We start from the raw sequence: 567,517 nt of genomic DNA, 5'->3' as shown, positions 1-567,517 counted from the left end.
GTCACCGGGTTGCAGCCTGCAGGATGTGGGACGCCAGGGCAGTCTCCAGAAACTGTTCCCTCTCCAGTCTCCTCTGCTGAGCATAGGACATAAATATCTGAGCTGTCCTGACCACCGGACACGTGTAATAATGATGTGCAGACACTACGTGACTTCCACCAACGACTTCCGCACGAGGCGAGTCTCCTCTCCTCTCTCCGCCTCCAGTGCCCCTCACCACACAAACACCTGTCAATGACCTCTCAGAGCAGGACAGAGCCACCACCTGTCAATGAAGAGAGGCCCCGCTCAGCAGCCACTGGGGCCATCCTTGTCCTGAGGGTGCTGGAAGCAGGACACACCATAAGGTCTTCATGATTAAGAACCGAGCTAAATGGATCTGTGGAGTTGCAGCTGACCAACACCCTCACCTAAAATCTGAACTCTGAGCAACTAGAAGAGGAAAGGCAGACTTACCTGCCATTCATTGATTTATCCATCAGATGGGCATTCAGTGCCCATGGTGTTGCAGAAGGGATTGCAAATGCTAGGGACATAGTATGGATAAAGTGAGCAAGATCCTTGGAAAGGATGGTAAATTGGGTGATAGCAAGCCAGATGGATAGATAGGCATATAGGTAGAAAGATAGATGATAAATGGATGTCACACACATATATACCAGATAGATGGTAGATAGATGGACAGATAGATAATAGATGGATATACAAATAGATGATGGATGATTGGATACATACACATGTACGTACATAGTTGGTAGACAGATGATAGATACATAGATGATAGATGGTTGGATATATACACACACACACATATATAGTAGATAGATAGATAGGTAGATAGATAGACAGATAGCTGATGGATGGATGGATGGATGGTTACATATGTACACACATAGTTGGTAAATAGATGATAGATAGATAGATAGATAGATAGATAGATAGATAGATAGATAATAGATAGATAGATAGATAGATGATAGATAGATAGATAGATAGATAGATAGATGATAGATAGATAGATGATAGATGATAGATAGATAGATAGATAGATAGATAGATAGATAGATAGATGATAGATAGATAGATGATAGATAGATGATAGATAGATGATAGATAGATAGATAGATAGATAGATACATAGATGATAGATAGATAGATAGATAGATAGATAGATAGATAGATAGATAGATAATAGATAGATAGATACCTATAAGAGAGAAAGAGAAGCTGAAAAGAGATCTATGAATAAACAGCAAAATCAGATAATGAAAATACTGCAGTGCTTCCCAGCTATTGTAGGAAGGAGCCAGATAAAACCACTGGAGAAAGTGCAGCCTGATCTGAATGACGATGGGAACAGGGCACGCAAAGAGGAAATAAGAGCATCCCGGATGGGGGGCTGAGTTAATGCAAAGACCCTGAGGTGGAAATAAGAAATTTGTGTTCCTGGGGCGCCTGGGTGGTTTAGTCGTTAAGCATCGGCCTTCGGCTCAGGGCGTGATCCCAGTGTTCTGGGATCGAGCCCCACATCAGGCTCCTCCCCTGGGAGCCTGCTTCTTCCTCTCCTGCTCCCCCTGCTTGTGTTTCTCTCTCACTGGCTGTCTCTCTCTCTGTCAAATAAATAAATAAAATCTTAAAAAAAAAAAGAAATTTGTGTTCCTAATTCAATACATAAGGAGACCATTCCTACATAACGCTGGGCAGGACAGCCAGTGGACACAGAGGGGCGGGCAGACAGGCAAGACCTGCGAAGAGACTCCAGACCCCGCAGGAGATGTTCCCAGGAAGGCTTCACAGTTCCTGGTGGAGTACTGAACATCAACCCAGAACCAAGACGAGTCGTGTCTGTCCTTTATTGCCTGTATCAGTTCCCTCAGCTGAACACTGTGGCACAGACATACTTCTCTCTTCATAATGTGGTTTCAAGACTTGCCTGCAAAACGTGGAGACGAGACAAGAAGACCAGCCCCGAGCTGCCTGACCAGGTGGTTCCCCACCATCAGCACTCCCAGAAACCCAACAGACAGCATAGCCACCTGCCAGCTCGCATGCATGATCAAAGGATTTTCAGACATTTCGGTAAATGTCACCATTCTGAGAGTTAGTTTTCCATGCCACGAATGCCCACTGCCAACATGGGCAGTTCCAAACAGCATGGCCATCTTGGGATTCTCAGGATGTACCATCTCCTTGTAAAAGTGAGCACAAATGCTACCATCACCCACCAGGCAGGAAAGGCTGCCACCAGGACAGGTGCTCTGTGGATTTCTGAAGGCCACGTGAGGAGTCTCTGGAGGGTAAAGGCCAGAGTAGGATCTTAGGTTTTCATTCACTGATGGCCACTGGGTCCTCAGACAACCAAGCTTAGGGGTCTAGTCTGCCTCTTGGGGAAAGCAACATGTACAGGTAAGGACTGAAGAGGGTGATGTCCACAAGGTGGACAAGCATCCAAGCAAAGTGCTACAGCAATGCCAGCCTCCGTGAACTCCAGCCTCGGGGCACTGGAGCTGCACTGCATTGGTGGGAACTAGCCGAGAATTGAGTGAAGCTTCCTGAACCCGTGAAGGCACAATCTCCTGACTCCCACCCAGACCACGCCTAACCACTTAATATCACTCATCCACTCCCGAAACTGTGTGTCCCGCCTACCTCCACATAGAATGCTTGTCCCAGCTCTCTCCACTTGGGACCCTCTAGGGCCACCCAATCACAGTTTTCCCTCATGCCCCCTCTCCTAGGGGTTGCCCCCTGCAGTGCTGTCTTTCTCAATTTAAGAGCTTCTGGGGCAGCAAGCATAGAACCTACCTGTCACGGTGGGTTTGTCTGATGCAGACACCATCACACAGTGAGCTGGGGTGTGCCTGTTCAAACAGGAGCCCAGACCTCATCCTGGGCACAGCCACTGGGCTTTTAGAACAGGGCCTGGGAGGTTGGCATCCTGTCCACCTCTCTATAAATATCAACAGTGACCCCCATTGTCCATCACAGCAGGGCCTCCCAGAGCATCTCCTTCATGGTAATTTGAGTTGTTACCTCAATGGGAAGACTCTGCCATGGAAACCACAGCCCACTGGAGTCATTTCCTTGACCTTGGACCTTGAACTTGGGATGGCTGGACAGCAGGTCCTTCCTTCTTTCAAGTGACCCAGTGTCCCCATCATTAAAGTGAACATGATAATAATAATTACTCCAAATGCTTGTCATGAGAAATGGGTAGACAATTTATATCCAAGGGCTGTGAAAACTATCAAGGACAAATAGAAGTAGTTGTGGTTCACCCAGGAGATTCAACCAGTGTTGAGAGGTCATTTATCAGAATACCGTGGAAAGAAATGTGCATTTGGAGCTTCCCAGGTACCAAGTTCTGGGGAAAGTCAGAGGCACCAGCAGGAGGGTTTCTTCCCTCCAGGAAGGTCTGCATACACCGGGGTCTGTAAACACCAGGAGGATTTTCACACACCAGGAGGGTCTGCACACACCAGGCACTGGAATGGAAGACACCTCAAAGGTCTTGTGTGTTGTCTTCAGACACTTTACTCATTGATTCAACAGAGATTGTTTAATGAGTCCACCTGTGCTGGGCAAACAAGGATGCTGAGACGGGACCCCCTTCTAAGGGATTGTTTCTGTTCCCTGTGGCTACTGTAACAAGTACCACACACTGAGCAGCTCTAACAACAGAAATTTACAGTTCTGTCAGTTCTGGAGGCCAGAGGTCAGGGTGCTGACAGGGTTGGTTCCGTCTGAAGATGTCGAGGAGAATCTGTTCCAGGCCCTTCTCCTTCGCTTGTAGATGGCCATCTTCTCCCAGTGTCCTCATTTCCTCTTCTTATAAGGACACCAATCATGTTGGATTGGACCCCACTCCAGTGCCCTCGCTTTTACTTGATTACCTTGCCAAATAATTATCCCCAAATAAGGTCACATTCTGAGGTATTGGGCATAAGGACACCAACATATGGATTTGGGGAGACATAATTCAGCCCATGACTGGGATGCAAAACCAAGTGTGGGAGACAGAGCCAGGCAGAGGGAAGCCAGGAGTTGTGGGGGCTCAGAGCAGCTGAGGACAGGCTGGCATCCCCAGAGGAGATGGTGTTTGAGCTGACAGCAAAGGGAAGGTGGGTGTGGTTAGTGGGAGTGCCAGGCAGGGGGAAGTGTGTGTAAGTCCCAGAGACACAAAACGGCTGAAAAATGGAAAAATCAGCCATGCGGACAGGGGTGGAGGGGGTCCAACCCTCTCCCATCCACACTCCCCTGTCTGCTCCAAACAAACCCTGACCACTTCTGGGGTTCATGTGTATGAAAGAGACACCATCCGGGCACTGAATCAGCCAACACCACACTGTAGTGGCAGGAAGGAGGTGGGAACATAAACCAAGTTGAATACTTGGGGTGATCTGCAAGGTCTGGTTCAGAAATGTTTGGGGAGGGTGGTAAGAAAGAGGGCCAAGAATGACTCCCATGTTGGAAAGACATGGTGTGAGATTCAGGAGGTGGTGAAAATGGTGACTACAGTTGAGCCAGGTTGAGGGTCGGGGACATGGGGACATCACTCAGGCTAACACAGAACAAGGTTAGGCAAGTGATGTAGAAAGTGTGTCACCAGCATTTTAAACTCATTGAAAGCCTGGGCTTGATGAGACCACCAGAATTGTTTTGTCATCCACTTATCCCTGTTCTCTCAGTTAGTATTTAAAGAGAATCCATTACATAGAGAAGATGGTGGGGAGACCAGCCCTGCCCCACATGCCATGGAGCTGGCCAGAAAGCCCAAGATTGAGGACAACCCTTTGAAAGTGCTTTGGCATCAGAGATGGCCACTCTAGATGTGAGGGGAAGAAGGCACCCACGCTGTCCTCCAAGACCAAAACATTCGGAACAATGTAAATGTCCATCCAGAATAGAAAAGATACGTTACCTGTGATCAGCTCAAATGTCAGAATGTTATCTCCCAGCGTTAATTCCAACTAAATGCGCCAGTGTGGATGGATATCTAGGACATTATGCATAGTCAGAAAGCATATGTTCAGTGTGGTTTTATTTATAGGAAGTTTTAGAATGCACAAAACTAAACACACGCTGTCTAGGGGCATATAAATAATGTAGTAAAACAAAATGAAACACAAAGGGGATTATACTGAACTCAGGGTGACAATCACATCCAGGATGGGGGTGGGAAGATCCCTGCACCTGCACATAGAGGGGCTCCAGAACTTAATCTGGGGGTGATTCACACGCATGTAACATATTACAATTATTCCTTGCACATAGATGTTAACTATTCTTTTGTATCAATTCAATATTTAAACTGAAAAATGAATTGACAAATATTCCCACAAATGCTTACCTAATGTCACATTATGATGGGAGCTACAAAGGAAAAGAATAGGATGTGAGAGAGAATGACAAGGTGCCCTCCTTCCATCAGGGAACAGGGAAGTCCTCTAAGGAGTCACATGGAGCCCAAGAGCTGAAGGAAGGAAAGAAGGCACATCCCAAGGAAGGGGGGACAGTACAGGCCAAGTCCCTGAAGTGGAGGATCTGGAAGAGGTCTGGGGAGCTAGGGCATCATGAAGAGATTGTGCAGATGAGGAAGAGCAAGAAGACCATGCCAAGGCTCTGAGATTTTATTCTAAGATATGGGAAGCCATTGGCAGACTTTAATAGGAGACATGACCCAAACTCATAATTCTACAAGGTGTAAGCAGTCAGCTGTAGAAGCAAAACCAACTGGTTCCACTATAGAAAACCTAAGCATGAGCAAAGAATTATTTTTGACTGGCTCCAGAAACCTATATGTTAGCATTGCACATCCAAATGCTAGTAGACAACAGTGGGGTGGGGAAATCCTCTCCACCATGTACTCAACAAAAATGGAGCAAACGCTTTAATTAAGCAAACATTAAATTGTAATCACATTGCCAATATTAGTCAAGGTGGATGCCAAACCATGGTGGACACATGTTCTGTCCTTTAGCCAAGAACAGTAAGGCTCAAAAGATTACTCACTCATGTCCGGTGCCTGCATCAAATCAACAAGCCCTTTGAGTAGATCTCACTGCAATGGCTAAAGCCAAATAAAACTAGGAGACAGTGGGTCAAGAAAATACACCTCAGATACTCTAAACCGCCTGCTCACCTTATAGAAGGGGAAACTGAGGCCCAGAGAGGAAGTGCGATCTTCCTGGTGTTGCCTGGGGAGGAGTTGGCAAGGTGGTAAATAGCAGATTCTAATAGTTTTTAATAGTGAGGAAGAAGTATCATGGATGGGAAGCCTTAGGTACTAAATATAGACATGCAATTAGAGTCTCCACTAAACTAAACATATCGAAGGTGTGAGTCCCAGGGGCCTGGTGTTCTGGGTGATCTCTGCTGTAAAGCCTCCTTCGATGTCATTTCACTCCTGGACAGCCAAGTATCATATGCTCTGGAGTTGACAGAAAGATAAATGAGCCTCATGGAAAACTGACATCAGTTTTAGCAATTTCTTAAGCCAATAAAACACAAGCCAGCACAGGAAATGTGAATTCAAAAGCCAACTTCTGGCTGTGACAGAGCTGGTTTCAGTCTAATCCTCCTGATTTACAGAGGCCAACACATGCATGCAAGCAGCTGTTGGAAGTTCCTAGAGACCAACCAAGGCAGCCAGGACATCAGGAGTCAAGGTCCTGGAAGGAAGGGAAGTGCACAGAGGTGAGCCCACGGTGAAACCCCTTCCCTCTCGGGTATGATTGCTGGTTGGCAGCACAAGACACACAGAGGAAAGAGTGGGCTGGAGCTTGCAGCAGTTTAGAAACTAAATTGGAGTTTGGGGCTACCAAAGCAGCCACGGCGTGAGCACAAGATCCAGAGGAAAAAAGAATCACAAAGAAGTGAGCCTAGAACTCTGCAATTTCCCTTGAGACATTTCCCAAAGCCTAAGATGCATGACTCAGGGTGAGACCTGAAGAAACCAGTCAGAGAAAAGGAAGGAAGGAAGGAAGGAAGGAAGGGGGGGGAGGAAGAGAGGGAAGAAAGGGGGGGAAGAAAGAAAGAAAGAAAGAAAGAAAGAAAGGGAGAGAGAGGGAGGGAGGGAGGGAGGGAGGGAGGAAGGAAGGAAGAAAGAAAGAAAGATCAGTCAGAGAGCAGCTTCTGTGAGGTTAGAGGATTGAGCTGGGATTACAACAGCCTTATGGAACTGGAATGACAAAAATTGTTCAGGTCCACCAGGCTTCAGTTGAGCCCCGGAAGTATGGGCAAACTGCAAATAGAACACCTTATGTGGGTAATGGTGATCCTCCCAAACTCATCTGTCTGAAAAAAAAAAAAAAGAAGAAGAACAGTAATTTGTCTCTGGAAAACAATAACATCATTCAGGAGGTTACGATTCTTCACATGTAATAGTTCACATTCAGTCAAAAATTACAAGCATGCCAGGAAATAGTGCCAAACGACAGAAAAAAAAGAGAAAAATATAGGCCACGAGAACAATGCTACAGATAATCCAGGCATTTGAGTTATTTAGCACAGAATTTAAATATGTATGATTAAGATGTTCAAGAAAACAGATGAAAAATTAATTTCATCAGAGAAGTTGAATTCTATAAAAATACTCAGTTGGAAATATTAGAACAACAAAAATAATAATATAATAACAGAAGTAGCAATTTCATAGATTAATTTAAAAGCAAATTAGATATAGCAGAAGAGAAGATCGGTAAATCGGAAGAGAGGTCACAGGAAAATACTTCAGATTGAAGCATAGAAAAAAAGTGGTTGGAAACACAAGGAAAGAAAATAAGTCATATAGGACATGGTGAAAAAGTCTACCATGTATGTAATTGAATTTCCAGAAGGAGCTATAACAGGGATATTGGGGCAAGAGCAATATTTGAAAATGCACCTACTGAGAGTTTTACAAAAGTGATAAATTACCCTAAACAGAGAAAACACACACACACACACACACACACACACACACACACACAAAAGGAAGAATACACCATGCATCATAGTAAAACTGCAGAGAAACAAAAACAAAAGGGAAAAAAAAAACAGCCAGAGTAAAAAAGATACGTTACTGTCATAGAAGCAATAACACTGAGAGTACTTTTCCACAGACATTATTGAAACCAGAATGTGATGAGGAATAACATCTTTAAAATGATTTAAAAAAAATACTACCAACAAAAATTCTATATCTATGTCAACATCCCTTAAAAAGGTATATTAAAAACTTTTCAGAGAAACAAAAACAGAGAATTGATTACCAGCAGACCCTCAAATAAACTGTAGGAGGTTGTTCAGGGAGAAGGAGAATAATGCCAGGTGGAAATATGGCAATGCCAGAAGAAACTGGAAAGTGCTAAAATTAAGATTAAACCTAAAGGATCATTGGGTGTTTAAAACAATAATAGAAAGGGTTTAAGAATATGTGTTGAATTAAATTTCCTTATAACAATAGTACCAAAGTCGAGAGGGGTAAGTAGGATTAAAGCATTGCAAAGTCCTCACATTGTCCACAAAATGATAAATCTTCTAATTTATGGGTGAATCTAATAATGATATGTCAAGGATGCATGCTGTAATCTCTAGGGAAACAACTGAAGGAAAATAAAAAAGTATAAATTACTAAAATGTTAATTGATCCAAAAAATAGAATAATAAAAATGATGCATCAATTTAAAAGAAGGTAATAAGGGAAAAAAAGATAAGGAACAAAATGCATTAATAAAATTCCAATAGCAAGATGGTAGATTTAAACCTAAAATAGCAGCAATGACATTAAATGTAAATGGACTACACCCTTTACTTAAAATGCAAAGATGGGGCACCTGGGTGGCTCAGTCAGTTAAGCAGCTGCCTTCAGGTCAGGTCATGATCTCAGGGTCCTGGAATGGGGCCCCACAGTGGGCTCCCTGCTCAGTGGGGAGTCTGCTTCTCCCTCTCTCTCTGCCCCTCCCCCCCAGCTTATGCTCTCTCTCTTGCTCTTTCTCTCAAATAAATAAATAAAATCTTTAAAAAAAATAAATAAAATGCAAAAACTGTGAGATCAAATTTAAAAAATAACTATAAACTAAATACATGAGGCACACCGTAACTATAACAGCAGAGACTAACAAAAGAAAAGGCTAATTAAAAGAAAACTGGTGATGTTATACTAATATCAGACAAAGTAGACTTTAGGGTAAGTAGCAGTAAAAGAAAATATTTCACAATGAAAAATTGGTGAATCTACAAGGTCAAACTCTAAATTTGCACATAACTAAAAAATAGCTTCAAAATATAAAGGCAAAAAGTAACAGAAAAGACTGGAGAGAAAGACTAATCCGCAATTATAGCTGAAGTTTTAACTTGCTTCTCTCTGCTGATGAAACAAGCAGATCAAAAGTCAGTAATGACATAGAATAGTTGAACAAACTGAAGAACAGTTACTGAGTTGACGCATATAGAACATTGCAGCAGCCACAACAGAATGTGGCTGCCCTCGAGTGGGACAGCTTCAACCTAGACCATATGCTGGGCAATAAAATAATTCTCACTAAGTGTCAAAGATTGAAATCATACAGGGCATCTTCTCCAGCTACAAAGAATATACACTATATACAACCCACGAAGGATTAGAAAATGAAAAGTTAAAACTATATTGTATAAAATAGAATAGCATCCCTAAACACTGTGTATCTGAGAATAATGACAATATTATATTTTTATTATATTATCCCCATGTTATATTGTTACATATTCCTGTATACAGAAAACTGCAATCATTTCTGGGAGAAATCAAAGACACTTTAAATAAACACAATGACAGATCACGTTCATTGACTGAAAGCCTCAATATTGTTAAGATGTCTATTCCTTTTGTTTTGTTTTGTTTTGTTTTTATTTCCAGTTAGTTAACATACAGCGTTATATTAGTTTCAGGTATACGATATGGTGATTCAACAATTCCATAGTGTACCTGGTCCTCGTCCAACGACAGGTGCGCTCCTTAATCCCCATCACCTATTTAACCCCCGCCCCTGCCCACCTCCCTTCTGGTAACCATCAGTTTGTTCTCTAGAGTTAAAGGTCTGGAGATGTCAATTCTTTTCAATAAATCTACAGAGTCCAGGCAATTCTCATCAAAATCCCAGCAACCTTTCTGGTAAAAACTGACAAGCCAATTCTAAAATTTATAACAAAATGTGAAACATCAAGAATAGGCAAGATGATTTTGAAGAAGATTAAAATTGGGTGACCCAGTTATCGATTGCGGCTCAACAAACTCCTCCAAAACTCAGGGGCTCAAAACAACAATTATTTGTTTGGGGCCAAGGCCTGACGGGAATCACATACCTTTGCTCCCAGTGCCCGGAACCCCGTGTGGGAAGACTTGAACAGCTGAAGGATAGAGCAGATGGGACTCATCGCTAGTCTCAGGACCTCTGAGTTCCTGCCTGCAAATCAGCCCAGAATCACTGAAACCACTTCATTTGGTCCAGAAGCCGCTGAACCCGCCAGGACTGAGGAGAGAAATGTCAACGTATCTATGGCATTGCTGAGCCGTCCCAGTGAAGGACACGTACTATCTGATAAAAGGATTTATTTTTAAGTGTAAATAAACAAAAAAGGAAGCGAGGATGACAAATAGCCAGAATAACAGAATCAAAAGCCCAGAAACGGATCCACGTGGTTTATGACAAACATCACCACAATGCAGTGGAGAAAAGCGGTGATTTAAGCCGATGGTGGTGTTCCTGACTGATATTCAACATAATAAAAATAAACTTTGACTCCTATCTCACACCATACACAAAATTCAACTCCAAAAAGCCACAAGTCTCAAAGTGAACAGTAAAAAATAAGTTCCCGGGAAAAAATAAAATATTTTCATGACCTTGATCTCAGTGAGGATTTCTTAAAGAAGACATAAAAACGAATAGCTAAGAGGAAAAGATTTACAAATTTTACTTCATTAAGGTGAATAACGCCGATTAATCAAAACACACAAAAAGGAGAATGAAGTCCAGCTGTAACGTGGGAGAGGATGTTTGTAAGAACCAAGACAGAACTTATATCCAGAACATAAAAAGAACTTTATCCAGCCAATAAGAAGACCCCACCAAAAAATTAGAAAAATATTAGATGTATTTTTCATAATAAAGATATACAAAAGGAAACAAGCATGTGAAAGGTGCACAATATAATTAGTCATCAGGGAAATTAAAACCACAGTGAAGTTCCACTACTCATTCACCAAAATGCCTAGAAGTTTAAATATATATATGCACACGCTAAGTGTTGGAGAAAACGTGGGACAGAGAGAAGCCTGACACTCTGCTCTATGAGTGTGATGGGCACAGTCACTTTGGAAAACTCTCGGCAGTATTTACAAAAACTATGCGTACACATACTCTATAATCCAATGATTCCTTCGTACGTGTAGACCAGGGCCGCCTGGGCGGCTCAGTCGGTGAAGCGTCTGCCTTCGGCTCAGGTCATGATAACGGAGTCCTGGGATGGAGACCTGCATCGGGCTCCCTGCTCAGTGGGGAGTCTGCTTCTCCCTCTCCCTCTGCTGTTCCCTCTGCTTGTGCTCTCTCTCTGTCAAATAAATAAATAAGGTCTTTTTAAAAAGTAAGTGTGTACCCAGAGGATAGACACACGTGTTTACCAAAATAGTCACAGCAACAGTATTTTAACAGCTGAACACGGAATGTTTTCCTTCATTCCAGATGTCCTCCAGTAACAGGTTGAATAAATAGAGTATATTTATGCAGTGGAATACCATGTCATGAGCAGAGAACAAGCCACTGCTATGGGGCGCCGGGGTGGCTCAGTCAGTGAAGCGGAGTCTGCCCTGCCACTGCTGGAGACCGGGGCTGGCCGCGGGCTCCGAGGCACAGCCGCCAACTCTTACCAATGGCCCGCAGTCCTTCATTACCCTTCGGGAGGGCCCACCACCCTTACATGCTCCTGTCTTTGTTCAAACCCTCGCATCCCCGCACCTGCCAGGGCACCTGAGGAATCCGTGGCCCTGTGGGTTGTGCCGGGAATGGCCCAGTACCCACTGAGCACCTCGGTGCCTGCCGAGCAACACATGAGCTGGGCCCAGACCTCCATCCGACCCGTGTCTAGAAACCAGGCAGAGCTATCACAAGAACGTCATTTGTGCCAACAACCGTCTCTGAGGCTTCTCGTCCACACCGCTGTCTCCTGGCTTTACGCACGAACGGTGACAGGGCCCCAGGCTGAGCTACCTGAACACTGGGCATGGGGCTGTCACTGAACACAAGAAATCCGAGACTCCCATCCTGGGAAAATCGTGTCCTGGGCGGGCTCCGGCACCTGTGTGGCTCTGCCGCGGCCAGGACAAACAGGACACTGTCTGGCATCGGGGTTCAGGTCCAAGGGAAATGGGCGTGTTTTTGCCTGAGCAGAGGCCGAGGTGGATGGTTCTCAGTGTGGTGATCTGGGTTGCATGCAGTCACTTTAGGAGCAGATCAGCCCCAAACTCCTGCTGGAAGGCCCCACTGGAGGGAGGCCGGCTGAGCTGGGCTCCATGCCTCCCGCGGCCTTTCTACAGCTCCCTTCCTCTTAGCGCCCTTCCCCACGATTTGACTGCTAAGAGTCGCCTGCTGGCCTGCTGGCCTGCCTGCCTGCTTTCCTTCACTCCCCAGGCTTCCGACTACATTCCTGCCGTGCGCCAGCACGGTGCTGGACCCTGGGATGACACCAGGACAGCTGGGCCCTTGGGAACCGTGCTTGTTGCTTCCTCTCGTGCCCCCCATTTGACCCATCATTTGCTGTAACTACTGGACAGCGGCATCGATATGTAATAACCAGCTCAGCATTCCATGCGCCAGCAAAGCTCATTCCATGAGCTAAGCAGAGGGTTCCTAATAAGCTCGCAGCAGGTCGGATTTCGGTGGCGGGCGTGAGAAACGGCATAGACGGTCACTGGCGGGGCGAGTGGGCGCCCACAGATGCGCCCCTGCCTGTTGCTCATCCGCGTGCTCATGTCTGCCGGCCCCGCGTGGACCGTGGTCGTGCGAGATGCCGCTGGCACAGCAGGTCTCCACCCTGTCCCGCCCTGCGTGCACCTTGCTGAGGCCCCGCGGCCGGCCCGCAGACTTTCTCAGCTTCTCCACCTCCAAGCACCCTCTCCTTCCAGGCTGGCTTCCTCTTCGGGGTGGTGGGGCTTCATCTCAGCGTCACGGCCCATTTATCACCTCCCCTGATGTATAATTAATGTTTATCCCTCGGTCTATCAGAGCTCTCAGACACGGCCCGCACATCTCGACACTTCTGAATTTTTGATTAAATAGAAATGAGACAATAAATACTCGAATGGCAGTTTCTACAGTGCCTATTTCATTGTATTCCAAATAACCGACAGGCGGAAATCTCATGTATCAGAATTCTAAGGTCAATTTCAAAGAGGTGAGGTAAGCAAATTCTCAAATATACGTATTTTGGTAAGTAATCACCATCTCTCTGTTACCCTCCACTGTTAACATTTACAAATTAGTTTGTGTTATTATTTAATAATAATACTTATTAATAGTGACTCATTCATTGCCAGGAGCCCTGATGTGAAAACACCATCAGCTGAACTTTGGGGAAAGACACAAAGAGGAGGGGAGAGGAGTGAAGAGGTGGGGGGAGGGAGGGGAGAGACAAAGGGAAGGGGAGGGGAGAGGTGAGGAAGGGGAGGGGAGAAAAGGGAAGGGGGAAGGAAGGAAGAGGGAGAGGGATGGGAGGAAGGTAAAAGGAGGAGGGAGGGAGGAAGGGGAGGGAGGAAGGGGAGGGAGGAAGGGGAGGGAGGAAGAGGAGAAGGAGAGGGGAGAAAGGGGAGGGTGGGGGAGCAGATACACACGCATGTAAACAACACCACCCTTCCAGGAGCTCTGAGGCTTAGGCATCTTTCCTCTTGGCCCTGGCCGCGCTCCCATGACGCCGGGGGACTATCGCCTCCAGGACCCTGAAAGTCATCCCTGCCAGCACATGGCGTGCTCCACGATGGATTCCCAGCACCTCCTGACCCACCTTGCCCCTCCTCATGCTGATCCGGCACATCCTGGTCTCACCGCCGTCTCCCTGCCCTTGGCCCTCCCTCCTTCCTTTCTGCCAAATTACTTGTCATCATTCACCGTTCCAGTTCTGACCGCACATACACACTCACCAACCTTGCCCTCACTCCCTCACCCTATTGGATGGACCGCTCCTCCTCCACACGCCCCTGCACCACCCTCCCCCATATCCCTGTACCACCCGTCCCTATACTCCTTGACCATCCCCTCCCCCACACTCCTCGACCATCCCCTCCCCCACACTCACAGACCATCCCCTCCTCCACACTCCTCAGCCACCCCTCCCCCACACTTCTAGACCATCCCCTCCCCCACACTCCTCGACCATCCCCTCCCCCACACTTCTAGACCATCCCCTCCCCCACACTCCTCGGCCAGTTCTGTCCAAACGCCCCCACCCCATGCAAGCCTGTGCTGGTTGGACCCCTCACGGCGCAGGTACAGGCCATCAGGATGTGACTGACCTTGCACAGTGGAGTCCCCTGCAGGGTGCTCTGTGGCTATCACAGGTACAATGTCCACAGCACAACCATTAGTATTTCAAGGTTACTTCACCAACAGTACTCCAAAGTATATAAAAATCTGAGAAAATACGAGTATGTAATTATTGTTATAATCTGTTGCTTTTACGATTGCTTTAAATTTAATTAGGCCTTTTTAAAAATGTACACTTTACCATTATTCATAAGCTAAATTAGGGAAGTGAAATGTGCATTATTTTTAGGCCTGCCGGAGCGATTGCGACAAGGTGCGGTCTTTCGCAATGCAGCACAAGTGGGCCGAATGACCCTGAGCCAAGTGTTGCCACAGCAGTGACACAAGAGGGTGTGGAGCGGGGTCCCTGGAGCCCTGAGGCTGTCGCGGAGCTCCGTGTTGCAGCCACAGGTGACGACGGGGAAGGGCTAACACCGCGTACGGGGCTCCTGGCGACGTAGCAGGAGCTGAAGAGGCAGATGAAACTGTCAGAACCTACGTGGGGTTTACAGACCAGACGTAAAGAAACTCAAAACCAAAATGTGTTCTTTGAAAGAGTAAGTATTACAATAAAAATCTAGGAGAAGCAGACGCTCAATATTTTACAGACCTGAGTGCTCCGTGAGTTTCCCGCAGAGCCGCGTGTAGGGCGCCCCCGGTTAGATCACCGCGGGGCCGGGGAGGGACCGCGTCGCAGATGCTGGGCCGGGAATGCTGGCAGAGTCCACGCGGAGACGGGGCAGGTACCTTTCCAGGGACACCAGAGCGCCATATATTCGGGAACTGGCCTGTGAGATGGAAGCCCAACCCACAGCCCAAATGGAGCCAACAGAGCCGTTTTGCACTAACGTTTTACAAAAACACAGACGTCACAAATGGGCAGTGCTTCGAGCATGTACGTGACCTGAACAGGACACGGAGGAAGAAGTTTGTTCGGCTCCTGTCCAGCACGCACAGCCAGCCCTAAACTGTATAAAAGCGGGAAGGATTGCGCTGCGGACCAATGGGGAGCAGGTACTTAACTTCAGGAGCTAAGACCGGAGGGAGACCGCACACGGCTTCCTTCATCAACAGAGTCTTCCTTTAGGAAGAGCAGAAAACAGAAAAGCAAGCATCTGGACTCGAGGCGGGTTTGTCGCCGGTGGGCCTGGTGCGGCGGTCTGAGCTCGCGCTGCTAAGGCTAGCGTGCTCCCTGCGAGAGCAGCCCCTTTGTGATCACGGGGAGCAGATGGCCAACATCTACGAGGACCCCGGAAGCGCAGTTAGCCACCGAAGGGAAGGTTCCGTCTAGACTAGCTCACGTCTGGATAGATCTCCTGGTGCCTTGGAAGACAAGAAGCCAGTTTGGTCCCAATGCTTCAAAGACCAGATTTGCCCGGACAGACGTGTTTATTTCCATGAGGCTTCTGGTATGTCGAACCCCCTTCCCATGAGAAGAATGCACAGACAGGAGGGAGGAGGTCCTGGCCGCAGCCGTCTGTCCTGCACACGGTGGCCGGGGGGTCTCTGTGGAACATGAGTCCCATCAAGCCGTGCTCTCGGCAGAGCCTGTCCTTCCACTTGCAGCAACAGCCCCACTATTCTCTAAGGTCTCCTGGGTCCTGTGGCCTGGGCCTGGTTCCAAAGCCCCCGTTCCCTCTCCCCACAGTGCCTTCTCTGCAGCCGTGCTGCCCTTCATCCAGGGCCGTGGGCCTTGCCAGACACACATGTCCCTGCCTCAGGGCCTTGGCACCTGCTGTGACCTAGGCCCAGACTGATCTGTGCAGGCTTCGGGGTGGTTCACGCTATCGCTTCCCCTCTGGCCAAGGTCCTCCGTGATGCTGCTGCCCGAACTAGACGTCCGTGAGCGTGGTCTTGCTTTCCTCCCTTCAGGACACGTCTCGTGACCTGAGCTATACCACTCTGCCGTTTGTTAACTGCCTGGCGTGAATTTTAGCTGCATGGTTTGCTGCTGTATCCCAGGGCCCGGAGCAGGACCGGGCATGGTAGGCGCTCCGTGAACACTTCGGGATGAAGGAATGAAGGGATGAGTGAGTGAGTCTATACAAGAGCTTCTTTCCGCGCCCCTAAGGAAGCTCCGCTACCCAGACATGGAAACGCCTCATTAACGCCATCCGTTGGCCACGGAGCACGCTGGGCCCCCACTCCAGGGCGCATGCGTCTGCACGGTGACTGGCAACAGGAAGCAGAGGCACACTCAACACGCTGATTTGGGAAGCAACCTGGGAAGAGTCTCAGGACCTGGGGCGGGGAGACTGATGGGGCTGGGAAGGGAAGCAGGAGCGGGCTTTACCCACCTAGGGGGTTGTCCACCCATTTTCTCATCTTCATCTTTCAAGACCCTGAAATATGTGCCCTCATCACATGGCATGGGGCAGGATGCCCAGGACATCCAGTGTCTCCCCCAAGGTCACAGACACAAAGAGCCAGGACACAGAGCCCGGGCGGAAGGAGTAGAGAGGTGTCAGGGGAGCGGACAGCAGAGAGCCACCGGTGGGGGTCTGGGGCCCTCCCACCCGGCTCAATGTCTGGGTTGTCCACCTGAGGGCGTCCTGCTGGCTGGGGCTGGTTCCGAAGCTTTGGAGCAACTAGAGAAATCCCGGCATAGGAATAGAAGCTGGCATCCATCCAGCAACACCCTGCAAGGGGCGAGGCCGGCATCCCGTTTCCCCTATGGGAGAGCCCTGAGATGGTGCACGGCCTGCCATGGCGTTTCCAAGCACGGAGATGGGAAGGCAGCGACACCACTGAGCTGCGGTCTGTCTGCCCCAGCACAGCCCCCCGCCGGGCACACCGGGGCCAGATGTTGTGAAAATCTCGCTGAACGAGGACCGAGACAGGGTGGTTCCCAGGAGGAGGTGGCACTGTTTTTTAGATTTATTGATTTATTTTAGAGAAAGAGGGCGAGAGAGAGCACACGTGAACCATAGTGGCAGAGGGAGAGGGAGAGAGAACCTCAAGCAGACTCTCCCCTCAGCAGGGAGTCTGACACGGGGCTCGATCTCACAACCCTGAGATCACAACCCGAGCCGAAACCAAGAGTCAGACGCTTAACTGACTGAGCCCCCCAGGTGTCCTGGCACGTCCCCTTTCGAAAGACTGGCCTGTGTGCATGAAGAGACAGCTGGCCCCTCAGATGCTGGGCAGAACGAGGGGGGACAGAGAGCCTGACCCAGACAGGCTCGGGAGCCCCTGAGAGACAGGCCAGAAACCGAGACCAGGGTCCCGGCCCTCAGAACCTGCCTCCGTGTGCCTGATGGCAGAAACGGGATTCTCCGGTTTGCTTGGTCCTGGCATGGGGAGGGGGCCTGGAGGGTGGGTGGGCTCTGCGGGAGGCACACAGGCAGCATTTGGGTCTCACTAGTAGTCAGCCTGCGTCTAGCACATTTGCAAGGTTTCATGACCTAATTGCACCGAATCTTCATGTCCCTCTCCCCCCTTCACGGCTGAGGAAACGGCATCTGGGAGGTGAGGAAGCTCACCTGTCACCAGCCTCACCCCACGCTCCCCAGCTGCCAGGACCTGTGTTGATGTAGGTGACCAGGGACCCTGGGGGTGATGACCCCAGGGCAGGGGAGTCAGGTTTGCTTAAGAATTGAAATATTGAAAAAATATATTTTATACTAAAACACACAAGAGATTATGGTAAATACAAAAATCCACGTGCATCTTTAAAAGAAACCCAGTTCAAGGTTGAGAGAAAGGCTTTGCAAGCAGCGGGTCAACGGGACTCCACCCCAGCCTAGGGTCCCTATGCTCTGGCAGCAAAGTGGCCAGGGGCTGAGCCAGGAGCAATGGCTGGCCCTTGTCCACTCAGGGGCCCTGGAGGGCAGTGGGGGGCATAGGGGCATGTCTGTCAGTAAAGGCGAGAGGGAGAGAAGGAGGACGCTCCCCACCATTCATGGCCTGCCCCTCCCCTGGGAGAGGGTCTGCCATCAGCCGACCCAGGACAGGCCGGCTTGGTGACTGCTATGTCCTCTTGACCCTCGGCCGTCTCAGCTGCAGGAGGTCCCTGTCCCCACTGTGAGGTCACCTCTCCCAGCCTCACCTGGGGGGCCACACCTCATTGCCCCTCCTCAATCACCTGGAAAGGGAGAAAAAAACCACCACCTCAGAAAAAACTCATTCTCTCTTTTCTCTCTTCTTCCCCCTGGTTTGTCTTGGCCAGCCCCCAGGAGCCCCCCGGCAGGTGCCCTCACTGCGTCCCTGATCCCCTCCTCTCCAGAAGCAGGAGTGGGTCCCAGGGGCCACTTCCTGGCTTGCTGAGCTGGGGGAGTCGGCAAGAACACTCCAAGATGCTCTTAACCCTCATCTGGAAGTCCTGCCCCATCTCGAGAGGCACCTTCCTTTGTAACTTGACCATTTGGGCCCACAGGACAGTGAGCCCGTGGAGCTGGAGCCAGACGCCCCGCGCCTCCTCCCTCTCCCCATGGAGCCCCGCCCAGAGCATCTCAGGACCGTGCTGCCGGCAGCAGGTGGGGCCGCTGGACTCATAGGCCCGCCTGCCGGAACCATCCAGTGGGTAACACCATCTGTGAACGTTCCTGGCCACCTACAGAGCCTGTGTTTTGAATTGTCAACAAAGTGGTGATGCTGCTGGCGGTTTCCAGCTAAACTTGGCGGCAGAAACGCCCGGGGAAGGGAAACAGGTACTTCTCGGGACAGGTGTCATACGATCACCTTGTCTTCCAGCTGCGGAAAGCTTCATGTGGCGGCACGTGGGGCACCCCCGCCCCGGGCTCTGGCAGCGTGCAGAGCGGCGTGGGAGGCGAGCGAGTGCCCACGATGGAGGTGGTCTTCGTCACCCTCAACCCAAGGGCTTCTAAACAAACAGCTCTTAAACAGACACGTCCACCTCTTGGGAAAGAGGTTTTTCCAAATCGCAGGGCTCTGTCACGCTGAAACGGGTCAATTCGGGAGGTTGCAGGGCACCCTGGGAGCTGGGAGGTGGCGTGGAAATACTCGCGGCTGGGAAAGAGCTGTCAGGACCCTCAGATCCCGCCCCTCGCTCGTTCATCTGTTGGGAGAATACACAGCTCAGCGAGCGAGGCGCTGAGCGTCCGCCCTGGATCTCAGCCCCATGTCCTCCTGGGAAAGGAGCGGCCCATTGGGAAGACAAAGCATCACAGTGAACATGTGGCCTCGCCGCACGGCACAGGTGGACCAGGCCACAGACCCCACTTCGGGGACGGGGCCTCTGAGCCGGGTGCAGAAGTGAGCAGGGGAGAGAGTATTTGAAGCAGAGGGAGCGGCCGAAGCAGGTTCAGAGGCCCAGGGAAGCGGGAGTGCTTGGCTTGACATGGGAGTATGGGGCAGGTGTCCTGTGCCTCGGGTCAGAGGTGACAAACTGGGCAGAATGTAGACCAGTCTTGGCAAAGCCCCCTGCACCTTTTGGTCAAGTCCTTTGAAAAGACCTGTATCGTCTGAGCTGTGCCTTCTCTCAGCAGATTCTCAGCAAGGGTGGCTCCGAGGTGCCTGGATCCTCCCCAGGACAGTCTCCAGGGCTCCTGGGGTCCCTTGGGCTCCAGGATCACGAGAGGAGGCCAGGCAGCCAGCAGGGGCTGGGGAGCTCCCATTGGGAGACGCAGGAGGGAGACGCAGGCTAGCCCGTGGTCAGTGCGAGGCCTCGCTCCACCGGTTCCTCCGTCAGGCCCAACCCTGGTCACCCTCGCCACCGCCTCAACCACGTCACGTGGACCAGCAGCAGGGGTCTGGACTCATCCTCTCGCTGAGCGGCAACAGCCTGGTGCAATCCCGAGCTCACCCCACGCCCGTGGTTTATTGCCGATTTTTCTCGTCAAGACCTCGTTTCCTAAATTTTACACACATTGCTGCAGAATTCAATTTACAACAGAAACACTGTTACGAAAGCCGCCAGTCGGGCTGGAACACAGGGCGGAGGCAGGAAACCGCTCCCCAAGCCCCTCCTTTTGCTCACGGGCGCTGGTCCTCGCCTCACGCGCAGGTAGTGAGACCGTGTCAGCTGTGCGACCAGCGTCCCGCTGCAGGTGCCGAGGTGGGTCCAGACCCGAGCTCTGCTCCTGTGTCTGCTGCTGACTCGCTACGTGAGCTTTCTTGAGAACAGTTGCTGGGGGTGAAGAAACACGTTCGTCCGTGCAGCGGGGGCGAACCCGACTTACACACTTACCGTGTGGTTCTGAAGGACGCACCAAAGGGTGCGTGGCCCGCAGCTCACTCCCAGGTGCCGGGATTAGCAAAGCCCCATCAGCGCACCTGTTTTATCACCTCGTCTTCCACCTGTGGGTGAGGGGGGTCCCCCCCTAGGGTTAAGGGGATAGCCAAGCTTGCAACACACGACACTGGGCACGTGATCAGTCACACGTACTCATAGCCCGGGGCGGGGGGGGGGGACCCCGCACACCTCGGGCCACACGGGCTGCCCTCGGGAACAGAGTGAACAGCCAGGGGTGGCGGGAGGCAGGCTTTGTGGCGACGAGAGGGTGAGGTGTCCCTGGTTCCCCCAGGAGGGTGGGCTTCGCACGGGTGAATAATTCCGGGGGCCGGCAGGGAACAAGGGCACTCCTTGGGGGAAGCAGGCATTGCGGCTGGTGCCTGGATGAGGAGGACTGCCCGCTGGGCAGCCTTACCCGCGGGACAGACGAGGAGGGGGATTTGCGGTCAGGCCATTCATGCGGGGCTGGCTCATCTCAGTAGCCAGGCAGGGCCTCCCTGGGGGCAAGGATCCCACCCTGAGCCTCTGCTTCAGCCAGGAAGCCCAGCCAGAGAAGTTCTGTGAGCACTGGTCTGTTGGCCGAACGCATCCATCCTTCCAGGTGAGCAGAAACAGGGGGAAGGCGTCCTCCCTCACGGGGGACAGGGCTAAGATGCCAGGGACACAGTGTGCTCAGTGCACAAAACAGAAGTCCCTGCAAATCGAGGCTCGTCATCTCTATACTGGCTTACAAATAAGTTTCACCGAAATTGCACAATTTTAGGGCCCACGAGCCCTGGTCCGAGTGTCTCTGCTCCACACTCAGACACACACCCGTGAACTTGCCACACGCCTGGGTCCCTTCCTCCCCAAGATCTGGGGAGATCACTGTCGTGGCCAGCACGCGGTGCCTCACACGTGACAGGTGCTCAGTAGATGCTTGCTGAGGGACGCGTGAATTTCCACTTTTCAGACGAAGAGAGGCGGAAGAAAGATCGAGTGGTCGTCCAAGGTCACATAGCGAGTGTGTTACTCTGTTCTGCAGCACTGACTGGGGTTTAAATAACAGACACTGATCTCTCAAGGTCCTGGAGACTGAAGTCCAAGGTCAAGGCCCTGGCAGGGGCAGTGTCCGGTGACGTCCCACTTCCCCGTGTCCTCACACGGTGGGAGGGGCTGGGAGCTCCGTGCAGTCTCTCTTAAAAGGGCACTAATCCTATCCTGGGGGCTCCACCCTCGTGACCTGCAAATCTCCAAAGACCCTCTCCTGACACCATCACAGTGGGCCTAACGATTCCAACCCGTGAGCGGCGGTGGGGGGGGCACATTTAGTCATTGTGGTGAGTAAGTGGCAGATGTGGGATTCACCCCCCAAGCCTGTCTGCAGCATCCTCTGTGTGGCCAGGCCTCCGACCTCACGGCCTTGACCCTCAGCCCCTGCCCCATGGCTGATGTCTCTTCATATGTAACTGTGTGGTCCCTGCCTTCGGGGAGCACGAGTGGGAATAAATAAGTCCATAAATAAGTAATCACCTCCCGTAAGTGCTGGAAACAAAACATGCAGAAGTGGCCATGATGGGGACAGCCGCCTGGCTGTCAAGATGTGCGGGGGGAGGGGAGGGCAGCTCTCGGGGCAGCCGCGACAACCTGTGTGAAGGGACGGGCCCAGAGGAGCTTGGCTCAAGTGAGGGGTGCGTGCGTGCGTGTGCACGTGTGTGTGTGCATACATGTGCTTGTGTGTCTGCGTGCTTGTGTGCGTTCGTGTTGCGTGCATAATGTGTGCGCCTGCATGTGTGTGCATACATATGCCAATCTGTGCATGTGCACACACACGTGTGTGGCTGTGTGATACGTGTGCACATGTATGTCCTTCTGCGTGTGTTGCATGTGTATGTGTGTGCATATGCCTGTGTGTTTCTGCGTGTGCTTGTGTATACACGCGTGTGTGTCTGCATGTGTGTACATACGTGTGTCTGCCGTGTGTCACCGTGCAGTGGCACGGAGAAGAGCATGGCGTGCTTGGAAAAACACAGAACAGAGTCAGACCAACTGGACCCAACCTCCAGTCCTCCCGCTGGTGGCCCTGGCCCGGGAGCTTTGCCTCCCTGAGTCCCAGCAACCTCATCTGCCAAAACTGCAATGATTCCGTGTTGCCATTGTCACAGGGCCACCGCGAGTGACATTCTCCAGCATGTTCCGAGGGATCAGACGTGGGGCAGATGCGATCGGCCCCCTGCCCGGTACCCCCGCGCACCCTCGTGCTTGCCTCTCGGACCTGGTTGTGTTCCGGCAGCCGAGGCCCAGCTGCACACTCGTCCCAGCCTCCACCACTACCTCAGAGCGGGGTTGGTGTTGTGGGAAAGCTTCCGCCAGTGAGGTGGGGACACAGGTCTGCCAGAGACCCTCGCACCTCTGATGCCGCCCTTCCCGCCCCCTCCTCCTTTCTCCCTGAGGCGCTGATCCACACTAGCTGCCACCCTTCAGGACTCGGTAGGAGGTGGAAAGAAGCCCCCACCTGTTCGTGCCTCTGACGCCAAGTTTGCCTGCGGCCATGTGTGCTCCCCGCTGCGGCAGGGGTGACCCGTGTGCTTTCTGCAGGTGTCCTCAGCCTGCGCCTCTCCCAGGGAGCAGAAGGACAGGCTGCTCTTCCACGGCTACCCATCGCTGTCACAGCGTGGAGGACCCCACAGTCAAAAACTGTCTCACACCAGAGCCAAACGGAGCCCCCAGCAGGGCCTTCCTCGAGTTCAGCACCAAACCTCCAAAACCAAAACATCTCCAGTCTGCCGAAGGCAAGCTGTCCCCGCTCGGCCGTGGCCTGGGGCTGTCAGCGTCTGGTCAGAGGTAGCTCTGCAAGGCTGGGTGCTGGGCCACTGAAACTCCAGGGGAGGCCCCGGTGGCTGGAGACCCTGAGACCTCGGGACCCCAGTCCCAGTCCAGGGCTGGGAGCCACCTGCCCCAGGCTCCAGGGGCTGAGCTTTGCAGGACAATCAGACCTTCACCACTCCTGAGGTGCCGGGGGTGATCCGATGACCGGTCTGCTCTGTGGCTAGCGGGGGTCATGCCTGTGCTGCTGAACGGAAGCTGGAGGGGTGCGCCGCGGGGACCCGGCCCCTCTGAGGATGGCTCCTAGGGCCTTCTCAGCTCTGAGCCTGGGGCTGCACGTGGGCACAGCTGCATCAACCTGGAGAACGAGGGGTCTCCTCCCGCCTGGCTGGAAGCCGGCTACGCCCAGGGAGATGGCACAACAGAGACCACCAGGACGGGGGGGGAGGGTCCCACTTCAATGGTTTGCTGCTCCCCGTCTGGGGGAGATGCAGAGATGGGGTGAAACAGGGCGATGCAACACGGTGTCACCCCGACCCTTCCCTGGGGCTTCTCCCACCCCCCGCCTGCCGCCCCACAGGAACCCCGCTGCTGTGAGCACACCCACGCCCCACATGCGAGCCCGGGCACCCCCTGTGGCCCAGCAGGGGGAGGCCCCTGTCACAGCAGGCGGGGGAAGTGACATGGGAAGGCCCCCCTCCCCCTGTACCGACTCTCATGTGGGGCTGGGTACGCTGGCTTCCCAAAGAAACACGGTCACATTTTCCCAGGAAATTCTGTAAGGTGTTTGGAGAAAAGTGGTTGTTTCTTCTCTAAAACGGCCCAGGACCTAATTATAGGACGTGGAGCGCAGCTGGGTCAGTTCCCGAAATGTTACGAAGAAGCTAAATGAATGTCATGTTTCTTCTTGTGAAAAGAAACAGAACATTTTACCAGAAAGCAGTGGGTGGGGGTCAAGAAGGGGGGGATAACAGCAGAAAGAATGAGGCAGAGGTGGTGGCGGGCGCTCATGGCTGAGCAGCAGAGAAAATGCTAGAAAAGGCAGTTGGCTGAGGAGAGTCTCCTTCTCTGGTCCTGGTGGTCGTGAAGGTGCTGGAACGTCAGCCCCACCTCCTGAGCGCCAGCACCGGGGTCCTGCGTGCCCCCAGCCACCCTGCACTCCTTCTGCTGCAGCTGATGTGAAGACCCCGGGGCGGGGGGGGGGGGGGGGCTCGCTCTCCTGCCCCCTCCCCCCCCGCCAGACTGGCCCTTCTAGACTTTTCTTCACTGCCTCCTTCTCCTCCGGCCGCCCCTGAATCTGCTATGGCCTGGGCCCTGCCTTTGACTTCCACTTCCTGGTAAGACGGAGGAAGTGCTCCCGGCGTCACTGGCCCGACGGCGAGTTAGGTGGGGCCACCGGTGCTGAGGCCAAGCCGACAGGCGTCCAGCAGGCTGCTCCCACGGGCAGGGCGCCCCACGCACACCCCACCTTCCACGGGAACGTGACGGTTCAGGGAAATTGGGGTCTGCGTGTTTGTGAAAAGTAGGACCATTCTTTCTTTCATTTGCAAGAACTTGGGAAGGTTTTTCCTTCTCGCGTTTCTGTCGTTGCCCTACTGACTATTTGAAGCTCAAACGTATTTAGTTTAGAAATGCAGTTTTAAATGTGTAAATGAGCTAAGTTTGTAAATAGAGCAAAGGATTTGATTTGTCCAGCCTGAATTAATCTAACAACAGTTAGCTTTTTTTAAAAAAAGATTTTATTTATTTATTTGACACAGAGAGAGAGAGAGCATAAGCAGGGGGAGTGGCAGAGGGAGAAGCAGACTCCCCACTGAGCAGGGACCCCGATGCGGGACTGGATCCCAGGACTCCGCGACCACGACCTGAGCTGAAGGCAGACGCCAGCCACATGGCCGACCAGACATGAAGGCTCCTGGCCCAGGAACCTGACCCATCTCACCGCGCTCTGGAAAAGGCATGGACCAGGACGCGGAATCAGCTGCCCAAGGACCCCTTCACAGGGACACTGGTTCCTTGGAAAGGTCAACTGTCCACTTACTGTAACCAAATTGCTCCCAAAACTGCTAGGCCACCAGCGCCCAAGGGCGTGAGAGGGCCCCACACATGCAGCTGGCTCGTTATTTCCAGAAGAGCCTCGAACACGTCCACATGGCACAACCTCAGGGAAGAATCCGGAATGCCCACCTGGCTGTATTCAGAGGGACACTTACACCATGGGATTTATAGCAGTGGAACGAGGGAGCATCACTTGGCAGTCCCTCCATCTGGGAGCCACTAAACCGGTGCAGGAACCCACAGACCCTGTTACGTGAGATTTCTTTTTAATTTTTTTAGAGAGAAAGAGAGAGAGAGAGGCAGGGAGGAGCAGAGGGAGAGAGAGAGAGAATCTCAGGGCGGCTCCACACCCAGGGCAGAGCCCAACATGGGGCTCGATCTCACGACCCTGAGATCACAACCTGAGCCAAAATCAAAATCAAGAGTCAGACGCTTAACCGACGGAGCCACCCAGGGGCCCCTATTTCCAGTATTAAAAGGAAGCTTTCAGTGATGTGGGAAAACATGTCTACAGTATTAAAAAGAAGCTGAAGGTCATGAACCCAATTGCATTTGTATCACGAAGTCAACCATGGAGAGAAAAGAGCTCCATAACACCGAGAAAAGGCACAGAAAGAAAAATGTGTTGCGCTATCAGGGTTTCCTGCTGAAGATGAGTGGAAATGATGCTTTTCCTGCTTCTGTTTAAATTTTCTGTACTTAATGAACTTACTACAAAATATACATTAATTTTATAATCTGCGGAAATAAAACCAGAGGACATGGTCATTAATGTGAAATCGATTGTGAAAGTTGACAGCCATCGTTAAAATTCCTTTAATGTTTCTGTCATACAAATTACCCTGTTCCCAGTGGCTGGGAAAAACAGGAAGTACACACACTTCTCTTCACAGCTCTGGTAACCGAGGAAAAACAAGGAAAACCACCATCCAGAGCCCTCTCTGCAGATTGGTGGTAAAACCTGCCCCAGAGGGAACACGGAATACTTTCTCATCGGTTATCAAGCTAACAGGTAGAATTTCTACCTGTTGCTTGATAAACACCTGTAGCTTGATAAACACCTAGCATTGCTTTCCCTCCCTTTCACCAGCAGAAGACGGCAGAATTCACAAGACTATCCTAAACATCCACACAGTGCACCACATGGGCAACCATCCATGTCCCACGGCCGCCCCAGGAGGGATCAGTCCCGTGCTGAGGGGTGGCACTTGCTCTGCTCCCTGCTCCCCATCTTACTCCATGCTCTGCTCAGAAGCCACCCCAACTTCCCCAGCAGCCAGTGTGGAAACCCTGGGTGCTCCTCCTCAGGATAACTGAAAAGGGAGAAGAATGTGCAGAATTCTCCATGGGAGCAGCTGGCTGCTGTCCTCAGGGATGAGATCAGAAAGGTCCCTGGGGAGAAGAGTCTGATGACGAGGACGAGGAGCAGATGTGAATAAGGTGGCTTGGGTGGTGGGGGGGAGCAGGTGCCCAGCTGGTTAGCACACTCTGGCGAGCAGAGCAGGGCCCCTCCCAAACCTAGCCCAGGGCCTGCGTGCCTCCACTTCATCAAGACGGCAAAGCGCCCCGAGGAGTCGTGGGGTCCGTAACCAGGGAAGCCGTGGTCCAGTTGCCGAGCCAGTGCCAGCAGGGGGTCATGGCTGGACGAAGGCACCGGAAAGAACAGCAAGGAGCAGCCCACACACCTCTAGCCTCGAGGTGGCTCCCGGCAGAAGCCACGTCCCCGACCCTGACACGGGCAAGGTAGAGGCGGCATGGAGGGGTGGGCCCAGCAGCTGTGTCCCGCAGCTCGGGTCCAACCACACCCCCTGCAGGGGCTGCCCAGCCGCCCAGTTCCCAGGACACAGAGAAGACAGCGCCCTGGCCTCAGGGGCAGAATCGGGCCCTGGTCCCGGGACCCGTGGCCGTGGGCCGTGCTCCATCTGGTTCTTTCTCAAACAGACCCGATTGCCTCTGAGCACCTCTAATGATTTCTCTCTCTTTAGCTGTGTTTATTTTTCAGGCATCTGACACATAGTTACCCTCGCCGTGCAAATCACTGGGTTTTCTGTTGGCCTTCTCTTCTTCAGCTCACTGTAGGTCGTGTCTTTGCGCACGCCCAGGCTTGTACTGATGCGCGAGGATTCTGATGCGCGGGGATGCGTGGGGACCCACGGGCCTCACGCCAGAGGCCTGCCTCTCAGGGGCTCCACGCCGGGCTCCTGCGTGGACACGTGCCCCAGGGCACGCTCCGCTTCTGCTGCCCTGTCGTCCACCTTTCCGGTCTCAGCTCACTGTTCCTTCTCCGGTCTTCAGACTCTCACCCACTGGATCGCGACCCCCGCCACGTTTATGAAGTATTTTGCATGTCTCACGACCTGGCTGCACGTGGCCAACTATGGAGAGCGTCGCAGGGCGGAAGAGCAGGCCCACACGCTCCCCCACAGTCCTGCTGTGCGCTCCTGAGAGTCCAGCCTTCCGCCTTCCGCGGACGAAGCCGCCCTCCCACCTCTCCGACCCGTGGACTCGGGCAGAGCGGGTGCCGCAAACAAGTCCAGAGTGAAACGCGACCTTCGATCTAGCGGGTCCTGCAGCCGAGGGACAAACCGCAGGACACGAAGGCCACTCTCTCCGCGGCTCCCTGCGGTCCTTGGGTGCAGAAGGTTCATTCCGGGCAGCCCTGGCGCCAGCCACCTACCCCCTGCCTCTCCTGGTTCTCTGAGGACTCGGCTGCCTCGGGGCTCGAAACCTCTGCCTGCGGACTTAGAAACGTTGAGTGAAAGCAGGAAACAGTCCTCCCTCCACGTAAGAAAGGGCTCAAAGGCCCAGGAAGCCTTTCCCTGCGATTGAAGCTTTTCTGCAGCCACATCTCCCTGGAAAAGAGGCCCCTGCGGGTCAGGGAGGCTACAGGACGGCGGAGGCCAGGGCGGCTTGCTGAGGCGCCTTGCAGGCCTTCCTCCAAGTCCAGCATAGCCGGCCTCCCCCCTGCAGAGGCGGGCTCGTCGCCGGCTGGTGCACCCGGTGTGTGCAGCGGCCTCTCTGGGCTGTCCGTTGCCTGGGGGTGCAGTTATGGTCATCAAGGTCATCAAGGTCACCAGGGTCACAGGATGGCACAGCTGCAGCTCAAAGCCCCTTCCCCGGGCCACGGCCGACCAAGCCTCACCGACGGAAACCTCGCACACCGTCAAACTCTGCCAAGGCCAAAGGTGCTCATCAGCACCCAGCAAGGCTCTCTCCCCGGTGCCTCCTGCCCTCACGTCACAGAGATGAGGGGGCGCTAACACCCGCTCTCCTGGGCGGGAAGAGGCGTCCCAGGGACGGGCACGTGGCTCTGGGACCAGTTTCCCCTTGCTGAGCATGTGATCGAGCGGTAGGCTAAATTCTCCACCCCTCCATCTGCGATTGCGGGCCCTCCGTGCCGCTGGGGACGTGAGTGGGACCGAGGAGGGGGACGGGGGCTCCGTGGCGTGAGCACCCAAACGCCCGTGCCCACACCCACTATGCAGCCGCATCCTTCCAAAGAACGGGCAGACCCGCTCTGGGCTGTGGCTCAGACCCCAAAATGCAATGGGAGCCACACCGCGGAAACCCCCAGGAAGGCGGGAGAGTCCGCGGAGGCGTGCAGGGGGACTGACCTCGTGCTCGCAGGCCGCACAAACCAGAGACGTCAAGGGGCCCTGCTTCTCTGGTAGGGGAGCTGGAGGACGCCGGGCACCAGCAGGACCCCTGCTCCAGTGACCCTTCAGCACGACCCACGCTGTCAGCCAGCATACCCTGCTCTTGGGGGTCTCTGCGCCGACGGCAGAACACCCCCCAACACCGGGGGTCACACGCGGGGACAGCAGCAATGTGTGCACACTGTCGGCTGACCGCACAGCCCTTTGGGGGCACTCAGCTCACCCTCCCCTCCTGAGGGCATCAAAGGGCCTCATCACCCAGCTGTGACTCTCCCAGGCACTCGCAGCTGTGCCGTCCACATCACGTCCCCTGGGGCCTCATCCGACCTGGACATTTCTTCCCCACCGTTGCGACCTCTCTGAAGGGGGCTGGGGGAGAGTCCCTGCCAAGAGTCACTGTGCTCTTTTTGGTCTCCCCCCATGAGGAACTTGGGACATCGGTCCTGCGCCCCACAGCCTGGCGCTTGGGGTTGGGCCCCAGCACCCTACCTCCTGCTTACAGCTCTGATGTTGAAATCTGCACGATACCCCTGCCCCCCACCATGAGTCTGAGCGGCTCAGCCCAGGGACCCCCCAATCCCCCCCACACACACACTGAAGTCTGCACCCAGCACTGAGAGCCACACGGAAGGACCACAGGGCTTCTCCCCCAGCCCCACCCCCGCAGCCCTCAGTCAACGTTTCTGCTCCAGAGAACAGCTCGGGCATGCACAGAGCCTCCAGGCCAGTCCCAGCCAAGCCCCCAGTCTCTTTTGCAACTTTAGCTGACGGCCGCCCAGCCAGATGTTGACCAGAGCCCAAAGTGCACTTTGATGTTTCTTTAGCAGTCTCTGGGGAGTTCACAGCCCCCACTTCCCCAGGAGATAAGAGCCACATATGGGCTCCCCTGGGTCTGCAGAGGAAAGGGCGGATGGGGAGCAGTTGGGGCATCACTGTCCCCTAGCGGGGACAAGACAGAGCGTGTGGGAAGAGCAGGACGGGGGCGGGTTGGAGACAAGGAGGGCGTGGTATGAGCAGACTGAAAGTCTGCGCCCTGTAGAGGGGCCCGAGACCCTGACCCAGCAGGCCTCTCCTGCAGTGAGCCCCACCTGCTCCCGGCACTGCCCTGCAGGGATGGAGGGCTGTGGGCCACAGACTGCAGAGCCTCCTGGGGTATCCATTGCTCCCCCTGTCTGGGCTTGTTCAGGAGTACCCCAAGGAGGGAGTTGTCAGGAGGCTCTCTGGGGTCCTGGATGCTACCTGTGCAGGTCCCAGCCCTCGCCCCTGCTCTCAGGCAGGCAGGCCCGACCCCTCCCTGCAGCACCAGCCAACACAGGTGCACTGGTTTCCTCTGTGTCTGTAGGAAGATCCCCTTTCTCACTACTGTGGGGGCCTAGAGAAGGAGGACTCGGTTTGATAGCATCAAGCCTCAGCGTTGTTGGGACAGCTTCCAGGTGACATCACAGTGTGTCCCCAGCTCTGCAACACAGCACAGTCATTCAGCAGCCCCATTTCACAGTTGAGAGAGTGGAGGCCTGGTGCAGGTAAGTAAGGGTCTCAAGATGGCAGAGCTGGCAAGTTCCGAGCCTGGGCCTGTGCTCTCCGTCACGGGGGGGGGGGGAGGGGCACACGGGGTCACAGACACCAGGACCCCCTCCTCCCCGCACCCTGTCCTGCCCCAGACTGACATAGCTGGGGTCGGGGGTCAGAGTCCTTCCCGCAGGGAGATCCAGATCCAACTGACATACGGGTCCCCAGATACCGTGTGAACCAAACAAGCTGCCTTGATTGAAATTTCAGATTTTTCAATTATAAACCTCAACACAGAAACCTCCTTTGCCTAAAAAAATACCTCCCTTTGGGGTGCTGACCATGTCCTGTCTTCTATATGAAGGCTGCGTTCACAGTGTGTTACGTCCATAAAAGTTCCGGAGCTATACACTTATAATACGTCCGCTTTTCTGTATTAAATTAGATTTCAATAGAACACTTTTTTTATTTTTATTTATTTATTTATTTTTAAAGATTTTATTTATTTATTTGACAGAGATAGAGACAGCCAGCAAGAGAGGGACACAAGCAGGGGGAGTGGGAGAGGAAGAAGTAGGCTCATAGTGGAGGAGCCTGATGTGGGGCTCGATCCCAGAACGCCGGGATCACGCCCTGAGCCGAAGGCAGACGCTTAACCGCTGTGCCACCCAGGCGCCCCAGAACACTTTAAAAAAAAAAAAACAACTACATTTCAAGGCAATTTTCCCGAGAAAGGCCTTCCTAGCAATTGCTTTTGAGCCGTTTGACTCCTTCCTGGGGGCTTCAGGCGACCAGAACCCCACTCCTCATTTACATCAGAAACACAATATTTAAGGAGTAATTTCTCTTTAAGATGATTTGTAAGTAATGGAGCGCTTTTACAGAGAACGTGACAGCTCTTTACGAACTGATATAAACAAATCTTCAAAACACACCGTTAGGGTACCGCGTCAGCTCTGTAATCAGGGGCGCTCGGTGTTACTTGAGAAAATACAGGAAGAGGGGCGCCTGGGTGGCACAGAGGTTAAGCGTCTGCCTTCGGCTCAGGGCGTGATCCCGGCGTTATGGGATCGAGCCCCACATCAGGCTCCTCCGCTATGAGCCTGCTTCTTCCTCTCCCACTCCCCCTGCTTGTGTTCCCTCTCTCGCTGGCTGTCTCTCTCTCTGTCGAATAAATAAATAAAATCTTAAAAAAAAAAAAAAGAAAGAGAAGAAAATACAGGAAGAAAGACGATGTATGTCGGTGATTGCGTGCCCCGGTCACGGAGGCCAACACTCCCACGCCCCTGGGGAGGGGGACTTCTGGATGGCTGAGGGTGGGGCTGGGAGAAAGATGCTTCTTTTCATTCTGTTTTTATTCTTCTGAATTTTATTCCCAGTGAATTATTACTTATTAAAAATTAATTTGATTTTAAAAAGGTTAAGTCTTCTAAAGAGAAGGCCATGTTTTCTATCATCCCCCATTCGCAAATCCATCTCCTTTCCATGGGCCTCTCTTCCCTAAAAGGAAGAGTTCAGAGACGATTCCCGCCAACTCCATCTGTAATATCAGACGGCAAACACCATAACCTCGAGGGGCTTGCTCTTCAAGAGCTGAAAAATATAGATCATTCTTTTTGCATTAAAAATATGCAGGAATGCCCATGCTTACCGCGCATGCTGATCAAAATCCCCCAAGGAACACAGTCAGTGCTCCTGCTCCCAATTTTAAAAAGCATATTTAAGCCGTGGAAAACAGGATGAACACTTCTCAAAAAATAAACATAGATTTTGCATATGATCCAGCAATTCCACTCCTGGGTATAGCTGAGTACCGAAAGCCTAGTACCGGAGAGAGATCTGCACACCCATGTTCAGAGCAGACTCTTCACAGTGGCTGAAACACGGAAGCAATGCAGTGTCCGTCGATGGAAGAATGGATAAGTGTGGTCTGTCCACACAAGAGAGATGATTCAGCCTTAAAACGAGAGGTCATTCTGACGTATTACAATGTGGATGAGATTTGAAGACACACCAAATAAGCCAGATATGAAAGGATAAATGCTGTAGGATCCACTTCGGGAGGTCCCTGCACTCATCCAAGTCATGGAGACAGAGAGCAGGAGCGTGGGTGCCAGGGGCTGGGGAGGGGTGGGAGCTGGTGTTTCATGGGGACAGAGCTTCTGTTGGGGAAGAGGGAAATTTCTAGAGGTGGGTGGTGGTGTTGGTCGCACGACAGTGTGAACTGGCACAGAAACGATGACGCGAGGGACGGCCCGGTGACACCTGTGTGGATGGTTGACAGCACAAGCTGCAGTAAAACCACAAGGTGGGTGCAGGGAAACCCACACAACCGTGGAGGAAACTGAGGTCCAGAGAAGTGAAGTGGTGTGTGGAGCAGTCTCAGAAATGGAGGACAGCCCCAGTGTATTGACACTCGGTGTCCTTCCTGCTGCACCAGCCCCCAGTGGCTCAAAAGCAGAGGCTCGCCCAGAAATGGGAGGAGGGCCCAGGACAACCACTGCTGTAGAAGAAACTCTGGGCATGGGCATCTGCACTACCAGAAGCCCAGACAGCCACACAAGCATTGAGCACCTGCTGTATGCCCACTGCAGTCGCTGGATCCTAAAGTGAGTAGGAAGGGGGTGTTTCAGAGATTGGGGGCTGCTCGATGACAGAGCAGGGACATCAGACAGGGCACTAGGGAGCATGACTTGTTTATTCTGTGGAGTGAAGAAGAAATGGGGAAAGGTTTGGCCTGGGAAGAAACCGGAAGGCGGAGCCAGATCGTCGAGGCCCCTGTGTGTTACACTAGGTGTATTGGTCAGCTACTGCCTTATGAGAAACATCCCCAAGCCTCGTGGTGGTCACGTCTGACACGTCTGCAGGCACACTGGACAGAGAGCTCCGTGCTCTGGGCCCATCCTCTCATCTCTGCCAGGCTCCTACTGAGCGTGGCAGGCGTCTGGCTGGTGGGGGGCTGTCTCACGGGGCTCCACCCATCCAGGTGGTCTGTGACCCTCCAGGAGGCTCCCCCAGCTTGTTCTCATGGTGGAGGCAGAGGTATGTGGAGGGGGAAGAGAAGCTTCGGGGCACTGCGGCCTCTGCTCCGCACCGGCACGCCCCACTTGCCCTGCACTGTGTGGGCCCAGACCAGCCACGGGGTCTGCCTCAATTCAGGGGATGGGCGCCAGCTCCCCTCTTCATGGCAGGAGCCGTAAGTCACAGTGCAAGGAGGGATGGGGAATCTCGGCATTTTTCCAATGCACCACACTCAGACTACAGCACCTATGGGGGCGGATAGTCATTGGGGGTCTTCACTGGAATGGGACGACAGCATAGTTGTTTTCAGGAAAGAAATGAGCCAGTCGACTCGCGTCTGCTGTGTATGTGAGTGAGAACCCTGAGCTATTCTGCTGTTTCTTCTCGCTCCGGGGTCTGTCACCTGCAGGCATCTTTCTCCTGGAAGTAATGGTCCAGAGTGTACATGCCAACAGTCTGTAGACACACCCCCTTCTCTGCAGACGGGACCTGGAGGCCAGGCAGGGAGGGGCTGCTCCAGGACCAGGTGTCCCCGTGGGAAGAACGGACCTGGAGCCTGGGTCTTGGGCCACGACCAAGCACCGCAGCTTCACTCAAATAGTCCGGCGTGCTTCTTGACGCCTTGGAAAAGGTGAATAGCAGCAATGAGGAGGGCAGTCGAGGAGAAACCAAGAAACTAAAATCCTGGTTTAATGTACAGTGATCTGATTCAAGACTTTTGGGCATAAACATGACAAGAAAAAAAAAATTTAAAAGAAGGAAACTCCCAGATAGAAACTTTTCTAATAAAGTGTTCACAGCTTGATATACAGACACTGTTAACTTTCGCGGGGGCCTCTGCCAACTTCTCCCAGGCCACTGGTGCGTGTAAACAATGTAATGTAGTGATTCAATTTTCTAAGAATCCGTTAGCAATTAAACCCAGAATGTTTGGGAAGAGATATCAAATTCTAAAGAGAATTGCCATTTAAACTTTCACTTTTCTGAGCAACAAAGGGATAATGGGGAACAGCTAGGAAGTTTCTCTTGAATTTCAGTGAGGAAATTATAAAAATTGAGGTCAAATGCCCTTTGGGATTCTTTAAATGAATCCGTGACCTTGATATGCCAGTAGGAAGCGTCAAGGGCATTAGGACGGTCTTACGGGGCGCTCCTCCACGTTCGTCCCGATTATCAGAGCTGGGACATCCGAGGAATTCTTGGCACACTGGTTAGGGGTCATTGGGAGCACCGTTCGTTCTGAGCAGATGGTTTTAAAAATACAGTCCATCTACGGCTGGGAAATGTGCACGAGATATTCATCCAATGATGTTCCATGAGCAGTTAGGATGTGTCTCGGATGGGGCGCGTCCAAGGCCCCAGAAAGAGGCAGCGAGCACTGTGTCAGGGGCCCTGCTTCCCAGAGAGTCACCTGCCCAGTTCAGAAGCCTCGGGAAACCACAGCTGAGGGCTGCAGGGATGTGGTCTTCGGGGCTCATGGTTGTTAGAGAAGCCCGGGGGCCATTCCCAGTCCGCGTGGACGTTACCGTGGAGAGTGGCACTCCAGCTCCGGCTCCTGAGCATTAGTATAGACTGTCTCCGAACTCACCAGCCCCCGTGATGGTCCGCGGGGTTAAGACTCCAAGACATCCAGCCCCAGCTTTGAGAAATCCCTCCATGCCCTCTTGTTCTGTCAAACGGGTCTGACCTGTTGGTCCGGCTTTTCCCAGGCTCGGTTTTCGCGCACACGTAAACGCGATGTGAATTTTATCAGGGAGGTGCTCTAGAAATGTAATTGCTGTGGAAATTTGCTATTTGAGGTGGCTATCAAGGACTTATGCATAAGCATGCCGAAGGCCAACAATTTATTCAGAACCAAGATGATTGAGATCAATTAATCAAACCTCATGTATGTAGCCCCTCCCCTGGAGAATGGTGTCGCGACTAGAAATTCTGGTTGAAGAAGGAACAAATCTCTATCAGGAAAAAAAAATGATCTGAAAATTTAAAATACTAAGAAAAACACTTTAAAAAGAGAAAGGCACAGACAAAACAGTGCAGAGAACGGTGGAGAGGACCTCGCGTCCACATCCTGGAGGCGAAGGGAGGCAGGTCCGTGTGAGCGAGGCAGAGAAGAGCCCGCGGCAGAAGTTACAGAACGGTGGGCTTCGCTTCTGCCCGAGCTGTCTGCCAAGAGTTCAGGGCACCTCGGGAAGCGGTGACCCCACACTTCCAGTCGGCCAGTGATGGCTCTCACCTCGAAAATGCAGCAACAGCCTTCAGCTTCTGAGGGAAATCCGCCTTTCGCCCCACACTCCCCCCCCAGGCACCATGCGCGCTCTCGGTTCACCTAAGAAACTTCTAGAAAGAACGCTCCCCCTGTGCTTCCTTCCTCTTCCCTTCCCCGAGGTTGCTCCTCAGGGCGGCTCCTCTGGTCTCCCCAAGTATCGCTGTGCAAAGACAACTTCCGTCCTCACCTCGGTCCTCGTCTCGAGCCCTGGGACCATGCCTTCCGGGAACACTAGCCTCCCTTCTCTGCCAGGGCCACACGCGAACCAAGTCCCCTTCCCCTCTGGCCACTGCTGTGTCCCCTGACAAAGCTCTTCCTTGTGGGGGCCAATGTAGCGGTTCCTCAAGGGTCCGCCTGGGCCTTCAGTCACCACCTACACGCGTGGGACCCACAGATTTGTACGTTTAGTCCCGGCTCTCCCTTTGCGATCCAGACCCCACTACTGCACCACCAGCCGGATACCAGCGTGCGACTGTTGCAAAGCCAGCTCACAGGAGAGAAGTCCACACAAGCTCCCGATAGCCCAACCCGGGCATCTCCCAGACGTGGTCCTCTGTCTGGGTCCCCGTCGGGGTGGAGGGCTCCGCCATCTGCCCAGTACTACAGACCAGGGTCTCGGGAGTGTCCTCCCCCAACACATACACATACCCACCGACACCGCATATCTAATCCCACACCAAACCATGTTCCTTGAAGTTCCTCATTTTTCCTCTTGTTTCTGTTTCTCTTCCTCTCCACTGCCAACCTCAACACACGCTCCCGTCCTCCATCCCTTGACATCAGCAACGGCCTGGAGCTCCCCTACCCCCCTACCCCCTCCATCCGTTCTCCACACTGTCGCCCACGTGATCTCAAATCCCAAGTTCATGACGTCCGCTTCTCCCACCACACCTCCCATGAGGGACAGGAGCCCACCTGACCTGTCCACAGTCTCCGAGGGGTCTCCAGCCTCCTTTCGTGCCACGCTCCCACCCTCCATCCCAACCCCGTGGCCCTTCCCTCACCCACCTTCGACAGGCTTCTACACGCCTTTGCCTTTTAGCCTCACGGCCATCTGACCTCCCACGTTCACCTAATCAACTGTGCGTCCGAGTGTCCTCTGCAAAGCTTTTCCCAGCCCCGGTGACCAGGCCAAGTCCGTGGCTTACTACAAGCTTTCGCGGCATCATGTGCCCTGTCTTTGTCCCTATCAATCCGTTCTCCACCCACAGCCACTGAAGAATGAAAACTGGACCAATTCCTCTCCTGTTGAACACTGTCCAGTGGACTCTCACTTATACGCAGAAAGAGATCCACACTCGAGGCTGCTCACAGCGCCACCCCAGCTACCTCCCCGACGTCCCAATGCTTTGGACACACCCTTGAACACCAGCTCCGGGCAGCCTCAGAGCTCCCTCCACATAGAGGAAGACGCTGGTCCCTGCTCATCCTCTGCTCTGTCTTTCTGCGTGTACCGTGAGAACACGCAGTGTGAGGCTTGCCGTCCATCAGAGGTTCCAGTGCACAATGTGGGACTGTTAACTCTAGGCTCCGTGCTGGGCAGCAGTCCCTAGAACTCACTCACCTGGACTGGAATCTTCACACCTGTAACTGAGGAGCGCCCCCCAACCCTCCTGCCCCCAGCCCCCAGCAGCCACTGTCTGCTCTCTGCTTCCCCCGTCCCACAATTCTAGGTGCCTCACACAGGCAAAACTATACAGTATTGTCCCTCTGTGACCGGCTTATTTCACTCAGCATCGCGTCCTCAAGCGTCATCCGTGCCGTCACACATCACAGGTTCTCTTTCTCCTGAGAGGTGAGTCACATTCCGTAGTGCGTGCACACCATATTATCTTCTGCACCCATCTTCCAGTGCACATTCAGGCTGGTTTCACGTGGCAGCCACTTGAGTAATGTGGCATTGCACGCCAGCATGACATATCTTCTAGAGATCGTGATTTCAGTTCTTTTTGATAACTACCCAGAAGCAGGATTGCTGGGTCACATGGTAATTCTATTGTTAATTTTCTGAGAAGCCTCCAGCATGTTCTCCATAGAGGCTGCACCATTGCATTCCCACCCACAGAGCACGAGGGTTGCAGGCGTTCTGCGTCCCCATCAACACTCACCCTCAGTTGGTTGAGAAAAACCAGCCCAACAGGTAGGCAGTGTTATCTCATTGTGGTTTTGATTTGCATTTTCCTGATGCTCAGTGATGTGGAGCCTCTTTTCACGGACTTCTTGCCTATTTGTATGTCTTCTCTGGCAATATGTCTCTTCAAATTCTTTGTCCATTGTTAAATTTAGTTCTTTGATTTTTTGCTATTGAGTTGTATGAATTCCTTACATATTTTGGATATTAACTCCTTATCAGTACATAGTTTTCAAATATTTTCTCCCACTCTGTAGGTTGCCTTCTCACACTATTGATGGGTCCCTCTGCTGTGCAGAAGTTTTTAGTTTGATGGAGTCCCATTTATCTACTTTTGCTTTTGTTGCCTGTGCTTTCAATATCATATCTAGGAAACTACAGCCAAAAGCAATGACGAAAGCTTCCCCCTATGCTTTCTTCTAGGATTTTTACAGTTTCAGGTCTTACATGTAAGTCTTTATTTCATTGTGAGTTGAGTTCTGTGTATGGTGTGAGATAGGGGTCCAGCTTCGTTTTTCTGCATGTGGCTGTCCAGCTTGTTTTCCCAGCACCACCTGTTGAAGAGACCATCTTTTCTCAATTGTGTATTCCTGGCAACCTTGTCAAAGACCAGGTGACCACATGTGCGTGGATGCCTTTCTGGATTCTGTTCCATGCCATCCGTCTCTATGTCTGTGTTTATGCTAGTATCATGCTGTTTTAATTACTGTAGGGCTGTGATATATTTTGAAATCAGAAAGCGTGATGCCTCCAGCCTTGTTCTTCTTTCTCAAGGTGGTTGTGCTACCCGTGGTCTTCTGTGCTTCTGTATGAATTTTCGGATGGGTTTCTATTTCCATATAAAATGCTGCTAGGATTTTGCAAAGGATTGCGTTGAATCTGGAAGACCACATTTTAGCAATACCACGTTTTCCAGTCCACAAACACAAGATGTGTTTCCATTTGCTTGTATCTTTTTAAATTTCTTTCACCAACATTTTGTAGTTCTGGTGTCTAAGTTTCACCTCCTCAGTTCCTAAGTCTTTTAGTGTTTTTGTTGCTCTCCTTACTGCCTTTTCAGATGGTCCATTGTTGTTGTGCAAAAACAGCAGACTGTATTTTTATTCTGTATCTTGCAACGTGACTGGATTCATTTATTAGCTCTAGCAGGTGCTCCGACAAGTCTTACAGGCCTCCTGCAGGTGAGGTCGCATCACCTGCAGACAGAGGTAGTTTTACTTCCTCCTTCCCAACTTGGATGCCTTCTGGTCCTTTTCCTTGCCTAACTGCCTCTTCTCCATCCTGACTGAAGTGTCACAGTGTCCCTTCTCCAGCCATCCTGTCTGCGGCTTCCCGTCATGCAGCATTTTGTCGTTTCGTAGCACCTGTCCCAATTAAGCATGTGATATTCTGTCTGCATGGCGGCCGCATAACGGCCCTTCGGAGATGTCCACATCCGCATCCGCATCCCCAGAGCCTGTGATTGCGTTTGGTTACCAAGCCAAGGAGGAGTCAGTTTGTCCACTGGTTGACCCTAAAACAGAGAGAGTGTCCTGGATTATCTGGGGTTGCCCTGTGTAATTGCGGTGTCCTTAGAGAGGAAGCGGGAGGCAGGAAGGGAGAGTCCGGGGAAATGTGGCTGTGGAAGCAGGGCTGGAGGGATGCCGGGCTGCTGGCTTTGCAGACAGAGGAGGGACCCTGAGCCAAGAAGTGTGGGTGCCTCTAGAAGCTAGAAAAGGTGGAAAACAGCCCTGGAGCCTCCAGAGGGAAGCAGCCCTGCCCTCACCTGGATGTCATCCTGGGGACACTCACGTCAGAACTCTGACCTCTGGAACTGTGTTATAATCTAACTCTTGCTGTGTAAGCCAGCACAATTCTGGCAATTTGCTGTAGTCGAGGCAGAAAACGCACACCTGTGTGTTTCGCTCTCCTTTCATAGGCTAACTGTGAGGGCAGAAGGCCACCACTCACCGCTGTTTGCAGAATCCAGCAGAGTGCCTGGAATTCAGTAGGTGCTCAGTGAATATTTGTTAAAGAATAAATGAATGAAGAATTCCGAAACAGCAATCACTAAGGTTAAAAACACATACGTATCTGCACGTGCACGTAGGGATGGCAAAAAGCATGACTGGTCCAAATCTAGATGCTACATGTCAGCGAGGTCCTTCCCCTCGGTCCCCTCGGTCCCCACAGCCCCCACAGCATCCCCCGGGAATGGGGACCCCTCAACCACCCCGTCCACACTCTGCTTCTCACGGGAGCTTTGGATTCCTACAGAATTGGAGCCTGGCTTACAGGTGCTTTCGTTAACATGCAAACTGAGCGCCGCTGTAACCAGCGCCTCCAGCAGGTGTGAGCCCCAAGGGAGCCCGCACCCCAGGAAGAGCACCGTGGATGTGAGCTTCGTGTTCTCTGTTTTGTCTCTGGCTTCTTCACATGGACAGAAAATCCTAGGGTGCGTAAGGTGCTGGCTTGGCAGGATGGGACCACCCACAGGGAGGAGGCTCCCCAGGGACACGGAAAGCTCTCTTCCACTCCTTCTCCTTCTTGCAACCCTGCTCTCCCCTTCTGTCCCCTCCTGCTCCGCCTGCAGAACAAACACAGCCCAGGTCCCCAGGGACGACTGGCAAACACCCTGCAGACAACCAATAGATGTTTGGTGAACTGTGTAATCAAAAGGCAAATGCCTAGGAGGGCCGTGACTGATGTGAAGCAGAGGACAAGCAAAAGGGAGAAAATTTTTAACCTAAATAATGGGAAATTCAAGTTAGATATGTGACTAGACGGACAGGACAGACATAACTTCTGCTGCGAGAAGCAGGAGAGGGGACGCGGATGGTATTTCCTGGGAAATTGGGCAGAGAGCTCCAGAGAGACCTCGGGCAGTGGGGGCCCAGGCTGGATGCTGGCTCAGCCCTGCACCCGGAGAAGTGGCCGTTCTGTGGATCCTTCAGGAGTCTGGGCGATAACTGCCCCACTTCCTCAGGGTGACGAGGGGCAGCCAAGGGGAGACCGTCTGTGGGCCCTCGGAGCTCTCTAGGAAGGGTACAAGGAGCACACAGTGAGGGAGGAAAGATGGCCCTTTGGGGGCTGAAAGGAGGGGAAAATGGGCTACTGCATCGGGATTGCAACTGCAAGAGGGAAGGGACACAGCCGTCTGTTGCGGGATCCAGGCCTGGAGGCTTGTTCTAGAAGAAGACAGGCTGTCCAGCCTTCGTTGTCCTGGGCTGACCCTTCCCACCTGGGCATGTGGCCCTGATACATCAGCGTCTTGTGGGGGGCATCCGGGAAAGAGAGTGACCAGGGCAGGTGCCAACGCGTGGCTCCATCCCCTGTCCACTGGTGACAGCCTCCCCCATCCCCCAGCTCGGGTGCCCGCCGCCCCCTCCCCTGCATCCTCGAGGAAGCCTGCTGTCTCCCTGCAGGTCTGTTAGTCTCTGTGGGGACAGAGAAAATCCTGTCCAGTTCTGGAGAAGAAGGGGTAGAAAGACAGCCCCTGAAAATACTGCCTGTCCTTTTTACCGGGGAGTCCACAAGAGCAAAGACAGCAAAGCACAGCAAACAAACAATGTCTAGACACTCGCCCTACAACGAGCAGCGCTCAGAGACCAGCCGCGCACGCCGCACTTCAGGCCGGAGCCCCGAGGTGCTCCCATCGGTCAGCACCTACTTTCACCTTTGTTGCTCTTCATCTCTGTTTTTAGGTCATGGCCCACACAGCAGGACAGAGTGGACAGGGCACGGACAGACGGGGGACAGGGGACATGCGGGGAGGGGAGCAACGAGAAGAATAACCTATGACCTTTGGCACTGGGGAGGGACAGAAAGGTGCATCCTGGGTGTTCACAGCCCCGCACGATGGCCACGTGCCCATCGCAGGAGAGCTGACCTCTTCCGTCCCAAGATCTGGATCTGCCTGGGGGTCTGTGGTGTGGACGACACGCTTGGTCCCTGATGACTATGAGGCCTTCTGTTCCCCATCTTCTTATCACCTGCTTGTCCCCACCCTCGGGATCCCCCAACTTCTCTTCAATGCTACAGAGTCTCCTTCAGTTTGCGTTTCCATGTGCAGAGCACAACACTGTGTTTCTCCGCACTGGATCTAACACCATCACCTGCACACCTTTTACCAGCCAGCAAGGGTCAAGAACACATGCCACAAAATGCACAAGGTGGAAGGAGGAGGGTTCAGAGCCATCAGGTGAACTCCATCAGCCCCGCCATATTGCAGAATTCGCTCAGCTCAGAGCAAAAGGCAGCAAGGGCTTGTTCATGTCCCGTCACCATATATGGACAAATCCATGCTCACTGGGCAAAAGTGTGCTGCTCCCTTTGGAGGAAAGTATAGAGGAGCACTCAGAGCTCGGGGAGCACGTATAATAAATAGACCGTGATGGCTTATTATAAGGCTTAAAGGAAATTATTTCAGAGACAGTGGGGCTACCTTGGGTCAGCCTTGCACACAGTATGCATGTCCAATCTGTCCGAGTGTGATCGAAAGACTCCTAAAAACAAAGGTGTCGGTGATTTCTGTAACTCCTTAATGAGAGGACCACCAAGATGGCTAAGCCACAGAGAGCATTTCGGGAAATGGATATTTACAAGCAATGGGAAAAGAATGTTGACCCAAGGTTGCCAGGTCAGCGGTAAAACCGTCAGGTCCTGTAAGGCAACAGCACGGAAGGGTTCGTAGTTCCCAAGAGTCAGGAGTCATTTGCATTCCCACTAACAAAAATCTGCAAGTTCATGTGGAATTTCACCCAGTATTGGCCCTGCTCAGTACATGTGCCAAACATAGATGCATTCCCCTCAAGAGTCAAGTCATCTCCAGGCGGCCCCCTTAGATACTGTTCAAGAATGACATGGAAAGATCAGTAAGACACCCTTCTGCTTTATTTCCAAGGTTTCTAACAATAATTCATCTTAGCAGAATAGTGGCAAAGGGAGATGAAGGTACTTTATTTGCAGATGATATTGTTTGTATGTAGACAGTCTGAGGGTGTCACAGAGAAGCCTGTAGAGCGTCTATGGGCTGACTCGGTCCCCCCACATTCATTGGTTGAAGATGCAAACGCCAGTACCTCAGAGAAGCCCTGCAAAGAAGTGAGTTAAATGAGGTCGTGTGGGTGCCCCTGAGCCAGTATGGCCGGTGTCCCTGTAAGAGGGGATCAGGACACAGACACAGCAGGACGACTTTGTGAGGACACAGGGAGAAGGTGGCCATCTACACGCCGAAGAGAGGGGCCTCGGGCGGAACCAGCCCTGCTCACACTTTGTGTCCCCAGAGCAAGGGGGCCCCTCACTGCCATGTCCTGGGCTAGCGGCTGCGTCCCCTGGGGCCAGCGTCTTGTGCCCATCGACACGGAGGCGCTTTGCAGGCCGGCTGTGCCCCGGGGCAAGGACCCAGAACGCACGAAAGGCTGACGCACCCCACTAACGAATGCGGAATGTCACAGAAGAAACTGTGTTCACATTTGGAAGAAATGCCAGGAAATATTTGGCAACACATTTAACAAAACACATGCACAGTCCACGTAATGGAAATGATACAACTTTCCTGAAGGACACACGGGCTTGTGAAAACCAAGACGCATCTTGTTTCCGGGTGTAAAATGCGCTAGGTAAGGATGTGGAACCTCCCAGACTAAATATTAAATTCAACCCAACTCCAACTGACATGGCAAAGGAATTTTTTACTTGAAATGTTGATTCTAAAATTCTACTTGGAAGTGTACATAAATATGTACAATCTGCCAAGAAATTTATGAAAATTAAGACTATCATGGGAGACTTTGCCATTTAATAAATCGGACTGCAGAGCAATATTAACCAGAGCACTTAGATGCTGGTGCAGAAACGCACAAGCAGGTCAACGGGGTGGACGACAGCCCAACGTACTCCAGCGTGACTGTCTGTTGTGTTATAATACCGTGCATAAGGTAGGTGCCTTTCAATCCAGTGTGGAAACTTCTCACTACATACAGCTGGAAATAAGTTTCCATCTGAAAACCAGATTCTTATGTTTATTCACGTTATACTCCAACACAGGTTCCTGACAAAAGAAAATAGCCACATGTTTTTAACTAAAAAAAAAGCAGAAGACAGCTCTGTCCACAATAGCTAAATCGTGGAAGGAGCCGAGATGCCCTTCAACAGATGACTGGATTAAGAAGTTGTGGTCCATATATACAATGGAATATTACTCAGCCATCAGAAAGAACGAATTCTCAACATTTGCTGCAACATGGACGGCACTGGAAGAGATAATGCTAAGTGAAATAAGTCAAGCAGAGAAAGACAACTATCATATGATTTCTCTCATCTATGGAACATAAGAACTAGGAAGATCGGTAGGGGAAGAAAGGGATAAAGAAAGGGGGGGTAATCAGAAGGGGGAATGAAACATGAGAGACTATGGACTATGAGAAACAAACTGAGGGCCTCAGAGGGGAGGGGGGTGGGGGAATGGGATAGACCGGTGATGGGTAGTAAGGAGGGCACGTATTGCATGGTGCACTGGGTGTTATACACAACTAATGAATCATGGAATTTTACATCAGAAACCGGGGATGTACTGTATGGTGACTCACATAATATAATAAAAAAGATATTTAAAAAAAAGCAGAAGAAAATATAGGAAAATACATTTTTATAATCCCGGGGTAAAGAAGGCCTTCATGATCAGGGTATGAAATCCAGAATTTGTAAAGGAGCACGCTGACGGATTTAGCCCCACACATGGTTTAAACACCTGAAGAGTTAACAGAGTTGAAACGACACATGAGGACAGATGTCCTTAACGGTCGTGACAGGCGAGGGGTCAGTGTCTCTAAATCCCAGCTCATATCCTAGAAGTGTTGTTAAGTTAAAATTTTTGTTTCTGAATTTCTACTGAAATATAATATCTAAAAATTGCCAAGAGTGTATCTCAATAAAAAAAAATTAGAATTTGTTGGGAAAAGGGCAAAATGGGAGACCCATTTGAAGCAGCAGAAATATTCTAAATCGCGACTTGGTGGGGGTCCCTGCTGAAGCCACCGTGTGCCCTCCACATGGCAAGCAGGCTGGAAGGGGGGGCGGGAGCCAGTCAAGGGAGCCACTGCTAGCCCAGGGAGGCAGGTGATTGGAAAGAGCGAAAGGCCAGCGAGGGAAGGGCCTGGAACACAGCACAGGGCAGGGGCAGAGCACTAACGCCAGGTCAGCCACCCGGGCATCCTCACCCAGGCCACAGATGAGTCAACCCCGGGCAGGCCGACCTCCTCTCCTCTCCTCTCCTCTCCTCTCCTCTCCTCTCCTCTCCTCTCCTCTCCTCTCCTCTCCTCTCCTCTCCTTTCCTGCTGTAGGAGGACCAGCCGCTGGGGCTGGAGCCAGAGCAGGGCAGGAAGCGCAAGAGACCAGCCCTCAACCTACTCCCCACGACCCGATCACGGGGCAGCGGTGCTCCTGAGCCAGCAGCACTCCTGGACCAACCCTGCCCAGGAGGGCCGTGAAATGACAGGGACAACTGCCCAGAGCGGCTCTAGGGACTCCAACCTGGTTTGGAGCCACAAGGTGTTCAGGGCGGTGATACCACTGTTTTACTTCTCAGTTTGTTTCGAACTTTTCTCTCCGTGGTTTGGGGCCAGGAGATGTAGCCTGGACTGTCTCATCTGCAAAATGAAATGACTTGACTTTTCATTGCCACCAAAGCTATGGGCATCCGATGAATAAGGGACAGAGCCCACACACGGACGGATAGCCCATAAATAAGGAGCGGGGCTAACGTGGAAAGCGTTCATACCAGAAACTTGTGAACATCATCCTATTTGTGTTCCGAAGCTACGGTTAAGGAAGATCGGGGGGGCCCCTTGGCAGAGGCCTGGGGTTGGTCGTACGAGAGGGCTCCATCCCCCTTGGGTCACGGTGGGGTCCAGAGGAGCCCCCAGCACTGGGAAACCCCGCCAAGGCTGGGTGCCTAGAGGCACTCGGGTGACGGGGCTGGTGGTGGTGATATGCTCTCGTTGGAGTGGTTGCCCAGAGTTGTGATAGTAAGAGACCCCAGCAAGATCTTTGCTCCCAGGACACAGCCTGCAGGGCCGGACAATCCCAATTTGTAGTTGTGTGTGTGCGTGCGTGTGTTCCAACCTAGAGGACGTGACCAACATTCTAATCTTGTCCCATTCCCTGAGGCTGAGAGCAATGGGAGAATCAAGAAGACTGTTACTGACCCACAGGTCAGAATTCAGGGAGGTCAACATTTCCCCAAAGGCCACTGTGATGGGGAAAGTGACCCTTGGCCCTGGACCCAAGATGAAGGTCCCACCTAGAGAAACAGAGTTAGGGCCGTAGCCAAACTTCCAACTCTGAAATGCTCCTAAACTCAGGGCATTTAGGTACTATTTTTTTTAAGGAAAGTGATGTTTTTATTAAGAAAGCGACCGTTTCTTACAACCTCACGCTTAATTGACAGAGGAGAAGAGATACTGAGATGCCCATCTCCTCTCTCTATGATCCGAGTGGGCAGGTGCTCTGTCCCCCTGGTCACCCCTCTTCTGAACCACTCCCGGTACAGAGTGTTTCCACAACGCAAAGTAACAAAGCCAGATGAAGAGGAAATGCCCCTCCTCACAGGTTATGTGCAAATTCTGCACAAGTCTCTTGGGTATGTGTCATCTCACAAACACTCTAAAGGCAGATATTAGAATAGAAATTTTGTATACAAAAAACCAGGACTCTGAAATGTCAGATTCTTGCCCAAGACCACACAGCAGGTGGAAGACCCCAATGCAGGTAAAGGCTGGTCTGTGGCTCTGCGGCCCGTGCAAGGGGTGGCATCAGAGTCTCTGGAGAATGCCTTTTGTGTGGGATGTCCAGCTGCCCCTGCCTTCGCTGCTGGACCCACCCGAGGGTCAGAGGCATCAGAATCTTCTGCCGGATGCCCCTCGGTCACCCCCAAGGTGGGGCTCCCATGCAGCTTCTGGTCCATGATCTCTCGGGGTCAAGCAAGGATCCAGCATGAATGAGCCCCAGAGCCCCCAGTGCCTGGTCTCCCCACTCTGTGCCTCAGACCCAGGACGCCAGAGCCGCACCTTGACGCCCCAGGGGCCTTAGTGCAGCATTCTCCTCGAGACACATTGAAATGAATTTCCATGTTTATAAAAGCATGAATTATTGAAAAGCACTCAGGAATTTTGTGTTCCATTTATACGAATCAATGAACAGAGAGCTATATTCAACCTCTGCTTTGCTGCTTATGGTTTATAAAGACAGTGCAAACCAACAATATCAAATACATATGGAGAGCAATCCTGGTCACAGTTGCAATAAATAAAAAGAACAGACTTTGAAAGAAAGATGAAGAACCTATATGAAGCAAAAGACTAGGTGAGTGGAAAGGTAGATTTGTTTTTAATTTTCACAGATAGTGTCAAAGATACACCGAGCACAGAGGACAGGATGATGAGTTCTCAGGAGCCCATCCCCCAGCGTAGATTCGTCTCATCGTGCGCTCCCTCCCGCACATAACTGTTCCGCTCTTCTTAAAGCCACAACGTATTAAGATGAATGGACCGAAGACATGAATAAATACACACACATTCTGCAAACATACATGGATGGAAATTTGAGGTTATAAAAATGACAATAATTCTTAAGTAAGATCTATTGCAATCTCCATTAAAAATTCCAAAGGAAAAGTTTTTGTTTACATTGTCAAAATAATTCTAGAGTTCAGGCAGAAAAAAAGAAATACATTAAAGTTGCTGAAAAAAGTATTTGAAAAGAGGGCAAGTTTGATTTACTACAGATTAAACAATAAAGCCATAAAAAGCACTCATAGAAAAAGTTGACCAATTTAAAGATAAATTATTATAATCCATACATGAATTTGGTACAGTTGCCTAATATAAAATCAGTATGCAAAGATCAACTGTATTTCCTTGTAACACACACACACAAAGAAATTCACAAAAAACAGTATTTATCTGGGGAAAAAATCTAACAAAAGGTGTACAGAAACTTTACACAGGGGCACCCGGGTGGCTCAGTCGGTTATGCGTCTGCCTTCAGCTCAAGTCATGATCTCAGGGTCCTGGGATGGGCCCTGCATCGGGCTTCCTGCTCAGTGGGGAGTCTGCTTCTCCCTCTCCCTCTGAGATCTCTATCGCTTTCACTCTCTCTCAAATAAATAACTAAAAATCTTTTTAAAAAGAAAAAAGAAGGGGCGCCTAGGTGGCACAGTGGTTAAGCGCCTGCCTTCGGCTCAGGGCATGATCCCGGCATTATGGGATCGAGCCCCACATCAGGCTCTTCTGCTATGAGCCTGCTTCTTCCTCTCCCACTTCCCCTGCTTGTGTTCCCTTTCTCGCTGGCTGTCTCTATCTCTGTCGAATAAATAAATAAAATCTTAAAAAAAATTATTAAAAAGAAAAAAGAAAAAAAGAAACTTTACACGGAAAACCACAAAACATTGAGAGAAACTGAAGAAGTTCTACATAAAGATAGATCCAACAAAGGATGTATAGAACCTCTCCTAGAAATTTGCAAAATGTCACTGAGAGAAATTTTAAGTTCTAAATAAATGGAAAGCTTTGCTTTGGTGAGGACAATTCTCCCCAAACTGATCTATAAATTCAAGGGAGCCCCAATTAAAATCCTGGCAGTTATTTGCAAAAGTTTATAAGCTGACTCAAATACTCGTTAAGTGTCCAAGGTAATCTTGAAAAAGAAGCACAAGACATTATAAATAAGATTTATTATAAAGCTGTAGTTAGTAACTGAGCAAATGTGACGTTGGCCCAGGGATGGACAAACTGACCAATGGTACATACAAAGTAGAGTCTGGAAACAGACACACACATGCGCAAGCAACTCAGTGAAGAAAGGACTTTTCTTTTCATAATCAGAGTTGAGTCCGTATCTAAGTAGGTATTTAAAGATACTGTGCGCATTTGAGGGAACTGCCTTTGGGAAAAGCTATACGAATGTATAACCCTCCTGTAGGGGTAAGAGCCTATTACAATCCTAATCGTCAGCACGTAGGATCAGTTTTTAAATCTTTCCTAATTTGACCGCAAGTAACTTTTCCATGGTTTGTGAGGCTGAACAGTGTTTTCATCTCTTTGTGGTATGTTCGTATTACCTCCTTAATGAATTGCCTGTTCGCGTCTGTTGCCCATTTTTCTACTGGGATGCTCACAGTTTCTCTTAGTAATTTGCCATATATTTTGTAATCTTGCTAAGTATTAAAGGTTTATTTCTTTATCTGGTGCATTTGAAAATGTTGTATCAGCTAATACTGACTGACTGCTGTGTCAGATAGTAGCTGCTCTGGGCCCCTCTTGGCTAAGGCACCGCTGGCAGAGAGCCCCCATTGTCAGTCCTCGGTGGGCACTGCCTCAGCAGCCAGAAACCATGGCTTCCATGAGGCCCTCCCTTCTTCCTGGCTCACCTGATGACAAGTGGATGTAGGGGTACGAAACCCAGCCCCAGCCCCAACATAGGGCACTTCTGCAACGCCACCTGCTTCTGACCTCTCTGGTGGTCTGCTGTGGGCTGCACTGAGACTGCATTGGTCCCACCTTCTCCCTCTGCCCAGCTCTGCTTCTCTTCCCTCCTTTCCCCCATGTGGAGCTTCCCAAGTACCTGTGGCCTGCTCATCTCCTGCCGGGACGGCTCCTGGGTGCCCACCCTCCAAGCGCTTCTGATGTGATGAAGACCTTTATGTGGTCAAATCTGTCAGTGTTCTCATTTCTGTCTGTTGAACACTCAGAAAGTTTTCCCACACTCCTGAGATTATGTGAATATTAAATATTTAGACTGAGAGAATGAACATACCTGGAATATACGTGGTGAAAAATGTAGAGGAAAGAATCGAACTTCGTTTTGCTCCCCAAAGGCTCAGGTGGGAGGTATGGTAGCACTTACTGAGCAATCAATCCTTGTGTGACTGGTTTGAAATATCACCTTAATAATAGAGTAAATTATTAAGGATACTTGGGTTTGTTGCTGGGCTTCCTAATCTATGAATCCTGCCTGTCAGTCGATTCCTGCGCCAACCCACTGGATTTTAATTCTGTGCAGACCTGACAGGGCTGGCCCCCGTGACTCTGCCCTTATAGAAAGGGTATGTTGTGCCAGCCCCCACGTGCCCCCTCCAGTCTTGCCTCTCATTTCTGGGCAGCCCTCCCTGCACACAACCGTGCCCACGTGGCTCTCAGCCTGGCCACACCGCCCAAGCAAACCCCCAACGTCCATCTACCGAGAAATGACCGTGGGGTGGCTCAGGACACCAGCTCAGCACACGCACAGAGGGGTGCTCGAGCCTGGTCCTTCACCAGCAGAAAGAACTCATGCTTTCTCCCCCTGAGCTCTGCTCACTGCCCCACACCACCTCCCAGCAGACACCTAGGTCGGATGAATTGCAGAGAAACGTCCTTCTCTCCGTCCACCATTGCTCCAAGCCTGAACCGTCAGCGCAGACTCGTCACCCGCTCCGCAGGGCTAGCTGGAGCGGCCCCCATTCATAATTTCTGACCTCACAGACTCTAACATGAATCTCAGGAGGTCCTCAAGCACTTAAACAGTGAACATGTTCTGCAAGTGCCCCGTCCTTCTGTACGCTTCTGCCTCCCTCCCTGTCTCAGTTCCTCATGACGCAGAAAAGGAAGGAGACGGGGAAATGCGCTTCCATGGGCACAGAGGGCCCAGTGTCAACTGGCACATCTCCCACCTGGTGGACGCTGTTGGCTCCGGCGTCCCACTCACCTGTAGAGATCTAGAGTTCTCTTTCTCCCATTGCTGCTCAGGCTACCATTCGGCTTCTGTGGTTGGCCTCATGTTTCTCATTGCTGCTGTCGTGGGGAGGTGAAGATGGGCGGGCTTCCGGGGCGCTGACTGCAGTGAGCCCGAGATGGTGGGCCACGGAGCACTCTGGCAGTCATCTGGACAGAGAGCTGCAAGCCTCACGGCCTTTTCAAGCTTGAGGCTTCCCCTGGTTCTGACCACGTGAGACCACCCAGCCACAGACTTTCACTCTGACAGTCAGTCACCAAGCCCTGTGAGCAAGACTGAAAGTGGGACAAGTAGGGGTCTGTTTCTGCACCTGGCATAGGAACTTGGAATCTGCAAGACTCGCCAAGAGCCCCAGATCACTCACAAAGCCCAGGCTCGCCCCGCTCACCAATTCACAAGAAGCTCACTGGGTGACCGGCACACCCAAGGACAGGCTGGGGTCAAGGAGCTGGGACGAAGAGGTGGCAGCAGAAGGCCGGCTGCCTGCTTGGTGGGATGGGCAGGCAACGCAAAGGCAGGAGAAGGTTTGGGGGTTTACTGGGATCTGGAACTCATAAAATCCCGTGAAACTCTAGAGCCGGACTGGTGCAGGTGTTCGCCTGAATCCACGGTGGGGAAATGCCCGAAACATGACAACCCCTAGCATTCCGTGAGTCAGCACGCCCTGAGTTTACCTCGAGGCCATGCTGAGGGTTGGCACACCTGCAACTTCCTAATTCTGCAGCCCTGGGCAAGTTGCCTGACCTCTGACTTGCAGCTTCCCACATACGGAAGCATGTCAGTGTGTGAATTAGGTTCCCTGTCCGAAGTAGATGGGGTAACAGATTCCCCTAACGTGCTTCCCTGAGTCCTTAGCCACGTGTGTCCTCGGACCCTGTGGCCAGTCCTCCGTGGGCAAAGCAAGGTGGGCAGACTTGCCCCTCCCTTCCTGCCAGCGTGGAGCAAGCAACATCGAGGGACTGGACATACAGAGGAGGGACCGTGTAAGTGCAGCCCCCTCCACCACCGCGTGGATGCCCCGAGCACAGTCGCTCCTGGGCCTCCTGAGGACCATTGCCCCAGCCTGGACGCCCTCGGCCATGGAGACCTCCTCCCTGCTCTGCCCCCTTGCTGTCACCGCCTGTGGGACCGCTGCCCTCTAAAGTGGCCACACGTAAATGTCCTCCGGGCTGTTTTCCGGGGATGGCGCTCGAGTGTGAAATCGCGAGGTTAAGCATTAGCAGTCAGCTGAGTGTCCTGGTGGCCCCGAGGGGCCGCACTCTCCTACAAGGAGGGGGAGCTGGGGAGAGGGCAGATCCCTCCAGTTGGTCCGAGGGCCCAGGAGTGGGGGATGCCCTCTCCTCTGGGCTTGCAGGACGCTCCCTCCCTCCTGCGCACCCCCAGGAGTGAACAGTGGCTCCTGCCTCCCGTGCCCATGGTATTTGGATGAAGAGGCATCAAATAGAGGGGCTTATGGACTCTGTGGGAACCATGGCTCCACTGAGAGCTGCTTGAACACAGGCCCTCGAGGGTCCCTGGGGGACGTCTGCTGCATGAGGACACCCCCAAGGTGATGTTCTGCCTTTCTTTCCTCTGTGGCCGGCAGTCTCATTTTCAAGGCCAAATCCAAAATAACCACGGATGAGAATGACATCCACAGGGAGTAATTTCCCACCTGCTCTGGGCCTTCAGAGACCTGGGCTGGCAGGTGCAGAGCCCCGAGGGGTGTGGCATGGCATGACGCCCTGCTTGGGCCTTCTGGGAGGGTCCCCCCAAGGCAGTGGGAGGCGGGGGACTCCTGTGGGCCTGTTCTCCATGCACACTCTCGGAGGAAGTTTCTAAACCCTGTGTTGCGTGAGGCATGGGCCCAGGGTTACAAAAACAAGAATAACAACAGTAATTATAAACAGCAGATGAAGGAGGGCTGGGAGCCAGGGGGATCTCACTCCTGGGGGCTCAGGTGGCTGCTCTGACCCCAGCCCCTACCGGGGAATGAGCCCCCAGTGCCTCCCAGGGCAGACAGAGTTGGCAGGTGGCCAGCTTCTGCCTGTTGCAGAACACATCTCTACCACGTTCCGGCCACTAACCGGCCTGGTTCCTAGAGGCCCATTCCCGCAGGCTGAGTGAGGGTCAGATGAGAACGTTCCTTCGCGTCCTAAGTTTCAATACCATTACTTCTTTTTTGATCTTTCTACTTTGAAATAATTTTAGACTTCTCAAAAAGTTGCAAAAAGAGCCCAGAGTTCCTGGATGCCCTTCACCCGTTTCCCCGGGGACGGACGCCCTGCACAGCCATGGCATGACGCTTGCCCTTAAGACATCAGCACCAGGAAGCTAGCATTAGTGTTAAGTTACAGACCTTATTTGGGTTTCATCTGTTTTCCACAAATGTCCTTTTTCTGTTCCAGGAGCTCACGTTGCATTTAGCTGTTACGCATGACTTCCTTTCGAAAGACTCCAAGAGCTTATTTATTTTTTCGTGGTGTCTTTCTGGGACCTCACACCACCTCCATGAGCAAGAAGTGTGGGTGTGGACGTCATTAGGGGACAGCCAATTACACACTAGCAAATGTCCCTGTCTGGCATATGCCAAGGAGTGTCCGATCCAGCGTTCGTAAACCAGCGAAGTGGAGGCTGACCATCACAAGGTGGCCTCGGGTCACTGCCATCCGTGGGGACAGAGGGAAGTGCCCACTTTTCCTCCTGGCTGGTGCAGACGCCCAACCGCTCAGCCACACGTCACGCAGCACAGTCATCTGGAAAGGGCCCTGAACTTGCCCTGGGCTCAGGAACAAATAGAATCTGGAGCCCATTAGGCTACAAAGATGCCTTGAAGGCCATGTTTGACTCTGCCCAGTGCCTCACTGAGACCATAAACCGTCTGCCACAAAGGCTCAGGGCTTCCTGGAGTTGCTGGAGGTGTGGGGCTGCTCCCGGCGTTCCGGGGCACTGCGGAGAGCCCTCCCGAATCAGTGTCTCCATGCGAAGCCTCAAAGCAGAAGCCAGCCCTGTGGTTGTCCAATCCCAGGGTGGCCGGTCAGCCGGACCCAGCTCGTGGTCAAGGGTCGCTGAGTGCAGGCTGAGAACTCAAAATTCCAAAGGAGATAAACAGCACAGCCCTGGTCCCAGAACCTTTGCCCTAACAGGGCCCCGGGATCGAGGCAACAGGTATCTATGGAGAAGCTGTGTATGAACCCCTAATGACTCAGCCACTCCAAGCTAAGAAAACAAAATGGAGGCGGCCATGCTCAGTTGCCCTCTTGCTGGGCTGTGCACAGGCACACGGCCCCTCTCTGCTGCCTCGCCCTGACCAGCTCGTCCCCTCCTCTGGCGCGGCCGGCTTCCCCACATCGGACCTTCCTGGCTGCAGTTCCCTGCCCCAGTGCCCTTGCCCATCTCTGCTGCCTCAGCCACGCTTCCTCACCCTCCCGGGCCCAGAACCCTTACCGCATCCCACCCACACACCCTGCATGAACGGGGGCCCCTCATGGCCCTTTGCCGGGCCTCCCAAAGGCTCCCGCTGCATTTCACTGAAATTCTGTGTCTGCCTGTGGGTCTCCCCATGCAAATGGGATTCCACGTGGGCAGGGTCCATGTCCAGCTCCCTTTCGATGCTTGTGTCCCACCCCTGGGCACAGGGCCAGGGACCCAGTGGGTGGCCCCCGGAAGCTGGTTGGAGAAGACAAAAGGGGAGGGATGAGGGACCATGCTATTTCCCTGGGAAATAAGAGGCGGCACACTGCAGACCACGGTCCCCGCGCACGTCGGCTTCAGTAGGACAACGCAGCCCCATGCACTCAGAGGGACCTCGGAAACGTCTAGATCGGCTGCCCTGTTTTCAGAAGGGAAAGTGGAGCCCAGAAGTCCGAGCTGCACCCACAGAGGCCTCTCTTCCACTGTTAGGGACAGGCTCCTAACAGCCGGAGCTGCCGCCCTGCTCTGGGCCTCGCCTCGACTTCTGCACCCCCCGCGTGCTCAGGCTCTGGGCGGGGGAGACAGCTCCGTGAGATCTCCGTTCAGAGTGAGCGGTCAGCAAGGAGGACAAGCAGGGGCCGAGGAGGCGGGGGCCGGCCCCGGAGGAGGGTCCCGACAGGCGGGTGGCAGGCAGGGAAGCCGTCGGCTTCTGCACCTGTGGGTCCTCAGCATCCCCAAGCAGAGCCGTGCCGAGGAAGGTGGGACAGAAGCCCCGGGGAGCAGGGCCCGGACCCAGAATGGGAGTGAGGAGTGGTGCCGGGGAAGCGGGGCCGTGGCTGGAGGGTGGTGTGGCCGCACGCGGGCAAGTCCCGTGAGCTGGGAGCTGCAGGGCTGGAGGAGGGGCTGGAGGAGCAGAGCTCTTGAGAAGCAGAGGCCGCAGCTCCAAGGACAGAGGGAGGCGTGGTTGTCAGGGCCAAGCCTCTGCTCCCCCAGATGGGAGGGTCTGGGAGAGGAGGCGTGAAGGGGCTTCTGGACGCTCTCAGGTCTTCAGTGGAAGAGGTGAGTCCCTCTGAACCCGAGGGAGGGGAAGGTGTGGGGAGGAAGGAGAAAGTCTGAAATCGGCAGCCCACAGATAAGGATGAGCAGCAGAGCTCCCAGGGCCATCTGGGTCTGAGCTACGCCAGGTGAAGAGGAGGCGTCCGACTGTCCCGAGTCAGGGTCTCACCAGGAGGGAGAAACAGGCCAAGTGGGATTGAGTGCGTGGAGCGGCTGTTGACCGGGCCACACAACCACAGCTGGGGCAGCGGCCAGCCCAGAGCGGGGCTGGAGCCACGAGACACACGGGCCACCTGACCCGGGCCGCCCAACGCCTCCTGGGTCCTCCGGTGAGGCCCAGGCCCGGGGAGACCCTGCCCGTGGAAGTCCACATCCGTGTCCGTGGTGCCCTTGTAGGGAGTGGGGGGAGACCTCTAAGGATGCAGAGCGGTCCCATTAGGCCCAGCAGCTGCGTCTCAGTGGTCATCCCGGGGGCTGCCCTGGCTGCTCCGCCCCATCTCCCTCCCCCCCTGCACTGTCCTCTGAGTCCGTCCACGGCAAGACTGACCGCTGAGCATCACGCCCGGGGCGGCACCCCCAACAAACTGCCCCACGGGTCCCTCTCGACATAACCAAGAAGAGATAGGGCGCCAGGACCACGTGTGAGCCCCGCTGGTGGGGCCAGTGCCCCAGCCCAGAGCCGAACAGCCTGCCCGGCTGTGAGAAGCCGCCAACTACCACCAGCTCTGTGCTGATTAGTAATGATGTGTTTAATAGAAATTTCAAGGTTCATTACGGGATGTGGATTAATTAAATTGAGAGGGAAGATAATGAAAGATATTCCCACCGGACACATAATGGAGCAGGCCTGCTGTGGCAGGAGGAGGGGATGAAACCGCGGACATTCCAGAACCTTCTGAGTTTGCCCGTGCTCCAAGGAGCGAAGGCTCTGCCATGTCCTCCGAAGCTAGGGTGGTGGCAGAGCCCCGGGACAGGCTGGGCCTCCCTCCGGTTCTCCTTGGGACTCATTGTGGGGGGCGGGGGTGTAGCTGCCCCACCAGACTTAGCCTCACGCCCCGCGTCACTGACTGTTGTCCTCCCGCGGGAGGCACTGGCTGAGTGAGCGTCGATCGCTCTCTGCACGTTCCTTACCACGGGTTCTGGGAGGCAGGAGGGCGGCAACGGCTTGGGAATCCACCAGGACACACTGACCTCCGTGGCCAAGCAGCACAGGAGAAGGGGCTGGGTGGCTCATGGCTCTGACGGCTCTGCTGGCCGAGGAGTCCTGGGGGTATCCCCAGAGTCTTCCAGGGACGCTGGCCAATCGGGCTTCCAGCTACGGACAGACCTGTTGGAGCACGAGGAGCTGGAGACGTGAATCCCAGTCTCTGTGTGGTTCAGGATTGAGAGTCCACGCGCGCTCTTGGCCATGAGAACAACAATGTGGCTCCCTGTGTTTGCACCCATGTCCTCAGCGCCACGCACACCCCACCTAATCTGAGGCTTGCAAGAACCCACCTAGAAGCGGCATCGTACCCATTTTACAGAAATCACTGCAGGCCCACTACCGCTACACACGGTATTTCTCCGTGTGCCAGGTGGCTACGTAGAGGTGTTTGCAAGGGATCCTGCAGCCAGCTGAGCACTTGGGGCTCGAGCCGGCTCCCGTTACATGTCAGCTACAAGCATCTGTTGTGACAATCACGGAGCACTCCGTCGGGCAAGCTGCCCCGCAGATGGCAGATTCTTTCATCCGTCACTAGGTATCCTTCCCAGTTTCCCCAAACAGGAAGGTTTAATCTATCACAAAATAACTGCATTCCTACTGCAGACGGCTGGAGGAGTATTCAACAGCGGCTTCAGGCTCAGAGGGAGTGGCTCCGCTGTGGTCCTGGAGCAGGGCCGGCGTGGGGCTCTAGGGGCACAATCGGGCCCTTTGCACCAGAATGAAGCCCTGCGTTCCCAAGGCTGGTCCGGGGATACAGGTGGCTGGGGCCGGGTTCCCACTCCCCAAAGAGCCATTTCAAGGGCGACATTCTTGTGGCTCATGAGAGCCTGTGAGCTGTCACAGGAATCCTAGACTCTTGGCCCCAGAGAGTCGACGTTAAGGCCAGGAAGCACCTCGGTGCTTGACTTCTGGCCTGTTGCTGGCCGAGTGACTTCCCATGCACGCGGTTGTCTCTAAATTCCCCTTCATCCTCCTGGGTCAGCGGGACTTGCCGGGAGGTCGAAAGGAGGCTATGGTCCTTTTCCTATGCAGCAATTATCCACAACAGCCCACCTCATTCATCAGCGATGAATTTACACTCCATGACTCAGCCCTCTGTAAGTAAGAGAAAATGGCAGTCCACTCGGGGGCGGGCAGTTACATTACAGGGACTCAAACAGCCCAAGCCGCTCTTTCATTTTATTTCTGCATCATATTTACTGAAGTCTTCAAGAGGGATAAAGATGATGGAAACCAGGGTTCAGGGCCTGCTGTGGTCTTTCCAACCCGCGAGGAAATGAGACTCGAGCTCGGGGAGAGGAAGCAGCTGTGCAGGTCCATGGAGGGTGGGAGGTCCAGCCTCCTGAGCCCCCGATGCCAGTGGCCCCCCCACACCCCCCAGGAGGAGGTCGGGGCCAATCAGCTGCTTCCTGCTGAAGAGGCTGGTAAGCATCACAGGGGAACAGAAATGGAAGGGAGCCCAGAAACCACCAGCGGGCCTCTGCGCTCGGACCAGTGAGGCAGAAAGCCTGCAAAATGTACCCTCAGTCACCAGGAGCGGGAAAGGCAGGGCTGGACTTGAACCGAGGCCCCAGAATGCACACAGGATGAATGCCCAGAGCTAGTCAGTAAGACCCGGGATGGGGGAAGAAGTCAGTACCAGGGTGCAGACAGTAAGACAGCAACAGAACATATAAAAGAGGGAAAATTTCAGCCAAGCACCCAGGGGAGTGGAGGGGTCCACCCTGCGTGGGATGACCAGACCACAGTCTCCGTGGCAACCCCAGGCCCGTCCATTTATGGAGGGCAGAGCCTGGTACCCAGTGACCTCTCTGCTGCCAGTCAAGCCCACACAGAGAATTCGAGGGAAGGAAGACCCGTTCTTTCATGCGTTCACGGTGCATTTAACACCTAGCCCATCCGCAGGGCACAGTACTTGGAAGGGACATCTCTAGTCTCTGTAGCTTGTCCCACGGCTCATTGCACCGAAGTCACACACCCTGAGCACGAGGCTCGTAGAACAAAGAGGAGCCACCAGAGTCCGCCACACGGGAACCATCCCTGGAGAAGACGCGCGAGGAGTTTTCCGGGGAAAACAGTTCCAGAACAAAGGTCTTGGGGGTGGCAAAGAAAAATGGTGAGCAAAGACTAAAAATGTAGATAAATCTGAACAAACACTGGCATTGAAATTACAATAATAAATCCCAATCGGGTGAAAGTTAGACATAAAACGCTAACAGCGATATTACTGTTGGCAATGGGACTAAATTTACAACTGCTTGTAAATCTACAATTATCTCAAAAATAAATATTTTCTAAGAAGAAACTGAGTATCGTGTTGACCAACGACAGGTGCACAGAGCAACGCTCATGCCGCGTCCAATCATATGGATCGTATTTGTTTTCGGACTTGTGGTAAAAATGACTGCAAATTTGGGGGCTTAAAACCACAGAAATGTATCAGCTCGTCGTTCTGGAGGCTGGGAGTCTGCCGTGGAGGACGGCCGCCCTCCCTCTGGGCGCCACACCCTCCCATCCGGGCTCCAGCCCACGGCTTCCGCCTCTTCTGGTCTCGTACAGGACACGTGGCGTTGCATGGAGGTCTCAGTGGGATAACCCAGGACGAGCTCATCTCAAGACCCTCAGCTTAACTGCATCTGTGAAGATCCTTTTCCCAAAAATATAACAATTACAGGCTCCGGGAATTCGGATGTGGATGTATTTCTGGGGGGAGCCACCATTCACCCCACTGCACAAAGCTCTCTGTACCTCTGGTTTTGAGGACCCCAGATACAGCGGGACCCCCGTTGTGCAAAGAAATCTGTGGGACCTAAGGGAAAAGCCCAGACCCCACCCCACCCTACTGCATGGGCCCAGTGTCAAGTCCTTGAGAAGAGGCTAGTGGACGGGGGCTTTGGGGGCCAAGGCTGACCTCTCGCTGAGTGAGAAGTTGTCCCTCTAGACCTTTCAGGAAGACCTCCCGAGGGCCCCTAGGGCCCCTGGCACCAAGGCTAAAGGAGCGGGAAGGTGAACATCGTCGGTCTTGGGAGAGGGATTCCTTTGATAACCTTCAGCAGGAGGGGACCCGATCCCGCCTGGCTGAGCGGGCCCACCTGCTCCCTGCAGGCATTTGCTGATAAAGCCTCACTGCAACCGCTCTCTACACTGAACGTAAACCCCAAATGAGGAAATTGCAACCATTTGGGATAGTTCAAGTTTTTAATTACTCCAAGAAAAGTTAATTACAACTCAGTGGCTGCTTACTCTGCAGTTTTCTGAGAGCAAACAGACGCTACACCGCCAGATGGGGAGCCAGGATCTTCCTGGTTGGGGCCGCGTGGAACCCAGGACACCCAGGTGCCAGCCGGGCACGGCCACCACGGCCGGGGGACCGGGCGCAAGTCCCTTCTCCCCACTGCGGTCAATTTTCTTTATCTGCTGACGGGAACGAGGGAGCCGCCCCTGCGGCGTTCTTCCGTGGCATCGTCCTCTTCCCGTCGCGTGCACCGACTCCTCATGGTTGGAGCACAGCAGCTCACATTTGCGTGGAGGACGGCGTGCTTGGCAATCTCATGCTGGGATTCACACGCTGACTCCGCCTTTAATCTGTGCAGCCCTGGCGGCTGCTTAACCTGGCCGGGTCTAGGCGTCCTCATCCGCGGAATGGGAGCGACAGCACAACCCGCCTCGTTGGGTCGTCGTGGGGATAATGAGATGGTGCCCGGGGCGCCTGGGATAATGTCCAGCCCAGAGAGCGCACCCAGCGGTGTTTAGAGACTGTGATGATGATGATGGTGGTGACGACGATGGTGATGTGTGTCCTCATTCGAGCCCAAATACCACTCTTCCGGCCTCGTAACGCCTGCCCCTGTTCGTCTCCGCCCACTGCCTGACGAACCACTCTTACCAAGAGAAGACAGGAATACATCGTTCGAAACAAAAAAGGGGTTCAATCAGCTTAGCGGGCTCAGAAAGATGGAAAGGCACAGCCCTTCCCTCTGCCCTGCAGGCCTGGCGGGACTCCAGCCTGCCCCCACCCCCCACAGCCTGCAGGCCGCCCGGCTCGCGGGCTGTGGTCGGGTGCACACGGAGAGGTGTGAGTGCCCACGCCACTCTCCGCAGATGAGCTGAATCCACCTGCCCCCGTCCTACTTCCTCACAGAAACCTCTCTGTGGGGTTCGGCCTCCTCTCTGCACCCCGACTTTGGCAGGTTCTGGGGGACCCCCAAGTCTTCTTCCCTGGAAGTCAAAGCTTAGGATCAACAGTGAGATGTAAGAAGTTGAATCAGGAAAGTGGGTTACACTGTGGGCATGCGTTTGTGCTCGGGACAGCACGGAGGAGCTCGTGCAGACTTGAACAGACCTACTCAGGATTCTCTGAAAAGGGAAGACCAGAGGCAGGAAAGCCCAAGGCAGCCCCGCCGTGCGAGGCAGAAATCAAGGCCGTGTCGGAACAAAAGTCCCTGGGCACCGCAGGAGCTCCACACGCGCAAGGCAGCTGTCCCGTGATGGGCAGGTGCTCTGGGCCGAGGTGAAGGTGTAGGACAGGGTCTCCACCCCCAGGCCCGCAGTGGGGTCGTGACGTCCAGGTGCAGGTCCTGGAGCACCCAGGGGACCACTCTGCCCAGGGAAGTGCTCCCCCACCTCCATCCCAGCAGCAGGTGTCCCCGAAGAAGGCCTGGGCATCTGCATTCCCACAAGCAGCCCAGAGGCATGGGCCCTTGCAGGGCATCAGGGAGGGTTTCTCTGAGTGCCTTTTGGTCTGAGGAGGAATAGGACCTGGCAAAGGGAAGGGGCCAGGATTCTGGGAAACAGGCCTCATGGGGAAAGGTGCAGAGACACAAAAGGGGGAGGGCTTGTCATTGATGACTGCGGGAGTGCAAGACCCTGCATTCTCGGTGCCCCAAGCAGTGACTGGTGCATGGTAGGTGCCTGATGAACTCAGGGATGCCTGGGTTGACTCATGCTGGATGCAGAGATGTGCCCCTGGCGGAAGCAGGGAGCAGCCCTGCAGGCAGAAGAACAAGGGGAGCACAGCACGGGCTTGGGGAGCTGGCGGTGGCCTTCAGCACCAGAGAGATGCTTCCTCCAGCAGGTGGGGCTGGCAGACAGATTAGAGGGAGGGGAAACTGAGGCTGGGTTTGTCTGTTTGCAATCTTCAGTGGCTCTCGTGGGACACGTGGCTGTGTTACCAGTACCGTGGCTGCGTGGCAACAACAGCCACCTCGTTTCTTTCGTTTACAAATGCAGAGTGTGAATGGGACTCCCTTCAAACAGCTCTGTCACAGAGCTGACACGTGCAGGGCAGCTGCCTCCGCCAGGCCGGGACTGGGGCTGGGCCCAGGCTCCCCTCCTCCTGGACTCTCCCCAGGCAGCTCGGCCTGGCGGGTGGGTTCCAGAGCAAGTGTGCCAAAAGACAGGAAATGGGGCTGCCATTTCCCACACCTGGGCCCAGAACTGCCCCCAGCATCACCTTACCGGTCAAGCAGATGCAAGGCCCGCATTCAAGGCGAGGGAGTTTAGAGCTCATCTCTCCACAACAGAAGTGCCCAGGAATCTTGGGACCAAGTTTCAAACCATCACAGGAGCAAAAAGCATCTCTGACCGCAATTCTGGGTAAATCAGTCAACGTGTCTATACCACACTTTGCCATCGTTGTTCAAAACAATCAGGTTAATACCAGCCAACACGTCCATGTTTATTCTGTGCTGGGTCAGGTTCTAAACACGTACATGCACACTCTTGATCCCCAAGGTGACCCTACAAGGCACTCACATTTGGCCTTCCAGCAAACTGAGCCTGGGACATGGAGTCACCCATGTGCGGTTTGAAGCCAGGCAGCGGGGCTCCAGGGTCGCACTCCCCACACTCCTCACGCAGCTTCTCCGTCCTGCGCACAGAGCTCAGGAATCACCACCCACGCAGCTGAGTGCCCACGCGGCTGGGTGGCAGGGTGAAGACTGGACCAGTCAGTGCGCAAAGATGGGCAAGAAGACCAGGATGAGCTCTGCTCAACGAGCGCTTTCCCGGAGCGTGGTAAAGACGCACGTCCAGAAAATGGGTACGTGGCCCTTGGGCAGGAAGGTCAACAGCTACATAACCCACCCAGACAGGAACAGGTGTGCATGCGAGTTTATCCTGCAGGAAATATTAACAAGAGCACGTCCACCACCCGGGAGGACCCTGCCATGTGGACTCTGGGCATCCGCGGTCACCGTGGCTCAGCCCATCGTTTTGGGGTGCCATAAAGAGGGGCGGAACTGGGTGCACCCAGAGGGGGAAGGTCTGCCGGAAAGAGGGACCACAGTGGGGAGCCGACAGGAGTGGAATTTGGTGGTACTGGGAGGAGGGCAAGTGTGTGTTTCTGACAGACAGAACCGTGGGCCAAGCAGGATGTGGAGGACGCACGGCTCCCCAGGGAGCAGAAAACAGCTCCTCTGGGCCGGAGGACAGAGCACATGGGGCAAGCAGGGGCTGGGGCAAGGGTGTTCTAGTGCCTGCCCCCCCCGCCAAAGTCCCTCTGAGCTTATCCACAGAGCTTCAGCAAGCCCACATTCACGCTCGTTCAGTATCTGGGCTGGAGGCATGAACTCGCCCCTTGCCATGACGCGGCTGGGATTGTAGACCTGCCCTCCATGCCTCCAGTCCCCACCAGCTCACCAAGAAAACCATTTTCAGGACACATTTTCCCAGGACTTCAAAAAAATTATCTATAATATGTAGAAGCAACAGTCAATCCTTCTGTACTTCAGATTCTTGGAGGAACTATATACATTGGAAAAACTGAGTGCCGTAAAGTAGCAGTGCTGGGAGACAGAGCACGCCACGTGACCCAGGAAGCTCAGAGATACAGGGAACACAAACACACCGCGGTGGAGGGGAGGATTGAGTCGGGTCTCAGAGGACACGTGAGAGTTTCCCAGGTGGGATGCGGGAAGGGTGTTCCTGTCAGGGGTGAACAAATGCAAAGGCACTGGGGCACATCGCCGGAATAGAGTGCCAAGGTTCTAAGTGACACTATAGCCAGATCTGAATTCCTTTTGATCCCAAGAATGGAGAAGCAGAGTGAAGGAAACTTCTTAACCCTCCATGGAGAAGACACTTCTCAGTCAGCTTGATCTTACTGTCCCAATCCCCATCTCACACCAGACTACTTCCTGGGGTCTCCCCCACCTGCCATGAGCAAGGGAAAGGAGCCCACTCTCCAGACACACCCATGCAGGACTCCCTTCCTGGAAGGGGGCAGGGCCTGCGTTTGGGAAGAGTTCCTCATGTCAGGTGGGCTCTTGCTCCACAGAAAGAGCCCAGGGCTCCCCCGCCTCTCCCAACTAGCCCGCCAGGACACAGCGGACGCCCGGCCCCCATCAGCTCTGCCCCGATGACTGTGAGGACTTTTGCTTCAATGTCTGGGGTTGGCTTCCCCATCTATGAAATGAGATGATGAGACCAGATGAAGGAATCCCAAGCTGTCTCCCAGAGAAGTCTCAGAAGCCCAGGAGAGAGAAGGGGAGCAGGGGGCAGCGGGGGCTCTACGGGACCTCCCAGGCTCAGCCAGCCCAGCGGAACTGCCTCGTTCATCAGGGCTCCGCACGCACACGCACGAGAACACAAGAGGTGTCGTGGTTGGGCCCGCCGCTCCCTGGCACCCCTCTGACCCTGCTCCTCGTCCTGCGAGGCCATCTTCCAGTCAGCGAGTCACAGCACTGCACGAAACACGAAGAAAGGCAAAAGTGGTTTGGAAAGGTCAATAAGAAATGCATAATTCAGGGAGCGTGCCTCCCGGAGGGACCGCTGATGGAGGAGATGCGGTGAGAACAGGAAGTGGGTTTTTACCGCAGGAGGAGATGCCAAGCCAACCAGCAGTCGCAGAGGTCCAGGGGCACAGCCATGCTCGGTCACCCAGGTCAGCACCTCGGGCCGGTAGGGAAGGATGGATGGAAAGCTGGCGTCTGGAGGGGAAGCCGGGCTGGCTCCTGCCTTCTGACTGCGCACCCAGCTGTTGCCAGGCGACCAGAGATGGAGCAATGGGATCGGACGGGGCATTTGCTTTTTTCCGGGTAATCAACCAGCTTAAAGTCACCGGTGTTGCTTGGCTATAGGTCAGCCCTGGCTCCCGGATGCCCCACCTGCCCCGTGCTGTACCCCAGGGAACTCTGGGTCTCCCGGCTGCATTGGCACAGTGTGTGGGGGACAGAGAAGGGACCTAGGCCAGCTTTCAGCCCGCACTGAGAGCTTGGGGAACGTTCTCAATGAGCAGACCGATCATGCTTGCCTCCCTCCCACGTCCCTCCCAAGTGGCTGGCCAGGATCACACGAGACTATTCGGAGCCACGGAGCACCGTGGGAAGGAGGGCAGGCAGGCCACTCCTGGCTCTGTGCGTTCACAAGCGTCACCTCTCGGGAGCCCCTTGGTGCCTGTCCACAGGAGACACGAGGACCAGGATGTTTACAAATGGGTCGCATTCCACATTTTCTCCGCAACTTGTGTTCTTCCATTAACAACACATCTTGCAGGTCACCCCAGGTCAATACATGCATAGAGCTTTGTGTTTACAGCTCGGTGGTATTTCAGAGTGGAGACATCTCCAGATTTGCTCTTATTCTTTGCAATTTAAATACACACTTGGGTGTGTTTCTCTTCTACCAATGGCTCCTCCCCCAAGCCACGTAGGCAGCCACGGGTGAGCACCTACGCTCCCCCCCCCCCGCACATGTGCGCTCCAGGCACTCTCACACTCGCGGTCGCAGCACGATGGGAACAGCTGATGGGCTTCCGGGGAAGGTCAGTCATATGGAGGAGCAGCCTCTCCCCGGGGGAGGCCCCCACACCACCTTGGGGCCCGAGCCTGCCCTGCCCTGTGCTCAGCCCCCAGCTGCACACACACTCAGGCCTCTGCGTGCACTTCCCCACCCCCGGTGCACCCTCGTCCTGGCCCCTCGGGGAGGAGTTCCCATGCGTGTGTGACCTGGGCCATCCTCTCCCTGTCCTAGCAGCAGGAACGTGGCCCAGGTGGCACTTGCATATTCGGGACACAAGGACCTCAGGAGGAAGGCAGGTGGGGAGGCCCTTGCCCTCGGCCGCCTAGCAGCCTGCCCTGGAAATCAGGACTCGGAGGTGAAAATAGAAGGAAGGAGAGGCTTCTTCTTATTTCAATGGAAAATGCCCCAAATGAAGTTTGAAATGAGTGCACAGGCCTGCTTCCAGGGGAGCAGCCCCTGGTGGCCTGGGCTGTGAGTCCTGTGGTCTCCGTGCTAATGGGGTGCTGCTTCCAGCTCAAGGAGGCAGGCCAGGCAGCGGGCTCCAGCTCCCTGCCACCATCTCTCATGCGCTCAGAGAAGCTCAGGGAAGGCTCCGAGCTGCTTGCACACCCCATGGCTCCCGCGCAGCACCCTCGCCCCACTGGGCAGGAAGACCACCTCCAGAGTCATCAGATGTCCCCAGGATGCGATCGCATGGGCCCAGCCCCGCATCAGAGTGAGACTTTGGGGAGTGCACGTCAAGGCTTGCTGCAGCCCATTGGTGGGTACGGTCTGCTCCTGTGTCCACTGAACAAGCATGATGCTTTTGCAGGCATTGACCAGTGACGCCCTCAGGATGGCCACAGGGCTGGAGCAGACACTGATTCCTCGTATCCCTGCATCCTCTCTGCCAGGAGGAAACGGGCTCACCTCCAACTGCATTCCTGTCCTGATCAGGCTGGGGAGCCCTGCCGAGTGGACGGTCGGAGTCCTGCAGCCTCCATCCCTCGGACATCTGACCACAAGGAGTGAGTCTGCCCGTGGGACAGGAAGAGGGGACAGGGGCATTCACCCTCGTGAGGATACGTCAGAGCCAGCTTCCCATGGCCTCTCCTTTCTGGGCACCCAGCTCTGCACCAGGAATATTCCTGCCCTGCTGCATAGACACAGGCCGGGGCTCACAGCCCAGAGCTGGACAGAAGCCAACTGTGCGTGTTTCAAAGCCACGGCTGAGCCATGGTGCCTCGTGCGGCCCCCGAACCCCTGTGCAGCCCCGGCTCCAGTCTGCCTGCTGAATCTGTGGAGACATGCCTTCAGCAGGGGCAGGGGCTGGAAGGGGCCCCCGATGTGCCAGGCTGTCCCCTAATCTCACAAGGTGCAGAAATGGAAGCCAGGGAAAGCCCTGGGTGTGACCACACAAGCAAACACCGTGTGACCGCACTCAGAGTGCCTTGAGCGGCCGGCCCCACTGTCCTAGACCGGGTCTGCTCATGACGTCTTCAGTGCAGCACCTGTTCGTAGAAACCACTCTCCGGGGCAATCGTGAAGCCACGGGTTCACATGCCCAAGCCTCCTGACCCCCCCCCCCCCGCCGCCTGCCTCAGGTCCTCAACAGCACCCTGTGAGGCGGGCAGGCAGCCAGCTGGGTTTCAGAGAAGGGCCACGGAGGGTAAGAGGTTCTTCGAGGTGAGGCAGCCGGTACAGGGGAGCAGCTCCACCAGCCGACGACCACCAGGGGCCACTTACTCTGTTCCAGGCTCTGTGCCATGCACTCCTTAAGCATGATCTTCTGAAGCCCTCAAACAAAGCTGTCAAGTAGACAGCTGTGAATTTTTACACTCATTTTACAAATAAAGACGCTGAGGCTTGGAGAGTTTCAGTACCAGGCAGCGAAAGAGGAGGATGCGAGCCCAGGTCTGCAGAACAGGGAGTCTGGGATCCGGCCCTGCTGCACACACCCTCGAGCCCTCCGGGGTGAGCGAGTAGTGTGTGGCGGGACCCCGGTGTGTGCGTCTGGGTGATAGGGCCCCAGAGACAGCGACACACCTGCACTGCCCTGCCAAGGTGGGCAGGCAGCCCTCAGGCTGGAAGCCAGCGCTTCCTATAGCATGGAAATGTCCTGGTGGCCGACAGACCCCTGCCCTGGCTGCGGGCTCAGAACCCACGAATGCCGTGCAGACCCTGTGCCGGGTGTGTCCCCTGGGTGCCCACGCCAAGTGACCTGCCAAGTGGCCCAGCAGGAGAGCTCTGTGGGGACAGAGCAGAGTACGGAGGCCTCTCTCTGAGGGCAGTCAAGGCAGTAGCTCTGAGCCCAGCTGTACTGTCCTCGGGTTGGCCTCAGGGCAGCTGGACCTGCCCTGGGAGGGACACAGCCCTGTGCCTGCTGCAGTGACCAGCTGGGGAGCAGGCTGCCTCGCCTCCCTCCTTCTGGGGAGAGGTGTGCTTTCCAGCACCCTGGGTGCCCAGCGTATAACAAGCTCTGAGAAAGCTTGTGTCTCCATCTGGAACATTCCAGAAGGTCTTTGTGGAAATCCAGAAGTGAAATTCCTGAAGGACAGTCTTTCCAAAAAACCAGATCCTCTCTGACTTGGGGTGGCTGTGGGCAGCTTTTCCTATTGGCCCCATCCCCAGACTTTAAATTTCTATTTCCGTCTGTGTAACGCATGTTCATATGAAGTTATGCAGAACGTGAGACTTGCTCCCTTCCTGTATGCAGACCCCTTTCTAGGGCACACGGGGGCTCCACCTTCAGGAGACAGGGCCCAGCGCCCACTGGCCCTCCCCCACAGCCAGGAGCCCTGTCCCTATGAGAAAGGGCCAGTCCCCCGGAGAGGCTCCGACCCCCCGACCCACCAGTGGGGCCCCAGCCCCCAGAGCTGCAGGGAGTCGAGGCTTGGAACACGTGCTCGCTGTTCGAAGCCGGGTAGCAGGTGAAGGGTCTGCACTGCGTGGTCATCCTCCCGTCCCCCGCCCCGGTCTGGGGGGCCCAGATCATCCCAGCTCTCAACCCCTGCGTGGAACTGCTGTCCTGGGAGGTTCCACTTCTCCCGGTCCCTGAAACCGCACACAGACGGGTCCACGGGGGGCTCCCTGGTCTTGGGCCTTGGACCGTCTCTTCTGCCATCGCCACTGTTGGAACTTGCATCTGGTGCACCCAGAGCCCTGGCTCTCCCCCACTCCCCCCTCCACACTGTTCCCACTTCCTTGCTTCTCTATTTCTTCCTCCAGAGGGGTGACTCCGTCCTGTCCGCCCCCCCCCGAATGTGTATGCATTATGTTGACACACATTATACAATTTATATAATGTATAAATTAAAATATGTAATATATTAACTATATACAAACAAAATTAATATATAAATTAAATACATATGTTTTTAATTTCCAAGGCCCTTTCTTACCCTCTGCTGTTCGTTTTCGGAGTTTTCTCTCATGTCATGTCATGTCTCCGAGCCAGACGGAGGCCACGCAGGCCTTTTCCAGACAGTAGCGGCCAGTGGGTCCGCCCCAGCACTGCAGGGCAGATGGAGGCCGGCCTCATTGTAACTGTTAGTCGTCGGATCCTCATCACAGCTCCGTGAAGGAGGCACCATCATTGTACCCATTACACAGATGAGGAACTGAGGGTCATGGGGCCGAGCTTGCACAAGTTTGCGCAGGAAGGGGTGGAACGAGTGGACAAGCTGGTCTCAGGCCACCTCACAGTGGACAGAAGCCCCGGGGCCACCCAGCCCTCGGAGACCGGTCACTCAGCCGCCACAGCTCCTGTCTAGTAGGTCTGCAGCCCGGGAGCATCAGGCCTCCAGGTCACCCTCCAGGGGAAGGCAAAGGCCAGGAAGGAGCCTGGAAGGACAGAGACACGGCATGCAGCAAAGTGCCAAATAATTTGCAACAAACATCTTCAGAAAAATAAAAGACACCACGTCCCTGAGGCAGAAGAGATAAATGTGCAGAGAGCAGAACAGATTTGGGGAATCAAAAAAAAAAAAAAAAGCTGGATCAAGAAAGGCTCCGTGGAAGGTTTGAAAGAGGAAGTTGAGCTACTATTGCAGACGGGCGTGATGGGAAGTAGGAGAGAAAAGATAAGAAAATGGTAAGAGCTGGAGCATGGAGTCTGGAGCAAGAAGAGGGAGAACACGGAGGGGACAGATTATCAAAGAGTGTTTTTTGCAGGAAGATTTCGAAGATCCTCAGTGTCTGAATGGAAAGGGCCCCCAAGCCCTACCACAAAGGGTGCAGACGACCCAGCGCCAGGCAGACGGCGGAATCAAGAGAAAACCGCCAAGTTCCCACGGAGACGAAGCGGCTCCTGCAGAGAGTGAGGGTTCGCAGGGCCACCGACGTCTCGAGAACACGGAGCTGGGAAGAGCCCCCGAGAGCGCTGGGGGCAGCTTAATTAAAATAACCGTTCCTGTGGAAGTCCACCTCAGCTTCTGTACAAATCAAACGCAAGAGGAAAACAGGCCAGACGTGAAAGGTCTCAAAGAGCTAGAATGTCCGTGAGGCGCAAACCTAGAGAAGAAGAGGTGGGATCCAGGGAAGAGAGGGGCGCCACGTGCCAGGCTGGCTCTGGCGGGAGTCCACGGCTGTGCCCCGGGCAACCCGGAGGACAAAGGGCTCCTGCAGGGGAAGGACTGTCGCCCCAGTGGAGATTGGAAGAAATTAAATAGGAACGTGGAAAACCAAGTACATGGGGTGGGGCGGAGGGAGGCCCTTCTGAAGAATCCAGGAGACACTGACATGTGCAGGGGAGCACACGTCACGGCGGGGAGCCGGGCACCATGAGGCATTCTGTAAGCACTTGACCTGTTGTCCAGAATTGTTGGGTGTCTACAATCGGAGGACAGCGGGTGACTCGTCCTCCACAACAGAAGTCACGAATAGCATTTGTGGCAGAGGCCGGACACATGCTCACCCGCTGTCCCACTGTCCGTCCATGCACGGACTACAGTTCCCAGCCTCCCTGCACATAGGCCGGGGCACATGACTGGCTCCAGCCAATGGGAAGTGTTTCCTGCATTATGTCTGTGAGTCTTCCAGGTACCCTCTGAGCTGGGTAACCCTGTTACCCCGTTGTAAGATGGGCCGTCTGAAGCATCGGGGTTACTGAGGGCCCACCCACGTGTCTGAGCCTGGCTGGCAGAGCCCACGGCTGCTTCATCACCAGGGACCTTCCCCTGAAGCTCCAGGTGCACCCGCGGGTCTCAGCAACCCTGAGGCCGACGGCACACCTGTTCTCACCCTGCCTGGGAACAGGGAGGTGCGGGGCTCCTCCAGGGCCTGCCGGGAGGGCCTCTGACTCCAGGCCCGGTGTTCTTCCCTCGGACGGCTGCCTTGTCTAATTCTTTGTGGCCTCACATTTCTGGGAGCTAGCAGGCCTGGGGCTCTCTTCCTGTCCCCTGGGGCAGTGAGGTTACCCCTCCAAGTGGGCAGACGCTAAGCCCCTCGTTTCTGTTCAAACCACTTCCGTTTCGATGAAACCAAGTAAATGGGGCGAGCTGGCTCCCCCGACCCAGAAGACAGGGAAAGTGTCTCCCCGGGTTTAGAATCCACCAAGTTAATAAGTTTCTGACTCACGTTGTTTATGGAATAACTTTGAAATCCAAGACCCGTGAGAGAAAATACTAAACCCCCTCACCTGTGTAAAGGCTGCCGGCCGGTCTACGGGTCTTAGTGAACGCTCTTGCTAACGTAAGCAGGCACGAACTGCCCGTCACGGGCAGGGGCCACGGGCTAATTCTTCACCGGCCTGAAACCCGGGGCTGGGAGTCGGAGGAATGACGCCGTCAGTGCTGGGCAGCCGGCTCTGCGGGTCGTTGGCAGCGTGCCTCCCCGTTCCCCGCTGGCCTCGCTGGCCTCCTAACACACGCGTCCCACCGGCTCTAGCTCTGGAAAAGGAGGCACTTCTGGAGTCGGGCAGACAGACTGGGTGGAAAACCCCAGCCCCCACCCCAGAATGAAGCCCCAGGGGGCCCGGAGCCTCTCTGAACGGCGGGGTCGCGAGTCCATCAGTTGCTTGAGGCGGTGGATCGGGGCCGAGTCGTGTTCAATGTGCTCGGATGAGTTCGCAGACGCGCACTATTCCTCGATTGAGGCTTGATGGACGGATGGATTGATTCCCCTTGCTCAATTCACAGAAGGATTTCAAGCCACTTATAAGTTGCGGATTTTGGAACAATAGACCAACATCTCCCCAGTTCCCTCCCCCAGCACGCCTGCTCCTGGCAGCCGCTGCTCCAGTCTCTGGTTCCACGAGTGGGACTTTTCGAGATGCCACAGAAAGTGAAATCACGCAAGCGTTCCCTTCTTCTCATGGCTAAATCATGTCCCATCGTACGTGCAGACCACGTCTTCTTTATCCGTCCGTCAACAGACCCTCCGGTTGCTCCCACGGCTTGGCTGTGTGAACACGGGGCGCACGGCCCTGCAAGGCACCGATTGCACTTCTTGGGGAAGAATACCCGGAAGTGGGATTGCTGGATCACAGGGTCGTTCTATTTTCAATTCTTTGAGGACCCTTCACACTGTTTTCCTCGTGGAGGCACCATTTTGCATTCCCACCGACAGAGTACTGGTCAAAGCGTACAGACGTCCCTCATGCAGGAGGAATGAGCTCCAGAGACCTCACGCGAGCGTCGTGCTGGCTGCCGTTAACAGCACCGTCCTGTATGCTGGGAGTTTGCTAGAAAGTAGATCGCAGGTGCGTTCACCACGCACGAAGATTGGTAACGGCGTGAGGAGACAGAGATGTTACTGGCTTGATTGTGGTGACCATTTCTCAGCGCCTACATATGTCAAAATACCACGTGATAGATCTTAAATATACGTGATTTTATTTTGTTTAGAAAACAGGCCAAATCTGGATGAAGGGGAAATAAGAGGAGCCACAGACTGTGGCTGGAGACAGTGGGCAGCTCGGTTCTGTATTTCACGGCCACCAAAGCCAACGGGGCACAGGTTTGGTGCAGGAGAGCCAGGGGATCCCAGGCGAGTGACATGTACGCTCGAACTTGATTACTCCGGCCTCCACGCTTGTCCACAGGGATCGAACCCTCAAGTGCCTGGACGCTGGGATTTGGGGTTCTGTTCCCCCTGGGACAGATTTCCGAACACACCTCTACAGTTGCAAAGCGCACTGTGAACGCCGTGAGGCAGAAGGTGATGGAGCTGGTGGCGATGACGGTCGGAGGCCTGACCCTGGTGGCCCGGAAGGTGGGCAGGGGTTCGAGCCACAGCTGCGAACGCCCAGCGGCCCAGCGCAGGGCCCACAGGGCAGAGGGTGGGACCCTCGAGCAACAGAGATGGAGCCCCAGGTCCCCGCCCCTCCGGACCGTGTTCTCCCGCTGGAAGCTAAGGAAATCGGGCTGACGGACCTCAGCGCTTCCTCCCACCCTGGAAGCAGAAACGGCCTCAGTGTGACCCAGCCTGGCCCCCCGGACCCCTGCAGCTGTTTCCAGAAGCCTCTGTGGGTCTGGGCGCACAATCGGGACCTGGTAAGGAAGGAGTCTGGACGTCAGGGGACACCTCCTCACCGACGAGTTCCCGATCCTCCCAGGACCACTGCGGGACGACCCGGAACCTCCCCACAGCCCGGGCGGCACCAGGGCCCATTCCCGGGGGCTGGCCCCCCTGTCGGCAACAAGTCTGGGCCCGGGGCTCAGAGCGCAGACCTCGCTTCACGTCCGAGCTCTGGAGGCTCCAGCGGCAGCGGGAGGGCTCCGCAGGACGGCAGGAAGGGGCGCGTTCATCTCTGCCTGAGCTCCCACCCGCAGCCTCCTCTGGCCTCCACCACCAGCAAGGCCCGCTGTGTGAACCGGGGCAAGCGGGTCATTCACACGCCGCTGCCCCGGCCCGCGCCTTCTCCCCGGAGAGGGAGCCAGGTACCGGAGGCCCGGCCTGATGAGAACCCTCGCCGCGCACTTTGCAGGCAGGAGCTATGAAAGATTGAGCGGAGCACAGACAGCCGCCGTCTCTGGGGGAAGCAGCCTCTTAAGTAAAACCATCGTAGATCTTTCCTCTTGACAAGGAGACGGCAGCGCGGGGCAGAACGGAATCGATCCCTCCTGGCGCTCAGATGGGTCCTGATCGTTCCCTTCACAGATGTCGGATGCTGAGCAGCAAGACGCCTCCCCTACCCCATCCTCTGAGGGTCTTTGAAGGTGGCTGTAAATGGAGGGAAGTTGGGGAGACAGGAGAGCCCGTGGTCGGCAGCGCTGCACAAGCCTTTCTGGTTTTCACCTTCCGTGTGGGCCCAGAGCCCCCCTCTGCCTACACCCGGTGTGGCTCCCGGTGGCACTGCAGTCACGGGACACCGGAGAGTGGACTGAGGACCCGTTCCACATCCATCTGACAGGTGACCCGGGCACCTGGGCTGACAACTGGAGTGAGGTCCCAGGGTGCACACTTCCCTCCCGGCTGCATCTGCGGCCTGGTGTGGCCTGAGGCAGCGCTCCACACTCGCCCCTGCATGTCTGCACAGGCCCGTCTGGCTCTCCCAGTGGCCACTGCGGGGGGCATCCTGCAGACGCATTCTCGGCGGACCCTGGCCCCACGCCCAGGGAGGCATCTCCCTCTGCCTGTTGCGGGGAAGAGGACCCCCTTCCAAGCTAGTGTGCCTCCCAGAGCCAGGACCCTGCCTGGACCAGCCTGTCCAGTGCGAGGCCGGTCACCCAAATTCTCCACAGTGTCCTGTGGCTGAGGGGTCTGTGTCGAACTCTGAACATCGGCGTGAGTCAGGCAAGGGCGGTGCCCATGGGGAGGCCCCAGCCGCTCCAGCCCAGGCTCCAGGGACACCTCTGGGGCTCATGTCCGTCACTGTGCTGATGCCTTACCCGACTCCCATGGAATTTCAGTCCACATCCTCACTGCACCCTGCAGACTTAACTTCCCAAATCCCTGAAATGAGGACCAAGCTCGGGATTGACAACCAGGGCTGGAGGGCTGTCTCTGGCTGCATCCCAGACGAGGGCTGTTCCAGGCTGGGCCTGTGGGAGCCTCCCCACCAGAATGAGCCCATCGCCACCAAGCCAAGCTAAGCAGTCCAGCCCGAAGAGTCTCATTCCAAAGGTGGAGGCATGGTGGGGAAATTTTTGTTAATCCACAACAAGTTTAAGAGCTGAAGTAACAGTCTCTCAAGTTTCAAGGCGTCCACCCACTGCTTTAAATGTGAAACAGGAATCCTGAGCTTTATAAGGTTCTAAGAGTTGGGATGACAGAGCTAGCCCCACGCTGATCCCAGCCACAGGCCCAGAGCATCCCGCAGAGCTGTTGGGCTGAAAGGGCGGGCTCCCGTGGCACCGAGCCACAAAGAAGAGTCTGCAGAAGTTTCCGGAACCAGCTGCTTCCTCCTCTGCCCATCTCACTGATTGTCCATGCTGTGGCCTAGTTAGCAGCAGGGTCCTAAGCACCCCACCAAGGTAGCCCTACTGAGGGGCGCCTGGGTGGCACAGCGGTTAAGCGTCTGCCTTCGGCTCAGGGCGTGATCCTGGCGATATGGGATCGAGCGCAACGTCAGGCTCTTCTGCTATGAGCCTGCTTCTTTCTCTCCCACTCCCCCTGCTTGTGTTCCCTCTCTCGCTGGCTGTCTCTATCTCTGTCGAATAAATAAATAAAATCTTTAAAAAAAAAAAAGGTAGCCCTACTGAGCACCCCACTGAGCCCCCCATTGTCCTGCCCATGCTGTTGGGGCCTCGTGCCCCTGGGGTGCAGGGAAAGTGGGGAGACAGGCTGCCCACCAGCGAGGCCCCCTATTGCAGCCCGTCGGGAAGCAGGATGCTTGCCCCCCTCCCGGTGCACCTGTAGCACAGCTATGGGGCAGGGGTCGGCTCAGCCTTCCCTGAAGCCCCAGACCCCGCATGCAAGCGTCCACTTGGCTGGCGGGCCTCCTCCTCCCTTCTTGGAAAAACTGCTCCGCTGAGGGGAAGGTCACTGTCCAAACCCAGTTATTCCCTGTGGCGGGCTATGTGTCCGCTTGGCTGGTCATGCTGCCCAGTTGTTTGGTCAAACATCTGTCAAGATGTGGCCGAAGTTACGCTTTTTTAGGTGAGATTCATATTTACAATCAGTTGACCCCAAGTAAAGCGGGTGGCCCTCTAGAATGTGTCTGAGCGCCAGCCAGTCGGTCTTCAAAGACAAGCCTGCTCCCCGGAGAAGGAGTCCTGCTCCCACCTCAACGTCACCTCTTACCCGATCTCCCCTGCCGGCCGGCCCCGCACACTCCAGACTCACCGGACCCCACAAGCTCAGGCGGTCCGTGTGTGTCCTACAGGCCCCACTCCTGCAGAGGACACTGGCTGACACAGCCCGTACGGCCCGCTAGTGACAGAAGACGGAGACGAAGGCCTAGCTATACAGACACGAACGCAGGAAGTCAGGATTTTCTGTTTTACTGAAGAGCCTGGAATGGACAGATGAGAAGGACTCAGAGACCCGTCAGATCTTCCCAGGAAGCTGCCCTGAGGCCCCAGTGATGCCTGCCACGGAGGCAAAAGGTGGGGGGAGGTTCTGTGTCGCCGTGGAGGGGGCGCCATGCGGGGCCCAAGCCTCCCTTGAGAGGCTTCGAGTCTCTGTCCATGTGGTGGTGAGAGATGGCCTGCAGCCCCTCCAGCCTCCATGCGCCCACAGAGGGCGACACCTGTTCTAGACCAAATCTCTGTCCCCCCCAAATTCACATGTTGGGGCCCTAGCCCCCCGGGGAATGCTGCTTGCAGGTGGGCCTTCAGGAGTTGATCAGGGTTGGATGCGGTCATGCGAGTGGGGCCCAGGATTAGAGCCTCGTCAGAAAGGACAGCGGAGAGCTCCCTGTCCGCCCCGCCGCGTGAGGACACGTGAAGGGCAGCTGCGTGCAGGCCAGGGAGGAGCCCTCGCAGGAAACCTGTCTGCTGGCCCCTGGATCCTGGGCTTCCAGCCTCCAGACTGTGAGAAAAAAATGCCTAGTTGTGTAGACCAGAGGATCCAGGCCCCATTCCTTGAGCGGCTGCCACGTGGCAGAAGGAGTATTGACCTGGGAGTCCAAGGAAAGGGGCGAAGAACTGACTCAAGGATCCCGGCTGGTGGCCACAGGCAGACGGCACGTTCTCTGGCCCCCTGTCTGCAACTGCACACAGTGAGGCCAGGGGCCACCTGTCCCATTGCCGTGTGTGGATCGAGTGAGGGGACATGTTCTGTAAACCGTGCTGCACAGACCTTCTTCCCAAACACCCCCAGGGCCCAGAATTAACATCTCAAGGGCATAGAGTTTCATCTGAGAGGAAGCCACCAAGGACCACCTGTGATGAGGGGAGCCCCCCAGCCGTGGGAAGCTGCCAGAAAAGCAGTGCTCTAAAGGGCCCATCCACTCCGAGGCCAGCACCCTCCCGCAGGCATGGAGGGGAGGCTATTCCACACTTGGTTCCTGTGCGGTCATGGCGGACCGCAGCCAAGAACCACACGGGCCATGTGGCACCCAGGGCTGTGGCTGCCACGTGGCCTCTGAGGGACCATCTGACTCGAGCTGCTCTCTGACAGCCCAGCCATCATCTCTGAGGCCCATCACCTCCCCCTCTGCTACCCGTCCGCCCCAAGTGCCAGGATGGAGGGAAGGGTGAGCGTGGAACAGGAGAGAAAGGCTGGCAGAGTGCAGCCTGGTCTCCCTGCCACTGGCACAGGCATAACTTACCGGAAATGAATGTGCCCGTGGAGGCAGCTGGGGGCACACATCACAGAATCACGTGCCCCACCCAGGAGACCTAGTGTCTATGACCTCACTGTCCATCCTTGTTCGTTCACCTGTCTGGACGAAGAATCACAAACACCCTAAGGGTCCAGCCAGAGTCGTTCTGTATCCAGCAAGTGTGCCCACAAAACTCTGACTGCCACCAGCGGGCAGGGGAGGCCAATTTAAAGCATCAGTGCAAACATCACTGACACCCATCTCAATCAAAACCAATAATTGCAAACCAACCACCAAAAAACCCAACTTCGGGCAACACTATTTCATTCAACAAACATTTCTGAACATCAAGCATGTGTCAGGCTTATTTTCTAATAAGCGAATGATCAAGAAAATCTGAGCCGTGCCTCAGCACTGTGAGGGCAGGGAAGCAGAGGTGTGAAGGGGAGAGGCAGAGCTCCCGCCCTCCCGGAGGAAGTGAAGCCGGTCACTTGGGTTTTCGAGCACACGGTCTGCAGCCGCTGCTGGGCACCGACGAGCCAGGAGGGGTGGATGCCTCTCAAGGCCGCTCCCAGGTTGAGATCCAATGGACAGAACCACACGGTGTCTACCAGGAGGCCCGGCAGCTGGTTCCGTAACTGCCCCTCTCCGGCACATCCAGGGCAGTCAAGGGCATCAAGGACCTCCTGTGATTCTGGATCCGTCTCCCCATCACACGGTCTGCGGCCAAACGGCCAGCTCCGCCCTCCACAGGGGAAAGCTGGCCCCTGGGACCCTAGCGGTGCCGTGGGCCACTTCGGGTGGGCTGCCCAAGAAAGCACAGGTCTGCTCTAAGAGAAAGAGAACGTTCTGTTTGGATCTGAAAGCATGGCCTCAGGCTGAGAGACCAAGCCACTCACTTCTGTGGCTTCCAGGGCCTTCAGGATAAATGCAAACTCCCTAACATTAACACTGCAAATACGACGTTCACTTCCCGCCCTCCCCAAACAACTAAGAAAACAGACAAACTATAGAAACAACGGATTTCAAGACACTGGACGTCAGGGCACAGAGGACAGCAATCCCGATGGGACACAAAGGGCAAAGGGGCTGTGGTGGGCTCCAGGCCACAGCACAGGGAAGGCAGACACAGCAGCTGGGGTTGTCCCGTGAGAGCCCGGCACGGGTGACAGCCGCGTCTGCAGATGGGCAGAAGCCCCTCCAGGGCCCCGCTGAGCACCAGGGAGCGCAGGCATGTGAAGAAACCGCCCAGACTGGAGAAAGAGCCCCCAAAACAGCTGGGGGGACAGCCACGCTCACGCAGCCAGGAGCAGCTGGCTCGCCCGCCGTCCCCGGGCACCGGTCAGGGCTCAGACGCGCTGCACCAGCCAGCCGTGGGCTGCTCCGGCCGCCTCAGCACGCTGCCCAACAAGACGCAGAGTCTCAGTGTTTCCTGCTCCCCCCGAGCCTGGGGTCTGTGGGTAGCGCCCGTCCACTACCAGACTGGTGAAGAAGCAGGAAAGTGGGACCCGGGATGAGGAGAAAAATCACTGGAGACCAACCCAAGGGTAGCACAGATGATAGACTCGATTAGATGGGGCCAATGACAGAGCCTCGAAAGCGTTGACGAGGCTAGAGGAGCGGCCGCGGCGAGAAGAGAGCCAGTGGAGTCGCCAAGAGCAGGGAAATGCACAGCCGGCGGACTTCAGGGGTGAGAGAAGCTGGGTCCCCGGGGTTGACAGCAGCTGCAACGCTGCCAAGGAGAAGGCCAGTGACCTTGAAACACAGCCACAGGAACTGTCCAAAATGAACCCCGGAGAGCAAAACGCTGGAGGAGAAGGGACAGCACATCAGAGGCGGGGAGATGGCCTCTGGCAGCTCGAACAGACCACCACCCTCGCCACCGCCCAGAGCAGCCTGTCCCCAGCCCCCGGGCATCAAAACAGGGAGGAAAGACGGGTTTGCAGACCAAGGGACGGGTCGGCCGAAGCTAGGAGAGAACCATCGACGGCAGCCACAGCTGGCCCGCCTGCCCACCCTGCTGCCCCCAGAGCTGCAGCCCTACTGTGCACACACGTGTGCAACATTCATGCCTGTGCACACACGCACATACCAGCCCCTCCCTGCATAGGGAGTGGAAGACCCCCAGGGAAGGTCAGGGGACTGTCCCGGAGCGGCTAACCAGCTCACTCACGGTGGGGGTCACACAGACCACGGGAGGAACCTCTCACGGTCAGGACAGCACGCCTCCGCTGCTTGCCAAGAAGGAGGTAGGCAAAGCAGGTCGGTTGGCCAAGGCGACCAATCCCTGCCCACTCCCCCCCCCACCCGGTCTGGGCACCTGCTCCACGGTGCAGCGGGAGAGGCCTTGGAGTCCAGAGAGAAGCCCTTGCCTGCTTTCTGCCCAGGAGAGGGAGGAAGGGGCAGCCCCTGTGCAGCGAGGATCCCTGGGGCCACCGGGAAATGTCCCTGAGGGGCAGGTGAGGGAGGGGCCGGGGGCAGAGCTGGGAGCCCAAAGGAGCCACGCAGGCAGGCGAGTCCCGAGCTCGGAGAGCCTGTTGGCCAAGGCAGGGGAGCGCAGGGGCCTCCACTCTCTCGTTTCTGAAAGAAAGGCGCATCTCCCAGACACGCGCTTCCCTCCCGAGAGAGGTGCCGCACAGCCGAGTTTCCTGTTAGCGCTGCTCTCCATCAGACTTAACACTGTGCCCTGGGACAAAAATAGACTTCATTCCAAATCTCTTTTCAAGAGAAACACACAATGTAAATAAAGAGAAAGAAATGAATTGCTAATTAAATCCTCTTTAAATTTAGTATAAGATTAAACAGAAACTTATAGAATCTGCAAGTTGGCACGCGGTAAATTTTTTCCCCCGAAAACTGCTAATTTAGAAGTGATGTACTGACTTAGCCACGACTTGATATTGCTATTCTGAATAACGCGCCTGGGGAGATTCCGAGCGAGGCCCCGAGGGTGAGTTTTATTCCTGGAGCACGTCTGCTTCTCCCGAAGGAACAGGTTGCACGGAGGGTGACCGGGACCACCTGAGATCAGAGAAGAGCCCCTTTCGCCCTGGAAATCTGCATCCAGAAATAAATCCAAGGAAATAAACCAGCAGAAGCACAGGCAGGCTTCATCTCTGAAGGGGGGGCGGGGGGGTTGCAGGGGCGCGACGAGCGGTACGTATCAGGGCACCTACGATCTCAGGAACAGAGGCAGCTCTGAGCTGAGTCCTGTGGAAAGGGACCAGGTGGTTACATTACGCATCCCCTCTCTGAAGGGTTCTAAACAGAGAGGCGCAGTCCCTCCCTGGCCCCTTCCCTCGCTTCCCAGCCGTCCACACCCCCAGCTGCTTGGACCCCTCGCTCTGGGTCCCCCAGCTCTGACCCAGCTCTGCCATAGGCCCCGACTTTCCCCTCCTCCCCTTCACCCCTCCTCTGACCTGTCTCTTGCCTTCTCCTGATTTTGCACCACTGCCGTCTGGCTCAGGGCCAGCAAAGACCATGTGCGGGCACACACATGTGCTTTGTGGCCATGCACCAATATGGTATATTCTTAGACTTCAATTAAAAAAAGGGAAAAAAAGAAAAAAATTCAGTATTTATTATAGGTTGTATTTGCCATCAATTTTATTTTATTTATTTTATTTCCATTAATAAATAATTTTGAGTTTTGGATTAAAAGTGCCTTTGAACAATACATACGGCTTGACCTTTGTCTTTATTTTTTTTTTTAATGGGATTTAAAAATGGAGTAATTAGTTCAGATTCGTTTTCGGATGTACCGTACAGTGATTCCACAATTGCAGGCCTCACCACGCTCACCAGACAAGTATCCTCTTCAACCCTTTGTCTCTGTCACCCGTCCCCCAACCTCTTCTCTGGCGACCACTGGTGTGTTCTCTGTGTTTGAGTGTCTTTCTGGTGTTTGTCTCCTTTTCTCTCCATTTGTTTTGTTTCTTAAATTTAAATTCCACATGTGAGTGAAATCAGATGGTGTCTTTCTCTGACTTATTTCACTCAGTATAATCCCCTCTGGGTCCACCCATGTCGATGCAAAGGGCAAGATCTCATTCTTTCCGACGGCTGAGCAATATTCTGTTATACATAGATATACACACCACGTCTTCTTTACCCATGCGTCTATCCATGGACTCTCGGGCTGCTTCCAGATCTCGGCTCTTGTAAATAGTGTTGCAATTTACCTAAGGTGCACATATCCCTTTGAATTAGTGTTTTAAATATTGAAATTTCAAATCAAAACTATTTCAATGAAGCTGACCTCTTATTTAATTTTTTTGAAAATTAAATCAGTCCTTGGAAACGACACTTTGTTTTGCAAACATCACTTCCACTCACTCTGAGGAGGAAGGTTGGACCAGCCAAGCAATCCGTGTCATCTCACCTTCGCGCTTCGGCCGCCGGTCGCCCTTGGCCTCAGAAGTGCTCCGTCCCTGTGGTCAGCGGCTCTCAAACCCCACAGCTCTGACGGGACTGTCTTGTTTCCAGGACACAGGGCAAGAAACGCGGGGAGGTGTTCCTCTGGGGCTGGACGCCCAGGCATGCGTGAACACATGGTGTGTGCACTGGAGCGTGCACTGCGTGGGTGTGCGTGTTACACGGCGTCCCCACAATTGTATGGGGCCCAGGGCAGCGGCCCCGGTGGCTGGGTCTACAGGCTACAACCCGGGCGTGCACCTATGCACGCATATGTGTGAGGACATGGGTGCACACATGTGTGAGTGCCTGTGCAGGTGTGCATGGGTGTGGGTGCGCTGTGTGCATGGTGTGAACACATGTGAGGGCCGTTTATGTAAGTGCGAATGTGTACTGTGTGCGGAGTGTGTTGTGTCTGTGCGGGTGTGTGTGTGCACACTCGTGCGCGCACGTGGCGTGGACGGGAAGGGTGACAGCGGTGGCAGCAGGCAGAGCCACTCATACTCGGCTCAGCTTCATCTGCAGTGCTGAGGACCTGTGCCCCCAGGGTCTTCCCTGCATCCTGTCCCGTTCCCTTGCGAGTGTCCTGGGCAGTGTGACCCGGGACGCTGGGCCCTGACTCCGGCCGTGCCCTGAAGTGGTGGGAGCACCGTCCGGCAGGTGGGGGAGTCTCCCCGGCCCCCAGGGGTCCGGAGGCCTGTCTGAACCCTGGACCATCCTTCTCCCATATTGGTAATTTCAGCCTTGGGGGATGCTGTGTTTTCTGTTTGGCTTTGTTTTTTAGCTTTTGGTAGCTGTTATTAATGGTTTTCATTTCCTCCGAAATTACAGCTGTTGTGATGTTAATGGAGTTAATAGTTACCATTCGGCAGCTGGAGTGGCAATTTAGCACCTGCTCATATAGACGCTCCTTGGAAGTTTGGAGAAAATGACCAGATTCTCCAGTGTTATCCTGTCACTCTGTGACAAGTGGAAATTATGAAGGCAGAGCGCAGGGCGGGTGCTGGCGTCTGAGAACCCGCGGGGTGCGGGCACGTCCGCTCCGGGTGCCCCGCGTTGGTGCGGTGCGGACAGCACAGTCTTGGGCAGAGCTCCCTTTCCCCGGGACATTTTCCACGAGTTTCAATCAGACACCCTGAAGAGTATCTCTGTGTGTCAAGGAACAGAAATGAATCCGGATCCGGAGAGAACCGAGCGTGGGCCTGCTGGGCTGACTTCAGTCCTGGGCGGGCAGGGACCCCGGATCCAGGGGCCAGGCTGCCCCAACATCCCAGGCTGGCCCCGACCTGTCCTCGCTGTGGGGTCGGGGCCGATCAGGGTGGAGGGCAGGTGCAGCGTCCCCTGCGGACCCAGGACAGCCGGCCTCCCCCTCCTGTCCTCCCTGTGGGCTCAGCACCCACCGGCTCACCTCCCTCCCGGTAGAGCCTGCCCTTCCCCTCCCGAATCTCCAACCTAAGTTCTCAGAGAGCGTAGGATCGAAAGCTGGGCAGAGAAGTAACAAGTGAGGGAACTGGGCCAGGACCTCCCTGGACTCCCTTGCTGTGGTCCTCCCAAGCGGTCCTCTGTGTGTGTGTGGGGGGGGGTGCCCCCAACCCCCACAGCCCTCCTCCTTCAGACCCCTGCATGGCTCCGCCTGGACACACGGGCTCTGCGCAAAGAGCGTGCCGCTGGCACACCCCACGTGTCTCCCTCACTGTGCGGGGGAAGAAACCGATGCCCGGGGCCAGAGAGTCCCCCGGGGGCAGAGCTGGCGTTGGAGCCTCAACTCATGTCCTCGGGTTGTCCTAAGGAACGACAAACAGGGTGGCTTAGATTGATGTGGTGCGGATCTGTCTTCACCTCCCCTCTCCACTGTGTCCGTCCCCTTCTCTTCTGAGAACACTTGTCGTTGCACTCAGTGCCCACTGGGGAACCCAGGTGATCACATCAAGAAATTCTTAATCACACCCACAAGCGCACATCCCACGTCCCAGGCGGGCCTTCTTTTCTGGGCCTCCACCTCTCAGCTCCCAGCAGAACCCCGAAGACAAATGGCTCTGCGGTGTGCGTCAGGCTGTGGACCCTCACAGGCCCTGGGACAGAGCAGGAGCTGAACGAGGAGCCAGGACGAGGCCGAGAACAGGGCTGCCCAGAGCAGCCCCCGCCCTTCCATTGGATGCTCACCGGTGCTGAGACCCTGGAGCCCAGAGCGGCCCCTGCACCGTATTATCTGGGAAGCTCTGATCAGGTCTGCATCCAGCCAAGACCGAGCGAAGCTCAGGGATCCAGAGACAGGGAAGGTCGGGCAGGGGCAGGACCCCAAGGGGCGCAGGGGCAAGCCAGGGAGGAAGGACCAGGTGTGTAGGACGAATGGCCACAAAGAAGTCACTGACATAAACCTGACCCTTGTCTAAGCCACGCTTGGGCCAAGAGCTCACATTTTCTAGAACAAAATTTTGTCTAAGTAAATCTGCACACAAAGCGCTCTGTGTTCTGGATCCTGGCATCGAGGGTCCTCATGACTGCAAACAGTCATCCTGCCACAGCTCTGGCCCCGGCCGGCGGGGGTCGGCCCGCCATCTGACTGGCGCTCGCACACCCAGCCCCACGGGACAGGCCTGCCCTGATCAAAGCCGCTCTTGGGGGTTGTCTGCCGTCTCTGTCCTCCCTTCCCATCGCAGGGGGCACTCCCTGTGTGGTGGGTGCATCTGGCACGTAAGCACCGGCTAACAGCCTGGGCCCTGCCCCCAAGCCAGGGGGGCGCCCTCAGACAAGGCGCACAGCATCTCTGAGCCCCAGCGCTGTCGTCTGGGAGACGGGCACAGAAAGTGCCTGGTTCCCAGGCTGTCGGCAGCATCCTCAGTGACCGCAGCGCCTGGCCCCACCCAGGACTCTCTTCCACGGCTTCTCACCCATCGCGGCTTCCTGAGATCTGTGTGCTGACCGGGGCACATCCCGGACCTTAGGAGCTGTGCTCACTGTGGCCAGCTCTCTGAGGCCTCACAGCGCGGGAGAAATGAGCACGCTAGCCGCGTGTGGCCTCCGGTCCTGGCGGCCTCGGCGGGTGAGGCCTGCACCTCTTTCCCACACCTGCCTTGGGCAGAAGCCCCAGATGGGCGTGAGCGCTCCACGGGCTCCTGTTTCTGCCTCCAGTTCAGCCTGGGGACGGCGCTCAAGTAAACCACGGAGCCCCTCCCCCTTCTCAGTCCTCCCGCCTCCCCTCCCAGTTTCCTCTCCTCTCCTCTCCTCTCTCCTCTCCTCTCCTCTCCTCTCCTCTCCTCTCCTCTCCTCTCCTCTCCTCTCCCCCACCCTCCCCTCTTCTCTCCCTTCCTCTCCCCTTCCCCCCTCCCCTCCCTTCCCCTTCCCTCCTTCTCTCCTCCTCTTCCCTCCCCTCCCCCTCTCCTTCTCTCCTCCTCTTCCCTCCCCTCCCACTCCCCCCTCTCCCCTTGCCTTCCTCCCCCTTCCCCATCCTCTCCTGGCTTGGAGACACCAGCCACACTGCAGCCCCCCCCACACTGTCTCCTTTTTTTTTTTTTTTAAGATTTTATTTGTTTATTTGACAGAGATAGAGAGACAGCCAGCGAGAGAGGGAACACAAGCAGGGGGAGTGGGAGAGGAAGAAGCAGGCTCATAGCAGAAGAGCCTGATGTGGGGCTCGATCCCAGAACTCCGGGATCACGCCCTGAGCTGAAGGCAGACACTTAAAGACTGAGCCACCCAGCCCCCCCCCCCACTGTCTCCTGGACAGAGAAGTGGAGTTCACCAGCCAGACCAAATTACAAGCACCCCTGAGCAGACACCCCAAGAAATAAGAAAGGAGAGGAAAAGAAACCGCAGCACACTAGCACACGTGTTTTGTTCTCATCGAGAACCGGGGGCCCTGCCCTGGGGGCTCTGAAGGACACTGTAAAGCCCAGTGGGCTGGTGCCGCCTGGGATTCCCGCCAAGGAGGAGCTGTGGGTTGTCCCCACGCTTGGGGAGGATGGAGCTATCCTGATGGGTTTCCTCCTCTGAGGGGTCCCCTGCCTTCCCATGACTAAAGACCCACATCCCCATCCCATCACCCTCTACCAAAGTGATTTCCAACACGGAGAGGGCGGGGGGGGGGATGAGTGAGGTCATCGTGGCTCTCGAATCAGCAGGGCTGGAAACCAGTGAGCTTGTTGCAGAGGGTAGTGGGGAGGGACGCAGGGGGAGATGGGGGTGGTCAGTGATCTCCTGTGCCCTACTCCCACCGAAGGGGTCTAGGGTCAAGCCTTGGCCGTACTGAATGTCAGCCTGAAAGCAGCTGAGCAGGGAGGATTTACACCACAGAAGTGGGCACGAGGTTGGCTTTTTCCTCGAGGAGAGCTGCTTGCTACGTAGGCACAAGTACCCCGGCCTGGGCCTCCCTGGAACCACCCATCCCTTCAGCGCAGGGACCTTCCACGTCCACACGTGCTGTGCCTTCCTGCTGAGTCCAGGAAAACAAAACAAAATGGGAAAATCAACTTGTCAAGGCAGAAAATTCCATTTTTCTTCCAGGGTTGATAAGCGCTGCCCTCAGCGTGACCATTTTTCTGGCCCAAGGTGCTGAGTGCCCGAGATTCCGGCCGCATCCTGGCGGCTCTCCGGCTGACCCGAGGCCTCTCCGCGTCTCTCCCTGGCTGGGGCTGCATCCCAGCGGCCACCAGGAAAGGAGTTTGCACGCACAGCAGTGCTTCTGACAATAAAATCTCTGTTTTTAAAAAGTTACAAGGCGGAAGGTCTACTTTCCTGGGCATATCTAATGTATCAGCTGTTAAATTCATTCTATTACTTGCACAATAAGGGGGTAAATGGTTACAATACAGCCTGGACAGCCGCCCCCCCGAGGGTGAGCGGCCACGTCTGCAGGACAGCATGCGTGCGTGTCCACGGCGTAGCCTTCGACCCGCTCTCCGGGGGTGGCAGCCACACGCGGGCAGAGTGCAGACCCGTGGATGTGGACGAGCGGCGTGCGCGGGGCTCGCCAGCGTTTACCGCACGGCGCATCTTGCTGCCCTCCGGGCGCGGCAGGCCGGCACCTTGTCGAGGCTGCCAGGAGATCGAGGCCTGAAACGCTGGGAGGCACCAGACCCCACCCAGCCGGAGCCCAGGCTGGTATCGGGTTTTCTGTCAGAGTCGGATTTGCTTCGCTCTCCGAGGGCTCACGGAGGGTGCCTCGTAAGAAATCTAAGCTTTCGAGACACAAAAAATCCCCACATTTTGAGGCTCTTGCATCTTAGGGATTTATTCTTGTTAGTCAAGGAGATCCAAGGTATGAAAGTGAGCCGACTGGGGTGGGGGGTCGGGAGCCACGGGGCTGGGCAGGCTCTCCTGGTCACTGGACACATGGTCTTGGACAGACCATGGGCCTCCCTGGGACACGGTCTGTGGACACAATGCGCCAGGAGTCCGCCCCACCCCCACGCCCTGCTAGGTTGGGGTGCAGCCAGGGAACTGGGGGGGGCACTGACAGAGATGGACGGAGGAATGAAGCCTTGTGTCAGCTCAACAGGGGGCTTAGATATTTGGTCAGACGTTATTCTGAGATTTTCTGGAGGGTTTTAGATGAGATTAACATTTAAACTGATAGACTGTTCTTCCTAATGTGGGTGGGCCTCGTCCAAGCAGATGAAGGGCTGAAAAGAACAAAAAGTCCGAGGAGGAGAGAATGCCTCCTGCCCGACTGTCTTGGGAACGGGAACATCAGCCTTTCTCCTGCCTTTAAACTCGACCTGAGCCGTCGGGGCTTCCTAAGTGCTGAGCCTGCAGCCTCGGGGCTGGAGCTCACACCGCGGCCCTCCTGGCTCTCCAGCAGGCTGCCTGCACATCTGGGGACTGTGGGCCTCTGTACTCATGTGAGACCAGTCCTTATTAAAAAACAAAACTAAACAAAAAACAAAAAAACACCACTTCATATATCTTACTAGACGCGTCGCCAGAGGCAAGGGAGAGAGAAGCAAAAATGAACTACTGGGACTTCGTCAAGATAAACAGCTTCTGCAGAGAAGGAAACGGTCCGCAACGCTAACAGGCAGCCTGCAGAACAGGAGGAGATAGTCGCAAACGACATTTCAGATAAAGGGTTAGTATCCACAATCTATAAATAACTGCCCAACTCAACACCCAAGAAACAAATAATCCAGTTAAGAAATGGACGGGAGACATGAATAGACATTTTCCCTAAGAAAACACCCAGATGGCCAACAGACACATGAAAAGATGCCCCACATCACTGGGCATGAGGGAAATGCAGGTCCAAACCACAGCGAGACACGCTCACACCATCAGAATCGCTGAAGTTATCAGCACAGGAAACAACAGATGCTGGCGAGGATGCGGAGAAAGGGGAGCCCTCCTGCACTGTTGGCGGGAATACAGGCTGGTGCGGCCACTGTGGAAAACTGTATGGAGCTTCCTCCAGAAGCTGAAAATAGAGCTGCCCTATGACCCAGCAATTGCACTACTGGGTATCTACCTCAAGGGTACAAAATGCTGCTTTGAAGGGGCACCTGCACCCCGATGTTCATAGCAGCAATGTCCACAGTAGCTAAACTCTGGAAAGAGCCCACATGTCCATTGACAGACGAATGGAGAAAGAAGATGTGGTGTATACACAATGGAATAGGACTCAGCCATCAGAAAGAATGAACTCTTGCCCTTTGCGACGACGTGCATGGAACCAGAGGGTATTATGCTGAGTGACATAAGTCAGTCAGAGATAGAGAAATACCACATGATCTCAGCACATGTGGAATTTAGGAAACAGAACAGATGAACATACAGGAAGGGGGAAAAGAAAAAAAGGAGAGATAAACCATAAGAAACTCTCAACAGAGAACACTGAGGGCTGCTGGAGGGCGGTGGGCAGGAGATGGGGGATGGGTGTAAGGGGGGCACGCCGGGTGTTGTACGTAAGTGATGAATCACTGAATTCTAGTCCAGAAACCACACTGCGCTGTGTTAACAAAATCACACTAACGTCACAGATACGTAAAATACGTATTATATGTACGCAGGGTACATACAGCAAACCGTGGATATATAGTCCTGTTTCTCTGGAGAACCCTCACTGACACAGGGGCCAGTACCCCAGGCCACAGCCGGCTGGTCACCTGCCCCCTGGCTGTGGCCTCGGCCCCGGCGGCCTACGTGGCTGCCACAAGACCCTGCTGGGTAGCCCCCTGCTCGGTACCCTAGCCCTGCTCCTGCCACGCTCTGGATGGTGGACACCTGTCCCTTTCCACGGCCAGCACGTCTCCCACAGCTCCTGAGGACAGTAGCTGCGGCACCAACATCCAGCCTGGCCACGTCCCTGCGCAGACCCCCCCCCCCCGCCTCCCATGGGCGGGCCCCTGCCCCCCTCGCCTCGGGGCTGGCCTCCACTCTGGGCTGCATCCAGCTGCCACATCCTGCCTGGGATGGGACAGGGGTGACTCGAGAGACCCCCACCGGGCATGCATTCACCCCCTCCCCGACACCCTGCCCAACACAGGGCTGCAGCCACACGCAGAGCAGAACGCACTCCTGCTCCCAGGAGCTCGTCTCCTCGAGGCATCCCTCCCAAGCAGTGGAGGAAACACCATCAGGGGCCGGGCTCTGCCTTCCTCCTTCCGAAGCTCCTCCCCGGGACATACACCCCAAGGTACTTCAGAAAATCGGGGTGACGTCGTAGATGCCAATAAGGGCAAATCTCGTCGTCACTTTGAACGCACCTGGGATGTGAGTCAGACACAGGCGGCACGGTGGACCGAATCCGGGTGTCCCCTAGCAGAAACCAGCCCCCCCGATTTCCTGGCCTCTCTGGGGAAAGTGACAAGTGCAGGTCACACTAGAGCTGTTTCTGCAGCGGCAGAGAACAGGCCAAGACCGTGGCTCCCGTCACAGGGTACCCTGATCACCCGCGTCCCTGGCAGACATCCCGCAGCTGTCCCGGTAGAGCGTCCCGTGGGCAACTCCGGCTGCTGGTGCCCGGCAGGGAGAGGCACCCCCGCCTGGCCCAGGGCCGGGGACTGTGGAGACCCCCACCCTACCCCCAGCTCGAGGGTAAGCAGAGGCATGCAGGAGGGGCCATGGGCTCCCTGCAGGGGGTGTGTGGGCGGGGGCACAGCCCGGGCAGGGACAATCCACAAAGTATCCCCGGGAGAGCTAGCTTCATGACAGCTTTCGGCAGGAGGTGAGTGGAGACCGTGCCCTACGCATCCAGCCTCGTGGCTCCAACCCACACACGGCTTCGGGACCTCCATGTCAAACCTCTCCGTTCACCGTCACCTCGGACCGTGGCCTCCCTCTCCTGAAGCCAACCCCACTTCCAACTGACGAGCGGTTGATCTGAATGAACTCCTTCGTTCCATTGCTCTGCAACACAGGTGCTGCTAAAGTGAGCAGGCTGCCCATCCACGGGGGCGCTGAAGCAGCAACGAGGCGGGCGGCATTTCAGCGGGACCGCTCTGCGAAGGTCAGGACGTCGGGCCTGGTGGCCTGGAAGGGACCTCAAGAAGGACGATGTGGCAAGGCTGCCTGTGGGCAAGATGAGGGACGCTGACGGGCGTGGGGGCGGGAGGGTGGGCAGAGCCAGTCCCCTGGGGTAGTGACGGCAGAGCGCTGCTCCCTGCACCTGGGCCGGACGCACCAGGACCTGCAGACCTCTCCCTGCTGAGCACAGCCTCCTCTCCCCCACCCCTGGGAGCAGCCTTTGTCCAGGAGCGATGTCCTGCTCTCCCTGGTCCTCAGCCCAGCTAGAAGAGCATCTCCAAACGACAGGGAAATAAATGCAGCAAGGAGTCCCCTCCGGTCCCTGGCTTCTCCACCCCACCCCCCACAAGAGGCAGCTCCACGGTGGGGGAGAAGGGGGGCGCTACAGTGGATTGAGAGCCTGCCAAGGGCACCCCACCTGGTCCCACCTCAACCCTGCAAAGTAAGATTATTAGGAGCTCCTTTATGAAGAAGTAATTTGTCCGAAGGCACACAACCAGCCCCAGAATAGTGGAGCAGAGCCCGCGCCCACTCAGGATCCGAGGTGCCTGCTCGCCCGCTGACTCATGCTGGCCCCACCCTCACCTCCGACTGTTGGGGGAAATTTCCTCATTCTTGCGCAGGGAGGCTCGAGAGGGAAGTTGAGTGCTTCCGGTCCACCGGGCCGGTGCGGCTCTTCTCTGGGCGACGAAGCTGTCCGGGACCCCATGGCGCTGGCGGTGCGTCTGTCGCGAATGTGCTAAATGCCTGCTCAACTACACATGCTTCGGGTTGTGTGAACTTCGCCTCCATTTTTAAAAAGAGGGGAAAGTGGCTTCAAGTGACACACCAGGGGGCCTCCGAGACAGGCTGGCACCCAGGCCCTGGGTGTGGCATCGCTCCACGTGTGTGAGCTGAGCCAACCGTGACCCCCCTGAGAACCAGCTGGGAAAATGGGGTCCAGGGACCCCTGAGGTCGTGTCACCCCCACCATCCAGCAGGGCCCCCAGGCAAGGGACACAGCCCCAGACTCCCAAGAGATAAAGCCACAGAGGGGAGTGGGGACCTCACGAGTCGTCCCTCAGGGCCAAGAACATGGCCCCCAAGTGCTGTGTCACTTGTGGGGGGTCCCTGCACCCCGTGACAGCAGGGAGGCAGGAGCGGCAGCAGCCACACCCACAGCACTCACATAAAATCCACCCTCTTCCTCTCTCATCTCCCCGGCAGCCCCACCATGAGACCAGCATGGTCCCAGCCAGGATCCGTCCTCAGAGCTGATGCCCCGGCCCTGGGAGGGGGCAGAAAAGGTCTCCACATCCAAACAACAGAAGAGCAAACACTGAAGTATGAAAATCCCTCTTGGTCCAGAATTCTGTGCTAAAGAAATGACTCATTACAAACAGCAGAGCCTTCAAGTTAGACAGATGGGGAAAAACTCTCTGAAATGTGCTTGTCTGCCTAATTTAGAATAATTGCAAACCATTACATTAGGGCATCGGGTTTTCAGCATCTAGTGAGATGCTTGGGGTGAGAAGGGGCACGCTTTTTGGCAAACGAAGATGAAGCTGAAAAGGCCAGTGTGCTGGCTGGTACCCAGCGCCTGTCAGTCTCCCTCCTCTCCACGTGGCCATCTCCGGCTACTCGTCACATTCAGCTCGCTGGTCAAAAACAAATGGCCAGCCAATAGAAGCCTGGAACCTGGAAGGTGAGAGGGAAAGAGAAACTGGCAGTCATGGGCCTGCGGACCTGGGAGGAAGCACTGTGACCCAACCCCCCTCTCTGCCCCTGCATCTCTCCCTGTCCGGAGAGATGGTGCCCCACCTGTGCCCGTGCCTTGCAGCGGGCTCTGGGGCCTCTCCTGTGTCTTCATCCAGGTCCTGGCTCTCAGCTGGCTCCCGCTACACCAGGGTCTTGTTTGGCCACGCAAGGAGAATTTTACAGCTGGGACAGAACTTGCATATCTCTGAGGCCAACAAACTCATGCTACAGAGGGAGAAATTGGGTCCCCCCACTTCATGCCCAAGGGAAGGAAGCTGGGTCAAGACCACTAGAATCAGTGAAACACAGGCTTTCTCCTTAATGCTTTGCTGTTGAATTCTGCTCTGTGAGTATCCGGTGGAACAAGGGGCTCCACTCCCAACCTCCCCTTGTTCCCATTTTAACTGTGCAGATGGCCACCAAATTCCTAGCAGCTAAATCAGGGCTGTAAAAATAAAACCAAGATGGCACATCAAGCAGGCATCATTCTGGTAAAGCCCCAAGTCCTTCGACACCTATACACTCAGCGTCCTTCCATTAAGACCCAAAACCAGGAAGTTACAGATGTGGTCCGTAGGGCTAATGAGGGGCTGTGGCGCTTGGTCTGAATACCAGCCCAAGCAGCTCAGCCACGAGATGCAGACAAGACAGGAGAATGGTCACCTGTGTCCCTTCCACGAGGTCCAGGCTCAGGCTGCATTCTTCCACATTCCCATTGAGTCAGGGCTGAGTGGGAGTCTGCCCTCCTGCGCTCCCGCGGCTGCCACGGGCTACAGCCGTGGGTCCCTCTCTCAGAGTCCCCGGGGCCAGCCCCCACAGAGCTCGGCGTTCCTGTGTGATGGGCATAGAAGTTTTGGCAACAGGAAAGTGAGCAAAGTATTCCTCACGCCGGAACACCTACATTTCTTCAAACCTTGCTCTAAATTACTTGGCAGTCTTGTCCAGACTGTTCTCAGAACCCCGAGTGGGGCCTCACACATTACAGGTGTTCCACAAACACACACAGTGAGCTGAACATCGCCTGAAATGCATTGATAGTTACCATGTAGTTACATCACGTAGGGTCCCCTCTAGATATTTGTTTTGATGGCTCCACCAGTGACATGACACAATGACGCGGAGGGCCCCGGGCCGGGCCGGCTGGCTCTACCCAGAGCCAGTCCCTGGGAAGCCCTGAATGACGACCTCCACGCACTGGAGGACTCGGCCTCCTCCATCCCACGGAACGCAAGCATGCGCTCTGCCAGCCCCGCAGGTCCCAGCGGGCACACGGTGCCCCAGCCACAACACTGGGCACTCCTGCGGCCAACCACTGGCTCCAAAAGGCTCTGCACACTCTGCCTGGGGGCCCTCACCTTGAATTCAGGATACAGTTAGGGTATCCCCTGGGATGGCTGATGACTGTGCCAGGAAGGAGGCTCTGGGAGCAGGAGGCTGAGGACCAGGGTGAAGCTGCAGGTCTGTGGCTCAGGGAGTCATTGGTCAGGGATACATGATAGACATGTGGGATGTGACAGATGCGGAGAGGCCAGTCCGCGGGCCACCAAGGCCCAACAGGCGGGGCAGGTTTGCAGGAACGCTGCTGGGATGCCGGAGGGCCAGCCGCTTCCTGACTTCAGTCCCAGCGAGACTCTAGTCGGTCACAGCGTCTTCCAGGCCAAGCAATGCCAGATACGGAGGTCACAGCACTGACCTTTGACTTCCCTCAGGGCATCCTCCTGGCTGCTCACTGGACGGAGTGGTCTGGAGCCGATGGACCACTTGGAGCTGCTGTGGCACACAGCCGCGTGGGAACGGAGGGTGCGCACAGACGCTTTACGCACTGTGAACACCGAGAATATTTACGCATAAAGGGTGGAGGGGTTTGCTTTTGTTTGGGCTTTTATAGAGTGTTCTTTATCATCTGTACTTTATCCTTTGACCTTATCTGACAAAATTAAAATATCTGACCTGGTGGATTTCCTTATAAAGCAGGTGCTCGAGCAGATGCTGCCACCTCCCTCTCCGGAGCCATGTGTGCCGGGAAGCAGGTGCTGTCTCTGCTGCCCCAGCGATCAGCAGGAAGGGCAGGGCCAGGCAGCACTTAAATGCCCATGGTGGTTAGAGCTAGCCTCCTAGTCCCCCTGAGAACCAGCCCCACCCGGGTACCAGCTCACCTGAGTGCCAGCCCCATCTGAGTACCAGCCTCACCCGGGTACTAGCCCCACCTGAGTACCAGTGCACCCGAGTACCAGCCCACCCGAGTGCCAGCCCCATCTGAGTACCAGCCCCACCTGAGTACCAGCCCACCTGAGTGCCAGCACCACCCAGGTACCAGCCCATCTGAGTGCCAGCCCATCTGAGTACCAGCCTCACCCAGGTACTAGCCCCACCCGAGTACCAGTGCACCCGAGTACCAGCCCACCTGAGTGCCAGCCCCATCTGAGTACCAGCCCCACCCGAGTACCAGCCCACCTGAGTGCCAGCCCCACCTGAGTGCCAGCCCCACCCGAGTGCCAGCCCCACCCTAGTACCAGTGCACCCGAGTACCAGCCCACCTGAGTGCCAGCCCCATCTGAGTACCAGCCCCATCCGAGTACCAGCCCACCCGAGTGCCAGCCCCATCTGAGTACCAGCCCACCTGAGTGCCAGCCCCACCCGAGTGCCAGCCCCACCCTAGTACCAGCCCACCTGAGTGCCAGCCCCATCTGAGTACCAGCCCCATCCGAGTACCAGCCAACTTGAGTGCCAGCGCCATCTGAGTACCAGCCCCACCCGAGTACCAGCCCACCCGAGTGCCAGCCCCATCTGAGTACCAGCTCTACCCGAGTACCAGCCAACTTGAGTGCCAGCACCATCTGAGTACCAGCCTCACCCAGGTACCAGCCCCACCCGAGTACCAGCCCACCTGAGTGCCAGCCCCATCTGAATACCAGCCCCACCCGAGTACCAGCCCACCTGAGTGCCAACCCCACCCAAGTGCCAGCCCCACCCCAGTACCAGTGCACCTGGGTGCCAGCCCCATCTGAGTACCAGCCCCACCTGAGTACCAGCCCCATCTGAGTACCAGCCTCACCTGAGTACTAGACCCACCCAAGTCCAGCCTCACACAAGTATCAGCCTACCTGAGTACCAGCCCCACCTGGGTACCAGCCTCACCCGAGTAACAGCCCCACCCAAGTACCAGCTCCACCTGGGTGCCAGCCCCACCTGAGTACAGCCCCACCCGGGTACCAGCCCCACCTGGGTGCTCGGCCCCATGACAAAGCCTGACTTGCTGCCTGCGGGGAGGCCTCGTGCAGTGGGGCCTCAGCATGGCATAGACCCGGTGGGAGGGGGCCTTCCGGGTCAGAACAAACATCTGAATGAAGCAAGGGAGAGCAGGCCGCCTTCCCAAAGCAAGGAGCCTGGATGACAATGGCTGGGGACAGGATGACCTTTAGCTGTGGCATCTCAGTTACCTAAGTGAGGCTGTTTTCATGGGTTAGGACCGGCAGAGCTGGGCTCTCGCTGATTGGCGGGCTAGCGGAAGAGCTGGGCTGTTACTGATTGGCTGGTTTTTAGAAGGCTGGGTCTGTCTCGGATTGGCTGGATGTCAGAAGGATGGGTCTGTCATTGATTGGCTGCTTTCAGGAGGACAAGGTAATCACTGATTGGCTGGCTTTCGGAAGCATGTGTACTGCTGGGAAGTTGTTAATCAGCTAGGTTCGGTTAAAATAAAGCCCCGATGGTTAGTGTTTGTGCTATGGCCAAAATACCACAAGACTCTTCCTGGGAGGACAGTCTCTTATTTACACATAGTCCTCCCACAGGAACATCATCAGCTGGCTCCCTGGACCACGGACACAACTGTGAGTGATCTTGACCCGGAACCCTAAGGGTTACGTTGGCCTAGTGCATACCTGGGCCAGGTGCTCACCCTGACGGGGATTAGAGTTTGTGGCTTGTAGCCGAGTGTGGCTGGACACACGTGGACTCTGGGAGGAAGACCTCAGTTCAGCTCTTGCCCTCTCCGTTTAACCTCCAGGAGCTTGGGTTCCCTCGTCTGCGGGTGGTGGCCGTGACATGGCTCTCTTCTAGGACTGTTGCAAAGGTTTGCTAAGAACACGGTGTGAGGGCTTAGTCGAGGAAGCCAGAGAGGGGCTAGGCCACCAAGGCTCAGGTCTTTGGGGAGAGACCATCACCGAAGATGCAAGGTTACATTTAGGGAGTCCTACAGAACCCCACCTGGCTTGCCTTGAGCAGCTCTTCCTGCAGCACACGCCTCGCCGAGGTTCTAGTTCCCTCTTTCTGTTGGTGAGCTGGGAAGACACTGGGAATTCTCGCCCCAAAGATGATGTGCATGGCAGGTCTCTTCTCCCAACAAGACGTCCCCCTGCTCCCACAATGCCACAGCTGAATTCTGCGTTTGTGTTGGACCATAAGGAAGGCTGATCACGTTTTGTACCTAACATGGAGTGACATCTTTTGAATCTCTGCATATTGCTGTTTTCACTAAGCCACATGTAACACTTCAGAGTGCCAAATGCTTTTTAAAAAATAGATCTGGCTCTGAGTGAGTGCTACAGAATAACACTGATGGAATATGGCTTTTATGAAAACACAAAATGTTACCAAAAAAAAAAAAAAGAAGAATTGAAAGAGTTCTTTGGAAAGAGATGTTTTGCAGAGACGTGTGTTCTGGGTGCATATTTCAGGGGAGAAGACCCCTGAAGAGGAGTCCTCATTCACTTTAGTTCTGGTTCTTTAAAACCCCCACAGCTTGGTTACCCAGACGGAGGGAAATGCAGACCAAATCTCACTTTCCACAAGGCAGAAGCGTCCCTGATTCTTCCAGGTTGTCCGGATGTGGTCTGCATTAGTGAAAGGAGACATCACAAGTGGCCCTGCTCTCAGCATCTTGCTTGCGGGAAGCCCCTGATGGACCTCGTCTTCCCATCACCACTGGCAGCCCTGAACCTCTTGCCCTGTCCTTCTGCCAAGCCAGCCCTGTGTTTCCGGGGATTTGGTCACTTACAAAGCATGATCTCCAGCCTTACGTGCTCCTTGCCAGCCAGGCACCTGCAAGTCCTCACCTGCTCCCTCTTTCTCCCCTCCCCACCAAGACACTTCTAGCCCCACACCTGCCATGTAGAAGGCCCACCTTCCCCGAGGCAGGTGTCCCAGTGGGGACTGGGACAAATTGTTCCCTCCTCGGTCACAAGCTACTCTTCTTCCCGCTCACCCACCTCTCCAGGCTTCCCAGGGGCACACCCTCTGACATGTCTCCTGACATCCCCACTCTTCTCTTTTGTCCCCCCCCCCCCAACATGACACACACGATGCATTCTCCCACCCTAGAAAGCAAACCAGGCCAGCCTTCAGAGACTGTGGAAAGACCAGTGGTTGCCAGGGTTCAGGGCAGGGCCAAGAAAGATGAGTAGGGGGCATGCAGGGCATTTCTAGGGTGGTGGGCATGTAATGGCAATTGTCAAAACCCACATAACTTGGGCACAAAGAGGACCCTAAAGTAGACTATGGACTTCAGTTAATAATAATGTGTCAGTCCAGGTTCGTCAGTTGCAACAAGTGCACCGCACTAACGTGTGATGTCAGTGACGGCGGCTGTGGGGGACAAAAAACACCCTGTACTTTCTGTGCAGTTTTTCTGGAAACCTACAAACGCTCTAAAAAAAACAATCTATCTTAAAAAAAAAAAAAAAGACAAAACAAAAAACAAAAAAACCCTTGCCTTGCTGACTTTCGAGTAAATGGCGTAGTAAGAATAGATGTTTAGCTCACGAAGTCCAGTGGCCACGTTCAAGCCGGGAAGCCTGCGCCCACGGGAAAGTAATGCCGCGCGTGGGGGACTTCTGCTCAGGTGCATGGAGGGGACCACAGCCAGCCCTCCCCTGAAAGAGCAGCAGGGTTCAGAATGGGCGGATGGCACTGCCCCGCCAACACCCCATCTCCGAGGCCTGGGACAGGTGGTAAGGGACAGCACAGGGCAGAAGGCACAAGTGACAAGCAGGAGGCCTCTCAGGCCAAGGAAGATGCCATGGAGGGGAGAACAGGATGCGTCTCTGCTGTTGACCTGGGAAAGGAAGGGATTCTCACACACCAGAAGGACACCCTCGGGTAGGCGAGGTTTCCCCAAGTGCACTGCCCGGGGTCCTTCCCCAGAAGAGTCTTCCGGACGCAAACACAATCCTGCTCTGAGCGCCAAGTGGAGAGTGGGGCATCTGTGGGTCAGAGGTCTGCTGAGAAGCACGGAAGCCGCATACTGCAAGCACGCTACACAGATGTTCGCAGAATTCCTTAAAGAGCGCTAAACTTCCCAATCACAACGCAAGACTGCTAGAAGAAAATCCAGGTCTGTAATAACCAGGAGAGATCCCTATCAACCTGAAAAACCCAAATAGTAAATTGAAAAATCCTCAAAATGAATAAATATGCTAGCTAAAAAACCAAAAACATAAAAATCATGAGCATTCCCAAGTATTAGCAATATTCGAAAAGCTGAAACACATTCTATTACTGAAAACGGCACACTTTTAGGAATGAATCTAACGGAAATTCGGTAGAACCTGTTAATACCTGTGCACGTGACGAGGTACGTGAACACCATCGAATAAACAGAGACTCGGTCTCTGTTCCCGTGAAGGAGGGCTCAGGGCTGAGCAGCGATCTAGCTCCACTCCCCCCACCCCCGGGCATTGATGGGTGTCTTTGGGGCCTTCCCAGTAAGAATTCCAGGCAAATGTAGGGACAAACTTGACAAAATAATTCTAAATTTTATCTGAAAAAAAAACGAACTAGTAGGATCGGCCAAGAAACAGAATCTCAGAGTAGGAGGGTGAAGAGAATCGTCATGAAGGACAAAGAATGGTCGCAGGTATTAAATATGAAAGTGTCTCATTAAGTCCCAAATAATTATGTCAGTAGTGCTGCAGCCATGTAGCCACCAAGAAGCCTGTGCTGGAGCTTCTCTCCACCCCCTCCTCTCCCTCATCTTCTTCCTCCTCCTCCCCTTCCCCCTCCTCCTTCCTCTCCCCATCCTCCTTCCCTCCCTGAATGGATGACCTTCAGCTCTAACCCTCTGGGTAGAGGAGGGAAGAAGGAGAGGAAAACTCTGAATGACACCCTCATCAGTTGATACAGTAGGTTGAGTCATGGCACCCAAGGTGATGTGATCAAGCCCTCACCCCTGGAACCTATGAACCTTATTTCAAAAACACTTTGCAGATGGAATTAAGGATCTCAAGATGAAGTCACATTGGATTACCTAGGTGACAACAGATGACTTCATAGGAGACAGAAGAGGAGAAGCCACATGAAGACAGAAACAGAGACCAGAGCTGCCACAGCCAAGGAAAGCCAGGGGCCCCCAGAAGCTGGAAGAGGCAGGAAGGATCTTCCCCTAGAGCCTCCAGAGGGAGCCCAGCCCTGCCCACACCTCGATGTAGGGCTTCCAGCCTCCAGAACCGGGAGAGAGTAAATTTCCTCCCAGTTTGTGGTCATCCATTAGGGCAGCCAAGGAAACGGCTACCGTAGGTCTCTGGACAGGTGAGCATTCAAGGCTTGCTTATTGGTGTTTCTAGTCTAGCAGATCCCTCCCTGTCCCACAGACTCTCAAATTCCCATAGAGCCTACAGCTTCCTTCTGTCACAGATGTTTGCCACCAAGGCAGGCTCTTTGGAAAGGTCCTAGGATGCCCCTAAGACTGCTCTCACACATGCAGGGTCCACACGAGCCTGTGGACCATGTGGTCAGTGGTCCTGGGAGCACCAGAAAGGCATCGTGCACCCCACAAACACTGCTCATGCAGGCGCCAACTCAGCACCAGCAATTCCTCTGATGGTGTCCCATTCATCACCTTTCACGTGCCTCAGGAGGGACACCCTTGAGCCCTCTGAGATGCCCTCTGATGCCCCTCTCCCTGGCTGAAGAGGGTTCCCAGCCCACATGGGCAGCTCCAGATGCCCAGAGGTAGCCAGTCTCACCCTGCTCTGCTAGAGGGACACCCACTCCCTGCCAGTCCTTTGGAGGACAGGTCTAGCTTCAGTGTTTAATACTGACCATTGGGACCACACGCAGCAGATGTAGCATTTCATTCTTTATGAAACTGATGTCGGTGGGGAAAGGACAGTTGAGTCAAACCTGATGCTGGGGAAATTTGGCTCACTTCTTTGGGGCAAAAGTGAGGTAGATCCAGAGACAGCAAAATAAATCCAGACAGGAGCAGAGTTTAACACTAAACACGAAACTGCACACAAAGTGTATAGCATGTAGGTGGATATCAGTTTGCATGATTGATCTGGGTGAGAGAGAAGGCTTTCTATTCCTAAAGCCCAAAAAAGAAAACCATCAAGGAAAACACTGAAAACCTGGCTACATAATAACAAACAAACAAACAAACAAACAAAAAACCCAGTTACTTCAAAAGTAAATTAAATAAAAAGGCAAAGAAAAAGTATCTTCCGCAATCATAACGCATATGAATAATGAATAATTAATATTGAAAGAAGTCTCCCACATGAATCATGTGCCCAGCGGTGTCTGGGATGGCCCAGGTGACCCCCACTGCCTGGGGTCCACGTCCTCCTGTGATCTCCTCCCCCTGAGTATGGGCAGGTCCTGCGAATTGCTTCTAACCATGATAGTACAACAAATGGACGGATGTCGCTTCTGTGATTATGTTTGGTAAGCCTGCAACGTCCCCCTTGCCGGCACTCTCTCTACTGCCTTATCAGCCTGCACGCTTCTGTGAGGCAGGTGCCACACCGGGGGCTCAAGGAATAGGGGCGGTCTTGGCCAACAGTCCGCCATGCTGCCAGCAAGCATGTGAGTGGGGAAGCAGATCCTTCCCCAGTGGGGCCTTCGGATGAAACCCCAGCCCAGGCCCACACCTTGATCATAGCCTCTGAGCAGAGGACCCACCTGAGCTGTGCCCAGGCTCCTGAGCCGCAGAAACACGTGTGCATTTTTTCATCATGGGCTCTGATTAAGACTCTTCTCTAAGAGAGGTGGAGAAGGGAGAAAGGTGACCCCTATACAGATCCTGATCACACCGACAGTGAACACATGAGAAAAATAACATTTCAGGGTAATGGAGACCCACAATAGTTGTCCAATGGAAGGCAACAATATTCCAGAGGTGCCTGGGTGGCGCTGTCGGTTAAATCATCCAACTCTTGGTTTCTGCTCAGGTCATGGTCTCAGGGTCTTGAGATCCAGCCCCGGGTGGGGCTCTGCGCTCAGCAGGGAGTCTGCTTGAGATTCTCTCTCCCTCTGCCCCTCCCCCCGTGTTCTCTCTGTCTCTCAAATAAATAAATCTTTTTTTAAAAGGCAATTAATATTTCACATAGTTGTCCTTGATCTTAAAAAACTCCTACTTTGTGTTTGAAGATGTGAAGAGATTTAATGGTTGACCATCTTACCAGTTTTTTGAGGGTATAAACCCACTGTTTCCTGAAGAAAATTTGGGTGAGCAGCTGGATGGACAGATAGACAGTTGGATGGACAGACTGATCAACTGATGAAAGTGTCCCCTCTTGCACATTTTGCCTGGACCCCAGCAAGCAGAGTCCCTGAAGGCAGATGGGCTGGGGTGCTGGGGGCTGGGGGGCTGGGGGGTTGGTCTGCTGGAGTTGGCCTGCAGCAGGGACAGAGGAGCCTTGTGAAGGGCAGGTTGGAGGGTCACACAAGGACAGGAAGCAGTCTTCTCGGCCCCTCAGGGACTAATGCCGGTAAGCTCTGCAAAGAGGTCCACAAGGCAGCAAGCAATCCCAAAGGGGGCAATTTCCTTCACTCCCCCCACTAAGCTGGCCTGCAGGAGCACTCCCCGGCATGGCAGCCCCTTGCTGCTCCACTGCCCCGTCCCATCAGTTGGGGATCACCCAGAGCCACTGGGCTGTCCCGGAGCCAAGGACCTCAGGGACTTCCCCACTACTCAGCAGTGGTCGGGGGCAGCGCCTGGACATGGATGGCAGAGAGAGACACGGAGTCACAGCCGGGAGGAGCGTGGTCTGAGCACGTGGGGGAAGGCCTGGGACCGCCCAGGAGCCAGAGCAGGGAGGGCTGGTGGGGCCAGGCCCCTGCCTCCGCTGCACCAGCTGCTCTCCAACTGCTCCCCGTTCTCCTCAGTGCCCCACTCCCACCTTCCACCATCTCGGGGCAATGTGTGCACCTGTCGGCTGGGGCCGGCAAGAGGGTGGGCCCTCCCAGCTGGGATGGTTTGGCGGCTGGGGCCGGACCACAGGCGCGGGGCTGGAGGACATCCACATGGTGCAAAGCACATTAGATCCGGGACTGTGTTGGGGGAGGGGGCGGGGGCATGAAATCTGAGCTCATCTTTACAAGATCTTAGGGTGGAAACACAGACTCTTTCAATTAAAATTTTACTGAATTTTAACTTGAGTTTCCCCATCTGCTCCCTTAATTATGCCTAACCCTAAACCTAGCTCCCAGCCATCTGTGCTCTTACCTCATTAGGTGGAGTTGCTGGTGTGTTTGTCCGACTCCTGCAGGCGCCGCGAGCCCCTCGCACAGAGGAGCTGAGCCTGGGCCGTCCTGGTCTGCGGAGGCACGAGCGTGCGTGTCTCACTGGGGGTCTCGGAAAGGCCGTGGAACAAAGGCTTTCTCAGCAGCGGTCCGACAGGCGGGCAGAAGCCTGGATCAGAATCAGCAGTAGCAAGGGCTTGGGCTCCGAGTGCACGTCTCGCCCCATGACCCTGAGAATAGACCAGGCGGTTGGCGTGTGATGTTGAGAGGCAGTGGGCTCAGCTGAGCCAAGGGGCCTGGAGTACCCTTAGAAACATGACACCCACGCGTGCCACTGCCGCAGCCGGCCCCCCCGCTTGAAGCCCCCTGCCTGCCACGGGATGACGCCCCGAAGCTGCTCACCATCCTCGACACGGTGCTTGCACGCGGCGAGCGCCCCCGAGATGCTCCCAGGGTGGGCGTTACCACGTCGCAACAGCGGGCTGGACATCCCGCCCCGGAACCCCTGGTCTTGCGCAGCCCGCTCCTTCCATGCGGACGTGAGCAGGACAGGCACCTGTTTCCTCGGTGTGCACCCCGTACCGGGCTGCCCCCTCCCTGTCCCGGCCCAGAGGGCACGGCGGGGCCCGTGGGGACAGACCTTAGGGAAAGCAGGCAAACCTCATAAGCTCGTGGGCCAGAACCAGAGAAAACGCGTGTGCCTGCACATAACGGGGCATCGTGGCCGAGAGACAATCTGAGACAAACACACACACTCATGTGTTCTGACAAGTCGTGCCTGGAAAATAAAAATGCCAACTACGAACAGGAAGACATTTCTGGAAATTCTGGAGAATCTGCAAGGGGCATGGCTTCATTCCAGACAGCACCAGAGCGCAAACCTGACATGTGTATCTGGAGCCGCTGAACTGTGGGCAGGAGGAGGAAGGGGAAGGGGTGGCCGCTGTAGCCTCCTCCAGCTCCGGGGATGTCGAGGGTCCTCACTCGGATCTCTCCAGATGCGACAGAATTAGGTGCCAGGCAAAATAGCAGCAGCCCTTGTCAAGTGCACGCCTGCTCCCGTGGCCATGCGCGAGCACACAGGTGACACACATGCATGCGTGCGTGTGTGCGTGCACGTGGCACTCACATCCGGCCAGACCACATACAGACACAAACACATTTCCTCCTTTCAAGGACGCTGACTGGCCACACAAGGTCCCCACAGCCGGGGCCCCACGGCTGAGACCCGCCGCTGGCTCCGTGATGGGTGCGTAGTCCCGAGTCCACGTCCAAATCCAGCTGACGGCAGCCCACCCCCCACCCCGGCCTCCTGGGCTTCCCTCTCCCCCCTCTCCCCCATGCACACTTGCATACACACATACCCTGTTAATTCAGAAAACTAACACAGAGCTTGGAGGAGGGCACAAGAAATGGCTATTTTAAATCACAAATGCCCATCAATCCATTAAAGAGTTTACCCCCCAAAGTAGGAAGGCAACCCCCAAGAATAAAGATCAGAGCTTTCAGATCAACCTACGTTTTTCACTTAGCTCACTTCAATGTCCCTGTGTGCCTGCCTCTCACCCCTGCTGGCTTTGGGGGGCTCTCTGTGGACAGCAGAGGTGGCTGAGGCTCCAGACAGGCCAGTGACAGGTCACTGCACATAGGAGATGGCCCTGGACAGGTGGCCGGAGCAAGTGGGGACTGGCCAGCTGGGAGGGGGTGGCCAGGGACCAGACAGCATGTCCTTGCACATGGAACCCTGGTGACAGGGGTTCCCAGGGACTTGGGCTGCAGGCTACAGAGGGGATCCTGTGTCCTGAGGCAGGTCTGTGCCTGACCCCCCCCACCAGCACCACGGTGGCCCTTGTCAGTCCCAGAGGACACTCAGAGAGATCCGAGGCCATGAGGCCCTAACCCTTGGGCTGGATCCCAGCCCTGTGTCTCTCTGTACCACGTTGCCCCTGAGAAACCAAAAGTAATTTCAGGCTGCGGCTGAAGAAAAGCTCCCTAATTATGGAAGAGGAAAGACTGTTTCTGCTCTCAGTAGGAGGCATATTTACTTCTTTGCATGAAGGTATTCCTAAACACAGGTAATTATAAAAATCATTACCCCCTCGAACCAGTGTGGGAAACCATATGGTTGGTAATACATTCATAAATAATTATCCTGTGCAAGTTCTCTGAAATAATATTTCCTATTTGTCTTACACCTTCTGCAAAAAAATAAATCTTCCAGCATTCTCTTATTCGGAAAACAGTTTGGCAGCAACTCTCTCTTTATCGGTGGAGAAGGGAATGAATGGAGTCTCGGGTCCGCCTGCCAGACCGGGAGGAGGAGCTCTAAGGCCTTGGGGCCCAGCCCGGGAGCCGGAGCCACAGGCCGCCCTAAGGCCCTGGCTGGCCCCAGCACGAGTTAGTCCCAATTGGAGCCTTATCAGGACCAGCCACCGGCCTCCCCTGGGGTCCCTCGGCCCCACTTGGGTAGAAGCTCAGCTGTTCTCCTACCATCTTATCAAGGCTCCTCTGTGGGTTGTTCTGCGGACAGTGATGGTTTTAGACCACGGAGAATTTCAGGTCTACACTGGCAGACAGCTTAATGAGCCCCCTGAAGCTGGCCCCCTCCTGCAGTGACAAGGACTTGTCCGAGCAGGGAGGGAGAGGGCTGTGTGTGTGGGCTGGGTCAGGCGTAAGGAGACAGCAAATCTATTCGTAACTCTGTTGGCGAGGGCACCGAAGCATTCTGCAAACTTTTTTTTTATGACTTTCATTAATTTTTTTTTAAACTTGTTGAGACTTGTTTTGTGGCCTAATACGGGATCTGTTCTGGAGAATGTTCCATGTTCTGAGCATGTCTGCTAAGTCCATCTGGTCGGGTGCGTCATTCAAAGCCACAGTTTCCTTGTTGATTTTCTGATGGACGCTCTGCCCATTGATGTACGTGGGTGTTAAAGTCCCCCACGATTATTGTGTTATTACTGATTACTTCCTTTGTATTTGTTGCTAGTTGCTTATGTATTTGGGTGCTCCCATGTTGGGCACATGAATATTTACAATTGCTATGGCCTCTTGTTGGACCGTCCCCTTTATGATTATTTAGTGTCCTTCTTTGTCTCTTGTGACCATCTTTGCTCTAAGGTCTCTTTTGTCTGATACGAGTATTGCTGCCCTGCTTTCTTCTGGCGTCCATGTGCAGGCCGAGTGCTTCCCCAGGCCCTCACGTCCAATCTGCAGGTGTCTTTCCATCTGAAATGAGGCTCTTGCAGGCAGCATGTAGATGGGTCTTGTTCTGTTATCCATTCTGTCACCCTATGTCTTTTGACTAGAGGGTACAGTCGGCTTACATTTAAAGTAATTATTGATAAGTATGGATTTAGTGTCATTTTGTTACTTGTTTTGTGGTTGTTTCTATAGATGTTCTCTTCTGATCCTTTCTTCTCTTGCTCTCTTTCATGGTTTGTTGGCTTTCTTTAGTGGCGTACCTGCAAACTTCCTTAATTCTCTCTGTAGATAGAGCTTTCAAAGTTAATACAATGCCTTCCACCTACGGTTCATGGAAAACACGTCTGCACCTTTGATGTTCTCTGGCCCCCTCTCGACACCAGTGCCTGGCTTCCCTGCTTTTGCTGGGCTCTCGGAAGCAATCGCTCTTCAGAGCCCCCGTTCGGTCTGGGGTTTTGTTGTTTGCCTCGTCAATGGCAGTGCCCACTCAGGGATTTGGCCTACGCCCTCAGAAGAGTGGGGGCGCGGTGGGTGACCACATGACGAGGGGCTGCCCTGCTTTTACATTTGGACACGCCCTCCAGGAGCAGAGACCTTCTATCTCCACATCCTTCTGCCAACTTCTGCTCTCACCTGCAGACCTTTCTTATGGGCTCTGATGGGTTTGGTCCTCACTCCATGAACATGTGTTGGGTGGTGGGCTGGGCCAGGGGACCCAGCAGGGGCCAGTTCATCATGCTTGGCTTCTGGAAGAGTCTCTCTGTGACGTTAATATTTTACAAGGATGGGGGCGCCTGGGTGGCTCAGTCGTTAAGTGTCTGCCTTCGGCCCTGGGCGTGATCCCAGAATCCTGAGATCGAGCCCCATATCGGGCTCCTCTGCTGGGAGCCTGCTTCTTCCTCTCCCACTCCCCCTGCTTGTGTTCCCTCTCTCGCTGGCTGTCTCTCTCTGTCAAATAAATAAATAAAACCTTTAAAAATATATTTTACAAGGATACATTTCGTCCCATCAGTTGCTCCTGCTACCGTACAACAGGGATTCCATAAGCCCTCTTTTTCCAACCTTAATTTTTCCAATTCCAAAAAAGTCCCTTAACAATGTCTCGACGATTCCCGAGCTGCCTGTCATGCTTCTTTTGAAGGCGCTGCTATTATTGGCAGGTTGGCTCCCTGGGCACCGGTCTCAGACCACCTCCGAACCCCGTTTATTTAAATTTCTTCTTATTCCTTTTTGTCCTGGACCCACCTCCATCTCCATCGCTGAAATGTGGTGCTGCCGAGTCTGACAACAGGTGTGGTGGCTGCAGTTACTCCGATGAGCCCCCTTTCCTGCCCAGACCCTCTGCTACTGAGCAGGTGTAAGACACGCTTACATTTCACTGAAGATTAATTATGCCCATCCTCTAACAGACTTGTCAGAGAGACAGATGAGATTAGGGTTATTGATTGCGAGTTCCAAGTAACTGCTTTTCTTCTTCCCATTTTAGGGAAAATTTTTGATTCAAAACTTTCTCTCACATGCACACCATCTCTTTCTCTCTCTCTCTTTTTTTCCTCTTTAACACTTCCTTGAGGTTTCCTTGTTGATTCACATTGTGGTTCAGTTATTTGGATACAAGCAGAACACTCAGCACGTGCCTGGCACATTGAGGGCACAGTGTTGCAAGTACTAATCGTGACACCAAAGTTGTCCCAGAGCGTGTATTAGACATTATAAGGTAACTGAAGGTCAAGCTCTTGGCATTATTTTTCATCCCGCCATCCCAGGGCCCCCGGCCCCCTTCTACTACTTGGAGAAGGCTCTTACGTGCATCCCTGAACTGTGGGCTTCTCTGGACTTGGTGGCCTCAGCTGGAAGTGCTGGAGAGAAGGGAGCTGAGGTGGCTTGGTCCTTGATCACCCACCCCAGAGTCCCAGGGGTAGACCCCACCAAAGGCGACTATTGGACCAGAATGCCACAGAGGTCTCCGATTGTCCAGAAGAGCCCACAGAACCAGGACCTTCGGAAACGGTCCTCGGATACGTCTGGTTTCGGCAACAACTCCAGGGCTCATGGTCACAGCCCCGCCATAGCCGTGTGATGTGGTGGCGATGGGACTTTCAGATTTCTCATTTAGCAGGTTTTATTTCATTGTCTCCTTCCTGCCCTGCTTGTTTTCTTGCAGGTTCGTCTCGGCGTTGAAAGTTATGACCAAACAAGGAGGCCCACGGCTGTCTCCAGTGGCGGAGGGCAGCGTCAGTCCACCTGTGGGCCGTCTGGAGGCTCGGTCGCCGAGGTGCTGTGTCTGTGCTTGCCCTGCACCTGCCGTGGCTGACCCTTTATCACGTGCCGCATCTGATGGTGAGATCGAGCTACATTATCGTTGCTAAGAATATGACTCGTGCCCATGAAAAGGAGGGGTCTAAATAGTGTTCATAAGCTATTTTTAATGCCGCGTGAACGCTATGTCTGCTGACACAGAGATTGTCAGGGAAACAGATTTACTTAAAGTGTTGCATAAACTCGCCATAGCTACGACTTGGCACAAATATGAAGTATTTTATATCAATGGGGCAAAGTTCAAATAATCAGTGTAAGTGTACATTTTACGGGGACAAATCCGTTGAGAATCACCAGGCTGATAAAGCAGGCCAGGAGAAGTCATTTTTCCTGAGAATATAGGGTCTAATTGATTCAAAAATCTCCTTATAATTGTTTTAGTGTATTGGTACTATTTTTCAGCGTTATGGAGGCAGAACTGACAAACGAAGATAGTGCGTATTGCAGGTGTACCGCGTGAGGCTTCGGTACTTGGGCACGCCGCGAACTCGTCACCATCAAGCTGATTCACATCTCCATCCCATCATGCCCTTCACGCGCTCTTTCTGTCCGCCTCTTTCTGTGGTGAGAACACTTAGAGTCTACTCTTAGCGAATGTCAAGCCCACGATACAGGGTCGTGAACATCCGTCAGCATGCTGGCCACTGGCCACCCAGCGCCCACACTGCATGATGGGAACTTACGCCCTTTGGCCAACATCGCCCCACTGTTCGCGCCGCTCAGCCCCTGGCAACCGCTGCTGCCCGCTGTTTCTGTGACTTCGACTACTTCGGATCCCGTGGATAAAGTGAGAGTGGGGGATGTCGTCTTTCTGTGTCTGGATTGTTTCACTTAGCAGAGCGCCCTCAAGGGCCATCCTTGTTGTTGTAAATGAGAGGATTTCCTTTTTTGCCAAAGCTGAACGATGTCTCGTTGTGCGTATGTTATGACATCTTTATCTACTCACCCACGGAACGAGCCTTGGGTGGTTTCCGTGCCTTGGCTGTCGCGGATAATGCCGCAGTGGACGTGGGGGTGCAGAGGGCTCTTGCAGACCCTTGGGGATGGCTCTTGGAGTCCAGTGGCTGCACCGGTTTGCGTTCCAGTGTGCACAAGGGTTCTCTTTCCTCCGTGTCCTCGCCAACCCTCGTGAACCTTTGACTTCTTGACAACAGCGAGTCCGACAGGTGTGAGGTGACAGCTCACGGTGCTTCTGATCTGCATTTCCCTGACGATGAGTGATGTCGAGAATCTTTCCATGGGTCCGTTGGCCACTCATATATCTTCTTTTGAGAAAGGCCTGTTCAAGTCCCTTGTCCATTTTTTACTCAGGGTATTTATGGGGATTTTTTTGCTATTTTGCTATTGAGTTGTATGAGTTCCTTAAAGTTTTTCAATATTAAGCCCTTATCACATATAGCATTTGCAGATATGTTCTCTCACTCCGGCGCTGCGTGGCTAACAAGCTCCATGTGCTGACGCTGCGGGTCAGGGACCCCACTGTGAGAACCGCGGTGCCAGATCTTACCGGGTGCTGGGCCCAGGTCTTCCGGTCACTGTCAGGCTTCTCCATCTACATGTTAAATACACTCTGTGATATCTGTGATATATATTCCCTATTTCAGTTCTTTTCTTTTTACTTTCAAGTAGACGGGTGTGGAAGCAACTCCCCCGAGGGCCCCAAGAGAGGCTGGTGGTGGGACGCTCCCTCACGTGTGCAGTCTTGTCCCTCTGTCACCAGCAGAGGGGACAGAAGATTCCCCCACCAGCAGCTCTGCGTCTATCCTTGTGTGCTGGGAGTGGGACCTGACCCCCCCGGCATCACGTGCACCCCGATCGGGCCCTGTGCTGAAGTTCGAGGTGATGCAATCTGGCCCCAGGGGTGACCCCACCACGAGAGGCAGCGAGTCAGTGGGGGGATGGGGAGTGAGGAGAGCACGGGGACGTGACACACAGAGTCTGTTGGGGACCCTGTGGTGGCTGAGAACCAGCCAGTGGTCATTAGGACCCCTGCCCACAGCCTCTCCAGCAGTGACCCCCATACAGTGCCCGGGCCCCAGTGACACCACCGTTTGCCCCAAGCCTGCCCCCAGATGCCCCCCACCTCTTTGGTTTCCAAAAATCTCTCAAGGAGCCAGGGCTGTAAGCCAGTTTTGGGCGTTTGTTTGTAATTGAAATGCAGTTCACACAAGATAAAATTCACCATTTCTACGTATTTATTTTATTTAAATTCAGGTTAGTTAACATACAGTGCAGCACTGGTTTTCAGGAGCGATTCTTCACCCACATGTAACACCCAGTGCTCACCCCAACAGAGGCCTCCTTAATGCCCATCCCCCATCCACGCCATCCCCCACCCCCTCCCTCCAGCGACCCTCAGTCTGTTCTGTTATCATTAAGAGTCTCTTATGGTTTATCTCCCTCTGTTTTTATCTTATTTTAATTTTCCTTCCCCTCCCCTATGTTCATCTGGGGTTTCTTTTAAGACTTCATTCATGAGAGCGTGAGAGAGAGCACGAGAGGTGGGAGAGGGAGAAGCAGGCTCTCCACTGAGCGGAATCATCTCCCTGCCGATCCCGGGGCATCAGTCTCATTGTCTGCAGCTCAGTCCCCAGGCTCCCTTGATCCTATACTGCGGATTCATCCTTCTGACTCCCTCAACCCCGCAACCTCAAGGAGGATAGTGAGTTTGGGGGACCCCTGACCACTACGAAGGGCACATGGTATTTTGTGTGAGTCAGTGGCCCTCACGCCCACAGGTGGGTCACACAGCGCCCTCCAGTCTCCATGTCCACGGGGAGGTCAGTGCCCTGGGGGTGCTGGTCACGGCAAAGGTGATGCTGTTGTGCCCTGAGTGCTCTCTCGGCCGCCCCCACCTCCCCCTGTCCAGGCCTCTCTCGCCCCATCTCCAGAAAAATCCCAAGTCCATCAGGCAGGAGGACTGACCGGCCCCAAGTGCCATCCAGAGCCTGGTGAGCCAGGGCCTGCTCTGTCCAGAGCCTCCCACGCTGCTCCTGCTGGAACTCACGCCTCGTGGGACAGCCATGGATCGGCGGGCTCGGGGCGGAGCAGGCCCCCAGTGGGTGTTCACTGAAAGAGTATGTGGTTGTCGATCTCTCCTCAGCTCACCTAGTCCTGCCAGCTCGACCGCCCACTCTGCCCACCATGTGCCCAGTGCCAGGCCGTCACACGGGCTCCACCAGGAACGAGAACAAGTATGGCAGCACATACAGTCCACAGCACCTGCCGAACAGTAACCAAACAAGCGTGCAGGACTGTGAACGAGGGAAGGATCCCAGGTCTAAGAGGCACCCGACAAAGGAATCTGACCCAAACAGGAAGCTTTATGAGGGTCCTCCAAGAAACAAGGCCTGAGCTAAGATCTGGAAGAGGAAGAAGAACGAAACAGAAGAAACTGAGAGGAAGGAAGAGGAGGCCCAAGAGAGTAGCCTGTGCAAAGGCCCTGTGGTCATGGGGAACACAGCACACTCCAGGAAATGAAGAGCCCAAAGTGGCTAGGGTGCCCAGAAGAAGGCGGGCTGTGGTGGGAGGTAGGGACGGACAGTCAGGCAGAGAGTGAGTGGTGCATGGCCTTATATATCTGGTCAATGAACACTGCCAATGACTAGAAAGAGGAAAGCTTCGCAGGGAATTTGAAGAGCCTTCAAGAAACCCATGAGGAGACGTTGCACACTAGGCGGGTAAGGGGGTGGAAGCCCAGGGAAGGTATCTGGGGCAGGACAGTAAATCTGGAGCCTTAAGTGCACAGGCTCAGTGGGCTGGGGGTGGACAAGCTTACCTAGAGAGACACTGTCCGCGGTAAGGGAAGGATGTGGCCTGACCAGACTGGACTCCAGCCTCTGGCCGCAGGAGAGAAGGAGACGAGCCCACGGGAGCACAGAGACCGGACGGAGGGAGAGAAGCTTGCGGGAGGTCCCTGCTCTCTCCCACTCACTGCCACCTGCACCCCACCCACCGGACCCCACGGCAGTGGGCTCTTTCTGTGACCCACGTACCAGCCAGAGTCATCCTTGAAAAATGGGTCCACTCCTTAAAATCCTTCCAAACGTTCCCGCTGCAGGTGGAATCGTGTTCCATTCTCTCCTCCCGGCCCCAAAGCCCTGCGTGAGCTGCCCGGGCAGGGTCGGTGGCCCCGAGCTGTGCGCCCTGCCGTCCGGGCCCCTGGCCTGAGGACGAAAAGGAGCCTCACGAGCACGGTGGAGTTGGCTGCCCCAGCAGGCCTGCGGGAGGGCCTCGGCCGCCTCCCCAGCGGGGCTTTGATCTGGCTCACGCTCTACACGGCAGCCCCCCGTGTTTGCTGAGTTGATACACGTCACATACGTCCTTGATAATTACAGGCTGCTGTGGATCCGTCTCCCCGCATTTGGAAGGTCTAAAAGCAATTACGGTGCAGCCTCCCCGCGCTTGGGAAGACGGGAGCAATCAGCAGTAATGACACAGCACTTACTGTGCGATCGCCCCGCCGCTGCACTGTAATTACTATGTAATTAAGTGGTCACCAGTTGCCATGTAAACACGGCTCACACTGGATGTGTCTGTGGCTTAAACAGCCCTACACACTCATTTTAATTGCAAAGTGTTGAATGGAAAACAGTGGGTTGGCATACATGGAAAACCCAGGACTGGGGAACCGTAAGGGCCCTCGGGATAGAGGAAGAAGCCGTTCCGATCGTCAGCTTCACAGGTGTGGGCCAGAGGGAGAAACAGATCGAGAAACCCCCAGGAAGGAGGACACGGTGGGTCTCCCTGCAAGAGCAGCCCGGGCGCCATATGCAGAGCACTTTGTAAACTGTAGAGTGCCCCCCAAGAGAGGGGACTGTGTTCCGGTTTGGGGGTCCCTTTGGGACTTCAGCTTTAAAGAGAATACATTCCAGACCACCCAACAAAACATCCTAGGAGGACCCTCTCTTTCCCAGGGTTAAAATCTCCCAGTCGGGCGTTCACAACCCCTATTCTACTTGGAAAGAATGCCGCGTCCTCGGCACAGCAGAGAAGAGACGTTCTCTTACATCACGATACCCCGTGAGTGCCAGGACAGCCGATACGCCAAGGACAATGCGCCAGGGACAGACACTCCTTGCTCTACTGCTTCGGATGTAAGGACGCAAACCCCTGGAATCCTCCATTGTCACCGCGCTCACCTGTGAGGCCACAGGCAGGGGGACGGAGCCTCGTTCTCCCCCTGAGACTCCCGCACCACCTGCGTGCATCAGAAACGGGGGCCTCTGCTGAGGCCTCCAGAATGACAGAGGTCAGAACAGGCCCAGGGGGTCAGGCCTCGGGTCCTTCAAACCCAGGAGGACATCCTGAGGCCATGGCAGAAACATGCATGGCCAGGTGGCCAGTGAAGCCAAAATGTTGCTCAGCACACGACCTCCACCCTGGAAAGGCAAAGCCAGGACTCAGCTCTTGCTCCTGCCATCCCCTGCGACGATCGTTGGCCTAAGTGATCACATGTCCAGTGCTGAGGCTTCGCTCAGGCACACGCCCTCCAGAGGGTGGGGGGACAAGGGCCAGCGACATCTGATGAGTTTGCCAGGACTTGCTGACCGGGGCCATGCTGGGACATTGCCTCCAAGTGCGGATCACGGATCTCGTACCTCCCACCACGGAGAAGGCCTTCTCGGTCGGCCTCTTGGGGTTCTAATCCTGTCACTGTCACGACGAGGGCCATTACTTGGGAAATATGTGCTTCCCATCCCGGCAGACTCCGGCCGTGTGCATCGCAGGTCCCGGTCCCGGTCCCGGAGGAGCGTGCGTCCGCCAGGGGCAGCAGGCAGGGAAAGGAGCTGCCCTCCCCAGCGTAATCAACCCGGATCCTCAGGAGGGGGAGCTGCTCTCACCCTTGGAGGTGGGGGGCAGGTGATGCCCTGGGGCGGCTCTGGCTCTTCCCGCCTGTCGGTTGATGTCAAGGGCAGTCCTCGGGCAGGCGCTGCCTTTCGTCTCGCTGACCTTCCTGTACGCTTCTCCAGGACCCGTACAAGCGCCATTCTGCAGGACAGGCTCCCAAAGGTGCGAACTCACGAAAGGACGCAAGGGCTCGTGCGCGGCAGGTGGCGACAGTGAGGACAGGGGAGCCCCTGCGTCCACCTGTAGGACCGAGGCACTTCTCCTGCTGCTGTCTCTCTGCAAACTGCCCCCTCCAACCCACACCCCTGAATAAAGGCCAGCCTCTGCCGCATGCAGGGACCCCGTGGCTCTCCCAGCCTCCAGGGGCTGCTCGAGACCTGACCACATGGCCCTGCCTCTGCGGCGAGGTTTTCCTCGCTCCCCTGCACCCGTGCTCTGGGGCGCAGACCCCCTGCCCTCTGCAGCCTCCTTGGGGCCCATACAGGGGACCAGGGGAGGAAACTGTCCCAAAGGGAACGCTTATTCTTCATCCCCAGCCTGTTTCTCCCCCACACCGTCTCCCGCTCAGGAGGCAGAACCCCTGTTCATCCACTGGCTCAGACACAAACCTGGGCACCAGTGCCCACATCCCCCCTCTCACACCCGCACCTGACACACGAGCAGATGCTTTCAGGTCTCGCGTCAGTTGAATTCGGACTGTGACCTGCCTCACGTTTCCTCTGCCCCCCCGACGGAGCCTCGTCTCTTATCAGGACTATGGCAGTGGCCCCCCAGCTGGCCCCGCGTCACACTCCTGACCTGCGCCCCACACGCACTCACACGTGCTCCCACGCACCCTCACACACACACCACATACACTTGTCCACACACCACACTCACTTCCATGCATTTGCACACACGTGCACTCACACACGCAGCACGAGTGCACACGTGAGCCCAGAGATCGGATCTTGTGACCCCCCCTGCTGAAACTCCCCACAGCCCATCACACCTGCAGGACCCCCGGCGCCCCCGGCCCTCAGAGACCCCGACGGATGCCCTCCTCCCGCTCTGCCTCCCTCACCCAGCTCCTGTCTTACAGGGTGGGAGCAACGACCCCCACCCAGGCCTTGCTCAGGCCGGTCTGGCTGACCCCTGACCTCTTTCAGGCCCCAGTCCCAAGTCACCTCCTCAGAGAGGCCTACCCTGTCCACCCCAGCTGACGACACCCCCTCGCCACCGTCGACACCCCAGCTCCTGGGGCTCTCGCTCTGTGAACCAGTAGAGGAAGCACCCATAATGAAAGGGCAGGGAGACACCCGCCCTGTCAGTCGAGGAACGAGTGTGCATGTCTGAGATGCACACATTTCACACTTCTACCCCCCGGGCTGGCCCCAGGGGCACCAACGAAGCTAATTGTGGGGTGTCGCCAGGGGGTTATTTCCCCTTTTCTGGCTCGCTCCTTTGGTACCCGGCTGATTCCTGCTACAGATAATTAGCACCTCGACATCTACTGAGAGAGAGAGAGAAGTGATCGGTGCCGTGGGGACACTCAGAGGCTGCCACCCCAAGATCAGAGACGACGGTGGCAGTGGGAGGGGCATGGACCACAGTCAGGAAAACTGCCACGTCTGCCAGTCCACATTCTGAAATGAAAACCACGCCCACCCGTGGCTCAGGGCCCCAGCCCCCCACCAGCATCCTTTTAATTAGCTGCTCCCCCCGATTACAGGGTCTGCGACTGAAGGGGACCCAGGAGCCAGGTGGGGAAGAGAGGCCCTAGAGCACATGGGACCCAGAGGAAATTGGCCATAAACGATTAATTAGAGGGGCACAGGCATTCCAGCCCATCACCCTGTGTGGGCTCTCACAAACCTTTGTGAGGAGGCCCAGACCACGAGAACCGTGGTCTTAATGTGGCCCATGTGGCTTATTTGGCATGGAGAGACAAAAAAGGTTGGCCTGTCCAGCTCCCCAGCTGTGAGCGCTCACGTCCCCCGAACATACCGGGGTGGTCTGGGTGGGGCATGAGGGAGCAGTGAGCTCTGCAGACGGGCCATACAGGCGTCAGCCAGGTGCCATCCGGGTCTGTAGCTGGTGCCCAACAGGTGTCCCTCCGCTACACACCAGGTGCCTGCTGGGTGCTCACTAGGCACCAGCAGTTATGGGCCTGCCAGCCGCCCCCGGGGTTCTGGGCACTGCCTGCTCGGCCGCTTCCTTTCCCAGAGCCTGTTAGGTCCCCCGCCCCAGCACACAGAGCTGCAGTCCAGAGTCTTCCTCCCCAAGCACGGCTCCCGATGAGCCTCCTAGGGGCCGCCTAGGAGCACGTTAACAACGCCGCCTCTCCGGGAGCCCGGTGACTCCGTCCATGAAGCCTCCGACTCTTGATCCCAGCTTGGGTCAGGATCTCAGGGTTGTGAGATGGAGCCCCGCGCAGGGCTCAGAGCTGGGCGTGGAGCCTGCTTGAGGTCTCTGTCTCCCTCTCCCTCTGCCCCTCCCCATCCCCGCTTGTGAGCTCTCCCTCCCTCTCTCTCTCCAAAAAAAAGAAAAAAGAAAGAAAGAAAGAAGAAAGAAAGAAAGAAAGAAAGAAGAAAGAAAGAAGAAAAAGAAAGAAAGAAAGAAAGAAAGAAAGAAAGAAAGAAAGAAAGGAAGAAAGAAGAAAGAAAAAGAAAGACCACCTCTCTACACACCCGTCTTCCTCCCGCCCCCAGGCAGTGGGTGCATGGGCTTCTCCCGTCAACCCAAGGCTGTGCCCGGCTGACCTGGGCCTCAGCCTTCAGCTGGGACCTCCCAGCATGGACATCTGCACCCAGCCTCTCCTTGGAGGTCACTGGACAGCCTGCAGGAGGGCCCACAGCACCCACAGAGGTCTCCACCTCCCACAGACCTGCTTCTGCTCAAGGTTCCTTCCTGGCAAAGGGGCAACCTTTGAGCCTACCCCCAAGGTCCAGCCAAGGCAGTCCCTTTGCCACCCATTCCACTCTTGGCTCCTCCTGCTGTCTCCCCCAGCTTATGGTCACAGCCCCCAACTCCCCTGCATTCAGACCCTGACCCTGTCTCCTCAGCAATAACAGCAGCAAGGACCCCCCCACCACCCGGGACGTTCTGTCTTTACCAACATGGCAAACAGGTTTCAACTTGTCTGCCAATTCTGATTCATCGGGAGGGGCTTCCTAGATCATTGTGTTGAGAAGGGTTCTGGGTGGCATCTGCTAGGGTAGCCATGCTTGTCCTGGGATGGAGAGAGAGGGCTGGGGCTGCCCTGGGATCCAAGCTGTCCAGCTCCAGCGGCCACAGGGCATTCTTACCTCCGTGGGCTCCTTGCGGGCCCCTCTCCTGCCTCTCTGCGCAGCGGAGCCTCCAGGTGTGTAGCCGAGTGGGCAGGAGGGACCAAGGAGCCACCCCTTTGAGGTCACCAGCCTGAGACCCCAACTCAGAGCCCATACTTTATCCCGGGAAGCAAGGGGCAGGGGTCTCTCACGCATCCCTGGGAGGCTGCCTTTCCTCCTGGCTGAGCTGGGCTCCCTGAGAAACAAGCCACACCCTCTCCATACTGGCCAGGCAGGTGGGTTCGGGCCTGGAACCAAGGGTCCCGGGCTGGTCCCCGGCACCTAGGACATGCCTGGACCAGCCCTGCCTCTCTCCGGGAGGTCACTGCCTCTCAGCCTCCCCATCCCTCTTCTGGGGCCTCCCTGCTTTCCTGGGACCACAAGCATTTGTTTAAAGGGCACTTCTGAGGCACTCAGTACAAACCCCTCATTTTACAAACAGCAAGGGGGGGCTGTGGCGGGTGCAGGGCCCCAGGAGCAGAGGCCCCAGAGGCCCAGAGAGCTCCCCGTGTCCAGCTCTCTCCTGGGCCGCACCTCCATCTCCCTGAGGACAGCATGCACCTGTGGCGGGTATACCAGGCCTCCAGCCCTCCTAAAACCCACTTTGCACTGAACACGGCCTCCTGAGTTCGGCGCTGATGGCCGTGCGTGCCAGCCTGAGGTCAAAGAGCCTATTTGGAAAGACGACCTATTTTTAGCTGAACCTTCTGCTGTTGCTAAATATCTGTTTAAATACATGAATTAACACATCTGTCAACAGTACTTAGAGTGGGAATAAAATTCTCTCACGGAGGAAGGTAATTTAACACAAAACACGCAGCGTAATGAGCAGCTTGGAGCTGAGGCCCTGGGTGAGGCTCCCACATGTGCCCCTTGTTCTGCGCTCCTGGGGGCCGTGCCCATGGCAACCCCGGGCAGGGCCACCCCTGCAGACAAGGCCAAGGGCGCCGCAGGCCCGTGGGGCACCGAAGTGAGAGCTGCAGCCAGCCCCCACCCGCCATTCGGTGGCAGCTTGTCCGTGTCACCGAGGGCCGTGGGCTGTGCTGAGTGAGCTGTGTCCGAGGCAGGGTTTGTGGGGCTGGAATCTCTGTCCTGCCCCCTGGAGCTCTGGGCTCAGCCTGGCAGCAGGTGCTGGGAATGGCCTGAGCCTGCTCTTCTGGGACCCCACAGGAGCCTGCAGAGGGGTGGGCCAGAGGGCTCTCTGGGACCCAACACCTGCTGTTCTTTCTCCCCTTGCCTACAGCCCGCTGCCACCCCATGAACGCAGCACTGCTCACTGCCCCATGGCCAGGATTCCTGAAGGATGGACCCTGGCTAGTGGGGTCTTATCCTGCTCTGGACGGGGGTCCCTCCAAGTACTGATGCAGCCAGCATCAGAGAACCTGACTTCCCCCAGGTGCACCACTTCCCTGTCACATGACCTCCAGAAAGGCACTCACTCACCTACTGCCTCAGTTTCCCCCATAGGCCATTGCAATGATCAGAAGCACATGGAATAGTTCAAACGTCTTGGAGTGGGCATGTTGGGACAATGTCAGCGTCCCCCTAACCAGATGTTATGAAGCCATCTACCCTACCCCTTCTTTGCCTTAATTTCCCCCAATGGACTTTGGAGCTGGGGGATACTAAACAGAGGACAATGTCCTTGCATGGTAGGCGGGTAAGAGAGAAATGCCTGGGCCCTGGTGAGAGGCAAAAAAAACCCCAAGAAAAACCAATAAACCAATAAATGTGTTCCTAGTCCTCATGGAGGATGAGGGACTCTGGACCAGCCCCAGATACGTGAGCAGCTGCTCTGGGGGCTGTGTCAGGGACTCAGGCTGGCCACAGGTATCTGGAGAAAGGGCAGTCCCTTTTTCCAGGCTGGGCTTGGAGCTGGTCTGCTCCAGTGTCCCCTGCACCATCAATCCCTTCCCTTAACCTCCTGCCAGGACAAGAGAGTTGCCCCCTAGTCCTCCACTGACGACCTATAGGAGCCTCTAACACAGGAGGTAAGAAAGCACCACCCCTGCGGATTCCCAGGACAGCAGGACAGTAACCAATCGCCTTCATGGGGCTGCCGATGTGGCCCAGTCTACACCATCAGAGCCGGCCTCTCCCAGAACTCCGTCTTCAGTGTTGGTCTTAGCGGCCCCCTGCTTGGCGGGAAGCCCGTACATGCCTTGGGAGACGTACTCCTGTAACACCAAAAATGATCTGGAGAAGGAGTCCTGAGGAAGACCACTGGGATGATTGGGATTTGCAGGGAAATGGGAGAATGCTCCTGTTGTCAGTGAGTCCCCCACCTCCGAGACCGCCAAGACCGCTTCATCGGAATGACTGAGCCATGACTTCTGCTCAAGCCGGGCAAGCGTGCTCCCTGGTCAGCCCGGGAAGCACAGATGCAAGGCTCCTCACTGTCTTCTGTCTGCTAGGATTAAAAGCAGCCTATCTATTCCAGGAACAGAAATAAGTGGATCAATACTCCTCAGTTCCTCCCTAAGCTTTGGGGATAATAATCTCGTGATTATTATCTTCAGTTAATGGGACAGGAGTGATCCGTGAGGCTGCCAGGGGACCGGGCTAGGTGTGTTCTATCTTTTTACAATTACCTATTGTTATTTCTGAAGATAAAGAGTAATTTCCAAAATTACAAAGATGTTTAGTTATTATGCCAATATCGGTGACACTGACGGGAAAAATCTTAGCTATGTAGACCTTTGAGAATCCAGAGGTAATAAACTCCATGCACAATTTTGTCATCTAGGGAACAAGAATGATATAAAGTCACGAGACTGTTTTTGAACAAATAGCCAGATCTGGTATATCTGCGTGATCATGAGAAGAGTCAAGACCACACTTAGGAATCGCTGGTCTTCAGGGAGCTCTACCCAGCGATGAAGGGGCTCCTTCAGAACCTTGTGCTCAGTGTGGTCCCCAAACGAGCAGCATCAGCATCACCTGGGAGCTTGTTAGAAAGGCAGATGTTTGAGCCACACCCCAGCCACATCCCCAGCCACAACCTAGACCCACTGAATCAGAATCTACAGTTTGATAAGATCCCCAAGATATTTGTGAGTTTGAGAAACACCAATCTAAAGGACTCCACTCTGTTTTAACCAGATGGCCTGGAGCTGGCCAGGTATGGTTTTCCAGGTCTGGGGTTTTGTGTAATCTTCTCCCTCCTTCCCACAACTTCCATTTCCCTGGTTAATAGCGTTGTACGTAGACAGGCTTTCTCCAGCTGAGGTTTATTCATCTACATCCATTCTCATTGCTGTTGCCACCCAGAACTCATGTGGCCTTCCAGGGCCACTCTTCAGTGCTTCGAAGGGATGGCTACCTGGGCTTTAGACAAAGACAGATATGGTCTAAGCTGACTGCTCCCTGCCAGACTTCCCCACTTTCTTTATATGAAATTCCATCTCCATATTTCCCCATTTCCCATTAAATACCTCTGGCAGTAGCAGCTAGGATTGAAAACCAGCCTGTCTGGATTTTCTCCTTCTGTGTATCTCTGCAGGTAGAGAGACAGATAAACTGAGGGTCTAGTAAACTGTAGGAAGGAGCTGGGTGCTCAAACAGGACTCCCAGACTGTCTCTCCACTCAGAGTCAAGTGGTGTGTTAATGAGACATCTCTTAGCTCTTGTTCAGTAATCGGGGGTTTGTCTATGTGTTGTTTGTTTTTCTGATTAAAAAGAAAAAAAAATCCTAGACCTCAAACATCTTGTGCCCATGTGTGCTTCCAGTTTCTGAAAAACCACTGAAATGATCAAATAAAGGTAAAGTGAAACATAATCTGCAGTAATACCTGGAAACAGAGAAGGGTTGCCAATGAAACAGACTTTAAGAAACCCTAGAATGCATGACATAAGCAGGGTTGGTTGAGCATAAAGTGGGTCAGGGTGATCTGATCCATAATGCAGCACAGGCCCAGAGGGGTACACTGGGAAATAACTATTGGAAGACCCCTCAGCCTCGAGCAGGCAGTCCCAGGAACCAGGTTGGGCTGGGGACAGTCTGAGAGATTCATGTGGACAGACTTTGTGAGCCATGTCAGGCAGCAGGCAAACCTTCCTGTTGAGTGAAGACAGGGAAGAAACGTGGCCACCCTCAGTGGGAGTGTGCCACCAGAGCAAACACAGGGCAAACAAAAGGGCCTCCCCAATACCCTTGGCCTCCAGTCCATTCCTCCCTCCCACACCTCTGCAAATACACCTCATTTCAGACATAGAAGCCTCTGAGATTGCACCAACTGAGGAAGAGGCATGGAGCAGGAATCTGGGGGCCGTTACTGGGGAGCAAAGGTAGGATGTGGGAATTCTACCAGTGACCCATATCCAGAGAAGCCGGCCAACACACTCACACCAGGATTCTCTGGGAATGGATAGTAGTGAGTGAAGTGTGGTCTTTGCTACAGGAACCTCCACAACATCCCAGCCTATTGATGACCTGTTCCTGCCATGCAGGTAGACAGACACCTCCAGCAAGCCCACCCACCCACTCCCTGCACCTGGGCAGCCCAGTGCTGGTGCTGGTGAGAGAAGGGAGAGAGATAGCTCAATGGGGAGATGCAAGTAGAGCCCACATTGGCTGCCCACATGGCAGACAATACAAACTCAACAGAAGAATGTGTGCAGGCAGCAACAAGGCAATGAGGAGGCAGGTGGACAGCAAGAGCAGTGACTCCAGTGACACAAATCCAGTGCGTAAAACAAGACAGAACAGGAAGAAGCCAAATTCATGGTCACAAGACATCTGAGAGGATAGACTAATTCTGAAAGCATGGCAGACAGGGACCATTTAGGAACCTAATATGATAGTCTACTAACTTTTGCTTTCTATATTTTGAGAACTGTAAGGAAATTTTGACAAAATTAATACTGTCTTCACTATACCTTTCTTGATTACTAATAGGCTAATAAAAGTTAATAAGTGTATAGAATATTTGAGTGTAATCATAAAATGCCTGATTTATAAGGCACATGTAGAAATCCATCCTTAAGAATTAGAGAAGGGGCACCTGGGGTGGTTCAGTCAGTTAAATGTCCAACTTGATCTCAGCGCAGGTCTTGATCTCAGGGTCATGAGTTCAAGCCCCTTGTTGAACTTTAAAAGAAGAAAGAAGAAGGAGGAGAAGAAGAAGAAGGAGGAGGAGGAGGAGGAGGAGGAGGAGGAGGAGGAGGAGGAGGAGGAGGAGGAGAAGGAGAAAAAGAAGAAGAAGAAGAAGGAGGAGGAGGAGGAGGAGGAGGAGGAGGAGGAGGAGAAAGAGAAGGAGAAGAAAAATTAGAGAAGACACAGTTTTCCCAAGCACCAATGAAGCACTTAGATAAAAAGTGACCATGAACTAGGTCATAAAGCAAGTCTCACCAAATTTCAAAAATTCATACAGATCATGTTTCTTAGCACAAAGCTATTAAATTAAAAGTCATTAACCAAAAGATATATATGTGTTTAATGATACAATAACTTACCATGCCAGAAATGGCAAACTAAGTGATTCTGGAAAATCCTCCATTCTGAGGACAAATGGAGAAACTGAAAAATGTCTAAGAAAACCATCTGCTTAGAGATGTTAGCAAGATAATGAACGTGAGATAATAAACGCAAGACTAGAAGGTAATGAAGAATTACCAGACTATGACCTGGAAAAAGAAAGAATTCCACAGGAGTGAGCCCAGCATTTGGGTCCACTTCCATGCTTTTGACAGCCTCAGGGGTTAGGGATACAGAAATTAGAGACCAGACCCACTGAGAGTGGAGTTACTGTTAAGCCCCCCAACATTTAGGACAGAAATTAAAAATGCTTTCTCTGAAAGTAAGGATGAATGAGAAGTGAAAGAGCCCTTGAACAAACTGCAGGTGTTTCTGAATCATCTGGTTTGCCCAGGAAATCTCAGGTGAGTCCCCTACTGCTAGTATCTTTAGGCACCAGCAGAACCCAAAATATATTTTTTAACAAAGATAACATCACCCTCGCTCTCTGATTACTTCTGCAACAACTTTTCAAACACAATGTCTGGCACAAAATCAAAGATAAGCAGGTACAGGAGATAAGACAATATGAACAAAACCCAGTAGAAATAACAGCCAGTTGAAAAAGACAAGCAAGTTCTCCAAACATTGAGATGAAGACACAGGCTCTGAAATAGTTATGTTCAAGAAGGGTAAAGACAATATTGAAAACTTTCCCAGACAACTGGAAAATATTTTTTAAAGACTTCAGAATTGTAAAAAGTATTGAAAAATCAAATAACTGATTTTTTTTTCAAAAAAACTAAATGGATGAGTTTGACAACAGTTTAGAAAGCACAGCTGAAGAGAGAATTAGTGAGCTAGAAGAGAGACAGGGAGGAAGTATCCAAAACAAAGTATGAAGTACAAGGAAGAAAAATAAAACGGGTAGGCTATATGGAGAATTGAGTGAGAAAATTTAACATACACCAAGTTTACATGCAAAAAAAAAAAAAGGAAGAGAAAAAGAGTGGGCAGAAGCAATATTTGAAGAGATAATGACTAGGAATTTTCCCTGATGAAAGGCATCAATTTGAAGATGATTCACACAGGTTAGTGAACTCCAAACTGGATAAATAAAAAGTAAATCATACCTCAACACTTCATAGTGAAAATGCAGACAAAGACAAGAAAAATTCTCTTTAAAGCAACGAGGGGCAGGAAAAATATTGTCTGCAAAAGAGCAGTTATTCGACAGACAACTGACTTCTTGGTGGAACCAGTGAAAGTGAAAAGAGAAAGGATCTTTATCTTCCAGGTACTAAGAGAAAATAACTACTGGCCCAATGTCATTCTCAGTGAAAAAATCCTTTAAGAATTAAGATAAAACAATGACCATAAACTCTCTGACAAAAGCTGAGAGAATTCATCACCAGCAGACAATTATTAAAGAAAACTCTAAAGTTTTTCTCAAGACGAAAGAAAATTATTTCAGAGAGAAAGCTGAAGATACATGCAGGAATTAAGAGCAGTGAAATTAGTAAGTATATAGATAAATGTGAACAAACATTGACTTTAATATTAACAAGGAGTGAATGCAGTTTTACCCGGAGGAAGAATTTAAACATAAGAGAATAAGAATGTACAAGATGAGAGGGGAGAAAGCGGGGATGGGGGTGAAAGAGTGGTCCCCCTTGGAGGAGTGTGACTGGAGACTCCCATCCTTCACATCCTCAAAGTCTGGACTACAAAAGACTATATCCTCCTAGGTACAGAAAACCCAGAAGGGACTGGGAAGAGAACCACTCTGGTCCTGATCAAAGAAGGGGAAATACAGTCCCTGAGAAATTGTAGCTATACCAGCCCCTTGTAGACTTGGCAGCCAAGTTCACATCACCTTTGTGGTTCATAAAACCTCACGGTTTGAATTTAAAGTGTTCCTGTACTAAAACTTTACCTAAAAACTGGATAGAAATGGATGCACATTCTCTCTCTGGAGGAGAACATCTTCACCTTCGGCCTCAGTGAATATCCACCCACATTTTTAAGAAAAGAGAGCTTCCCATAAAATACTAAACAAGCACACAGCAAAACAAGTCACCATCAGTGAGACACACAGAAAAAACAAATCGCAAAATCAGACCAGAAAAACTTCAGACTTTGTCATTTTCAGTCACAGATTTCAAAACAAGTCTATGTACTGTATTAAGAAAAAATACAAGTTTGAGAATCTCTGTAGTACACAGAAAACTTTACTATATGACTTAGCAAACGTGAAAAAGATTCAGAGAGAACTTACAGAAATTGGAAGTACAATAATCAAGATGACAAATACAAGGGACAAAATTAACATGTTATTGGATACAGCTGAGGGAAGGATTAGTAAACTGGAAGAAAACTTGGAAGAAATTATGCAGAATGTACCACAGGGAAACAGAAAATATAATAGAGAGACTGATACATGAACAAGAAATACTAAAACTGGACGCACTCTGTAAAGAGACTATGTTCCACTCCAGACAAAGGAAAAACCTGTAAGAGAAAAAACAAGGCTAGTTTATTCAAAGGAACACAAGTTCACTAACTTAGTAACAACAAAAATCGAAGCCAGATAATAGTGGAATGAAATACTCCATGTGTTGAGGGGGAAATGGCAATCTCAAATTCTAGAATGGTACAGTCAGAAAATACGTCTTTCGAGAATGAGAGGGGGGAAAAAAGACATCTCAGATAAACAAACAAGACACGACAGAGAATTTCTCACCAGTTGACCCTCACTAAAGGAAACTTTAAGGGGAAAAGAAAATAATCTCAGATGAAAGATCGAAACCTCAAAGAGTAAAGATTGTAAATGTGGGTGGGGTAAAAAAATGGACCAAATTATTATAACAATGTACTGTGTGTTAAAAAAGATAGAAATAATATACATGACAACAGAATATTACCTGTCTATATACCTTGAAACATAGTATCAAAACATACACAGAAAATTTTAATAGAACTCAGTGAAACAAATACACACTCATAGTGGGAGATTCTAAGACCCTTCTTTCAGTAACAGGTAAATAGAGCAGATCACCTCAGGAAGGATATAGGTTTGTACAATAAAATTCACAATGTTAATGAATATTTAGAGAGTGTACTGCCCATCAACAGCAGAATATACATTTTTCTCAGCTACGCATGGAACAATTCCCCCCCAAAATTGGCCATACGTTGGACCATGAAACAAGGGCTTAATCCCAGAGGGCAAGTTCTCTCACTATAATTAAGCTGCAAAGTAATTACCAAAGGTGACTGGAAATCTCCAGATGTTGGAAATTAATACACTTTTGAATAACCCATGGGTTTGAAACATCACAAGGGAAATCAGAAGTTATTTCTACTGAGCAATAATAAATATTACGTAATAAAACTTGTGAAATGCAGATAATGCAATATTTAGAGGAAAAAATATCACCTTATATGTCTATAGTAGAAAAAAAGCTAAAAATGTATGAGCTAACCATTTGTCTCAGGACATTGAGGAAAGAACACAAAAATAAACTCAACAAAAATATCAAGAAAAAACAGTATGAATAGACCACAGATAAATAAAAGAAAAAAGAAACATTTATTAGAGCAGATAAACATATTGGTTATTTGAAAAAGCTAGTATTACTGTAACACTCTGGGAGACTCATTAAAACAAAGATAGAGGCATATATAGACAGTATCAACACTGAGAATGGGAACATCACTACAGATCCTACAGATATGGAAAAGGTAATAAGAGGATATTATTTTTAAAATTCCAATAATTTTTACAAATAAATTTGAAAATCCTAAAACTTACCAAACCATAAGAAGAAATAGCAAGCCTGTAATCATTAAAGAAATTGAATCATTAATGAGATTTTTCTTCCTCTCAAGAAAACTCCAAGTCTAGATAGCTTCACTGGAAAACTTAATTGAACTGGTAATGGCACATAGATTGAAGAGATGCCACACACTGGAGTACCATCCAGCAATAAAAAGGACCCAACAAAATACAGATCCAAACCACAATAAGAGTCCACCTCACACCTGTCAGAATGGCCAAAATTAGCAAGCCAGGAAATGACAGGTGTTGGCAAGGATGTGGAGAAAGGGGAACCCTCTTCCACTGTTGGCAGGTATGCAAGCTGGTGCAGCCACTCTGGGAAACAGTATGGAGGTTCCTCAGAAAGGTAAAATTAAAGCTACCCTGTGACCCAGCAATTGCACTACTGGGTATTTACCCCAAAGATACAAATGCAGTGATTCAAAGGGGCACATGCACCCCAATGTTCATAGCAGCAATGTCCACAATAGCCAAGCTATGGAAAGAGCCCAGATGTCCATCAACAAATGAATGGATAAAGAGGATGTGGTATGTATATATATGTGGTATGTATGAGTGTGTGTGTGTGTGTGTGTGTGTGTGTGTGTGTGTGATGGAATATTATGCAGCCATCAAAAAATGAAATCTTGCCATTTGCAACGACATGGATGAAACTAAAGGGTATTATACTAAGTGAAATAAGTCAAGCAGAGAAAGACAATTATCATATGGTTTCACTCATATGTGGAATGTAAGAAACAAAACAGAGGAGAATGGGGGAGGGAGGAAAAAATTAAACAAGACAAAATCAGAGACAAACCATGAGACGCTCTTAACTCTAGGAAACAAACTGAGGGTTGCTGGAGGGGAGGGGGTGGGGGGATGGGGTCACTGGGGGATGGGCATTAAGGAGGGCATGTGATGGAAGGAGCACTGGGTGTTCTATGCAACTGATGAATCACTGACCTCTATCTCTGAAACTAATAATACACTATATGTGAATTAATTGAATTTAAATACAATTTTAAAAAGGACCCAACATCAGCAGTGCTTGAATGCAACTCACAATATAATTTTGAGCAAAAGAAGAACAAAGCGCCCATGCAATAAGTTTGCACCGATTTAAAATTCACAACTCCACCGTAATGAACTGGGAGACGCCGCTTTCTGGGCAGGAAGGCGACCGCTGTCCCGCGGCCAGGACGGCAGGAAGAAGCTTCTCCCCCCTCAGACCTCAGCCGTGCCATGAACTCTGGGACCCGAAGGCTCCTGGGACGCTGCACTGGGTACGCATAACATCGTGAGTTCAGACCCTTCCTCCTTCGTTCCTCACCATGGGGTCACGGCCTGGTACACAGTAGGCACTCAGTAAAGTTCCCTAACCACCAGGGTCCGCTCACGCTTCTCAGACTCGTTTATCAGTCCCGGCACAGAAGCCGCAGCTCTGGCGCTCTGGGAGCCGCAGAGGACAATGAAGAAAAAAGCTTCCAAGACACAGCCTGGGAATTTCTCCGCATCCCCTTTTACGAAAATCTCCCATTTGACGTTCCTGACAAATAAAGTCTCTCTTTATAACTTCCGTTCAGTGAAGGAAAGAACAGCTCTACCATCGGTATCTGGGAGCTACCGGGGCCTGGCAGGGCGCCCCGTCACCCACATTAGAGGGTGCTGAAGACACAAAATGCCAGGCGGTACTTCCGAGCAGACTTTCTGATTATAAATCGGGCTCTTCTCTACTTAGTTATCTAATGGGGAAGTCCCACATTCTTAGCAGATTTTTTAGAAAAAAAGCACTCTGTTGCCAAGAAGTTTTCAAAAGTTGCTATTTTTGTAGGGCCTATAAAAATGCAGCAATATTCCCTCTCCCTGCTGACTGTGCAGAAGCATTGAACTCCCGGTCCCTATTTCCAGAGCCTGGTTGCCATCTGGGCCTCGCACAGATGTTTTGGCAGGACACGAACCCTCCAAACACAAGTTTTTGTTCATTGTATTAAACAAAAGCAGCCCTGTTAATCTCGGTTTCATTCAGGACCGACTTTGGAGGGGGGGAGAGAATCAATATTTGCTAAGAGGGGAAGAACAAAATCAGTAGGGGGAAAACAATTATTTGCTGGCTTTTCAGAGAATATTACAAATAATGATGGTTCAAAACCATAAAAAAACTGTTCAAAGAATTGCCTGACATGAGCCCTTTAATCTGTGGTTCAGTTTACCCTCTGGTTCATTCTTTCTATGAAGAACTTGAATCCATGAAAATTTTTGTAGGAATACAAACTAATTGCTATGCAAATACCAACCCCTGGTGCCGAACGCTTTCAGCTGGAAGGGCTCCCACAGCTCACTGCGACACGCTCAGATTGGCGAGAGGGCAGGAGATGTTTGCCACATACAACAGGCAGAGCTTAGGTGCCCCCCGGCCAGGGAGGCCGAGCCTGTGTCGCAGTCCCAAACATCAGGCATTCCGGAAAAAGAACCCATCCCGGCAGACTCCCTCAAGGTCAGCAGAGAAAAACGTATCCTTTTCCTTCTACACCCCCACGGACTGTTCTTCCTTAAAACGTTGTCAAAGTGAAGCCACGGTGGGAGATAAAGCACGGTTAGGCCGATGCAATCATTTATAAATAGATTACCACTAGGCAGAAGTCATTTTCTCCCTGGAACGACGGGATCGTTAAGCCCAAATGTGAGTCACTTTATTAACCTGGGAATTCGGGTTGGATTTCACAGAGCCAGAGGACCGCGCGTTTCCAAGTACCAGCCCTTCGAGGGTACAGAGAGCAGGGGCTCCTGAAACGAGGAGCCGGCTCCTGACGTGGCTCTCCCTGCAATTTCAGCCAAAGGTCCCCCCGAAACAGAGCCGGTCCCGGCACCCGCATTACGGATTTCTCCTGCATGAAGCGGTTTGCCCCACACAACGAGGATGGAGAGGCGGTGAGAGCCACTGACTCCATTCGACAGATGGAGAGATGAAGGCAGCTCTCAGCAGGCAGCAGGGAAGAGCTTTACTGACACAGCACATCGAGGGGAGATCTCCAACTCCTCCCTTCCCTGTTCTCATCCTCTAAAGGGCCGTCCCCGGAGGCACCGGGCTGAGCTTTGCTCCGGTTCTCCACCTGGGTAGGTCGCTGCAGGTAATTCATGAATCCACACGTTGACATCTCCTGCATCTTTTCCTAAGTGTGTTCTTGTTCACAATGGACCAGGTTTAAACACCCAGCTTGGGGTGGAGGAGCCAAGACCCAACCCGTGCAGCCCCCAGACTGACGTCCGTACGTCCGTGAATGGGACCCGGCTGGCCAGCACTACCCGGAAGATGAGCCATCAGTGAGCAAACCTGTATTTCCAGCCTGCTTCGTCACCACTCCACCCGACCTCGCAGCCAACACAGGCAGCCGCCACCGGCCGGGGTATGATGGGGTTATTTCAGCTCTAGGAACATCTGGGCTCCTCTTGTCAAAGAGAGACATGGAACCCCGGCTCCCATCCACACCAGGGTCCACAGGGCAGCTGCTGTGGGCCGAGGACTCACTGACACCAGACGGAGGAAGGATGTTGCCCTTGCCATGTCAGCCCAGCCAGGGAGGCCAGCTCCGCGTGCGGCGGGAGAGGAGGGCTGTGACGCAGGGATCACAGGGGGTGCAGATGCTGCCCAGAGCTGCCGGGGCTGGAGCCGGAAGAGCTGGCCGTTGGTCCGGCCTGAAGGACGGCAGGAAAGAGGTGCCCAGACCAAGAGGGCAGCCGAAAAGGGCAGCACAGCAGCCCTAGGTGGAGAGCAGGGGGCCGGAGACTTCAGTTAGGGAAACAGGCATGAGACCATGGGAGAAGTAGCAGAACCAGCATAGTCAGGCAAAGGACACAGTGATGGGGACCCGGGACCCGCCAGCAGGCCACGTGAGAGCAGGCCACGGGGCGAGGGCTGGGCAGGAGCACGGCAGTGGTGTGGGGCTGTTATCATGGACAATTCTGGAAATTTAGGGTGATGGAGAGCTACGGCCAGCCACTGGAAGCTTTTCCTGGTGATGGAAGAGACATGTTTGGTGGAGCAGCAGACCACAAAACAGTGGCGGAAGGGAAGCAAGTGAAGACGCATGGCCTTCGGCTCAACGAGGAATTTCTCCGAAGAATCCGAGTGCCCCGCAGCACCAGAGCTCCCCTGCAAAGCCTGGAGCCGGAGGACCACCTCCCAAGAGCACTCAACAAAAAGAGCCCCACTTTGACCAAGAGACTGAACGAAATGACCTCTGCGCTCCTTCCCTCCCACGGAAGTTTCCCAGTGCCGCTGTGGCGCAGGGTCGTGTCAGAGAGGCTGGTCCCTTCTCTGCACACATCCAGCATCCAAAACAAGAGGAGCCCGTGCAGCAGCTTTCTGGAGCCTACCTGCCCCTGTCCCGAGACGTGCAGGGTCCCCATCCTTGGCGTCAGGTGCCTGTCCGCTTGGACTCGCAAGTGCCAACTGTGCGTCTTCCCAGCTCTGCTCTCAGCGATTCCACCTCAGCAGCTCGCAGCCGCCACCGTGGGAGTGTTGCCCCCAGTGACGCTGGCAGGTGCCGCTGATCAGGGCTTGTCCTGTCCCTTTCCAGAGAGCAGGTGGTGAAGCCCCTAGCAGCACGCCAGTGGATCCGGGGCCAAGGCCCTGGGCAGCCAGAACATGCGTCCCGCGCTCTCTGCACCATGGCGCCTGACGTCTGGGCTCATGCGCAGCTTCATCCAGGCGGCCAGCTTGGCCTCCGTGTCCTTGCCCTGCATCGTCTGCCGCTGTCTTCCCAGCCGTCCACTCTGTCTCAGAGGATGCATTCACCGAGGGCTCGCCGTGTGCAGGAGCCGAGGTGGAAGGTGGGGGCACGTGTGAGCTCACGGCCCCCCCCCACTGCCCCCCCACTGCACACCGCGGAGGGGGAGCCGGAGGCTCTCAGAGGAGATAGTCACTGGCCCACCAGCAGGGGCACCAAATCTGGATCGTCCACAGTAACGGTCAATCCGAGTTGTCTCGTCCTTTGAGGAGCGGTGGGACCCCTGCCCCGTCTCCTTGGGCAGGTTTGGTGTCCTACCCACCTGCAGCGGATCCTCGCGGTAGATATGCCAGTGGGCGGGAGAACCCAGGATTACAGCTCGCTGAAGACAAGCCACCCAAGGATCCTTTTGACGCAGGTCCAAGAGACACGGGACGCAGCAGAACCAACCCCATGTCCCCAGTGCTGCGTGGGAAGAAGAGCGGGCTCCCTTCCGGTGCTTTCCCTCTTGCACAGAGGTGCCTCTCTGCCCCCCAGACCTAATTCGGCAGGTGGAACACATGGGCTCCCAAACCCCGAGGCTCCGTTGGTTCCTGCGTGAGGTGGGATGACGCCCCTGCCCTCCGGGGCCACGGGAGAACCAAGGAGACAGTCCGCGCAGATGTTCGCCATCCATACACGTTCTTCTGAGGAACTCTGGGAAGCTGCTGTGAGGGGAACCGGAATGACACTGACGGCAGCCCATGGCACTTTCCGCGTGTTCCAGACAGAAACGCAGTGATCGAGGGCCGCTCTGGACTTCAGGTCACTGGACACTTATCCAGAGGCACAGATGGGTTTGTAGGACTTCCGACGGCGTCTCTCCTTGTGGAGTCAGCGTCGGGAATCTCCTGGCTCGCGGCCACACGGCTGCACCCGACGTGCAGACAAATGCAAAAGGGAGGTGCTGGCAGGCGAGCCGGGGTCACTGCATGAGCCGGGGGTGGGCGGCAGGCTCCGGGAGCACAGTGTGTGCTCTCAGACGCCACCTGTACGGGGAAGACCCACCCCGGTGAGTATTTTCACAGCTGCAGGAAGACTTTTCCACGTGAGTCTTTAAAAACAGGTTGTCGTCTCCCCCGGAGAGGGGGTAGTCCAAGTAATGTCCACACCTTGTTCCAACCAGAAGCTCACAGGCACCTTCCGCTTGTTGGTGTCTCGTCGCCAACCAGAGTGAGCTAAGCCCCCGTCCGCTCCCAAGGGTCTGAGGTGGCTCCTGTCTGTCGGGGTGTCTCAGGGTCAGAGGTGGCGGCGTCCAGTGCTCATGCCGGGTGGGGTGGGGGGAGGGCAAGGCCCCTGCCGGCCTGGCCTTTGACAGCTCAGCCTCGGGGTGTCTGCCAACCCCCACCCCATGCCAGCAGAGGCACACAGCTGCCAAGAGTTGGCTTCAGAGACAGCGCAGCGGGGCAGAGTCAGGGAGGGCTGGCCTGGGGCCAGCTGTCCCACCGAGTGGCGCCCCCCAGGGACTTGGACTTCGCTCTGTGGTTCAATAATTTCCCAGAGCAGCCCCCCTGGGACCTGGGCAGTTTCCCTGGGAGGGTGCTTCCCCAGTGTTCTGTCATCTGCCGAGAACGTCGAACTTCTGACTGCCAGCCCCTGGTGGGGGGGGGGGGGGGGCAGGGGTCACGCAGGAAGAGGCCAAAGTGTCCATTTGTGAGTCCCTAATTTCATGGGGGGTCCCCACTGCCAGGGTGTAGAGCCAGCAAGGGGGTGGGTCACAGAGCCCACTGCTCTGGGCTCCCCATCCTGAGTTTTCCTCCCCCAGCCCAGAACTGTTCTTATCTCCCCACCCGGCTGGCTCCTCTCCCGTGGGTGTTGGACAAGCCTGGTACCTCCCTACCAGGAGAGGGTGGCCCAGGTCAACAAAGTGGGGAGGTGCTTGCCTTTGTTTCCCCAGGGGCGGGGGGAGGGGGAGGAGAGTGACCCTTGCAAGCGCCTCCGTGTCTCCAGGGACTCCCCCAGAGAATGGCCCAGAGCACTGCCTGGGTTCACGTCCTGCCCTGGGGTTTCCAAGCTGGACACTAGGGGAGGTTTACTTGCTATCCCCGTGCCTCAGTTTCCCTCTCGTGCAGTGGGGTGGTGATAACAGGGAACGTCTACCAAGCCCCTACTTCAGGCCGCGCTCCTGTTGTTCTGCAACAGCCTCTTAAACCGGGCGTTTTCAAAGTGAAATTTGAAAGTGACGACTGGCCATATGAGGGCCCCTGTGGGGCAGTGTCCTCTCACCCTCAGGCCTCACAGCGGCCATCACCACCGCTTTCATTACCTGCCCCGTCCACGGCAGAGCAGAGCATTCCTCAGAGGCAGCCAAGCACAGAGACGCAACATCCAAACAGCACGAGTGCGGGGAAGCTCAGGCTCCAGGGACCGAACCCACCAGCCCCGGGCTTGCGGGTCGGCGGAGATCCCTGTCCCGCTGGCCCGCGTGTGTCACGGTGGCTGGTGCCCTGATGCCTTCCCACCCCTTGCTTAGCCGTCAGCCTGGAAAACCTCGACCCAAGAAGCGTCCGCGGCTATGGAGCCCCACGTTTGTCCACACCCACAGTCTCTTGGGATTAAACCACTCAGACGCGGCTAATTCTCCTTAACCTCCAGCAACAACGGCAGCCAAGAGTATTCACACCTGCACTTCACACATCACCTGTTTGTAAACCCAGGCAAGCTTGGGAAGTCCTGTCGTGGCTCCTCCTGTCACATTTGTCCACCGGCCATGTGACAATAAAACTTTATTATCAAAGAAAGATGAAAGACGGGGTCTGGATTTGGTCCATAAAGTGTAGTTTGCCAACCCCTGTTATAGAAAAAACAAGATCGGCAGCAGTTGAGCGCCTAGCTCACGGAACTTCATCATGCTCTTATCCCCGTGTATGGATACGCACACATTGGTGTGCATACCTGCTTGAATATACATCTATATTTTGAAGATTTTTGTATTTATTTTAGAGAGAGAATGCGCATGCATGAAAGCATGAGTGGGGAGAGGGGCCGAGACAGAGACTCTCCAGCAGACTCCCTGCTGAGCATGGAGTCCAACACGGGCTCGATCTCACAAACCATGAGATCACCACCTGAGCCAAAACCAAGAGTCAGAAGCCTAACCAACTATGCCCCCAGGCACCCCCACATCTATATATTTTGAAAATGTAAAGCTAGGGGCTCCTCACTGGCTCAGTTGGTAGAGAATGAAACTCTTTTTTTTTTTTAAAGATTTTATTTATTTATTCGACAGAGATAGAGACAGCCAGCGAGAGAGGGAACACAAGCAGGGGGAGTGGGAGAGGAAGAAGCAGGCTCACAGCAGAAGAGCCTGATGTGGGGCTCGATCCCATAACGCCGGGATCACGCCCTGAGCCGAAGGCAGACGCTTAACCGCTGTGCCACCCAGGCGCCCCAAGAGAGAATGCAACTCTTGACCTCCAGGTCATGAGTTCAAGCCCCGTGTTGGATGTAGAGATTATTTAAAAATAAAATCTTATAAAAAAAAAGAAAATTAAATTAACAGTTAAAATGTAAATTAAAATCACGGATTTAACCGTAAGTATGTTCACTACAATGCTACTTATCATTTTAAAACTTTGAGAAATAACCTAATGTCCCATAACAGGGAATTGACTAAGTTATGGTAAGCCACACAATGAGATGCTATGCAGCATTACAAATTATATGGCAGGAAAGCGTGAATAATGTGAAAACAGCTTCTCAGGACTCGTCTAGCAGGGTTAAGTGGCTGTGATATGTGTACCATACGTTAGTGACAGAGTATGGGAGGGGACAGACAACCCAGCAAGTATGTGCAGGTGGGTGGGGAAAGATAGTGATCAGGTTGGGGGGGAGGACAGTGATCAGGGGGAGGGGAAGGACAGTGATCACGTTGGGGGGAGGACAGTGATTGGGTTGGGGGGAGGACAGTGATCAGGAGGAGGGGAAGGACAGTGATCAGGTGGGGGGGAAGGACAGTGATCAGGTGGGGGGAAGGACAGTGATCAGGTTGGGGGGAGGACAGTGATCAGGTGGGGAGGACAGTGATCAGGTGGGGGGGAAGGACAGTGATCAGGTGGGGGGAAGGACAGTGATTGGGTGGGGGGAGGACAGTGATCAGGTGGGGGGAAGACAGTCATCACGTTGGGGGAGGACAGTGATCAGGTGGGGGGGAAGACAGTGATCATGGGGGGAAAATAGTGATCAGGTGGGGGAGGACAGTGATCGGGTTGGGGGAAGGACAGTGATCAGGTGGGGGGAAAGACAGTGATCAGGTGGGGGAGGACAGTGATCAGGTTGGGGGGAGGACAGTGATCAGGTGGGGGAGGACAGTGATCAGGTTGGGGGGAGGACAGTGATCAGGTGGGGGGGAAGGACAGTGATTACATTGGGGGGAGGACAGTGATCAGGTGGGGGGAAGACAGTGATCAATACAGAGGGGAGAGGGGAGGGATGCAGGAAGGAAAGAAGAAATACTAAAGCGGTTGTCTATCTCAGGGAAGTAAAATTATGGGTTATTAGAACTTTATGCCTTTTGCTAACCTATTTTATATAATTTCCCAGTAAGTTCATACTGTTTTTGTAAGAAGAAAGAAAAAGTTATTTTGAAGAGAGACAGCACTGTCAGCTCTCCTGTCTGTGCTTCTTCTCTGTGTCCCTGTGACAGAGAGCACAGAGCCGTGTGCACCTTGCAGCAGTCACCGCCCCCCCACCCACTCCCCAGGGTCTGGGTCTGCCCTGCCATCTCTCTCCACCACCTCACCCGCCACCCCCGACTGGCCTGGCCAGCTGAGCATCAGGACGGGGAGTGGAGATGGAGAGGAACCTAGGGCCAGCCTGCGGTGGGGATGCCTTCCAGGACATTTAAAAAGAGACAGGAATGATCGGGGCAGTGAGAAGTCCATGGCTAAGACAGAAAAATCAGTTGGAATCAATATTTCTCTGGAAACGGGCCCTCTGCGTGTCTTGCGTCTGGGATGAGGGGCTCTGACATCACCCTGGGTGACCAGCAGTGGTCTTCCAGGACCACACTGCTCTCGGACGGGGCCACCTGAGGCCCGAGGCTCCCCCGGGTGTCCACACAGATGTGTAAGGTGACCAGCACGAGTATCTGTGCGGTGTCTGTGTCAACACGGTCTTCTGGAGGAGGCCTGTCCTCCCCTGTCATTCCCAAGGGGTTTGGGGCACCTCCAGCATCCGCTGCACAGCCATGGAAAGATGAGCCCTGGCCGAGACCCGGCAGTGAGCTCCACAAAAGAGGGGACAGGACCCTGGTCTGTTGCTTGGGCGCGTCCCAGGTTTCTCTGGGCCTGGACAGCATAAAGGGATGCAGTGCTCCGGTGCGCTGGGCCCACCAAGATGAGGGGCAGTGTGGGGAGGAGGAGGGCCACCTGCTGTGGCCGCCTCCTGCACAGACAGCCCCCACCTGGTGCCCAGGTGCCACCTCCTTCCTTCGCTGCCTGTGAACCTTCTCTCCTGCTGGGCACGCTCGCGGAGCGGGGCCTCTTTCTCCTTCGGGGCCAGCAAACTCATGCTGCCGCGTCCCCTCCAGTGTCCCAGAGGCCAAGGGGCCACCGCGCTGGGCCTGGTGGAGGTTTCTGACCGGGCGCAGAGCAGGGGGGCCTGCTGCCCAGGTCAGCACCACTGGAGACCCGCAGGCCAGGCCTCGGGCCACACCCGCGAGGCGCCCCCTCCAGCCTGTGCTTGGAGGGTTCTAGAATTGGAAGCTCATCCCCAAGCGTCTCCCCCCATCCTCCCAGGATCGCCCACACATGAAACCTCCAAAAACGAGATGGGCTCTGGGGCAATTTGATGCGCACGTGATACGCCGTCTCTGCAGGGTTTGGATTGTGGTGACTCAGCATTCCGCCTCGTGCAGCTGTAAATGAATAGCTTCAGAAATGTGTATTGACTGAGATGTCTCCGAGATTGCCTGAGATTTCGGTGAGAGGAGTTTTCCTCTCTCTCCCTTGCTCCTTTTCACTTGCCTTTTCTCACTTTTAAAAAACACAGTCATTAAAGAAGGTCCCGACGGAAATGAAACACGGAGCACTGTGTTAAGATATCACAGAAGTTCTGACTTTCAATATACCCAATTCCCCAGAAAATTTTGAATTAAGCCAGTTAGTTCCACATTTACAGAAACACTAGAAATTTTCTGGGGAAATTATTCAGAATGAAATGAGTAGCTGATAGAGTCTCTCTCCCTGCTCCCAATATGCCCAAAGCTACTCTTTCACTTATGAAATTTTTATGAATGAAAACACCAAGGCTGCCAGACTGTGCCGGCGGCCACAGCCGGATCGCGGGTGGGACGGGCTTGGGGGCGCTGTCGGTGTGCAAGCTCTGATCAGACGTGCTGTCGGACAGGCCTGGACATTTTGGGAGAGCTTAGAAGATGAATGTGGCTCGGTGCCATGACAAATGACCTTAAAAAGCTCACCTTGTCGTGTAAGTGCATTAATTTCCAAAATCACAAACCCCTGTCCCAGCTCAGATCAAAACAGCAGATGTGATTGTTGCTGGTTCAGTAGTGAACTCTCTCGATGATTACAAATCACACAAAATTCAACCATGTACATATATTTGAAAATAGTTTAAGGTAATATAATACCTGGGTTCAATGAAATATTTTAGTTCAATTGAAATATAATTATCGGAATTTACTGCATAATTTCATTGCATAATTGTGTAATATGAGACAGTGATCATTTCAATAATTCTTTCTGCTTCATAATTCCTCAGAAAGAATAATCCTCGTCATACTGAAATAGGATGTTCATTATAAGCAGGATATTTTTCTATAAGGCATAGTCATACAAGCCTAAAAGATATTACCTGATAGCATTCTGTCATTATACCCTTGTTCGATTATGTAAAATATATTTTTAATTTTCCAATTAGCATAAAGTAAAATTGACTATGGATTTTAAAACATCTATAGAAAAAAATCTTTGCACAATTTAGAAATAATTCTCATGATGCACCTGTCAAAATTGATATGACAAATATATTCTAAAATACCACCTTACCTATTACTATGGAGGACGAGATGTAATCTTCATAATAGTCTAAGGACGGCCAAGACAGTAAACATAAATGGAGAAAAGCTGGAAAATGTATTTTTATATACAACTCTGGATTTTTAAATAGAAATACAAAGAGAGGTCATGAGATAATCTCTTTTATTATCACTGTACTTGTCAAGACTATTCAAAACCCTTTATGGGTTCTTCAACATTACAAAAACATATCTGTGTGCTATGTCTGCTAGGCATTATCCTTTGAAATAAAAGAAAATAAAAAGGAAAGTCAATAATATAAGAAAAATTTTGGTAAGTCCAGAATGAGCGATCTTTTACACAAATTAATGCTCACTCGTGAACCTTCCATGGCCAGGAGTGAAGGTGTGTGTTTGAAGAGGGTGATGAACGGGTCCAAGGAGTGCAGTCATAACTTCCTTTATAAAATACGACCTTCTTATTCGTCTAAGTCCAGGAGATTTTTTATTGTATCAGACTTCCTAAAATCACTTCAAGGGAAAAGAGGACCAGGATGCAAGTGTGTATAAGGAGATGGAGGGAATACAATTCTCTTGGCAGCTAGAATCGAAACTGTGTTTGGGGCAGAACACACCTTTTTTGCAAACTTTCCTGCAGAAAGTTTGATGGGAGCCGGTGGGACTCAGAAGCTCCCGAAAGCCAGCCAGGGAAGTCAGGTGCCGGCCCAGAGGAGCCAGAGGGCTGAGCTGCACCGCCTGCAGGGGAGGCTTCTCACGGACCCCATCCGTGTGTGGCGGAAACCCACCACTTCTCCCAGTGCTTTTGAGGATACCCAGGAATCTAAGTGTTTATGTGAGAGCTCTCATTTTTTAAATGTTTACTCAAAATTTTAAAAAAAAAAGTGGTTTTCAAAGGTTCTGCTACAGACCCCCAGTCTGCATTTTGCAAAAAGAGAGAACACCTGACCTGCCCAGATGTCCTGGTATGCTCCTGGGGAGAGCACGGGATGGGAGTGAGGACATCCTCCCACTGTCCTCAGGCCCTTTAGGTCGGGTCACTGGCCCCATCCCCCTCTCACTCGTCGGCTGTACTGTGGAGAGGTGGAACTCCTAAGTCGACCTCCCAGCTTCCCCTGAGGACATGGTTGCCCTGTGGCACCTAAGGAGCGCCTGCCATCCTGAACAAAAAGATAGACCTATGGAATGTAGAATGTCTTTACCCCTTTGTCCTTCCCCTTTCTTTCTTCCTGAAATGTGAATAAAAGATAGAGAGGGAACATCCCTCTCGTCACCTGAGCCAAGAGCCACAAGTTACAAGAGGTGAACAGAAAGGCGGAAGGAATCCGGGTCCTTGACTTTCCACTCGAGCAGCTTCACTGTGCCTCGCCTGCGCAACCCTAGCCTTCTTGTTAAGTGAGAAAAACAGATGCTCTTCCTTACTCGAGGTTACTCAGAAAACAGAGCTTGAGGCAAGGGTTCAGTACTGGTACTTAGCTTGCAAGAGTGAGGAGGAGCAGTAGGCCACAGCAGGATGAGAAGGAGAAACATGGTGATGGAGCAGCGCACTGCCCACGGCCTCACCCAGCGACACGGAGGCTGTTTGGCATGTGCTTCTAACTGCACACGTGGGATGTCTCTGGGCAGGCTAGACAGGTATATGTTCCAGAATGGTCTGTTGAAGGAGGAAGGGGAAGGAATCTATCCAACTCCCTCCCATCTTTTATTTCTGATTGTTCAATAGTTTCCCCACAAGGGGTCAAGTCCATCTGATTCCAGGTTGCACCCTCCTGTCCCCTTTGGTGGCTGCTCAGGATGCCTGGTCACATGCCCTGTGAACGGTCAGGGAAACCCCAGGGATGTGGCTGGCCACTCTGGTCTCACAGACATGAAGGTGGGTGGGGGCGGGGGTGCCTGGTTCTCCCCAGGCAAGTGAGTGGTCAGTCCCAGTGGCAAGTACTTGAAGGCTGAGCAGAGCCAGTGGTGCCCAGGGGTGGTGAAAGCAGAGCAGAACACAGTCTGAAGGCCAGAGGGTGGCAGTGCCAGAGGGGTGCAGGGAAGCCCCTGAGGCCGGTCTGAGAGACCACCCGCTGACCCTGGTAACATCTTATCATTGACAGCTGAACTCTGTGTAGTGGATATGCTCTCTGCTCCATGCTAAATTTTTAGAAAAACTTAGCAATTCACAGAATGTTTGGACAAATAAGATTTCTTTGGGAATTGCGTGTGTGTGTGTGTGTGTGTGTGTGTGTGTGTGTGTGTCTGTGCATGCAAGAGTCTTTCCATAAAGCTAACTATATTAATTTTAATTTTTAAATGTTCATTTGTTTTTAAATGATATTGGTTTTTACTTTATCATTTTTACAATGTCCTTTATTTAGTGACATGTTGGTGATGGTAGATGGTCAAGTGCATTCACATATTCATGCATTTCTTGTTAAATAAATAAAAGACCTTTCCTTCCGTATGTTTTTGCATACGTGGGTTGTTTCTTGTGAGTTCTGTTTTCTGTTCCATTTATCTGCTTTTCTAAATCAAAAACAGAAATAAAAAGAAACTGAATAAAATATAAACACAAGAGAGGAAATATTTGCAAATCATACATCCAACAAAGGACTTGTATCCAGAATATATAGAGAACATGCAAGATTCAAGTAAGAAAATAAACAATGCAATTTTAAAATAGGCAAAAGAATTGAACAGACAGTTTACCAGAGAGGATAGACAAATGGAAAACAAGTACATGGAAAGGTCCTCAACATCACAAGGAGTTAGGGAAATACAAATTAAAATTATAATTAGATTCCACTATATTCTTACTAAAATGACTAGAATAAAAATAGAATAAATATATAGACACATAAGCAAGTAAATAAATAAATAGAATCTGATAGCATCTGGGGGCACGTGGGTGGCTTAGTCATTAGGCGTCTCCCTTCGGCTCAGGTCATGATCCCAGCATTCTGGGATCGAGTCCCACATTGGGCTCCCTACTCAGCAGGAAGCCTGCTTCTCCCTCTCCCACTTCCCCTGCTTGTGTTCCCTCTCTTGCTGCCTCTCTCTCTGTCAGATAAATAAATAAAATCTTTTTTAAAAAAAAGAATCTGCTAGCACCCAGTACTGACACAGGTGCAGAGCAAATGGCCCTGTCACGCATGCTGACAGGGGTGTAAAACGGTTCGACCACTCTGGAAAATAGTTTGGAGTTCCTTACAAATTTGAAAAGACATGACTGGCAATTTCACTGTGCTCGTCCTAGAGAAATTCAAACGTATGCCCCCACAAACCTTTATATAAATGTTTCCAGCAACACTATTTATAATTGCCCAAACTGGGAAATGACCCAAATGAGACTAACATGTAAGGTTGCTTCTGCACTGATGGACTTTAACTGATGAGGAAGAGGAAGTTGAGTGCATTTAATAGCCTTGTCAGGCTTAGAGGATAATCATCGGGGGCCCGGCCTGCCAAGGGCAAGGAGCCTAGGGAACAACCCCACACTTTAGGTAGAGGCCCCAAAGAGCTGAATTCTGGGAGCACTCATGTGGTAATACATTTTTAACAATTAGTTCTCCAAGACAAAAAGCCCTGATTTATAACATTTTCTAATTTCCATGGTGTAAGCACTCCCAGCAGAGCCAATTTCAAGCTACCAATAGAACCTCACTGAACACATAGTTGGGAAAAGATGGGCACCATCAGCTCGTATGAGCCAGTGTTAGCTGGCTCCAGCACACCACTTCCTAGAAGTCAGGACGCGCTTGAGTAAGCCACTTCTTGTATCCAGCTCTGAATCATCATGGTGCGGAAAGTCTCTCAAACTCTGCAGTTGGATTAAGGTGATCAGTGGATTCCCAGTGACTCACACAGGCCTCACACATGACTCACAGGAAAGAAGAAGAAAGCACACCACAGTTCCCAATCTTCTTCTTAACAAAAAAAAAAAAAAAAAAAAAAAAAAGCACCGGTCATCACACCAGTGGAGATAACCAGGCAGATAAGTAAACAAGACATCATGAATGAGAACCAGCACAAACAACAGACTAAAGACACAGGCCTCTGAGAACTGACACAGCGGAATGACCAGGAAAGAAGCCAGATACCAAGTCAAATATGCTCTATGGCTGATTCTGTTTATATAAAGGTCAAAATGGCAACATGAAATTATAGTGTTGGAGATGCATATTTAGGTTGAGAAGTGTAAAGAGAACAGGAAGTGAGTACAATAAAAGTTGGGATTGTAACTGGTTTTAAGGGTGAGAATGGGCTGTGACCAGGAAGGGGCAAGTGGGTGGGGGGTTCTATTTGCCTGGATGGTGATGACTTTGGTGCTCAATGAATAGTAATTTATTAAACTGGAAATGTGTGTTTTATGATTTTTCTCCTTTTATTATGTCACAGAAAAAAAAGTTAAAAATAATATATTATGCCCAAGTTCTCTTCACCCAAGTAATCCAGAGGTGATACAACAAACATTCGAAAAGCATGTCAGTATAACTCTCCAGAATAACAGATTCATGGAGAAAAGCCTCTTAATTTTTATTTTTGACAAATAAAAGGGCTGTGATGAATTACGACCACATGTGCATGATTGAAAACAAAACTCTTAGGAAACAAAGAATAAAGGAAAACTCCTTTACTTGATAAAAAGCATCTACCAGAAATCTATAGCAATGTCCAAGGTTAGTGGTGAGACAGCAAAAGCTTTTCTCATTAAAAGTCAGAGAAAAGGAGAACGAGCTCATTGTCCTCACTGTCATGTCGCATTTTGCTAGTGGTTTCCACCAATACAAAAGTAAGAAGTAGGGATGCAGAGAATAACAAACACAAGAGAAATACATGTCATTCTTTGCAGAAAAGTGATTATTGACAGAAAACCCGAGACAACGAAGCCATCCTGCCCAGGCGCTCATCTGTCCGGGCTGCTGCTAACGCAGGGCGCGCTGCACGGGAGGCTCTCATCGACCAGCAAGCCCTCGCTCCCAGTATCTACCCAAACTACAAAATGCCTGAGAACAAATCTAATAGGAAGTGTGCTTTGTCTGCCTAAAGAAACGATAAGACTGCATGGACGGGTTTTTGCGTGTTTGTTTGTTTAAACCAATCTTAGGAAAATAGAGGAAAAAATCACATGCATTGACAAGAAGACTCCAATCACAGAGACATTAACTCTTCCCCAATTAATCTAAAAATTCAACGACATTCTAACCCAAATCGCAACAAGCTTTCACATGAACCCTGGCAAACTGTTCCTAAAATTCATGTGTACATATAAGGCGTATGAAAGTGTCAGGACGATTTGGGAAGAGAACCATATGGGACACTAGCCAGCCTGATATTACGAAGCCATCATGGGTGATGCAGGAGGGACTCAGCCATGAACTGACTCATCGGTCCCGATCGTATTCCAGGGACCGTGGCAGTGCTGGGTTCTGCCCCACCCCCACCCCTGACCCTGGTGAATATGGGAGTGGCCCAAGGCATCGGGCTGAGTCACAGGCAGGAGCTGTCAGGGTTCCTGTGTCTCCGAGTCCACAGGTGTGCCCAAGTCTTGTGGAGGAGTCTGGACTTTAACCAGAGCGTGGAACTGGAGTACAGGGAAGTGGGGTTCTTTAGCTGACAGCTCACAGGGGAGCCTAGCCATGTATCTGCCGTTACAAGGGATGGAAGGTCATGTGAGACCCCATGAGACAGGTAACTGATTAATAATCATGTGGCCTTTGTTCATCACCATTAAGAATGTTCTGAAATTCATTTTCCAAATACTCATTTTGTTTTCATTTTTAAATTGCCTTGATTTTTAAACTGTTTTATAATGTGGTAAAATATTCTCATAGAATGTGCCATTTTACTCAGTTTTAAATGTACAGTTCAGTGGTAGTGAGTAGACTCACATGGCTGTGCAAGCATCATCCCTACCCATCTTCAGCCCTTTGTCAACAGTCCAAACCGAAACTGTCCCCATGCAACACTGACTCCCCCTCCGCTTCCCCAGCCCCCAGTACCCACAATTCTACATTCTGTCCCTATGAATTTCACTCCTTTAAGGACCTCATAGAAGTGGAATTACACAGTATTTTTCCTTTTTGTGGCTGGCTTGTTTCACTCAACATAATGTCCTCCAGGTTCATCCCTGCTGTAGCAGGTGTCAGAACGTCCTTCCTTTTTATGGCTGAATAATATCCCATTGTGTGGGTGGACCACATTCTGTCTATCCCTTCCACCACTTATGGACACCTGGGTTGCTTTCACCTTTTAGCTGTTGTGAATAATGCTGCTACGAACATGGGTGGACAAATATCTTTCAGTCTCTGCTTTCAATTCTTTTGGGTATATACCCAGAAGTGGGATTGCTAGATCATATGGTAGGTAATTCTTTGTTTAATTTTTGAGGAATATTTCAGTTTTTAAAAGCATTGTTGGAGCATCTGGGTGGCTCAGTCAGTTAAGCATCCGACTCCTGATGTTGGCTCAGGTCATCATCTCGGCGTTGTGAAAGCAAGCCCCGCATGGGCTCCACTCTCAGCTCAGAGTCTGTTTGAGGATTCTCTCTCCCTCTCCCTCTGCCCTTCCCCTCGTTTGCACATTCTAAAAATAAATAAATAAATAAAACCTTAAAAAATAAAATAAAAATAATAAAAGCATTGTTAATCTACCACAATGTGTTAGTTCTATCAAAAATACCCACATACTTTTTTTTTTTTATAGTTTAAAAAGAATCCCAGAGCTTGGGGAGGTTGGGAAAAGGAACATTTTTTCCAGACATAGGTAAGGTAGGTAAGGCATAATGTAACATTTGTAGAACAAATTCTCCAGGATCCCACAGCTTCATGATCTCTTTTTCTTTTTTTTTAAATTTTATTTTTTTAATAAGAATATTTTATTATATTATGTTAGTCACCATACAGTACATTCCCAGTTTTTGATGTAAAGTTCCATGATTCATTAGTTGCGTATAACACCCAGTGCACCATGCAATACGTGCCCTCCTTACTACCCATCACCAGTCTATCCCATTCCCCCACCCCCCTCCCCTCTGAAGCCCTCAGTTTGTTTCCCCAGAGTCCATAGTCTCTCATGCTTCATTCCCCCTTCTGTTTACCCCCCTTCGTTCTTCCCTTCCTTCTCCTACCGATCTTCCTGCTATTTCTTATGTTCCATAAATGAGTGAAACCATATGATAATTGTCTTTCTCTGCTTGATCTCTTTTCAACCTATCTTTCATACTTCAGGAAGCTGACGATTGAACCTGGTGTAGGAATGAAATGACAGGGGGACAGCAGCCAAGGGCCACCCCCCCCCAGTGGCCTGAGGAGCGGCGTGGCCTCAGAACCTGGGCCGGCTGCAAGGAGGTGTCTCCTGGAAGGTCCATCTGGTCCCCGGTGCCCACCCCCTGCCCACTCTGCTCTGCCCATGCATGGCCGTGCCCACACCCGCATCCCAGCTACACCGGATGCTGAGGATGGGCAGCCTCAGGGCAGGTCACGTCCATGGGTGGAGGGGGAAAGAAGGCGCCTTCAACCATCTTCCCCCCATCTGGGCCCAATGCGGGGAGGAGCTCAGCTTTTCATTGGTTTTCCATTGAACCCACTGTACCGATCGTGAATCAAGAGTTAAGGGAAATTTTTAAAATTAAATCTGAAACCACAGGATATGTACAAGAGGGTGATGATTATGCCTGGGAGTTTTTATCAGTCACAGCTGTTCCATTATGTTTGTTTACTTTAGGGGAGAAATGGTCCTTTGAAATACATGACCAAAATAAACACACTGGCAGCTGCGCTGGCATGGGGGAGCGCACCAGCAGAGCCGGCCGGGGAGGCCGCCAGCGTGCAGTCGCCGTGTCAACGGCAAAATAAATAGCCCTGTGCTCTTCATCCCCACGATGCCCAAGAACAGAAATCTTCTATGAAAAATTCTATTGGAATCTAGGAATTATGAAATTTTGTGGAATGTTGCAATTCCAGCAAAACCCAAAAGTTTATTTTTTTTAAATACTGAATATGGAGCTCCATGTGAAATGTGGTGTTACAAAGAAACCACAATGATGGTAAAATACATTTCTACCGTCAATAATCATTACATACCAATATTCATTGAGCACTTATAATGCTTGAGGCGTTCTGCCCTGTGCCGGGCACCCGGCAGTGGAAAGGAATGTCAAAACTCCCCTCCCACAGGAAAAATCAAATCAGCAAGAAAACCGGTAATGACATAATTTCGGGTGATGGTTAATTTCAAAAGTTTCAATAATAATTGACTTAATTTAAATTATTAAACCTGGTTGATCACATATGTGTAAATATATGTTAATTCAATTAGGACAATAAGTTTATACTTTATAAACCCCAACTCATCTCTAACCACAGCTCAATAGAGGAAAATAAAATCAGAGGAAGTCCTAAGGAACTTATGTGTTCCTCACACACATGAAAATGTGCATTGTTTATAAATTCACAATATTTCACCTCCTTTACTTAACTTTTTTTTTAGAACAGTTTTTTAAAATGTTAAATAAACATTTTTCATTTTGAGGAAAAATGCTGAAAAACTAAATTTGAAGAGTTGGCATTTGTGCCTCAATCTGAGATCCTGAAATTACGGTTTCTGACAGTGCTTCTCTTTTCACTGTAATTGAAACCACTCTGTGAGTAAGGAACTCCGCGTAAGAACTTGTCGTATTGACGTATCTGTTCCCAAGATATAGGGAGTCTCAGCGGCACAACTGTTCTCGGAGGTAATGACCCAAAGTAACAGTGATTTGTGTCTGTTTTCATTCCCTTAACGTGAAATGCGTCAGAGGAGAGAAGACAGAGCCTGCAGGGTAGCTACAAGGAGAAACTGTGTAGGGACCTCGCGTGATCGTTCGCCCTGATTCTGGTTTTGCTGGAAGGGGACAGACTGGAGGCAGTGCTGCAATGGTAAGATGGAAAAATGAACTGGGGGCAAGCAGAGCGTGCGTGTTCTCAAAGTAACCAAGATCAAGGTTGAATCCCTGGTCTTGTATTTCCTGCTAAGCTCTGCTGTGTTCTAGGGGATTAGAGGATTATTAATAACGCACGCACCTGAACGCTGATATCACTTTCCATAAAAGCGTGTTCTTAGCACAAAGAGCCTTGCTCCTTGGAGATGGTGGTCCTCAGTCGTCAGGGTCGGATCTGCATTTGTTTCCATCTGAGATACAGACTTGTCCACTGATTCATGTTTATACAAGGTGTTTCTTATACTAGGTGAAGATGTGAGCAATTCGGTAAGCCTTCTCTAGAGTCCTACTGAGAGAGCTAAGTAATAGTCACCACGGCCCTTTTACCTCTGAATACATGTGCAAAAAAATTTTAATTGTACTTTCTGCCACTTAGGAATGGTTTGAGCTGCGGACGAAGGTTGCCCAAGCTCCGTAGCTCAAATCCATCACACGCAGAAAGCTTGGAGGGGCCGGCCCAAGGCTCCTCTTCGCTGCTGTCCAGGAACACAGGCTCCTCCTAATTTTCTGCTCCAGTGTCCTTAGCAAATCAATGTTCACCTTCATGCTTGTGCCTCCTGATGACAGCCGGCTGCTGCACGTCCAGCATCACACACATGTTCAAGGGGAAAAAAATAGTGAAGAGCAAAAGGCAAAGGGGGGATGAGTCTACTCCTTACTACCTGGAAACCAGCCATCATGGTGATGCATCTAACTCCACTTACAACTCATCGGCATCAGGACTCCTGCGGCAGATCCCGGACCACCGCTGGACAGAGAGATGAGACACCAACAAGGGGTGGAATCCATCATGATGCAAGCCTCGTGCTGAGGCAAGTGCAATGTCCCTGAGACCTTGACATCACAGCCCAAATCTGGACAAAATGGCATTCCGACGTCAGAGAAGAAGGGCATGGGGATGCTGGGGGGAGAGGGGCAACAGCACCTGTCTTCATGTTCTCACCGACCACGCGGAGTCTCTCGTTCTGCAGAGTCGGCTCTGTGCTATTGCTTCAAAGAGGACTGAAGAGATGACTCTTGTGCCAATTGCCTGAAAACCTGAGTGACACCAAGGAAAGGTGGAAGGTGGCATTAAGCAGAGCCCTGGGGGAGGGACCTGTGCGTGCTGGGAGAGGCTTCCATGGAAAGGGGGATGTGGTGCACGTGGTGGGAAGGTCCCCCTTGGTGAGGCAGGATGAGAAACCACGGGAAGGACCATGTCATCAGGCACTCCTGAGGCCCTCCTCCTGTGCCGGCTGACTTAACCCTCGGCTGCCAGTGTAGCTGGGACGTGAGCATGGGAGCCATGACTCGGTGGGGGCGGCCCTTGGGCGCTAAGAGGCTGATAACTCAACACCTCACAGCTCAGGTGTGACCCAAGGCAGGGCCTCCGTGCACTGCACCCCGAGGGGGCAAGAGCCAGGTGGAAGGGGAGCTCCAGACCCCACGAGGGCCTCTCCCACCGCTCCCTGGATCTTCTGCAGAGACTCAACTCACAAAATGCTTGAGTGGGAGCCAATGAAGGAACGGGAATTGAGCCTAAAGCCTGAAGAACGGGGAAAGGAGAGTGACGAGAACAACAGAAGTTGTCTGGAGGGTTTGGATGTAAAGTCGGGGGATTAGAGTTTACACTGACTCTGGCCGTGCCCAGTGAGGACTGTGGAAGGGCAGGGTGGGCATGGCCCGGCTTGGGGACAGCAGGGAGTCGCGCTCCAGGGCCACGAGCTGGGGGAAGAGCAAAACACAACTGTCCCAGAGCACTTGTGACACCAACGTGGGGGGGAAGGGAATGTCCAAAGCTTCGGTCTCCGTGCTTCGTTCACCGCTGTGACACTCTACAGCCAAAACACGTTGCTGGAACCACAAACCGCGAGCCTCTCATTGTCCGCTTCTCAACTCCCTTGGGATCCAAAGTAAGAAGATGTCAGTACTGCCCGGGCGTCGGGGACAGGGCAGGCTCAGAAGCTCAGTTGGTGAGCACACGGGGACAACCAAAGCCGTCGGGTGCTGGGGGGCAGCTGAGCCGGAAAGTGGGGAGCACCGGGGGCGAGGCCTGGCAGTGCACGGGACGGAACCTTCCAGACACAGACTTCAGGCTTCAGTGTCTCGGCTAACTGTGACTGCTCCTTGGGCTGGTCGGGGCTTCTCCACCCTTGTCCGGAGATGCTCACACAGCGGCTTTTCTGCCTGCTCCCTCCCAGCCCTCCAGCGACTACCAGAAGGCCCCTGAGCGAAGGTCCCGAGCGCACACTGCTCTTCTCTGCATGCCTCGCAGAGATGGCTGGCTGTGCATGGGCGATGCAGCGGGGCGGCTCCACGACTGAAGTGAGCTGCGCCCTTTGCACCACTTTCTCCCCGAGGCCCTTTCCTCCGGCGCGGAAATAGTCTGAGCCATGCAAGCCACGGCGGGGACACGGCTGAGCGGCTGGTGGCTGCTTGTCTCCACCTGACAGCACGGTCCCCGTAATGAGTGCAGCATATCTGTGCCCTGCAGCCCTGCAGGTGGTGGGTTAGCCCTTCGGCCTCCAGGGACGCTCCCGGAAGTCCGCCTCTGTCCCTGGGCAGTGATGCCTCTGATGAAATCCTCATTTTCACGAACAGGGAAATCTCCATGTCCTCAAAACCATCCTTCTCTGTCCTTTCTATAAAATTACCTCTTTGGCATAACCATTTTCTCCCTGAAGACCTTAGTCTTTGTCTTAGTCTCACAAATACCGTTTCTGGATCTTGTCCACTCTCTTTTCAAAACACTTTTAAAAAGTCTTTTACACCTGGTTGGACCCTGTGCCCTGGCCACAACCACCAGGCCGCCCCCAGCGTTCTGTCCTGTCCTGCAGGCCTCTCCCTGGCAGGCCCCGGATGGGCCCCTGGGCAGCCAGGGTGCAGCTCGCGGGGCCCCGGCTGGGCTCTCTGGGGCCGGCTGGTGCTGGGGGCTCAGTCTCCAATAGGGGAACCTTGTGTCCCAGCAGGGACTCTTGGGTGGGCTTTCGAGGTAGCCCTGTGGGTGGAAAGACCACGTGGAGCCCCAGGGCACTGGAAGAATTTGAGATGCGCTGACCCTTGGCTGACCAGCCAGAAGCGCTGAGCCTCTTGGATCCGTGACTTGCTTACTGCTTACCTGGGAGAGCACCCCCTTCCTGAAGGGTCGGTCCCTGGGGGGAAGAGGCCGGCCCTCAGGAGCTCCACACAGCCAGGGGCGGTCACAGTAAGGCATAGGCGACCACGGTCAAGTGCACTCTGGACAAGTCCTCTGCAGGAAGTAACTCGGGGCTGTCCGTACACCTGTACTGGTCCTCTACCCGTTCAATAGACCGTCCTCTCTTCTTTCTTGACTTCCTTCCTGCTCTCATATTCTCACGGATTACCTTCTCCTCAAAACACCGGGAGCCTTTCTAAGTGATTGCTTCTGTTTCCTCGGTTGGCTTGACCTCCTGGGAAGGCAGGTCCGGCAGAGGCGGTCACTGGGGACGGATGACCTGTCCCGTCAAATCCACCGACTCCTGTGCCCTGGAAGAGTACGCACGAGCACTTTGCCAAAACTAACATTCTTACAAAGAGAGCAAATCAGGTTTCTAATTTCCCAGTTAGGTTTTGAATTCACCAGGCCGCCTCTACTGGGAAAAAATAAACAAACAAAAACTCTTCAATGATTATGAGAGTCTCTGGTAGACCATAAAGTCCACTGTTAACACCAAAACATCCTCTCTGACTCCCAGTCCAGATTCTCATACGCCCAGATTCGGCTGCACAGCCCCGGGGGCTGTGTTTTCCAGCCGCGGGGGCAGCTGTGGGAGGGTAGTGTGGTGTGCGGGAAAAGCCCTCAGGAGTCGCTGGTAGAAGGTCCCCCCACCCCGCCCGGCTCTCACTTGTTAACTGTGACTTTGGGGAGCGGCTCCGAGTCTCTGAGTATTTGGTCTCCCTCTCTGGAGAAGAGGGTTACTCATCCAGAGACACTGGGGGTGCAGCGGAGTCACATGTCCCGCATGTCAAATGCCGATCCCGGAGCCAGCAGACGGCAGAGGCTCGTAAATGCAAGTCCCCTCTCCTGCTCCCCCTGCTCCCTTAACCCCCGCAGAGCGGGCCCTGGAATCTCACGTGTATGATAGCAGAATATCTGCAAGACTGCCCAGATGATCCCGTGATGCTCCTGCTTCCAAACTCCCCCGGTCCTCCCTCCCCATCGTCTTTCTGATCAGTGGGATCACGTCCAGTGGAGCTTGACATTCAAGAAGAACTGAGACATCGGGAAAGATGCCAGCGCAGAGCTCAAACCCAAGAGCCTCATCCACACGGGAGCGGGAACCCTGTGAAATCGCCATGAAGGGGGCTGGGAACCGGAAGCCAGGGGCCCCGGGGGGGGGGTGGGCTCCCCAGGATCCAAGTGCTCCTGGCAGCAGGCTGAGCCCCACCCCCTCCTCTGGGGCTGGAAACCCAGCGCTGTTTCAAAGGATGCACCCAAGTCCTCTGAACAAGCCCTGCACTCTCCACGCCTGCCCAGACCTCTGAGACCTCCTCTCCTGGGCCAGTGTTTCGGCCACACCCGTCCACTAAAGCCCAGCCCTGTTCTGTGAGCCTTCCTGGCACATTGCTGGAGCCGCAGGGGATTTCCTTACTTGCAGGTCACCTAGCACAGCTGTTTGCAATCTTCGATGCCCATTAGACTCCTTGATGAGCTTCCCAAAGTATTCATTCCCAGGCCCCACTCCCAGAGGTACACTGTGGGTGTGTGCTCTTGGGAGGGGCTTTGGGGGAGGGGAAGATGGATGACACCGTGGGACCCACAGGCATTTAGTCTGATAGCAGTAATGCATGCATGCAAATAACCATTACACAACATGGGAATTGTTGGGCGTGAAAGAAATAATGCTACGTTCCCAAAAAAGCTCAGACAAAGATTTCTTCTGGTTGAGGGAGCAAGAAGGCTTTATTAGAGAGAAGGCACTGAAACTCGCCTTTACACAGGAGAACTATGGGGGTATCCGTCTTGTCATCCCCTCGGGGTACAGGCACACAAATATCTAAGTGTTTTTTTTTTTTATGAGTACCTTGAGCATTTTGAGCTGGCATCGAAATAAGTTCTTACAGATCTTAGAAACCTTACTCTGCAAGACTACAGGGTAACCTACCCATTGCTACCAACCACCTCAGAGCACTAAAAAAAAAAAAAAAAAAAAAAAAAAACCAACCTGGCATCCACTAATGGCATTTACTTAAGAAGTGATTTGGTGAAAACAGAAGCTCCATGTAAAAAGGAAAGGCCGAGCAGACCATATGTCTTCCCATCCCACCGCTAGAATTCCTTCCATGCCCAAAGTGTACATGCCAGTCATGGACCACAGCTGCGTGAGGCCAATGGATCAACGCATGGCTTGTGGCACAGACCTGACTACCTGGCGGCCTGAGCGTTCTGGAGTCTGGCACCGAGACCTCACGTAACGCTGGACATTTGTGCTTCAGCTGGTGTTCCAAATGGCCCAGTCTTAGCTAGAGCGCTGACACCAGTCGCTGCCGTGGCTTTGTACGCCTCCTCCAATCCAGACATAGCCCTGGAAAGTACCACGACCGTTGACTTGCGTTAGTAAGCAGTAATTGGCTATCAAATCCCTTGTGAGTCTGTACTGAGAATAAAAGAACTAAAAAATCTCAAGGATCATTCCAGGAGCTGGCAGCCTTTGTCTTCCCTTCTGCCCCACGTTTTGGAGAGCACTCCAGTCCCCATTGTGCTGTGCAGGGATGACTTGTTATGGAGAGGACATGCGCCACACAGGACCTTCAAGGGCAACAGACAAAAACACACAGACTTTTAGGGTAAAAGCGAGAATTTATGGGCAAAATGTAGCTATTCTGAGACTCCCCAATAAAGATATACAACCTGGACAAAAGGTAAGTATTTCACTCAGTCTGTGAAAGCCTGTGAAATTTATTTTTTGCAAGCTTTTACAGTCCACAGCCCTTCCCATTCAATCTTGAATAATAGCATTGAATTGAGCTGTAAAAGCTTCCGAAGTTTGAAGCCTTTTGACAAGTTAATTTAGCAGTATGGTAAAAAGTTTTTCCCCAAGATAGAATAAAGCCATCATATCATGAATGTAGCAGTCATCCAGAGGAAAGAAAACACCATTAGGATTAGAAATGATGTGCTTTATGGAGATAGTTTGTGGTTTCGTGTAATCTACTATCAATATTTCAGGAGAAAGATGTTCCACTCATCAGTCAGCTGGAAGTCAATATCTCCACTTAAAACCAACACCCAGGGGCCAGATCACATCTATCTTTTATTGGAAAAATAACATTCTCTATGCAGTTTTCTTTTCTACAGTTCTTCAGATTCTAATTGTGGGTGGTTTGTGTGTGTGTGTGTGTGTGTGTGTGTGTGTGTGTGTATGAAACAAAGAGGGCTTTTCTAGAAAAACACAAGGAAGAGAGAGAAGCAATACTTTCTTTGTCCCCCCCCATCTCCCACCCACACTCCCCTCACTGGCTGCTTCTCCTTGCCCATTCAAAGTGACATAGAAGGAGCTCAGTCACTTTCCCTCAATAAGATGGAAGCCAACCATAGGCGGGTTTGGGGTTGTTTGTTTGTTGTTTGTTTGTTTTTAAAAATTTGAGTCAGTAACTCAGAGTGCCTGGTTCAGGGTGTTTCTCCAGTTTACATATGAAGACAGGAGATGAAGCAGACCTGTTCTCTCCCCTCCAGCATCTCAGTGGCTGTTGCTGAGAATCTTCAGGGAAGAGAAATATTCACCTATAAATAGGATGAATGGTACAGATCTGGCTTTGTCATGATGGAGAAAAAAGCCAAGAAAAATTAATTATATGTAACAAAGAAATGCTTCAGACGCCATTTGGTCTTGTGCCCTGAATATAAATCTCCAAATGTTTCTCACTTGAATATTTTAGTGGGGAAAAAATAAAATTAAAATTAAAAATCAGATGCCCTATTGTTGAGTTTCTATAGTAGCGCCGGGCGGCTGTGAAGCGCGCTCAGCGGTGGCGCGGGTCTCATCCCGCGAGTCTTGAGCTGGAGGGTAAGGGTAAGTCTTGTGCAAGGGCTAGAGGCTCCGTGCCAACCCCCCAACCCCCGCCCCCCGCAGACAGGCTCCCAGCTGCGCAGAAGCAGAAGGGGAAACCACGTTTCTAAATGATTCCTACCTTTGGTTTATGGAGCAGAGTGATTTTTCACTTTAATAAAGGAAAGATTATTTAATTATTCCTATTCTACTAGAACATTTTAGAAAGAAAATGCCCAATGGGTCAAGATTGAAGAAAGAGAAAACAAACTTATGTTGCTTATAGAATTTAAAAAAAAAAAAAAAAGAGGGACTGCTTGGAACCTGCTTAGACCTGAGTCCAGTCTCTACCTCCATCTCTTAATAGATGTTTCTTGAATTATTCACCCAGCAGGTGCTCTGAGTGCCTACTGCGTGCTGGGCCACAGCAGTGAACACAGGATGATCGTTTACCTGCCCTTCTCCCACCTGCATAGAATTCCCAGTCTAGACCTGTGTCCTCAGGCTGGTTCTTCTGGCCCAAGTCACCTGTCCCTCACCTGTACAATGAATAAGAGCCCCTCCAGGGGAGACGGTTGTCATGGAATCAATGGGAGAAACCCTGCCTGTGTGCTCTCTGCGTTGTACCTGCAGAGACGTCTAAATTATGATCAGGACGGTCTGCTAATCAGTCCAAGTTATAAGCGATGGCCATATTTTGGGGGTCAAATGTTAAAAAGATTCATGGAATAATAAAGAATATTTTCACTTAAAAGCGAAATCAAGACAAAACATTACTTCTCATGGTAAGCTCCTTCCTTCTAAACAAAGACAACTCAACATATCATGGTTACTTGAAGAGCAAAGTTAACTGCTTGCCCACATTTATAAATTCATTGGAATTATCATTATATTTTGGAATTTCTTTGGTGTCCAAAAATAGAAACTGCTCCTAGTGAAAATGTAATTTGATTTTCCTATAGAAATAACTGATTTCCATGGAGCCCATAGAATTTAACTCTTTTTTTAAAAAAAGATTTTATTTACTTGAGAGAGAGAGATTTAAAGAGAGAGAGAGCACAGAGGGAACGTGAGATGGAGAAGCAGACTCCCCGATAATCAGAGAACCTGACGTGGGGCTCAATCCCAGGACCCTGAGATCATGACCTGAGCTGAAGGCAGACGCTTCACTGACTGAGCCACCCAGGCATCCCTAGAATTTAACTCCTAAGATTGGTATGAATGAGAGGAAAAATCGAGAATTGCATGGTACCATTGGTAATGCTCCTAAATATGATTTTAAAATAATGTACAATTCCTGCCTCTTCTGGGTCTCAGAAATGATGTTGTTCATGAACACATATTTATGGAGGGCCAGGAGCTGGGCGAAGAGGAGAAAGTACAGCGATGGACAGGAGGCTTGGTTCTAGAGGGCTTCTTGTCTAACGTGGAGCACGAGCATTGAATAAAGAGCCACCTGGTGTTTGTTTATTTATTTATTTATTTTAATATTCGGACAGCTGTCTTTTATTTATTTTTAATTTTTTATAATAATTTTTTATTATGTTAAAATACCAATGTTTAAATACCAATAAAGTCTTGAAAGAGAAAGATTCCGTTCTTGCAAATGTCTTCCACAATTCAATTACTGTGTCTGCATGCATTTTAGTTTGGGTGTCACTGTTAAATATTCCAAGCTTACAGAAAACTGGAAAGAATAATGCATGAGCACACATGTGTATCCACAAGAGCTTGTCCCATTTTGTGGTCATGCAGGATTCCACTGTAGGGATGTAGCCGTTTTGTTTGTTCGTTCAGTAGTTGGCAGACCTGCTATGAACTTTTGTACATAGATTTTCGTGTGAGCGTACATTTTCATTTCTGGAGGGTGAAGACCTGAGAGTAAGGTTACAGGTCACATGATAAGTATATGTTTTTTTTTTTAATGATTTTTTATTATATTATGTTAGTCACCATACAGTACATCCCCGGTTTCCGATGTAAGGCTCGATGATTCATTAGTTGTGTATTATGATAAGTATATGTTTACCTTTGGGAACAAAAATTGTAAAATCGTGTTTTGGAGTGGCCGTTCTGTTTTACGTTCCCACAAACCGCATGTGAGTGCTACATCCCTGCTAGTGCTTACTGCCGTCACGGCTTTTCACTTCAGCCACTCAAACAGGTGTGAAGTCGTGTCTCATCGTGGGTTAACGTGCATTTCCCTGATGGCTAATGCTGTTGAACAATGGTGCCAAACTTGTTAATATTTTCCGTCATGGCTTATGCCTTTTACGTTCCACGTACGACATCTTTAAAAGAAGTCCTTCCATGGATCATAAAACTATCCATCCCACATGCACTTCTAAAACTCTAAAGTTTTGTTTTTCACAGATTTTTTTTTTCTGGCAAGTTTGTGTGTTTGATGTGAGACAGGATATGTATTTTGTTTTGTTTTGTTTTGTTTTTTTTCAGTGTGGTTAACCATTTGACCAAGAATCAATTATTTAGTAGCACTTCTCCCCTGCTCTGTAATGCAGTCTCTGTCCCAGATCAAGTTTCCATACACATGTGTCTGACTCTATTCTGTTACCCTGTTCTATCCTTGAGCCAAGACCACATGGTCGAATTCCTAAAGCTTAGAAGAGATATTGATATCTGGTAAATACACCTTCCCCCACCACCACGTACTTACCAAGATTGCCTTGCCTATCCTGGGCTCTTTGCTTTTCAATGATTTTCAGAAGAAACTTGCCCAAAAATTGAATTGAAGTTATTAAATACATTGGGGAGAATAGCCAATTTTACAATTTTGAGTCTCCCCATCCATGGACATGGTATTCATTTAATTTAATACAAGATGCCACTGAGTGAAAGATGCACCCTTATTTCATGCTGCCAACTGATCCATCACTTATGACACAGCCAAGGCACCCTCAATTTCCAGATATATCCAGTTTCTGAGATGTTAACGTTAGAATAATGCATATTCCAGAATTGATGAAATTTGGTGTATGTCTCCAGTTATATTTTTAGTATCTTTCAATAAAGTTCCATAGTTGTCTCCATAAATATCTACACAATTTTTGTTAGGTTGATCCCTAGGTATCGTGAGGTTTTTGCATTGTCAGTGATAACTTCTCCATGATTCTGAGTGTTTCCAGCTGGTCTTCAGGACACAATGAATTTTGAAATATGGATCTTACACCCAGCAGTCTTGCTGGGCTCTCTAATTCATTCCAATAGTTTGCCTAATGATGTTCTTGGAGTTATCTTTTTGTAATAGGTTTCTAACTCAATCACATTTTGGTAAAAGAAGGTGATCTGTTTGGTATTGACTCTTTGGAACATGTTGAGATCTGCTTTGTGGTCTGGAAAGTGGCCATGGCCTGTGTTTGTGAATGTTCTGTATAGAAGGTGTTTGCTCTTTCAGAATGCAGAATTCTTATGAACATCAGTTCATAAACTTGTTAATTTTATGATTCAAATCTTTTATATCAGTTACTGAAAGACTAGTGTTTTCCACTGGTGTGTGTTTATAAATTTCTTCTGGGAACTTTTCAGATTTTTGCTTTATATTGTTTTGAGTCTAAATTAAAGATGCAAAACTTAAACCAATATATCTCCTTGACGGATTGTCCCTCTTGCCAATATGTAGTGGCCACCTTTGCCTCTGATGCAATCTTTCCTTAGAGTCCATTTTAACTGATATTATAATAATGGGGAATTCCTTTGATTAGTGTTGACCTAGAACATCATTTTTTTGCCCCTGCAGCCTATCAACTTTTCATGTTGATATCATTTATAAACAGTAGGAAGAAGGATTGTATTTTTAAACCCAAACTGACAATCTGTCTTTAACTGGAAAACTTAGTCCATTTATATTCATTGTGATAAGAGAAATATATTCAGATTTAGCTCTCAGTGTTATTCTCGGTTTTCTGTTTAACCTGCTCTTTCTGTGCTTCTTTTAATCTTCCCTACATGGTATTAGAATGACAGTTTTTCTTTCCATTTTTCCTTCCTTTCTTCTGCTGTGCCCCTCACTTCCATGGAAGTTGTCCATTCTACTTCAAGTCTTTTAGCGCCTTCTTTAAAATTTGTGACAAGCACTTTTTGCTTAACAAAAGCTTAAGTTAAACTCCCAGACAATACAAGGATCTTAAAATGCTCAACCTCTAATGTCCCCTCCTGCCTTGCCAGCTCCACCTAGTTCTTATGCACCAGAAAGCATCTGTCATTTTATTTCATATATTGTTTGCTAGAGCTCACACTTAGCATGAGCTTAGACTTACTTGCACATTGACAATTTCTCTGCTCAGCATTTTCTTTCAGCTGACTTATTATCTTGGCCAGGGCAGGGGGGCATGTTGAGGGGCTTTCCTCATGGCCTTTCCTACCATGATAACTGTTATTCCACAGGTGAGAGAATGAAAGCAGGGGCTCTGGTGTCTGCTGAGTACATCCATCCCAAGCTGAAACTAATGTTCACATATTGAAAGAATTCTGAACTCTTAAATTAGCAAACACATTTTTTTCCAGGCATATATGAAACATTTACGACCACTGGTCATGGCCACATATGAGGCCACAAAACAAATGTTAATGCGTACTATGAATTAATACCATCCATGCTTGGGGGCTGGGGAAATGATCGCAGGGTGGGTCTGCAAACCCGTCCGACCCCCTGGGAGACAGATGTGCTGCAGTAGGAAGAACTCCTATGTGGCTCCTCCATTCTCTCCTCTGGAAATGCCTCATTTAGCTCAGATGCTGCAGGAGCAGAGCTGGAGGTGAGGATTTTTGTGCAAATATTTTATTGAGGGATTGCTCTCAGGAGAAGGGAGGGTCAGCAGGACAAGGCAGGGAGGAGCCAAGCAAGTAAGTTACAGTTAGACTCAGGCCTTGGTTTAGCCCCATCCCCATCCTGTGGGGGTTCAGAAGCACGCCTCACTTAGCATGGAGGCTGGTCTTGTCTATCCCTGTCAGTCAGACATCCCTGGGGGAGCCCCCTGGAAGGTGAGGGGTACCCTCCCAAGCCTTTCCAGGTGAGCTGATTCCCTTTGACCAAGGACAGCTCTCTGGAGAAGGATGCAGCTGTGAGCCATCAGTGGGCAACTCTTGTAGCAGCTGGGGGTGGGGCCCCCTCGGGTGGAGGAGGTGGGCTCAGGGCACACGGGGGGCAGCCACCACTCTCCTACAGGATGTCAGCTTCCCCCTCCTTGTCTCCCCGGTCTCCATTTGCATAGCGTCCTCAGATCTGTCTTCCAGCTTGTGAAGAACGGTTTCTGTTATTCCTACTATGCTCTTATCTTTCTCACTGCATTTTCAAGTTTAATGGCTACGTTCTTCATGTCTAGAGGTTTTACTTGTTTTTGAAAAACTCATCTTTTCTGGGGGACCTGGGTGGCTCAGTCAGTTAAGTGTCTGCCTTTGGCCCAGGTTGTGATTCCAGGGTCCTGCTCCCTGCTCAGCAGGGGTGGGGGTGTCTGCTTCTCCTTCTGCCCCTCCCCCTGGGTCATGCCCCTCCCCCATGCTCGCTTATGCTTGCTCATGCTCGTGCTCTCTCTCTCAAATGCATAAATAAAATCTTTAAAAAAAAAACCTCATCTTTTCTTTTCCCTAGAGACTTATTCTTTTGTTACATATTCGATTCTTCCTTAACTTCCTTAGACATTTCTCGCATATGTACACTAAACTCTTGGGTATTATCTCAGTTTCTTGGGGGGATGGGGAAAAGATATGATCCTGCTTTTTGCTTCTCCGCTAACTCTTGCCCATGGTGAATTCCTTCCTTTGGGTTTTATAATTTTCATTGTGAGCTCATTTTGAGTGAGGCTTTATCTGTGGGCTGAGGGCATTTCCCTTGTTAGAGCTGTATGCTTCTGCCAGACGCCCCAAGAGTATCCCATACCTGGACTACTTTTGATGTGACTTTGTTGGCCCGAGGGTTCCCAGGCCCTGCAGGTCTCGTGAACTCAAATCCAACCAAGGGCATCCCTGCAACCTTGCATCATCCAACCATGAGTCCTTTGCACTTAGGCTTCTGAGCCCTATCAGAAAAGACAGACCATGTGGCTTGTGCCATTATAAAGACACAGCCTCAGACTGTGGCGGGGTCCTCAGCACTACTCAGCAACCGTTGATACAGCCCTGCTTGGCTCCCGTTTCAGTAGCCCCCCGATGCCATTTCCAGCATGCATGGCTCACAGCAGGAATGTTCAGGGCTGCTGTTACCACTAGCCCATCCTGGCTCCTGGGTCTCGGTTGGGAGCATGTCTATTATAAAATGGAGGTGCTATCTTCACTGCCTGCCCCCACACCTAGAACCGTGTCTGTATCTCAGCACACACACCCCTCCTCCCTTCCGGAGTCTTCTCCTGGATAAGGTTTCTTCTGCCTGGGCTTTTCCGCACCTCCTGCAGCCCTGAGCAAGAGCATGGCCTGCACTCATGCTCTCCAGGACCTGCCCGCTCCCCTGGTGTATCCCTCTCCCAAGTGAGAAGGCCATGGGGCCCTGGCTCCCTGTTCTAGGCCCTGCTTCATGTAACTGGGGCCCGTGAGTCCCTGTCCAAATGGCCAGAACCCATTTCGTGAACCCACGCAGGGGCCCCTGTCTCAGCCCATCCAGCCGAAGGTAGCTGGCACCACAGGGCTGAGGGAGGCCGAGGGTGCAGGTGAGGGGACAGCTTGGTACAGTGGGCTGAGGTGTCTGGAGAGTGGAAGTAAAGCACTCTCAGTGGTGTCGTGGAGCCAGAGGTAGGAAGAGAAAGGGGGCAAGCCAGGGCGGAGGGGATGGCATCACAAGGGAGGGGAACGACTCGAAATTCCAGTTACAGAGCAAGTGACATGTGGTGTGTGCACCTGCCCGAGGCCCTTGCCACAGGGCCACGTGTTAGGGATGGTCTGGCACTTCCATCCCCTCCTCTAGGTTGCCCTCTGGGGCCACCTCGGGCCACCGCAGACTCGTCTTCGTCTTCCCCGGCCCTGGCACGCAGGAGTCTCCTACACTGGGACAAAAGAAGCTCCTTCCCCCACGTGTTCCCCTCCTGACTCTCTTCTTCAGTGCCTGCATTGGCTGGGTGACCGCGTGGTTTATCGTTCACGCCCAGACACCCTTGGGCCTGAGGGGCTGCTACAAGCAATGTCACCAGGATGGCAGGTGACCCCGAGCCTAGTGGCTGCCTGCCTGGCCCAGCCCAGACTTGCGGTTCTGAAGGGGCCCTTCCCGTCCTGGCTGTTGCTGCAGGGGCCCTGTAGGCGCCCCCTACAGCTCCTTGCTTGGCCCAAGTGCCTTTGGTCTCCTGCCCCAGAATTTCTCTGATGCTCCCAGGGTAAGGTGCTCCCAGGACTCTCTTGGGACTTGTACTCGCTGGACCTGCAAGTGTGGGGACTTCTCACCTGGGCGGTGACCCTCAGTCAACATCCCCTCCCCAGCTCCTCCCCCCAGGTGGACAGCTCTAGGCCGGCTGGGTAATGCAGCGGGCATTGGCCCTCCCTTGCGCCTGTCTCCCGTCTCTAGCTCGCCGCGCCATCAGCCATCACTCTTGCCCCTGGGCTCACACTCCCAGGCCCTGTGTGACTTGACTGTGCGGGACGCAGGCTAAGACACTTTGCAATTAAATTCCTCAGAACACAAGCCGGCTCAAACTTATTTTCTCATCTCTCATTCACTCGATGCGCTGCTTCCCTGAGAGCTTCCCTGGCGGCGTGGCCCCCTTTCTGCACCGCTTTCCACACCTGGCCCTCCTCCCCAGCCTCATGGCCTCCGGACTTCGGCTCCTTCCCATATGCTGATGACCTCAACATTTTACCTCAAAAAACACATGGATGAAAACAAAACAAGCAAGACTGTCATCTTCGGTGGCTTTTGACTGTCTGCTCCAAGGTCAGCTCCGCCCCATCCAGGCTCCGGGCCTAGAAGCTGGGTGACAGGAGCCGGCAGCTCCCTTGCTCCTACCCTGACCCATCTCTGCTGCCTCCATCAGAACTTGGCAGAGCCTCTCCCCGCCTGCCCGACAGCCCTGCAGTCAGTGACCCGCCAACCGACCCCTCAGCTACTCTCGCCCTACAGCTTCCTTACTTCACTTCAGATCCTCTCAGAGGTTTCTCTTTTATACAAAAGTCATCCATGCTTACTGGGGAATTGAGAAAGCTGGGATGAGCAAAAGAGAACAATGATGTCTCATCCCCTGCATACTCAGAAGGAAGCACTGGGAACATTCTGATGGGCGTCTTCCTGTCTTTTCTACGTCTATAAGTGTTTTCCTTTATAAAGACTGTGCCGTGCTGTTACGACGTTCTATGGTCTTCCTTTCTGCTTAAAGCTCTAATGTGGGTTTCTTTCCATGATATTAACTCTCCTATTTTTGGAAACTTGGAGGTAGATAGATATTCATACGTCTGTATGGATATGCATACAAACTGATGTATCTTCCAATCATTGTTGCTGTGAACTTTTTCAGCTAAATCTTTATCAACATCAGTGTTTATTCCATAGAATGAAGTTCTGGAAGTGAAATCAGTAGGTGAAAGAACACGTGGAACGTTAAGGCTTGCTGTCCGTGTCTCCTTAAGTGGCTGTCTCAAAGTTTCCACAAGTTGCCATTCGCTGCTAACATGTAATAGTGTTTACTTCTCCGCATACGCTCTTATCAAATAAACTGTCCTATTTCCTTTATTATTAGGGAACAGAACCTTTAGTTCATGGGGCACTCTCCTTTTGTGTGTGCTGTTCACGTCTCTGCTTCGGCAGCGTTCGCTTCCTGTCTCCTGTCGGCTTGAAAGCCCTCTCACTGTGAAGGAGATTAAGCCTTTATGCAACATGATGCAAATACTCAGCTCTAGTCATTTACCTTTTACATGAGGCACCGGGAAGTTCCGCCCCTGCCCCCCCCCCCCCCCCCGCAAATTGGGGCAGCTACTGCCTCCACTATTTCGTTCCCTTGAGGTAAAATGTCCCCAAGAAAGGCACAACTCTTAAATTCAATGAGTTCCGACACCTGTTTACTCCAGTGTGTTTTCCACCCCCATAGAGACCTGTATCATCTCCTCGGCCTGGGAAGTTGTCTTTGCCGGGTTTTCCCCACCCACACCCTCAGAGAGAACCAGACTTCTAATTTCTAATCCCGCAGATCCTTTAGGCTGGTGCCTGAATTTCATATTAATGGAGACCTACAGTATATAGTCTTTTGTATGGGACTCTCCTGATATTTTTGGTGTTTATTCATCTGTCTCAGCAGTTCATTCTCTTTTATTGTTGGGTAATATTCCCTTGTATGAATATGCCACCTTTGAAACTTACCTTTCTTTGCTGATTATACCTCAAACTTTAACTGCAACATGGTCAAATTTATTAGTATTTCTCTGTACAATTGTTGCTGGTATCCCTCCTATTCTACAATCTATAGAAATGTCCACTAACAGATTTTTCCTGGTACTCTCATGGCTTTTCTTGTTCAATAGTTAAATCTTCATCTGATGAGGTAGGAATCCAACTTTTATACTCTTTTCTTCAGATGATTAGCGGGTGCCCTTACCACATTGCTTTCTCGGTGATTTGAAAAGCCGCCTTTATAGATTTTAAATCCTCACAGGGATGATGTTCCAAATACTTGCCAATTGCTATGACATAGGCATTGACCAGCCTGGAAAGCTGCCCGCCGGGAGGAGGAGCTGGGACAGACAGACCACGTGCTGGCTACGTCTCAGCTCGTGTTTGCTTGGGGCTGCTGCTTTCCTTTCTAGGACTTTCCATTGATCTTGGCCAGTACCACGTTGTTTTCATTATGGAGCCTCGATCTGGGAGCACTTTTGGCCCCATTACTCTTCTTTTTTGACTGTTCTCAAATGTTTATTCTTCCAGGTGAATGATTCCACCATTTGTCAAGTCCCATGAAGTTCCACCGGGGTTTAGTGTTACTTGTAGGTATTTAAAATGTTCTTTTGCTAATGTGATTGGCAATTTTCCATCATGTGTTTCTAATGCATATAAAGTGCTAACCACAATGCCTGCCACATAGCAAAACTCGATAAATAGTAGCATTTATAATTATTGATTAAATGTACATCTGAAAGCTATTGGGTTTCTTTCCTTTTTTTTTTTTTTTTTGGTATATTTATAATTGGCCACTCTATTGAACTTCTAGATTTTTTTCTTTTTTATTTGAGTCTTTGGAGCTGTTTTCATTTTTGATTGAATGATTTGTTTCCTTAACACTGGGATTCATTTTCTTTTTTTTTTTTTTTTAAAGATTTTATTTATTTATTTGACAGAGATAGAGACAGCCAGCGAGAGAGGGAACACAGGCAGGGGAGTGGGAGAGGAAGAAGCAGGCTCATAGCGGAGGAGCCTGATGTGGGGCTCGATCCCATAACGCCGGGATCACGCCCTGAGCCAAAAGCAGACGCTTAACCACTGTGCCACCCAGGCGACCCTGGGATTCATTTTCTTTCTGAAACGAAACCCTCCTGAGTTTGGGACTCTCTATAAAATGCCTTTGTTTGAAGCCCCGAGTGGATGTCGCCTGGTGTTTGGGCTCTGACTCCACCTGCCCCCTGGGCTTCGGTGTTGGAGACCTTCCTTTCTCTGTGCACACCTCTACTGGCCATCTGCAGTCTCCTTCAGCCAGACATTCCCTCAGAGAACAAGAGCAGACACAGCTGCGCAGGCTCCCAAGTTCTTCTCCAGAAAAGGTGAGTGGCGCTCTTGCCTCGCACTTTGGAGGAGCTCGCAGAGCCGCAGGTGAGGCTCACTGGCACGCTCCCTCTGAATGCAGTTCTATCTTTTCATTAATCCTGCCTCGAATTAGACCCCAGAACTCTTCCATGTGACTGTTTCTCCAGGCACGTAGCTCTTGTTCTGTATCTGTAAAATTAATTTTACTAGACTTGTATGCATTTCCCCTGCATTTTCTGATTACTGTATACTTTTAATAATCCGTGAAACAACTCTGTTTCATAACTTTTTATCATCTGAATGTTACTCAGACCCAGATTCTGTCTCACCTGAATGAACACTTGATAAATGTACCTCTTCCGTCATCAGCCAGGTCACTAGTGGTAATTTTCTTCAGCTATGTCTTTTGTTTTAAATTTCTACAATTCACCATTCATTTGCCTCAAAGTTATCTTACGACAGGCATTTCTACTTAGAATGCCCAAGGTTTTGTAATCATTACTTATTTCAATATATTTAAAATATTGTAAAATTGTGCCTTTTCACTTTGAAAATTCAATTTTTACTGACATACTGACTACATTTTTTCCTTTGGGCGTCAGTGATCAAGAACAACATTAAACCAATCTCTGCTCATTTCTAAAAGGAAACAAGCAAACACATCTCTGCCAGCACCCCACAGGCCAGCTTTGTCACAAACACCGCATCAGGCTTCACCTCTGTCCGCCTCCACGATTAGTCTAAGACTGATAATCAAACTGACCCGTTTTCTGATGTAAGTTCTGGAGAGTTGACCCCTCCCCCCCAGTTCCTCAATACTACCAATAAAATAATACCATAAGGCAGTGATTTTCATTACAACGGAAAAGCTACTTTTCTCTCCTGAAAAAGCATTTGGGCCATACAACCTGGAAAGGCTGAGGTTTCAGAGGATGAGTGAAGTACATTGGCCTTTGTTAGGTGACAATGGGGCAGCACAGGCCTGCCCCGGCCTCCTCTCATCCAGCAGGACCTAATCACTGCCAGCGACTTTTCTGTCACCACCAAGGTCTCAAGCTGGGTAACGTTCCTATTACACCGGACCTGCCTGTGTATCTTCACGTGCACTTCTGTATAATGCCAGGGTCCAGGTTCATGTTAGCAGAGCCTGACCAATATGGACACTTTGGCAATTGTGCGAAAAAACAAAAACACCCTGGATTCAGTTAAATGATCTCTCTAGATTCTGCTTTCTAGGAAAGAAGCTGCTTTAGTGATGAGACAACGATTTAACGAAATTTGAGTCTTGCGATCTCAAGTTTTTGGAATCACCAGTTTGAGTTCTGAAACATCCGGACAGGTACAAAGTATCCCGCCAGGTACAAAGCTTTGCGGACGCAAACTAACTGTAGAGCCCTTTTAATGCAAAGACGCGGCTGCCACTCCGCACTTCGACTAGAGGAAGCGCGTTGCAAACCACGCCACCGAGCCTGAACCTTCCCGAACGGTCCGAGGCTGGCGCCGCGACACCAGGACGCAGGTGTGCACGCCCGGCCGGCGGGGGCACCCGCACACTTGTCGCAGGTGCTCCTTCCCGCTGGGCGACACACGCGACTCGAGAGCAGGAGGCGCGCCGAGCCTGCAAGGCTGAGTACACGGCTGCGGAGAGGAACAGGTCGGGGGTGGTGGCCGGGGACCCTGTGCGCCCGCCGACCGACAGCCCGCGGGGCGTCCGGGGCCCGGCGGGACTCGAAGCGGCCACTCGACACAGCCCAAAACACCCCGACCGGGCAACTTTCAGTGCTGAGCACTCAGCGCTGACGGGCCGACCGGGACCACCACACACCCTACGACTCGCAGGTGGCGCAGGCGCGGCGGGCCCGCCTCCCGCCCTCGGGAAAGACCAGCCGGCCCGCACCCCCCGCCCGGGAGGCCGCGTTCCCGCCGCGGGGCAGGGCGGGGCCCGCCGCGCCTGCGCACTCGTCCTCCGCACCGCCCGTGCGTCTCCGGGAGCACGTAGCACCACGTGACCGCCGCCAGTACCCAAGATGGAGGCCGTGGCCAGGCCCGATCGGCCCCCTGCCTCAGCCTGTGGTTGAGTGTGCGGCCGCTAGGCGCCCAGGCACGCGGTCCTGACCACTAGGCCGGCGCACAGCAACTCCTCGGGGCTGCTGAGTGGAGCTCGCCAGGGCGAGGGCCCACGTTTACAATCACAGTCCGCCAGGCTCCCTGCGCTTTCTCAACCGCGAAACGTCCAGCGGCTGGCGCCTGGAGCGTCCTTTGGTAGCTCCGCCTCCTGGGATTGGCATCTCAGGCAGCCAATGGGGTCCAGGACGTGTGCCGGAAGGCGGGCAGAGGTGGAGCATCCATGCAGTTTGTAGGGCGTCTGGCCTGGCGGTTGGTGGCCGCGGGACGAGGGGCGGGAGCACACGGGGCGGTACCCGGGGCCCCAGTGGACCAATGGAAGGACGGCCGGGCGGCCAGGGAGGGAGGCCGGAGGGCGGGGCCGAGCCGTAATTGACGAGCTCTTCGTTAGAAATCGGGCAGGAGGGAGGGGCCCGGGAGGGAGGTGATGCAAGGCCGGCGCAGCCAATGGCTGCAGAGCCGCCGGCTGAGGGGCGGGGCCGGGGCGGCTGACGGGCGTCGGGCGTGGCCTATCAGCGCCCGGCTCCGTGCTGGAGGGGGGAGCGGCATCATGGTTCAACGTGGGTCAATTTTTTGTGAATGAGGAGGGGAGGTTGTGGGGCCGCCGCCGCGGAGCACCGTCCCCGCCGCCGCCCGCGCCCGAGCCCGCGCGCCCGCCCGCCCGCGCCGCCGCCTCAGCAGCCTGGGCCCGGCGCGCCGCGGCCGCGTCCCCGCTGTCGCCGCCGCCCGAGCGCCCGCCCGCCCGCCGCCGGCGGTGGTGGTGGCGGCGCAGGCTGAGGAGATGCGGCTCGGAGCGCCCGCGCGGGGCTAGAGCGCCCGCCCCGCCGCCGCCGCGGTAAGCGCAGCCCCGGCCCGGCCCCGGCCCGCGGGCCATTGTCCGTCCCCCGCCCGCCACCCCCCCCCGCCCGCAGGCCGCCGGCCCCACGCCCCCCCCACACCCCCCCCCCCGCCGCCGGCCCGGCAGGTGGACGCCCGGGTCCGCGCCCCGGCCCGTGCGCCAGGCCGCGCGTGGCGCCCAACCCGTGGGTTTTCCGGAGCGGGAGCCCGAGCCTGTCCTGGACCCTTCCCTGCAGCCCGGAGGCTGAGGCCGGGCCAGTACGGCCGGCTGGCCTCCGGGGGAGAGGGGGGGAGCACGCGCCCGGCGCCCGCCCAGGCCGAGCCCTCGGCAGGTGGGCCGGGGGCGCCCGGAGCCGGGCTGGCGCCGTTTATGTAACTTTGTCCAGGGCTGTGAGTTTGCAGAAAAACGTCCCTCCCCGGGGCTCGCGGCGCGGGTGCCCCGGTCCGTGACGGGAGGGGTGGGGGTGCTGCCCGCGACCCCGGCTGGGTGCCCGCAGGGTTTCCACAGGCCGGGATGTGGCCCCGTCCTGCCCAGATGGTGGGAGCCGCGTTTCCCGGCATTGCAAAAACACACCACGGGATTATAAGCAAATTATCTCGTATTTACATTTAACGTTGAAATATTTGACACTGTTACAGCACGAGACCGCGCGTATCAGTTGGAAAGGCCGGGGGTGGAACCCAGTGTACTCATTTAATGCACATCAAAAATTTGTAATAACTTGCAGCAGCTGATATGAGTGTTTTCTTTATTGCATGTTGTAAATTGACCTGCTGTGACACAATTTTCAAATAAAGCGTTGCAGAAATTAAACTTAAGTTATTTTAAAACTAATGACTTTCTTAACTAAATCTTAATTGCATTACTGTAGAGACCTACCTAATTGCTTGCTGAGTGCAGCGCTGCCTGCCTGCCCTCGGTGAGGGAGGAAGGGGCCTGGGCAGTTCGTTTGCTTCCTCTCTTTTCTCTTCTCAGGCTTTTCTGTTTATTCCCACAAACCACCTAAGCATGGAAGGCCTGGGAGTAAACACGTAAACAGCCCTCACCCAGCGCCAGCCCAGCAAGATTCGGGGAATGCTGGTGGGTTTGCACCTTGGCCTGGTTTCACTTTTTCTTTTGTAATACGATCGTGGTTGCTTGGAGTTTTAATTGCCTGTGATAATTCCTCGCATTACGTTAGGGATCGTCCTATGAAACTGATGTGGTTTCAGAATTGAGCCAGGGAAGGTGGTGGTTGGTGGTGATCGGGGAGAGGAAGGAGAGGCATCGAATCAGGAAAACTCAGCTGCTTGTACACGAATATACACTCCAGCAATTACAAAGCAACAAAAGTTATTGCAGAATTTTGCAGTAACTATGGCAACACAATTACTCTATTATAATTGGAAATGCAAAATGCCACCCTGTTAGAAGTTTCATCAGAATGGAGTTTTGGATATCAAAAATAGGCGAGGTTTAATTTTCTTTTTTCAGGTAGCTCCTGAGAATTCTAAACTCTGTGTTCAATTATCTATTTTTAAGACTGATCAAGCTTTCCCAGATAGTCTACTCCCTTGGATCTGTGGCATCTTTCCCCAGAATTCACATTTGTGTGGGAGGGAAGTATTTTCCTGCCTTAAAACCACACACCCTGACACATTGTAAGACTTCTATAGCTCTCTGTGTTCTGGGCTTTTATTTTAAAGATCAAATACCCCCCTAAAGAGAGCGGTAATCAGTCAGAAGAGGAGCAGGATTTATGCAGCAGGCAGACGGGACACTGCCCGCTTTAGGGTTAGTTCATTCTCCTGCAAGCTGGCAGCGGGAGTGCCTCTGGGGGAGCCCTGGGCTGGGGGGGGTTATGTGGGGGGAGCGGGTGGATAACTCTAGACTCCGCTAGGCCTGGATGGCCTAGGGACCAAGGACAGACGTGGCCAAAGCAGCCCCGAGCCAGAATGTTCTGTGGTCAGCAGCTTCACAGCCCTGCAAAATCAAACTGTCCAAATGCCATGTTCTCAGAGGCCTTGGGGGCTGTTGCTGTACCAAGGTCGGCAGAGTGGCATGGCACCCTGGCCATGTGCAGCTGGAGTGGCCGATCGTGACTTTCAGCGGTCAGAAACTTGCTTTATAAGGATGTCTCTCTTGGTGTTTACCAGGGGGACTCTAGTTCTGGAAGTTTCCACACGTTGTGGGGTTGCTGCAGTTTAATTTTGTTATAACTCTTTCCTTTTAACTATTGCATATTTATGCCCAGTAATCGACTTCCATTTCCCAGCTTCATTGTGAGGTTTCAATGCAGCATGAATGGCTTTGAATTTCTCATCCTTTGATGTTGGGGGTGGCACCAGAGGAAAGGCGACTTTGTGCTGTCTTAATTGCCAGAGCAGAAGAAACATTTCATCACTCCTGTAGAATCTGGCCATACCGTTCTCTATTGAAAACGGCTGGGCTTTCATCGCTCAGAAGCTGCCCTGAGTAATAGATTAATACCTGATGTAGGGAGCGGGGGAGACACAGAGAACCAGAGACAACTGCTGTGCCTGGAGGCCGCGGGCGACAGGCTGTGGCCAGGCTTGCGTTCCTGGACTAGAATCGATGACTGCAGCTGGGGATAGGGGCCGGCCCAGCCTCCGTGTGTGTGTGTGTGTGTGTGTGTGTGTGTGTGTGTGTGTGTGTGTAAGCTTCGGATTTTGCCCTCGCTCTGCAGCCTGTGAAGCTGGGCCAGAGCCCCTGCTCTTCTCGCCAGAGTGCGAGTCCTTGCCCCTTCGGGAGCAGCCCTCCCATTGGTCCTGGGGCAGGTAGGCATCAAGTTGGGAGGGAGTTTTGGTTTCCATCTCAGACAGTCGGCGTATGCTGGGGTGTGCAGTGGGCTTAGGGCCATTGGTCTTGACCTCAGAGAAGGGTGTAGCATCTTTTGGTTTAAGTCAGGTGAAGGGTTCCATGTCAAAAGTGATGCTGCAGTTAGCAGACCTTCACAACATATATTCACAAAGTGTTCCTTTTGGGAAAAAATGTCCTCAAGTAAGATCTGTGAGTTCTCTTCCGAAGATTGGTTTTCTCTTCTGGGGGTCTGTTTAGGGGTACGGGGTGGGCTGTGGTGTCTGTGGTTGCTTGCATGCCTTTTCGGCATGCCTCCTACTTTGTGTACTGGAAGGAAGGTCCAGGGCCCTACACGGGTCGCCTCTACTGTGATCCTCCATGTAACATCGGGACAGATCACCGTCTGCATCAGTCAGCGTGGACACCGGAATGTCTTTCCTAGTGAACAGATTATACCGCTAGTGATGGTAACAGACCATACCGCTAGTGATGGTAACAGACCAGTAGCTAACGTTTAATGAGCACCTGCTCGGGGCCACATGTTGTTGTAAGTACTTGCCCTGTATTTCCCATTTATCTCTCCCACAGCCTTTCGAAGTGGCTGCCACTGTGCTCATTTTGCCCAGGAGGAACCTGAGAGAGAAGTGGGAATGGAGCATCTGGTACTCCTGGCTGTATCAAGTCCCAGATGCTGATTCCCTCTCTTCCGTGCCTCTGGAAGCTGAAGTTCGGTGTTGTTGAGGGATTTGGGAGAGCATAGCCTCTTCGAGAAGATGACCGTTTGGAATATCTTTTGGGTTTAGTAGGGTCTGGGAAGTAATTCAGGTTTTTGCATGCTGTCTGCTGTCACGTGTGTGGCATTGTAGGACTGGAAGGGATCTTAACAATCGTGTCGGCTGGTGGTCGTTGCATCCTGTGTTTGGATATTTGAGCTTGCCTGGGGGTCGGTGAGGATGGTGGAGGGCACCTTGGGCTCCATGTCTATTTCAAGCAATGCACTTTGGCCTTACCTGTTTTGTCTGCAGGATATTCTTGGAAGACTTTATTGGAAGAAAGCATTCTAAGGACCAAAAACTTTGAAAACTACCAATTTAATGTATTCTTACTGTAACACCAAGCCAGAAACCTTAAAGATAAAATACTGACAGATTTAACAGCATAAGAATTAAAATTCTTTTTGGCAAAAGATTCCATAAGTGAGGTTAAGAGACAATGAGAGAAAAAATATATAACAAGATGTGCCTGTACGAGCTTAATAGCCAATATGTTAAGAGCTTTTGCAAACCAATAAAAAGGATGAGTATCCCTACTGTAAGATGAGCAAAGCCTATAAATAATACAAATCACAGTAGCTGGTGTAAAAAACTCAGCTTTATTAATAGAGAATTTCAGGTGAACAATTCCATTTATGCCCATCATATCAGCAAAGGTTGTTTGATAGCACCTGTTGGTTGGGATAATAATTCCTATCCTCTGTGGTTTCTGTGAAATCTAAATAAATTCTTATGTGGAAAGTGCTTAGAATTGGGCCTGGCACATAGCACAATGTTAAGTGTTGGCTGTTACTATTATTTGCTCTCTGGAGAGCAAATCATTAATTACGTCTTCTCCAGGAAACTTTTATGTGTCAAAAATTTGAATGGTCATTTTTCTGATCCCAGCAATTCTGCTTGTTGGGACTGTTTATTCTTAGGAGAGAATATGATAGGCGCTTAGATATCCAGATGTGTACAGGAGGTTATCACCACGTTATTTATAAAGGTGATACTTACTAAATACATTCTGGTGTTTTCATCCTGTGGAATATGGATGCACGGGCTCGCAGATCGGAAGTGTGCAGTGTGTTGAGGAAGTAGGTCCTGAGCAGTAGTGCCCAGGGGTCCCTTATGCATTTCTAACTACTTGGGTCTCTAAAGTGATAATGATGGGGTGTCAGGGAGTGGGATGTAAGGGACTCTCCTGACTTTCCCTAGATGTTGGTAGTGTGTACATTTTTGCTCTGAGCGTATATTACTTTTTAATAGTAATACTTTTTTTTTTTTTTTAAAGCCTGGTGTTACCACTGGGGGAAAAACACTCTTCAGTTTCATTATTTATAAAGGAGAAAAACCAAGTCCTTGGGAAGTTGATAAATATGCTTAGCATTAGAAGAATTTAGGGGATTTGTTTCCCTGACTCGCCTGTGAGCTCTCCTTGTGGGGAGCTGGCCTCCTGGGTCCAGGCAGTCCCAGTACAGCCCATGCTGCTAGTGGTAGCCTAAGTGGTCCCCACCAGAAGTAGATCTGTCCCCTCCATTCCCTTGCTCGAAACCCTCTCATGGCTTCCCATTGTTCTTGGACCCTGGGAGGCCTGCCCGATCCTGGCCTCTGTTTTAGCAGGCTCCTGTCCTGTTCGCTGAGCCTCGGTCCCCTGCTTGCTTTGCTTTGCAAGCCCCTTTCAACCCAGGACCTTGTACACACTGTTCCCGTTCATCCCCACTAGCTTTCTCCATCTCCTCCTTCCTTGACCCTCCTCCGTGCTAATCCTTTAGTCCCCTGTTACACATAAGCCCAGCATCCTTTTTACTCCTTCCTCACAGGATCCAGGCATGGAATATCGGTAGCTCTTTGGGCCGTGTCTCACTCGCCGGGGGCTCCGTGGGGTGCAGGCCGTCTGGGAGTGACTGGTGGAGTGGCTGAGGAAGGGGCGCGGCGCCGGCCTGGCTGGAGAGCCTGGACGGGACCCGCTCCTCGGGCCTCACGGCACCTGTTTCTGCCGGCGTGATGGAATTGCCCGTTTCCTCCCCGCCTCAACCTGGAAACTGCTTGGTCCTGATTTTGGACGTTACGTGCTTTTAAGTAGACTCCGTAAACACAAGTGCGGCAGGTTCTGGTGGTGCGGAGCGGCGCCGAGCTTGCCTCCGCCGGGTTACCTGCGCGCCGGTGCTCGGAGGGCTAGCCGCTGCTTTTACTGATGGCATTCGCCCTGTTGGCTTCAGATCGGAATTAATGACATTTTGCAGTCATTTCTTATTTAACCTCGTAATTTTAATATGCTACCTTAATATGGGTGTGTCTATAAACATTTGTAGTCTGTTCTGCTCAAAAAGGGGGCTCTTAGGCTGTGCTGATTTACTGTTGCTTATGAAGTATTCCGTCTGTGGGACTCAAGTGCTTTTGTTGGGTTGAAGTTTGAGCCTGAAACAATAAATCAGTTCTTACGGCCTGAAAGCCCAAGCCGGCCTTCCAAGTGGGGGTGTCGCTCAAACAGTGATGGAGCTGAGCGTTCCCCTGGGAGCAGCGGCGTCTGCTCTATGCGGTGCTGTTGGCTTTTTTAGACAGGGAAAGACAAGGTTTGTGGCCCCCCACTGGGCCCTCTTTGGTGGGGGAGTGGCGGTGATGGTTGTGCTTGGGATGAGTCTCCTAAAGGTTTCTAATGGGTCAGTTATTATTTTGCAAATCCTCAGCCTGCCCCCGACCCAAGTACAAGCCTGGAGTCAGAGGGGTGGTGGTGAACAGGGAACACTCCCTGCTTTGGGAGGACTCCATAGCAGATCCCTGCCCCCCAGTCTTGACCAGGAAGCCCTGGCCTCTGCCGCATGAACCAAGATGTTGGTGGGGACAGAAGGAAGAGAGCGTGAGCAGACACAGGTGCACCAGGTCGTGGGGAGCAGGGGGCTGGGGGACAGCGGCCGTGGAGCCCGCCCAGGATGAGTGGGGTGTTTTTTAGCCAGAGCCAGAGTTGTGGGGTCACAGCAACGAGCTATGAGGTCCCTAAGACTGGAGTGCATGAGGAAGGGCGAGCTGGACTAACCAGGGGGTGGCTGGCGGCACTTGTCTCCATGAAGGACTTCCTCACTTGCTCATGCGTGCAGTCTGCTTGTGTTTATTCAAGGTTTCTGTCTTCTTTCTGGTTTCTCCGAGGTGCCAGGCGCCTGGCTTCTCTTGGTCTAACCTGATGGAGGTGACATGGTGGGGGATGTGGGCGTGCGTGCTTCCTTTGTGAGGCCCCCAGGGGCCCCGCTGTGGAGTGTGCTTGGCCTGGGGCACTGGCGCAGACGGCTCTGGGTGAGAAGTGAGGGCACCCACACTAGGGGAGCATGGGAGGCCCTTCCCTCATTCAGCCAGTGTTACTGAGAGCCCTCTTCTGGGTCTGGGACTCCTTAGAGTAACTGTGAGCCCAAGCTCTGCCGGAATCAGCATCGAGAACATTCTGGAAGGGACCTGAGCCTGCCTCTACTCCAGCTGTTGGTTTTATGTGTGGGGAGTCAAAGGTTAAGTCTGAGCTCCACTTGGCACCTGCAAGGGACACAGGTACTGTGTCCGTAGAGTATCCTGGCAGAAAGCAGGACCCCAGCAGGTGGGCAGATCATGGCGGTGTGCTCAGGCCCTTCCACCTTGATGTCTGAGGCTTTCCCTCTTACACCTACTGTGCCAGCCCCGCGGCGCTGAGGGGTTAGAGCGTTCTGGTGAGCCCGACCCCCACTTCACCTTTGGGGCCGCGGACACCTAGAGCAGGTGAAGTCACCACCAGGGTCTGCGACCCAGCGGGGCAAGGCTGTGCGGTGAGCTTAGTGACTGTCGTGAGGAAGCACTCACAAGGGGCAGTGGCCCTCAGCCCTCTGGGTCCTTAGAACGAGCCACCAGTGGTTGTTGGGGAAGCACTGCAGTGGGTTCATACCCTGTCTGCTCGAAAATTATGTATGATTTTGCACTGAGAAGGTTGTAAAGGGTGGCTGCAGTCCCCATTCCTTGGGAAGCCTTTCTTTGCCAGCATAGGGGCTGTGTTGTCATTTCCTCCTCAGGCGTCCATGCTGGAGGGATACACAGAAGGACATGTCACTGGGCACCTCACGTCTTACCTCCGTCTCCTTGTGAGTGCTTTCTCCGAAGCGCGTTGTTTTCCTTTCACCTTTGCCGTCCTGTTGGTTTTGCAGCAGCCCTCATGCGTCCCCTCTTTCTGGGTGGGCAGCAGTCCACCTGCAGCATCCCGCCTGTCATGGGTTCTTGTGGGCCTCGAGGAAGCCTGGGCCAGCCGGGCCTCCCTCCTCCGTCCCCAGTGGCCGTGAGCCTCGCTGGGATTGGGTCCCCAGCAGAGGAGCGTCCACTGACCTTTCGGGGCTCATGGGGAGAGTTCACCTTTTGGGACATGGGGTCAACAAACAACAGTGTAATGTGTACCCCCAGCTCTGCCCCCAGTAGGAATGCCTTTCTGTGTTAGATTGCATAATGTTCGTCCAAACGTGTTGCATTGTGAGGAACCTGTGATTTTCAGAATTCCTTTTTTGAGGGGAAAGGGGCATAGGGAGAGAGAGAATCTCAAGCAGGCTCCACGCCCAGCATGGACCCGACACGGGGCTCCATCTCACAATCCTGAGATCATGACCTGAGCCAAAATCAAGTTGACTCCTAACCAACTGAGCCACCCACTTGCCCTCAGAATTCTTTTAATGAAATAGCAGATGGGGCTGAGCAGTAGGCTGGCAGTAGGGCGGTGCTCTGGGGTCGGCTCCTTGGATGGATTTGCTGTGGATGTGGGCAGGGGTCCGACTTGTAGAGGTGCTAGTTTTGTCTCCCGGGTGCTGATTGACCTGGAGTGTACAGGAGGGGTTCTCACAGTTGGGAGACGTTTTGCTTTCCGTGGCTTTGGGGCGCTGAGGACAGACGTGGGTGTTGAGTCAGACCTGGGTTGAGATCCCAGCTTCACTCTTGTGACCTTGTCGCCTGGCTGGCGCTGTCTTGTGTCTGCGCATCTGACGTCCTGTCTGTAGGAGAGGAGGCCAGAAGGGCTGTTGTGGGGCCCGGGAGCCTGTCCCCAAGGCTCTGCCCTTCTCCTCCGCCTCTCCTCGGGCAGGTCTCAGGTAGGCATTTGTGTGCAAGGGGAGTGTTGGTGACTTTGGTGTCCCTTATGTAACTTCAGGGCTCCCTGAGGTCCCTGTGCCAGTGCAGGGCGTCTCTGCCTATGTCTTCTGAGGTCACGGCAGGGTGAACACCTCCCCGGAGGACTTCAGTCGTGTTTGGGAGCCAGTGTCTGCCTTTGTCTTTTTGGGGGCTGTTTCTTAGCCTGCAGAGATCCTGTCTTGACCGCTCAGCAGCACCCTGCCAACTGCACTCCAAACAACGGCAGCTCCCAGGGCGCTGCTGTGCGCGGCAGGTACCAGAGGTCAGTCCGCGACCGCACGCGGGGCTTGGGCCTGGCAGTGGGTGTCCTGCTGTGCCCGGCCCTTGACCGTGGTGCGGTTTGTCCTCAGGCCTGCGGTGCCGAGGTCTGCAGCCCCGAGGGTGATCCATGAACATAGATGGTGGACACTTCATGCGGGGATTTTGCTGCCTGCGATACTCGCTGGCGATCTGCAGAAGGGAGCTGTCCCACGCAGATCCATGTTACGCATGTTGCAAGTCCGGTGGCAGGTTTGCCCCGTTTCTGCTTCTCTTTGCCGTCCTTGCTCAGGCGCCAGCAGGGAGCCTTACGGACTGAGCCTTGCTCACCTGCTGCTGCCGTGCTGCTGTGCTGTCAGAAGGCCGCTCCACGTGCTAGTGGCTCGCGGGAGCCTGCGTGGCCTGGGTGCACGGGGTTAGGGTGGAGGGGGCTGCAGCTGTGGGGTGAAGGGGCAGTGCTCCCCAGGAAGGTCGGGGAAGAGCTTAGCGACTGGAGGCGGGGAGCTTCTGGCGCCCTGTGGGCACAGCCTTCCATGGGTGGCTCTGTGGGTGTGAATGCAGGGAACAGCTGTGACCTTGTGGTAGGACCAGGTAGCCTGTGGGGAATGGAGGAGCAGGGAAACAGGAGACCAGATTCTGTCCTCCTTGGGATTGTGGGAGAGTCTCTTTAAGCGAGTCTTGCGAGCAGCTTTAAGCCTTGAGCAGGAAGGTATTTCCAGTAGCTGTCCGTCAGATGGGATCTCTCCGTGGCGGATTCACAGAGCACCTTGCGCTGTAGGGAATTGATTGACTTGCTCTCCCAGAAAGTCAGGTGAAGGAAGAGTTCAGGCAGGGCTTGATCCAGCTCCTCCACAACGTCATCAAGACGGCCTTGTTTTCCTTCCCCTGTTTGGGAGAGTCGGCTTCCTGCCTGAGAGAGTGCTGCCAGCTGCCCTCAGGGCTGCATGTACCCTGGTTTATGCCACTGGGAAGGAGAGCATATTTGTCCCAGCCAAAGTCTTGGATTTATTCTGCTTGGTGTGGCTGAGGTCGGTTGTCCACCTCTGAACTGCCCCTTGCCAGGGGTATGGAATGTGCAGAGTGGCTCAGCCTCTTCCAGAAGCTGGTGGAGGAGTCTGCTTCCCTTGTGTGGAAATCGCTGTGGTTGGCAGGAGGGAGAGAGGGGATGGGTGCCAAGGAGGGACCCAGTGGATGGCATCCTCTATGGAGTCGCCTGTCTCCTGCGTCCCTAGCAGCAGGTCCAGAACAGGGTTCCATGGGGGTTGCTGTGCGTGGTACCATACTGAACACAGATTTCGCCTCAGGGGATCCTGTGGCAGCCTTCTATGAAGGTCACAGGGGGAAAACGCTCAGCAGGGTCTAGAAATGAGGCACTGACCAGGACTTACTTCTGTGGCAACAGATGCTGGGGCACGCTGAACTTCCTGTGCGCCCTTCTTCCTGGGTGTACCCTGGGCCCTGGAAGTCAGTGGCGTGTGGCTGGAGCTGGCCAGCTGGCAAGGTGGATAGGGGTGATCTAGAAGCTTCATCAGGGAGATTCCTCCATTCTCTCCCTCCACCAGCTGGCCTGGGTGCTGACATCCCTGGGAGGGGCCCTTGGACTGGGGACAGTGGAACCATGAGATGGCACAGGCTGGGTCTCCAGATGCCTGTGGATGCTTCCTCCTGACTGATCCCCTGCCCTCAGGGCAGTGCTCCCAGACAACCCAGAAGAACCAAGGCCGTTATCTGAGGATGCCCTGGAAAGGGTTGAACCCATGCTAGCTCTCCTGCCTGGCACAGAGGTGGACACATGCTGAGGGTATCCTGAGAAGGCGGGTGGGTCGTGCCGGCTGACGCGCACTTGGGCTGGCAGTTCTGGAAGCCCTGCTGGTCACATCAGCCTCTCTGCAGGCAAGGAGAGCATTGCAGAGAATGAGCTTTGAGATCAGGTAGATGGGTTACAAAACCCTCCACTGTGTAAATGGTCAGATACCCAGCTTCCCTGTGCCTCAGTCTTCCCAACTGCAAAGTGGGCATGAGAGTCTCTGCTGGGGAGGATTGTTGTCATGATCATGGGAGATACAGGGGTCAGTGGCCTAGCTCCTATGCTTGCCACGTAGAAATGCTGTTGACTTTCTCTAGGTTCATGGGCGCACGGGTTGGAAGGACCCCTGCCCAGCTTGGCCTGTGGTATCTCTCTAGTGCCGGGCACTGCGGTATTGCTAAACGCTCTCTGCCTTACTTGAGGAGGCTGAGCCCCGAGGCAGGGTGGTGGCGTGGGGGGCAGCTCGGGTTTGAGCCAGGCAGCCGGCTGAGCCCATGCCTCGTTCCTTAGGCCCTCCTTGGAACGCACGGTACGGCTGTCTGCCCCTAGGGAGGAAGTGCAGGGCTCATTGTGCGGGCACTTCCAGGTCAGGAAAGCAGAGCGGTAAGGGGCTCAGCATTTTCGAAGGGGGTCCAGGTGCATGTCCTGGTGCAGCTGTGTACAGGCTGCATCATGGCTTCTCCCCAGTGCGTCCAGGCCTGTTTTCTTTGTGCATGATCAGACCAAGGTGCCCCTGACCTGGCCAAGCTGTGGGGACTAGTGTGATGCCCCCGCCGGCTGGGGGCCTAGGCCTGGTCATCTGCCCAGGTGTGGAAGGGTCCCAGCCGGAGGCGGAGAACTTCGGCCCTGCACACCCCTCCCACAAGGATGTTTTACTGAGGCGGGGTGGGGGGAGGCTGTGCTGGGTTCTGTGTTGGCGTTGGTGGTGACTGGCCCTGTGGTCCTTGCCGGGCAGGTGCACAGCTGGACCGTGTATGGTGGGACTGCGGCTGTGGCGGCCTCTCGTCTGGGTGGGTGGAAGATGTTCCTGCCCCTCATGAGCCCCTGCTTGTGGCCACACTGGTCCTGTGGGCAGCCACTCCAGTGGGTGACCTCATGGAGGCCACTTGTTACCAGTGCCCCGTCTGCTCTCTCTTTAGTTCACAGTTCAGTTCTGGGATGGACAGTCCTGATGACTGACAGGCGTGGACACACACACACGTGTACATGTGTACATGCACACACCCACACAGTGCACGCAACACACATGTACATGCATGCCCACACAGACTGCATATGTGCACGTGTGTGCATTACACACATGCACATGTGCACACACATGTACACGCATATGCGAGTGCACAGACACGCACGTACATGTGTACACACATGTATGCACGTACACAGACACATGTACGTGAGTGCATGTGTATGCACACACGCACACGTGCACATACATGCAGACGTGTACGCACACAGACACGTACATGAGTGCTCATGCACACAGACACGCGTACATGCGTGCATGTAGGCATGAACACACATGGGAGAACATGTAAAATATGAGAGTCCAGCTTCTCTCTTGTGCTTCCTGAGGACTGACTTCAGCCGCTCGCCTTGGGCCACCTACCACTTAATGAGGAGTGGCAGAGTTTCTGGAATGAGGAGCTCTGGTGACCGTTGGGTGATGAAATTCTCCCTCCACAGCGTGCAATTCTCACCCACTTCCCCAGCTGTAAGCACCGCTGCCGCTCCCCGTCCTCCCAGCCCAGCCCGCTCACGTCCAGCCCGCGTGCTGGCCACTGCAGTTCTGCACGGGCCGTCAACGGGGCCCAGGGTCCAGTGGGGCCAGGACGGCTGAGGCCAGGCTTGCTGTGGGCCCCCGGGACCGGCTTCTCACTCGCCTGGACTTGATGGGTGCTTCTTAAGGAGGCGCCGCAGGCACCCCGGAGCTGGCGTGCTCATGGCATTCCCTCGAGGCGCCGGCTCTCTTGCTTTTCTGGCGTGGAGCTGTTCCATTTCGGGCACGGTGTGGTCAGAGTAACCCGTGAAGCTCCCATGGAGGGCTCCTGCCTGTTGCCCCGCTGGTCACCCTGGCTTCTGAGACCTCCAGCTGCCCCAGGCACCCATGCCCATGGGATCTGACCTGCTCCCTGGGGCCACCCTCCTTTGTCCACGTCGGCCCGCCAGCCAACGAGACCTAAAGGGGTGGCATTGGGCCCAGGTCCTGTATTCCTCTCAGAGCTCTGACTCTTGCCTGGCTCTGGCGGTGGCCCTCTCACCTATGGTCCCCAGTCCTCTCAGCCATGCCCCTGGCTCCCTGTTCTCATGGCATTTGGCTGTCTGTGCCCGTGGCCTTGACCCTCACCCTGAAGCGTGCTCCCTGGGACCCCACCTCCAGTCTTCCGTCTTTGAAGCCACATCAGCCTTCCTCGTCTCCTAGTCATGGCGCCCCTGCCCCGATATCTGTGGCTTCCCGTTGTCTAGAATAAAAATTGGGTCCTTTGCCTCGCCTGTGGGGACTCTAGGGCTGCATCCGTCTTCCCTTCCCCAGATTCTGCCCTCCGTGCCCTTTTCCCTGGCTGCATGGACCTGCCTCCACCCCGTTTCCTGGGCTTTCCTGCCCTGGGCCCTTATGAGTGCCTGCATCAGGGGCTTGCTTGGGCTTCCAGAACAGTGATAGGAGACCGCCTGTTTTGGATGGCCAGGTGGCTCCCGTTCGATTCGCTAGTGGCAGAAGTTGTAGTCATAACGTCCTTGCAGACCCTGAGCCTGACCATCGTTTCTCCTGGACCCTGTCCTCTTCCTGCCTTGTAATGAGGAACAGATGAGGAGGCCACAGTTAGGGGCTCTGAGTCCTTCTGTTGTCACACCGTCCATCCTTTGGAAGTCCCTAGGGCCGGAAACAGATGGAATCAGGCCAGGCACGTGCGTGTTACTGCTGCCGAGCCTTGGCCCCGCTGCTGAGCTGTGCTGCCGCGGAGTTGCAGGGCTCCTTCCCACAGGCTTAAGGTTGAGACGTGAGGAAGCAGTTGGTGCGTGTGGCTACCCGTTCTCAAAGCCCATCTCTGCCTCCCAGCGAGGGGCTGGGCAGCGGTGCCGAGCTCTCGGCTGGAGCCCGTGTCCGTCAGCTCTTGCTCTCCTGCCCGGTGCTTCGAGCAGCCCCCAGCTGCTTACCCCTTGTGCTGAGTGAAGGTCATTTTCTCTGCTCGCCATGGTGTGAACGAGGTTGGGAGGCCCCAAGCTCAGAGAAGCAGAGGCTCAGGGTTTCTCCCGAAGGCCTGGAGTACCGGGTGCCAGGGTGCGGGTGCTGCTGAGAGAGTCAGGAAGAGGCTCTTCCCACAGGTGGCCGCTTCCCTGCCTGACGTGCGCTGAGCGCCCACATTCCCGTCTCTTGCACCCGGGCTCACCTGCTCAGTCAGGGTCTGTGCTCGGGGTGGACCAGGAGGAGCTGGGAGTGTCTCCAGGCCTTCTTGCTCCTTGACCCGCAGGCTAATGTACTCGGGAGTTTCGTGTAAGCTTCAGAATGTTACACTGTTGTGCAGCCAGGCCCTGCTGTTTTCCTGACTTTGCACAGCAGTGGAGGGACTCTTTTTCTCTGGGGCGTTCTTGGCTCCGAGCTCTGAAGGGTGAAAGTGTGCCATACTCTGTCCTGCAGAGGGAGTGCTCAGATTTTCACGTGCTTCATCTTCCTGAGGCCTTTCTCAGCCAGGGGTCCCGTTCCCAGCTTCCTTCTTCCCCTGTGGCGCTTCTGTCCTTGTTGGCCTGTGTTGTTCCCCGGGAGAAGGCTGTTGTCTCTACTCTGCTGGCGTGTGCGGCCAGAGCCTCACTTTGTCTGCAGTCCTGTTCCCCGAGCCTGGCCGTTTTCCTCAGTTTCCCAGCTGACCCATCCCACACGCTGACTGGTTTTGCGGGAGGGCCAAAGCTGGCTCGGGGCACCGGGGGGCATGGCGGTGGGTATTGGAACCCTGGGTCCCCGTCCTTGCGCTGCTGCTCTACTTGGGATGGGAAGGGATACTTTCATAGTTATCAGGCAAAGTGTGAGCGTGTTGGATTTGGAAAACGAACTTTTCTTTGTTGCTTCACTGGGGACTGTGTCCTTGGTGTGGGTATATCTGGGTTCTCAGAGGAGCCAGGTGTGGAGGTAGTTGTCTGGCCCATGGCCTCTCTTCCTGTCCCGGCCCTGGCCCCGTCCCAGGCCTGGTCTCTAAGCCCGGCTCATTCTCCCAGCAGCAAGTGGTGTTCTCCTCCTTTCGGATCCCAGACTCACAGACCCCTGAGTTGAAGTGTGAAGAACAGGGACACTTAGTGACCGTGCCCTTCACTGGAAGGCGAGGAGGCTTGGAGCAGCGTGGGGCCTCCCGGCCGGCGAGGACAGTCAGGGCACTGCAGTGAGGTGGGCAGAGGGCCGCCGGAGCTGCTGAGGGCCTGGCCACTGGCAGTGGGTGTGTCTTCCTGGGTACTGGAAGGCTGGTGTGAAGGGAGGGAAGCCAGGAGCTAGATGGTTCCGTACAGTGCCGCAGTAGGAGAAGAGGTGAGCATAGAAAGGGAGGGAAGCCAGGAGCTAGATGGTTCCGTACAGTGCCGCGGCAGGAGAACAGGTGAGCATGGAACGGGAGGGAAGCCAGGAGCTAGATGGTTCCGTACAGTGCCACGGTAGGAGAACTGGTGAGCATGGAACGGTAGGGAAGCCAGGAGCTAGATGGTTCCGTACAGTGCCGCGGCAGGAGAACAGGTGAGCATGGAACGGGAGGGAAGCCAGGAGCTAGATGGTTCCGTACAGTGCCGCGGCAGGAGAACAGGTGAGCATGGAACGGGAGGGAAGCCAGGAGCTAGATGGTTCCGTACAGTGCCGCGGCAGGAGAACAGGTGAGCATGGAATGGGAGGGAAGCCAGGAGCTAGATGGTTCCGTACAGTGCCGCGGTAGGAGAACAGGTGAGCATAGAGCATGGTTGTGTGATGCGGCAGAGTGGACATTTCACCGAGTTTTCAGATAAAATGTAAGCTGTCACAGAAAGCTCCCACCTGGGAGCCCCGACCTGCCCATGGGAACACCAGTTCTCCCCATTGTGGGGGGCTTGGGGAGGAGTCTGGGAGACCCCCTGCCCGTGGCCCTCTGGTGAAAGCTCCTCTCGGACCCTTAGAAATGAGAGCCCTGTGGCCAGTCCCCGGCTGGCCCTGCAGTTACACGTCAGAAAGGTACAGAAGGGAAAGTATTTCTCTTGTGTGGCCTGAGAGTGTGTTTTATTAAAGCATTTGCCATATCATCAATGTTAAGGGAGCTATATTGGGAGAGTGGATCAGCGATACACATAAGCAGTTACTATAATTGGGGAAAGTACTAATGATTTAATGTGCATATGTGGCAGAAGCATGTTTGATGAGTGCCTTGATAAGAAGAGACAGGCTGGGTATCACAAAGGCAGGCAAATAAAAAAATCCATTAATTCTTCTATTCATTTAAAAAAATGGTATTTCCGGCTTTTACAGTGACAGTTTAATAATTAGGGTGCCTAATTTTAATCTGTTAACGTGGGTGCGTGCCCTGCCTAGCTTGGGAAACCAGCTCCTGTTGGTGTGATTCTGAGCCGTGGTTGATTGCCACAAGGAGCGCGGAGATCCGGGGGACCTCAGGTGAATTCAGAGTCTGTTGCCCCGCGGGGCCGTGTGAGCTTTGCGTCACTCAGGTCTGCCCGGGGGGCCTGCACTGCCTGGGGAGCTGCAAGCCTAGCCGAGGGAGCCGAGGGAGCGTGTGTGTCCCAGGGAACCAGAGTGGTGGCTTCATGACGCCCTTGCAGGCAGAGGCTATTCCAGGGCTTCTCACGCAGGGCGACTGTCATGTCACCAGTGAGGCTCTCGTCATCGAGGGTGCTTGCGGAATTTGAGTAAGTAGCCCACATCTGGACCAAGATGGGCTTGTTCCCGCCGCGCCGTCCTCAAACTCAGTAATTTTGAAACCACCAGGGACAAGTTACAAACGTCATTTACCAGGTCGGGGTGAAGAAATGGAATCAGCTTTCATTTACGTTTTCTGCATGTGAATAAAACGTACCTTCTTCTCTCTTTCTCTTTCTTTTCTTTTCCCTTTCACATTTGAAAAATGGGTTTCCATTCCCTAGAACTTAACATTTCCCTGGCTCGAGTGTGTTCTGCATGCAGATGCAGTTAGAGACAACAAAGAGGCATGTTTGTGTGGTGGTGACTGCATAAAAAGAAAGGGGATTGCTGAATTGTAAGTCACACGTTTAGAATATGCTAAAACCCAGTGCCAGTGTTGTCTCCAGCCCCGGTCTCCAGCCCCCCTCGCCGGCTGCGTGCTTCCCGGTGCAGGTCGAGGGAGGCAGCACCCATGCTCTTAGTCCCTCGACCGGGTCCGGCCTCGGAGCACTGCCTGTTCGTCGCGTTTCTGGTGACAGCTCACTGACCGCGAGCACACTCTACACGTCCTGGTGTGTGTGCAGGTTGGGGGGGGCTTGGTGTCCTCACTCCCCGTCGTCGTCTTAGCTGACCGGACACCGCCGAGACCCGGAGGTGCTGCGGACCGGGGGCCGCCGTTCCGTACGACCCACCGTGCCCGGGGGAAGGTAACTGCTGCTTGCCCTTACTTCTCAGAGGGACGGCAGGCCTACGTGGAGAGTGACACCCGCTCGGCACCTGCTTCTGTGAAGTTAGTGACAAAGAAGGGCAGGAGGCCATGTAATAAACCGTTTGGGCAGTTCATTGAATTTGTGTGTATATGTATCTAGCTTTCAAAAAAAAAAAATCTTCATTTTTAATTATGGTAAGAAGCGCACAAGATTCGCCATCTTAACCGTGTTACGTGCACGCTGAGTCGTGCTAAGTGCGTTCGCGTTGTGCAACCAAGCTCCAGAACTTTTCATCTTGTAAAACCGAGTCTCCGTACCCAGTAGACATCAGTTCTATTAGAGTTTTTAAAGATCGGTAGCTCTCACTGTCCTATCGTGTGCCAACTGTGAAGGAAAAGACGGGAAGAGACCAATGTCCCTGTATACGGAAATATGCGTATATGCAAACACATGACGCGTGTGTGCATGTAGGTGTTGTCCGTTAATGTGTTGTAGGTGGTGAGTGCGTGTAACCTGCTGTGTACTCCGTTAGTGTGATGTTAGCGTGTACAAGTGTACACTTGTACGTGCATGTGTGCGCACACGGTGACTTACAGGGAGCCCCTGGACTACGTCCCTGAGCTGGGTGCCGCAGAGTGCGGGCCTTCTGCAGCCCATTCCTTCCCACGCCTGTGCGCCACGTTCTCGAGCCTGACCCTGTCATTCCCTTTCCCTAAATGACGTGGCTTGCGGGCTGCAGATTTGGTCTGTGCCGCCTCCCCGACCCCACATGCCTCTCTCCTGTTTCATAGCTGCTCTCCCGGCCGGGCGCCTGCCCGACGGGAGCCTTTGGTCTGCACACCTCTCCCACACGAGCTGCCTAGCAGCCAGGCCTGGGAGGGGCTTAGCTGGGCCCCCCGTGCCCCTCAACCGTCATTGCCTCGGTTCGGGTGCTGAGCTTTTGTTCACAGTCGTGATCCTGTCCTCCCTCCTTCCTTGAGGCCGATGCCGAGGCAGCACGGGCTCAGAGGTCAGAGGGTCCTGCCATGTGCAGGGCAAGGGGCGACTGAGTGGCCCTGCAGGGGAGGGGAGCCCTGGGGAAGGGCAGCCCCTGGCCTGGGGGCTCAGTATGGCCACGGAGTCATGGCCAGGCCTGGGGAACTGGGCAAAGGAGGGAGAGTGTTGTGCATGGAGAAAAAGCGGGGTGGACTCAGGATCGCCTCACATCTGGTGGGTGCTGGGTTGGCTCAAGCTTTCTCCCTGGGGGCTGCAGGGCACAGGGCTCTAAGGATGCCCTGGGTGTGTGGAGGGGTGCAGGGCTGGGCTGGCACTGGAGTTCAGGAACTGCGCCTGGAGGACTGCGGAGCCAGACCAGGCTCAGGGTGGGCCGGTCCAGGACTGCGTGGACACCTGCTGAGGTGAGAATCGCCAGCTTCGAAGGCTGCCGTCACCTTGGCTGTGTTTGAGTGGCACTGATACCGTGTGGCCCAGGCTGTACTTAGCAGGCAGCACCGTGGGCTCGGTTCCGCAGGGGCGGGGGCGTGTTCTTGGCCCGGCGAGTGCTCACAGCTCTGGGGTGGGGGCTGTGAGACGGTGGGCCCTGTCCCAGAGGAGCTAGCTGACTGGGAGTGACTTCCCCTCTCTGTAACGCCCCGGGTCCGTGAGGCGCCCGTGCCTGCTCCTTGTCAGCACAGTGCAGCTGTGCTCTGGCGTGCGGGCACCTTCTGCCTTGGGCTTCCACAGGGATCCTCCCACCTGGCCACAAGTCTGCACTGTCATGGTTGGTGACAGCAGCGTGGTACTCCTTTGCTCTCTGCTGGGCTTTCCGGGTGCAGGCATCACTGACAGGTGGAACTGTTTGTGTTTGAAGTGTGCAGTGTGCTGACTTGACGCAGGCCGCAAAAGGCTCCTACAGTAAGCTTGGTCTCTGAAGACATCCCCCGTGTCCACCAGCACTTAGGATCCGTGCTCGGCCATTGCCAGTGCCCAGCGCGGTGTTACTGTGCGTCCTCCCCGTGCTGTACATCAGGTCCTCAGCTTATCCATCCCATAACAGGACGTTTGTGCCTTTGACGATCACCTCCAGTGACCCCCACCCTAGCCCCTGCCTGCTGTTTTTTAACCGTTCCCCACGTATGGTCACTCGGGCTGTGCTGGGGGAATGCCACATTACTAACCACAGTGGATGCTGGTTTGGGGCCGGGGCCGTCACCACCGCGCATCTCCTCTTTCACGGCGTGGTGACAGGCCAGAGTGCTGTCTAGAGGGTTCTGCCGAGGGGGCCGGGACCCGGCAGTGCCTTCCTTGGGGGCCACGGGGTGAAGAACTGTTGCCTAGAATCTGCCAACCCTGCTTGGGGGCAATTGAAGCTTGTGGGAACAGCACAGCGTGTGCCCACTGTGTTAGTGAGTGTGTATCATTGAGTGTGTGTTTGTGTGAGGGTGTTGTGTGCATTGAGTGTGAGTGTGCATGCGTGCACACACCTATGTAGGACCTTGGTGGCCGGGGGTGGGCCCAGGCTCAGGCAGACGTCTGAACAGATGAGGCTCCCCGGGCTGAGGGCAGGGCTGCCCCGGGCTGAGGGCAGGGGAATGCCTGGGGCCGGGGGGTGTGGGGGAGGTCCTGCCGTGAACAGTGGCTTCTCGGGGACAGGCGGGAGCACCACAGCTGTTGTCCGGTTACCCAGTTACGAGATTGCACTGTGCGACGCTCTGGTGATTTGTTCAGCTGTCTGTAATTCAGCCTAAGGATGGCTTTGAGCTGGTGCCTTGCAAGAAGGAGACCATGAGCCATGCAGAGATTGGTCCCAAGGGAAGAGCCTGAGTGTCGTGGCCCTCACCTGGCCCCCGCCCCGCCCTCCCCCTGGGTGTCTGGCGGTTGTCTGTGAGGAGTGCTGCGAACCGCAGGGCACGGTGTCACCTGCAGAGCGCTGGGCCAAGACCCTGTGCTCACCGCCTGGGGCACCTGACCTGGTGGGGCCAGAGTGCTGTTCCAGTTCGGATGTGTCCAGAACGCGGGGTTTTCTCCTTTCCGCTTCATCGTCCAGGTGGCTGGTGGTGTCCTTAGGTACTGTAGTGTCATAGGTGTACCTCCGTCCCTTTCCCCACGTGGCCCCATGGGGAAGATCAGGGTTCTACACCCGGGGACCTGCCAGTAATGGGTTTCCAGGGCAGGTGTGTGAACTTGTCTGGTGAAGTGTGTGGCCAGCCCCATGCTGATTCTCAGGGGAAAGTCCCTTTCTCTTAGGCAGTCCCAGATGTGGCAGCCCTGGGACTCTCTGTCCCCGGGGGATGTGGGACGTCCGCACTGGAGGGACGCAGAAGGCATGGTGAGTGCGCGTGCCCTCTGTCCACCCTGATGCCCTCTTCTTTTGAGTTCATCACTTGGGTGGTTTTGTATCCAGGGGTAACCACGGCCCTCTGCGTGTTCTGTGGAAGCAGCCACAGCCCCGGGAAGGGTGACTAGCCGCCCCCGAGCGCGTTCCTGGAAGGCGGACCCCAGAAGGGGGGCAGAGGTTGACGGTTAATTCCGTGTCTTGATTACCTGCAGCGTTTTTTCTGTACTTTTAAAATAAAAATAGCGTTTTTCTCTTTATAACAAAAATACTCCTTGTAAACAGTTCCAACAAGTGAGATTGGAAAGTGGGAATTCGTAGCCCTTCCTCTGCACTGACAGTCACGGTTCTGGGGCCAAAGCGGGCTCACTATGAGAGGCGGGGGTGCCTGCCAAGGCCATTGCGTGTGGGCCCCTTGTGGGTCTGATGGCAGTACTGCTGCGGGCCTCTGCTCTTCCCTCCAGCACGTCTGACCTGCATGTGTCTGACCTTTGGTCCCGGTACATGCGTGTTTGGACTGAGACTTAGTCTGTGCCCAGTGCTCACCTCTGTGGGCAGCAAGGGGAGACAGCAGGGACTGGGGCTGCAGGGACAACAGCGTCTGCAGAGTTCCGCTTCCCTCTAACTCTGTCCGGGGCTCCTGATGCTGGACGAGGACACATCAACACAAGTGCCCAGGATTGTCCACACGTTCTGGATTCTGCTTGACGGGTCATCTGGCGCTGCTGACCCAGGTGGTTGGGGTGGAGTTGGGGGAGTATCTAGGGTGACTGGACCCCCTGCCCTTTCAGACAGTAGTGCCTGACTTAGAGGGGGTTCACTTGCGTTGAGTCCAGAGAATTCGGAGTTTGGGAAAGCCCGCTCCAGGTACAGACGCTGCACCTGTGGGAAGCAGAAAGTCCTGCCTGCCCAGGAGCCCTGTCTCAGGTTTGTGAGGACCTTTCACAACCCCGAGTTACCCAGCAGGGGAGGACTGTCCACCGCGGATAGTGAGAGATAGTAGAGGAGAGGCCAGCCTTTTGGTGACAGGTGGAATGTCTATGTCCCTCTTTCCTTAGGTGCCAACGACTCTGCCCCTTCACCCTGTTCTCTTGGGGACCCCACTTTCTGTCCAGAAGGAAGCCAGCAAGGCAGCTAGCTGAGCCTGTCCAGACCCAGCCAGCTGGTCAGTCTGCGTTGCGGACGCTGCCTCCACGGAGCGGTGGGGAAGTACACGGTAGGGGGGGTTCTGCTTTCATGGGTCAGTGCACGGTGCCTTTCCATACCCTCCATCACTGTTCCCCGAATTCCTCCCAGCTGAGTGCCGTCACTCTGCTGGCTCCCATCTCTTGTACCTACACCCAGACACACAGACCCAGTCTCCTAAGGGGGAATGTTCAGGATACATCTTCGTGGCTGCGGTTCTCAAACTCTGGTCTCAGGATCCCTTTATGTTCTTGAAAGTCAGTTGGGACCCCAGAGAGCTGTTGTGGAAATGGCTTATATCTATGGATACTTACTACATTAGAAAGCACAGAAATTACAAAAATATCCATGTGAAACTAAACCCATTGCATAGTAATACGACAATGTAATTTTTTATGAAAAATATTTATTACATAAAACAAAGAATGTAGTGAGAAGAGAGGCATCATTTAGCATTTTTGCCCGTTTCTGTAATGTCTGGCTTGGTAGAAGACTGCTGGATTCTCATATCCACCTCTAACATTCAATGTGTTGTGAATTCTGGAAGACTCCACCGTTTACCCACGAGGGAACAAGAGAAAGGCAAATAGCATCTTAGTGTTAACAATGAAAACAGTGTGGACTTCTCAGAGCCCCTGTATAGGTCCTGGGGACCCATAGGGACCTTGTACCACTCTATGACAACCACTTTTAGGAACAGTGGTTTCCCTGTGGTTGAGAGCAGGGTCAGGAAGAGGTTTAACCTTTGTTAATGGGAGTTGACCAGTCATCTGGCTGATGGAGGAGTCTGCTGTCACCGAGCTGTTTCTCGTTCTCCTGTGACCGTCAGTGACGGCAGGTTCCTGGCTTCTTGCTGGTGAAGTGCTGTGTCCTTGCGTTTATGGTGGGAGCCGTGGAAAGGTTACGGGACTGTGTGTCGCCTGCCCTGGGCTCCCCGTGTTTTCCTTCAGAGGGTTGCAACCCTCTACCTGGGATGCTCCTGACTGGGGCTGGCCGGTTGTTAAATGACCCATCGAGTTTTCTCCGGGCTCCCTGCCGGCCTGCCAGAATCTGTGCCTCTAAAGTTACTTTATTTAGCAGATAAGGGAAACAAGTATTGTTTTATCTGGGTGCTTTGTCCATTTGAACCCTTAATCTAAAGAGTTTATTTTACAAGAAGTTTGTACATGTTAAGACTAAGATACGATTATTTATCAGTAAGTAGATGTAGCCATCTGGAAAAGGATCCAGAGTGCTGGGAGGCTGTTCTCTCTTGTGGATAGATTCCATGTTAGGTTGTTCCTGACAGGCAGTTGTTCCTGTGTGTGCTTGTGTGTGCAGTGCAAGGGTGTGCGTGTGTGCGCTTATGTGCCCAAATATGTGCATTTGTGTGCGCGAGTGTGTGCATGTGTGTGTGTGTGCATGGGCATGTGCTTGTACATGTATGTGTGTGTGCCCGGGTGTGTGCGTGTGTGTTTACATGTGTGCCTATGTGCCCAGATATGTGCATTTGCGTGCGCGAGTGTGTGCAAGTGTGTGTGTGTGCGCACGGGCATGTGCTCGTACATGTATGCGTGTGTGCCCGGGTATATGCTTGTGTGTGCAAGGGTGTCCTTGTGCACGAGTGTGTGCAGATGTGTTCGTGTGCACAAGCATGTACTTATACACGTGTGCGTGTGTGCATGCAGGTGTGTGGGTGTGTGTGAGCGTGTGCTTGTGTGCTCGAGTGTTTGGGTGAGCGCCCCATCGACCTGGTGGCGCTCGCTGGTGGTGCTGGTGCCTTCATCCCTGTGCCCTTCCACGTCTGCCTGTGGTGCTCCTGAGTAGGTGGAAGGATCCAGGCTCTGCTCAGTGGAGCCTGCATTACTCAGATGTCATGAAACGACTCTCAGTGTACACTGAGATGGTGTTTTATGACTTTCAAGTGTAGAGCCTGTTCTGAAGCTGAAAAATACTCTGTCCCAACAAATTGTGGGACAAACCTTGTCTTCTGCTACGTGACCGTCTATCATAAAATGACGCTCTTATGGAACGTAATTGCTAGACTTTACAGCCCATATTTCATTAAGGATATTTGCTGAAGAAAATAATGCTTGTTAATAAAGCTGGCAATATAAATAAGACTTGGGAAAATCACTCCATCAGAGTTCATTTTTTGATTAAAATTTATTAAAATTTAAATTAATTTTAATTAAGCTCAAATTACCTATTTCATTGAAAATATTTACATTAACAGTTATTTCATGGGCAATTTTTCTGTCTGATACCCTGCCCTGGGGCTTCCTTGGGACTTGCATCCAGTCCGTCAGTTTGGATCGCCCATCCTGTGTTGGTGTCGTCATGGACTCAGGATGAGTCCTGTCCTACTTCTGGGAGGTGTGACTGTCTCAGGAGGGGTAGCTGGGCAAGCACTTCCTGTGTATGTGCTGATCGTAGGCATACAGTGTAAGTGGAATGAATGGACCCCCCGGTAGGTGTTATTTTGGGTCTTTCTTTGATGCGAAATGGCCTTTGAATAGCTAATTCTCCCTCTGTCTCTGGGCCAGAAGGGTTCAGGTGGGTGAATTTCCAGGGGACACCCTCTCCCTGCTCTTTACTTGGATCAGGAAACAGAACGTGACCAACACCCTGGGAGCCCTCTTTTCCTCCTTCCGTTTGCTTCCCTACCACTTACTCCCGAGGACGAATGTCCTGTCCCCTAACGGCACACAGTAGTTCTGCTGCTTCTAGATTGCATGTACATGGAGGCACACAGTGCGTCCTCTGGCGTGTCCGTCTGCTCTTTGCCCAGCGTCGATTGTGTGATACATCTGTGTTGTGCCTGTCATTTGTTCTTGTCTAACTGTTCTGTGATAGGGCAGTGCTGCAATCACATCCGTTCTACTGTTGATGGGCATTTGGGAGGTTTCTGGGCTTTGGCTGTCACGGATAAGGCTGCGTGTTGTCGTCGTATGCATTTCTGTTGGGCATGTACCTAGGAGTGGCTTTGCTGGGGAACAGGTTTGCGAGGGTCTGGCCTCGGTACCTGTCCCTAAGCACTTTCCCATGGTGCCTGTGCATCGACACTCTCTGGGGAGAGCATGAGCGTTCCAGTCCTTCCACAGCCTTGCCAGTGCTTGGTTCTGTGCAGCTTTTCTGTTTTAGCCGTTTGCAGTGTGCCCTCGTGGTGTTACTTGGCATTGCCCTGAGATTACAGAGCCCAGCATTTCTTCATATGGTGATTGACCACTTGGAATCCTCTTTTGTAAAAAAGTATCTGTTCACATCTCATGCCCATTGTTTATTTGGGTTGTCTTTCTCTTAATGATTTTTACGAATGATTTCTGTATTGTGGACACCAGCCCTTTGTTGGATGTGTGCTGGGAAGATTCTCTTCTGCTCTCTGGGTTGCCTTTTCCCTCCTCTGCTGGTCTTTGGATACATGCAAGTTCTTAATTTTGATGCAGTAAAATGTATTATCTTCTTTTCTTTATTGTCAGTTTCTTAAACACTGTTGTTGTTTTTAAATATATTTAAGAAATCTTTGTCTGCCTGCAGATATTTTTCTTTGTTGTCTTTTAGGCTTGTCCTCGCTGTCTGACCTTGAGTCTGCGCTCCATTTCATGCCAATTTCCACGGCGAGATGTCGGGCTCATCTCTGTTTCCATGTGGATCTCCGTGGCCCAGTACTGTTCCCTGAAAGACCCCTCTCCCTGTGGATTTGGAGTGCAGCCTTTGCTGCTCTCATGTTACCGTATTTGTGTTGGTCTCATTCTAGAATGTTTTGTTCCTTATGGTGCCCGTTCTTAGGCCAGCCTTTTAATTACATAGGTTTATAATACATCTTGGTATTTAGTAGTCTAAGTCTTCCGTGTCTGTTTTTCCTCAAGATTACTGTTCCAGGTCCTTTGTACCTCCGTGTAAAATGTACAGTACACTTGTCAATTTTCAGGCAGGTTCTGGTGGGATGGTGACTGAGACTGCACTGAGGGTCACTTAGTCTGGGCACAGGGTGTGCTCTCCCCTTTGTTTAAATCTTAAATCTCACCTCTGATGTTTCCCAGCTTAACGTCCAAAGTTCTCACAAGTCCTCAGGCAGATCTAGGCCTGGACATTTGCCAATACTGGATGCTACTGTAAATGGTATCTTTTTTCAAAGCTTTTCTCTCTCTCTCTCTTTTTTTGTCTGGTATGTAAAAATACAATAGATTTTTGCACATGAGCTTGTGCCCAGCAATCTTGTTAAGTTCACATAGGAATGTTGATAGAGGCTGGTGCATTGTTTGGGCTTTTGGATACTGTCTGTAAATAATGCAGTATCTTTGTCCTCTCCGGCCCTTATGCCCTTCACTTCTTCTTCTGGCTAACGTCTCTGGGATGGTGTTGGGTGGAGCGGTGAGAGGGGTGTCTTGGCTTCATTCCCGACTCGGGCTGATGGTCTGTGTCCTCCGTTCTGCGTTGGGATGCTGTGGGCTGCGCTGCGCCGTGTGGCTCCCGGCTCTGTGTTTGCTTTCGCGAACAGCCTGCTGTTCTCCCACCAGCCTGGCAGGCTGCGGCCACGGCGGGGAGGAGCTCGGACTTTGAGCTGTGGTCATTCTGTGCCCATGTGACGGGGTGCAGAGGATTGTGGCGAGTGAGGAAACATGTCATCCCTGCATGGCCGCATTTCTTTGTGGTCACCTAATACAATTTTTAAGAGAATGTTCCCTTAAGGATTTATAGTTTCTAAGACTTTGACTCTGGGAAGTTTATGGCTTATTCTGTGAAATTAGGTCAGCTAAAATTTTTAAGGGCAGCTGCAGGAGAGAAGAACTATAGGTAATCCTAGATTCAGACGTTTGGTGAAGGAAATATTAGCACACACTTAAACTGTAGTGACGCATTTACTTCCATTTATTCAACATGGGGCAGAAATAAAAATAAAGAAAGAGCTGTCTTTACATAAATGCGTGCTCCGTGTCAGAGACTGCCCAGTACGTGGAGTGCCCATGCCTGTCTTTCTAAAAGGTGCTGTGAGTCAGAATTCCAGAGTCTTCTCCTGCTCACCCTTCCAAATGTGGTCTTTTAATTCATGCCATAAATCAGGAAAGAATGTAGTCGTAAAGCAGTTGTGTCTCAGTCATAATATGTTCAGCGTTTGTTCAGTTTTATCTGAAGTGTATACTTTAGAGACGTACACATTCCAGTTCCAACCGCTCCTCACAAACAGGTTTCAGAAACCCGAGGCTCCTGTCATTTTTGAGATCTCAGCACCGTGTGCTCTGTGTTTTCTTAGAGAGGCAATAGTCTATTGGTTAGTGAAGTGTTGCTAGATGTTTACATCGAGATGAAAAGAACCATATTGTGCTTGAATTTTATTTTATTTGAACTGTAAATTCCTGGTCTGTTTTTATATTGTGAATATTGCATTGGGTTGTTCAGGAACCTTCCACCTAGAGAGATGCCCATGGCCCTGGGAAGAAAAGGGGAGAAGTATGGCTGCACAGGTCAGACAACTTTGCTGGGTTCTCCTCTGAGATTGGAGAGGGGGAGGTTGCTTTCATTGTGGAATTGAGGTGTGGTATGCTTTCTTTGCCAGGAGTATAATTGAGTTTCCAGCTGTAAGATGCTCCTTAACGCCTTGATTTTCTCCGCTGTGTCTCAGCACCTGCCTGAAGATATGGCTGTCCCTCACTTAGCCTAGATGTTCTGAGGGCCCAAGGGCTCTGGGTGACCCGTGGCTCTGCCTTCCTCACTTAGTCCCCGGCCGCGCCGAGGTCCCGTGTGTCCCGCAACCGCACGCACTCCTGGATTAACCAGACCTTTGATGTTAGATGTGACCCTTGACTTCTCTTCTAGAGCCTCCGAAGGGCAGAGCACTGTTGCTCTTGTGGTTACCTTTTGACCTCAGCCCCTTTTGAAGTGATTTCTGAGGTGGGTTTAGAACAACTTTTCGGAAGTTCATTCTGTTCAGCACCTTTTTGTTGCGTGCCTACTGTGTGCCCATCCTCAGCTGCCAGCCAGGGAGCCGATGCTACAGTCACCGAGCTTTCGTCGAGCCTGGGGTGGCCGCGGAGGACAGTGGACGGACAAGCAGGCAGATGTGTCAGACAGCAGAGTGATGGGACCAGTGTGTGGGAGGGGTGGGGACTGCCATCCGGGCGCCCAGGAAGGGCACCTCTGGAGAGGAGGAAGCCCCAGAGAGGGAAGACACAGGAATTTCACGGGCCTTGTGCCTGGCTGTTCAGGGCCCCTCCTGTGTGTGTGTGTGTGTGTGTGTGTGTGTGTCTGTGAGTATTGCTGGTGGCCACCGAGCTGTCTTCCCTGTGGGCCCCTGGAAACTTCAGCGAATGCAGCCTTACTCCAGCCCAGGAATGTCACAGGGGCTGGCCCAGGGCCATGCAGCTCACGGTGGCCTTGCCGGGCGGACGGGCTCAGGCCTCCCGCCCAGCGCTTCCTTCCACGCCGGTATAGTGGTGCTAAAGGACAGATGTGTCTTGCTGGTTTTCGTGGAACTCGTGGCCGGGCCAGCCAATGTGCTATCACAAACCGGCTGGAGCCACACCGGTGGAATCCTGTGATGGGGAGGTGGGCAGCTGGGAGGATCCTGTAGTCCTGGTCGTAGGGAGCCACGGTCTGATCCCCATTCCCCTGTGGTTCTTCGTGGCATCTGCTGCCCAGTCCCTCACTTCCTCTGGTAACAGCATGTCAGGTTCCCTCTGGGGAGCGACCCCTTTCCCGTTAGATTGACTTTAGTGGGGCTGCCGGTCAAGGTGTCCTGCCTTGCCCTGGGCAAGCGGACTCATGCTGCCCAGCAGCTGGGGGCTCCTGGGAAGGGGAGTCTCAGACAACGGTCCTATGGGCACTGTCCGTCACTTCCTGTTTCCGGGTGCCCACCCAGTTCTCCAGTACCCAGTTTCCTTCACTTGCCTGGATCACCAGGTGCATTTTTGTTGCACGCAACCATGAGCCTCTGACAGAGAGAGAGAGCACACGCAGGAGGAGCCGCAGGCAGAGGGAGAGGCAGACTCCCCGCTGAGCAGGGAGCCCGATGCGGGACTCAACCCCAGGACCCTGGAATCAGGACCCAAGCCAAACGCAGACGCTTAATGACTGAGCCCTCCGGGCGCCCCTGACACCTCCCTTTCTAATGTGGGCATTCAATCCCCCTCTAAGTACTGCAGATTCCGGTAGGTCAGGAATGCTTTCTGATTTCCTCTCGGACCCATGAAGTGTATTATTTGATTTCTGATTATTTGGAATTTTCCAGCTATCTTTCTGTTTTTGATATCTAATTTCAATTTTGTCAGAGAACATGCTTTGTATATTTGACTTGTCTCCTTTTAAATTTACGGAGACTTGTTTTATGGCCCCAACGCTGGGCTGTCTCGGAAGGTGTTCTGTGTGCATTTTCAAAACCATGTGAGGAGCGAGTGTTCTGCTCTTGTTGATGGTGCCCTGTCAGCGCCGTTGTGGTCTAGTCCTCTCTGATTTTCCGTCTGTTTGCTCTAACAGTTACTAAGAACAGAGTTGAAATTTCTAGCTATAATTGTAGATTTGTCCGTTTTTCCTAGCATTTTCATTAATTTTTGTTTCGTGTACAAAGCTCTGTTATCAGGTGCATAAACATTTGAGTTGTGTCCTCTTTATTGTTATGAAATGTCCTTCTTTATCCCTGATGCTATTCCTTCTTTAAAATTTACTTCGTCTGATACTAATGTAACTGTCATGGCTTTCTTTTGAGTAGTATTTCCATAATTTATCTTTTTCCATCTTTTACCTTTAACCTATTTGTATTTTTTTTAAAAGACTTTATTTATTTGAGAGAGAGAGAGATTGTGAGAGAGAATGCGAGAGGGGGGAGGGTCGGGGGAGGGGCAGAGGGAGAAGCAGACTCCCCACTGAGCAGGGAGCCCCATACTGGGACTTGATTCCAGGACCCTGGAGTCATGACCTGAGCCGAAGGCAGACACATAACGACTGAGCCACCCAGGGGCCCCCACCTATTTGTATTTTTATACTTGAAGTGGGTTCCTTCTAGGCACCGTAGTGGGTGTGTAATGCTTGGGGAAGCTTTGTTTCAGTTTATAGTGCAGGACCTCTTCTCTCCAAGCCATGTTCAGTCCTACCTCTAGGACCGTGTTGTTTCCCCGTCTTCATTCCCATTCCCGTGGGTTAGGAACTTGCTCAAGGTCACGTGCTAAAATGGCAATCTGAGATTCAGACCCAGAGCCTGGGACCCTGGCAGTTTTGGCTTTCGTGCTTGTGCTCTTGGGCATTCTGCTGTCCTGCGAGCCAGCAGCTGGCTGGACATTTGTGGTAAGGCCTCTCTGGGGTCATTTCAAGACCTGCGGCACAGAGTCTGCTGATAGACTCGGTGTGGCCGAAGCCAGAGAAACCGGGCCGAATGATGGGGTCAGTGGTTCACCTGAGAGCACAAAGGAAACCCTCCTTCCCCACCATCTCCTGGGACTTGTAGTGTCACCCTCTGAACCCGCCAGGATGCTGGGCAACTGTCTCTGTGGCACATGGAGCTGCTTTTCAAGCCGTGTGCTTCTGTGCTCCTGGTGTATTCCTCATTGCTCTTGATAGTCCAGAAGGCGTTGGTCTGTGTAGACATGGTATGGCTCTGATGAGAGGATTGTGAGATGTGGGGGCACATTGTTTTCTGGAACCTTCAAGTTCATACGGCGTCAGGAAAACTGGTACGGGCGCAGTCAGGAAGAGCTCACGGTGCAGTGCATACCGGGTGTTAGGAGTTGAGTTGTGTCATCGTGTTCCCCCTCCCCCAGAAGATACGTTAGAGTCCGAGCCCCCAGGACCTCAGAATGAGACCTTATTTGGACGTAGGGTTGTTGCAGATGTCATTAGTTAGGATGAAGTGATATTGGGTGGGTCGAGCCCCTCATCCAGGATGACTGGTGTTCTTAGAAGAGCATGGCCGTGTGAAGGCAGAGATGCAAGGAGAAGCCATGTGGTGGTGCAGGCAGTGTGCCAAGGAGTGTCAGAGATTGCCAGTAACCACCAGAAGCTGGGAAGAGGCAGGAAGGGTTTCTCTACAGGTTTCAGAGGGTGAATGTCCTCGCCGATGCTTGATTGCAGACTTGTGAAACTCCCATGCCTCCAGAACCAGGAACATAAATTTCTGGTGTTCTAAGCCACCTGGTCTGTGGTGTGGTGCTACAGCAGCCCTAGGACGTGAGACCACTTCGTATACATTCTGTCCTGTGACAAAACACGCTTTCATAACACGAGCTAGCCCACGGGCTGCTGGTGGAGGGGAGAAGGAGTCCACAGTGTGGAGGTGGAGCTGGGCCATACTTGATTTTTTCCTATACGTGGATGCTTTCTGTGAGCGAGGGACAGGATTTGCGCACGAAGGACTCTCAGACTGAGCGTGATAATCCGCGGAGGAATGTCATGCTGTTCGCATATGCGTGCATGCGTTCCCGCCTCGGCTCTGCCTCCTGCTTGGCCACGTGCGCTGTCCCACGGTTTTCTCCATCCTAACATTTCGCCCCCAATTCTACAACTCTGAGGCTTCCCTTCTTCCTTTTGTTCTCCATTCTAAAACCGCTGCTGCAGTAAAATCCTACGTTTGCAGGACTTTTTATTTATTAGGAAGTTTATGTGTCTTTTTACAAACACTGTGGTCATGTTTTTATTAGTGTTGTTATTGATCTCTGTGCTGTCCTGGTTATTAAATTGCAGTTTTGAATGGTCCACTCCAACCTTATTTTTTTTCAGAAGCCCTGGTATTTTTAGGATAGTTTCGCAGAGTGTGAGGTTCTTGTAGACACATGGATGGTAGCATAGCAGAAACTTCTGTTTTCTGTTTAATCTGCAGTGGGGAAGAGAGTCCGTGTCGGTCTGGCAAGACCGTACTAGGTCAGGGCCTGCTGGGCGCTGGGCTGGGGACCGTGCATTTCAGCTGCCAGCGGTGTAGCTCTGAGAAGCAGATTTTGGCCAGCGTTACAGGGACACAGGATGGGGTAGGAGCAAGTACACACGGTCTTTTGGCAAAACTCAGGTCTGGACAGGAGCTATTCTTATTTGAGGATGAATGAACAGAAAATCCCCACATGGGGTCTCCCAGAATGTGGTGAAAAGGGAAATACCTGGAAACATAGAAGACAAATATACCTCTGAAAGTGGTCACAGTCAGAGTCAGAAAAGAGACATTTCAGAAGACCTCAGTGGGGAGAAGACATGGCTCAGTGGCCGGGTGAGGAAGAGGGGTGCGCTGAGTGGAGAAGATAAAGGACTGAGTTGTAAAGGGAAACGGTTGAAAATGGGGAGTCTGAGGTTTAGTTAAAATCTGTCTTAGAGGCCATAAGGAATCAAACTGATATCGTGGAAAATAGCCGTGCTGTGGAGAACATACTTGAGAAGACGCCCAGGAATGTGGAGTAAACAGCAGATGTGCCCGTGGCGAGAGAGGCCAGGGCTGAGGGGGACGCCAGCCAGCTAGGAGAGGGGTCTCTGAGGAAGCCAGAACAAGTTCCCCCAAAGTAGTAATCCAGGCCTGATTGAAGAGCATTCTCCTGAGCAGAAAAGAGACCTGTATGTATTGAAAGGTTCATGTTTGGCACAAAATAAACGAAAAGAGACTCTTATACCTTCTGACAACATTTTTGAATTTCAACATGAAAGAAAAACAGTCTCGCAGAATCCAGACAGAAGAAAATGGCAGTAGTGGCATCATCCAAGTTCAGTCCCCAGAAGTCCCCTAGGCAGGAGATAGACGTGGGGTTTTGTGCACTGCCAAGGGTGGGGCCGGGCCTAAAGGTTTCAAGGGAGAAGAAGTATTTGTGTTCTCAGATTTTTATACCCAGCCAAGCTGAGACCTGCGTGTGAAGGGTACAGAGCCATCTGAGATTTGCAAAATAAACTATTTACATTGTCTTTGAGACAGTGGAGTTTCTTTCTGGCCAAGGGGTGAATGAAAAGTCTGAACTTGAGGTAGATGTCACTGTGTTTCCTAAGGAAACAACCAGATACAGAACAAGATTGTGAGGGTATCAATCACAGAGTTAAAGATGACGTGTCGTGGAAACCAGGAGATGGCTCGCCTTTGGACAACAGTCCTTTTCGTGACGGACTGGTTAGGGTTCTCTGAGTACAAGCAATAGGCAAAGAAAGGGTCCTTGAATAATTTAATCAAGAATAGGAATCTGTCCCATCATTAAAGGAGGAGATGACAGGCCTCAGAGGAGCCTTGAGCCAGGGTCAGTAGGAGGTTTTCCATAGTTACCACATTCTCAGTTTGTTTCCACTTTCTGATGGTGAGATCACAGGCGAGGGTGTGAGAATTCATCCATGATGCCTCCACACACAGGCCAACCCCTGCTGGTAGGAGTTCTCGTGCTCGTCTCCGGGCGGCTGTGTTCCGTGGAGGAGACTGGTCTCGGGAGTGGGTTTGATGAGCTGGGCGCGCATCACAGACTGGGGTGGGGAGGAGCAGCCCCTCGGAGGGAGGGGGCGGGCGTCTCGGCCCCGAACGGACTAGGCAGCAGCCTTGGAGCAGCGGTGTGCCCGGGAGTGCTGAGTGATGTGGGGACACTCCCGGCTGTAGTGTCAGCCCAGAGCTGGTGGTGTGCACGGGCAAAGGGCAGAGAAGAACAGCAAGGAGACAGGTCCTAACCTTCCAGGTGCTGGCCTTGGGTGCCAGCATCGTGGTTGACTTGACACACTTAGCCGCTATGAGCACGGATTACTGTTAGAGTCAGACACTGGAAATCAGCCGGGAAGGTGGTAATCATGAAGACGGAAACATGGCGGGGGTGAGGAGGGAACTACTCAGGGGGCAGTGGCCCGTGCAGAGCCGAGTGTGGACTGTGGGACCGCAGCGCCGTGAAGGACGGATGTCTGGGTGAGGGGCCGGGCGGGTGCGTGGTGGGAGTGGGCTGGCGCTGGTCGTGCCAAGGCTGAGCGCTGCTGCTCTGGGACGTGTCTTCACACCTGTTTACTAACAAAACCCCCAGGTGGCTTGGGTCAGCAGAACAGATTCCACACAGGATGGTTTTTCCACCCATGATAGATCAGCGTGAACATGTACGTTGTTTCCCTAGTTAGACGTTGCCGTCTGCGAGAGCCCTCACCCCTTCGCTGACGCTGCTCTTCCTTCTCTAACCACGCAGGTCACCTCCTGAGAGCCCGCGGAAGACCCCTGCCCACCTCTTGGATGACTCGGCCTGCGAGACGTGGTCAGCAAGACTGGGAGTTTCTGCCGCTGTGCGCCAGCACTCCTTGCGGCTGTACTTGTATGTGTCCCTGGAACTTGGGGGCTCTTTGGAGCTGTCGTTTACGTGGAACTTGTGAGCCATTTTGAACCGCTTAAAGGAGTAGACGCTGCTAGCAATGAGCTCCCAAAGCCATCCAGGTAAGGCGAGGCCCGGTGCTCTCTTGGCAGACAGCAGGGCTCTCCTTTAGAAGCTGAGCTCACGTGACCACGCTGGCTCACTGCGTGGCCACGGTCGGTGTGTGACTGCCCAGTGCAGGGCAGATTGTGGATTCTTCATCTCGGGAGTTTGGGGTCATGTCTTTGGCGTTGATTTGCACACAGCCAGAGTGGCATGTGGTTTCCATTGATGCCAGGAGAGGAGACTTGTACTTAGCAAGGTGACGTTTAGGTCAGTCTCTGACTTGGAAAGTTAATTCCTTGTTCAGTTTCTTTGTTTTTGGGGGGTCTTTGTGGAGTGGGGTGCTTCTGTGATGGGGCCTCTGGGCTGAGTCTGAGAGGTAGCATCCCCCTCTGTACCTGCCTCGGTGGCCACAGGAGTCGCTCCTGGGGTCATGCTTTGTATTAGGCACCTCATGAAGATCCTGGCCTGCTCCTGGGCTTCCCAGTTCCCTAAAAGGCTCAGATCTGGAGAGAAGAATTGATGTGCCTAAGGTCACAGAGCTAGTAAGTGGCCAAATGGATTAGAAAGCACATTTGTGGGGTCTTAGTTTCAGAAGGGTGCCACGGGCACGTGCATTCATCTCCTTGCAAAGCCACAGTGCGGATGCCTGGTTAAAGTCTTGAGTGCTGCCTTGTCCTGCCTAATGGGACCTGCCTGGGGTACAACCAGCACTGTCTGCCGCCCGCTGTGGACTCTTCCAGTGCAACATGGTCTTGACGAGTGCTCAGAGAGCAGCTCTGTCCTGCATCCACGTGGGGGGGGGGCGGTGGTGGGTAACTCAGGCAGGGGTGACGCGTCCCGGTGGCACCCGCATCTCTGTGAGAGAGCCTCGGGACCTGGCCCGGTAATGTGGAGATAGAGGTTTAGGGTCTGGGTCTTTCCCTTTGGGATTGCTCCAGAACATTCTCACACCTTCCTTTGGCTCTGATCAGAGTTGTCAGAAGCTCCAGAGAGCAGGATTCCTGGTTATATTTAGATATGAAAGCTTTATTGATTTAAATTGTTCATGTATTGATTGATAACAAAGCATGAAACAAGATTAAGCAGTCTGGATCGAAGTGCGTTAAGTAGACACTGAGCGGTGCCCAGCTCTCCTTGCTGCTCAGAGCACGCCGCTGCTGTCGAGTTGGGGGGTGTGCCTCGTTCCTGTGTGTAAACATCGAGGGGCGTGCGTGCAAACATGGGAATAGAATGTTATCATTCCATATGTGGGGTTCTGTGTTCTCTGTTTTTTTTCCATTGTAATGTATTACGAGTGTCTTTTGATGTCGGTGCGTATATAAATTTCACTTATTTTTGATAGCTTGTAGATGGGTGTTTATGTGGTTGCAGTACTGTTTACGACAGCCCCCAATCGGCATCCAACAGTCACTGTTCCTGTTCTGTACACACACTTCTGCAAGTATCTCCGTTGGACCAATTCCAGGAAGTAGAATTCCTGGGTTAGGGGGCATGAACGTCAGGTCCACTCTCACGTTGCTCCAGAAACGGTCTCAATTTACCTTCTCAGTTACAGGTTATGAGCGTACAGAATTTTCTCCGTTTGCCCCAGCGCTGGGTGGATGCAGTCCATTTCGTTGTTGTCAGTGTGCAAGGGGAAAATGGTGGTTTGAATTTACATCACTGTGCACACAGGAGTGCACGTTTTTGTATAGACGTAACCAAATGTGGTCCATGCCACCCACACATTTGGGAAGAATGCTCTTTTGTTCCTGTTTTCGTGTCTGAAGAAGTCTATATGTGCACAGAGTTTCCTTATTCACAGATACCGTGTACTTACACGCGTGTCTTCTCTGTGTTGTTGACCTGCACACACTAGCTGCACTGACTCACGGAAGTCAGTCTCGTCTGTTTTGTGCCTGATTTCTACAAAAACGTGCAATATTCTTTTCACATGACTGATCATTTTCTGCTTTATATATTTCAGTGTGTTTTTCTGCACTTAAAAATTGATGACTGTATCTCTTGGTAGCTCAGTCCTCTTAACAGAATATATAGAATTTTTCTTCATTTAATGTTTCTTTGCCCAAAAGTTTATTATGTCTTTTAAAAGCAGTCTTGCCCTTGGCTTCTTTAGCTGATCAGCGTGTCTCCACACACTCAACTTAACCTTCCAGGTTGTCTTTCCGAGAGCCTTTGCCTTTTATGTGGCGGATTTGCCCACTGATGTTTGTTGCGGTCGCCGTCCTAGCTGACTGTGTGTTTTTCCCCACGCTGACCCCTGCCGTCTCTGTCCCTCTCAGTGGGTCAGAGTCTCCAGAGGTGGGGAGCTGGCATGGGGCTGCCGTCGCCTTATGAGCCCGAGCCTCACCCGTGCTGTGTCGGTATGGACGTGTGTCATGGCGTGTGGTGGGCCTGAAGCCCCCGGGCGTTCCCCCTTCTCCTTGCGCATGGGTCTCCTCAGGGACCTGCCCTCCCCCCAGAGCAGCCCCACACAGACGGGCACACCTGTGGCCCCTCAGCGGCCCGGCTGCTGCCTTCTGGCCCCGTGGCGGGCTGTGAGTCCGGCTGAGCTGTGGCTCGCCTTCCTTCCTGAGGCCACGGCCCCCCCAGGTGAGGGGCAGCTTGCTAGTGGTTGGTTTCCCATCACTTTGATCCCCTGGGATTTGTATTTTCTAGGAAGTTCCCCCAAATTTTTGTCTGTTGATGCTGCCATTTTCCCATTGTCTAGTTTTACCATAAATCCTTCCATTTTTTTATTTATGTCATTTTTAGTGGATTTCTGGGAGGAAGGGAAGTAATAGTTGTTCAGTTTGCTCTTTTGAACGGGAAACTTGTAGGTGTCCTTTGTCACTTTTCTCGAACCAAGGGGACGAGTCCTGTTTGTGTGCCAGCACTGTTCGCTCGTGCAGTTTTCAGTGTCCCTGGCTGGGTGCCTGCTTTCCTTGTCTCCTTGTCTCCTGGCTGTCCCTGCTCTGCCATGCTCCCGTGGGGCCGTGCGGTGCACCCCGCCAGGCTGGGGAGAGCCCAGTTCCGTGTGGTCCCTCCTCTCGTACTTGGCAGCGTAAGTTGGCTTTACCCAGATGATAAAATGACCTTTTTGTTTGATGCGTATAATTTTTCTCTTCCCTGTTTTTCTTTAAAACTCCCTCTGGTGTTGGGTGAGGTATGCATTATGATTTTATTGCTGTGCTTTCTGAACTTTGCCAGAGCCAGGCCCTGGTTCTCTGACGTAAAACTGTTAGCTGTTGGGGTTTTATTGCTCTGAATAACTATTCCTAATGATGTGAGCAGCCTGGGGAAAGGCCTGGGTAATCCAGCCTACGAGAACTCCTCTTGGATAGTAAGAAGAATGAGAGCAGGTACTGAAATATTAGGCTTCTTGCCTAACCCAGCACTCTAAACTTTTCCCCGCTGGGGATGTGCCGAAACAGGTCAAGATGGGCCTATTGGGACATAGGGCGTCTTGCTCTGGAGGGACGTCCCCGGTACAAGACTGATGGAGGATGGACACGCGTGTGGACCTCCTAGCAGGACAAGCAAAGGCTCCCTTCTTCCTCTGCCCTCCTTGTAAATCCCAGAGAGCCCGCAGTGGAGTCTCGAGGACTCGTGTGAGGACTTGTGTGTGGTCTTCCAAACCGTGTTCTTGCTGGAAAACCGGTTGAGCTGGCCTGGAGTGGAGTCACTCAAGTGTCCTATCTCTCCCTGTATCTTTGTGAGAGGGTGTATGGTGTTGAGTTAAAAGCAGGAGAACTATTTTGAGGAAAACTTGTGTATTTAAGATCAGTATTTCAGTTTGGACCTTCTCTGATTTCTTAATATTTTGTTCAGTGTGAAATAGCCCATGCACATAAAAGCAGCTAAAAAGTCTGTGTTAACAATAACTTAGTGATTAGTGAGTTTCGACATAGTCTGATTTCTTCAAACCGTCGTAGAGTTTGAACCCTGGAAGTCTCCTGGGGCAAGGCTGCGCCTCTGGCTAGGCTGAGCTGGGGCTCCGGGCTTCCTTCGTCTGGACGCTCTGCTCTTCCTCTGTTTGACCCTGAGTCTGTTTGTTTCAGTTTGGCTGCCAAGGTTGTTATGTTTTAATATAGAAATTGTCTCAGAAAGGAACATTTGTATGTCATTTAAATCATGCTTTGCAGTGATTGAATGTCTCAGGAATATTCCACAGTTTTAAGGGGGAGGAAATGAATTTTGAGGACATGTCTTTAACACAGGGAAGACATTGGTTTGGAGCTGCTGGTGCAGGCGGGCTGTGGACCCCGAGCAAGGGTCTGGGCCGCAAGTGGCGGAAGGAGAACTGGGGAGCCGGGAGTGGCCTTGCACGAGGCCTGGGCAGGCCCCGGCTCAGGCTGTCAGGAGGGGTACGCTGTGCAGCCAGCAGGTGCAGCTGGCCGGCCGGAGTCCTGCAGCTTAGGTGAGGGGACAGAGCCTGGGTTCTTGGCCGCCAGAGGACGGGAGCAGCCAGTGATAGCTGCAGGCCAGCTGCTTCAGGACCTTCTGGGAAGGTGTGAGGGAGCCCCCAGTGGCTGATGGATGGGGGCAGGCTGGGGGGTAGTTCGGGGGGGGGGGGGCTGCAAGACTGAGCCCCGAGGACACGGGCTGGGGGCGCTGGGGGAGTAGTAGACCAGGTCCCAACGCCCTGCCTAATGCAAGTGTTTCGGGGGAGGGGTGGGGGGCAGGCAGGAATTGCCTCCCCGGCTCCAGCTGAGGTTTGGATGGAAGATACTCGCGCCTCTTGCATTTGCCTGCCGTCTATAGGAACGCCTTCCGAAGAGCCCGGTGTGGCTCCCGTCTGCTGCGGAGGCCCGCCAGGCGTTCTCGGAGCGCCCGGCGCGAGAACATTTGCAGCTCTTGAACCGTCACCATCCCGGTCCCCCATGCTGTCATTATCTGCGATCTCAATCAGTCAAGGTTTGTTCTGGAAATGATGGAGACATAACGACTTCTTTTTCAACCTACTTTTTTTTTCCTTTTTTTTAATCCTCAAATTGTGTTTTGTCTTTTAAAAATCACGAATACTCAGTCGTTATGAAGAGCTTGGAAAATTCACTGTCAATGGAGCATTGATGGTTTGTTTTGGCAATTCTCTGAAAATTCTTATACAGTATGTGGAACATTTGCATTTATGTCCTTTTTTTCAAAGCCACCATTGTAGAAATGCAAATTTCTGAGTTCTGAGATGCTGAATGTTGGATGATTAATGATATTGAAATTTAAGAATGAACTCGCGGTGTGTATTTGACATAGAAAACCCAGTGCGAGAATGATTAGAAGCCATTGAGCATAGCGCGGCAGTGGAACAGAAAGGCCTTCATTGACGCGCCCGGCGGCGGGGGCAGGTCCGCTGCGGACAGGTGTGGAGATGTGCGGCCACCTCCAGACGTAGGCTGGGCTCTGCTTAACTGTAGATGTTGAAAACTTGTAATAGTGACAGATCCATGTTGGCTCCAAGCCAAGAGGCGCCGTGCACTCAGGATGCCAGAGTGAACAGCATGCTCGTTCTGAGTCATGGTTTGCACCTGTCGCATTTGGGTTGCATGATGACCCTGTGAAGCGGGCTAGCACACCATGATTCCTGTTTTGTAGATGAGGAAACCGGTGCTGACTGCTGCCGGGTGCGTAGCTTCATGTCAGGCAGCTAATTGGAGGCCAGCCTGGAACAAGAATTGGTTCCCTGCTCTTGGGGGGTGTGTGTGCCCTGTGCTGGCAGACGCTGGGTGCACTGGACTGTGTCCGGAGGTGATCCAGCTGACCTGCTTGGAGCTTCCAGGCCCTGTAGTGTGGTTCATGGGATGAGAGGAGGTGGGCGGGGGCATGCCCCATCCCGCGAAGGGATGTGTGAGGTCAGGACAGGGAAGCCAGGTCAGAAAGCAGGGCAGGAGCTCACTTGCCCAGGTGGGGCACTGGGGGCTGGGCCCAGGGGCCTGGAGGTGGGAGCTTGGCGTGGCGGAGAGGGAGACTACAAGCAGAGAGGTAGGTGTGGGGTACTGGCTCTGGGGTAGGACGGGTGACATGGTTCTAATTCCCTTGGTTCCAAGACCCTGTAGGTGCCGAGAAGGGGTTGTGGGTCTGAGTCTCCTGCTCCTTTGTGCTGTGCCCTCTCCTGGGACACACGCTTGGTGTTCCATTGTTTTAAATGAGCGTTGTTTCCGTGGTTGCTTTGGTGCCGCTTGCCATGTGACTTGGGAATATTTCTGGACTTACTCTGAACTTCTCTTTGCCAATTCTTGGACTGGAAGCTGACTGGGTGATTGGCAGACCTGGTTAATTTGGGAGATTTGAGTTCAAACTTTTCATTTTGTTTCTACTTAAGAGTCTTTTATTTGCTTATTTCATGAGAACATGATAAAAAGTAGTCACTTTTAGGAAAATAACGATTAAGAAAAAATTAATCTAAAAATCAAACTTTTAGGAGCATATCTGGCTTTGTGTTTTTAAATCGGTTTGCTCTTAGCCACTTAGTAAGATACTGGGCATATTGGCTTTTAAGGAGTGATAAGCAGTGTATGATGAAAAGAAGCCTTATGTTAGTTCCATATTGGCCCCTCCTTTCATTCCCCTTTCTAGAACACAAATAGGAAAGATAAATTGTGCCTCTCGCGGATCGAGGGCACCAGCTGATGGGAGCTTGGTCCTGGGGCGAGCAGCCCACGCAGGGCGGGGAGCGAGGCGGCTGCTCCCCAGGAAGGCTGCACTGGGTTCGAGGCTTGGGTCATCTTTTAGGGTCGTAAACCCAGATGTTCTAGGGTGGCCTTTGCCCTGTTGGACTTCAGGCTCCCTGTCACCCTTGGTCCTTATCACCCCCTCCTCCGCCCAGTGTTCTGCTGCTGTCCCTTGAGTGCGATGATCCTGACTTGGAACATTCCGTGCTGAAATGCAACTTCAGAGCTTTGGGGATTTTAATGTGAAAACCATCGTGCCATGTTACAACCATTTCCTCACTTTTGCTAATAGTGCTTCCTTTTGAAAGGTAGTAGGTGAGGCTTGCTGAAAAATGATACGGTTTTTAAAATAAAATACATAGTTGTCTTATATTTACTTGTTCCATTTCAGATAGCATTTGTAAAGAAGTATGGAAGGTTCGTTTAAGCCCCTTGATGTTAAGTATGTGTTCGTCTCTAATGGGGGAGTGTTTTCGCACAGAACTACCTTCCACAGCCCAGAGGAGCTCCTCCTCTCAGTGCCCACTGTCCATGTGTTGAGGATTCCTTGTCCTTGCTGAGCCTTTCCCGGGGAACTTTTGCGGTTGGTGGCAGCTGTTCACTTTTGACAATCTTTAACTCTTCGGCCGTGTGTTAGAAGGTCGCTCTGTAAGACCTGGTTGTTGAGGGCTGAAGCCCAGAGGAAACCTTGCATTGTAGGAGCTGAAGATTCTGTTGTGATTTGTTTGCATTTGTGGCCACAGTTTATTCCTTTCAAAATGGATACGAATTTTCCTAGGAAATCCTTTGTAGAAATTGGCCTTTTATTAAAACTGTGTTTCTTATCGACTTGTTGGTTCAGTGGGATCTGTGAAATGCTGTTGGAGTCCCAGAGAATTCCATGGGTCTGCTGTCAGCTCACGGAGGTTTTCTAGACACTGTATGAAGAGCCCTTTCTAACCCGCTCGCACCGCTGCGGTGTGGGCGCGTGGAGCAGAAATTCTCCCTTCGGAGTACAGCAGCGTGTGCAGACTTCTCGACGCTCCTCGTGTTTAGCTCATGTTGATTTAACCCAGACCAGGGCTGCCTGGCTGATTCGAAAGCCCCATCTCCCCACCATGGTCTGATATACAGAATGCAAACCTGCTCGCCATTCTTTTGTGCTTGAAAAGCTGTGGGGCCCAGTGCTGTCTTCGCCTGAATGCCTGCGGTGGCCTCGTGGCCACGCAAGGGAGGCGCTCTTCATCCCGGGTCCCCCGCGTGTGCCCCCATGGCGCCGGCTGCTTCAGTGCCGTCTCACAGACAGGATCAGGGGAGCGGGGCAAGGTGGGGTTAATTGATTCTTTCTTCGGTACTGGTAGACAGAAAGAGTTTTTAGAAAGTTTGAGAAGGCATTGGGGGAGCTGAACACATGGGAAGCAGAGATTCTCACTGGGAACAAACTGTCTGTCTGCTCTGACATCTTTCTGTGATTGGTCCCTTCTGTTCCTCCCCAGCCATCAGGAGCACCTTGTATGACATTGTTTCTCCTAGCAGCGTGGAAGGGTAGGTGGGACTGTGTCCACACGAGTACGTGAGGGGCACAGGTCAGCCTCTCTGTGGCCGGTCCAGCCCCGGTTCTTGGCAGGGCTGGGGGTGTCCTGGATGTGAGGGGGTGGCAGCGCCTGGCAGGTGACAAGCCACTGCCCGGAGCCTGGACACCGCATGTCCTGGACAGCTGCAGAGACCGTCCTAGCTCAGCGCTGCTGGAGAGGAAGACACTGGGGGGCAGGGGGGCTTCCCCCTCTTGCAGGTTCCCAGCCTCTTCATGACCCATCCTGGGCATTGGCTGGCACCTCTGTGGGGATCAGACTCACGCAGCCTGGCGGCCCTGGCTGATGTAGACGTGCCTTTCTTTGCCCTTGGCTGGGCTTTCCCTGAGCTCTCCGAGAGGCCGCAGGACTTGGTGCAGGAGAACCACCAGCTGGGGTGTTTGTGTTTGTAGGTTTCCTCTGTCTTCTGATCGTACGTGGCTCCTGTTATGTGAGGATTTGGAGACCAGTTTGCGTGGGTACAGCCTCAGCAGTCATAGCTCCTAAGGAGGTGGCATTTGGAATCCTTTCCTAGTAGGTTTCGGGGGACTCTGGGCTGTGTGTGTCATGCTAAGGGAGTAGTCTGCTCTGGCCAAGGGATGTTATTTCAAACATCAGGACTGTCTATGAGGAGAAAAGAGCAACTAGTGTCTTTCTTGACTTGCTTAAACTGCCTGAAAGAATATCATTTTAGCATTTCTCAAAAATTTCCAGTTCTGAAATATTTGGGCTTCCCCTGGGGGATGGGCAAGGGGAGGGGCTGGGTGAGCCACGGGCAGAGACAGCTCTGGGTGCCGACCATGCCACCTCTGCAGGAAGAATGTCAGTGGGGTTTGTTGGCCTGGCCTAGTCGTCCTTGATGGTGGGGCCATGCTGCCTCGGACCAGGCCCTGGCCCTTCAGAAAGGCCCCTGGCTTTGGTTTTTGTTTCCAGGCCAGCGCCTGCTTCGTGGTTTCAAAGAGGGCGGCACGGTGGCAGATGGGTAGGTGATCTTGTTCTTTCTCCCTGGAGGGGCCTCCACTATGGCACTGGGGGTAGGCTTCCTGTATTTACAGTCAAAACCAGACCCTTTACAGCAGAAAGGGGGTAGACATTCAGTTATCACCTGGGCCTGGCCTGCCAAACTTGTTTGGACGGTCATCCTCATTCTTACCTGGAGGAGTTTGGATCCAAGAGGGCAGCCAGTGTTCACCTGGACAGGAGCAGACAGGTAGTTCATGCCTGAGTTCCTAGATTCATTTGAGACATTGCTTGAAATCACTAACCAAGATAACATCTTTACCATTGTTTTCTACAAAGCCAGGTTCTGTATTTTCTGATTTTATGTAAACTAAACCACAGTTTTACAGATTTTTGTTAAATACAGGTTTCCTATGCCTTCACAATTTTTTGGGAAACCTTTCAAGTCAATTCTACACACTTGTTCTTGTTGGAAACAAAACTATCACTGGGAAGCTGAAACCAAGCTCGGGTTTGGGGCATGAGCTGGGGGCATGGGGCATGAGCTGCGAGGCACGGGCCATGCCTTGTGTGGCCCAAGAATCCTGCTCCAGAACCTTCCACCTGTGGCTTTTGAAATGTTCTCTGTGGTTGCATCTCTTTTGCCTTGGATGCTTAGGGAATCTTCTGGATTGACTGAGCTGAGAAGCTCATTGAATATGGTGGTCTCTCTCTGGGAGTAGGTACCTCGAAGTCCATACACATCCCGTGGCAACTGCAGCACATTTAGAAAGCTGCCCAAGAGAAAGGACAGGCGTTCACTTGCTCACATTTTTATACAGTGATAGGTGAATTTAGAACATCAGCTTCTAGTTCTGGATTTACAAGACAAGCGTGAGTAGACTTTGGATGGGATAGTTACTCAGCAGCACTAGGCCAGGCTGTCCAGTGTCTGCACTTGGGGGCAGGGTGCTGTAAGCTGAGGATCAGACCCAGGTTGGAATCACACAGATTTTAGCGCGCTCTGCCCAGGTTGGAAAAGGCTTCCTGTAGAAAGAGTTTCAGGTACCTCTTGAGTGAAGGGAAGCAGGGGCCCAGGTTAGGCTCAGGTCAGAGGAGAGGGTGACAGGGGAGGCTGCCTGGCCCTGCGGAGGGAGGGGAGGGGGGCGAGGAGGAGAGGCAGCAGGCCTCGGGATGCATCAGCTTTGGGCTTCAAGGGAGGAGCCCTGGAAGGTCGCAGAGCAGTTCTCTTGGGGACGGAGGTGGGACGGATGCGGCTGGTGGCCTGGAGCACCCATCCGAGCACAGAGATTTCCCTCTGCTCCTTCTGGAATCCTCTCTTGTCTGTGAGCAGCCTGGCGCCGGCTGGTGGGTGGGGCTGAGCCGCACCTTCCTTCAAGGCCATCCCTGAGTGCCAGCCTCTACTCAGACCCATTTCTGGATCTTTCTCTAAGCCAGGCCCCTGGGATTAGACATCAGAGGGGTTCCCTCCCCTTTCTTGTTTTCTTTTCCCTCCGCTGGGATAGCAGTGTACAAAACCGAGCCAGCGTTCCTTGTCCTTGTTCGGCCCTTGTCCCAAGCCCGGGCTGGGTCCAGGCTGTGATGGCTCCCACGGGGCCGGGTCTGCAGCCATCGGCCTGAACGGTCCTCGTGGCGGCTCGCCCTGTTCCTGGAAAGCATGCTCACATGCAGCCGGGGCCACGGGGGTGCAGCCTGGCTCCTCCGTCGCCGTCGGTCTGTAGGGAGCGGGAGCTGGCTCCGGGCGGTGTGGGCCCTGTTCATTCATCCTTCTTGCTGGATGCCCGTCGGGAGCTCTGAGGAGGGGACAGGAGCGACAGCCCGGGCTGCGGCTGCCTGACGGGCTCGCTCACTTGTCGCCACAAGGCCTGATGAAGATGGAAGCCTTTGATCCTTCCTCCTTTTCTGCCAAATTTAGGCCTTGCTTTGTTGCCTCGCTTGCGTCCCGATTTCCTCCTGTGATCCAAGAGGTAAGTGGCTTCAGGTGGGATTTTCTGTTGACAGAGCAGCTCTGCACCGTGGGTGCCCTTGTGGGTCCGTGGGGGTCCGTGTGTGTACGTGGGGGTCCGTGGGCATCCATGGGGGTCTGTGCATGTACGTGGGGGTCCGTGCAGGTCTGTGGGAGTCCGTGTGGGTCCATGGACATCCGTGGGGGTCTGTGCATGTACGTGGGGGTCCATGCGGGTCTGTGGGGGTCTGTGCATGTCCGTGGGGGTCCGTGTGTGTACGTGGGGGTCCGTGGGCATCCATGGGGGTCTGTGCATGTACATGGGAGTCCGTGTGGGTCTGTGGGCATCCGTGCGAGTCTGTGGGGGTCCGTGCATGTCCGTGGGGGTCCGTGTGTATACGTGGGGGTCCGTGGGCATCCATGGGGGTCTGTGCATGTACATGGGAGTCCGTGTGGGTTTGTGGGCGTCTGTGCAGGGCTGTGGGGGTCTGTGCGGGTCCGTGGGGGTCCGTGGGGGCCTGTGGGGGTCCGTGCATGTCCGTGGGGGTCCATGGGCGTCCGTGCGGGTCTGTGGGGGTCCATGCGGGTCCGTGGGCATCCGTGGGGGTCTGTGCATGTACGTGGGGGTCCGTGCGGGTCTGTGGGGGTCCGTGCATGTACGTGGGGGTCCGTGCGGGTCTGTGGGGGTCCGTGCGGGTCCGTGGGGGTCCATGTGGGCCCCGCGGCTGCCGCCTGCTCCCTGCAGCCCAAGTGTGCATCACGCGGGCGGCTGAGGCCCAGCCACCTGGTGCCGTGGTCTTCAGAGGCCGGCCGTTTGTGTGGCAGCCAGCGGCTGTTCGGGGCCACGGGGGGCTGACGGTGGCTTGACGGGGGGCCATGGGCATCAAACGAATGTGTGTGAAGAGAACAGCGCTTTGTTCGTGCAGTCTCCCTCCCTCACCTAAGCATGAGGGGAGCCTCGGCGTCCGGTAAGAGCCGTGTCCTGGCGGACACCTGCCCCGTCCCCCATACCGTCAGGGCCGTCGCCCGCAAGGACGGTCTGAGACACTGTCACGGTGGGGAGGAGCCTGAGGGGACACGATGCGCAAGCGCCGTGTCGAGCACCGGCTGGCGAACCGTGCCCGGTGCCACACGGCCAGGCAGAGGTTCCTAGCCGGGGGGATGGTGCAGGGGGTCGTGGGTGCCATGCACGGGGGTGGGGGCTCCCTCTGCTCAGGCTGTGATACAGTCCCCTGATAAAATCCGAGCTAAGGAAAAAAAATGAATTTGTAGATCTTCTCTGGCTCCCCTGGTGCGTGCATGGTGGTATACCTTAGACATGCCAGGATTTATATTTTTTCCTTTGTGGTAAATGAGCCAGAAAGTTTCCTTATTCTTTTTTTTTTATGGTTATACGTGGACAAAATGTCATGCACTTGAGAGGTCATTGTTGGCAGATGTGACTTTGTTTCTGATCTTCCCACTGCGGCTTCTGTGAGCGTGCTGCCCCCTCCAGAGTGCCTGTCCCGCGTGAGCGTCTCACTGGAGTGTCCCAGGCGTCTTGAAAGGAGCACAAAGCTAGGATGCTTAGCTGGGTGGAGTCCCACAGAAGGAAGACACTTGTAACTGCCATGCCCACCAAGAAATGGAGCAGTCCAGCACCCCAGAAGCCCCTTCTGTGCCCCCTCTTGGTCACTGCCACTCCCCCCCCCCCCCGAATCCGCTGCCTCGCTTCTGACACCTTGGATTAGTTTTTCCTGTTTTTAAACTTTATATTAACACAGTCATAAAACGTTGACTCTTCTTGTTTTTCTTCTTCCACTCACCAGTATGTTTGTGAGATGTCCGGAGGTTGTGGCTTCAAATCGCGGTTCATTTCTGTGGGTGTAGAATGTTCCCTAGCATGAACACGCTACAGTGCGTGCGTTCAGCTGTGGATGACTTACGGGGGGTTTCCAGTTTGGGGCTCTTCCCGGAATGCTCCCACAGCATTCTCGGGTACGGCTGTTGGTCCACGTGTGTTTTTCTTTTGATAAGATAAGTGTGTGCCAATCAGTTTTTCCAGCTGATTGTACCCATTTACACTCAGAGAGGCCCATGGGCCCCTGAGCTCGACGATGCCTAGTATTGTCCTTCCTAATGCCCGCGTGAGCCGCCGTGCTCCTGATTGCCGAGGGCACCGCTCCGTGTGTGCACCGGACAGCTGGATGCCCTCTCTGGGGAAGCGCCTGTTCAAGTCTTTTGCTCATTTTAAAAAATGGGTTGTCTTTATTGTTCTGACTGGTTTGTAAGTCATTTATATAGATGAGAAATGAGTTCTTTGCTAGTTATTTTCTCCCTTAATGATTTTTTTTGATGAACAGATGTTCTTAATTTTAACATAGCCCACTTTATTTGTGGTTTTATTTATGCCTACTTGAAGGTCATGGAGATACTCTATATTATTTTCTAGAAACTTCGTTGTTCTACCACTCACATTTAGATTTACAGTCCACCTGGAATTGATTTTTAAAAAGAACATGATGTGAGGTAGGAATTGAAACTCACTTTTCCGATTTGGATATTCATTTGGCCCAAAAGATTGATTTAAAAGATTCATCCTTTCTGCACTTCTCTGCAGTGCCCCCTGGTCCTCAGTGAGGTATCTGTATGCATGCAGGTCTGTGTCTGGACTCTGTTCTGGTCTTTTGGTCTGTTTGTCCGTGTGTGCCGGCACAGCATCTCTTACTAACCGTAGCTTTGAAATTAGTCCTCATATCTGGTCATGTGGCTCTTCCAACTTCTGACCATTTTAAAGCTTGTCTTGGTTCTTCTTAACCCTTTGCATTTCCTTATGACTTAAAATCAGCTTTTCAGTGTCAGCAGAATACCTTCTGGTATCTCCTTTGGGATTAGATTGATTTGCCTTAAGATCAGTTCGTTTCAAATCTTCCAGTCCATGAATACGATGTATCTTTTTATTTATTTGGGTCTTCCTTAATTTCTTCAGTCACATTTTGTAGCTTCCAGTGTAGAGGTCTTTCATTTCTTTTGTTAGATTTATTTCTACTTTTTTTTTTTGATGCTGGTTTGTTTTTAAAATTTTATTTTGTGTGTGTGTGTATTTAGAAATATAATTAATTTTTGTATAGCCACCTGTCTGTAGACCACTTGCAGAGTTTGCTTCATATTATACTGGTTTATCTGTAGGTTCTTTTGGGCTTTTTAGGTCTACTGTCTGTGGGTAGCGAATGTTTTATTCTTTGCTCATTTTTAAGCATTTTGTCCTTTTCTTGTTGCATTGTCTAGGGCCTTCACACAAATGTTAAACAGAATTGGTGATAGTGGATGTGTCTGTCTTGGTCAAAAATCAAGGGAAGAATTTTCAACATATCATCACTATGTGCAAAATTTGCTGTAGGTTTGTGTAAGTAGGTTTTATCACATTAATGCATTTCTCTTCTGTTCTCAGGGTTGCTTAGTTTTTCTCAGAAGTAGGTGTTAAAATATTAAGTTGAACCATATTACATTGCAAACATTCAATCTTCTTTACAGAATGGCACTTTGATTTGATTTAGCTCAATATATCGGATTTTTTTGCATTTATTAATCATGATTTTTCTCCTTTGATTCATGTGATGAATTTTCTCAGTTGATTTTTGAATGCTACGCCTTGCCTGTATTAGTAAATCCAACTTGATTTTAATATATTACTCTCCTTATATACTACTGGATTTGTTTTGCTTGTATTTGGCTTAATTTCGTTCATCCAAATTCGTGAGTGGGATTGAGCTGTGATTTTCTTTTCTTGAAATAACCTTGTCGGGTTTTGACATCCAGGCTGTGCCACCACTTAAGTGTGGGGGGCTTGTTCCTCTGTGTCTAATCCTGGGGTGGACCGAGTTTCCCTTCAAAGAGTCAGATGGTAAATATTTTAGGGTTTGTGGACCATATATGGCTTCTGTTGCATATTTTTCTTCTTCTTTAAATTTTTTTAAACAGTCATTTGAAGAGGTGAAAACCAGTCTTTCTTAACAGATGGTACAAAATCAGGCCACAGATTGTACTTGGTCAGTAGACCACAGTTTGCTGACCGCTGTCAAATTCTCTTGAAGAGTTTATGTAAGATTGATGTTATTTCTTCCTTAGATATTTGGAAGAATTTGGAGTTTTCTCTGACTTGGAGCCTGTTTTCTTTGTAAATCGCACCCTCCACAGATGCAGGACTATTCAGATTTTCTGTTTTTTCTTGTGTCAGTTTTTTTTTTTTTTTTTTTTTTAAAGATTCTATGTATTTGTTTTAGAGAGAGAGAGTTGCGGGGGGGGGGGAAGGGTGTGGGGGGAGGGACAGATGGGTGGAGCATATCAAGCAGACTCCATGCTGAGCAGGGAGCCTGCTGCAGGGCTCCATCCCAGGACCCTGAGATCACAACCCAAGCTGAAACCAAGAGTTGGACTCGCAACTGACTGCGCCACCCAGGCGCCCCTCTTGTGTGAGTTTTAATGTGTTTGGTTTTCCTTAGAATTTTTTTTTATTCCATCTAAATTTTCAAATGTATTGATATAAACTTGTTCAAATACCTTTGCATCATCTTTGCAATGTTTGTAGGATTTGAAGTGACATCTCCTTTTTCATTCTTTATATTGTTTACTTGTTCTTTCTCTTTTTTCCTTCATTGTGTTTGCTTAGGATTTTAATATATTTCAGCTGCCATGTTTGGTTTTCTTGGTTATCTCTATGGGATTGCTGTTGCTTCCTTTTATCTTTGGATTTACTTTGCTTTTTTTAAACTAAGTGAAATATTTAGGTCATTGAATTTATTTTTTTTTTCAGACATTCTTCTTTTGTACTACAAGGACTTAAGTCTTTGATTTTAACCTATGTATGGCTTTAGTTGGATTGCACAAGTGTGTCATTTTTCATTAGTAATTCAGCTTGGAATAATATCTGGTTTCCTTTTGGATTTCTTCTGTGACCCAGAGGTTATCTCCGAAAGTATTTCTTCATTTCACCTGTTTGTGAATTTCTGAATATCTTGCTTTTGTTATTGATTTCTGGTTTAAATTCACTTTGGTTGCTGAATTTACTGTATATAATTTCAGTTTTTGAAAATTCCTTGAGTTTTGCTTTGCCTCCTTATGGTCGATTTTGTACAGTTTAATGTACACAGGCAGAGAGTACGCCAGGTAAGACTTGTCCTCCGAGTCGTGTCAAGCTCGCTGCTTCCGGTGCTCGCCCCCGACTCTACTGGTCTGCAGCCTCCTTTTCCTGCCAGTTGCCAGGAGTGGTACTTAAACCCCTGCTGTAATCACAGGTTAGTATCCTTCCTCCTGTTAGTTCTGTCCGTTGCTTTTGAATATTTTGAAGCTATTTTAAGTCCATACAGATTTAGAATTTTACAGTTTCTTGTTGGAATAACCATTTTATTTTTATGAAATGTCTGATTTCAGTGTCTGTGAGGGCCAGCTAGTGCTCCTCGTCCTTCCTTCTGGTATGAAAGCACGCCAGCTGTGACGTCGGTTGTCTACAGAACCCCTCCACCTTGGCAGGCTCTTGACCCCATTTCCTTTCCCCGGGGTCTGCTTGTATGTCAGCACACACCTCTGGGGTGGGGGGACACGAGCTCACATACGCACTTCCCTCGATCTCTTCCTCTCACATTTTTGTCCCCTCCAGTCCTCGCTGCCTTGGTGGCTGTCTGGTTCTGAAGCCTTCGTGGTGTGTGCATATGTTGTGTATGTCAGCGAGGCCTCCTTGGCCTTGGCTGAGGGGTTAGTGGGATAGCAGCTGGTCCTCTGTGGGCAGGGTGGCACATGAGGGTTACCTGTCCATGCTAGTAGCGCGTTCCCAGTGTCTGATGGAGAGGCTTGTCTGCCGTTGTCCTCGTTCATTCTTATTTCAGTTTCCAGGGGACTGCGGGCTGGTATTGCCCTTTATGTTGCGGTGACATAACTGCTGGGCATATTTTAAAGCAACTGAAATTCATCTTCAGCCTTGAGCTGCTCGTATAGCACTTTTATTCAGGTATTTTATGAGGCGATTTATGTCACACCTTCTAAGTGGTAAAATCTCCCAGATCTGAGTGCATGGGGCACTTGTGGAGCACTTCCTGCCCCCCGCCCTCGCCGGCCCCTCCCCACCTGGGTTTTGCCAAGTTGTTTTTCCCCCCAATAAAAATGAAGAATTCATTCTGGATTTGGCTTGAGAAAGAATTTGTAGGATTTTGCTTTTAATGCCTTTAATGTCATGACCATGCCAGCATCGGGTTTCCCTCCGGACAGAGCAGAGCTCGAGTGAGCCACTTGGTCTCTCTTGGCCTCATTTTCACCGTGCATGGAGCCAGCAGGCTGTATTAAATGATATCTTCGTTCCGACCCACTCTGAGATTCCGTGATCCTCACGTTCAAGTGGAAGCCAAGGCCAAAACATTTGGAAGGAAGCCACAAGCCAGCACAGTTTTATCCTTGGGGGTGGGAGTGTAAGACAGCTCTTTTTTTTTAATGATTTTTTTTTTTTTTTTTTTTTTTTTTTGCTGAGGGGAGTGCTGTGGAGGGGGACTATTTTTCCACATTAAAATTTACCTTTTCTGTTTTGTAACTGATGCATTTCATATAATAGGGTCAGGTTATAAATACCTTGTTTGTTCTGTTGCATTTAGAAGTACATTTTATTCATATGAGCGCTAATTTACATCATTTAAAAATAAATAAAATTTTATTTACATATTGAATTACAGATTGATTACTTTTAAGGAAGCCAGTTCCCCACCCCCCTCCACAGGAGGTGAGGCCTTATGTCCAGAAGACCATCTGAGCATTGCAGTAAGATAGTTTTCTGGAATCTGCGTCTGCTTTAGAGATAACAAAACAAACTCAGTGTGAAGGCTGGCGGACTTGTAAACACTTGCCACTCCCCAGGGTTAATGGCCGTCTGTTTCCACTTGGTGATGGAAAGTAGATTGTTGGAGTGGGGGGAGGGGATGGCTGTCACCGAGGGCAGCACTCAGGCGTTCCTGCTTAGCTACACTTTCCCTGCGGCCTTCTGCAGCCTTGGATGCTCAGGATGAGTACCGAGGCCTGTTTCCAGGCAGCTGGCTGGGGTCGCCAGTCGTCCTTGTTCAGGCCTTTGGAACAAGGGTTCAGGTCCTTAGTTAGCGATGGAGGAGGCAGCGCCCCCTTGACCACGGCACTGCGGACATACTGTCCCACAGCTGTGCGCATTCTTTTTGAGTCAGAGGGTGACACCAGCAAATCTTGGCGTGGCTGGAGCACCCATTCCATATGCCCCTTCTCAGCGTCCTCCTCACAGCCAGAAGGATCATGAAGTGAGACGGAAGTTATGCTGGTTGACAGGTGGGCAAGCAGGATTAGGAGTCTGGGCCCCGTGGCTCTACGGCCGTGGAAAGCCTGCGGTCGGGCCACTTGGGGCCATTCATGGTGTCCTGCCTCTGTTTCTCCCCTTTGCTCTTCATGGACTGCCTCTGCAAGAGGACTTCCTGGCCCCGGATCCCAGCCCCTCCCCAGGTGAGCAGAGACCCTCCCTCTGGGCTTGGTTTCCTTCTCTTCAGGATGAGGCCATGAGAGGCTTCACCTGCTAAGGGGATTCCATGAGACAGGCACGTCGCCCTGGGCCCGGTGGTGCCCAGGATTTCAGCTACTGTCATCATCTTAGGAATCTGGAACTATCTAAAGCCTAGAACCTGTCCCAGAGTGTCTGGCCACTTTGTCAACATTGTCAGACTCATGCCCTTTTCGACAAATACAAATACCCTGCATCCTTCCACGTTTGAAATTTCAGAATCATTCTGACATCGTTTCTGAAAGCAGATTAAAAGTAGGGTGTTTGCACACATCAGCCACCCCCTTCCCCCGCTGATACCCACCTGCTGAGTGGTCTCTACCTGCAGGGGCACAGGCGGACAGAGAGGGGGAGTGAGCAGGGGAGCCCTGTGCGTGAGAGGCGCACGGGCCACAGCGGGAGCGAGAGAGGCCTGTGGTGCTGCCCATCTGCCCTCCTGGGGTGCACAGCCTGGCCCCCAGTGCAGCCCCTGCCGCACCGACTTGAGGCACCAGGATCAAACCTGTGTATTTTAACTTTTTGCTTTGGTGATTAGTGATTGTAAACTTTAAAATACAACTCTTAAAAAAGGGATTTTAGCAACAGATGACAAAGATTGGGGGACACCCATTACTCCCAATAGGAAAACCTCTTTAGGGCCTGCACAGCTGGCAGTGGTCCACTTTGACTCTCAGAATGAGGCCTTTCGGAGTGACACGGGCCCAAAGAGGGCAGGTGCGTGTGGGGAGGTGTGGTTCATGGTGTGTGGGGCAGGCCTTGCAGCGGGACTTTTCACCCCAGTTCTGGGGTTCTGGGGTCCCTGATCCAGGCCTGCTGTGGGCTCTGCCTGAGCCTGACCCTGGTGGCCTGTGAGTCCCACGTGCGTTGCTGCTCCCTGGCGGCGCAGGGCCTGGAGGAAGAGCTCAACTTACACTCAGCCTTTCAGGGAGGGCAGTGGCCGCCAAGTGGTTTCTTAAAAAGAATTCCTCTTCCCCTGATTAATTTCTGGCATGCGGCGTTGGGGAGCTCTTGCGTCAGTAAGTCGTCATAAACCCTCCACTGTCTGGGGCAGACATAAACACCAAGCCCAGCTCCACCGCTCCTGACGCTTGGCCAGCGCCAGCCCGCCCGAGGAGCTGCAGGCCAGGCAGCTGGAGATAAAGGCGCCTAGTGCCTTCCTGTGCATGGAGGAGCTCTGGGCCCAGGGCTCTGAGCTGGGCAAATGCATGGTCTGCCGTCAAGGGACAGGGCTGTACAGATGGGATTTATTTACTGAAATGGTCGTGTTTCTTCCTTCCAGTTCCCTGTTTTGCTGATTCCCGTCTTCTTCGTGGGGAATATTTGCCTTCTTCCAACGGGTCTTCTGTAACCTTTAGAAAGGTTCATAATGTTCTTTCAGCCTCTGGGAACCCCTGAGGTGGTACGGCATGGCCCTCGCCGTCTGGGCCCTAGGGCTTCCTGTGGCAGTCTGTAAAATGTACTCCAGGCCCTTTCTCACAGCATGGGAGCACTTCACAGAGCTGCTGGGCTGCGTGCACCCCGATCTGTTCTCATGGGAGCCCTTTCATCTGAGGCACCCTCCCAGGCTCTGCCTGGCTCATGGAAGAGGCCAGAAACAAGTGACTGCTGTCCGCACTGGCCTCAGTTTACTAGTTAGCATGCTCTGGCCGAGATGGAACAGACATCCCTGCCCTGTGCCTCCTCCCGTGTAATGAGAAGGAAGAACTTGGCCTCCATTTTCTCATGGGTGGTTCAGGCAGTAGGCCATGGTGATGGGGCCCTGCCACAGGTGACGATGCCAAAATCATGGCTTCCAGGGTGCTCTCAAGGAGCACGCATTCCCAGTGGGCATGTGAGAGGATGGCCCCAGAAGGCAGTAGCTGGCAGATGCCAAGGGTGCGTAGTGGATGGGATCTGGGATGGACTTTCACTGACCTTCAGGAGGGGAGATGACGGCCATCTGGGGTGGTCACTTTGCAGGCCAAGCAGTCACCAGGCAGGGCACAGCTGTCTGGGACAGTTTGCTAGCAGAAGCAGGAGGGGTCAGGAACTGGGTGGAACGTGGCCATGCCCTTGACCTTGGCTGGTGGCTCTCCAGGATTGCTCTGGGTACCTGCAGGGCACAGGGCACACTTTGGGGAGTTGTGTCCAGGGCCCATATAGCAGCAGCCGAGTCCGTGTCCGGCCAGGGCTCTGAGCTGATGGTCTGATTTCAGGAGCTTCGGTTTCTGCTTACGTTTAGACTGCACACAAGCCGTGGTGAGGATCCTAATTTTAAGGCGGAATCGTAAATGATAAACAAATCCGAGGTGTTGATAGTGTTACCTTCTGTGTATCGTCGAGAAGAGCTTGCCCTGTTCTAGCCGAGCTGCCTAGGGCCGAGTCTTGCTCCCCGAGTGCCGGGGCTCACGGAGCGGGCCGGGGAGCAGCGATCTTGAGCCCTCTGTGTATTCTACTGCATGCAGGATGCTGGGGCCACGTCGCTTCTCTGCCATATCCCTTGGCCCCTCGGGATGGGGAGGATGCTCACGAAAGCTGAGCTTGCTGCATTTATGCGTCAGCTCATGTAAGTGGGACAGGTGCTACTTCTGTTCCAGGCGGGGACAGTGAGGCTGAGCTGTGTGCTTGAAGAAACCGGCGGCTGGGGAGGGCAGAGTCAGCCCTCACCCTGCACGTCTGTGCGTAGGCTCCTGCGGCTTCCTTGGGGTTCTGCAGATCAGAGAATCTGAAACGAATGTTCAGGAAGGCCGTTAGGTTAGTTAATCGTTACAGTCAAAGTGTGGTGTTTTCCTGAAACAGGTGCAGGTTGCTGGGACCCTGAGCGAGTGATGTGGTCACGCTTGTTCTTTGTGTCTTGTGTTTGAACTCACGGCTGGGGAAGGTGGGGTCTCTGGGTTTGGGTTGTGCTTCTCTTTAGGAACATGACCGAAGGTGTCTTCTGTGTGAGTGGGGCTGGCGTGTGGACTGCTCACCTGCCCCAAGTCGCCGTTGGGAGAGTCCCCGGGTGTCGTGCATGTGGTGCTCTGGGGAGGGAGGGCCGGCCAGCTGCCGGCTCGCTGGGATGCTCTGCAGAAACGCCCCGGAGCTCCTGGGGAAATCATACAGGTTTTAAAAAATACTGCCATCTGTTGCTTTTTCTCAGCCCTTTGCGCTTTTCATGTTACTTCTTGAAGATCATCCATATCACTTAATAAAGTAGTCCCTTACTCTCTTTGACACTTGGGTGTTATCGTAGTCTGTTTACCCACAGATACTCTAATTTTCTTGTTCACAGTGCTTTTGTGTGTGTGTGTGTGTGTGTGTGTGTGTGAAATATAAGTAATATAAAATTGACCCTTTTAGCTAGTTTTGTGCGTGTAGGTCGGTGACGTTACGTACACTCACCCTGTTGTAAGGCCCTCACCACCATTCACCCCCAGAACTTCCTCGTCTGCCCAAACAGAAACTCTGCGCCCACTAAACCCTGAGCCCCCCTCCCCCCAGCCCTAGAAACGGCTTCCTTTCTGTGTCTGTGGATTTGTCTGTTCTAGGGCTCTCCCAGGTGCGGTCACGAAGTATGTGTCCTTCTGCGTCTGGCTTATTTCATGTGGCACAGTAGCCTCGAGGTTCATCCCTGTTGTAGCCCGTGTCCGGATGTCTTTCCTTTTTAAGGCCGAATAATATTCCATTGTGTGGATGGGCCACGTTTTGTTTATCCCTTCTCCCATGGATGGGCACGTGGGTTGTTTCCACTTTTTGGCTCTCTTGAATAATGCTGCGGCAAACCCAGACGTGCCAGTGTCCGTGTGGAGGCTCTGCTTTCAGATCTTTCAGGGGTGCATACCTAGGGGTAGAATTGCCGGATGGTCATTTCACATTTAACTTTCGAAAAACCACCGAACTGGTTTCCATGGTGACTGCACCCTGTTACGTTCCCCCCCAGCAGCACGGGAGGGTTCCAGTGTCTCCATACCTGCTTTAGCTGGTTTTGAATGCTCGCCACTCTAGTAATGCGAGGTGTGGCGGACTGTGGCTTTACCCTTCATCTCCCGGGTGTCTAATGAATGGAGCATCTGTTCATGTGCTTGTTGGCCATGTGTACCCCTTCTTCGGAGAAACGTCTGTTCCAGTTCTGTACTCATTTTGCAATTGTTATTTTGTTGCTGAGTCGTGGGATATATTTGTATTCTGGATATATGCTTTGCAAATATTTCCTCCCATTCTGTGGGCTGTCCTTTTGCTCTGTAATAATACCTCTTTTCCTGTACACAAGTTTTAATCTCGGTGAGGTCCCACTTATCTGTTTTTCTCCTGTTGCTCATATCTTTGGGTATCATGTCTAAGCAACCATTGCCAAATCCAAGGTCATGAGCTGCTGCCGTTTTCTTCTGTGGATTTTATGATTTTAGTTCCTATATGTAGACGATCAGTCTGTACTGAGTTAATTTTTGCCTGTGGTGTGAGGAAGTAGGGGTCCACCCCCACACTTTGCCTGTGGATCCAGTTGTGCCAGCACTGGTGATGAAGAGGACCTGGCTTGCCTTTACAGTTGTGCAGGGCTTTTAGTTTGTTTGTTTTTGTCTCTCGTGGAAGCCTAATGAGCTACATACAGTCCTGCGTCAGTCCAGACCGTATTCTTCATCCACAGGAATGTTGCACCACATTTACAGCTCCTCCCTCTCCAGCTCCAGTCCCTGCTACCGTGTCCCTAACTCAGCACCTTATCCACACCCCCTTCTGTGCTGCCCACCTCTGCAGGGCTGGAGAGTTTGAGGGTGGCCTCCATGGCTTTCTACAGAAGGCCGGCGGAGCTCGGCTCAGGTTCCCTGTGGAGGCCGGCCGTTGGCCATGGCCCCCGCGAGCTGGCTTCTGCAGACCACTCTCTCCACCTGCCGGCATGAGTCCTGATCAGTAGGTATCTTCCCAGGGACCCAGGGTACAGTGGCCACTACACAATCCCAGGTGGGCTGCGGAGTGGGGAAGCCGCTACTGGCACATGGCAGACTCCTGGGTTTGGCCCAGCACCTGCCAGGGCAAATACAGCAGGGCTGTGGGCTTCACAGCGAACTACTATTACAGGATTTATTCATTTTACTTAAATGCGTTTAAATGTCGCTGTTTTTGTACTTAATTGCAACTACTTTAAAGCCCCAGGTTGCTATTGTTCTAGCAGTTTCTCTGTCTCAGGGACCACAGGGTGTTTGCCGCCCTGTTGGGTCCACAGTGGTGAGTGGTGGAGAGTGCTTTTCTGGTGGGATGCCTCCAGGCCACGTTTCTTTCAGCTCATTGTGGTTGCAGTCTTGCCTTTGCGTGGCGGCTGGTGTGGCTTTGAAATTCAGGATCGTGTGAGTACTTTGTGTTTGGAAGTAACCCTCAGATACCCAGTCTCTTGTGGTTCTGTTACAGCTCTTTCCTTTAGCTGCTGTCCACTGTCCCACTCTCAACCGTGTTGATACTTAGCATTCTAGAAGCTACACCAGCCCTCGTCAGTGCTTCGTAACTGCACACTGTTGTGCGTGCGTCCCCATCCACATACACTTCTTGTAGCTTACCTTATAGGGAAGTTTCCGAGGATGTATTTCATATTGAAAATTTCATTGTTTCTTGTCAGCTAAACATTTCAGTAGCAATGTATGTTGTCTTTTTTGTAAAAACTGGGAGTTTTGTGACACTTCTGCGTGCTAGGGGCGCAGGCCTCTCTTGGCTGCACAGGCTTGTGTGTGTGGGACCCACCGTCCCCGAGCTCTGCCGTCCCCTCGCGGCGTGCCGTGGAGTGGCCGGCCGTCGTCTGCTTGTGCTGCTGCCCCCAGGCCTTCCTCCTGCTCCAGTCCGGGCTCTGGAGGGACCCGACACAGAGGCACCAGTGCGGCCTCCCTCCTTCCTGCTTGCACGAAACCAGCTCTTGGGAGCCAGAGACGGAGCTCCGTTCCTGTGTCTGATCCCACCTCAAGCCCCGAAGTGGCTCTTCCACGGAGCAGACTCTCAAGGGATTGGCCAGCTTCATTGATTTTGTTTTCGTGAAAGCAGTTTATTTAATAAATGGGAAAATACTTTCCTCCCCTGATTTTAAAAGTTAAGTTCATCTCAAATTCACACAGTGCTGAAAGACGTAAAAAAGAAAAGAAAACGCCGTCGTGTCTGAGCAGACCACAGGCAGCGGAGGGACACAGTTCTGAGAAGAGCCACTTGTGCCACCTTGCACAGACTCTGCCCAGGCATCGGTGCACCTGCCGTGTGCACCGCAGGACCAAGGGGTACTTGGGGTAGCCGCCTGCTATTTCTGTCCTTAAAAGTCCTCTCCTGGTGGGACTCCCGTGTTTTATTCTGGAGTAAGTAACACTCTAGTGGGACGCTCTTAGATCTCTGTCCTTGAATTTGGGGCTGATTGCTTTCATTAGTCTAGTCGTATTAGGATAAAGGCCTAGAAATAGCATTGCTGGGACAAAGGGCACACACGTGGGTAACATGTATCACCAGGCTGCCCTTCAGATGTTAGTGGTCGTGCAGCCACCGGGCTGGTTGTGAGGGCCAGTCTGAGGCCCAGCAGCGGCCGGTCTGCAGGGCTCCTTTACCGACGGACAGAGAGGAGAGGCCGCACGCTCCCACGGCCATGGCCACGGCCATGGCTTACGCCACCTGTCCGTCCTGGGTGTGGGGCTTCGGGGACAGGACCAGGAGACCAACCCAGGCCGCCGTTGTGAGGTAGTGACCATGCACCGGGGCAGACGGAAACTCCGGAAACGTCCCAGAGCTTTCCTCTGCTGCTGCTGACCTCACCTCACTCACTGAAGTGAGTGCCAGGCTGTTCTAAGCACCAGGGTCTACTGGTGAACCACACAGAATCCCCCGTCCAGTGTCGCTCAGTGCTCGGGAGGACATCAAACAGTAGACGAGTAAATTACTATGTAATAGTAAAAATGGCTAACATCGGGCGAGCCTAGGTGTAACTGGGACTTTTTCTAAGTGCTTCTCTGTCTTTGCAGATGTAATTCTCTAACAGCCCAGGAGTAGGTTTATGACCCCTTCCGCATCCCCGTTCTACAGATGAGAAAACTGAGGCCTTGAGGAAGGAAGTGACTCGCCCAAGGAGTTCTGCCAGGCAGTTTGTGCTCCTCAGAGTCACGGGTCCTGCCTCTGAACTTAGCACCCCCAGTGTGGCGTCGGGTGCTGGGGAAGCAGGCTGGGGAGCCGGCCCAGCGCACTGGTCGATTCTGAGTTTGGAGATGGCTTTGAGGGATTTGATCAGGGCAGTGACATCTGAGTTTTTACGATACACTCTTAGGTGTTCACCTCCAGTGAGGTGGCCGCTGCGAGAGGCGGGATGCTGAACTGATGTGGGTTTGGCTGAGGGTGAGACATGGCTGGGGGTGGAGCTGGTGGGATGCACGGGGGGACGGGGCAGGGGTGTGTGTCCAGAGCGGGTGCAAGGCGGCAGGGGGTGGCTTCTTCCTGCAGACGGCAGAGAGGCTGGGACACATCCTGCAGCGGGACCGAGAGCTGGGCTGCCGCAGTTTGTGCTCGAGAGCTTGTGACATGTGCAGTGACTTGATTCGGGAACTTTGTGGAAATCTGGACCTGGTACCCGCTCCGGGCAGTAGTCATTGAAAAACCCCATTTTCTTGTATGCAGAGTCTTCTACTTCAGCAAGCGTGAGTTTTTTTTTTTAACCTCATCCCAAGACTCATGGTCTTTTTCCTTTCGGACTGCATTATGCTTTGTATTTCTGAATGCATCGTGCTGGAGGTGTGGCTGGTAGGCCCCTGGGGCCCCCATGGAGCTCTACGAGGTTGAAGCTGTATTTATAAGAGTATGAGAGGTGGCTTTCCTTTTCACCGGGCCGACGTTCCTCCTGGTGGGTGGGCGTGCCGTGGGCCAAGCTGCTGGGGACACGGCAGGCACGGGGCCCGAGGTAGTCGGGTTCCTCACTGCCGGGCAGTTTCACTTAGGAATGTCCTTGATGAAGCAGCACACTTGTGACTGTTACCGAGTCGTTCAGTCCCTACCCTGGAGGTACAGGTCTGTTTAGTACTCTGTGTGAAGACGTGGGCCGCGCACACAAAGCCCTTGGGCCACAGACCGGCGTCACGGTCGTCCCCGGGAGAGCGCTGTGTGGCCAGGTTGCCTGCTGAACGAGCCCTTGTTTTGTGGGACACCATCTGTCCTTGAAAGGATAACTGATGGATAAACTGTGGGTGTTCAGACTCAGACATGTGCCAGATACTTTCTTGAAAATGAAGCTCGGCTGTCACTTTAAGGAAAACAGCTGATGGGGTGTGTTGCCAGTGATGACATTTCAGCTCTCAAGTGGAAACTGGAATTTTGGAGCCTGTGAAACCCCCCCCCCCCCAATAGTGTCTAATGGCACGTGTCAGCCTCGGGGAGAGCTCAGTTCTTCCCACGTGACCAGGTCCCAATGTCGCAGACTCGGGTGGGGTTGGGAGCCAGGTCTGTGGAGCTCGCTGGTGGGGTCCTCACTGGTGGGGCTCATGGCTACACTGTCACCAACCTGAGCGGCCCTGCCCGGGCTCCCACATGCCACCGAATCAGAAAGCTCGCAGGCACCACAGGGCTGGGACCCTGCTCGCCCTGCCCCCACATCTCTGTGACATGGGCTGCCTTTCCCTCTTCCACCCCAACGACCTGCCCCAACAGACGACGCACCAAAGCCCATGTGACGGTCCCACTAACTTCCCCCAAGCCAGACCCCGCAGAGGCTCGCCCATGTAAAACAGTGCCACCCTGCTCACTGCTTGTTTTGTGTTTTGGAAGATACTTATTTTTTCATTAAGATAGGTCATTTATGTTAATGTTCAGTGACATTATTATTTTCAAATGAATTAAATGAACATTGAAAAACATCTCAGTTGTAACTTAAGATATGGCCATATCAATAGGTATAGCCACATAAACAAAAGCCTTTCGAGAGGGTGCTCCATAATTTTTAAGAGGGTGCAAGGGCTCGGAGACTAAAAACTGCAAGAACTGCTTTTCTAAGCCACCCGGTGTTGCTAGGCGTATATTTTTAAAAGCACTTACAGTTACTTGTCCTTGCTGTTCTGACCCTCAGGCCCGAGAGGCGGGGAGCAGTGATGGCTGTCAGGGGGAAATGTTGCTCCTCTGGGTGTGTATGGGGGTGCACCTGTGTGGGGAGCGGTGCGCTGGACTGTAGAGGTCTGGGCCTCTCTGTGGTCCCACCTGGTGGGCAGGCAGACCTCGGGGACGACAGACGTAGCCACACCGCCTCCAGCCCACGGGCGCTCTGGGTTGGGAGTCACAGCTATTGAAAATGATTGATTATTTTATGTCTGCCTTGTATTTATGTTACATTTAATTATAAATGGTTATGGCTTATTATGTAAATACATATGCAGCTGAGGAAGAATGAATTTACTAGAATTTTTGTTCTCATTCGTTTGTCACTTTGTAAAACGGCAAATTTCCGGAAAGACCCTAGATGAGTGTGGATCTTTAGAATGCTTCCTCTGGACCCAAACTGTCTGAAAAATATATCACACGGAGAATAAATAATGACAGTGTTAGAAGTGTCGAGTGATAAGGAAAACAAACAGAAGAGCCAAGAGAGTTCTAAGAGCAAAGAAGAAAACATATCCGATAGGAAGTTTAGGTAGTAACAGTCTCAATAAATGAATACTTTTATTTTTGCCATCCAAGCGAGAATTCTCCCTGTTGCCTCCTGCACCGGACACGCCCAGTGAGGGGGTGCTGGGGGCCTGCAGGGCCATCCGGCCTGGGGCAGAACGCCCTCAGCAGCAGGGCGCTGAGCTCAGCCGGAGGGGTGGCAGGTGCTGTTGGCTGCCAGACAGAAGGGACCTGTGCACAGTGCGCACAGTAGGGCTTCTGCACGGTAGGGTGGACAGTCACCTGGAAGGAAGGATTCTCAGCACTTTGCCGGAAAGTTACATCGCCACGGTCAGCAGCGTGCCAGAGCAGACATGGTATTGAGTGTCTGCACTCAGCACAGACGAGAAGCATCCTTTTCTCTGCTATGAAGCAGCATGAGCTAGTTGTCACCAAGAGGAACTTGTACAGACTTGGCACTTGGTAAAGGACCTAACCAAGTGCTTCTTAGAAGTACCTTCTCATTGGGACGCCTCGGGGGCTCAGTCGATGAAGCGCTTGTCTTTGGCTCAGGTCATGATCTCAGGGTCCTGGATTGAGTCCTGCGTCGGGCTCCCCACTCAACAGGGAGTCTGCTACTCCCTCTCCCTCTGCCCTTCACCACCACTTGTTCTCTCCCTCCCTCCCTCTCTCTCAGATAAACAGAATCGTTTTTAAAAAAAGTACCTGGTCCTTAATGGATTGGTCCGTGTTTTCTCAAGGTTCACACAGTGTTTGTTCTCTGCGATTGCTTCTAAGCCTTGTAAAGTGTTATCCTATTTTATGAGAGAAGTGCCCTAATTCTAGAACTTGTTAGAAACAACAAGAAAACAAAAATTATATGCAAATTTTACCTCTGAACAGAGATGGGAGCCCTGAACAGAATGTTGGGGGAGAGAATAGGAGAGCACATTCTGTGGTTGTCCCTGAGGTTTTTATGGCGGGAATGTTGTCATCGCCGGGAAACTACAGAACTCACATAGGTACAGGAGAATGTTTAGCAAAAATAGGTTAATAAGTACTCCGATTTTCACAATTATAAAACCCCCCCAATTCGTAGTTTTAATGAATAGGTTACAGATGATCAGAAGGTGGAAGTCAGCTTTCCCACGGCTGGGACGCTCTGGAGGCCTCGTGCTGCCACGGCAGGGACTCGGCACCTTTGGTTTGCAGTACCAAAATAGGTTCGCTCAATGGCCGAAGAAAAGACTCCCTGACTAAACCCACCTATTTCCTATTTGCCTGTAATTAGTAGAAAAGTCCAAGAACCAACCGATGATTTTAGGAAATCGATGGATTAGGCGTGATAGAAACTTCCAGACTTCTGCATGACAGAAGCCTCACTGAATCCCCTGCTTCCATCAGCGGCCGCGGGTGCCGTGACGATGGTGGTTGAATGGTGGTCTTCTCGTGCGGTCATTCTCACTGCGTGCCGTGGTCGGCTTTCTCCTATAGAGGACTCCCCTTTCTTCTTTATGTACATGAATTTGGAGGCATGGATTCTTACTTTCTTAAGTGGGTTCTAAGCCGTTGTTACCATGACTCATTCTGGTGCCCGTAGTGTCCTCGTTTGCCCATGGCAGCCCCACATGCTGGCTCCCCTGGCAGATCGCCAGCGCTCCGGGGGCCCCCTGTGCTCTCACTGATGCAGGAAGGTAGTCTGGCCTCCCCGGTGCCCTCCATGCCACACACCTGGAGTCTGCCCTTGCCCCAAGCGGTTCTGTTTCTCTGCGTGCTGGCTGTGCCCACGGCTTCCGTGGCCTGGGAGCAGGCGGAGCTAGGAGAGGGATGCGTGTGCCACAGCGGGCACGCACACACCCCTCCTACCGAGATGGAGTTCCCTGTGTCCACGTGAACCGCAGAGCTCACACCGACACTTCTCATTCCAGCTTAGCGTCACCAGGTCCACAGACCACCCTCTCTCTTTTCTGAATAGTCATCCCCTCCTCCCACGATGAGAAAATCCGCTCCCACTTTCCATCCTCTCCTTACTTCTTTGCTTCTTCCCAGAATGCTCAGAAAGAAATTGTTAATCTGTGCCTCTGTGAGAAAGAAACCTGCCAGTTGGGGTTCGGTATTTGTTGAGGGTATAGAGTCCAGATAGAGTCTGAATACTGTGTCCCAAAACTACTTGGGATGGTTCTTAGTGGCCCCAGCCCAGCCCTTGTGCACTGGCGTTAGTCACTTGAAATGTGGTTTGGTTCATTTTGTTTCTGTTTGTAATTCATGTTTTCCCCCTCCTCATACTTTCTGATATACTTACTTTCGGTTTTTGAGTATGTGAGACGTGAGTGCAGTCCCTAAAGCCAGTGGTGTGTAAGAAACCGGACTCAGTGGTGTGCCGGCCCGGCCAGGCCTGTCCTTTCACCCTGGGGCCACTCCCGCCCACCCTTGCTCTCCTGAGTGGCCTTCTGGACAACAGAGCAAGTACACATCCTTTATCTTGGATTCTGTCTTGCACCTGAGGAACGGCGTATGGGTAGCTCTCTTGCACGCCAGAGCATTTCCCGGAAGCCCTGCCATCCCTCCCCAGAGCCCCGGGCCTCCGCTTGGCTGGCTGGCGCGTTCCTGCGCTTGCCCTGGGTTGACCTTGTGCACACGAGCTTTCCTCTGCCGGACCTGCGTCTTCAGACTTCACCTGCAAAGGGATTCCCACAGAAGATGAGCAGACACGTAATTGGTTCGATTTCAGCCAGGTTGCCTGTATGAAGCTTGCACCAGTGTGCGTTCCCATTCCCAGTACGACGCCAGAGTATGCCTGTGCCCACACGGTGTGGAGAGCAAAACCTGGTACTTTTTGCCAGTCTGACAGATAAGAAATGGAAGCTCAATGTGAGGGCCTTTTTCTCTCCTCACACCTTTGGCCTGTTTTTCTATCAGGATTTTGGTCTTTGTTCCCGCAAGTTTTAAGAGTTTTTTATACATCAGGAATATTAGATTTTTATCCGTGAGATATCCTGCAAATACTTTTCCTCAATCTGTCCACTGTTTTTTGAATGCTTTGTGGTGCTTGTTTGCCATGTAAAAGCACCCCCCGCCCCACCCCCAGCATGGTTCAGATTGACCGATTTCTTCTTCTTCTTCATCTTCTTGTCATCATCCTCTTCTCTTTCTTCGTTGTCATTGTCATCTTTGTCGTCTTGTCTTCGTCGTCTTCTTAACTGCTCGGCTAGTGAGTTGCAATTAGAAAGCTTTCCCCTGTTCCTGCTCCAGAGGAACCCCATGTCTTGTTCTGGAGCTTGTATTATTTCATTTTTTTACACTAGGTCCCTGGCCCACATGGCATTTTCACGTGTGTGTGTGTGTGTTAGGGGTGGATCTCATTTTATCTTTTCCCAGTGGCTCCCCAGGTGTCCCAACACCGTGGGTTAAACGGCTCCTGTTTGCCCAGCGATCAAGACGCCCCGTTGTCCTGTGCTGGTCTGTCTGCCTGTCTGTGTGCCCGTCCTCCGCTGTCTCAAGCACGGCGGCTCCCAGGCGGGTTTGTGGTCTGGCTGGGCTCTCTGCCTGTTCTGAAAGCATCTCCCGTGCCTGCTGCACGTCTGTCGCGGTGCAGCCCTCTGGTGAGTGCGGGTCAGTGTGCCTCCCTCTGCCCTGCGCTCCCCCAGCTGCTCATACGTCTAACTTGTGTCTTTCTGGGTTGCCTTCCTGGTCCTCTCCTCTGTGCTGTTGTACCGTTCTCCACTTCTCTTCTCAGCCATGTCTGATTGACTATTTAACCTACTCATTCCTTTTTTAATTTTAATTAGTAACAGTTTTTTTCTCATGAGTTCACACGTGCCTGACCGTTCTTGGTGTTAGTGATGGTGGGTGGCTCACAGTCTCGCTCGCTGCCTGTGTGCTCTTGCCGCAGAGGGTCTGGCTGTTACGGTCCCTCTTTGGCAGGGGAGAGACTGAGGCACAGGGAGAGCTCATGGGACCCAGGGCTGTGCAGCTGGTGAGTGACAGTTCCTGACAGCCGCTGGCTCCTTGGATGACCCTGTCTGTTTCTTCACGCCTGGTGTGGAGATGCATTTTGTGGTCAGATCAGATTTTCCTGTAATTGAAGTCTGTCCTGGCCTGACTTCTACTCCCTGGGTTTTCCCCTGCTTTTGATTTTAGATTGTGACTTTATGCCTTGTAATGTTTTACAGACATTCTTTCGAGGTTGATAACGTGCCCATCCGGGGAGGGTGCGTGCTTGTGTCTGCCCGGTGCCCGAGCAGAGCAGGCCTGGGTGGCTTCACCTGGGATGCGCTTCCAGATGCATCTCCCACGGTGTCTGTCTCATTTTGAGGGGGGGATCCGGATTCTCCCCAAAACCATTGCCAGGTGCTCTGTTTCCATGGACCCCCAGGGGAGTCTTCTTTCTTGATTTGCCCCCCCCCCCCAGCCAGTGTCAGGGCCAGGCAGGGGTGCGTCCCTTCAGCAGGGAGGTTGACCAGCCTCCTCCCCACCCCACCCCAGGGCAGGCATGGTCGCCTCCCCTCCTGCTCAGTCCCTGGCTTGGACTCCCAGCCTCTAGCCGTGGGTTTTAGCAGTGACCCAACGAGCTGTGGCCGAGTCAGGTGGCAACCTCAGGATGGGCCCTGGCCTGCGTGCTGATGCCTGTCTGATTCAGCCACCATGAGGGCCTGCCTTCCGGGGGTTCCTTACTCTTCTGACAGCTCAGCTGGGCTTGGAGAAGGTTTTAAACACTTGAGGCCACATTGGACTCAGAGGCTTCCCTTAACGGCTCACTCTGCCACCAGCATGGTCAGCTGGCTTTCTTCTGAGGACACTTGTTTTCACAAGGAACAAGCGTCTTCCACGATTTCAGGCGGCTAGCCTGGCAGATCTGGGGGTCTGGGGATGCTGAGGCCCGACCAGTCCTATCTGCTAAGTGATGTGGAGGACTGCAGTCATTCCAAACCGTGCTGCCTCCTGAGAGCTCGAGAAGAGTCCGCCACGCTGCCCGTCAGAGCTGTCTTAGCAGTCACACCCTGACGCAAAGAGCGGGCCGTGGGTGGGCTGTGCGGCCCGTCTTTCTGCCTTCAGAGGACGCTCCCAGTGTGCGACCGTGTCTCCGGCTCTGCTCCGAGTGCTCACTTTCACGCTATTGGGATGACTCACTGGCTGCTGCAGGGACATGTACGTCAGCTGGTCTCGTCAAGTACTTTGGTTGCTTTCCATTAAGAGTATATTTAAAATTATGAAATGAGTGAGAGCAGAAGCCAGACTCTGCTGCTGAGCACATCTGTGTGCTGGTAGGAGGAGGAAATGGGAACCTGGGTAAGGAGCCGGCGGAGCGTCCAGCCTCCTGCCCTGAGCATTCCCGTCGGCCGCCGCACGTCCCTGTGCAGAGGTCAAGCCTGGGCGAGGGAGCTTCTAACAACCACTTTCTCTTTTAGCCCCCAGCCCTTCGGCACCCTCTGTGTGCTGGGCGAGGCCACCCGAAATGCCTTCCCGGGACATGTCCTCCTTGGCTCCCTGCCCCTTAGCCCTGCCGGCCAGGAGCGCATGCCCTGGCCAGTGCGAGGACAGAGGTGCAGAGAGCGCTTGCTAGCCGTGAACGCATCTGTCCTGGGAGGAGCTACGAAAGTTCATCGTGTAGACGAAGAGGCCCAGAAGGAAGGGGGTTTGCCTAAGGCCACCTGCCCGGGCCAGCCCTAGGCCTTGGACCAAGGGCCCTGCTTTCTGCTGACGCTCTCTGTCCGCTTTGCCGGGCTGGTCCGGAGTGGACGGACAGGCTACGGATTTCTGCTGGCTGTGCCAGGTGCCAGGTGCCGGTGAGCACCCCGAAGGACGGCCACAGAGAGATGACCTGCACTCCTTGGGCCATGCTGGCAGAGGCGCCGAGGTCCCTGTTCTGGTGGCTGTGTTCATTTTTGTAGAAGGCAGATGCGCAAGTTTTAATTTAATTGGACACACAAGGAAAAGCGTGAATTTGCCTTTCCTCTGTAGCAGTGCGGTGCTTCATTTTTAACAAAACTGTGAATAACAGTCAAGTTTATGCTTTAGAACGGAAGACAATGGGGGAGATTTTCACTCCTGGATTTTACTATCTGGCCTTGGCCTTCTTTCAAATAATGGAGGAAGAACGGGCACAATGTAAAATCGTGTGTGTGCGTGTGTGCGTGAACGCACTGTGTTTGACCGCTAGGCGGTCACGCACGCGCAGTTCTATGTTCTGCACAGGGTATGTGCTATCTGCGGAGAGGGGCTCGGATGGTTCCTCACCGACCAGGTGGGTCAGGGACGGTGGTATCTCTTGTTGGCCCCTCGTGGACCTGGAGCCCAGGGCAGAGGGCATGGTGACGGCACAGAGATGACTTGGGTAGGAAGCAGTGCCCCCCCCCCCCCAGCAAATGCCATACTGCCCTGCAGTCTGGCCTGCTGGGTCTGCTGTCCAGCCCCAGCACAGGAGGCACTGTGTGAGGCCAGCTGTGAGCATGCATTGGCGTCTGGTGCCTTTTGATTGATGGTGAAGATTTTATCATATTGCTAAGATCCCTGAAGTCTAAACTGAGAATATCTGGTTGTGATTTTTGTGACTCTGGATTTTTCGTTGAGACTTCTGTTGAGCAGTGTTCTCTGTCTCACCAGCACGTTATGTTAGTGTTTGAGGCAGGATCTCTGCTCTTGGGGAGCGTGTCACGTAATCCTTTCGGAGCTCTTGAGTCTTGGGAGGGCCCACGGGCCGAGGTTGGCCCTGCCGGCAGGTCCCCCTGCTGTGTTACCCTGGGGAGAGGCTGCTCTGGAGTTGTTCGAAGGTCTCAGCATGGGACTTCTATGTGAAATGCAGTTTAAAGTATACATTTTCATGTTTGCTTAAAACAGAAACATGAAGTTCTAGCACTTCTGTCACTGCGTGTGTGCTTGGGGAGGGGCCGGGCTACCCTCCCCCGTCTGCTTCCCTCTGCTCCTCACCTGGGAGAGAATTCTGGAGCCCCTCCCTGTATGCGTGGGGCAGGGCTTCCATTCCAACAGAGCGCTCGGTTTTCAGTTTTCAGTGTCTTTTCATTTCTCGAACCTGCCAGCAACACCCAGGCTTCTGCATTTCCCGACCGTGCAGAGTGAGACGCTAGGTGTTGTGTGTCTGTGGATGGAGACAGCTGACGCCGGCTAAGGGCACTTCATCCTGCTGTTTGTGTGGCGTGTGGCTCAACGGTCCTCACCGGCCCAGCCTGGCTGCGTCGCCAGGGCCAAACGTTGCAACATGGTGTGGAACAAGCGTGCTGATGATGCCGGGCGTTTTTGCTCGCAGGCCGTGAAGGTTGCTGAGTGCAAGGACGGGCATCCCGCTGCCAAAGGATGCAGAGAGCTCCGGTGGGGCCCGGCTCCGTGAAACTCCAGGAGATTCCGTTTTCTTCTTTGTGAGATAGAACGAACGCTGCTCGAGCTGGCCGAAATCACGGTGGGCCAGACCGCCACCCCGTGCCTGCGAGCTGTTTTGTCAATGTAGGTAAGCACCATGGCATCTGTTGCAGAGAGCGTTGTGGGCTTGGTTTGTAATGCGACCTGACGGGTGCATTCCCTTAGTGGCTGTTTGAGGAAAAGCAGAGGTGAATACCGCTGACTGTCGCCTTTGCCCTGAGGCCCCGAGGCCTGCCTGGTGGCCCTGCAAGCCTCAGCCTCTGGTAGTGGCCATGGCCCTTCTCCTGGGGACCTGGCCCGTAGGCTCAGGCCAGCAGCCCCCGCCTAGTGCTCTCCAAGCGGGCTCGGCTGCTGCACAGCCTCTGGTGGGCACTGGCTGCTTCTCTCTTTACTTATTTATCTCCCCTCTTTATTTTTATGGGCAATGCAGCCCCCAACCCCAAGGAAAGAAAGTGTGGTCTTAGGTGGAAATACCAGTGGCAGTGCCCTTCTCTGGGAGTCCTTCAGATTGGAGCTGGGGCAAGAGGCCCCTTCGTGTCCGGTGGCAGAACTGGGGACATGGGGGCCCGGGAGCTGCTGCATTCAGTTTTGAGTGCCATAAGAGAAGTGGGTGGTGGGCAGGCCGGAGGCCGGCAGTCCACAGACCTCGGATGTTTGGTGGCACTGGTCCCCGTGGCTCCAGAGTTGCCTGGTGCCCACTTTTCTCGAGAGGGGTGGGTATTCTCTGGTTCCTGGGAGCTGCCCCAGGGGCTTTCCAGCCAGTCCTCTTTATTGCTTATGCAGGTACAGGTGTGGCCTTCATCCTTGGCAACCAGCAGAGAGCCCAGACTTGCGCCGAGTCAGATGACAAATCTGACCCTGAAGCAGGTGGGGGTGGAGAGGAAGAGCGCGTCTGTGGCCACGCCTGCTAACATGCAGACGCTGCCACCGGGCTCGACCTGAGATGTCCTGCCTGCCAGCGGGAGGGCCCTGCAGGACAGAGCGGGAAGCAGAGGGCAGCGTGGGAGAGGGAGCTGTGGGAAGGGCTGGGCATGCTGCCGGGGCAAGGTTTGCCGCTCTGGTCCGTCATCACGCGTGAGCCACTTTGGGGACCGGCCTTATCTTCCCATGCTGTGGTTAGAGGCACAAGTTTGTGGTTGATCTGATGCTCAAGTGGGTGCTCCTGTGTGCCCCAGGCACACAACACTCCCTGGGGACCCTGTTCATGAGGGGCAGGGGTCTGTTTACTTATTTGCTTTTGGGAGGCTTGCTTTGTTTGGTCTGATTGCCCCTAGATGGAAAGCTCCAAAGACCAGAACCAGCACATAGCTGGTGATCTGTGAAGAGTTTTGAGTGAGATCGCAGGTGGTTGAAAAGACTTACCTGAAAAGACTCCGACAGCTGTAGGTCCCACTGAATGTTTATAGGCAGTTCTGAGTGTGTGACAGTATGTTGGCCCGATCATGTGGCTCAGGCAGATTAAAGTCAGGGTTCGTTTTCTTCACTGTCCAGCAGCCGTGGCCTTGGCAGTGGCTTTGGACATGGCTTACCTGCGGCAGGGCAGCGTTGGTTCGGGTGTCCCGTTAAAGCCTTGCACCCACGTATCTGTTTTAGAGTAAGGCTTGTTTTTCAGTGGCTCCTGCGTTGCGCACAGTGATCCTGGCCTGGCCTCCCTCACTGGCATATATGGGCTCTTCTCTGTCGATCCGTTTGACCCTGCCATAACCAGATCAATGTAACAAGGGAAAACCAGCCCAGTTGTGCACAATGTAGGGCCCCTTCCCCCTGCCCAGGTTAGGAAAACCCTGATACATTGACAGGACATCTTCTAGAAGTCCCTCATCAGTTAGCTGGGGGTGTGGCTGTCACTGTGTAGGGCTCTGTGATGTCCTCTGCAACCACTCCGCTCTGCTCTGTGTCCTCCTTACGCTCATGCCCATTGTCTGGTCTGCTCAGTGACATCTGGGGCTTCTGTGTGCTTATCTCCTTTTGTGGTGGTGCCTTTCCATGGGAGGCAGTCCTGCCTGGGAGGGGCTGCCCCGCGCGGTTTCCTGTGCCTGAAGTCCTGAGCTTCTTTGCCTCTGGGGCTCAAGGAACATGCCGTTCGCAGCCAGGCTTTCTCTTGGCGGCGCCAGCCTTAGGTCCTCCGTGACACTGCACGCCCTTGGGGCTCAACTGTGCCCCTTGCCTGGTAAGTGTTGCCCTTGAAATAGCTCTCCCCAAACAAGTGTCTGCTGCCCCCAGTGCAGTGAGGAGAGCAGGACCTAAAGTCCACTGAACACCACTGCTGTCCTGTCTGCGGGGCCCTGGACCAGGCCTGGGCGAGGTGGCAGATGTGGGGTGGTGCTGGGGGCTTCTGCCCATGGCTGGATAGACCAGACTGCTAGGTCTACTGCCTCATTCAATTTCTTGCCAATCAAGTCGGCCGGGGTGCTTCTGTGTATAAATAAGAGAGAAGTTTAAATTCTCACTTCCCCTTGTGCACAGTGGTTTACCAGGAGGCCGGTGGTTGCCCTGGACTGCTCAGCCGAGGAGAGTTTCCGTGGCTTAGTGGTGAGATTTTGTGCAGAATGGTTCACCTGCAGGCCGGTGGTTGCCCTGGACCACTCAGCCGGGGAGACTGTGGCTTAGTGGTGAGATTCCTGCCCTGCATGAAGCCCCCTTAGGTGCTCAACTGCCAGATGTGTACCTCGGCCGTGGGATCTGATTCTTCTGGCCTAGAGCTGATGGGCCACTCCAGGTGACCCTCGGGCACCCTCGTACTTGACGCTGTCCCGCGTTGGTTGGTTTGGGGGGGTTGAGGTAGCAGATGGCAGCCCTGGAGGGGCCGCTCTGGAGCACACTCTTGGAAGGGGCTCCCGCTTGCTTGCGGCCATCACGGCCTCGACGCCTGGAGTGTGTGTGGCAGGCTTTCTTCCTAAGAACCCGCCCTGCTTCCTGAGCAAGCTGAGGGGGCACAGGGCGCTTGCTCCCCAGTGTGGCTCCAGAGCTCCTAGAACACGTGGTGCTCCAGGGCTGTCCCTCCGCAGGCCTGGAGTGTGTCTTCTCCCCTCCGGGGCTCCCGCAGCTGCCCTTGCTGGCGGGCCTCCTGGCCCTTTCCCGTGGGGACCCTCCGTCGCCCAGTGTACAGCCCCCTTCCTCTACATCTCCGAGGCTGAGGTCTGGAAGATGAACCTCGGGCCACAGAGAACTTAGGTTTGCCTCACATTTGCACGTGGAATGAGAAGAAGGGATTCGGGGCGCGACTCCGTTTCAGGAAGAGGGAGGAGCAGTTGTCGTGCTGTGTCTCGCTTCGGAGGACGCTTGCCGTGCGGCCCAGGTGAAGCGTGCAGCGGTGCGGGTGTTCCCGGAGAGTCGGGAGCCTCGAGTCCCCGGTGAGGCCGTGCCGCATCTGCTGGTTATGTAATGTGACAACACGGGGATGAAATAGAAACCAGATGTCGGGGCGGGGCCACGCAGTCCTCATCAGTGGGCGCCGGCAGGGCAAGGCTCGACTTTCCTCCTCCGTTCCCAGCTGACTGCCCGAGAGGACTGGCTCTGGAGGGGCCGCTGGGACCTGAACAAAAGCCTTGGCTGAAGGTAAAGTGCAGATCCAGTGTGATTCGCTCTCCTGAGAAACTTGTATGGGATTTTCTGTGTCCTGTTACATAACTGCGAAGGGTCATTCCGCGTGGCCTGGTGACTTGCTAGCTGGTCGCCCTAGAACGTCGGGACTCACTGGGTGCTGAGCAGTGGCCTTGGCCGCCGCCACCTCCGGCCTCCATGCCCTGCGGCAGGGTGTGGAGTAGGAGTAAAGGGAGTCCGCAGTTCTCTGGGTGAGGGGCTGGGGCGTGGGCACTGCCCGTGGGGTCAGGTTGCTGCCCGCAGACAGCGCTGTGGGCACAGGGACCGTTCACCAGCCCCTGCATCCTGCCTCGGGGTGCTGCCAACCTCTCCCGGGACACCGGAGGCCCCGTCACCCACGCTCCGCGCAGACTATGCCACGAGCGCCCATCTTGGCCCAGAAGCAGAGTGCCTCCTTCTTGAGAAGCGATGGCCGTCTAGGGATGGTGGTTGCATGTTTCACTGTTGTCTAAAAACCGAAAATATCTCCTTTACTATTATTTCCCATTGGTAGGCTGATCTTCCAGAGAGATCTGTAGATTCTGTACTTTGCTAAGAAGACCCTCCGGAAACAAAACCTAGGAATCTTGGCTGTCACCTCTCATCCCTCGGTTGCTTTAAAGCCCCATGGAATTGTTAAATTCTTGTTAGGAACATCTGTGCTGACTGCCACTCAGGTCATCCTGTCATCCTGTGTCACCAGGGACCCAGCTCAGTGAGGCGGAGCCAGGTCTGTGGTTCCTTCTAGTCCCGAGCACAAACTTCCCCGCCGGGTTCTCACTTTCTCATCTCTGAAACGATAGCCAGTATTCATGCAGTGCTTTCTGGATGGTAGGCCAATGCTGAGCATGCAAATGAAATTTCTTACAGAATCCTTAAAACACACCTACACAAGCAGGTACTTATATAACCCCCTTCCACTGTGAGGAAACAGGCCCAGACGGGGGGATGCCGTGCCCGGGGTCTCACAGCTGGGGGCTGCGGCTGGGATGCAGCCCAGGCAGGGCCTCCGGCGACTGGACGTCTCTGGCGTTTTTCAGCCCTTGGCTGTGTGGCCTTCACCTCCGCGTGGATGTGGGGCCTTCGCTGGGTGTTGCTCCTGGGCCTCGTGTGTTCGGTTTGTGTGGGAATATCAGAGGCGAGGGGCGGAGAGCCTCACCTTGACGCAGTGAGATGCATGCGCTGTTCCTAAGTCCCCTGTTCCGGGAGAACGTGTAAAACCCTCCAACAATCTGTTCTGTTACGATTGTTCAGAAAGAGAACTAGAAAAAAACCCACCCGGTGGTGTTTGGAACACTAAGCGTGTTTGTCAGAAAATTATCCAAGAAAGTAGGACCTCTTGGCCTGGGTGCAGATGTCAGCCAACTCAGTCACTGACTCTCTCCAGTCGCAATCACTGATCTTTGGCCTCGGGTCAGCAGCCTCCATCCAACCAACCGTCTGCCCGAGAATCCCGGCAGGGGCTGAACCTCTCCTGCCTTCGAAGTGTGGGAAGAGATGGGAAGTGCCAGGAACACAGTAGAAATTGGGGATTTCTTCAGAGAAGCGACTTCTGGGGAAGAGCCAGGTACCTGTGAACTCAGATCCGTCATCGGTTTCTAGAAGCAAGACTGATGGTGGCATTCTCTGAGATCCTGAATCATCAACTAGTTGTTTAAATGTGATGATTCTCTCATGTAGGCAGTCTAGAACAGCACAGATAATTCCTGCTGTGGGGAAATCACCACACCTCTGAGTTTACCCACAGCTCTTCATCATCTGAAAGACGGGCAACCTGATACTTCTCCGCTGCCTGCATGGTCATCTTGAATGTCCTTCAGATTCGTGGCCTGTGAGGGCAGCGACAGCTGGGTTCCCAAATGTGTTTAGGCAGTGGGCTTCAGAAAAGTGTTTGCTAAGGATTTGTCTATGCAGATTTAACTGGGCGTGTGCTCGTGTGTGTGTGTGTGTGTGTGTGTGTGTGTATAAATACATTTACATTTGAAATGCAAGTTTCATTGGTCCATTTGTCTAGGGATGGCTAGAATTTAGTAACTAAATGAAACTAAGCTGCACATATGCAAATAATTTGAACATGATTGAAAACCAAACTGAGTTCTTATTTATCCTGCCTACAAATCTGGAAACTTGTAGAACTTATTTTGGCATTCTCTTTTGAAAATAATTCATGCAGAAATAGTGTTATAGATGCGAAAATACAAAAAAAGGATAAAGAAAAAACCAGAGAGCCCTTTGCCCCTTTCCGGGCTCCGGCAGAGTGGCTTCCACAAGAGAAGGGGGAGGAGTGGGCCATCCTGCGTCAGCTCTGAGTGCCTGGGGAGGATGCCTGTCGCATGGCCTGCGGGGAGACCCAGACTCCCCAATAAAGGGAGTGCCCCACTGGACCAGGCTCCGCAAAAGTGTGTGGAAGGAGTGAGGAGTGTCCCCATCATCGCTCAGAAAATGGACCGAGGATAGAGGTTTGCCAAACAAACCCCTGACATCAGCTGCTGATACCCCTGCCGCCTCTCCGTGAAATCTGTGGCCCAGCACCTCACGTGAGCGCTTACCGCTGGGTGATGGCCCCTGCACTTAGGGAACGCAGCAGACATGGGAATAAGGACACATAAGCTGGCCGTGGCCGCATTTGTGCTCTGCAAATGGACTTCTCGTGTGGACTCAGACTAGAGAAACACTGAGCTTTCGGCCGGCCCGGAAGGTGCTGGACTCCCCTGAGTGACATGGGCACGGGTGCCGTCCAGACTGTGTGGCCTTCACCGTATGCCTTTGGCTGGGCCCTGCAGGTCACCGTGAAGACCTCGGCCCCAAATCGTTTTCATTTTCTTTCTTTTGTTTTGCTAGCTTTAGTAAACCATAGGTAGAATCCTGTGTCTGCTTGAAAATAGGCATTTGTACTGTGTTGCTCCGTGTCTGCCAGCACGAGGGGACAGCCCGGCGCTTGGGCTTCTGCCTCCTGGGACCTCTCCGCGGAAAACAGTGGTGTTTATGGAGCCCGTCAGAGGGGAACATCGTCATCTGTGTAAAACTTTTCCTCAGGCCTGGATCTCCTTTTAAAACAGCATGTCTATTGAAGGAGCAAGAAGTTTAAACAGACTTAAACAATTTATTTTGCACGCTGGGTTTTTAGGCTGTTTTTGTGGATGCCGTGTTGTCCCATCTGAGTGTCCCGGGAGCCTTGCGAATTCAGCTGGACCTGGCGTGTGAATCTGCTTTTCACATTATTAATAATGAAAGAACACCATGCCACCACCTAGCATCCCTCCCTGCTCACGGTGCGCGCAGTGTTTACTCGGCCCGCACGGCAGGAAATAAGACTTACTGCACCGGGCACGGGGCCTGTCCACGCCTACCCGGGGCCATGTGGACTGCGGGCTTCCTGGGCTCTGCCGAGCACATTTGCTGCATTCATTTCATTGACGTATGAGGGGCCAGGTTCGGCACCTCGTCTGAGGTCAGCGTCCTCCGCAGGGAGGCTAGGGTGGAGATGCAGGCCCCCTGCTGTTGGAGCCCGGCTGCCGGGTTGGTGGGCTGTGCTCGGTGAGGGGAGGCCCAGGGGAGGGAGGGCTGCGGAGGGGCTGAGGAGGGATCCTTAGTAGGTGCTTAAGGGGCAGGAGCTGCAGACCTCGAGGCTGAACATGGACAGGGACCTCAGGGGAAGGGGACTTCGGGCATCGGGTGGGTGCCAGTGTCCCCAACAGAAGGTCCAGGTCCTGGTGCTGCCCAGGAGGCGTGGGTGAGCGCCATACCCTGCTGTCTATGCAGAAAACACAGCTGCAGCAGCTTCTTTTCAAGAATGAGGAACGGGACTCTGGTTGCTGCAGGATGCAGTTTACAAATGAGCTGTTTTCACGGAAGACACGGACAGCGATCAGGGCTGACTCGAAGTTTTCACTTGACGAGCAGATCATGAAGGTTGGTTTCCTCAACTGTGAGTCAGAAAAAAAGCACTGAAAATGTTATGACCAGTGGGTTTCAAGAGGAGAACAAAGGAAAACAGCTGCAGGGAGAAAATCCCTGGGAGAGCAATGGGGCCGTGCCCATGGCCAGCGGCCACCTCTGTGCCGGCCGCCGGTCTCCTCCCCGCAGCTGCACGTCTCCTCCCACGGTGCCGGAGGTGTTTGGGGACGTTGCAAAAGGACGAAACTGGCTCCCTTGAGCGAAGACGGCAGGTCTGGGTGAGGAGAGGAAGTGAAAGTTCACCTAGGCACTAGAGAAAGACAAAAATAAACACGTTAGTGTAGATAGAAAGCAAGAAGCAATTATTTCTAATTGTCAGGCTCTGGTGGCTTCCCTGGAGCCCTGTCCTTCTGGCCACCTCAGGCCTGCCCCTGCTCAGGCCGGTGATGAGGCCTGGTGCCCACTCAGGACAACGGAGTTACCATCTCTCCGGCCCTTCCCTGCCTTGGGACTCCGTTTCCCTCTTGAGAATACCAGTTCTCATGTCCCAAACGCTCATCAAGGACCCTCTGATGGGGAAGAATTCAACCTGAGAGCCACTTTGGGGAGGGGAAAGGGGACTTGCCTTTCTTAAGAGTGAACGATTATCAGATGATTTCCTCTGTGGACGATTTTCCCCAGAGGGGGTGCGCGTTTAAATGCCCCGTGTGCACATGGCCACTGCCACCCTCAGGCCAGGCAGAAGTAGAGGACGGTGCTGTTTTCCTGGGGAGCCTGGGGCCTGGGTTTGGGGTCTAGCCAGCAGTGCCCAATGTCGTTGGGTTTCTTGGTTCCTTCCACTGCACAGCTGGAGAAGGGAGGCTATTGGAGATGTTTGGAGCCCTGGGCAAAACCAATGGGTTCCCTCCCACAAGGGAAGCGCTTCTTCCCAGGTCTGCGGGCATGTCTGTGAGCTGCCTCGAGGACAGTGGAGTTTCCCTCAGACCTGGGTTCCGTGCAGGGGTCTCCCGTCTCTGCTCCCATCCCGGCAAGCCTTCAAGGGGGGCCTGTGTGATCTGATGTCCTCATTTGGATAACAGATGAATTTGCTCGTGGTGTACTTGCCCTGACTCTGAAGCGGGCTCACCCAAAGGTCCCCGGAAACTTCCCCCTGACAGCTGCTTTGGTGACCGTCCACCATTCCCTGTGGAGGGTCCATGCGCTCCTTTGGAGAAAATGTTCTCCAGCTGGAATAGAGACCTTAGTTTTTCAGCGTGAGTCCTCCAGGCGTCCCAGTGGCTTTTTCTCCACAGACTGAGAGCCGTGGCAATACAGGTGTCTGATGTTCACTTTGCTGACTGCAGAATTGTTCCGGACTCCACGTGGTGATGACCTGCTAGTAAAGGGCTCGGAAGCCTTCTTGTTTCTTTATTTTATTTTTAAAAAAGAAAAGATGGTGGCTTCAGTCTTAGGCATAACCTCTTCGACATCAGTGGTGAGCTAGTCTTCTGTGGGGACACAGACCGTGTTCGGATCTTCTGCTTGGCACAGCAGTCGGGTAGCACTGCAGCGCTGATCGCATCTCTCCCGCACGTGTTTCCCAAAGAAAGAAGTGAGTAAAGCCTCCGCAGGATTCGGGAGCGTGGGCCTGCGTGGAGAGCCTCGCTTGGCATCGTTCTGTGTTGGCCGCTGCTCCTGTCCGAGACCTGTGGTTACTCTCAGAGCCGGTAGAGGGTGGTTACGTTCGGGCCGGACAGGCAGGAGGAACATTCCACAGGAGTGAGAAACTCACGAGCTGTAAAAATACACCACAAAACCTGTTACCATTTCTCATAGGGGCCGGGAGGGGAGGCCGACTTTGAGAGCCAGAACTGGGGGGGAGAGGGCGTGCTACCTCTTGCAGACGGCGCCCCCGGCTGGTAGGTGGAGGAGGTGGGAGACAGGCCCTCTCCCAGCAGGGGCTCATGTGGAAATGCCCAGTTCTCTGTGGAGGCTGAGGGAGGAAACGGAGGAGGAGCAGATGTGGGGATCGGCCTTCACCACAGGGGACACAGAGGAGGGTCAGACCCCCGCCTGCCCGGCCTGGATGGCCCCAGAGGGGAGAGCAGCACAGGACGAAGAGCCCTCACCCCAGGGCGGGTGCTCATGGAGCCGTGAGGACTGGCTCCTGAGCCACATGGGTGTACATGGATAGACGGCCTAAAATGAGTCATGGGCTTTTTGCTTTTCCCTCCTCCCTCCTTCAAGTGATGTGCGATCATGGAAAAGGAGAAAGCAAGAAGAGAGGAGTCTGGAAAAAGTCTGTAAGGACTGGTGAGGGGAAAACTGGGCGTTTTCACAGCTGCCGGGCCTCGCGGGGAGTCGACCGTGTGCTCGTCCCACTTGCGTGTTTGCATTCCCATTCGGTCCGGCTTCACCCACGTTCATAGAACAGAGGCCGCTGCAGCTGGGAGTGGAGGAAAAGACACCACGACACAAAGATGGCTTTGTGAACAAGGGACCTCCTGGGTCCTTTAATTCAGAACTTTCTGTGACGGTGGAAGTGGCCCGCAGCTACTCTGCCAGATACAGTCGCCACTAGCCTTGTGTGGCGATCGAGTACTCAGATGTGGCCAGTGCGACTGGGGAATAGATCGTTACATTTAATTTAATTCAAATTCATTTTAATGTAAGTAGCCACCTGTGGCTAGTGGCCACTTACAGTCCAGCACTAAGGAAGGCTCCAGAAGGAGTACTTGAGGATCTGTTCTCTGTTCAGTTATTTGAAAATAGAAGGCTTAATCCTTTTGAATTTCCTGGTTGGATTAAAAAGGAGGATTGCTTGTGTTGGGAATATTTTAACAGTGAGTGGCTGGCTGGGTGGTGTCGGCACAGTGCTGAATTTATGGCCCTTCTCGAGGCTGTTTGGAAGGGGGCACGAGAGAAAGCCTGTGTCACAGACAGGCACACTGACGGTTCCAGGCAGGGTTCATCTGGTCACAAAGAAGAGACATTCTCTCATTGGTATGTAAAAGGGGGTCCATTAAGGGAATTCAGGAGAAGTTCACAGAATACAATTGAGGAAGTCCTTGGGCAGTATTGCCCCCCCCCCCACCCCATCCCTCTCCGCAGCCCCCTCCCCGACCCCTTCCCATCTGCTCTGTCCTCAGCTGTGTCCCTGCACTGGTTTGGCTTGTCTGCTGTGTCCCTCTCATGTTACACACCCCGGGAGCAGCCAGCTCCAGCAGGGCGGGGCAGCTGGACACAGGCAAACGGACATCCAGATGGACTTTACACAGTCCGGGGTCTGTAAAGTCACTGGGAGCCAGCCAGTGTAGACAGACTTCACTCCATGATTCCACCCTTGACCCTTCTTCTCACTCAGGGGATTCTCTTTTGTTGATGCGTGTACTTCAGAACAGTCCTGGGCCAGTAAGTAAGTGTGGTCACTCCCCTGTTGAATATCAGGTGGCTGCGTGCGGCGACCTTGTCATTGCCCCACACGTGCGGGGCGGTGCTCCAGAGCGTGCGCCCCTCTTCTTGCTCGTGCACCCCGAGTGGGAGCCTGAGCTGCGCCAGGTGTCTGGGCTCGGGTGTGTGAGCACTCCGCTGGAGTTGGCGCGTCTCTTCTGGCCGCAGCGCCGTGCTGGGTCCTGTCTAAAATAGCTTACAGTCGCCGCGGTCTTTCTGAGGTTCAAAGAAGAAAGCTTGATCATTGATGCGTTGACTTTTGGGGACTGTTCATGGTGACAGGCGCCCCTCCATCCCAGTTTGTAAATATTTGACAAAGAAGGGGTGTTTCCTGGCACAATACGTGTTTGAGGAAATAACATTATCCATGGTGTGACGCAGTTTCGTCTACGAGAGGCCCTTAGTAATTGCATGAAAAGAGTTGTGTTGAGGGAGACGCCACATCCCTCCCCTGGAGGTGAAGCGTGAGGCTTTCCGTACGGCCGGTTCTGCAGAAGTGTGCTTTCCCTGTGGTTTCAGGGCTTTGTAAACGTGGCCAGTGTGTCTGTTCGTGGTGATCACCGTGTGCTGCTCGTGGGCACCGAGATGGAACGAGGACGGCGGACGGGGCTGAAGGCCCCCGAGGGTTGTGGTGAAGATAAACGAGCCTCTCCCACAAGGCGCTCAGCGCCCGGGACTCTCGAGCTCTGGTGGCTGTGCTGAACGAGGGTCGTGACGGCGAGGTGGCTGCGCCCGGGATATTTGTGGTGTGTTCACCCTCGACACCGAGGTGTCCCGGTGTCTCCCCAGAGTGAAGGGCTGTTGTGTTTATGGGTCTCTACCCTGAGTCAGGTTCTGGAAGCATCTTGTTTTGTTCCGCGTGACGCTCAGGTGCTGTGCCAGCCTGCGAGAGATCGCGGCTTGTGCAGGGGACCAGCCAGATCCGCCGGGGAGCCTGGATGGGATCCCAGGTTTGTCTGCTTCCGGAACGCGCAGACATCCCTACTGCGCCTGGAGCTTGCTTTCCTCCACGCTCTCGGGGAGGAGGATTGTGTAGTTCAGTGTTTCTCGTTTTTGTTTTAGGCTGTTGATTGTCTCATCGTGTGACTATATTGTGTGCGCATTCACCCATTACGGTTTCCTCAAACTGACAGACCCGTGATGCGTGGTCCCTCCCACGTTTTACCTAATCCCTGCCTTTTCCTGGCACCTTCTCGCCTGCGTTGGTGACAGCGATGATGGGGACGGGCACACGCGCAGCGCCGGCAGCAGCCGGGGAGGGTGGGGGCTCCAGGCAGCTGTGGAACAGACTCATTGCTCCTCGGTTGGAAGAATACCATTTACCTTGGTGTTGTGAAAATCGGCTGTCACTCACTAGGTCTCAGTTTTCTCTGGAGTTCTGGAGTGGTGACCGCAGCCTTCGTAAGAGTCTCTCTTCGTTTTTGGGTCTCTGAGGTGGTGCGGCCTGAGCAGGCCTGGCCCCGGCCTGTGTCTGGTGGGCTTTGAGCTGACCTGAGCTAGGTCTCGGACCACCATCACTGGCGTCTCTGTGGCGCGGTGGGTTTCTGCAGGGAAAGGTCTGCATGCTGGCTGTGTGGCCTGGCACCCGGGAGTTTCGTTGGCTAGTGGCAAACGGGGCCAGCCATGAGCAGGCTCCTGCACAAAGGGGTGCTGTCACGCGAGCCAGTCCTCCGGGTCAGTTTCTCGGGTGGGTGGGGGAGCTGCAGCAGCGCGAGGTGACCGCTGTCTCCTGGCCCTCGGACGGACCGGTGCGTCTGGGCCTGCGCTCCGGAGCCCTGTCTGTTCAGCTGTGGGCCGTCAGGCCAGTGTCAGAACCGATCACAGCAGTGTGCCAAACGCAGGCCCAAGGGCAGAGAGCTCCACACGCGTGTCAGTTGTGACCCTGCTGTGCCCCGAGCTGCGGAAGTGGGTGCTGGGTGCCGGGAGGGGACTCCGGACAGATAGCTCCGCTCCCAGCCTGAGCTGCTGCTCACCAGCTTGACCTGGGGCTGGTTCCCTGACCCCACGTGTCTCTCCTTCCTCTTTGTAAAGTGGGGTCGTGGTGCCAGCAACCTTGTAGGGTATCTGTGAAGAGCAGGCGCGAGGAAACACTGGATGGGGCGGCTGAGCACGTGCTGGCACGGCCACACTCGGTGGGTCTGGCTGCCCCCTGTGCTCCTTCTCCTCCAGGGTTGTGTCCGGGCTCCTGCTTGTGTGCAGAGAGCGTGCCTGCCTCTTGGGGTGACCTGGGCCCACAGAGGGGCCGGGGGGATTGTGAGGAGTAGTTGTGGGCCGGCAGTGGCCTGCCTCAAGAGCAGCTCGAGTGGGACCCAGCCAGTGTGGGGCCGGCTCTGGCACGGGGCGGTCTTGGTCACGCAGTGCCACCTGACATCTTGTCCAAAGTGGTTACTGTGCCACGACGTGGCCATTTTATGTTTTTAACTCTAAGGAGGATGTAGGGAACTTTAAACAAAAATGTGAATTAAAAAGAAAATTGGGGCCAAGTCCTAGGCCAGTGAAACTAGTCCGTGGGCTGTGGAGAGCATGTGGAAAGGGGCAGGGGTTGATGAAGAAAATGCCAGTGACGTTGGTAGGTCTGGTGATTTCCGTTTTCACGTGTGTGTATGTGTGTGCTGCTTTTAAATACCTCTGGGGAAGAGCTCTGCTCCTGCTCCGTCTGGGAAGCTCCAGAGACATGTGTCTGGGGCAGGTGCATCGGGCAGGGCCTGGCCTCCCAGCCACGGTGCCCTGTCTCTCCCGCCCACTGGTCCCTGCGCCCGCAGCCCCTGAGCCGGACGTGAGTCCGTGGAGCATGGAGCGGGACCGGTGTGCTGTCCTCCAGCGGCAGCACGGACGCCTTGTCTGGTGAGCAGAATTGCTGTTGCTTCAGAGGGGCCACGGTGACCCCACAGACCGATGGCGAGCAGGTCACCAGTGTGCAGCTCCACCCTCCGCCCTTGTTGATGGACAGACCGCGTTTCTGTTGTGCTTCGTTTCAAACGTGGCTCTTGGCTCTGTCCCCTTGGTCACCTACTTAGCAACTTCCAATGAGGAAGCAAAGGAGGACAGCTTCTTGACCATCGTGTGGCTCGTGGGGCAGCGATAGACTCGCCTGTGGTTTGGACCTGTCGGTGGGTAGTGTCCATCTCCCCCAGGAGGCGGAGCAGTGTGGGGCTCCCCCGGGCGGTGTGGGGCCCCCTCTGGGCAGGGTGGCCGTGGCAGCTGCCTCAACTTTTGGGGCAGGTGTGCTGTGCAGCCCGGGGCCCGGCCAGGAGCAGCAGATGGAAGCAGGGGCAGAGGGGCTGCCCTCTCCTGAGGAAAACCTGACATCACGAAGGAGAGCAGACAGCGTGGAGTCCTTCAGGGCTGGCCCCGAGCTCTGGGTCACCTGAGCACCCATGAACCGGGTAGCGCTGTGGCTTTCAGTGGGTCAGCGGCACCATACGGAGCACAGCGCTCTTGGGACGGCAGGACCGCGGGGTCGCATGCTCTGAGTGTTCGTGGAGCTGCAGTGCCCCTCACCCCATTTTTGGAGGTTTGGGTTGTCACCTACCGCTCTTAGGAATTTTGAGGGTGCAGGTGCACCTCGGGTCATTCATCCTGCACCTTGTTTCCAGCAGAGCTGACGCAGAGCCTCTTGGTCAGGCCCCCAAGGTGGAGAGGGGACCCAGGCCCAGACGGCTGCCTCATGCCCCCGTCCTGGCTTCCAGGGGACCTCCCTGTGTCCCTGACAGGGACAGGACGTGGGGGGTTGGGCAGACTAGTCTTTACATTAAGTATCATAAAGACAATTCTTTAAGTATAAAAATACACAGAAATGAAAGTGTTGTTATTTTTCCTGTGCTCCAGGGAACATCTTTTGGAAGCCATCTAGATCACTGTTGCGTTTCTTTGGAAGAATAATCAAGTATTGAATGCCAAGGGAGATGAGGGCAGATAGTTCCAAGAGCCTCTGATTGAGACAGGCCTGGGGAGCAGTGAGCGTCTCTAAGTTTATCTGCTGGAAGAGCTGGGCTCAGGTAGACAAACTGGGAGTCCTGTGCTCCACCCTCGCCCCCATCTGGACCCCAGGAAAGCCCAAGGCGCACTGGGAATTACCTCGGAGATTTGTTATTTAATGACTGTGTTCATGGAAGAAGGGCCAGAAATGATCAGAGAAATGTTAAGTCCTGCCACAAAACTCCTGAGGCTTCTTTTAAATGCCAGCCAGTGTTGTGACCCTGATCCCAGGAAGCTAACTGGCTTCTGAGGCTGCGGGAAATGTCGCGACCTTTGGAATCTAAGTGTCAGCTCTCAGCTGGTCGCCTACGTTTAAGAAAGAGAGACAATACCCCCTGAAAGAAGGGAAAACATCAGGTTGGGCAGTGGCTCTCCAGGGTGGGGCTGTGACCTGCCCTGCACCCCTGCTGGGCAGGGCCCCTGTCCCAGATGGTAATGAGGCCCCTCTGGGAGATGGCAGCAACATGTGTCTGCGAGGCACGTACACGGCTGGGTCCATCGGGTACGCGTGCACGTGCGCGGAGTGTGACGTGGGTGCCTGTGGGGGTGCGCCCTGCACACGCTTCCTTTCTGGCTGTGCGGGCAGAGCGCTCCAGGACAGCTGCTGGTGTCTGGCTGCTTACGGTCCTGCCCGGGTGCTGGCCTTTCCTGCCCAGGGACCTTGAGCCGTACGGGAGCCCCTGTGCCTCAGTGTCCTCACTTGCAGAACGGGGACATGGAGGCTGCTGGCATCCCCAGTTCTCTCCCTGTGAAGATGAGGTCAGTTCCTAGGAGAGCTCACTGCCTGTGAGCTCCAATTCCTGACGTAAGGGCCAGGTCGGGGAGTGGGGGCCTTGTCAGGAGCCACTGCCAGCCAGGCGTGAGTTTGCCCCGAGCTGGGAAGCATAGAGGCAGGATGCCCTAAGTCATTGGCTTGTCGCTTCCCAGAGGCTCCTCCCGGGTTTAGCAAGGAGGCGGCCGGGGAAGAGGCAGCTGCCACTTCTCGGCTACGTGCGCTCAGAAGATCGTTGGCAGTGACTTTGTTGCTCTCTCGGTTTTGGTGAGGACGTTTTCTTTAAGAAATAAAGTGAAGTTCGGTGGGAGCAGTAAACTAGACACAAAGCAAGAGATTTGTGGGAGGTACAAGCATGGACACAAAGTGACAGGTGCGTTCTCTTTGAACAAACAGTGATGCTTTGCTTTTTCCTTTTTAATCAGGGAAGTAGGAACTGTTTGTTTTAGGAAAGTTTTAAAAGAATAAACATATTTGAAGATGGGGAAAAATCCCTCCTGATCCTCTTCTAATCCCGTCACCGTAGGTCATTGCTGTGACCACACGCGTGTGTTTCTGTCCCGTCCCATTTCTGGTGTTCTTTTGTGTCTTGTTGCTTTCTCCGTAACTGGGTTCTTGATGAATATGAGATTTTGCTGTTTTGCAGTTTACACTTACCATTTTATTCTAGCCATCCTTCTGTGTTGTAAGAAAACTCTTTGTGGACGGCCGGTGGCCGTGAAAGTTGGATTGGACGGATGTCATCCCACAGGTGACCTGACCGCTCCCCCCTGTGGGACAGGCAGAGTCTTTGAGGCTCATTGTTGGTTATGCCCACCTGTTGAGGAAGAACAGGAGCCTAGCTTTTCTGGCTCTTTGCCCAGTATTGACCACCCAGTGCTCACAGTGTCCCTGAGGGAGACACCGAGGGCCTGAAGGCAGACTGGCAGCCTTGGAAGTCTCCGAAGTCACCCTGGCCTCTCCCCCCGCCCCATGCTCCCGGGCAGGCTTGTCCTGTGCTCCCTCGTCTGTGTCTAGCCCTGCTCTCATGCCTGAGCCTTGTCCACAACGGACTTCGGGGTGCCTGCACACTGCTCTGTGTCCCTGCTGCCTGCAGGAGAGGACGGCCTCACGCACCCAGAACCCCAGGCCAGCCAGGACTCCTCTTTTCCTTCACCCTCAGTGTTGCATGCATTTCTTCCTTCTCCTAAAAATCTGTTTTACCTCTCCTGCTGCTTCCTGTCCCCGTAGCCACTGCCATCTCTCTTAGAGAATGTGAGTGCACTCGGGATATCCCATCAGCCTGTCCCATGGCTTCCAGAGAATCTTTCTAAGATGTAGGTCTGTCGAGGGGCTACCCTGTGTCCCTGGGAGCAAGAACAGGCCCCCCTGTAACTCACCTACCCTCGCGGCCCCAGGGCTTTCCTCACCTTCTCTCAGGGCACATGTGTGGGTGATGTGGTCCCCGTCTGAGTCCCGGGGTGATGGAGCACATGCAGGGGCCTAGACGGCCCCCCGCCTTGCAAGAGTTAGAGGGTAGGGCTGGAGGGGAGAAAGGGGCATGATTCGAGTGGCCCCGTTCTTCCTAGAAATGTCTTCTGGTAAATTTATTTTCTTTTTCTTACTGCGAGTGGGTGATGTCAAGCCCTCCTGTTGCTTTTAGCGTGCCGGGGCCCGTAGCAGGTCCTTGTTGTCTTCTGAGGAAGGATGGAGCCAGTCTCTGCCTTCGGGGTGTTGAGGCCGTCCATTAGACGTGCTGGGACCACCTGAAGTGTGTGTCCAGGCCGGGCGGCTTGGTGTTCAGTGCAGGGTGTGGATGGACCTGAAGGGGGCAGGAGGAGGACAGCAGTGAGGGCGTGTCAGTGGCGCCCTGCGCACAGCTGGGCCGGTGCAGGAGGAGGAACGCAGTGGTGGCCCCAGGCTCCTCTGTGGGCTTGTCTCTTGACCCACAGCCCCTCTGCCTGCTTGTCCCTGGCCTCTGCTCTTATCAGGTCCCACCCTGCCCGTCAGTCTAACCCCCTTTGACCACAGAGGGTCTGGCCGCACTGCTTTAGTGACTTGCCCAGAGACCCTTGCGTCTGAGGCCCCAGCCAGCCCCACTTTTCTGCTAGGGCTTGGAGGTTGAGGACCTTGCCTCCCCCCCGGGAGCTGCCCTCAGGGGTTCGCATCCACTGGGAAAGTGCTGTGCGGCACTACTGAAATGGGTTTTTCTAGAATCCCAGGGTCTTGCGAGATGTTTACAAATTCCCCCAAAAAGCTAGGTGGGGGAAGGCAGGCCCTGAGGGCTAAGATCCGTGGGAGCTCATTCTAAAATTGGCTTTTCCAATCTGTTGTTTCGGGGAGCCTGTAGCCTATGGAGCTGCTGGTCCCCTCAAGGACACTCTGTAGGAAGAGCATTACTGAGGGTTGACTGAGCCTTTTCCAGTGCCAACTGGTGGTGGCCCTGGGGCCAGTGTTTCCCAGGAAGCAGGTGACCCTGGGTCACCAGGGTGCTGCTGCTGGCCCCACACCCCAACCTGTAGTCCAGCTGGGCAGTTCTGTTTCATTTCTAGAGGGATGTGCCCGTTTTTGTTTTTGTTTTTGTTTTTGTTTTTGTTTTTTTTAGTTAAAAAAATTAACACTGTATCTGGTAGAGTTTCCTATTTATTGTTTGGATGGTAACTGAAGGTGAAAATGTTGTTTTCTTTCCTAAACAGTGCTTTGCTTTGAGTGCTAATGGGCTGGCTTTAAAGGGGACTGTCCACTCAAAAATCCCCATTAAACCATCTCCTGGGCTCCCAAGAGTTTGCCTCCGTCCCACCCTTATTCCAAAGAAAGAAAAAAAGAAAGAACGTTATCCACCCCACTCTTCGCGGTACTTCCCATTGTGGGATGTTCCTGAACTGCACGCATTATTTGACCTGACCCGTTATTTTGGCTTGAATGTTCGGGTGGCGGACTGTCACGGGCTCTGCTAGAGCTGAAGATAACGCATCTTAAGTAAAAGGGGAGAGGTCTGTGTTTTTCTGACCCTGCCAAGCACCAAGGCTGCTCTGGTTTCTTGCTGGGGCGGCTCGGTCCCCGGTGGCCCCGCGGATTCCTTGGCCCGGCGCTCTGCCCCGATGGTGTTTACCCTCTGCTGCCATTCTCCTCGCAGCTCTCTCAAAGGTCTTTGCGTCACGCCTCGAACAAACAACAAATGCTGAAAGGGTTTGTGTTCTCACCGCCTAAGAGCAGCCAGAGCACTTTGTTTACTTCGAGGCCAGGCCTGGGGGGGCCTCTGGGCCTCCCTGGGACTGTGTGTATGGAGGCGGAGGGGTGGCATGGCAGGTGTTCCTGGGAAGGCTGCCGCTGCCCGGGCTCCTGGACGCCAGGGCTCTGCCTCCAAGGGCACTGCCCAGCACCCCACGTCCAGGGCCCCAGCCACCACCCCAGTGCACCCCTCCTGCCCTCCAGCCCAGGGACCCTCAGGGAGGCTGCAGACAAAGGACTGGGCAGCCAGCCACTTCCAGGAGCCCCTGCCAGCCTGAGTTCAGCTGTACCAGGCCCTCTGGAGCTTAGGCCTTTTTTCTAGAAGGTGCTGGTGGACGTTTTAAATCTTCTCTACGATATTTAAAATATGTGGACTTAGAAGAGCAACTAAAAAGCACCCACATAGACATTTCCAGTGCTGCACCCCCCACCTGCCAGCCTGCGCTGTGAAGTAGAAATTAACCTAAATTAGGAAGATAATTGTCCCCGTGTTAATTGTAGGTTGTCCTTTAGAGCTGTTTTCATTGTGAGGCCTCAGCAGCAGGCTGGCTCCGGGCCCTACCGGGGCTTCCTACTCATCGGCACCCCTTCGAGTCAGAGTTCCAGAAAGGAGCCTATTCCCGAGGCGTCCTCTTGCTCCACAGTCTCTAGGTGACATTCTCGTGAGGTCCCCACGTTGGCTTTGTGCCCCCCAGACCCCCACCCCCACCCCAGGATGTCCCTCCCTGAGGTCTGCGAGGCTCTTTCTGCACACAGGCGACGCACACAGACACCCGGCTATTTTCAGCGTGCGCGGTTGGTGTCACAGCTGTCATGGCCGGCCACAGTCTCGCACTTGGCTCTGGGGGCTGACGCCAGCTCTGGCAGGCCAGTGGCCTTGACCTCACAGCCCTCCTTGCCACGGTTTAGGGTCCTTCCGTTGCTGCCTGTCCCTCTCAAGCCTTCACAGTAAAAATCCTGTTGGCCCTAGTGATGGTTCTGTGCGGGGTTTCCCACTTGGAAGCGCCCAGGTGAACTGTGGGCCGCCCCTGTGCTCTGCCCACACCGCCAGGTGTAGGCGGGGGACCCTCTGAGCTGCTTTTTTCCTCTTTTGGTCAGTTTTCTTGTTCCCTGGCTCACTTGCTTTGTCAGTCATGACTGGGTAACACTTGTAAAGTAAAAATCTCAATCCCTGTCCTCCCCAGGCGATGAGTAACTGCTGAATGAATGATGTAAACCCCTCCTTTTCTCCCCAGTGGCCGTGTAGACAGTGTGGCAACAGGATGTAGTGTTGTGTGTGGTGTGTGTGTGTGTGTGTCTGTGGTGTATGCGTATGTGTCCTGTGTGTGTGGTGTGTGTATACGTGATATATGTGTGTGATACACGTGTGATGTGTGTGTGTGGTGTGTGTGTACGTGATATATGTGTGATACACGTGTGATGTGATGTGTGTGTGGTGTGTGTACGTGATATATGTGTGACACACGTGTGATGTGTGATGTGTGTGTGGTATATGTGTATGTGATCTGTGTGTGTGGTGTGTGTGTACGTGATATATGTGTGTGATACACGTGTGATGTGTGGTGTGTGTACGTGATATATGTGTGTGATACACATGTGATGTGATGTGTGTGTGGTGTGTGTACGTGATATATGTGTGATACACGTGTGATGTGTGATGTGTGTGTGGTGTGTGTGTACGTGATATGTGTGTGTGATACACGTGTGATGTGTGTGTGGTGTATGTGTATGTGATCTGTGTGTGTGGTGTGTGTGTACGTGATATATGTGTGTGATACACGTGTGATGTGTGTGTGTGGTGTGTGTGTATGTGATATATGTGTGACACACATGTGATGTGTGATGTGTGTGTGTGGTGTGTGTACGTGATATATGTGTGTGATACACGTGTGATGTGTGATGTGTGTGTGGTGTATGTGTATGTGATCTGGGTGTGTGGTGTGTGTGTACGTGATATATGTGTGTGATACACGTGTGATGTGTGATGTGTGTGTGTACGTGATATATGTGTGTGATACATGTGTGATGTGTGTGTGTGTGGTGTATGCGTATGTGATGTGTGTGTGTGGTGTGTGTGGTGTGTGTGTACGTGATATATGTGTGTGATACATGTGTGATGTGTGATGTGTGTGGTGTGTGTGTACGTGATATATGTGTGTGATACACATGTGATGTGTGTGTGGTATATGTGTATGTGATGTATGTGTGTGATATGTGCATCATGTGTGATACGTGTATGATACGTGTGTGATGTGTGTGTGGTGTGTGGCTGATGAAGGTGGTGTGTGTGCTGTGGGGGGGGTTGTGGGGTGTGTGTAGGCAGGCAGCCCTCTGTTGCTGCAGCTTGCTCTGTCTCTTACTCTTAAGATAGATTCTCCAGATCGTCTGTCCCTCCAAACTCCCTCTCAGTGACATTGAAGGCTCCCAAGGTTGTCGATTTTACCACCTATCTGCCTTTCACAAATACAGAAGTGTCCTTCAGCAATGTGAAATGGGCTGCTCATTGCTGCTGTGTGTCCGCATCGCCCGGCTGGGCGTCCGCGTGGTGGGGGCTCTGTGTCCTCATCGCCGCGGCTGGGCGTCCGCGTGGTGGCTGGGCGTCCGCGTGGTGGAGGCTCTGTGTCCTCATTGCCGCGGCTGGGCATCCGCGTGGCGGCTGGGCGTCCGCGTGGTGGGGGCTCTGTGTCCTCATCGCCGTGGCTGGGCGTCCGCGTGGTGGGGGCTCTGTGTCCTCATTGCCGCGGCTGGGCATCCGCGTGGCGGCTGGGCGTCCGCGTGGTGGGGGCTCTGTGTGCGCATCACCGTGGCTGGGCGTCCGCGTGGTGGGGGCTCTGTGTCCTCATCGCCGCGGCTGGGCATCTGCGTGGCGGCTGGGCGTCCGCGTGGTGGGGGCTCTGTGTGCGCATTGCCGTGGCTGGGCGTCCCCATAGTTGGACATCGAAATGGAGGATGAATTAACTCAGAAGTTGGGGAATGAACTCGGAAGACGGAGTAAGGTCTCATAATACGGCAAATGTTAGCTCATATTTGGAAAAGAAATAATGAATTAAATGTAGTAAAAATTATTGATTAGTTTTGGGATTTTAAATTAAGAGACTTTCTGTTGATAAAGCCAGTTTTTGGGATCCAAATGTGTATTAACTCTTGAAAGCTCCGTTCTGTCTGGGTGCTCTGACTAGGAAGTGACACATATTTTCTGTAGCTGACAGAGCCTCATTCATTTTGTTCTCTCTTTTGCTTTGCTTAAAGCTGAAGTGGTGAGCAAAGATTATGAGGCTTTTTAAAAAGCGGCCGTGGTGGTGACCGCCAGAGGATGGGTTGTGACTGCAGCAGGAGTTACTGTAGGTCGGTGCACCCCTCGCAGGGTAGGGGAGCTGAGTTTCCGGAGGCGGGCTCCTGCTTCTCCTAGGCTTTAAGAGTCCTCTTTCCATTTTTGATGGCACAGTGCCGGGCACACATGCGGTTGGGATTCAGTGAAGGCTTTGTGAGGAAAGGAGGAAAAACCTGTTACTTAAAACATTTGCTTTTGCTTCCTTGTTGGGAAACACACAAACATGCATATTTTAACACAAAGAAAGGTTGACCTGCAGAAGTTGTTCCTCCTAAATGACAACTTGCCTGAGCCAGGAGCAGACCTTTCCTTTTGTGGTTGGTGCTTATTGAAAACAAAGCGGCAGCAGAAACCTTTGAGGCCTGCGGATCATGAAGGTCACCTGTGTTTTTCCTCCTCCGTCTCACAAGTTTTGTGTCATGTTCAAGTCTGATTTTTGTGTGTGGTGCAAAGTAGGGATTCATTTTCTTTTCCCATTTCGACAACATGAGTATGAAACGTGACCCCCTTTCCCAGGATGGCCACCCGGCTGGAGCGGAGGTGAGGTTTGTTCTGTTCCCGTCCCCCGTGCCGGCCCAGCAGTACGGGAGCAGGATGGAGGCACGGGCTTCCTCTGCCCCCACCTGCCTGCTCTGTCCCGCTCCTCCCGCGAGGGTCCCCGGGGCTCTCTGTGCATGACTTCTCCAGAGATGTGAGTGCACTGGACAGGCTCCTGTGACAAACCAAGGTGGGGGCGCCTGGGGGGTGCAGTCGGTGGAGTGTCCGACTCTTGGTTTGGCTCAGGTCCTGATCTCAGGGTCGTGAGATGGAGCCCCATGTGGGGCTCTGCACTTCGTGGGGTGTTCTCTCTCTCTCTTTGCCCCTCCCCCTTCCCCATGCACGCACATGCTCTCTCTCTCAAATCTTAAAAAAAAAAAAAAAACCTAAGTGGGAATTTGAGTGGAGTTGCATTGAATATATGGGTGAATTTGGAGAGAATTGGCGTCTGTACAGTGCTGGGTCTTCCGGTCCTTCGTGTGCTTGTCTTCCACGGATTAGTGCTTCTTTAGTGTCTTCCAACAGATTCGTATAATTTTTTTCAATGCAGCCCTTGCATGTATTACATTCAATTTATTCTTTGGTAGATTCTAGGGTTCTTTCCCCTGTTTCAGACAATATCTTTTTTTTTATTAAGTTTTCTATTGCTAGCATATAAAAATGCAGTTGATTTTTACATTTTATTTTTACATTCAATCACTTTCCTAAAGTCTTACCATTTCTGAAAAGTTTTTTCTGTAGATCTTCCGGGTTTCTAAGACAAAGACCATTAACTGTAAGGATGACAGCCTTGCTTTCTAATTACTTTGTTTATTTTGCTTGTCGCACTGTGCTAGCTGAGGACCCCCGTTCAGCTTGGAGCAGGAGTGGGAAACCGGGCTTCCTTCCGTCGTCCTTGACATTAAAGGGAAGGCCTCTGTCCTGTCCCCATTTCCTAGGGGTGGTCGCCCGAGGTCTGTGTAGGTTCCCCTGCAGGGAAGTTCACGGATGCGTGTGTTTCAGGAGCTGGGGGCTTTCACTGCTCCCATGAGAGGATCACATGGTTTCTTTGTAATTTCTTCAAGTGTTGGATTGTCCCTGCGTGTTTTTGCAGTAGACGCACCTCGCTGGCGGTAAGTGGCCATGTTTTCCGTCGGACCGGCTGAGGCTTGGCAGCACTCGAACATTGTTCTGTCTTTTCTTAAGCTGCTTTGGCTCGTAATTCTCCTTTTTAGTGTCAAATTGTTTTATCCTCTGGAAGAGTTTGCATAAGATTAGAATAGTCTTGGAAGTTTGGAATTATTCTTAGACTATTTGGGGTTTTTGTTTTCTTGGTGGGTTGATTTTTAACTACTGGGTAGTGTCTAATAGTTACCAAAAAGTCTGAGTTTCTAATTCTTGCAGTATGAATTTAAGGTCGTTTTTAGGAATTGGCCTGTTTCATCTGAATTTTCATTTTTATAGCCACTGACTTGTTCATGGTCCTTTTTATTGTCCGCCATTATCCATCCTTGTTTTTGGTCAGTCTTCATTTCACTGAATTATTGAGGCTCGGCCCTTGACTTTGTTGGTGTTCGTGTGCTGTCCAGGTTCTACACGTCTGCTCCTGGTTCCTTCTGTGTGCGAAGGGGTTGTGGGCTGTCCTTTCCCCTTGGAGGCCCGGTGGGCAGCTCTTCAGCCCTCAGCCTGCCTCCTCCTGGTATAAACTAGACATTTCCCTCAGGTGCAGCCTGAGGTGCATTCTAGGGTTCGACACCCAGCATTGTTCTTTTCATTCTGTTTTTTGAATGTCACATTGATAGCGGACCCCTTTGGTACAATATAAGGAGAACAGTGCTCCGTCTCTGTGGTCTTCCTTCTGAAAACACAAACTTCCAGTGTAATCAGGACAGAAACATCCCACAAGTCCCGATTAAGGGACATTGGACGAAATACCTGGCCTGTACTCTTCAGAGCTGTCCAGGTCATCAAAAATAAGGCAAGCCCCAGGAACAGGCCCAGCCAAATGAGCTGAAGGAGACATGACGGCGAAATGTCCTGTGGGCCTCACATAGGATCTGGGGCAGAACGGGCATTAGGGAAACACCAAGGAAGTGCGAGTGACGCGCAGGCTTCAGCTGATGGTTGGGTACTGGTGCCGGCTCCTGCTTTTAACAAACACACCATCCCAGCGTAAGACGTTGGCTCCATCCAGCCCTCCTCTACGACGCTTGGCCCCAGAGCCCCCAGTCCCCACCCATCTCAACTCCGTGCCCCAGGTCCATGACCTCTGTGTCCTCCCGCGTCCCTGGTCTCCTCCAGGCTGCTGTGTCCCTTCCCTGCGCACAGCCCTCAGGAGGAGCCCCAGCAGCTCGCAGTGAGCAGGCCTGTTTTGGGATAACTGGACATGTTTGACTTGCCCTCATCCTTGAAGGATTATCTTACAGGATCTGAAGATGATGCTTCTTTTTTCCCTTCTGTACAGGCAGGCGACCCTTCCTCTGGCTGCTCCTTCCTCCTCTGCCTTTTCTGACTGGCTGCTGGTGGCACCCTTACATCCCGTGTCACAGTTGCGTGACCGTGGGTCTGTGGTGTGGACACTCTTTTTCATTCTCTTGATGTAGGTTCCCTTCTGTGCCTGTGCGTGGTGTCTCTGACCAGTTCTAGAAATCCTGGGCTGGCACCCCTCAGACATAGCTCTGCTGTCTTGCCCCCACCTCTCCCCACCCCCTCACCCATCCGGGATACAGAGTGCTGCCCCCCGCCTCCCCCCTTCCCGTGCCTCAGCTATTCCTGTGCTCTCGCTCGCAATTTTGCCTCCTTCTTTTCAACTATTTTCTTCGTAACTGTCTTCTAATTCACTTAATTTTCTTGTTGGGTTTCATGGTTTCCATTGCTTAAACCACCCATTGGGATTTTTAAAAAACTCATCATTTAAATGATTTTAAACTCATCATTCATCAATTCATTTAAATTGTTAGTTTTGAGAGTCTGTTTTGTTCTTTCTCTAAAATAATTAATTTTGACAGTTTCGTTACTTTCTTTTTTTATTTCTTAATTTTAAAAAGTATGTTAGTAAACCTTTTATTAACTCAAAACCTACATACAGAAAAACGCACTTAAGTGGATAACACATTAATGGGAGTTTTTCCTTCAAAGTTTCGGAAATAGTAACATGATATCCTGTTCCCAGCAGTACTTGTGTCAGGTGTGTGTTTGACCCTGGCCGTTGGTGCTGTGCTGCCTTCCATCATTTCTCTGTGTGGTTGCTTGTCTTTGCTCGGAGCCCAAGTGTAGTTGTTCTCCCTCCGTGGAAAATGGACCCGGACGGATGAGGCTTTTCTTCAGCATCTCTGGGGGGTTCTCAGGGAGCCTGTAGTCAGTGCCCTGCTGGGAATGCCGTGGCCCACCAGGGACTGCCTGACAAGCACCCCACCTCCTGAGCCCAGCGCCTTCGGGTGCTCCCATGGCCTCCCTCTCACCCAGCCCGTGCGCCCCCTGCTCGAGCTTTTATCTCATAGCTGTTTCTGGCTCTTGGGGTTCCCTTCCCTGTCCGTGAGCTTAGCAACACCACAGAAACTGTAGTTTATTCAGAATCTGGGTTTTCTGCAGCAGGAGAACTCCTGCCAGGTCTTCAAAAGAGTGTGTCCTCATGAGCCCGGCCTGGGGCCTGTGCACACTCAGACCCCTGGGTCCTTTTTCGTTTTTCTCCATCAAAGCTGAGATGCCAGGTATGGCCTCGACACCCTCTCTGGCCTCCGCCCCTGCACCTCACCTCGATTATGCTCACCTGCCCAACGCAGCCTCCACTTAAATCTGTTGTGTCCATGACCCCTAGGAGGGCACAGGCTGCTGCCACAGACATTCCCTTTGCTTCCTGATCTCCCCCCAGACTTTGCACCACAAGCCAGGGGACTCTCGATGTCTAGCCCTACTCCTGCCGCCCCCCCGCCTTCTCTGCCCCTCCTGCACTCAGACTTTGAGCCAGGCCTTGTCGGTGCCCAGCAGGTGGCTTGTGAGGATGGGAGGGTGGGGGTGTTTTGCTCAGCAGATTGTTACATTGATGGGTAAATTTAGACACACGATGGATTGACTTCCATCCTGCTTTTGATCCCGTTCTCTCCTTTCCCCATGAATACCTCCCACTTTTCTTGAATTTTCACTCATTTGCTGGTCTCTGGCTTGCTTTCTGAGAAAGCTGGGTCTCTGAATACACTCTAATTGCTTACCTTACAAAGCACAGCAGAGTCCAACTCCCCCCACCCTGCGTCTCCCCTCTGCTCACTCTGTCACTTCGGGCATGACTTCAGGTGTTGGCACATGCGCTTACACGGAACGTCCAGTGAGGGTGCCGGTCAGTTTGAAAGAGCAGACCAGGACGCTGGCTGCCGCGGGGCCAGTGCTGCCGGGGTGTCGCCCATGGTGTGTGCTGCCCAGATTCACACAGGCACCACCGTGGCCTCGTCTGCCATGGCTTCTTGCTGTGGACGCCCAGGGGCACCTGATGGGCTGTCATGCATGCCACCTGGCCCAGGTGGGAGCTACCTGTCAGGGTCACCCTTGACCCGTGGGGGGTGGGAACCAGTGGAGGAATACCCGCCCTCTCTCCCCGCAGGGAGACAGTCCCGAGATGCTCAGCTAAGGCTTCTTGCCGGGTCCGCTTGATTGGGCCGAACAGCATCTCCGTGAGGCTACACCCTCGTACCGGCCCCCCCGCCGCCCTGCTGTACCCCCTGCCCCTCGCCCCAGCTCCTCCTCCCACTCAGGCCTGGAGGGGGCCTTTGCTGCAGACAAGCAGGGACACTCAGGCCACATCCATGGAGAATGCAGCCCAGGCTGACATCTGTGTCCTCGTCTCCTATCTGCTGTCAGCCCCCAGAAGTCCCAGTCAGGGCCCCACTTCCCTGACCGCAGCAGCCCAGTCTGGGGTCTTTGCAGTGGTTCTCAGTGTGTCAGTGGCTGATGACGGAGGGGAGCGTGGACCTGGAGAACCGTGTGCAGCAAGTGGACATTTTACACCGTTTCATAGAAGCGCTGGTATGCAGCTGCTCGAACCATGGCTGGCCGGGGGACCCTGCCACATGTGCCCCAGAGTTGGCCTCTTCTGCTGCGGTTGCGGCCCTGTGGGGCCACCGTCCACCTCCATGCCCAGAGACCACTCCGTCTCCCACAGCTGCGACACGCAGCTTTTCCCTGTCCCCGCAGCCCGCCCTCCAGTCCAGGTGCTCGGCCTGGAAGTCCAGGAGCAGCTTCCGATTTTCTCCTTCACTGACCCGGACATGCGGTCAGTCACCCCTTCTGAGGACTCCTCCTCCAGGACTCCGGGTCTCTCGGGTGGGCAGGTTGGTGGCCACTGCTCCTACCAGCTCATCGCCCAGCGCGGCCGGTATGACATGAAACGACGTGAACTTATGGTCAGCTAACGCGGACTGAAAACAGAGGTCCTGAGGGCTTAGGGCTCACCACCTCCTGGTCATTCGCCTGCATTGCTCCCTGATGCCACACCTGATCGTCTGGGGTCTTTACTGTCTTTGCTGTACCAGTGCCACATGTGCGCAGGTGCCTCGTTGCCCTGGCCAGGGGTGGCTGCCGGCGCCTCAAGGCGGCCCCCCTACAGCTCCAGATGCAGCCTGTGTGCAGACCGCCCCTGCTGTTCTGGGACCCCTGCTCTCCTGGCCTCTCCCTCTGCCTGCAGTCTCTCCCTTCCTGATTTTAGGGACTCATCGGTGCCCACCGGGTTCAGGGGTTAGCTCGAATCTCAGCTCCCCGGGGAAGCCGTTCCAGCTGCACTCCCGCGCCCTCCTCTGTCGGCCGCTTCCTGCGGTTCCTGACTAGGTTCCTGACTAGCGCAGACTTCTCAAGAGCTGCGGGGTGTGGGCGGCCCAACTCACTCCGTGTCCTCAGCTCCGGCCTGCGGGGACGACTTTGGGGGGTGAGGGAGTTCTAGAAGGAGTGCACTGTTTGTTTTTAAAATGGCCTGCCCCCTGCATAGGGACAACAGTGAGAAGACTTGTAGTCAGCTGTGAACAGTGGACACGGGGGAACAGTGACACCGACGTTTTCTGGGGCAGGACAGAAGTACCCCCCGTGTCCCTCAGCAAGAGGTCTGCATGGGCACTCCCACGGGGGTCGGTTTCCTTCTCCACCCTTTCCAGGTTGCTTTGAGGCCTCCGCGTTTGGAGCCAGTGGAGGGCGTTTATGTCGTGTGTCCCGTGCCCTGGCTTTGCTCCTGGGAGGGACCACTGGGCTCCATCCGTCACGCTTACCAACAATGCCTGACACAGGGGCCGCCGACTCCCTGAAGCAGCTCCGTAGCCGTCCGCCTTCTTGGAGTTCAGCACAAGGAGGCTGGGGACACGAGTGTTTGAGGGTCCGTGGCTGGCTTTCTTTGGGTGAGCCTTGCAGGAGTACAAGGCACACTGGCATGTCACTTTTGTCCTTGTCTCGTGGGTTGTTGGCATAATGACAAATGAGAGCATGTAAAATGTAAATTTCCAGATGGTGTGTGTGTGTGTTTTTTTGGCCAACATGTTTTCCATGGTTGACAAAACAGAGCCAGCGTGCGTCTCAGGTGATACGAGGAACTTTCGTCAACACGTGCCCCGTTCCTCCGCTGACAGGCCTGCAACCCCAGCGTTCTCGGAGACCTGTGCCCCTGGAGAGTGCGATCTCAGGGTCTTCTTCCTACAGGTTCACGGCACGAACAGCCTGAGAGGGGGGTGCACATTTTCCGTGGACCCTGCTTATTGATTCTGGAACGTGGGGGTCAGGGGGAGGACCTCAGAAGTGTGGCATTCACGGCTTTTTCTGACAACATTTGTCAGTGGTCCTGCAGAAAGCCTGGAGAAAGCCTGCCAGGGCCTGGCATTTGTTGTTTTCCCAGAATGACTACCTCTAGGTAATTATGCAGCCTGGCTCGAGGCCCTCCCTGTCTCTCCTGCTGAGGGTATAGGAACACGGTCCACTGACTGCCTTCTTCGATGTCTCCTGTAGCCCTGCTGGCAGGGCTGATCCTGGGTGCTCTTGTGACCCATTCACAGGAGACCTTTGTCTGTGTCGGGCGCGGTGGGTGTCGGCCGGCAGTGTGCTGCTTTGCTGCTGCTGCTGATTTCTTTTGTTTTCTAGCTCGTGCCTCCTGTTGTCTGTGTCACACCACACCCCTCCAGGCAGGCCTCCCCCTCTGCGCTGGACCGTGGAGAGAGGACTCCAGTTTCTGCTGGGACAGTAAAGACGCCTGAGCAGAGTCAGCAAGGCTGGGTCAGAACCCTGGCTTTGTGGCTTAGATGCTAAGTGATGGAACGTCACTTGGTCTCCCAGAGCCTTGGCTGTTCTCATCAGTAAGATGGGTGTATAGCCAGCTCAGCACGTGTCCTGAGACTTAGGGGACTGCAGATTAGCTTGTAGCCACTCACTGAGTCACTGAATAATTCATCTGTTCAGTCACGGTTTTCAGCTCGTGGAGGGGAGTCTCTTCTGCGGGCCTGGCGCTCAGGCCTGCCCGTCTAGAGGCAAGCCTCACCGGGGGACTGCCGATCATGGCTTTCCTTTTGCAAGTAAAAGCTGTTATTAAGTTCGAGTTGAAGGTGCTCTGAGGCTGGCATCCTGAGGCCCGGAGGAGGGTACGCGTGCATGTGGGTCACGCCATGACGAGGTCGCCCGACAGCTTTCCCTGCCCCGGGGGCTGGTGGCTGCACCTGCTTTGGCCCCCTCCTCAGCTTTCACCCTGGGTCCTAGTCTTCACTGTTTAAGAGGAAGCATGCTGCATCTGTGTTTCTGGGCCAGGAGGTGACTTTTGAGGGAAGCTCTAGAACCTTCCTTGAAGATAAGTTAAAGCAAACCAAAACTTTCGGCAAGTTACTTTGACCAATACACAGTAAAAGATGTCTCCAGACTTAAAGAATTTTCCTTTTCTTTGCAAATTAGATTGTCAAGTATTTTTGAAACCAGAGTAGTATGTCGGATAGCCTTGTAGAAGGTCCTGGTTGGCAGAGGCCCCTCTTCTCTGAAGACCCCCGGTGGAGGGGCCCCCTCAGACTTGAACTGGGGTATGCCCTTCCTGACCCACCTTGGCTTGACACTCTCGCGCTGATGTGTTTTTCTCTCTCTCTTTTCCATCTCTTGTGGAGGGCTTTGAAACTTTAACGGTCTGAGCTGGTGGTGAACGCGTGCTTATTTCTCAGAAACCCCAGCCTCCAGGTGGCCTTGGCCGGTGGTGCCGCGTGGGAGGTCGGCCGGTGGGAGAAGAGTTCTCGTACTTATTTAGCCTCCTGCAGCCCTGAGAACCTGAGTGCTAGCAGAGGCACGCAGGCCAGCGGCTCCCGGGAACCGTCCTGACCGCAGGATGGACCTGCCGTGGAAGACCGCGTGCGTTCTGTCTGCACAGCCATCGCTGGCAGGGGCGGGGGAAGGCCTCTCGGCGCTGGCACCGTCAGGCCCGGGTCTGGGCGGTGGGCCGGCCTCGTGCCCGCCGTGCTCTGCAAACCGCTTGCGCCTGCCTCCATGCTTCCGGCAGTGCCTGCAGTGTGACCGGGCTCGGTCCTGCGGGGCCCAAGCAGCCCTCCAAATATGCAGGTCCCGGCTGTGGAGGGCAGAGGTGTCCCTGGGCCATGGGACGGGGTCAGAGGGGGTCGTGGCCGTGCTGTGGTGGCACTGTGGCAGAGACCTTCTGTGTGCTCTCTTCTGCCCAGTCTGCCACGCCTCCTGCAGGGTGTCCTCGTGTGTCCCCTCGGGCCTGTGCTTTGGGCTCGGACTGAAGGCCCTTCGCCTCTGCCCACCTTCCCTCCTGGCCTTGGCCCCGCATTCCCTGTTCCCTGGGGAGGCTGGAGTTAGGCCCTCAGCCGCCTGCAGGTGGCTTTCCTAAGCAGGAGGAGGGCGTTCTAGGTGATTTTCTCCCGTGATGCGTCCTGCAGCAAATGTGCAGCCCCTGTCGTGCCTGGCAAGGGGTGGCCCTGGACACCCGAGCTCAGGTGCAGCCAGCTCCTGCCGGACGGTGAATAAGAAAGGTTGTGAAGAATGCCTGCAGGTGCGCAGTCCCCGTGCCACCTGCAGACGCACACGAGGCCCCAGGGGCGGCCAGGAGCACGGGGAGGTGCCTGCCGTGGAGCGGGCTCTTGAACGGTGTTCCCCGGGTGCCAGAGGGGCGTGCGTGCATCCCAAACACAGGTGTGTTTGGGCGTTTGGTCAGGGTTGGGGTTCTGTGAGTTGGTAAAGGAAGGCACAGTGAATATGGCCCTCGGGTCTGAGCACTCAGTCACGGCGTCACCACGGAGGACTGTCGCCGGGCCCCAGGCCTGCCCTCCATCCTGCCCTGGCTCTCGTCCTTGGCTCACTTCTGCAGCTGGGCCATGGCCAGGGAGCGGGCAGTTTGGCTGCTCAGAGCCTCACCCTCAGCTGGGAAGCCTCATCTCTCCATCGCTAATGAATCAATTTTGGGGAAGGCACCCATGGCCACGTGCGGGCATTTCCCTCGCGGTGGGGGGATCCCTTGGGGCCTCTGTGATGGCAGTGAAGTTCGGACACGCAGAACTCTTGGGCAACCCTTCCCACACCGCCAGCTGCCCACAGGACCAGGGTCCGGGCGGGCAGAGCCGTGATCTGACAGCCCTGCCCCAGGGAGGAAGGGAAGAGGGGCTGGAAGCAGGGTGGAAAAGGAACCCCTCCATTGTCTGTGTGACTGATTTGGTGCTCCCTCCAATCAGTATTTTTACAGCATCTCTTCCTCCTCTGGGCTGCTCTGGTGCTGTGGGTCAGGCCTCACCCTGTCTTCTGTGGACCCGTGTAGACGCTGCTGGTTGGTCTGCGTCTCTGGTGCTGTCTGTGTTGTCACCAGCCTGATGTTGTGGTGTCGGAAGTCAGGTAGGCTCCACGGCTCTTCCCACCTCTGGGGGAGTGTGCCGAGGGCCTCCGGTGACTCCACGTGCTCCCCCAGCCTCACCTCCTGCTCCCGCGCTCTACGGGGCTGCCCACCCCTGCACTGTGTGCACTCTGAGCCGGCTGCACCTCGCACACGGGTTCCACCTGCTGCCTCGTCCATCGCTGCTCAGCGTTCACGGCCTCACCTCCTCCAGGACTCTTTCCCACCTGCAGTGGGTGGTGGTGCCGATGGGGTCTGCATCCTCCTTGTCCCCTGACACAGCCTCTTGGGCTAGCACTTGGCTTGTGGAGGGATTTGCCCCCCAGCTTCTCACCTCCCTGTGAACTCCCGGAAGGCAGGGGTCCTGATTTCGGTGTCACCTCCTCACCCTCCTAGGTATGTGTGGCACCCGAGGGACCAGGAAGTGGGACCAGGGAGCCCGGGGCTGAGCTTGGCACCCGGGCACCAGCGCCCATGCCCCAGTGCGCCCCGGCGCACCCCAGCACAGGAGTGGCACACGCACCGACCGCGTGGGCACAGGGCTGCCACCGCCACATGCCTCGCTCCCGCCGGCTCGGCTGTGTTGTCTGTTGCAGGCTTAGGGTCTGGTCTGGGGGTTTCTTTCTCTGCACGATAACACTGCTCCCACCATCACGGTTTTAGGAGCCCGTCTGTGTGCGTATACGTGAAAGTTCAAACCGGCAAGGCCTCCTGGAACTCACGGATGGTTCTTGGTGACTCAGCAGTCTTGAGCTCCTGCCATTTCTGTGTGAGCCCTGTGCTGGGACGATTATGAATCATCTGCTTGCCTCTTGATTTGCGTCAATCAAACCACATGTGAAGAAAGCAGCAGTGAGCAAGGCTTTGCCGGCAGCTTGGCGTCCAGCGTGAGGGACACTGGCCAGGGACAGCCTCAGAAGGCCAGCCCGCTGCTCGCCCCGGTGGTCTGGGCTGCGGGCCTGGGGTGGCTTCCGGCCGGGTCCCTCCGCCCCCTCGCTTCCCCTCCTGAAACCGCTGTTAGCCACGCAGGAGATGGGCGCAGGGGTAATTACGGCTCTTTCTGCTCTTTGCTGGTTTCCTATGTGTAATCCTGTGGCCAGCGGGACTCATTTACAGTTATGGGAATGTTTACTGTTTCAGGCAGAGCCGCCGGTCTTTTCTTCCCTGTCACAAAATCATTTTAGGACATGGCTCTTTGAAAAGATTTCTTGTAAGAAGAACTTAATTAAACCGGGATGCCAGCTGTCCCCCGACCCCGCTACGCTGGAGAGGATTGCTCCAGAGTGAGCAGGGCCCCGTCCCGCGGGGCACCTCAGGAGGCGACATGGGGCAGCCGTGAGTCTGGCCGTGAGCGGCCCCTGGCTTGAGGTTTGCACTCCATGCAGTCCCGGAGACAGCCCTGCTCCGCCGAGGAAGCCCCGCAGCCCGGGGCTGACTGGGCACGATTCCCAGGGCACCCCCGTTTAGTGGCTTGGTTTGTTTAGTTTTGTATGAAGTAGGCCAATTACATTGTCATTTTTACCGTAAAGTTTACTGTCGTTATGATTGTAGTTTCAGTCATAGCCAATGTTCCAGTTACCTGGCTAATCCCAGCTAGGATAGCATTTTAGGAGAACAACACCCTTGCCTTCCCAGCATCACCATCGCTAGTGAGCCCCATACCTTTGCCCTTAAAGTAAAGGACCACCCCAGACACAGGGAGTTGATCGGGGTTTTTGCCCCCTTTCGGCTGCTCCAGGGAGTGAGGGGAACCAAGTGTTCCCAAGTGCTCTGTTTTCTGAAGCTCCTCTCTGAATTGGCTTCGAGGGTGTGACCTTCTGTGACCGCGAGCCCAACAATGTGTAAAGGGCCAGGAGACGGGACAGAGGAGCATCTGAGGCTGAATCCAGCCCTTTCATTGGGTATCTTTGTGTTTTTTATTATGTAAAATTTCAGACGTTTATAAAAGTAGAAGATAGAACCCTGAAGGACCCCGTGGCCTTCCCCTGGCTTTAGCGCTGACCCACCAGTGCCAGTCCCGCCCTGCCTGTGCCCCAGTTCCCTCCCGGGGCCTCCTGGAAGAGATTCTTGCAGTCATACAAACACTACAAGGTTGGGACTCTTTTCAGCATAGATCATCACGTGCTTGACAGCCCAGATGCCTTAACGCTGTCATGTGGCCCTCGCTTAAAATCCCCAGGTATCTGAATGCTTTTTTTTCCTGGTTGTTCAAGTAAGTTAAATGAGGGTGGGACGGAGGCCTTTCTCGCTCTCTGTTCCCTGGCGGTTTACTCCTTGAAGAAGCTGGCTGTTTGTCCTTGCAGCTTCCCCAGGTGCCCCCCCCCCGCCCCGGGCTCCCACCCTATGAGGTGGCGTGCACGTCCCCTCCCTCTGCTCCTGGTAGTTCGTCTTGCAGTCCCAAGGTTGGTCCAATTTAGGTGGGGTTCGGCTGGTGAGACTGTTTCTTAGGTGGTGTGGGGCTTTCCATTTTCCACGGGTGCTTGGCAGGCATGGTGGTCATCACCCAGCTTCTCGAGTCCTTCTCAGGGCTGCAGAGTGAGCCTGGGGCATCTTGTCCCCTCCTCATGCATCAGGTACAAGACGAGTGGAGGAGGGTGCAAGTAGGAAAGGCTTTCTTCATTTACCCATTTTCAGAGTGACAAGCTCTTTTCTTTATGGTACCTAAAGGGGACTAATGAGTTTTATCAACTTAATTCTGAGTGTAATTGTGAACTCGTGGATTTAGGTGTATTTCTGTATTTTCATCTTTGGTTGTGACTGTCCTTATTGATATTCAGTTTGCCCTCCATCTTTGGCCAGTGGGAGCCCCTTAGTTTGGCCCTTGAGTTGGTTGTGATGGGACCCTTATCATCTTGATAGCTTCCTTGCTCTAGTGTGACAAGATGTCCCAGGCTGGTCAGCCTGCAGTCAGCCTTGTGCCCCAAGACCCTTGATTTTGTCACGTCTGCCAAGTCCCTCTAGCTATGTAGGGTCACCTGTTTTCAGGGCCTGGGGATGAGGCTGTGGATGTCTTTAGGGGCATGCCTAGCCTTCAGACAGAAGGTTCTGACCTCTGACGGTGCTGGCTATCTGTAGGGGCTTCTGTTCAGGTCAGCAAGTGGAGAGGAAGCTGTTCCAGGAAGGTAGATGCAGGTCAGGATAAGGGGGCACAGCAGCAAGCACCAGCCTCAGTGCCCATCTGAGACCCCGGGGCATGGTAGCAAGCCCTCCGCTCCCTGTCTCCCGTGGCTGCCCCCCTGCACCACCCAAGTCCAGCCGTGGGGTGGGGCGAGGGTAGGTGGGAGCTTGTGTGGCGCTAGAGCACTGGTTGCAAAGTGGTCACAGTGGGGCGTGGGGCCAAGGCCATAAGTACTGCTCTTTGGGACCTGCCCTATAGTGCCCTGTGGCCCTCTGTCCTGCAGTGCTCAGGTTCCCGAATTACCCTCCAACAGTGCTGTATTTCGAGAAGACGGGTTTCCCGTGGCTCTGTCCTCACCCACGCCTTAACATCAGCACTGCTGTCCTGATGCTGGGCAGTCCGCGGCCCCAGGACATGCCCACTGTGCTTGCCCTATTGGCTGCTCCGTCCCTCCAGCCCCCTCCTGCCAGTGGGCGTGGGTGCCAGCACGGGGCTCCCTTCTGCCGAGGAGAGGAGGGTCGGCGTGCTGGTGCTCATGACCAGATGGTGTTTCTTCCCTGGCGTTCCATCAGGACTTGACAGAGAAGTGGAGCGATCTTTCCGAGTCTCCTTGGAAGCCTGGCTTTCCTTCTGGGTTAGCTGTTAGCTCATGTGCACTCTCCACGTGCCCATAGGCCCGTGTCCTGTGAGGGTTCTGTGTGACGGCCTCTGTCCACGTCTGAAGGCTGCTGCTCTGGCTGTGCTCATGGCTCAGAGGAGGGGTGATCGAGGAGAGCTTGCATGGTTTCTATTCACCCTGGGCGAGCCTTGCCGCATCCAGGTCCTGGCACTGTGCTAGGCCGGGGGATCCCAGTGCCTCCTGCAGGGGCGCAGCGAGAGTGTGGGAATGGCACCCAAATAGGCAGTTTGCTCCCAGAGACAGGGTGGGTGGGTGGGGTGCCCTGGCGGACCCGAGAAGACCAGAAAGCTCCGGGTGCCTGGCTCATGCTGGACAGGCCTCCGTGCCCCCAGAGGCTGCAGAGGGGGTCCTGCAGGAGCGGCACCGTCACAGGTCAGCTTTGCAGTGGGTAGAGCATGTGCCCGGTGTTCTGCGCTCAGCCTTCTCCTCCATCCCAGCATCAGGCAGGGCCAGCCTCCTCCCGCGGGGACGCCCACGGCCAGCGCAGCGCATGGTGTTCCAGGCCTCTGGGTGAACTGGGCCTGAGGGAAGGGGCTTCTGGCTGCCAAGAGAAAGGACAAGGAGACAGAGACATTTATGTGCGAGCTTCACTGAGCTGAGCTCACTCCCGTGTGACCCCTCCCATTTCAGGGGCCTGGTCCCTTGGTGGTGGTGTGCTCACAGGGCCCGGCGGCCAGCCCCTCCCCCAGTGTAGGGCCCCACAGCCGCTTGGCAGGCTCTGTCACCTGGCCCACCCTCCGTAGACCCCGCAGCACCAATCTGCTTTCCGCCGCTACGGATTTGTCTCTTTGGGGCTTTTCACTGCAGTGGAGCGACGCAGGGTGGGATCTTGGACCTTTTTGTGAGTGGTGCCCTCCCGTGGACATGTTTTGTGGGTTCATCCGTGCTGTAGCCTGACCCAGTACTCCTCTTCATTGCCGAGGAGCGCTCCGTTGTGTGGATAGACCACGTTTGGCTAATTGGCTCACCTGTTGGTGGACGTGTGTTTCTGCTTCATGGCTGTTACGAACGGTGTCTGTGCGGGTGTTCTCGTACAGGTTTCGTGGTGGATTTGCGTTGTCGTTTGTCTTGGGTGTGTGCCGGGGGGTGGAGTTGCTGGTCGTATGTTCACTTCATGTGTGACTGTTGAGAAACTGCCCCACTGTTTTCCAAAGCAGCCGTGCCGTTTTGCATTCGTCCAGCGGTGCAGGCGGGCTCCGAGTTCTCCGCAGGCTCGCCGACACTTGCCGTCATCTGTCTTCGTGACTCCAGCCATTGCTCGGAGGTACGAGATGGCGTCTCACTGTAGTTTTGATTGGAGATTCCCTGGTGACTCATGAGGTTGGGCATCTTTTCATGTGCTTATTGGCCACTTGTGTATCCTCTTTGGAGAAATGTCTCAAATCCTTTGCCCAATTTTTTAATTGGATTGTTTGCGTTTTTATTGTTTTATGGTAAAGGTCTTTGTATGTTCTAGATACGGCTCCTTTATCAGATACATGAGCTGCAGATATTCTGAGGTTTGCCTTTTCATTTTCTGGACGGTATCCTTTGAAGCACAACATCTTTAATTTTGATGAAGTACATTTTATCTTTTCTTTTGTTGCTTGTGTTTTTGACGTCGGAGATCTTTATTGAAGTCCAGTCGGTTTGGGAATGCTGATGTGGGCCTCCTCCTAGGGCTCCTGGCTTTCTGCTTGTGTTGAGCGTAAGCGCTAGAAGGCTTCTCAGGCTGTGACTTCATTGACTTGCTAGGTTCTGCAGGGCTCTAACCATAATTCGCTTTTCCCACAGTTGTTTTTAATTGAATGTCCGTGGGAAAATGGCCAAGCAAATTGAAGGCTTCACAGAGAGAACTGAGTTTCTTTGTTGATTTTTTAACCATGGTTTTTCATCTTTATCGTGTGCACTTTGTTGGAATTTGGCATCATGTTGTGAATTTTCATTGAAGCTGGTCTTGCTGAATATCCCAGCAGTGGAGAGGTTCCCCCACTCTAAACAGAAATCGCAGAGCATTCCGTAGGCCCTGTGTAACGTACAGATGGACGTTTCCCGTGGCTGGTAGGTTGACTGTGGGGCACAGAGCCACCAGAACTCGTATGTGGACTTGCCTCTGCTGGGAGGCCAGCAAAGAGCAGGGGCTCTGCAGTGTGCCTACGGGTACAGACCAGCTCCCAGTCACCTGCTGTCACTGGGCCTGGCCACCAGGCTTCCCATCTATCCAGTGGGGGCGACGTCGCCTGTGCCTGAGAGCCCAGAGGACTCACCATCCGTGGGCGGAGCTCCCGGGAGGGTGCCTGTCATCACTGCCAACAGTCCCCCGGACGAGGAGGCGCTCCATCAACTGTTGCTTCAGCCCAGTTGAGCGCTCCCAGCAGTTTGAACAGTGACGGCGTTTGGAACTTGGGGTGCAGCTTATGGAATTGGGGTCACTTTAGAGTAGGCTGCTGCTGTCTCTGTCCGTTTAAGGACAGAACATAGCGCATGCCAACATTTTTACTAGTTCTAATTCTGAAGGTTTCATTTCCCTCAGATCCTGGAGAAAGGGAAACGTTGTAGGTTGTCGAATAAACTCAGTCCTTTGCTTCACAAGTATTTTTTGAGCTATATAATTAATTAGGGTATATTTAGTATGGATCCAGGTGTTCACCATCAATGAAGAAGGGTTGCTTTGCATTTTCTTGCCCAAAGCTGACCTACCAGCATTTCGATTAGTCTCTGTTTGGTGTCTCCGCGGTCTGGGTGTGTACTGGTCTGAGCGAAGCATCACTGCACCCGCCTGCGCTGAGCCCTGGTGAGATTCACACCTGTGCACAGCAGTCAGGGGGCCGGCTTACCTCCTTTTCATTCCGTGACTGGTTTAGTGATTTGAAAAATACAGATAGTCCCCTATTCCTGTGCATGATAAACTAAAAATGTGGTGCATAAGTGGAACTTATTCGTTTGGGACAAGGGATAGTGGTTCAGTGCCCAGGAGACTGCGAAGTGTCATCAGACCCTCAAGTGGGGTACAGATGTTTAGTTTTTCAGCCCCACATCTGGCACTTCTCGAGTCTCACTTTCCACGTTTCCTCCTTTTCTTCACAGTTCACTCTGTTGCACTGCCGTCTGTCCTCCTTTTCTGCACCTTGCCACTTTGCTCTTCCCTTCCCAGTGGATCACCCGGGGGACAACTGAGCAGTGCCACTGAGGCTGCAGATGCATCCGTCACCGGGCTAGGAGTGTCCCTGGCTTCACTGTGCTGCCACCAGCATCCGTGCATTTCTGGTTTTATTCCTGGTTAATTCTCACACATACGGATGTGAGCCAGGCAGCAGAGCGTTCCCACGGTCACTCCAGCACGGCTGTGTGACAGCTGATGGCACTGTCTCAGGTTCCCCTCCGTGCCCCAGGGGTGACCAGGCCCCAGAAAGGTGGTGCAGCTCCATGAGCTCCGGGGCCACCTGCACGGAGCTGGTGCTTTCTGTATACCGTGTCAGGATGCTGGTCGAGGGGACGGAGCAGATGTCCCAGGAAGCCTTGGCAAGCCATGATGCGTGACTGGTGAAGCGGGACAGGAAAGGTCGCGGGAGCCGAATCCACTGTTGCTGGCTATGTGTGGACGCTGTGGACCTTCTTGTTTGCAGGATTCGCAGTGTCCGTATGTCTAAGTTGCTTGAGTCACCTTCCTATATAAATCTCCCTCACGGGAGCTGGGCTTCTGAGGACGTGTAAGTTGGCAGGGCCGAGAGGGGGAATCACAGCCTCTGCCTGGGAGGGGACGTGCTCCAGAGCTCCCTCCTGAGCTGGCGGCAGGGGCATCGTCCTACTCCTTCAGTCAAGGAAACTGAGCTGAAGGCTAGAAGCTCGGTGCTCCCCAGAGCTGGCTTTGCGGCACTCAGACCCCTGCTGGCCTTGCAGTCCCTGCACCGTGTTCGTCACATGCCTGCACACACATGTGCACACGTCTGTGTCACTGAATGTTTGTATGCGTATCTGAACGACAAGGATGCTTGGGTGGCTTCCGTCTATTAGTAAAGTAAGTGTCAATGTGCAGATTAGGAGTGTTCTCTGATTGAAATTTCCACAACCAACAGCTTAGAAGAAAGTTGCTTAGAGCTCAGCCACAGATGAACTAGCCCTTGACATGCCTTGCTGGTCCCTACAAGCAACGGATTCCGTCCTTCCTCCCAGCTGTTTCTGCGTCCCTTTCCTTTGGGGGGCTGAGGAGGGATGGGGTGACCTTAGGTCTATCTGATTGAGTTGGGGGCCTCCTTGGGCTCTACTGTGCCTTGCCCCAGCTGGTCTCTGGGGCCCCAACCTCATTGGGGCCCCCATGCCTTGGGATCCTCCCAGCCTCTCACTTCTCCTGCTTTTCCATCCTGTTCTTGGTTGCTGGGGAATGAAAGAGCACAAGGAGTCCTTTCTTCTATCCTGGCGAATGCAGTCTCCAGGGATACCTTTTGCCCTTTGCTCTCCACCGGGAGAGTGGCAGTCAGCTGGCCACCCCATCACCACCCGGCAACCCCTTCCTTCCCGAGGCCTGCAGGTTCTTCGTACTGGTCGGGGAGGACCCTGTCTTTCCAGGGTCTTATGAGATGAAGTGTGCCTGTGCAAATGCATAGTAGAAGCAGGTGCGTTGGCGGAATTTTGATTTTTGATTTTTCTTTTCTTTTCTTTCTTTTTTTTTTTTTTTTGTGATCACTCCATTCGGGGAGAGCAGTTTGTTTACTTTCGTGATGAATATCGTTGTCCTGGAGCTGTGGCTTATGTACTCAGCATCGTTTCAGAATCACTCTCCCCCCCGAGAAATTCTAAACCTTGTTCCAGTCTCTGGGATCTCGGCTGGCTTGCTCTCTTGGGGGCGCAGAGCAGGACTGCGATCTCCAGAAGAGCCCCTCGCTCCATCCTGACAGGCTCCCACTGGCAGTGGGCCTGGCCCCAGGCCGCTAGAATGGGTTTGCCTTCTTCCCACAGCCTTTGCTCCTGGTGAGGAAAAGGAGCTCAAAGGAGGGAATGAATGAAGAAGTAGGCAGATAAAAAAATAATCGAATGATTATGTCCTGATTCTTTTGATAAACTTTTGATTTAATTCAGACAAGCACTAGGGAAAATTCTGATTGGTGCATGGAATTCAAGTATAGCTTCTTGTTTGGGGTGCGGTTTTTGAAAAATGCTCCATAGTCTTTGTCTTAATAGAAAAACACCTTCATTCTGAGATGGCATTTCACAGGCTGCGTGTTAGCAACATGAGGAATTCCTGTCTAAAAAATCCAGAAGCTGGAAACAATGAGCAACAGGAGAAGTTGACTTTGTGTTGAAGATCGTCCCAACTGACCTCTAGTGGCCTCTGGCTCTTGGTGGAGGGAGGCAGGAGGCCCGAGTCCAGGAGCAGGCACCCGGGGAGGGCTGCTCCCAGGCCCTGCGCCGTGGACGAGTGGTGGCGGAGGGGTGCTCGTGCACAGGCCCTTTCGTGGGAGAGCCCCCGTGGTCTGCCCGGCCGCTCACGCCCTCCCGGAGCTCCTGCTGAGGAAGTGCTGTGGAGCTGCGGTTTGTTATTCTCGGCCTGGGGCTGCTTTCTTGAGTGTACGGTTCCCTCTGTAGCTGCTGTTGTGTGTGGAGCCCTTCTGGAACAGCTGTGGATTTGTGCTGCCTTCACCGTGTCCCGACGGACTCGGGACGTCTTCACCAAACCTCACTGTGTCGTGGAACCCGGGGTGGTGTCTAGGCCGGGACATGGCCCGTGTGTTCCTGGCAGGTGCGTTTCAGACATAATCAACTTCTGCGTGAGGCCTTGGCTCTGACCTGGAGGGAGTCTGGGTGCCGGCGAGAGCGGGACAGCTCGTCCGAATTAGTACAAAGTGGCCACCCACTCACTTTTCGCTCGCTCGCCTGGGGCTGTCCTTGCTGTGGTCCGGAGGTGCCCAGGGAGAGCCAAGCAGCTCAGCTCTGTGGCTGGGAAGCTGGCATCTGGAGGTGGCAGGCAGTGGGGTTTTCTTTGTTTTTAGAAAGCCTTTGGGGGCGCCTGGGTGGCACAGCGGTTAGGCGTCTGCCTTCGGCTCAGGGCGTGATCCTGGCGATCTGGGATCGAGCCCCACATCAGGCTCTTCTGCTATGAGCCTGCTTCTTCCTCTCCCACTCCCCCTGCTTGTGTTCCCTCTCTCGCTGGCTGTCTCTATCTCTGTTAAATAAATAAAATCTTAAAAAAAAAACAAAAAAAAAACAAGAAAGCCTTTGGCCTCTTGAGAGGAGGGATTTTTTGAACCCACACCCATTGGCAGTGTCTGTGATTTCCTGATAAGAAAATGTGTTGCTACATTTGCTGAAAAGTCACGGGTTTAGAAAGGAAGCGTTTCACGGCTCTGGGGCGTTGTGAGAAGCTGTGATTTTTCTGACCGTCCAGGTCAGCACACGTGTATGGGGAGGTCCTCTTGTCCCTGGGGTCAGGCCCGCTGTGTGCCGGGCCTGGGCCTGGTGCTCTTCCCTTGGATGACACCAGGCTGGGGTGGGTGGAGCTCACAGCCGCCCAGGGAGGTGGGGGGGCCCTGGGGCTTCCCCCAGCCCTTGGCTTCAGTGGGGCCTCCTCGGCTGCCAGCCCCCACGCCCCTGCCTGCCTTGGCGGCCTGTGCCCTGGTGCCCAAATGCAACCTCTGGCCTGCTATGTAGTGGGAGAGGAGAGTCTGGTGGAGGGGTTCTCTGAGCCTGGAAAGTTCTGAGGCAGCTTCCACCTTGTGGACAAAAGAAGAATGGGTTGCCATGCTGCAGTCAGTGTGGGGGTGTCTGGATCAGTGTCCTGTCAAATAGGAAGTAAAGGGGAGGTATGGGCACGGCCCCCCTCCCCCCTGAGAGTGACAGCCCATCCCAGGGCCCCCCACAGGCATTGACACCCTTGGACAGCAAGGTGTGGCCTTCTTAGTAGAGAGACCCTGCCCGGCCTGCAGTCTGTGCCCCCTCTTTTCTGGGGGACGGACAGGGACAGAGGTGCTCGTAGAGGGCTGTGGGTTGTGCTGAGAAACACTGGTTTGTCCTTACGGCAGCTAAGGCGTGTCTGCAGGTGGGGTGGGCGTGTAAAGACAGTATTGTTTAAACGCGCTTATTTGACCACGCAGGATTAGAAGATGCTTCATTCATCCACAGGCCGTTTCTCTTGTTTAGTCACGTGTGGCCGGCCAGCGTGTCTGTGCCATGGGGTGACCACACTTCTGTGTCCAAGACAAACCATCGCATCTGCTGAGTGACCTGCACGAGGAGTCTTGCATTAGCACATTCTTAACCGACGTTTACAAACCAGCCCAACAAAACCCATTTCCTGCCCCCGCGCTCTTCGGCACACTCAAATGTGATTGCTTTTGGAAGTGCCTGTGCTGGCATTTGCAGACTGAAGCCTAATGCAACCTTCCATGATTCTCCAGCGCGTTGGCTGAAGGTGGGCCGAATGGATGGAGGCAAGTGTGGGTGTCTCGGGGAGCCCTGCTTTCCTTCTGTGAGGTTCCAGCGGGCACTTTAGTGCGCTCCCGTGGGTGCAGGGGTTTTGGGATTGGTGGGAGGCCAGAGCGGACCTCAGGTCAAGCTGAGTTGAGCTTTAGGGAGCCTCTCCATTTGAATTAGAGCAGCGAGCTGCCTGCCTTCCCAGGACTGTTTCCTTATAATCTCCCCTTACTCCATCCAGCCCCTCCGCGGGGTCCCTGGGTAGCCCCATTGGAGGGGGTGGCCAGGAGGGATGTGCTGCTGAGCACTGGCAGCCCAGGCCAGCCACCAGCTCGCTGTTCCCATCCCTGCCACAGCGGCACGTGCGGTGTTACCTTCTCCTCAGCCCCTTGGTCCCTCCCGACTCTTTCAGATGTAGTTGATGCCTTCCAGAACCCTCCCAACCGCCCCGGCCCTATTTATCCATTCTCCTGTGTCCTTCCAGAACATACCCTCAGGCCGGCCTGTCTGCCTGCCTTCCTTCCCTACCGTCGTTGGCTCCCCTGTTCCATCAGGCCCAGCAGTGTTCCTTGGATGTCTCGCCGAGTGCTGCAGCCTTTACACCTGTCCTGAGCGAATGGGCATCAGGGCAGCTCTTCAGGGGCCCCGGAGTCACTGGAACCACTCTGATTTCTGGGTGCAGAGGCTGGCACCCAGACAGTAAACAGACACTGAAGAAATGTCGTGTTTTTAGTCTTTGGATATGAAGCGGTGACCGGCACTGCGACAGCCCCAGGATCTGCATACAGAGGGCAAGTTCTCAGTCCTTCAGTGTCAAGTGTGTTCCTCCACAGAATGAGCCCCTCTCAGGTCTTAGCTGCTCCTGGGGGTGTAGCTGTGGCCTTTTGTGGCACGCAGAGGCGTCTCGACCATCTCAGGTGCGTTGATCTTCTGGTGAGAGAGCTCCCGCCCTAGCCTGACACCCGTCCCGGTCCTGCTCAGCTGGAGCACGGGCTCACTGAAGGTAGGCTGGTAGGTTCCAGAAACAGGCCATCCAGGGTCCTCCATGCATCAGGCCAGGCCTCAGAGCCCTGCTCCAGTACGTGCGGACGCGGGTGCGGCTGAGCACCCGGATGCTGGCACAGAGCGTGTGGGACAAGCCGTGTTGCTCAGAGCTCCAGAAACTGTGGGGTGGAGAAGGGCCTCCTGATGATGGCGTCACCTCATCTCTAATTTGGTCAAGCAACGAAAAGGGCCATCAGAAGAGATCTTAATCTGTTTCTAATTAGATTTTCATCTTTTCTTTCACAAAAGCTTTTCTCTCTCCTCTTCCTCCCTAATTATTTTTAAAATCTCAAGGAAAAACACAACCCTTCGGTTTGTAATTCCGCAGAGAACCAAATTGCTACTCTGTCTCTGAAGTATGTTATTGTGGCCTCTAGTATTAACCCAAGGTTTTTGTAATCCCACCGAAATTCTGTCTCACATCATGGAAATTCAGGACTCCCCCAAGGAGACCCCAGAGCAGGACATTGTCGCTGCTCAGATGCCACGTGCAGCCCCACCAGTGGCGCAGCTGGGCAGGGTTCCCTCTGGGCTGTTTGGTGCCGACCCTGTGGAGGGACTGTGGAGGGACCGGCCAGCAGGCTGTGTCCCTGCGGGGCTCACAGGTGACTCCATGCAACAGCGGGACATTGCCTTTCGAGGGTACCTGCAGACTTGCCTCGAGCCTTTGTGTTTGAAATCTTCAAGGGGAGGGTGCTGTCTTGAGGGGGGTGGGACCTCATGAGGGCATTGTCCCCACAGCATTCTCATGGTGCCCAGAGGTCCCGAATTTGGGCCCCTCTGGACACACCCTTTCTTGGAGTCCTCAGTTGCCATGGGTCGCTGGTGGTAGAGCATGGTGCTGGTTTGGGAGGAGCCCACTGCTCTAATCAGGGCAGTGGGGGAAGGTTCTGGTGCCAGCAGACTTGAGAGTGGCCACTAGCACACTCTGACCCCCTTCTGCCCCGTGGGCTACAGCTGTTGTCTCCGCCTTCTTAGGAAGCCCCTCCGGGTGTTCTCCATGGCCTCCTGTGCTCTCGAAGGAGGGAGAGGTGTGCCTACTTGGCCCCATCCTCTTGCAAGCCTCAGGTTGAGAAAGGAACTGCAGGATCCCCAGTGGACCTGATTTTCCTTGGAGAGGCCGCAGTGATCTGTGATACGGCAGTGATACCCAGCAAGCTAGCAAGGCGTCGGGTTTTGGGAATAGTTGGTGAGTGTTTCGTCCCATCATCTCAGGATGTTCTGCAAGTGGACAGAAATGGGAGTCCCCCAGGACTTCCCTCCTTAGTGGAAGCTAGCAGTCTGTAAGCTTTACTTTGCCTTCATGGAACCTACTCACACTTGGGAGAATGCATCAGGGCTGCCGGCCTCCAAGCGGTGATTCTCGATCGTGTGTCTTCTTCCCATTTCTCGTCTGAAGACCTTCCCCTCTCCCTCCCTGTTCTCATTTCTAGCATATTCTATGGATCCTAATGCCCGCCCAGAAGTGAGTCGAGTTTCTAAAATGAATTCTGAGCTCACTGGTGACTGTTCCAGGTGCACTTTCCTTGCTTTCTGCGTATCCCGCAGGTGGGCTAGCTAACATTGCTCCCACAGTTCCCCTGCCTCCTCCCCCAAGACACATGCACAGGAGTAGAGGACAGAATGTCCACGTGAAGACTTAGTGTGGACCCTGACTCCGTGCCCAGGAGAGGGGGCCAGCCCCCTCAGGCCACTGGCTTCTTGGTAGCTGCTGCTGAGTGTGACCCCTGCCGCCTGAGGCCCCTGCCTCCTGGGCTCAGGGCGAGAGTCCCCAGCCCAGGAAGGACAGACCCAGTAGCACAGCTGCCATCCTGTCTTCCAGGGGAAGGTGAGGCAGGGCAAAAGCCCTGAGGTGAGGGCACATAAGCACGAGGCCTGTCGTGAGACCACCATGGGCAGGGGAGCCATGGTGCTTTGACTGGGCTGGCTGGAGGAGCCTCTTCTGTCCACATGGGATTTCAGACCAGATCCTTCAGGTGCTAGGGAGCCGCTGAAGGCTTTTGTTCCCAAGAACAATCTGCTCTGCCCCGCATTTTCTAGAGGTATTTCTGGCCTTAGTATTGGGATTGTGGGAGGAAGAGCCCTGCGGTTAGTGGACCAGTTCGGGGTGTTCTGTACTATGTTGAAAGATGTTGGAAACTCAGTCCATTTATCGGATACTGACTAGACCCTGTTCCAGATGTTTCATTTGTAATGGCTTGATCGATCCTCACAGCAAGGCTGTGAGGTCCAAGTGTTGTCCTCCCCATTTTATAGTGAAGAAGAGGGGGCACTTAAAGGTTAAAGAACGTGGCTGCGGTAACAGCCACTGGGTGGGGGAGCCTGGTTGCATTTGGTGTCCGGCTTGAGTCCATGCATGGATTCTTGCACGTCTTCTGTTAGGTGGGGTACTGCAGCAAGAGTGTGTGTCCCTGGACACCTGCATCCGGGCCTGGACACGAGGCCTGCCAAGGGACCCATTGCGTGGACCCCGCTGTTGCTGTCTTCCAGCCGAACCTCACTGACTTGCACTTCTCAGCTTCCAGAGGCAGTGCCCTGGGTGGGGTGAGGATGTGTGAGTCCACAGCGTGTTGGGGTGTGGTGGGCACAAGAGACAAGTGCCATGGGTCGGCTCCCTGAGTCTGCAGCTTCCCTCCCGGGTGCCCTTTACTTCAACAGCTGTTCTCTTTCATTGGTCATCAGATGCCCTTGGAGTTCTAAAGGTCAGCCCACTTCTCCACACCTTCCTTCCCTGTGCCCTCTTTCTCACTCAAAGGCTGTATTTCCCACTTGCAGCCTGGAATCTGGGGCGCACACTGTCCCGCCAGCTCTGGGCTGGACTGAAGGTACTGGGGAACCAGACTGAGCATTGATTAAGGTACTCCAGCATGTACCCTGTGCTCCAAAGTCTCTGACCCCTCTGGCCTCCCTGGGCCTCCCTCACTCCCAGAGGAGTGAGCAGTTTGGTTGAGTGCCCTGTACAGAGGATGCTGGATACTCTTGGGACCCCTGTGCTCATGCCAGGGCATGCCAGCTACCAGCAGAGGCTCGGGGTAGATATGTGTGTCGTTTGTGCCCTGATCCACTGGGGACTCTAGGGACATTTACCTTGCCAACGTCTCCCCAATTTGAACTTTGCTCTGCATGATTCTCTAGGCAGCTGTCCGTCCATGCGCATGGCTCAGATGTCTCAGATCCGTGGTCCCTGTTTGGACTGTTCCTTGCCTTCACTGGGGGCTAGCCATATGTAGTACACCGAGGGTAATGGGACTTTGACACAGTGACTGGTAGTGTGGTGCAAATGACAGGTCATATGTGCAGATCACCACCGTTAAAGGCTCAAAAGAATTGATTCCATAAAAGGGAGAAAAGGCATGGGCCTTTCAGAGGGTGAGGGGAGGGCATGCAGGGGCCTATACCCAGAAAGCCGGCCTGGAGCTGGCCTTGTGTGCTGCTGGGCTTTGAAAGTGCAGAGGACAGGAGTGAGGTGCTAGAGGGAAAGAAGGACTTGCTCACAGGCTGGTGAGCAAGAGGTCACACCCATCCATGGCTACTGTAGTCAGCTGAGTGGGTCATGACAACCTTAAAACTGAGTGGAATAGAAATATAAAATTGCATGTAAGAAGGATAAGTTATGGTTCTGTAAAGCTGGAGTTGGGTGATATCTGTGTTGGTATGTGCTGGGCCTCCGCGCGAAAATGTGCATACTGTGGGTCATGGCCCATGGCTTTGAAAGATCACTATGGCTCATACACTGGAGTGTTTTAAATGAGTTCGGAAGAGGGAAGAACGGGATGGGGAGTTGTGGGACCCCTTGGTAAATGTCTGAGCAAGGAGTGAGGAGGCCCAGAAGCAGGCAGGTACCCCATTCACTGGGGTCTTCCACTTCCTTCATCGCATTTCCATGTTTTGTGCATAGAGGGCTTCCACCTCTTCTGTGAGATTTATCGCCAGGCATTTGATTCTTGTTGATGCTGATATAATTGGTATCTATTAGTAATTTTTATTTTGTGTTTGTTGCTGATATTCAGCAATATAACAGAATTTCGTGTATTGGCGTTCGATTGACCTTGCTGAATTCTAGTACTTTCCGGAAATTCTTCTGGGTTTTCTACATGCTGACCACAAACAATGGCACTTTTATTTTTCCTTTCCATTTCTTTTATTTCTTTTTCCTGACTTAGTGTGTTAGCTAGGGGCATGGTGCGGCTTGAATAGTGGGCATTCTTGTCTGGGTCTTGATCTCTGCACCACCATCGACTGAGGCGTCTGCTGTGGGTCTTCTGTTTGTTTGCTTTTGTAAGTGCTCTTTACAGATCAAGGCTTTCTGGTCCCCACTTCCTGCTAGTCCCCCTGCCAGCTCTGCCATGGAAGCTGTGTTGAATTCTGTCAAATGTTTCTTGTGTGTCTGTTGAGATGATCTCAATTTTCTTATTTTGTTAATGTGGTTAATTACAGATATTTTTTTGAATAGCAAACCAACCTTTCAAGTCTCAACTGAAACCATATTGACAAAAATGTAGTATTCTTTCTATATGTTGTTGGATTCAGTTCGTTAATACTTTATGATTGCTGCTATTGTGTTAAAGAATAAGTTTGACCGTTTTTTGTCTTGTAATTATCTTGTCAGTTTTTTAGTATCACAATAATGCTGTCTCGAAAAAAAGTTGAGTGTTTTCTCTTTTTATATTGATGATTTTGTGTAAGACTGGAATTCTCTCTTAGTTCAAAGTCTTGATAGAACTTTGCTGTGAGGTCATCTATATCTGGAGGTGTCTTTGGGGGATGTTTCTTTTTTCTTCTAAATTATAGATTATATTTCTTTTAAAGCTATTGGACTATTTGGGTCTTCTATTTCTTCTGATGTCACTTTTGGTAAATTGTATTTTTCTAGCAATTTTTCTATTTTATCAATACAGTTGACCCCTGAATAACATGAGGGTTTGGGGTGCTGCCCCCTGTGCAGTTGAATATCACATACGTAACTTTTGACTCCCCGGAACTTAACTAAGAACAGCCTACTATTGACCAGAAGCCTTACTGAACGTAAACAGTTGATCAACAATAATTTGTATGTTATATGTATTATAGACTGTATTTTCACAATGAGGTAAGCTACAGTAAAGGAAGTATTTAATAATAGAAAATCATAAGGAGAAAATACATTTATAGCACTGTCTTGTATCGGAAGAAATCTGTATACAAGTGGACCTGTGCAGTTCCAACCAGTATTGTTCAAGGTCATCTCTTTGCCTAAGGAGTCTTATAAAATTCTCCTGTTTGTCCTTTTAATCCCTGCAGGACCTATAGCAGGGTTCCTTTGCCTTGTCACTATTGACATTTGGGGCTAGTCCTGGATTTTGAGGTGCTGGCCTGTGCATTAGGGGATGTTTGGCAGTATCAGTATGCCTGGAATTGACCCAGGGGATGAAGCAGAATTCTCCTTCCCAGATGTGACCATCAGAATCTTTTTTATAATTTTCACAAGAGATCTTTTCCATTTTATTAATCTTTTGAAAGAACCAGCGTTTGGTTTTGTTAATCCTAACTATTTATATCTCTTTGCTCTTTCATGATTTTTGCTCTTTATTATTTCTTTGCTTTCTTTGAGTTTAGTTTGCTGTTCTTTTTCAAACCCTGGAAACAGAGCCCTACTATGTGCCCTTCAGGCCATGTTCCTGCTAGCATGGCTTTAGCTTATCTCGTTCTCTGTCATGAGACAAGGCCCCACGACCTGCTCCTTCTTATCTTGCACTTGTGTTTTCTGAAGAAGTCATCCATTAAATATTGACGTTCAGAATGCATTTTGTCAAAAATGAAATCCCCCTGTATGAATTAGAGGAAGAGAGGAAGAGCATAAGATGAGTAGCAGTGTACCCTAGAAAATTAGTCTGCCTGAAGTGAAACTAATAACTAAGTTAATAATAATTACAAGGGATATTAGAAAGTTTAGCTTGTTATTTACCCAAAGAGTAATTTCTCTGAATAGGTATTTTGGAGTTTTAATGGCAAATTTGTGTGTAAGTAGATATTTATTTTGAGGGACATCTGAAAATATCTAGGTTCTTTCTTCAGAGTCCATTCTGTGAAGACACTTGGTCTGCTGGGTCTGACCAGTGATATATCTGCATTCCATACAAATGGAATGGTAGACTTAGTATTGCTAAGGTTTTGAGGTCAGTTTCCAGTATTCTTTTTTATTTTTTTTTAAGATTTATTTATTTATTAGTTGAGAGAGAGAAAGCAGGGTGGGGAGGTGCAGAGGGAGAGGGAGAGAATCTTAAGCAGACTCCCCACTGAGTATGGAGCCCAACACAGGGCTCGATCTCATGACCCTGACATCATGACCTGAGCCGAAATCAAGAGTTGGACACTTAACTGACTGAGCCACGCCCCTGTTTCCAGTATTTGTGGTTGGGTAGAGATTTAGAAGTTGAATATATTTGAAATTTGAAGGCCCTCAGGTCAATTCTCATATCTCTTTCCCCGTTTGTAATACGATTTATCCGGCCACCCAGCCATCCGGTATCTTTTTTTGTTGTCTTAGGGTCATGGACACAAAAACCAACGAGATTTTTTTCCTTATTAGCAGCCTTCAGTCTTGGGGCAGAGGCACAAAAGTCTTAGTCCAGTGATGTTAGGCCGTCTGTGTTGGCAGGGAGCCTTCTGAATTGCCACTCTCATCTGCGATAGGAGAAGGCCAGGGCGTGGCTTTCTGAGAGGAGCCAGCCTTGGTTCTGGATTGGGTGCTCAAAGGGAAGCCTGATGCCACCCAGTTTTTCCTTTCCAGCATGTGTTGTTCTTTTGAGTATATTTTCTTAGCAAAGGAATTTATAAAAAGCAATCCTAATTTTTTCCTTATTCAAAACTATTAAAAAAGAAAATCCCCCACACAAAGTCAAACCTCTCCAGAAGTAAATTCTAGAATTTGTTCTTGGATTTGTTTTTCTCTTGCCCAAAGAGTGAAGAAGCCCCCCCCCCCCCCCCCCGCCCCGAACCCCACCACGCTTGCTTGCTCTCTGCTGTCTTCCATGAACTTTTTGTGACTGGCTCTCTGGAAATCTGTTTCAAACTCTAAAAAGCAGCTGGAACACACTCGAGCCGCGCAGCACAAACTACAAAGTGATGGCATTGCCTGTGCAAAACAGATGCTGTTTGCATTCAAATAAAAGACAAACATATTTGCATTAATAAAGAGCCTTTGCAAAAGTATTTGCATAAAGTGGTTTATCCTTTTCCAAGAGCTGGTTACTTTTAACTAATTTCTGAGTGTAGCAAAGGATAAGCAATCTTTTGCTGATTATTTTTCACAAAGAGTTGCTTTCGCACAAGTGTAGCTGATTTCAGAGAAGGGCCCTCCACATGCAAATGTGGTGTCAGGTGGAATCCTTCACTGATTGCTGTCAGTCATCTTGGAGATTTTTGTGTCTAAAAGTGGGATTGATGAGCTATTCCCCTGTTCTTGGTGCTACGAAACTTTGCTTCTGCAAAGAATTTTGCAGAGTTACTCAAACTGGGCCATATTTCTGTGCTTGCCTCCGTTTTATAATGAAAAGAAGCCAGACGGTTGGTTGGTGTGTGTGCTTTGGTACTTCTGTGGTGCAGTTTAAAAGACGGCTGCATTTAAGTCTGATTTCACCAATGAGGGCTGTGTCAGAGCGAAGGAGAAGTGATGGTCTATCCAGAAGTAGAGCCCAGAAAGATCATGTCCTTAGTCCTGCATGATTCTTCACACACGAACTACCAATTTGCCCGTGAATTTCCGAGGTGTCCAAGTGAAGGGAGAACCTCGTTTGCTTTCAGGATTTACGCTGTTCTTAAGAGGAAGCCGAGGTGGTGTTTCAGACAGTGATCTAAGCACAGACAGGCACGTGCACACGTGGGTGCACACACGCCTGAAGCAAGTCTGAGGAAACAGCATCACACGTAACGGCAGTAGTCTCCGCAGGCACGCGGAGCTCCATGTTAACCGCGCATTCCGTGCTCCCCCAGTGGTGCACCTCACAGCTGCTCCTGGCCTCTCGCTCTTCAGTTTGGACAGGAGTTTCTTCTTTCTGAAATAAGCCTTTAGTTGTGAAGTCAGCAATGGTTTCTGCGGGCTAAACACTCTCACTTTTTGTCTGTTAGAGAAGTGTCTCTTTCCTCCCTCTTCCTTGAACGACAGTTTAGCTGGGCATGGAACTGTGGGTGACGCATGTCGCACTCAGTGCTTTGAAGATGTTTTATTGTCTTCTGGTAATGTGTGTCGCTGTCAGAAAGTTAGCTCTCAGTCCAGGGGTGGTTTCTTCCGGGGTGATCTGTCTTTTCTGACCCGGGGCTTTTGTGATCTTGGTCAGGTTTGATGGACGTGCGATTTTGTCACAGTGTGTCCTGCTGTAGATTCCCACTTGCTTATCCTACTTTGGATTTAGCATGCTTCTTAAATGGAAGGACTCTTACGTGTCTCTGGGATTCTGGAATAGTCTCATTATCTATTTGACTGTTACCTCCTTTGCATTTTCTCCATTCTTCACTTTAAGAACTCGCGCCAGGTCTATATTGGACGGCTCATTCTTTTATCCATGCCTGTCTTTTCCACTTTTTTGTGCTGCATTCAGATCACTTATGTAGATCTGTCATCCAGCCCATTATTTCTGTCTTTTGCTATGTCTAATCTGCTCTTTTCAATTCTAGAAAATTATTTTTATTCTTTCTAAAAAAACTATTTTCCAGGGTTTCTTTCTTTCATTATATTCTTTCCCTCATTGAATGCCTTATTTAAAAAAAAAAAAAATGCGTGTTTTGTAGGCTTTTCCATATTGTTTTCTCATTTGTAGATATTTTACAGTCGGTTTTCTATCGTGTTGGCTAATTCTGGCAGAGCAGTTTGTTCCCATGCATCATTTGTGATTTTCTGTTTTCACTGTAAACTCCTCTTGTGCAGGAAAGCTTTCCCCTCCTTCCCTGCGTCTCTCTCTTCCTTCTTCTGGTGTCTCATGAGAAACATTTCTCCTTGCTTTCCTGGGGCTCCAGGCTTTTGCAATTCTGGACTAATTTTTTAATCTTAATTTCTAGACCTAGGATTCCAAAGCTGCCCAAGTGCTGTGACTCTGGAGGCCATACCCTCCCTCATGTGTTTGAGGCTCTTGCCAGAGAACTCCCAGCAGCCCTCCTCTGCCTCCCAGGCCGGGTGGGCGGGGTTGTCCAGCCCCACTTTCGTAGTCCTTCCAGAGTTCTGACCTCATGCGGGTCTCAGACCAGCACTCCATCCAGGACAAGCTCATGAACACATCTCCTGCCTGCTCCCAGGCCAGTTCTGCGGACTCTTTGGCCCAGGGATAGGCAGCTGGGTCATGGTGTGTTTGCCAGAGTACCCTTATTTTGTTTTTCCCTCCTGGTAACTGGGGTCTTCTCTTTCTTTTGAGCCCAAGTCTGTATGTGAAATTGGGTTGGGATTCTGTTCTATTCTGTCGTCACCCTTTCGGTATTCTTGTGGTGGGAGATGAGGGGTCCTCATTATAGCAGGGTTCAGGAAGCTAACGTTCTGGTTAACTTTGCATATCGTTCAACTCTATTTTGGACCCTAGTTTTATCTGTGTTTTCCAAACTGTGAAATTGGTTTATGCCACAGGTGTCCCTACTCATTCAGAGCAGCAGCCAAGGAGCACAGACCCAACCTCTGTTTTCCGCTTCCTCTTGTTCTGTAGTCCTTTAAAGTTGGCCCCTTGTTCTTATTGTGTGTGGATATTTAAATGCTGGATCAGTTATAATCAACTGCCCACCTAAGGGTGCTCATTTGATTGATTGATTGATTACCCCCCTCCCCCCCAGTGTTCATTTTGATTACAGATAACCTTCGTGCCCACAGAGTTGGACATAATCTGTCTCTATAGGTGTAAAAACCAAAGAAGTTGGTTAGAGATTAAGGAAGACGGCTTTTTTGTTTTGTTTTGTTTTGGTGTAATTTCTACAAATTTCCTTTGTCCCGTGACCCTTATGCATTGCCACCAACTAAGACAGTGGTACGTGATTTTTCATCTTGAAGTTTGAACCACATAAAACAAATGTGTTCCTAGAACTATTATAACATCTTATGAAATGAAGACACTGAAGATATTCTTCAATTCAACATAATCTATAAAGTAGGTAAACTCTTGGGATGGGAACGTGTATCATGCTCCCGCTTTGCTTACACAGTGCTGGGGGCAGCGGATGGGACGCGTTCCGAGAAGTGCGAGGTGTGGCGGCTTACCTTACCTAGGTGGACCCTCCAGCCGCCTTGGCCAGCGGGCTCCTCATGAGAACACGGGCAAGTGAAAACTGTAGGTTTTCTCGTGGAGAGCAAGCAAGAGTGGACAGGAAGAGTCTGGATAGTAAGAATGTGCACATACACGTGGGAGGAGGGAGAAGAGAAATGACTTTATTTCTACTTTTTTTCTTAACTCGAACGTTACTCAATTTTAAAACACAGAAGATAAGGGAGTATAGTCTAAAAATTGGGATATAATTTCTGTTCATTATTTTTAAGCGAATTTATTTATTTGAGAGAGAAACAGAGCATGAGTTGGTGGGGGAGCAGCAGAGGGAGAGGGAGAAGCCGCGGACTCCTGCTGAGCAGAGAGCCTGACGCAGGACTCAATCCCAGGACCCTGGGCTCATGATCTGAGCCAAAGCAGATGCTAAACCCACTGAGCCACCCAGGCGCCCCATAGTTTCTGTTCTTAGGACGATGACGCTTTCAAAGTTTGGGAAGATTGTTTGAAAAGTCGTGTTTAACTTCCTGGCTGTTTAGAAATAGTGAGCTGCTTTCCAGTGTGGCATGGGGCAGTACCCGCGCTCTGGAGGAAAACAGGAAAGGCGGGTAGTGGGCACAGACCTGTGTGCCCATCCTCGAGACGGACTTCCATAGGACATCAGAGCTCTTGCAGACGAAGCTTCCTTACTGTTCTGTACTTTCTCTTGTGCCTTTTAATTTTCCTGAGTACTGCAGACACCCGGGAAATAACCAGCCTTCTGAGGGCCATGAAGCTCTAGCTTGCACGGGGAGCCCGATCTAACCTCTCAGTCCTGCTAGGTGAAGAGTGTCACTGCACCCATTTTACAGATGCAGACAAGGGGGCGCATACTGGCCAGGTCGTTTTGTGGTCAGGGGCCCGTAGGAGAGGATCCGGGCATTGGTGCCAGGCACCCGGGCTTTGTGAACCTGGGTGCCACCCACCGCAGTCCCAAATCCTCAGTCGTTGTGCAGAAACCACAGGCCGAAAAGTGTAAGGACAAAAATTCACGCCCTGTCACTGAACGTCGAACAGCAAACTGCTGCTTCCGTCGGGAGCTCTATTTTTAGAAGATTAAAATAGAACCCGATACAGTGTAATCACTGTATTTTTAGAAACTAAAGTTTGTGTTGTATGAAAACAGTTATAAAAGGAATAATGATAAGGTTTGGTTAGTCTTGATTTGGGGAAGTTGTGATTTATAGTGTGTCCACATGCGTGTAACAGAAAGGCAGTACTGATCTCTGCAGATTGTAGGCCAGCTTTGCAGAGGGCCCAGGGAAGCCAGCTTCGTTGGAATGAGGGGTGTGCTGTGGTCTTCTTGAGTGAAATAATAGTGACGGAATGATCCTGAGAACAGGCACAGACCTTGAATGACTGCGTGCGGTGGCTGCAGGCAGGCCCGAGTGAGAGTGTGGAACAGGAGGCAACACTGGCCGCCGGGTGGCCTTAGCCACACGCGGTGCCCCCGGGGCTCTGGGAGTCTGCACGGCGACTGACATGCTGACCGCTTGGCATTTGGGTGCTGTGATTTGTGTGTCCCCCTATTATAAAATCACGTTTTAAGAATTTTAGAAGATATGGTGTGTTCTATATTATTAGGTAGTACAAAAATTGGAGAAAATAAAACTTACTGAAATGGCTTAGGTTATTCACAGAAACTACTCCTGGTGAAAGACCTTCTTTCCTTCAGCCCCTCAGCTCCCCAACCTCTCAGCCTCCCAGCTCCCCAGCCACCTAGCCCCCCAGCCTCTCAGCCCTGCAGCCCCTCAGCCCCCCAGCTTCCTAGCCTCCCAGCCCCTTAACCCCTTAGCTCCCCAGCCCCCCAACCCCTTAGCCCCCAGATCCCCACCCCCCCTAACCCCTCACATCCCAGCTCCCCAGCTCCCTGGCTCCCCAGCTCCCCAGCCTCTCATCCCTGCAGCCCCTCAGCCCCCAGCTCTTCAACCTCCCAACTCCACAGCCCCCCAGCTCCCTGGCCTCCCGGCCCCTCAGCTCCGCAGCCCTGCAGCCTCCTAGCCCCTCAGCCCCACAGTCCCCAACCCCCCAGTCCCCCAGCCTGATAGCCCCCCAGCTCCCTGGCTCCACAGCCCCACAACCCTGCAGCCTCCCAGCCCCCAGACCCCCAGTCCCCCAGTTCCCCAGCTCCCCAGCTCCCTGGTCTCCTAGCCCCTCAGCTCCCCAGTCCCAGCAGCCTGGCTCCCCGGCCCCCCCAGTCCCAGCACTGCAGGCCGGCTCACTGCTGGCACTCTGAGTCCCAGGCTCTGGAAGGACCAGGTGCTCATGAGGAGGCCGTGTGCAGACTTAGTGGCTACACTGTAAGTCAGCACAGTGGAGCTGTGGAGGCTGGGGTACGACACCTGCAGACGAAGGCCTTTCCAAGCCCTAGGTGCTGGCCTAGTTCATGAGACAGTCCTCCGTTGTCCTCCTGCTGACACCTCTGGCAGCAGGCCCTGGCACATGCCAGTCCAGTGTCAGGCTACTGAAAATGACCCTTCCCATCCAGGTTGCTGGCAGGTGGGTGGAGTGTGGCCACTTCTGGGAGAAAGGCTGAGATGTCAGGAGAGCCTGATGTAACGTGTCATGGCTGATAGCAGGGGACTTCTGGATGCTTCCACACCACTGGCCTGCAACTTGGAACACTATTCTGATTCTGTACCCACTGTTCCAGCCCCAAGATGAGCTGCCGGAGGGAGGTTTGAGCCCGTGGCAGCCACCAAGCAGCAGCGAGATGAGCTCGAGGAGCCAGGGGTGCGGGGCTGCCCTTGCTGAGCTGCTGGGGAGGCCAGGAGGTGTTTGGGTCGCACTGACAGGAGTTTCTTGTCACCCCAGCGGCTTCCAGTAGGGGGGTCTGGGCTCTCCAGGTGTGGGTCCAAGCTTGGAGATACGGGTACCGAGGGTGAAGGGTGTTAGGACTCGCCCTTCCCACCCCCCGCAGTGCTCCGTCTGGAGCACACTTGGCTCCTGACCGTGTTTGTCAGAGAGATGAATGAAATGAAACCAGGGCATTTGATGTAACCAGAGGCCATCTCTGCATCACAGCGGGAAACATGTAGCAACTGGAAAATGTGACAGGTGCCACCAGCGCCACTGCCATTACCCGAGACACATCCCCTCCTCCCCCCCGGCAGTGGGGCGGCCTCGGTCTGGTCCTGCACACAGGGCTGCACTCAGAGAGACCTTCCACTTGGATCATCGTTCCAGTGAGGACAAACTGAACTGTGGTGGGGGGAAGACATGAACAGCAGTAGGAAGCAGTCAGCTGGAAAGATAAAACCTGTTTTCACCACTTAAATGTACTTTATGCCCTTTCTTTCCTGACCTGAGAGTCCTGCGTGGAGTGAGTATCATTTCATATGAAGCTCCCTCCGTAGAAGAGATTGGCACGTAGTCCAGAAGCCCCACCCAAGATGCTGGGTGTCTGGATGGCTGGAGTTGGGTGGAGAGCAGCATGAGGGTTTATAAGCTGACTACTTGAGCTCCATATGCTAAACTAAAATACAGAGTTGCATCTGAACCGCTGACACAAATCCTGAACGTTTTGGTGCCCCCCTCCCCCCAAAAGTCATAAAGTCACGATCAGAGGTGGTTTAGAGGTTCTGTTTGCTCTTCAGATTGACCAATAGTAGGTCTCAGAATTCACTCCAGGGCAGTCTGTGCTGGGACCTTCCTTCCTAGCAAGGCTTGATCCCACATGTCCTCTTCTCTGTCTCGTTTCTCAGAGAGATGCTTTGTCTTGTCACACCCGCATTAGGTCCACTGAAGTCCTAGTGGATTAACCTGCGAAATATATCTCTGGTCGGACCACGTTTCCCGCTGCGTGCCCACCAGCCTCTCTAGCCCTGGACCTTAGAAACAGCCTCCTGGGCTCTTCCTGCCGCCTCCATGCTCCCTCCTCAGGGCCCCTGGTGCTGCTTACTGTTCTGTGTGGCAGCTGAAATGAGCCTCAAGGACAGAAGTTAGAACTTCAGTCTCCAGGTGACCTTCAGGACCCGTGCCCCCCTGGCCCTGTCTTCTCTCACTTTGCCCCTGGGCACTTGGCTCTTGCTGAACGGAACCTACCCAGCGTTCCACATCAGGGCCTTCGCACTGGCTATTCCTTGCCTCGGGTGCCATAGTTGGCACAGATCCTTCCTGCATATCACTCAGGCGTCACCACATCACAAGGGCCCTCTTTGACCCCTCTATCTAAGAAGTAATCCCCAGTCCCATTCTTCCCACGTGAACTTTGTTTCCAGCAGGATACTGCACGATCTGTTCGTGCCTCTCATTCCTTCTTCACGAGTGGAAGGCTGGGGTACAGGGACTCGGTGTTGTTGAAGGCTGTATCCCCAGCGTCAGGACAGTTGCTCAATACCCAGCTCAGCGCAGCCTGTTCAACGTGTGAACGGGTGGTGGGGCGCCGACGCCATGGCTCGCGTGGCTGAGTGGGGACAGGCGGGACAGCCGAGTTGCCTCCTGTCTTCTTCGGGGTGGGCTTCGTCGTGTCTCCCTCCTGGTCTCTTCATCTCCACAATGGGGACAAATATGTATTTATGCTGTTTCCCCACTGAGCACCGAACCAGGTCACGGGAACGCAGCCTGCCCACCGGTGCCCGCCCTGTAGTGAGTGTGTGGTGTGAGTGCGCCGTGGCTTCTGATCAAGAGTGCAGACGACCGTTAGTGTTGTTGTGTTCCAGCAAGATCTGGCAAGAACAAGAACTGAGAAAAAGGAGATCGACTTTTGAAGAATTGAAGCAAATCCTGCCCCACACAGTGCTGGGGGAGAAAGCCTTCCCCAGGCTGGCGCCTGTCCGTGCGGCACGGGCTCTGCAAGCCTTTGCTGGGTGAGGCCCCCCAGGCCAAACGCCCCCCCAGGCCAGGTGGTCCCTCCAGGGCCTGCTGTGTTGAGCAGTACCGGCATCTGCCGCGTGCTCAGTTGCTTCTGAAATGTTGCATGAAAGGAGGAAGGGCAAAGGACCCTTTTTCTGTGCAAAGAACAAGAGAGGCTTTTAGAAGCCAGTGCGGCTGGGGCAGGGTGAGCAGGGGCCTGGGGCTCCATTTCCCATCTTGCCTGGGTCTCCTGGTTCCTCAGTAGCTGCAAAGCCCGGCCACACGGTTCACGTGCCTGAGTGGACTTTCTCCAGATGGCCATTTTTGGTTTATTGTTAGGAGCTCGTGAGTCATTTCTTGTGAGCGGCTTATGAATATGTCCCTATTTCCCAGCTTCCTGTCACATAGCCACAAACACCTTTCAGCGAATTCTTAATGCCCGGCAGCGTGCAAAGTGCTCTGGGAGGATGGCTTATCCACCCAGTGGTTTTAGCTGCTGACTCACAGTTTCAGGAGACGCTTTTGCCCCAGTCGAATGCCTTGACATGGGCTGGGATGTCGTCCCACGTATACATGGGACTGCGCGTTCGCATCACAGAAGGGCAGGTGAAGTGCCCCGTTCTTTACGCATGTTATTTTATTTACTTCTTGTATTGTTGTACAGATGGGGAAACTGAGTCCGAGTTTAAATAACATGATTACTGAGGAGGCTGTACAAGGGGTGGAAGCCGGGCCTGACTCTGAATGCCACGGGGCCACGTGACCTGCAGGACCCAGCCTCCTGTTAGTGCAGAAAATAGGACACCTGCAGAAAAACACCTGCAGTGGGCTTAACTAGAAAAAGTTTGCCTCTGGGCTTCCACACACGTGCAGTTGGAGAAAGTGTGCTTATCTGCAGGCAGAGAGCGAGGCTGGCGTTCAGTCTCTGCCAATAACCCCGTTACTTTGTATCCTTACTAATTTAATTAGTACGGAACCCCATCTAGAAAACTCGTCCATGAGTCATCGGGATGCTCGCGGCTTCGCCGTGTTCCTTTGCTGTGCTCCCCGTGACTTCTGTCTGTTATTTCTTGTACAGACTCTGGGAAAGCTGCACATCTTACATGCGAGGTTACTTCCCCCTACGCCTCCAGCACTCTTCAAAACAGCTTTGGAATGACTCACCAATTACGTCCTCCCCACAGGGCAGATGGACATCCTCGCAGGAGCCAAGACGGATCTGTTTTCAAAGGCGGGCGAGGACATCTTCTCCTGATTTCCTAAATCACTTCTTGCCGCTCAAGCGGGGCCGGGCCGCGGGGCGGGGAGCGGCGGAGAGCTGTCTGGCAGGCCGCTGCCTTCGGGGGGTCGGGAGTGGCCAGACCAGTCCCCGGAGGGCCGCCCGAGACTCGCTGCAAACGGCCCTCCAGGAAGCGTGGCCCGCGCCCAGAGGGGAGAGCCGGGCCCGGTCTGGCCTCGCGGACCGCAGCGGCCCGGACCCTGCGGCCACAGAGCTGCCCTCCCACACTCACACCCCATCCCGCTCTGTCCCTTGCTCCGTCAGTGTTGTCCGGTGCTGGGCTTAGCGGGCCCCGTGGGGATGCGGGCATGGGACAGACCCCACTGCTGTCAGCGGCTCCTGTCGGGGCGTGAGCGTGCTGCCTTCATTCCCTTCTAACCCCTGCGGCCTGCGGTCAGAGCTCGTGGCGCGCTCTTTCCAATTACCAGCGTTTTCTGGCTGTGTGCACCCTGTCCCCAGTGGGCTGGCGAGGCGCTGTTTCCACTTGTGAATTTTCCCAAAGGAAACTCCTGAGTAGCAGGCTGTGACTCTTCCTCTGTGGTCCGTCCCGTTTGCGCCGCGTCAGCCTTTCCGCGAGCTGTCCGAGCGCCCGGGCCGGAGCCGGGGGGACTTTTGGTCCCGTCTGCCCTGACTCAGCGCTAGCTGTCAGGTCGCCGGGCTGGGCGTGTAGAGAAGCAGAGCATGACTCCCAGGGAGGCCATGGCCTTTGCCATGCGGGCCCCACTTGTGGAGCTGGCGAGGGTGCTCCCGATGAGGGTGTGCGCTCCGGGCCCCGGGACCTGCATTCGGCATCCTGTCGGGCGCCCCATCTCAGATGCCCACGACCCGTGTGTTGAGTTGTGTGTGAGCAAGGAGGGGTTGCTTGCTCTTGTTTGCACAGCTCAGGGTTGGTAATAACTGAAAATTGTCAGGAATTTTAGCGAGAAAGCTGGTTAGGTGATGGCCTAGCAAGAGTTAAGCAAGGGCAAATGCTATTAAATATAAAGTGAGGGCTTATTTTTACTCTTGGCATCTCTTGAAAATACCATGAAAAATTTCACACGCAGATGAAAAAAGAGAGCTTAATGTGTGCAGGGAGCCCCCATGCCCATCTCTAACCTTAAGAACCCTGTGCTTTTAGACCATACCCACCTTATCGGCCCCCTCTCCAACCCTCATTTTCTGGAGAATTTAAAACAAATCCTGGATGCCACAGCCTTTTCCCATAAATACTACAGCATGTATTTCTAACAGATAGAATCCCATTATCGCACTCAACAAAATGGAGAACTGCTGAACATCACGTCATGGTTTAGGGTTTACCGGTGGTCTCAGAAAACGTCTTTTCACAGTAGTTTGTTCAGATCCTGATGCTGGGATTGACGATGTGTCTAGAATAGAACCCGTGACCACTTGGCCCCTGGGATAAGCTGGTCACTGTCCTGGGCGTCTTCTCATTCCACACCTGACTGGTCTTAGCCTCCTGGTGTCTTTTCAAGACGTTCCTTTCAGCTCCTATTTCCTATAAACTGGGAGCTGGAGCTAGTTTTGCTTTTTACGTGAAGGAGAAGAATACTTCATAGATTAGTCTTGACGTTTTAAAAGTCTGCCCGATCTTCCTGAAGGAAGAGATACTGCTAAGGAGAAAAACTGTATCTTCTATCTTCATTGGTTTCTGATAAATACACGTAAACTAATGTTGGACATGCCTTAGGAATCCACAGCATTTAACCCATTAAAGTTTAATTCACATTAAAGGCAGATACAAGCTTTATTGCAGACCTTCGGTAGTTTTCAGTACGGTGCCTGGTGAGGGAAAGAAGCACTTGGTGAACCTGGCTGCTGCAGGCTGTCAGCAGGACTCACCGGGGACTGCCTGTTGGTCGCCCTGAGTTTGTGGGACATCTGAGTGGAGCCGGCTGTCCTGGACACGGGCACTGCTGGATGTGGTCTGTGGAGGGCGGGCAGGCGGTGCCCAGAGGAGGGCAGGTCACTCAGCAAAGGAGGAGGGAGGCTGGTGGGCCAAGTTCTCCTGGGGTGGAGGTCGGAGGCCACACTGGGCTGGTTCAGGTCAGGGGGAGGGCCGATGGGGAGTTTGAGTATTCTGCTGCCCTGATGCATCATTTCCGCCTCTGAGGCAGGACATTTCGGTGTAGTGAGCCCCCCTTTATAATTGGAATGAACAAGGGGGTCCAGTGTCCAGTGTGGTAATCGTGCAGCTCGTCCAGGTTGGCTGCAGGGAGCTGCTGGCTTCACGTAGACATTGTAGGAGGGCACGTTGGCCACTGAATCCAGACCCCAGTGATCCCACCCTGACTTACACAGCATGTGAGGGCTGGTGCCTAGTCCTGCACCCTGCCACGTGCCCCGGGAGATGGGGAGGGGGCAGTGTTCAGGGGCTCGAGCCTCTCCCGTGTTTTGTGCAGACACCCGCTGTGTGCTGTTGGCCAGAAGCTGTCTTCCTCGCTGCCAGGCCTCCGCGCAGACCGGGCTTTCCTTCCATCTTCACTCAGGCAGAGACAAGCCATCTTTCACTGGGCAGGAGACCCTCCTAATTTATGGTCCCTCATACAAAGGCTTACGTATTTCTTCAAAGCTTTTTTCCTGCATTGAGTTTCATACCAACCCACCTGCCCCACACACACGCACACGCACGCGTGCACACACACACATGCACGCACACCCCCCCCCAACACAAATGTCCCTCCTGCAGGGATGTGGCTTTTCTCATTAAGTTAATTTTTCTGGAAACCCAGGCTTCTCTTGATCGGCATCAGTCCCTGGGCCTGCGTTCGGTGCCCTCATCCTGGGACAAGCCACCTCTACCCCACGGCACCAGTCTGTCCTGGAGTGCACGTGCTTCCCGGTTCCAGAGGGCAGGAAGGGCACCAGATGCCTCCTCGGGCTGCGGTCCTCATTCAGAACACAGCGTGTCGCGGCTGCTCCAGCTCAAGGCTGCCTGCCTTGGCAGAATGCCCAGCGCGCGCCCAGGAAGCAGAGCCGCCTCGCCCCCAGGACCCCCTGCTCGCGGCAGCGCACACAGGAGCATAGCGGCTCCAGTGGCAGAGCGAAAGCCAGAACACAGACCGGAGCTCGGGCATTTTTGAGGGAAGAACCTTTTCCTTGGCATACGTTTTAGCATGTTCCCTCTTAGATTTGAGTTCACACCGGATTAGATGATGGGAAGGGGGACGGGGGAAAGGAAAGGAATACTGTCATTCTCACTGCTAGAAAATCTGCTGACTGCTCACCAGGCCCAGGGTAGCCCCTAAGACACAGAATTAATTCTCAGCACATCTCCAGGGTGGGCCTGTGGCTATTCCTGCCTCAGAGATGTGCCCCGAGTTTGAGAAATGAGATGAGGAGCATGGGGTCAGGCCTTGGGTGCAGGCGGAATGGGCTTTGAGCCCAGCTGGTGGCACCCGCAGCGGCCCTGGTACGGCCTGCCCCCGCCCTGTGCACCTTGCCCCTGCCTTCTCCGTGGGAACCCAGAGGCCGGGCTGCCTTTCCTGTCTGCTGTTCCATGCTGCGTCCCTGGGAGCGTGTTCCTCACCCTCATCCTGGGAAGTGGATGCAGAAGGGCAGCCGATACCATTGTCGGCAGCGTGGGCTACAGAGAGTGGCTTTATTGCAGAGAATGTTGTGTAGACAGGGATCCAAACAGGCACTTTACAGTGAGGAGGCCTGACAGATGCGCGCTGGCCAGGCGACCGACGCCAACGACCCCGGAGATGTGTCCTGTTGGTAGTGTGTGATGTCCCATGATGGGACACAGCCCCAGTCCAGTCATGGTTCTAACACCCAACAAGTCCCAGCTGAGGGACGTTCAGCAGAGTACCTGACCTGCACTCCCCCACGTTGTCACCATCATTAAAAACAAGGGCAGTCGCCGGAGCCTGAGGAGATGTGACCCCTTGGGGTCATGTGGGATCCTGGGTGGGGGGCTGGACAGAAGGGAAAGCCCGGGAACCCAGAATACATGGGGGGCTTCCGTTAATCAGAGCTCAGACACGCCATCCTCGTGGAAGGTGTCCATCGTGGGGGAAGCAGGTATGTGAGAACACTGTGCTATTTTTAATTTTTCTGTAAATCCACAACTGTTCTAAAATAAAAAGTTTTTATGAAAAAATAAAAATGGATAGGAAGATTGGCTGGAATGAACACTTGGCATTGTTACTGCTGCCAGAGGCCTCGGACTGCACGACCGAGTGTCTGAAAACCAGCTGTGCCTGAAGACGAGGGGCCACTTTCTAGGAGCTGGGAGGTGACACGGTGCACCCCCCCCAGCCCCGTGGCACTTTCCCACCTACACCAGACAAGCCCCCCCCCCCAAGCGCAGTTCAGGATATAATTTATCATGTTCTCTTACCTTCGTGTGAGTTTCCTGGCATTCATACTTGTGTCGCCGATAGCCCTTGGTTTGGGAGGTTTGCGTGCACACGTGGGGAAAGGCGAGGAGGAGGAAGGGGTGAGATCAGAAACAGCATGGGTGTTTCTCAGTATCTCTATGCAGATGCAGCATCAGTCCCAGCCAACAGGATAAGGCAAGAAAAAGAAATAAAAGGAAAACCAAACTGTCACTGTCATAGGCACATGATCCTGCAGGTGGAAAATCCACTTCAGGTGAAGGATTAGAATGAATGAGTTTGCGCAATGCTGGGATACAAAACCCACATGCAATGGTTTAAATTTACAGTACCGTGTAGAATATGTTACTTAAAATACCAAACATGTAGGAATAAATCTAAAGGTTTTTAATACCTCTGCACTCAGAATTCTAAAAGATCTTGGACAGAAATGAAGTGAACTGATATTCCATGTTCGTGGATTAGAGGGTGTATTATTGCTAAGATTCCGTTCTCCCAACTCAAGGTACCTGTATGGTCCCGTACAGAGTTAGTTAGTCCCCTGCCCTTCCCTCCCATTCCTCCCTTCCCCACCTTCCCCTGCCCTCCCGTCCCCTCCTCCTTACCCTCCAGTCCTCTTTTCTTTTCTCTTTTCTTTTCTCGTCTCTTCTTTCTTTTCTTTTCTTTTCCTTTCTTTTCTTTTCTTTTCTTTCTTTTCTTTTCTTTTCTTTTCTTTTCTTTTCTTTTCTTTTCTTTTCTTTTGTCTTTCTGTCTTTTGGAAGACAAGCTGATTCTAGAATTTATGTGGTAAAGGACCCACATCACCCAAGATGGTTCTGAAGAAGAAAACGGGGACTCTTGCCTTGCTGGATATGAAGAGATTTTGTAAAATTACAGCAGTTAGACAGTATGATTATTGGCACAGGTGTGAACAAATTGGCCACAGGACAGAGATTTGATGTCTGACAGAACTCGTGTGCTGGCCAGCAGTGAAAGTAAGAGGTCTTAATAATGTTGATCAGACGTTTGGCTGTCCTCATTGAAAAAAACCAAAGACCCCCACCTCACACCATGTACAAGAGTCAAGAGTAGAGAGTTGAGAGACACGTGAAGGGGAGGCCCCAGGACCTGCAGGTGAGCCTCCAGGTAGTAAAGACTTTCTTCAGCCTGACACAAGAGAGAAGCGTGAGCTATGAAAAGACTGACGGATGTGACCGTCAGGAAAGGCAGTCTCCGAGATGGTGTCTGTCACATGTAACTTCCAGAGAATCCACGGTCAGAATTTGTGAAGAATTCCCCTGAATCAGGAAAAAGACAAGCCATTTTTTTTTTTTTAAAAAGGGCCCAAGACTTTAATTCAAAACATCCAGGAAGTACGTGGGGGAGATGCTCAGTGTCATAGGCCCTCGGGGAAGGGCAGATGTCACCTTAATGAGACACTCTGGGTCCCCACCAGGTAGGACAGTAGTGTGTAAGGTGGGGACAGGAGGCTCTCCCAATTCTGTATGTAAGTCTTCCCCTCCTCACCTCTCCTTTCCTGTCCCTTCTCTCCGTTGCGTGCCTCCTCTCTCGTCTCCCCTCCCCTTCTCCTGCCCTCCCCTCCTCTTTCTTCCTCCTCCTCCTCCTTCTCCCCCTGCCCTCCCTTCCCCTTTACTGCCCTCCCCTCCCTTCTCCCCTCCCTGCCCCCACTCCTGCCCTCATCTCTCCTCCCCATCTCATTAGGTAACCTGTGTGTGGATTTTTCATGTAATATCTTTATTGGTGCAAGAAACATACAGTTTTGTATTAAATGTGCAGATCCTCTTTAATTATATACATCAGGGAAGGGGTTGAAGCTTTTTATTCGGCAACTTTTTGGTGTTTTGTGTTACAGATGATGTGGCAGTTGTCACAGAAATTGCTCCACATTGTGCAAGCGTGGGCTGGCCGAGCTCTTTGGGGTGGGGCAGTGGGGGGCTCCCCTGTCCTGGGGTGGCAGCCACGCAGGGTTCCACGGTGTGCCTCATGACCTGTCCCTGTGGCGGGCGGCCCGGGTTCTCCTGGCTCGTGTCCCTGGAGCCTGCTTGACCTTCTCCGTGGGTTCCGTGGAAGACTCGGTGAGCTCAGGGGGAGAAGAAAGAAGTGGAAATGCATTGTAGCCATCGGCCGTGCCCCCTCCACTCTTCAGGCCACAGCACTTCCCGCCTCAGCCCACGAATGTGCCCTCATCAGACAGCGGCAGTTTCTGGTGGTCTGCGAGCGCATACCTGTGATTGATGTCTCGCTGGCCATTCAGTGGGCTGTACCCCAGGTCCAGAATTTCTGTGGAGGAGCGACTCAGCGAAGCCATACCTTGATTTAAAACACGTGGGCGATACTTTTGGATACGCTAATCACCACATATCTTTTAACTCCTACTCTGAATTGATTGCGCTGAGATCTGATGTACTTCCCACCTCAGTGTGAATTACGATGCATCATTTATGTATTTGGCTTTGGAGTAATTAGACCTTTGGGGCTTGGGGCAGACATAAACAGCTCAATCCCAACCTCGAGGAGAGGTCTTCGTATAAGCTAGGATGCTGGCCTGGTGCTGCCGCTGACTCCTCCTGGAATTCGGAGTCTCCTCAGGACCCCTTGCCGGCTTCTTGGTTTCCAAACTGTTTCTCGTTCTGGAGGCTGCGCTCCCCTGAACCTAGTTGCAGAGCCCCGAGTGGGACGGTTTTCCGAGCCCCCTGCTCCTGACCTTGCCCACTGGAAGACTGCAGCTAGATTAGGGTTTTCAGAGGGGCCTTCTGATGTCTGAAAGTATTTACAGTGGGATTCCTTTTAAAAAATATATACTTCTAACAATTTTGTATTTTTGAAAATGAAACTTTATTTATAGATAAAATGAATTTCACTTATTTATTTTCAGGAATAAAGGTTCCAAAGTGCTTTTCCATTACTGTCTCAAGGCCTCTCTCTGAATGGCAGTGAAGGCGCTCATGTGGCATAGCGTTAGGCCTACAGGTCAGCCCCTGGGCTGTCAGGGGTGGTCCTGGTCCGTGGGAGAAGCCCTCGTGCACGCAGTTGGAGTGAATGTTTGGGCCTAGTGTTTGCTTCTAAGGTATGACCCGGCCGGCCGGTCCTCCTCTCTCAGGGAGCCTGGACTGTCTTAGCCCCAGAGGCGTCTGGTGACTGCTAATAACTGTTGGGGTACATTGCTGGTTTGGGGAGAGGAGTCTCAGATGCCCCGTGGTGGATTCTCCCAGTTGTGTGGGGCGGCGGGCCCCTGAGAAGACCTCCCATGCCTTTCCCTCACTTCCTTGGGGGTCTTCCGGTCTCAAGAGCTCATGTTTGGATCTCCTCGGGGTGGTTGTTTTTGTCCTTGGATTGTGAACATTTTCAGAGACACACAGGGCACGTTGTGTAACACTACACGTGAAGGGGGTGCAAGGGGTTACCCATTCTGGGTGAAAAGCGAGGTTCTGGTTCAGTCGGTAGATCAGATGTTATTTGCTTTGCGGTGATTTGAAAGTCTGCCTTGGGAGCTCGTGGCCGCTCTGCGAAACCAGCGCTTTCTCCTTAAATCAGTCACGAGAGTGACCGCCACGTCAGCGTCCTCATGACGCGCCTGTCACTGCAGTTCGGTTTACACCACTTGTCAGGAGCTAATTTTAAACCAAAAGTGTGATTCCTGGAAGTTTTGCCAGAGTTTTCTTTCTTTTCTATCTGCGAGAATATGGAAAATCTCAGGCTAAAAGCAGCCTGCTCTGGGTTTAGGTGGTGGCCGGGTTCCAGCTCCATCTTTGCACTCAGCCTGGAGAGAGAGAAACAGGGCCCGAATCCAGGCGAAAAGTGGATTTAAAGAAATGATTCTTTACATTGTGAGTACCTGGCCAAGTATTTTTCTGAGAGCATGTTTGGGTGTCTTCGTTTCCTGGAGCGCCCCCCCAGGCACCCCCATAGCTGTTTTCGGCTGGGCCTCCCAGGGCTGTGTTTCTGTTAACACCCCAGGCCGTTTGTCAGCATCTGGGAAGAGGAGGAGTGGCTCTTGTGTTTTGACCATCTTACTGCTCGTGGTCTCTGCAGAAAAGCCATTCTGACAAACACAAGTAGGTATGACGTGGCTGCCAAACAGAAGTGACCCTGAACGGCCAAGCCGGATGGACGGCCGTAGGCCTGCAATTGCTGTTCGCCATGTTTCACTTGGGGACTATTTTGGTGGTTCTGCAAGGGGTTTTTCATTTTCTGATTCAGCAAAGAAAAATAAAGTGTGATGGAATCAAACCTGTTCTCCTTTAAAAGTAAGAAGGACACGTGCATTTGCATTGTTTGCGAGGAATCTCCTTGCAGACTCTGAGTGTGAAGGATTTTCGTGGAAATGAGAGCTGTTTCTGAAGCCCAATGCTTTCTCTGTCCTCCAGATGGACTTTCTGGCCGAGACCAGCCCGTGGAGCTGCTGACCCCTGCCCGCGTGAACCACATGCCCAGCACGGGTAAGTCAGCACGCCTGGCCTGGGGGTGCTCGGGCTCACCCGAAGGGCTGTTTGGAGGCCCCAGCGCACTGAGGGGTCTGGAGGGAACAGGTGGGCCACCAGATCGTCTGACTCCCGTGCCCTTCTCCTGGGTGAAATAGGCTGTCTGTCGTGGAAGCAAATCGGGCGTTGGCTTGATGCCACTTAAGACGCAGAGAATTGGGGATCTTCTCTGTCTTGAGTTGCGGAAGGTGTGTTCTTCCCAAAGATGTCAACTGCTCGTTTGAGACGTAACCCCAAGACCTGATCCATAGGGGCATCTGTGGGCAAGAGCTCTGAGCTTGAGCTGGGGCCAGATGTTCCCTGCCTGGCGTGGTCTGGCTGCTGGCAGCCGCAGGGCAGCGGGCCACAGGGCAGCGGGCAGGTCACACCTTCCCCTCCGCCCAGGCTTCTCATGGCCGACGCCTGTCAGTGACCTTGTCTCCCAGGCACCTTTTACTTTTATTTTATTAGCGAAAGAACATTAGCCATGATTATGTCTTTCATTCCATAGGTGATCTTTCTAAATATCATGCCTTTTTTTTTTTCTTTAAGATTTTATATATTTGACAGAGAGAGACACAGCGAGAGAGGGAACACAAGCAGGGGGAGCGGGAGAGGGAGACACAGGCTTCCCGCTGAGCAGGGAGCCCGATGCAGGGCTCAATCCGAGGACCCTGGGATCATGACCTGAGCCGAAGGCAGACGCTTAACGACTGAGCCACCCAGGTGCCCCTAAATATCATGGTTTTTTTTTTTTTTTTTTTAAATGATTTTTTATTATATTATGTTAGTCACCATACAGTACATCCCCGGTTTCCGATGTAAGGCTCGATGATTCATTAGTTGTGTATAACACCCAGTGCACCATGCAATACGTGCCCTCCTTACTACCCATCACCGGTCTATCCCATTCCCCCACCCCCCTGCCCTCTGAGGCCCTCAGTTTGTTTCTCATAGTCCATAGTCTCTCATGTTTCATTCCCCCTTCTGATTACCCCCCCTTTCTTTATCCCTTTCTTCCCCTACTGATCTTCCTAGTTCTTATGTTCCATAGATGAGAGAAATCATATGATAGTTGTCATTCTCTGCTTAACTTATTGCACTTCGCATTATCTCCTCCAGTGCCGTCCATGTTGTAGCAAATGTTGAGAACTCGTTCTTTCTGATGGCTGAGTAATATTCCATTGTATATATGGACCACAACTTCTTAATCCAGTCGTCTGTTGAAGGGCATCTCGGCTCCTTCCACAATTTAGCTATTGTGGACATTGCTGCTATGAACATTGGGGTTCATATGGCCCTTCTCTTCACTACGTCTGTATCTTTTGGGTAAACACCCAGTAGTGCAATTGCTGGATCATAGGGTAGCTCAATTTTTAACTTTTTAAAGGACCTCCACACTGTTTTCCAGAGTGGCTGTACCAACTTGCATTCCCACCAACAATGTAGGAGGGATCCCCTTTCTCCACATCCTCTCCAACAATTGTTGTCTCTTGCCTTGTCTATTTTTGCCATTCTAACTGGCGTAAGGTGGTATCTCAGTGTGGTTTTTGATTTGAATTTGCTTGATGGCTAATGATTTTGAACATTTTTTCATGTGTCTGTTAGCCATTTGTATGTCTTCATTGGAAAAGTGTCTGTTCATATCTTCTGCCCATTTTTTGATTTGTTTATTTGTTTCTCGTGTATTGAGTTTGAGAAGTTCTTTGTAGATCTTGGATACCAGTCCTTTATCTGTAGTGTCATTTGCAAATATATTCTCCCATTCCGTGGGCTGCCTCTTAGTTTTTCTGACTGTTTCCTTGGCTGTGCAGAAACTTTTAATCTTGATGAAGTCCCATAAATTCATTTTATCTTTTGTTTCTCTTGCCTTTGGAGATGTGTCATGAAAAAGGTTGCTTTGGCCGATGTCGTAGAGGTTGCTGCCTATGTTCTCCTCTAGAATTTTGATGGATTCCTGTCTCACATCGAGGTCTTTTATCCATTTGGAGTTTATTTTTGTGTATGGTGTGAGATAGTGGTCAAGTTTCATTCTTTTGCATGTAGCTGTTCAATTTTCCCAGCACCATTTATTGAAGAGACTTTTTCCCATCGGATGTTTTTTCCTGCTTTATCAAAGATTAGTTGCCCAAAGAGCCGAGGGTCCATTTCTGGGCTCTCTATTCTGTTCCATTGGTCTATGTGTCTGTTTTTGTGCCAGTACCATGCTGTCTTTGTGATCACAGCTTTGTAGTACAGCTCGAAATCCGGCATTGTGATGCCCCCAGCTTTGTTTTTCCTTTTCAACAGTTCCTTGGAGATTCGGGGCCTTTTCTGTTTCCATACAAATTTAAGGACTATTTGTTCCACTTCTTTGAAAAATATCCTCAGTATTTTGATCGGGATAGCATTGAAAGTGTAGATTGCTCTGGGTAGCATGGACATTTTAACTATGTTAATTTTCCGATCCATGAGCATTATGGAATATCTTTCCATCTTTTTATGTCTTCCTCAATGTCTTTCAAGAGTGATTTATAGTTTCTAGAATATAGGTCCTTTACGTCTCTGGTTAAGTTAATTCCAAGGTAACGTATGGTTTTTGGTGCTATTGTAAATGGGATGGATTCCCTAATTTCTCTTTCTTCGGTCTCGTTATTCTTGTATAGAAATGCAACTGATTTCTGAGCATTGATTTTGTATCCCGCCACGTTACTGAATTGCTCTATAACTTCTAATAGTTTGGGAGTGGCTTCTTTTGGGTTTTCCATATAGAGTATCATGTCATCTGCGAAGAGAGACATTTTGACTTCTTCTTTGCCGATTTGGATACCTTTGATCCCTTTTTGTTGTCTGATTGCTGTTGCAAGGACTTCTAGTACTATGTTGAATAATAGTGGCGAGAGTGGGCATCCTTGTCGAGTTCCTGATCTTAAGGGAAAGGCTTCCAGCTTTTCCCCATTGAGAATAATATTTGCAGTAGGCTTTTCATAGATGGCTTTTATGAGATTGAGAAATGTACCCTTTATTCCTACACTCTGAAGGGTTTTAATCAGGATAGGATGCTGTATTTTGTCAAATGCTTTTTCGGCATCGATTGAGAGGATCATATGGTTCCTGAGTCTTTTCTTGTTGATATGATGTATCACGCTGATTGATTTGCGAATATTGAACCACGCTTGCATCCCAGCTATGAATCCCACTTGATCGTGATGGATAATCCTTTTAATGTACTGTTGGATTCTATTAGCAAGTATCTTGTTGAGGATTTTGACGTCCATATTCATTAGAGAGATCGGTCTGTAATTCTCCTTTTTGATGGGGTCTTTGCCTGGTTTGGGGATCAAGGTAATATTGGCCTCATAGAATGAGTTTGGTAGCTTTCCTTCTGTTTCTATTTTTTGAAATAGCTTTAGGAGAATAGGTATTATTTCTTCTTTGAATGTTTGGTAGAATTCCCCAGGAAAACCATCCGGGCCTGGAGTTTTGTTATTTGGAAGGTTGTTTATCACTGACTCAATTTCTTCATAATTAATTGGCCTGTTTAAGAAATCAATTTCTTCCGGTTTCAATCTTGGTAGTTTATAGGTTTCCAGGAAGGATTCCATCTCTTCCAGATTGCTTAGTTTATTGGCATATAGCTGTTGATAAAAATTTCTAATAATCCTTCCAATTTCAATGGTGTTTGTTGTGACCTCTCCTTTTTCATTCATAATTTTAATAATCTGGGTCCTTTCTCTTTTCTTTTGGATAAGTGTTGCCAGTGGTCTGTCAATTTTATTGATTCTCTCAAAGAACCAGCTTCTAGTCCTGTTGATCTGCTCTACTGTACTTCTGGTTTCTGCTTGATTGATTTCAGCTCTAATTTTGGTCAACTGCTTCCTCGTGCGTGGATTAGGCCTGTCCCTCTGTTGCTGTTCCAGCTTCTTGAGGTGAGAATATAAAAACTGCATTTTAGATTTTTCTATTCTTTTGAGTGAGGCTTGGATGGCTATGTATTCCCCCCTTAGGACTGCCTTTGCAGTATCCCATAGGTTTTGGACTGTTGTATTTTCATTCTCACTGGTCTCCATAAATTGTTTAATTTGATTTTTGATTTCCTGGTTTATCGAGTCATTCCTGAGCAGGATGGTTCTTAGTCTCCAAGTGTTTGAGTTTCTTCCAAATTTTTCCTTGTGGTTGAGTTCCAATTTCAGAGCGTTGTGGTCTGAGAATATGCAGGGGATAATTTCAATCTTTTGGTATCGGTTGAGACCTGTTTTGTGTCCCAGAACATGGTCTATTCTTGAGAATGTTCCATGGGCATTAGAATAGAGTGAGTATTCTTTGGTTCTGGGTGTAGTGTTCTATATATATCTATGAGGTCCAACTCGTCGAGTATGGCATTCAAAGCTCTTGTTTCTATGTTGGTTTTCTGCTCCGGTGCTCTGTCTATTGATGATAGTGGAGTGTTGAGGCCCCCTACTATTAACGTATTTTTATCTATATGTCTCTTTATTCTAGTTAAGAGTTGGCTTGTGTATCTTGCTGCTTCCCTGTTGGGGGCATATATATTTATAATTGTCATATCCACTTGTTGGATACATCCTTTAAGAATACTATAGTGCCCTTCTGTGTCTCTAACTATAGTCTTTAGTTTTAAATCCATTCTGTCTGATATGAGAATTGCTACCCCAGCTTTCTTTTGAGGTCCATTTGCATGAAAGATGGTACTCCATCCCCTTACTCTCAGTCTGAATGCATCTTTGGGTTCGAAATGAGTCTCTTGTAGACAGCAAATGGATGGGTCATTTCTTTTTATCCAATCTGCAACCCTGTCACGTTTTATGGGAGCATTTAAGCCATTAACATTAAGACTGAGTACTGAGAGATATGTTTTTAATGATGCCATGTTGCCAGTAAAGTCTTTGTTTGTATTGGCTGTGACTTTCTGTTCTGTATCACTCTTGGGGCCTTTTTACTTTTATAGAACCCCCCATAATATCTCCTGTAGGGCTGGTTTCATGGTTACGAAATTGGTTAGTGACTGGCGATTCTGAAATGTCTTTATTTCTCCATCAATTCTGAATGACAGCCTTACTGGATAAAGGATCCTTGGCTGCATGTTTTTCTCTGAAAGAGCTTTAAATATGCTCCCCCAACCCTTTCTCTCATTCCAGGTCTGTGTAGACAGGTCTGACGTAATTCTGATGCCTTTGCCTTGGTACGTGAGAAATTTCTTTGCCCTGGCCGCTTTCAGTACTGTATCCTTGGATCTAATATTTGCGAAATGCACTATGACGTGACGTGGCGTAGGTTTGTCGTGGTTGAGCTTGGGAGGGGTCCTCTCTGCCTCTTGGACACGAATGTTTGTTTCCCTCGCTAGATTAGGGAAGTTTTCAGCTACAATTTGTTCAAATATCTCTTCTAGACCTCTGTTTTTCTCCACCCCCTCGGGGATGCTGATGATTCTAACATTGGATCGTTTCATTGAGTCAGTTATCTCCCGTAACCTACATTCGTGGGCTTGGATTTTTTTAAGAGCAGCTTCTATTTTGGTTTTTTCCTCTATTAACCCATCCTCCAATTCACTAACCCGTTCCTCTGCTTCTGTGACCCTGGCCGTCAGAGCCTCTAGTTTTGCCTGCATTTGGCTCATAGAATTTTTAATTTCTGTCAGATTCGCTCTCATTTCTGTCCTTAGGGATTATATATTCTCAGTAACCTTTTCGTTAATAGTTTTTTCAATTCTACTCATCATTTTGACCATCGTTACTCTGAATTCCATTTCTGATACTTTGGTTACATCCATATCCATTATTTCTGTGGCAGAGGCCACAGACTCATTGTCTTTTCTTTGCTGGGGGGGGCTTCTCCTTCTTGTCATTCTGATGAGGAGAGGTTGCGGGGTTGTCCAGAGCCCAAATTATTGACTGGGTCCCAGGCCATGCCCCTTGTTTTATAGGGATCTTAGGGATGTGGGCTTCTTCTTTAAAGATTTTATTTATTTGTTTATGTGGCAGCCAACCAGTGAGAGAGGGAATAGAAGCAGGGGAGTGGGAGAGGAAGAAGCAGGCTCGCAGCGGAGGAGCCCGATGAGGGGCTCCTTTCCGGAACGCCGGGATCACGCCCTAAGCCGGAGACAGGCGCTCAATGACTGCGCCACCCAGGCGCCCGGGTTGTGGGCTTCTTGATTTTTCAGCCTGTGTTCTGGGGGAGGGGCCTGCCGCGCCGATACTCAGGCAACCCTGTTTGGGTAGAGTCTCCGTGTCCCCTGCGAGGGGGGATGGGGATGGGCACTCTGAGCCGGTATTTCCAGGCTTTTGTTCTCTGGCGACTTTCCCTGGCGGTTTGCTGTGCCTCTTCTGAGAGTCAGAGCAGCAGCGGCCGAATCTCAGCCTCTGTCACAGAACAGAGGGATTGCAGCCCGTTCTCTACTAATGTTCTGGCCACTTTAACTCTGTTACTGTTGGTGCTGCTCAACCCTGCAGCGTCCCGGGATGTGCGCCCCACACCCGGCGTCCCAGCCCTCACTTCCAGGGCCGGCGAGTCTCTGTCCTTTGTGTTTCTAACGCCGCCAGCCGCCAGCCGCCCCGCGCGCGCGCTCCCGGATCTCCCGGTCTCAGTCTGGATCCAGTGAGCGCCCCGGGATTCCGGTGTTCCGCGAGATGCCTGGTGGCGCGCGCACCCGGCTCACGGTCTCAGTCTGCTGTTTTGCGGGTGCTGTTCCGCAAGCCCCGCCCGCTCTCCCGTGCAAGTGGCTGCCGCTTCCCGGCGCCCGAACGCGGCGGCTCCCTCCCCCTTCCGTTTATCTTCCGATATCTGTGCATGGTTTCATGGCTCCCTGCTTCGTACCTCAATACTCAGCGCTGGAGGTGTTCATTTGTAGAGAGCCAGATGCATCTTCCTGCGTCTCAGGCTGGTTCCGTGGTTGTTTAGGCTGGTCTGGTACCTATCCAGCTCGACTCGGGGGACCGGCTGAAAACGGTGTCTCCTACTCCTCCGCCATCTTAACTCCTCCTCCCTAAATATCATGTTTTAAGCAATGTTTTCCAAATCTAGATGGCCGTGGAAACTTTTTTTTTTTCTCCTGTAACTACCCCCTCGTCCAGCCCCCCTCTAGCGTCCTCCAGGATCTCAGCTCAGAGCCTGGGCACCGTTTATCCTGTGCAGGCTGCTCGGCCTTATTTAGGGCAAAGCATACCTCCTAAAGGCCTGGGTGTGGGTGCACCGTAGATTCCCAAGCCCGCGTTTCAAGACCGCACTGCTGGACCCTTGCCTTTGCCACGCATGGAGGCTTCTGTCTCAGTGGTCTTGGCTCTGTGGCACCTCCTGGACCCCAGCTTCCCTGGGTGCCACCCTGCCCGCCCCCTCCATGGGCAGCACCAGTCGGGATGGGGAGGTGGCGGGCCCCTGCCTCTGCCTGGGCCCCCATCAGACCTACTCATCGCCTCACCTTCCCCGGTCCCCTTAAACAGAGGCTGGAGGTGTCGCAGAAGTGATGTCCTTCTTTGCATAGTGATTCTCCGTGGTCTGCCAAGGGTCATTTCTGGCATCTCCCCACACACGAAGCTCCTGTTGCTTCCCTGCAGATGTCCCTGGGCGGCGCTCCAGCGCTCCGTGTCCCTGGGACCGGTGATGCTCACAGCCCGCTCTGTCTTTTGATTTCATGCTTCTCCACCCTCCTTGTGCATGCTTTGACTTTTGACCCAGGTGCAGGGAGGGAGGCTTCAAAATAGCCTCTGAGATGCTCAGGTTTTAATTTCAGCCCTGTAAAGTAAACCATGCTGATTTTCACTTTCTCTTGAGCTCACTGCCAGTGTTACTGTCCTTTAAACACCGAGTGCTTGTGTTTGGACGTCTTAAGGCGGGTTCCTAGTGCTCCCCCAGGTGTGGGACAGAGGAAGAGACTTTCCAGATAGCCCCGTATATGCTGTGAAAGGTGGTAAATGGTTAAGTATGTGTCGTTTACAAGTGGACCAGAAAGAGGTGGGCTCCAGTTTAATTTTCTGGCTTGGGAAGGATGCCCTGCCTGCTGAGTCCTGATATGGGATTCCCCCTGGCTTAGCGTGAGACAGTCCATGGGCTTCAGGTTCGTACTGAGGGGACCTGGGGTCCTGCTGACCCACTGGTTCTGACCTTAGGCTGATCGTTCATTTCATGGATGGGGATAACAATGCCTTCTTCGCAGGGTTCTTAAAAGGGTCACATATATGTGTCTGATTTTTAGTAGTTCCTGGGTAGATGTCATCTCTTCACATCCCATTGACAGACACAGTGAAGGCAGCGTGTGACTTGACTGTAACAGAGCCCGTTCAGGGTCCTGGGACAGTCCCTGTGGGCCTCTTCTCCTCCTCTGATTTGGGAGTAAACACCCAACTTGAGAAATGGTGTCTTGGGGAGCGTGACATGGAAGCAAGTCATTTAACTTCCTGGTAGCCAGATTCCCATTGGTCAGAGTCAGACGATGCTGTGTTTCCCGCCTCACTGGCAGTCGGAGTCTGCAGGGCAGAAGCCACGCCCATGGGCAGCCTGCAAGGAAGGCGGCGTGCGTGGTGGTGGGTGTGACGCTGGTCACGAAGCTTGCACGTCGAGGGGTCCTTCAGAAGCTGCTAGAGTGAAGGGCCTTCATCACTCCTCACCTGGTCTTTCTAACCCACTGTAAACTACATCCTACAAGAAAACAGAGTTTGAAACTTAATATGAAAACTTCTTTACAGTCGCACTGTCACGATACAGGAGTAGAGACGTTCCTCGATGTACTTTTCTGTCAGTCCCAGTTTGCCTGGCCGATGTCCTCACAGTTGACTTTAATCCTGAGCACCCTTGTGACGCTCGCTGCGTGAAAACAAACCAATAGGTGTATGTGATTTGCAGGAACGACTCCAGCCTTCACTGTGGGAACGTGGACTCTGAGTAGGGGGCAGGGCCCCCGCCCCGCCATGGTCTGGGTCTCGCTGCCAGGCTGTTCTGCTCGTGGATGGCGGCGTCTGACCGTGGTTGTCTTTACGTGCGGTTGGTCCTTGTGAAGTCTGACTTCAGACAGAAAGCACTAGGCCTGGCTTTTATTTGTCCGCTGTCTTGAATTGAGGTGTGGAGTAATTCATGCAAGAATGATATCTCACGATAGAAAAGTCTATATGTAGAAGAAAATGCTGTTTAGTTTGGGTTAATTCTGATTTCTTAACTCCCCCCCCCCCCCCCCGCCCCATAACTTCTTCTCTGGAAACAAACCTTTCCTTCTTTTTGTTTTCTTTTTGTTGTTTTCAGATCTGTAATTGTAGAATAGCTGCCTCATAAACGAGAGGCCGTGCAGCTGTTTACCCCCCTCACATGGAACCGATCTCGTTCCTGTGGCTCCGGGTTGGGTCCTCATCCTTTGTTGATGCCGTGCAGTAGCACGGTTATGGACGCGGCTACACCTGTTCCCCCTCTTCCCGGCGGAGGCGGGGGGCTTGGGGCGCAGGCACGGTGGCCTGGCGGGAGTCCTGTGGAAGCCACGTCATCGGCTCAGTTAGGTAGAGAGAGATGTTGAAGTTTGAGGGGAGTGAGAAATGCCCTGGGATCGCACACCCACCTGAGCCAGGCATCTGGGTTATAGGGGACTTGAGGGAAATTTAAGGAACTCATCTGTGAATCATTGTCAGTTTTTTGAAGTAACAGACTTTTCCCTCCGATTACAAAAATAACGTGTATTTATTATGGAAGAGAGACATGGTACTGAACGTGTTGGGTGTTGGCTTCTAGAACTGGAAGAGGAGCTCACTTGGCACTGCACTGTGTGGACGCTCAGCAGCCTTGATTGAGTGAAGGGGTTCGAGAACAGTGCCTCTGTCAACCAGGAGCAAAGGGAGGAAAACAAGACCTGAGTAAGAACAGGAGGCACTGGGCGCCCGGGTGGCTCAGTTGGTCGAGCGCCTGCCTTCGGCTCAGGTCCTGGTCTTGGGGTCCCGGGATCGAGCCCTGCATCGGGCTCCCTGTTCAGTGGGAAGTCTGCTTCTCCTCCTCCTCCCTGCTCGTGCTCCCTCGCTATCTCTGTCTCTCTCTCTGAAATAAAATCTTTACCAAGAAAAGAACAAGATGCACGTATTAAGCATTGACCCAATGGCACGTTGAAGGGCCGCTTTCCGTCACGCGTGTGCTCATCACAGCAGCCGAGGGTCCTCGCTGCCCTGAGTACCTCCGCCTCACGGAGAGGGGACGGGGATCCTCGAGGCAGGATCGCTCTCTCAGGACACCCAGCATGTAAATTATGGGGCAAGACCGCCTCTGCTCTATGCTGCTGGAGGAGAGACCACCTCAGACAGTGCTGTGAACCCCATGCCCAGGGGGACGTGGCGGCCGACTCTATGGATGGGAGCTGCATACATGAGAAGCTCCAGCACGTTCCGCAGATACGGGATGCCCGCACATCACCCTCCATACGTGTGCCCCTAAAGCGTGTGTGGCTCGGTTTGAGTCTGTAAAACAAAGGTTCAGTCTTTAAAAGAAAATTCTGGACTCTCGAAAAAACTACAGAAACTCAAGAGAACATACCCAAACTAAGAGAAAAGTGAGGTTTAGCTTTAGCTGTGGATTTCTAGATCTTAAAGGGTATTTGACCACCACACTTCAAGGGGTTATTGGATTTCTTGATACTCGTCATGAATTTTGGAGCAGGGACTGTGTGAGGCTAGCTGGTGCCCAAGCTTCCGCTGCCCCCCAGGTGTGTTTCTTGTACCGTTGTTTGGTTTTGGTGAGAGAAAACGCATCTGGCGAGGTAAATGCAAATATAAGACATGTGTGACCCCTGAATGGCCTGGGGAAAGTGCCAGAAAACCTCCCTTATTGGCACCCAAGGTGATGAGTTACCTTAACTGGTCGATCCCCCTGGGAACCAAGCCCTCGTGGTAATTCTCACGCGCCACTCCTCCGTGTGTTGTGATATGAAGCTGGGGTCTCCGGGCTTGGGATGGGGCACGATGAAGGACGGTGGAGGATCGGGCTGCGTTGGGCGGCTCCTGCTCAAGTGCCAGGCGGGGATGGCCGGACGGAGACCACCCTCCGGGTTCCCTCATGGGCACCATCGTCACTCTGGACTCGCCTGGCTTTGCTCAGGCGGGAGGCCGTGCCACGGGGAACGCGCTCCGTCCCGCCCGTGGACGCAGGTGGGCACGTGCAGGTGCGTGTGGGGCACCTCGTGCCGTGGGCCACGCTGGATGAGCGTGGACCCCAGCGTCATGGGGGCCTGCTGTACTCTTCCTGCTTGCTCGTTTGCTTTCAGTTTTGGAGGAAAAACAAAATCTAGAACATACAGATACAAAGTCAAATTCTGCAGTTTGAAAAATCGAGGGACAAAAATCCCACAGTTTGGTTTGCTCAGCTAAACAGATGATGAGAAGTTTTCCACTTCCCTCCTTCCACCACATTCACCTGAGAGCCTGTGTGAGCAGCTGCGACATAACATTAGGGCCACTTTAGGAGACTGTGGCCCATGTAACCTCAGCCCCCTAGGGTAACTGCAGCTGTGTCCATGGAGGCTGGACACGTGCACTTGTGTGGTGTGTGTTACGGGCTGTTCTCAAGGACCTCAGAATTACTTTGGGAAGTCCTTCTGGAAAGAAGGGTGCTGCCCTGGGCCGTCCACCTTCGTCACTGCCTTCTTCCCTAGGCGTGCTGCTGAGGAACCCTCAAATTCCACTTTCCCCTCCATGATTAAAGGTCCCACCGGTCAGAATTGTGAAAAGGCGTTACTTGCAAGGCCTGCCCACCCCAAGCACCTCCTTCTTCAGTCCTTTCTGGGCTCTCAGCCCATCCTTCCGGGATTCGTCGAACAGCCTGGCGATCTCCATGCAGTTTGCTCCTCCCCAGCCTTCCATCAGCTCTGTGCCCTCCTGGGGGCAGTCCGGGTGTGGGAACGCCATCGTGCCAGAAGCGGCATCTCCTGGGGCACAAGCACAGAGTGTCCGTTTGTCCTCATTTCCTTCCTTGCTCCACTCCTGCGCTCCCACTTTGGACTCCAGATTGAAAGAAGTGAGTGCAAGGTCAGGCCTGGGAGCCCAGCAGCTCTGGGGGTCTGCCTGACTCAGAGGGGCTGCGTGGGTGGCTGGGCCTCTGAGCCTGGGCGGCCTGTGGCATCACATGACCACTCGGCCTGGCAGAGGCCTAGGTGCCGGGAAGCGTGGCAGGCATCTCTGCCATGGCATGTGGTACCCACGAGGGGCTTCCCACGGCTCTCGACAGTCTTCTGTTCCGTACCCTCTAGTTGGCAGGTAGCTAGGCTCTCAGCTGCTCTGCTCCTCCAAGGTGACCACATCCCTCTCCCCCAGCCCAGAAGCCTTTGTGATGGCAGCCCTGGGACCCCTGTTTAAAGGAAGCAAAACCAGCCCATGCGGGTAACCTAACATCAAAATGCTTTGAATTACATGGAGAATGTCTGCTGTGAGGGTTCTGGTCTACTGGGCTTGAGCCCTGCGTCTGTGTTATAAAGTTGGAGCCATGTCTGCTTTTTCCTGCATCAAGTACCCAAGCCTACTCAATGTTCGAGGCTCTGGTGGACGCCGAGCCCGGTGAGCGGGTCCGGGCCCCGGAGGAGGACTCACGTAGCCATGAATCTGCGGGCAGGCCCTGGCCTTGCCGACTGCCGTGTGGGTGCACGAGAACCTCGTGAGCTTCGTCTGTAGTGAAGAGCATGGCAACGCGAGCCCCCAGATGCCCCCAGAGACCAGGCCACGGGAGTGCTCGCGGGAGCCAGCCCTCTGCCCGGGGGCCTGCGCATTAGGAAGAGGAATGACAAACGCTCTTCAGATCACGGACCAGACAGCTCCCTAGGTTACCGACCGGCCCTGTGGCTTTTCTCCGGAGTCGGATGAATCCACTGCCAGGTGCAATTTACAAACGAGAAGATGGATTGTTTCTTAAGTGTAATTCTTTATGGTGTAAAGTTTTGGATTTTGTGCTTTTGTGCCTCAGGATAGCGTTTCCAGAGAGAAGACAAGCCTCGCTCTCGTGTGTCTGCTTTCTGGCCCCTAAACCCAGCCCCCTCCCTTCGCTGAGCCCATGTCACTCACTGACATGGGCCTTCGTAGGTGATGGAGCGCGAGGCGGTGCCCGGGGAGCCCAGCAGGTTGGGAGCCCGCGGCCTGGCCTGTCCGCGTCCCAGGGCCATGAGACGTCAGGGGCCATGCGGCGCTTGGGCTGACAGGGTGCTGGCGCTTCTCAGATTCTCTCGGCGCACACAGGCCCCCCACTGCAGGCCCCGCATGTGCAGGAGAGAGAGCAGGCACCCCTCGGTCCCCCTCACTCACCACCTGACCTCTTCTTCCTTCCTCTTCTTCCTTGCGCTTACCTGTGTGTGCACTCAAACCTCCCCGGACAGGCTCTCAGGGATGCAGTTTGGAATGCTGGGAAACTCCGGCGAGAGGGACATGCGTTGAGGTTTTCAGCGCCGAATGTGGCAGAAGTCCCCATTCGTGGAGGGCGCCCCATTCCCACCTGGGTGTGAGACTTGGCCCAGCGGCCTCCTCCTGGCGCGTCCTCTCCTCGAGGACGGAACCGGCAGAGGGGCCGAGGCCCCCGGGGCAGCAGAGGGGGTGCCGTGTGCTCTTACCCACGGCCCTCGCGCCCGTCTGAGCTGAGGTGACCCCAGCACAGTTGTGAAGTAAATGTCGTTTGCCCTCAGAGTGACGATGTGGTCTACCATCTGGCTTGTGGATTTGGGCTTTGGAAACCGTTTTCCCTCCACATACTAATGCATGGTCCCCTTCTCTTCCCCAGCCTTGCCCTCCATCCTGTTGGCCACCTGGACGGCATGTCTGCCCTTCTGTCTGGGGCAGCACTGCCTGCCTATGCATAGGGTCCTGTTGTCTGTCTTCTTGGGCTCTGCCGTGTATGCAAATAGTTTTCCTGGTGGTCCAGGGACCCCACTATCTGCTCGGCTTTGGGAGAGGGCACCCAGAGGCGGGGGGACCCTTCGGGGCATGGATAGTCTGGCGGCTGGCGGCTCTCCTGCCCTGCGTGGGCACGTCGTCCATCGGCCCCACCAGCCTCACCGGTAGTGCAGATCCGGGCCACCACATCCTGGGGTAGACAGCCTGGCTGCCCCTGTGCAGCCCATGACGTCCATGCTGTCAGCCCTATCAGTCTGGTACCTTACTCTCTCCAGAAAGTGAGCCTTTGGCTTCTCCAGCTGTGTGGGGTACGGAAGGAGTCTGGGCACCTCCGTGCTCCCGGGATAGATGTTCCATCTCCTGCCAACTACTGACTCCCAGGGAGGCTTTGCGTCTGAAAGCAGACCTTCCCTTCCCTGCCATTGGGTAGGATATGGTTTCTTGTATCTCATAAGGCAGATGCCCATTATTCACCCATGTTCTTTCTGACTTTGAGAACCTTGTTCTCTCTCTTATTTGCATTTTGTCTGCATTTCTGTTGGGTCTTTTTTTTTTTTTTAAACAATCCATACTGTTTTAGTGGGATGTAGGGGGAGCAAGGATAAATGATGGTGTTTGGTCTGCCGTTTTTAACCAGAAATGCCCCCTCGTGCCTCTTCAGTGCCCCCCCCAGGGCTGGCTGAACACACCCCCACCCCAGCCGAGGCCCACTCTGCTGGATGGCAGCACCTCCTTTCCCGGCCGGCTTCTTCAGTGTCCGCTGTGCTGGAGGGAGGAACAGAAAGGCCTTTGCTATCCTGGGCGGAAGTTAGATTGTTTGGGTTATCGATGTTTTATCAGGAGCTGTTCCAGCCCGTTAACTTTTGTACTGTTGTTGTGGCCATAGGCTTGCAGAATTACGAAGAGCGTAACGTGTGGCCCGGAGCAGGAACAGGGGCCATAAGAAAGCTGGGGTTTACTGTTAATAGCACAGCAGGGACTTCGGGGCGTCTGAGAAATGGCCCCCTGTGCCCTGGTGCGCCCAAACCAGCCGCTCCTCCACTTGAGCCCAGATGTGGCAATGCTGGCAGAGACCCTAGGATCTGCGTGGATGCAGAAAGTGGGGAACATCCCTCACGATCCTCCTGAGTATTTGAAGGAGATTATTAGGTGGAAGGAAGGGTTTTTCCCAAGGCCGACTTCTGATCGGAAGTGTCACCCATCGCACCATGTGCCCAGGACTGACCGAGGCGGCTGATGTTTGTGCTTTTGTCTTTTCTCACCAGCTTCGTGTCCTGCACATCCAGGCAGTGGAGTGGGAGGGACACGAGCCCAGAGAGTCCGTGGAGCCTTCACGGGGGCCTTTGGGACCTTCAGGCAGGGTCAGGGAGGCGGCCTGGTCAGTCTTGCCCGTGTTCTGTTTGGGTCAGAATTTCATGTCCAGCGGTCATGTTTACTGTGTGTTTCAGTCCCACTGCAGCCTCCCTCTTTGGAGGAGAAGTGCCCGTGTCTGGAGCCTCACAGCAGTGCGGCCTGCCTGGGGTGCTGTAGACCCAAACCCAGGCGGCTCCCGAGGGCCCAGAGGAGCCGGGCCAGAGCGGGCGGGAAGCGGCAGGTGAGCGCCAGCTGCTGTCGTCCGGAGCCGCCGTGGAAGGGGCTGGCGCTCCTCTCAGGCCGCAGATGCCCTGCGCATGGCCGGCCTCGGGGCAGGACCACTGAGGGGACCCGGGTATCCCCGTGGCTGTCCTTCTCCAGCTCCCGGGCCAGCCCCACGGCACGGGTGGCTCTGGAGGTGGCAGGGGTCTAGACGTTTTCATGAGAAACATGGGGGACGGATGGGTCTGGTGGCGTTGGGGCCGAGGACGCGCAGCGTGTCCCGTCAGCTTTGTGCGTTTCCTGTCCTTCTGCCTCCGCCATCCTGTGGCGCACAGTTAATTCCCGGCCCCTTGACTCCCCATCTTATCTCTGCTCTGCTCCTTGGAGGGGGTCCTTTGGATATTCGTGTTCTAAGCCCTCAGGTTGAACGTGTGACACATTAATTTTTAACCTTTCTTCCTTTGGATGTCAGCGTCCATGGTTACACACTTCTCTGTGGGCACAAGTGCTTTTGGAAAGTTCTCATTTGAAGTATTTAATTTGTAGCCTCTTTCAATTTTGTTTGATGGTTCTGTTTTCTTTGAAAAAAGGAGGTATTTAGAGTGTTTCTCATCTGAAGGTATGAAGCTTTTGCAGACATCTTTTTGTTACTGATTTCTCACCTGGTGCGTCATGGTGGGAAGTGAGCACGCCTGTGAAGTTGGTTGCGGGTGCTTTCTGCTCCGGTTTTGCCCGTCCTCAGGATGTGCTTGATGAGAGCTGTGTTCTCTCGCGGCGGGCGCTGGGTTCCGAATGTGCTCGCCGAATCGAGCTCGGGGGCACTGAATTACGTGGAGCATTGGGATGTTAGAAGTGCTGCAGAGGGAAAAGCTGGAAGGACGGACGGCGTTCTTGTGCTGTGCGTTTCTACAATTGTCCGTGCAGTGGCCGAGGAAGAAGGCCTTGCTGTCCCGGCGCGGGGCTCACCCGTTCACTCACTCGTGCCTTCGTTCGTCGTGATGGGGCCGTCTAGGTGCCCGGCTCTGCCCTTGGCACTCAGAATGCATCTACTTAGGAACGAAACAGAGATCCCTCATATTTGCAGAGCTCGTCTTCGGGGAGAGGGCGGCCAGTCTGCACGCACGGTGAGTGGACTGTAGCCAGGAAGCAGGGCAGGGGCAGGAGCTCAGAGATGTGGAATTTTTCATCAGGGGCAGGGTAGGCAGGTCGGGACTTGCTGGTGCTGAGAGTGGCCCGGTGCAGAGGCCGGAGGGGGAGTGACCAGGGCCAGCTGGGAGGCCGGAGAGGAGGAGCATTCTTGGCAAGAGCTGGGGCGGTTGCGGGTCAGCGAGGACTTGCAGCCATCCCGCAGGGTAGGGCTTTGCCCTCGGGAGAGTGGAGAGCTCTTGGAGGTTCTGAGCCGAGGAGCGACACCCCTCACCTTGTGCTACCGACAGTGACGGACACGTGGGGTGGGGTGAGGGCCAGGGGGCCTGGCTCAGGCAGGGTAGAGGCAGCGAGCATGGTTCAGAGTCCAGAAATACCGGAAGTACATGGGATTCACTGGCGGCGCAGGCGTGCCATGAGGGGAGCAGAAGAGGCGGGGATGACCCCGCAGTCTGGCTCTGAGCATGTAGATGGCAGGGTTGCCATGAGTGTAGGTGGGGACACAGACGAAGCCACTCTTGGGGGGGGGGCTGTTGAAAAGTCGTGCCCCATTGCAGATGTCGAGAAGGCAGGTGTGAACATGAGCCCCAGCGTGGGGGGCAGCTGAGGCTGGGAGCCTGATATCGGGAGTCGTCGGCATACAGACGGTATGGCAATGAAATCTCCATGCGATGTCTGTAAAGTAGACATTGTTCGTCATTTTTTATAGACGTTGTTACCGGTGCATTTTCTTCCGAATCGTACTTTGTAGTGTCCCTGCTTCCCAGGGGCTCTCGTGTGGTGACAGCCAGCGTGTGTCCACTTGCTAGAAGCGGGCTTGCACCACGGCATGGGATCGCCAGCCCTTACAGCAGTCATGGAGGTAATGGCAGCAGCGGATGCTGTCCCCGCCTGTCCCTTGCCGTCCTGCCAGCACTTCATGCCGCTGGGCCTTTCGTGCCCCATGAGAACAACAACAAGCCGCCACCAGTTAGGACCCCAGGTTACACGGCCATTAAGGGGCTGAGTGTTTAACACGCGTCTAGATGTTCAAGTCTGAGCCTTACTCCCTGCTTCTTCCCCGATCCCAGCACACACGAAAGCCCCTCATTTCCAGCCTCCTGTTGGGTGGTCCCCCCTGCCCATGACCCACAGAGCTCTTGGACGGTGCTGCATTCCCTGCTGGATATTGGGGTGGGACTGGGCGCCTCAGGTCCCGGGAGCCCAGGCGGTGTGTGTGTTGCTGCCTGGGGGGCCTCCTGCTGGAAGGGCTGGCTCACCCTGAGAAGCGCAGCCCCGCCTCACGTGGCCTCTCCTCTGCCCTCTCCTCCTTCTGCCAAGTGGAGGAAACACCTTCTATTTTTAAATATTTCAACTGTCAGTGTTAGGTAATACTGGCCGCGCTTTTCCCAGCTGTTAGGTGGAACACAGAGCAGACGGAGGCTGCTGAAGAGGAAACTCTGAAAGGCCTTCTTCTTCATGTTCTGTGACCTTGACCTTACGTAACTGCAACGGGCAGTGACTATCGTAGAGACTTGTGGCCTTCCTCGACCACTGGGATGATTTTCCACTTTCAAATGCTGTATTTTTATCCACCAAATTTAGGGTAATCAAAATGACTTTCCGAGAATAACTTGTGATCTGTGCCAGTGTGAGCCCCGCCGAAGCCCGGGGTGTGGGGCAGGTAAGGGAGGCAGGGACGAGGGGGTGGGAGCTGCTGGGTGAGCTGGGCAAGCTGCTAACACCTGTGCAGGAGCGCCTCCCCCTGGGGAAGGGGCAGGGGTGGGGGCGGGGAGGAGGAAGGGGGTCCCGTGGGCACAGTGCTCAGTGTGAGCGCTCCGTGCTCAACCTCAGGGCCCGGTTTCCTGCGTTTGCTCTGTGAGCGGGTGACCCTCGGGTGTTCGTCCAGCAACACCTGGTTGTGAGCGGATCGCAAACTCCCCGGTGGATTGCTCCAGCTGTCCCTTCTGGAAATCTCGTTTGTCTTTGATAGCTGCATTTATATATGAGAACTTAAAGGACATTTCACCATTTTTTGCGCGGGGCGCGGCCTGGTTCTATTTATAGTTTCCCGGAAGTACATTTGTGCACTTCTTGAAAGCCAAGCTCCCAACTCTATGCCAGGTTTTTATTTACAGCTCTTGCTCAATTTGAGCCTGCAAATATTTCCAAAAAGCAGTTTCTCTTCCTGCAGGATACAGAAAAATTAGAAACATTAAAAGGGTTTTCTAAAGAGCTTTAAGGAGCGTTCTGAAATAGGGAGTGGGGGAGAATCTAACACTTTCTTCATCGTTAACTCACAGAGCAGAGGAGTACAGATGGTTTTGCTCCCTCCAGATAGAACCCTCGCTGGTACAGCCAGCGCACGGGAACTTATGCACACGAGATTCCATTAAAATAACATCATGGCTGTCGTGAAGGCCAGGAAAATCGAACTGAGACGTTGCATGTGTTTCTGCACTGGGACTGCTTGTGGCAAGGTGGCGCCCCTCTACCACCTGGCTGAGGAGGGGTCACTGGAGCCCCCAGGTGGCAGCCTGTGTGGAGCCCCGCTTGTGCTGAAGTCATTCTATTTCTGTAGAGTCAGATTCGGAACGCGTGTTGGAGTACGGCTTCCGGCGTGGCGGACACAGCTAGTACTCTGAAGAAAGTACCACATAAGTTTCGGAAAGGGTCAGTTCTTCAGGGTCCACAGGAACTTCAGGGCTGTTAGCTTGTCACGTAGTGGGACTTTTTTGAAAAAGTATTTAGCAGAAGGGGGTCTAGCCCAGTTGCACGGGCAGTCTAGAGATGGCTCCCCCCCAATGCGGAGTGTGGCTGCGCACGGGTTTTAGAAGTTGATCACGTGCTTCTAGCAGCCCGTGGCAGTATCGACAGATGTGGAAACAGGCGCTTTTCCGTGTGACGTTTTCACGTAGCCGGCTCTCAGTGCACGCCGACACCAGCTGTAGGCAGACCTGGTCCAAGGGGACCTGGGACCTGGCTGTGCGAACTTTGCACATTCAGTGAATATCATTGTTTTTAAAATTCATAATCTTAATGAGAAGAAACTTTTTAAAAACGATCTGACTCAACTGTTTTCCATCTTTTACCGATTTAAAGTTGAGATATTTTATTCCGTGGAATTGCAAAAAGTGGATATTAATAGATGAAACAAAATGGCAAATATTGATAATTGTTCAAGCTGCACGCGTGGGTGTTCACCATATTCCTCCCTGGTTCTGTGCACCATTGGAGGTTTTCATGATGAAAGTGTTGTTTGTTTGTTTTGCTTTGTTAAAATGCTGGGACTAGTTCCAAAGCCGCCTTCAACTAGTTGTACTGCTCTCCATCCCCCTCCCCCGAAAAGCACCCCGTCTTCCACACTGCCCAATGGTCCGCCAGCCTCTTTTATCAGTTTCCCGAGTTTCGGCCCCAAACCAGTAATTCCTTTAATTTCTGTAATCTGCGTGATCTTCTTTCTCTTTTTTCTTGAACAGCATATGGTTTAATTTTCCGGTTCTTATTCTAACTTTTTGAGTCCAGTGCTTAATTTATTTGTTTCTATTCCTTTTTTAAATTACTTAAGTGCGTAAGACTATGAATTACTTTCTGAGCTTGACTTCAGCAGTTCCTGCAATTCTCAATGCACGATGTGTTCAGTTTTATTTTACACACTTTCTTCATTTTCTTGTTGGATCTTTGAATATTTAAAAGTGTTTGGTATTCCTATAGTTGGATTTTTGTTTCTGTGTGTTTTGTTAATGCCTCGTTCCATTGCAGCATGCTCAGGGATTACTGTCTGTACTGGGTGGGTTTCTGTGTGTGTTTGGAAATTTTCTGTGTTCTCCATGTGGCATTGATTTTGGTGAATATTCCGTAGGGGCTTGAAAAGAAAGCATAAATTCTTTCATGACACAGAGTTTGAAGCGTATCGTTCCAAATTGTTCGTTCCGTTATTCTAGTCTTCTCTGTGCTTGTGCTTCCTGTCGCGATGCCCTCCGTGCACGGGAGCGAGCCCACGTTTCTGGCCAGCTCGGTCTTTCTGTCCACTTCTGCCTGGGTTTCTGCGTGTCCTCTGCACACTTCCCTATGGCAGCCGTATTCTCAGAAATCGTATACCTTAGACTAATGACATGGGCCTGTACCTTATTTTGCATTAGCTTTGGATTAAATCTTCTGATACTGGTATGTTGACCTTAGATTTCTTTCTCTGTTTGCCTCTCCCTTTTTTTCTGTTCAGTTTGAGTCTGGTAGCTCTGGCTGCTTTCTGAGTACACAGTATATGGATTTTTACCCAATCTGATCATTTTCACGGGAACATATTCCGTTTACGTTTGGGGACACAATGAAGGGATTTGGTTCTGTTTTTCATCCAATTTTATGTTCTGTTTTCTGAATTAAATGCTTCTGTCCTTTTGGCTTCTTACACATGGGCTTTCTCTGGCCTCTTCTCTGGTTCAGTAAGTGTAGTTGTGTCATTCTTCTGGCCATTCGTAAGGCTGTATCCTCTTTTAGATCCTAGTATGGGACCATTTGTAAGTTCATCTGTTTGGATAAACAGCTCTTTCTTGACACGGCAGATTTAAGCTGTATTTGTTGATGCCACGAGAGATGAGATAATTCCCACGCTAAGCTGTGTCCCGCCCATTTCCTTCACTTTCTGATTTCATTAGTGGTAGTGTTATTTTTAGTTCTGGTCATTCCCGTTATAACACGTAATTAATGCATTCCTCACTACCACCAATGGACTTATTACCCTTGGACGGTATTGCTTTATACCAAGAATGGGGAGAAAATGAAGGTGTTGTGTTTCTTCCCCCACACCTGGTTTGTTTGATTACCCTTTCCTTCTCAAATGCAAGGAATTTTAAGTTGACCTAAAGGTTCCCAAAAGTTGGGTCTAGAAATCTAGTTGGTTTGGTCATCATTAAGGGAAGAAGAGGCTCCATGCTCTTCAGTCTTCTGGAAACGTCCTCGTGCTGTGCCGTGTGTGCAAGGCCCTGTGGAGCCAGGCGGAAGCAGGTCCCCACTCCGAGGCCCAGGGCCCCTAGCTGAGGACACCCTGGTCTCTGCTGCTACCTCAGGCCGTAGGATATCTGGTGCTTGCCCCCAGATATTCTGTCCTTGGGGCAGCCGAAGGGGTTCTGTTTGCATGAGGAGAGCTTTTTAATGAACCACTTGTGGAGATTCTGTGCCGGCAGGAGGGGGAAATGTCATGAAAGGAAAACTTGTTTAAATGTATCTTCTGCTGCTAACTTCTTGTTCTGTTGAACCAGGGGTTGGGGTGTTTAGAAATTCTGGAGAATGTGGGATGCCCAGGAAGAGCCTTCTTCACGTGCGGGTGCTGCACCTGCTGGGAAAGGCACGGGGGAGGCCGTCGGAGGGCAGAGTGCCACCGGCACCGGGAGATGTTGCTTCTCTGCGGGACACCGGTATGGAGCCCCCATGTAGGACAGTCTGGACCCCTGCACGCCACTTCCTGAGCAGGGGGCCGCAGCAACGCAATCCTCCCTGACCTGACCCCTGGCGGGAGCAGGTCACCCCAAGGGGGAAGGAGTTTAAGGGTAGAGGGAGGGTGGGAGTCAGGCTGGTGGAGAGAGTGGCGCTGCACAAAGGGGACCCTTGGACACTGTGTTTTGTAAAGGGCATGTGTTCAAAGACAAACCGCTGAGTGCTCACCCCACAAGCGTTCCCGCACAACATAATGTTACTACGTGAATCAAGCCTTCGCTTCCTCAGAAGTTTCCCATTGGCCGTGGGCCAGGGCACAGCAGGGGTGGGCGTCAGAGCACCTCGGATGGCAGGACCTGGTGGGCTGCTCCCTTGAGGCTCCCAGCGCAACAGGCTTGAGGGCTCCCTGCGTGAATGCCTCGACCTGCTTTTTCGTGTCATTCCTGTTCTTGACTGGTGTGTTCAGTGGGAACGTGTGTGTGTGTGTGTATGTGTGTGTGTAGCATAAACACGGACGTGGTGTGGAACCCTTCACCGCGGTTACCAGCAGGGAGGCTTGCCTGCTGTGCTCCGCACTGCGTGCATAAACGGTGTGAACCGTGAGCATCCGTGTGGACATAAACCCTTTAGACTCTATGTTTCACCTTTTAAACAAATTAGGGTTTAATGTATTAAAAATAAGTTTTAGGGGCGCCTGGGTGGCACAGCGGTTAAGCGTCTGCCTTCGGCTCAGGGCGTGATCCCGGTGTTATGGGATCGAGCCCCACATCAGGCTCCTCCGCTATGAGGCTATGAGCCTGCTTCTTCCTCTCCCACTCCCCCTGCTTGTGTTCCCTCTCTCGCTGGCTGTCTCTATGTCTGTCAAATAAATAAATAAAATCTTTAAAAAAAAATAAATAAATTTTAAAGATAAATTTGGGTGCATGATATGGCTACAGCACAGCTTTTCTGAGTTGGGTCAAGGGAATAGGTATCAGTCGATTGGGAATTTTAATTCACATTCCCAGATTGCCATCCAGAGAGGCTCTTTTTTGTTCATGGTGGTTTCTGATGAACCTGGATCGTGCGGGGCTGGTGTAGCCCGCAGCGTGGCTGCCTCCAGGAGCACCCCGTGCCGGACACTGGTCCGGCCGGCTGGTCAGTCTGCACCTGCTTGCTGCTGCTGGAGCCAGAGTGCGTTCGGAGCTTATGTTCTTGCTTCAGTGTTGGTTGGTGGGAGTGGGGTAGAGATCTGGAGAGAGTTCCAGCATTTGCAGTGGGGGTGTCTTCCCGTGTCACTGCCCTTGGGTTGGGGGTGTTGTTCTAGAGAGACGCGGTCGAGGTGCTGGTACTGCAGCTTCCTGCCTCTTGAGCCCTTCCCTGCTTCAGATTCCGAGGCTGGCCTTGGTCTCTGACGCTGTCTGGGGCTCATCTGCAGGCGAGACGAGCTCATGCCGTTTGGCTGTGCTCCCCATTTGCCGCCACCCGGAGGGGGCAGTAGCATCTCACAGATAATCCAGTTTTCCCCTCGTTCCCAGCACAGGGCCCTGTATTCACAGATGACTTCTTGTTGTCAGATCCAAGAATGCCACGTTCTAGCCCTCATCTTCCACGGCCTCTCCCCGTACTGACTCAGTGGACCAACCTCTGCTTCTAGAAGTAGCTTTTCCTAGAACCACACGCTCCTCTTAACCTGTCCACTGCCCTGGCCACTCCTCCTCCAACCCCTGGGCAGATTTTATCCCATCTCTCCGGTATCTCAGCATTGGGGTGTCCCCAGGACTATTGACGCATTCCCTTGGTGATCTCAGTGGTCCTATCTCATCCATTCATAACCCAGAACACCATCTTGGTTCTGCTGCCGCTCAGATTTCTAGCTCCAGCCCGGATCTTACCTTATTCCAGATTCAAGAGCCACTGCTTGTTTGGGGTCCTTGCCTAGGTATCTAATAGGCATCTCAGACTTGAGTGTCTGCAACTGACTCTGGTTGTCCCATGCCAACCCGGACTTGGTGCTGCCTCCATCCTCTGAAGCCCCCGGTTTGTCCTTAAAATCCTGTCTCATGTCCCACGTTCAGCCAACTAGCCAGTGCCATTAGCTGCCCCTAAAACACGCGCACAAGGAGGAGTCCCATCTGAGTGATGAAAATGTTCTCACGTGGGTTCATGTTAATTCTTGCACATCGTGGTAAATGTACTAGAAAATAACTAACTTGTGCATTTCAAAAGAGTAAGATGCAGGGTGCTCAGTAAAGTTATTAGGTATGTGTAGAGCCTGCGTACTCCCCACCCCCATCATCAACGATGGCAGCCCAACCGCCACTGGCTTGCACCTGGAACCCGCAGGTGCCTCCCCACCTGTTCCTTGCTTCTGTCCTAGCCCTCCTTTCTGATCTCAGCCTCAGAGCCAGAGTCTGGTGGACAGAATAGTGCCCCCTCCCTCCAAAAGGTACACGCCTTAATTCAGAATCTGTGAGTATGTGACCTTACGTGGCCAAATGGACCTTGCAGGTGTGACTAAAGGTCTTGAGATGGATGCTGATCTTGAATTATCTGGGTGGGCCCAGTGGAATCACCATGTCCTTCCAGAGGAGAGGCAGGAGGGTCAGAGTGGCAGAAGGAGCTATAGTCAGACTGATACGATTCATGGCTTGGAAGCTAGAGGAGGACCAGGAGCCAAGGTGCCCCTGGATGCTGGGGACGGCCAGGGGTGATTCTCCCCTAGAGCCTCTGGAAAGAATGCAGCCTGCCAGTGCCTTGATTTTAGCTCCTGAAACCCATTCCCACCTCCGGCTTCCAGAACTGTAGGATGGACATGTGTTGTTTCGAGCCACTGAGTTTATAGGAACTCGTTACACACAGCAGCCACGGGAGGCTAATGCACGTGATGCCCTTGTGAGCACTTATGTGGGGCCGGGCTCAGTTTTCTGTTCCCATCACTGTGACCTGCACAGACTTCTCTGCCTCTCTGCCCCTCCGGTTTCCACATCTGTTAAATGGGGATTAGAAGGCGCTTGGCGGTGTCCACCTGCTTGCCACGTGGTTCTCGTCATCATGTCGTCTGTGGTTGCCTCCTGCGCTAGACTGTGTGCTCCGTGGAGGGCGGGGTGGAGGCTTGTTGTGTTTGTCCCCTGTGGACTCTCCAGAGGGGCTCTCGCAGACTGGGCCCCGCGGCATCAGCCGACACTCGTGCGCTGTGTGCACTCCCTGCAGGAGCCTGTGCGCTGTCCCAGGGCTGCTTCTCCAGTGTTTTGTCGCTGGAGCTGGGAAGACGGCTCTGGCCACTTGCAGAGCTGAAGAAACACCCACCTGGTGTGAATGTGTGGACCAGGAAGTCTGTGGGTCCCCAGAACCCGGAAGCACGCGGGTGCAGCGGCAGCCCCAGGGTGAACCCGGGGTGCGGGACTTCCTCCCGGGGGTCTGGGCCTGAGGGAGGGCAAGTTTCCATAGCCGTCTGCACCAAGCCCACCTCGGGCGCTCCTGGCACTGGCCGTTGACTGGGGATTTCGGTGGAGTGTGTTCTTAATCCTGCACCGAGGAGGAGTCCGTGGCACTTGGGCCAAGTGCGCATCTTCCATCCGTGTTGCTGTGGGCGCGTAGGTCCCTCGTCTGTCCCGGCCCCAGCTTCGCAGGAAGTTCTCAGGCCCTCCCTCCTCCTCCTCCACCAGCATCGGGGCCACCTTTGTGTTCCCCACACCGTTCTGGGTTGCAGTAGGGACACACAGCCATCTCCCCACCCTGGCATTTTCAGGGGGAGTGACGGCCGCAGACAGCCGCAGACAGCATGCTCCTGAGGGCTGTGTGGAGGGCACTCATTTTGAATCCCTCTTCTCTTTTTCACAGTAGAGGCTTTCCTAAATATTCGGGCAATATCTAAGGATGAGTCTCTAACAAGGTGGGCGGGTGTGTTGACTGGTCCTGTCCTCTGGCCAGTTGCTGGGCAGGAGCCTGGTTCTGCCCTCGGGGCCCCAGATGCCATGACCTGGTCCTTCCCTTTGGCTGATGCTTTTACCAGAGGTCACCCTCTCAGCTCCCTCCTGGGGCGCAGGCCCGGCCCCCACATTCCAGCCTGCAGTTTATCAGCTGTCACTGCTCCCCGTAGGCCAGCACCCAGCTCCGGCCCTCTGCTTGGCACTGCTCCAGGAGTCCCTGCATGCGGGGGACAGGAGGGCTGTAAGGTCAAAGGCCCAGAGGTCCCTGGCCGTCCTGGCTTCCAGGCCAGCATCATTTCTTCCGTCTGCTCCGTTGGGCCCCTTCCCAGCTCCCAGAATTCTGTGGCTGTTGTCTCCTTACATGATCTGCGCTTTGGAAAGATTGAGGTCTCTTTGTTGTCCCCAGAGTGGAGTTTTCAGACAGGTGGGGTGTCATCAGCCTGTGCTCTTTATGAGCCATTTCTCAAGTGTCAAGAACGAACCCTCCTCTGCTCAGCCAGGAGGCGCTTGGCTGTAAAGACCTTTTAAACTTGTGTTTTCACAATATAAGTTACAGATTAATTGGACTCCCAATAATCCTGCAGATATTTTAAACGCCTGCGTTCTCATTCCCTTTTACCCATTTCTTTTTAAAAACCCTGTCACTGGACTTCAGAGTTGAAATCTGCATGGAGCAGATAACTGTCCTCCCCACTCTTTCTGGGTCACTTGAGGAACTTACAGAAGTCTTTAGGAGCATTTTTCATTTGCAAAGGAGATTATGTTCAAAATGACCCTGCAGTCCGTGAAATGACTTCTTTGAAACAGGAGGCAGAGGAGAAGGGACGGCTTTTACTGTCGGACCGGAGTCGGAACCCGGCGCCCCCGGAGTGCCCAGCTGCTCCCCGCGGGGCTCCTCACTGGGGCGCATTGCCGCCACCTTTTGTTTGCAGAGTCGTTTGCTTGTATTTTCAAGAAATGGCCCGAGCAGCTCACTGTGTGAGTCTGGGAAGGTACTTGAACGTGCTGGATTCTGGGGAGCGCGGCAAGTCCCTGCTGGCATGGAAAGGCATTTTTGCAGCCCCAGCTGCGGGGTCATCTGGGTCAGTGACCACAGTCCTTCCTTCAGACAAAGGCCCCAGCATGGGGGGTCCTGCCGCTGGCTGGCGACCACCACATTCAGCTTAAGCAGTGAAAATTGAAATGTTTTCAAACGCAGGTGACACCGAAGTTGCTTTCCGTGACGGTAAAGCTCCGTGCTGTTGATTTCCTCCTCCACGTGCACAGCTGGTCCAGGGGCGTGGGGGGCCCTGGCCCATCCCGGGGGACTGCCACTGTCGGGCTTTCAGCACTCTCGGAGAAGTGGCAAAGCCGGGCCCTCGGCGGTCAGAGTGTTCTGTCTTTCTAGCTTTCTGGAAGCTGGGTTTCATGCTGCTTCGTGATTTTGTATCATGAGGGGCACCGATGCTGTGTTTCTACTATGGAAAGAAACAAGACAGAATAACAGTATATTTCCTTCTGTCAAAAATTTTCATTTAAAATGGATTCGTGCAGGTCAATTTAAATGGAATTTAAAATGAAGTTTTCTGTGAGGACGTGACTGTGGGTGGATCAAGCAGGGTGATTTGGTCATGTAGTCGTGCTGTGTAGCCCGAAGATTCCTTCATCTTACCTGTCAAGAAATAGGTCTTCACAAGCCAAGGTCTGCCCCCTTTTGGGTGACATTTTTCAGTATGAAAGACCCCCATGTTTGTGGAGTTTATGGGTTGTGGGATGGGATGCGTGCAGTAGGCAGTCTGGGACCAGGCTGGGGAAGGGTCACGGCCTTTCTCGTTCTTCTTCTGGGTGCCAGGGGCCAGCACTGATTCCCACGGGGACGGTCGAGCTGCCTTGCCCGGCTTCCTTCCAGACATGCATCCCCTATGAGCCGTGTGTGAATGTTCTGGTGCACATTAAACACACGCCGTTCCTAAGAAGTGTGGAAGGTAGAATTTCGAAATGTCGGGTAACCCCAGAGGAGTCACACCTGGCGCAGAGGTGAGCGAAACATTTCCCTGGGCTGCTTTCTGCGTGGCTCCTCTCCCCCAGAGGGGTCCTGGGCCCTTTTGCTCAGAGGCCAGTAACGAATGCAGGGAGTGTAGTCAGCTGCCCACAGAATAAACCGTGTTCTCACCTTGGTGTTTGCCACTGACTTGCTTGAAGAACTCGTTTTGCACACGCGTGTGCTTCCTCGAACAACATGCTGTTTAAAAGTGCCGTGGTACAGGTGGCGTCTCTTGCGGGGGGTTTCCTCTCACTCCGTGTTGTTTCTGAGACCCTTTGTGGCGTTCGGTATAGCTGTTCCTCGCCCCTGTTCACTGCTAAGCACAGGAGCCCACTGCTGATGTGTTGGTGGCCGTTTGGACGGCTCCTGTGAGTCCTGCTCTCCGTACGCGTGACTCTCGCCCTGTTCTTGTACACGCACAGGCATTTCCCAAGTGTGGGTACACTCAGGAGTGGAATTCCTGGGTCCTAGAGCCAAGATTCAGCTTCCCGAAGGCCCATCGTCACGCGTGCCGCCAGCAGCTCCGGCGCCCCTGGCCGGCCCCGGGGCCCTCCTGGAAGCGTCAGGGTGGAGTGGCCACCAACGGGAGCTCGTGGTGCCTCGCGGGCGCTCTTCGGGTGCTGTGGACTTTCAGCCAATTTCTTCCTACCATTAGAAGCCCCTCTTCGTTGGCCCCCCCCCCTTTTTTGGCCGTTTTCCTTGGCTCTTTCTCGTACAGATGAGTAGGAGGCCCTTACACGTCCCAGGAGTAAGCCCTGGTCACTGCCCTACAGCGCCGCCAGCCTCGCCCGGGCCCGGCCTTCCGCTTGTAAACAGCGTCTAAGGGCACAAAATCCGACTGTGAATGTAGGCAAACCGATCAGTTTTGTCTGGTGTTAAGCACTTCTTGCCTCTTGAGTTTTTCTTGAGTTTTGCCCTTTCACGTTTGAGTCTTAATTCCTGTGGAATTAATTTTGGCCTGCGGTGTGAACGGGGCGACTTCCGTCTTGTTGACGTCGGTGTTTGGCGCTGTCTCTGCTGCTGCTGTCCACGGAGGACAGGCTGCTGCCTTCCACAGGGGCACCTTGACTGCTCTGGGCTCTGTTCTGCCCGTATCCTGAGATCCCTTTGTCCCGTTCCTGGAAGCCTGTGCCTTGGACCCCCAGCTCAATCTGGAGAGAATGGGCATCTCTATGATAGTAAGTCTGCTCGTCCTTAACTTGGTCCATCTGTCCACGTCCTTCGTTGTTTAAGATATTTCTTAACAGTCTTTATAATTTTCAGCCACAAAATTTTTGGTGCTTTGTTTTTCTTTAAGTATAATTAGGCCTTCTTTCTCGTATTGTGTTGAAATGCAGCTGGTTTTTCCCTGTTGATCTTGCCCAGCACCTTGCTTCATTCAGTGTCCTTGTAAGTTCTGCGGACTTCTCCGTACTTCATTTTTGGGGGTGGGGGTGGGGGAGGCGTTGTGTACGGCATTTCCGAGAGTCTGTCAATCGTGATGGTTTTCTGTTTATGTTATTATTCCATCCGCTCTCTTCGGCTGGATCTTGTCTTGTTCAAGGTTCATCATTAAAAGCAGTATTTGCTGTGGTTTTTTTAATAGATACCCTTTTTCAGACTAAAGAAATTTCTCTTTTATTCTTAGTTTGTTAAGAGCTCGTATAATGTGAACAGTTGTTGGATTTCGTAATGGGCGTGTTTTCACTATAAAGATGGTCATGATTAGTACAGTGGGTTTCATTTATACCTGTTCTATATAGATGTTGCATTTCTCATTTTAAAATACCACTTATTTTGGTCGATTATCTTCTTTATAGACTGCTAGATTAAGCTTGCTAATAATTTATTTGGGGTTTTTGAGGCTATGTTCATGATGGAGAGTATCATTTTTCTTTTGTATGCTGTCTTTGCCTGGTCTCTGTAACCAGGTTTCCTCCTAGCCTCATAGCGTGAACTCGGGGTGCTCTTTATTTTTCTGCTCCCTTGGAAGTTTTCTTTAAAACTGAATGATCAGTTAGTCGGAAGGTTGGGAATGCCATCTTTAATATGATCCTTGTGGGAAGATTTTGAAGTATTGGTTCAGTTTAGTTTGTGATTACAGGGTTGCTCTATTTTCTATTTTTTATCAATTTGGGAAGGTTTCATTTTTCTAGAAATGTGTCTGTTTTATGTAGGTTTTAAAACAGATAGGCCCAAAGCTGTTCATTGTAGTTTCTTATATTTTCACTCTCTGCCATGCCTACAATTAATTTGTACCTTTCTCTCATTTTCTAAAGCACTCTCACCAGGAAGTTTGTCTATTTTATTGGTCTTTTTAAAGAATGTATGTAATGGGTCTTTTCCATTTCATTTATGTAGTTATTATCTCCTTCCGTCTGTTTTCCTTGCATTTATTCTAGTGTTTTTTCTAACTTCTTAGAGCTATATCTAGCTTATAGTCTGTAATGCTCGTTATTGTCAAGCGTGACTATATAAGGCTGTCGATTTTTCTCTGAGTACGATAAGAGAAGCTCACAACTTATTCTAGGTCCTTCTTTCATTATCTTTCCCTCTTAATTATTTTTAAATGGCTGTTTGTGATCTCTTCTTTGACCCATATTTAGAAATGTAATTTAAAAAAATGAACTTTGTATCACAGAAAATTTTAGATACATTTGAAAGTGCAGAAAATACTAGGAGGAGCCCTGCTGTTCCCGTCAGCCAACCTGGGTGGTGCCTGGGGACATCCAGCTCTGTCTTATCTGTGCCCTCACTTTCTCACCACCTCTGCCCTCGTGATCCCAGTCACCGCGTCACCCTATCTGCAGCCACACGGGCCTGTCTCTCTAAAAGACGGGGACTGTGGTTTAAACCCAAGTACAATGCCATTTTCGTATTTAGACAAGATTAACAATTCTATCAGATATTCACCCAGTGTGTATATGTCTCTGGTGGTGTTTATATTTATATGTAGTTAGTTAGCCGTTTGCCTTGGGGTCCAGTGAACACTCACACCTGGTGGTTGGCGTGTCTCATACAGTCTCCCGCTAATCCGTACGTTCGCTCCCCACCTGTTTTGTCTGATCGGCTTTGACCCTTGAGCTTCACCTTTGAAGATACTAGGTGGCTTGTCTCGTGCAGTTCCCTGTGTTTTAGATTTTGCTTGATTTCACCCATCTCCCATCTTGTCATTTAAAATGGACCTCTGTTGCCTGTGTGTCCTGTAAATTAGTAGTCACACCTAGAGGTTTGATCAGTTTCAGACGTGATTATTTTTGGCAAGACTTTATAGATGAGGTGTGCTTTTCCATCAGGAGACACCCAGCTGTGTGCGCGTGCTCTTGCACACGTGTGGTGTGTGCGCACACGTGTGTGGCCTATGTGCATGTTGTGTGTGCGTATATAGTGTGTGTGGTGTGTGTGCATGCGTGTGGTGTGCACGCGTGTGGTGTGTGCGCACACGTGTGTGTGCCTGTGTGTGGAGTGTTCGTGTGTTGTGTATGCACGTACTGTGTGCGTGCACATGTGTGGTGTGTGTGCCCCTGTGTGTGTGTGGTATATGCACGTGTGTGGTGTGTGTGGGTGTGGTTAGCAGCCACGGTCCTCTCTCCTCCGTACCATTCTCTCTGATGGATCGTGGACCGCTGCTGCTTTGGAAACTCTACACTGTTTCTAGCAGTGAGTGTGAACCATGACTGTAAGAACGTAGAATGTCTGAAGTCAGTGTTTTCTGCCCCAAGGTGCTCAGCTATGCAAGTGTCTAGAACACTAACTCTTGCCACGCCTCCGTCCCTGCCGCTGGCCCGATATTTTGTCGTTGAGCCCAGTGCCACGCGTGCATGCCGTGCTTGTTCCTGTGTGGCTCAGGCCGTGGCTGCTTGGGTTGGTCTTCACCGTCATCCCGTGTCTGCTTGTCTGCTCACCTTTTCCCTTAACCAAAGGCTTCTTGGCGAGTTCTCAGACCGTCTTCACTTCTAAGCGGAAATGCGTCTGTATGCATTCCGTGCTTGCTCTTGACAGACAGTTTCCCTGAGCACATCATTCTAGCTGGACGTTGTTTCTGCCTGTGCTCGGGTGGGTCACTGTCTCCTGGCCGACACCTCATTCCCTTCATAGGACACCTGCACTTCTATTTCACGGTCTTCGGAGCTTTTTCTTTGGTATCTGCAGTTCCACGTTGAAATTATCTTGATTTATTTTTTGTTTTCTCCTGCTTTGGTTGTGTTTCTGCATCTGCAGATTCCTGTCTTCCACCAGTTCTGGAAAATTCTCAGCAAGCTATGTTCCAGTATTGCCTCTGCAGAGTTCTGACCTAAACGGAGGCTCGCGGTTAGGAGCACACTCAGCACCAGGACGTCCAGGACTGAAGCAGGCTGTGCCCCGGCCTGGCCGGGAGGTGGGAAGGCCACACAGCAAGACCGCTGACCCCGTGCCGTCGGTGACCCGTGGCCGGGAGAGGGGCCTGGAGCGGGCAGTCTGTGCAGTCAGCGGGGCTGGTGGCAGGGGCGGGGGCAAGGAGGGGAGTAGCGGCAGCACGGTCTTCGGGTTTGTGCGGAGATAAGAGGGCCTGGACTCTGCTGCATTGTCTTCATTCTCTTCCCTTTGTCCCCCTGGGCCACAGGAGCCTGACACTTCTTTCCCGGGGGAGGAGAGCAGGTGGGCTGGAGGGAGGGAGGCCTGGTGTAACCCGGGGCCGCTGCCGCGGGATCAGCACGCAGCGCCGAGCATATGCGGGAGGCTGAGTCCTTTCTCCTCTGCATTAGAAAGTCCACGCACTCTGATCTTTCTGGGGCCCCGTCATGCTCTGGTGCTTCTGGCCCCTGTTCCTATCACCTGACGTGACAGTTCCATGTAGTTCCGGGCGTGTGAGTACCCGGGACCCCTCACCTGTGCCACCGTGAACACGGCAGGTGTGCAGAGCAGGGGGCCCGGCCTGGGCAGGGGCAGGGCCTGCTGTGGGAGGCAGCCTTGGCCAGCAGGTGGGCTGTTCCACTCAGGATTTGTTTGCACTCCTGGGACATGATGTGACGCACGGTGTCAGGTCACACTGGGCTGAGGTGAGTGGTGGGTAGTGCGAGGATGGGCTGGTATCAGTTTGCCTGGGTGCGTCTATGCCTTTGTCCCCCACGCTGTGACCATACCCCTTCTAAAGATGGTCGTGGATGGCCAACCCCCATCTATTTGTGTCTAAAACCCCAAGTCTATTTCACTAACAGGGTTTCCAGCCTAAAAATGAACAACTTGTACTGATTCATAAATCTGGGAGAAGGAAGTTCGCTGCTGTGGTCCTTTCTTTGGGATCTTGAAAGTGTAATCTGTCGTGGTGACGCTTTCCAATCACACTGCTTCACTGCCGCTTGAAGTGCAGGATGGAATTTTCCAAAAGCTCTGCATGGTCAATACGTTTTTATCCTTTACAGTTGATTTTGCTAGAAATAACTTGATTATAAAAAGGGAGGTCCCCACTCCCATGAAGAGAGCTGTGCCCCTTAGGGCATCCCTGTCCCCCTTAGCCGGCCACTGGACACTCCTGCAGGACAGCGCTTGCCAGCGAGGTCCGCAGAGTGGCTGGGCCAATGAGCCGATGAGAACGGGTCTGCATCTGGAATACTGGCGCTAGGGTTGCAGGTGGCTTCACCCGTGCTCCGCTGGCTGCGGGCCGCCGTGCTCCTCGCACTCCTCCACAGACCCTGCCTTGGGTTGTGCGGACATGTGCACACCCAGTGCTGAGCTGGCCCCCTTCAGGGACTCGCTCTCGGCCTGCGGGCTGCTCCGTTTCATCCTGCCATGAAGAAGCCTTCTGGGCGCACGTTCCAGGGAGCAGGTTCAGGAGCATGGGAGGCAGGGTGGGCCTGGCTCTGCACGCCTTTCCCAGGCGCCCGTTCCTCGCTTTGGCTGCCAGTCTCAGCTGCACGGCCCCCATGATGGGGGACCGGTTTGAGGGGTGTCCTGCTCCTGCACGGACAGCACCGGCCGCGTGTCCGCGCTTCTCACACTGGCCCACGTTGCCCAGCAAGGAGCAGGTGTGCTGTTGTTAGCCAGGGGCCTCCTCCCAGGCCCCGCAGCCCGAGTCCACGCCGTCACCACGGCCCCCGTCTGCATGCCCTAGTTCTGACCCTCCTGCGGACACTTTGAGAGCCCAGGTCTCCCTGCTGGGCGTCCTCTGAGCTGACATCCCAGCAGCCGGGGCGTGGATTTCTCTCTGAGCTTTACTTGGAAGTGGTGCCCTGTTCTTGGGACTGCAGACCACAGAGCTGGTTCTCAGAAGTAGCCTCATCTCACGCCCTGATGTCTCCCACAGTGGTTTGCTGGGATGTGGCTAGGAAGGGCGTGCGTTCACCAACCCTTCCTGCAGCTCCACAGACTTGTCTTCCCTGCCGGAATGTTCTCTCTGCTGCCAACAGACAACCGAGAAGCCAGGAGGGACTTTGCCGGAGGGAGCCAGGCCATGGGGAGCCCCTCGCCGGCAGAGGGGACACCCCTTTCGGGGTGGCAGAGGCTGTGGCCCCGAGTCCATGCCATAGTGGTGCACTGGTGGATCTCGGACCTTCTGCCAGGGAGAGACCGTGGAAACATCTAGTTTGGAGAGGCAGTGAGGAGGGAGAATGCCAAATTAGGGGAATAAAGAGACAGTGGAGCGAAACACACCCCTGGTGTTAACTGTAGCTTTTTGTCTTTGGTGTTGAAGAGAGTGTATCAGAGATTTGCTGTTTCATCTCTGTGCGCAGCAGGCGACACGTGGCTCTGCTGTGCTTTTAAACCTGTCTTCCTGGTGCTCGTCGGGAGGCTGTGCTTTTGGGGCCTTTGTCTCAGCCTTGAGCAGAGCCTTGTGGGGCTGACCCTGTGGCGGACCCGGCACCAGGAGCTTTTCAGGAACAGGAGTTTGTTCATGGAGAGCACTGAACGGCGGAGCGCTCGAGTGAGCCAGTAATTACAGGGAAGACTGGCCTTGGTCGTGACCAAGACCCAAGCTGGGGCCACGGGAGAGGCGGGGCTCAGGCAGCTCCCTGGCGCGGGAGGCGCTCTTGCGGGCATTCACACAAAGCTCCGGAGCTGGGTTCTCAGGCTTCGGGGTGCCGATCAGCCATGCACCGTGTCCCAGAGCTGCTGCCACCCCCCAGCCTGAGCGCCGCCCAGGGTGGCCTGCAGCCCGTCGGCTCCACCCCGCATTTCTGCGGCCCGGCTCCAGTTCCGCGTTGCCGTTCATGTTTGCCTAGACTGTCTGTACTAAAGGTTGCCCGGCCACCCGATGGGGACAGTATCCTGGGGAGTTGCTTACTGTACACATTACATGACATGGCACGTGTAGCCTCTGGGCAGGTTCATCCCACCGAACCTGCGATCCCCTGGTGCTGAGGGGGGAAGCTCGAGGCTTGCCCGCCAGGACATCCTCTCCCGCCTCCAGCAGGGGCAGATCCTAGATTTCTCACTGATGTGGAAGAGTCATCAAGTCCCTTCTTGGCTGGAAGGCAGAAGCAGGGGGTAAACCAGGGCCTAAGTGTATGCTGCTGCCTGCTTGATTTCTAGAACCCTGCAAGGAAATCACATGCACAAAAAATACAATTCTAAGGGTTACCTTTATTTATTTATTTATTTATTTATTTTTTTAAAGATTTTATTTTTATTTTATTTTATTCGACAGAGATAGAGACAGCCAGCGAGAGAGGGAACACAAGCAGGGGGAGTGGGAGAGGAAGAAGCAGGCTCCTAGCTGAGGAGCCTGATGTGGGGCTCGATCCTGTAACGCCGGGATCACGCCCTGAGCCGAAGGCAGACGCTTAACCGCTGTGCCACCCAGGCGCCCCTAAGGGTTACCTTTAATACGATCTGCATAGGGTGCCTATCTCTCCCTGCCCCGCACCAGATTAGAAAACCTTCGCATATATATATACGTCTGTAAAAACCCATAAATACCTCCGTGTGTTCTGTTTGTTTCTTTACACTTTGATGTCAATTGAAAACAAAACAATATAAAACAAAACTGCCTCTTCTTGTGTTGTAATCATTTTATTTTTCAAGCATAATTTAACTACAGTAAATTGTTAACATACGTTTCTTTCTTTGGCGTTGCGTATATGCATCTACATGGGGCACAGAGAAATAAACTACAGGCTTAGCCACATGTGAAGCTGAGGTGGGGCCCGTGCTGGATGCATTCCCTACAGAATATTTTTAAATCTTCACATTTAAAATCTTGACTTCCACACTTCATCTCCCCTTTACACACACCCCCACAACACGGTGTTAAATAGAATAGTTGTAATCCAGTTAAGAACACTTTGGGGGAAAGTGATAATCCATATAAATCAGTATTTTGAATGGAACTTGATTATGTGTATTCAGTCCTTTTGAATGATATTTTTAATAGGTTATGCATTCTGGAATTCCACAGCGAGACGGCAGGTAGAACACGTGTATCTAATTTTGCTCCCTCCTGAAATTCATAAGAACCCCGGGGACGACACATATCCGTCCCAAGCAGAGCTTACGTGGACACGACATGCGGGCCACACGCAGGTTGTGGTCTCTGAACACTGCTTCCTATTGAAGGGACCCACTTCTCCTCAGGGAAACGTCTGATTCTGTAGAGGGATCAAACGGTGTGTGAGGATTTCCCGGCACGCCTCGTTATAGCAGAACGAGGGCTGTGGCGGTCCTCGGAGTGGCTTGCGGGCCACGCTGGAGGGCCCTCCCGGTTCAATGAGGGGTCTCCCGTTAGAGCGCAGTCCGAGCCGAACTGCAGTGGGCTCTGTTTATTTGATCTTGAAGAACAGAACCCTTCCTCATTGCTCACACATGGAGGATGCTGGGGGCCAACTCGTTATTTTTAAAAATTCGCAAATAAAGGAAGAAAATCAGGCACTTGTCCTGTCTTCCTTCCAAACACCGTCAGGGCAAGAAGAAGGTTGGTTCAGGGTCCTTCTTCATTACAGAAATCAGGCAGCGAATCAAGAGGCCAGGGTGGCACTGGGCAGGCACACCTTACAACCCTGATGACCTCGCCTTAGCGGTGGTCGGTGCAGAAGAGCCGTGGAGACGCACAGCTCCTTGAGCGGGAGAACCTCTGAGTGGAGACGGTCGTGCGGGGACGTCAGACTGCGTCTGACCATGCATCCAGACCCCGCTTCCGGATCACAGGGTGTGCAGGCCAGGGAGCCGTGTTAACCTGCAGCCCTGGCGTGGCCCGCCAAGTCTGGAGCAGGGCAGACTCCACGGGGCAGATGACCAGTGTCCGCAGCCCATAGGTTGGAGAGGGTGCTGGAGGGAGAAGAAGGGGGAACCTTTAGAGTAAAAGGGATTTAAGGCATGCATCAGCCAGCACAATGTATGGACCTTAGTTGGGTCTTGATTTGAATAAAGTTTAAAAAACATGTATGAAATTCTCTAAAACATAGAAATGCTTTGTGGCTATTTGATAATATCATGAAATAGTTTTTAATGTACTTGGGTATGTAAATGATATTTGATTGTGGTTTTCTTTTTGAGAGAGAGAACTAATATATTGATTTCAGAGTCTTCTATCCATAAATATTATATATCTTTCCATTTATTAAGACATTTTCTAACATCTCTTGATAAAGTTTTATCATTTTCTCCATAAAGGTTGAGAGTTCGTGCAGAGATATTTTCTGAAGTAATATAGAAAAAAACGCCTTGATAGCTGGTCTAACCCAGTGTATTCCAGAGAAAGGTCATAGGCCCCAAGCATGGGTGACAGAAGAGGGAACAGCAGGAGCAACCTGTGACGGGAGTCGGAAAGAAGGTGCGTCTGTCACGGCTGCTTTGGCGGACCTGGAAAAGCCAGGCCCCCCCCATGCGCCCCACACCCACCTCCAGAGCAGCGCCTCTCCCTCTGGGGCGGGGCTGAGAGGGATGTTGAGGCAGATGTGGGAAACTCCTGGAGGTCCTCCCTGCGGTGCTCAGGGGGTGGCCAGCTGGAGGTTTTTTCCTTTGGAAAAAGGCCCTGGTCTGGGGACACGAGTGAGCTGAGGACGTGGACACTGTAACAAGAGCAGGGGCATGAACTACTGTATTGGTGAGGAGCGCGGCGTGCAGAGACCCTCACTCCGTACCCCGAAGGCCTCGCTTTCACCCTCCATGCCGAGACAGGAAGGCTCCCCCCCGGGGAAATACGGCCGGCCGATGCGGAAAGTCTTACAGGTGGGAGTCCGAGTGAGTGCCAGCCCCACGCATCCTCCGGTGAGGCTCAGCCCTGAGCCCTGCTGGCTGCTTCCGGCGAGGGTCTGTGCCTCCGCTCCTACGCAGGGCGTATCCCGGTGGCCGGGAAGATAAAAGCGAGGCAGACAGTCCTCAGAGCCCAGAAAAGCTGACTTGTCCACAGGGTCAGAACAGGATGGCTTGTAAGATTGGATATTCAGGGGTCCTTGTTCTCTGAACATGGCCCTGTGAGTCGTCTGCTAAACATCATAGCAGAAGTTAGGGGAAGCCCAGTGACAAGGTTAGAATATCCATTTAAGGAAGGGTCATAATGTTGAGCACAAGACAAAGAAGAGGAAGGTAGGAGAAAATGGAAGAGAAAACTGGAGGGTCGTTTGAGGAGATTTACCAAATCTAAGCGTTTTGGAAGCAGAGTGGAGAAGGGAAATCAACAGAGTAAGTCAAGGCTGTTCCAGTGGGAGGGCAGAAGCCAAGCGCCCCACACTGGCTGGAGAAGATCCTCCCCCAGCTGGGTGATGGCACACTATCGGAACTCGGGGGACAAGGAGAAGACCTCACAAACATCCAGAGAGAAAAATCACATCCCATCGAAGGATCTAGAATTAGAATGGCTTTACAGTCTTCAGTCACAATCTTGGGAACAAGAAGACAGTAGAGCAGTGCTTTTATGATCCTGAAGGAAATGTTCTCAAGCTAGAATTCTGTGCGCAGCCGAAGTTAGTGGTACATTGAGGGGAAAATGAGAACAAGCAGGCTCTATCTCCTCATGCCTTCTCTTCAAGACGCGGTTGGGGCCGGAGCTCCTGCAGAATAAGAGGAAGAGCCAGGAGGGAAGCGGGCTGGGACAGAGACAGGGAACGCCCTGGAGGATGAGGAGGCTGGCCCTGTGGTGGCGGCTGTGCAGGAGACCCGGGCCGCCTGGCCGGACAGGAACTCTTCGCTTCTGGAACAGGCGCCTGCACCCTGTACTGTTCCCCCACCCCCGGCCGTGGACAGCAGCCGCTGAGCCTGCCCAGACTCTTCTTCGGTGCTGAGCTGTCTGGGCCATGTTGTCCTGCTCCATGCCCTGCCCTACGACCTCACTCACCTGAGCACACGCCTTCTCTATGGGGCCTTCTTGGTGGCTCAGATGTGAGGACTGGAGGCCGGCCACAGTGACCGTAGAAGCAGGAATTTGGGACAGTTCTGGCCCATGAGACTGCCCTAACAGCTGCCACAATGGGGGTAGCCCGTGGCTTCCCGGGGGCCACTCGTGACCTCGCCCCAGACAGAGCTCGCTCTTGCCAACTGTTCTAGACGCTGCAGGCAGGCTAGACTCGAGAGTTTTCTCTCTTCCTGGGAGCCTTTGTCACTCTCTTGTGCTCACGACTGCCAGCGAAAGAAGAGGTGTTTGGGACACACGTGTGGATAGTATAACCATAAAGAAAAGCAGGGGGTACTCGGCAAAGCCAGAATGCTGTTGGGGCCAGGGGCAGGCATGCAATTTGGGGGCGATTGTCTGATTCTTCCTGAGGCGATGGGTGTGGCTGTCTTCAGCTCATCACTCTCGCTCTCCCCTGGCGGCTGTGTTCTTCAGCGTGCGTGATGTGGGCCAAGGTAAAACACTGAAAACACTTGAAATAAGTTACACATTCCCAAAACGCCCCCTCCCTCTGTCCCCCCCTCACCCCATCTCCAGCCCTTCCCCCTTCACACGTGGACAGAATGTCAGAGTAAGAGGAGACCATAGTTACATAGTTGAAATAGCTGTTCTTTTCCCCTAGATGTGAATGAGTCATTCTTTACTTGAACAGACCCTAAACTTTGGCCGCATTTTCTAGAGAATAGTGCTTGTCTTTATTTCATGTCTATACGGTGGCATGAAGTGGCGCTAAGGAAAGAGGACCTGACCCACGTAATGGAAAATTACAGTGTCCTTTTTTATGGTCATTTATTTAAAAACAGAGAGACTAACAGATTTTTTCTGTTTCTGATTGGGAACTTGTAATTCACAGCACAGGCTTGCCGTTCTGTATTGAAACGCTGAATATAGTCTTTGTGCTTTTACTAACGTCATGAGTCTGATTGTATTAATATGTTTCTCAAGGCACAACCTATAAAAGCAATTTTCTAGTCCACATAAAATATTCATGAGAATACAGGCTTTTTTGTTTTGATGCCGCATTCTTTAAGTAGAGAAGGTTGTATTGTTTCCTTCAGGGCGCTTTGGGTCAGAAGCACTAGCAGCTTCTGTTGAGAACTCATGGCATTTCAAATACGTTTTGATACAGAAATAGTACGAGTCCTGTTTGACGCACCCGCCAGTGACTGGGATGAATGGGGATTGTGGCCGTGATCCCTCGAGTTGGCATGCGGGGCGGGCCTGGGGACAGCTCTGCTCCGGCCGCCTCCCCTGTCCCCTGGCCGCCTGACTGTCGTGCGCCAGGAGGAGGTGGCATTTCTCAGGAGGCCTCGTGAGGGTCTTCTTGTCCCGTGGCAGGTCTGGTGTTCGCTTTCGTGTCTACCTGTAAGCACACTATTGTTTTCCGATGGAGGGAAATGGCAGGAGCCAGCTATGGCGTAGCCAGCGTGGGTCATGACTAGCTGTCCGTTCCGTCTGCTCTGCTTTTCACGTTCTTTAGCAGAAGAGTGAAGTTTTAGGTGCGACCTCAGAATGGTAAACTGAGGCAGTACACCCTCCCTTTCTGATAACTGGGGAATATAGCAGACATGTCACAGTGAGGACAGCATGCCATCCTCTTGATGTCAGCGCGTGCCCCGGCTGTTCACCCTCCATGCCTCGCGAACGCCCCCTTCACATCATCTGCGGGCCTCTTGCTGCCCCACAATCCTCTAGCTTCCTGCGGAAGGACTAGCGGAAGCCGCCAGGGAGTGTTTCCCTGCAATATTCCCCATGATTCCAGACTCCAAAGAATCTGGGAAACGTTTGAGGAAACAGAGTGAACTTCAGCTTGGATGTGGTGGGGATGCGCCCCCCACGCTGCCCCCTTACTGAGAAGGGACCTTGGGCACAGCCTGTCCCGCCACCCGAGGCTGCTTCTGCCAGCAGCGCCCTCCCTGCCACCTGTGCTTCCCCGTGGCCAGCACCCCGCTGCCGGCCCCTCTGCGGCCCAGCCTGTCCCAGCACGGCCCACTGCCCAGCCCTGTCCTCGGATTTGCTCAACCTGTGTCCCCACAACTGTCCAGGTACGCCCTGACCCCTAGGCCCTCGCTCACGCCCTGCCTTGTGGCTCATGGAGACACAGCCCCTGTGTGGACCCTTCCCCAGCCCTGTCGCCGGCCCGCAGCCGTCTCTGCTCTGCTTTCTCACTGTGGGCCTGCTACAGGCTGGCCTGGGAACGGCCCCACGCCCGGCACAGAGCGGGCCCCACACGCCTCCTCAGCAAAGGCACCTGTCTGGAGAAAAGTTCGGCCTATCATATTTTTGAAGTTAACAAAAAGGATCCCTTAAAGGGTGTTTTATGTTCAGCATCAGGTGGTCCCTGACCCCCTTTGTGAACAATTAGAATGAGGAGAGGAGAAGCCAGAGTGAGCAGCAGCTGGGGCTTCTGGCCAGCATGTCAGGGATGGCCTTGTTAGAAAGAAGATCTTCCTCATCTTGGCCCGTCTTGCACGGGGGTCTCACCCGCCCCACCCCGCCCTGGGGCAGACGAAGCGATGCAGCTTGCCAGGTGCAGGGCAGCGCGCTTACGTCGTTCCCTCTCCGTGGCTCCGTCCTAAAGCGGAAACGTGGCAGCTCAACCAGGCAAGCAGAGTGGGAGGGATCGGGGGCCGTTCTCACTGGTGCGGGTGGAGTCGCGTGTTCTCCCTCCAGCGGTCGCAGGCTGCGTGGCGCAGCGCCCGTGTGGTGTGTGTAACCCAGAAACACAGTCACGCTTGTGCTCAGAAAGCAGAGGCCGGCTAAGCGGGGGAGGCCTGCCCTGTAGCTCGCCTGCGTCTGCGAGGCGGGCAGGCACGCAGCAGGGCCCTGGGAACCGCCTCCTACTGCCCTGTGGACGCACAGGGTGAGAAGCCTGCTAGCTGCCACGGTCATGATGTTTTAGGAGGTGTCTGGCCCTGTCACACTTGTGGACAAGGGGTAATAGACCCCTTTGGGAAAGAAGAGCACGAGCTGAACTCCTGTAAGAAGCTGAGTCCTGCTTCCTTTTCTCTGGGTTTGCTCACTGAGCTGCCCTCCTGTTTATTCCTTAAAAGAAGTCAGAAGCAAGTGGGGAAAATATTGAGGTTTTATAAGACCGGTGCTGTTTATATGGTTTTCCTGTTTTTCTCTCTTTCATACTAAAAATAATCAAGGAGAGAAATTAACAAAATCCAGTCTTTACCAGCTCACGTGCGGTGGGCTGAGTGGGATGCTGCAGCTCCCTGGTCCTGTTCATGAAAACAGTTTATTTGTGTCGATTTATCTCGCGTAAATAGCAAATAAAACCCTCTTGATCTATCAAGCCTGAGACTCCGTTAGAAATACACATAAACAGTTGGGGGGTTGCGTTTCACTGATTGGAGAAGAAACGGAAGACAAGCAGCCCCCGGCATCTACCCTGGCCTTGTTAGGGCTCAAAGAGCAGGAGAGTCGGGTACTTTCTGAAGACGTCAGATCTGGAGTAGTTTCCTACCACCCTCTGGCTGGTTCTGCCTCTTCCCTCTGTGTCATGTGGTCCAGGGTGAGGCGGCCCTCAAAGGAAAGCTGCTCCAGGCCCTGGGGCCTCTGTCAGCCTGGCCCTGCCGGCTTCGGGGAGCTCCAGGCCAGCACAGCAGCTGGAGAGGCTTCCGGTCCTGGGGGTGGGAAAGACTGTGATTTTGTCAAGGAGCCTGAGGACCCAGGACCCATCCCGGGCAGTGCTGGACTCTGTCTATGAGCTTTGCCTTGCAGGCTCCATGATGACCCTGTGTTTGTCCAGGACACTGGGGCTCAGAGAGGCCAGGTGACTAGGACCCAGGGCTTCCCAGCCCTGCCTCATCAGAATGGCCAGCGTGGCACCCGCTACCTGGGCCATGACCACAGAAATGTTCTGTCCTGAGGGGAGATTCCACTTATGGGCCATTTTACTAGAACATCTAGGCTTTGAGGCCACAGAGCACAGATTTCCCAAGGAACTAGGTGATGGCTGAGACTGGAGGGCCGTGTGGCCAGGGCATCTGGTCGGGAGACGCTGGAACAAGGTCAGGTGCATAACGTGGCCCGACCTTCAGAGGGTGCGGGCAGAGGGGCCCTGACGGCAAGGAACAGGTCCTTGGTGGCCTGTGTCTGTTGGGTTTGGTCTCCCACCTGAGTGCTGGGCTCTTCAGAACCTGAGGCCTCAGTCTCCTGTCCCAGAGCCCCGGTCTGGTGTGTGTCACTTGAAGAAGTGGGCCCAGAGCAGGTTGTGGGGGAGCTTTCTGGAAGGGAGGGGGGGCTCGTGGGCCTGTGTGCAGCAGTGTGCTGCGGAGCACAGGTGCTGGGCTACCACGGCCACTCTTGAGGGAATTTTGTGAGGAGAGCCCAAGGGGCTGTTCGTCGCGAGTCTGAGGAGCACTGTAGCGGCGTCTCTGGGCAGCGCTCACGGGCAGGGCCTTCGTGCACGGCTGTGCGTGCAAACGTGGAGCCGCTGTGAAAGGAGCACGCACGGCAGCCTCTTCTGTGACAGCCGTGATTTCAGACTTTCTGCATGCTTTTCCTCGCTGTAACTGGGTATCCGATTTGTAAGCATTAAGATTGATTTAGCTTCTGTTTCTAATCAAAATCACTTGAGCTTTTTTTCGGCAGCACAGTGGTCCTGGGAAGAAAATCCATTTCTCTGGGCAGCAGAGAAGCCCGGAGCCTGCCGAATGTGCTTGTGCGTGCGAGCCGGGGCAGCGGCGATTGGCTGCGCTCGGTAAACACATTCTCCATGGAAACGTCTAGCTGGACCACTTCAGGGCACACGCTGTCCTGTGGCTGCTGCACACAGTCCTTAGTAGCTTCGTGAGAAAGCTGAAGAAAAGCACAGGCCAGTCCGCCTCTCCCCTCGCTGGCGCTCAGCTCTCCTTAGAGCCATGTTCTTTCTTTCTCTCTGTTGACTTTCAGAAATGACGTCAGGACAGCCGCGGGGCCCGCGTCGGGGCCTCTCGTGGTGGAGGGCAGGCCGGGCCGTGCGTCTGTGCCGGGGTGTATCCTGCTCTGACCTGCCCCTCAGTGTTGCGGTCTTTGCACTTGAGGAGAGGAAGGCCTCAGACACCCCCCGGGTCCTGCGTTGTGAGCCTGTCCGGCGAGAGAGGGGGAAGAGGCGTCCCGAGTGTCACCTGTGCTCGAGCGTGCGGCACCCCCGGACGGGGGTCGGTGGCGTGGGGGAGGGCGGGGGCAGCGGCCTGGGGACACCGTGCCGCTGCAGTGACCGGCGCTTCTGTGCTGTGCTCTCTCCCGCAGTGGATGTGGCCTCCGCGCTGCCTCTGCAGGTCGCTCCCCCGGCGGTGCCCATGGACCTCCGCCTGGACCACCAGTTTGCGCTGCCCGTGGCGGAGCCCACCCTCCGGGAGCAGCAGCTGCAGCAGGAGCTGCTGGCCCTCAAGCAGAAGCAGCAGCTCCAGAGGCAGATCCTCATCGCCGAGTTCCAAAGGCAGCACGAGCAGCTCTCCCGGCAGCACGAGGCCCAGCTGCACGAGCACATAAAAGTAAGTCGCTTGGCGGGGCCGCTGCGCACCTGCAGGAGCCTTCCAGACGCCAGGTTCCCTGCGGCTCCAGAGGGCTGCTGCCAAGGCGTGCTCCTGGCAACCGGCCGTGACCCCACGATGACGCACAGGGTGCCGCTCGCCGTGCCGAGACCAAACTGCCAGGCACCCGCGAGTCCAGCGGCAGCACGCTGGTTGGGTAACTTGTGGCGCGTGTGGCGCATCGTGGGAAAGTCACTGGTGCAGGAGCGGACTTAAAAGAGGGCATGTGCTTGTTATCTACCTTCATCCAAAAATACAAGCTGTGTCCCCAAATAGACAAATGACCAGCGAGAAGGAAGACTAGAATATTAGCAGTCATCGCCTCTGGGTGCTGTATTTACAAAGCATTTTTATTTTCTTCTTGGGACTTGTCTTTTCTTAGTTTTTCTCATTGATCCCTTATAGTTGGAAAAAGATATTAGTATTTTTTTGCATTTAAATTTAATAAGAAACTACAGATCTTCTTTTGGTGTTTAGTCTTTGTATGCTCAGTCTGACCCCAGGGTTAAAATTAAATGTGTTGGAAAGAACCATGTGTTGGGGACAGGTAGCAAAGTTGTATTACGTTGTTGACAGACCGCCTGGGAGTGGGATGTGCTCCACTGTATTTAGAACCACGAAGAGCAACACCATCCCATGATACAGGCGGGCGGATTAAAAGGCCAAAGGTAATGTTACATTCTCCAGTAGCCACCCTAAAACAAAGCAGAAAACCCAGGTCGTAGAAGTAATCTGTTACTGTGTAATGAAATACCCCAAATTCAGCCATTTAAAACAAAACAAAAACATAAGTTATCTCATAGTTTCCAGGGTCTGAACGAGGGTCTCCTGAGCTGGTGGCCGCAATTCTGGGTCCCTCATGAGGCCACGGTCAGGACTGCGGGACCCACTTCCAGGCTCACTCACATGGTCACGGGCAGGAGGCTTAGGCCTCTGTCACCAACAGAGCCCCCCACAGCGAACAGCCCGAGTGCCCGAGGTGGGACTTCTGACCGCTGCTTTAGTGTTTGTAGGTTTGGGTCTGCTATCGCTGCCTTTGCTGCTTTCACCCTGACCTGGCCGCCGCCTCAGGTGGGCGTAGGACAAGCCAAGGCGGGGATGGTTCCCTGAGCTGCTGGAAGTCCATGCTGTGTCGTTTTGACGGTAGAATTCCCAGCAGCCCGGGGGCCCCGTGTCAGAGGCGGCACTGGCCTCCGTGCACACAGGCCCACCACCAGCCATAGTGAGGCTTTGCTTTTTAACAAGTGCCCTTGGGTTTGCGGTGGAGCAGCGGGCAGCAGAGGGGTCCACAGGAGCAGGTGCCGTGGCCTTCCTTTACCCAACACGTGGGCCTGCTGGTGGCTGCTGTTCTGTGTGGTGGCCAGGCTACGTCCTGCCGTGGGCCCCATCCCGGGTGCACTTGGTGGGGCGCAGCCCTGTGCCCCTGGTGTCTGGAGCTCAGAGAGAAGTCTGTCTGATTGGTCTCGGGAGATGGTCGCTCGCCAACCAGAAGTCACGGGTTGCTGGCATTCTTCCTGGTGACCACCTATAGCCCGTGTAGTGGCCTCGATCTGTAGGCTTTTCAGTGACTGAGAAGAGCCCTCAGCAGGCTGCCTGTTTCACTTTGTCTGTGAGGCTGTGGCCTCCCCTATCTGTGAGCCCCGAGAACAGACTCCTGGCTCTCCTGCACCCAGCATACACGGCCCGCCCGCCCAGCCCAGGCCACACCCCCTGCCACGGCCAGGGCCCCATGTGCCCTTGGAGGTCCTTTATCCCAGTGTGCCCCCCACCCTGGTGCCACACTGTGCAGCCCCACCCACGCACGGCCTCGCGTCTGTCCCTGGCTGCCCTGCAGGCCCAGCCTGGCACCTGGATGGGGAAAGAACTCGGGAGCTGCGTTCTGCCCTGTACACAGCATGCGGCCAGAAGACCGTACCCGAACTGGCGGTGGTGGCCCCTCTGTGCCACCTGGGACTTGAGAAAGATATATGTGCCAAGTGAACTGGTAGCTTTGACTAGAAAAGGAGAAATTGTGACATAAGTAAGTCCTGTGAATGAGAGGGGTCATTGGGTCGACAAGGAAGCAAGAGCCATGAAGACCCTTGAGAGGGGTTGGTGCCGCTGCCTGAGGGCAAGGCCAGGTTTCCCACCTGCCCAGGGCCTCTGCCTGGGGTGGGTTGGCCTCCCTGACCCCCTGTCTGTGTCCCCACCTGGGGATTTAGGACTTGATGTCACTTCTTTGGAGATGGAAGAGTCTCCTTCCTGAGTCCTCACCTCAGCACCGGCAAGCTCTCGAGCAGGTCCCACATCGCTGTGCAGGGAGCACCTGGCTGTCGGGGTGCTCCTCGTGCCAGGGTCCCCCGAGAGCTCCCCTCACCCACAGGGCCGATGCTCTCAGAGGTGTTGGGAGCCCCACAGATGTGGCTCTCACAGAGATGGCGCCCCTACACGTGGCTCTCACAAATGTGGCCACCACAGATGGTACCCCCCTACAGACATGGCATTCACAGTATTGACCCCCCACAGATGTGGACCCCCACAAATGTGGCTCTCACAAATGTGGACCCCTCACAGATGCGGGCCCCCCCACAGATGCAGGCCCCCCCACAGACATGGCTCTCACAAATGTGGCCCCTTCACAGATGTGGCCCCCCACAGATGTAGGCCCCCCCAGAGATGTGGCTCTCACACATGTGGTCCCCTCACAGATGCGGGCCCCCCCACAGACGTGGGCGCCCCCCAGAGATGTGGCTTTCACAAATGTGGCCCCCACAGATGTGGGCCACCCCACAGTTGTGGGCTCCCCCACAGACATGGCTCTCACAAACGTGGCCCCCTCACAGATGTGCCCTCCACAGATATGGGCTCCCCTCACAGATGTGGGCCCCCCCACAGATGTGGCTCTCACAAATGTGGCCCCCACAGATGGTGCCCCCCGAGACATGGCTCTCACAGATGTGACCCCCACAGATATGGCTCTCACAAATGTGGGCCCCCCGCAGATTTGTCCCCTTCCACAGACGTGACACCCCTACAGATGTGGCCCCTGCACCAATTTGGCTTCCCTATAGATGTGGCTCTCACAGATGTGCCTCCCCCACAGGCATGGCTCCACAGTTGTGGCTCTCACAGATGTAGCTCTAGGCCTGGTTCTCAAAATTTCAGGAAGAATCTCAAGTTTACCTGTTCTCTGCATTTTTAATCATCTGTTTTATTTTTTTTTAAGATTTTATTTATTTTTTTTTTTTTGTGGGGGAGAACAAGTTGGGGGAGAGGCAGAGGGAGAAGCAGACTCCCCACTGGGCAGGGAGCCTGAAACAGGACTTGATCCCAGAACCCTGGGATCGTGACCTGAGCCAAAGGCAGACGCTTCACCGACTGAGCCACCCAGACGCCCACATTTGTTTTATTTTTTCATGTAAAATGGAGATCCTAAAAGCCGTCTGACCTCTCTGATTGTGTCATTACGTCATTTGGCTTCTGTTTGGATGATTGAAACTCTCCTCATAAGCCTTCATATTGTGGGTGACATTTGGCAGTGGTGTTTGTCAGATTTCTTGAAAATACAGTCTGATTTGTGTCATTAAATCATCAGTGAATTTGCATAGGATTTTATAATTAAAAAAGGAATAGTTTTTAAACTATAACTTAAATTGCTAACTTCAGGTAAATAAGATCTTTTGTAAGTTTCAGTGCTCAATGTCGCACTTGTCCCTGATGCTGTTTCTTTGCTGGTCGTGGCTGATTTGGGCACCTTGTCCCCTTCTGTCCTGGACAGTCAGGTCTCTGCACAAGAGGGTCCCAGGGGAGCAGCATCCCGGAGGCAGAGGAGAGCGTGAGTTTGGGGGCGGTGAGTGTGTGCGCCCAGAAAATCGTTAACTATTTCATCATCTGGAGTTGCATACATGATTAAAAGACTATTAACTAGATTTACCACTTTGGCGGTTAGTTGTGTTATTTTTAATTTTTAAAAATGTTATCAAAGAAATATGTTTCTAATGTTTCAAATAAAAAAATAGTATAACATTAAGTAATGGAGCCTGCCCACCCCTGCCTCCCGCCAGGATCCCAGGCCTGAGGTCTGTTCTGGTCTGTGCTCCCTGTCTCCACATGGCCAGCTTTGCCCTTCCAGGAGAGATCCCATGCGGTGAGTCCCCTTGCAGGAAAGACGTGCCTCTCCTCCCCTCCATCCCTCAGGCACCTGCAGACACCGCCACTTCGGGCGCTTCCAAGTACTTAGGCTGCTCTCCGATGAAAGAACTCTTCGGGCTCTCCATTCTTGTGTCCGTGGCTGCGTACTGCTTACACACACCACACAGTCACTCCGTGCCCTTCGGTTCAGCTCTTGGCTCTTCCTCCTCTCGCGCTGGCTTGGTTCCTGTGTTCCCGATGCAGATCCCATCCTGCAGTCTGGAAGCCTGCAAGTGCTTCTCCCTGCGGACGAACACCGGTGGTCACGTGCAGTCTCCCGGTCCTGTAGGTCTTGTGCTGCACACACGCTGTTTTTAAGTGTAATGATGAGATAACGTGATTTTTATGTTTTAAGGTATCTGAAATCTGAATGTGGTACGTCATTAGGGCAGGATCTCTGATGTAAGCATTCATTTAATGCAAAAAGGACAATAGTTGCACCCTGTAAGCCGGCACAAGGCCCCTCCTGCTTGAGGAATGACAGCCGCCATCTCAGAGGGACCGCGAAGACGGCCGTCAGTTGACTGTGTAACAAACGGCCCTGACATGGCGCTTAGCACAGCAGTTGTTTCGTTTGCTGGGTTGTTTGAGCTGTTCCGCAGATGTGGGTTCTCTCACACTCCTGTGATCAGCTTTGGCCAGCTGGTGGCTGGCTGACCTGTAATGACCTCACGCTCTGGTCTGGTGGGGGGACAGGCAGGTAGGGGCTATTGGGCTATCTGCCGGTTTCAGAGTTCCAAGCTCACAGGAGGGCAAGTATGTTTAAGCAGAAGTTCAAATCATAGATGGCCGTTGCCCGCTGGCCAAGGCAGGTCTTGAGGCCAGAGTGAGAATTCATATGGAAATATACCCAAGGCAATGGACGTTGAGGGGCATGCAACAAATGGGGGCTCGAAGTGCAGTAGTCTTCTCCAGGAGCACACCCCAGCCAGGTTCGGAGGGGACTGGGCACCGGGATGGCACTCACTGACTTGAGTCAGGAGCACCGTGAAGAGGAGGAGGGGACAGGGCTGTGGGCCTGGACACTGGAAACTCCCAGCACCAGCCAGAGTCACCGTCTTGGCCGTGATTCTGGGTTCAGGCATGTGTCTCCTTCACCTCCATCCATGGGCAGTGATATTTTTATAAATGTATTTTTTTTTCATTGTTCACGAATTTATTTTTGTATTGGGAACTTGTCAGCACTCGGCCTCGCTGACGGAACGTGGTGAGCACTAGTAGAGTGGGGGTTGCCACTGACACGGGCGCCACCAGAGTGACTGTCATCTTGGTTCCCCGGTGGCAGCCACGGCCTCGTGCGTCAGGGGCCCTTTCTTCACCCACGTGCTCTGCAGCTTACAGAATGCCTCCTAGAAACCTGCTGTCCAGCCCTTTCTGCACTCTTGTTCCTGTGGATTTGTATCTCTTTTCAAAAACATTCTTTTCTGTCCCTGTTCGTGGTCTTCAGAGGCGAGTGGGGGGAATGCCACGTTTGCCTGGACACTGACCTCCTCTTTAGGGGTCCCTTACAGAGTTGTCCCCGCAGACCTTCCTGTGCGGCCTGTCGAGGGGCAAACCCGCTGCACCCCAGGAGGCCCCAGTGTCCCTAGGAGGAGAGGCAGGCCTGGGCCCCAGGACCCCTGCATCCTGTGTGGGAGAGAAGCAAGGCCTGTGTCGGCGTCCGGAAACCGCCGTTTTCACAAGGAATGTTTGCACGTAAAAAATCTCTCTGTGATCGTAAATGTCGTTACCGTTAATTATTGAATAATTGGAGATGACAAAGAGGAAAATGTTACTCCAGTGCTGGGAGCTAGGGAAGCTCTTATGTTGGAAGTGAGTCCCTGTCATCTAGTGTGTAAGCCATTTGCGTGTGTGTGGACTTCTGTGGGATTGGGATCGTACTCTGACGTGTGTTTTATTTATTGTTAACATCTCTATCATTGCATACTTCAAAAATATGATTTTAACAGTTTACTGTAGCCTCACAATGAACCATAATGAATTTAAATAACCAAAAACACTTGAGTACTGGACCGTTAAGGTCGTTTCCAGTTTCTCGCATGTTTTTAGCATCCTCGTGCGTGTATCACGCACTCGTCCACAGAGTGATATGAAACTGCCAACCCCAGGTAAGTGCTCCCCTAATGCCATGTGTTCCCCTACACCCCGTGCTCGTCCTGAGTGAGCGTGTGTCTGTTGGTCTAGCTCTGTCTTTCACCCGCCCCCCAACGCCCCTTGCTGATTCCATAGGCAAGATAGGAAAGCAGCAGGAACCAGGACAGGCGGCACTCAGCGACCTGTCCCAGAGGGTGGCGCACCGCCCCCCTCCAGGCTCCCGCCAGTCCTCCCTCTCCCAGCAGTGGGGAGGGAGCACCCGTGCAGGGACTGCGCCTCCCAGGGGCACAGCGCCACGACTCAGCCCCAGCACTCTCACGTATTGGTGGCCCTTCTTCACATTCAGTTTCCATTCTGTCTCACGTCCTGTGTGTATTTCCTCAATTGTAGGTAACCATATTTCTATATGTTTATTGACTGTTTTCATTTTTTGCTGCTAATTATCATTTGCTTTGCTGTTTTTCTATCGTCGTGTTCTTTCTTTTTGGTCTGTGAGTAGTCTTGAGAAGTTCAAGGGACCATTTCAATGTCCATCGGATGCTGTCATTTGGCTGTTCGTTCTGTGTGTAATCAAATAGGTATCTACTGGACCTGCCCTTCTTCGCGAGCCACGGGTTCTTCTAAATGATTGAAATGGCCCCTCACTTCCTTTGCCGATTCGGGACGCTCTCCTGATGCTGGTCGGGCAGGATGGAGCGCGTAGCAGGGACCGAGGCTTCTGTGCTTCATTCCCACTCGCTGTCCCAGTGCTTCTGTACGGGCTCCGTGAGCACGTCCGAGAGCAGAGCAGGTGGCAGCAGTGCCCGTGGGGGGATGGACATTGCCCTATACGAAACATTTGTTCAGTTTTTTTTCCTTCTCTTTTATGGAAAACACTTAGTTTTTTCCTCATTCCTTTTTTTACTGTGGTAAAATTCACACAACAAAATTTATGCTTTACCATTTTAAAGTGTGCAGTTTAGTACATTGACAGTATTGTACAACCAGCACCACGCTGTAGTTCCAGAGTATTGCCATCACCCCAAGAAGAAACCGTGCATTCATTAGGCAGACACTCCCTGTTCCCCCGGCCCCGGCCACACCGGTCTCCTTTCTGGGTCTGAGCTTGCCCGCGCTGGGTGGGCCGCGTACGCGGAGTCCTGCCGCGTTGGGCTCTTCGTCTCTGGCTTCTTTCCCTCAGCGCGAGACTCTCAAGGCTCATCTGTGTTGTAGCTGTGTCCGCGCGTCCTTTCTTTTTAGGGCCGAATGCTATCCGGCGTGGCCACTCCTCAGTCTGTGTATCCACCCGTGGACTGGCAGTTGGGCTGTTGGCACTTTCTGGTGGTGGTGAGTCTGCCGGGGCGAGCGTCTGTGCACGCACTTCTGCCAGAGTATCTGCGTTGAGTTCTTCTTTGGAGATACCTGGTTTCGGGATGGCCAAGTTACATGGCAGCTCTCTGTCTAACTCTTAGAGGAACCGCTAAGCCTGGCTCACGTTTGTATTACAGGAAAATATACGATAGCGTGAAATTTACCATTTTATCCATCTTTGAGTTGCTGTTTGGTGGCGTTAAGTATGCCCACCCTGTCGTGCAGCTCTCAGCACCTTCCATCCCCAGAACTTTCTTACCTCCCCAGACAGAAACCCTGTCCCCATGAAACACTGACTACCCGCCCCCCCTCCCCCCAGCCTGGGAGCCACCCTTCTAGCCCCTGAATTGGACTCTTCCAGGCGCCTCATATAAGTGGCACCATACGATATGTGTCCGGAACTAATGATGAGTTCCTGCAGGTGAGGTCATTGCCATGTGGCTCTGTGTTCAGACCCTGTGTGTGCACCCCTGATGTGCTTCCGAGCAGACACCTGGGCACAAGTGTGGGACACAAGTGTCTAGAGCCGTGGGGTACCTCGCCACTGTGTTTCCCTGTGGCCAGCCCCTCACTGGCACTGGGGACCCCCCAAACTCAGACTGTCTTCTTAGTTACTGAGCTGATTTTACCTATGTACATAAAGTAGCCGAACAAAAACCAGTCAAATGGATACAAGTCAGGACCACTCTCTTGTAGGACTATTACGTACCACCTGTTGGATGATGTCGCTGATGTGGGGAAATAGAGTGAGCTCTATTTAATTCCCTAATGTTTGCGGGTGTTCAGGACAGTGAGCAGCAATCTGTCCTTGGGCTTTTCTAAGAATATGGACCTTTAGGGATGGGTCTTGATAAGTGAACTGATGGTTAAATATGAACCCAGAAGTAACTGACCTCTGACTTAACCATCAGTCATTCTGTTGCGTTTCTAACAAGAAAAGCAGAGTGAGCTGGAGCAGTGAACTGCGTCCAGACCTCCCAACAGACAGAACAGGGTGCAAGTGCTGTGGGGGACGCAAAGTCTGTCCCCAGCCTGAGGAGAGCCTGGGTAACAGATGGAAGGGGGTGTTGGCCAGGACCCCTCTATCCCGGGTGGAGTCATTGTTCTGCTTTCCAAGTGATCTGGGCTCAAGAGTACCCAGGACCAGCTGATAGCAGGTCTTGCAAATGGGCAGCTGCTAGTGGCACTCCATGCTTCTGGAAGCTTCTCGCCTGCATTTTGCCCTTCATGCCCCTGGGAAGAGTATGAGGAGGGAACATGTAAACCTTTGTGTGTTGAGAGGGTCTAATGAGTATGAGTAATGCTCCATGTAAGCCTGATCCCCCCAGCACACACCTGGGGCACGCTGGCCCTGATACATACCTGTACGACAAAAACTTTCGAGAGCCAAAATGGTGTAAAGCAAAGAAGCAATCACCGCTAATTTACATGGAGACCTTCTGGAGTGTTCCCAGATCTAGAAAATCACCTGTTAGGCTTTTCTGGTACTTAGGACGCATATTGCCAACCAGTGTGCAAAAATCAATCGAGATGAAGCCCAGATGCTCACAGACACAGCTCGGAGCTCTGGTGGCTGGACACCAAGATGCCAAGATAGGTTTGGGGGGGGGGGTGCTCCTGCCGCTCGGGGTGCACGCTGCCCCTGCAATGGCTCGCTACAGAGCCAACACTTCCCACATACTTGTTCTTTTCACCTTTTCTCATAAAGGTGAAAATCCCCTTCAGGTTTCTTCTGAAAATAGGTACTAATGTAGGTCTTTCGTAAAAGCAAAGTGATGTAACACAAACTTCTGAAAAGGAGAGGGGGACACCTGCGCTTCCTCCAGAGGTGCATTCAGAGGCCTCTCGATTCCGGGCCTCAGAGGGTAGTTCCAGTAATAGGTGAAAAATACAAACCGTCCCCACACTTGTTTGAATTTGCGTGTCCTTTTTTACTAGCAAGGCCGAACTTTTATGTGTGTGTGGATAGATATGAAATCTGAGTGTGATTTGTGCTGTCTCCACGGGTAGGCTAGAGTCCTACGAGTTATTTAGTTGAGAGTGTGTCTTCTCCCTGCAGAGAGAAGGATCAAATTGTAAGGAAACCTGGTTTTATGGCACCAGGAGCCCAGCTGTGAGGTTTGCTCTCGTTATTACCTGTCCCAGATGGCTGAAGAGACATTGCCCCAGGCCCCGGGGTTCCAGGTCACCTGAGGCAACGGTTAACGGGTTGTTGCAAGCCGGGTTACTGGGAAAGCTGGCGCTGTGTACCACCCAAAGTCCTGCGTCATCACTGAACCTGCCTGCACCCAGTCAGTGTGCTGACGGAAGGAACCGCTTCCAAACCAGCCGCTTTGGTTTCTAGGCGGTCATTACAGGCAGGTGGATGGCCTTGCTTGACACGCTGCCCCGAGGCCGTTGCTGACACTGCAGCCCCATGCTGGGCCCTGCTTTTCCTTTGCTGCCAGGCCTTTGTGGCACATAACACGATCAGCCTCTATAAAACATCACCTGTAATTATGCCTTCTAGAGTGTGCCAGAACTTTCTGTGTATTTCCAAAGGGGGCAGCGGGAGCAGTTTATGTGCTACAGAGAAAACCTTGTCCTGTGCTGCACAGAAGAGACTTGCAGCGTGCTCTCATCACCTCCCCTCTCTGGGCTCTCGCTCCTCAACACACTGCCTTGGGTCGGGTCGTGACCCTCCCAGGCTCCCTTGCTTGCCATGGCCTAGGATGCAAGTCTGCAGCAGCAAAGGGTGAAAGGGGCCAGACACGGGTGGAGGCTTTACACAGCCTGGAGCCCTCACGGGAAGTGTGTTGGGGTGGAGGCCCCATCGGGAAGGAGCCAGGATTGCCACCAGTGGGACCAGATGCAAGTCTCATGACAAAGTGCTTCTATGGCTGAGCCTTGACAGAGAGCCCAGAGTTCCAGCAACGGAGACTTGATGGGTGAGGGCGGAAGGTGTGCAGGCCAGCTAGACTTGCACTGGCCCTGCCCTCACTGCCCCCCTCTGCCTCTGCACCCCCTTCTCCTCACCGTTCCTCCTCACCCCACAGCCTCTGGGGCCCACAGTGGGCCTGGCCTGTGCCCTGGTGCTGGGCGCCTGTGATGCGGACCTTCCTCAGAGGGACTGTCGTGTCGAAGGCCGACGCTGTTTGTGTCTGTGACATCTGAGTGTCTAGCTGTGGGTGGGAGCTTTGGGCCACGGCTGGTTGTGCCATGAGGCGAGAGGGGAGAATGCTTTTGAACTTCCTGAACGTGCCCTTTTGATTTGAACCAGGAAACCCAGTGAGCTAAAGATGGAAATGGCCCCGTTTCTGAGGACCCCGTGGGTAACAACAGTTCAGTCCCAAATGCGCAGTAAAACCCACAGCCAGACAGCACGTGTTCCCGGAGGCCAGCAGCAGCCCCCACATTGCGAGGAGACTCCCTATTTATGTTCCTCTCGAACCCACTGTGTGTTCCTGCCAGTGAGGGTCACAGGGCCTGCCCTGTGCTCATCTGGAAAGTGAGTGAGAGGATGTGCGAGAGGCCCCTGGAGCATCTCGACCAAAGTCACAGGACACGCTGCCTGCGGAGCCTCTGGTTCCGGTGCGAGATGGAGACGGGCTCGCTCCTTGCGGTCCGGCACATCATAGTGGGCTTCTCCGTGAGCACTGACCATGCCAGGCTTTTACAGTGTTGAAGGATGCACTTAAAGCCTGTGTTTTATTTTTGGTTTAACCTTTTCCAAGTTACCCAGGGAAGTAGGTGGCAAGGGCAGTTACTCGTGTCTGTCTGTCTCTCCTTCTGTTTAGTGATGGCAGACACCAGGCCTTGGGGACAGGCTGGCCTGCACCCTCGCTGCCCCCTTCCTTTCAAAGGCATCCGTCTGTGAGAAAGGCCCATGGGACTTGCTTAGGGAGAAGAACAGGCCCACGCTGGCCTTGTGTGGACATGAGCACGGGGGGCCCAGCCCCGGGCACCAGCCATCCATCTGTGAAGCCTGGTCAGCTCTTCCTTCCGCCTGGCCCCATTGTCCTGGGTTTAGGTATGGCATCTCCCCAGCCTGGGCTGCTAGCAGAGGAGGAAGAGAAACAGAAGTGGGAGGCAGCCATCCTTTGTGGCCAGGGGCCTTGCTGCGTGCCAGGAAGTGAGCCCCGGGAGCAGGTGCGCAGCTGAGGCTGGCTGGTGGGTCCCCGCATGCCCCCTTCACCGCGGGCCCCGGGACTCATCATTTCTGCATGCCCAGCATCACAGCAGGGGCAGACTGGCAAAAAGCATGTTGGACCCTGAGTGGTTAAAATCTAGGCCAGTTATCATCAGGGAGATGGGAAAATGCGCATAGTTGGTTAGTTTTTGTCTAAAGCCAGGATTTAGTGGTGTAACTGGGCTGATGGGACCCCTAGACATCCAGTCCGTATCTTCTGAGAGGTCGGGTTGGGGCAGTTTTCCTTATCGTGCTTCTTTCCACATCAGCCACTGGAGTGTACATGTACATTTAAAATCAGGAAGATACCTTCGACTTTAAAAAGAAGCCCACTGCTAATTCTCGGTGCCCTTGGCCCCTGTGGGCGTCCCCGTGTGTGAGGCCAGGTGACATCCTTGGGACCCTGAGTGGGCTATGTATGGCCTTGGGGCCTGTCCCCTCACCCTGGTGTGCATGTGGCCCTCGGTCCCCCTGATGGGCTGAGACAGCGTATGGCCACAGCTGCTGCAGAGTGCCTGTGATGCGGGGCACTTTGGGGACCAACGAACGTGGCTTCTTAAATGGCCACGGCGTCAGCAGTAAGTGTTTCGCAGAACTGCGGGCCCAGGGAGATTGGCTTCTGAGCAGCACTGTGAGCCGTGCCCGTGTTAATGGACCGAGGTGGTATTAACACGCTTTCCTGGAAGCTGGTTCACCAGTGCGTGGGCCGGGCATCGTCACTGGCCGTGAGGACAACTGGCCGTGAGGAGAGCGATGCTCTGAGCAGGTCAGGAGCCGGCTCACTGGGGCCCGGAAGCACTTTCCTGGGCTGGGCGCCACGTGAGGACTTGTCCCTATTCTGTCTTTCAGGGGAGCAGGGCTGTGTTTCAGTTCATCTTTAAACGTAAAAATTTGCTTGGGTTTCCACTTCTGTGTGGTTATTAAACTCCAAAATCAGAGTCAAAGAAAGTGAATTCTCGGGATCTAATTTTTTATCCTGAGCTCAGTGTTGGCTTAAACAGAAATTCAGTATTAAACTCTGCTTTGAGTCATGGCATCTGTTACTGGTTTTTTCTTTGGAAAAATCAGGTGGTGGACATCTTACTTTAAATTCCTCAGAATAGTTCCAGTCTGCAGAAAAACACCTCAGCACTTGCCTGCCCGTAGAACAGTCTGAACCTCACCTCTGTTGGCGAGGTCCCGGTTGTAAATGACGGAGTGCACTTTACCCGGCGTAAAAATGGGCATCTCTCCGAGTCCTGTTTTTCACAGCTTGGAGGCTGCACTCGTGGGGCACATTTGTCCCTTCCCCGGGGAGGGAGGGCACGGAGCCCTCACTCAGGGCCGCCTGCTGCGTGGGGAGCGGGTACAGGGAAGTGAGCAGCGCTCCTCGCCTTGTGCCTCTTCCCCTAGAGAGTCGCTGTGTCACCAGATCCGGGGATGGCCCTGATGTGTGTGTTGACAGCATGGGTGACAGGTGCCTCCATCTGACTTGTTCCCAGGGCCTTTGGTTTAGGGGCTTCCTATAGGTTCCTGCCCCCTTCCTCTGATAACGCAGCGCCTCTCTGAACGCAGCGAGATGGAGACCTGCAGGGTAGCTGTGGGCATTTTGGGGGAATCAAGTCGTTACTTGTAATTGCTACTTCATGGAAACTCCGCGACAGTATTGTTTTTCTGGGAGTTTGATCGTCCTGTGAATTTTAATCACCAGTATCTGGTGGTGGTGGTTTCAGTGTTTTTGTAACAATAACGGAAAGGTCTCGCTTTCCTTCTAGATTCTGGCTGAAAAGTAAATATTTTGAGACTATAGTCAGTGAATTTCTGCCTGTTCCTCATTTGCGCATTAAATGAATACTGAGCAGTTGGAAGGGAACCCAGGGCCGTGTGTGGGCAGCTTGGGGTTGTGGGTGATACCGGGAGAGGGGGCGTACTTGATTATAAGATCTATTGTTCAAGATAGCGGAGATACTGTTGTGCGGGTTTCTCGGCTGGAGCTGCGCTGGGCTGCCCTCTGGGCTGTGAGACGCCTCGGAGCCCCCCAGCGGCTGGCCGTGGCCCGCTGCAGCTGGGGCGGGGGGGGGATGCCTTTACCTGTGCACGCAGCTGTGCGGCCCTCAGGCAGGATCCCTTCTCCCAAGCCCTGTGGGTTCCTCCTAGCGCCACCCACAAGTCCCCTGGAAGCAACGGCTGGGAAGTGCTGGCTCGCTTCTGATAGTCTCACTGTCTCCAGTTCATGTAAGGTGCCTGTTCGCAATGTGATGTTTTTTCGTAGGAAAGCTCTGAAAAGTGACTCGGTGTCCACGGACCCCATGGGTGGACCCTGAGCCAGGGCCCCTTCCTCACGGCCCTCCCCTCACACATTGCAGCCTGACTAGCTCCCAGCCCTCCCTCCTCACACCCGGGTCCTGCCTGCCTGCCGGGGGCAGCGTCTCCCAAGGGAAGGGCACACTGTTGCGTGGGGTCCAGGCACCTCTCCCCTTCCTCCTCCCTCCTGCACTGGTTTTGGACCGAGCTACACCTATCTGTCTGCTAGTCTATCCCTGTGTTCCTGGCTGGAAATGAGTCCCTTTTCCCTTTGTAGAAGGGGGGATGTTTGTGGGTGCCCTGCAGTGAGAAATACCACCCAATCACTGGGACTCTGCTCTGTGTGACCAGACAGGCCTGGCTCGAGCTCCAGGCCCCGCTGATGTGTCCTGCCCTGGCTCTGAGTCCTGTGGGGCTCGGCCATGAGGCCACTTCCCCAGCAGCAGGGCCAGGAGGCCAGGAGGCAGGGAGGCTGGCTGGCCAGGGTCGCTGGGGCATGTGTCTGTCTGGAGGCGGGGCAGAGAGCGAAGGTGTGGCCGGCACCTTGGCCTCTGTGGTCATGGGCCAGGCATCCCGCACCCGCTTCGTGCACGCACATTCCCTGTTTATAAGTTGGCGGTTTGTTCCTTTTGCTCATCAGTTTTTACCGCCAGCTTCGTCTGAGGTTCTGGCCAGTGTCCTTTTTATTGACGAGCACACATGCTCCCACTCCAGGGTTGTAGGCTTCATTTGGAGAATGAGTGAGAACTTTCATTTTATAAATTTCTAGAATGATGTTCTTTTTCTTTAACATTTTTGGTGTAATGTGTTTTGAATCTCACAGAAGTCACAGACATGGTGGGTGACATATGATGTCTTCACAGAAAAGAGCTCTAAGCAAACCGAAATCTGTTTTCTTAATTTATGAGTTGCTCTGATTGGTAACAGAAACTGGGTAATTTGTATACTGTGGCGATGGCATCGTGGGAAATGGGGCCCAGGAAGCCGGCCGGGGCCCCCAGTGGTGCCACCTCTCCCTCCTTCCCTGTAGCCTCTGGTGGCAAAGTGCTCGGCCCTCCCCCGGCAGCAAGGCGGCTCCCCATGCCCACCCCCCAGAGCTGGCAGGGGGCACACAGCACGCATAGGAGCATGGAGCTGGCTGCTAAGGGACCAGCAGGAGTCCGGTGTCCCAGGATACACAGTGCCTGTTCCCCGGGGCAGCCAGACGTCCCCGTGAGCATGGTGCCCACAGAGCGGGTAGCCCCATCACGCACTCACACACACGCTCACTCCTAGGGCTGGTTCACATGCCTCCCTGTTGATGACTTTTTCTTGGGTGTAGGGACAGTGGAGCAGAAAGCTGGATGACCTCCCTGCTCCCCTGCCCTCTGACCCTGCAGCACGTCGCGGGGGCCTGGGCAGCGGTGCTGGGGACAAAGTCCTGTAGGCCTCACTCCATCCTGGTCACCCTGCCTGTACCCCTAGCCCCCGAAATTTGCTCTTCACAGGAGCCTGTCCCGTTTCCTTCCATTGTAACCCTCTGTTCTGAGAGTACAGTGCCTTCCTCACAGAGCAGCTAGAGATGCGAGGGGTGCGCGTCCTGCCTCGCAGGCCATGCCCCAGTCCTGCTCACTCCGTGTTCCCCTTCCTCTGCCTTTCTGTCACCAAGCCTCGTGCTCCAGGCCGGGCCCGCTGGCCTCCGCGTGCCACGACATCCCTGGCTGGTCCCTTGGGTGGGCACCATAGTCCCTGGGAACAGCCAGAGGGAGGTGCTGGTCTGTCCCCATCTTAGACATTTGATGGCTTGGATCTGGGAGAATGCACTTGTTAGACTTCCTTGCTAGAAAGTTCCGGGGCTGCTGGGTCTGTCAGTGCTGCCCCATCCCACACAGGGAGCAGGACAGCTGCCCGCCCAGGAGGGGCTACGGAAACAGGACCCATAGCAACAAGGAAAGGGGGTGTGTGCTCGCGGCGCTTCAGGCCGGGCACGGATGCAGCCTGTGGCTTAGCCACCGTGTCCCCGGGCGTCTCCCGCCAGAACTTCATGGATGGGGAATCCTTGTTGACAGCCTGTCTGTGTTTCTCGTGGATCTCTCTCGTTGCTGGGTGGCTTTCCAGCGAACGGGCGCATGGTTGGCCACTGTGCCCTTCTCATCCAGGCCTGCGTGCAGACGTGTCCCCACGGCCGAGGACAGGGTTGCTGGCTCCTGGGGCAGACGTGTATCTGGCGTGGTGAGGAGGTTTTCCCAGTTTTCCAGGGCAGCCGTGCCACGTCCCGCTGTGCTGTGTCGCTCTCCAAGCACCAGTCCCAACTCAGGAGATCGCCTCGATCTTCATGTGTATTTTCTCCTGGCAGCTCCGTGGTGGTTGTTTTCGTTTTTACCACTTAGAAAGTCGGCAGCCATGCAGGGCTTCACGCAGCTGTACTTCCGTGTGCAGGTTGGGCAGAGCCGAGGTCCTCGAGTCGGGGTCCCCGGGTCAGGGGTGTTGGCCGTGCAGAGGACAGCCCCGCTCCGGGGCGACACCTCCGTGGAGACGCCTGGCCCTCGGCTGATTGTCTTGTGTGTGTCTGTCGGTCCCGTTGGGAGCGCGACTCTGACCGTGTCTGTCTGCTCATTCCCCGCTCGCAGCAACAGCAGGAGCTGCTGGCCATGAAGCACCAGCAGGAGCTGCTGGAGCACCAGCGGAAGCTCGAGAGGCACCGCCAGGAGCAGGAGCTGGAGAAGCAGCACCGGGAGCAGAAGCTGCAGCAGCTGAAGAACAAGGAGAAAGGCAAGGAGAGTAAGTGTGCGCGGACAGTGCGGGTGGGCTCCCGGGCCCTTGGGGGCGGCTCTTCCCCCGGCTCTCCTGCTCTGGGCCCCACCCTGGGCATGGCTCGCCATGTCACCCGCGGCTTTGGGCCTTGGCCAGTCGGCTGCATCCCTATCTTCCTTTGGGGTGGGCAGCGCGGCCTCTGGCTTCTTTGGCGTTGTGAAGCACGCCCAGCAGGTGCAAAGTGGGTGTCACCTGTGAGCTCAGTCCTAAAAGGTTTCAGAGTTCTTTTCTCTTGCACGCATTTTGTGAGCCCCTTGAGCCAGGCCTAGCTTGTGGCGTAACCCCAGGGGCTGAGCGGGGACCGGTGGCCGACTGCCTATTTTCACATTTGCTCTCTTGACCCTACCGTTTGCTTTCTCGAGTGGCTGTGCTTGGGTGTCTGAAGACCAGTGTGGTCTGTTATCTTCCAGGAAAGGAGATGATTCTATGTGCTGTTCTCCCTTTGGAAGATTATGGGGGCAGTTTCCTGTGTCCCTGGGGGAGGAGCCACAGCACCCTCCCATGAGCTAGCCACTGCGTCAAGAGCACCTCTGGTGGGCTCAGCAAGGACCAGTGTTTGGGGGCCTCGTGTGTCGTCCACACGGGCTGCGTCCCTGCAGACTGAGGCTGAAGGCACTTGTCCTCTCCTTGGACAGCATGTTCTCCGTGACACACCCAGGACCTAGACGGGACAGTGAATGGGCATCACATTCCCACTCTGTTCATTTCCACCCAAAACATCGGTGCTGGGCTGAACTTTTGTGATTCCTGGTGATCCTGAGTGTAAGCCAAGAAGTGCATTTCTCTCCTGTATCGAGTTTTGGTGTGAGGACTGTAGGGTGATTGAGTCTTTCAGGGCTTGTGAGCAAAACTAGTGGTTCTTGCATACTTCAGTGACACACGTGGACCTCAGACATCCATTATCTTCAACGACTGAAAATGCTTAGCCATCTAGAGAAACCATCTTAACAGCCCATTGTTGAGATTTTAATCTACACACGTACAACAGCATGCGATGTATTAAAGTGTTCTTGTAAAGTCTGTTATTCGAAATTATTTAACAGTCTTTCATATTGATGTACGAAATACGTAGAGAAAAAGTACACACCCTCCAGTGTACGGGGAGCTGTTCACAAGCTCGCCTTCAGTAAAGCTCCCGGACCACAACAGGAGCAGCATCTGGGCCGCCGTGCCCTCCGGACCCTGCCCCTCCCTCCTTCCCAAAGTTACCCCTCCCCGGCACCTCATACCCAAGAGCAGTCTGGCCTGCTTTGAGGTTTCTGTAGGTGGACTCATTAATCTGTAGGCTTTTGTGTTTTGCTTCTCTCGCTCAACGTCACACGTGTGGAGTGTGTCCTCGTCCTGTGTAGCAAGAGCTCGCTGATTTTGGTCGCTGCCTGCTGCCCCACTCCTGGGCCTACCACGCTGTTCATCCATCCTGTGGTTAGTAGGTTTGCGTTTCCTAACCAGAGCTGTGATGGGCGATGCCGGTACGCGTGTCCCTGGACACGTCCCCTGGTGCGGACGGGCGGGTGTGAAGTGGCTAGAGCTGAAGTTTAGGGAGTGCACGTGTCCACTTTTCCTACGTGAGGCCCAGCAGTTTAGAAAGCACTGTCCCAGCGGTGCAGGGCAGCGCCCACTGCTCGCGTCCCCGCCAGCCCTTGTTGCTGTCAGCCACTCTGAGTGAGCGCTCACCCCACTCGCCTCGGCCGCACGCGTGGTCTGGTTACCGACGAGGCTCAGCACGTTTGTGTGTCGTGTCAAGTGCCTGCCTGTTCAAGCCTCTTCCTCATTTTTGTGGTGGACCGTCGCCCTTTTCCTTGACTTGGGTGGTTCCGTTCACGTCCTGGCCCCGGGCCCTCTGTCGGTGCTCCGTGTTACCCACGCCTTCGGCCGCGCTGCTCTGCTTCCCGTGCCTGATGGCGCCTGTGCGGCACGTGGGTCCCGCTCCCGGTGCGGCCTGACCCGTCGGTGTCCTCTCGCCGGAGTCGGGACCAGCCCCGCCCATCTGTGCCGCCCGCAGTGCCGTTTGTGCACACGTTCTCCTTCAAAGAGACTTTTGTTTTTCCTAAAATATGCAGCCAATGTATTTTTTTCATGTTCAGTTTGTGTCTCTATTTAACGATTTGTAAGTTTTTAGTAATTGGTTTTATACATAAAAGTACCAACTTTTATGATCGTTAGTTACTACGGCACGTTTTACTCTTGAAATAATATACTGGAAATGTATTCTTATTTTAATGGTCTGCTAGAGTTTCAATGTAGAAAGCATATCAGGAGAGTTTTTATTCCACATGAGATCTAATGTTTGTACTGATGCTTGAAAGTAGTTACTAGACCTGAGTGGTGTGCCTCGTTACGGCACACCAGTCGGATGAGACGGTGGCTGACGGGCTGTGACCGCCCACAGTCGAGATTCCAGGCACGAGGACAAAAGGCCAATCGGGGGAAACCAAATTGCAGATCTGGGTTGGCAACAGACACCCTTGGTCTTTGAGTGCAGACTTGTAGCTGCGGCGGGCCGATGGGGGAGACGGGGTGGTCACACGCGTCACCCTCACCGCCCAGCCTGCTGGCTCGATGACACTCTCCTCTGTCCACAGCCCCGTGCTGGCCCAACCACTACGTGTATTGTGTGTGTGGACTCCTCTGTGTCAAGGGACCTTCCTGGCTGAGGTGTGGCCAGGGCACTGACCACCTGTGAGTGGCAGCATGTGGTGTCGGGAAATCCCCTAGATGTCCTGGTGCACTGGTCTGGGTGGAGAGGGGGCTTCAGCGTTGTCATTTCTAGAACTCCCTGGGTCGTTTTGGTGTGCAGCCAGGGTTGAGGTCTAGGTGAGCCTCTTGCTGTGTGTTAGGAGTCTGACTACCATAAGGGCTCCGTGGTCTTCCACTCTGGAAACCCACCCCTGTAGATGACGGCACCCAGTCCTTATCGGAGCCCTGTGAGAGGAGCCCTGTGGGGAGGGCCCGGCTAAGCCACAGGTGTGCACAGCGGGGCTGCACACAGCCCGTGCCCCTACCTTGCGTCTCACCCCCTTTGCACTCTCCTGTGCTTGGCTTGGGCCTCACTCGTGCATTCTGCTCACTGCGTTCTGCTTTGGAGGAGGGCAGTGGTGGCTTCGCAAAGAATGGGAGTTAAAAACTCCCAGTATCAGCGAGTTGATGTGCCACAACTGACCAACAAATACCCGGTTTCCAGATTGCTGAAAAGCAGCTCAGGCTAAAGGAGTTCCTCGTAGTTTACCAGAATCTTCCAATAAAAATAACATCTTAAGCCTCACAAAATGTGAAAAGATTTGACTTCAGAAACATTTTAGATCTGTTTACATGTCAAAAACAATTTCTTCACTCCCTCCTAAGCGTCCTCCCCACCCAACTGGAGCGCTGGAATGTTCTCTGCTTCCCTCCACTCTCGTCACTAGCAGCAACCCTGGTGGTTTTCGGTTTGTGGATTTGGGTGGTCAGGTTTTATTATTAATAATAAACTGTGTACAGTTGGGTATTTGGCACGCTCGTGTAGGCTTTGCAGCCCTGAGTGTGGTCTTGTGAGAAGGCAGGCCTTGCAGGCCGCTGTGGTGGACGCCACTCGGGGGCTCTTATGTGAGCGGGGCCGCGGGCGGGCTCCGCTCGGAAGAAGGAGAGCCTTGTTCGCTCCAGCTAAAAGGGCGTTTGTGGGGGAATGCAAATGGCCTGGGGCGTCTCCCATTTGTAAGCATTTGAAAATGCAGTGCAAGACATCTGTGTAGTTTCTTGGGGTTTTTTTAAAAGTGAATTTCCTATTGAATATTTAATTAAAGTTTTGTTACATTTGTAAACATTTACAGTATTTTTAATTTTAAGTAATTCTGCAGTTTTCTTTTACTTATTGATACCATTAACGCTGTTAGCTCTAAGAACAGTGAATTCTTAGAATTCCGTCTCATTCGGCGTGAACACATGATCTTTGCTCAGGTAAGTTTTACTTAGGTTAACTACATTTAGGAATCTGTGACACACAGATTCAAAGGGAGAATCCAGCAGAAGGCAAGACTTTGTTCCCCGAGCAGTCCAGAGCGAACACAGCGACCTTTCTGTTCGCTGCTCTTTACAAGCACAGCCCGGTCATTCACTTTGTTGGGAAAAAAGGCTCAAAAGGCTGGAGTTAAAAGATCCACCACGTGACCCAGAGAGTGATTCTCCGTCCCACTCGTGAAGCCAGGCCTTCCTCAGAGGCCAGTGGGGCGTGAGAAAAAGGAGTCTGTGGTGACGGGTGCTGTCTGGAAGCACCTGCCCCCCCACCTGGGCCCCCAGGCACCTGGACAGGCGCTCCGCCCCAGCTGCTCGGCCCCTGCTACCGCCTGGTCTGTACTTACCGCCCTCTGCTTACACCCCTCCCCTGTGCGGAGGGGGCTTTTTCTCTTTTATTTACATCTCTGTCCCCATCGACCAGATCAGACTCTGGCACGTGCTTAGGTCTCTATAAACCACGTCGAATGAATGAATGATAGCATGAATTAATTTTTTTAAAAAAGTAAGAATTAGAGCTGTTTGATATTCGTGTACTGAATGTGTTTTATTGGTTCTGTAACTCTGATTTAAAGTGGAGGGACCTGGATGAGCCCAGGGTGATGTATGGAAGTGCGGAATCCCTGTGTCGTGCACCGGAAACGAATATAACACGATGTAAGTGAACTGGAATTAAAAGACGAACTTAAAAAAAGAGGGAGAGGAGAAAACAATTTTTTTTGCTCAGTCAGTATTTCCGAATACTGAGGCGTGTGGGATGAGGAGTGAGGGTACTAACGAGAGCACAGAGATTTCAGTGTCCGTGGAGGGAGTAAACAGCAGGCCGCAGATGAGAATGCACAAAGTGGCAGAATCCGTGGAGAGAGGAGTAAACAACTAGAAGGATGACGGCTCTTCTTTGAGTTCTTTCCTGTAAAGCATGACGAAGGAAAGAAGGTCCCTCCGTGGTACGCAGAGTCGAGCACGTGTGGCTCTGCGTTACTTGGGTTTGCCGTGACCATGCCTGTGTGCAGCTGTGAGGACGTGCACCCCAGTCGTGCCCACCGCCCCTGAGAGGAAGGGCCGGGGAGGGCCACGGGGGGTCCGCCCTTGTGACCAGGTCACCGTCTGCCGTCTTATAAAGTGGCCTTGGCCGGACACATGAGGGAGGTGCCGTGGCGTCCCTGTAGTCTGTCTGTCCATGGGAACCTTCCTGAGTTCAGGAAGGTGGGCTTGTCCTGACTGGATGCAAGAGAGCCAGGTAAGGTGCCTTCTCCCGCCCCAGGCAGGCGGGGGGACTACGTGTCAGTCGTGTGACATGCCTCCTCCAGTGAGGGCACAGGTGTAGCTCAGGGGACAAGGACTGACAGGGACCGGTGTCCCCTGCCAAGTCTTGCTGCACTTGCCTGGCCCTGGGATCTGTCTCCGGCTCTCCCTGCTGGATGGAGTGTTTATTCTTCATGCTGCTTTGGCTCCTGGACCTGTGATGCCAGCCAGGGTAGGGCTGGAGCAGGGCGAGTCAGAGGCTCCCGAAACATGCTCCTTGGGATCAGCCTGTCCCTAGAGTGCTTGCAGGGGACTCACAAACATCCCTCCCATGGAGGGACAGTGGATCCACATTGATAGATGTTTTTGAGAAGATGAGGCCAGCTAACGCCCAGGTTTGGTTTGCTGGGCAACTGTCAGGAAGGGCCTTACTCCGCAGACTGAGATGCTCTGCTTCTCGTCCTGCTTCGCATGTTCCACTCCTGCAACCACAGTTTGGGGGGCATCGTCTCTTCCTCCATCTGGGCCTTCCCCCTCCTCCTCCACCCCCTCCTCCTCATCAGGCCGTCTGACCCACCTCGCTGTGAGGCCAGCAGCACTGAGACGTGAAAAAAAACCCAAAGCTCCTCATTTCACTGTGGTTTCTTTTATCAGCTGGGTACCCTTATCTTATATATTACTAGCAAATACGCATTTCCCCTCTGTAAGTGGCCCTGAGGGCCCTCTGCTCCTTCCCCCACCCTGCCCTGTGTCACCTCCCGCTCCTGGTTGTAAGGCATGCTGTGTCCTCACACAGTTAACCCTTGGCATATTTCCTCAGCTGTCCACTGGTGCTCATGTGCTGTTAGGAATGCCAGGTGACTGCATATCCGGGCATGTTATACGCACATCTCCGTGTCTGTGTGATTTTCTGACAAGTCCGCTTGCAGACCGGAAACACAGGCCCTGAGTGTTCCGAATTGGTGTTCAGTCTGACACTGGCTCTGTTTGGAGGGCACCGATCAGCGATGCTCAGAGCAAGTGTGACTTGTGCCTTCCGGTCACCTCCCACGGGCTGGCCTGTCCGTGTCCATCCTCCCATGTGCCCTCCGCACAGTGTTGCCGGGTCCCTCTGCCCGGTGGCCGGCGCACACGGCATGCACAGAGCTCTGGCGAGCTTCTCCTCTCGTGTGCCGATGGGGTCATTTCCTCGGACCCTGGGAAGTCCTGGGACAAAAGCCCATGTGTCGTGATGGGAGCTTCTGAAGGTGCTTTGGAATCGGTTTAGTGAACTTCCTTTGTGTTTCCCTTGGATGGGCTCATTCAGGCCCCGCTGCAGCTGCGGAGGACCCGCTCGCCAGGGGCTGTGCTGTCTGACCGCCGCCCACCACACACAGAAGGCCCTCTGTGACGTAACTGCGGGGCGCGCTGCCTTCGAGAACCAGACACACCTACAGCTTCAAAACGTCAGTTTGTGAATGAGAACGTGTACTGGGGGTGTGATAACAGTGGCAAGAAAGACGGTTTCTCTAATGATATTAACAGTTTATGAGCGATTCGTCAGAATACCCGTAGAGTCTCATACACCAAAAACCCATTTCATGTATATCAGAGAGAAATGTGAAAAACTGGCAACAGCAAGCAGCTCAATGAATGAAAACCCAGCACCAGAAAATCGAGGATAAAATAAAACTGTTTACCAAACCAGCAAAAGCAAGATCAATTTCAGCGCTTCCAGGAAGTGGAAAAAATCGCAATGCGAAAATTAGAGCAGACTACATAAAAATAAGCATTTGAATATGAAATGAGGAAAACCCCAGTATTTCCTTCCTTTGTTGGGGGAAACCTGGTCCCTTCCTCCCGTTTGTCCTTTACTTTTCCACGGAGCCGCACTCGCCTGCAAGGCCTCACTTTCCACAGTTCTGGTCGTTGCCCGCGTGGGGTCTCCCCCCAAGCGGTGCTTGGCCACCACCAGCTGTCCTACCGTGTCGCTAGCTCTGACACTGTCTACCTGGAGGGTCAGGCCCCACGGCGAGGGTTCCGTCCCACGGGTCTGCCCCCCATTCCAGACACCAGCTGCAGATCCAGGCGGTCAGCTACGCTTCTGACCAGCCAGCTGCAGCTCAGACGTCTCCACAACCCCTCCTTGGGCTCCTTTAACTCGCCAGAACAGCTCACAGAACTCGGGGAGTTCTTACGTGTTTACTGGTTCATTACAGGGTGTGAGAAAGGACACAGATGGGACACGGATGATGTGGTACATGTGGACGAGTCTGGGCGGGTCCCGAGTGCCGGAGGTGCTGGCCCCACGCACTTGGCATGCATCACCTTCTCAGCATGGGGATGTGTTTGCCAAATACAAAGCTCTCTGAACCCCATCCTATCGGGTCTTTATGGAGGCTTCCTCGTGATCAGGTATTAACTCCATTGCCAGCCCCTCTCCTTCTTGATGGGGCTGCAGAGTCCAAGCTTCTAATCATGGCTTGGTCTGTTGGTGACCAGCCCCATCCAGGAGCCTGCCAAGAATCCAGCTACCACATCAGATCAAGAGTTTACTACAAGGGGGGCGCCTGGGTGGCACAGCGGTTAAGCGTCTGCCTTCGGCTCAGGGCGTGATCCCGGCGTTCTGGGATCGAGCCCCACATCAGGCTCCTCCACTAGGAGGCTGCTTCTTCCTCTCTCACTCCCCCTGCTTGTGTTCCCTCTCTCGCTGGCTGTCTCTATCTCTGTAGAATAAAATAAAATAAAATCTTAAAAAAAAAAAAAAGAGTTTACTACAAGCGTTTTAGGAGGTCAATGCCAGAAACGGCGGGGGGGGGGGCGCATGTATATGTGTGTGTGTGTGTGTGTGTGTGTGTGTGTACACACATACCGACATATACACATATACATATGTACATACACAGACACACAACATCTCACAAAATTAGAAAAGCATCCAGGTTTTGAAAGGAAACGAGACCAGGGAAGAGGCTTGCACACAAAAGTGGAGAAGTGAGAGCTGGGCCCTGGCAGCATCTGCTTCGGTTAGATCCTGCCACTGAACGCCACCCCTGAGGCTCCCCTGACCTCTCTGTACCCCCGGACCACATGGGGCTGATGATACCCGCTTAGAGTTCATGCGAACTTCCGGTGTGTGAGGCCTAGCATGCAGGAGGCTCACAGTAGACTTAGCACTATGAAACATACAGCTCAAATGGACAAACATTTAAAACGTACACACACAGACCCACAGCGCCACGGCCAGACATGCCACGCAAATACTCTAAAAGAAAAATAAACCAAGGACATAAAGTTGTATCACAAGAGTGAAAGATAGCTGCTTGCCCGGGTAGTTATCAGGGACCACAGTGAAATACCATTTACCCTTCCCCTTCGCAGCAATCGCCAGTACTGATAAGGACAAAGTCACATAGTGATCCCAAGTACTGGCGGACACAGGTGCGGGGTCAGGTGGTGATCCCGAGTACCGATGGAGACACGCAGTCACATGGCGATCCTGAGTACTGACGGATGGAGGCGCGGGGCCATCCCGAGTACTGATAGAGACGCGGGGTTAGGTAGTGATCCCGAGTACTGAGGGACAGAGGCGCTGGGTGATCCGAGTACTGACAGAGACGCGGGTCATCCTGAGTACTGATAGAGACGCGGGGTCAGGTGGTGCTCCCAGTACTCATGAAGATGCAGGGTGCCCACCCGTGGGTGGCTCCTGATGGTCAGTGTACGAAGGCATTTTGGAAGCGATTAGAAGCTGCTTTGAGGGCTATAATGTTAGTTTTGTTAGGTGTGTGGATTTTGTTGGTCTTTCTAAGCAGATCCTCAGTATGAACAACGTCTACTCATAAATGTTCATGGCAGTATGGCTTCTAACAACAGCAACACGGATAATCTAAAAATGCCTTCCAGTCAGAAAATGGTTTTGTAAAATGTAAACTGCTTTGCTCATGTCCTGAATTGTTTTTCCATCATTAAAAATGCTGGTTGGATTCTGTACAACAGGAAGTGTTCATGCTGCTCGCAAGCAGAGGGATGGAGCCAGCGTGCTATACAGCCCGCGCGTGGCCCCGAGGAGCTGGGGTCCGGCGCTCACGAGCCTTGTGATCAAGCAGTGTGGGTCTGGACTTCTCTTTGTGTGTGTGTTTCTCAAACTTGCCTGTTTTCTCTACGGGGCTGTGAGTAACGCCACACAAGGAAACCACAGAGCACATGACCCTGACTTTACTACACCCCAGTGATCGTGCTCGAAGTACGTAGCTGAGGAGCTGGAAGGAACAGAAACTTCCCCCTGACACGCGGGGAAACCAGGCTGGCGGCCTTGTAGGCAGGCGCCGCGGTGTGCCTGCCGAGGGAGCGCCGTCGCTCCCTCTCACTGGTGCTGGTGGGTGTGCCACAGCCTTTCTGAGATTCTGCTGCTTTGCTCTAGTGAGAAAGAAACCACCATGCTGCCAGCACTGACTTCAGAATGTTCTTTATGTAACATTATTAAACTTCCCTCGGCGGTGGTTTTGTGTTAGGTAACAGTGAGTCTTTATGCTGGTCACTCCTGCGTTGTAGATGGGTGCAATTATGTAAAATCTTCATGGGAACAAGGCCTCTTATTAAACTTCTCCCATCCTCCTCCTCTCTTTGAGAGGCCTTCATGGCATCGGCAGCATCCCGAGTTAGAACCCCTGGCGCATCTGTGGGCCTTCTCGCGCTTTTCCGCACCCGAGCTCCGCGGCCTCCGTCTGCTCCCCGGGCCAGAGCCTCCAGTCAGTCACCTGTCTGTGCTTCCTCCTGCGCCAGGTGCGGTGGCCAGCACAGAAGTGAAGATGAAGTTGCAAGAGTTTGTCCTCAATAAGAAGAAGGCGCTGGCCCACCGGAACCTCAACCACTGCATTTCCAGCGACCCTCGCTACTGGTACGGGTAAGTGGGGGTGCGCGGGGCACTGGGGCCCCCTGTCCGGGGCCCAAGTGGCATGTGGTCGTCAGCAGCTCTGAGTGGCACCTGGTTCTTCGCCCGGTGAGGCTGGGGGGGCGGGGGGTGTGGACTGAGAGGCTCTCTAAGCACAGCCGCAAACACGGGGTAGCTGGAGCGGTCTGGCGGCGAATGCGCAGAATGGTCGTCAGGACAGAGGGGGGCCCGCCTGTAAGTGAACAGACTGAAGTGTGTGGGGCCGGCGCCTGTCCATTACTCTTCTCACCATATATTTTGGCCACAAAAAGAGCCGCTTTCTGGAACTCTGGTCTGAATTGTCCAAATGCACCTACTGAATTTCTACCCAGTGTTCTGTTGACTGCTGGGGAAGCCCATGGCATCTGTGGTCTATTTTATGTTTATGCTAGGAACCCTTTCCCAGAGTGCGCGTTATGGACAGAGGCCACCGGAGAGCCTTGTTCATGCTGACCCTTGAAGACAGCTGGTGTGCCATTGCGGAAAGGTCAGGGAGGGTGCCCCCGTGCAAAGGGATGTCCTCTGAGCACAAGCTTGCTGCAGAGGGGCCGGCCACCGCCCAGGCCACGTGTGGAAACAACAATCAAGCATGCTTCCCAGGCTTTGCTTTGAAATATAGTTTTCCCGTTTTCAAGGGTAATTTCATTTCTCACAGAAAAACCAGGGTTGTTTTCATAAATCAAAATATGGTTATCATTCATTTTATTGGGGAAAAACATATCTATTCTCAAGCTCCCAAATGGGCAACTATTTGACTAAATCAAACAGCAGCACATCCCACTGGGATGATCCCACGTATCCTGGCAGAGGACGCTGCTGTCAACAGTACAACCGAAAAGGACTTTTCTTTCAAGGCAGAGAAGGCTGCCCTCACACCATGTGCGGCTGCCACATGCTGCTGGTCCAGAAAGCTGTGCTCACGCCTGTCTGCACGCGCTGTTGGCGTGCACACGCTTCAGCCAGTGACAGACTCCTATTGCAGAGCAGAGGCAGTGGCGTCCGTTGAAAAGCCACAAGCGAGGCCACCAGCCCATGGCCACCACGTGGAGGATTCCTTAGAAACGCCGGTAGCAGCACTGGCCACCTGGGCCTGCTATGGGAAAGCTCCACTGTCCCCCGGGGGTGGCGGCAGCCGGCTGATGCCCCAAGGAGAGCCGTTTGGGTAGCCGTTGAGATGGTATCCGTGGGGTTCGCACTGAAGACGGCAGGAAGAGGAGCAGGCCGTGGGGCTCAGACTGGGAGGCACTGGGGGGACCTGGCACGACTGGCCTGTGAAGGCGGCAGGAAGGCAGAGGTGCTCTGGGACCTGCTGGGAGGGAGCGGTGGTCGGCAGGCGGGGAGGCCCCAGGGGTGATGCGACGGGAGATCTGGCTGGCGAGGGGCCAGAAGACTGGGAGCCTGCAGGCGGCCGTGTGGTGGCATGCAGGCATTGTGGGTTGACCACGTCAGAGTCCTGGCGGCAGCCACAGTGGTGGAAGAAGGTTGGTGTCGGGCCCCCCTGTGAGCAGGCAGGAGGCTGGGGCGGGGAGACCGCTGGCCGGAAGGGAGGCTGCAGTGACGGGCTCGAATGTGGCGGGAGAGTGTGTCGCCTCCAGTTCCAGAGGCTGCAGGGAAGGGTGGGTCCTGCAGAAGGGGAGCCCTGAGGAGAAGGGCTAGCACGGAGGGAGGGGCTTCTAGGGAGGAGCTCCTGGGAACAGGGAAGGGGGAGGAGATAGGGCAGGTGGGTTTTAATGCTGGGCTGGTGGGGGGGTCCCAGGAGGGATTGACACAACTGCTGCCTGGTGAGCAGGGCTCCCCAGGTCAGGCCTGACCCTGATTCGGCTCACCTGCTCTGGGTTCAGCTGTCTCAGGGATTTGGGGCACACCGTGGAGTGGGCAAGTCAGCCAGGGGACAGGTTTGTTTGCACCGAATTTGACAGCTGTCTTGTTCTGTCACTCTAAACCCAACATCATGGAGTGACTCTCACGTTCGCTTGCTGTGTGATGGCAGAAACTTGGTCAGAAAACTGGGTCTTCGTGGAGGAAGAGCTGAACTTTGACCCTAGCCTCACTCCACCCACAATGATTAGCACAAACGTAAACCCAAACACAAAAGCTAAAACTCCTGGAAGAGAACATTCACAACCTGGGGGCAGAAGTCGACAGAGTTCTTAGGATACCACAGTCCTCCAGTGTAAACCAAAAACTCCAATATAGGCTTTGTGACAATTAAAAACTGCTCTTTCAAAGGCACCATTAAGAAAATAAAAAGACAACCCACAGACTGGAAGAAAATATTCACAATGATGGGTAGTAAGGAGGGCACGTATTGCATGGTGCACTGGGTGTTATACGCAAGTAATGAATCATCGAACTTTACATCAAAAACTAGGGATGTACTGTATGGTGACTAACATAACTTAATAAAATATTATTAAAAAAATATTCACAATGCCGATAGCTGACAGAGTGCTTATATCCAAAATATATAAAGAGCTTCTTCAACTCAATAATAAAAAGACAAATGATCTACTGAAAAAAGTACAAGTGAAAGATTGCAACTAATACCTCAGAAAATAAGATCTGTAGACAGCCAGTCAGTCCGTGAAAAGATCCTTGTCGGGGAAATGCAGATCACAGCCGTAGGGAGGCACCACCTTACACCCAGCAGGACGGCGGGGGCTTAGCAGACCAAGCGCTGGTGAACGCAGCCGGTGGAAGCGGACTGGTGCAGCTATTTGCAAACAGTCCGGCAGTTTGTCATACAGGCGCATGTGTCCCTACCCCATGACGCTGTCCTGCTCGTATCTGCCAAGAGGAGGAAAAACTTCTGTCCACATAGACTTGTGTTCTTGTGGTCATAGCCGCATCATTCCTTACTGCCAAGGAACGGAAGCAGCTTGAACGCCCACCGGCAGGTAAACACAGGACGGCGGGCCTCAGAGATACCACGCTCAGACAGAGAAGCGACATGGCCCTGGGGACGTGCGCACGTGACGCTCTGGAGTCAGCACGATGAGGAGCCGGGGGGACCGGAGCGCGCCGGCTGGTGGTGCAGGGCCCTGTCCGTGGAGACGACACTGCTCTGTGTGCACTGCACGTGTCTCCGAGCACAGAGACGAGGGTGCTCTGACCGAGACGTGCTACAGTACCAGACACACTGGACGCAGAGCCTCGCACGAAGGAAAGGGTGTGAACTGTTTCACGGGTCGTTCTGAGATTGATTGCACGTTGAAATGATAGTGTTTGGGATATTTGGGGTTAAAGAGCTTACTGAAGTCAGTTTGACCATTTTTGTTCATTGCCGACGGGGCTGCCGTACATTAAATTGCGCGTGTGACTCACGTGGTACTTGCGTCGCACGGTGCTGGTTGAGCAAGTACACGTTGTGTTGAGGTCACACGCGGACATCTGGTACAGCGGGAAGGGCCACTTGTGGGGAGCTGAGGGGGCTGGTGCGTGTGGAGCTTTGCTCCGAGGTACAGCTACGGAGGACTGCGGAAGCAAAGAAAGCGGCACTGGTCTCCCCACTTCCGGCAGCGCTGCCTGGAAGGCCAGGTGTCAGTGTCCGTCTGCCCAGAGGCCAGCAGAGGTGCCGCCCAGCACCTCCTGTCATGTTGAGGAGCGGCTGGGGGCTGGGGACGTGGTTTGTGGGCAGGGCTGAGGCTCCTGGAAGGAGCTGCCCTCGGGTTCTGCTCCCCTGTACGAGGTGCAGCAGGTGTGTGTGTGGAAGTGTGTCAGTGTGGGTGGGCGGGTGTGAGGGTGTGAGGATGGGGTGCGATGCCGCAGGTGTGTACAGGATTGTGAGCTTGAGAGCGTGTCAGTGTGAGGTGCACATGCATCCTTCACTTTTGCTCACCCTCCAGGTCCTCGTTTCCTGGGGCACACGTCACGGTCCCTGGGGGGAGGGGTGACAGCGGGTTTTCCCTGGAGCGGCCCGCGCAGCCCTGTGATGGGCACCTGGGGACGAGCTCCTGTCCCGGGCTCTGCCCAGTTCAAGGAAGCTGGGCTGTGGTGACGTGAGTCACTGCCTTGAAGTCTCCGGACTAGGCCGGAGCGGGGTCGGTGCAGCCACCTGCACCCTGACCCAGACGCGTCTCCTGAGGGATGCAGGTCGGCCTCGCGCTGTGGCTCCGAAGGCCTGATGAGAGAAGGGAGGGCTTTCACCCTGACAGCATCTCCAAAGGTCAAACTGGAAGAGAAAACCTACTAGATGTTGAACAGGTACAGCTCTTCCGACTTCTGGCGTTATGGTAAACAGCACACAATTAAAGTCTAACAACAGTGGTTATTATTTATAATAATATTCTACCAATAGTTATTATTCACACTTTCGGGTCACAAAATGCACACACAGGTCTTTCCGTGTGTCTCATGAAAGAGAAAGCAAATTCTTTCCCAGGTTGTGTCTAAGCACCAAGAAGTTTGAAACTGGCCAAGGCCACATTCCCTGAAGGACACTTCAGAAGATGTGATTTAGTAGAGAGATAGTGTTGCCCTCAGATCTTTTTTTTTTTTAAGATTTTATTTATTTGACAGAGAGAGAGTGCATAGGTGGGCAGAGCAGCAGGAAGAGCGAGAGGGAGAAGCAGGCTCCCCACTGAGCAGGGAGCCCAATGCAGGACTTGATCCCAGGACCCCGGGATCATGATCCGAGCCAAAGGCTGCTGCTTAACTGACTGAGCCCCCCAGGTGCCCCACCCTCAGACCTTTAATGAGATTGTCAGAGAATGTCCCCCCGAGGTGAGCCCAGGTTGTCTCAGTGCAACCACGAGTTAAAAGGAGGGCTTCCTGCCTGAGGAGGTGAACCCGTGATACGGATACCGCGGTGTGGGTGCACCTGCCCCCAGGAGCGGGAGCTCTTTCCTGCTGCACAGCCTGGCTGGGCCCCACAGCCCAGATGTCCAGGCCGTGCTCATTGGACGGGTCTCTGTGATCAGCCCATTCTCTGTACAAGTTTGCTCTCAAATATTTAAATTACCCACCTGTAAGCATTTAAGAGCTCCTATTCTTAATTCAAATCACACCAGGTGCATGGATATGGAGTACTGTGTATTCAAATAAATAGTCTAACAAATTCCAAATAAGTAAGTTGGCAAATTTGTTTCAAGTCATTAAGCAGATTACACAGTTTAAAGACTCAACAGAATTCATTACACCCAGGGTGGGTGCTTCCAGGAAGACGCCGATGGTCTTCCCGAGGGCCGTCAGCACCTCACTCCCGAGCCCTCACTCCCCTCCTGCCCTCCTGAGCCTCCTCCTGGAGCCAGATCCTGGCTCGCCATTTTAAGGATGTTGAATGGTGCCTGGCTGGTCGTTGGAGGCAGTAAACGTCACAGATCCACTTCCAGGCATAAGGTGCGGGTTACTGCCACCCACCCTCCCCAAGGACAAAGGGTGACAAGGCGGATTTTGTTCCTCTAGGTGCAGATGAACACTGGGTATTTTCTGCTGAAGGGAGTTCCCCTTGGGGACCCCAGACTTGATCACCACTTGTTCCGAATGTGCCCCACCTGATCTCAGCTGCCTCCGACCGTGCCTTTGTTCCTGTCCACATGTGGCCCCCATCTGCCCCGATGACAGGCCCTTCCATGGCTGGTGGTGGCCTGGTGGCCAGGGACCAGCGGCACAAGGAGCCGCCCAAGAGGAACAGGATGACTGCCAGGCGTCGCACTGGCCCCTGCTCCTCTTGGCATGGGGTTCGGCTGTGGAGGCGCTGCTCAGCCTCGGTTTGCGGTCAGCATTGGTTTTCGTCTCATTTCAGCTTTGCCCCAGATAGAGCCTGTCTCCTTGGGCAGCCAGGGCTGATCCAGGGCTGATGTGTCAGGCAGGCTTCTGCCCCTAGATAACTTCTCCGTCTGTCTTTGCTTGTTCTCTCCAGGAAGACACAGCACAGTTCCCTTGACCAGAGCTCCCCGCCCCAGAGCGGGGTGTCGGCCTCCTACAACCATCCAGTCCTGGGAATGTATGACAGCAAAGATGACTTCCCGCTCAGAAAAACAGGTCAGTACCCAGGGCCCAGGGCCTGGGCGGGTCTCTCACTCGGCCCCTCCCACACACCCCTCAGGGGGCGTGCCTTCAACCGCCCCCTCCCACATGCCCACAGGGGGCGGGGTTCTTGACTGGCTCCTCCCACACATCCCATAGGGGGTGGGGCTCTTGACTGGCTCCTCCCACACATCCCACAGGGTGGCAGGGCTCTTGACTGGCTCCTCCCACACGTCCCACAGGGGGTGGGGCTCTCGACTGGCCCTCCCACATTCCCTACAGGCTGAGTCAGAGGGAATCCCTGCTTGTGCTTAAGTATTTGCTTTTTTGTATTAGAACATCATTTTAAAATGATGTCCTTAAGCATTGCTGTATGATTCATACCAAAAGCAGCAAACCTCTTGTTGCACACCTACGTTTTAAAACTCAGACTCCTTTTTAAACAACACCCAAGCTTACTCTTCTCTTGATGTGCTATACTTTATCACAGCCCAGAGCGTCCCCTGCTGGGCTCAGGGGCACAGCAGCTCCTGCTGACCCCTGTGAGGCCTTGCAGGAGCAGGCCAGCTAGCGTTTAGCCTTTGGGGCTGACTCCAAGCAGGGCCTGGACACTGGGGGCCGCCGGGGGTCCCAGAGTGGGAGAAAGTATGTTCAAGAAAGAAACTCATTGTGTCCTGCAAGGACATCTCAGGAGGACGCCTCGGGGTATGTGCGGCCCTGTCACAGACCAGAAGAAGAAGGGTATTCACAGTCCAGCAGGCTCCCTTGGACTTTCTCCAGCGGTAATGGTTTAAGTGGGCAGCGGCTTTTAAGAAAGATCAGAATGGCTGTGGCCAGTGCACGAGGGTGGCCGGAAGGGCAGGGGCCAGAGGAGGAGCGTCTTCAGAGTCCTTGCCCCCCTCGAGGTGAGGGCAGGCTGGGACAGGCTGTGGAAGATCGGGTGCCCTGGTCACAGACACGGTACGTGGAGCCTGTGATTGCAGGGCATTGTGGGAAGTTCCTACTTAGTGGAAGTGAGGCCTGTGTGGCACAGCTTTTTCTTCGTAAATACAAATTTTGTTTTATACGGAGGATTTTGGTTGATTTTAGACAGATACGCTTTAAGGCAGTCAGACACTAGCATCTTCACTCAAGTGATGAGATATTGGGGGATGGGGCTGGGAGCTTATCTGCCACCCCGCCCTAAAGATGGGAAAACTTGGAGCCACTCGATAGGCAGAGCTGTGCCCCAGAGGATTCGGTGCAGCACGCAGGGAGCAGAGCCTGAATCCAGAGCCAGAAATTGCAGGGAGACCCCTCGGCGGTGCTTGACTGACATTCAGGAGTGTGAGATGGAGTGGCCCTAGCAGGACGACCATGGGCCAAGGACCCCAGAATCCTTGACGAGGATGGGAGAGGGGTTGGCAGAGCCTTTCCGAGTCATCGGTGATGACCCTGCAGGCATGGGCAGGGCTTCCTGCTGGCTATAAACCGTCCCCTGGTGGAAAGTGAAGGTGCCACTGTGTCTTCTTCTCCTCGGTGTGTGTGTGTGGTTCTCACTCGTCCACAGAGCAGAGCTGTGGGTTTCACCCAGAGAGAGTCCACGTGCTCAACAGGAAAGTCTGTCAGGAGCTGGGGCCAGATCTCCCAAGGTGGCCCCTGTCCCCCCTTCTGGAATCTGGTACTTTGTTGAACCAAACTTAGATCAGCAGAACAGGAGGTCACGGGAAGCAGCGGGCTCTGTGCTGGGAGAGAGGAAGCCCGTGCTTGCCCCAGCTGCCCTGGCCTGGTAAAGAGCGTGAATGGCAGGAGGTCTCCCTGACCCTAAGGCATGAGGGTGGGTCAGGTGGACAGAGGTCATGGGCTCCACCAGCCAGCAGCTTGGTTCGGATCTTTCCACTGGTTTTGTAGCTCTGTGTGCCCTGCGATGGATTCCTTCGGTTCCCCTGGCCTCAGTTTCTCATCAGTAAGATGGAGCCATGCACACCCAGATCCTCCCCACTATGGATACACTGAGCAGGCAGGGCTTCCTCCTGCCCTGGGTGTGGCGAGTGTGCCCCCAAGGTCCCAGTGGAGGAAACAGAAGGCTGAGCACCTGGCCACCAAGCAGAGCCACCCATGGCTTGCTAAGGGGCCTTGCCTTGCCAGAAGACACATCTGACTCTTCCCCTGAGGTCCCAGGAAAGGACAGTGAACAACCCCTGCCTCTTGGGGCCCTCACGGGGCTCCCACCTCCCTCTCAAATAGAAATGGCGGTGCCCATGAGGGGATGTTTGCTCTGGTCCTTTCCCTCTCCCAACCAGACAAGGCCCACGCCACCTGGACACTGGCTCCTATTACAAGACACAGAACGTGGCACTACTGCTTATAGCGAGGGTCTCTGGAAGACTCTGGATGCAAGATGGCCAACTCCATGCTGCCCTGTTGCTGTTCCTCAGAGCTGCATGGCCAGCGGCCTTCATCTCACGGGCCCCAGTCCTCTCTCTGGAAGCACAGCCTCTCCCACCTGTTGGCCTTGAACCCTGCCGTGCAGCCCGCCCCAGCCCCCTGCCGCCCTGAAACATGCAGACTCCTCGTCACACTCGGGGAAGTGCCCGTGAGCATGCAGCGCTCCAGAAGAACTTAATTAAGATTTGATTGCATTATCAATTTTTCAAAAAGGCATCACCAGCACATTAATAATATTAATAATATAAGGATTTCAGAGGAAATGTTTAAACCACTTAAGGGAATAGAGTGTAGTTAGGTGTCCTGTATCATCCTAAACGTATCCACTTTCAAACACTTGATGTCACTAATTCTCAATAATTTATATCTGTGCATTTCTACGAGAATCAGTAATAGGAAAGACTATAAACATGAAATTTTAGTTGCAAAATGCCTCGAATGAATTACAGTTACCGTCTTTAGTAAACGTGACATACACAAATAATCCCCGTAGTTTCAGCCTGACACTGGACTCTGTGGCTCTTGCAGAGCGACTGCCTGCCCCTCAGTCCCGTAAGAGCAGCCGCAGGACGGTGGAGTGTGGAGCCGCTCTTGCTGCTCCTGGCGCACCCGCCTGGCTCTGCTCCGTCTCAGGAGAAAGGTGCCCCGACCCCCCAAGCCTCTGCACGTTCAGGGAGCGCCTCCTTCACGCCAGCTGCAGGGCCGGTGGCCTGGGTTTACATCCAGATGCTCCACTTCCTGCCTTGTTATTGGGGACGCCTTCTGTGCCTCCGTGTTTTGCCATCTGGAAACACCTACCTCCTGGGCTGGGAGAAGTCACAGAGTTGATGTTTGCAAAGTGCTTAGAGGGGGCCTGGCTGCGGGGGCTCTGCTCTCATTTTCCCCTTGATCCTTTCCCCATCCAACAGCCCATTCCCACCAGACTCTGCTCCCCTAGACCCTTCCCTCAGTTGGCGAGGAGTTTGGTGGAAATGGTAGACTCTTCTGAGGGAAGGCCATGCAGAAGTAGATGCCAGTTATTGCTGGAAGTCTTGCGGGAAAAGCGTGCCTTGCCCTGCTGGGGGGTTGGGGTTCACATCCCAGCCCCTGGTTCCTCTTCACCACCTGAGTGCCCAGCTTGGGCTCACCTCACTTCCTGTTGGAGACCCTGCCCCCTTCCGTGTGAGACAGCGGGGCATCCCCACCTCGCAGCATACTGGGTCATCTCCTGACTGCACAGGTACTGAGCAGGTGAAGTGGGGACCATCTGACGGATTTTCTGAGCCTCTCGAAATCTGCTAACCACAGATGTACTGGGACTTGTTCCACGCCCCTGACCCTGCGCCCTTCTGCGGGTCCTTCCTGGGGTTTGTGGGGCATCGAGCAGCTCAGCCAGGGATTACATCTAAGCAAAGCATTCGATTCCACTTTCACACCGAAGAAAGGATGCTTTTCCAGTTTTAAAAGCCAATCCAGTTTTGTCATATTGATGATGTTTAGAGATTGTATTTTTCTGCAGTAGCTTCTTCAATTTTGTATTTTTAAAGACGTTAGCTGCCGTCAGTTTTTTTTATAATGCCTCTTAAATTGTCCTCTGTGACTTATGAGGAAACGAGACCAGAACAAAACAAAACAAAGCTTCCTGTCGCTGCCCGTCTCCATCCTCTCCTGTTCTGACCGTGAGCTCTGGGACCTCAGAGCCCAGCACTGTGCGCTGGGCACCCCTCACTCGTCCAGGATGCCAACCGTCTGTTTCAGGAAGCAGACCAGAGGGTGGTGCTCAGGGAGGAGTCGCCTGCGTCAGCTGCGTCGAGAGCGGTCGTGCTGCCCACAGGCCTGCCCTTGGCCCCGATGAAGTGGCGGGAGGCTGGGTGGTGCGGGTCACAGCTCCCCACGGCCCGTGCACCGGCCCAGATGCTGGGCCACCGACACTCGGCTTCCAGCCTGTGTTTGCTTCTGCAGCCAGTGGCTCCTGTGGTTCTTCCTTCTAGAAGGTTCCTGTAGCTCAGCACCTCGCAGGTTTGCAGCTGTTCATGGGAAGAGGCAGCCGATATCTAAGACGTGGGAAATGGCAGTTTTCCCTGTCTATGGGCGAAGCTGCTTGGCTCAGCAGGGAGAGCTCGCAGTCAGCCTGGCCCACCCATGGCCCGCGGGCTGGGACTTCCCGGGTAGGGGGTAAGGTGCTGGGTAGACGCTGTGCAGCAGGCGGCAGGGTCACGGGGGCGGGGTCTGCTCTCAGGAGCAGAAGGAAGAACGTGGCGCCTGGTGGAGCCTGCCCTGGGCAGGAAGGCTGCATCTCCATCCCCCTGGGCCACTCGCACAGCCTCCCATGCAGCCCGGGCCTAGCACCAGCTCCCCTCCCCCGCCCACCCAGCGTTCGTTGTCAGATGACCTGTGTTGCTGTCCCATGAGCGAGGGTCACGGTGCCCCCCCCATGTTGTACCCAATGACTCCTGTTCCCGTGTTGCCTCCCGAGGCGCCCGAACACCCAGGGGACGGAGTCTGTGGAGAGCACGCGTGTTCTCTAGCGACTCTTCAAGGCTGGCGGTGACCTTTAAGGGTGGATTCTGAGGTTGATTGCCTTGTCCAGTCACACTGCACTTAAGCTGGGATCCGGACTCTGTTGCTCACACCCAACCTGGAGGGCCCGGTTGGGGCTTCTGTGTGGGTGCGCTGCCCCCAAGGTGGTGTGCTGTGCCCGCCCCACGGCGGCGTCAGCTTCGCCACCAGTCTCTGTGTGGTGCTGATATCGTGAGCGTCCAGGGTGCCGGGTTCGGAGCTGCTCAGTGGGCAGGGAACAGAGGGTCCAGGCCCCACTCGAGTGTCCGGGTGGACCCATGGGGCCGGGCCAGGGAGGGGGCCCAGGCATGTGAGGGGCGAGGCTAGGCTTTTACCCCAGACCCAAATAAGGTAGATTCAGGCCCCATCTGCAGTCTCCACAGCAGCCCTGCCCCGTCGTGCTGGACATCATGGTCCCTTTCCGTAACCTGCAGCCCCGCGTGTCCCCAGTGCCTTACTGGATCTGCCAGAGGGGTCCATAGCCCGTGGAGAACCGGGGTGGGTTCTCTGTGAACTCCGCAGCCACAAAACACAAAAACGAGTCAGTGGATTTTCCCGGGACCCTCTTGAACTGAACGACACTCCTCACAGCTGAGTTTGTGTCCGTGGAGGGAGCAAGCTGACCTCACCAGGCGTAGGACGGGGCAGCTTGGGCAGGGCTGTTCGCAGCACCGCTGCTGCCGATGCCCGCAGTCTGGGTCTTGCTCTGCAGCCGTGTGCGGAGGGCCCAGTGCAGGTCCACAGCAGGGGCAGAGGGGCCCCTCCCACACGCTGCAGCTCAACGCAAAGGTGTGTTTTGTAGGGTCAGCTGCAGCGTGATAAATGGCCCTTCAGCTCTTGCTGGGGCCGGGGCCGGCGGACTCTGCCTTTCCTGTGCTGTCTCCGAGCGAGGAGTGGGAGGGTCACTGCGGCCCCACTGAGCTCCAGCCGCCAGATGGGCAGCCCCCTCCGGCCTCGCAGGCTGTGTGCTGGGCTATCTTCGCATCGACTGTGCCCTGAAAAAGTGGTTATGAGTGTGTTCAGAGGGTTTTTTAAAAGGCTTTACTGTGCTTTCCTAGGAAGCTTCTAGAGTTGGTCAGTATGGTCAGATACTAGGCAGCTTCTACGTAAAGTGATTGGCTCACACACCCCATGTCCCATGCTTCAAACTTTGACATCCATCAGACTTGACCTCCCTCTAATATGAAAAGTACCAGATGGACTGTCGAAGTCATCTTTCCACTGTTCAGTGGTCGATCTACCCTGACCTGATGGCCAACAGAAATGAGCTAGGAAACGCTGACCGGGTAGGAGACACACCACCCTCAAGCACCATGTAGTATTTTTTTCTTTATGAAATGTCACGTACTATGTGCTTATAACAAAACATAAATTACACACGCATCCTGAATCTTACTTCCCAGAGACGAGCTGCTACGGTTAGTTTGGTGTCTGTCCAGGTATCTTCTGCGCGTACGTGCAGGACTGTGGATCTGTTCAGCGAGCACGTGCAGTTGTCTTTCCGTTACAAGAATACTTGCTTTGCATTTTGTCCTCTGGCTGTATTTTTCAGTCGCTGTTATGTTGGGTTCACCATCCCGTTTGTGTAAAGATAGCACCTTTCTCTGTATTACTCCAGTGTGTGCGTATCAACGTGTAACTCTTCTTTAGCATAACTCTGTCTCTGCTCTCTCGTGCTAGTGTGTCTGTAGGCTCGATCCCTGGGACTGGGACTGCCAGCTTCCGGTTTGCGCACTCGGAGATGCTGAGCACGATACAATGCTCTGGAGCTCCGGGGAGCCCGTTAGCTCCGTGTCGTTAGCAAGGTGCCACCACGGTCCTCCTAGCCCACGTGATGGATGAGTAAATCAAGCTTCCTGGGGTGTTTTCAACAACTCCATCACTGTTAGAAAAGCTCGAGTATCTTTATGTTTATTTTCCATCTTTGCTACGAGAAGGTCCTCCATTTGCAGCAGGGACTGGGTGGCTGTGACCCAACCCCCGGGTCATGTTCCCATGCCGTGCGTGTGGCCAGTGAGTGGTGCAGAGCTCCAAGTGCCCGCCGGGCGCGGCCTTGTCTGTTCCCGTGCACGGCACCTAGAACCACGCAGGCCACACAGGCAGGTCTCTCAGTGTTCAGTGGATAGAATTTTAATGGCAAGTCTCTCATCCAGTTTTCTTTGGGGTGTTTTCCTTTTTCTTGTGGCTTTGTAGGATTTCCAGATTGGTCAAGATCAATCCTACGTCTGACACGTGTGCTACAAAAGTTACATTCCAGTCTGTCCTTTGGCTTTCTAGAGTTCTTTTTATTGTTTCAAAGTAAATAAGTGTGCATAAATCAGAGAGCCCCACAAGGCCTAGGACCTCCCCTCCCTGCTCTGTGACAGGTGGCTTACAGAAAGTGGACACCAACACTGAGTAACCTCACCTGCATTTCCTTGTTTGCAGAACTTGCCTTCTTCCTGAAGTTGATCCTGTTTTTTCATTCGCTTAGTTTTCTGTGTGCCTGTCATTAACTCACATGGAGGAGCCCCTGCCCGGCAGGCGGCCCGAGGCTCCCCTCTGGCCTGGGAGATAGGCTCCTGGCCACAAGGCCCCCACCTGCTATTCCCATCCCCCCAGGTCTCCCGAGGAGGCTCCTCCCCTTCCCCCCAACTCTTGCGCGGCCCTCTCCTTCACTTGGGTGGGCGCAGCAGCTTTCTGAGGACCTGCACGGGCTGTGACCGTGACTGTGATGCTGGCGGATATCTGTTCTGGCTCCCATCTGACTGATAATACTGTTGGGGACAGAAGCCACTTTCCTGCAGGATTTTCGGGTCTCCGTCATGCCTCTGAGTGGCTGTTGCAGAATCCGACAGCACTGACAAAGCCAACCCCTGGCCCGCAAAGCTCCAGAACTCCACGGGGTCTGCCTGGCAAGGGGCCGTGGCAAGCCCTCCCGGGCACCAGGCCTCCTGCAGAAGGAGGAGGGGGTCTCCTGTCACCATGTTAGTGACCTCTCTGCTCCACCGTGTCTTCTCCTGGCGTTGTTGTTAATGTGGTCTTGGGCCTTTTCACTGTCGTCTTTGCACACTGGCACTTCTGTGGTTTATCCCATGTCACCTCCCGGGCTGCTGTTCGCGGGTCTCAGGAAGGACGGCTCGGGCATCTGCTCTGTCCATGTGCCTGGCCAAGACGGCGCTCTGCGCACCCTTGCCTGCTCAGCCCCTGCCCCCAGAGCAGTAACCGCCTCCTGGCAAACTGACCTCTGGGTACACGCCCCCCGGGCTGCTACACAGTCAGATGTGCGCACCTGATGGCTGCCGCGCTGTGACAGGCCCGCAGGGAAAGCTAGACGTGCGCGACACCCGTGTAGATGTCAGGGCTTGTGAAGAGCGGGCGTCATCTCAACGGCAGGCGCTTCCTGCCCAAGGAGGGGCAGGTGCTGGGGCCGGGGTGGGGCGAAGGTAAGACGAGGGTGGCTGAACCTGACTGACTCTGTCATGTACCTGACTGCCTTTGAGGAGAAGCACCCCCGGCCTCCCCACGTTGCCCAGCAGGAGTAGGCACCCTCCGTCTCGTGAGCACTCAGCCGCCGTGAGCCACCTTTCCAGAGGGCCTCTCCCTCCTGCTCTGGCTCTCAGTCAGCCTGCAGCCCTATTCCAAGGAACAAAATACAGCCCTGTAGTCGGCCACACTGGGTGCTGCATGCGTGTTGAGGACCTCAGGCACAGGCAGGAGCTGTGCAGTGGAGCCCGCGGGGGTCTCGCGGCCCTGCACGTGGCAGATGCGACCTTGCAGCTCTGCTCATGGTGGGGGCGGGGGGGGGGGTCTGCAGGGTACCTGTATTCTCAGCTGTGGCTGCCGTGCAGAGCTGTTCGGGTTGCAGGCATTTTGCAAGTGTCAGGAAATATGCTTATGAAAAGCTGGACCGCAAGTCACGGTGTCTTCTCTGTGGGGCCTGTAGAACTCATTTCAGCTTGCTCAACGCCTGGACCCATGGCTGCTAGAGCGTGTGCCTTCTCCAGAGAAAAGCAGGGGGAGTAGGGCCTTCGCTGTGCCTCGGAGCCCTTGCCGGCACAGCCAGCGTCCTCAGGGGTGAAAAGCCGGCCCTGAGCAGAGATAAGGAAGTGACTGTCTCCCTTCCCTCCCAGTCCCCCTGCCTGCTGCTCAGCCCTGGTCCTTGGCCCTGCAGCCAGGGGCTCCTTGGGGAGGCGGTCCTGGGGAGCCCCAGAGGGACGGGGAAGGGCCCAGCCCAGAGGCTCCCTGTGGCCTTAAGCTGGGCTGCAGGCAGGGCCCACCCCACTCAGTTTAACGCTTTCATTGTAAATGAGACACTCAACATCTTGAGCATGTGTCCCTTGTTTCTGTGTTGCACAGAGCACCGCACGTCAGGTGTGGTCCAGAGAGGGGCTGACTTTGGGAGGGGTGGTGAGTCCTGTGTCGGGTCCGTCTTTGCAGTGAGCATTGCTGGGCTCACCTGGAATCAGGGAGGCCAGACAGATCCTTCAGGTCTCCCAGACTTTCACATTCAAGTGTGGGGGGTCAGGGGGAGACCAGGAAAAAGCCAGATGAGCAGTCATGTCAGGTGGTGCCACGGCCCCTGTGAGGACAGCAGGGCCGTGCAGCCATGGTCGGAGAGGGTGGGGGCCCGAGGACAAGCGACAGCAGCTGTGGGAGGTGGGAGGGGCTCGGGGCCTGCCCGGTGCAGTCTCTGAGTCACTCCAGCAGGAGTCTGGGGTCCTCGTCCTCAGGCAGGACGTGGCTGCCCGACCACTGACCTGGCCGGTGCTGTCACTCAACCAAGTGTGTTGAACGTAGAGTGACCTGCAGGGCCTGGGGGAAGTCGGGGTGCCGGACCCAGTAGCAGGGCCGGTCTTAAGCTGGCCCAGGGCGACCCACCACCAGCAGCCACCCACACACGGTCTCCTGACGCACTCCCTCCCGAGGGGCCCACACTGCCCGGCAATCTCAGGAGCGGCTTCTGACCCCAGCTTGCACAGAAGGGTATTCATGTCCTTCCAGCAAAGACCTGCGTGGTGTGAGGAGAGCTGTTGTTTTCCTGCCTGTTAGATGAGGTTTTGGCTTTTCCTCGGGTTAAGTAATGATAAGAAACTCCACGTGTGAAAGTGGAAATGAATGGAACGTAAATCTAGTCTCCAAATAAATATGGAAAGAATACTTCTCGTATTCTTCATGTGAGTCCTTCCCACTTTTTGCCGTGCAAGTCCTACAGGTGAACGGGCACTCACTCTGCACGCAAACGCGGCCAAGTGGAAAGGGCCCCTCTCCCCGGGTGCACAGCCTCCAGAGCAGGGGTGGCACCGTCTGTCTGGCGGCTTGTGAAGCACGCCTTCGATTCCTCTGGGAAGCTTCACATAGGTGGCCTGCCAACCCCCTTCTCCTCCCAGGGCCCACAGAGAGCTGCCCTTTGCCTCCCAGCGTCCTGCAGGGTCACTGGTGCCCTGGCATGGCACTCGGTCCTGGCACACCGCTACCCTGCTGCCCAAGGGACCGAGTCCCCGTGCCCAGGACATGGGTGCGTGGCCCGCTATTTAAAACCCGGACCGTCTTAGTTCTGATTCCAGGGGGAAATTCGATTATATTGCTTGGTGCTCTGGAGAGCAGTGAACTTCCTGTTCCAGAAAGATTAAAAACAGCAGGGTTGCTGATTAAAAACAAACAAAAAGGTAAAAACTTGCTAATTTGCAAACAGAAAAGCAGTAGGAACTTGAAAGTAGCCAAATAAAACCTCAGAACTCAAAGGTCTTCGAGGCGGCGGTCCCACCACTGGCCTGGCCTGAACGCTGATGGCTCATGGAGATGCCTGCGCAGGTGGGGGTGGGGCGGGGCGGGGGCCACTTCTGGATGCAGTGAGGTCGACCGCTGCCCAAGGCAGCCTCACATGGAGTGCCCCCACCCCGCTTCCCAGAGGTGTGACCTGATTGGTCTGCTGGGTGGTCTGGGCTCCAGGTGCAGAGGCTTGGGAGCTGCTGGGCTTAAACACGCAGGTTTGCGAAGCACTGCAGAGCTGATAACAGACCAAGCCAAGCTGCAACACCTGTCGTCAGGTGGCCTCTGACGGAGACCGGGGCTCGCTCACCTCCACGCAGGTGTGGAGTACTGCCTGGCCTTAGCACCCCGTGGCAGCCGGGAGCCCTGGCAAGCGGTTTGTTTCAGGTTATTGGACGTGGGAGGGATTTCTGAAACGCAGGTGAACGAGGAACATACAGAAGTTGTAATAACGTTCGTGGGCCACCACCTGGAACGACCGACATGGCTACAGAAACTTAGCCAAAGGCTTCGGACAGGCTTTGTTCATTATTTGGGACTGTTGAGTAGGACTGAAAACATTCTGCACAGGCTTCGGGAACACTGCCTTCCCTCTGCCCTGGAACCACGCATCCGTGTTGCGTGAATATTTACCCAACGTGCATATTTTTTCACTGCCAGTGAGATAAACTTGACCCCAGTTATGACCGTCCGACTAGAACGGTGTCTTCTTTTCATGCAGCCTCTGAACCCAATTTGAAATTACGGTCCAGGCTAAAGCAGAAAGTGGCCGAACGACGGAGCAGCCCCCTGCTACGTAGGAAAGATGGGCCAGTGGTTACAGCTCTGAAGAAGCGTCCGCTGGATGTCACAGGTATGCACCAGTGCCGGCCTGCACCCTCTCCGCAGGGCTCTCCTGTACCCTCTCTGAGACCTGCACCCCTGCATGGTGCTCTCAGCCCCAGGGGTTGGCAGTGCGAGTCCGAGAGCCCCGCTGGTGCCCAGGCAGGGGTCTCAAGGAATGTGGAGCACCGCCTGTCTGCTCCCAGCCCCAGCCACAGAGAGCTGGTGCCCACGGGCCCAGGCACCGCCGGGGCAGTCCTGTTTGACATTGCGCGGGGTGTTTACAGGAATTTTAAGTTGAGGTTTCTCCAAAGGTTTAACTGATCCTGTCCTATTAGTGGTAAATCACATGGTTCCGATCTGCTCCACTGCCCATTACAGTGTCTGGACCACTGGGGAGCATTAAAGTCTTCCTGGCAGGAGTCCCACAGGTGGGAAGGGAAGGAAGGAGGGAGCAAGGGAGTCTGGTTGTTTCGGCTTCCTTGGCGAGCGTTGCTCTCGGCCCCCATCTAGTGGTGGACATGCGGAAGTGTGCCCCTGACCAGAGCCCTGTCCTGAGGGAGACCCTCCTTCCTGAGGATGCTCCCCATTTCCCAAGACGCACCCCCACCACAAGGGTGCACTTCACTTGCAGAGGGCCCACCCCGGTCCCAAGGGTGCATCCCGCTTGCCGAGGCATACCACAGTCCCCAGGGGGTGCATCCCACGTCCTGAGGGCACACGTCCACATTGCTGAAATCTGCACCAGGATCAAGGGGGGAACTGTATTTGCATAAAGTACAATACCCCACTTGAAATCCAAGGCTCTGGGTGGCAGTCTGTCGGTACTGGGTTCTCAGGGAAGGAGAGGGGCTCGCTGGTGCTGGTCCTCCTCGTGTCCATGGCACATGCAATGACTCAGCCTCGTGCCTCTGAGTGAAGGGGAGAGCTTCACCCCTGCCCCGTCCCGCTGTGTTTCAGGGTTCTACAGCCAGCGGAGAGTCCTTCACCCAAGCGTCTGCCTCTGAATGTTTGTGTGAAAGGGTCGACCCTCTTCATTTTGTTATTGATGGGGGGTTCAGTGCTGGGGGGTTTCTAGTGTGGACAGTCTTTGTCTGAAGAGAAGAAGTATCATCACCCAGAGTCTCACCCACTGGGGGATTCCATTTGAAATTGTGAGTTAAAACCCACGTCCAAACACAGATGCAGCTTTGTTTCCTTTGAGGAGTGCCTGGTCGTGGGCCGACAGCTCCCATGGGCAGGAGGGCCGCGTATTTATTCCTGGCCCTGCAGTTGGTGAGATGGAATCATCAGCAGGCTTCTTCCTGAGCGTCGGATCTCATGTTCACGTTGTCAGCCTGTGGCTGTTTAATGCCACTGTGAGTCAGCACCAAGCTGCACGCGAACAGAGGGACAGGGGTCCTCGCCGTCATTTGAGAGGCCCGACTGTCACATGTGGCCCACCTAGCAAACCGTGCCCGCCACAGCTGCCTGGTACTGGGTCGTGGCATGTCCAGAGTGCGCGTGAAGCGGCCCGGGACGAGGGAGGCTGTGGATGTGTGGCAGATGAGTGCAGCTGGCAGAGAGACGGGAGGAGGCAGGCTTCTGGGCCCTCACAGAGCCCAGGCAGCCGGGGGCAGAATGCAGAGCTGCCTTTCCCGACAGTGCGAGGGACCCCCCCACTGCAGCCCTGGGAGGTGGTGTCTCCCGCGGGAGAGCAGATCAGTGCATGTATGCAGGGGGGTGGAGGGGCGGGCGTGGGGGCCCAGCTGGGCAGGAGACCAGGCGGCAGGACAGGGGAGGTGCACGGCTGCTTCTCCCCAGTTGCTAGTGAAGGCCACGTGTGCCACAGGAGCAGAGAAGATAATGAGCTGCCCGTGCGCACACCCGTCAGCGTGGTTAGCGCTCACAGGGGGGCACATACTCATCACAAGTACTTTCTGGCACCTTGAATGGGGTCCTACTTGTGCTGGTGCAAATAACATCGTGACGATGACACATTTGTATTCATTTCTTAGGCCATGTTCCTAGAAGTGGCGTAACTGAGTTGAACATGGGTGAAGAGCCGGATACATAGTTTATTGGCCCAGTTTCTCCCACCCTTGCTGCTCAAGAGCATTTAGCTGGTGACCCTGCTGGGGGCGCACATGTGCAGGGAGTTTGGGTGGAACCCGGTGTGTAGCTTGGGATAGGATCTGCAGAGAAGGTGTCCCATGAGGGCCACGGGGACCGCACCCAAGGGCAAGGTGGCAGCCTCCGTTTGGGAGGCCACAGCTTTGTCTTTGTGCGGAAAGTATAGCAGCTGCTCAGCCCCCGACCGTCTCAGCAGCTCCCAGTCCGTGAAGTACAGTAAACGTGATTTCCCCAGGTAGAGAAGCTCTGGATTTGGTGTTTAGTGTGTGTGTGTTGGGGGGGGGGGGGGGGGTTCCTGGTCTGAGCTCATTGTCAGTGTCTGGGACAGCCGGTGGCCTGGCTGGCGATCCTGTGATGACAGCTGCCTGGTCAAGAGGACCAGGGACCACAGAGCTCACCGTCCATGGTGAAGCCATTGTCAAAATGCCACTAAACCAAAGGAGAACACGGAAGCGGCTGAACAGGCCCGTCCTTAAGCATCGAGTGTCACCACCGTGGCTGGCCCGGCAGGGGAAGGGAGATGGGGGTGGGACACGTCCCTCAGGCGCAGGCCATTCGCCGTGAAGGCCGGTCCCAATTTGTAGGGCTGGGCCACGGCTACCTATAAAGTTACTCGGAAGATCACCTAGTGCTTGATTTCAGGTGACACCGATCGGTCACAGAAGCTGCTAGCAGTACGTACCCCTGGGTGTTTGATGTCGCATAGGAAAAATGAGAGGCTTTAATTCAAAGGGGCCCCGTTGCCAGCGGCTCTGTCAGTGAGCACAGCCAGTCTGACCTTCTCTATTCACAGTTATGTGGCTTCTGTGTTTCCTGGTCTTTTGTTGTTAGGTTATTGGTGTTTACGGCCTTATCTTTCCGGCGTGTCAGATCATCTTGAAATTCAAGAGGAATAAAATTGGTAACGTGCACGATGTTAAAGGCTCGGGGGGGCCTCTGTGGAGCCGTACATTTAGAGCTCACGAGGAAATCCGTAGCAAAACCAAAAGTAGGGAATTAGCCTCACACCCCTGTTTGGGAACTGTGATCATGTTCTTTCGTGATGTAGTTTCTGCCAGTCGGCAAGCTGGAAGCAGGAGTCCCTAGGGGACCCCCCTGCCTCTCGGGCCCAGGAAAGCACGTGCCGCTGCCTGCCCCGGGACCTCTGCACAGAGCGCAGCTCACAGATGTCTCTCCGCCCCACAGACTCGGCGTGCAGCAGCGCCCCCGGCTCCGCACCCAGCTCCCCCAACAACAGCTCCGGGAACGTCAGCACGGAGAACGGGATCACGCCCGCAGTCGCCAGCATCCCAGCCGAGGTCAGTGTGGGCTTTCCGTTCGTTCTGCTCCCCGTGCTGGCCCAGTGGCAGATTCAGACAGCTGGTTTCCTCGAGGTGACCACAATTTGCCGCCGCCCTCCAGCCTTGACGGTCCAGGTCAGGAGGCATCCTGGACAGGGCCCCCTCCTGCCACTGACCACTTCTTCTCCCTTAAATTGGAGCATAGTGGTCCAGACATGAGAACAGCTGTAAACCCAGCCTTTTCTCCCGGCGTCTTTCAGAGCGTATTTAATTAGGCCAATTCAGAACGCACACCGTGTGCCACTGGGGCCCAGGTGCCCCGCTCCCATGTGTCCCTGGGGCTCTGCACGGTGGCCGGGACAGGGAGCACATGGGAACCATTGTTGGATGGGCATCAAGCTATTTGTGGTGCTTTAGAAACACTCAGCCAACAAACATGCGTGCACGTGTCCGGGGGCAGCAGAGTGATGGGGTAGATGGTTAGGGCTGTCGGGCGGTTAAGAACACCAGGGTGGTATTTCGGAGACGGCTGGGTAACACCAGCCTTGGATTACAGTTCCCCTCACCCTGCCCGTCAGGCCCCAGGTACGCTGCAGTCGAGAGTCACGTGGGCACAGAGAGGGCTCTGGAATCACTTGGCAGAGAGGAAGGGTGCTCTAGGGGAGGCAAGGTGGGTGGCCTCTTGAGCCAGGTGCAGGGGCTCGGGGCTCGCTGCTGGTTGTGCCCTTGACCAGGCCTGGGTCGGGGTACTTCCCGGGCGGGGGTCTCCAGGACCTTCCTTGCATATACTCTTTTTCTTCCTTGTTCACTTTGGTCTGTGTGATTATTGCACAAGTGTCCCTGGCGCTCCTGCCTCGGACCAGCCCTGTGCCAGGCCCTGGGGATCGAGGGCCAGCCAGCAGCCGGCTCCCGTGCAGCCAGCCGTGTGGACTGGGAGAGGTGGGCGCTGACCACACTCGGGAAGAGCAAGAGATTTTCACGCTTGCCGCGCGAGGCCACGGGCTCAGAGTGACTGCGTGGGGAGTCCACCTCAGCTCTGAGTTTTCCAGTGAACTCAGTCCGAAGTGCTGTCTGCTTCCTGCGCAGACGGTCCCACTGCGTGGGAGGTTCTTCTGAGTTCTTTTTGAGCTCCCATTAACTGACAGGAGGCTCCAGCTTATCTGATACAGTTACTGACTTTCCTCCTAAGTATCTAGAAATGAAGCCTGCCCTTCCGGAGGGTGGACGGGTTTCAGTTGGGATGCGAGCACGGGGGCTGAGCATTTTCCGGGCAGGTCTGTGGACACGGATGCACAAACAGACCACGGCAGCAGAGGGCGTGGCGTGCGCGGCCTCCTCTCCTTCCTCCCGCCCCACGTCCTCGCACATCTGGTTCTTTCATCACCTGTCCCTGCAACCCCCGTTTACGCACTGACGTAGATTATCACAGACCTTAACACCCTGCTCTGCAGGATGGAGGTCACCGTGGCCATCTGTCTGTAGTGGGCCTCGGGGCCCCACCTGGACCCCGCTTCCTGGCATGACAGGTGCCCGCCAGCCACGTCTTGTCGGCTGCGGCCCCAACTGCTGTTTAATCTGGTTCATTCTGTGCGGTGCCTGATCGGGGAGAGTCTGCGTGGATCCGGTTTAAATTGCATGTCAAGTTTTACAAGTCATGTGTTACTGTAAACGAAGCTGCTACGAATTATAGATGTGAAAGGATTGACAAGAAAAGTGAAAAGGGCCGTTGCTCCTGTTTGCGTCAGATAGTCCCTGTGGTTGGCAGGATGGTCTCCTATGGTCAGGGTTTGTGAGAATCTGACCACTCCTGAGAACGTGCAGGCCTTGTGAAGACTCCTCAGGCGCCGGGCAGCCCCGCTGGCCCCATGCCCCCCCACCCCGTCACCACAGCCCTGCGCCCCCGTCACTGCAGCCCTGTGCCCCCCGTCACCGCTGCCCTGCACCCCCCACCCGCCCTGCCACTGCCCCCTTCACACAGGGGAAGCAGGCTCCCTGGATGCAGAGACAGCAGCTCCCTCCAGCTCAGGACGCCGGCACAACGTGGGGTGTGTGGCCAGGGCCCAACTTTGCGCAGAGCATGGGAGCTGAGGCGCCCGGCGCAGGGCAGATGGAGGCCGCCAGCACAGCGCATGCGGGCAATCAGCATCCCCAGTCATTCTCAGAAGACTGCCTTATTTCTAAAAATAAATTAGGTAAAAAAATAGAGTGATTATAAGAGGAAATTATAACTTTGCAGACATTAGGATGTCTGCTTATTTTGTTCCCGGATAATTACAACCCAGTGGGGCCGTGCCTCCCTTGGCAATCTCAACCGTTTTCTCTAAAGCATAGCTTGTTGGTACTGCTTTTACGTGTGACAAGACGTGCTTCTGTCGAAGGAAAATACTTTCCATGGCGGCTGTTGGGTCAGGCCTGCACAGTTTCCCAGTGAGCGGAGTGTGGGCACGCACACACCGGGTGCCCTGGCGCCAAGAACACACGGCTTCCTGCTTTGCCCTCACCGCTTCCAAACATGGTGTTTCCAAAAGACACTGAAATAGGGCTGCATTCAGCAGCAGCGTCGGCAGTCCTGCAAGGCACGGAGGGTCCGCACAGACCACAAGGGGCTGCAGGCACACGTCCCTTTATCGTGCTTTGCAGATGTTGTCTTTTTTTTTTTTTTTTTAAACGAATTGAAGGTTTAGGATTTCCGTGGAGGAAGTCAGTGCAGACGGGCTGGAAACCGCAGCAGGACTGGAATCACAAGTGGAGCCTGAAGATGGGGCTGAATCGCTACAATCCTGTGATCAGACGTGAGGGATGAGGGCTTGCTTCCTGCGGACGAGCAGAGAAAGTGGTTTCCCAGGACAGAATCCAGTCCTGGTGACTGACGGTGCCGTGAAGACCGCTGAAGAGACAACAGAGGATTCAGGATACTACGTACGCTTAGGTGATAAAGCAGCGGCAGGAAGTTCTCCTGGGCGTAAAACGCCATCAAACAGCATCACGTGCGAGAGGAATCGTGAAAGGAAGTCGGTCGATGCGGCGAATTGTTGTCTGACTTGAGGAACCTGCCCCAGCCGCCCCAGCCTCAACAGACTAGAGTATCGTGGACACGTAACTTTTACGTGCACTGGGAAACCAGTCACTGGTGTCAGCGCGCTGTTCTGGGAGCAGGCCCGCAGCCTCCGAGGGGAGCCCGAGCTTGCTCCCGCCTCCAGCAGGAAGAAGAGGCTGTTTCCGAGCCAGGCCAGCAGTCAGTCCTCCCCTGTTGTCTGTAGCAACTTGATGATAACTTTCAACTCATCATTTTTTCCTTGGATATGAGATTCGAAGGCGCCGGAGTATTTCTGCTCTTTAGTTACATACCACAGTGCAAGAGGGACTAGAGAAGACTGGTCGGATGTCCCTCAGTCCTGTGATTTTCCGTTACACAGGCTCCGTCTGCAAACCCTCCCAGCCAGCGCGTGGCAACGCCATGTGCTCATTCTCTCTGTCCCTTGGCTCAGCACGTGGACTGATATCTACTCTAGGGGGATGTTGGGGTGAATAAAAGTGTCCTTTGTAGCAAAGACTATCATTCTAGAAGCAAAAGGATGACGTCGTATTCAGATCTCAGAGAATGCTCCTGCCAACCCTTTCCTGTCTTTCTGTCCCAGTCCTCCGTATGTCTGCTTTTGAAAAAGTGTACAGTTCTTCAACTGGCTTTTCTAACTTAACAACACATCAGTGGGAATCCAGCCAATCAGGAGGGTTTTCCCCCCACCTCCTGAGGGCCCCATGTGCCTTTGTCTCTTCAACCGTGGACACACCACAGGACACACAGCCCTCTGCCTCCAGCGTCATTTTCTAGGGTCCATCCTAAGAGTGGAGTTTTAGGATCAAAAGTTAGATACATTTTTTAAGGCTTTTGACATAGATTGCCAAATTTTTCGGCAGAAAGAGTGTGCCCACTTATAACCCACCCAGCAGTGTGCTTCTGTTCCTCGAGACCAAGAGAGTATTCTCAGTTGTAAAAATCTTTGCTGGCTTGATAGGGTTTTAAATATGTTCTTAGATTACTGATGATATTGAGTATTTTTTATGAGTTTATTCTCCCTTAATATTGGCTCTTTGTCATTTGCCTATCCATGTGATTTTTCTCGTTGTTAATTGTTTGATTTGTGAGTTCTTTTCATATTCAGCTTTCTCTGCCTGACACGTGGCCAGCATTGCTGCAACAGTTATTTCCTTTTCTGTGAGGGATTTTCTTAATCAATGTTTTCTTCAGTTTCTGCCTCTGATGTTGTGTTTGAAAAGACCTTCGCAACCAAGAATATATTTTAAAATACACTACCTTAGATTTTCTTGATAGTTTTACAGTGAATTAGCAATCTGAATAAAAACAAACAGGAGTCCGGTGGGTTGTGGGTCCATGTTTGTGACGTGTTGATGTACGTGTGTACTGTGGTGTCTCGGAGCCCAGCGGGGCCCGCCCCGAAGCGTTTTCTGTTGTGATGTCTCACGGTGTGTGCTGCCCACGCTTGTCGGGGACAGACCGTGTGTGACGGCCGTCATGTGTTCTGTCTCCAGACCAGCTTGGCGCACAGACTCGTGACTCGAGAAGGCTCCGTGGCCCCACTCCCCCTCTACACGTCGCCATCCTTGCCCAACATCACGCTGGGACTGCCCGCCACCGGCCCGTCCGCTGTGAGTAGCCGTCGGTGGGTGTGCGTGCTGCGGGGCGGCTGTCCCAGGCCCTTGGCCTGGGCATCACGGTTGTGCCTCTCCAGGGGGCAGCCGGCCAGCAGGAAGCCGAGAGACTCGCTCTCCCAGCCCTCCAGCAGCGGATCTCCCTCTTCCCCGGCACCCACCTCACTCCCTACCTGAGCACGGCGCCCCTGGAGCGCGACAGCGGGGCTGCGCACAACCCGCTCCTGCAGCACATGGTCCTGCTGGAGCAGCCGCCCACGCAGACACCCCTTGTCACAGGTGAGCACGGGGGGCTCGGGCGGGCCCGCGGGGAGGCCCATCTCCACCCCGGAATTCCTGTCCGTGGCCCCTCCCATGTGAGGGCGTACGGTTTCATCCTCCAAGTCGCACTTGCAAAACGAGGTAGACGGAGTAAAACTAGGCGTCAGGAGCACCTTCTGTGTAAGCTCTCGAGAGGGACGGCTGTTCGCATCTGCGTTTGCCTCTGGAGCCTGTTGAACATGTGAGAAAAGCCCACACTTGACTCTAGGAGACAGTCCATTTCTATTAGCGGTGAGAATTTTAAATGTGCCCTAAGGAATGGCTATATTTAGGGGAAAATGTGAAATTCGTCGGAGATTTGCCTGGCAACAGCCCTGTTCGCATCAGGGGTGACGGCTGTGTGGAGTTGCAGCAGGTGTCCTGCTGCACGGATGTCCTTCACGTCTGCATCCTCCCCGGCTTCGTGCGTGGCTTCCCAGAAATGTGATGATTTGTTCAGAATTAGAATTGAAAATAACCTCAGAGCCGCCCCCTTTCACACTCCCTGATACTTGGGTGGAAAACACAGGTGCTGAGCGGGTCACAGGGTCCTGACCTGTGGCCACACGGGGCTGGTCTGGTCACCTTGTTGAGAGTCATGGGGCTGGTCTGGGCACGAGGGGCCGCGTCCTGCCCTCACGTGTGTCTGCAGATGGCGAGCTCCATCTTCCACCAGCGCTCTTTCGTGTCTGTGTGTCTGTCTGGTTCCCCCGATGCTGGTGTTGGGGTCAGCATCCTCTCCAGAGTTGAGGGGTCTGCAGCGTGTAGAGGGAATGGAAGACTCGTCGCACATCTCCCCAACTTTCAGACAACAGGTCGTGAGCACAGGGGTCTCGAGGGTTTTATCTGAAATTGCACATGCGTCCCTGTCACACTCAATGTCGGGCCTGAGCAGTGAGGGACGCCTGCGTTTCCATCTCGTGTCATTTAGTAACACGTCAGCAACACCTGACCGTCCTCGCGATCCTGGTCCCCTGCTCATCTCATCACAGGAATGTATGCTCGTCACCCACCGTTAAAGAGCATTCCCAATGCCACACCCCGCAGCTTCCCGGGAAGTGGTCTTTCCTGACGAGACCTCACCTCTCCAGTAAATTTGCTGAACTTGACCCCTTGTGGTTGACCACGTTGCTGCTTCTGTCCTCTGTGTGCGGTTCGTGGCCCTGTCTGCGACGGCAGCTGCCCACGGCCCGCCTGTGGCGGTGAGGCTGGGGCACGACTGTCCAGGCCCCGGCTGGCCCCCCTCACCCTGCCCCCAAATCCACAGGCCCCGTCCCAGTTCCCGGGCACCCCGTCTGGAGGTGCTGGAGGCAGGGCCGTGGCCAAGAACACAGGCTCCTTCGTCTCCACTTCATCCCGGCTCAGTGACCTTGGAAGGTCTTCCTGTGTGTCATGGGTCAGTTTCCCCATATATGAAGTGGGGATAACACAAGTAATCTGCCCTTTGAGTTTTATGAGGACTCAATGAGGTGTGTATTCGTGCAGGAGGGCATCTGGTGCTGTGCCCCCGTTAGATGTTAGTTGTGGTTGTGGTGGTTACTTTCAGGTTTAGAACTTTAAACCTTCAACCCTGATGTCTCCCTCACCTCCCCCAGGCCACCCCGTCGGTCTGTCCCCATTCTCGTGGCCCCTTCCTCACCCCCTCCCTGGGAACAGGGCCCTGATTTGGGTCTCGGCGGGAGCACCGCCCCACACAGAGCCGTCCTGTGCAGGAGCACTGGCCCCACGTGGCCACTGAAGTTGAAAATGAAAGTTAAGACCCAAGACTGAAGTAAACACTCGGTTTCTCAGTCCCCCGTGGGGCTTCGTGGGTGCCCGTGTGGCTGGCGGCTGTTGAGCCATGTGAATGTGGACAGTCTGTGTCCACACAGAAGGGCCTGTTGGGCGGTGCTGGCCAGGAGCGAAGGCGGGGCGCTCAGCGGGCCCGGGCGCAGGCTGCCTTTTCCCTGTGCGGCGCCTCTTCCCTGCGCGGCTCGCACTGTGCGGGTTCTCTCTTCACCAACCAGGGCCGCCCTTCTCCCTACCTGGCCCAGCTCCCACACCGGCTCGGCCCCAGTCCCCGTCTCCGCTCCCGTCAGGCGTGGCCTTCCTCCCGTGAGCTCTGCCCACGTCTGACGAAGCCCCTGCCTCAGCACGGCCCCGTGATGCTCGCCTCCTGCTCAGCTCCCCTCCTGGAGAGCAGACACTGCACTTCCACAGCGTGGCCAGCCGGCTCCCCGCACCCACACAGGCTTGGTGTGCAGAAGGCCTGCAGCAAGCAGCTCTGGGGGCACAGCGAGGGGAAGTTGGGGTTTCCGAGGCTCCTCAGCCAGCGAGCCTGCGTCTCCGTGAGTGCTTGTGGCTAGTCACGACAGACAGACAGACAGAAGGTCCGAGCTAGAACAGCTCATCACATAAACGCGGGCAGCAGAGCCCTGGGGGAGAAGAGGCTGGCCCGGGTCTAGAGCAGTGACAAGGTGCCGGTCTTAGGGCCGCATCCCTCCTTCCCTGTGGCAGTCGCCTCCTTGCTTTCTGCTGCCCCAGCAAGGCACTCAACAGGCAGGAGCCATTCACTCGAATCTTCTCCTGAGAAGAGCAGCGTCCCCGATACACTCCCGGAGATCCGGCCTCTAACTACCCAAGGCAGGGGGCGGAGATGGAACCACCATTTTGCGGAGGAAACCCCGCACTGCGTGCTCTCCTGGCCAGATAGCCTGCCAGTGTGGTGCTTGAGTGGCCGGGGCCAGAACTCTCAGCCTAGCATCTCCTCCATGCCAGGCCCCGGGGAGACGGACCCCGAGGTCCCTGAGAGCTGTGTGGTTGGGGCTGGGTGCTCAGGGTGGGTATCAGGAAAGGAAGGCTTCCTGGAGAAGTGGTGGTGCTGAGACGTTGGGTGGGAGTCTCAGGGGAGCAGGGGGAGAAAGGCCAGTGGAGGGAACAGGTGTTGCACCTGGAGGAAATGTGGCATCTTTCTAGTCTTCTGGTCACTCGCAGGGCCTGCCCCAGCCTGGTAAGGGGGGTGCACAGGCAGCCTTTGCCCACAGTTGTACTTCTGAGCGTGGGGGCTCTGCCGGCCTCTGCAGCAGGGATTACATGCTCCCGTTTGCTCCTCATTTGTCCTGAAAACCTGAGTCCCAGGAGGGGCTTGAGCACGACTGGCATGGGGCTCCTGCACCTGAGACCTAACCAGCGATCCCCGGCCCTATCCAGGCCCCTAGAAGCTCCAGCAAAGCCGACGGGTCCAGGCAGATCCCTGCCACACACCGTTTTTCTTGCAGTGCTCAGGCTATGCTCGAGTGCAGCCAGAATTGAGAAACCACTAGTTAGACCCCAGTCTTGCCTGGCTTACTGTCTTTTAAAGGGTTTTAAAGAGTTTCATTGTGGTGTGTAGGGCAGTGGAACGCATCGAATGGATTTCTAAGGACCCAGGCCGCATGATTTGCTCATTCAGTGCAAATTCATCTGCTTAACCAGAACCCCATTGTGCAAAGGCCAGCGCTTCAGAACTGGGTCCAGAACATCAGGCCAGCCTGACTCTTCATCTCTGCCTCTTCTGCCCCCATATCTGGTGGGGCGTGTCGGCAGACTCACCAGCTCGTGCTGTGTACAGCACACCTTGAACCTGGATGACGGGCTAAATGCCAGGAGTTACCATTGGCCTTATGACTTGGGGACCGCTGGCCCACCCCCAGTCCCGCTGGAAGGAGCAAAGGTCTGTCACACTGGTTGGGTCCTCTCTCAGTACTGGGGTCGGGTATTGTCCGTCTGCTGGACCACAGACAGACCTCTACCAGTGCCGTGGGCCCGAAGAACGGAGCCTTAGGTCAGCCTCCCAGCTGGCCAGGTGCTCAGGGAAAGAGGCTCCAGGCAGCCCGGCCTCCCTGCCCCGAGCAGGGTCCAGGAGCCGCAGGTCAGGCTCTGCCCCTGCCCCTGCGTCCGGCGGGCCACAGCTGGGTCACCTAGGACAGAATTTGATCTCAATGTAGTGTGGTTTTATGCTTAAACGTCTTTTATAATATGTACTAAAAGCCAAATAATGGTCTGTCATCAGAAACCCTTGCTAATGCCCTGAAGGGCCAGCTGGAAGTCACCTGGCCAGTCAGGTTGGACGTTCAGTTTTCTGAACTGCAGCCAGTCCCCGAGGGGGACAACCCCAGGGTTTTACGCCCCAGGAGGCCCATAGTGAAATCCAGAGTGGGTGGGTGGGCCAGAACAGGCTCCTCCCCCCATCTGCCCGTGTCCCCACGGGGGCGGTGGCCTGTGTCCTCAGCACCACCCCACGTGATGGCAGCTCCTCTGCTTGTGGGGAGCCTCTCCCATAGGGAGGGCAGCAAGCACCGCGACGCCAGGCTCACATGCACGTGGGCCCTCGGAGCAGCTTCTTCCTGCGCCGTGATCAAGCCTGGAAGCTCAGTCTCTGCGGAATCGGGTTCCTTCCCTGGAGCCCAGAGAAGCTTCTCTGCACAACACGGGGCCGGCACGGCTCTGCTGCTCCCTCCCGTGCTCGCCCTTCCTTCCGGTGCCCACGGAGGCCTGAGGAGCATGTGCTCAGGAAGCCGTGCGTCAGCTCCTCGTGTCCGAGGGGCCTTCTTGGGCCTGCGTCCCCTCTGACCCCGTCGTGCAGCGGCGCGTGGCGGACTTCGCAGGTAGATCCTCACGCACCTCGGTCATGCTTTTATTTTCTAACGTTTTTAGAAAACTTGATAGGGAATGAGTCGATCTTCTGTGTTACTAACTTTGATTTAGTAGCCATGCAGATAATGAAATTCAAGGTAACCTCTTTGCAGGAAACAGTGGGCTGGACAGAAGGTGATGGCAGGTTAGGGGACAGCGGTGACGGACTCCTCGAAAAACTAGTGAGGGACAGTTTTGTGAGGGTCGGGTCTTTTCTCTGTGCTCTTTCTGTCTTCGTACAAAATTTTTAGGCAGGAGTGCCCGCCTGTCAGGGACGCCTCAGGTGGCTCCAAAAGCCATGCTCTCGGGGAGCCTGGCCGCTCCTGTGCTCGGGCACATGCAGTCCCACCCAGGCAGACACCTGTGACCCGAGTCGTCCTCAGCCTGAGCCTGTGTCCATCCACTTGAGGCTGCCAGGGCAGCAGGCAGTCCAATAGCAGGGTAAGGGTTTACTAGTAAAACGGTAAACTGCCTAAACCCCCAGTTTGCAAAAGTGAAAACACAGACGTATGAAAAGCTTACAGGAGGAAAAGTGTTTGGCATCCTGAGTCCCCTGAAGAGGTTGTATTAAAGTAAGAGTCCAGTGCAGGTTAAACCAGGCTTGTCGTCAGTCGGGTTGTTAAGCGCTCAGTGCAGGCGCGGGTCAGCGAAGCGGCCGTGTGCAGCTGGCGGGCAGGCGGACCCTGCGGAGAAATGTGTGGCTCCTGGCGGTCCGCATCAGGGTTTGTACAAGCGTTAGTGTCCCCTTTGTGCATAAAGTCACCGCCTGAAGACACCCTCAAAAATTTGATCCCAAGGACATTTTAGTCCCCCACAGCTTAGTTTCTGGGTCACTTGGGGAAGACCCATCTCCACAGCCTTCTGGAACATGCCAGGCCACCAGGACCTCTGCCGCCGTTCTCAGCATGACACGAGCCGTTCCGGCTGCCTGCGGTGCTGCTCAGACCAAAACAAGCGTTTCCAGGGCCTGGGGCTCTCTGAGGCGTGTCGTGGGGCCACTCGTGGGCAGGGCAACCACGCTGGAGCCTGTCTGTCACTCAGAATGCCCGCTTACGCAGCAGCCTGGGTGTTGGGACAGCCACCTCTAGGCGGCGTCCTCTGCTCCCCGAAGCCCACGCTCACAGCTCACGGCTCACAGCGGCGTGTACCTGGGACTCTGGGTGGAGCGGGTGGGGGATGGGGCAGCTCCCGGGGGTCCCTCCTCTTTGCTCTGCTGTCTCTCGTCCATGTTACCTTTAGACTGGTGTCTTTCAGGCCTGGGAGCGCTGCCCCTGCACGCGCAGCCTCTGGTGGGTACGGACCGCGTGTCCCCGTCCATGCACAAGCTGCGGCAGCACCGCCCGCTGGGGCGCACCCAGTCGGCCCCACTGCCCCAGAACGCGCCGGCCCTGCAGCACCTGGTGATCCAGCAGCAGCACCAGCAGTTCCTGGAGAAGCACAAGCAGCACTTCCAGCAGCAGCTGCACATGAACAAGGTGGGTCTGCGGGCACGGTGCCTTCCTCTGCAGCCTGGCTGCCCAGTGGTGGCGCTGTCTGACCTCAAGAGAGGCCAGGACACGGGAGGGAAACCGTGGAGGCCAGGCTTCGGCACGTGTGGCAGGACGGGGAACGCTGCGTGCAGCAGGAACGCAGGACGCCGGGCCGGGGTTCAGCGCCCGCGTCTCCGTGCCAGCAAGCCTAAGTACAGAGGAGCACGTGCTGTGTCACCGCGTGCTGTGTCCCACCCGGTCAGCCCATTCTCCTGAGTTCCTGGAGGATGCTTCTCTTCCGTGAGCAAACCCCCAGCAGGGAGCCCCCCACCTTTACACTGACACGGAGCCCCAAGGGCGCCTTCTGCAAGTCCCTCTGCCCCTGCGTGTGCCTGCCCGATGAGATCTCCTGCTCAGAAGGGTTAGTGCCCAGGACAGCCCACAGAGGTGTGCGCACCTGTGCGGTCCCGAAAGTCCCTCACAAAGCTGCTTTTGAGCAGGAAATAGCAGTGGGGTTACGAGTTGCTGTGCTGGTGATTAAAATCGGAAAACAGGCCACATTCTCTGGAGATGGCGGCTTGTGGCAGCCCAGCTCTAGCCTAGGGTGCCCTCCAGGCCAGGCCGAGGCCCCCATGGGAGATGGGCTGCCCACCACAGCCCGGAGCCTCCGGGGCCCCCAGGCTCTCCCAGGCAGACGGTGCAGAACCATGTCGGGAACGGTGGGGCCGCCCCGCCCTCATCTGGACCACAAAGGCACTTGCTTCCTGTGGGCAAGATGGGGCCTGTCCCTCTGTTCACTCCCAGTGTCAAAGGCACTTCACATCCATCGTCCTAGCGCGGCTGGGGCTTCCTAATTTTATCGTGTCATTCTCTGACTGATAGGGTGGGAGGTTTCAGGAAGACAGAAAACAGCTATTCATTCCTGGTATATTCTTGAAAAGAATGATTTAGAAACTGGGTAATCTCCCTGGATTCTGTTACATGATTGATTACGAGATGAAACGACACTTGATTGAAATGTTTGTACAGTGTTCTCCTGGGATCTCGGGGAGTTGACAGTGTTATCTCGTGCTGTCTGCCCCCCCCGCGCATCTCCCTTGCATCGGGGCACGGCGTCCCTAACAGGTTCCTTGCCCGATGGGGCGGGCGTCCAGCTCCTGGCAGCTCTGAGGCTGCCCAGTAGGCTGGGACGCCAGCCTACTCCGGGTGCGCTGGGATTGCAGCCATTTCCCGCACGCTCTGCGGCTTGTTCGAGCATGGCCGCTTCGCTGACATCCCGTTAGGGAGAGCAGCCCTGCACGGCCGCTTCGGTTTTCCCAAGGTCCCTGGCCGGGCAAACAGTACCATGGGGCTGAGGAGCCTCCGTGAGCGGAAGGATGGACGCCGGAGCCAGCTGTGCTCACTGGTTGTGGCACCCACAGGAGCGACTGCGTGCTGGCAGTGGTTGTTAGTGCCGGAGCCTTACGTGCAGTGGTGTTTAATAAAGGTTTGCCAGGCGAAGGAACTTTCTGGAGAATGGGTGCCCCCAGTGGGTGGGTGGAGCTTACAGCTCTGGAAGAGGCATGGGCACCTGCAAGCCCTGCCAGCCACCGTGTGCCCTCGGGCGGGTCTGGATCGGGTGGCTGGGAAGTGTGCAGCAGCACACATGCGTTCTTCTTCCTGTTGGAAGAGTGCGCTTGCGGGCGTCCACACCCCTGCAGGACCGGGGCTTTGCTGCAGGTGCAGTTCCCGCCCCGGCTGCTGAGCACCACGCGGTGCTTGAGTCCTGTGGCGCCCACAGTCGGGCTGTGAACCTGAGAGCTTGGGCTTCTGTGTTTGGGTGCTCTAACTAGCAGCACGTCCAGTGACCCCTCAGTATTGGCCTGAACTGCAGTCTGGCCTTTGGGACCTGAATTTGTTCTCACTTAATCAGTAAAAGGGGCTCCTAAGGTCAAAGGGCGTTGGAGAACAACGAGCTGGTTTCTTGGGTGGGTTTGCAGATGCGTTTGCCCACGGGAGCCTCACCCCCGAAGCCAGCTCTGCGGTGCAGCGAGCCCACAGCCCGGCTGGGGGACGCAGAACTGCATTTTGAAGGCAGCGAGAGCCTCTGCCTGTGGCCGCGGCCCAAGGAGGCTGAGGGCACAGCCACCTGCGTCACTGCCGAGCCAAGAGCCCCTGTGGCAGAGCGCGCTCGGCATCACGGGGAGGCCGCTACCACGTCCCTCCCTGACTCCGTCTGTGCCGCGGCCTGCAAGCTGAGGGATGGGCACTGAGCTCCAGGGAGATGGGAGCAGCTCAGGTGTCCCTGCTCCTGCCCGGAGCTCCCAGAACAGCGGGTCCAGCACGTTCCAGCCTCTGGGAATCCTACACGGAGCCGGGCTGGCTCTCATGGAATCCCAGAGCATCCTAAGTCCTCTAGAGGGACCTGGAGGTCACTGTTCAGGCACCCTCATTTTCCCAGGAAGCTGGGAAGGCCAGAGAGGGAGCTTGGGACTCTCACCCTGGGAGCAGGCAGGTCCTGTTCCTGCTCCGCCGTGCTCCCCTGCCTCGGGGCTTTCACCATCTTGCACTGCCCTCCTAGGGCCGCGGCCATGGAGCCAAGGCCTTGTGTCTAGGTGAGGGCACGTGGGGCTTCCATGCTCTCCCTGAAACTTTTGTGGTGTTCTAAAATTTAAAAGAAAATGCTGGAAGAAACTAGGGAGGGGGGGCACTACTCTGTCCCCTGTGTACACTTTCCCACAGCCATTCTCCCCTCTCCTCTGTGACAACTTCTCAATTTTGTCACCGCCCAGTGTCCTCCGGGGAGGCCCCAGCCTGTGTCCTCCTGGCTGACCCTCCTCCTCCGTCTTCTCCCCTGTCGTCCACCCGAAGAAGGCCCGGGGCTCTGCGTCCACGTTAGAGCTGGGTTTCCCGCAAGGGCCTCAGAATGGGCCCTGGGCCCCTCGGGAGCAGGCACAGCCCCTGGTGACCTTTATGAAGGGTCCCCTCAGGTGGCTGCCATACCCTGCTCCCCCACGCCTGCCCCCGCCTCCCCCACACACATGCCCCCCGGGCCGTCTCCGCGGGCCCTGTGCAGGGGCTTCCCTGGGCCGTCTCAGAGGACCCTGCGCAAGGGCTTCCCCGGGGCAGTCCCCTCAGACCCTGTGTGAGGACTTCCCTGGGCAGGGGCTGGTTGCACATGGCCCCCTCCTCTGAGCCTGCAGGTGCCCGGCCGCTCCCATCCTCCGCAGGGCAGCACAGACCGGCCCCGTCGTCCTCCCCTCAGCCTTGTCCTGCGTGACACCGCTGTCCTAGTTCTCCGGCCTTGCCTCCATTTTCCTTGCTTTGTGTGGTTCCCCGCCTTTCGCCCTTGAATCACTGGCTCCGTGAGCCTTGCCTGGAGCTGCCGTGCCCACAGCTGGGGCTTTTCACCCCCATTGTGCTTCCCGGAGACTGTCCTCTCAGGCCCTGACGTGTCTCCAGAATCCCACTCAGATCCCCCTTCTCTCACGGACGTCAGCCTCACAGGTCCACCTGGCGCTCGGATGTCACTCTCTGGGCTGGGCTTTGAGCCTGGATCAGAGTCCTGGCTGCCTCCTGCTCATCGTCCATGTCTGCTGGGGCTACCGCTGCCCGCACGCAGCCCTCTGCTGGGGCTACCGCTGCCCGCACGCAGCCCTCTGCTGGGCTTCTGCCCCCACCTGGCTGAGCCCCCAAAGCATCCCATCCCTGTGGTGCTCCCTGCCCCTCGCCTCCATCCTCAGTCTGACCTTGGGGGGAGCCAGGGAGCTCTTGACCTCGCCAGCCCCGAAGCCCAGGCTTGAACTGCAGTGTGCTGATGGCCACTCGCGGCCCAGCACCCTCTGTGGCATAGACAGGGCCGTCCCTGTCCCCGTGACTGTTAGGACGTCACAGTCTGGGGCCCAGGGCAGTTTGACCGGCCACAAGGCTCAACACAGGCCTTGCGGGCTCCAGGTGTGCTGGAACGAGATGAGCTTAACAAGTAAAATATAATTACAGATCTCAAAACTGTCAGGATTTTTTAAAACACTTCGGTAAACTAGCATGGTTAGCAGATACTTATTGGAAATAAAGTCGTAGCTTATATGCCGTCTTCTGGCTTCTCTCTGGCTGGCTGGCATCCTTCTGCTGAAATCGCACTGACCCCGTGTCCTCCCTCCCCGTGCTGGGTCACAGTTCCTGACGGGAGGCTGCCATAGGGTTGGGTATGAAGAAAGTGGCCGTGGCTCCCGTGGCTTGCCTTTCACAGTTATGCTTTCCTTGAAAATATTTATTATAAGCAGTTCAAGGGTTAATCATATAAAATAAATCCTTTGCCAGTCTAAACTCCATTTTTTTACAGCAAGGTGAAGTGGGTGCCCCGGAGGTTGCATACTCAGCCAACTTTTGGTGTGTCACTGTCCCCCGGGCTGGGCCCTGCGACAAGTGGACAGAACGCTAACGCTTGCACAGCGGTGGCCAGCAAGTCCATCCCCCATCACTCAGACATGCTACGTCCTGGTGTGGGCGACAAAGCAGGCAGTTCCGTGAGGACCTTTAACATACAAATGGGCAAGGACTACAAAATGTTAGGTTTCCCTGAAAACCTCTTTCCTTCTGGAAACAGAACGTGGTGGAGAGGCTCTTTCTCCATGATAGTGCTGCCCCTCAGAGACCTAAACCGGGGCTTTGGAGAGCTTCACGTTCCATCAAAGCCACGGAGCCGCTCCTCCGGGTGCAGGCCCGGCTCGACACCTGTGCCCTTCATCGTGCGTCTCTCTATGCTTGGCGCACACGTGCGTCCCAGATGCGCCGCAGGTGTGGTTCTGTCTCCTTCCTGGGCCGGGGCGGATGGCGCCTGCGCCCAGGTTTGGGCCTTAGCTCAGGATTAGCAACATCCCCGGGGGTCATCTGTCCCTTTGCTCTGAGATATGGAGCCTGTGCCACCCTTTACCGTCCCATCATCTCCGTCGCCCTCATCCCTTTCCTCTGCCTTGTAGATTATCCCCAAACAGAACGAGCCGGCCCGGCAGCCCGAGAGCCACCCCGAGGAGACCGAGGAGGAGCTTCGCGAGCACCAGGCCCTTCTGGAGGAGCCCTACCTGGACCGGCTGTCAGGACAGAAGGAGGCGCATGCACTGGCCGGAGTGCAGGTGAAGCAGGAGCCCATCGAGAGTGACGATGAGGAGGCGGAGCCCCCGCGGGACGTTGAGTCTGGCCAGCGCCAGCCCACGGAGCAGGAGCTGCTCTTCAGACAGGTGACCATGCTGGCCAGGGCTAGGCAAGGTGGGAGAGGACGGACAGGGCAGGACTGGGGGGACGGGATAGGCCCTCAGAGTCCCACATCCCCCAAGGGGCAGCGCCCTGTAGCTGGCAGTCAGTGGACACTGAAGGGCCCCCCCATTCCTGCCTGGCTGGGTCTTTGCCCATCCTTCCCTGGGTGTTGTGGGATGTGGCTGTGGTTTGAAATCTATTTTACACTAGCGATACCTGGAGATACTGGCCCTCTGTCCACTGTGGCCATCTGTGCATCTGTATTCCAGCCAAACACCAGCCCCAAAGTCCCAAGAGATTACTTTCTTTCAGATATAAAAACTGTACATTAACATAAATCCAAGTGTTAGTACGATCAGCATAATCATTAAAGGTAGGAGGAGGGAGATTGATTTCTTAATTGATTAAAAAGGCAGGCAGGGCCTTTGGGGGCAGCAGTGACCAACTTTATAGATCTAAAAAACAGTGACACGCATACCTAGTCTCAGGCACTGACACATATTAACCAAACTCACAAGAAACTGATGAATAAATCTGATGACTGATTTATCAATTTATAGTGAAAAGTAAAACTGCCATGTCTGCAAAACACTAGGCCAGCCAGCGAGTCGGAGTCCCTGGGGAAGCTGCTTGTTCTCAACCAGCGGAACCCAAGAGCCAGGGGTGCCCAGGACACAGAAGCTGGCCGTGCCCTTCAACAGCAGAGCTGTGTCTGGAGCGGGGTGGCTCCTGCGCTCTGAAGTGAGGTGCTGCAGGCAGGCAGCCTTCATCGTGCTTTTCTGAGCCTGGCTGGCCGTCCTACGAGGCTGCCCGAGATGGGGCTTTGCTCAGTGGCGATGGGAGGGCCTTGCGGTTATACCTGGAATTCGATGCATCTTGGGGATGCTTACAGGAAATTGGAAAGGCCTTACATAAATGTTTAGGGCTGGTGTCTCGTCGATGATGAAGTCATCGGCATTTATTTAGGAAAAAAGCTTTCTTGTGCTCTAAACCCAAGACAATGATTAGAGACACTTATTTTATGTATTCTTTGAAGAATAATGAGCAGAGCTCCCTAGTGGGAACTTGGCGGTCCCTGGAGTAACTTGCAGATGTAAGTGTAAGACAGGGCAGCCGATGTTTTAGAAACCGTGCGTCAGGGAGAGGTGCTTTTGGGTGGTGTTCGGTGTCCGTGGCAATGGGTGTGAGCCCAGTGGTCGGGGGTTCTGTCAGCAGAAGCATGGGAAGGCAGCTTCGGGCAGCTGGCCCCATTCTCTCCCTCTCTGCTCCTTCCCGACTCCGCTTTCTGAAGGCAGGAAAAGCGGGTAGCTGGGCAGAGGCTCTCTTCCCCTCCGACAGCCGTATGGCTGCTGTGCTGCTGCTTCTCATGCAGGGGCCGCGGTTGTGGGCCTTGTGGTCTTGCAAAAGGACAAGATTTGTTCACAGAAACAAAGGCCGGGCTCGTGGAGGAGCTCTGCCTTTCCTGGCGCCGCGGCCTGTCGCCCGCAGCGCCTTTACCATTCCAGGGACGCCCTCCCTGCAGGCCTGGCCCCTGCCTCCTCAGGGACGCTCTGGGCAGGCAGGTTGTCCCCTCTGGCTCCCCTCTGCCCCTCCCGGGGACGTGTGCCCCACCCAGCGCTTCCCTCTCCACCATGGTCCCGGGTCTGACTCCTGGCTCCTGCCCATCCCGCAGCCCCTTCTGGAGTCCCCTGTGTCTGTCCACTGGCTCACGTCCAGGGCAGAGAAGAGCTGTGCGAGCTCGTGATGTGCCTGCTGGGCACAGTCACAAGAGGCTGTCCCTGCTCCGAGCACTGACCTGCCTGTTCACACCTGAGCTCCCTTAGTTTCTAAACTGCTCGTTTTTGGTCGCTGTGCTATTGTGCTCTTCCCAAAGCCCGCTCTTCTCAGAAACACAATTTTTGTGAAAAAGAGTATTTCATGAAAGCGTATGTTCACTGAGTTCCCCTCCTCTCACCCCGGTTATTTTCGCTGAACGGTGGCTGACACTCTGGGGATTATCCATCTGGGTCCCCACCTCCTCAGAGAGGCGCACCTGCCCCCTCGCCATCCCGACACCGGCCAGCTGGGCCCGGGCATCTGGGACCTGAACAAGACATTTCTTCTTGGCTTCGTCTAGAGTCTTTCTGCCCTTGAGTGGGGTGTGGGGTGTGGGGTGGGGCAAGGCCAGGGAGCAAACCGTGGCAGCGAATGAAGAGTCAGCGTTTCCAGTCTGCAATGTGCTCCTCACTCATGTTCCTGGCATGCAGATCGTGTCTTCTCAGTCTAAAGCAAGACAGCAGCAGACTGGCCCAGGAGGGCTGCCTGTAGGCGGGGGCCTCCGTGGGCAGCAGGCAGCCTGTCCCGGGCCAGGTGCCGTGTGCCAGTGAACCGGTGAGCGGGCAGATGGTTTGCAGGAAGAGATCTTGTAGCCGTTCAGCCAGGGCAGTGGGAGGTTTCCTGGAAGGAGCGAACACCCGTGTCCCCTCCCCCCAGCAAGCCCTGCTCCTGGAGCAGCAGCGGATCCACCAGCTGAGGAACTACCAGGCATCCATGGAGGCCGCCGGCATCCCCGTGTCCTTTGGCGGCCACCGGCCTCTGTCCCGGGCACAGTCTTCCCCGGCATCTGCCACCTTCCCCATGTCTGTGCAGGAGCCCCCCACCAAACCGAGGTTCACCACAGGTATGTGCACGGGGGGCGTGGGGTCGGGGCAGCCCCGGTGGACTGGCCGGCCAGCGCCTGCGGGTGAGGCCCGCTTTGGGGCCGTCCTGTCCAGAGGGTGAGGGGTGCATGGGTCTAGGGGCCGGCCGCCTGTGTCCTCGCCTGGCCTTACCCTGGCGGGGGGACCAGATGTGTCAGTCACAGAGACTCTCTCCCCACCCCCTCTTCTTGATACTGTGGTCTTTCTCAGGCACAAAAGCCTACTTTCCCTTTGCTAGAGAATCCATGTCGTCCAGAGACAGCCCACTGGCGGGTCAGCATGGCCAGCAGGCTGGGGGGCTTCCCGTCCGTGGTCAGCAGGGACTGTGAGCTTGTCCTTTCTCATCACCCGCTCTGTGAACCGAACCTTCGTGCAGGGCCATGCCCACACGGCCCAGGTAGCTTCTGGGTGTCAGGCCACACAGTGTGAGGACGGCCCAGCCGCCCCCAGGCTCTTGCCTTCTGGGTATAGTTGCCCGCCCTGCCCCACCCCTGTAGGAGCCGGAGAGGAACCCGCCATCAGGACTCTGTTTCTGCCCGAACGGCACCACCCCCATGGTCAGGGGCCAGAACTGTGTAGGTGGGTCTGAGGCTCCCCGCTCTGAGTCAGGTGGTCCCCACGGCCAGCCACGGCGGGCCCGGGACAGAGGGCCGCGGACGGCTCTGCAGATCGTTCTCGGCTCAGACTTCTCGTCAGAGATGGGGAAAAAGTCCTCTAAATACAGATGGTCTCGTCCTTCTTCAGACAGCCCTGTCGTAGGACAAAGGATAAAACATCCTAGTTTTCTGCTCACTGTAATGTGCAGCCGTTTGTCTGAACGTGGCTAAGTTCTCTTCGTTAGCTCTTAAAAGGATACTCTTCATGTTCAGAGAAAGTTGTGATTAGTAATTATCCAGAGACTAAACCAGTGCTTTTCAGAAAGAAAACCAGGAAGTTGCAGAGGGTCACAGATGGAATCAGCACGGGTCCCTGAGATGGACACATCCCTGAGGGAGACCCCCGTTCCCGTGGCCACGGCAGAAATGTGCCACATAAAATGTGCCCACCATGGGGGCCAGGGAGCCCTCGTGCCACCCAGGGGGGACCCAGCCGGGGCCCCCCTGCTCATGTACTTTCTTAGCTCGTCTGTATTGTTACTTTTTTAAAAATGCATGAAACAATGAGTTCCCTATAAAAGAAACAAACAGGATGGAAACGCCAAGAAATTGACAGTTGCCCTTAATCCCACTCCCCAGAGGTAGCCATCGTTAGTAGTCTTGTTTAAATCTTCAGATTTGTTTCTGTGCACGGACAGACGGAGACAGACGTGGTTTATTTGCGCAGATAGGACTCCGATGTCCCTGTGTGCTCTTTGTTAATCCTCCACGCCCCGTCTTGGGGTCTTCCGTGCCCGTGGATGCGGCTCGTCCTGGCTGGCTCTGCCGCGCCCAGCTCTGCACACTCGTGCTCCCGTGTCCCATCTGTAAGCGGGAGTGACGTGCTGTCACCTCGAGAGTTCCAGCCACATGAGCAGTAAATATCAGTCGAGTGCTTTACCGAGATGATGCCGTGTTCGCTGCACTGGTGGGCATCCGGGTTGTTCATGCACGTGTGAACGTGTGTTCTGTATACACACACGCGCGTGTGCAGAGATACAGATATGCTGCTCTTATGATCTACCGGACGCGGCCTCTCGAATGTACGTGTCTTGCCCACACACTTTAGTGCACTGGTGGTGAGTTTCTGCATTTGGGTCCTGCTCCTGACCAGCTGCTTATTTTTACCAGATGTCCACTCTGCCCCCCTCAGTTTTGCTGGTATACCCAGAATTCCTACAGTGCCGGGGGACTGACTCCTATTAGCCCGACTCACCGAGAGGGTGGTACTGGGACTAGAACCCCCTGAGGCCAAGTGTCTGGCGTGGCTGCAGCTCTGCTCCCCCATGGCTGGTGACGGCGCCTCCATTCCCCAGCCTCCATCGTGTAGAAGTAGCAGCCGTGGGTCTGACGAGAGCACTTGGCATGGTGCCCCCACCTCTGCTGGCCAGGATGAGGGGGTATTAACGCAGGTGCCCCCCACAGAGGCCTGCCTGACCCTCGGGGAGCAGGAGTGAGGGGACTGCAGACAGTGCTGCAGCGGGGCACCCCTCCTGGCAGATACCTCAGCCCCAACTTCGCTTCCCCTCTGCGGGAAGAGCATGAGACGGGGTGCCTCCTGGAGGGAGCTGTAGGGATGTGCACAGCACCCGCCTGCCCTTTCCCCTTCCTCCAGCCTCGCCTCCAGACACGCAGGACCCATCCCCCTTCACAGCATCTTCCTGGCCGTGACCTCAGTCACTGTGGTCCAGGGGTGTCCCCATTCCCTGTGTAGCAGAGCCCGGGCTCGGCGTCCCTCCCTGAGGGTGACCCCGTTGCTGTGGCTCCGCAAGGGGCGCCAGCAGGCATCGCAGCTCTGCCCTGTCCCCAAGGACACTGCAGACGGGTACTTAGCACAAGTGCCGGGCCCCGGTGTTGTCTGTTCTGGGTTGATTTTGAATACCCTGGTGTTTGCCTGTTTGTGTATGCTCACACACTGTCCCAGCTGCTCTGGAAGGTTCTAAGGGTAGGAACCAAGTCTTGTCTTTCTTCTGAGCCCCAGAACCTCAGGCAGGACTCAGCCCAGCACACAGCTTCGTAGAGAGGCTGCTCCCTGACGAGAGGGCCTGGGATTTGGGACTAAAAGCTCTTGGTTTTGGAGGACAGCATAGTCCTGCCACAAGTGCCCCACGGCTGAGGGAGTGGGAGGGGCGTGGGGCAGCCTTTCCTTCCTTCTTCACTTGCTCCCGCCACCCCGGGGACCTCTGGGCACGAGCTATGAGCAGGACGTTTGCCTCTGCTTCTGTTTCTGGGAACTCCGCTTGCCCTCTGGTGGACCTGGACTTTTCAGACAAGTGGTCCTTGCAGACGGAACCTGTGTTAGCCTCTGTCACTCCTAGGACGTGGCGATGTGCCCCAGCCAGGCCGCTTTCTTGGGGGGGGGCGGCGGCCGAGGACCCCGCCGGCCGCTCTGACTGCGGCTGGGCCGCGCTCTCTGCCCCAGGCCTTGTGTACGACACGCTGATGCTGAAGCACCAGTGCGCCTGCGGGAACAGCAACAGCCACCCCGAGCACGCCGGCCGCATCCAGAGCATCTGGTCGCGGCTGCAGGAGACCGGCCTCCGAGGCAAATGCGAGGTAAGGCTGGCCCGCACACGCCTGCCACGGGACGCCGCGGGACTCTGGGCGTGCGTGTGCCACGAGCTGGGGAGGGGCCTGTGAGCAGCTCCACCGTGGCGTCGGGCACCTGCGGGTGGGCCCCAGAGAGCCCAAGGCTGTTTTCCTACACACCCAGGCCCTCCCTTCCAGGAGGTCAGCCTCTGTCCTGCCCCCTGTCCTCCTGCACCCCCATCCTCTTGCCCCCATCCTCCTGCCCCCTGTCCTGCCTGCCCCATCCTTCTGCACCCCTTCTGTATGCTGTTTCTGCCCTCTCCCACTTTCTGAACCCTACGGCTACTTGTTTTCCTTCTGGCCGAGTCCCTGGAGAAATAATTTCCTAGCTATGCTCCCCTTTGGCGCCTGGGATGCGTGGCCAGGCCACCATCAGGCCTCTGGCCAAGGGCAGCGTCTGGAGGCCCACAGAGGAGGTCTTTCCTGTTAGCTTTTTGTGGAATGTTCTCTTACTTCCATATTTCCAGAAGCTGCTAGGAGGGCGTAGGGAGAGCCTCAGGCCTTTGAGGGCTTCCCCAGAAGTAAAGTCCCTCCGAGGTGGCAGGGAGTGTGGGAAGCTGAGTCTGGCTGGACGTCAGCCCGTGCACGCAGCGCCCTCTGAGGCCAGTGAGAAGGTTCTGGCTGCTCTTCATGTCCCTGCGGTCCAGCAGTGGTGGTGCCACTGTTGTTCGCACGAGGAAGGCCAAGCCCCCACCCCCGCCACCAGGGCCTGGAACTCACTCGGCCCCACATTTGGCTGCAGTGGGGCCCCAGTCCAAGAAGGCAGGAAGGCTGCCCTGAACAATGTTCTGCGTTTCCTTTGTCCTTGGGGGCGGGGCAGCGTTTCCGCGAAGCGACCCGACTGCCCTTGGCCCTGGTGCAGCCGTCACAAGGAGCGCTGCGCTCCTCAGAGGGCCCTGCCCGTACTGTGTGCTTGGAGGGTGGGGGCTCCGGGGCAAGTCCTCCTCTTTGGAGGGGGCCTGGTGTCACCCACCTCCCAGGAGCCCTGCTAGACACGTCCCCCCAAGTAGGGACAGGATGGGACACGGGCTGACACGGGCTGGCCCGCACAGTGCTGCAGGAAAGCTAGAGCCTTACAGCTGATGAACACCGACCACGCCACCTGTAACAGCCACCCCCCCCACCTGTCACAGCCACCCCCCCCACCTGTCACAGCCACCACCCCCCACCTGTCACAGCCCCCCCCCCCCGACCGGCCCGAGCAGGCATGTGCGGGGAAGTGGGTACGCAGAGCCCACTGCGTGCGTCCACCTGCTCCTCGTACAGAAGCTAGGGTACATGGGGATTTAAGTCATCGTGGTTCCCGTGATCCCCATATTTACCAGTTTTATGGTGATGTGTGGTTTTCGAAGGGGGCAGGGGCCTGAAAGCTGGGTCCAGCCTCCTGCCCTGCATGCCCTCTGGGGAGGACGTGACCCCACCGGGCTGGTGAGGAGTGTGGCACCCTCTCTGGGGTCTGGCCAGAGGCTGCACCACTGGGGGGCAGCATTGCCCTGGCGGACACCCCTAGGAGGAACTCTCCCGTGCCCGAGTGTCCTGTGCCTCCTGCCGCCCCACGGGATCAAGCCAGGGCCCTGCCCCGCCTTCAAAGGCCTACGCCCCATGACTTGCTCTTTCCCCTCTGGCCTCTCCCGGGAGGGTCCCCTCAGCACAGGGGCCTCTCAGGGAGCTTCTTCGCCAGAAGAGCAGACACGCACAGGATTGCGATGGCAAAACAGCCCACCTGGGGACAATGAGACCCTCGGACCCCTCTGCCCTCCTGTGGCCCCGAGGCGGGAAGTGTCACCCACTCCCCAGCCAGGGGCTGCAGGGGGTCCTCAGACCTGCAGACTGGGATACCAAGGAGGAGAGGGGTTTACCGGACATGGGGTCAGACCTGAGTCGGCAGATGGTTGGGAAGAGGCCTGGGTGAAGCGTGCAGTGTCAGCATGGCGACATCAGGGATGCAGAGCCAGGTGCCCTCGATGGGTGGGGACGCTGACCTCACGGTGCGCGTCCTGCTTCAGTCAGCCCAAGGGAATGTGGTGGCCCTACCTCCCCCAGGCTCCCACGCGGGCCCCCGAGGTGGCAGAGCTCAGGGTCCAGGCGCTGGACACGGTGGGAGGAATTGGCCTGACCACAGAGAGGTTAGCAGGACCGGCCACGTGGAGGCCCGAGCCTCCTGGTCTGTGCCCCTTGGCATGCCCCCTCCAGGGGCCGGCCTCCCGTCCCCGTGCTGCTTCGTTGGGCCCAGCTTGGCAGTGGAGGGCGTGGAGCTCATGGCCCTGTCCACGCCAGGAGGCCGGGCTGGCAGAGACCCGGCCACAGCCGCCCTGCATCTGCTCCCTCTGCTCTCGTTTCCCTCCTGTGTCCATGGGCGTCCCTTGGGAAGCTGTCACCCGTGAGCAGTTACAGATCCTCTGCCAGGTGGCGGGGAGCGAGAGTAGCCCCTGGACCACCACCACGGCGGCCTCCACCGCCGTGTAGACAGTTGTGTGACCGCGGCCCTCAGAAAAGCCACGTCAGTGTGAAATGTTAGCTTTAACCTCGCTCCATAAGCCACCGTCCTTTTAAAAGTTTAAGCGTAGCCCAACTAAAGAGTAGATTTTATGTTAATTTCTGGGGAAATGTGAAAATAACCGTGTAGCCTTGAAGGAAGCTGTGGACAGACATGCAGATGAGAAGCCGAATTCTCTGACTTCAGGCCCAGTGCGGGTCACAGCGAGGGGCTCGATCCCGGGGTTGGGGGTGTGCAGGGCCTGGGTGTGAGCCCAGGGGCCCGGAGAGAGCAGCCCCCACCGGGTGTGGCAGCCCCCCTCCCTGGACGAGCAGACCCCAGCAGCTGGAAAGCAAAGTAGCAATTTGATGCCAAATCATTTGGGTGACAGGGAAGGTTAAAGCATTGAAGGCTGGAATTATCTGTCTAAATCTGTTTTTAAAGTTATAATTAAAGTGTAAACCCTCCAAAACATATTTTAAATATTTTTTAAATGTGTTGGGTGCTATCTACTTCTTGTTTTGCAAGAACCAGCTAGTTTTGTGCCCGTGTACGTATACAGTTTCCTTGGGGTGGTGCTTCTCCCGCGCGTGGTTCTCTGCGGCAGTAAGCCCCAAGGGCGCCGGGAGACACGAGCAACCCTTCCCCTGTCGCTGCAGTGCATCCGCGGACGGAAGGCCACGCTGGAGGAGCTGCAGACGGTGCACTCGGAGGCGCACGCCCTGCTGTACGGCACAAACCCCCTCAACAGGCAGAAACTGGACAGTAAGAAACTTCTAGGTATTTCAAGGCCTTCTTTACCTTTACCGCCCGAGGCGGTGTTTCCAGCCCTGTGCCTGCTGGTCCCACCCCGGCCCCAGGCGGCGGCGGCGGGGACGGCCCTCTGCGTGGCGCCTGCACCAGGTACCGAGCTGAGGGCTGGAGGAGGGTCTCCCTGTCGGCATTCGTGGGCCTCCGGTTTCAGGCCTGTGTCAGCTGTGTGCTCTCGACGCTGGTGAGAAGCCCTGGGTTTGTGGAATGTCTTGTAACCGGCGATACCCAAGGCTGATTGGGGCAGGGGGGCGGGGGTACTCAAGCTCCGGGCCTGGGCCTGCTGTGAGCCTGGAGTCGGGGAGAGGGGAGGGGTAGCCTGGAGAGGGCTCTCTGCAGGGTCTGGGTCGCCGTGCTGGCGGGTGGATCCTCCTGGCGTCTGGAACTTACCAACGGGCATCCGCTGCCTGGGGAGGCGGTGGGAGTCTCAGCAGCCTCCTGCGCCTTGGGCTCCTGGGCGCAGACCCCACCCTGGTCATGGCCCTTCCTGGGCCCTTCTCACCCCAGGCCACCTTGGACCTGGAGAGAAGCGGTGGGCTGGTTCCTCTCCAGTGTCCCCAGAGGCTTTGCTCACGCTGTGCTGGGCGGATCCCGCTGCAGTGCGCCCCGTTCACTCACGTGTGTGTGCGTGCGTGCGCACCCGCTCCTTCACTCCTTCCTTCACTGCCTTGCCCCCTTAGGGAGCACATCTTCTGTGCTGGAAATCCGATCAGCACGGAGCTGCCTGACACGGTTGCAGTGGCTCTTGTCCGTGGACGGGGGGAGCTGGTGGCCAGGAGGAAACCTGTGGGTTCGGTCCTGGGGGGGCCAGTCATCTGCTTCCTGAGCCCCACTGCCCTGTAGTAACAAGGTCTTCAAAAGACATGACTTCTTGCTCTGGGAGATGGGAAAGGCCCCAGCGGCAGGAGAGCCTAGAGGCTGGAGAAGCAGGTGGACAGCCGGTGCCACAAAGTGTACTCCAGCGCTGTGGACAGAAACCACCAATGGGACCCGTGGACTTAGATGGCAGAGACCCTGGGCCTGGGGTGGAGGGTAGGGAGCAGTCAGACCAGGGGCTAGGCCAGAGGTCCTGAGAAGCCCAGCCTCCCATGCCCTCCCAACCCCTGGACAGAAAGGGCACGGGACTCCCTGGCTGGGACGAATGTCAGGAACAGAACAGGGCAAGGCACGTGCCTACCCCCTGCCTCCCCTCCCTGCTGGGCTCCCCTCATGCAGACCCTGCCCTCAGGCAGACATTACAGACCCCTCTTCAGAGAATAGCCAACCCAAAGGAAGCTGACATGAGGATGCCCGACAGGGAGCCCCCAGTTCAGAGGCCCACTGTGTGCCTGGGATGCCCAGTGGCTTTTAGGCCTCCGTCTGAGGACAGATGACCAAGGATTATCTGCACCTGGGGAAGCACTTCACAATCTGAAACGGCAGCTCAGAGGACAGAAGTCTGGGAGATAAAGGACACTAGAGAAAACCAGAACTGTCCTTACTACCCTTAAAGAGAGGAGCTACCATGGCCACGTAACTTGGACGAGAGCAGCAAGGCAGGAAGAGACCCAGAACACTAAAGAAAGTCCCATCAGACGCAGCTGCAGGAGTAGACAGTCCCAGGCTGGGAGGTCGGGGCGGTCAGTCCCCTGGAAAGCGAGAGGAAAAGACTCAAAGGAGTGTTCCTGACTCACGGGCGCTCCCAGGGAAAGCGAGAGTAAAGGAAGGGAGCACCTTGGAGCAATCACGAGCCAGCCCCAGAACCACAGGGCGAGCCACACCGCCCAGACCCCCCGAGGCACAGAAGGGACAGACTTGGAATGGCGGGACCAGGTGAGGTGTGCCAGATTCCAGGGCAAATGCCCCACGACACCAGGGCTGCCTCGCCAGTTCTGGGCGGAGGCTCTTCCCAGCCCGAAGCTTTGACCCAGCCGGGAAGGGTGAGGAGGAGCAGAGGCATCGGCGGACATCCTTCCTCCAGGCTCCCAGAGGACACACTTCTCCAGCGTGGAGGGAGGCTGAGAGGGTGGACACTGGGCCACAGGCGGGAGAGGGAGTTGCTGAGCAAGGAGGCTGTGTGCGGAAGGCCAGCACAGCATGATTGGCGGGATGGCCCGGTCCCCACGGTCCTGCAGGGTCCTCCGGGAAACACCGCTCCTGCCAGGGTGATGCCTCGGCTGCCTGGAGTGTTCTCCAGCACGGGAGAGATGCCCGTGGGCCCCATGCAGTCATCGGTGCTGCCAAGGCATGGAACCAGTAACCCCCGACCTCAGTGGTCGCGCTCCTGGTGACCCTTCTTTGGCACCTCCTGGACCCAGGTCAATGATGGGGTTGCCCCTCCTCAGGTCAGGCCGACGTCACCGGCCCCCTGAAGCCCCCTGTCCTGTTTCTGGCCTCTTTGCTGAAATGTCTTCCCATTATCTTCATCCCTGTTTCTCTCCCGGAGGTTGCAGCCCTTTGAGTGTGTTTCGTGTTCATTTCGTTGTTGTGAAGCACACTGAGTATGTCTGTGTGTAATTTACAGCGAGGATATCCTCAATCATTGTTTCCTCTTTCTTTTCTGCTAAACACTATGTTTAAAACACCATTCCCGTGGCTACAAGGACACCTAACCAGTTACCTTCTCTGCCCTTGAGATCGATTTTTAAATGTCTGATGCTATTCTAACCAGGAGTCCTATTGTCCGTCTGACTGGTCCAGACGTAGTAAAGTTGGCGATGACCTCAGCTGTTGCTAACAACCCTAATTGGGCATTTGGACACTACTGTGTGAGTTGCCCTCTTTTTATGGAATCCACAAATTTCTAAGCCGTACGTGAGAAGACCTGCGTGGTCATCGAGGTCGTGCTGCTTGGCATGGTGCAGCTGGGCTGACGGGGGCTGCACGCACTGAAGGTGTGCGGGGCCCAGCCTTCAAGGTTTCCGGAGGTCCAAGTGTGTCTCCTGACGGCAGTCACCAGTCAGATGGCCGAGCGGTGCCTGGAAGTGTTCGGGAAGGGTCGAGAGAAGAGCCCGTGCTGCAGGCACGATGTGAGGACGTAGCTTCCCCACGTCCACGGTCCTACCAGTGCACCTGTCAGCAGCTGCCATGATGGGAAGAGCACAGTGGCCCTTAATGCATCAGTCACCACTTCTGCCTGGACAGTTGTGGCCTCACCAAGGTGATGGTGGCCCCAAACCACGGGAGGCCAGAGGGGGCCAGAGGCGAGCAGGCGGCAGGAGACAGATGGAGATGAGCTGTGCTGAGAACGGCCACGGGCCTCAGGAGCTCTTTCCAGAACCGCTTCCCTGTGCAGAGCTCCGTGCTTACCGCCCACCTGGGAGTGCGTGAGATCCTACCTTTTCTCACTATTTTGATCGTTTGCTTGCTGGATAATGAGCCAAGTCAAAATAGCTAGGTGATTTATGTTTTTAATGCAGAGCGTATTGGTTCTAATTTCACAAAGAGAAATCCAGTGTCTTCGCAGAAGCTCTTTCCCTTGGACTTGGACACAGTTGTGTCTGAAGTCCCACACACAGACCTGTGACTTATCTGGAAAGAAAGTGCCACGTTCCTGTTGGGAAGGTCTGTGACGCAAGAACCGGTCATGAAGCCATCCCCAGCCCCAGTGGCCACCCAGGGCCATGTACGTTTGGAAGGCTGAACCTGTCAGAGCCACTCACCGGGCCTCAATCGATGCCCTAGGCCCTTAGGAAGGCCTGTTACAGGGCACGGGGCAAAGTAGGACCACGAGAGACTTGGCGTCCATGCCTTCTCCTGCCCTGGGCCTGTTCCCCCAGCCCGTCTTCTCCCTCCTGTTGGCTCCCTGCAGAGGGTCACGGTCCATACTGAGCAAGCCCCTCAGGAACCACCCTCCTCGGCATTCTGCCTCCTGCCCGCCTGGCCAGCCGCCCACCCACTCGCGGGGCAGATCGCCGGGTATGGGCCGGCACTGAGTACAAGGGAAGGAAGCCTCACCTGTCCCCAGCCCCACAGGGGCTCCACTGAGAAGGCGTTTGACTAGAGCCGGAGCCATGGGTCCAGGCAGCGGCCATCAGCGGGACGTAGCATGGAGGAGGGCTGGGGGGTGGGGGGCACAGGGGAAGCAGGACTAGGGTGGACCCAGAATCCAGGCATTTCAGAGGCAGTGGGGGAGGGGTGGCCCTGGTGAGCGTGAGCTGCAGGAGGGTGCAGACCGGAGCCTGGTGCATGATGTGGGCCTCTGGGCTCGGGGTCTGGTGTGGTCCTCACCAGGAGCTGGGGTGAGGTGGGCACAGACCAGGTCCAGTGACCCAAGACTTGTTTTCTTCCTGTGGTCCTGGTAGTGCGATTCCTGAGCATTGAGGGCAGGGGCCGTGTTTTGGATCAGGCAGAAGGTGTCAGGAGTGGGCCTCCCCACAGTGAGCACAGCCCTGCCAGGTCCAGAAAGCAGAGTCCGAAGCTGGCCTAAGGAACCTGCCAGGAAGGCCTGGGGGCCACGGGGCCGAGGCATAAGGGAGCAGGGAGTAGCTAGGCGGCAGAGAGGGCCTCTCCTGGGTCAGTCCTGGAGGGGCGGCAGCCACATGGAAGTGGGCTTCGCACTCGGGGGGGTGGGGGTGGCTCTGCCTTGTGACAGCCATCCGTGGATCCCACTGAGGAAGAAGGCAGTCCGTGCTGTTGTCCCGGGGCACAGGGCTGAGCCCTTTGGGAGAGGGGACTTGCCTCTGCGTCTCGGGCTGGGGTAGGCGTGGATGGCCAGTCCAACACTGTGGTTTCTTAGCTGTGTGCCATCCAGGTGGACTGGGGATGTTTCTAAATGGGGAGGGGGCTGTCACTCTTCACACACCCGAGAGTCCCTCCGTGTCTACAGGGCTCACTGGAGCCTCGAACCTGGGAGTGTGAGGGCCGGCAGGAGGCTCACTGAGGGCCCAGGTTGGATGTGTGAGTGGCGAGATGTGCTCGGGACGCAGCCTTACCAGGTGGTTCTGTGGGATGTACGTGAGCTCAGGCTGGAAGAAGCCCACCTCTGGGGCCCATGCCTCAGAGGAGTGGCTGTTGCCATGGAGAATTCCAGGTCTATCCACAGGGGCCGTTCCCACGCGGCCCAAGCCACAGCGGGCCACAGGGTGATGTCTTGTAACCTTTGGAGCCAGTTTGCCCCTCAGTACGTGGATACACGGTCCACAGGCGCCAGAGTGCCATGTGGGCACCCCGTTTCCAGAGCCCATGCTGTGCTCCTTGTCCACGGGGTGCCTGTGACCTTGCCCTCCTGACCTTGGCTGTCCTTCCCCCTGCAGGCTCGCTAACGTCTGTGTTTGTCAGGCTGCCCTGCGGTGGTGTTGGGGTAAGTATTTCTTTAATGTGCAAATAATGTTCTGTTTGTTCTCGGGGTCCCAGTGGTCACAGAAATCGCTGCCCTGTTTTCCGCCGAGTGGATAATTGCTGCCAGGTGTTTTCCATAAACAGGGTCTGGCGGGCGGGGCTGCCCCACGCTCGCACGTGTGGCTTCAAAGGCCTGGGAGCCTGGGAGCATTTGGGAGGCCGGACTTGGGCACCTTCCTCCGGGAAGGTCGTCTGGCACCCATGCTCGCTTCGGGAAACAGGACCTGGTGTGCAGGTCGGGGTCCCTGCCTCGCCTGCGGAGAAATAGCGCGCTCATACTCAGGCCGGGAACCCATCGCGCAGTAGAGCAAGGGTGTGTGTGGTCGCTGCGTCCACGGCCAGCCCGAAGCCCCAGCTGAAGCTCAGGACGTGGAAGCCTGGTGTTTATGGGACCCGTGAAGTGTGCAGAGCCGCCAGCCTGGCCGTGCTTGCTGCTTTTCTACGAGCAACAATGCCCTTAAGCAGACCCGCTCAGGTCTCCTTAGGAGAACCGGTGCCCTTCACACGGCTTTCCCCGACCCTGCTGTGGGTGCCGAACCGTGAAGGACGCTCCAGTCCGGACATCCACCCCTCCCTCGGCGCAGCGAAGGTCAGGTGTCCCCCGCCAGAGCTCCTTGTTAAGGGAGAGGGGCTCCCCCGGCTCCCATCGCCTTGGGTGAGAGGGGGTGGGGGGCAAGAGCAGACCCCTGAGGGCAAGCCTGCGCCTCCCCGCAGCGGCCCTGCAGGCCAGAGCGCGGCCGGCCACGGAGAGGCGAGGCCGGACAGACGGCACCGACAGCAGAGCCGCCCGGGCTGGAACTGGGCCGCGGCCGAGTGTGTGCCTAATTACAGATCGCAGGGCAAAGCTCGAGGTCTGGATTCTGTTATGGAAATGAAACAAAATTGTTTTCTTCCTGAGTCTTTACAAAACTCGCTGCTTTGAAAATTATCCCGTCAGAAAGAGAATAAACGGCATTTACTCATACCACCAGCAAGCCCCCTAGAGTTATTTTGTATCGTAAGTAGGCTGCAATCTCTTAATTCGGGGCAAATTTTTGGCCAGACTTAAAACGGCTTGGATTCGGCTGCCCTGCAAGTCAGGATTTATAATTTGCAAATGAAAGCTAAAGTCAGGCCTGGGGCCTGGAGCCAGGCAGCCCCCCACCCCACGCCCAGTGTGCGTCCAGAGCCCAGCCCCCGCAGGCTGACCAGCACCCACCTTCACATCCAGGCACAGAAGTGCTCCAGAGCAGGGAGATGGTGGGAGATGCCACTAAGTCCAGCTGGGTAGAGAAGGAGCCCGTGCACTCATCAGTGGACAGTGTGAGCCATAGAGTGTTTAGGGGATGGTTCTCTCTCGATGGTTTCCCATCGTTTCCTCTATAGGGAGGTCAAAGAAGCACAGTGCTCATGTGGGCGCATCATGTCCCCAGTGGGAGGGCCGCCCCCGGCGGGGGGTCAGGAAAACGAAATAGCCCCTAGGAGCCAAAGGTGGGCGTAGCATGGGCGTTCTGGGTAGTGACACAGGTAGGGAGAGGCTGCTCTGCTTGTCCTGAAAGTTAGTTTGAATTAACATTTGGGGTGTGTGATGGTGTGTGAAAGTTACTTGCAAACTGGTTTTTTCCTTACCTGTGCTAAGGAGAGGCTTTGAATCATTGTAACTTTTTTTCAAAGGAAATAAAAGAAACTTCTGCTTTGCTCACCTCCCAAGGATCCCAGTTTCCCCTTAAGGGGACTTGGTGTGGGTGAATTCCCCTCCCTGCCAGGGCTGTGGCCCCCCTTACTGGCCCTGGGTGCCCTGGAGCTGTGGCCCCAGCTCCATGGCTCCCCAAGGGCCATGTCGTGCTCAGAATCAGCCAACCCCTGGGGCATCCCTTTTAAATTTCTGCAGGACACGGCCTCCACATTTTCCTCTGCTCGTTCCTGGCTTTGCCTAGGACAACGGGGGGCTGGCCTTCGCTCTTTGCTGTGGTTGCCGCTCCTGCATTAGCAATCGTACTACCACTCTGCCCCCCCCCCCCCGAGCCTCGTGCTCCTGGAACTCAGGGCTGGACCTGGCCATCCTGGGCCGGTCCGGCCGGCAGCTGGTGGCCGGCAGCTGGAGGACTCGGGCCCTGAAGCTGAGGGACGTCTTGTTGGGTTCTCTGAGGACAGGGGCAGTCTGGGACCCGGCCCCTCACTCTGGGCAGGACATCATGGGGCCTTTTCTGCCCTGGGGTCACACACAGAGAGCCATGAGGGTTGTCCAGCCTGCCTCCTGGCTCCGGTTCCCTGGGCGGAAGACCCAAATCCTCTCGTTCTGGGGAGAAATAATCGAGTGGTTCTGTGTAAACCGTGTTCAGTCCTCAAGGGAGCAGCCTCTGGCCAGCCTGGCCCCGTCATCCTCACCCTCTTGGAAGGCACAGCCGAGGTTGGGACCCCCCGGCACTCTCGCCCGAGGACCGTCACCTTCGATTTTAACGAACGGCCCTGCAGCTGAATAGCCGGCCGGGACAGCTCTGTTTGAACGGTTACTTCCGTGAAGAGCGGTCCCGTGTTATTTACAACAGAAGCTGGGCTTTGAAAGTTGAATATTAATGCTGCGGAGAGTCGGCAAAGTGCAGAGCGTTCTTTGGACATTTGGAAACTATTTAAAGAACACAGAGGTTTGGTCATTGAAAAGAATAGCCCTCACAGAATAACACTCCTCCGGAAATGGCTCGAACCCCTCATAAATGTATTTTCAGTCATCTTGCTTTGAAGATGAAGCTTCAAGCGTTCGCTGCAGGAAATCCACCCCCCGCATAATGACCGGTGTCCTTGTCAGGTGGGCAGGGGCCCGTGGGCGCCTGGACGGACCTCGGCAGGCGCAGGTTGGCTGTGTCCCCTCTGTGTGGCTGCCTGGCCTCTGTCTCTGGAGTCCCGGAGCGTTTGGTGCTCGGAGGAGGTTGATTTGGGAAGGAGGGGCTCTCACATAGACTTGGCAGACACTGTTACAGGGGAGCAGCCTGTGAACGCGCAGCTCCTCAGAACTCTCACTGGGCTGGGCGCGTCCCCACAAAGGGCACATGAGCGTGCCCGAGGCTCCGGCTGCCCCGCAGCTGGAGATGGTGCCCAGGGGCCCTTGCCCGGGCTCCCAGGGGCTCTGTGCTTCGTCTGGGCCCTCCGGTCCTGCCCCCACTGGCTTGCAGAGCTGGCTGCTGAAATTTCTCTGTCTCCTTTAATGCGCACAGTAGCCAGAGCTCTAAAAAAATCTAATGAGCCTAAGTAAACAAACAGAAATGACCTAAACTTGTTTGTGCCACACACGTTTCTCTGTTTGAGGTGGAACAGCCCACCGGGCCAACACCCTGTCACTGGGGCAGAGCAGTGCATGCCCCTCCCCCAGGACGGCCCCCGAGGGCCAGCTCCTCCCACCCCCTGCGCCCACTCTCGTCCCTCGTGCTCCCGTCCCACGTCTGGAGCGACTCGTTAAAGTCAGCACGAGGTCAAGTCTTCCTGTGGGGAGACCCGATTCCCACTTTCCTTATCTGCGGATAGTAACGCTCCCCTGTACTTGCAGCGACACCAGACAGACAAGGAGCTTGGTGACCTTGACGCCCTTGCTCTGACCTCACACACATTGAAGCACTTGGGGAAAGCAGTGAGCCCTCAGAAGGGGTAAAGTCGCGCACCTCTCATTCCTGCTGCGTTTGTGGTTCTTTTCCTATTTAGTATTTTTTGTCATATTTTCAAAAAAAAAGTAAGCCCTAATGTGAGCTGGGTGTGTTGTATAATTAGTGAAGAAGAGGTGAGCGGCTCTGTGCTGGGGTCCCACAGGCTTCGCAAGCCCCCAGCTGCAAGGCCCCCGCAGGAGTGGGGGGCAGGGGTGACGGCTGATACGTCCCCTTATGGCAGGACCCTTGTCTCCGCAGGTGGACAGCGACACCATATGGAACGAGGTGCACTCGTCGGGGGCGGCCCGCCTGGCCGTGGGCTGCGTGGTCGAGCTGGTCTTCAAGGTGGCCACGGGGGAGCTGAAGGTCGGTGAGCACCCTGCAGTAACGGGCCCAGAAAGGAGCCTGCCAGGGGCTTTCCGGGCGGGGGGATGGTGACGGGGAGGACGGCTCCTGTCCAGGGGCAAAGGCGGGACCTGCTGATCCCCGGGAGCACCTTGCACTCTTACCCTCTGTTGAAGAGCCCCAGGAGCTTTGCATACGGGTGTCATCACCAGTGACCGCCACACTAGAGGTTGAAACGGAGCACTTTAAAAACATAGTTATTCATTTGAAACTAACAGGAACGCCCGTCTTAGTGGACGAGCTGTAGTCCCAGACCTGCTTCTGCCTCCGTCTCCGGCGACTGTGGTCACTAGAAGCACATAAAGGCGCCTGGCCTGACACGGAGGCGGGAACGGGCGGGGGGTGTACCCAGCTCTCTCAGATGACCGTGGAGGTTCTTCTCAGGTGCTCCACCACAGGCCCACACGTGGCAGTCTCTCGAGGTTAGCGGCACTGTGGGCCCTGAAACAGTAGCAGTGAAGCCTGCCGGGTATTGCAGGCTGGCGGCAGCTTTTGTGCACACCGGACTTCTGCAGCGCGGCGTCCTCCCCACCTGGACGTACGGGCTCCTTGAATCATGCAGATCTTCCAGCAGCCCGACCCATCCTGTCGCACAGTGTCGGGAATCGCTGATTTTTGAAATCGTTCACATCAGCGCACATCCCGTCCGGGGGGGGGGGGTCCTCTGAGTGTCGGGAAGAGCTCAGGGCGCACGTCTGCCAAACTGCTCCTCTTCACACGACAGCCCGAGTCTGGCCCCTGACCCCACATGCACCTGCCCGTCCTTCCCCTTTGTTGGCTCGGGGTGTTAGGAGGTGTGCACTCACGGGTGGGGACTTAGTGCCCGTTGCTGGCACTGCCTGGCACCGTCGTGTGCCTGTCGACACAGCGAGAAAGGCAAACCAAGTCAGGACTGTTAGGAGAACAGGCCCCCAGAGGGGCGCGGGGACCCCCAGAGGTCTGCAGCCCGCACTCCCGAGAACCGCTCTGTGGGGCTCGTGTGCAGGGACGGCTTGGTTCTACAGCGTTGGGAGTGCAAAAGGTGGAGCTCCCACATGCCTGTGTCCCTCACCCTGTCCCTCCCAGAGCCGGCCCTGCAGCAGGCTGAGCACCACTGCCCCGTCCTCGATGGTCAGCCGGCCCTGGGGTTCCATGCCCAGCCGTGACCACACAGCTTCCTGCTGGCGAGACGCGACATGCCCATTTAAGTCGTTTTCATTGCAGGGGCTACAGAGTGGTTTACAGATGGCTCTTTAAAGCATCAGTGGCTTAGAGGTCCTGGGGCGGGGGCAGCTTCTCCAGCCTCTGAGCTACTTCTTCCAAGTAAATGGGTCGCTTGTTTTCTACGGTGCCCACTCCCCTGGGAGCCGAGTTGTTCATGTTAAGGCCAAACTCGGGCAGGAGCCCCTGGTTTGAGCCCCTTGTACTTTATCTGCACCTAGGGTTCCTGTCAAGTGGCTTCCTGGGGATACTGGTGCCCAGGGTGCCCCGTCCACTCCTATCCAGATCCCCGAGCTAAGCAGCTCCAAGCCTTCTTGCTTCTGAGCCATCAAAGATAAAACGTCAGGGACAAATTCACCTTTTATTTTACTGACCGTGACAACCAGACGATCTCTTTAAAAGCAGGGACCCAGACGTCTTTGAAGTGCTTACAGCCAGCCCTTTGTCCTGTCCCCGTCTGTGAGCCCAACGTGCTGTGGCTCTATGTCCTTGCGTGACTCTGAACCTGCCAGCAGTCCCGTCTGTGCTCATTTTCTTACTGATGTGAACCCCTCTTCCTCCCTGTTTCTCCTCCATCTGATGTCGTGTGCAGAACGGCTTTGCCGTGGTCCGCCCTCCAGGACATCACGCGGAGGAGAGCACACCCATGTAAGTGGACACGCGGCCGTGGTGGGCAGGGGTGTGCCGGTTTCTGATTCCTCTTCTCAAAGGGCTGGGCTGCACCTGAGTGAAAACACGGTCCCGAGTGACTAGCGCAGCTCAGAGCGGCCCGGGGGACCTTTGCTGCTCAAATCAGGAACCTACAAATGTCAGTCTAGACAAGTCTTCTCAGCCTTCACTCTAGTAAAAAATTGGGTGGAGACTTGAATTGCACCAGAACAAGTTCATGTGGCACTTCATTGTTCTAGAACATTCTGACCAAACTCCTCAGGTCATCTCCCATGTGGTCTTCCAGCTGACCTGCTTATGGATTGGTACTACTGAGGCTGACCTCTCAAGGTCATGAGCACAGGGTCCAGCTGTCTGAACTCCCTGGGATTCATCCTAGCCCTGACTATGCATATATCTGTGGAGCTGGCGAGGCAGCAGGTGTGGAATGCAGATTGCCCAGGTGCCCTGGGGACAAGCGGTGGCAGGTGGGGACCCACCTGGGATGGGGTCACAGGGACCCGACACCGGGCCTCACCAGCTGTGCACCAGGTACCTGGTGCCTGGGGGTGGGCTAGACGTGCCTCTCGTGCGACCTGGGAAACCAGTCCAGCGAGCAGGACGGGCACCGTAGGAGGGTGGATGTCCCCTGCTAGGGGAGGTGGGAGAGGTGACATCAGGCTGTCCCCTGAAGAGTGAGTAGTGATGAGTTGGCAGACAGAGCCCAGCTGGGAAGCCAGGAAGCGCAGGGAGGGGACGCCAGAGCCTGGTCGGGGGCGGCTAGAACAAGGCTGAGGAACCGAGGGCTGAACCCGCACTCCGGAAGGAGCCTGGGCCTTGGCTCCCAGGCCAGCGGGAGCCCTCTGTCCTCTACACGCACAGTGAGGGCATCGGACTGTGGTTTGAGAAAGGACTCTCCTTCCCAGGGAGGAGGGAGTGCCCGCAAGCTCCTGAGAGCGGCTTCAGGTTACACTTGCTGCCTTCCCCGAGAAACCCTTGGGCTCGGTGACGCCACGACCCAGAACCCTCCATGCTGTTAGGGTCAGGATCCTGTGTGTTTCCTTCCTCTGAAGGCAGTTTTCTAATCTGAATCTAAGCTGTTGGATATCCTGGAGCGGAACCCAAACGGACCCAGATGGAGCACTGAGGAGCGTGTTGGGGGGAGAGCTGTTGGGGCGTTTGGGTGCATGTGCCCCTGCAGCTCTGGGTGCCGGCGCCAGAGGCGTGTGTCCTGCTGTGGTGGGGGCAGGGGGCTTGCAGGTTGCACACCTGGGTTCCCAAAACAAAACCACCCAAATTTCCCTGTCTTTGCGGTAATTCAGGCCAAGGGAACACCAGAGTTAGAAGATTTTCGGTCTTACTTGAATGCCGTTGTTAGCTTGTTTTTGCGCCTTCTTGAAGAAGACCGCAGAGTTACTCACGGGAGTGATGTGTGCCTCACTGTCACACATCTGAGAGCCTGGACTGATAGGCAGGAAGCAGGTCAAATACGTGACCTCAATCCTCTGCGGAGGCCGGCCGGTGAGCGGCTGCCTAGTTCTGGGCCAGGGTGTGCCGGTACACCGTGGAACGGGCTTCTCGCCACAGCTCGGCGGTGTGCACGTGGGGGACGTGGGGGGGCCTGTCTGTCGATCGGTAGCATCGAGTGAGGGAGCCGGGCATTGACCAGACCCTCCTGAACTCTCATGGGACTGCAGCTGGTTCTGCCACGCGTCGTGTGAAGACTGGTGAGAGCCTGTCTTTTCCCTCTGTCTGTCCTCTCGCCTGCAGGGGCTTCTGCTACTTTAACTCCGTGGCCATCGCAGCCAAGCTTCTCCAGCAGCGGCTGGACGTGAGCAAGACCCTCATAGTGGATTGGGTAAGTGGGGCCTGTTCCCTGGGAGGGGCTGGGGTTTGGGAGCCCATGTGCTTCCCCGAGCAGACAGCGTCCCCTGTGCAGAGACGAGGCAGGCTTTCTGCCTCCATTGACATAGGATCTGGGGGACTTAACTTCCTGGAAACTACCTGAAATGCAGGTGGTCGTGAGTCCACTTCACAGCCATCAGCCAGTCCTGCTGATAGCTGGGCCCTAAAATGTCCAGAAATGTGCCTGTGGTTGAGAGCAGCAATCGAAGGGTAATCCATGGCAAGACCTCGTTGAGAGGCGGGTTGGCGGGTTGGGGGGTGGCTGTGATGGCCGCAACCTCACACGTCCACCTAAGGGTGTGGGCCACACTCTCCCACAGCCTGACATGGCACCGTGCGTCTCTGTCCCTCTTGGCGGAAGCACCTTCCTACTTCAGCCTGGTGACCCCTCATGCTGGCTTAGCCTCCTTCCCATTTTCCTACAGGTGGTGTCTCTTCTCACAGTCCCACTGCCCTGAGAGGGTAAAAACTCTATATATGTTATCAGAATTCCAAATACGGCTTCTTATCCTGGGGATAGACACCAGATGTGTTCGTTTTATTATTCTTCCCTATTCTGTTTGGTATTTATGATTTGATAATTGTTTTAAGGGGAAAGGAAAGCAGGTGCTCAGGGAGGATTATCATATGTACTGCAGGGTCCTTTTCCATTTGGGAAAAGAAACACCACACACAGCCTAGCATACCCAGTAAGCTCCCAGTACTGGGCACTGCTCATGGGGCCTTGAGATGGCTGAGGCCTAGGGGCACAGATGGCTTCTCGCCACAGAAAGCCGCCCATCATCGGCCCTCAGCCTGCCGGCGCCTTCGTCCCGGTGAGCCAGCCGTCAAGTGTGGTACAGTTCGTGAGCTCATGACCCACTGGGACACAGCTGGGGCCTCTTCCTTCTGTCGCCTCAGCCCCACTCCCTCCAGGCCCTGCTGGAGGTGTCTGGCGGCACTGAGTCCTCTCGCCCCGCTCTTTCAGGACGTTCACCACGGAAACGGGACCCAGCAGGCCTTCTACAATGACCCGAATGTCCTGTACATCTCCCTTCACCGCTATGACGACGGGAACTTCTTCCCGGGCAGTGGGGCTCCGGACGAGGTAAGCAGGGGCCGCCTGCTGGTGTGCAGGCCTGTCCGAGGGGCCGAGGCGGGGCTGCTCTGGAGGTGAGAGTGCCGGGACGCACAGCCCCCGCACACACGGAAGCGATGGCTTCACGTTCACATTTGCCCCAAACGATTTCAGGCAGTCGTCAGACTGTATTCCGTCCCGTGTGCACATGCGGGCTTTATTTCATTTATTAGTACAAATGAAAGACTGGACGTGATTTCTGGCTCTAATCTGGGCAGACTAAGAGTAGGCATGGGGCCCTCCTTCCTCCAGGCCCTCGTTACGTGATTGAAACGCCTCCAGGCCACTGCTCTTGTCCGTCCCTCAGGCAGGGCGCTGGTGCTGTCCTGTCCCTGTCCAGGCCCCACGGGAGGCGGGATCGGTAGGCTCAGAGGCTCCTTCGTGACCCCCACTCCCCCAGCAGAGCCTGCCCTCCCTGAACAAAGAGACCCCAACACCCCGGGGAAAAGTGTCATCAGACTCTGGTCTTCTTTCTTGGGAGGAAGTCGGAAGGACAGCCTCCTTCACAGACCCGTCTGGTGGTGCCGTGTTGGCATCCGCAGTGCACGGCTGCCCATCTTCCCACACTGCCGGCGCCTCCCGCAGCTACCCCACGTTCAAGGGGCCGGGAGCCCCGCCTTCTGGGACCGCACTCCGCCGTGGAAATCTGCGAGTCAGAGGCCGTGGGGGCACCGGGAGTCGGGTGCTCTGCTCCGTCTCTGGTTGAGGGCCTGTGATAGGAGTTTCTCTCTTCCACACAGGTGGGCACAGGGCCAGGTGTGGGCTTCAACGTCAACATGGCTTTCACCGGCGGCCTTGACCCCCCCATGGGAGACGCGGAGTACTTGGCGGCCTTCAGGTGAGTGTCCTGGCTTCCTGTCCCACAGGCATTTATAAAGCCATCAGGAGTTCCACTCCCGCATTCCCAGCTCTTGCGCGGTTTTCCTGCCGTTCTGTGGTCTCGCTCTTCCTTCACGCACGTGCTTCCTTCGTGCTGGCCGCCGCAGCTTCCCTCACGGTGCCCGGTGGAGACGGGCTCTGGGGTCTGGTGCTTCTCCCCGTTGGTTCTTCAAGCCAGCAGAGGGGTCTCCGACCTGTCTTCTCACCTCCTGTTGGCCGCGGGCTGTCTTGGACTTCCCCTGCGAAGCAGGAACCCCCTGGGCTTCGATGGTGAGAAAGTGGCTGAGGCCCAGGCCAGGCGTTGGGTGCCGCGCTCAGAAAACGCGGTGTTCATGGAGAGCGGCTGCTCAGCTGAGATTGGCTCATCTCCTGGTTTGCCTTGCGACAAAGCTTTGTGCGAGGCCGAGCGAGAGAAGCCAGCCTTCCTCCCTGATGGCTGCAACCTGAGGCCGCTCCCCGGCCGTCCACCCGCTTTGCGCTGCTTTCCCGCTAGGACAGAGCCGCGGGGTGATCTTCTGTAAGCGCCGTGTTTGCTTGTGTCGTCAAATGGTGATTTCGACTTTGATCTGGGCCAGACTGAAGTAATCCCCGCAACCAAACACGGGCGCTTGGCAACGCAGGCTTCCCCCCTCTTATTTTAAATGGTGGCCCCCGCCGTCTCCCAGGAACGCCGTCTCTGGGGTCCCGGGGCCCCTGGCGAAACGGGTGATGTCCGGTGTCGGAGCTTGACAGGCTCTTGGTCTTTGTTAGACAGCCCTGTCAGTGCGCTAGGAACTGGAGCCCCGTGAGGTTTCCAGTGAATTTTTCTCCCTGCCTCGTTCTCGAGCTCTGTGCTCTTACCCTGCTCGATCTAAACAGAAAGCACATGTGTGCAGGCGTGTGCATGCGTGATGCACATGGCTCTGTGGACGTATGTGCGTGTGTGCGCGTGTCTCTGGATACGTGTGCACACGGCTGCGTGCGTGCAGGCGTGCCCGTGTGTGTCGTGTCTCTGGTGGGTGCGACTCCATCAGGGGACTCGTCTGTAAGTGCTCTGCTGTAGGCGCTGCCCCCTGCTCTGTGGGAAGCCTGCATGGACCCTTCACCGCATCTCCTCGCTCAGCTCCAAACTCAGAATGGTGGGACAGGGCACGTGTTGCCCTGTGCACGGAAGTTCCTTCCCCAGCGGCTCAGCTCCAATTCGAAGAGGTCCGGGTCGTAGGTCAGCCTCTCAAGCAGTGAGGGCGGTCTTTACAGGGCGGAGCCCGTCACCTCCCTAGGTGATTTCTCTGCCCAGATTTTCCTGAGTCACTTTTTCCTCTGATCTCATGGGTTTAATGTTGATGTTTCTTCTTACTCCTGATCAGAGGGAATAGGATTTTGACTCTTGCCTGCCTAATTTAAGGGGGAGGTACTCCCCCAAACAGATAGAACATCTGAAAGTTTGCTCATGTACACGGTGGACTGTCCGCTTCTCGAAATCCGAACCGTGCGGCTCCAGCAGCAGGGTCCTCACTGCTGTCCGTGGGGCGCCCTGCGGCCAGCACCCCTGTATCCTCCCCCCACCTGAGAACTGGCCCTCCTGGAAGGCTGCGTGGAGGGTAAAATGTCTGTACAGCTGCCGTGAGAGGTGGGGCACCCGGGTCAGCTCCGGCGTGGGCGGAGGGTGGCGCTGTGCTGGGACCGGTGTACAGCGCGGGGGAGGGGCTCCGCTTGCACATCGCCGGCTTGCGGCCCGGCTTCCACAGGACCACGTCCCCTGGGTGCTCTGGTCGCGACACAGGGACACCCAGCATCGGGAGGTCGTCCTCCAGCCCCGGGACCTCCCGGCCCCCCCTCCCCAGACCAGCCTTTAAGATGAACCCTTCACTCTGAGTTGCTGTTGACATTCCTTTTTCATCTTCTGCCAAGCGTATGCGATGATACCTTATCAAGCGAACTTTGTAAAGCTTAAATAGCTCTTTTGAAAAGGAAAATTGTTTCAGGGTTGGGGGTTTTTTATTGATTTTAATGTAAAATAGCACTTTGAAGTTTACAATTTACGGTTCCCCGGGCATCGATCGATGGGGGAAGAAGGGTCAGGATCCGCTTTCCCCTTTCTTCTGTGCTTCTCCCCCTTGTGGGGGGGGGGGGGCAGGGGCAATGTGGGCCTCGGGGGCAGCACCTTGTTCCTCAGACCCGTTGCCTGCCACGTTGCATTTCAGGAGATCAAGCCTGAGATGAAGAAGAGATAAGAAAGGTGCCCCTAATGAAATCCAGAAGGCACGGCACTTTCTCCCCGGGCTCAGGCTGAGGAGAAACGGCGACCGTAATTCAAACCAGCGCACCGCCAGACGGGCTTTGAAGTCTGCTGAGCAGAGGCGAGGGCTCTGGGCGGCGGACACCACGATGCGCTCTCAGCCCTCGCCTGCCTGCCGTCTGGGGACGAGCGGGCCCGCCCGTGCAGTCAGGAAATGAAACTGGGATTACGTGTGCTTCTAAATCGTAACTTCCATTTAAATGTGATTTTATAAAGTTTATCAAAGATGTCAGAAAAACTGGGTATTTTGAAGTGGTAACTTTAATCTTTTAACGAATTGAGATTTGCCTTTAAATTGAGCAACTGGGCAGACTCATTTCATGTGCCCCCAACCTTTCAAGCCTGACATAAAGATCGAAGCTCTTTGAACTTTCGTTACTTCCATAAGGTGTTTTGGGGGGGGGGGGGTGCTTTTTTAAAAAAAAAGCAAAAACTTATTTTTTTATTGTCGTGGTGAAATGCACAGAGTGCTTCCTGTCTCGGCCACGTGGGGCGTGCAGTTCGGCGGCGCCCACCACGCTCACAGTGCTGGGTCTGGCCCACAGAGGCTCTGCCTCCGTCCGGGACTCACTGTCGTGAAGACATTGGATGCAAACCCTGGACCTTGTTTCCTGAAGGCAGTTATGTCTCTCGAAGGGCGTCCACATCTTTTGTCCCCTGCGGGGACACTTTACCTGGGACGTTCTTTGGTGATTTAGAAGCAGAGTGCGTACGCTCGCGTCTAGCCGGCCTTCCTGGGGGGTGGCGCGGAGCCGGGGCGGCAGGGCCCCTCAGACGACTGTAGTGCGCACAGGCAAGTGCAGTGACGCGGTGCTGGGGCAGCTGCCCGCGGGGGCAGAGGCTTCCTGGCTGCGTCCTAGAGGAATGCGCCCACGGGAGGAGACCTGCAGGTGAGAACCCGCGGGCATGTGGGGCCACCTCTGGGGACAAGGACCGTGGCCCTGTCTGTCCAGGAGCATGTTGGGGGCTCTGCCAGGTGACCAACATAGCAAGTCTGGATGTCCAACAGCTATGTAGTGGGAGCCCTGAGGGGACTCGGGTGGGGACGGGCCATCTCCTAAATACTTGTTGCTTGGAGTTGAGTTCCCCAGGGGAAGCCAGGGTCCTGCCAAGAACAGGGTAGGAACCCAGGAGAGAACATGTGGATACTGAGGTAGAGACCCAGGTTGGCTTCATAGCCAGAAGAGGGGAGCGGCTGGGAGAGGCCTAGGCTGTGGTACCCCACCCAGCAGAGACCTGCTCCTCGGGCCGGTCGTGGGTCTGTGGGGCATCCATGGCAGGCAGTGCCACCTCTGCGGTTTATTCCTGGAGGTGGGGAGGGGCAGGGAGCTCTAGGAGGTGGGTGGCTGGTGGCCAAGAGTGTAGGCCCTAGACAGGCCTGAGGACAGTGACGGGACAGAGCTGGAGCACGTGGGGGCAGGGCAGCCACCGTGAGCCTGAGCCCGGTGGGGACCACGGTGGCAGAGGGGGAGGGGCCCCATGTTGGCAGGGCGCCAGACGGGAGGGTGTGGAGAAGCCAGCAGAGCCAGGTGCCCCACCTTCTGCAAGTGACAGCCAGACAGGAGCAGCAGGGAGGGGCAGGGGTCAGTACAAGGCGCACTTAGCAGGATGAGAGGAGGGGCGTCCCCACCTCACCAGGGAAAGGTCCGGGTGAGGCAGAGCGCAGACAGCTGGGAAGTGCGGGGCCGGGGGCCGTGGGTGTGCAGCGCGGGGGCAGAGAGGAGACGGGGGACGGCCGAGGGCCCAGCCACAATGCCTGTGGGGCGGCGGGCACCGCTGTCGGGGGGCGGCCAGGACAGAGTGCTTGGCGCCCATTTTTATCGGTGTTCTGACTGCGACTCTCGGCGGTGTTTGAATACTTGGTGGGCCCGGTGACCCCGGTGAAAAGGACAGCTCCCGGTGGCTGTCTCAACACGTGGAGCTCCCAGAGCCCCGAGGCCACAGCTGCGCAGGTGCTCGGAGGCCAGGCCCGCCGTGCAGGCGCAGGCGCAGCCGACCCCGACTCCGGAGCAAGCGCCCCAGCCCCTCCTGGCCCCCGAAGCAAGGGTTTGCACAGCACACAACCAAAGGAGTTTCCGATTATCCGAGTGCTGTGGTGGTTCAAATCGTGTCATCAGCTACCGAGGGCACCAGGCTCCTGTGGAACAGGGTCTGTCCGTTCAGAAGCAGCGGCTGTGTGTCCGTTGGGCGGTCCCACCTCCTGTGAGCTCTGTAGCTGTAGCCTAACCAAAAATGCACGAGAAGGACGATGCAGCGGGCTCTGCCGCGTGAGCTCTCGGTCGCCTCGTGAAAGGAGATGTTTGTGGCCGGTGGTGTGGACCGTGTTTCTGGGGCCCTCGGAGGCCCTGGGCTGCCCCCGCACATTCGCAGTGCTCTCTGGCATGGGTGGGCACAGCCCCTGGAGACAGCGCACGGGGCAGCGCCAGAGGCCTGCGATGACCGTGAGTTTGCTGTGTTTTATGTGGGGCCCAGGTTGGGAGACAAATCAAAAGGTCGTTTCCTTCCAGAAGTTGGAACCAACCGTTGAACTGGTTACTGCATTCAGATTCCCCTGTGGGTTTTGGAGGCGTGTTTGTACACCCTGTGTAATCCGATGGTCTATGGTGGCTTATAAAACCAGTTCTGTCAGCTGTGCCTGCCCCGGCAATGCGCCTGGCACCGTCCCTGCCCAGGAATAGCCCCAGACTGATAGCCAGCATACTTACTTCATGTTCGCAAATTGTGTTCACGCCACCCCTCTGTCGTGCCAGCTCGCACCTGTCCTGGACACACAGCCTTCCTCCGTGCAAGTCCGGGCGTGGCTGGTGAGCTGCAGGGGGGCGGGGAGGGCTGTGTCCGTGACGAGCACACCGGCAGCCAGCCCTGACAAGGCCTCGGGAAGGGAGTGGGCAGCGTCCTGGGGCTGCTCCAGGAGGAGCATGCAGAGAGGGCCCCGGCTCCATCACTCGGACTGGTCTGTCCCTCTGAGCCCCAGCCCCCGCAGCCAGGGCGCACTGAAGGGGCTCAGGGGACACGGTGGAGAGCATGTGCTCCTTTCCTACGGTAAGGGGTGCTCCGGGCACAGACACCGGCCCACCTCTTCTCTGGGAGACATGCCCGTCCTCCTGCCTCTGAGGGGACAGTGGCTGGTCTGCAGCCTTGGGAAGCCCCAGCCCACCCCCTCTGCCCTCAGGCTGCCCTGCAGGAGGTCAGAGATGGTCCCACAGAAGCTCTCACCTTAAAGTGCTGATTTGAGAGAAGGTCTGCTGTAAATATTTAGATCTGTTATCAGAGACTAAGTTGTTTGTTAAAATTTCATTCTAGAAATAAAATGCGAGGCCAGATTCCCATTTTTTTCTTTCTTTTTTTTTTTTTAAAGATTTTATTTATTTATTTATTTATTTATTTATTTATTTATTTATTTATTTGACAGAGAGCACCAGCAGGGGGAGCAGCAGGAAGAGGGAGAGGGAGAAGCAGGCTTCCCACCCAGCAGGGAGCCCGATGTGGGACTTGATCCCAGGACCCTGGGATCATGACCTGAGCGGAAGGCAGACGCCCTATGACTGAGCCACCCAGGCGCCCCCAGATTCCCATTTTCCTTGCAATATCTATGAAGCATGGGGTTCCTGGGTGGGATGATAATGTGGGGATTCTAGAAGGCTGATGGGATCATCAGGAGAGCTGCGTTCAGTCCCCTTCTTGCAGGTGAAGAAGCAGAGTGTGTCGAGGGGAGGTGACAGTTCTCAGGGCTCCACTCGGCGCACAGCTGGCTCTCAGCAGCACTGCAGACCGTCTTAGCTAGCAAGTGACTGAGATCAAAGCCTGGAGGGTTCCACACCGGGAAAACAGAACAAGTGTGTGCGCGTGCGTCAGCAGCTCACACTTGTGCGTGGCTGATGGGCGTGCCCCGCTCACGCGCACGCACAGACACGGGGCTTCACGTTTTGTTTTGATTGGCTTCGCGGCAATGCCACACAGCAAGCAGAGACGCCAGGGACTCTCTCGGTATTAACTTCCTCTAATGATGGTTTTAAAAGGGCTATTTTTTTTTTTTAATTTTGTGGATTAGAAGCGAAATAGCTCCGCAGTGCTTCAGAGCAGAGAACCCACCACAGGCACTTGTTTCAAAACAGCTGCTAAAGCGCTTTGTGAATGAGCCAGTGTCTACACGAGGTGTCTGTGGTTCTCACTGAAGAAAGGTCTTGGCTGTAAGATGCAGGACAAACACATGGCTGAAACAGTTCTTCTGCCGGAAGACAAAGTTTATGTGACAGGAACGTCATTAAAATAATCAAACAACCATCTCTCTGGAATGGCAAAGGCAGTGAAAGGCATTGGCGAGTGTAGACCGGCCCTGCTGGCCGTCGGGAGCCACCGAGGGAAATCGGCCTCCCGTGGTAAGGCGGACCGTGTCTCTGGCCGTGAGGTGAACGCAGGGGACTTGCCCCGGCTTCCGAGGCACTCCCCCGCCCTCCTGCCCACACCCAGGACGTCCTGCACTCCGGCCACCGTGGCCGCCGTGGCAGGACCATTAACCCACGCTCCGGCGCGGGCCCTGAAGCAGACAGTCTGCTTAGAAGACTCTGGTTCGCACTTTGCATTGGCAGAGCCTGAGAACTTTCGTGCAGCATCCCAGGGGACGCAAGGAAACACATTACAGTCCGAGGCAGGCGTCGAGTGCTGAAGAACGTTACCAGAGTCGTCCTGACAGAGTCTGAAGTGGGCCTGGGCCCAATCCCACCACATGTTTTCTAAGATTTAGTGGAACCTACCACGCACATGTGTTCACGTACGGGTGTGGCCACTTTCACACAACAAGAGCAGTGCGAGTCATCTCGGCGGGCCCCGTGGCCCGAAGACAACATTTACTCTCTGGCCATTGGCGGGTCCCTGGTCAGGAGTCACAGGTGGTCCTGCAGCCCCCAGCGGATGTCCCCGGATGCAGACCTGGGCCCCCTGAAGCCACCTGCACAGCCTGTGGCAGACGCAGTCCAGAGGCGGCTGCTTGAACTGGGCACAGCCTCGGAAGGGAGAGGAAAGCCGTGAGAGGCTCGGAAGCCAACCCCGGCCTGTGCCGGCCCAGTGTGAGGTTCCAGAAGTGAGGCTCTCGGCCGGCCGAGCGCCCGTGTGCGAGGTTGGTGCCTGTGTGTACGGCAGACTTTCTCGGTGCCTGACTTGATGAGGGGGACGCCGGAAGCTGCTCCCGCACCGCGGATATGCTTCTCGAAAGGGCTTGCTGGCGGGGTACTTGAGCATCGGGCCGTGCGCGTCCCACGCCTCCTGCAGAGACGGGCAGTGGCCTCCTCACCTTGTGCATAGCGCCCCAGACTGTCCATCCACTCCGAAACTAGAGGGATGTCTCGAGAGGATCGCAGTCCGGAATCATTCTGAGCAGAGAGACGGTTAATTTTGCTTCTGTTGGTCGACGCTGGTGCTTTATGGAGTTGACTTTACAAACATAAAGGGCGAATTTCAGGGCAAATTTTATTTTATACTACCAGGCGTGAGAACCTGTGGAGGCTCTCATGCCAGCCCTGCTGCTCTGTGGCCCCGGTGTTCCCGCTGACCTGGGAGGGAAAGGACCGTGGGCCGGGCATGCGACCATCTCCCCATGCGGGCCTGTGGATACCCGTTTGACGGACTTCTGGGTCCGAGGTGAGCAGTGGGTCGGGAACAGGAAGCAGCCCTTTGATGCCACAGAAACGTGGTCCAACCTGCGGGAGACGTGGAAACACGGACTTCCCGCAGCCGCCAGCAAGTGAGGAGTCCTGCGGAGCTGCCGGCACGTGCATGATGTCGAGCCACCTCCCAGCCCGCTGCAGGCACACAGCCCAGAGGGAGGAGGGAGACTCTGGAAGTCCGTGGTGATGGATTCAGGATCGAATAAAGCGAGTTTAACTGACAAATGAAGTTGTTTAGCTTCTCATCGTAATACGTATGCAGAGCACAGCGCATGTACTTATAGGGTGTGCTGATATGTTCGTGAGTGGTGGTTTCCTGTTAAGAAGTGTGTTTTCTACTTTTCAAGTCGACGGTTTTCCTTGTTTCCCTGGTATCCCTAAGCCACTGAACTTCTCAGTGGGTGTTTATACTTTGAACCTGTCCGTTCTCTTAAATTTGATCACCAGTTGTCCCTTTACAGATCCCAGGTGTCAGATTGGCGCTCGCAGGCATGCGGGTCATTGAGTCACGTGTGGCTGGTGCTGTGGCCTCGGATGGGTGGAAGGAGCACACCAGGGTCCCCTCCGGGCCAGGGCTGCTCGGGGGCTCCCCCACCTTCTCAGACACACAACTCTGGGCCCCTGGTACTGGGGGTGGTCGGTGGCTGTGCCTGTCTTGAATCGGGGCCACATAAAGCGAGCGTAGGGGGGCGCAGAGCTACCCCCGCCTACGGGAACAAGATAGGATGGGCAAGGGACAGGGATGAGGAGTGGGGAGGGCTTTTAGCAGCGTGGGCAGCTGGTGCCATGGGGGTTACAGGTCACCTGCCACGTACCAGTGAGCCGACACAAGAATCCCTGTGCTGTGGCTCCACTGGGCATTCACACTGGGGCTTACCGGTTTGGACATTTAGGATTCAGTGAGATGAGCCACGGTCACACTGGGTTGATCTTCTGAGTGCGAGCCATTAGATCGCAGCTGCCTGTGGAGCCCTCATCGTGCTGACCTTGAGGGGAGACCGAGCAGGCTCTGTCAGTGGCCGTGCACGCTCCGTGTCTGTGTCTCCCGCTGACCCCGTGTCCCCTTCTTGCCTTTGCAGGACTGTGGTCATGCCCATCGCGAACGAGTTTGCCCCAGACGTGGTGCTCGTGTCGTCAGGCTTCGACGCTGTGGAGGGCCACCCCACGCCCCTCGGCGGCTACAACCTCTCGGCCAAATGTAAGTCGGGTTTGCAGATGGCCCGGGAGCACAGTCTGGATTCTGCTGTGTGTGGGGTGAGGTGTGCTCTGTAGTTCAAGCCTCCCCTTTAGTAACAACGGGAGGAAACTCTCCTCATCGTGTGAGCGCGCCTGCTGCCCCAGAGAGCGCAGGGCACACAGCAGGATGGTGTGGACCCAGACACGCAGGGTAGCCCTCGTGGGGGCCGTGCTCCATCCAGCACAGATCTCAGAGCCTCCCTGACCCGGCCAAGGCCCAGTGGCCCACACAGGGACCGGGCAGAGGGCCAGGAGGGAGCAGTGTGCCCAGCACCCCTCCGCACGCAGCCGGACCGCTGCCCGAGCCTCACGGGCTCGCCCCGAGCTCCGCAGTAAAGCAGGCGCAGTGGCGCGGCCAGGCCGGTGAATTGGGGGTTCCCAGTGCACCGAAGCATTAGGCGTGCGCTAACACTGTCCGCAAAACCACATACAAACCATCAGTGAAAGTGACTTTGTTGCGAGAACGTGCTCGTGGTCGTGTGAGCTGTCGGGGAATCCTGCCCACCGTGACGTGATAGTAATAATGAGCACGTTTGAAATAGCGCAAGAGTCACCAAGATGTGACATACGCGGAGTGAGCGGGTGCTGTGGGAGAACGGTGTCCCCAGATGTGCTCGATCCAGGGCGGCCGCCAACCTTCCCTCTGTGAAAGGCGCATTCAGGTGACGCGCGGAACGAGTCGCGCCCGTGATTCCCGCGGCGGCCCCGGGGCCGCGTCGCTGCATCCGTCAGACGGACGAAGCCAAGGCTTCAGGGAGCCCTGGGCCCCATGCGCTGATGGCAGCTGGTGACGGGGACTCTGAGCAGGGTGGTGTGGTTTTGTTTGGCTCTAATCAGCATCAGATGGTTCCGGCCAGGATGGCGATCACCATTACCCGCCAGGCACTTTCTGTGGACGGGAGGGGGTGCAGTGAGGGGGGCGTGCTGTGGTTGTTGGTGAAAGCCAGACCCACCAGACGCGGTGTGTGAGAGTCCGGGAGGGGCCCGCCTGGGGGTGCATGTGCCCACGAATGGACACGCACACGCGTGTGCCCAGCACTGCTGACCAGAACCCCCGGGCCTCCGGTCTCCAGGCTGTGCGGGCACAGCCACGGACACGCACTCATGCTCCCCCCTCTGCAGTCCCAGCGTGCAAGCCAAGGGGCTCCTCCTGGGGTCCCTTCCTTCCCCCAAACGAGATGATTTGTGGCATTATAAAATCAAAGCACCAAAACCATAATTCCTGCTCTCAAACGGATCAAAAAGAGACCCAAACTGAAATTCTTCAGTGAATTTATCACAGTCAGACCTGGCCTCTGTCATGTGTTCCGGAGCGCCAACCCCCAGGGTCTCTGGAATGTGATGTAATGCGTTTCTGGGCGCTTTGATCCCCGGCCAGGCGTCGGCTCCGCGGCCCACCCTCATCCTCCGCTCGCGTCTCCCGTTTCCTCTTGCAGGTTTCGGGCACCTGACGAAGCAGCTGATGGGCTTGGCCGGCGGCCGGATCGTTCTGGCCCTGGAGGGGGGCCACGACCTCACAGCCATCTGCGACGCCTCGGAAGCATGTGTTTCTGCTTTGCTGGGCAACGAGGTAGGAGGACCAAGGGGCCCAGGGCTGCTCTGTCGTGGGCTCAGGGCCCAGACCTGGGGCTGTTGCATCTGTGCTCCCGCTCCGGGTTCATGCTCACCCCACAGTAGGACTGTTACCATTTGACGAGGTTCTCTGGTTAGGAGGTGAGCAAGAGGACTAGCGAGAATCCTTTTCCCTATCAAGGTGGTTCAGGATCCTGTATTTTCGGGTGCTCACCTTTGCATGTGGGTTATGTTGAGAATATTCTAATCTTGCTTCCTTCTCTGTGGACAGTTCTCAGGGAGGTTCTCAGGGAAGTTCTGGGGGCGGTGTCACTGTGCTGGTCTCGCAGGCTGGGGTGTGGAGCCCTAGCTCCCTGCTCTGAACCCATAGGTGATGTCCAGGCTGGGGGCCCTGTGCTGTGTCCCCACTGAGGCCACAGGACAAAATCAGGAAGACGCTGGCTTGCACAGATGAGCTCAGAGGGTCCGGACGGGAGAGGGAGTGAAGGGTTCAAGGGAGAGAGTCCCTGGGAGTGTCACATTCTGGAATGACAGTGGGCCAGGGCCCCTCCCTCCTGGCTGATGCTCCTCAGCCAGGGGGTGCCCAGCTGTGGGTGGACCGGACGTTGGGAGGGGAGGTGGCACCCTCGACAGTATGCTTGGCAGCTTGCTGAGCCTCTGAAGTTTGTGACACAAAACTTACCTGTAGCTTCCACTTTGATTTTCGGAAATATGCTCTTCCTGAAATTCTGAATCCATCCACAGGCCTTTGGATATGGGGTCCCACACCTACCTCCTGACCCCCTCGAAGGAGCATGGGGTGGGTCCCGGCCCCTCTTGTTGCTTGCTGTGGCATCACCACGTGGGTCCCAGAAGCAAGCCAGCTGCTGCTCAGGGGGGCGTGGGCAGGGTGTCTGGACCCCTGGCCTGGCCTGCAGCAGCGAGGTGCCAGGGGCCCACGTGGGGGACGCCTGGAGGCAGCCCACGAGCTCTGCTCCCATGCCGTCCCCTGGGACTCCCAGCGTGTGAGGACGATGTCCAGTAGGGCAGGTTCTCTGGGTATCCAGTGGGGGTGCTGTTGTCCCTGTGCTGGTCACACTCCTGCTGGTCACCACCAAGATTCAAGGGAGCCCGAGTGACAAGGCCCTGAAATGAGTCTGGAGGACACAGCTCAGGAGGACAGGCCACACCAGCCTTGCCGCACTGACCCCATATGGCGTGGGCAGTGCTGGGATACCTGGGCCACTTGTGGGGAGTCCTGATGTCCCGTCCAGAAGAAGGCTGGGAGAGCAGAGTGGCTTGGAGGGTGGGTGCCAGGGAGGCCAAGATGGAGACTTACCCCATGGCTGTCAGGTTACATCCTGGGCTCCAGTCAAGGAGGCCCTGGTAGGGAGGGCACCCCTCCCACTGCACTGAGCCCTTTTGGGACACGCCAAGGCCAGAAGGCCCCAAAGCCCTGGGAAAGGGTGATGCGAGGAGTACCAGCCACTTCCCCCGAGCAGGGCTGCCCCTGCCTGGCCTAGGAAGGCCCCTGTTGAGGCCCTTCTCATGCACCATAGATTGATCAGTGGGGCTCTGTCCCCGCATTATCTCCACCTGGAAGCTTGAGCCCCTGTTAGGGTTCCTCCAGGAAGCACGTCTCTGAGGGTGGGTTCAGGCTCACCCCAAGGCTGCCCTCCTAGACCCCCGTCGGGGACATGCAGCAGACGGCAGGGCCCACAAGGCATTTGAGGAGGCTGTGACGGGAGATGCAAAGCGGGGTTCAAGCAGGCCCTCAAAGGCACATATCAAATTTGACCGCATCCAGCAAGACAGGGTGGGATGATGACGTGTCGGCAGGTCTCCACTGATAGGATGTTGGGCTCTGTCCTCAAGCCATTTGCGGTCTGCATTGTTCCTTTTGACTTGGGTGGGCCAGCAGAGGGCCCGCTGTGGACACAGCAGGATGAGGCATGTGGCCCTCCAGGCGCAGGGTGGACAGAGCTGACAGCATGGTGTTTGGAGACAGATGTGAGGTCTGGACCCAGGTGCTGGTATCAGCCATAGAAGTGCAGGACCGCGGGTGAGCATGGCCTGATTTGGGGTCAGATCCTCGGGGAGCTCTGTGCGTGTCCTGTGTGTGAGCTGGCCCGACAAGGACAGGAAGACCAGGTGGCCCTGGGGAGTGTGGCACCAGGCATGGAGGACGGTGGCGACCGAGTGGGCACAGTCTTCGGGCAGCAGTCGTGGAGGAAACCCTCCACGCGCCTTCTGGGGCAGCGCCCTCGGTGGCTGAGCCCAGGGGCTGGAGGGGGAGAGTCGAGACCCTCAGCACCAGGGTGAGTAGGACGGGCAGCCAGAGTCGCCGGGCCCGGCTCCCCGTGAGGAACTGCTTTGCGTCCACCAGCCCCATGAGCTCCGGAGCTCGTGCTCCCTGCCGCCGCTGGGGCAGGCCGCGGCCAGTGATGGGGGTGTGGCTCTGTTGTCTCCTGACAGCCTTCTGTCAGGCTTGGTGTTGGTTTGCAGCTGAGTCACCAGTAGACCTCAGAGCCCTGTGACGTGTCTCCTTCCTGGTCAGGTGGTTAGCAATGCAGTTGACTCTTCTAGAATAAAATACCAGTCTGCTTTTTAAAGTGTCCACATTTTACCCACTCCTTCTTCACATAAAGCAGTCTTCTCCCCCTTTTTTGTTAGAGTTTAAAGGCAATTGAGTAAATATCCAAACCGTCCTGAAGCTTTTTGATTTTGACAACTAGTTATTTTAAAATAACAATAAAGAGCTTCACTTTCAGCGCATGCCTGCTTTTGCTTCCTGGGTGTTCGCTCTTCCAACAAGAAGCACATCGAAGAGCAGGGAGCACTAGCTTATCAAGGTCTCTTAAAAATCTTTCTAAGGCAGGAAAGCTGGGCCGAGCCGCACTCCTGTGCCCTGAGCCTCTGAGGGCTGCAGCACGGTGTGGCGGACGTTGGCACACGCTCCCAGCGGCCAGCTGTGCACAGCTTGTGCTGCCTGGAGGGAGGTGGTGGAGCGGGAGCTGGGGTGGGGTGGGGGCATCTGAAGGCCTTGCCCCTGAGCCCTTCTATGTGACGGTTTCACCTTTGAGTTGTTTGCAACTGTCGGTGACAGTCGACGATGAAAGGTCATTTCAGTGTGTTGCACAAGTGGTATGTGGACCAAGCAGTGTAGACAGAGGTGCCGGGAGCCCCGTGGGTGGGCACGGAGGCCGGGCTGGCTTGCAGCAGTGAGGGGCCCGGGGCAGGTGTCACCCCTGGAGCAGGGGTTATGTGGGCCGTTTCCTGTGGAATCATGTGCCATTTCAAGGCTGAGTGCCACCTTTCAGCCCAAGTCCAAGCTCAGTGGAGCCTGGGGGGTCGGGTGATACCCGTGTCCAGGAAGGTGTCATCAGGGAATTTGGCCCCTTTGTTACGTCCTTACACTTACAAAAGGAGGTATGACAGCTCCCGGTGGTCACACCGACTTCGCATGAGAGGCGGGGACACAGAGGCGGGGACAGAGATGGGGACAGAGAGACAGACACCACGATGGGGACAGAGACCCTTACAGCTGGCTGTGTGCCCCCTCGCCTGCACACGCTCACACGCCCGCACGCGCACTCACACGCCAGGCTTGGCTCAGGCCAGCGGCGACCAGGTTGGCCGCATGCAGATGCTTGTTGGGGATGCAGCGTCCCAGTGAAGTGCTCCTGGCCTCGTGCTCCTAGGTCCTTACTGACTGACCTTCAGAAAGGCAGGCTCTTGCCAGGGGCCCGAAGTCAGAGGAGCTGTGCCTCCTCCTGCACAGAGCGTCCTCCTCGCCCCGTGCTCATGGTCACGGTGGGATGGAGGACACATGGTGACATGCTGACCCTCCCCGGGCCCCTTTCCAGAATGAGGGTGAGGGTCCAAGTGGTCACAGGCCACCTGGCTCAGTTCCCAGGATGGCAGGTGAGCGGGGTCCCGATAGCAAGAAACACCTGTGTTCACAGGGCTCACATTTTGTGAGAGCTTGTTTTAATCCCTCGTCCTCTTCCAAGAGGCCATCACAGCTGCAAGGATACAGCAAGACAGAAGAGCCGGGGGGGGGGGGGGGCGGCGAGACCAGGAGGGCCGCCTAAGGTCAGTGCAAAGACACAGGAGAGGTTCTCCGCGAGGCTGGAGGGAACCTGAGGGGGCTGTCTCCCCAGCTGCTCTGGGAGCAAGTGACCGTCGGATCTTAGGGAACTCAGCCAGGCCAGGAACAAAGGGATCCTCTGGCTGTGGTCTGGTCTGCCCCACTGCCCAGCTGCTTCCCCGGGAGCCCCTGGCCCAACCAGCTTCCACACACAGCAGCCGCCAAAGCCCCCGGCCCCAGCGGAATGGGGCCAACGCGGGGGGTGGAGGCACACTCACCCGGAAGAAATCGTCCCCCACCCCCGCAGGTGCCATCAGAGCCCACTGAGCTCCCCCCAGCCCTGCTGCTGGGGCCCCGCTGCCCCATTTTGCAGACGAGGACACTGAGGGGGGTGGTGCGAGGGGGAGGGGGCTTGACCTGCCTCACAGGGGTCGTGGGTGAGTGGGAGGCGGTGTGGGCGCACCTGCCTGCTAGCTTCGGAGTCTGAGCCCTTGACATTTTATCAAAGGGAATCGTGACGTTTAGCCCTTTTATGGCTTATGTTTGGTTTTTTAAAACTTGGTTGTATCCTATAAGCATTTGTGTTTTCACCAGAGCTAGGAAGGCAGGCTACTCGCCATCACCAGACGACTACCGAGTGCCGGCTGTACTGTCAGCCTGAGGTCCGTGCCCCGTGCCTGAGTGGGTGGACAGCTGTCCTCCCGGTGCTCCGCACAGCCGAGGAACCACCACTGACTTCTCCAGTCAGCCCCAAAACAGCCGTGGGAGGTGGTGGGCCTGGGAAGTGTCACCCCGGGCCCCGGCCGTGAGCGGCCATGGACATGCTCAGGGACAGCAGGGAGCTGGCAAGGACGCCAGTGGCATGAGGTGGGAGCAGAAGCGTCAGGGAGCGACCAGGCAGTGGCCCAGGAGGTCCCTCCAGAGGCAGAGTGTCGTGACTGCAGCCGAGGGCACAGAGCCCCCTGGCACTTGGTCCATGTGCCCATGCCCCTGGAAGGAGGACGAGGACTGAAATCTGTCCCTGGGGAGCAGCCCTGCTGAGGCCAAGAAGGTTGTGGGGTTTCCCTCGAGAGAAGGGAAAGCACCCACGGGACCACCGGCACTCGGAACAGAGAGGCTGGAGCCGTGGGGAGGCTGGGAATGGCCAGGGCCCGGTGGGCATGGGCAGGTGTGCGTGTGGTGGGTGTGGGGTCACACAGCTGCACGTGGTCCTCCTGTGACGTCTTCTGCGTCCTCTGGAAGGGAGGGGCAGGCGCACCTGCTGGGTGATGGACATGGCCTGGTGCCAGCCAGAGAAAGGCCCCCAGTGGGGACTGGACAGGCGCACCCGAGGGCAGGGCCCTGGCGCTGCCATCACTGACGTTTTCCCAGCCAGCGCGGATACTCCCGACTGTGTAGAGTTCTGTGTATTCTGAAAAGCATGAGCGTTGACCCAAGTTCTGCCAGCGTACTTTAACAACCGTTTTGTCAGGATGCTGTAATCTGTTGATCCTTCTCGCCTGAAGTGTGAGCTCTTCGAAACGGAGCAGAAAAACGATTTCCATACCTAAAAAGACAGCGGGAGCCGCAAACAGGTGTTACCAGACCAAGGGTGATCTGCGTGGGGCAGAGTTTTCTCGTCCTCAGTGTTGGACGGTCTCTGAGTGTTTTCCTGCTCAATTTTGCTAAGGCCAGCTTTTTAAAGACTGAACTTGATAAGCCTAATTTCCAATTTGGTTCTGAAGTCTTACAGACTCAGGCAAGGGTGAACATGGCATGAAGGGCGGCTTTGGGGTCTCCTTTGGGGTCTGTCATGCTCAGGACAGGACTCTGTCTGCAGCTGGCCCATCTGTTCCCCCCCCAGAAGAGCCACCTCCCAAAGGAGGCCCACAGCACAAGTGCAATGCTTTGGCATCAAGTGTCCTCCACTGAGCTCCCTTCCAGACCACAAAGACCCCAAGAGGTCTGGCATGTGAGGGGTGTGGCCACACGCCCAGCAGTGGTGCTGGACGGCCTCTCTTGTCCCTTAGACCCTCTGGGTTCTGCCTCCCATTTCTCTGCTCCCCATGCCTGCACCCCCACTCGGCCCTGCCTGTAGGAGAGTCACTTCTGCCCCCCAGGGATGGACCAGATCACCCCCTCTGCTCTGCACCAGCCTGACCTGCCCTCCCCTCCAGCACTCTGCCCCCTCCCCCTGCCTGGCCACAGCCCGTTGTGCTCCCCAGAGCCGTGGCTTCGCCTTTCCTGCTTCCTCCTGGTCTTTGCTCAAAGGTCACCAGCTCCGTGAGGGCCACCCTGGCCCCACGTGGACATAGCAGCCCACCCACCTGCACCCCATGTCCCAGGACCCCTCTGTGCACTTTTTCATGGCATTTAACACCTTCAGACATTCTTGGGTTTACTCATCCAGAATGGTTTTAGCTTACTGACGGTCTCTCCCCAAGTAGGAAACGCTGTAAGGCCGGGGAGGGGTGTCTGCTTTGTTCACTGACCAACCCCAAGTTTATGGAACAGGAATTTGCACATAGTGGGCTGCCCAGAAGATATATATTAAATGAAAGAATCGAATCCCAACTAGTAAGGGGGTAATATTTTGAGTCATAAAGTTTCTCCCCTTTCCTGGTCCTTTTTTCTTAAGTCGAGGCTAGAAGCGGTCCGTGTTCTCTCTGGCCCTGGAGCAGAGCCCAGGGCGGGTTACTGCGTGACGGTGGAGCGAGCCGACCAGGCACCAGCCTGCGGGACGGTGTCCAGGGGCTCCCACTCTCAGTCGCATTGCAGCCTCGTGCTGACCCCTTCCGCTTCCTCCAGTCGTCACTGAAACCCGCAGAAACCAGCCGGCAACACTGCTCACTCTGCCTTCCTTCTGTCCCTTTACCCCTTTTCTCCTGAGACCCCGGAGACCGCCACGCAGTCTTCCCAGGGGCTGTCCCCTCGGGCTTCTGTGCACACCGCCCCCGGGAGGGTACTTTGCCCCTAGGTTTGTCGTGATCTCTTCCCTGGATTCCATGTAACTGCATGACAGGCAGAGCAGACAAGGTCGCCAGCACGGGGTGAGGACCCTTCTTCCTGTGTGCTCCTCATGCAAGCACACAGTAAGGCCTCCACCTTCCAGAAGCCTACGCCAGGTGCTTGGGACAGAAAGAGCGAGCCCCCATTGCCAGCCCAGCTGCTGCGCCAGTGTGTGGGACAGGCTGAACCCCTGAGGTGGCTCGAGACGGGGGAGATGACTGTGGCAGGGGTGTCGGGGGGAGGGCAACGTAAGACCCTGGAGGGCCAGCCACCCCTGGAGTGTGCGTCCCACTGGGGAGACTGGCCGTGGGGAGCCCCACCCCGGGACTGGGGGGCAGCTGAGCCAGGCATGACTTCTTCGCTCTAATGCACCCCTCTGCTTCAGAGTGATAATTTATGGAATGAGTTACATTTCTAAAACCCTTTTTGTTCTTAAAAGTGGTAAAACTGAACTTCTGACAAGTGCTAGAGCCAGGGTGGGACAGGCAGGATGCAGCGGGCTCTGAAGACCCAGACCCGGTGGGCGGAGCTTCGGGGCCATGAGCAGCCTGGGCTCTGCTCCTCACCGCCCCCAACAGAGGACCTGGCTGAGCAGGCCGCTCTCGGGGATGCCGGTGTCTCCACGAGGGGTCCCAGCTGCTGGGGCACAGAGCCGTCCCGCTGTGGCTCCACCTCTCTGTCCCCCCTGCCTAGGACCCAGTGGGTTGTCGCAGGTTGGCGGCTAGGGTGAGCTCCCCGCACAGGGCCTCGGCAACATTTGGCATCCTGGCATTTGAGCTCTGCCAGTGTGGGAGGCGAACAGCGCTCAGGGTGGGGCAGGTGCATCCGCACCACTGCTGGTGCTGAGCGCCTTCCCAGGTGCCTGTCAGCAGCTTGGGCTTTCTCTTCTAGTGAACTTCGTGGCTTTTGCCCATTTTTCTACTAGACCATATTTTTCCTGTTCATTTTAGAAGGGGAAATTGGATGGATGGGTAGGTGGACGAATGGCAAGATGGGCTGGTGGGTGGATGGACAGACGGATGGATGGGGGGATGGACAGATGGACAGGTGGCCGGAGGGGTGGGTGGGTGGATGGATGGGTGGACGGACGGATGGGTGGATGGTTAGATGGGTGGGTGGTTGGACGGATGGATGGATGGTTGGACGGACGGATAGATGGGTGGGTGGTTGAATGGATGGGTGGGTGGATGGATGGATGGACGGATGAATCGGTAGATAGTTGGACGGATGGGTGGATGACTGGACAGATGGATGGGTGGATGGACGGACTGATGGACAGCGAGGCATGTCCTCTTTTTCTGACCTCTGGAGGACTGAGTGCAGGAGCAGAGTGACCTCTCTCTTGACCGGGAGAGCTCTCCTGGGCCATGGAGATTCGCCCGCCTCAGCTGGATTTCCTCGTTGCACCCGTGCCGTGGCCCCTTTCACTGTGGGCACACATTTGTGCCTTGGTGGCCCCCTTGCCCAGTCCTCCTGGAACTTGTCTAATTAAGGCATTTCGGAGAATCAGCTTTCAGCTACAATATCCTTCCTTTTCCAAAATTTGTTTTTGCCCCTTTTCTGTGTATTTTCTTACCTCTTTCCCCAGGACTGTGCTCTTGATCACTTGGTAAACTGAGCACCTACTTGTTCTGACGTGTCCACATAAGGCTCGGCGTTGGCTGCATCTCACACGCTGATGGGTGGCATCCTCGTTGCTCTTCATTTCTAAGCACTTCCTGATTTCCTACGATTACTTCTTTGACCCATGATCGTATGTTGTTCAGCTTCCAGCCTCAGGGCCTCGTGGTTCTCATTCGTGCGCCGTTTCTAGCTGTGCTGAGCACCGGTGTGGAGGCGTTGCATGCAGGGGGAGCGTGGTCCGCTTGCACAGACGTCCACGCGTGTTTGAGGGAGCGCACGTCCTCCGCCCCATTCGCACACCTTGTCCGTCGCCCAGGCTCGCCCATGGCGCCCTTCACATGTGGTTTTCTCTGCTGACTGCTGTCCGCTCCTTCTAAGGACGACGTGCCACCTCCCTTGGCTCTGGCCATGTTCGCTTCCTGTGTGATAAGCAGTTTTACCAAATGTGCACAAACTTAAGTCAGCACATCCTTCTGATGAATTGAAATTTTCGTCACCACGTAGAGCTATCCTTTACGTCCAGCTACGGTTTTCCATTTACGGGCGTCACACAGGTACCCACCGCCCGCTCTCCGCGGCCTGCCTTCCAGCCTCCCTCCTCTCGCAGACGCTTCCTTCATAAACAGCGCGAGGCTGGATTTCGTGATGAGTTTAATCGCCAGTCCACAGGCTGCCCGTTAAGTGGAGACTCTGATCCTTACAGTGGGTTTGGTTGCACCTTGTTTCTCGTGGCTTTGCTTTTTTCAGACTCATTTCTGCGTCTCATGTGTGCCGCGTTGGCCCACCTTTTCTGCCTTCTCCCCACACGACTGAGGGTCCCCCACACTCCGTCCGTTCCCTCCGCTGGGTGGGAAGATACGTAGCTGGTTGCCGTTTCCCGGCGGCGATCCTTACAGATGTTCACACGTACCCGTGACGTGGTCAGTGCCCTCTTCCGCCGCGTGGCCCCCGGACCCAGGTGGGGTCGCAGACCAAACACAGCATGCCCCCTTTAGACGTGGCTTTACGGAAAAGTTACTTGCTTGCCCGAGGCGCACCTGTGCCGGCCTGTGTCCTGTATGTTTCTTGGCTCCATCGAGCAGCCCCGGCCCCTCCCGGAGTGTGTGTGCAGTCCCTGACCGGCCTCTCCCCCTCTTCCCTCCCTCCTCCCTATTCGCTGACTCGACACCATTACTGTTGTTCCGTGTAGCCCCTGCGTCCGTGGCCTTTCCTGCCCTCATGCTGTGTTCTTTGTCCGTCGTTTCTCCTCGCTTCTCAGACCATCACCCAGGGTCACTGTGCCTTCAGCACGTGCCGTACGTTCCCTGGGAGAGGGACACCGATGTCAACTTATCCTGTTTGTTTGCCTGTATTCAAGTTGTGATTTCACCCTCTTTTTTTTTTTTTAAGTAGGCTCCATGCCTAGCACGGAGCCCAACATGGGGCTTGAACTCACGACCCTGAGATCATGACCTGACCAAGGGTCAGACGCTTAACAGACTGAGCCACCCAGGTGCCCCCTGCCCTCGTTCTTGACTGACGGGACCCACAGTCATGGTCGACAGTCGCCTTCTCTCTGTTACACCCCATCCTGTTGCTCTCTCTGCCCGTCTCCGGTGCTCTGCGCCTTGGCTCTGATGCACCCAGGGTGTGGGCGTCTCGCCTGACTCTTCCTGCCCGGGTCTCGTCCCCCACCCTCCGGGACACAGAGACCCTCCCCCTCTGCCCGCTTACCGTGTACCCAGTGCGTTCAGGGTCATTTCTTCAGCTGTTGCTTCCAGGTTACCGGTGTTCTCCTTAGCAGATAAGCATGTCCAGTTTCTGCTGTTTTCATTTTTAGAAGTTCCAAGCTGCGGCGGCCTCTCAGGCTTCCCTTGGTTGTCGTTTTTGAAATGCTATCAGTTTTCAGCAAAGAACTCTAGTCAGGTACTTTGTAGACTATCCCTCAGTGTATGTTCATCTTATTTTTCCCTTATGATCGGAGTGGGGAGAAGACCCCGGGGGTGGAGTGTCCTCCTTCTGTCCCGGGCAGTGCCCTCGCACTGATGTGACCGCGAGCACTTGCGTACAGCGGTGTTGGCTGCCTTCTCCCCTGTTTCCACGCACCCTCTGGCCAGAGGTCAGGACGCGCAGTCCGCTTAACCCCAAGGGGCCGGATGGGAGGGTCCGCCTCTTGGAGAGGGTGTGTGCACACAAACCGCGTGGCGTTCTGGAGGAGCGTGTGTCTCCTCCCTGTTACGCATTCAGTCACTGGTTTTCGTCAGCACGGACTCCTGGACACTCGCGCTCTGAGCGGCGGTCCAGAACCGTGCCATGTGGCTCCTTCCCGCCCGGCCTCACGTGCGTCCCTCTAGCCGGCCCGTCATCTTCCTGAGCGCTCCCTGCGTCTCATACTGCAGGACGCTCCGGGCTCTTCCGTTTCCCCCACCCCAGCCTCGGAAAAGACCACTTCTCCCAGGAGCCTGGTTCCTTTTACTGGGGGGCGGCGTTGCAGACCTTGCTGGCTTCTCCGGAGCCCAGACCGCACTGGCTGACTTCTGTGTTTTATGATGTTCTTGGTCGGGGACCCGAGAGTCTTGGAGCCGAATGGAAGCACTGGTTAGCAGCCTCACGAGGGGGCCCACGGTTGCCCTGCCGGGCGCCCGGCCCCTCCACTTACAGCGTGTGAGCCAGGCGGATTCTCAGGGAGACTGTGTCCCTTCCTTCTCTGCAGAGCCCAGGCTAAGAACAGACCTCCCCACCAGCTGTCTCTGCGGGCACGTCGTCTGCTTGAGCCTGGCTCATCCTTGGAGGGGCTGTGGTCATTCTCAGCAGCCTGCACAGCCCCCACCCTGTCCCTGGATATGGGACCGCCCTGGGAAGGCTCCAGCTTCCTTCAGGAACCCAGCAGATCTCCCCCGGTTTTGTAGGCTTGTCTAATTAGTTAAAGTTTTTTAAAGTTATCTTTGTGTTTCCACGGTGTCTTTCCACAGCGTGCTTGGTTGCCATGTTGGGGACGCCCCGGCGTGCCCTATGGTTCTCTGATGGACTTGTGCCTCCTTACTATCCTCTGCGGTCTGCACTGAAGGGAACACTGGGAGCGCAGCCCCCCTCAGAGAGACTCCGCTCTCTTTCTTCTTTCTTTTACCGTTTCCCCATTTTGGGAAGAAAACCGTCAACGGGATGTTCAGGCATTCTCATTTGTAAGACTACAGACGTGGAAGTGTTATTTCCGAAAAGCGGTCATTATTTCCCTCCTGCTGTGCGGTGGTGTAGACGGTGTCTCGGTAGGTCCCGAGCAGACATCCGTCCGCAGCAGCCCGCTCCCGGATGCGGCGTCTGCTCACGCGGGAGCTCACGCATACCCCTGACCGTCTCCTGAGAACAATATCTCAAAGAAAATCTACTTCTGTTTACAGGTGTACGGTAAATAGCAAAGCCAAGTTTGGCTTTTTCTTCTTCTCTGTCCACAAATACACTCAAGAAGTCGACTTCAAACGTCCCATTGCAGCACACACAGGGACCGACACCCTTTACATTCACTGTGTATTTATATATTGTTTTCTAGCTTGATCCTCTCCCAGAGAAGGTTTTACAGCAGAGACCCAATGCTAACGCGGTCCGGTCCATGGAGAAAGTCATTGAAATCCACAGTGAGTTGCCTGGGCCACCCGGGGGCGGGGGATGACCCAAGTCACTGAGACGGTCATGTCAGCGGGTCTGCCCTGTGCAGACGCTGGGTTCCCGCCAGCCTCCCTGCTGAGAAACCCCGTGTGTGAGCAAACGCCGAGCCACCGGCCCGGCCCCCCTCACGTTCCCCTCACGCCGAGGCCCCCTCGGCTCCGAGGGTCTGGCTGGGAGCCCACCCCCGGCCCCCGCCCCGTTCCAGGTGCCCGTGCCTTGGGGAGGACTAGGCTCCACTGGCAGCTTCTCCCAGGAGCCAGTCTTATGAGTTGTGAGCTTGGTGCTCCCTGGCTTCTGGCTCCTGGAAGAGGGGCTTTAACGGTGCCAGCGAGGAGTCAGGCTTGAGCCGGGGGAGGCCTGTAACCCTGTCCCCCCACCCCAGGCCAGTACTGGCGCTCCCTGCCGCGCCTCTGCTCCACGGTGGGGCACTCTCTGGTAGAGGCCCAGAAGTGCGAGAATGAGGAAGCCGAGACCGTCACCGCCATGGCCTCGTTGTCCGTGGGCGTGAAGCCCACCGAGAAGAGGTGAGTGTCTCTGCCCCGCCGGCCGGCCCGTCTGCCTGCGGGGCCAGCCTCTGTGGACAACCCGGGCCTCTGCTGTCGTGGGGGGAGGCACGTGGCTTCTCCACGTGGCCCAGCCTCATACACGGCCGGCCAGTGAGGGATGGAGGGATGGAGGACAGGTGTCCCTGCTGGAGATGCAGCCGCCACGGCCACCTCTCTCCAGCGTGACAGGCCGTGGAAACCCTTGACAAGCCTTCAGTCCCGAGCAGGGGCCCCATCACGGCCGCCCTCCAGGGGCGGGGGGTGGGCGGCGGGAGGGCACCGAAGGCGGGCGGCCCGCGGGGAGCACTGCCCTCACCCCGCCGGCTCTCTGTCTCTGTTGTGCCCGGTGCCGCGGCAGACCCGACGAGGAGCCCATGGAAGAGGAGCCGCCCCTGTAGCCTCCCGCGAAGCTGCGGGCCTCTTGTTTGTTTGTCCCCGTCTCGAAGCTCCGCCAAGAAGGCTCCTGTTTCTGTGCGGCCTGCCCGCGTCTCTGACCGCGGCTGGAGCAGCAGCGGGAGGCCTCCGCCCGCCCGGCCCCCGGGCTCCCTGGCGGGTGGCCCTGCGCGGACCCGGGACCCACGCGACGCGGGGCTCTCGGCTCCCTCGACGGAGGCCGCGGAGGAAGGAAGCCTGTGGCGGCTCGCGGCAGAGCTGCCCACTTCGTGGCCGCGAGGGAAGGAAAACGAAAATCAAAGATCTAATAATACAAAACACACTGATGAAAACTGGTGCTCACAGTTGATTATTACCCACAATTCCACAGTCTCCGTGTAAACCACTCAACGCATCCTGTAGCTTCTTTTTTTGTTCAAGAGAACGTTTTCTCAGGCTCCGGCCGCGTCCGGGAGCCACAGCGGCGCGCACGGGGCCTGCGACGGGGCGGGGGGCCGGAGCGGGCGCGCGTGCGAGGGGAGAGCTGGACACACAGAAACGGGAGCCTGTGGGAGCTGGCTTTGGTTTCTCGAAGCCATCGGAAGATGCGAGTTTGTGCCTTTTTTTTATTGCTCTGATGGATTTTTGTGGCTGGGTTTTCTGACGTCTGAGGAACAATGCCTTAAGAAAAAATAAACAGCAGGAATTGGTGGGACAGTTTCCTGTGGCTGCGTGCTGCCCGGGGTGGGGGGCTCCGGGGGCCGCTGGCCCGCAGGCCCGGTTTTGCTTTAGTGCTGTTTAAGCAAAATGGAGGGAGCTCCAGCAAAGTGGCAAATACTGTTGGGGGTTTGAAGTCCAACAAATTTTAAATGAATCCAAAGTGTTCTTTTCTCTTACACCATAGAACAATTGAGCATCTCCATTTGGTTGTGAAGCATGTCCTAGGCACACTTCCAGTGTTATGATCGGAATGCTTTTTATGAAAAGCAAGTAGCATGAAGTATTGCTTAAATTTTAGGTATAAATATATATATGTATAATATATATTCCAATGTATTCCAAGCTAAGAAACTTGATTCTTATGAAATCTTGATAAAATATTTATAATGCATTTATAGAAAAAGTATATATATATAATAAATGCAGATCATAAAGGTCCCTGGCGAATGAATGACTTGTGAATTAGACATCAAGGTGCTTACGGAAAGGGATCTCGTTTGAAACCCGTGTATTTTCAAACTGCAGGTTGGATAGCTTTCAGATCGCCAACACGTTCGCCACTGGGCAGCTACCTGCAGGTGCGTGCTTTCGTCCCGCTCTTTTCGGACAGGACCCCTCCCGCTCCGAGCCTCCGTGCACATATGTACCTAATGAGTTTTTATAGCAAAGAATATAAATTTGCTGTTGATTTTTGTATGAATTTTTCACAAAGAGGTCCTGAATAAGCATTGTTTTGTGAATTTTACATTTTTTCTCACCATTTAGCAGTTTCCTGAATGGTAACAATGTCTAAACTTTCTTTCTAAATTCTTGCTTGTACATTTTTTTTAACTTTTAAAGGTTTTTTTTTTATTATTTTCATCTTTGTTTATTTTTGTACAGTGAGCAGTGTTCTGCGGCAGCCGTTTTCAGAAAGTGAGCTCAAGGGAGTTGGGGGGCGTGCAGTCTCCACGGTGACACCAGCGGGGCGTCTGTCCCAGCTCTGTCCCCGCAGCTGCGTCCAGACCGGGGGCTCCTCTTCCCTCCACATCGGTAGTATTACAAGGGGTGCTGTGTCCCCCCCTCCACTGCGCTGTGGGCAGGATGGCAGGGTCGCTCGCCAGACAGCACGGGCCGTCAGCACTCATGAAACTCCTGTTTCAACTTCTCTGACCACGTTGTCAGGACAGCATTTTAAATTCAGTTTTCCAAAGACCTTTTAAAGCATGTCAGCAATGCATGGGGCCCGAGTGAGGCCCACACCTGCCGGGGGTTTTCCCTGCCGCAGCCGCATGGCCGGGGTCTTGGCCGGAAGCAGCAGGCCCCGGATTTTGGAGCCTGTGGCTGCGGGGAGTCGAGGGGCCCCTGCTGCCTGGCGAGCCTGCAGGGACAGCACAGATTCCTGACCAGGACAGCCAGTCTTTGCTCTTTCTCTCGTTGACAGTAACTGACCGTCACTTTTACTGGTAACTTATTTTCCAGCACTTGAAGCCACCAATTTCATTCCAAAGCATGTACGGAGTTCAGGCACAGTGCTCCCGTAGGAGGGAACCCCGAGCCACGTTTCTGAGTTCGGTCGCGTTCACAGGGTAGTTTCTGAAGGAGACACTGATGCAGCCGGACTTTTGGCCAAACAAATCCAAATGCTTGGATGGGCTTGGTCGTCGGATGCTGGTGGTCAGGCCCAGGACAGCGGTCCCCAGAGCAGGGCAGAAAGGTCTTGGGGCCCGTGGGGCTTTCTCCTCCCGCCGGCCCCGCTCTGCTCCAAAGCCCACGTTGGCCGTCCAGGCACGGTGAGTGCGGCGACAGGACCCGGGCCCCAGCCCCGTGGCCTCCTGGGCCCTTGCCCCTGCACGGCCCATGGAACCCCCTGCCGCCTGCCGGCCGTGGCTCTTAGGGAGGAAGAGGTCATCTCACGCTTTTTACGGTTGACTGGGTGAGGGCGTTGTCCCTGGCGGGCTCCCTCCCGGTCTCCTTTGGGGTGACGCCCTCCGCGGAGAGGCCTGGCAGGGGAGCACGCTGCGTTTGTCAGCTCACTCCAGTGCCACGGACGCGCTTGAAGCATTACCGTGTAGCCTTTTCTTTTCTTTGAAAACACACTCAGCCCTTCCCCGCCACCCGCCGCCAGGGCAGACAGCAGAGGGCCTGCCCCAGGGTCTGCAGGGCACACCTCCCTTCTCTGGCCCTTTTGCACCTTTAGCCTTTTTCTTCCTTTGCAAAGGCCTCGGGGGCACTGGCCAGGGGTCAGCGAGCGAGCACTTTATGTCCCTTCGCGGGAAACCCCACGACGCCGCCGGGACGCGCGGCGCCCGCCCTTTCGGCTCCAGCCGCGCACGACGTGCCCGAGCCCCACCAGCAGGCGGCCGCCAGCCCCTCGGCTCCAAAGGGCCACGTTGTCAGAGTGTTTCAGTTTTTCTCCACTTACTTTACAAGTCTGTTTCCAGAGGAAGGACCGTCGGGCGTTGCTCGGACGTGAAAGCGGCCCCGGCGGCAGGATTGTGGGTTTTACTTTTCGATCAGAACATTCCTTCTTTACTGGTCACAGCCATGTGCTCATTCCATTCTTTTTGTAGACTTTTGGGCCCACGTGTTTTACGGGCATTGATACATATATAAATATATATATAAACATATATGACTCTATTTTTTTAAGTCCCTACGGCTGGAGGTTGCATGGACTGTACGACCGGCATGTCTATAGTGTACACGGATTTTGCACGCCAAACTCGGCAGCTTCGGGGAAGAAGAAAAATGCCTTTTTTGTTCCCCTCACGACATTTGCAGATACAAAAGATGGAAATTTTTCTGTAAAACCACATGAAACCTTGAAGGAGAGTCGGGGGTGGGGGGGACGTTTGCGTCTTATTGAACTTCTTCTTAAGAAATTGTACTTTTTATTGTAAGAAAACTAAAAAGGACTACTTAAACATTTGTCATATTAAGAAGAAAAGTTTATCTAGCACTTGTGACATACCAATAATAGAGTTTATTGTATTTATGTGGAAACAGTGTTTTAGGGAAACGACACAGAATTCAAAGTGAACTGCCCGTCTCTCTTCAGTTGACTTGGAGGCACTTGTTTTGTTTTGTTTTGTTTGTTCCCTTTGATCTTGCACAGGGCCCGCGGGCTGGCGACCGGCGACCCCGACGGAGGACCGGCCAGGCCGCGGCCCCGACGCGCCCCTTTCCGCACAGCTGTGTTGACTCTCTCGTTGCTCTTAGATGACGCGCGGCTAAGATTTCACTTTCAGCCGCGCAGCCGGGACCCGGGTCAGCACCGCGGCCGACGATCGACCTGGCAGCCGGAGGAGGCCGCGGCTCCCTTGTCGCGGAGCGGCGCTCGTTTCCCGCGCGGCTCGCTGCAAGTCCGACGGGATTGCAAGTCTCCGAGGGGAAGAAGAAGAAAGCGGACAGTCTGTTTGTTTGGGTTTTCGGTGTGTGTGCCCCATAGTGGAGGCGTTATTTTCCAGTTTATGAGACATATATATAATATATAAGGGGGCTGACCCTGTTCACCCAAGAGCTTCTCACGGACGCGTCGCGCCGCCGTGTCCCCCGTGGCGCCTGTGCGCGCTCGGCCGGGGGCCCGTGCGGGGGCGGCCGCCTGTTTCTTCTGTAATGTAATCTGTTCTCTCTGATTGTCTGGACCTTCCAACGGTTCTTTCTTTTGCCCAGTGGAGTTGGAGATTTTGTTCGCGGTTTTCTCATTCTCGTTTCGTTCTGTGTGGGCGGGTTTTCCCCGACGACGGTGTCCTCCTCTGACGGCCGACTCCATCCCCCCCCCCCCCCCCCCCGGAGTCCAGCGTTTTGTACCTCATCAGACAGCTTGTTGCTCTTGTGGTGTAAATAAAGCAGCATCTCTGGTTCCCAGCGTGTGCTCGCGTCCTCGCTGCCTCTGGCCGGGCCCCTGGGCTGGCCGCCCCCACCCCAGCCCCCCACCCCATCTCGGGATGGGAGTCGCTTGAACCCACGCACACGGCCCCTTGGGCCCAGACGCACGGTGCACCTGGCACCCTCTGCCCGCACCAGCGGGTCCCGTGGGCAGGTCCTCACTTTAAACGTCCTTGCACCATCTTCTTCCCCCAAACGCTCGCAGCCTCCTCCAAGGGAGCGAGTCTGTAACCCCCCCTCGGCCACCCAGCCCCCAGCAGCACACTGCCACCCCCAAGTGACTGCCCCACGCCCCCACGAGGGCCACACCCCTTGTGGACCCCCACGTTCAGTGACTGATCAGTGGGAATGGGGGGTGGGTGGACGCCAGCTGGGACCGTTCTCTCCCCTCCCTGTGGGCCCCAGCCTCCTTCGCAGCTGGGCTTCTCCCTCTGCCGGCCATCTCCCTCATACACGGTGCACAGAGACCTGAGGTCTCTCACGGTCACTAGCCCGCTTGCTATGGGCAGGAACCCGCGTGCGGCTCAGCAGGAGGCCTCTGGCTCCAGGTCCTTCCCGAGGCGCCCGTCACGCTGTCCGCAGCGCTCCCGTGGGGGACCCCCTTCCAAGCATACTGCCCGGTGGTGGGCAGGCCTCCTTCGCTCACCACGTGGGCCACTCCTCAGGGCCGCCTCGCCACCGGCCCCCAGAGCAGGGGAGGCAGGGAGAACGCACCCTGAAGTTGGCCACAGGCCTTTAATCACCTACTCTCAGTGGTGAGGCGTCGCCACTCAGAAGCCTGTCAGGAGGTCAGTCCACACTCAGGGAGGAGGGTGCACGGGCATCCACACCAGGACCGGGGGGCCCAGCGGCTGCCCACACCACACCCACTCCCACACCGGGAAACCAGCCGCCTGGCCAGGCCGGGCTTCATGTGGTTTATCACAGATTCCAGCAGCTTTGCCTTCAGAATATGCCTGTGATTCACTCACCTCCTCCTGGCCCAGTCCCTTCTCCCAGGCCTGGACCTCTGCTCCTCGCACCCCATAGTCTCCCCAGCGCAGCAGCGAAGCTGAGGCTGGACGCTGGACAGGCGCCCCTGGCGGGGTCGTGCTTCTCCTGCTGGCTCGTCGGCCTCGCCTACTGGAACGTATGCTTAGAGCCTGTGCGGGTCCCTCCCCAGAGATGAAAACACGGGGCTCCACAAACACGGGGAATGGAGGATTCATTCCAGGGCTCGGTCTTCTCGGCCGACACCTGGTGGTTATCAGAGTTGGGAAGCAGAGTTTTAAACTACGTTGGTGCCAATGCCGTACCCGTTGCAAGTTTCAAGTACCTTCTCGCCCTGGGATTCTTCCCTCTCTCTCGTTACGGGAAAAAGTCAACCATGAGAGAGGCGCAGAGAACAGCCCCGAGATCCCGCGTGTCCCTCGCCCCCAGATGTGCGCGGTCTGCGCCCCTCCCCACAGGCAGGCTGGTTTCCCAGCAAGTCCCAGGTCGCACGTCATCCTTCTGTATGTTCAGTCGACACCCGTGGAAGATACGGGCTTTTTCCTTCAATGTGATGTAACACCGTGTCATGCTTTAAACACTGGCGGTTCCTTAACATCAGGTATCCACCAGCACTGAGATGGCCCCAGTTGTTTCTACACCCGGTTTGTTTCCATCGGGATTCAAGCCAGGGCCTCACACAGCGTTGGATGGGCCCGTCCCTTTCCCCTCGGCCCTGTGGGCTCACCTCCCTCCTTACTCCCCTTGCAGTGTGCTTGTGGAGGACACCAGCCCGCTCGCGGACCCCGCCCGTGGCCCCTGCTCACGCAGGGCGTGGGCTCCAGCTCCGAGGCAGGCGTGACCGCGGAGCCCACCGCTTGGTGAAGGCTTGAGGACGGTGACGCCTCTCGGTGTGTTTGCAGAGGCAACAGGTGGGCAATCATTACAAAGCTTCTGGGCCCAACACTTTTTACAAACAGTAAACAGGCACAGCTACAGATGGCAAAGGCTTTTCATTCAGCGTCCGGATACGGAGTCTTTCCACCAGGAATTAAGAGAGTGGTAGTAGTAGATGGTTTAAATAAGTACGACGCATTTTAATTGTGAGATGCCTTTCACGTTCCTACTTACAATCAACCCTTCGGCCGACAGCTATGTCGCTGCCTCACGCGTGAAGGGACATGGTCTGTTTCTCGGAGGGCTGGGCAGGAGCGTGGCGTTCTAACCCACACGCATGGCGGGGTCCGGGCACAGAAAACGTAACGGGACAGTGCTCTCAGTTTCTCATACCGCTTCCAAGTCCTCTGATGACTGAGTGCCTGGAACTGGAAGCTGGGCTTTGGGCTGCGTTAGAACTGAAAGACTCGGTGAATTCAGATCTGATTCCCGTGAAACACATAATGTCGCAGGTGGTGGGAACACAGTTGCCCCACGTCAAGCTTCTGGGTATGGTTTTGGGGTGTCAGGCATCCCTGACACAGTCCCCCATCAACATGGATACAGTCCGTCTTTGAGGGCAGCTGGAATCCCCAACCGGCAGTGTGGACATCAGGCGGCCGTCGCGTCGAGTCTCCTAACCAGGCCCCTTGGAGATGAAGCAACCGCTAGTCTCAGGCGGTGACACGCGGGACGAAGTGCGTGGCCGGATCGCGGGGATCTACCAGGCTCCCCGCAAACATTCGCGGGGCCTGAGGCAACCATTCAAAGGGAGCCTCACGTGTGTCTAAATCCCCAGAAAGTATAAATCAAGCTCACCCCCACCTCCATACAGCCACAGCTGGACAGAAATCCGTCCTGAGAGACCAAAGAGGCCCAGACCACCTGGACCGAAGTCTCCCAGAAGTCCCGCTCCTACCGGCTGAGACCATCCCTCACCGCTCCTGGGGCCTTCTCGAGCCTTCTCAAGCCTTCTCCAGGGCCTGCCCCAGCACCCCCAAGGGCTCCTCAAGGACCCTTACCAGACTCTGCGCACATGTTTTCTGCTTAAACCTCCCGGCATACCATGGCCACGGTGGCTGCAGGGGGCTGGAAGTGTGCTCCGCACGCCCGTGCGCCCGGGGCCCCGTGGGGCGTGGCGGTCCTGTTCTTACAGAAAACAGAATAGTTACCGAGAGACAGAGCATGGCCACCAGGGAGCCGGGCGCAGAAGGGCCATCGAGGCACCAGGGCCTTTCTGGGAGCTCAGTCTCTCCACCTGCGAGGCAGCGGTGTTCTTGGAAAGATGTAAGGTATGGAGCCCCCCTACTCTGGACGGAGACAGTGACTGGGGGCCAGAGGCCCTCTCCCTTCCTGGAGTCCGGCGGGCGAGTGCTGTCCCCTGAGGATGATGCAACGCAGGGCAAATGCTCAGTCGCATCGGAAAGGAGGCCCCCAAGTAAGGCCACACCCAGAGCGGGACCGGGAGCATCAGGGTAAGACGGTGCCGGGTGGCACAGCCCGAAGCCAAGGTCTGCTCACGCGGGGCAGCGATGCCCGGGGAGCACTTCCGGCTGCATCCTCACGGAAACAGACATTTCAAAGAGATGCCAGACCAGTGTCGAGAGTATGTCTCGGAAATGAACAAAAACTCATCTACGGGATGAGAGGGGCTGAGTCTCACGGGCTCAGGGTGAGGGGCCGCTGGCGAGGCCACTCACAGGGAATCTGACCGTCCTCGGAGGCCGCTCCGAGCCCTTCCCCCTGAGCCGGACTCCAGCTCGCCCGGGCAGAAGCCGCCAGCCTGGGGAGGCGCGAACACCACGCAGGGGAGGGCGGCCGCACGCCAGCCCAGGGAGGCCACGGTGGCGCCTTAGGAAGATACGGAGGAACTCGGAATCCACAAGCCAATTCCTGTACAATTTACTTTTAATCTGCTCTGCTCTGCATCGTACCCTAAGCTGAGTTTTAGTCAAAGCCGAATTTGGCAGGAAGGAGGAGTTTCCCACAATGCTAAGAGTGCCGGTGGTTGCAGGGGCCGCTGGCTTGCGACCACGCGAATAAACGCATTTGCAGTGGGGAAATGCTCTTGTTCAGAAGGGTGTCCGTCTGCTTTAAGCCCAAGCTCCGTGGGCCGCCCACGGGCGCTCGGCCATCCACACAATGCTGACTGCAAGTGGCATCAGTGGTCCCGCTGCTCACCGCGTCTGAACAGCCCGGTGGACCTGGTTTAAAGGAGGAACGGGCCTCACGGCGTATTTCTGACCCGTGAGACACGTTCCCGAGGGAGACGTGGTGACCACTCCATTACGTTCCAAGCACCTGCACAACGTGGCTTCGTGGGCCATCGGCACACAGGCGGGCGTACCTGGGGGTGTGAGCATGTCCCCCCAGGCCTGTCCGGCTACAGATAGGACCACCCAGACAGCCTCCCTGAAAAGTCTGGAATCCAAATTTAAGGAGTTAGGAAATGAAGGCATCACTGATTCTGACAGGATGCCAGAGGCTGGCGACGACACGCGGCACGGGTCCCAGACGGTGACGCGGAGAACCGTGGTGGTCGCGGCTCCACCCTAGCGAGTGCTCACGTGTGACGCCCTGTGTCAGGTCCACTGAAGCCTGAGGCCTGGGAGTGTTCACACCCATCACACCCCAGGAGACTGCAACGCACGTCGTTGGCGGGAGTGTGCACAGCGGCGACAGGCAGGGCAAGGATCTGAGTTCAGGGCTGCTCGGATGCCGGCCCCTCCTGTTAATCGGTGACGTCTGGGCCCTAGGCCACGGGCCCCGCAGTGACTCTGGAGCAGGACGAGCCCCGCCAGCACGACTCACTGGGGCGTCTGGACCGGGGCTGATCCGCTCGGCGCAGCGGCCGTGTGCTGCCAGGCCATCCTCCCTGGCGGCTGTCCCGCCCACCCGAGTGTACCGAGCTGCCTTCCCGGGCTCCAGCCACTACATGCCGCTGGTCCCTCCAAACTGCCCGGCTCACACAGCCTGCCCACCCACGGGGAAGGGAGGGGTGCGCTGGGGCTTCTGTCTGCTCCCCACCCGCAGCCGTCCTCAGAAGAACCAGATCAGGAAGCCGCTCCTCTGGGACCGAGCGCCCCGGGCTCAGCCTCCCAGCGCCGTTCTGAACCAGCCTCCTCTCAACCGCAGCCTCAGCAGATGGGGCCTCGCCACCGCCCGTGGTCCGTTTCACCGCTGGATGAGGCCAGCTGGGAGAAGGCCCTTCCTCCTGCACGGCCATCTGTCCCAGCTGGGGGCCCAGCGCGTGGAGGCTTCCCAGGCACCCAGGGTGGGCTGGGTGCAGACCAGCGGCGGGCGGGGCCGGGGGTCCTTGGGAGCTTCCCGTGGCACAGGGCAAAGCCCACCGCCCCCCCGCAGAAGCTTCCCTCTAGCCCTGCCCCTTTCCAGCGAAAGCTTCCCGGATGCCACGGTGGGAAGGGGGGTCAGGCAGAGATGGCCTTGAACCAGAGCAGCCTCGGTTTGCCTAATCTGTAAAAGGAGAGTGTGGGCAGGTGGCGCCTCAAGTCCCCTGACAGCCCCACAGTGTAGGGATGGCACCTGACGTGTGATTAGGACCTGGCTTGTTTGCAGTTTTGAGCAGAAACACTACACCCGCTCTTTTAATTTCTTCCCACAATACGTTCCTAACCGCCGGGCCATGGATGCGATTTTAGGTCAAGATTTGAATGAAAATCAGGGGGCACCTAGGTGGCGCAGTCGTTGGGCGTCTGCCTTCGGCTCAGGGCGTGATCCCGGCGTTCCGGGATCGAGTCCCACATCGGGCTCCTCCTCTGGGAGCCTGCTTCTTCCTCTCCCACTCCCCTCCTGTGTTCCCTCTCTCGCTGGCTGTCTCTCTGTCATATAAATAAATAAAATCTTAAAAAAAAAAAGATTTGAATGAAAATCAGATGCCGGCACTGGAGAGGCAAGAACAGCAGATTCCAAGTGTCTGAGCAAGGGGCAACAGGGTGTCCTCTGCGCAAAGCTCATACGAATTTCTACAAAATCGCAGGCAAGTCACAGAAGGTGAGATACAATTGTTTGATAAACAGAACTCTAGTGAACCTTGTGAGTAATCGTAAAAGTCACGGAGAGAAGCACTCTTTGGAGGTTGTCTATTTTTAAGCGGCTCAGTCCATGAGATGCTGGGAATGGTGCTCGGACACCAGTGAGTCACAAAGCCATTGTTGGCGGGAGGGTCACGGCTACAGACAGACGTGAAAATATTTAGTAAGAACCTTCCAAATGTCTGTGCCTCCACCCGCTAATTTCACTTCTGGGAATCTGTCCCAAGGACATAAATCTAATTACAGAAAATGCTTTCTGCACAGAGATGCTCGGTTCGGCATTACTTAGTGAAAAGTGGGAAACACCTGGAAATATTTACCAGTCGGGAGTGGGCTGGTGCCCGGGCGTGCGGGCCGCGTCCATCCGGGAGGGGCTGACACGGCCTCTGGGCGCGGACGGCAGTGTGGCCGTGGGGGGTGGGGTGCAAGGGTCCTGTGCAGCAGAGGTGTGCCTCCGAAGAACACATCCAGAGAGCAGGGCTTAGCGCTCTGCGGGTAGCGTCTCTCCGAGAGAAAGAACGCGTGTCACTCTGAATACATCTTGTCCGCGTGAGGGAAGACACGCTTTCAAGCCACACTTCCCAGCCCCGGTCCCACGGAACACCTGTCTCAACTTGATAGCCATTCCAAAGACAAATGGAAAACGTGGATTTTCTAGCACATTCCCCTGAGAGCCCGCCCCAAGCCAGAAGAGCATCCATGCAGGTAGAGCACGGCGGTGCCCCCGCCCCGAGTCGGCTGGGCCCGCTGGTGTCTGTCCGCGGCGGGGGCACAGCTGCTTGGCGAAGCCAGCTGCGGGGGTGCCCTTCCAGCTCCCCTGACATTGTCCTGGAGCAGGACCCTCAGCGCGAAGGCCCGGGCGGACACAGGTGAGCCTGGGGTCCCCGGCCGTGTCTCTAGCCGCAGCTCCCCTCCTCAGCCCGCCCATCCGCTTCTCTTCTGAGCAGCCCCCGCTTCCTCACCGGTGGCCCGGGCCCTAGGGTTCTCCCCAGCCTCGGCCTCTGGCCCGAGCGCTCCGGCCCCGCAACACAAGCTTCGGGCCTCGAGTGTGCGCTGCGGGACCCAGCCTGGGGTGTGTGTAGCGCCCGCGGAGCCCACTCGGGCAGAGGACACAGGCTTTCACGCCGGGAGCCCTCTTAGCACCGCAGGCCCCACAGTAGCACCACCAGCTCAGGGAGCTTGCCGCATCTGGACGGCGGGGCTCCTGGAAGCCACGACACCACCCCGCTGTGGCCTCCTGGGCTGAGTGCGGTGGGGGCGGGGCACTGCCCTCCGCCAGGAACGCCTTTCCGCACGTCTCCAGGTGACCCTTCATCTTCTGATCCTCCGTGTCCCCAGGGCAACCTTTCCTTTCCCCTGCCCCAAATACTTGCCAGAGACACAGAGAGGTGGCTGGGGAGGCTGGGCTGTCCTTGAGGCTAACGGTGCCCAGTGACTTCAGGCCCAGGCCTACCTTCCATTTCCCCTGAGGACAAGCTCCAAACCCCCCGGGGAGCAGACGGGGTGAAGCAGGTCTGCGTGGCTGGCCAGCAGCCAGAGATCAGTTCTGAGCCTCTGGAGGCTTTTTTCCCCAGATGGCCAGAGGCTGCTGGTGGCAGCCAGAGCAGGGAGCGGGGCACCTGGGTGGTGGTGGGCAGGTGGTTCAGGGCCTGAGGCTGAGCCCTGGTGTCCTTGACCCAGCTGCAGCCCCCTCCTGGGCTAAGCCCGGTGGGGACGGGGAACTGCCTCCTGACAGCCAGCCCCTTCCCACCGAGACAGGCAGACTGGGGAACGGTGGCCCCCAAAAGATAATGCCTGCACCCTAACTTCTGGTACCTGTGAGCAGGACACTATTTAGAAAAAGGGTCTCTTGAGGCTCCTGGGTGGCTCAGTTGGTGAAGCGTCTGCCTCCGGCTCAGGTCGTGATCTCAGGGACCCGGGATCGAGTCTGGCATCGGGCTTAGCCTGCTTCTCCCTCTGCCTCTCCGCCGCCCCCGCACGAACCCCCCCTCCCCGCTGAGAGCTCGTACTTGCTCGTTTTCTCTCAAATAAATAAAATCTTAAAAAAAAAAAAAAAGGCAAAAGGGTCTGTGTGGTTGTAACTAAGTCAAAGATCCCAAGACGACTCCGTCTGGATTAACCAGGGTGATAAGCCCAGTGACAAGTGTCCTTCTAAGGGACAGAAGAGACACAGGGGCAAGAGCAGGAGCTCACGTCAAGATGAAACTATGGCCACAGAGACTGCAGGGAAGTGAGCACAAGTCCAGGAGCCTCGGGAACCCCCGGAGCTGGAAGAGGTGAGGCAGGAGCCTCCCCCGGCACCCAGGGGGAGAGTGGTCCCGCCAGCCACAGAGGGGGCTGGGTACCGTCATGACCTCTGTGACACGATGGGGCAGGAAGCCAGAGACGAGCAGAGCAGCGCAGCCCGATGAGACGCCAGGAGCCAGACGGGGAGCAGCCCCCAGAGTCGCAGGCCCCTTCCTGGTGGCCAGGGTGCGCCCCTGCTCCGCGGCTGGCTGCCCAGGGTGCTTGTGTGGGTCCCAACAGGAAAGCCGCTCTCCTGCAGTCAGCTGCTGCCAGGCAGAGAGCCGGGACCTGGCCGGTGCTCAAGCGGGGAGCCTATGGGGTCTGTCCCGCCAGAGACGCCCCCACGACCCAGCCGCCCCAGGGCCCGGGCCGTGGGAGGGTGCTGCCAAAACTCTGCATTCAGGGCTGTCGGTGGGGAGCCCTGCCCTTTCTGACATTTCCAGGCCACTTGGCGGAGGGGCTGGGACGCCCAGGGTGGGACACACCCCGGCACGTCTGTTTCTGTGTGACCCGGACCCGGCCTCCACTGCCTCTCCCCTGGGCTTGGGCATCACAGGAAGCCACAGCCCTCCTGGACGGGGCCTGCTAATGTCCGGTTCCTCCTGACCCCCCAAAAACACTGGCTTGGGGAACAAAGCTGCTTTCTCAGCCTTGGGGACATGGAGATTAATGTCATCGACTCCAGGCAGCTCTCCTATAGTTAAAGATGTCCGGTCCCTTTGACCAAGTGTGAAAGACACTTACACACATTGTCAATTTTCCCTGATGGGTTGCAAAGGTCGGTGCCTGGAGCCAGTGCGTGGGGAATGTCTTCTCCAGGCTTCTCCGGCTGGGGTGGGGCGGGGGACCCTCACCCCCCTCACCAGGGCCAACAGGCAGCAGAGGGACAGGGTGGACGGCTGGACTTCCTGGGCTTCCCAAGGTTTGGGGGAGACTTCGTCCACCAGAGACGCCCAGGGTCCGCGGGGCAGGTGGGGAAGTGGGGGCCTGCTGGGAGCCCCCCACCCGCGGAGGCCCTGCTGGGGAGGCCTGTGCAGCCCCAGCGCCACCTGGTGGTACTTCCCGGAACTGCAGTCACATCCACACATCCCGCCCTGGGTCCCGGAGCCCTGACCAGGGTTAGGTGATGGCTGTGCTGGTGGCACAGCTCCCACAATCACGCACTTGGAGTCATTCTGATACCTGGAGAAATGAGAAACTTAAAAGGAGACTTCTCACCGTGGCAGGGAGGCTTACAGCCCTCAGTGGAGTTCTCCTACTGTCCCCTGCTCAGCCCGCGGACCCCAGGGGGCACCCACTACCCCAGGGAGCAGCCCTTCCTTTCCAGGCAGCGAGGACCCCGGGAGCGCTCTGCCTGAGGCTGGACTGCGGGCCACGTCCCGGACCCCACAGTGGCTCTGCTCCTGATGCCCCACACCCTGGCTGAACTCCCTGCCCTTTGCTGAAGGGCGTGCCGGACACTCGGTGGTGGACAGGACAGACATCCGCTGAGGGGCTCCCATGCTGCCAGGGATGGGAAGGCAGACACACAACAGAATAGAAAAGTAACTTGTCCTGCGTGCTGGAAGGTGAGTCATGCCGGGGGAAGAAAAAGTAGAGCCGAGCGGGGGGATCGAGGGCAGGCAGTGGGACAGGCTTCCGTTCAGTGGAGAGATGGAGCCAGTGCAGCTGCACAAGGTAGAGGGGCCGGGGTCGGGGGTCCTGGAGAGGGGACCCCGGGGCGGGGACCCTGGGGAGGGGACTCCGGGGAGGGGATATAGGGAAGGGACCCTGGGGAGGGGATATGGGGAGGGGCACTGGGGAGGGGTTAAGGGAGGGGACACGGGGAGGGCACTCTAGGCAGCAGGGGTGGGGGAGTGGGGGATAGGTCAGGAGAGCAGCTGGATGGGTGAAGATTCCAATCTCAGCCGAGGGAAGGGATCTCTCCTTGGAGACCCTATGAGAAGAGGGGTGGCCTGACTTGAGGTGAAGGGGCATGCTGTGTTTTCTGTGCCGAGAGCAGTGTGGGGAGGGCGGGGCTGAGGCAGTTAGGAGCTGGGTGCAGGCAGTGGACCAGAAATGGGGCTGCCCCAGGGCAGGTGCCCTGGGAAGCAATCATTCAGGGTCATGAGATACTTGGGGACCATGGGAACAAGCCCCACGTGAAAACCATGGTGCACTTGGGGCACTTGCTACTTGGGGCACTGCTACTGCCGAACTGCTTCTCTTACCTCGCAGCGTACAAGCTGGACTTAAAACCACAGCCCAGCCATAACCTGTTGCTGCAGAAATGAACTGAGGCTCCAAAACCCAGCAATGAGCTGGCTGGCTTGCCTGCCAACATCAACCAATCAGGAGGAGGTGCTTTTCCTCATTAGCATATTGGACCCAGTGGGAACCCGGAGGGAGCTCTCTGTGGAGAGCAGGGCCTCTGAGCGGGACCCCAGCCTAACCACTCTGGCGGGTGCTGCATCCCCTTGAGCTGTGTCCCCAGGAAAGCTTGGCCTGTGCCTTTGAATTTCGGGTCTGGCCTCGTTTCTGTCACTGTCCACCCAAGAAGCAGAGTCCAGTAACAGTCAGAAGCTGGGTACATTTAGAAAGTGGTGGCGTGGGGTGTCACAGTCATTTGAGTGTCCAACCCTTGGTTTCAGCCCAGGTCATGATCTCAGGGTCCTGGGATCAGCCCTGTATCAAGCTCTGTGCTCAGTGTAGAGTCTGCTTGAGATTCTCTCTCCCTCTCCCACCACCCCTCCTGCTCGTGCTCTCTCTCTCTCTAAAAATAGATTTTGAAAAAGAAAAAGCATTGGGGTGGGCTTCCTGGTACTTCAGTGTGGGGCAGGAATGAGAGAGGAGGGGGACACCAAGGTTCAGGGTGGGGCGGCCATCACTTAGTGAGTGCAGGGCGAGAGCCCCACTTCGAACGAGCTGAGCTTGCCCTATCTATTGGGTTTCCAGTTGGAGACACGGACAGACAGACACCCGGATACTCAAGTCTAGAGCTCGACAGGAACCCAGCAAACAGACACTGGTGAGATCACGAGGGGGTGAGAGTGAACAGAGCTGAGAGGGAGCGGCTGGAGCGACAACAGGGCCAGACGGAGGTGGGGGACCTGCAGGGTGGTATGCATGGTGTCAGCACCAACACGTTTTGTCACAGGTCCTGTTGTCTGGACCCCTCATACTGAGTTAAATGGTGGCCAACACGAAGACACGTCCACGTTCTCATCCCTGGAAACTGAATGTGACATTGTGTGGAGAAAGGGTCTTTGTTGATGTAACGACGTTAAGGATCTTGCGGTGAAAGCGTACTGGATTATCCCCTAAATCCAATGACAAGTGTCCTTAGAAGAGACCCCAGGGGAGGCTCACAGTGGAGAGAAGAGAAAATGGTGTGGAGATAGACACAGCAACTGGAGCCCCAGGAGGCAGGGTGAAGCGGGCAGGATTCTCCCCTAGCACCTCCAGAGGTACTGCAGCCCTACGAAACCTTGATTTAGGACTTCTGGCTTCCAGGACTGGGAGAGAATACGCTTCCATGGTTTGAAGCCCCGAGTTTGCAGTACTTCGTTGTGGCGGCCCCAGAGCACAATACCCCTCCTTTCATCACGAGGAAACAGAGCCCCCAAGGGCCTGTTTGCCTGCTCAGGTCCACCAGCAGTTGGTGGAGAGAAACCCAGTTACCCTCAGACCGCTGCTCTGCTGGGGGCTTGACTATCACGGGCAGGCGTGACCTGCACCTGGGACATTTCAGCTTTATAGCTGCCGGTGTCCATTCCAGCCCATCAGGATATTTTGGGATCGAATTCCATTTTCCAACTACTACCGTATTCAGGACTGTGTGCTCCCAGTTAAAGGACTACATTTCCCACCCTCCCTTCCAGATGGCTGTGGCCATGTAGCTAAGTTCTGCCAATGATATGCAAGCAGAAGTGAGTGCGGGAGTTTTCTTCACAAGGGGGACATGTCAACCACAGGTTCATAGAAATCACTTCAGGCATTAAAAGCAGAAAGGGATTTAGCAGAGGCAATAGGGTTTAAAACTCACTGAGGGCTGGAGGGGTGACCATCAGGGTTCCACATGCACTGTTGATTTAGACGTCCCACCAGAGGCCAAAACCAAGACCAGGAACCCACTGTTGCTAACACCGCTGCCTTGGTCATGTTTGTCTTTCACCTGCCAAGCTGGTGTCCAGACACTGAGATATGGACTCCGGCCATGGACATACAGTCTTGCAAACCCTGACTGCAGTGGCCATGGCAACTCACTTCTGCCTTCCAAATCTCACCTGAGTCCTTACAAGTTGGCTCAACCTAGATTGCATCCAGGACAGCAGGGGCAGGGAAACCTGGGGAGTGTAGTTTGCCAGGGCATGCTGGTACCTCTATGATAAATGCAGTTTGGCCTTGCAATTAGACGCTTAGTTCCCTGGGAGGGTAACTCACAATGAAGGGGGAGATGGAAGGACACAAATCAACATGGAAAGAACCCCTGCCCAAAGGAGGGCATGAATGTGATCGCTATAGACGATGATGGGTCAGCCCTATCAGGGCATCGCTATGTGAACACCACCTTCTGCCTCCTGAGAATCAGAGAGCTTGTTGAATGTGAAGGCAGTGCCCCCTTGCTAGCAGTCAAAAGGAGGGTAATCAGTAGGGCTGGGGTAGAGTTCCACAGATCCAGCTGCATGAACAAGGCAAGGGGTGTCAGTTTCCTTGAATCGCTCCCCTCACTCTTTTCCCCACTCCCTGCCTCCCAGTTTAGTGTGGTTTGGAAAATACTTGCTCCATTTCTCTCTTAAATTTCCCCATATTTTCATGCATTTTTTTCCATCTTTTCTTCTATTTTATTTGATGTAGTTATACTAAAGCCCTTGTCCAAATTCTATCATTGAGTTTAGATTATCCAAGGGTCTTCTTCTATTAGCTATTGTTTCCCTTGACTGTGAGCACCATTTGCCTGTTTCTTTATCTGTTTTGTAAGTTTTGATTGTGTATAGGCATTGTGTGTAAAAGAACCACAGAGTCTGAGGTCAATGTTATTTTTCTCCTGAGAGGGTACTTTGTTTTCTCCATTCGCCATACCAATTTAAGAATCAAGCTGGGTTAGGGCGCACTTATAGCTCTACTTAGTTTTGGCTTATCTCTTGTTGCAACGTTTCGAGGGGAAGACACCGCAAAGGCGGCACGCCTACAGAAAGCATGGAAACCCACGCCCCTCCCGCCATACCTTGCACCATGCATGTCTCCCATCTGGATCCTTTATCACATCCTTTCCTAGTCCACATAAGTATTTCCCTGAGTTCTGTGAGCCATTCTAACAAATTATCAACCCGAGGAGGAAGCCAGTCAGAAGTACAGGGTGACAACCTGGAGTCGCAATGGGCATCTGGAGGGGAGGGGTCCATCTTGTGGCACTGAGTCCTTAACCTGTGGGGTCTGTACTGACTCATTAGTGTCAGAATTGAACTGAATTGTAGAACACCCAGCTGGGGTCACAGAATTGTTTGATGTGGGGAAAACCGACCCAGTTTGCCACACAAGTGTTCTGTGCGAGTGTGTAAAGGAAAACAGTGAGTCTTTCCACGGCAGTAATACAACACATTAATAGAATAAAGAGAAAAACCACATGGTCATCTCAATATGCACAGACAAAGCACATAAAAAAATAGAATACTCATTCATGATTTTTAAAAATCTCAGCAAATCAGGCACAGAATGGAATTTTTTTATTCCTATAAAGGGCACTAAAAATCCTACAGCTAAGATCATACTTAATGTTGGCAGACTGAACACTTTGCATACAGGATTGGGAAAGGCAAGGATGTCCATTCTCTCCACGTTTATTTAACATTGACTAGAGGCCCTAACTAATGAAATAAGGCTAGAAAAGTTAAAAGCATCTAGATTGGAAAGCAAAAAGTAAAACTATTTTTGCTATTATTCGAACTGACATAGTAGAAAATCCTAATGAATGCCCAGAAACGGATAAATCTACTCAATGAGCTCAGCACGGTCCCTGGGGGCACAAGATCAACACGGAACAATCATTCGTATTTCTATACACCAGCAGCAAACCATCAGAAAAGAGAACTAAAACAATCCCATTCACAATCGCCTCGAAAAAGAATAAAAACACTTAGGAATAAATCCATAAAGGAAATGCAAAGACATGTACATTATAAACTATAAAATGTTGCTGAGAGAAATTAAAGAAGATCTAGAGAATTGGAAAAACATTCCCTGTATATGGATTGGAAAACTCAATCTCCGCGAGATCATGATTCTCCCTGAACTGATGTAGAGTCAGTGAAATCCTGTAAAGATCCCAGCAGGATTTTTTCTTTTTTAGAAATTGGCAAACTGACTGTAAAATTTATTTGAAAATGCAAAAGACTCAGAATGACTGAAACAGTTCTGAAAAAGAAAAACGCTGGATGGACTTCGACTGCTCCTCCAAAGCTACGCTCACCATGACTCTGTGACTAGTGGCACGCGGCCAACGTAGAGATCCCCGAAATAAAAAATAAGGGTTTATAAATAAATGCTTACATTTATGCTCACCCGATTTTCAACAAAGATGACAAGGAAATGCAATAGAGAAGAGAGAGTTTCCAAGAAACAGGGCTGGGGTCCCTGTGTTTCTAAGGCCTCACGTCATTCACAAAAATTAATTCAAAGTCAATCATAGGGCTGACCTAAAACTCTGAGAAGAAAACACAGAAGAAAATCTTTGGGAGCTTGAGTTGGGCAAAGAGTTCTTAGTTTTAACACTAAACGCATGGTGCATAAAAACAAGAACATAATAAATTGGACTTTATCAAGATTAAAAACTTTTCCCTGTCACAGGGCATCATTAAGAAAATGAGAGGACAAGCCACAGACTGGGAAAATTTATTTCCAAATGATGTATCTGGTCAAGGACTTGAATCCAGGGTATATAAAGGGCTTTTACAACTCAATACAAAGATAATCCCATTGAAAGTGCGCACGAGACATAAACAGCTATTTCACCAAAGAAGATTACAAAGTACGAACATGAAATGTGTGCAACATCATTAGTCCGTAAGCTTGACGCACTCGAAACCACACTGAGAAACGGCACCGGTTCACACGGCTCTCAACAAAGAGGCAACCGTCAGTGCTGAGGATGATGTGGAGACGTCGGGACCCTCATCCGTTGCCAGTGGGAACGGCCTGTGGTGCGGCCACGTGGTGGGCGTGAGCGGAAAGTGGGGTAGCCGCTTCGGAAAATAATTGGGCTACTCTTCAAACCGTGAAGTAGGGCGTCACCGCGGGATCCAGCAATTCCACCCTCGGTACACACCTGCTCCGCTCTGACGCCGTCCTCCCAAATCCCTCCGTTCAACCCCTAACTCCCGAGGTGATGGCGTCAGAAGGGGGGGCCTGTCCTGAGGGGCGTCGAGGTGGAGCCCTCAAGAACGGGGTTAGTGTTCCGGGCGGTGCTCCTGTGAAGGGGACCCGCGATCGCACCTTCACCCCTTCCGTCATGGGAGGCCACAGTGAGCAGACCGGGAAGCGTGTCCCCAGCGGACACCACATTTGCCGGCACCCGGATCTCGGACTCCCGGCCTCCGGAACTTGAAGAAATAACTGTTTGTTGTTTATAAGTCACTCTGTCTGTGGAACTTGTCATAGGAGACCGAACCAGCTGACGAGTTACCCAAGAGAAATGGAAACGAGTCCCGCAGCAAGTGCGGGAGAACGCACAAATGGGTCCTTTCACAGTGTGCTGACAGGTGCCCGGACCCACGGGCCGCGGGATGGCCGTACTATGGGTACTGTTTGGGGCAAAAGGGCAACATACTGTCACAGGCTACAGCATAGACGCATGTCAACAACGTCATGCTTCCGGACAGACTTCCCACGACCCCATTCTTAGGGAGTGTGCAGAAACGGCACACCTATGGTGACAGAGAGCGCATCACTCGTGGCTTCGGGCTGTGTGGGTGGGAGCAGGGATCGGCTGCAAAGGGGCCCAGGGGACTTTTTGGTGTGGGGTGATGAAACTGCTTGAGAAATCGTTGAAAATTGGAGTGTCGGATGCTTGCACGGCTCTACAAATGTACTGATCATCGCTGAATTGTACACTCACCATGGCTGGTTTCTGTGGGGCAGAAACCGTACCTCAGTATAAACTGTGTTCTGAAAGAAAACGTCTCTCGGCGGCGCCTGGGTGGCTCAGTCCTTCACGCCTCCGACTCTTGATTTCAGTTCAGATCATGATCTCAGGGTCGTGGGACTGAGCCCCACGTCGGGCTCCATGCTCAGTGGGGAGTCTGCTTGGGATTCTGTCTCTCCCTCCCACTGCTCCTCTCCCCGGGAGCCCCTGCTAAAGGGGACACACGCTGCAGCAGGCCTGGGAGCTGCCCCTGTGCCTTCGCGGCCGGCCCAGCCCCGCTCCACGCGGAGAACATGCAGGGAGAGCTCGCCACGGGCAGGCTCGCTTCCAGGCCCTGTTCCAATGCCCACTCATCCATCTCAGTGCCGGCCCTGCAGGCAGGGAGCTCCGTCACCACCCCCACTTCACAGGTGGGACCCCCACTTCACAGGAGGGACTCCAGAAGCACAACCTCATGATGGGAAGCTCCGCACCCTGGGGCCTCCTTAGCCCCGGGGAACGGGGATGAGCTTATTTATAAGGCCATTTTATTTGGGAAACATCAACTAAGAGTTTATCTATTCGTTAACGAAATGCTTCCCTGCACAGAATAGTGTCTCTGCCCGCTGCACCCCTGCACCCCCGCACGCACTATTCCAGATCTCTTGTGATTCGCACTTTCAACAGCCTGGCCAGGGCTGAGAGGTCAGCTCTCAGCTCACGTCTGCTCAGGGCAGCGTCTGGGAAGGGGGTCACCCCGCACCCCCCCCTTAATATCAGTTTATCGTCTGCACTTGGGGTTTCAAATCCTAGGTGTGCAGCGCTTCGTCAGGGGAGTCTGGAGTCTGGAGTCCGGTGCTTTAACTGTGGCCTGGGACATTTTGCACGTTTGGGTGATACCTGGTCTTGGACGGGCGCTAGCGATACTCCCGTCAACCGTGGATCGATACGCCCGACATTCTCCAGCAGCAGATACCCGTTTCCCTCGCACATCTCGTCAGCAGCTCACATTTTTTAAATCCCGTGTTGAAAACCGTCTTGATTCTAAATTTTGGTGACATCTTCTGTGTGTCATACCGCTGCTGCTGCTGGCCACACGCGGCTACTTAAATCCACCCAAATTAATTAAAGTGAATGAAATGAAAGACCCAATTCCTTGGTCACACCAGCTCCTTGTGCACACCACTCCTGGCACAACGGCCACGTGTGGCTGGTGGCTGCCGTCCGCCGTCCCGATAGCTCGGAAAAAGGACATTTGCATCAGCACCGAGGGGTCTGTGGGCAGCGCTGCTGGAGGCCCACCGATTCTGTGCTCACGGGGTGCCTGCTCACGGGCTTAGCTCCAGCAGTCAGTGGTTTCTTTCTTTAGGATACTGAGTGAGGGGGAGCGGAGCAGGTGTTTGTCTGTGATTCCCGAAGGACGAACAGCTTGAGGGGTGTTGCTTGGGGGAAGGCAGGGGCGTTGCAGGTTTCTGACGCAGGCGGGAGGGCTCCGTGTGCCCGTACTAGCTGCCGTGTCCTGGGAGAAGGCTGGAGACGGGTGGGTGAGCAAAGGGGGCTCAGGCTGACGGGAGGGGCTTCCCTGCTGTTTCTGAGGGCCTCCCGGGGAGCCTCTGCGGCAGGCGCTGGACCCCAGAACATGCCTCTTGGACGACAGCCTTCCGATGCCCTGACGGCAGCCTTCCGATGCCCTGGCCGGCAACCCTGACCCTATGACCCGATCGCCTGGCGCACAGTGAGGCGCTGGACTGGGAATTTGGCAACTGGAAACCGAGAGCTGAGTCAGCCACTGGGAAAGCTTTGCTGAGAGACCATGAGGCTGTGCTGGAGCTGGGAGGCTTTCGGGGGCACTGGGCAGGGCACGGTGATGAGGAGGGGCGGCGGGAGAGAAGGAGCAGAGCCGGGAAGCCAGGAGAAGGGGACTCAGGGTGGTGTCACCGGACCCCCATGCTCAAGCCCATGCCCCTGAGCCAGCCTGAGTGCAGCCCTGTCCTGGCCCTTCCCCTCTTTGGAGAAACATCTGGTACTGATTGTGTCATCCTAGAATATAAAAACTCTCCTGGGTCAAGGAGGGGAAGAGCGTGGTGGCCTGGCGCCCCAGCATCCCCACCCCATGGGAGCGGGCCTTCCAGGGCTGCAGAGGGCCACCTGCAAGGACCCGCCATGCCAGGCACCCCGCCGGTAGGACCTCACCCAGTGTGGCGGCCGCTGCAGGAGGAGCTGTGTGCGTGCAAGCCTGAGAAACTGAGAAATGCCAGCTTGCACCAGAAACCGAGACCGGACGTGGTGCTGACACGTTCGATGGCGGCCGAGGGCACCTCTCGTAGACACGGGGGCCTGGAAATGCGCCCGTGACTCTGCCAGTTTTGGGAGCTACGAGAATATTCTCTTCTCACCCTTGCAGGAGGTTGTCCTGATAATTCCGAAACCGTCCGCACTGGCGTCCCCGCCCGCATGCGCCCCCTTGGGGTTTGCGCAGAGCCCGGGGCGGGCGGTGCTCACTGTCCCACCGCCTGGCGTCCCAGCCCTCCTGCCACAGCCACCGACAGGGAAGGACACACCCCAGGTAGCTCGGGCCAGGTCTCTCTTTTTCTCTGTTCTTTGTTGTCTAAGCCCTTTGTTTTTGTTTTTTCCCTTATTTTTCCCAGTGTCGTACAAATCCTGCCAGTATTTCAAAACACACCCCCTTGAGTCAGATCCCAGTCTCCCCGAGGCTCCCGCCAAGCGGAGCTGTGTGTCCTGGGGAAGAATACGAAGGACGGGGTGCCGGCAGGGAGGGGGCGTCCGAGGTCCATCATCCTGCTCCTGCTTCCATGGCGGCGGGGGACGACCTCCGGGGGGAAGACCCCCAGGAAGGCGCCTCACGGGCTGACTGACTGAGAGATGTGTGTGTCCTCGTCGATGAGAGCGGCTGGAGGAATTTTTTCTGTCACTGTGTATTAACTGTATATTTTCTTTTCCCATCACCAACACCGAGCTGACATTTGCTTTAAGTCGTTCGACACGGCGCAGGTGAACCGTGGACTGCGGCGGGGGGGGCGGGGGCTGCCCGTGGCTTTGGCCGCAGAGCTCACCACGTGGAGGAGCTCTGGCCTGTGGCCATGCGCAGGGGACGGGGACGAACCCCGGGGCACCCAGGTGGGGCCCAGCATTGGCTCCAGCGCGCCGGGCCACGCGGCCGAGGGGGCCATAGGCCACACAGCGTGCGGCCGTGCCACGGCTTTGAGCGGGCCTCGCTCTGGGAGTCTCGGTCCACAGGGGCTACCGGACCTTCCTGTGCGGACTCCTGGAGCTTTCTGGAATGTCTAGGGACCCACCTCTCCTGCGGAGGAGCTCTTCAGACAAAGTCGTTCCACCGAACACAGATTCGCCTTCACCGGAGACCCTCGCCTTACACTCCGCGGCTCCAGGGCTCAGGGGTGTGCTTGCTGCCCCGGGGAGAAGCCCCGCGGAGGCGGGGGTGCGGGGGGGGTGGGCTCGGAGGGGCTCAGGGGCCAGCAGAGGCCCTGGGAGCACGGGGGAGGTGGGGGGCCCGGACAGCAGCGGGCCACCTGTGGGCTCGCACACTTTTATTTATGAGGCCTTCCTGGGCTTGCCAGAGCGGGAGGCGCCCCCGGGGTCTGACCCCTGCCCGGCTCTGAGCGCGCTGCAGGGATGGCCGTGGCCGCAGCTGCAGCCACCCACGGGGAAGGCCACGTCCAAACGCTGGGGGAGGCAAGCATGGTGAAGTGGAACGCATACTTCTGTCCTAAAATAGATTTTATCTGAAAAAGAAAACAGATGGAGATGATGTTTTTTTCTTTCATGAAAAGCACAGGAAGCTGCAAAAGGCTACGCTGCTGCCCCTCCCCCACCCCTCCAGCGAGCTTCGCATCCCGCTGTCCCGGCTGGCCTAGCAGGGTGCTGCGGGGTGCTGCGGGGCGCTGCTCCCCTGAGCGGACCCAGCAACCCACCATCCCATCTCTTTCCCCATCTTGCCGGACGGCGAGACCCTCTCGTGCAGGTGGCACGGCCAGGGTGCCACCCGGTGAGGGGCCTTCTGTGGCAGGTGGCGCTGTGGGGGCCTGGTGGCGGTCCTTGCTGGGGCCAGGGGTGAGGCGGGGAGGCAATGGTGGTCGGCATCCAGGCCCCGAGCACCCTGGGTTCTGCCATCGGGGGTGCCGAGCGAGATCGGTGGAGGGAGACTTTCAGGATAGGATGGGGAACGATTTTGCAAATAGGCTGAGTTTCCTGGCTGCCTTTCGCAGCTGACCGTAAATTCCTGCTTGGGAAAGCCTTCACGTGTTAGCGGGTCTGTATCATGGTGAATGTTATCTGGGTGAAGGCCTGACTCAGCCAGAGCCTCTCCACTCAATGTGTCGTCACATGACTCACTGTGCGACCATCGAAGGAGAAAAATCATTACACGTCTCAGCGAAATGGCTCCATTTATGTGTGGGACCGGCTGTATTTACCTGGAATGATTCTGTGTGTGGATCATAACATAAGATTTCATAACCTGCGATTAACTAGAGATACGGGTTTCCTTGTCTTCGATAGATTATAGATTTGTGCTGAAGGTCAGGACACATTGCCCCCGAGCAGTGAACCCCACGGGCGGGGGCGCTGGTGGCTGTCAGAGGTGCGTCTGCAGGGATGGAGCGCGAACCGCGTGTCTCACACACGCGTGTGCACACACGCACGGGAGCTCAGGCTGATCTCAAGAAATTCACGGTTCTTCAAATAGCTTTGCCTCGGACGAGATCAGACGCACTCAGGGCAAATGAGGAATGACTGAACATCACACCTGGAACTAATAACGTACCTTATGTTGCCCAATTGAATTAAAATTAAACATATTAAAAATAAATAAAAATATAAATAAAAAGCCTTGCCTCAGGATGAGAGGAAACTGAATCCCAAACAAAACACAAAAACGCAGCCACTGTGAAGCTTTACGTAACCACAGTTCACCGCTGTGTGCCACATACTCTCCTCTCAGATGCTGGGACCACGGAGCAGCCCGTGTGTCTGAGCTGCACCACGTTCCACGGCTGGGCCACGCGGGGTCTGAGCTGGCGGGAGAGCCCACACACTGTGCCGGGGACGGAAATACTCCTTCACACAGACACCTCATAGCTGAACCCAGCCTGGAGACACAGGGCTTTGCACCGGCAGGACAGCGTGGTGTGCCTCCTGGAGCGCCCAGGCTCCCTGCCGGCCACCGGCACACGTGGAGCTGAAGCCGGGGACGCCGAGCTCCCGACTGAGCTCCTGACGCCAACAGCCGAGCGTTCCCGAGCATCCTTCCCGTCCGGCGTGGTCCAGTCGTCACTCTGGGAACAGGCAAGTCATGACCTGCCCTGGTGATGAAGGGTCACCTCCCCCGGAGTACGGGCTGCTCTGCAGGACTACCCCACCAAGAGACAGTCCTCAGGGCTCTGCTCGGTGCACGGAAGGTGGGGTGGTTTGCAGACCTCAAGGGCAGCCCTTCAGGGCTGGGCTTGGGGAAGAGAGCACGGCCCATACTGCCGTGCTAAGCCCTCCATTGCTCCAGGGCGCACAGGGGGCTCCGCCCAGAGGCGGGCAGTCAGGAATCCGCCTCCCCACCAGGCCCACCGCTGCCACTGGGAGGGGCTGCTGGAATTGAGGGAAAGGTGGGTTGCTTTCTACACGGCCGGCATTGCCATTTGGAAGGACCTGCGAGACAGTCCGTGGCTTCCATCTAAGGAGTGTTGACAGACACTGAACGCCCTTGTTCTGGAATTGGCCTCCCTGGTGGGGGAGGAAAGCCGAGGCAGCTGTGGGATCCTAAGTGATGGCCGGGCCTCTGGCCCCAGACTTTCCTGCACTCCCAGCCAACATCGTGGATCTCTGTGTGAAATCGGGGCTGAGGGGCATAAGAGGAAATGATGAAGACAAGAGTCACAGTAGAATCTGAAATGCTCACCGCGTGGCCCTGCTCAGTTACTGGGGATGAGGGAGGCTCTGAGCTTCCTAGGAGTCAGAGCAAAGGGGAAAACTAGCTTCTGCCCATTTCCCCAGGGCCTCCAGGATGACCCACGGGGGCCTTGGGGTCTTGGCTCATTGTTCTTAGGTTTGGGGTTTGGAATACAGAACAGGAAAAGGAAAGAAATTACTGGATGCGGTACATGCCTAGCTCGACTGACTCACCGGGGAAAAGGATGGCACTTTGTGATTGGCTTGTACCCACAGGTCAAGGCACAAACGGAAGTGAGTCACAGATGTTTCTGGAAGTAACTCTCTCCTTTCCCTCCCCTCCATCATGCCCTCCTCCACGCCGGCACCGACTCCTGATGGGTCTTTCCCCGTCTGCTCGTGGCCCTTCAGTCCCTTCCGGGAACCCAGATTCCCCAAACAGTGCACGGCTCCCACCTGGGAGCCCGAGCTCACACCCCGTCCCCAAGAGCCCGCCACCCGTGCGAGAGAGCCACCCTTCGAGTGTTAATCTGGTGTGTTGACATGCTGTGGCTGTCTCCGCGGGCACGTAACCGCCTCGGGGCAAGACCTGGTCCCTGCTGTTTCCCTGGCTCTCGACACCGGCACCCCACAGGAGCTGGGTCACGTCGCCCGAAGTCACTCTGCCGACAGCCAATGTGCTGATTGATTTGTGAGTGATCGCAAACCAAATTGCCACAAGATCTGGGGAAGAGGCAGGGATGGGACAGATGAACCCCCGGTAGGGAAGCCCCTTGACCCCACCACACACACAGGACGGGACGCACGGAGAGAGGGGCCGTCCGCAGGAAACGCGGGGGGCCTGGCCTTCCTCCAGGACTCTAATCTCTCAATCATTGTCTTTCGCCTTTGAAATGTAAAACTTAGTTCTTCAGCAAGTGTCTGATTTGTTTTTATAATGACTGCAAGAGCCAGGAGCGGGCGTTGTCTAGCTGCCTGTTAATCAGAGCTGGGCAACATTTCCTCGAAGTTCCACCGGGGAGAAGCGATCGAGATTGAGACCGATTCTTCACTGGCACGCTCCACCAGGAGGGGCTCCCCTGGCAGGTGTTCATCATGGGAAGGCAGTGGGGGCACCGGATCTTACCATTGGGGTTGATTTTACTATTATCTGCCGCGTTTCGGTCCCGTGTCTCTGCAATGAAGGACCAGCGTTTTAAAACGTCTGATGCCTTCTGGACCGATCCTCTCACCAAAGGCAACAACAGCGTCATGACCAAGTCCGAAGGGGACAGAAGTTTCCACGGCCTGCTCTGGGTTCTGTCCCACCCCGAGCAGGTGGCTCACCGTCTCCTCCTGCAGAGACCTGGGGAGCAGGATCTCGGCTCTGCAGGCAGAGTGGGGTTTGGGGAGATGGGGCCGAACCCTGCTCCCTGCTCTCGGCTCCCCACAAGCGCCTCTGGGCCAGAAGCAGTGGTCGGACTGACGAACCGGAGAGCCGGCTGGACGCGGCCGTGGTATGCGTCTCGCCTGACCCTCGGGCCTCCCTGGGGTGGACACCGGGCTCGTTCGAGCATTTCGCAGTGACCTCGCCTGCCACGGACATCGGATTGATTGGACGGCGCTCATGTTCCAGCAGTGCTTTGGACAAAGTCTGCAACGAGGACGTCGAACCTGAACTACAAAAGGTAGAATTTCAGACGCTCCTCCTTCCCGAGCTCGACGGCTTCTCCTATTTGTGGCACAGGTGCGCAAAGGCAGGCACACTGTTATTCAGACTATTTTCGAGGGAGAGAGAACAAATGGGCGGCAGGAGCAAACCCGAGAACCCTAGGCCAGGCCCCGAATTCTGGGGGACAGAGCAAAGGCCCGGCTCTGCGGGCTCCCCTCCTGGCCCGCCCCTCACACGCAAGCCAAGGCAGGCAGGAAGCTGTCACCTCTGTGACGGAGACCCGCATCCGGGTGGTCCGATGCTGCGATGTGTGAGTCACCCGGCCAGGGCGTGAGCCAAGCTGGCTCCTCGACACCCACATGTCCCTGCAGCCCAACCGTTTCCTGTACATCTTTGTATTCATAAGCCCTTCTGGGGAACTGTTACAACCTCATAAAAAAATCCAGCCATCCACTGCAGAGACGCACACCGAGGTGGAAAAGCTGTTATCAGGGCGCAGACGACTGGGCCCCAGATTGAGGCAGGAGGAGGGGGTCCCCAGATTGAGGCAGGAGGAGGGGGTCTCCGGATTGAGGCAGGAGGAGGGGGTCCCCAGATTGAGGCAGGAGGAGGGGGTCTCCGGATTGAGGCAGGAGGAGGGGTCCCCAGATTGAGGCAGGAGGAGGGGGTCTCCGGATTGAGGCAGGAAGAGGGGGTCCCCAGATTGAGGCAGGAGGAGGGGGTCTCCGGATTGAGGCAGGAGGAGGGGTCCCCAGATTGAGGCAGGAGGAAGGGTCCCCAGATTGAAGCAGAAGGAGGGGTTTCCCAGATTGAGGCAGGAGGAGGGGATCCCCTGGATTGAGGCAGGAGGAGGGGATCCCCTGGATTGAGGCAGGAGAAGGGGATCCCCTGGATTGAGACAGGAAAAGGGGGTCTCCGGATTGAGGCAGGAGAAAGGGGGTTCCTGGACTGAGACAGGAGGAGGGGGTCCCCTGGATTGAGGCAGGAGGAGGGGATCCCCTGGATTGAGGCAGGAGGAGTGGTCCCCAGATTGAGGCAGGAGGAGGGGATCCCCTGGATTGAGACAGGAAAAGGGGGTCTCCAGATTGAGGCAGGAGGAAGGGGGTTCCCAGACTGAGACAGGAGGAGGGGGTCCCCTGGACTGAGGCAGGAGGAGGGAGTCTCCGGATTGAGGCAGGAGGAAGGGGGTCCCTGGATGGAGGCAAGAGGAGGGGGTCCCCTGGATTGAAGCAGGAGGAGGGGTCACCAGGAGGCAGCCCCCAGAAGGCACAGTTCTCCTTGTTGTTTGGTGCTCCCAGGTCCCTAGGGCACCATACCCCTCTCCCAGCTTCAGGCCCTGGGAGTGCGGACTGGCCCCACACCCACCCTCAGGGCCTATTCCAGGCTGTGTGGTCTATCCCCAGGTGGTCGGGGGTCCATCCGAGCCTTGTATGTCCCATTCTCAGGTGGCCTCCTCAGGTGTGTGGCTTTTGCAGGCTCTGGGTATCATGGACAAGCTGCTTCCAGGCACCCTTGGCTGGTCAATCCAACCTCTTGGATTCTCTTCCAAGCTGGTACCCTATACTTTTGTTTCTAGAAATTCCTCAGGATCCCTGGGATGGGGAGGTTTTTTCAGCCTAGCCAGGAGCCGGTTATGTCAGTCACCTTTCTGCCATCTCATGGGGCTTGGGGGGAAGGAGAACGGGTGTGTGGACTCAGCCCACCGTCTTGAAGGGATGTCCCAGTCTGCGCTCCTCAGCAGGCCCTGTGTTGTGGAAACACAGCTCTCCTGGCCCTCAAGACAAGGTAGGAGAACAGCCCTCCCACCTTACGGGGGTGTCCCAGTCTCGTTGCATGCACTGGGGCTGGGGAGAGCGTCTGCTCTGGCTCCTCACCTTCACGGGGAAGGAGACGGGAGACCCAGCGATTCCAACACCCAGAATGTGACGCCAGTGAATACCTGGGGGCGACACGTCACTTACAAGCAGTTATCGGCTCCTTGTTTCTAAAAGTAAAAAAGGAAATCAAGGTTAAATATCCATCAAAAGATCAGTTTATGCAGAATGATCCATTTGGGGGGTCCCGTAGCTAGTGGTTCGTGTATTGACAAAGGTCAGAAAGTTTGCTCATCATGACGTTGCCGGCGCCTCCTCCGTCCGCGCGGACCCCACGTGCACCCCAGCGTCTCCGTGTTGCCGGCGCCCCCTCCGTCCGCGGACTGTACGTATGCGCAGCCCAGCGTCTCCATTTTCGCTTGTCGAGTTGTGCTTCTTGAATTCTCGACAATAGATACATATTGGTTTTTAATAAGAAAAACGTTCTTAGTTAACGAACAGCCAATGTTACAACGAGGTGATGGCAGAGCTGGGACTGGACCCCAAGTAGGTTTGACCAAGTTCACACGCAAAATCCAACCAAGCTGGGACAAGGCAGCCATCCTCGCGGATTCCCTTCTGAGGACTTCCCTTGGAAAGCGTTCCTGTCAGGAAGGCTCGGCAGTGCTTGCCGAGGCTTCGGGGTGCCAGACTTCACTGGGGTCCAGAGCAGCTGTGAGGACACGACCTCGGAGCCCGCCCTCCTGATGCTGGCAGTTCCGGGAGCGGCAAGGTGTGAAGCACAGAGCCCGGGGGACGGCCCCACAGGGGAGGGCAGGCAGGGCCGGCAGGAGCGGTCCCGGGCAGAGCCCGTACCCCGTGGGGTCAGGGCCACACCGGCCTGTCCGTGTTTGTGCCCGGAGTCCAGCCTGGGCTGACACAGAAGGAGCCCCAGAGGCGCTTGCTGCGTGACCCACAGACAGACCCCCCTCCCCGGCCCGTCCCCGCTGACTGTACCCACCCAGGTGCGCGTGCACGAGGGGACAGGACTCCTCTGCACGCGTGTGCGGGGTAAACATGGCCCCGCGTGGGGGTTGGCCGGCGGGGCAGGCCCATCGCCCCCCCTCAGCTCTCTGGGACCCTCTCCCTTCGGCCTCCCCCAAAGGGACACCCTGGACCCGGTTTGGGACTTGGCAGGGGGCTGGGAAAACGAAGCTCACAGTGCAAAGGGGAAGCATCTGACCCAACCTTGAACTTTCCTGGCAAGGAAGTGAAATCCATGAGGAAACATGGGGAGTCTGGGCTTCTTCATGCTCTGCAGGGAACCGTCCTGGGGGCGGTAAATCAGCCGGGAAGGAGGCAGGAAGGTGGGGGGTGGGCTGGCTGCGTGGGGGCTTCGACTTGAAGAGGTTTGCTTCCTGAGCACGGTGATGGTCTGAGGAGCGTGTGCGTGTGCGTGCGAGCATACGTGGCTGTGTGCACACATGTACGCACGTGTGGTTGAGTACACGTGTGCACATACGTGACGGTGCATGTGTGCACACCTCTCTGTGCGTGTGTGCGTGTGCACACACGTGACCCTCCGTGCATGTGTCCTCTGCAGGAGAAGCACGTTTGCCTCGGAGCCCTGGAGCTGGGACAGTGGGACCCCCCAAAGGGCTGCTCAGCTCCCCTGAGCAGGGACGAGCTTTCTCTTCATCCCTTATCCATAGGAGGGGTCCCCCCAATTTCTCACGCCATCCGGGGCCTTTGGAGATAGACTGTCCACAGGGAGGGCTTGTGTGGGGTCCACATGGAGGCTAGCCTGTGGCCAGGGACAGACGGTTCTATGAGTATACCCCGCACCCCGTCCTCTCCGTCTCTCCCCACCGCCCCCTGCATTGGCTCACCTTTCCCCTGCCCCACCCACCTAGGATCAGAAGTCCTGGCTGAGGGCAGGGAGGGGAGGCATTTCCGGGTCAGAGGTTTTTTTGGGCCTTTGTTCCTCAGTGTGCACTGGGGGTGCACTTAGGACAAGGCAGGACTCAGAAAAAGCCCCGATGGACGCTTGGAGACGTCACCTGAGGTGCTCCCGCCCCCCCTTCCCGTGTGGTCTGGGGGCAGACTGGGTCTGGCTCGGAGTCTGGCCTCTGGCCTCCTGCTGTGGTGATTTGCTCCCCCTCCGTGGACGCTCAGGCCACCCCTCGGGGATCTTGGCGGCGATCACGGTGAGCAGGCACCTGAAGGTCAGCTCTGCGGGCTCTGCCGGCACGTGTGAGGGCGGCCCGGTCAGCCTGGCAGGCAGGCAGGAGCCGTCCGGGCCCTGGGGCCCACCGCCCACTTCCGGGAGGCTCGGGCACCAACCCCCACAGCACATTCTACGGGGCCGTCACCCCACGCCCCTTGCTCCTGGGAGCCCTGTCTGCAGGGTGCAGACACCCTGCAGAGAGAACTTCAGGAAAAAAGACCTTCCCTGGGGAGTCTCTGTAATGCCCTGCGTGTTTCCGGGATCAACACCAGCGAGCGTCAGACTCGCAGGCCGCGGGCCAGCTGATGACCTCACTGCCCAGGAGCCCCAGCACCCTGAGAGCAAGGGCGGCCCAGCTCTCTGAGGAGCTCAGTATCTTGCACGACTGGGTAATCAGACGAGGGGTTGTGGGGTCAGGGATGCCTCCCGTGACCAAACCCCAGGTTCAAGCAGGTACTGTGAGCTGCGGTCTTCCTTGCCTGGGTGTTGGGTCTCAAAGACGTGGACGCCTGGACAGACAGCTCGCCCGCGCCCAGCCTTGGGCAGGAAGCCAGATGTTCCCGAGGTGATGGAATGCTGGCGTGGGCAGGGGCAGGGGACGAGGGAGGCTGCTGGGACCTCCAGCCAGATTTCTGACATCCTTGCAGAAAAGCAACAATCAAGACAAAGGCCAAATCTCCTCCTCGGGGAGAGAGGATGGGGGAGAAGCGGGGCGGGGGGGCAGGGGGACCTCTGCCGGGAACAAGCCAGTGTGTGCGCTGGGCCCTCGGCGTGGCCGTGAGGGGGCTGTGGGGCGTCAGCTGCCGGCCTGGACTCCGTCACTGCGAGGAAGGAGGGACGAGTCCATGGGAAGAAGGTGGGTGTAAAGAAATTTCATGGGAGTTTTTAAAATCCCCCTCCACTTGCGGGAGTGCCCGTCGCCGCCTGCCAGGGAGGTGGGCGTGCGGGGGCCCCACACGGCCCGGCGGAGCCGTAAATGGGAGGTGAAGGGCGGTCAGCACCCCATCTTCACTGCCGCGTGTTGAGCTCCTTGACGTGCGCCCTGGCCCGGGGCACTGTGGCCGTGGGCTACCTGCCTCTGAAGAAGTGACAGAACAGCCCCAGCGTCCACTGCTCCCGTGGCAGCAGCTGTGCTCAGATCCCACACAGGCCGCCCCTCCCTCCACAACCCCAGCGCTGCCCCTGTGCTTCCCATGGAGACACAGCCCGGGATGCGGAGGGGACAGAGGTGGCCCCTTGTCCTTGTCGGGTCCGTGTCCACACTCCACGGGCTGGCCGCTCCGGGGGGAGGTTACCCATCCTGTGTCCACTTCAAGTTGCCCCCATGTTCCTTCAACTGTCATCAACATGAGGGGGTCCCTAGGATCTCCCACTGCTACCGCCGTCTGTGGTTGTGACGTGACCCCTGAACTCAACCCCATGAAGCTGCCTAAGCGCCACAGGGGCCAGGACCGGCTCAAGGTGCGAGTGGAGCTCGGCCCCCGGACCCCAGGGGTTCAGCACTTTCCACGTCCCCGGCTGCTCCCGACAGTCACGTTCCCTCCATGGCAGAGACATTCCTGAAACAGGAGGCCGATCGGAGGGTCAATACGGGCGAGCCGCTGAGGGCAAGGAGTCGGGCAGCCAGGGCCCCGGTCCTGCCGCCGCGGGAGTGCTTGTCCCTGGGGCGGTCCTGGGCACCTGCACGGGGTCCGGGGATCGCGGGGTGAAGGCTCCGGGACTGCACTGCTATGCCCGGGTGCTTAACGTGACGTCATGATGCCAACTCCGGTTCTAGAAACACGCTGATGATTTTTAAGGGCTGCGTGATGTCTCTTTACACAGAGACCCTGTAGCCATTCCTTTAGGGCTGAGAATGTGAGTTGTTTCCAGGTTCCCGTTTTGGAGGGAACTTTCCACTAAAGCACTTGTATGCTTTAGTTTCTCAATTTTTAAAAAAGAGACTTTACAAACAGCCAAATAAATGTCTGTTCTTTAGGAATAAATGGGAGGAACTTTGAGGTCACATATTATCCTCCTCCATCCCCAATTTTAGCAGAAAAGTTATATATGTTTGAATTTGCCCCCATAAGTCAAGTGTTTAATGCACAGCCCCCTTTGTGAAGGGAGCCTCTGCCTGTCTTCCAAGTCCTCCGAATCCCTGAGGTGGAAATGCTTCGCTGAGCAGGTGACAACAGTTCCAGATTAACCTGCATTGGCTGGGATGAGCCTTCCCGGAGGACGTGAGACGAGGGGGTCACGTCAGAGCCAAGCCTGCAGCCAAGCACCGGGTCACTGGAAGCGGCAGGGCGGCCTGACGGACACCATGAAGAGCCTCTGCCCTGGCCCGGCCTGGGATGGCCTTCCCCGGGAATGGCTCCATGGGCCACCCTCTGTTCCAGAAACTTCCTTTTCTCAGCTGAGCTTCACCCGTGACGACAAGCCCAGGCCATGCGGTGAGGTGTCCAAGGCGTCCATGACGAGGCCCCAGAGGCTCCGTGAGCACCCGCCACCTGCCGGGCTTGGGCCCACGCGCCCTGTGCAGGATTCCAGTTTGTGTCCCATGGAAGCCGGAAGCTCTGGCTCAGGGCGGTTGCAGGGGTCTGCCTCAGGCCCCCCCTGCCCGTCAGAAGCTCAGCGGGTCTTGAGTCCCACTTGCCATCATCGTGGCTCCAGCCTCCTCCCCAGCTTGGGCCGTGCTCCAGCCTGCAGCCCCCCACACCCATGGGACCCGCTGTCTCCCTCAGGCTCAGCCTGTTTCCCCTGCCGGAATGGCCACCTGCAAAGGCCACAGCCCAGCCTCAGCCAAGGCCACCTCGTGCTCAGGGCCCACCCAGGCCTCCTCCCTCCAGCCTTCCCAGACTTCCTCTGTGGTGCATCGTAACGGCCAGCACGTCACTGCTCTGGGTGTCGGTGTCCTGATCCCGGGCCTCCAGATGGACTCTGGGCAGCAATAGGGGTCAGATGGGGGCCTGGAGAGCAGGTCCAGCCTGATTCTGGTCCCTGAAAATGGTCAGACTGGTGAACTTTACCAGAGGAAGGTGCCAGATCTCCCCATGGAGGGAAGAGAAATGGAGAGATGCTGTCTAGGTAGGTGAGACCACAGGGGCGGGGGTGGTCGGCATGCGTCCAGGCCGTGAAGGCCAAGAACTCTGCTGGCGGCACACGGCCGCTCAGAGCATCACCGACCCTTCCCGGGGTGTCAGCTCTCTACACCTGCGTCCTACCCCTGCTCACAGCACTGTCTTCTCTCTGTCTGTGTCTCTGTCAATCTCTGTCTCTGTCTCTGTCAATTTCTGTCTCTCCGTCTCTGTCTCTTTCTGTCTGTCTCCCTCTCTGTCTCTGTCTCTCCCTCTCTCTCTCTAGCTCTCTCTGTATCTCCCCTCATCGTCTCTCTCGCTGCGTCTGAGAAAGCGGCTGTGAGTGGGTCTCCGCCGAGGTCGTGTGCTGGCCTTGGTGAAGGCGTTATTCTCTGACACTGTGCCCGCGGCACCTGTCAAGGGAGTTACTGCGACCACCGCCCGGTCTCCTGCGGAAATTCAGTGTTGCGCTCCCAGAGAAACACAGACGACCCAAGCCAGGGTTTTCCACATGGGGTTCCGTGAACCGCGAGCCCTCGGCATTGGTAGCAGCTCTGTGTTCACAGGGGTTTGGGAAATGCCACGCTGAAGGATTTAGGTCTTTTGTCCCCATGTTTCTCCGACCTCTGGTGCCCCGCGGCGAGCCCGGGGAGCCTCCCAGGGACAAAGCACGAGGGCTCCCCTGAGCCGGCCCTCCTACTGCAATGTCCCTGCTCAGGACAATACCCCCAGCATCTCCCAGAACAGCGCCCCGTGGGGCTGGCGTGGAGCAGAGTCGTCTACGGTGCGTGTCTTGGCCACCCAGACGCACCACTCGGAGGAGGGGCGGCCAGCCAGGGGCCAAGTCAGACGCCCGCGGAGGAAGCTGCTTCTACTGGAGCACGCTTGACGCCTGGCGGGTGTGCTGCCGTTTACATCACTGGACTCTGGTAGCACCCGCAGCACCCCCAGCACCGGCAGCACCGACGGCACCGACAGCACCCCCAGCACCCCCAGCACCGGCAGCACCGGCAGCACCCGACTCACCGTGGTTGGTTGGCCAGTGTTAACTGGTCTACACATTGCTACTCTTTCCCGCAGGCAGAAGGGAGGGAGGCCCTGGACAGCCAGGCAGGAGGCCTTCAGGGGTTACAGGTGATCCCAGTGTGGTGCTTGTAGGGATTTGTGGCTCGCTACATGGCCTCTCCATCCTGGCAGTTCCCAGGCCCTGGAGGAAGCAGTGCTCGGCTGTCAGAGACCTGGTGTGTGGGGCTGTTGGGGGCCTGGGAGGGGTGAGCAGCCTGTCCCTCTGGTCCTGGATTCTGGTCGCCCTGGTGCAGGCAGGCAGAGCTCTGCCTGCGAGCCTTCTCCACCCGCACCCATCCACTCTTCCCAAGTCCAGGCTGGCCGCGTCCGCCCCACCCCTGCCAGGTCCCACTGCAGGCACCTGCAGGCCAGAGCACCTGGGCTGGCCACATGTGGTCTCTCTGTGGCTCTGTCCCCCACACCACCCTCCCAAGCCCACACTCTCCCTACTCTCCCTGCTAAGACTCCAGAGATGGGAAGGGCAGGGCTGGAGGGATGGTCAGAAACAAGCCAGGGGCATTTTCCTGGCCTGAAGCTGAAGCGTGAAGGCCCGCTTAAAGGGGCACCAGTGAGAGAGCCCAGCTGCTGTGTGACCAAAACACATGCACAGCAAGAAATCGTAGGAAAAGCACCAGCCAGGGCAGCACACGTCCCCCAGGCAGCCCCACCTGGGGCCCTCAGCTGCCCAGGCCTGTGTCGGGCCTCCCCCGCTCAGGAGACAGCAGCGCAGTGATGTGACGAGGGAAGGCTTACCGTGAGGACTTACCGTCGGGCAGACCGCTGAGGGGCAGAGTCGCCGAGAAGGGGAGATGTGGAGCTGAGAGGACAGAGCCTCTCAGCAGGTGCATTTCCTCCTCTGCTTCTTTATTCTTCACAGACGACTGCCCTGCTGTGCACGGTGCTTCCGGAGCACAAACACAAAAATGTGTATCTCCGGTGTGAGCTGTGCTCTTGGCTATGCCTGGCTTGACACAGTGTGTTAGTGACCAGGGATGTCAAGACCCATTTCTAACTGCATTTAATTGCTTACAAAGCCACGTAGGTAAAATGGAAGGGCGCATTCACGGGCTGCACTGAGTGAATCATGCAGTTTTCAATCCCAGCCATTAATTATGCAAAAATTTTGGTTAAAAATTTTGCCTGCTCAATGTCCATCTTCCCTGATTTAATCATTTTCCCCTGCAAACTGGGAGGAGTTGTAGCTCAAAATTTTTAACCAAGGTACTTAAAGCTCACTTGATCTTGTCATTTGGAAGATTTTCAAATGGATTAGAAGGAAGGTTAGAAAATTCTGTCCTTAAGTTATAAGAATTTTTGTAGATGAAAATATTGTTTTAAGTCACAACATTGTGTAACAGAGAAAGAAATGTACAAACACCAGTGTTCACAATACAGTCTCCATAGAATCATTTGCTTAGAAAAAGGAGGAGGAGGAGGAGGAGGAGGAGGAGGAAGGTGGGGGAGGGGAGAGGAGGGAGGAGAAGGAGAAGGAAAAGAAGTTGGGGAAGCAGCTCTTCTCATCCTTTATTAAAACATCAACTTTGCCTGGAAGGGCAGATTGCGTTTAGTTTTCCAAAAAATATCTGCAGATAGCATACAGTTGTCGGCCACTGGTCATCTAGTCAGCAGACAGAGAACACCGGAATTTTATAAAAAGGAAAGTGCATTGGGGCGCCTGGGTGGCTCAGCCGTTAAGCGTCTGCCTTCGGCTCAAGTCATGATCCCAGGGTCCTGGGATCGAGCCCTGCATTGGGCTCCCTGCTCGGCGGGAAGCCTGCTTTCCCTTCTCCCACTCCCCCGGCTTGTGTTCTCTCTCTCGCTGTCTCTCTCTCTGTCAAATAAATAAATAAAATCTTAAAAAAAAAAAAAAGTACATCAAGTCATCCCAGTGGTGGAGAAGACTAAGAGGGTGTTGGGAGCACCGAGGCCTGAACCGGCCCCTCTCCCCTCCCAGCCCCTCTGCAGAATCCAGTGACTTCTGGGGCCCAGGCAGCTGGGTGAACACACTCACCCCTGTGAGCTGGGGGTCAGCACTAGGAGAGTCAGAGGCCGCGGGTAAACCAAAGAAAGGAAGCTGGCCCCGAGGAAGAGGCCACAAAGCCCATGCAGGCACATCCCGGGGGGCTGAAAAGTCTTCTCTCGCCTTGACATGAGGAGGCAGGGAGACTTCCTCCAGGGGCTCAGGAGGGCCGAGGGCCACGGGAGGGAGATTCCCGTGCTTTTCCCACCTGCTGGATATTAAAGCTATTCTAGCAGAAGACCTGAGCCCTGCATTTCTGACAAAGGGAAAGGAATGAACGGCCCCCATGGGAGGGGGTGTGGCGGGAAGATCCTAGCTGTCAGGAGCTGTCGGGAGGAGAACATCAGAGTGAACCACCCAAAAACGTGGCAGGTGAAACAGCAGGGGAAGAGTCAGACAACCCTGAACTAAGGTTTATCAGGACACGTAAGAAGACCCAAATTTCAGCCCTGGAAGGAATTCCAGATGCTTACAAACATGACTCAGCATGAAAACACCCAGCAGGCTGATGAAGGAAGAGACAGTGATGCAGACCCTGGTTCACATCCCTGGAAGAGGAACGACCTTGAGTGTCTCCACAGACAAAAGGTGGAGAGGTGGAAGCGCCAAGGAAAGCAAGAGACTTGGAAGATAGACCTGGAATCCAGTGTGAGAATAATGCAAGCAGAAAAAGTAACAGATGGAGGAAAGGGAATAATTAAGTACAGAAGAAAACTCCCCTGAGCCAAGGAAGGTCTGGAGACCACATTTGGAGTTCAAGGTTCAACCAATGAGGAAAGACACCGTCCTCGCTATATCACAGCGAAGACCATGAGCTCTGCAGACACACTGTTACTCCATTTATGGGAAATTTCTAGAAACAGCAAGCCTAATCTATAGAGATAGAAACCAGACCCGTCATTGTCAGGGCTGGCAGATGGACTGGGATTTCAGTGGGAATTTTAACGAATATGGGATGTATAGATTTGGCAAAGCCCGCTAGAATGAACAATTTAAATGGGTCCACTGTATTGTATGCAAACTTTAAATACGGTTGAGTAAAAGATTACAAACTCTAATTTCTGTGTAAAAAGGAAAGATAATCCAACAAATTTCCAATATTACCTAAAAAAAAAAAAAAAGCAAAACAATCAGAATAGCCCCAGACTTTGTATCCACAACACAGAACTCTGAAAACAGTGCAGGACCACTGACCCAGGTGCCCCTGTTCCCAGCAATGCCATCATCTTGCTGTCTGAGTGGATGATATTTGGAGATATTAGAACATCTCCTGGAGTTGATCGCTGAACTACTTCATCTAAGAAATAAACTCCTGTTGATTGAAGGGAGTGTTAGTCGTGTCTTGTTACTTGCAGCCGAAAGCATTCCGGATGGATACAACTATGGAAACAGACATTCTTAGAAAACTAGGAATAGATGGTTCTTCCTCAATTGGATAGAGAAATTCTACATCATGCCAACAAACACTATCATACGTAGTACATGGGAGTTATCAGAAGTTTTCCATAAAAGTCAAGAATAGGACAAGAGCACCCATGCCTACTCAAGGATATGTTCTGTGGGCTCAGCCAATGCAAGAGAAACAAAGCAGTATTAGAAGTAAGCATCATCACTATTTGATGCTGATTTCGTTGTTCAAAGGAAATCCAAAAAAATTATCTAAACTTTATGATAATCAATGAGACAATTTAGTATGCTACATATTAAATATGTAAAAAAATTTGCTTTCTTGATATCAGGAAAAATATTCTGTAATATACAATGAAAACTGATATCCACAGCAGTAACAAAAATATTTTAAATTTAGGAATTCATCCCATTGGAAAGATAAAGATCCTAAAAGTAGAAAACCACAGCATTTTTATGAAGGATATAAAATAAAAATTTAGTAAGTGGAGAAACAGATCATGTTCTTAGATGTGAAAACTCTTTATTATAAAGTTGCAAAATGCCTCAAACCTCTTGATTTATATGTTTAATTAAATTTCAATAAAGTCTTATAGAACTCCTTTTTTTTTTTTTTTTACAGGAAACCTTATAAAATACTCTGAATGATTCCCCAACACCCACTGGAATGAGAAATTGAAAAGAGGAGGGACGATTTTTTTTCAAAAGTTTATGTGATTAGGGAATAGAAATTTGAAATCTATAATATTGAAATACATTACGAAACTATCATAGTTAAAACCAGGCGGGGCCAATGCAGGTCGCTCTGGAATGCCCAAGAAAGACTGGAAATGGACCGTGGCATGTCTCAACAGAGTATTCGATAGATTCTCGAGTGAAGAAAAGCTGGCCTCTTTCACAAATGGTACACGAAGTCTAAAATAACGGGAAGGAAGTGCATGTGAATATTTATCGGGTAGCAAGGTAGAAAAAGCCCTCCAAGGTTTTCTCTAAAGGAAAATATTGCTATATATGATTATGTAAAAATGAACAAAAAACTCTTATGCCTCACAAAATTAAAACTGGCAAAGCTAAACGCTGGCACGATTTGCAAAGTCGGTAATCAGGGGGAACTATGCTCAGTTTATCTTTGGCTTTAAAAAACTAATGAAGAAACATACTCCCATAAAAACTGACAACATTAATCCTTGCGGCTAAGCCCCAACAGGCCCGGGGCCAGGGACCCTGCCTCAAGCCTCGCGTGCGTCACCCACCCATGGCTGCCCTGCGAGGGGGGCAGGTGGCAAGCCCTGGGGGCAGATGAGGGATCCGAGGCAGCTGCCCAGCCCCCACTGCGAGAAGCGGGGTTGAACCCCGAGGTGGCAGGCTTTTCCAGCGTGTCGGTCTGCCCCTGAAGACAATGGGTTCAGAGAGGGAGAAACATAAAAAGCCCATGAAGTCTTCGAAACTGTTCATGCGCTCAGAGAAATCGAGGGAAAAAGCTTGACATCATTTCGCTCCTGCAATCTGGCCCCGTGTGGGGAAGCACCCGCCCTGGACCGCGGCCCAGGCTGGCCTACGTCTTCCTGGTCTTCACCGCAGGGCTGGGGTCAAGGTCGATGAGCATCCCTCGGAGCTCGTCTGCTGCCTGGGGTGAGTTCTAGGAGACGCCCTGGGACCAACGGGGAGCAAGGCCGACCACCGCTACAACGGGCCGGTCTTGCTGAGATGTGCAGGCGAAAGCATGAGCCCCCTTCCCGTGGTATCAGTGGCCACCCCTCAGCCTGGAGGGGCCTCGGTCCACGCCCTCCTCCTGCTGCCTGGAACCCGCTTTCTTGTGACAGCACTGAGGCGTGTCCCCGGATGACCGCTCCGAGCAAATGCCATCCAGGTCCTGCCCGTCATCTGCTCAGCGATCCCCGTGGAGGCAGGGATGTCCCGCCAGGGCTTCCACCGGCCTTTGCTGGTGTCGGGCATACATGGCCTGTGTTGGTGCCACGAAGAATCTCGTGCCTCACCTTGAAAGCGTAAAGAGCACGTTATTCATGTAGACAATGAAAGTTCCAGTGTGTTCGCATCCCACCCTAGCACGACGGGCCAGCCCGTCCTCTGCAGGGCAGATTATTACATCGGGTGGAAAAGAGGATTTGGCGCCTGAAACCCAGAAGGAGGGGCTGTGGTGGGGACGAAGACCATCGTGGGCCAGGGCGAGGAAGACCGCCCCACAGAGGGGGTCCCTGTGCGGCCCAGGGCCTTCATTTTGCTTGGATGCAAGAACGCGTTCAAAACGGGGCTGTTTCCACCCAGAGCATCTGTTCATTGACTCAGCAAGTAACGGAGCACTGTTGCCGTGAGACCGTCCCTATCAGAGTGTGTTGGCAGCTCTGCCGTTTCCCCAGCGTATTTACCCTGGACTTTATAGACCAGTAAAAGCCCGTCTGGAAACCATTCAAGGCAGAAGACAGCCCTCGGCAAACCCCGTGGAGAAGCATCCCTGCCCCTCCGCCATTGCCGCCACCTTCAGACGCCTGCAGCAACCTGCCGTGTGCCAGCCAGGGGACAGAAAGAGAGGTAAGGGACCAGGGGGAAACACTAGGGGAGAGAGAAGGGACATCTCTGCTCTCAGGGTCTGCCATCGCCCGGGCCAGACACAGGTGCAGAGAGGCCGTCCCCAGGAACGCCAGCGCACCCTCCCCGATGAAGAGAGCGACCGGGAAATTCCACAGGTTCAGAACACGCTCTGAGTCACTTGTTTATTGAAGAACTGATTGTCGAGGCTGACCGCCGAGGCTGCCCGTCGTCCCCACACTTACTAGAAATGGAATGCTTTCCAGCTGCGTGCCTAGCCAGAATGAAGCCACTCTCTGGCCTCCGAGCAGCATGTGTGGCCACGTGACTAGGCCGGCCCGTGGGGTGGCTGAGTTACTTCTGAGAGGTAGCCTCGAAGGATGTGGCCATGCTGTCCTAGCTCAGCTCTTGCCCGTCCTGCTGTCTGCCCCGGGACACACTGGCTGAGCTTGGATGCCGCTGTGGCCCACGAGGCTGCCTGTCCACGGTGGAGCCCAGGGAAGAGGGAGCCTGGGTCCCAGACGACCCATGGAGCAGAGTCACCCAAACGCCCCCCCCCCCCCCCCCCCCGCCGCTGGAGCGCTCACGCCAGAGGCCAAGCCGTGCGCGGTTAAGCCCATACTAATCTGGGGGTGTCTGTGACTTGCAGCCAAACCTCATCTTAGTGGATATGAGCACCTACTGTGCGTCACGACCCTGTGGGAGGGGCGGAGCTGCCAGAATGGACGGGTCAGAGGTCGTTCCCGCTCTCAGGGAGTTTGCGGTCTAGTGAGAGAGAGAAAAGAGCAGGTCACAAACACGTGAGCGCGTTTACGAATGCTGGCAGATTCAACGAAGTCGGGAAATAGCCAAGCTAGGCAGGGAGAGCGGCTCGGAAAGATGTCCTGGAAGAGGCCAGTTTTAGGAAAACCGGGAAGAGAACAGGGTGTTCGTTACATGAACTTCTCCTGTTATGAATCTTGGTCAAAATTCAGAAAGTGGCAAAGGCAGGCCGATGGTGGCCTTTGCTGAAGGGGCGGGTCCCTCCCCCGTGGCGGGGAAGGTGAGGCGCTTTGGAATCTGGGCAGGGGTCCTGGGGGTGGGCCTCGGCTGAGCCTGGTCTGCACTTGTCGTTGTCCACCTCTGGAACACCCAGTCACCGGCCAGACCGGGGGACACAATCTCTCTTTGTAAAAGGGCACATTCCTGGGCCCCGCCTGCCTAGACGTCCGGTTCATGAGAGGGTGAGCACTGACCGGGGCATAGCCCGAGGAGTAAAGGGCTTTCGGAAACTCAGATTTCGGGGCCTCACGGTGGTCTGGGCCGAGTGGCTGCCGGCAGAGACCCCGGCTCTCCGGCCGAGGGCCCCCCTCCCGCAGGGCAGCTGGTGGCGCTGGCGCCCTGGGCTCCGTGAGGCCCGCGGCCTCTCCCGGATGAGAAGCGATCTTACAGGGACTGAAATCTGAGCCCTCTTCTGGAGCTTCCTCTGGAACTACCGAACGGGAGATTAATCTCTTTTCCAAATGAGAAGCCTTCAGCTCTGGAGGTCACTCCGCGCGAAGAGTGAGCTCCTCTCTTCCTGGCGAATGTCCTCAAAGCCCGCAGCCCTTCCTCCAGCGCGGCCTCGGCTGAAGCTGTTTTCTGCGCAGCAGCATTGAAAGGACAGCTTCTTCTCCTAGCCAGCTCAGAATCAAGACAAAACGGGAACGACGGGGATGGCAGTGCTTGCGCTCTGCTCTCCGGAGCCCTTCCCACTTTCACGGTCCCGTTTCCTGGTGTCGCCTGTGGATTTGCGAGGAGCCTTTAACCTCCTGTATGATTTTGCTATGTGGGCCGTCACAAGTGACCTCAAGCTGGGCCACTTCAAACAACCGAATGGACGCTCCCACAGGTCTGGAGTCTGGAAGTCCAAGATTGTGGTGTTGGCAAGGCGGAGCCTTCTGGAAGCTCTGGGGGAGAAGCCACTCCTTGTCTGTGTGGCCTGCAGGGGTGGCTGGCAGTCCTCGGCGATCGTGGCCTGCAGACGCAGCCTTGGCTCTGTCCCTTCTCGCAGCCTCCTGCCCGTATCTGTCTTCTCCCCTTCTCTTCTGTTCTAAGGACGCTTGCTGTTGGATGGAGGGCTCACCTTAAACCAGAGGATTTCTTCTCAAGATCTGCATCGTAATTACATCTACAAAGGCCCTTATGAAGGCTCCACTTAGGTCACGTTGCAATGCTCCTGGTGGACACCCTTGACCCCACTAGACCTTTGTACCTTACGGTTAAATGCAGTCCAATACAGAAGGGGACAGGCTTGCTGGGCGCCCCCAGTGAGTTGGTAAGGCGACTGCAGGACAATGCTGGAACGGGCAACCCCTCATTGATCCAGCATTGCTGTCTCTATGAATTTTCCAGATCATTGACACTTATCTCTTTAAGAGACAAACTTATTTAAAAAATGCCATTTTGGGGGTGCCTGGGTAGCTCAGTCGTTAAGCGTCTGCCTTCGGCTCAGGGCGTGATCCCGGTGTTCTGGGATCAAGCCCCACATCAGGCTCCTCCGCTAGGAGCCTGCTTCTTCCTCTCCCACTCCCCCTGCTGTGTTCCCTCTCTCACTGGCTGTCTCTCTGTCAAATAAATAAATAAAATCTTTTAAAAAAATGCCATTTTGATGGTAAGCACCCTGGAGCACACCCACATCCTCCCCATTACTGAACAGAATACGAGTTAAAGAACAGTCACCACTCTGTGGTGTTGCTGGTAACCCCAGGCCACCGCCGTGATGATGCCGCAGGTCCGACGGAGAGACAGTGGCCCTGGCACGGAGCGTCCCAGCCTTCCTGAGCTCCTGCAGCTGTGACTGGTGGCCGTCAGATCCCCCTCCCAGAGTTGTCACTTCTCAGAGTGGCAGCCTATTCATTCATCGGCCAGCTCTCGCAGGATGTGCGGTGGGATAATCTGGGGGAGAAGCCATCTTTTCTGGGCTTTCTGTATTTCTCTCCCTCATCCGATTTCAAGCGGATCACCCGGCTCTTTGTAATTTCTTTTATTTTTAATTTTTTTGCCTCAGGGATCTTTTTTTCCAGGCAGAAAGCCAAAGCAACTTGTAGCCAAAGGCTCTTTCTGTCTTTTGTAAAAACCCAAACCCATTTCATAAAACACTAAAGCCAGGGACTGAGGAGGAAGGAAGAAAGAGTGATTCCCTGGAATTGTGAAGAGGAGACTGGTGGTCCCAGAGGGCCCAGGATCTGAGCAGAACCCCGAACCAGAGTACAGGAAGGAGGGAGCTCAGTCATTGACCATGCTGAGCTCCCCGGGACACCGACCCAGGCACCACGGTCCTTGTCTTTGGTGAGGATTCCTGAATACCAAGAATGGTGTAGGAACAGCAGTGAACTGAGGGCGAGGAAGGATGTGGGAAGAGGCCACTTTAGGGGTGACAGCTCAAGGCCCTTCAAGCTCTTCTGGGCACCTCAAAAGCTTTTTGACTCTGTAGTGTCTCTGGAGGGGACGGGATTGCATTTTCACCAGCCCCCCCCCCAGGTGGGCAACATGGCCTCTACCTGGGACAGCGCTGGAGAGAGGCAGTCAGGAGCACACGCTGGCCCTGAAGTGTCCTGCATGGCTTTGCCTACATCTCACGGGCCAGAGCAAGTCCAGGGCCGAGCCCCCAGGCCAGCGGGGGGGTTGTGATGTCACCTTGGGGAGAGGAAGCCAATCACTGTGAACAGCAACAGAAGGGCGGGCCACCCAGGAGGCTGAACAGTCAAGGTTTACATCCGGTCGAGACATGAGCGTTTCTTGCACAAATGCTCAGTGGGGGCTCAGCACTTTCTGGAGGCTTGTCCCCTCCTTCTGTTCCTACTGCTGACCGCTGAAGGTCACCATCAGGGGTGTACCCACTTTATTTCTTTCTGGGTGTCCACCCCTGTCCAAAGCTTCCTTCCGAAGGTGTCGACCCTGTGACCGAATCACACTGGCCGTAGCCCCCTGGACCAGGGACAGAAGTCAACCCACAGCGTCCCTGGTAGATTCCCTGATGACCTCTGACCTGGTCTGGCCCGAGAGCTCTGCTCAGCAGGGACACTCACAGTGGATGATGACAAAGAAGCGATCGAGTCCTTTCTATGGGGACCAAGACGTCAAGACACAGTCTGCAGCTGGAAATGGGGCAGACACACACATACAGACAGAAGCCGTGTGCCGAGACGGAAGAGCAGGGGAGAAGGTCCATGCGTGCTGGCCAGGCCTGGAAGGGGAGTACCCTGGAGCAGGAGTCCAGTCCTCTGGGAGGCCGCTCTGAGCTGGAGCCCATGTCCCTTCTTCCAGCTTCCCATGTCTCCAGCAATAACCCTTGTTAACTCAGAAACCTGAAAGCGTCTTTGCTCTTGGAGGCAGGAGTCGGGAACAGCAAGCCCATGACCTCCGCCACCTTATCCTGCGGCCCGGGGGATCTCAGGGTGGAGCTGCCTTGCAGGCACGTACTCTTATGGCCGCTCAGGGGACCTGACAAGTTCTCTCCAGTTCACGGTCCTGTTTCAGAGGGTGGGGATTTCTGCATGTCTGAGCCCCGCAGCAGAAGAGCCCAGGGCTTGGAGCAGGACAGCTTGGTTTTTACCCCAGCTCCTCCAGCTTTGAGCCGTGACCTTGATCAAGATTTAAGCTGGCCGACTTCGTTTTCTTCCACAACGAGGCCACCTTCCTGTCCTCTTGGAGAGCTGACGCACGTCCTGCCAAGCTGACTTCTCCATCAGGAAGCCGCGTGGGCTCGGAGCCCGCCAGGCCCACCTGCGTCCACGCTCGGGCTGCCGAAGGGCCGTTTCGGTTCTCTCCTCTTAGGCCTTCCTCCGCCGCGGGCTCCGCTTCCCCGAACACGCCTGCAGCCCGGGGAGAGATCCTTCTCGCCCCCACACCAGAACCATGACGTGTAACGCTTAGATAATCCAATATTTAAAGGTACCTACTTAAAAATACATAAATCCAAACCTTTATCAAGTGTGGCTGGGCCCCAGAGGGGGTTTCAGGGATGGGTTGTGCCTTCCTTGGTGGGGAACACGTGGACACACGAAGAGGAGGGATCCTTTGAGGGGACAGGTGCACTGCTGGGGTCTGATCTCCCCAGCGGGTGGCTGGGTCCAGATCTGGTGAAGTTGAAGGCCCCGGCCCGGCTGGGCGTCCAGCACACAGACAGGACCTGGGTCCTCTGACCTCCTCCTTTGACCTTTCCTCAGCTGACCTTCCTTCCTGGGGTCGTACCTTCACGGGAGGCTTTGCTGTTTAGTGACTCAAAGCTTACGAAACATTTGAAGCCTTTGGTTGCAACGCACGGGGAGTCGCTGCGGGCCCAGCCTCAGGAGCCGCGGTGACAGGCCACTATGCGGGGCTGGGGTGGGTGGGGTGCCGCGGCCCTCGTAAAGGGCCCTCCCCGCCTTATTAAACCGGCTGTTGTTTTCCTAAGTCTCCAGCCCTCCATTAATTACGCTTACTTCGCTGTTCTGCAGCCAAGAGCAACAGTTTCGGGGCCAGGGTGGGATTAAAAGTTTTAATCTTTTCGGTGTTACTAGAAAATGGGAAAGGCTCTGAGTGCGGACGAGGAAAGTGCCTTCCCCTGCCCCGTCCTTTCCATGACCGAGAGGGACAGCCGCGACAGTCACTGTGGCCCTCGCCGCGTGCCAGGCCTAACCATGGGTCCCTGCCAGAGAGGCAGGCCAAGGTTTCAAGGTTGGAGGAGAAAAGGTAATATTTTAAAGAACGTTCAAGCTTTCTGACTGTGGATTTTAGGTCGTAGAAAGGTCAAGTAAACCCTTTCCAAAACAATAAAAACGTTATGAAATCTCTCTGCTACACATGCCGACCACAACAGCTAGTTTGGAGGGTGGGCCTCGGATGATGTTTTGTGAGTTCAGAAAGTTGTACTGTTAAATGTCAGGGAGCCGCGCGCCCCTGGGCCCCGGCGAGCCTGCCAAGAGGCTGGTACCGTTTTCACAAGGCGGCCAGCGGGGAGCGGAGGAACAGCGCCCCAGGGAGAAGCTGTCCCGAACTGCTGATTAAAACATGCTGCAGCAGAGCGCCGGGCCGGTGAGGAACCTGCCACCGAGGTATGCAGACGGAGCTCACGACGGAGCTCAGCCGCACTGAGCCGCCCCAGGTGACAGACGGTGCGGGGAGGGCAGGGGAGGCAGCTCTCTGACCCTGAGGGGCCCGGGGCCTGCAGAGAAGGGGAAGCAGGCTCAGGGCAAGGCGCAGCTTTCCCAGTGGTGTTTCCAGGAGAAGAGAACTGGGAGCCTGCCCTGCTTCTCCTGGAATCCAGCCCGCCCGCCTCTCCCGTGTTTGAACACTCCGGCCCCGGGGAGCAGCCCTCATCGGGGTTCAACCGCCTGGGGCTCTGTGGAGAGGCCGCCCTCGGTCGGCCAGGCAGGAAGCCCAGTCTCGGGCAGCCCGGGTCCTGCTGGGCTCGTCTCCCCAGGCGACCTCCTCTCCAGCCCGGCTCTCGGGCAGCGACCCCTGGTCTCTGCTCAAGAGCCACCTATATATCCGTGGCCTGGTGGGCTGGGGGGGTGGGGGAGCAGGTGTCCGGCATCTCCGAGGCGGCTCCACGGGGAGCTCCACCACTGACGGGGCGGCTGTGTCGACCTTGGGCAGACCCACCCTCAGAGATCCAGCCTCCCCGCTCCCGCGGCTCCCTGGGGGCTGCGAGGCTCGTTGAGTTCAGGGACCTGAAGCTCTACCCAGACACACAGTGTGCCCCCGAGCAACGGAAGGAGCGGAGATCTGCTAGGTCTCCCTCAAGCTGGCAGCACCCACGCGCCTCCCAGCGGCTCAGAGAGCAGGGCGGGCCCCCCGGGGTGGTGTCCGCCGTTCGACTGTGTGAATACTGTGCTGGGGCATGGGTGTGCCCTTTGTCCTTTACAACGAGGACATTTGGAAGAGTACAGGTTAGTTCCGCAGAACGTCCTTTCACTTGGGTTTGTCTCTTTATGATCCGATGTACGGCTTGCATTTTTGGCAAAGATCTGTGTCCTCGGTGCCTCACTCCACAAGGCACGTCAAGTCGCTTTGCCCCGTGGCTGGCGACGCGTTCTGACCGCTTGGCTAAGAGGTTTGCTGGATTGCTCCACCATAAAAATGCTCTTCCCCTTGGTAGCTAAGAAACAGTGTGTGGGGGGTACATTGAAACTACAGAAATAAACTGTTTCCTAATAGAGTTGGACTCGTTGGCTTAGCATCGTTGGTGACTCCTGCAGGAATCGTCCCTTACTACGTTGGTTGCAAAATTACGATTTCCTAACTCTCATCAACCCTTCCACACTTACTAGCTGATGTTCAACTGTGAAGAAGAAACTTCCCTTCTCCTGGTTGGTTTCCAATCAGCACGAAACATGGCCTCTTTCTCGATCACTCTCTTGGAAAAGTGGGATGCGTTCTAGTCCCTCGTCGTCATGATTGATTTTCATGCTCAAATTGTCTCAGGTTCAAGCAGAGGCAGCCCCTCCCTTCCAATATGCTTTCCTCCCATTTTGAGCGCTAACTTTCTGATGGAATAAGACATTCTAGGCTCATCTGGCTTGTTTCAGACCTGGAATCAACCATTTCCCCTGGGAGCCCAGGTTTCTTTTAGTGGAAAATGGGTGGTACTTAGGGACCACGTCTGGCCACTGGTGGCTCACTGCTGATGGGCGTCATCGTTCCCAGGTCCTGTCAGTGGACAGAGAAGATGCCCCCTAAAGGAGAACACACACAACCACGCACCTCCTATGTTGTTCCAGTGCCACCGAGTTCCTCCTTGCCTTCTGCTACTCTGCGTTTCTCCTTTTCCCCAAAACATCAGTGCAATTACTCATGTCCACAATCATAGAACACACACAAAATAGTTTCACAATAGATGGACTGAGTAATGTTCAAGATTTATACCCAGCAAAAATATCTTTTTTCTCTTTAGACTGAGGTTATCCTCCAAAGTTACTTAAATAAGTTCTTTGTCTTCTGTGTGGTTGTGTTCTTAGTATCTGTTGCTGTGTAACAGACAGGTCAGAACTTGAGGCTTAAAAATCTTTATTATTATCCCAGACCATGCTGTGGGCTGATGGCGCTCAGTTGAGTGATTCTTGCTCGAGATGTCTCCTATGGATGCAGACGAGAAGACTCACCAGGGCTGTCTGTCCAAAATGGCGACAGAGATTTTGCCGGATGCATGCAGGCCTCTCCTGGCCTCTGTCTCTGGCACAGGAGCCCCGGCCTCTAACATGGAGGCCGGGTGCTGGCCCACTATCACTTCTGCCACCAAAGGAACCTCCCCGATTCAAGAAAGTGGACGTAGAGCGGCCACCTCTTGACTGGGGGCATGTCAAGGTCCATTGCAGAAGAGTCTGTGGGATCAGGGATAAGGTTACAGTCATCTTTGGAAAATACAATTTGCCCCAGTTATGTCAGCCACTTGGTGGCAGATGGGTTCACTTGTTTCTGTTTATATACAACTTTAGTTTTTTCCTTCCTTCTTTGTTGACTTAATGTTTCGAATATGTAAAAAAAAAATATTAACTTGATTTCAAAAGTCAAAAGCTAAGAAAAGGGATATGGTGCACTCAGAGAAGCATCAACCCTCCTGGTCCCGCCAACGCCACCCCCAACGCTCCCTAGGAAATCGATTCCATTCGTTTATCTTGGTTTCTTTTTGCAAAATAAATACACATCTTTTTTCTTATTTCCCTTCATTTCTTCTACAAACGTTAGCATATTATATACACTTACTCACAGTTCGGGTTTATCACTTAACACATGTCGACATTTACTCGACGTGAGTCCGTAACGACCTTCCTCGCTCTTTCTATAGCTGCATGCGTCTCCACTCTACAGGTGTTTATTCAAAACATTTCCTATGTGTGGGCACGTAGGTTGTTTCCCATATTTTGTGATCATAAAAAGAAGCCCCACCCACCCTGCAGTATTAAATAACTTTGCATGAATGTGTACGTTTTTAGCCGGAGTATCTTCCGGGTAAATTCCTAGGATAGAGGTTGCTGGGTCAAAGGACAAGGAGATACATAGTTCTGTTAGATATTGCCACATCCCCTCTAGACAGATGTGTGTTTGGGGGCCCCTGGGTGGCTCAGTTGGCTCAGTGTTCAACGCTTGGTTTCAGCTCAGGGCATGATCTCAGGGTCCTGGGATGGAGCCCCACGTCCGGCTCCGTGCTCAGCAGGGAGTCTGCTTCAGGATTCTCTCTCTCTCTCCCCCTCTGCCCCTCCCCCACTCATGCTCTCTCTCGTTCTCTCTCTAAAATAAATAAATGAACCGTAAAAAAAAAAGTTGCATGTTTTGCATTCCCATCAACAATGTGCAGATGACTCTTCCCCACAGTCTCACCAAGAGTGTGTATTAAGTTCTTCAATTTTCTTCTTTGCCAATCTGACAGATGAGAAATGGTCTGCTCTCATTCTAATGATCATCCCAATTATTGTAAGTGAAGCTAAACATCTTTTCATATGATCCAGGAGCCATTTATTTTATTTTGAATTATCTATTCCTGTCTTTACCCATTGTTCTTCCAGATTTGTGGATCTTTTTTCCCTTGGATTTTTTATGAGCTCTTTATATATCAAGGATATTAGTCCATTATCTGTGATAAATGTTGCAAACATTTTTCTTCAGTTTGCCACTTATCTTTCCAACTTTTCTTTAATTGCATCTGGAAAGCCTTTCTCCACCCACAGTTATAAAGGAAGCCACATGGACTTTTTTCTAGGACATTTAGATCTTCACTGATTTCAGTGCCTTCCCCCCACCCACTCCAATGTGAAGAAGGAAGTTTGAGAACACCTCCCCCCAGAACCCTCGAGAAGTGGAAAAGGCCTTTGGAGAGGTGTAATGCAGTCCATGCAGCAAGAGCCCACCCCTCTTTGGGCAGAACCTGTGGCCTGGGCTTTGTGTGAGCCACTAGCCCTGTGCGTCTCTGGACTGATGGCTCCTCATGGAGAAGCAGCAAGTTGGCAGGGAATGTGCTGGAATCAGCAACAAGCGACATCTGACGATCGTGACACCCAGGCCAGGAGTCTTCCTGAGTCTGGTGGGCTCTGCACCCATGGGGGGGCTCCCCGACACACAGACCCTGAGTTTCCAGTCAAGGCGGCACATGTCCCTTCAGTTTTTGTTACTTTTAAATTTGGCAGTTCTAGGATCTGCCTCTGATAGGAGCTGATGCTCTGATTTCTTCTTTGAGCCTCTAGGACTTCCTGGCCTGATGCACTGAGCAGGGGGTCCTTCAATCACAGAGGGGGGCCACAAAGGAAAGGAGCAGGCAGAGGACCTGGAACACTCTCCCGTTGAAATGCCTGTGCCACCGGTGACCCTGTGGGCCCACTGAGGCCCGGCGAGGCCCGGCGAGGACTCGGGGCTGGCCCGCGGGTGTCGTCCCCCCCCAGGGGTGGGGGCCAGGCTCGCCTCAATGTTTCTTGCATTTTCCTTGATGACAGACCTCAGAGAATTTCTGGAGCGGAGGAAAAGAGCATAATAAGCTTAATTTCAGAATTGTGAAGGTTATTATTATAATCATTTCCCTCTGAAGAATTGTAAATAATTCATTTGCACAACCATAGTCGAGGTCTCTAATTAGACCCGTGTTGGGCACTAGCAAAGCTGCTTCCTCCCCCAGTTGCCAAGTATACTTTGTTTGGGGTTTTTTGTTTAGTTTTGACCCTCTCTCCACTCCGCAGGCTAAGAAATCAGCCTCACATTGTTTTTTATGCTTGCAAATTATGTTTCAATAGGGCGCTGCCCCTCCCCCGCTGGGGGTGCTTCCTCGGGCAGGGCTGGATTGGGTGCTGGGGCAGCCCACGTGAACCAGCTCTGTGCTCCTCTCACATTTAAAAAGCAGACATAACTGCCCGGGGTCAGGGGTCGTGACGAAGCTCGAGGCCAGCTGGCCCTGGTCGCTGCCTGCGCGCTGACATCCACCCCAGAAACCGGGCGGAGGACGTGGTTTTCTCGGGGACGTGCGCGGAGCTTCCCACGGTGACTCGGCACAGTCACCGAGTGGTGATGGCACAGGAAAGGGCCTTCGTGCTGGTCCTGCCCAGGTGACCGTCCCCAGGTACACCTGGAGAATGAGGCGGGTGCCAGGCCCACGCAGGCGAGGCTGCGCAGGACAGAGGACAGAGTGTCTCAGGGCTGTGCCCCCCCCCACCCAGCTCCAGCTCCAGCTCCAAACCTCACTGCCTGAGCCCGGGGCTGGGATGTTGGGGACGGAGGTCTTGCCCCCAGCCGAAAAGGGGACCAATGTGGAAGGGTTCCTGCTGATCCCAAGACACAGGAGTCCCAAAGGGCCTCTTGGAAGGCCTTCCAGGGACACTACCCATGCTGCGGGCCAGGCGCCCCGGGTGTCACCTCTGCCTGTGCCCCACACCCCCTAACGGGCACCCTCTGACCCAGCCCTGCCTTTCCCCGCCCACCCCTGACCCCACTGCCTGTTCACCCTCCTCCTGGCTTCACCCCTCCCGGACCCGCCCTCCCTGGACCCTGCCCCGGACTCCGCCCCCCTGACCCCACCCCCACGCTCACCCTCCTGCCAAAACCAGGCCTGGAGCCTCAGCTCAGGGGCACCATCAGCTGAGAGCGAGCCTTTCTCTCTAATTTGCCTGGGATCGTTTTTAACTTGGGGTGTTTGGGATGATAACCTGAAAGAAGGTAAGCTGAGCACGTCCTGGATCACTGAGGTGGGACCCTTGTACCCTCGTGCTTACCTGCCAAGTCCCCGATCAGTGCCCTGCCCAGGCGGGGCCAGGCGGCTCTGCTGGGCCTGCTTGTCCCACACAAGGCCTGGCTCACAGCTGGCAGGTGGGCCCCGCCGAGGCCCCCGTCCTCCCAGGCTGGTGACCTTGGGCGAGTCCATGCAATGACCCCCTGCTTCCTGCGCCTCCCACCAGCTGGGCAGGGGGCCCACCACCACCCTGGTCTTAGCCCCTGTCACCCAGCTCTGCCACATGTAACCCAGCTCCCGTTTGACGGGAGAAGGGGCAGTGAGGGGAGGGCGGGCAGGAGGGGTGGACCTCAGGCGAGGGGAGGAAAAGGGAGTGGAGTCCTCACCAGGTGCCTTCTGTTCTCAAGGGGAGAGTCAGAGCTGGTGGGGAAAGGCCAGGGGGGTGGGTGAGGCAGAAGGGTTGTGGGGAAGACTGGTGTTCCCAGCCGGGCTGCAAGGCTGCGGACTGCGTCCTGCGTCCTGCGTCCTAGAAGCGTCTCAGGAACAGGGTCCCTAAGGTGCCCTGTGGGCTGGAGTGCAGTAAGAGCCTGTGACAGGCAGCCTTCAAGCACTGGGAGGGGCGCCCTGTTCCCTGGGGACCGCGCCCCGGGGGATCCTGCTGTGTGCCAGGAACAGCTCCGGGGCTCCCACTACGGCGGCTGGCGGCTGGAGGAGCTCACCCGTGCGCACGCGAGGGCCCTGCTCCAGGGCTGCTGTCATCACAGGGGAGGGGGTTATCATCCCGGGCCCCAAAACTTGGGTGTGACACAGGTGCTTTAGACAACCAGCCACAGGACGGCCACGGGAGGACTGCTGTCTTCCCACCACAGGCTGGCAGGGGACCTACGGATGCTCACATCTGGTGGAGGTGGCAGGAGAGAGGGTGAGTAAGAAAATGTCTATCTGACGAAAACAGGTGCTGTCCCTCGAAGGAGCACTCGGTACCACAGGACGTTTCTGGAGGAGCAGTGTCTCCAAGAGCCCGGGGGGGAGTCCCCGGGGAGCAGGCTCCAGGGCCCCTCTGTGCGGTGGGGCTGGTGGAGGAGCTGGACCTGAGCCTCAAGCATGGTGGAGATCGGGAGGACCCTGGCCTCTGAGACCCCCGCCGGGGCCACGCGCGCGGGCTGACGTCTCAGCCGCAGTTCTGGGGTGGGCCTAGTGCCCAGAGGCCGGGGGCAGGCTGCCCGGATCCCCCGCGCGCTGCTCAGGGTCTGCGTGGAGGCTTCTCCCTGCGCGTTGCTCGCGAGGCCCACTTCAGCAGATGACGGGGTCTGCAGCCAACGTGGAGAAGCCGGCTCCACTTCTTCTGGGTCTGAAGACGGCAGGCTTGGGAGATGGTAAATGCGTACACTTGGCCTTACAGACACTGATCGTCCCCAGTGTGGTGTCACCTGTGTCCGTACTCAGTTCTGCTTGAACTCACACGCGTAGAAATAACCCCCAAGCAGGGCCACTCAGGGAAGGGAAAGGCCCCTCCTAGAAGCCTGTTCATTTGCCATGAGGAAGGATGAAGGTGCCCTCTTTGGAAGTTTCTCTGGGTGTTCCCCTCTCTAATTACGCTTATCCCTGATTACTGCCCTGGAGACACCTCGGAGGAGTCCTGGAGGGGACTTCTCTGGGCCGGTAAACTCCAGGAAAGTTCGATGAAAGCTAACGAGAACGAACTCACACTACATTTGTACAAAAATGTTCTGTGATGTTTAGAAAAGAAAGCAGATGAAAGCTGTTTGCACAAATCAAAATATGTATTTTTTAAATGATGGTTAAGTACATCCTCATTTCCTTGGATTGTACCAGTCTCAAGGTTCCTGTACTTCTGCTCTTAGGAAAACCAGCCTTTCATGTGTTTTCACAAAAGCGAGTGTTTGTGTCGTGAGATAGGTGTGCTTACTTCAGACGAGTGAGAGACCTTCAAGGTTTGGTTTCCTCAAACTTTGATCTGCACTATTTTAAAATATTTTTTCGCTAAACAAAGTTCCACTCTTCAAATCACGCAGATCCCTTCTTGGAAGCCATGTGAAAACCATTTAAACAAATCTGGATCACTTAGGAATTACCTTCCCCTGCCTCATCTCTGAATCAGACGCCTGGTCCTGGCTTAATTTTAGAGCTCCAAACAGACCAGCCAGGTTAGAAGCTAAGGGGGCCCCAGGCTCTCTTTAGTTCCCTGCGACAGCGTGAGAGACTGACTATGCAAATGAACAGTGGCCAGGACTCAGACTCACAGCCGCAGGAACCCATGCAGGAGGCCAGCTCCCATCTACAGCGACCAGCCCAGGAAGCCACCTGCTGTCTATAAGTCAGACTGGTATCATCGGAGAGGTCAGACCTCCATCTCCAGCGGCAACTCAGAAGGTGAAACAGTTACCCTGTAATAGTCAGCCCCAAACCACCAGGACTTGATTCACCACTGTCAGCTTCCCAAAGGCCTGTCCCCACTTCCAACTTAGGACCAAGCCTGGAGCGCCCGATATGCACCCCACCCAACCACAGGGGATGCCCCACTTCTCGTTGGCTGCCTCCAGCTTCCCCAGGCCAGAGCCCCTATGCAGGCCACACCTGAAGCCTCCCCTCCATCCACCGAGGTCCTCTGCCTGCCCTTGAGTCTGCCAAACACGAGAGATGGTGGCTGACTCCCCCGCTACAGTGAGCTCTCAGGAAACAGCCTGTCCTGCTCTCATTTGGGTGGTCTTTGCTGATTTCTGCAGGAAGCAGGGTTCTGAGGAAACAGGGGGATGGATCGGCTACAAAGAGCAGCATTGTTTGGTTCATCTAAGAGCAGAGTTCACAAGTCAGAGAGGAATTGTAGTAAAAATGCCTGCCCGGAGTTTGGTACTTAATTTCATGTATCAGTTGTCCTGGGCCTTGGGGTTCCCAGATACCTGATCAAACATTATTCTGAATGTTCTGGGTGAGATGAATATTTAAACAGATGCACTGAATAAAGCAGACTGCCCTCCCTAATGTGGGTGGGCCTCATCCAGGCAGTTGAAGGTCTGAAGAGAAAAAGAGGCTTGGCCCCCTCCCAAGGAAGAGGGGAGTCCTCTTGCATGACTGCCTTTAAGTGGAAACATTTTCCCCCCGTGTCTTTGGACTCAAAGGGAAACGCTGGCTCTTCCTGGGACCTGAAGCTTCTGTCCTTCAGACTGAAACATACACCAGCGGCCCTCCTGGGTCCCCACCTTGCTGACTCACCCCACAGCTCTTGGGACTCGCCGGCCTCCAAAGTTGTGTGAGCCACCCCCTTACCATAAATCTCTTTGTGCACAAACACACACATCCTGTGGGTTGCTCGCTGGAGCACGCTGGCCGGTATACCCAGGTGTTTCTTGGAGAGTGTCCTCGGGTGGGCGGAGGCGGTCACAGGAGAGACCCAGGCAGGGACACCGAGCCCTACACAGTTGCATAAGGCATTGCTCTTCTGAAATGGGAACACCAAGGGGGGCTTATCTCAAGAAGGTGAAGTGGCAGTAACATAGACATTTCATTAAGTGGCAGTTTAAAGGAGACAAATGACCACATCATAGACCAGAGAGCAGTTGTGGTAAAATCCAACATCCACTTAAAACCCTCATCAAACTACGAATGGGAGGGAAATTAATTTAACACGGTAGCAAATCGACCTGCATTTAAACATCCATTCTTAATGGTGAAAAAGTGAAAGCTTCTTCCTTAAGATCAGGAGGAGAGAAATATGCTCTGTGCATATTCCTGGGGCCCAGCCAGGGCCGTGAAGCCGGGAGTGGTGGCACACACGACGGAAGGGCGGGGAGACAAGGCCCAGAACCGCGAGGACTCACGGATGCAAGGACTACGCCTAAAAGCACATGAAAAAATGTAAGATGAACCTATTAGAATTAATAAGACTCAAACAAAGTTGGTATAAAATCAACATACAAAAATCAATTTTATTTCTATATACGTGTCTGGGGAAATAAGCAGAAAAAAATATTTTAATATAACATTTAAAAAATGGCCCTGTAAGGAACAAGCTAAGACAAAATGTGTAAGGATTCTATGGAGGGAAAATAGAAACTTTAATAAAATCGTTTTTTAAAAAGATGTTTAAAAATGGAATAATGCATTAAGTTCATGGATTGGAACTACCTAATATGTAATGAGATAAATTCTTCCCAAATAGGTATATAGATTTCACACAATCCCAATGAGACTGTCCAGAGTTGTTTTTTGAGGGGAGAAAGGGGGTGGAATTTGACGCCAAATGACACTAAAATGTATATGAAAACATGAAGAGCCAAGAAGAATAAAGACGTTTTTGAGAAGCAAGCACACAGTGGGCACTGGCCGTCTGACGCACCTGTCCTAGCGGTCATGCTGTAATAATTAAGAGAGTGTGATCCTGGCCCGGGGATGGACAGATAGAACAGCGGAAGACAGCCCCCGCACAGAGGTCCTTGATGTGTGCCAGAAGTCGCGGTTTAGATCGTCGAGTAAAGGGTGAATTTTCCACAGTCCTGAGCATACTGGCTGTCCATGCGGGAAATGGAATTGGGTGCCGTAGTGGGTGATATCTTCCCAAGGTGGCTGCACCTACGTATCTCCTGTCTCCCGTCCTTCTTCCAGTGTGACATTGGCGCTCCTGGGTGGGTCTGTGTTCTCTTCCCGTGGACCAGGGTGGACCTGGTCGACAGCATGTGCAGAAGCAACTTAGCGGGGTGGGGGGGCTGTCAAGGCCAGGACAGAGGGCAGTACAACTTCCTCCCCACTGTCGCTCTCACTTTCGGAGTGCTTGCCCCTGCAGCCCAGCCACCAGGCAGACAGGAAGCCACGTGAAGGGACACAGCTGCCAGGAATGTGAATGAATGAGCCTCGCGACGGTGCTCTCAGCTTTCCAGAGCTCCTCAAAACCCAGACCTGCAGGACATCAGACAAACAAACAAACAAACAAACAAACAGAAAACCCCTCCCTGCTGTGCCCTTTATGAGTCCCTCACCCACACGATCTGTGAGGATTATATGTGGCTGTTTTATGCTACAAAGCTTTGGGATAATTTGTGACACGGCCCAAGTAACGGGAGGGCCTCCTACCTCATATCACACCCAAAAGTCAGTTCCGGGCAGATCAGAAGCTAAATCAAAAGTCAGACTATAAAGTTTTCAGGTCGTATGGGAGAGTGCCTTTATGACCTTGAAGTAGGAAGTCATTTCTTGAGTAAGAGAGAAATCAGCACTAAGGGAAAGGGGGTTAAGCGCTCCGCAATAAACGTAGGACCTGACGCTCATCGCAAGGTACCGCTGAGGGAGGGAAAACACAAGCCACAAAGGGAAAGACGGTGTTTGCCACCACAGACCCGTGTGTTACAAAGGGCTGATATCCAGGATACACAAGGAACACCTACAAAGTAATAATCACAAAGCCGGAGAACCCGGAGCACAGAAACAGAGGAGACACTTCCGAGGCACTCGGTGAAGGACGACACCCAATGGCCAATAATGAGAATGGCTCTGCCTCGTCAGCAGCTGGAGAGATGCAGATGGAACCACAGTGAGACACCACTACGCACCCACCGAAAGAGCAGGACGGCACCAAACGGCGCCGAGGGTGGGGCCCAGTACGTGGCCGTCCTCCACGGCTGCGGGAGACCCATTGTTCCAAACGCGCGGGAGACGGTGGCGCTGTCTAGTAGGGCTGAGGACAGGCATCTCTGTGAGCCGGCGGCCCTGGAGAAGCTCGTGCCCGCGGGTCGTGCCTGTCTTCCCTGCGGCAGTGCTCGCCACCCCAGCTGTGCGTAAGTGCACGGCGCCTCACTGTGGTCTAGTCATTGGACAGATACAGGACTTAGCCAAGCGCCGTTGCAGGCAGAGCTAGAGGGGGAGTCACACGCGTGATGAGCAGAAGAGGCAAGACCCAAGGGGTACAACAGTACAGCCCCGCTAACACAGACTTCAGAACCAGGCTACGCGCTGCACGTGTAGGGATAAACACGGGATGTTTTTGAATAAAGAAGGCCAGGGATGTCAGTACAAAAGTGAAGACAGTGGCCTCCCTCAAAGGTGGGTGGAAGGGGGAAGTATGTAACCAGGAAAGGCTCCTGGGGGCTGAGCATGTCCTACTTCTTGGTTACATGGGAATTAGCTTTGCAATTTTTTTTTGCAATTACATTTGTTTTTAATTAGAATTAGTCTTTTTTTTTTTAAAGAAAGCAGTGTATGCCCACTGTAGAAAATTAGTAAAGAAAAATAAGTAAATAGAAACATTATATTCCCATCACCTAGAAACTGCAACTGTTAATAGTTCATTATATATCCTCCCGGATTTTTTTTCTAAATATATATAACACACAAGTGCACTTTCTACCAAAATGAGACTATCCTGTACTAATGTTTTTGCCCATCCAAGTGTACAGGTCTGTGGTTCTTGGTATATCCATGGGGTTGTGCAACTGTCACCACTATCTACTTGCAGAACGTGTCCGCCACTCCAAAAAGGAGCCTCGTACCCACTGGCAGTTACAACGATCCTCCCCCCGCCCCCCCGCGCCTGGCAACAACTCATCTAATTTCTGTCTCTGGGGACCCTCCTGTTCTGGAGATGCCATGTCAATGACACCACAGTACGTGGCGCTCTGTCTGCCTCATGTCACTTTGCATAACATTTCAAGGCTCCTGCATACTATAGACAGTGTCATTCCTTCAGCCTCTTACGGCGGAATAAGATTCCATGGTGTGGATAGACCACGTTATACTTATCCATTCTTCAAATGGTGGAAAGTGGTGTGTTTTCACTTTGAGGCTATTGTGAATAACGTTGCCATGAACATACTTTTCCAGATTTTTATGTGTACGTGTGTTTCCATTTCTCTTGGGTATACTCCTATGAGTGGATTTGTCTGGGTCATAGGTAACTGTATCTCTAACATTCTGAGGGACTTCCAGACTGTTTTCTAAAGTATCAGCACCACTTACACGACAACACAGAGATTTCTTCACATCCTCACGGATACTTCTTATTGCCCGTCATTTTTATATGGCCATCCTGGTAGGTGTGGTATCTCGTTACGATTTTGTTTGCAACTCCCAAATGACTGATGATGTTGAGCACGTTTTCATGTGCTTATTGGCCATTTGTACATCTTCTTTGGAGAAACATCTATTCAGATCCTTTGTCCGTTTCTAAATGGGGTTATTTGTCTTTTCATTGTTGAGTTGTAAACATTCCTTATATACCCCAGATACTAGTCCCTTATGAGATAAATGATTTGCTAATATTTACTCCCATTCTGTGGTTTGCCTTTTTACTTTCTTAGGAGTGTGCTTTAAATTGCAATAGTTTCAAATGTCAGTGAAGTCCAATTTATCTATGGTTTTCTTTGGTTGCCCGTGTTTTTGGTGTTATAGCTAAGAAACCATTGCCTAATCCAAAGTCATGAAGATTCACACCTATATTTTCTCCTAAATGCTTTATAGTTTTAGCTTTTACGTTTAGGTTAATTTATTTTAAAATTTTTTATATGCTGTGAGGGAGGGGTACACCTTCATTCCTTTGCATGGGGCTGTGTAATTGTCTCAGAACTGCTTGTCCCTCTCTTCCTGCCTTCTCTCTTGTATTAAACAGGTGTTCTCAGTGTACCATTTTAATTCCCTTTCATTTCTTTCACTATACGTTTTTGAGATACCTTATTAGTGATTACCCTGAGAATTATAATTAACATCTTAATGGATAGCCATCTAGTTCAGATTACTACAAACTTAATTTTAAAAGTATATAAAACTTCTCCTAAGTAGAAGTATTACTTTCTCCCTCCTTTGTCCTATTATTGTCATATAAATTATGTATCTATACAGTATACACTCATTGACACAGATTTATAATTATTGTAAGCAGTTATTTTTAAAAATCAGATCAAAAACAAAAGAGTTACAAACAAGATATGCACGCAGTATCTCTCGTATTTACCAATATAGTTACCTTTATGGGTGTTCTTTATTGTTCCATATGGATTCCAATTGCTTTGTGTTGTCCTGACATTTTAGCCTGAAGAGTTCCCTTTAGGGTTTTCTTTTCTTTTCCTTTTTTTTTTTAAGATTTTATTTATTTATTTGACAGAGAGAGAGACAGCCAGCGAGAGAGGGAACACAAGCAGGGGGAGTGGGAGAGGAAGAAGCAGGCTCATAGTGGAGGAGCCTGATGTGGGGCTCGATCCCATAACACCGGGATCACACCCTGAGCTGAAGGCAGATGCTTAACCGCTGTGCCACCCAGGCGCCCCCCTTTAGGGTTTTCTTATAAGGCTGGTCTGCGAGGGGCAAATTCTGTGAAGTTTTTCTTTCTTTTTTTTTTAAATTTTTTATAATAATTTTTTATTATGTTATGTTAGTCACCATACAGTACATCCCTAGTTTTTGATGTAAACCATGATTCATTACTTGCATATAACACCATGCAATACGTGCCCTCCTTACTACCCATCACCGGTCTATCCCAATCCCCCACCCCGCCTCTCCTCTGAAGCCCTCAGTTTGTTTCCCAGAGTCCATAGTCTCTCATGGTTCATTCCCCCTTCTGTTTACCCCCCCTTTCTTCTTCCCTTTCTTCTCCTACTGATCTTCCTACTTCTTATGTTCCATAAATGAGTGAAACCATATGATAATTGTCTTTCTTTGCTTGACTTATTTCATTTAGCATTATCTCCTGCAGTGCCGTCCATGTTGCAGCAAATGTTGAGAATTCGTTCTTTCTGATAGCTGAGTAACATTCCATTGTATATATGGACCACAACTTCTTAATCCAGTCATCTGTTGAAGGGCATCTTGGCTCCTTCCACGATTTAGCTATTGTGGACAATGCTGCTATGAACATTGGGGGGCATATGGCCCTTCTCTTCACTACGTCTCTATCTTTGGGGTAAACACCCAGTAGTGCAATGGCTGGATCATAGGGTAGCTCAATTTTTAACTTTTTAAGGGACCTCCACACTGTTTTCCAGAGTGGCTGTACCAACTTGCATTCCCACCAACAGTGTAGGAGGGATCCCCTTTCTCCACATCCTCTCCAACAATTGTTGTCTCTTGCCTTGTCTATTTTTGCCATTCTAACTGGCGTAAGGTGGTATCTCAGTGTGGTTTTGATTTGAATTTCCCTGATGGCTAATGATTTTGAACATTTTTTCATGTGTCTGTTAGCCATTTGTATGTCTTCATTGGAAAAGTGTCTGTTCATATCTTCTGCCCATTTTTTGATTTGATTATTTGTTTCCTGTGTCTTGAGTCTGTGAAGTTTTTCTGTCTGGAAATGCCTTAATTTCTCCTCATTTTGAAGGCCATTTTCATTGAGTAGAGAATTCTTGGTTGCCAGTCTCCTCCTTGCGGCGCACTGAGTATGTCATCCCCCTGCCTGCGGCCCCTACGGTGTTTGACGGGAAGCCAGCAGTCAGCCTTCCAGAGGTTTCCTTGCTGGTGATGAGCTGATTCTTTCCTACCATTTTCAAGATTCCTCTTTATCTTTGGCGTTTGACAATTTGATTATGTTGTGTCCAGGTGTGGGTCTCTTCCAGTTTAATCTACTTGGAGTTAATTAAGGTTTTTAGATGTGTCGATGAAAGGTTTTCATCAAGTTTAGCAGTTTTGCCCATTATTTTGCAAGCGTCCTCCCCCCCTTGCACCCACTGCTCCCCTCAGGGACTCCCCCTGTGTAGATGCCCCTGTTTGATGGCGTCCCATCCCGTAGGCCTCTGAGGCTCGGGGCATTTTTCTTCCTTCTTTGTTCTTTCTGTCCCTCAGCCTGTAAAAAACGTCATTGACACATCTCCAACCTCGCTGCTTCCTTCTGCTTCAAGCCCAAATGTGCCATTGAGTCCCTCTGGTGAAGGTTTATTTCAGTTGCTGTACTTTGCAACCGCTGAATTTCTATGTGGTTCTCTTTTTTAAATAATTTCTATCTCTTTCTTAATCTTCTTTATTTGGTGAGACAGAGTCCTCATATTCTTCTTTAGATCTTTAGACATGATTTCCTCTCAATCTTTAAGCATATTTAAAGTAGCCGACGGACGTTCTTTGTCTAGTCAGTCCAACATCGGGGCTTCCTCAGGGACGATTTTTATTGACTGCTTTTATTCCTTTCTAGGGGTCTTGCATGTTTCTTTGCTGGTCTCATACTTTTTTTTGTTGTTGTTGAAAATTGAACATTTTAAACACTGTACTATGTCCACTCTGGGAATCTGATTCCAGTCCTCGGGATTTGTAGATGCTGTTGCTCTTGGCTTGTGTAGCGACGTTTCCGAACCGAGTCCATGTTCTCGGTCGTGTGTGACCACAAAGCCTGTGCTCAGTGGGTAGGTCACGGCTGGACAGGTTTCCGAGCTCCCGGGAACCAGCCGGTCTCCCAGCCTCTGCCAGGGGCTCCAGCTGCGGTGGCTGCAATCCTTCAGCTCTCCGGCAAGCAGGTCACAGCTCGGTGTAAGCCTCTACCTCCCGCCTGCTTGGAGCCTCGGTTCAGCCGCTGGTGAGACCGCAGGCCTTCTCGGGTCCTCCCGGGGCGTGCCCATGGCCTTGCGCACACACACAGCCCTCCACCTACACATGGTCTTCCAGACCCAGCAACATGGCAGAGTGTTTCAAAGTCCCCTCTGGACATCTTTTCCTCCGGTTTTTCCTTTTAAGTGTTTTGGCCATCTTGCTGGCCCTCGTCGTCACGACCATGTCAGGCCGCTGTGATGACCAACAGGGGCCATTTTCCGGGGCCTGGAATGAGCAGGCCAAGGGATGGCAACTCTCTGGGAATGGCCTTCGGAGGGGCTCCAGCTCCGTGTCGCTGCTTGCTCTGGCCGCCAGGATGCTGGTTTTCACAGTGATGGCGGGGCTGTTGCCTTTCAAGGCTACCGCGGAGTTGGGGAGAGGAGGATGGGGCCGGGCAAGTGAAAACGCCACAGGGCCCACTGTGCTGACTGATGTTCAGCCATCTTCTTTCTAGAATAAATGCTCCCTGGATTGCTGCAAGCCTTTGGTGAATTTCCAGAGTTCTGAGAAAGTTGATTTGGGGCACTGACAGCATTCTCGTTGCAACATAGAGAAGGTTTTCAGTGGTCTCTACTCCGCCATTCCCACTGACATCACCCTGCAATTATTCTTAATTTTACATAAGGTTTGTGTAGTCATCTGTATTTATAAAAAGAACAAAACCAAAATCAGCATTGTGTCCTCCTGTGCCAACCACAACAGTGAGTAGCGTCTTTTCGTCTTCGGAGGGTTCCAGGGAGTCTGAAATGCCGTACAGTAGTTGGTGCAAATCTCATCATTAGAGATGTCCACCAGTAACTAACCCGGACAGAGGGAAGGCTGTGTACAAAGATGCTCGCTACCATACTGGTCATACAGCGAAAAAGTACAGTCGATCTTAAATCTGAATTAGGGAGCGGGTAGCTAATGACTGTGCATTTTCTTACCGGAATGGTACGTAGCCGTTCTCTGAAATACTTGTGAAGACGAAATAATAACACAGAGAGCTTTTTAAGATGTGTTTATCGAAAAAAAGCAAAGCACAAACTTCTGTTTGCACCGTGGTTATAACTCTGGAACAATTATATACAAGCATGTACAATAGCCAGAAGGGAAGAGAGAAAAATGAACATAATTTGTTAGGGTGGAGAGAATTGTGGGTGTTTTTAAATTAGATTTTTTTCCATCTTATTGTTATGCTATGAGTACAATAAATTGAATGTTTACAAAAATAGGTCAACGTGTCTAAAAGGAAAAATGAATTCCCCGTAGCCGTTGTGTGCTGGACGCGGCACAGGTGAGAGACATCCGTGGAGTCCGTAAGAGCCCAGGGTGATTCCTTGGTGATGTCACCTGGGGACAGATCTCTGCCTCGTGAGTCACACACATGAGCCCCAGGGACCTGGGGATGGGGATGGAATGTCGCTCTTTGCCAAGCTGCTTGGAGACAGGGAGGACGAGGAGGAGGAGGAGAAAGGCACTCTTCCCTTCCCCTCCTAGTAGAGAAGATATTTTTCCAATAAATAACTGTGAAGTCTCAGTTGAAATATAAGCCTCATGAATTATTTGGCCCTTTTGGGATCCAGGAATCTTTCAGTGTCTGGACAGGGTCACAGACTTCTGATGGATGCCCGCATCTCCCCCGGGGGGGCACTCCCTTCCTGATGATAATGAAGTGACCGCCCCATCCCACCCCTACTCCCATTCCACTCCCTCCCCCTGAAGTTGAAGGCTTTTAGCTTGGCTCGATAGTCCAGCAGCTCTCATCCTGAATTTTTGTCCTGTTTTTTTTTTTTTTTTTTCTCTTTAAAGCAACTGAGAGAAGGAAGGGAGAATTAAGTGGAAGTAATTTATCAGAGTAGTTTTCCCAAAGTGGGTTCTGTGCAGGGTGACACCCTGTCCTGGTTTGTGTGGGACTGGAGTTTCCCAGGACACAGAGATTTTGCTGCTAAAGCCAGCAAAGTCCTGGGCAAGTCTTGGGCAAATCCTGGGATGAGTTGGGCACTGTAGTTCCATGAATCTCTAGGTTACTAGGATGCTAGTAAATATTATATGAAAATCACTCCATGATCACATAGGCTGGACACATTGATTGAATCCATGAATCACATGGATTGAGCAAAGTCGATAGATATATTTGTTGCAGGACCTGTCAGAGCCTTTATACGCTCACATATGTGCCCCTACATATAAGGCAAGTGCTAATATAGGCATAGGCCCACACATACTCAAGGCAAGGTGGCTCTGATGTGACAGAGCTTAAAATCTCTCTCTCTCTTTTTAGATTTATTTATTTATTTTAGAGAGAGAGAGAGTGTGTGTGTGTGTGTGTGTGTGAGCAGGGGGAGGGATGGGGGAGGGGCAGAGGGAGAGGGAGAGAATCCCGAGGAGACTCCCTGCTGAGTGCGGAGTCCGATGCAGGACTCGATCTCATGACCCTGAGATCATGACCTGAACTGAAACCAAGAGTCAGAGGCTTCACAGACTGAGCCACCCTAGTGTCCCCCCCCCCACCTTTTTTTTAATTGAAAACGGAAGACATTGCTCTGAGGAACTCAGGAGCCGAGCCCTGTGCATCCTGCGGAGGGGAGGAGATCAAGGCCCGATTCCCCTCTTCGCAGGAGTCAATACTGGAAATCTGCCAAGTGGCCAGGCTAGTCCAGGTGCCTCGGGGGGAGAGGAAGTCCTGGGTCGGCAGTCATAAGGGCCCAACCCACTTCTGCACAGAGCTGGGGTGCCGGGGGGTGACTCCAGGTCTGCAATGCCCAGAAATGTGTCCTGACCTCCCCCCAAACCAACCTGGCAGACGCAGGGAAAGGGCATGCTCCAGCAGGGGCAAGGCTAACCCGGGGCCCCCAGAGCGGGCCCGGGGCACCTGGGTGGCTTTCAGTGGTCACCGTTCTGGAGTTGCTGTGTTAGAACACCCTTACAGAGATGTCCCTTCACATGGAGGCTGCTCAGTGTCTGGGGCTCCCCTGACCAACCACGTGTCCTCGCCTTACCTTCACGACCCCTGCCCGTAGAAGGCACGGTAATCCCTCCCCCCCCCACCCCCGGTGGTCAGGCCGGAGCTGGGGACAAACACCCGCTGAAAGCACGCACAGCCCTGTCTTGGCCTCCCTGTTTCTGCCCCTGGTGCCCACAGCGGGGCCTGGGGACTGGGCAGGAATCTGTCTCAGCTCCAAAGACAGAGAACTCAGCCTTGCAAGGTGAAGGGGTCCACAGGGGCTCCTGGGGTGATTCTGGGCAGCCACTGGGCTCCCCCACCCTGACCTCTCATCCTTCTCGCAGGGTCCTGGAAATGTCCCAGCTTCAGGCTGGGGTTTGCAGGCTCCTCCCCTGGTCTCCAGAGGCGGACACACACACCCAGAGGAAGGCTCATAGCAGGCTGGTAGTCCCTGAGGAAGGAGCAGATTCCAGGGGTTTCTGGCACAGCCTAGCCTGGGGGGCAGGGGACAGCTATGAGAGCTCGAGGCTTCCCACCAGGCTCCAGCATGCGAGCCTCCAGTCTCCCAGCCTCCAGTCAGAGGAAGGAGATCTGTCCGGCCCTAATGCCGCTGGGCCCGACCCTGTCCTTGCTCCGTGGCCAGTCATGCCAGATGTCCTGGAGGGGCTGCTGGGACTTAAGGTCACTGTCCTTAAAGGGAGGTGGGGCTGCACAGAGGCCGTGCTGAGCAGCCCTACAGGAGGGGCGAAGCTCGCAGGCCAGCGGGGGCTGAGCAGGGCTGTGGGGTCTTGAGGGGAGTACAGGACACAGCCTGCCAGTCCCTTGAAACACACGAGCAGGCGTGGAGAACCCTGGGGCCACGGCACTTGAAGGGACAGTGTGTCAGGAAATCTGCTCTTGGGGGCATTTGATGGCCCCTGAAGGACCAGTGTGATGGCGTCTTGGGACTGAGATTTTTGAGTAAAAATGGAGTGAAAGGGGCTCCTGGGTGGCTCAGTTGTTAACCGTCTGCCTTCGGCTCAGGACGTGATCCCAGGGTCCTGGGATCAAGCCCCGCATTGGGCTCCCTGCTCCGCTGGGAGCCTGCTTCTCCCTCTCCCACTCCCCCTGCTCGTGTTCCTTCTCTTGTTGGCTGTCTCTGTGTCAAATAAATAAATAAAATCTTTAAGAACAAAAAAAAAAAGATGGGGTGAAGGTCACTGGACTCTTTAAGGGCCTTTCTTGGTGGATCGGGGGCCCCAGGGGCACAAGCGCCATCTGGCCGGGGGGGCTGGGCCGGGAGATAAGGGCTTAGGGTGTACACTGGGTGGGGGCACTCAGGACACCCTAGGAACGTGCCTCCGATGTGTTCGGCAGGGAGCCCTGAGACACACAGGGCACTGCGTGGGATGGGGCACCCCAGGGGCTGAGCAAGACAGCAGAGACATCGAGGGGCAACTTTCTGGGCAGACAGAAGGACAGCGTTTAACTTCAAAGACTAAAGAGCCCCCTTCCCCTGTCCAAATCCAGGGCGGCGCAGAAGAGGAGCACAGCCTCTGTTGGCAGCCAGCGAGAGGCTGGCAAAGCTGCGCAGGCTGGGGTGAGCCGAGAGCCCCCTGGGTCAGCCTCCAGGACCAGAACGGTGCTCCCAGGGTCAGCCCCTTGGGCAGAGCCCAAGGCCTGCCGCAGTTGCAGATTGCAGCCACCAGGTGGCGCAGGAGAGTCCAGCACCGACAGCTGTGGCCCAGGTTTGCTGGCTGGCCAGGAGGACTGGAGAGTCCCGGGCTTCCTCAGGCAGGTGACCCACAGGGAGGAGGAGTGACAGGCGCAGGTAATGATCTACAACAGGCCTATGGACCGAGGCAGGGGTGGGCCTGCCCCCTACCTGACTAGGCCAGTGTGCCCAGCATTGCAGGGTGGCTAAGAGGTGGCTTACTGGGGAAGTGGCAGCCAGGGTTCCAGGGACCGGGACGCCCAACGTGGCCCAGTGCCCTCACAGCAAGAGCCCTCCCAGACCTCTGCCTGCTGCACTGTGAGCATGCAGGGTCTGGGAAGCCCTGCCTGGGTTCCCCCACCCCACCCCACCCCACCGGACCCACCTGCCTGCCGCCCCTTCCCAGGTGTCTCTACCCTCAGGTCATGCTCCCCAGCACCAGACCCACATGGACTCTGGTCACTCTGTGGCCCTGGCTCCTCTAGGGAGGGATCTCTGCTGTGTGCCCCACACTTCTGTAGCACTCCAACTTCCCCCAAGCTCTTGCTGTTTTCTTCCCTTTCCCATCCTGCTCCTTCTGCGTGCTAATGCAGGTAAGGTCTGGGGGGAGAGAATGGATTCCACCTCCGTGCATGACACTGGAGGTGCCTGTGGACCCCCAGGCTTGGGGCCGACAGGGGCGGACAGCAACTGACCTTGAGATTTAGGAATCGTCGTGTGCAGGTGGGAGGTCAGCATGCAGGTGGGAGGTCAGCATGCAGGTGGGAGGTCACTGCACAAGCTGGGGGTCAGAGTGCAGGTGGGAGGTCAGCATGCAGGCAGGAGGTCACTGAACAGGTGGAAGGTAGTTGCAAGTCGATTGTGGCAAAGGGCAACAAGTGCCCGTGCTTGACGACTTGCATAATAACAACAGTGACATGAGCTGGTAGCTAGTGCTCACGGACCGTGTGCTGCACGTCCCTTTCCAAGCCCTCTATACGTGTCACTTGACGCTCATGATGACCTGTGAGGAAGGTGCTGCTGTCCTCCTGTCACAGACGAGGACACAGGGACAGTGAAGGCCTTACTTGTCCGAAGCCCAGGACAAGCGAAGAGCCAGCAGGTGAGTCTGAGCACCTCGAAAGGCACCTGAGGTGGCCTGAGGGTGGCCGAGCCAGCCCTGTGAGAGCCCTGAGAGCCTCCCCAGAACCTGGGGGCACCGGCCACAAAGCAGGAGGGGGCACGGCCTGGCATACAGGCGTTTGTTCCCGGCCTCTGTCTCCCTCCTGGTGACGGGTCACGCCTGGGCTCTCAGGTACCCGGGACAGCCTCCTCGGGGTCCAAGGGGGAAACCGCGTTCCTTGGGTCATGTGCACACACAGGGAGGGTTCAGAGGAGTCTGTTCCCCTTTGACGCCGACCTTCAGCCTTTCTTCATTCTTTACGCCCTTTGCCGGGTACCGGCGCCCAGCCCTCCGCCTTCACACCCGCTGGCTTGGCCTGGAAGCCACGGGGCCGGCCCCTAAGCTCCCGTGAGCCCGCGTGTCCCCGGGTGACCTGGAGCCCCTTCTCCACCCCACCCTGACTCTCACACACACCACACAGACACCACACGGACACACACACCACGTATACACCACAGCCCACACACATACCACACAGACACACACCACACACTCACACACACACCAGATCACACATTCACACACACTAGCGATCACTCACAGATACACACACACTAGAGATCACACACGCACACTCGAGACCACACACACTCACACACACACACGCACACACACGCACCCCCCACTGGATCAGGAAAGCCGGCAAGGCATTTATGATGCACGGAGTTCAGGAAAAATCCAGTGCTATTTTGAAGGAAAGTAGGTGTGGGTTTCTTTGTGAAAGGGCAGAACAAGGCCTAAACAGGAGGGTCGAGGTTCCCCTGAAGTGACATTGGACCGTGTGCCTCCCAGCAGGAGTTAACCCTCCCGGCCCCTCCACCCAGGGACCCTGGCTGCTCTCCCCTCCCCCACCTCCTGCCTCGGGTGGACTCGGCTCCATTTCTCCGACGGCGTCCGTGCCCACCTACACCATCACTCCGAGGCCCAAAGTGCTTCCAGGATCCCGCAGTCCTGGGGCTCCAGACCCCAGCTCCACCCCGCCTCACCCCCTTGCCCTCACGCACCCCACCCCAAGGTCCAGGCAAGGTGAGGCCAATCTCCCTGGACACCTGTATGCATGCTGGGGCATCTGATCGATTCCAGGTGCTGGCATCCCGGGGGTGCTGAGGAACTGGTGAACACGAATGTTTTGGGGGGACGGTGTGGGGATCCTGAGCCACGGAGGGGCATGATCTTCTCCCTCCTCTTAGGTGACACCAGAGGTGGAGGCAAGAGGCCACAAGGCCCATGAAAAACTCCCGGAGGTCAAGGAAAAGAAAAGGGTGGGGAACAACCTGGGGCCCTCCTTCCAGGGTCGGGGTCCCCCACCCCGCGTTCTGGCAGCTTGGACAGATCCTGCAGAATCCTTTCCTGATTTTCCGCATTACTCTATGTAACTTAGCAAACATTTTTATCAACGAAACGTGGCGCATGTGGGTACACGTTGTTAATTCTACAAGCACTCTTCGCTCGAGTCTGAAAATTCCGCACGTGGGACGTCCGCACACCTGAGAAGGAGGCGTTTGGTAAGGAAGAGGTCTGGAGAGGCAGGGCCAGAGGGGCAGAGATGCAGGGAGGCATCAGGAAGCAGCCCCAGGACCTCAGCCGGAAGCCGGGAGGGCCCCACGTCCACCCTGGGGACCCGAGGCAGGGCAGGCCCCAGCACCCGTCTCCCCCTCTTTGGGCTCAGCGTAGCAGAGGTGGCCGTCGGGCCCAGCTCGATGAGTTCACTGTGAAACAAACCCATCACGGCCCCAGTTCTTTCCTGGAAGGCCTCGTCACATAAATTTTCATTTACTGCCGCCGCATTTCCATCCAGGGAGCCGTCAGGGGTATTTTGAGAAGGAACGGGAGGTCAAACGGTCAGGACTCAGCAGCAGCACAGAGGATGGCTTGGGGCCGGGTGCCAGACTTCGGCAAGACAAAGGCCGCCCAGACCATGGGGCCCTGTCCTGCGGGTGTCAAGACCGTGCTCCCCACGCTCCCCGTGCTCCCCGAGCTCCAGCCGGGCCACCGCGGCGGGGTGGGGGGCGCCCTTCGCTGACCGCGCCCGACCAAGGACGCCGGCTACTGGAGTCTTTGATTGCAGGGGCTACGGGGTGTCCTTAGCTTTTCCTGAATGTGCGAACACGGGCGGAGTGCTGGTTAGGGTTTCAAAACACACCCTTCTTTCCTCTAAAGTCTGCAGATGAAAGCCCAGAAGGACACGTTTCATTTGTCTGAACAGCCCATTTTCAAAGCATTTCTCACACTGTGTCTCTGGTCTCACGACCACCCTGTGAATGAGATAGGGTCAGCATCTCCATTGTGCAGATGGTAAGACTGAGGCTTCGTGGAGCTGGGACAGTCCCCAAGGTCATGTGACGGAGAGAGCCAGAAGCTTCTGGCTGCCCCTTGTCCACGTGAGAAGACTTTCCTCCGGGTGATGCTCACCCAAAGGCCTCGTTCCCAACAGTCTGCAAGGCTGTCTCCTGTCTCCGCAGGACCGTGAGGCAGCACTGCCTGGACGGAGTCTGTGCTTTGTCCCCAGGGCCCACGGCCACCTCACCGGCCACGAAGGCTTCACTGAGCCGCCACGGTGCCACGGCCCTGGCTCTCTCTACCACACCCCACAACCCCTCATGCTCTCGTTTGTTTGCACGTGATGTTGGGGTCTGCACCTTGCCTCGGGTGCTGAAGTTATTCTAGAACTTGCCACCCAGGAGGAGAGAGGCATGTCGCGTGGCCACGGCCGCTCGCAAATATTTTCCCCGGCCGATGAGGCAATCGCAATCAGTGCGTCTTTGACCCGGGAGATTAAAGTCACCAAGTCGGCATGGAGGGGAGCCTGCCCCACCGGCCCGGGTCAGGGCAGGACCTCAAGGCCCTGCTACGGGAGAGGGAGGCTGAGGGAGCGCCTGCCCCGAGGAACCCAGGAGGGTCTCACGGAGGAGGTGTCACGGGGCAGGCAGAGGTGCTGGGGAGGGATGGGCAGGCCCGGGCTGACGCCGCGCAGGGAGAGCGCGGGCGCCGTGAGAAGCTGTGTTTGCGTTGGCAGCTCTGCGGCTAAAGCCATTTTCAATTTGGACGTCTGCAAGATGGGAGAATGCAGGTCAGCGGGTTTACAAAAACATTTCCCCGGACTTTGTGTATATGTGAGTGTGTGAGGGGAGAGACTGATGGGCTTGTCTCAGAGCCGATGAGTATGAAATCGTCTCTGGTTGGAAAGAGGAGAACCGTCTAGGCATTTCGGCCGCCCTGGCGGGGTGGAGACAGATGAAACAGAGAGACGTGCAGAATCGGATGTCCTCACGTGGACGTCACAGGCTGGCCCACCAAGCCCAGAGCGAGGCGACGCGCCCGTGACCCAGGGCACCCGCTCAGGACGCTACAGAGGGAGGGAAGTGTCGCTGGTGAGAACATACACAGAACAGAAGGGCCAAGTCCCGGGCGTGTGGGGGAGAGGGAGGCCGTGGCATTGGGGGGGTGACCTCTGGCTGCCAGAGGCCAGAGGCCACACACACAGAACCGCACAGTGGACCCATGTGGCCCGCATCAGTGGGCAAGGGGCCGACACTCCGGTTTTAGATGAAGACAGACAAGACGTTTGAATGACGATGCCAGCCGTGCTCTAAACAGAGAAATCGGGGCATCTTTTCAGGGCAGGTGAGAGGTCTCGTCCTGTCCCAGCTCTGGAGGCAGCTCCAGAGACGCACCGTGCGGAGTCAAGTTCTCGAAGCCCCTGGTGGCCTCGGAACCCGTAATCCAAGGGCCAGGCCAGGTGTCCCAACTGCCACGGTCTCGGAGGGCTGGTGACAAGCCCTGCCTGTCCAGGAACAAAGGCCCAGGGGACACCGGTGACCTTATGATCCCTGCAAAGGGGCCTCACATGCGTGGGGGAGACTCAGGAGAGCCTGGAAGGTGGAAACAAGGGGGGGCTCGCAGGGAACTGATACTGGCTGGCCACCTACCGTGCAAGCCAGTCTCTGCCTCCCCACCCACTTCACTGGGGTCCTCACGGCCCCCTTCATGGGGCCCCGAGAGGAGGACGCAGCACAGGGCCTGGCTGTGAGGGGCGGGCAGGGCACCCAGCGTTCTGTCTGCCTCTGGGACTCGAAACCACCTCCCTGCCCGAGCTGTGGCTTTGCCCACAGTCCCCTGCCTTCCCTTGCAAAGGAATGTCTTGGCTTCAGATGGGAGATGCCTTGGATAAGGAGAACGCCTCCCCGAATGCCGCGAATAACCCTGCAAGTTAAATCACCTTGGTGGGAGTGCTGAGCCGGCTTCCTCGCCGCAGTAATTAATGGGACGGAGAGAGTAGCCGCGGAGAGCCAGGCCCCGGCGGCAGGGAGCACCAACGATTTACAACACATTAGTTTAGCTGTAAAGAGCCCTTGGGGCCTTCCACATGCAGGTCAGCTGGCATGGACACCGATCCCAGCCCAGCACGGTATTTACTGAGAAAATATCACATGCCTCCCACCTGCTATTACACTTAATATCTGAAACCGATCCACGCAAAAACAAGGGGATATTCAGTATCAGGGGCAGGCTTTCCTCCGCACATGCGGGGCGTCTGAACCGAAGTTCCAGGTGTCTCCCGTGGCTGATTCCTTCTCCTCCCGTGGGGCAGGAGGGCCCATGACTCGGTGCCACCAGGGGGAGCGTGGTGGGACGTCTCCCTCCCCCGGCCCACCTGCGCCGCCAGCCCCAACCACTTGGCTGCCCCTCCGCTCTCTCTCTCTCTGGCATCCTGGCACACGAGCCTGCTCTCTGTGCCCTTGAACTTCTCATTCATTCATTCACGCACTCATTCATTCATCCATTCACAATACTTACCGTGTACCTACCTACGAGCTGGCTTTCGTTCCAGAAACTAAAATAGACCAAGATCCCTACCCTGGTGGAATTTCCGTCCTGGCAGAGGAAGGGGGACGACCAATGAGCAAGAAGTCAGTGAGAGCCACAGAGAGAGGACAGGGTGGCTGGGTGCGGCTCAGGGGGAAGGTGACATCTGAGAAGAGAGAGCTCTCCCCTCCTGTGGGAGGGAAGGCCCCCTGTGAGAGAGCGTTGCAGTGGGACCCTGGCTCTGCCTGGAGGAGGAAGCCAGAGATGGAGATGGGGGCAGGGCAAGACCATGCAGGCCTGTGTGTTACTTTGCTGGGATAGCTGTGACAGATCCCCACACACTGGGCAGCTTACAACAACGGAAATTTATTTTCTCACACTTCTGGAGGCCAGAAGTTCAAAATCGAAGTGTCGGCAGGGCTGTGACCGCCTCGGAGGCTCCAGGAGAGAACACTGCCCTTCTCTCTCTGGCTTCTGGCGCCGTGAGCCATCGTCATGGGCCCACGGCTCAGTCTCGGCCCCTCCTCGCAGCCTTCCTCCCTGGGTCTGTCCTCGGAGGCTTCTCCTCTTGTAAGGATCTTGTCCCTGGACTTCCGGCTAGTGAAGAATGACCAAGATTCTTAGCTTACATCTACAAAGACCCTTTTCCAAATATGGTCGCATTCACACGTACCAGGGGTTGAGACTCGGACACCTCTTTCTGGGGCCACCATTCAGCTCACAGGGCAATCTCTTTGGAGGAACAGAATTGGAAATCTGTGTGTCCTGGTTGGAGGTGTTACGGGGCAGCAGTGTGGAAGTCCTAGACTCTCAAAGGGGGTGGGCCTAGAAGGGTTCTAGTCTGAAACGTTACCAGCCCACTCTAATATGATTGTTAACGAGCCTGCTGAGTCCTGCCTCGGGCTCTCCCTACCTTCTGGACAGGTGCACTCAGGATCCGGGGGAGCTGCACCAGCCACCCTCCATCCTCAGATACTCCCAGAGGCTTCTGTGTGTGTGATCACGTCGTTCACACGCTCCACAGACGGCAGCAGTCACCGCCGCGTATGGATGCTGCAGCTGTAAGAGCGTGGACAAGCCCGGTCCAGCAGGAGCGGTGAGCCCGCACTCCACCAGGGACAGTGATGCAGAGGGCTCAGGACACAGAGGGGAGCATGATAAGCCTGCAGAAAGCTAGGTGGGGGGCTCAGCACAGCCCCACACAGAAGTCTGGAGAACGAAGTTTGGCCCTGTGTGGGACATGGAGGTGAAGGTGGTGACTGGGTGTGAGGCTGGGGAGGGGGCAAGGGCTGATCTCAGGAAGCCTCCCTGGCAGGGCTGGGCTTGGCCCTACACTGGAGCCATGGATGGGCTCCAAGGGCCGGGGAGGACGTGGTCAGGTCTGCTGTTTAAATTAAGAGTGTGGTCGCCAGGAAGGGGCGTGCAAGACACACTTGGGATCAAGGGCACCTGAGGTCCGTGGTCCCATCAGGATTTTAGAATCACAGTATGGATGTCCAAAGCACTTTCCCACTGTGGTCTACCTTTCCCTCCAAAGCCGTGCTTGGAAATGAGGAGGTCTCCATGCTTTTCATGAGAAGTGGGGAAAGGAGAGGGGTCAAAGGAATATTTTTTTCATTTTCTTGCTCAGATACCTGCGTGTTCTGATCATGGCCAGAATGTCGAAAGTTGAAAATCCTATCCCTGGTTGTGGCCAAGTTGCTGAGCAGAAAGCAGGGTCAGGAGGCTCTCAGGGAATGCCCAGGGCCTGGAAGGAAAGCCTGGCACAAAGCCTGTCTTGGGAAAAGTGCAGATTTACTTCCTAAAGGCGAGAAAAGGAAACATGAAGGAGACACAGAAGAAAAGTCTATGGGTTGCCAAGTAGCACCGAGCAAAGAGATTCTTCTAGTCCTCTTATATGAAGCTGGGTCAGAGGAGAAGACCCTTTGTTGTGTCCCTTTCCTCCAAGCCCTTGATAGCAGGTGGCCAAACTGTGTCCTTCCCACTTCCTGTGGGGAATCAGTTCGATGATCAGACTGCTGACACGGCATGCTCTCAGGGGTGCCTGGTGCCGAGCATGCAGTATGACCTGTCACCCCATTTGCAGATCCAGTGAACATCAGAACAGGCAGTAGTTAAGCACGAGCTCTCCAGCCGGCTCACAACGCCAGCTCACCAGTCATAACACCGTGGGCAGCGCACGTACTCTGAACCGGGCTTCCCTGGTGGTAAGAGTGCTACCTTTGGGTGTTTTCTGAAAACTGAAGGAGACAACACATGTGAAAGTTTTAGCATAGTGTCCGGCAAGCACTGAACAAAGGCCATTTTAATTTTTATGCCAGACACTGTGTCAAGGGTTTAAGGCATACTAATGATCCAAGACTCCCCGTAGAGTTTCAAAATGTAGTGGTGTAGACAGACATGACATGAATGACCACAGTTATGTACAGGTCACTCTGGGCATTCAGATGAGGAAATAACGAATTCCCTCCGGGGAGGCCAGGAAAAGTTTCTGTTGCAGGTTATTTAAAGAATCATGAAATGGGAGCAGCACACACAGTAATTTAGGCATGTTATACATATATACCAGCCAACAATGACCCTGCATCCTCAAACTCACTACTCGCCGCTGGGGTCAAAGCTGTACACACTGGAAAATTCATAGACCTACATACTTCATCTATGAAATAAAGTGGACCTAACATACAGAAACTGAGCATTGAAATAAAAAGAAAACCACACATACAAAAAAACAAGAAAAGAAAAATAAAACAATTAAAAAATCCCAAATAGGGAAAAAAAAGAATGGATAGATAAAATTCAAGAGCTGGTTCTTTTGAGTCAAACCAACAAAACTGGCAGAATCGCTGGCTAGACCTATTTTTAAAAAGAGAAAAAAACCAGGATAAGAAAAGTTAGGAATGAAGGAAGCAACAAATTAAAATAAAATGGTGGAAAATGGTATGCTAAAAAATATTACATCTTTACAAAATGGGTGATTTTAAAGGACTATAGGAATTAAAACATCGATTTCAGAAACAGTGAAATTCTAAATAAACCAAAAGCATTAACATCTGAAAACACCATGAGCGTGTTATCCCCAGATAGGTACCAAGTCTAGGTGGTTCAAGGGGAATCATTTCAAATAGTAATGGGACATATATAATCCCCATGTCATACACAGTGAAGCATAGGAAAGGACACAACGTTGTCCAGTACGCTCCGTGAGCCCATATAACTTTAACTGACAAGGATAGTGCAAAAAATGCTGTTCACTGGTGGAGGGAAGGAGAACATGGAATCAGACACTTGCAGGTCAGCCTCCTGGTGTGTTGAATGAGCAGCGCACCCTCCGCTGGAGAAGTGTACCCCAGAAATGCAGGATGACTTTGTAGTAGAAAATCTGCCTGTTTCACTTCATTAAAAAATCTGAGGAAGAAAACATGTAATAAAGAATCTGTTCACAATGGACCAAAAAAGCCAAGAACAAAAATAGTAAGAAATGTGCACAGTTTGAGGATAGGTTCTCCGTTCTTATTGAGAAGGCGTACCACGTCCCTCAAGGGGAAGACTCCATATCGAAAACATAAAACATTCCCCCAAATTAACCAATGGACTGTCTGCTCTTTGAAATTGGGTCCCAGTGGGTTTGGGCAGAAGAGAGAAGGAGGCATTTGATCATGATTCTGAACTTCATTCACCAATTTTTCCGCCCCAGAGAAGGCTCGCTGCACATCAAGCACTGAGGGGTTTTGCTTCAGGAGCGTGGGGAGCACTGGCAGGGGGACGGCAGGCAGCGGAGAGCAGAGGCAGGGGCGCCTGGGGGCTCTGCAGGTGTAGGCAGTGGTGCCCGCTGTCTGCTTTCCGCCTGCGCCCGCCCCTGCTGTCTGCAGAGCCTCACCCTCACCCGCTAGGCTGTGTATCTCTGCTTTCCCTCATAGCCTTCGCGGACTCCTGTGATTGTCTACGGCTAATGTCTATGGTTAGGCTCTAGGGATCAGCAAAACACAGTCAGAAAGGGGCTCGTGGTCCAGAGAAGGGACGCGTCTCCATCATGAGGGCAAAGGAAAGGGCTTCCAACAAGGCAGTGGTGCATCTGATCCTGATGTAGCAGAGGACGGGGCGGACGGGGCGCGGGGCTCCCTGCTCCCACCTGTCAGCACACTGTGCCACCTGCGGGGTTTCCGGGCCTGAGGGAGGGGCTGTGACTGAGCACCTGGAGCTTCTACAGAGGCTAAAGTTCGGCTCACTGCGTCCTTCACTCTGGCCTTGACTGCAGGCTTTGGATCCACGGTCCTCAAACTTTTCCCTTAAAGAATTTGGAGGGCGCCTGGGTGGCTCAGTCAGTGAAGCGTCTGCCTTCGGCTCAGGTCGTGATCCCGGGGTCCTGGGATCGAGTCCCGCATCGGGCTCCTTGCTCAGCGGGGAGCCTGCTTCTCCCTCTGCCTGCTTGTGCTCTCTCTCTCTGGTAAATGAATAAATAAAATCTTAAAAAATAATAAAAAAATAAAGAATTTGGAAAAACTGCATTCTTCATACATTCTGAGTTTACATCTAAAAATTTTATTTTATTTTTTTATAAAGATTTTATTTATTTATTTGACAGAGATAGATAGAGACAGCCAGCGAGAGAGGGAACACAAGCAGGGGGAGTGGGAGAGGAAGAAGCAGGCTCCCAGCAGAGGAGCCCGATGTGGGGCTCCATCCCGGACTGCCAGGATCACGCCCTGAGCCTAAGGCAGACGATTAACGACTGCGCCACCCAGGCGCCCCGACATCTAAAAATTTTAATCATGTGTTAAAAGGTTGCAAAGTCTAGGTGCACCTGGGTGGCTCAGTTGGCTAGGCGTCTGACTCTTGGTTTCAGCTCAGGTCATGATCTCAGGGTCGTGAGATGAAGGTCCCCCACCCCCGTTGGACTCTGTGCGGGAAGTCTGCTTGAGTTTCTCTCTCTCCCTCTCCTTCTGCCCCTCCCCCTTCTCTCTCTCTCTTTCTAAAAAAATAAAAGGTTGCAAAATTTCAAATTTCAAGGATATTATAAAAGATAGATTTAAAAGGGAAACTCTTGCCTTACTCTTTTAAATGTATTCATTAGAATGTAAATGTCATGATGAATCATGCCTGCTAGTGTCCCCTTAGAAAATACATCATAGGCTCCCCCCATCAGAGAGTTCGTGTGCTTCCTCTTTCTTCCTCGACTTCTGATCCCATTTCATTCCCTCCAGATGTTTACCTTAACATAGTATATTTTCATACTTGCAAGTCACCTATGCCTCATCCTATTATTATTTTGTTTCCTATTATTCTTATCAAAAAACAAACATGCATATATCAACACTTCGAAACTTGTTTATTTCCTATAACTGTGAAGCTCTAAATATTAAAACCCTTTTTCTTCTGGATTAAAATATTGTGTAACGAGTACACTTACCATGATGAGCACTGAGTAGTGCATAGAATTGTCGAATCATTATATTGTACATCTGAAACTAATATAACACTGTGTTAACTACACTGGAATTAAAATAAAGAACTTAATACAATTTAAAAATATCATTGCAGTTACTATTAGTGACTAATAATCAAAATTATGTGACTATGTTATAAATGTCGATCAATGTTAAGCATAAAAAACAATATTTTATTACAAATTATGCTCACAATTTTCCATGCATTTAATAAAGGAAAGATCCATGTTGCCAAAATCAATTGGTCTGACAGTTGGTATAGTGTTTTATCTATTTGTTAATATAAGATAGAACATTTTAACTATTTTCTGAAGCAGATAAGATGAAGATTAACTGAAGTCAGAATGAATATGTGGTAACTATCTTGTCTAGGACCAAACACTCCCTCTGAGAAACATTGTATCAAACTTTTATCCATAGGTGATTCCAATAGTGTCTCAGTCAGCTTTTGCTGGGTGAGGCCACGTAACAAACCAATTCTGATGCCCACGGCTCACAGCGCTCTCATTCTCTGCTCATGTTCCACGTGGGCTGGGTCTCTGCTCTATGTGTCTCCATGGTCCAGGGCCCTGGCTGAAGGAATCCCTTTCCAGGACATCACGTCCTGTTGGCTGAGGCCCCAGGAGCAGGAGGACTGATGTGTATAGCACGGGCCATGCCCATTGGCCAAAGCAAGTCACAGGGTCACACCCAAAGTCAAAGGTGCCTACCTGTTTGCCCGGGAGAAGAGGTGAGCAATCACAAGAACGTCATCTGCCACGAGTGTATCCTGAACAACTTGGTCATTGTGGGAAACACTCCAGTTACGTTGAAAAGAACCAGCGTGTCTCATCCATAAGCCATTAGCTGTTTAAGCTGCCTTTTCCCAGCTAATGATATATCCTAGCTGTTTTTGCTTCAATTCAATAAAGAGCTATTTTCAGTATCCAGGATTCTTAGTGATGTTCTTTTTGCTTTGCATGGATTCTTTCTCATAAGAATGTATGATGTAGCACTGGCTGAGGGATGGGAGGATAAAGGCCAGTAAACCGAAGTCATCGGGATTCCTGCTCAGTCATTAGACCCCCAGTGAGCACATTCCCTTTTTTTTTATTTAATAAAATTTTTAAATTATATTATGTTAGTCACCATACAGTACATCCCTAGTTTTCTATGTAAAGTTCCATGACTCATTACTTGCGTATAACACGCAGTGCACCATGCAATACGTGCACATTTCTATCCACACTTCCTCTTTCTGGCTGGGGAATGCCTGGTGCCTTGGTTGATGATTCCTGGATTAAGTATTAAAACAGGCTTCCTCTGGGGCGCCTGGGTGGCACAGCGGTTAAGCGTCTGCCTTCGGCTCAGGGCGTGATCCCGGCATTCTGGGATCGAGCCCCACATCAGGCTCCTCCGCTGGGAGCCTGCTTCTTCCTCTCCCACTCCCCCTGCTTGTGCTCCCTCTCTCGCTGGCTGTCTCTATCTCTGTCGAATAAATAAATAAAATCTTTAAAAAAAACAAAAACAGGCTTCCTCTGGGGAGTTGGGCCTGGACGTTTTCCCAATCTGGGTGGGTCAGTGCCCTCGTTTGATTTGTAAAATGGGAAAACAGCTCCTGGGATCTCATGCAAGTTCCAGGTAAATCCCTTTCACTCCAGAGGCCTCTGCTTCAAGTCTCTCTGTCCTCAGTGGGGCACAGGATCTCAGTCTTGAGTTTGAGCCAGGGTTCCCGCCCGTTGCCCTCCTGCCCAGGGTTCCTCTCCCAGGGAGGCCTCCCTTGTCTCTGTGGCCTGGGCCTTCATTGCGACAGGCTCCCGAAGAGCCTTCCCACTGGGAAATTTGGGACTTCTCCCATGTCCAGCTTCAATAGGTCAGAGAGTTGCCCCACTGCACCCAGACCACTCTGACCAAATCTGGGGGGGAAGAGGGCGGTAAGATGGTGGAGAAGGGAGATCAGTAGGGAGGGTGACAGGAAAAACACTCAAGTCACATCTCAACAGATGCCGAGAAAGCATGTGACAAAGTTCAGCATCTATTGATGACGTTCCCAGAAAACTAGGCGTAGCAGAGAAATTTTTAACTCAATAAGTTTAGATTTACTAAATCTACGGCTAACATAATTTGTTGTAAGAAAATGGGTTGCTTTCTCTCTGTGATCAGGAGCAAGGCAAGGAGATCTGCTCTAACACTTCTACTGCACATTGTGCCGGAGGCTCCGCCGGGGCAACGGGTCAACGAGAGGAAACGAAACTCACACCAACCGGAAAGAAGAAGAAAAGCTGTCTATGCGGGTGAAAGATCGTCTACATGGTACATCCCACAAGATCTATAAAAAGCTACCCAAAGTGGCAAATCAGTTTGGCAAGGTTCCAGATTAGCAGATCAATATTAAAAAATCAATTGCATTTCTATATGCTAATAAGAACCAAATGGAGGACTCCTATGTGGCTCGGATGGTTAAGCATCTGCCTTTGGCTCAGGTCATGATTTCAGGGTCCTGGGATTGAGCCCCGAGTCGGACTCCCTGCTCACTTGGTGGGGGAGAGGGTCTGCTTCTCCCTCTCCCTCTCTGTTCTGTTCATACTCTCTCTCTCTCAAATGAATAAATAAAATCTTTTAAAAAAAACCAAATGGAAATTGAAATTTTAAAAAGTAATACCATTTACAATAGCATAAAAATATGAAATACTGTGAATAAGTTGAACAAAAATGTACAAGATTTTTTGTTGAGCTAAAAAGCACAAAATATTCAGAAATTAAAGGAGATCTACCTGAATGGGATGTTATACCATGTTCACGAATCAGAGGATTCAATACTGCTGAGATGTTGATTCTTCTCAAACTGATCTATGATTTAATGCGATCTCAATAAAAATTCTAACAGCTTTTTTGGAGTCAAAATCACAAAGCTGATTTTATGTTTATGTAAAAGTACAAAGGCCCTACAATAACCAAAATAATTTTGGGAAAAAAGGTAAAAAGAACAAAGTTGGAGGACGAGCACCGCACGATTTCAAGGCTTTCTATAAAACCACAGAAACAAAACCTGCAAGGCTGGCGTAAGGTAACCACGTGGATGTGTAGAACAGATTAGAGAATCTAGAAAAAGGCTCAAGCAGAGATGGCCACAATTTTCAACAGAGATACCAAGATATTTTACTGGAAGAAAGAACAGTCTTTTAACAATGGTGCTGGGAAAATTGGATATCTACATATTAAAAAAATGAGCTCTACCCTTACCTCACACCATACACAAAGTTTCTAGTGTGGCCGGCTGGTTTTTGTGTTTTTGAGAATTTTCATCCCTATTTTAATGGGAAGCAGGGGAACACCCTCCACCAGGTTAACCCAGGGTTTCACCCCTTGTCCTCGATGAAGAAACTGAAGGTCAGTGAGGTTAATGAACTGGTCCAAAGCAGGGGGCTAATCTGTGGGGAACCCACTCCATCTCCAGCTTCCAGCCTCCAGGGTCAGCAAGCTTTCCAGAGGGTCATTTTGCTTTCTGGGACCCCTGCCATTCAAAGATGGTCTCAGGGGTATTGGTCAGGAGGGCTGAAGCCCAAGGGGTGTCGGTGAGACCATCTGCCTACATAGGTGTCTCAGGGGCCAGGAGGCCACAAAGCCTGGAACGCCAGAGGGGAGAGTCTCCTCTGCCATCCCAGGCAGGTGTGTGCCAGGGCAAAGAGGAGGCAGGATTGGGGGCGGGGGGCATATTCTGAAACTCGACCTTGGGTCCCTTGCTAGGAGCCTGCTGGTGGTGCCTGCAGCCTGGGACCCTCGCATCGGACCCCTCTTGTAGCACCTCAAAGGATGCAGCTGGTAACTCTCGTATAAAGACATCTTCAGAGCCCAGGTTGGGGGTCAGGACCCCCACCCGCATGGGACCCTCAAGGGGCCAGACCCATGCCTGCAGCCCGCAATGAAGCCTGGGCAGGCTGGGAGGGACACGGTCCTCAGGGCCCCACAGGCTCCAGGGACCAGGTCACGGCAGAAACGCAGAGCTGTGGAGCCAGACTGTGCGTGCGTGTTTCTGGGCTGCAGTGCCTCTGGGAGGGGGCGGATATCCAACCCAGGAGAGATGAGATCGTGTTCCAGAAAGAGCTCAGTGCCTTCTCCCTGGTGGGAATTTAAGACTGATTCTTAATCTTGATTTTTTTTTTTAAAGGGAGTTACTTTTTTATTGTGTTCTTTGAACAAGGCAGTCAGCTGGGGAAAAAAGAAACAAAGTTTGTACTAAAAACAGGAATGTCTTTTATGACAGGAAGAGGACCCCAGAGAAGTGGCTGCCAGGATTTCTGCTTCGGGGCAGATCTGAGGATTGGAGTGGAAGGGAAAACCAGGAGCGGGCTGGTGCAGAGGCTGGAGAGGCGGGCTGCATGCGTGCGGGGCGGGAGACAGGGCTCCTCCTCCCGCCCAAGGAGGTCCCAGAGGAAAATGTCTCACAGGTAGGGCGGCAGCACGCGCATGCCCGCGCCCTCACTCTGGTGCCCGAGTGGGCAGCGCACCCCAGATCGCCATAAAATGTCTCCCTGACACAACAACAGCTAACATTCCTGGGAGCCTTCTGTTTTTCCGAGTGCTTTTAGTAGCCACATAGAGCTGGAAAGGAACTTTTCACGGCAAACCTCGCCCCAGGCTGCCAGGAGGGAAGGAGGGTGGGGGTGGGCTGGGCCGTGGGAGGAACGAGGAAGTCGGGTGGAGTGACCCAGGAAGCTGCCACTGATGCTGAGTAATCTGGAAGGTTCTCGGGGGCCGTGCTCGCCTGGAAGCCGTTCTGTTCCTGCCTCAAGCTGGCAGAGGGACGCGGCCTCCAGGGACTGTCCCCTCCTGGGCAGCTCTGCGGAGGACGCCTGCTGGGCACGAGTTGGGTGTCGGTTGCCAGAGTTCAACCTGCGGACACTTAGCTGGCAGCAAGTCCTCCTCTCAGGCACAGTCTAAGAACCATCACAACCACAGAGAAGGATCTATTTCCCTCTTCAGTCCTAACAGAAGACAGTTTGCATCTGTGAGTGTCCCCAAATGCAAGGGGAGAAGCTGGGGCATCAGCCACACCAGGGAAGAGGGTCCCAGCAGGGCAGGGGTCTCACGGCACTGTTGTGGTGTTGGGTCATTGCAGGTGTGTGCATGGGTATCAGCGACCCGGGGCCACTGTAACCAGTGACCGCAAAGGGAAATTCATTGTCTCGCAGTTCTGAAAGTCAGAAGTCCAAAACCAAGTCCCGTTGGCAGGGCCGTGCTCCCTGCAAAGGCTCTAGGGGAGGACACTATCCATCGAATCGAGGGCCCAGCCTGTATTCAGGATAATCTCATCTTAAGATCCTTACCCTATTCACATCTGCAAAGACCCTCTTTCCAGAGAAGGGCACAGTCATTCTGGGTGAATATGAATTTTGGGGGGGATGCGACACTTCAGCAAGAAGACTTCTCTGCATTTGTACAGAAAATACACACACTCTGTATTTGGAGAAAGTGGCGTATACCCCACTTTTCCTCAGGGGCCATGGTTTATGTGGGATGAACAATAGGACACTTGGGGCATCATCCGGAACCAGTAACCAGAAGCTGCTGGTTTAAGAGGGGCTGTGAGACTCTCTCCACGGTTTTGCAGGGCTGAGGTCAGAACCCTGTGCGGGGGCCCAGAAAGCAGGCAACGGCCGGCTCCGGGAGGGAAGGCGGGGAGGGGCCTGCCTGCTGGTGGCGCCAGAGAGCAAGGCAGGAGGCGTGAATTCCGGAACCTCGACGGAAAGCCGGGGAGTCCCTCTGGCTTTCCCTGCAGAATCTTCAAGAGAGGATTTTGCCTTAGTGTTGGGGGGGGAGGGGGAGTGCTTTTTCTGGAGAGTTCTCTGAGACTTACGGCAGTGAAGAACAATGTGCATGGAGGGAAAACCAGCCTCTGGGATATTTCTGCTTTTTCTCAGGAGCTTGGGACCCAGGATGGGGTGGACAGAGGTCGGTTCCTGTCCACTAGAAGCCCTCGCATTAACATAAAAATATGGAAGGGGCTTTTGGTCTCTGAGAGCCATCCAGGCAGGTGACGTCTGCAGTCAGGATTCTGGTGCGGTCCGTCCCTGTCCCGGGGTGCCCCACCGCACATCCCATCGGGTATAGAATGCGCCTCTGGCGACAGCTTTGTGTGTGTGGGGGGGCGGTGGTCAACATCACCTCGGTTCTCTGAGGAGGGCTCTGAGGCTCCTCGCTGGCCCCAGGAGAGCCCAGCCGGGGAGTGGTGCGGCCAGGCGATGTGGGATCTGCCTCCTCTCGCTTCTGAGTTCTCTCATTCTCGGTCTGGGGCTTTTTCGAGTCTGGTACAATGTGCTCCCTGTCTGCATAACATACACTAGGCAAGGGATGGTGACCTGTGTCGGGGACGCATGTTGGCTGTCCATCTGTCTTGTCCCCAGAGGCACCATGTTCTCTTTACCACCGTCACTGTCAGTGGGACAGGCCATTCACCACAGAGTTGTGCCCCCCAAGCTTCTACTGGTCCAGACTCTGGGATCGCCATTGCTGTGGGAGCCTAGGTGTGTAACAGTGTCTCCCAGCACCATCCCTGGCCCACAGGGGATAGCCGCCACTGGCCCTTCATGACGCTGGGCCCCTCACCAGCACACACACGTGGCTGCAGTAAATGCCACCAGGGTGTGGCCTTCGGGCAGCTCTGACACCCTTCCTCTACCTGCCACAGCCATTCTGGCCTTCCTCCTCTTGTGTGGACCAAGGTTTCTCCAAGCTTCTGGAAGGCGCCCTGTCAATACGCAGTCCCTCAGCAAGCCGTACCGTCCGCCCCTGATCTGGCCACTCAGGGCCCTCCCGCTCCCATCGGGACATGTTGGAGAGGTTCATGGCCCCTGTCGGTGACACTGTGACCTGACACTTTTTACTGCACTGATGGCAGGAGGGAGGTGGCGGGTTCTGGGAAGGCACGCTATCCCACGAGGAGAAGCTTCTGTTTCCTCCTCAGGTGGGGAGACGGCGTTGGTCGTCCACAGGGAGGACTGGGCCACTTGCATAGACCCAGCGGTTCGGGGAACCCTCCACATTTTCTAGGGCATCAGCTTGGTGGTCCCCGTCATATCTCAGCGCCCCAGTGCTTTGCTCCAATCAGGGCCCCGACCTCGGTTGAGAGGAGGGATGGCCTAGATCTGGGCCAGTCACACAGGGCCCATAGTGTGTCCTGGGAGGGACGTGGTCACACCGGGTGCCTTGGCAGATGGGAAAGAGCGGAACCAGGGAGGGCACGGGGGAGAGAAGGGGGATCTGAAAACCTCCATCTCTGCCCAGTGACCTACAGTCTCATGAAGTCTAAGCCAAGGTAACCCCCGGAGTGGAGTCAGGGGACGTTTGAGGAGAAGGAAGTGCGACGAGCACGAGCTCCCCAGGCCGACGGCAGGCGGGGACACACCGAGCACCAGCAGGCAGAAGGGCCCTCGTCGCTTCCTCTGCGCACAGCGCAGCAAAACACGCGTGAGTCACACACACGGAAACACGGCGCCCAGTCGCTTGGTGATGAAAGACCCTTTCCCTGGTAACACATGGATCGAGGGGGAAATGCAGAATATAGCGAAACACTTCTGAAGTCGGGAGATGGGGCGTGAAGTACGCAGGAGGGGGAGGGACCACGGCCGCGCCGCCGAGCGGCATTCTCAGCACTGGAAATGCCTCCTTCACCAAAAACAGAGGACGAACAACCTGAGTCCACAATCTGGGATCTCAAGAAGACCTGAGGAAGCTGGAGGAAAAGACAGTAAGAGTGCAAATAGATCCCGTGTGGAGAAACACCCGTAGATCACATTAGTAGCAGAAAAAATGCATTTAAATATGAAAAGAGCTGAAATCAGTCACTGAAGCCAAGAGCCCATCCAAACAAAATAAATTAGAGGGATATTTGGAACTCACCCAGAGCCGCGTTTCTCAGCCCCGGCCATGCTGACATTTTGAACCGGATCGTTATTCGTGGTGGGGGCTGTCCTGTGCGTTTCAGGGTGTGTGGCCGCACCCCTGGCTTCGACTACTGGTAACACCCTCCCCCAGATGGGATCGCCAAAAGTGTCCCCAGATGTGCCCAGATGTGCCTGGGGAGAAACGGCCCCTGACTGAGGAGAGGAAACAAAGCCCCTTGCATCTGATGGGTCCCTGACTGAGCTCAGCCTTTCAAGGAGCAAATCGCTTTTATGGCACGTGATTTACTTCTGAGAATTCTTGGACAATATCATGTGATAAGAGAAACTGAACGAGTTTAAGGTGCAAGATGTTTATATGGGCGCACGGCAGTCACCAAGGCGTGGAGAGAACAATGGCCAGCCGGTCAAAGGTGCTTCTTTTCCGAGTAGGAAAGGGCCCAACGCTTTGGAAGAAGGAAGCTGGAAAGAATGGTTTCTTGTTGATGAGTAATGACAACACAACCTCGGATAACACAACGTCTTCTCATTGATTATATTTTGCAGGGAAAGGCTATCAAAGTGTCACCCAAACGAGGCCAGGAGTGAGTGCTCCCAGGCCCCAACAGAGCCACTTTGGCCGAGGAGCGCCGAGTTCCTGCCCTCGCCCTGCTCTCCACTGGTGACTCTGTGGGCACTGCTGGGGGCAGCTCCCTGCTCAGCGGGCCTCCTGTTTGGTGCAGGTGACTGTGGGGTCTGTCATCACCATTGTCTTCTGCTCCGGCCCCTTCGTTGGTGCGGTCCCCTTCCCCAGGGCTGGGAGGGCCTCCCCGACGCCATCCTGATGCACTGAGCAGAGCTTTGCTGCCTGTGTCCAGGGGGCTCTAAATCCCCCAGCCTCCAGGATGCCATCCCCCGAGCTGGGCTGTGTTTGGCAGAAGTGGGGAGAGAGATCTCCCCACGGCTTGAGTGGCCACGGGCTCTAGGGACCTGGGTTTCCCAGGCCGTGGGAGTCCATCACGGGGCAAGCGCCTGTGGGGCGGGGGAGCCCTCCTTCCCCTCTCTGCATCCTGCCCTGTCTGCGTTGCCCCTGGACAGTACTGCCACCCTGCAGACCTCAGTCTCCCCCCCCTGCGTAGCCGCGGTGGCCAACGTCAGGGATTTGGTCTCACGTTCAAAGTAGAGTTTGTCGGTCGGTTGGTTTCAACCATCTCATAATTAATTTAACTCCGCAACAAGTGGCTCAGCACTTACTGCAGCCGCCAGGGAGGGGACGGTGACTGCAGTCTGTGCCTGTCCTGCTGTGATCAGCGCCACCCTCCACTCTCGAGAGTGCCTTGCTTTGTTCAGAGCCTCCCTGCCCACTCTCCCTACTGCGTGCATGCATCTGTCACTGTGCTTCTCCAGCCCTTTCGAGACATCTGCAAACAGCCTTTTTAGCACCAAGTCACGTAGACAGTTTAGGGACGTTTGGGGTTGAAATCCAAAGGTCCCGTGGAGTCCATCTTTATTTTTCCTTTTTTTTTTTTTTTAAAGATTTTATTTATTTATTTGGCAGAGAGCACAAGAGGGAGAAGCAGACTCTCTGCTGAGCAGGAGCCAGACGTGGGCTCGATCCCGGGACCCTGAGATCATGACCTGAGCTGAAGGCAGGTGCTCAACTGACTGAGCCACCCAAGTGCCCTGGAGTCCATCTTGCTGAAAAGAGCACATAGAAGGGGCAGGACCTTGATGACTTGGATTCTCGACCTTTCCTTGCCCCATTCCAGCCCCTCTGGCCCACCTGGTTCACTGTAAGAATATCTTGCCCTCCAATACTCTACCCGCCTCCATCTTCTCCATCCGCCACACCTGCCACACAGCAGATCGCAGGGTGGCGCTTCCCTATGTGGATGCTGCACCGCCCCCTGGAGGGACAGGCAAGGTCTGTGTGACTCCAGCCCCATGCACCAATGCCGGCGGGGGCTCTGGATGCAGGCCTGGGATGGAAAATGCCTGCCAGGGAGGGCTTCATGTGGGCTCCATGCCTGGATGCAGAAGTGGACAGGGGCTGCATGGAGCCCCACCGAGCTCAGGCAGGCCTCCCGGATGAAGGAGACAAACCACCGCTAGTCTTGGAAAGTGTGGGGAGTGGCCAGGTGGGAAATTCCCCAAGGAGAGACCTGACCGAGCGCAGCCAGGTGAAAGTAGGGTGTGCGGGCGGTGTATGGGAGGGGCCGTGCCAGGGAGGCTGGGACCCAGTGCTCCTATGCACCATTCGGGCACCATGAGAGACCCACAGCCCCCAAGAAATCGGAGTCAGGGGGAGCCTGAGTCCCCATGTTCTGGTCCTGTGCCACCAAGTTAGGATTCCCACAAAGCCACCGATTACCTTCCAAGAACGTTCCAGACTGTTATAGGGGCCCCCAGAATGCAGAAACCACACACGGGATGGCTCCCGGGAAGGGGCTGGGGGCTCCTGAGGAGCCACACGTCCCCGAGGGGCACCTGGCACCACATATGTCCTGGAGAAATGGGGCTCGTTCGCATGTGACGTGTGTGCAAATGCACAAAGACCAACCACAGGAGAAAAACAGCAGTTCATTCCTCGGTTTACTGCAGCCAGGGAGTCGGCCACAGTGGCTCGCAGCGCGCTTGGCTCTGAGTTGGAAGCCGAGACAGAAGGTAGGGAACCCCTCCGGGATTAATCCAGCCCTGGTCGCCTGGGGCTGACGGTCACAGGCAACGGTCGGCTCTCTGGGCTGTTACCAGAGCTGGTGGTCTGACTTCGGTGCTTCTGGCTACGGCTCGCTGGCTTCGGGCTGGTTTCTGCCAGGTGTGGGTCGGGCTGCCGTTTGTTACACGTGGTCCAGCCGTTGTCTGCATTTCAGTCTCGCAAGTGAAATGGGGGTATTTGGGACATGACGATCTTCACCCCGGAGACACCCCCACCAAACACCCCGTGTTTCAGCACCTGTGCGGCTGGGGTGGGCTCGGGGTCGGTGGGGGCAGGCCTGGTCCAGCAGCCGATGGAAACCTCCTCTGTCTTGGACACAACGTGGCCACGTATCGGGGCAGCACGGGTGTACGGGACCGTGCCGAGAGAGGCCTGTGCCCGGGTCCTCCTGGGCCCAGGTTCCGTGAGAACCATTTTATTGAGACAGATGGTATGCGATGGATTGAGAAATTGCCACGGTTGGGAAAACAAGGAAAAAACCTTCCAGAAGAAAATACTGAAGAGGAAAGTGCCAGATCGAGGGAGGAAGACAAGCCTTGAGCATGTGGGAAATTGCAAACTAATTTAAAACAATCTGAGGCGGGGGGAGGCTTGAACTGTCCGAGTGCCAGCGCCGAGGGATTTGGCCGGATGGTGGTTCTGAGTGCGTTTCAAGTGTAAGATATACTTTGATTAATTTCTCTGGACTTCACCAGAGTTACACCAGCAACTCCCAGAACACTAATTAAGGCGAAGAGGCGGACAGTGACTCACGCTGGAAAGAGCCCAACTGACGAAACCCTCCCAGCCCTCGGAAAGCATCCGCGGTCCTCATGCGATGAGAACTGCCTTGATCAAGGCAGCTTTGGCGCGAGGTCAGGACGATAATGGAGACAGAGCTCTGATTAATGGGTGTGTGTGTGTGTGTGTGCACGCATGCGTGCGCACACATGTGCACAGGGTCTGGGTGTGTGTTCCCAGGAATCACTGGCAGGGCCATCTGGTAGGCGCGCTTCCTCGTGGGGTCACCCTGCAGGAGGCTGATGGGACTGCCCCGTGCCGTGGGGTTTGGATTCCCGGGAAAACAGTGGAAGCCTGTGCGTGTGCCGAGGGAGATGCTGGGCTCCCCCGCCCAGCCAGCACCGTGGCATCACCTCCTCCAGCTGGACGCGACCGCACAAGGCCGTGCTGGCCGACCGGACTCTTGCTTGAAGGCTTGTGTGCTGGAGGACGGAGGCATTCACCCCCAGCGCACAGTGGGGAGAGTGGATGAGAAAGGATCCACAGCCTGGCACAAAAATGGGGTGTGTAAGAAAACCGGGGGGCACCCGAGTGTGTGTTTTCTCTCCGGTGGCTCCAGGCTCTGCTGTGACCAGCCAGTGCAGCTGCAGGGCCAAGGGCCACCCAGCCGGGCCCCCAAGAACCCACAGGTTGGGGATCACCCACATTCATCGCTCTCCGTGCAGAGCGGGAGAGGGCGCATTGCGGTGCGGTAAAGCACGGCCGGTGCGGACAGTGTGCGTCGCTCACGGCCCTCGCCACGGGCTGTACAAAATGCATTAGTGGCATGACGCTATCTGTCTTCACCCTGGATCCTTGTGGAACGGCCCAAGTACGGATACGAGCCCGCTTGCCATTCAGAGGTAATATCCGTCCCAAGCCTGGGAAGGACCAAGCGGTGGATGCGTCTTTCATGGCTGCAGGGCGCGTGTGCGTGTGTTAGGAACAGAGGCAGAAGAACCCGAGGGTCAAGAGCAAGAACTCTGACTCTCTCCTGCCTGCCGCACAGCTGCAGGCTGGTAACATAGCCTGGGTGGGAGGACAGAGGGAGCGGGAGCCCCTGGCCCGGGGGCCACTGCAGCCATGGCAGGAAGGGAAGGAGCCCACGGCCAGCCCTGACTCGTCATCCCACGATGCGTCCCACGATGCGTTGTCGGCTGACGATGCGGCCGCTGCCCTGTGGACAGCTGGGTGCGGCCAGTCTCACACCGCACGGAGCATGAGAAGCCCCGGGGTTGCACGTTCCAGATTCAGAAACCTTTTCCAGTTTGTAAGCAGAGCATCAACACGGGAACAGAAATCATAATAAAAAACGCCAGCACAGTTGCCAAGACATGAATTCTTAACCTATAAAGTTGCGATCGTTGATTCTGTACCAGCTTGACTGGGATGAGAGATGCATGGTTACCGGTCAACATGGCATTTCCGGGTGTGTTTGGCAGGGTCTCCTGAGGGAACCAGCTCTGGGGTAGGCGGACTGAGTAAAGAGGGCCCTTGGCAGGGCAGGCGGATATCATCCCGTCCACGTAGGGCCCCAATAAAACCAAAAGGCAGAGGAAGGGAGAGTTCCCTCTCTCGGCTTGAGCTGGGACACCGTCCCCTCCCTCCCTCGGACGCTGATGCTCCTGGGTCTCTTGCCTAGATTTGCGTGGATGCCCCCGGCTCTCTTGGGACTCCAGTTTGCAGATGGTGGATTGTGGGACTTCTCAGCCTTCATAATCGTATGGAGCCAATTCCTGTAATGACGTATCTGCATTTATCCCATGGGTTCTGTTTCTCTGGAGAACCCCAGCACAGAAATACTATGGTAAACATAGGACTTTACCTTTAAAAGGGGAAGGCAGCATGATGGGAAGGGTCTGAGAAATGTTGCCACTGCTGAATTATGGGGACGGGGTTGAGATGGAGAACGCACAGGAAGGACTCCTAAGGCAGCCCCTATGGACACTGGGTCGAGACGGGGATTTTGGGGGGCAAGAGCGTGACCTCCTCCAGGACTCGGTGTGTGCACCTGCACCTGGGTACCCTGCCTCCAGCAAGTATCTTGTTGGTGCGAAACTCTAGTGTGCTGGGGGACATGAGATAGGAACCAACGCTCTTTGCGATGTTTCTGTCTCATTTCCCCTTATTCACGACTAGGCACAGGCGTGACGGAGCACAGCAGGCTGCATGTCAAGGTCGAGGAAACGCACACCTGGGGTGCACACACCTGCTCCCCCCCCCCGGGCTGTCACCTCTCCTGGAGACGTGGAGCTCTTCCCATGGGCAAGGCCGGCCAGCACCCTGGACGGAGTCAGAGTCACATGCAAGTTAGCTGATACAACAGTGGAGGAACGGATCCTCTATGCTGAGCAGGGAACAAAACAGACAATGGCCAGCCCCTGGGGGAGATTCAGCTGCACTTCTACACACAGACAGATAAGGCAGAAGAGCAAATTCAAGCTCCACCCTTGTCCTTTTGAGCCTCACAAAAGAGCATGATAAACACGGCTGGGACATCTCGGCACTGGTACAGACACTGCTGGCACGTCAACCAGCTTAGATGCCTACACTGGGCTTCCAACATGCAAGAAAAAAATGGAGAGATGTTGGAGGTTTTCTAAATCATGAGGTGTTCATAGAAAGGGGCAACCTTCAGAGCAGGGTGGTGACCAGCTGAAGGCCACCCCTTTTTAAAGGTGCAGCTGAGGTCACATACGAGGTACTCAAGCTTGCCCCTGTCCGTGTCTCTCCCACTTCCTCCGGGCTCCAGGCCTCCCTGAGCGCCCGCCATAGCTCCAGACCCACATCCTTTTGGCTTCAGCTCCCACCCCAGTGACAGCAGTCTCTATGCACCCCAGTTCCCTAGAAGACTCTGCTTGGCCCGGCTCCTCGTTTTGACCGCCTCCCCCCCACCTCAGCCACCCAGGCCACAGCCGTGGCAGCTCGGGGGCTGGCCACATTGGGTCCAGCATCCACCCTGCTCCAGCCATCGGGGGAGGGGGAGGGGGTGGCCGTGCAGAGATGAGGCTGTTTACTCAGAAGAGCCGTGGGCAGGAAGATAGTATCAACACAGAAGACATAAAAATGAAGGCAGGGAGATCTTCCTTGTGTTTCTTTTGAATTCTTACATCTCCCCAAACGGACAGTGGGAGGACCTGGGTCAGCAGGACCATCCAGCGAACAGAACGTCCAGCTTTTTCCAACCTGATTGGCTCTGCAGTTTTGTGTTTGTTTTTTTTTTAATCTGTGAATTGTTGGGTCAATTCCAACATCATAAAGAGCCAGCTTTTGTTAATCTTGGCATTGAAATGATGTGTTTTCAAAATCTGAACCAAACCAAAGAAGTAACAAGTTAGAGGAGTAAGCCTAAAGAAGAAACTTACTGTTTTGTGGGGAGTCTGCTAAAAAAAAAAATACATAAACGGGGGAAAACCAGTCTGCTGCGTGCTGAGCAAATGTCTAAGCCCACACTGTGGGAAGGTCAGGAGCGCGCGTCGGAGCCGAACATGGGAAGATGTGGGTTTCAAGACGGATGCATCATCCAAGGCTTTGGCTCATGTGTGCTCACCTCGTCTGGGACCCCATGGTTCCCATCCCCATCCCCCCGCCAACAGAGGGCTGCTGCCGGGCAATGTCACCCACAGACCAAGAAGACTGTGAGAACAGCCTTCGGGGACCTTGACCCGAGAGAATGTTTATTTTTAGTGTGTCTGTCAGAAATGGACAGCTGCCCACCTGTCAGTCTGGCGACCCTGAGTCAGATGCTCTGAGCTGGGACAACGTTTGAAGCCGGGGAGCACGGAGACTGCGGGGCTGAGCTTCCAACACCCGTCTGACGCTTCTTCCCATCTCTGGGCATTCTTCACGTCCACACATCCCCCGAATGACAGCAACAGTCTGGGCTGCCCTTCGTGGGTTTGGAGGTGACTTGCCCACCTGCCACCCCATTTCCGTCTCCCGAGAGCCCTGCTGATTGTCCGCAGTGTCCTTGACACCTTCCTTACAGATGTGGAAGCAGAGGAAGAGAAGGTCGTTTGTTGTGTTGTGTTTTGTTAGATCAGAAAACCGTCTCTCTGTTCTTCCTCCTTCTGACAGTGGGAACGGGAGCTCAGGCAGGGCTTTCCAGCCTGGGCGGCTGTGACGGTGGCCCTTGTGCTCACCTGCACTCCCAGAACCTTGCACCTGGTGGCTTCTACTCTCCTCAATGTCGTTGTCAAGGTTCTATTCGGATGTAGACTGTCATGATGCCAATATGTCAAAACAGGTTTCCCTTTCCCCTCATAAAATTCTGCACTCCTAACAATTGTTAGCAATGACCTAATTTCTGTTTGGGTGGACTCTTTAGGACTTTTTACATCACAAACAGACAGGAAATCCAGTTCAAATGGATGTAAATGGCTAGGGCCATGTCCTTGGGGGAGGATTCAGGAACCTTCAGGAGAAGTTTGATCCAGCAGCTCCATGAGGCCGTGGGACAGAGAGCCCTCAGCCCTGCTCCCCCTGCATTGTTGGCGACACCACAGGCTGACCCTGAAGGAAGGGAGTCGTCCCCAGCTGGACTCCTGAGGTTAACTGAGCCACTCCTGTGTCTTCTCTGACCCAGAGCTATTTTCTTCAAGTGCCCTTGGGGCCCCCAGGTGATGGGCTATAGCGGGGCCATGCATTGGAAGGTGCCTGTCTGGGAAGCCACTTGCTGAAGGGCTCCCTGAGAAGTCCAAGGCTCACAACCCTGTGGGGTGGGGAGGCTCTGAAGAGGCATGCCTCTCGCAAGCCATTCCCCCTGGGGCCCGGAGAGAGCTCAGATAATGCCCAGCAGAGACTCAGCAGCCCCTCTGGGCCAGCTGCTACTTCCAACCGCATGGGCCTGCCGACCCCATCCTTGAGATGCCAGGCTTCCACCCCCTACCCCCGGTCATGCCCACCACCTCTTCTCCGACTTTCTACGACACCCTCTGATCTCCTCAGGAGCAGACAACGGTTGACAGAGGGCCCTCCATGTCCTCCTGGCAGAGCTCTGTGCCAGGGCATCATGCAGCCTCTGGGTGGCCCGCAGGGATGGTGTGATCCCCTTACTGTCTGTCCTCCTCGACCCCTTTCCTTGCAGGCTGTCTGCTCTCCTGCACCACACCCCACAGTCCGGGGCTCCCAGCGCCCCCATCACTGACCACTCAGGGACTCCCTGTGGCTCCCCCAGCCCCCAAGGGGCTTCCTCCTCCTGGAGTCAGGCCGCCCGCCCCCTGCCCTCTGCATTCCAGCCGCTGGTGGGCTCTCCTGGGGTCACAGAGCACCAGCTCCCCTCCCTCCATGCACCCTGTCATGCAACGTGGTGGCCACTCCTCCACGTCTGTCCTCTTGCTCACCGTCGCTGTCTCAGCAACCTCTCCCTGCCTCCGAGCACCTGCTGCTCCAGTCACCGGCAGCTCAGAACCCGGGGAGGCGAGGGTCCCGTCACTGCCCTCCCCTGAGTCCCTTCCTGTTCCAGCCACCACGAACACCCGGCCCTCCCTGAGCACAGGGCAGTGCTAGAGTCATTCTTCTGCTGTTCCTTGACCTGGAGCTTATCTGGGGCGCCCCCGGGAAAGCCTGAGAGCATCAGACGTCCCTCCTTCAAAGCACCTCCTTGGAGCACAGCCCCATTTTCCCAGTTTGTTTAGACGTTCATCTGAGCTGAGGGCTTCATGCACCCGCAGCCCTGTCCACTCCCAGTAGTGAAGGCACCCACGGGGAGGCTTGTCGGGCTATTCCCCAGAATGTGGGGGTCCCAGAAAAGTGGGGGTAGGATGAGAGGGCCTCGGGACAGCTGAGGGGCGTGGGAAGCAGAGGTGTCTCTGCGGGCCCTGCCTGTCCTCCCCTGAAGCCACTGTTCCCTTTGAGGGCCGAGGGTGTTTGGCTTAGCTCAGCTTCTGCTAACAGCACGCTCACTGTTTTCAAACAGAAACCAAAGACCATTTGGGAGTTGGGGTGTGTGCAGAGAAAACATTGTCCCTGGGTGGGTAGGCTTGTGAAGGAAGGCCAGGAGGCCAGGAGGCTCTGGTTTAGCCCGAAAAGCAACCACAGGAGCACTCAGCATGTGTCATCGGACTGGTGGGTAACACCATCCCTGCGGGCCACCCAGAGGCTGCATGATGCCCTCAGGTGACCTGCCTTCTGTGCTCAGCTCACCTGCACAGAGGACCCTACTACGAGCTGACCCTATTAGGAGTCGACTCCCGATGAGACTGCAGGAAAACGCGTCTGCAGAGATTATCTTATCGTTGTGAAGCCCCGTGAGAAAGGTCCAACAGGGGTTCCGTCCCATTTTGCAGCAGAAGAAATTTAGACCACAAATCCAGTTTCTAACAGGGTCTCTGCCCTGCTCGTTCCAGGACCCCGGTGTGACCCATGCCACAAATGACAGTTGCAGAGCAGCCAAAAGAGCAGAGAGAAACTGCTGGTGAGAACAGAACCGAAAGCGGCTGTGTTTCTTTCGGACCCAGACCGCTGGCAGCTTGAGGTGCAGCGGGCGACGACTACTGACGCTCAAAGGGAAGGCCTTTGTTGGGTGGAGCTGAGCTGAGTCCTCAGGGACGTTGGTCCTCCTTCCTCCCTGGCTCTCTGGCCAGCCCCGGTGAGTGGGAAGCCGGGCCCTGCTCTGGGACCCAGGCGGGCCCCCTCCCTGGCCCTGGCCCACTATGCCGCGATGAGGTCACAGAGAGAGCTGCCCCCTCCTGGGGAGCCCGGGAGCTCTGGAGGAGTCCCCTGCTGCTGCCCCAGGGCCTGTCGCTGGCCTGGTTCCCCCTGCAGCCCTTCCCAGCCGCTTACACCAGCTGCAGGGTGATGCCGGGGGAAAGCTGCAGACACCTGGCCGAAGCACGCGGAGTCACGCCGCCGTCAAGCATGGGAGAAGCATGGCCTGGCGCAGTTTGCCAGCGTTGCACAAAGCTCCGGGTGCCCGCAGGCCTGCGAGGAGCTGCTGAGCTTGTCCCTGTCCACCACGGTGGATGCTGTCACCGCAGCCCTGCCAAGTACCCGCTGGGTAGAACCCCTCTAGCGGGCACTGAGGCCGGGCGGTGGCTGATGCAGGGCCTGGGCGGGGGTATGTTTGGCACAGCTGGTGGGGTGGGGCCGGAGACTAGCCTGCCCCCTTCTCCAGGGACACCTGCTGGCATTTTCTGTTCTGACACTCGGGGCCCCAGCCAGGCCTGCTCAGAGGGGTTCCAGCCCACACCTGTCTGGCCGCCATTCTGAGCCTCCGTTTCTATGAACTGTGTCTGGGGACCTCTTAGAACTGACCCCAAGATGGGAAGCCGCATCCGACATCTGGTCCCAAGAAAAGGCTCTCGATGCTGAGGATTCACCTCCTTCCAACCAACTCAGAAGCAGAAAGTTCGAGCACAAGGGGGGGGGGGGGATTCCCGCCACAGAGCGCAGGCTTCACTGACGGGACGCACACTACGGTGCAGACGGCAGCCTCTCCCCCTCTGACGCGGGGCCTGGGATTTGGCTGCTGTCCGAATGCCTTTGATTTTGTTACTGCCTGAGGAGGGGGTCCGCACGCGCCTCATTCCAACTAGAAAAATCTCCGGTAGAGGAAGCCCTGCGGGCAGTCTCGGGTCTGAGGCTAAGGCGACCGCGGTTAAAGCATGCCGTCTCCCTCCCCTGCTGGCTTGCGGGAAGCCCGGTACTTTGGGGAACGCTGAGTTTGTATGGCCCCTGTGACATCAAACCTCGATGGTGAAGCCTTGAGATCAGTAAATTTAGTTGACCCGCAGGGGCCAAGGAAGCACTCGGAAGGGTGGGAGTCTCTCAGCGGCACTGGACTCACTGCCGGCAAGAGTCCAACGGCTCATCCCACTTGCCACCCCCAGAAAGGAATTCCCAAAGTGCAGTGAACCGTCCAGAGGACTTGAGACATAGGAACCATATTGGGTGGGGGCAGGACCGTGGCATCCCGCCCCCAGTCATGCATTTTTAAGCAGAAGCCCTGCTCATGAAGGGTTTGTGGGCTTGCTCTAAGCCGGGCGTCCTGCTTCTGCAGGAGGGGTGACCCATCAGGCGACAGCCCGCCTGGGCCGGGCGCAACATCCCAAGTGGGGTGGAAACCCAGGCAGAGATCTTCTCCTGGGGGGCCGTAATTCGGCAATTAGCCAGGGGCCCCCCTTGCCTTCCATCAAGTGGAGAATGGCTGTCTGCCGGCAGAATGCCCGAGGAAGTCTGCAAGGCCTTCCCCCTCCTTCCCACAGACGGGGAGGGAAAGGAGGGGCCAGAGAAGGGGTCGTGAGGGCCACCCACCCTTGTGTGCAGGGGTGATTCTGCTCCATGGTCAGCACCATCAGGAAAACAAGGAAACCAGTTATCATCACCAACACCACGGAGCCATCTGTGTCCTTGTCTGCACCTTCGACTCCTTCCCTCCCACCGGGAAGTTTGGTCGCAGGCTGCGACGGGTAGGAACCCACAGCTCTGCCCACCCTGCATTTGTAAGCTTGGGAAGTAAGGCCGACCCCATTGGTTTCATGCATTTCTGGTCTCATTTCACTTTCTCATTTTATTCTCAACAAAGCAAACACACGAGCAGGGGCTTTACAGCTTGGTCTAGGCCTGCCCTAAGAAAGCGCCAGGCACCAGGCAGCTTAAACAGCACACGTGCTCTCTCTCCGTGCTGCACGGGGGAGCCCGAGACCAAGGTATGGGCAGGGTTGTTCCTTCCTGGGCCCCGAGCGAGAGCCTGCAGCCCCTTCTCGTTGTCTTGCTGATGGCGATCTTCTCCCTGTGTCTTCGCATGGTTTTCCCCTGTGTCTGGGTCCTAATCTCTTCTTCTTATAAGGACACCTGTCACATGGGATTGACCTCACTTCTACCTCTGCAAAGACCCCACTCCAAGTAAGGTCACCTTCTGAAGCCCCGGGGGCTAGGACTCCAACATAGGGTTGTGGGGGCATATAATTCAACCCAACCAACTTGACTGGCTTTCACGCGGCACTTAGCCCACCACCATGTTTATAGCAAGGGAAACTGAGGCAGAGAGCAGGAAAGTGGGGAGCCACAGCAGCTCCCATTTGGACACTCCCATTCCAGACGCTCACTGGGTGCCAGGGGCTGTGTTGGGTGTAGCTCGTGTGTGGCCCCAGCTCAGCCCGACACCCGCCCTGGAGGCAGGGATGTTGGCCCCCGTGATGCCGATGAGGACACCCACAGCAAGAAGGGTGGGGAGCAGAAACCAGTCTCTGCATGTGGGTGCTCACCACTTGCTTGTCTCGTCCCGTGGTACAGTTTGCTGTGGGGTGACTGCTCCCTGAAGCCTTCGCTAGGTCCCAGCCTGGCCCTGGTCTCCCCTGTACCCCGGAGTCACAAGGAAGCTGTCTGTCATGCCCCGTGCGTGCCTCCAGGTTGCCACCGGCCCGCTGCCTCCAGGACTTACCTGTGATATGAGAGTTACCACTTCATAAAGAAACGACCTAACACCAAGGTAATCCAGATCGCCAGGGGTCCCGGGAAGCCCGTGGGAGGAAGCTGTGTCCTTAACGTGTGGCAAGAACCCTGACATTTCTCTGTCCCCGGCCGCATTCAGTACTCTTGGCAATGACTACCACCGTTGCCCCGAACTCACTCCCCCTTCCTCACCCCTCCACCCCAGCCATGTCTCCACCCTCTGAGTCCATGATGTCCAGACAATGACAATCCCCAGGACTTGCGCCCCACACACTTCCACGTCCCAGACAAGGAAACAGAGAGGCTCCATTCTCCTCTTCAGCTCGGGCAGCGGTGGGTCATGGAGTCAAGACAGGCTGAGGTTCTCAAGACTCCAAGTCGGGTCTCAGGCTGGGAAGGAGAGGGTCAGGCAGGGTTTCTGATTCTCCTGGCCCACGGTCCGAGGTAGAGAGCTCGTCAACGAAAGGAGTATCGAAGCAGATGGACCCAGAGCCCGTGGTCAGTGAATGAAACGTGAATGGAGTCAACCTGCTACCAGGCTAGACGCAGAGAGCACAAAGGTGAATACGTCAGGTGGCCACACTGGTCCTCAAATATTAAGGATTGATGTCTCTATTCGGCAGGGGAGGAGCTCATCCAGCGGGTTCTATTCCTTACAGGAAGCCGGAAGCTGTTGCGGGAAGAGGAGCTGCCCAGACGCCCGCAGCCCACTCACTTACTTCTCCGTGAGACCTGGACACGGGAATGCTGTGTTCAGTGTCCTTCCTGGGATGTGTGTTTGGTTCATCTCTGAGTCGGTCATCTTGGCTTTGTCGGCCCCACAGACCCAGGTGGACTTGATCGTGCCTTCTGGAAAATGCTTCCACCGACTTACGTATTACTACCTTTTCCCATGTTTCCATGTAACCTTTTGGGACCGGAGTTCTCGTATCTCTCAGGAAATACCGGATCTGGGAGAGGAAGGCAGATGCGTGCAGGTGAGGGCTGTAAGACCGGTGTAGAGAGCTGGGCCGGGACCCAGGGCTGGGATGACCGCTCTCTTTCTAAAGGCTGGGCCCGCAGGCAGAGAGAACCTCTCCAAGTTGTTTGTGTTCGGTGGGGAATGGGATCCAGGGGCAGAGTGGGGCGTGCTAGGTCCCAGGACACGGCCTCAGGTTTTTCTGTGGACTCTAGCCCTGGAGTCTCTTGCTGGAGGCCCTGAGCTCCACCCCCCCCAGGAAAGGCAGAGTGTCTTCTGTCACACGGGCCCCCTCGTCCCCAGCACCTCCTGTGCTCATGCCTGGCCAAGCCGTCCACCCTGGGCCTGGGCCTGGTGCCCCGCAGTGGAGGCCCAGGGCTGGCCACAATGCAGGCAGACCAGGCGTCGGCACCAGCTCTGGGAGCAGGAAGCATGAATTCTGCGATTCGGAGGTCAAGAAAGCAGCTCTTCACGGCCACCCCGTCTGCACATTCTGTGTGCTATCATTTGGTGGCAGTTGTCTTTTGAATCACTTCAAGGAGAGGTGCCGGCATGTCTAACAGCCCCTGCAGGACCCCGAAGACAGCATGGGGCAGCTCTGGACTCTGACTGCAGGACCACAGCTGCCCAGCTCTGTTCCCAAGGCCTCTGTGAGGGCTGTGCGCGCACACATGCCCCTGTGTGTGTGTGTGTGTGTGTGTGTGTGTGTGTGCGCATGTCTGTGTGTCGTCGGTGCTGAGGCTCGTGCTGCAGGGACCAGGCCCCCAGACAGTGCACAGGAGCCCTCCAGGGGGAGCCAGCCCTGAGGGAAGCTGTGCTGCCTCAAGGTCATTTCAAGGAGCCCTCCAGCTGATGGAAGTGGAGGTCTGGCTGGTGTTCCCAGAGCTCCAGCCCCTCCCATGGCAGCGGTAGCAGTTCCAGTGGAGAAGGAAGACTCACAGGCCACCACAGTCCTGGG

At 54.3% G+C, this 567,517-nt stretch overlaps 1 protein-coding gene and 1 long non-coding RNA gene across 8 annotated transcripts; one reads left to right on the top strand and one right to left on the bottom strand.

Moving 5' to 3' along the window:
- Positions 1 to 5,024: 5,024 nt before the first annotated feature.
- LOC130544556 (uncharacterized) lies at positions 5,025 to 15,390 on the bottom strand. 2 transcript variants are annotated; one of them, XR_008960932.1, is made up of 3 exons: positions 14,525 to 15,390; positions 11,382 to 11,571; positions 5,025 to 7,296 (listed from the first exon to the last, which is right to left on the bottom strand). It is a non-coding gene; the product is annotated as an uncharacterized LOC130544556 (long non-coding RNA). The 2 variants fall into 2 exon arrangements; XR_008960933.1 differs by lacking the exon at positions 5,025 to 7,296 and having other exon boundaries at positions 10,556 to 11,571.
- A 151,820-nt stretch (positions 15,391 to 167,210) lies between these two features.
- HDAC4 (histone deacetylase 4) lies at positions 167,211 to 468,636 on the top strand. 6 transcript variants are annotated; one of them, XM_044380445.3, is made up of 28 exons: positions 167,216 to 167,307; positions 188,992 to 189,149; positions 201,196 to 201,437; positions 306,781 to 306,852; positions 351,286 to 351,530; positions 368,244 to 368,394; positions 378,424 to 378,544; positions 384,432 to 384,553; positions 395,976 to 396,107; positions 399,374 to 399,486; positions 404,020 to 404,136; positions 404,220 to 404,418; positions 410,347 to 410,567; positions 415,520 to 415,777; positions 418,266 to 418,452; positions 421,529 to 421,662; positions 424,831 to 424,951; positions 430,216 to 430,262; positions 434,173 to 434,280; positions 436,112 to 436,167; positions 437,938 to 438,025; positions 439,040 to 439,159; positions 439,930 to 440,027; positions 449,089 to 449,207; positions 450,682 to 450,815; positions 463,024 to 463,108; positions 463,522 to 463,663; positions 464,043 to 468,634. In XM_044380445.3, the coding sequence occupies exons 3-28, from the start codon at positions 201,416 to 201,418 to the stop codon at positions 464,080 to 464,082; spliced, it is 3,252 nt and encodes a 1,083-aa protein (XP_044236380.2). In that variant the 5' UTR covers positions 167,216 to 167,307; positions 188,992 to 189,149; positions 201,196 to 201,415; the 3' UTR covers positions 464,083 to 468,634. The 6 variants fall into 6 exon arrangements, with proteins under 6 accessions (XP_044236381.2, XP_048069901.1, XP_057162112.1 ...); XM_044380446.3 differs by lacking the exon at positions 188,992 to 189,149 and having other exon boundaries at positions 167,211 to 167,307; positions 378,424 to 378,538; positions 464,043 to 468,636; XM_048213944.2 differs by lacking the exon at positions 188,992 to 189,149 and having other exon boundaries at positions 167,211 to 167,307; positions 424,831 to 424,936.
- Positions 468,637 to 567,517: the final 98,881 nt, after the last annotated feature.

This window comes from Ursus arctos, unplaced genomic scaffold (assembly GCF_023065955.2).
Source record: "Ursus arctos isolate Adak ecotype North America unplaced genomic scaffold, UrsArc2.0 scaffold_1, whole genome shotgun sequence".
NCBI lineage: Eukaryota > Metazoa > Chordata > Mammalia > Carnivora > Ursidae > Ursus > Ursus arctos.
Note: the sequence above shows the minus strand (reverse complement) of the source record. Positions and strands in the feature narration are given on the sequence as shown.

What these genes read in the sequence shown, in the direction of transcription:
- HDAC4 (XM_057306129.1), top strand. Translation starts at nt 201,416, where the DNA reads ATGAGCTCCCAAAGCCATCCAG. An exon ending in AGCTGCACGAGCACATAAAA is followed by an intron (nt 351,531 to 368,243) that starts GTAAGTCGCTTG and finishes CCCCGCTCGCAG; the next exon opens with CAACAGCAGGAGCTGCTGGC. An exon ending in TGGCCACGGGGGAGCTGAAG is followed by an intron (nt 434,281 to 436,111) that starts GTCGGTGAGCAC and finishes TGTCGTGTGCAG; the next exon opens with AACGGCTTTGCCGTGGTCCG.